This window comes from Lagenorhynchus albirostris, chromosome 20 (assembly GCF_949774975.1).
Source record: "Lagenorhynchus albirostris chromosome 20, mLagAlb1.1, whole genome shotgun sequence".
NCBI lineage: Eukaryota > Metazoa > Chordata > Mammalia > Artiodactyla > Delphinidae > Lagenorhynchus > Lagenorhynchus albirostris.
Genome location: NC_083114.1, coordinates 16,978,951 through 17,555,666, shown reverse-complemented (window position 1 = coordinate 17,555,666; position 576,716 = coordinate 16,978,951). Strand labels below are relative to the sequence as shown.

The 576,716-nt window shown below is 43.8% G+C and overlaps 5 protein-coding genes, 4 long non-coding RNA genes and 1 other non-coding gene across 15 annotated transcripts; 6 read left to right on the top strand and 4 right to left on the bottom strand.

Moving 5' to 3' along the window:
* Positions 1 to 103,944: 103,944 nt before the first annotated feature.
* On the bottom strand, positions 103,945 to 107,859 carry LOC132511959 (uncharacterized). Its single transcript, XR_009537787.1, has 3 exons — positions 106,119 to 107,859; positions 105,113 to 106,011; positions 103,945 to 104,252 (listed from the first exon to the last, which is right to left on the bottom strand). It is a non-coding gene; the product is annotated as an uncharacterized LOC132511959 (long non-coding RNA).
* A 2,766-nt stretch (positions 107,860 to 110,625) lies between these two features.
* LOC132511960 (uncharacterized) lies at positions 110,626 to 112,795 on the top strand. Its single transcript, XR_009537788.1, has 2 exons — positions 110,626 to 110,897; positions 111,159 to 112,795. It is a non-coding gene; the product is annotated as an uncharacterized LOC132511960 (long non-coding RNA).
* Positions 112,796 to 123,610: 10,815 nt separating this feature from the next.
* LOC132511961 (uncharacterized) lies at positions 123,611 to 127,870 on the top strand. Its single transcript, XR_009537789.1, has 3 exons — positions 123,611 to 123,969; positions 126,594 to 126,652; positions 127,252 to 127,870. It is a non-coding gene; the product is annotated as an uncharacterized LOC132511961 (long non-coding RNA).
* Positions 127,871 to 131,953: 4,083 nt separating this feature from the next.
* TRNAT-CGU (transfer RNA threonine (anticodon CGU)) lies at positions 131,954 to 132,025 on the bottom strand. The gene has a single exon. It is a non-coding gene; the product is annotated as a tRNA-Thr (tRNA).
* Positions 132,026 to 147,017: 14,992 nt separating this feature from the next.
* On the bottom strand, positions 147,018 to 260,812 carry RAB11FIP4 (RAB11 family interacting protein 4). 3 transcript variants are annotated; one of them, XM_060134455.1, is made up of 15 exons: positions 260,644 to 260,812; positions 227,380 to 227,467; positions 224,663 to 224,751; positions 159,834 to 160,063; positions 157,920 to 158,114; positions 157,263 to 157,397; positions 156,962 to 156,997; positions 155,718 to 155,817; positions 155,345 to 155,448; positions 154,119 to 154,259; positions 152,016 to 152,097; positions 151,080 to 151,217; positions 150,827 to 150,985; positions 149,568 to 149,711; positions 147,018 to 148,480 (listed from the first exon to the last, which is right to left on the bottom strand). In XM_060134455.1, the coding sequence occupies exons 1-15, from the start codon at positions 260,800 to 260,802 to the stop codon at positions 148,364 to 148,366; spliced, it is 1,917 nt and encodes a 638-aa protein (XP_059990438.1). In that variant the 5' UTR covers positions 260,803 to 260,812; the 3' UTR covers positions 147,018 to 148,363. The 3 variants fall into 3 exon arrangements, with proteins under 3 accessions (XP_059990438.1, XP_059990439.1, XP_059990440.1); XM_060134456.1 differs by lacking the exons at positions 224,663 to 224,751; positions 227,380 to 227,467; positions 260,644 to 260,812 and adding an exon at positions 185,226 to 185,364; XM_060134457.1 differs by lacking the exons at positions 224,663 to 224,751; positions 227,380 to 227,467; positions 260,644 to 260,812 and adding an exon at positions 185,226 to 185,340 and having other exon boundaries at positions 159,834 to 160,013.
* A 12,786-nt stretch (positions 260,813 to 273,598) lies between these two features.
* NF1 (neurofibromin 1) lies at positions 273,599 to 524,229 on the bottom strand. 3 transcript variants are annotated; one of them, XM_060134147.1, is made up of 59 exons: positions 524,093 to 524,229; positions 468,628 to 468,771; positions 466,796 to 466,879; positions 462,771 to 462,961; positions 457,982 to 458,088; positions 453,599 to 453,666; positions 453,279 to 453,354; positions 452,369 to 452,526; positions 439,443 to 439,616; positions 438,856 to 438,978; positions 438,526 to 438,600; positions 433,411 to 433,542; positions 425,714 to 425,848; positions 422,017 to 422,130; positions 411,553 to 411,632; positions 409,886 to 410,009; positions 408,086 to 408,247; positions 406,689 to 406,938; positions 406,064 to 406,137; positions 405,753 to 405,836; positions 399,250 to 399,690; positions 398,708 to 398,847; positions 398,342 to 398,464; positions 397,784 to 397,867; positions 396,923 to 397,039; positions 395,590 to 395,771; positions 395,259 to 395,470; positions 391,973 to 392,134; positions 391,727 to 391,830; positions 385,751 to 385,886; positions 381,802 to 381,864; positions 377,008 to 377,166; positions 375,860 to 375,957; positions 374,460 to 374,606; positions 371,963 to 372,109; positions 369,180 to 369,290; positions 321,535 to 321,967; positions 320,608 to 320,948; positions 317,931 to 318,133; positions 308,731 to 308,924; positions 307,203 to 307,343; positions 306,768 to 307,047; positions 306,072 to 306,286; positions 305,772 to 305,833; positions 305,514 to 305,628; positions 304,883 to 304,984; positions 303,492 to 303,632; positions 300,383 to 300,509; positions 298,485 to 298,616; positions 297,341 to 297,476; positions 296,022 to 296,179; positions 292,645 to 292,767; positions 292,105 to 292,235; positions 291,847 to 291,947; positions 290,424 to 290,566; positions 290,027 to 290,073; positions 288,580 to 288,796; positions 283,615 to 283,680; positions 273,599 to 277,290 (listed from the first exon to the last, which is right to left on the bottom strand). In XM_060134147.1, exons 1-59 carry the CDS (start codon positions 524,150 to 524,152, stop codon positions 277,148 to 277,150), a joined length of 8,592 nt encoding a protein of 2,863 aa, XP_059990130.1. In that variant the 5' UTR covers positions 524,153 to 524,229; the 3' UTR covers positions 273,599 to 277,147. The 3 variants fall into 3 exon arrangements, with proteins under 3 accessions (XP_059990130.1, XP_059990131.1, XP_059990132.1); XM_060134148.1 differs by lacking the exon at positions 283,615 to 283,680; XM_060134149.1 differs by lacking the exons at positions 283,615 to 283,680; positions 381,802 to 381,864.
* Positions 324,491 to 328,426, top strand: EVI2A (ecotropic viral integration site 2A). 2 transcript variants are annotated; one of them, XM_060134303.1, is made up of 3 exons: positions 324,491 to 324,614; positions 325,086 to 325,140; positions 327,104 to 328,426. In XM_060134303.1, exons 2-3 carry the CDS (start codon positions 325,138 to 325,140, stop codon positions 327,821 to 327,823), a joined length of 723 nt encoding a protein of 240 aa, XP_059990286.1. In that variant the 5' UTR covers positions 324,491 to 324,614; positions 325,086 to 325,137; the 3' UTR covers positions 327,824 to 328,426. The 2 variants fall into 2 exon arrangements, with proteins under 2 accessions (XP_059990286.1, XP_059990287.1); XM_060134304.1 differs by lacking the exon at positions 325,086 to 325,140 and having other exon boundaries at positions 324,497 to 324,614.
* Positions 331,038 to 339,523, top strand: EVI2B (ecotropic viral integration site 2B). The gene is made up of 2 exons (XM_060133656.1): positions 331,038 to 331,148; positions 337,914 to 339,523. The coding sequence occupies exon 2, from the start codon at positions 337,929 to 337,931 to the stop codon at positions 339,282 to 339,284; it is 1,356 nt and encodes a 451-aa protein (XP_059989639.1). The 5' UTR covers positions 331,038 to 331,148; positions 337,914 to 337,928; the 3' UTR covers positions 339,285 to 339,523.
* OMG (oligodendrocyte myelin glycoprotein) lies at positions 331,067 to 346,433 on the top strand. Its single transcript, XM_060133657.1, has 2 exons — positions 331,067 to 331,148; positions 344,823 to 346,433. Exon 2 carries the CDS (start codon positions 344,829 to 344,831, stop codon positions 346,152 to 346,154), a length of 1,326 nt encoding a protein of 441 aa, XP_059989640.1. The 5' UTR covers positions 331,067 to 331,148; positions 344,823 to 344,828; the 3' UTR covers positions 346,155 to 346,433.
* On the top strand, positions 361,971 to 363,351 carry LOC132511886 (uncharacterized). The gene is made up of 2 exons (XR_009537783.1): positions 361,971 to 362,044; positions 362,617 to 363,351. It is a non-coding gene; the product is annotated as an uncharacterized LOC132511886 (long non-coding RNA).
* Positions 524,230 to 576,716: the final 52,487 nt, after the last annotated feature.

The window sequence follows — 576,716 nt, the reverse complement described above, 5'->3', positions numbered from 1 at the left end:
GAGGTTCTAAGGCCCTGCTCCCTGGAGCCAACACACGTGAAGGAGAAGTGGGGCTGGGGCCTGGCCCCGGCACGGCCCTTTTGGTTATGACGCCCAGAGACACATTCCAATCCCTTCCTGTAGTGGAAAGACATTGTAGGATATACACGCAGGGGCCCACGAGCCCCCCCAGACATGCCTCGGGGAAAGGAGCGCTGCAGGGGTTTCCCAGCCAAGGCGCCTCTAGAGATTCAGCTCTAGGATTTCATGGGACTGACGCCACCCGCTACTCGCCAGGTGTCTGCTCCTCTCTATGCTGTCAGCTGGCCCCCTCGCCCTCTGCTCCGTTGGCTCTAAAAGTGTGGTCACTGTGTCACTTGCATCGTACTCCCCTGGTTTGCTGGTTTAAATCGGATTCCTGCCCACGCCTCTGAACCAGATTTTCTAAGGTTGTCTGCTGGTTAATTTTATGTGTCAACTTGGCTGGGCCATGGGGTGCCCAGATGTCTGGTTAAATTCTATTTCTGGGTGTGTCTGTGAGGGTGTTTCTGGACAAGATTCACATTTCTTTTAAACGTTTTAAGCATTTTAGTATTGATTGATTATTGATTGATTGATTTTATTTATTTTGGCTGAGCCGGGTCTTAGTTGCGGCGTGCGGACTTCTTAGTTGCGGCGTGCGGACTTCTTAGTTGCGGCGTGCGGACTTCTTAGTTGCGGCGTGTGGACTTCTTAGTTGCAGCATGCATGTGGGATCTAGTTCCCCGACCAGGGATGGAACCCGGGCCCCCTGCATTGGGAGTGCGGAGTCTTACCCACTGGGCCACCAGGGAAGTCCCAAGATTAGCATTTGAATTAGTGGATTGAGTAAAGCAAACAGCCCTCCCCAAGGTGGGTGAGAAGCTTCATCTTAGTCCTTCAGGAGATCTCAGTTCGTATTTTCAGAGAGGGAGCCTGATTTGTTCAGCTCATGTTTCTACCCCAGGCCCTGTTGCTGCTACTCTCTGGCTGCCCGGCTCTGAATCACGGGCTGGTCTCTTGACCATTAGCTGCAGGGTGGGGTCACATGGTGTAAAACTTGCTACCTGTTGGGTCAGGCACTGTGACTGACATCTGAATGTCAGCCTTTAGACTTTATAAGAAATGTAACTTTATTTTTCAGTTGTGTGGCTTAATGTATTTTGTCCATCCTCAAGCTGCTGGTATAGAGGGGGCTCCAGACACCAGAGCACATGCGCAAATATGGGCTGGAGAAGCTGAAGGGGGAGTCTGAGGGGGAAACCAGAGGCCTGGCGGTCCTGGGGGCTCTGGGTGCGGGTCAGCTTGGCCACACCTCCCTTAGTCCAGCCCTGCCTCACCCCCCCAGCTGGTTCCACTTCCCTGAGTGGGTGGGTCTTAATCAGAACTTCTTGAGGGCTGTTTCAAGGCAGGTCAAATGGTGCTAAGTCACCTCGCCCCAGCATTTTCCTTGAATTCCTTTTCACCCTTGTACTTATGTCGCAGAGCTTTGCCTAAGGATCGGTGTGGGTGGGGGTGGCCCGGCCCGTCGTTGGCTGCCCTGGACCCCGCAGCCTACTCTGCTGGCAGGTGGCTCTTTGGCAGGTGCCTTGGAACCAGAGAAGTTCCAGAAAGTCCCCGAGAGTCCAGGCTGGGCTCGGCCCCACCAGCCGTCAGAGCCCCAGCTCTCACCGCTGGCTTTGCGGCCTGGCTGCCTGCGATCTGGCTCAATGGAAAAGCCAGAGGCAGCCTGGGAAAGTGAGAAGGACTCTGGTTTTGGCATTAGAAGGTACGGGTTTGAGCCTTGGGTCTGTTTACTCCTGGCTGTGTGGGGTCGTGGAAAGAGCAGGCTTTGGAGGGAGGTTTTGCGTGAGGCTTGGGTTTCACTCTACACCCTTTGCCCAGGTCGGGACACCCTTAACAAGCCCCAGGCCATCCCCAGAGTGCCTACACTGGGCCACCCTCCTGCCAGTCCAGCCCATCTGGTCAAGGCTCCTGTCCCTGTCCTGTTGCACGTCCAGGAGTCTGCTGGTGTCCCCGAAGGACAGCTGTGGCTGGCATGCCTCTTTGGCCCTTCAGAGCAGTGTGGGGACAATGCAGCTATCTTGTGACTGAGAGTAAAACTCCAACTCTAAGGATGGCAGGAACACAGACTGAGTCCAGGTCCTCGGTGACAACCTGGAACAGCACCGTTTATCTCTGGACATCTCATGTGGGAGAAATGACCCTGAATGTGCTGAAGCCCACGTCGGCTGAGGTTTTTGCTACTTGTAGCCAAGTGGGTGGAATCCTGACTGTTGGGGGAGGGCAGTGCCCCTCCCTGCCAGTAACGGGGTCGGGGGGCAGGTGGGGTCATCAGGACCCTTCTGATACAAAACCTCAGCCTCCACTGAGACCCAGGAACCTACACCACTTAGGGGTGGGGAAGCTTTTTTTTTTTTTTTTTTTTTTTTGCGGTACATGGGCCTCTCACTGTTGTGGCCTCTCCCGTTGCGGAGCACGGGCTCCGGACGCGCAGGCTCAGCGGCCGTGGCTCACGGGCACAGCCGCTCCGCGGCCTGTGGGATCTTCCCGGCCCGGGGCATGAACCCGTGTCCCCTGCATCGGCAGGCGGACTCTCAACCACTGCGCCACCAGGGAAGCTTTTTTTTTTTTAAACCTCTCACTGCCTTGGATCGCTGGTGGGAGGGAGCAGACCATGGCAGCCTGGGAAAGTAGGAAAGGGGCTGGTCTGCCGTCAAAAGGTCTGGGTTTGAAGCCAGGCTCTGTTAATTCCTGCCTCAGGTTGACATTGGCTCTGTGCTTGGGGCAGGGTAGACCCTGCAGGTTGGGTCGAGGGCCCCAGCTACGGGGCAGGGGAGGGCATGGAATGGTCACAGACCAATTAGGGCAGAAGTTCAGAGGAGTGAGATTGCAACCTTTGTATCAAAGAAGGCTTCCTGGAGGAGGGGCCCTTGAAGGATGTACCTGATTTGCTTGGGGAGGAGATCAGAGCAGCAGGGAGGATTATAAGCCTCTTGGGATGACATCTTCTCATTCTGACTTGTGCACATCTCTGCTGGACTGCCTTTGCCCACACCTGTCTCCTCTCCATTTGCCTGTTTCCCCACCAGCCAGCCAATGAGCTCTGGGAGGGGAGGAACCATGCCTTCATCTCAGTTGCCTGGCAAGAGGAATTTCTGGACTCCTGCTGGGGGAAAGGACTATAGGAAATATGAGACCCTAGGTGCAGGGTGGGTGTCTCCAGGCCAGGAGAAGGCAGCGAGCTGGTGGGTCTGGGGGTGCAGCCCATGCAGAGGGGTCCGGGAGGGCAGGTTGGAAAGAGAGGTCTTTAAACTGTGCTTCCTGGTGACATTCAGGCCAATTCCAGGACCCTTCCCTGAGAAGACTAGGGGTATTTTCTTTTCCTTTTGGCACTGGCATTGACAGGCGAGAGCACGCTTCCCACTGACCGCAGGCTCCCTACACTTGGCCTTGAGCTAGAGAACTTGGGAATGAATTAGCTGAGAGCATAATGTCTCCCATTTCCCAGGAGCTCATCTCATCTCCGGGGATCCCAGAGATGCATTAAGTTTGCTCCTTGATCTCTGCAACTCTGAGGGGCACATGTGCTGGAGTGCAGTGAGAAGTGACGTGAGTGCAGGAGGCTTGGGTTCCTGTCCTGGCTCCACCACTGACCAGCTAGGTGGCTTTGGGCTGGTCTCTGCCTTTCTTGGGGCCCACTTTTCCTCCTGGGTTTGGATGACCTGCCAGCTCGGGCATTCTAACTCTTGTACCCTTGTGGTTCCTAATCCTGGCCACCAGATTATGGGGCCCCGAGGCCGTGGAAGGAGGCTGCCATCTTACTTGGGAGCTCTTGACACTTCCATCTCCCAAGATGGTGAAGAGGATGGAAGTGTTAATAATAGCTGGCATGCATCGTCAAAAAATCTAGAAACAATAAATGGTGGAGAGGGTGTGGAGAAAACGGAACCCTCCTGCACTGTCGGTGGGAATGTAAATTGATACAGCCACTATGGAGGACAGTATGGAGGTTCCTTAAAAAAGTAAAAATAGGGCTTCCCTGGTGGCGCAGTGGTTGAGAGTCCGCCTGCCGATGCAGGGGACACGGGTTCGTGCCCCGGTCCGGGAGGATCTCACATGCCGCGGAGCAGCTGGGCCCATGAGCCATGGCCGCTGAGCCTGCGCGTCCGGAGCCTGTGCTCCGCAACGGGAGAGGCCACAACAGTGAGAGGCCCACATACAGCAAAAAAAAAAAAAAAAGTAAAAATAGAATTACCATATGATCCAGCAATCCCACTACTGGGCATATACTCTGAGAAAAACCATAATTCAAAAGGAGTCATGAACCACAGTGTTCATTGCAGCTCTATTTACAATAGCCAGGACATGGAAGCAACCCAAGTGTCCATCGACAGATGAATGGATAAAGAAGACGTGGCACATATATACAATGGAATATTACTCAGCCATAAAAGGAAATGAAATTGAGTTATTTGTAGTGAGGTGGATGGACCTAGAATCTGTCATACAGAGTGAAGTAAGTCAGAAAGAGAAAAACAAATATGGTATGCTAATGCATATATATGGAATCTAAAAAAAAAAAAGGTTCTGAAGAAACTAGGGGCAGGACAGGAATAAAGACGCAGATGTAGAGAATGGACTTGAGGACACGGGGAGGGGGAAGGGTAAGCTGGGATGAAGTGAGAGAGTGGCATGCACATATATACACTCCCAAATGTAAAATAGATAGCTAGTGGGAAGCAGCTGCATAGCACAGGGAGATCAGCTAAATGCTTTGTGACCACCTAGAGGGGTGGGATAGGGAGGGTGGGAGGGAGGCTCAAGAGGGAGGGGATATATGCATACATATAGCTGATTCACTTTGTTGTACAGCAGACACTGATACAACATTGTAGAGCAATTATCCTCCAATAAAGTTGTAAAAAATAAATAAATGAAGTGGAAAAAAAAGGAAAAAAGTAACTGGCATTTACTGAACACAGACATTGTGCAAACGGCCTTACATGCATCATCTCACTTAATTGCCACAAAAGCCCTGTGATTAATCAAGCTCCCACCGCCTGGACACATAAAGGAATGCGTTATTTATAGTATTATGAATTGGATATCCGCCTACGTTTTGCTAGGTGGGATGACTTTACAGAGATGGAGGAGTAAAGGTCTGGCTCCTTTAAGAAGCAAGGTGGTGGGAAGGAGGAGTTCAGATGGAGGGAGGGGCCTTGAGTGAGTGGGATGGGAACTGTGGGGTGGAGATAGGGTGGGGCTGGGGCTGGAGGGGGGGCCCTGAAATTGCTGTGTCCCTGGCGCCAGGGCATGGTACCCAGCTTCCTCCCACCATGGGCTCCCAGTGAGATGACCGAGGCCGAGAGCATCAGTTCAGGTTTGATTTGCCTCGGGCTCTGCTGGGGAAACCACTAGATTCTGACACCAGCCCTCAGGACTGATTTTGGGTCTAGCTTGTGGGTGAGCTGTAATTATGTCCATTATACCTGTCTTGAATGATTCACAGATGGCAGGGGCTTACGTAGAAGCAATGTTCCTCTTAATTTTTTTTTCTTTTAATTTATATTTTCCGGTGACTCACTGGAGTTGTGAGAGTACAGTCTCATTGACGGGAGAAGAAAAAGTGGGGAGAGAAAAAATGGAAAATGTCATCAGGTCCACTGGAGACAAATAAAATTGTCCAAACTATGTCCAGGTGATTCTGGGTTCATGTCCTATGGGTTCAAACCCACTGCCTGATCTCCGAGCCTCTTGACTCTCCCCCTTCCTGGAAATGGGAGACAGCACTGTAGCCCCAGGAGAGCAATCGAGGTACCACCCGATGCTGGAAAGTTTGTGCTTTGGACCAGAAGGATCTGGGTTTTACTCTCTGCTCTGATCCTAATGCTTGCTGTGTGACCCTGAGCCCTTTCGTTAACCTCTCTGAGCCTCCGTTTTTCTCACCTGCAAATTGGGAAAAAACAAAGCCAGCTTTGTAAATTTCTGGGAGGATGACATGAGGTTATATATATTAAGCGCCTGGCATATCATAGTGAGAATAACAGCAAATATTTATCAGCGATTATAATGCACCAGGCACTTTACGTGTGGTGTCTAAGTCCTTACAACAGTCCTCTGGGTGAGCACTATTCTTACCCTCAGTTTACAGGTGAGGAAACTGAGCTCAGAGAGGTTACACGATTTGCCAAGGTCACACAGCTAGTGAATGGCAGAGTTTGGGGGACTGGATCTCAGGCCTAGCTGACTTTAAAGCCACTGTAGGAAAGTAGACTTAACCCCCCAACCCCAGCTCTACCTATTCTCATAAGAAATGTCCTTGTCCTTCCTGTTCCTCAAAACAAACCTGCCTGAATTTGAGCCCCCCAATTTCTCTCTTCCTGGCCCCGCCAGCCTCTCAGACACCCTCATCGGAAGCTTGGGGTCATCTTTGGCCCCTCTGCTCCCCTGACCGTCGCCGCCATGTTGTACTTGGTGGTACCATCCAAGCGGTGGCCCAGACCCAGATCTATTCGTCTTCAGTGGAGGTCTGTACCTTCCTTATCCTCCCCCCGCACTGAGTTCTTGCCACATCTCCCCCCTCCCAGAGTAGCCAATTTCCACCATCCCCTTGTTGCTGTCTTCCCTGCCTGCTTCAGGCATGTCACTCCCTCCCTGAAATCTTCACTGGCTCCCCAGTGCCCACTATACTTAGTACCAGGCTAAGGAGCTGCTGCTGACTGTGTCACGTTCGACCAGTCCTTCCCACTCTCTGGTCCCAGTTTCCCCAGCTGTGGAATGAGACCCTACCAGGGTAGCCTTCCCTTCATACTCATAAAGAGACCAGATCAAAGCTAAGTCCCCACAAGGGAGGAAGGGCCCAGGTCTTGGCTGTTCTGCCCCCCTTTCCTGTGTCCTGGGGCTCCTTGGGGCACGGTGAAGACCACTGGGCTGGTGGTGAAGACCTTGGTGGTCTTTTGGGGGCCATGTGCTTGTATCCTGAGGCCTTCCCAGGGGGTCCTGAGACTAGAGTGTGTGCTGGGTCTCTGGCCCCTGCTGGCTGGGGTGCCTGAGGGGCTGGGGGCTCAGGACCTCCCTCCTACGCCTTACCCACTTTGGGGCAGTGTCGGGAGGAAGACCTGGGGAAGCTCTCCGTGTCAGTTGGTCAGCCAACAGCCCGTCCAGCCCCAGACTCTTAGTTGCCGAGGCCAGGGCTGTCCGCTCGGCTCACAGGGACTGCCACCTACTTCTTCCACCTCCTGCCAAACAGACACGCTGGGGCTTGTCTACACTGCAGGAGGGGATCTCATCCAGGGCCTCTTGGCCACTTCCTGTTGACCTCCAGCTGGTGGGCCATGAGGGGGTTTCCCTCCCTCCGCTTTCCCAGAAGAAATCTGGAATATCTGCTCCACAAGGCAGGCCAGGCTCTGTGGGCCCTTGACCTCACACCAGAAGAAGAGAGAGGGCCGAGCCCGCTCCAGGACAGGCCACTTCCAAAAAGCGAGTTTTGCTCTGAGGCCCACAGCACGGGCCCTGGGATGGGGGAGGACCCTGAGTGGTTGGTGCCTCGTGTGAGATGGGGCTGCTTCTGGTTCTGAGGGGTTGGCTTGTCCAACAGACAGGAGATGCCTCGCGAGGAGCCCTGGGCATTGGGTTCCTCCAACAAGTATTACTGGGCCCGAGACCACTGCAGGTGCTGGGGACAAAGTGGGGGACATGTCTTCCCCTCTCAAGGAGTTTACAATCCTATTGTGGAAACAGAAGCCATCATCCTGCGATTCATGGTTTATTGGGGAATGTCAATTCACGGGAGTCTAAACAGGAAACGTTTTTATTTTTCCACAGTGCTTTCCATTATGCTAGGTTTAACCCCCCTTTCCTGTCCCTTGACATATTTTGGGTGCATTCCATAGCCTCCTGATCCCTTTAGGGGCTGGTAGTTTCCGGTGGCTGGGCAGGCGCTGCCTCCTCTCCCGGGTGTGGACATACCAGATTCTTAGCTCCTTTTTGTCTCAGTTTGGGACCTCAGCTCAGTTCTGGGACAGTTAAATCCTTCCCATGACCAGTGATAGGATGAAGTGCAGGGACCGGTGGGAGCAAGGAGTAGGGCACCCAGCCTGGCCTCGAGGGATCAGGAAAGGCTTCTGGGCAACCTCTCCCCACCATGGGCCGGAGTCAGATTCCCTCAGGGGACAGGGCTTCACTTCCCTGATGCTGTTCTCCCCTTCTACAAGTTTCCTAAGATCTCTGAGTCATTGTGAACTTGAGGGCAGGGGCCGCCTGTGTCCCCAGTGCCCATCAGGCATGTCAACCGTAGGCGAATGAATGAGCTGATTCCGCTGAAGAATTTTGTTCTCCCGTGCTTTGGTGGATGGGGTCTCTTGGGACCCTAGAAGAGTTTGAACTCTTTGGAAGAACTTCTAGAAGGTGAGATGGCTCAGTCTGATCCAGGGACTGGCAGGCCATGAGCTGGGCTCTGCTCAGCCATGCGGGAGGCTTGTTTCTGGCTAGTCCCCTGCATCGTCTTCCTCCTGCTTGGCTGGAACCCCCTTCCCAAGCGTCCGCTTCCTCTTCCACGACAGCCCATCAGAGGCCTCCCTCTGCGCTCCTCTCAGAACCCGGCTGTCAGTTCACGTAGCGCCTTCCACTCCCTCCAAGGTTATGCCTATGGGACTGTGTCCTTTCCGATGACATTCTGGTCGCTGGTCTATTTATAACAGTGACTCACCCACCACCTCAACTTTTGCAGGAAGAGTTTGGCTTGGGAGCCAACTCCCCTGGAATGTAAAACAATCTGTGCTTGTAAATGATCACCTTTTCATTTCCCTGAGGCTGTGCACCCTTGGCCTCCTCTTGACCCTGTGGCCAGAGCTCTTAGTGATACCCCTGCCCCCCACCCTGCCCCGGTGCCACCGTCCCCTTTTGTTTATCAAAATTCCTGCCGACCTCACGACCTGCACAGCCGGGCAAGTTCCTCTTCACCATTAACCTTGAGACTGAGACTTCCTTGCTCTGCAGATGGGAAGGGCCCTGCTGGATGATTTCCCTTTGTTTTCCTAGTGTTTGCTTGTGAATGAGCTCCTGTTGGGATGGGGGCAGGGAGTGGACGAATCTGGGAGAGAGCCATGGGCTCCCACCCCTTGACCTGAGCCCGCCTTCTCTCCTGGGACCCCAGCCTCCACCGGGCACCCACAGGTGCCCCTTGTACCCTGCTGCTCATGGCCTGTGCTGACTGTAAAGTGACTCCTGGCAGGAGAGGCGGTCATCGGTCAAAGCAGGTTCTACCTCTTCTCCAGCACCAGTCCAGGGCAGCCTCTCACCATCCCCTCCAGCAGGTATCTGCTGCCTCCTATGGTGGTTGAACTTGAAGGACACTTGCATGCACAGGCATTTGCAGTCAGGCTGGGGAGATGAGATGGCCCCTCCCTCCAGTCTGTCAGGAGTCACCCTTGTTGCCTCCGTCATAAAGAAAACATGGTAGAGGCCCTCCATGGGGTCCCTCGGTTTCCTGTCCATGTCCCTACCCATAAGCATCGCGCATCCCCAGCCCTCCCAGCCTGCAGCCATTTCTTCTTGGTGCTAGACAGGTCACTCTATCCCATGGCCCTCACCCTGGACTCCTCCTGTCACCCCATCATGGGTCGTTGATGATTGTCACTCAGTCCAGAGTTCTAGCTCTGTTCAACAATGAACAGTGAACATCTGTGTACTCATCACCCAATTTAGGAAAAAGACCATAACCATCACTTTTTTTTTTTTTTTTTTTTTTGCGGTACGCGGGCCTCTCACTGTTGTGGCCTCTCCCGTTGCGGAGCACAGGCTCCGGACGCGCAGGCTCAGCGGCCATGGCTCACGGGACCAGCCGCTCCGCAGCATGTAGGATCCTCCTGGACCAGGGCATGAACCCGTGTCCCCTGCATCAGCAGGTGGACTCTCAACCACTGTGCCACCAGGAAAGCCCTATAACCGTCACTTTTTTTTTTTTTTTTTAACCGTCACTTTTAAAGTCCCTATGAGGCCCTCCTCATCCCATCCCCTTAGCTCCCTTCTCAGACGTAACCATTATCCTGAATTGTGTGTATGATTTTCTGGCTTTTCTTTATACTTATACCAAATATACTTGCTTCTCTAAACAATAGGTGGTTTAGTCTTGCTGGGTTTTTTTTAAACTTTAAGTAAATGGAAACATAGTTTATGTTCTTCTGTGACCTGCTTTTTGTTGTTGCTGTTTAACATTTTATTCTGACATTATGTGTACCCTGGAATTCATTTATTTTCACTAATGATTTTTATTCCGTTATGTGGATTTACCGTTATTTTGTCTATTCTGCTGCTGGTAGATGTAGTAGACATTTACTTATCCTTTCCCCTTCCTCACTCGTCTGACTTCTTCTCCTTTTCTTTTTTCCCCCGTTACAAGCAATGCTCTGGTGAGGATCCCTGCCGGCCACACAGGCGAGACGCAGATGCCCTTCAGCTGAAGACCGCCGGGGGCACACCTGGCATGGAAATGCTGGGCCATAAGGTATGAGCATCTTCCCTGTTCCTAGATATCACTAATCTGCATTCCCATGCTCAGGGTATCCAAATTCCAGTTGTTCTGTGGTCTCACCAGCGCTCAGTATTCCCAGACTTCAAAATCTTTGTGCATCCAAAGGGTATGAAGTGCTGTCTTGTTTTCCTGACTGCTGGTGAGGTTGAGCGTACTTTCAGTTGTTTTCTCTTCTATGAATTGCTGGTTCCTGTCTTTCGCCTATTCTATTTGCTGATTTTATTGATCTGTGGCGGTTCTTTATAGATTTTGAACATGAATCTCTTGGCAGGCAACGATCTTCTCCCAGGCTGTAGTTTGTCTTTTTTTGTTGGGGGGAGGGGGCGAGGCATGGGAGGTTTTTAAAAAAATACAGCGAAATACACAAATCTTAATTGCTGCAGTTTGATGGATTTTGACAAATGCGTATAGCCGTGTAACGCACTCCTCTATCATGTCGTAGAAGATTTCCATCACCCCAGTAGGGTCTTTTGTGCTCCCTCCTGGGCAACCACTGCTTTGACTTCCTTTACCATATTGTATTAATTTTGTCTGATTTAGAACTTCATATAAATTAAATCATATAGTGTGTCTGGCTTCTTGCTCAGCATAATTTTTTTAAGATTCATCCATGTTGTTGTATAGATTTCTTTTTTATTGCTGAGAAGATTCCTATTGTATAAATATACTGCAATATGTTTATCCTTTCTCCTGTTGATGGACAGTATGGTTGTTTCAGTTTTTGGCTACCGTGAATAAAATGGCTATAAACATTCTTGTACCTGTCTTTTTGTGGACATATGTTTTCATTTCTCTGGGGTAAATACCTCAGAGGAGAATTGCTGGGGCATAGGGAAGGTGTATGTTTAACTTTATGAGAAGCGCTGTGTTTCATCTTTTAACTCTGTTAAGGGCATTGTCTGTCATCAGATTGAACAATCTTTTCCTTTATGGTTTATGCTTCCTTTAGAACTTTTTTTGAGGTCATAAAGGTTTTCTGCTATATTTTCTTTGGCAGGTTTTAAACTTTGCATTTGACATTTGGGTCTTGAATTCACCTGAAATTGATTTTTGTCTACCATGTGAGTTAAGAATCTCTTTTTTCCCCATTCCCCATTTCGGTAAGCAATATTTCCAACACTATTATTGACTAGAGAATCGCCCCCGATTGTAGCCCCAGTTGTAGGGCTCTGTCGTATATGAGATTTCCACATGGCTTTAGACTTGTATCTGAGCTCCATTCTGTGTCATTGGTTTATTTTTCTGTCCCTATGCCAATACCACACTGTGCTAATTACTGTAATTCATAAAATGTCCGGCTATCTGGTAGGGTAAGTCAGCCTACTTTGTTCTAGAAAATCAGCTTGTACTTAGGGTCTTTGCTCTACCCTTTAAACTTTCGGATCGACTTGTTAGATTGGAGGCATGTGTGTATCTGTGCACGCACACACACGCGCCGAGTTGAAATTTTGTTTGCATTTGCATTGTATTTATTGATGATTTGGAGAAAGGACTGCCATCTCTATGACGCTGAGTCTTCCTATTCATGAACAGTTTGTCTCTATTTTTTGCTTTCTTAAGGTCTTTTAATAAAGGTACATACTTTTCTCTGTAAAGCTCTTTGCATATTTTTTGTTGTATTAATTTTTGGTATCTTACAGTTTTTTGTTATTGTAAATGGAATTTTAAAAAAATTACATTTTAAATCATTTGTTGCTGATTGTAGGAACCCTGCTCATTTTTGCACACTGATGGTTTAGCAAGCATTTTTCTGAAGCCTTTTATTTGTTCCTATGGTTTGGCAGTAGCTCTTTGTTGCATTTTCCATATGGGCAATCCTATAATCTGTAGAGAATACGTTTCATTTCTTCCTCTCATATCTTTACAGCTGTAATTTTCTTTCTTGACTCTGTGCACTGGCTAGGACCTCTAGAATAATGGTGAATAGAAGAGGAGATAATGGGCAGACTTGTCCTGATCCTGCCTTTAAAGGGATACTTTTAATATCTGCCCATGAAGTCTGATGTTCATTCCAAAGTGTTTGTAGATACACTTTAAGTTATAAAGTCCCCTTCAAATCTCAGTTTGCTAAGACTTTAAAAACTTATATCATAAATGGGTGTTAAATATTTTTCAAAGAATTTTTCTATGTATATTGAATAGTCATATAATTTCCCTCTTTGATCTGTGAATTATATAAACAGATTTTCTCATATTAAATCATCCTTTTATTCCTAGAGTAAACCTAGTTGGTTTAAGTTGGTGGTGGTGATTATTGTACATAATACTGTATTGAACGGCAAACATTTTAGGATTTTTGCACTTATGTTGAAAAGTGAGATTGTGCTGTAGTTTTCCTTTCTTATATTTTCCTTGTTTTTTGTTTTTTTGTTTTTTTGTTTTTTCAGTAATAAGGTTATACTTACCTCATAAAATAGTTGGGGGAAGTTTCTTTTCCTAGTCTTTGGAATAGTTTACGTGAGGTTGAATTGCCTGTTCCTCAGATATTTGATAGAACTAACTGGTACAATCATCTGAGCCAAGTTTTGGGTGTTTGCGTATATGTGTAGATATTTAAAACATAGATTCAGTTTATTTAATGATTATTTGTGTGTTCAGATTTTCTATTTCTCATTCAATAGTTTTGATAAATTATTTTTTTTTCTGGGGAAATTTCCATTTTATCTAACTTTTTCAATTTACTGGCATAATCTCATTCATGGTATTTTCTTATTGTTTTAAAATTCTCTACTGTATCTATAGTTATGTCCCTCTTTCATTCCTAATGTTATTTATTTGTGCCTTCTCATATTTTGATTCATCAGTTCAGATGTTTGTCTATTTTATTGGTATTCTCAAAGAACCAAACTTGATTACCTCTTCTATTGTTTCTTTGTTTTGCATTTTGTTAATACCTCATCCTTTCTGATTTCTTTCTATTTTCTTTGGATTTACTTTGTTGCACTTTATATAACATCTTGAATTTTGTGCTTAATCCATAAATTTTCCTTCTAACGTGTTTTTATGGCCATGACCTCTAAGTGCTGCTTGTAGCTACATCCCAAACTTTGATATGTAGAATTTTATTATCATTCAGCTCTAAATATTTTCTTTTTTAATTTTAATTTCTTCTTTGATCCATTTGTTGTTCAGAAGTGTGTTTTTTACATTTCCCTAACATTAGTTAAGTTGTTGTGGTTTATTTAGATTCATCTGTAACTTTACCAATTCATTTGCTTACCATTGTTTTTTGCTTCTCATTCCTTTTTGCTTCTCATTCCTTTTCTGTATTTAATTTTCGTCTTCTTGAAGTACATCCTTTAGTTCTTCCTTCAGCATGGGTATGTAATGGGAAACTCTCTTAGTTTAGTTTGAGCAAACATGTTTTTATCCCTGTAACATCTAGCTGGGTGTAGAATTCTATGAACTTTATTTTCTCTGAGTAATTTGAAGATATTTTTCCATTGTCTCCTGGTGTCTGTTGAGAAGTCTATTGCCATTCTACTTGTGTTTCCTTTTTAAGCAATCTATACTTTCTCTGTGGTTGCAGTTTCACCAGGATATGTTCTTGTTTGCCCTGGGCAGTCGTTGTTTATACCTGTTACCCTTGCATAACTGTTAATAGCACCTCTTTCATTCTCAAAAATGTCCTGTGTAGAATGATAAATTATGTAGTCACCTTAACTATAATGTATATAAGCATAGTTTCATTTATCCTTACCCTCTAAGGACTCATTGTGCTTCCTGTATCTAAAAATCCATCAATTCTGGTGAGTTGCTTAACCCTTTTCTGTTTTTAAAAGACCTACATTAAAAACCTTTCATTTAAAATTGTATCTTAAGAAAAAAAAGTAATACATATATCATCAACTTAATATGTCCTTTTCTCCTCCGATTGTCTGATCTGCCTGTACCCCTTAAAGCCACCATAGCTATTATAATGTTCTAGATATTGTTACTGAGTCCAACTCTTACTACTTGCCACATGACAGGCCAATAAATTGAGAGACAAGTTGTTGGGGCCAGGAATAGTGACTTTATTTGGAAAGCCACCAGACCGAGAAGATGGTGGACACCGTCTTCTTTGAGTTAGATAGAATTCAGGCTTCTTTTATACTAAAAGGGAAGGAGGTGTGGTTGGTTGCTGCCAACTTCTTGGTGCCGGAATCCTTTGTTCTTGCAGCTGTCCATGTAGGTCCCTTCACAATGTTCCTATAAGCCTCCAACAAGACAAATGCTATTCTCTGTTCTGCGACTTTTTATCTCTATATGAATGGAAAAGTGTTATACCTTTAAAGGTCAGCCTTGAGAATGGGCTATCCTGTATATTTCAGGTTATAGGCAACATTCTTGTAGCAAAAGCAATACAATGCAAAGGTTAAAGTAAAAGAAACAGATCCAGTAGGGAGTCAGATTTGTTCTTCGCTATTACAATATTGCATATAATGGACCATTTTTGTGGCCTCAGTTCTGTGACGCTTCAGCCATTTGTGTGTTTGCTTTTATTGTGTATCATACATAAAAGTGTATGTAAACCATACACCAAAGAATGATGTACCCAGCGTACAGGTTGACAATTAGAACATTACCTAATACCTTATACGCTTCTTTTGTGCCTCTGTCAGGGGCATCCTGCCCCGCTTCCCACATAACCACTATTCTGACTTTTATGTTGATGATTCCTTTGCTTTTCTGTAGCTTTTACCACACATATATGTATTTTAAATAACTTTTTAGTTTTGCCTGCCTTTAAAGTTTATACAAGCGGGATCATACTGTACATATTCTTCTGTGACTTGTTTTTACCCCTTCAAATTTACGTTTTTGAAGTTAATTTGTGTTGATGAGTAGCTGTGTCGTTAATCCATTTCACTGCAGTGGAGTCTAACGATGGACTCATTGTTTGAATGTATCACAATATATAAATCTAACCTCATTATGGACACCTGTGATATTACCAATTTTTGGTGATTATGCACCTCTTTATATTCCTACTTTCTTTTTTTTTAACATCTTTATTGGAGTATAATTGCTTTACAATGGTGTGTTAGTTTCTGCTTTATAACAAAGTGAATCAGTTATACATATACATATGTTCCCATATCTCTTCCCTCTTGCATCTCCCTCCCTCCCACCCTCCCTATCCCACCCCTCTAGGTGGTCACAAAGCACCGAGCTGATCTCCCTGTGCTATGCGGCTGCTTCCCACTAGCTATCTATTTTACGTTTGGTAGTGTATATATGTCCATGCCACTCTCTCACTTTGTCCCAGCTTACCCTTCCCCCTCCCCATATCCTCAAGTCCATGCTCTAGTAGGTCTGTGTCTTTATTCCCGTCTTACCCCTAGGTTCTTCAGAACCATTTTTTTTTTTTAGATTCCATATATATGTGTTAGCATACAGTATTCGTTTTTCTCTTTCTGACTTACTTCACTCTGTATTCCTACTTTCAATATGTTTCTTGTCCTTCACATACTCACTAACCCTTGGTATTGTCAGTACTTTAATTTTTGCCAAATTGGTGTAAGTGTGGAATGGTATGGCAGTGTGTGTGTGTGTGTGTGTGTGTTTAAACTTTTAATTTAGGCATTGTGATTTTAACCTGCACTTCCTTTATTCTCAATTATGTTGACCATGTTCTCATGTTTATCAGACATTTGTCTTTCTCTTCAGTGGAATTCCTGTTTTTGCCTTTCATCTGTTTTCTTTGGGGTTATTTTCCTTATTCTTATCGATTTATAAGCATTCTTTTTTTTTTTTTTTTTTTTTGCAGTACGCGGGCCTCTCCCATCGCGGAGCACAGGCTCCGGACGCGCAGGCTCAGTGGCCATGGCTCACGGCCCAGCCGCTCCGCGGCATGTGGGATCTTCCTGGACCGGGGCTCGAACCCGTGTCCCCTGCATCGGCAGGCAGACTCTCAACCACTGCGCCACCAGGGAAGCCCCTATAAGCATTCTTTACATGTTCTGGAAATTAATCCTTTGTCATATGTGTTGCAATTTTCACCTCCAAGTTGGTGGCTTGTTTTTTCTCATTCTTTCTAAAGTCCTCTGAAAAACCAGAAGTTCTTAATGTATCTATTTTGTTGTTTTTTTTTTAAAAGATGAGTGTATACAAATATACCTTATTTAAGAACTTCTTCTCTACCCTGAGGACCAAAAATTCTTTTATATTGTGTCCTAATTTTTGTTATAGTTTTGTCATTCATATTTGTGTTTAATCTACCCTGAATTGATTTTTATGCAGGACATGAAGAAGGAATTAATTTTTTCTGTATGGATAACCAATTGTGTCAGTATCATTTGTTATGGTCCATCCTTTTCCTTGTAAATCTATAAATCTGCTATAAATCCAGTTTCCATATATGCCTGTGTGTTCCTGGGCTCTCTCTTCTGTTTCATCGGACTGTTTGTCTACTCCCGTACCAATACCACACTGTTTTGATTAGCTTTCTCTTGATATCTGGTAGGACAAATCCTTTCCTCTTTTTCTTATGCAAGAATGACTTAGGTTTTCATGGTCCTGTAGTCGTCCATACAGATTTTGGAATTAGCTTTTTAGTTTCCGTGAAACTCTCTACGATGGACTTGGTTCAGTGTCATCAGTGCTCCATCAGATGGCTTGGCCGGTCCCTGTGGAAAGCTGTATTCAGGGCTCAGTGTTTGTCTTTTGGTCAGCGGGCTGGACTCTCAACACGGGCTGTAGCCACATCAGCCATGGTGAGTGGGGGTCTCTATTGCTGAGCTCACGTATCACCTGAATTGCTTCCACCATGGCCATTTTGTCCATGAGCACCTTGACCAAGGGAAGAAGTGCTGGGGGGGGTGGGGAAGGCTGACTGATGTCCATAGAATGGGTTTTCTTCTCCGCTGATGCTGGAGCCCTCTTCTGCTGAGCAACCCCCACATAAATACGCTCATTTGAAGAGATCTATCCACTCACACCCCTTATATCTTTGTCACCAACTTTCCCATCTTATTATTTCAAAGTCCCTGTCCATCCAGCCAAACTATTAGCCTCTGTCTGTGAATCAACATGATATCTGTACTCTGGCCTGGTGTGGGAAAGGGAGGTAGGGTAGACTGGGAGAAGCCACTGATAGTCGGACAGTCTGAGAAACCACCACGTCTTGCCACTATGACTGTGAAGTAAGAGTTTGTGGAAAGGCCGTGAACTGCTACTTTTGCACAACTTCAGAGTGGTAGCTCGTAGAGAAATTTTGAAGCTGTGTCTGACCACCACAAACTTTTGAAAAAATGCTAATATTTCAGTTATTTCACCTTGCAACTCTTCTACTTTCCAATCTTGTTCAGGTTTCTCTTATTGGCAAACTCTGACCTGGAGCCATACTGGGAAGTGATTTTCTGACTTAAAAGAAGTGATGATGGTGGTTGCAAGCTGACAACAGACCATCCATCCCAGTGGTATATATTTATGTGGTTTGCAGTCATTTCCATGTATAGGTAAGGGATCACTAGCCATCCTGGCTTGGGAATGGCTTCCAGGGATAATAAATACTACTGCCCACTGTGTCAGTTCACCTGGGATTGTGGCGTAAGGTACAGGGGCCAGATGTTGTAGTATAACAGGTCTTATGATGTTCAGGATTGGAAGTATATGAACACTGAAGGAGAAATAAGGTTTGAAATGCACGATGCCAGAAGCTAATCTGTTCAAAAGTATGATAGAGACGTTTGCCAGTTAATGTTAAAAAGCTCATCACATCTACGTTTAAACCAGTTTCTCTTTGTTTATCCTTTAAATGATTAGCCTCAAAGTGACATTGCAACTTATAACAATATAATACTGTTGAAAAATATTCTGTTGCATAAGAAGCAATAAGGTAAATTATTAACAGAGGTACCTTCCAGTGTAGCAATCATCTCTTCAGCTGGATTTAACTTGCTGTTTAACTCATCCATTGGGGTTTTTAAAAATAAATTTATCTATCTATCTATTTATTTATTTTTGGCTGCGTTGGGTCTTCATTGCTGCACGCGGGCTTTCTCTAGTTGCGGAGAGCGGGGGCTACTCTTCGTTGCGGTGTATGGGCTTCTCACCAGGGTGGCTTCTCTTGTTGCAGAGCACAGGCTCTAGGCACACTGGCTCAGTAGTTGTGGCACACGGGCTCAGTAGCTGTGGCTCACTGACTGTAGAGCACAGGCTCAGTAGTTGTGGCACACGGGCTTATTTGCTCCGCGGCATGTGGGACCTTCCCGGACCAGGGCTCGAACCCGTGTCCCCTGCATTGGCAGGCGGATTCTCAACCACTGCGCCACCAGGGAAGTCCCCATTGGGTTTTTAATTTGAGGGACTTTCTGTATTTCTCTAATAGTTCAAGTTGGATATTTTCCAAAATTTGCTTGTTTTTTTAAAGATATCGTTCTCTTTCCTTTTTAAAATTCCTTCATGTTGTTAATTATTTAAGATTTACTTATTTTGTATTCTGTATGTTGTTTGTTCTGATGGTTAAAGTCTTTGTGGTGGCCGTGGGGGGGGATCAAATCCTGTTGCTTATTTTGTCTCATTCTTGCTCACTCATCTTGTAATTTGGATTACGAGCTCATCTACAGCAGCACTCTATCTGTGGGAATCATGTGCAGCCTTGGTTGACAGTGTGATTTCCCAAGCAGTTTCATGTTTGTTACTGTCAGGAATCCTAGGGGTATCACTGTCCTGAGACTAATGTTACCATGTTACTTTACCAGTCTGGGAGTTTCTGGACTGCAGGGGTAGGGTTCTTCCCACACAGCTACAGCGTTAACTCAAAACCTTATTCCTTTGATATTTAGTTGCTTCTCAATTTCTTGATGATTCCTTGATGATTTCCTTTCTTACTGGAGAACTTAGCTCTGCTTTTCAAAGGATGTCTGTTATACTTTATCCACAGTATGTAAGTGTTTATTAGTGGAAGGGTTTACAGTTTATCTAGCAAATTACATTTCTAACATTGTAAGCCTTACTATTTGTTTTTGTTAATTGTTGTGTCCCTTTTGCCTATCATAATGCCTGGAAAAAAAGATATTGACTAAACATTCTTTTCTTTTCTTCTTTGTGTCTCCTGGTAACTGAGATCCTTAAGCCTTTACTCTTCCCTTAGTGCTCAGCACAGAGCCTGGCACACAGCAGACACTCAAGAAATGTTTGTAGAATGAATTGGGGAGGATAAATTTTACAGATGAGGACCCTGAGACCAGAGACATGAAGTAACCTAAGTCTCTGGCAGTTCAATGCTGGTCAAGGTGATTTCTAGGTGGTATCATTCATTCACATATTTGTGTTTTCTATAAATTATCCATTCCTGGAGTTATAAGAAGGCAGAAGAAGAAGTCCTCTGGTCCTGCCCTATGGATCTTATTTTATTGGGGAGTATGATCCTCCCACTCCCTTCTCCAGGGTTCAGGACATCAATATCTCAGCCTAAGAGCTGCAAGTCTGATGATTCTGGAGGGCTTCTTGGTGGTGGTAGCTTGAGACTGTGGGAAAGGAAGCGGGGAAGCTGGAGAGGGTGGCCAGCAAGGAAAATGGAAATGCTCTGTGTGCTTCTGTGGCCCATGTGCCATTGTTGATTTCCATTCTCTCCTTTCTTTGGTTTTTTTTGGTTGTTAAATTTGAACTCTTGGTAAGAGGCCAGTTGCCTTAGCTAAAAATGACTAGCTTGATTTATTCTTCTTAGTGTCAAGGAATAACAAACCTTGCCCTAACGCGAGCCCTCCCTGGCTGTCCCCTGGGCAGCATGGGGGTGGCTGTGGAGAGACCTCCAAGCTGGGAGTCCAGAGCCCTCGGTTCCTGGCCCAGCATCACCACTGTGTGACCTGGGGCAACTCACTTGCTCTCTCTGAACTCAGTTTTGTGATCTGAAACTTGAGAGGATGATCTTTAAGGGCCTCTCCAGCTGTGACATCATGAGGTTACAAAATCAAGCAAGGTACTGATAAGGGCTTAGGTGCTAGATTACTGGTCTGTGTGTTAGCGATAACCTCTGCTCAGGCCTGATAACATCAAGTTGGTTGATCAGGCAAACATCGGGGGAGGGGGCTTGACATTAGTGCCAGGAGTTTAGAGTCAAGGGCCCTATCTCCTAGGATGTAGGTGACATCTTGTGGAGACCTCAAACAAAACTGAGCTTCTGTAGTTAGGAAGAACTGGAGACAGAGATTCGTAGCACTGTCCCAAATGAGGGAAATAGTGAAGTAGGTCTGTCCATGTCAACAGACTATGCTGTGACCATTATGAATGACATTTTCAAAGACTTTCTAATAATACAGCCAAGTGCTTATGCTATAATGGTGAGTGAAAACGCAGGTCACAAATTTACAGATCTAGAATAAACAAAGCCAGATACAAATGCAGAAAAGAGGCTGGAGGTGGAATAACAGGTGATTTCTCTCTCTCTGGGGAGGCAGTTTTGCTCTACTTATGGCATTTTTAATATTTCCTACAGTGAGACTGTATCACTCTTATAATGGTAAACAAACTGTATTAAAATAATATTTTAAAGAGTGTTCCATTTTGTGCTGTAGGGAGATGGGAGACCTGGTTGACCCCATGTTCACATCTGGACCCACCAGGGACATTGGCGCTGGAGGGTGTCCAGGGAAGGGTGTTGGTGACGATGGGGGAATTGCACAGCTGCCTGCAGGGAGCAGCTGTCAAACAGAGGCTGTGTTGCCTAGAAAAATTAGAAAAATAAGGATGGGGTCATGGTCATGCCTGAGACAGTCCCAGGGAAAATGAATTAGACACTGTCAGAGGGGATGCAGAGGTCAGAAGCAGCACGACTGCAGGAAACCCCAAGCTTGCCAGGACCCAGCTTTGGGCTTAATAGAAGTAAGAATAGCTGGCTTGGGAACTGTCCAAGCTTAGCGCCAACAGCCTTGGGAGGTGGTGAGGGCTTCCTCATGGGGAGGGTTGAAGAGGCTGCAGCCCATGGTCAGTGACACTGCGGTGAGCTTTCCTGCAGTGCTGGGAGACTGGAGAAGAGGAGCTCAAAGTCCTCTTCCATCTGTTAAGGGAGAAGGAGAAAGTTGGAAGGAGAGAAATAATTACCATCATGGTCAGGAGAGGGGACCTCCCAAGTGGGTTCAAGTCCTGGATCTACTAATTATCTGTGTGATCTTGGGTTAAGTTACTGAACCTCTTTTGTATCTCAGTTTTCTCACCTGCAAAATGGACATAAAGTCAGGGTAGCTGTGATAAATGAATGAGAGAGTGTATAGAGGGCTTGGTGCAGGGCCTTGTATACAGTAAGAACTCAGTAAATGAGACGGATGGCAGTGGGTTATTTTTCGGGCCTCCTGCAACTTGCTCAGCGCCCAAGTCACTCACTTTCTCACGTGTCAGGCGTATCATGTTTGGAATCAGCCTCTGTGGGTCAAAAGCCATATTCTGTATTTGGCTGAACTAATTTTATCCCAGATTATTTCTGACAAGAGTCAACATTCTTCCCTCTCCCGCCTCCGAATCCCCTCAAAGGTACACATTCTCCAGGCAGGCTGCTCTCTGAGCTTGGTTTCCTTGGCCTCCCTCCCCGCATCGGTACCCAGAACGTAATAACGAACCCCACCTCCCAGCCGGGAGCTGGGTGCCCAGGAATTCCGACCCCACTCGGCCAGGTCTGTTTGCCAGCGCATCTGTTTCTAATCAGCGCGGTGAGACGCATTCTTTCTGCCGGGCGTGCAGGCCTGGAGCCTGGGGACTGCGCTAATTGATTGCTAAACGGATCCTGTCATTTCCAAAAGGGGCCTCCAGACTTGCCCTTTACTCTGCCCCTGCTCCCCACGGGCTGAAGAGCTTAGGAATTAACTCGTCCGCTGCTTTTGGAAGAGAGGCAATGACGATCTTGAAGCTCAATCGTAGGACTTCAGCAGAAGCCTTAGAAAAGCCCCTGCTCTCTGTTAAGAGATTTTCGGCTTAAAAAGCACTTCCATGAACACGATCCCATTTCATTCTCCCAGCAGCTCGGTGGAGTCAGCCCAACTGCTTTGGACAGATGAGGAAATCAAGGTTCAGGGTGTGAGTGGAGTGGCCCCAGGTGACACATACTTCGTGGCAGGGACGAGAGTGTCTTGAACCTGACTCATCCTGGGTCCGGGTTCTTCCCCAAAGCTTGGCCCATCAGTGGCATGTGGCCAGGGCTCGCCATTGAGTTTGCTAGGGAGAAAAGGGACAGCACAGGGTCTACTGACTGGGCTGCCTGGGGCGTCAGGATGCCCAGAAGTGCTGTGGGGTGTGCCTGGCTGTCCTGTCATAGGAGAGCACCAGGATGGGGAAGAGGCCACTCATGTTCAGAGGTGAAGGGCAGCTACCCCAGCCCCTCTCCCAGCTACTAGTAGCCACCTCTTATCGCAGCGCCCATGCCTCAAGGGCCCTGGGCTTCCCCGGCACTTGCAAGAGAATAAGTCACCGTTCGTGTCCTTGTCTGTCTCCCCAGCTTGGAGGCAGGGATCGTTGTCCTTCTGTCTCTAAATCTCCTGGAACAGTATGCTCGTAGTAGGTGGTCAATATATGAACGTAGAACGAATGACTCATCCTGGACTTTTCCCTCTGATCTCATTCTCCTTGGGCTCTTGGCAGAGTTGATCAGTGAGGGTGAGATTAAAACCTGCTCTCAGCAGAGCGGTTGAGCAGTCTGGTGCCTTGGTGCCTGACAGAATCCCCAAGCTTCAGTTTCCGTATCTACCAAGTGGCGGTGATTCCATGTGTGTCCACCCGGCGCTGGTTGGAAGACCAGTTGAGATACTGCAAGTTTGAATGCTACCCTCATGTAAATGGTGTGTGTGTGTGTGTGTTGTTTTAATCGTTAATGGATTCTGGGCTGCACTCTCCTCCAGAAGCTTCTTTACTGGCCTGCACTGCCAAAAGAGCTTATTGTAGAATCGGGGTGCAGAGAAGTTCCATCAGTCTGTAAAAACTATGTTTGAGCCCTTAAAGTCAGTCTTGGTTCAGACTAAGTGCCTCATATAGGCAGAAACGAGAAACGGATGTCCTCAGTCCCGTGGCCTGGATCCCGGGTCCCCACCGCCTCTGCGTCCTCTCCTATATCCTCATGCTCTCCCCATACATCGCTTAAGACTCTGGTTACAAGATCAAAGAGAACTACGCTCAGCTCCTGGATCTCCATCTTCCTTGCTGTGTGACTTTGGGGAAACAATTTAACCTCTCTGATCTTACCATGTGTAAGATGGGGACAATAGCACATCTTACAGGATTGTTGAAAAGAATGACTGAAACAATGAACAAAAATAAGCTTAACAGTGGGTGGCATGTGTTAACTGTCCCATGAATGTGAGCTGTTTCTGTCATGCTGGACCGAGCTCTCCGTTCCCTGTCTCTTCTCCCTCAGGCATGCAGACCTCTGCCATCTGATTCCCCGAGGACACGGCTCTTGCCATGGCCTCTTGTGCTTCCCGATTGCAAAATCCAAAGGCCTCTTCATTCCAACCCTCTGGGGGGCCTCTCTGCAGCATTTGGCACCATGGCCTACTCCTCCCTGAAAAACTCTCCTGCTTAATTTCTGGCTACAATACCCGCTTGGTTCTCCTCGTCCTTCGCCGGTCATTTCTGCCCTGTCTTTTCCACGCGGTCTTCTTTCTCGGCCACAGTCCTAAAGCCTGCTCTTCCCTGCAGTCCTGTGTGTGTTTTTCTCAGTCCTCAGTCACCAGAGTTTATAGGTAGAGAAAACACAGTCCCTTCCCACAAGAGCTCAGAGTCTGACAGTAGCCTGCTAACTGCCATTGAGGACCAGCAGGGGTGAAGTTCTGTGCTTAGCGCTTCTGCTATTATCCCCATTGACACCTGCAGAGTTAGATGGATGGGGGGCTGGAACCGCAGCCCCACCTCGTCAGACGCTGGGGTGGCAGCAGCAGATACTCTCTGGTTCCTCTCACCAGTGGGGAAGGAGCTGGTAAGCAGGTCTAGGCTGGGCTCTCCATGCCAGGGCCTGGGGATGGTGTGGGGTGAGCCTGCCCATGGGGCTGCAGAGCCCCAAGCTCCAGGCCAGGCACAGAGAGAAAAGGCTGGGGATTCAGAGTTGCAAAACTAGCATCTGATCTGCTTTGCCATTTTCTTGCTGTGTGACCCTGGGAAAATCGCTTTACCTCTCTGAACCTCAGAGGTATCAGTGAGGTCCAGTACATAAAAGCGTGTATTAGTAAACAATACGATGCTTGGCAAATTACTGTCATTCTTAAAGCACTTTAAGGCACATTATCCAATTGGATCCTGACAGAGAAGTGACTTGCCTGAGGGTCCAGCTGAGCTGGAAACCCATCGGATCTTCTGATTTCAGTGGGGACACCATTTGCTCAGTTCCTCAAGGTGGGAGGTGTACCTGCTCGTACCAAGCTCTTCACGTTTGCTATTGAATTTGCTTTTGGCAGAAATCCTGGCAACAGTACGATCATGTCCGTTTTATAAAAGAGAAAAAACGAGGCCCCGAGAGGTTAAATGACGTGCCAGGGTCCACACAAGCAGCGGTGGGAACCAGGTGCTGCCCCAGAGCTGTGCTCCTTCCACCCGGGACCCTGCAGCTCCATCCGCCCATTCAACAGCCTCCAACCCACCCGAGGTCTGGTTTCCCGAATGCACCTGCTTCCCGGAACGCGGCTTAACCGGCCGGGTCCAGGTATTCATCTGCCCATCACCCACAATCAGTAGCTGTAAACAAATTAACGTTTTGTGGCACCCTGTTTCCCAGAACTTGCTCACCCCTGGGGGAACTGGGCCTGTAGAATCATGTCAGGTGCGATTTATTGAGCACATCGTCCGCTGTGCTAAGCGAATTGACGTGGATTGTCTCACTTAATGCTGACCTCCGGTGGTAGATGCTATTTTTACCCCACAGTTACAGATAAAGAAACTGAGGCCAGAGGGGACACGGCTAGTAAGTGGTGGAGCCAGGATTTGAACCCAGGCAGTCGGGTTCCACAGCCTGAGCTCGTAAGCCAACATCACAGGGGGGAGGATCAGAGGGGCTCTGGGGCACCTCCCAACTCTGTGATTGGCTGGGTCTTCTCCCCCTTCCCCACCCCCACCTCTCCAGCTGGCCTCTTTCCCTAGTTCTGGAACCGTCTTTCCCTCTCCACTTGGTGACGCTGCAGGAGATGCTGGCAGAGCCCAGGTGGCCACATCTGTGCCTGGTCTGTGCCCGTGCCCCAGGCTCCTCCTCAGTCTAAGGTAGAGTTGGCTAGGAATTTATGTTAACACGTCAAAGATTTATTCTGCTCTCTGCAACTTCTCTTCCTTTGCCTTGCACTGTTTATTGAAATTGTTCATAGGATACTGTTAAAGATGAAAACAAAAGTCAATAGAAAAATATTTATGGGCCCCGGTGGGACCGCTGCCACGTAATGATGTTTGAAGATGGTTCTCTGGGGTTCACGGTGTGCTCCAGGATGCTGAGGACGGGGGAGCAGGGATCCACTTCCTGGCCGAGTCCTGCAGTTTTACACCCTGCTTCCCAAGGATTCAATCTGACGATTCTTCCCCCTTGTGGAGAGCTGTGCTCAGGGGCCGGTTCCAAAAGTCCTTCCCTAATTTATTCCTTCCTACATGCTCTGTATTTAGCATAAAGTCTTCATCATTTCTGGCGCGTGGATGACGCTTCCCAGCTTCCAATGTAGATGCAAGGTTTTCCTCTACTAGATATTTCTGTCATAAACTGTGAAAGGAATTAAAAGTATGTCTCAAACAGCTATCTTCCCCGAACTTTAAACTGCAGGCTTCTCAAAGGAACTGTGTTGATTATTGTTTTTTCCTCCAACATGTGTCCCAAAGTGGTCCAAGGGGACCCAGAGGACCTGCGCAAGGTTCAGAGCACAGAGTAGTAGCCCAGGACCGGAGCTCAGAGGTGCCAGGAGGGTGAGGGCGGAGGCTCAGCACCTGGCCTGAGCAGGTAGAGGAGGGGGAAGGGAGGGCTGCCGAGGTGGAATCACGGGCCTGCAGGTGGTGTCATGAGGTTCAGACAGGTGAGCTGGTGGGGGTGTGAGGTGAGTCAATCCAGGCAGGACGGTGAGGCCTGTGCCGGGCTTCAGAGGCCTCCTTACTGGTGGGCGCAGAGGCCCCGCCAGGGCTGGTGACTGCTGCCAGGGACCAGGCCAAGCACCTGAGTTCGTCGACCAGAAACCCTGGTGGAATGAAGTGTGTGATACAGAGGCAAAAACAAGCCAGCGCAGTCTTGGGGATGCAGAAGCTTCCAGGGCGAGGAAAGGGAGAGAAGAGCTCTACCCTGATCTGTTACAAGGTTGCATTCAGTCCTGAACAGCACACTTTTAATATTAAACGAAACATTAATTTTAGGAATAAGAATTACATTCACAAGGTTCAAATATAAAAATAAAACACACAAATAGGTAAACAGTGAAAAGTCTCCCACTTCCCCTCTCCACCCTCAGTCCCCTCTGTAGCTATTGTCATTAGCTTCTTCAATAGTCTCTGGATTTATTTAAAGCTTATATAAGAGACTATAAATATATATTTCTTGTATAAATGTCTCCCCTTTATATACTAAAGTTGGAATAGTGTACATGTTGTCCTGCACTTCCTTCTTTATCCTTTTTACAACTGGGCGGCGTATATTAACATCATCACCCACACCGTCAGCTAACATTTTGCATCTGTGACCAGAACTGTGATAAGCTGTTTCTTTGCAGGGTCTGAATCCCCGCTGAATCCTCACAGCAATCTTATTTGGTAGGTACTTTTTTTATCCCTATAGTGTAGCTGAGGAAACTAAAGAGAGGAGAAGTTGAAGGCTTTGACTCACATTTCCCAGCACTTGAGCGGCAGAACCAGAATTTGAACCTGGGAAATTGGATTCCAAAGCCCTTGCTTCCCATCACTACCTTGAAGTTCTGACAGGCGCATGGCTGGCCCTCTCCTGGGTGGCAGGTCGGTCCCTAACATTGGTGGAGCCCAGAGCAAAAGTGGTAGTCGATGTTCATGTGCCGTGCATCAAAATGGTTAAAAGTTATAAATCAATAATCAAAATAATCAGAAGTTGTAAATCAAAACTACTTATATATAATATGAAGAGCTAACTTAACGATAACTAAATAGTCATATAAGATACCCATCATTCAAATACATCTTCATAACAGTAAGTTCAGAATATAATTGACACAATTAAAAATCAATAGAAAAAATCAATAGCAGATTATTTTTGATGACTAAATATAATGACTCTGTGGATGGGCCAGTAATATTTGGATGAATAATAAAATAAAAACATGCATAATTTGCTGATTACATATCGATTTTCATACCATTAATTTTCTTGCCTTTCTTTTTAGCAAAATTTAGCTGATAATATTTTCACATAATTTGTGTTCTATTGATAGTAGTAATCTACTCCAAAAAGTAAAGTGTAGTTGTATTCCAAATGTATGACATTTAAATATATTTTCATCAAATTATGTAAATTAAGGTAAATGTAAAAAATGAAAACCAATTTATTTTATTTTATTTATTTTTTTGCGGTACGCGGGCCTCTCACTGTTGTGGCCTCTCCCATTGTGGAGCACAGGCTCCAGACGCGCAGGCTCAGCGGCCATGGCTTACAACCACTGCGCCACCAGGGAAACCCAAAACCAATTTATTTTGTTTTCAAAATCTTTTTATCTTCTAAATCAGAGGTCAACAAACTGAGGCCCATGGGCTGGATGCCTGTATTCATAAATAAAGTTTTATTGAAACACTAATTTACATTTTGTCCAATAGCTGCCTTTTTTCCTCCCCCCTATAACACCATAGTTGAGTAGTTTATAACAGGGACCAAATGGCCTGCAAAGCCAAAAACTTTTACTCTCTGACCCTTTGAAAAAACGTTTGCTGACCAGTGTCTAAATCATTTAAAATTATCTATTAAAAAAAAAAAGGGCTTCCCTGGTGGCGCAGTGGTTGAGAGTCCGCCTGCCGATGCAGGGGACGCGGGTTCGTGCCCCGGTCTGGGAAGATCCCACATGCCGCGGAGCGGCTGGGCCTGTGAGCCATGGCCGCCGAGCCTGCGCGTCCGGAGCCTCTGCTCCGCAACGGGAGAGGCCACAACAGTGAGAGTGCCGCATACCGCCAAAAACAAACAAACAAACAAACAAACGAAAAGGGACATAGGGGGACTTCCCTGGTGGCGCAGTGTTTGCGAGTCTGCCTGCCAATGCAGGGGACATGGGTTTGATCCCTGCTCCAGGAAGATGCCACATGCCGCGGAGCAACTAAGCCCATGTGCCATAAGTACTGAGCCTGTGCTCTAGAGCCCGTGAGCCACAACTACTGAGCCTGTGTGCCAAAACTACTGAAGCCCATGCGCCTAGAGCCCGTGCTCTGCAACTGGAGAAGCCACCGCAGTGAGAAACCCGTGCACTGCAAAGAAGAGTAGCCCCCGCTCGCTGCAACTAGAGAAAGCCCGCGCGCAGTGCTGAAGACCCAACGCAGCCTAAAATAAATAAATTTATTTTAAAAAATAAAAATAAAGGGACATAGGGACTTCCCTGGCGGTCCAGTTGTTGAGACTTCACTTTCCAATGCAGGGGATGCAGGTTTGATCCCTGGTTGAGGAGCTATGATCCCACATGCCTGGGGGCCAAAAAGAATCAAAACATAGAACAGAGGCAGTGTTGTAACAAATTCAAGAAAGACTTTAAAAATGGTCCACATCAAAAAAATCTTTAAAAAAAGAAATAAAATAAAGGGACAACCACCATATTACAATATATAAGTGTATCAAAGTAGCATGATTATACCTTAAACTTACACAATGTTCTCCAATTAAAAAAAATAAAGGTAAAATGAAAATTTTAATATCAAAATATTAAATACAATTATTTAAATAAAGCTGAAACTATATTTTTGGCGAATTGCATTAAATCTTAATATTTGTATTAAAAACCTTTTGCAGTTCTGAAGTTCAATGTCTGTCCAATTGACAAAGTAAAGAATTGGCATTGATCTTCATGCATAGTATGTCTAGACCTAGATATATTCAAATTTAAGATTAATATGAATTGTTTAATGTTGCAAAGTGTTTCTTAGCCATTCTTGTGCAACTCTTGGGAATTCCATAGTAATTCACGAATAGTTCTACCACCACTACTTGAGAACACAAACAGAAGCAAGAAAACTACTCAACACTCTTGGAAAATGATACATTGAATGCAAGGACGCATTTCTGCCATCTGAGAGGAAAGATTCCATAAGTTATTTAATTTGTCTTTTCCCTGACCCAAGTATTTCTGTTCCTTGTATCCTCTGCACAGTGTCCAACCTTGGCAGTGGTAAAACCCACAGACCTTCATGGTATGCAAGGGTAAAACAGGACAAGAGCAGTGTGGAAGCATTTCCTAGGGCTTGGAGGGCGTCAGGCGTGTAGGGCTGGAGCTGTGCTGTGCCAGGGCTGAGGGCCAGATCCCGAGTGACACAGGCGCTCAAGTGTTTGTTAGTAAGCATCTTTATTCCGGGTGCATTTGTCATAGGCAAGCCCAAGTCAGGGGCCCTTCTTGCCCGTGTAGGGTTGATTCTGGTAGCAGGAGCAGCCTTCGGGTAATGGTGGGCAGGACTGCAGGACTGGGGATGTTTAGCCTGGGGAAGAAAATATCCCTTTTTTCTCTGCCTTGTCTTTACCCCTTTATCTCTCCTTTCCCCTCTTCTTTGTTCTTCTTTTTCCCCCCCTTATGTCCCTGAAGGGGTGTCATGGAGACACTCATCCCATGCTGTTGTAGAAAGTTGGAACTGGACCAGGGAGTGGGCATTACATGGAGGGGACTTCTGACTCAATGCGAGTAAGGGGGCTCTAACAGTGAGGCTTGCCTGACACTAGATTGGGCAGCTGGCAGAGGAGGTGAGCTCCCTGCCCCCGCAGGTGCCTGGTCATGGGTTCACGGTACAAAAGGATTTCTGCATTGGGTAGGGAGTCGGGCTAGAGAAAGAGTCTTCGATTCTGATCCTCCTAGGGAGCCCCCGTTCCAGTCTCTGGAATATCATCTCTTCCAGTCTTAATCTGGTTGCTAAATGATGGGTAGGAGTGAGGATGGTGGTCACAGGGAGATCAAGACTCGCAGGTTAGCCAGCTGCAGATGAAAATAGCCAACTGCATCCTTGGTGTGACCAGACTCTGGAGGACTGAGGTTCCTAGCAATGTCCTGGATAGAATTTGTCCCAGCCTCCCATCTCTGCCCCATATCCTGAGAAGCCATTTGCTTTCGCAATCAGATCTGCTCCCAGTATTAAAGATCTGAAGCTCCTTGATAGGAGGCAGCCTGAGGCTATGGGGAGAGAACCTGCCTCAGAGTCAAAGGGATGGATGCAAATCCCAGTTCTGCCACTTACTAGCTCTGTGAACCTGGGCAAGGAGATTGTATTCTTTGAGATTCAGTTTCCTCTTCTGCCAATGGAAATAGTAACAGCCCTATCTACCATACAGGGTTGTTGGCAGGGGCAAAGGGGAGAATGGATCTGAACATGGTCTGTCGGTCAAAGGATATCTTTCCACTCCCCCACGGGCTAACCAACATAAGAGCCTGTGCCTGTCCTATTTTAGAGGGCTCTCAGAATAGGTGGGAAGCAGGCCCCCTCTCACTAAGAGAAACAAAAGTGGAAGATGCTCTTCTCCTCCACTCCCTGGCTCATAGGGAGTGCCAATGACCTGGACTCAACTCTGTGCTCTTGCCTGGGTTCTGGAATTCTGAAGGAGTGACACAAAGACCCCTTGTCCTACCAGGGAGAGATAGAGGTTTCTTATGTAGTGGTGGTAATAGAGGGGTCTGGAGTCCAGTGTTGGTGACATCTGGAATGGCAGCTATGAATGTCTAACCACAGCAGCACCAATGATGTGTACAGTACATGGTCAGGTGCCTTCACAGTATTCATTTCTTCCTTCCTCCTTCTTAAAAGAACCACGATTTTATTCAGGTATCATTCCTACACCAGGTGGTTCATGCGCCTTGAAGAAAGCTGATCCCAACCCAGCTTTAGGGATGGATCTGACTGGTCTAAACTTAAGAAATCTCATCTCTCTTAACGGGAGGTAATTTCAGAACTCCAGAATAAGCCAATCAATTCCTCTAACCATGGTTATTAGTCAGGGCTAGGCACATGAGTTAGGTTGGACCAATCAGACTAAACGGAAGGACTTCAATTCCAAGACTAGGGAAGAGGCTCATTGGACTTGAACACCTAGAACACTGCCAGCCAAAAGAAGCCCCCTGTGTGTGCCTTTGCCATTACCAACCCGCTCCCTCCTCCCAGAAATAACTACCATTGTGACTTCTCTGACTTTTATTTGATTTTAACACCATGTATTCATCCCTAAACGGTTTCAATATATTTTGCATATTTTTGACATATATAAATTTTTAAAGAAATTGAATTACACTAAATGTAAGTTTCATGTTGTTAAATATAGCTGTAGTTTTTTCATTTTCATTTCTGTATAGTACTCTATTTATGAATAGTTTATAATTCATTGATAGGGAGGTTTAACGTATCTGATTAACAAGAACCCTGCTGTGGACTTTCATTGTTCATGAAAGTTCTCTTGGTACAGATATGCAAGAGTTTCTCTGGGTATGCCTGTATTCAGCCTTACCAGAAAATGCCAAATTGTTCACCCACGTGGTTGCACCAACTTATATATCTTGTAAGAGAGTTCCTGTAGCTCTACATCCTCCCTAAACGCTTGGTAGTGTCAGAACTTGATTGGCAGTGTGGTATATATGTAGTAATATCTCTGTGTGGTTTCAATTTGCATTTTCCTGATTCTTAATGAGATTGAGCACTTTTCACGTGTTTATGAGCCATTTGTATTTCCTCTTTTATGAAATGCCTAGAAAAAATTTTGCCGATTTTCTATTGGGTTGTCTGTTATATACACAGTTTTTTGTTATGGTCATTAATCTTTCCTTTTTATTGTGTTAAAATACCCATAACACAAAACTTACCATCTTAACCATTTTTAAGTGTGCGGTTCAGTGGTATTAAATACATTCACATTGCTGTGCAGCCGTCACCATCGTGCACACCCGTAACTCTTTCATCTTATAAATCTGAGACTCTTACCTGGTAAGCAATAACTCCCCATTCTTTGCTCCCTCCCAGTCCCTGGTAACCACTGTTATTTATATAGTTTTGATATTACTTTTTTGGATCAGTTCTACGAGTTGCAAATATCTTCTTTCACTCTGTGAATTGTCTTTTTTGTTCTCTTAAGAACAGAAGTTCTTAATTTTAACATAATTGAGATTATTAATGTTTTGTTTTATGACCCGTGCTTTTTGTATGTTTAAGAATTTCTTTTCTACCCTGCCATCTTGAAGATATTATCCTGTAGCATCTTCTAAAATTGTTGTCTCTGACATTTAAAAATCAATTCCACCTAGAATTGTGTGTGGTGTGAGGTAGGGGTCCAATTTTCACCCCCTAATCCCCACTGAAGAATGCTCAGCTGTCCCAGCACCATTTATTGCAAAATCTGCTCTTTCTCTCATCCTCTGCAAGCCACCTCAAGTGTCCATGTAAGCACAAGCTTATTTCTGGGCTCTCTCTTCTGTTCCATTGGTCTATTGGTCTATCCCTGAGCGAACACCACCCTGTCTTAATTACTGCAGATGTACAATAATCTTTATATTTCATCAACCAAATTCTCCCACACTGTGGGAAAATTTTTAAGAATGTCTTGATTATTCTTAGTCCTTTGCATTTCCATATAAAGTTTAGAATTAGCTCATCAAATTCCACAAAAGGAAAAAAGCAGCTGGGGTTTTTAATGGGATTGCAATGAATCTATAAATCAAACTAGGGAGACTGTTGAGTTTGTCAGCCCACAAACATGATGCGTTTCTGCTTTTACTGAAGTCTTTTAAAATATAGCAATATTGAAGTGAGACTGACATACAATAAACTGCACATATTTTAAGTGTATGATGTGATATGTTTTGACATCTGTGTACACCCATGAAACCAACACTACAAGCAAGATAATGAACAAATCCCTCAGCCCCGAAGCTTTCTTCATTTCTATTGGTGATCCTTCCTCCCCACCCCTTCCCACCCTCCCCTCCACAATGTTGAGTTGCTTTTTATGTGCTTATTTTCCATCTGTATATCTTCTTCGGTGAAGTGTCTGTTCAAATCATTTGCTCATTTTAACTTACTGTTGAGTTTTGAGAATTATGTTTATTCTGGATACAACGTTTTTTTTTATCAGATATTTGCTTTGCAAATATTTTTTCCCCAGTCCGTTGTTTGTCATTTCATTTTCTTAACAGTATCTTTTGAAGAGCCAAGATTTTCATTTCAATGAAGTCCAGTTCATCAGTCTGCTCTTTTATGGATTGTGCTTTTGTTGTCACATCTAAGAACTCTTTGCCAGGCTTCCCTGGTGGAGCAGTGGTTGAGAATCCGCCTGCCATTGCAGGGGACACGGGTTCGAGCCCTGGTCCGGGAAGATCCCACATGCCACGGAGTAACTAAGCCTGTGCACCACAACTGCTGAGCCTGTGCTCTAGAGCCCGTGAGCCACAACTACTGAGCCCGGGTGCCTAGAGCCCGTGCTCCACAGTGAGAGAAGCCACCGCAATGAGAAGCCTGCGCACCGCAATGAAGAGCAACCCCAGCTCGCCGCAACTAGAGAAAGCCCGTGTGCCGCAACAGAGACCCAACACAGTCAAAAATAAATAAATAAATTTATTTAAAAAAAAAAGAAATCTTTGCCTAACCCTAGGTTGCAAAGGTTTTCTCGTGTGTTTTCTTTTTGTAGTTTTAGGATTTACATTTAGGTCTATGATTAATTTTGAGTTAACCTTCATATATGATCCAAGGTATGGATCAAACAAACATGGTATATTTTTCCTCTTATTGAAGCCTTTTTAAATATCTCAATACAGATTTATAATTATACCACAGAAAGACTGTGCAACTTTTGATGATTTTATTCTCCACAATTAATATTTCTTTGATGCTCTTGTAAATAGTATATTTTAAAAACATTTTTCTCTACTTTTGGTGGTTGGTGTACAAAAACATGAGTGACTTCACATATACTGATGTCGTATCTAGCAATATTGTCAAACTTATTAATTTTGGTTTTTGTTTTGTTTTGTTCTGTTTTGTTTTTGCGGTACGCGGGCCTCTCACTGTTGTGGCCTCTCCCATTGCAGAGCACAGGCTCCGGATGCGCAGGCTCAGCGGCCCAGCCGCTCCACGGCATGTGGGATCTTCCCGGACCGGGGCACGAACCCATGTCCCCTGCATTGGCAGGCGGATTCTCAACCACTGCGCCACCAGGGAAGCCCCAAACTTATTAATTTTAATAATTCATCTGTAGATCCCTTTAGACTTTCTATGTGCAAAATTTGTATTTGCAAATTATGACAGTTTTGTTTTTCCTTTCCAATTCTTTTATTTCTTTTTTGCATAAAATTTATATTTTCTAGGTGAATTGAGCTTTTTACTATTATGAAGCAACCCTCTTTAGATTTTGTAATGTCTTTAACTTAATGTCTATTTTGTCTGATAGTAATAAAATGACTATAATAATTTAGTATACCAAAACTTTCTTAGGGTAGTGTTTACGTGGTTTATCTTTTTCCATCCTTTTGCATTCACCTTTAATGTATACTTCTGTGTCTTTTGTAAATAGCACATAGTTGGATTTTCTCATTTATTTATTTATTGGCCGCACTGCATGGCATGTAGAACTTCCCCGACCAGGGATTGAACCCATGCCCCCTGCAGTGGAAGTGTGGAGTCTTAACCACTGGACCACCAGGGAAGTCCGGATTTTTCTTTTTAATGCATGTTGATAATCTTTATCTTTCTTTTTTTAAAAATTTATTTTTGGCTGCGTTGGGTCTTCCCTTCTTCCTTTGCTTGCTGCGCGTGGGCTTTCTCTAGCTGAGGCAAGCGGGGGCTACTCTTCGTTGCAGTGTGCAGGCTTCTCATTGCTGGGGCTTCTCTTGTTGTGGAGGTTAAGGCAAGGATGTAGACACCAGCTCTTTGTGTACTGGAATCAGGTGGGGGGGCGGGTCAAGGTGAGGCTGTGCGGGCTTCTGTAGTTGTGGCACGAGGGCTCAGTAGTTGTGGCTCGCGGGCTCTAGAGCACAGGCTCTGTAGTTATGGCGCACAGGCTTAGTTGCTCCACCGCATGTGGGATCTTCCCGGACCAGGGATTGAACCCGTGTCCCCTGCATTGGCAGGCGAATTCTTAACCACTGCGCCACCAGGGAAGTCCCCGATAATCTTTTTTTTTTTTTTTTATCTTCCCACCCAACTGTTTTATTTATTTATTATTTTTTTTTTTTTAGATGTTGGGGGTAGGAGTTTATTAATTAATTTATTTATTTTTGCTGTGTTGGGTCTTCGTTTCTGTGCGAGGGCTTTCTCTAGTTGTGGCAAGCGGGGGCCACTCTTCATTGCGGTGCGCGGGCCTCTCATTATCGCGGCCTCTTTTGCTGCGGAGCACAGCCTCCAGACGTGCAGGATCAGTAGTTGTGGCTCACGGGCCTAGTCGCTCCGTGGCATGTGGGATCCTCCCAGACCAGGGCTCGAACCCGTGTTCCCTGCATTAGCAGGCAGATTCTCAACCACTGCGCCACCAGGGAAGCCCCCCGATAATCTTTTAACTGGAGTAATTACATATTTAATATAATATATATCTTTTGGTTTAAATTTACCTCCTTTCTTTTGCTTTCTCTTTGTCCTGCCTGTTCCATGTTGTTTTTCTTTCCTTTCTGGCCTTCTTTTGGAATAATTATATCTATAAAAAACTTAATTCTACTTTTTAAAAACCTCTTTTTCCATTATTTTAATGATTACTCTGGAAGGTACAACATGTATTCTTAACATATAAAGGTCAAAAGTTAATCAAAATCTTTTCTTTCCTCCCAAACAATATAAGATCCTTATCAGTTAGACACCATTAACTCCCTTCCAGTATAGATCGTTGCCATGTACGTTTACTCTATACTGTTTGTGTGTGTTGTTCAACCTGAGGTAACCGTAGGAGCCTAGTCAATAAAACAGAAATTATGCTAGGTATGTCAAGTAGAAGATTTAATGGGGAAATTTGGTTATAAAATTGTTGGAAGGCCTGGAGGAGCAAAACTGGGGTAGAGTGGGGAGAGATAAGTTGGGAGACTGGGGTTAACATATACACACTACCACATATAAAGTAAGCAACAAGGACCTACTGTATAGCACAGGGAACTATATTCAGTAGCTTATAATAACCTGTAATGGAAAAGAATCCAAAAAAGAATAGATCTGTGTGTGTGTGTGTGTGTATATATATGTGTGTGTGTGTGTGTGTGTGTGTGTGTGTGTGTGTGTGTGTGTGAATCACTTTGCTGTACACCTGAAACTAACACCACTTTGTAAATCAACTATACTTCAATTTTAAAAACCCATAAAAACTTGGCCCTTCTGCCCCCCAACCATGAGAGAGGGGACAGTGGGCCCTGCTCTCCCATAGGAGTTGAAATCCAGGCCTCTGCTCCTTGCTTCCAGTCCAGCACTCGAGGACCTTGGAGTTACAGCCTCTGCCCAGTGTTCCCTGCCCACTGCCGTGTGCTTCCCCTCCTTAACTGGGTAAAGGCGTCCATGTGGTTGCCCCTTTCTCCTGAGCACGTCTGTCTCCTGCTGAGCTAGAGATGCGAGGCTGCAACATAGAAGAGCCACTTTTGCCCCCCACCTCCCATCTCTTCTCCCACGGCCTCCCTCCTTCATTCTGCTCCCGGAGTACAGTACTGATAGGCAGCGGCTCCGCGGGCTCCAGCAGAGAATGGACAAGCCACCCTCTGCTTCCCGACACAGGAATTCATAGCCTGAAGGAACTCAAAGCAGCTCAGTTGGCCCCCAGAGAAGCCACCGCCCCAGGCGTGGGCGAAGATGTAGACACCAGCTCTTTGTGTACTGGAATCAGGTGGGGGGGCGGGTGAAGGTGAGGCTGTTAGTTGAGAGGAACTTGCTCTCCGTTTATGCCCTCTGGTGGGACACGCTTGCTGCTGGACCAGTGAGCAGGCAAGTCCTCGGTGCTCGTTGGCTGCAGCCCAAGTACCCAGGACAGAGTGAAGCCGCCCCCTCCACATCCATCCTGAGACTTCTCCCCAAACCTCCATGGAAACTCAACCCCATCTCTCTTTTCCATCTCAGCCAGCTGGAGACCACACTTGCTTTCTTTTTTAAACATTTCTTTTATTAAAAGTTATTTGTTTTGGGCTTCCCTGGTGGCGCAGTGGTTGAGAGTCCGCCTGCCGATGCGGGGAACACGGGTTCGTGCCCCGGTCCGGGAAGATCCCACATGCTGTGGAGCGGCTGGGCCCGTGAGCCATGGCCGCTGAGCCTGCGCGTCCGGAGCCTGTGCTCCGCAGCGGGAGAGGCCACAACGGTGAGAGGCCCGCGTACCGCAAAAAAAAAAAAAAAAAAGTTGTTTGTTTTAATTACTTAATACACAAATACAAGTCCAAATAGTACAGATAAATTCCCCCTTGACCACCACTCCAATTTCACTTTCCTCTCCAGAGATAACAGAGATTCTATTATCAGTTTGGTGTTTATCTCCCCAAATCCTTTTTTATGACTTTATATACATGAATATGAATATATAATTGTTTTGTCTAATTTCAATATAAATGATATACTGTATGTATTGTTTTACAATCTGTTTTTTTAAAAATCAGTTTTAGAGATCACTCCCATCAGTGTTAATTATCTTCTATCCACATCCTTTTTTTTTAATATTTATTTATTTATTTATTTGGTTGTGCTAGGTCTTAGTTGTGGCACGCTGGGCTCCTTAATTGTGGCATGTGAACTCTTAGTTGTGGCATGCATGTGGGATCTAGTTCCCTGACCAGGGATCGAACCCTGGCCCCCTGCATTGGGAGCGTGGAGTCTTATCCACTGCGCCACCAGGGAGGTTCCTATCGGCATTCTTTTTAAAAAAAATTGTGGTGTAATTGACATACAACATTATATTAGTTTCAGGTGTACAACATAATAATTCAATATTTGTCTATATTGGGAAATGGTCACCACAATAAGTCTAGTTACCATCTGTCACCATACGTAGTTACCGTTTTTTTTCGTGGTAATGAGAGCTACTAAGATCTACTCTCAGCAACTTTCAATGTATAATACAGTATAATTATAGTCACCGTGCTGTACATTAGATCTCCATGACTTATTTGTTTTATAACTGGAAGTTTGTACCTTTTGACCCCCTTCAACCGCTTTGCTTACCCCCCATCCCCCCACTTCCGGCAACTACCGATCTGTTCTCTGTATCTATGAATTTAGTTTGTTTACTTTAGATTACACATGTAAATGAGATCATATAGTATTTGCCTTTCTCTGTTTGACTTATTTCACTTAGCATAATGCCCTCAAGGTCTATTCACCTTGTCACGAATGGCAAGATTTCCTTCTTTTCTGTGGCTGAATAATATTCCATTGTGTGTGTGTATGTATACATACATACATGCATATATATATATATATATATATATATATGTAAGCCACATTTTCTCTTCTTTTTTTTTTTTTTTTTTTTTTTGAGGTACGCGGGCCTCTCACTGTTGTGGCCTCTCCCGTTGCGGAGCACAGGCTCCGGACGCGCAGGCTCAGCAGCCATGGCTCACGGGCCCAGCCGCTCTGCGGCATGAGGAATCTTCCCGGACCGGGGCACGAACCCGTGTCCCCTGCAACGGCAGGCAGACTCTCAACCACCGCGCCACCAGGGAAGCCCAAGCCACATTCTCTTTATCCATTCATCCATTGATGGACTCTTAGGTTGTTTCCATATCTCGTAAATAATGCTGCAATGAACACAGGGGTACAATATCTTTGTGAGTTAGTGTCTCTGTTTTCTTTGGTTAAATAGCCAGGAGTAGAATTGCTGGATCATATCGTAGTTCTATTTTTAATTTTATGAGGAACATTTATACTGTCCTCATTTTTTTAATAGTTCAGAGAATTCTTTGGAAAGGGTGAGGCTGTTATAGTCCGTGTAATGTCTCCTTTATTGATGGGCAGGTGGGCAGTTCCCAGTGCTGCCTGGCCACCAGGAATGCTGCTGTGAGCACCCCTGGGTGTACTTCTCTGAGGTCGAGATTGCCTTCTACCCCCGCTTTGCCTCGTACCCTTGCCTTCCTCCCCTTCCTTCACCAGCTCTGAGGCTGGTCCAATTTGCAGCCACATCCAATGACAAAGGCTTTGGTGCTTCCTTCATAGAGCAAAGTCTTGGTCAATTGTGGGCTTCAAAATCTCCCACCTCACAAAAGTCAGTCAGCAAAGTTCTAGAGCCCTCTGTCAGGGGACAGTGTCCAGAGTCCTAGCCCCTGACCCCTTCTCTGGCTGGATTCCCAAGGATGCCAGGCCGTTTTTTCTGGGGGTCATGTGCAGTACTGCAATACCAGAGCCGGACTATGTGATTTAGGCCAGCACAGCCAGCCACATGACTGGGGACTTCTCCCTGACTGTAGTTTACATGCGTCGCTCTCCTATCAGAGTATATCTTTTGCTGCTCAAGTCTGATAAATTTCCATTACTCTCATAAAAGGAGGTTGGAGTTATCACTTCCATTTTTAGCAGCTGAGGGGAGTTGGCTCACAGTGTCTGGGGTGAAGGATGTGGGAGGGTAAGTCAGACACGAGAACCAGGACGTTATCTCTCAGCAGCTGAGCCAGGAATGAGAGGAAGGACCATATTCCTTAGAAAAGAATCTTCTACCAGTCAGGTAATTGGGACTGTTGGTCAGGAAGTTGCCCAAAGATGGGAGTACCTTCCAGCTGCTGTCCACTAGGGTGGGTTGCCCCCCTACATTCTCTGCAGGGGGACACTCCAGTCACATGACCGACGTCACAGGGTCTGCTTCAGTGGGGAGAACATTGAACCTTGAGTCTGGAGATGTGGGCCTGAATCCATGTGACCGTGAGTAGCTTCCTCAACCTCTCCAAGCCTCAGTTTCCACATCTGTAAAATGGGGAAAGTAACACCTACTCCCAAAAGGGTTGCTGGAACAGTCAAATGAGATCACTTAGGCAAAAAAAAAAAAAAAACCTAGCAGAGTGTCTGTGTGTCATGCAATGGAACTGGAACCTGATTCATCTGTAACACAGCCAATACGAGGTCACGCTGGAAGGATGGGTGTGCCGGGGGACTAGTGAGAAATACTGTCCAAGGGAGGGAAGGGCCCTGGGTCCAGAGCCCTGGGTTTGTCCTGCTTCCTTTGTTGTAGTTCAAGGCTCACCAGGCAGCCTCTGGTTGCTCATTTGCTTTCCTATTGACCTTGGTCTGGGCCTCAGGACAGGAGCCGCCTCCTGGGTATTAGGCAAGTTCACATTGGTTGTTTTTTGTTTTTCAAATTATTTATTTTCATTAGGTTCTTGTTGGTTATCTATTTTAAATATAGCAGTGTGTACATGTCAATCCCAGATTCCCAATCTATCCTCCCTTCCCCCCCGCCCATAACCATAAGTTCATTTTTATGGTTGTTGATTGCTCATCTTAACTCTGCAGTCTCATTAGCCTCTTTTCACTAGTGAGAAAACAGAAGCTCGGAGACGCTAGGGGGCTTGCTCAAGGGCACTCTGGGGGAAGCAGGGAATCCAGGATCTGTCTGACCCCAGCATCCCGTGTCCTCCATACCACACTTCGTCCCAGCACCACGGCTTTGACCCTGGAAAGGCGTGCCTCCACTGTAGGCTTCTGAATGTGCAGTGGAGACTTAACCCTGGGGTCTTTTTCCCCCACGCCCCTCCTTCTAGCCTGAACTCCACCTCCACCCCCTAGGGACTTGAGAAAAAGCAAGCTCCTGAATTTCCCAGACCTTGAGCCCGTGTGACTCAGCAGCCCCGAAGGAATGGGCCCCTGAGCTCCACCTGTCACCCACAGACATTGCTTCACACGGATAGTCTGTCTGTCTTTCTTTCTTTTTTTTTTAATTATTTTTGACTGCGTTGGGTCTTCCTTGCCGCGCTCGGGCTTTCTCTCTAGTTGTGGCAAGCGGAGGCTACTCTTCGTTGCGGTGCGCGGGCTTCTCATTGCGGTGGCTTCTCTTGTTGTGGAGCACGGACTCTAGGCGCACGGGCTTCAGTAGTTGTGGCACACAGGCTCAGTAGCTGTGGCTCACGGGTTCTAGAACGCAGGCTCAGTCATTGTGGCACACGGGCTTAGTTGCTCTATGGCATGTGGGATCTGCCCAGACCAGCGATCGAACCCGTGTCCCCTGCATTGGCAGGCGGATTCTTAACCGCTGCTCCACCAGGGAAGTCCCCAATAGTCTTTCTTAACAGATATGAACCCTGCCAGCTGACGGGGTTGGGAGCCTGCCAGCTCAGCCGCTGCTGGAGGGCGGATGGCAGCCAAGCCCACTGCTGGGGTCTGTGTAGCTGCTCTACAAGTAGGGTGACCAGCTTGTCCCCACTTTCCCAGGGAAGCTCTCAGTCCCAGGAAAATCCAAAGGGCTGGTCCCCTCCCTGCAAGTCCAAAGCACAGTCTGCATGGATAGAGATGGTGGACAGGCCAAGGGACCTGTCCCATTTTTGCCCTGTGGGTTCACCCTCTGACCTGGACGCTTGGCAGGAAAGGGCACCTCACCTCACTCCAGAGAGCCATTAGTGGACTCAGAACATGCAGCCCTCAGGGCTGCCAAGCTCAGCTCGCACCCGTGTGGCAGGGTCCACAGGGCCAAGGGAATAACTGTTTTAGGGAAAAGTCAGGCTGGATTTTTTTCAACTTTCTTTTCATTTTCACTGACTATCCACTCTGCCTCCTTGGCCAGTGTTCCACCCACTTCTGTCTGGCCCTCCTGCCTGTGTTCCCCTTTGGCACCAAGAGGTCACCTCTGGCCTGGCTCTTACAAGCGCTGCGTTTCCTGGCGAGCACGTGGTTGGGGCTTGCGGGGACAGCATGACCTTGGTCCTGCTCCTTCAGCCTCCAACGCTCAGAAGCTCCATACGTGGGACATTGAGGGTCACGCCAAGGGACGGCCAGCGGGAGAAGTCACTCTCACTGGCCACTGCTGGACTTCAAAGGGACAATGGAAGACGCTTTGTTCCCCGGAGATGACGAGCAGCCTAGGAGCTGCTGTCAGGGTCTGACTCAGGGTGGTTGTCGTAGGAAGCAGGATAACAGCCCCCAAAGATGTTCACCTCCTAATTCCCAGAACGGGGAATATGTTACCTTACATGGTAAAATGGACTTTGCAGGTGTGATAAAGCTAAGGATCTTGACATGGGCAGATTATCCTGGATTATCTGGGTGGGCTCAGTGTCATCACAGGGGTCCCTGTAAGGAGACAGGTCAGAGAGAGGAGGCAGTGACGTGACAACAGAGGCAAAGATCGGAGTAAGGGATTGCCAGCAGCCTCTAGACGTTGGAAGAGTCAAGGAACAGATTTCCCCTGGAGCCTCCGGAAGGAACCAGCTCTGCTAAATCCTTGATTAGAGCCCCCAAGACTCATTTCGCGCTTCTGGCCTCCAGAACTGAAAGATAGTTTGTGTTGTTTTAATCCACTAAGTCTGTGGCGATTTGTCACGGCAGCCGCGCACAGTATGGTTCAAGGGATGTACAGTCACTGCTGCTGAGGTTCCCAGAGCACAGGGGCCTCCGTTCGCTCAGTGAGGTGGGGTGCAGATCAGCTTAGCGCAGAGCCTGGAGCACACAACCGGTGCTCGGTGAAAGGACCCTCCTGGCCTCATTCCCATCCTGTTGGAGAGGAACAGGTTGGTGCCCTGAAAGGGAACAGGTCTGACTTCTGATCTAGGTCCTCGCTACTCAGAGTTGGTCCACAGACCAGCAGCGCCAGCACCACTTGGAAGGTCATTTCAACTTTAGAATCTCAGGCTCCAGTCCAGACACACTGAGTCAGAATCTACAGTTTTACAAGACCCCCAGATGGTTCTCACGCACAACAGTGCTTGAAAAGCGCTGACCCTAAGAGGTCCCTGAATCCTCAGATCATCAGTGAGGCAGGTACAGCTCTTACCACCATTAGGCAGAACAAACAGAGAGGCTGAGTGAATTGTTAAGGCACACACAGCTGGACTCAAACACTGGCACGTCTGACTCCGGCATTGGTATCCTTGCCAGTACCCAGCAAGTCGTGAGGTAGAAATGGTCCAGGAGCATCACCTCTGAGACCCTCCGCTTCCTGCCCCTTGCCCATCCCTGAGTCACGCCCATCTTCATCCTCCCACCTCTCTCTCTACTCACCTTTTTTCCTCCCTTCCTCCCCCCCTTCCTCTTCATTTCCTTCTTTCCTTCCTTCCTCACTCACCGAGCACTCCTCTGAGCCAAGCCCTGGTATATAGGAGAAGGTCCCCTTCTTTCAAGGGACACACCCCAGCGATTCCCATACCTGGTTTAACATGACAAGCACCTGGAGCTTCAACTTAAATTTCTGACGTCTGGCCCCACCCCAGAGTCCCTGAGTCAAACTCTCATGGGGTGGGGCCTGAGCTTGAATATTTTGAAATCACTCCTGCGGTGATTCAGATGCAGCAGATCCACAGATAAGGACCGAGAGGAAGTATTAGGTACATTGGTATACAAAGAAAAGGGGGCAGTCAACCCTGGTGAGTGGGGCAAGGAGTGTCCACTGATAGAATCAGGAGGACTTCACAGAGGAGATGACTGAAATGGGTTTTGAGGGATGCATAGGAGTTTCCCAGGAGGACAGGGTTTGGATTTTTTTTTTTTTTTTGTAAAGAAAACAGTTTTTGCAAAGGCATGGAGGCAGGAAATAGTGACATATTCAGGAAACTGTAAGTAATTTAGTGTGGCTGAAGGGTCAGGCAAAGGTAAGGCTGGAGAAAACCCAGAGCTGGGTCTTGAGGTCAAAAGGAGGGTCTGGATTTAACCTGCAGAGGTGAGGTGTCCAGAGAGATACTCTCTCCAGGGGGCACCTTCTCTGAGCCAGCGGATGTTACCTGCTCTAAGAATTCTGACATTTTCTCTTCCTATTATTATTATTATTCCTTTCCCTCGCACTCCCACCCTCTGTTGGCATCACTAGTTTCTCCACCTGGGTTAAACCCAAGCTGTTCATTCCTCTTATTTGCACAATGTCACAGGTGTGGTCAAGTGTGTCTTCATTTCCACTTTTTATTCTCACAATCACGGAACTGGTCTACTCCCTTAACCTGTGAGAAAACTGAGGCTCAGAAGGGGAAAGTGATGAAAAGGGTCCCTCAGAAAACCTGGGGTGAAGCCCAGACTGGAGCCAGGATGTCTACTGTTGGCTGATAACGACCTTGTGCACTTGCATTTTAAGGCCAGCCTTCTGTGTCTTTGCTAGAGGAATGAATCAGGAAGCAACCTCAGGCTTTGGAGAGGTGGGACAGGTGAGGGCTTTCACCTGCCCTGCGTCTCATAAACAATGTGACTTCTTGGCCTGTGGGCCAGTGGGTGGGGGGAACTGCTCCCAGCTAGGGCAACCTGGAGGGCTCAGCCCACCTCATTCGGGGTCACTCCACTCTGAGCGTGAAATAGTACTGTGTCAGGTGTGTGGGAGGCCTGGCGAGGCCAGCGAAGGCCTGTAAAGGGGCCTGTCACGGCCTCACGGGACCCTACGGAGCCCTACAGCCAACAGTGCCAACCTTTGCCGGTGAGCTTCGACCTCAGCCGTGGTGTCTCCATGCCTTCTCTCCTAGCAGCTCAGCGGCCCCATCTGTCTCTACCTTTCCCCAGATGACCCTTTTGGTCCCTTCATCATCATTTTTAGTTTCTCTGCACACTTTCCCCACATTTTTTCAATTGCCGCAATCCCAAAGGGACCTTGTACTCTGCCGACATCTAAGACCAGAGCAAGTGGAGCCAGGGAAGGTCATCCAATCCTGAGCCCGCGCGATAGCACGGCATTTCCCAAGGGGACTGGGCGCACTGATACCATGATGGGTAATACAGATGGTTCGAATCCCAGCCCTGCCTCTAAGCTGTGGAACCTGGAATGGGCTACTTTCATTTTCTTCTCTTTTTCAAATGGGGCCAATACCACCACCCACTCCCCTGGAGGAAGCTGGGCTCTCCCATGTTTATCCGCCCACCCCTGTCCAGTGCCTGGGATGTTCTAGGCATGAAAAAAATGTGGGCTCCTACCCTGCTCGCATTCTGAAGAACTGCGTTCACCCCCAGCCAGCTGCTTTCTGTGAAGCTTGCAGAACTTCTAATAATCTGCTTTTAGTGACATAATATCCAGCACTGGTACTTAGACAAAAACCGCGTGACTGTGATCAGCCCCCTTCCTCTCTGAGCCTCTGTTTGTTCATCTGTAAAATGGGGACTGAGTTTTTGGAAGACCTGGATACGACTGACTGACAGCTGTCATCCCTTATATGAATGACCCTGCTTCCAGGCCACAGTGACCCATCATGGCCAGTCGGAGTCCTTCCCTGGCAACTACTGAGCTGGGTCCAGCCAGCAGGAGACCTTTCTTCTGTGGGCAAAGTTGTAAGGGCAAGAGTCTGAAAAGGCTGCTTAGAGGCCATTTTCCTCCACTGCATGGGAAGCTGGGTCTGTGGTAGAGGATCAGCTCCACAAACTGAGGAGCAGTCTGAAAAGCAGAGAGAAATCCTGAAGGCATTTGCGTTCCTGGCTCCAGTCGGATGTGAGGCGGGCTCTACCCCTGCCTTCTTACACTTTGCCCTTGACGGTTATTTTCTGGAAACTTTCCAGAATCGCTTCACCTGTTTGCTTAATCTAGTTCAAATTGTGGCTTTGTCTCTTGTACCCAAAGGAAATGACTAATCAGGTTTGTGACGTCAACCCCATTTTCAGGTGACGAAACTGAGGTTCAGGGAAACTCCGAAGCTGAGGCTTGCCTGGAGTCACTCGGGAAGTAGAAGCAGAACTGGGATTTGGACTTGGGACCACCGGAGCCCAAAGCCAGGCCCTTCCATCTGGTCCACACTGTCTCCTGTGAGCCACATCAGGCTCCCGGGAGAAGCACCTCTGTTTCTGTATCAGCAGGAGTCTGTCAGGAAGACAGAAATCATGCCAGGATTTCAACAGGGGAAATTTAATACAAGGATTTGGTTACATAGAGCCGAAAAAGAAATGAGGGAAACCCAGAGAAAAGAACTATAGAAAGCAGCTCTCACCTTCGGCCGGTGTGGGGAGGGACAAAAGGGAAGAGGCTGGCGTACCAGAATCTGGGAGCTTGGAGGGGCCCCTGGAGCTGGAGCTCAAATACTGAGGAGGGGGTGCACCCAGCTCTGCGGGTGCTGCTGAGCTGGTGCAGCAGGGCTGGTTCTGAGGTGCTGGGCCCAGAGTCTGGGCTTTGGGCTCCTTCTCTGTACGTTGTATGAACGAGGGAACAGGCTTCCTACGGTCTACGAGGCCAGCTCTAGGGTGCTGGAGGAATACCCGTGCCCTGCCCCAGCTCCCCGCCATGCTTTGTCCAGGTCTTCTGCAGAGGCTCGGTGAGCCTGGGCAGCTGACAAGGTGGCATCCACGGAGAGTTAGCCACTCCCTGGCCAGGGGGCAGGGGCAGGATTCACTGTGGCCACAGGCACCTCCCTATCCCCTCTGGAGGATACCTTTTCACAGGTGCATCTGCTCAGACACAGGGACTGACAAACCCCCTCCTTGGGGCCCCATCCCTGGCCTGGCACATCGGGCCCCGTCATTCGCTGGGCTAGACTCCGAGGCCTGGGAATCCTCTGGGTTCAGCAGCTGTTGGGCCCCTGAGGCTGCTTGAAGCCGTCACACTCTGTTCCCTGTCTAGCTTTCTCCTCCTGCCCACTCACTTTTCTTGTCTGATGTAGAAGAAAGAGGATGGGATTTGGACATTAGTCATACTTTACTCCACCACTTCCTGACTGGCAAGCTACTTGTACTCTCATGAAATATAAAAACTTTGCAACTTTATGGGTCCGTTAACCATGACCCCACCCTAGTTGTCCTGTATATCACATCTACATACACTACAAACCCACAATTTATTGTTATATTGTTGCTTTAAACAGTCACATGCATTTTAAGAAAAGGGAAACAATGTTTTATATTTACCCATAATTTGGTTCTTTGTTCGCTCCTGATAAATCTGTTTCCATCTGCTATTGTTTCCCTTCCATCTGAAGAACTTCCTTTAGCATTTCCTTTTTTAAAATATTTATTTATTTATTTTTGGCTGCGTTGGGTCTTCATTGCTGCACACGAGCTTTCTCTAGTTGCGGCTAGCGGGGGTTACTCTTCGTTGTAGTGCACAGGCTTCTCATTGCGGTGGCTTCTCTTGTGGAGCATGGGCTCTAGGCACGTGGGTTTCAGTAGTTGTGGTGCGTGGGCTCAGTAGTTGTGGTTCATGGGCTCTGGAGCACAGGCTCAGTAGTTGTGGCTCATGGGCTTAGTTGCTCTGCAGCATGTGGGATCTTCCCGGACCAGGGCTCGAACCCGTGTCCCCTGAATTAGCAGGTGGATCCTTAACTGCTGTGGGCCATTCTTAATTCCCTGTGCCACCAGGGAAGTCTTGGCATTTCTTTTGAGTGAGTCTGCTGGTGAGGAATCCTCTTGTTTTTCATTTATCTCAAAATGTCTTTGTTTCACTTTCATTTTTGAAAGGTATTTTCGCTGGATATAAAATTCTGAGTTGACATGTTTTCTTCCCCAGTGCTTTAAAGATGTTGTTCCACTGGGTACCACTGCCTTCTGGCCTCCATTCTTTTTGATGAAAAGTCAGTGAAATTTTATATATATATATATATATATATATATATATACACACACATATATATATGTGTGAGTGTGTGTGTGTGTGTGTGTCATTGCTTCATTGCTTCTCTGTATGAAATATGTTGGTTTTTTTCTCTGGCTGTTTTCAAAATTTTCTCCTTGTGTTTTTTTCTTTCTTTCTTTTTTTGTAGCTTGATTATATGGCTAAAGGTTGTTTGGTAGTTTGATTATATGTCTATAGGTATGCATTTTGTATTTATTCTGCTGGGGAAGGGATACCGTTGTCAAGATAAGCAGATAGAGGGTGGAGAGGCAAGTAGGGGGAAGAGAAAGCACTGGTGGCAAAAGGAAAGAGAAAGTAGCTTGCCTTGCTGATTGGCCCGCTGAAAGAGGACTTGTGAAGCACCGTGAGTGAGAAGCAGAAAGACCTTGCTCTTTCCTAACTGGGAGACCTTGAATGAGGTAACAAGTCCTCTGACCTTCAATTTCCTCATCCGTAAAACTGGAATAATCTTGGCCTCAGGAGATAGACACCAGGTTTAAATCCTAGCTCTACCTCTTATGAACTGTGTGGGCAATTTCTCTCACCTCCCTGGGCCTAGTTTCCTCATCATGGTGATCATACTTGCAGTAGCCACCTCATACAGATGGTGGAGGGTAGGAAGAGTTAACATCTGTAAAGAACTCAGGTCAGTGTCTGAGACATAAGTGCTCTCTAAGTGTCTGTTACCTTAAAAGACTGTTGTGAGATTTTGAAAAGATGATGTACTTAGTAGAGGCTCAAAAGGAGTTTCCTTCTCTCCCTGAGCCAGACCTAGGCCGAGCGTTGCAACATCTATCTGAACCTCTTCCCTAAGGCTGAATCCAGGATAAAGTCCCCTGTGGTGTACCAGAATGAGCCAGAGATGCTGGACTGTGCCACTGGCCACAAGGATGCTCTTGGTCAAAGAAGGTGGCCTCTGGGCCTCCGTTTCCCTAACTGAACGGAAGAACTTCTTGCTGGGAGGACCACGTGAAAAGATGGTCATAAAAATGTTTTGGAGATAGTAAAACTCCTAGAGTTGGGATGTATTTCTAGCGTTTTTCCCCGGGGGCCTGTCGGCTTTCGTGCATACCTGAAGGGCCTCCAGTCTCTCCTCTCTCTTTCTGGGAGGCAGAAGAGAATCCTTCCAGGTGCTTCTCAACATCAGCATCAGACACTTGAGGCCTCCACGCCTGGAGTGGAGGGGCCTGGGACCCACTGCTGAGCCGCCTCCCAGGGCAGTAGCACGAGAAGCTCTAGGCAGAAGTGAGGAGAAGGCCTCATGCCATGGTCTGTGGAACACTTTGAGATACAGGTGTAAGTAGAGTAGCATTTGGCACCAATGTCGTTCAAAGGTTTTGGTGAAATAGCTCTTTCAGTCTTTATTTGCATCCTGTTCTCTGCCTGGGATTCATGAAGGACTCAGACTCCCCCCTCCCCTCTGACCTCTGATCCCTGTGTTTCCCTGAGCAGACTTGGGTGGGCCTGCCTCTTTTACCTGTATTGGATGCAGTCTCTCTTTGGGTAGAGTCCTGGACAGGCCTGTCCTATTGGTTTATCAGATATGACCAGGAGGGTCTACCCTGCAGCAGAAACATAGCCCAGGCTGAAGCTGGGCCCCTATTCTGCTAGAATGAAGAGGAGGGACACAGCCAATGATGAGCCTGACATAGTCATAGGCGGTTGGCGTATGAAACACACGAACGTAAAAAGAAGCCCTGAAAACCTGGAGATACAGGAAAACCATTCTAAAGAACACTGCCATGAATATCTTTGTGTTCATAAACTTCTCTGGATTTCATGTTTTCCTTAATTTAGATCCTGAAGCGTGGGATGACTGGGTCAAAAACTGAGCATTTTTAAGCTCTTGGTAGGTACACCATAATTGCTTTTCCCCCAATCCCGTGCAGTTTGCACTCCACCAGCAGTGTATGAGCGTGGCATCTTATCACCTCAGCACCGCTATTAAGCCTTATAACTTTTAAAATTTATTGTTACTTTCAGTAGATGAAAATGGTATCTCATTCTCATTTACACAGTCATTCTAGCAAATCTTCATTTTTCCCCTGATTGAATTGTACCCTCTTCACCCTTTTTACCATGTGACCATGAGTAGAAGTGACAGCCAGGAAGATGCTGCAGGGAAAGCCTGTGTCTTAGTAATACTTGTCCCCGGTGCCAAGGCAGGTTGGGGGTCTGCACGATTTCCACCTTGGCTTTCATGGTAGTGTTGAAGAGGATAAGTGGGCCATGGAAGAGAGAAAGGCCATTGAACAGCTCACATAATTTTATCTTTTATGTTTATTTTTCTCTTCTCTGGTTTCCAGCTTGATTTTTCTCTCTATATTATTAGCGTTAAGTCAGTAAAGAGAAGAGCTATTTAACTTAGTGAGGTTTAGGTTAAACCTTGGAAGGAACTTTCAGGTAATCTAGCTAAAGGTCCTTAAGTTTTTAAACGTGATACAGGAATACTCTTGATGAATAATTAGTTATTTAAGTGATTTTAAAGGGAAACAACTGTATCAAGCATTCAACTCAATCATGTTACCTGTTCATTTGGAATCGCATACATTGATATATACATACATTTTTCATTATTATAAACAGAGATCTCTGCATTGTAGTATTTTTTTTAACTTATTTTACCAAATAAACTCACAATGATAGCAATAATAGTGGAGCCTTTAGAACTCACACTCACATACAACATCTCAAGTCAACTCTGGGCAGGGGCTGGTTTGGACCTCATTACCCTGAATTTAAAGATGGGGAAACTGAGAACAGAGAGCTTTAGTGACTTCCCAGGGACCCCAGCGAGGAAGAGTTAGAGTTGGGACTTGGACCCTAGTTTTCTCATTCTGAGTTCAGTGGGTTTTGGGGAACCTACTCCATGGAGGTGCTTCACCTTGTCTATTTAGTCATTGATCTAACCATTTGTAAGAAGATGGATGGTGGAGGCACAGTCCCCTCTGGAGGCAGGGGAGCGACTGGGTGTCCTTTAAGAGATGATAACCGCGAAGAAGCCAAACTCAGTCCATGGAGGAATCTCCGAACCCTCAGGCCCGAGGATCTCTGTCCGTGGTTGGCTTACGTGGAGCAGGCAGAGGACTCGTCTTCCTCTCTCTGCTTCCCTCTGCTTCTGCCTAGTCCCTCTTCCTACAATATGATCTTCAGTATCACTACTTAGGTTCATTGTTCAATAAACAGTTGAGTGCTAAATGCCTCGCCTTCTTCAAGATACTGGGGATCTAAAAAAGAATAAGGCAGGAGCTTCGCCTGTAGATGCTCAGAGTGAAGGAGGCAAACTCAGTCAGTCAGGGCTCTTTGCGAATGACCAAAACCCCAGTTCACGCTGGACTGAAACAAAGGGGAATGTACAGGCGCGGGCAAGCTGCAGGTGCAGCTCAAGTTCTCTCCCCACCTCTTCTTTCACACTCTGTAGGGGATCCATTTTCATGCAGTAGGTGGAGGAAGGAGGGGAGAGCCTTCCAGACTGGAGAAGCTGTAAGGAAGCCAGTGTGGCTTGAATGCAGAGAACAGGATGGTGAGAGGCATGGGAGGTGCAGGTAGGCAGATGGATCCCATGGGGTTGTGCTCCCTGTGGTGGGAGAGTGACATGATCACATCTGCATGCTGAAAAGATCAATGGCTATAAAGGGTATAGAGGAATTCCAGAGCATGTGGGGACACCATCACAGAGCTCCAGGGAAGTGATGGCAGTGTCCTAACTACAGGGTAAAGCAGGAGACAGAGTGAGCAGCGCTTGAGAGATATTAAGGCAGTGAAAACAAGATGGGATGATGGATTGAATGTTGTGAATGAAGGGAAGGAGGTGACAACAATGACTTTAAGTTTTCTGGTTTGCTGAATTGGATGGGTGGTGGTGTCTTCATTGAGCTGGCGAGGGTGGGAAGAGAACCAGACTAGTGGGGGAAGAGTTTGATTCTTGAAATAACGGCTTTGGGGCACCTGTGAAACATCCAGTTGGAGATGTTGAGTTTTTCCCTTTTCTTTCCTTCTTTCTCTTTTCTTTCTTTCTTTCTCTCTCTCTCTCTCTCTCTCTGCTTTGCTCAAAAATGGACCAACATGGCACTCCAACCTTTTTTAGCTCAGGTACCCCACAGTGACTCTAAATTTAAATTTTTGAGAAAGACTGAATCTGATTGGTCATTGGCCAACCAATAGATTGGTTCCCCCTCGGTAAGGTGATTAGCTCTCCTCCAATCAGATATGGCTGGAAAGGAGTGGTGAGTCACTTGGTATAAACTTGGCCACTTAAGGCTGCCCTTTCAGCACAGGCTAAGGGAGAGGAAGGACATTTCCTAGAGCAGCACTGCAGACAGGCACTCCCAAATACAATGACCACAGCTTTAAAATGAGTCAACTAGGTAGTCTGTTAAGGGTCCTTTAGCTCTCAACGTTTTGTGGGCCTACTGCCATCTGTGGACAAAAAGGACTGATGATCAGACAGCTGCCCACTGTGTGGGGCTCCATCTGGGCTCCAGACACTGAGAAATGCATCCCTCTCCCTTCTCCCCATGAGCTTGGCACGGCACAGGTTTTCTGGCCTTTGCAGGTGGAAATCCCAGTTCTCAGCTCTTACTGGAATTCACTGGCTTCTACCCTTGGGAGGACAACAGAGGGAAAGCCGATTCCTGGGCAGGTGAGCTAACTTGTGGCTTTCCCCAGTGACTGAGCCAATGGGTGACATCATCCCAGGTCTGTGCTCAGCACACCTGGGCTTTATCATTTCTGGGTTCTCACCCCACCCGTTGCTCCTGTTTCCCAGAGACTTGGAGTCATGGGCTGCCTGACTCCTCAGTACTTCCCACCTTCAGTCTTAGCCCAGTCAGAGAGATTTAGAGGGTCCATCGCTATGGTTCAGGAATCTCAGCACCTGTTTAGCGTGGCTGCCAGGCCCTAGTGTCACAGCATCTGCCTTCTTCCTGGGACTGAGCCGCCTGGGACCCTAGTTCCCAAGCCCGGATTGCTGTCCTCTTTCCATTGTTGCCCTGCCCCTGCCCCTCCAAAATAAGACCTGCTGTCTCCTTTACTGACCTCCGAGTAAAGATGGCAGCCCAGCCTCATGTGCTAACATTTGCTGCGTTTCCCTTCTACGATATTCTGATTTATAGTAAGAAATATCTATTTGGTCTTCCTTTTTTTCTGGCACAGAGCTTCTAGAACACTTGGAATTTCCTAAACGCTAAGAGTGACAAAGTGTCTTATTATGTTAATGAGATGATTTCTGGCTGCACCTAAGGATGGGGGTTTGTTGCCAGCATCCCTATCCCTTGGGTTAGAAATGCACATTCTCAGCCCCACCTGAGTCAGAAACTCTGGGTGGGACCTGGCAATCAGTCTTTTAACCAGCCTTCCAGGTAATTCTGATGTGTGCGCTTGAGCCTAAGAAGCACTGTGCTAAACTGCACTGGGACGTGAGCTGTGAATGGAGTCTGGTCAGCAGGCGATGGCCTCCTCCCTCCCGGAAAAATCAGGTCCTGTTTCCCTTTGACTGGATATGTTGCTTTCCCAGTTTCATCACACCGGAGGTCTCTTGAACACTTATTTATTCCTTCTCAGTTTCCAAAAGACCGTAGGTCGCCTTTGTCCCCCTTAGTGGCTCAGATTCCAGCAGGTTGATTAGGGCAACACAGTTTGGATCATTGGTTTCCAGAGCCAGGTGAGGCCTCCAGGATGCACTAACTTGTCCCGAGCAAAGCTTCTCAGTGGAAGATAATGCCACCTTAGAAAAAATTCTTGTCGCCTCTCCAGTTTACAGAAATTGGATCACAGAACCTATAGTGTTTTGCCCAGAGTCACACAGCAGAGTGCAAAGCTGGCCCCAGGACCAGGTCTGCTGGCTTCCGGGCCAGCATTCTTTCTACTATACCAGGGTTTCTAGGATTTTAATGTGCACATAAATCCCTGGGGAGCTTGCTAAAATGCAGATTCTGATTCAGTGGGTCTGAGGTGGGGCCCAAGACTCTGCATTCTAACATGTGCCCAGGGGATGCAGGCCTGCTGGTCCAGGACCATGCCTTGAGTACCAAGGTTCTACACCACACCGTTCATCACTCATCCCTCCTCCCAGATTGGTTTTTGAGAAACTTCCAGCCTAGAAGAGCCAACTCTTGCAGAAGAGAAATGATCCCTTACTTGTGGTCGTGAAAAGAAAGCAGTAGAATTGGTGGGGTTTGAGGAGCTGGAAAATCCCTTTGTGTCTCCCTAAGTTCTACTTTCAGCCAACACTGCTAGAAGATCTGTTGATTCTGGGCCTCTTCCCAAGTTGGAATCCACTGACATGCCTCTCTACCCACTGTTCTGAACAGCCTCCACCCGCAAGATGCCGCAGTCCCTGTAGCAGGTCTCCCAGGCCCAGCACCACAGGAAGCGCTCACCATGGCAACAGACAGTCCCAGCGCCAAGTGCATTCATTAGAAGAACTGGAAAGAAAACAGCCCAGCTCTTCCTGACCCGACTTTTCCAGGGGGTGGGGGGCGACTCTCAGGACTGGGAAAGAGTCTCCCCAACCCAAACCCTAAATAAAGAGCCCAGGGCCACTGCTAGAATCTGAGTAAGAGGAAGAATTTTAAGGCTTAACCTGAGCTTATCATTTTCCAGATGATGCCGGGGAGGGCATGACTCACCCAAAGCCACACTGCCAGCTAAGAGCAGGCTGGGGTGAGAACCTGGTCTCTGGGCTCCCAGCACAGCCTCTGTCCCCCTGAAGGAAACTCCCTGAAGGTCAGTGCCATGGACTAAATTGTATCCCCCTTCATATGTTGAAGCCCTAACCACCCCCGACCCGGCCAATATGACTATATCTAGAGACAGGGTCTTTAGGAGGTAATTAAGGTTAAATAAGGTCAAAAGGGTGGGACCCTAATACGATAGGACTGTGGCCTTACAAGAAGAAGAAGAGAGAGACATTTCTGTCTCTACCTCCCTCTACCATGTGAGGATACAGTGAGAAGGCAGCCGTCTGCAAACCAGGAAGAGAGCCCTCAGTAGAACCCGACCACACGGGAACCTTGATCTTGGGCTCCCAGCCTCCAGAACAGTGAGAAAATAAATTTCTATTGTTTGAGCCACTCCAGCTGACTAAGACAGCCTTTGAGTCGCTCACATTCTCATTTAGCCTCCCCGGAGGAACCTGGCTCTGATGTCCTTCAGGGTGCCTCTAAAACTTGTTATAACAAACCCCTCTTCTCCCTTGCCTGCTGGCAAGTGAACTGGCTTTCTCCACCCTCAGCAGTGAATCTGTTTGGCTTCAATGTGTGTGTTAGGTTGGCCCAGGCAGGTGAAAGCAGGTTGCACTGGTGTAGATGACAGCGTGGGTCAAGGGGTCTGAAGGCGTAACAGGGAGGGGATGAGAGCCTTGGTTTGACATTTTCTCCAGCATCTGCACTCGGCTCTCCACACGGTCCCACTTTAACCTTCACCTTCCCCAGACCCCAAGCTCCAGCCTCGCCCAGTGTCTCGTGATGTCCCGAATGTCCAGCTCTTCTTGCCTCCATGCCTTCACTGCCTAGAATGCTCCTTCCTTCTTGTTCCCCTGGCAAACCCTCAGCCACCCTCAGACTTAACCCAGGGATCTTCTCCTCCATGAAGCCTCTTTCACCAACACTCCTTGACCCCCATTGCCTTGTAAACAAGCAAACACACACACAACAAAGAAATACATACATTCATGTGTGTGCCTGTGTGTGCGCACACACACAGACCTTGGTTGTGAACAATGGAAACCAACTCTCACTAATTGAAACAGAAAAGGGCTTTATTAAAAGAATATTGGATCAGGGCTTCCCTGGTGGCACAGTGGTTGGGAGTCCGCCTGCCGATGCAGGGGACGTGGGTTCGTGGCCCGGTCCGGGAAGATCCCACATGCCGCGGAGCGGCTGGGCCCCTGAGCCATGGCCGCTGAGCCTGCGCATCCGGAGCCTGTGCTCCGCAACGGGAGAGGCCACAACAGTGAGAGGCCCGCGTACCACACACACAAAAAAAGAATATTGGATCATCTCCAGAATGACCAGAGAATTGGGAACCCAGGCTCCAGGCTGGGGCACCTCGGAACCAGGCGTCGGACACCGTGGGCACTGCAGCTTATACTGTCAACCCTGCTAACGGTGCCCCTGGCACTGCTGCCACCATCTCCACGACCAGAGCCCTGATTCAGACTCTGGGCCAGTGGATTGGCAGCGCCTGGGTCACATGCCTGCATCCTGGTCTAGAGGGAGGTGGGCTCCATGCGTCACCAAGACCTGTGGGGGGCAGGAGGTGGAATTCCCCAAATTATAGAAGAAGCGTTAGTTGCTGGGTGCCCCAAAATCATAACAAATGTTTCCTAGATGTAGAATATTCATATATATATATATATATATATATATATATATATATATATATAAAGTTTATCATTCATGGTGGTTATGCTCCGTAAGTTGCTATGAACTGAATTAACAAATGCTAGGGACTTCCCTGGCAGTCCAGTGGTTAGGACTCTGTGCTTCCACTGCAAGGGGCATGGGTTCAATCCTTGGTTGTGGAACTAAGATCCCACAGGCCACGTGGAGTGGCCAAAATTATATATATATATATATATATATATATATATATACACACACACACACATTATATTTATTTAGTATATATTTGTTATATATATATTTATATATATACTAAATATATACTATATTTATATATATATATAAATATAAACAAATGCTGAACCATTGCTCCAGGGGGAAGTACAGGCTTCGGTGCCTGTACACCTCTGGTGACATTTTTGCTAACTGATTAATACATAATCTTATCCTATGCATGTTTCTGTTTAAAGACACCTTATTTAATATATACTGTTGATTCACTCACATTGAACTCACGGACCACAGCTCTATAACTGATGCCTGAGAGAAGCTGATCTAACACATATTTTCTCCGTAAGGCCCAGCACAGCCTTCTTGCTCTTAGAATCACTACAAGCACTTCAACACTATGCTTGGGGGCCAGTTTCACAGTTTAAACTGTGAAATCACCCAAAAAAAGCACAAAAATGCAGAAAGCGTGTCACTAAATAGACCGTGAAAAGGACACATGCTCATAGCATGAGACTTGAAACAAGAAGACGGAGCGTCACCTCGTTCACCCTCACTCGGGGCACGTTGGGGAGCTTGAATGTGTTGCCTCTTCACCTTTCCACAAATGAGTGACGGCACCACCGATTTGACAAATTTTAGTTATTTGAAAGTTATTGACAAATTTTAGCAAGTGGGCAAATTTGAAAATACAGAACCTGTGAATAATGAGGACTGACTATAGAATTATAGTTTGATTATATCTCTATGTTTTATTTTATTTATTTTTTTAACATCTTTATTGGAGTATAACTTCTTTACGATGGTGTATTAGTTTCTGCTGTATAACAAAGTGAATCAGCTATATACATACATATATTCCCATATCCCCTCCCTCTTGCATCTCCCTCCCACCCTCCCTATCCCACCCCTCTAGGTGGACACAAAGCACCGAGCTGATCTCCCTGTGCTATGCAGCTGCTTCCCACTAGCTATCTATTTTACATTTGGTAGTGTATATATGTCCATGCCACTCTCTCACTTCATCCCAGCTTACTCTTCCCCCTCCCTGTGTCCTCAAGTCCATTCTCTATGTCTGTGTCTTTATTCCTGTCCTCCTAGGTTCTTCAGAACCTTTTTTTTTTTTTTTAGATTCCATTTATATGTGTTAGCATACGGTATTTGTTTTTGTCTTTCTGACTTACTTCACTCTGTATGACAGACTCTAGGTCCATCCACCTCACTACAAATAACTCAATTTCGTTTCTTTTTATGCCTGAGTAATATTCCATTGTATATATGTGCCACATCTTCTTATATCTATATATTTTATACTTATAAATACAATTATATATAATTTTCCACATGTATTTCCACATCTATAAATCTTTTCTAAAAATTTTTATTGAAATAGTATAAATATTATATTATTATAATTTTAAATATTATATTGAAATTAATATTAATTTGAATATTATATTGAAATATAAATTGTAAAATATACTTTTATAATTTTTATTGAAATATTGTTGAATATAGTTGTGTTAGTTTCAGATGTACAGCAAAGTGCTTCAGTTTATACATATATATATATAAATATATACTTTTTTTACATTCTCTTCTATTATAGGTTATTACAAGATATTGAGTATAGTCCTCTGTGCTATACAGTAGATCCTTGTTGGTTATCTATTTTACATATAGTAGTGTGTATATTTTAATCCCAAACTCCTAATTTATCCCTCCCCCCTTCCCCTTTGGTAACCATAAATTTGTTTTCTATGTCTGTGGGTCCATTTCTCTCTTGTAAACAAGTTCATTTGTATCATTTTTTAAGATTCCACATATAAGCGATATCATATGGTATTTGTCTTTGTCTTACTCAGTGTGATAACCTCTAGGTCCATCCATGTTGCTGCAAATGGCATTATTCCATTCTTTTTTATGGCTGAGTAATATTCCATAGTATATATATATCACATCTTCTTTATCCATTCAGCTGTCAATGGATATTTAGGTTACTTCCATATCTTGACTATTGTAAATAAGTGCTGCTATGAACATAGGCGTGCATGTATCTTTTCAAATTATAATTTTGGGGCTTCCCTGGTGGCGCAGTGGTTGAGAGTCTGCCTGCTGGTGCGGGGATACAGGTTCGTGCCCTGGTCCGGGAAGATCCCACATGCCGCGGAGCGGCTGGGCCCGTGAGCCATGGCCGCGGAGCCTGCGCGTCCGGAGCCTGTGCTCCGCAGTGGGAGAGGCCACAGCGGTGAGAGGCCTGCGTATCACAAAAAAAAAAGGTCAATATAAATTATAATTTTATCTAGATATATACCCAGGAGTGGGATTGCAGGATCATATGGTAGCTCTATTTTTAGTTATTTAAGAAACCTCCATACTGTTCTCCATACCGGCTGCACCAGTTTACATTCCCACCAACATTGTAGGAGGGCTCCTTTTTCTCCAAACCCACTCCAGCATTTATCATTTGTAGACTTTTTGATGTTGGCCATTCTGACCGGTGTGAGGTTCACACCTACACATCTTGTTGCAGTGAGGTTTCTTACCCATTGAGGATTTCTGGTTTCTTTTCAGGGGACGGTGGCTATCTACCAGGACAGCAGTCACTATGGAACATTGTCCAGTTAGATTTGTACTTGAACCTATAGCAAGGCAATAAGCTTGAAAGCCAGGCACTGTGGAGAGCAGTAGTTTTTTTCCATTCCTCTGGCCCATGAAGCATCTAGCATGGAGGACCCCATCATCACTTTCTCTTTGGGCAGGTGGACTCCAGGGTCACTGCTCTGGGGCAGAGAAAATAACAAGCCTTGGTAGAACCTCTTCCAGTCCCAAGGGGTTTTGTTAAGAATGAAGGGTCCCCTGTTTGGAATAAGAAACGTGCAAATAGGTATGGGGACCCTAAGAACATCAAGCAAATGGCCATTTATCCAGCGTTTAAATCTGTAGGATGGAATCTCTTTCATTGCTATGTTTGAGCTGGCCTGGCTCCCTAGGAGGCTCACAAGAAAGGCACATCAGTTACAGAGAAAGAAGTGATGTTTTCTTCATAAATCTGAGTATAGCATGAGTATATGTTCAGTCTTGCTACACATTAACCCAACAAACATTTGGATGTTTGAGTACCTACTTAGTGCCAAGCACTGTGCTAGCTGCTGGAGATGTATCGGTAAGCGGAGTAAATGGTAAAGGTGAGATTTGCATCTTCTTCTTAAAGGAACCTTCTGCCCTGGCATAGCTGGAAGGTGGAGGTCAAGTCAAGCTGAAGGGAGATCAAACCTGGCTCGTTTGGGCATTCGCTCTGGGGACAGCTCTGCACTGGCATCATGGGGCCACGAAAGGGAGCAGAGCTATCGCTGCCCTGTAGGTGCTCGTGGTTATAAGAGGATGGCGTGGATGAGAAAAGGGTCCTGATACACGTATGAAGGTGTAGAAAGGACGCAGACAGCACAGCAAGGTATCATGGGGTTTCAAGGGACAGCGTGCTCACTTGTGACTAAGGATGGGGTGGGATGCAGGCCAGACAGACTTCCTGGAGGAAGAGTCCTCGGGATGGCCTTCGAGGTTCAGGGTCTTGGGGAGTATGAGCTGTAAGGAAGCACAATAAGAAAGCTTCAACATCAGCTAAAGCTTTCCTGCTTTGGGCTGCAGCCTATCTTTAAAAAAAGAGGGAGGCTCAGACATCTCTGGTTTTAAATCCTGTCTGCCAGGAGCGGCCTTTATTTGGGAGAGCACCCAGCCACAGCTTCTGGGCAAGAAGGGGCTCAGAGACTGGCAGGCTCGAGGGTGTAGGACCATGGGGTGTAAGACAACTGGGCCACCAGTTCACTGAGGCTATTCTATGTTTTCCCAGGTGTGTTGCGCAACTAGCTGAAAGATTTGTCCCTCATAAGTGAATTGAAAAAAATCCTCTTTCCTGGTTACAGCGGTATGGACTGTCCCTTACCAATGACATTTGCTCCTATTAGCCCTGTGGTCTCCAGCCAGGGGCCTGCACTGTGGACCAAAGCAATCTGTTTGCACAGGACTCTGCCTGCCTGCAACCTTTGCTGGGCACGGGGAGGGGAAGGTGGGGGAAGATGAAGGGTCCAAGACAGAGTCTTGCTGTGCCAAGGGATCTTGTATCCTTAGGAACAGAAAACACACCAAAAAAGGGAGAAAAATGCCAAAGATAACAAAGTAAAAGAAAAAAAATTTTTTTTGTAGGGCTAAGAAAAAAAGCCTCTTGTTGGAGGAAATCAGATTGTTGAATAAATGTGTGATTCCAAAGCCCTTGAGTCCCTGGAAGCCAGCGAGCTGTGTCCACAGAGGCACCCACTAGGAATGGATTGGAAGGCATTGCTCACCCCTTGGACCATCATGTTAGAGTTCTAGGCCAGACGGGTGGGGTGCAGATAGAGGGGAGGTTGCACTGGCTTGGGATAGTTTGCATAACTATTTCCAGCTATTAGCTCATTTAATTGTCACCACAGCCCCTGGGAGGTAGGACGGTCAGCAACAGTTACTCTGTTTATTTGATAATTAAGCAGATGTTCAAAGAGGTGAAATGACCCATCCGAATGCAGGCTAGCAAATTCCAAAGCCAGGACTTGCTGTCAGGTTATCTGATGCCCCAGCTGGGTGGGGACGTGAACTGAGTTGCAGCATCCCCGGTTCTTCAGATACACTCTGTGATTTCAGTGTGAGTGCCATGATTCCTATTTACAGATGACAAATAAGGCTCAGAGGGGTGAGCTGTCGTGCCCCTGGGGCCTCTGCTAGCGCATTCCCAGAAGCTGGCCTGCCCATAAGGGGGCCGAGGGCCACGGGGTATGTGACCGTTGGCACTCTGGGCAGAGCCGAGGAGCCTGGAGCACATGGGCTGGGCCGCAGGGAAGGGCAGGCTATTTGGGGTGGAGTCAGGCCAGTTTGACTGCAAGTGTCATGTCACTCTGCCCTGAAAGCTTGGCAATGTCACTCCGCATTCCGGCACCCCATTCCTGACACCTCGCCCCGCTGCAGGCCTCCGTCAGCCAAGTCCCGCTGAGCTGAGCTCTGGGACTTAAAAGGTGGTGGGAGTCTGTTCCCCCCAGGCTTCTGCTCTGCCCAGCCTGTCTTCTCATCCTCACCCTGGCGGCAGCCTGGGCAAGGACCGTGGGCACCGGGCCGCACGTCTATCCTAATCACATCGCTGCCCCAGTGGTGACTTTTTTTTTTTTTTTTAATTAAAACCAAAAGTCCACGGAAGGAGCAAAGTCAAATCGAGCCCCTGCTGGGCACCTGGGTTTGGTGACACAGTGACATGGTCCTTGCCTTCAAGGAGTTTAGAGTCTCCCACCTGAAGTACTGGCTTAGAGAACACTTAGAAATGCCTGGGGGCATCTGGGTTGTCCCAGTGACTGGGGGCACAGAGGGAGCCGGGGTGTTAAATATCCTATAGCACACAGGATAGTCCTTCACGACGAGGACACCTCCCGCCCTCAGCCCCAGCAGCACCCTTGATCATCCAGAGAAAGACCGGCAGGAGATCGATTGAAAGTTTGACATTTCCCCCCATTTTGCAGATGTGAACCCTGAAGCTTAGGAAGGTTAAGGCACTAGAACTGAATCCGCTTACACCAGACTCCGCCTCTCTTATGCTGCTGGGTAAAATGGGGCGATGATTGTACCAACCTCTTCAGGAGATCACCAGGCTCTTGGGCAAACACAGCCTCAGAGCACCAATCCCCAAGCAAACGGGAGGAATTATCAGTGGCCTCGGAAAACTTGGGAAGACTCTAGGATGACTGTCTGGGAGGCACAGGGCAGGCTGGGTGTAGCTTTGGGGGAGGGAGGAAAGGAGGGAAGTGGGTCTCTGGACATTTTCTGTGTTTCTTAAAGCAGCAGCTCCCAGAATCCTGCTGGAGGCTCACTGGGGCAGAGGAAAGTCCCAGTGGTCCACCCACCCCAGGATTAGCCCACCTCCAAAAGAACAATAGGAAAAGTCAGAATTCCTTCCTAGCTGACCCCGCCCAACAGTGGGCCTTGGAGAATCACAGCCTGCTATTCCCGCAGTCCAGGATTTCAGGTGATCAAGGGCAGGTGCGAGGAAGAAGGGGAGTGAGGGGGAAGGAGGGAGGACCCGCTCCCGTTCCTAAGCCTCTGCTCCACTGCGCTGCCCTGTCCCGGGAGGATGCTCTTTGGTACCCTTCAGACACCAGCTCCTTCCTGGGCATCTGGCCACCCCAGGAGCCTAAGTAGGAACAGTCTATAGAAGTTCTTAGGTTCAAGACGTTGAACCTGATCAAACTCCTGGACGGTGCACCCAGTCAAACCGGGTGTCCTGGGTGGAGCTGCTTCCTGGCGGGGCTGATTGAACTGCACAGTGGGGTGGACTCAACCCTGGGCTGGCAGCGAGGCCGTGGGAATCTGCCGCTACATGCTGTGTGACCTTGGGCAGAGCACTTAACCTCCCTGGAACCAAGGGAGGATAGACTGTCATTCATTCATCCTCCCTGCCTTCCCTCCTTATAGTATTTTTTTATGAGGTATTTTTAGCATCAGAATAACAAACACCCCATGCCCACTTCCCAGTTCTGCAAATTTTTTACATTTTACCATATTTGCTTCAGACTTTAAAAAAAGAATAACCTCACAGATACACTTAAAGATCCTCGAGACCCCTCCCTGATGTCACTTCCCTCCCTACCACCCTTCTGCCCGCTCCAGAGGAGACCACTATCCTGAATTTGTTGTTTATCTTTCTACACCTGTTTGGTACCTTAAACATATGTGTGCCTCCATCCACCCCCATGACTAATAGGGATGCCTGCCTCACTCTGCCCCACCTAAGGACTTTAGGATCAAATTGTTCAGGGGGTGGGGCAGAGAAGGAAAAGGAGAAGAGGAAGAGAAAGGCTTTCTTATTGATTTTAAAAGCTATATATTAAAGGCATGGACCCTTTGTGAATCACATATATTGTATTTATTTTTCCTAGTTTGATATTTGCCTTTTCATTTTAATTTGTTAATTTTTAGGCAAAATAACTTCTTCTTCATTTCAATTTGTACATGTTTATTATAGAAGAATGAGAAAATACAGAGAAGCAATAAAAACCACAGTCAACCACATTTAAATCATCCAGAGACAAGACCATCTTAGTGTTATCTTCCCAGACACTTTTCTGTAATTCCTTTTCATTTTTGCATTGTTCGTATTTTCCTTAGGGTTAAAAATATGTATTAAGTATTTACAATATGCAGGTTGAGAGTGAAGGGTATAGATATATAGCCTTTGTCCTTGCTTTCCAGGAATATATCCTCTAGTATAGGAAACATCATTTAAGACAATTATAATAAAATGCAAAATAGCAATAATTATGAAAAATAGAATTTGAAGAGATTTCTGGATTATTGGGCAAGACCTCTGTACTGTCTCATGAACTCCCAAGGGCAAAATTAATGATAATCAATATGGTACTAAAATGATTGTCTTACCAGTTGTTCTACTGAGAGGTTACCCTTCGGGAAGTAGTCGTAGGGTTTTTCTATCCCTTTGTAAACAAACATTGGATTAACATTTTAGAAATGGTTATTTTCACTTGACGATATATCACACAGATCTGTTCATCATGACCGTCTATGTTGATTTACATCACCATTTGAAATGGCTGGAGATGTTCCATTGTATGGATATATACCAATTTCTTTTATTTTATTGATTTCCTATTGTTAGATACTTTTTGTTGTTTTTGTTTTATGATTGTGTCTCAGCAGTCTTATACTTTTATGTAGAGGAGCCTATCACTATATTCTTTTGTTTTTTTTTTCTTTGATATCAAGCTTAGAAAGGCTTTCCCTAGCCTGGGATGCATTAATTTAACACATATTTATAAAGTCCCAACCAGGCACCAGGTTTGGTTCTAGGTACTTTGGCTCTATCAATGAACAAGACAGGTGAAATTCCCAGTTCTCCTGGAGCTGACAGTTTGTGTGGGGAGGGTGTGTGTGTAGGGAAGTGGGCGGCGGGTAATATACAATAAACCTAATAAATAAGTAAATTGTGTATTAGAAAGTGATGAATGATATTGGGAAAAAAATGTGGAGCAGGGTTAAGTGTATAAGTGGTGCTGGGGAGGGGAAAAAAGGGGGGACTAGCCAGATATAGGGCAGTCATGTCTTTCAGGCTTTGTAACCAGGGTGTACGCTGAAAGCCACACACAGAAGGAGCCCCTGCTGCTGCCGGCCACTTTATCTCTTATTCAGTACAACAAAGTCAGTCTTTCTTCCGTTACGGGGATGGATCACGGTTTCTTTCGTTGCGCTCTGGAGAAAGGTGTTGGCTTACACCAAGGCCACACTGTGAGAATACATGTGCCTTTACATTTTGGAATCACACTCGGCTCAACAAGATGCTAGCTCTATACTTGTCACTCAGGGTCTGAGAGCAGCTGAGGGGGGGCAGACAGCTGTCCCTGGCTCCCCCCCACCCCATCACACGATCCCAGTGGTTTACCAAGTGGAAGAGAAATCAAAGTGCCCTGTGCTACTTAAAATTGTTTCTCTGCCCATATCTGTACCTGCATCTTCTACATCTTCCTTCACATTTTACATATAACTCAATCTATTAGGAATTCATTTTAGAAGGTGATACTATGGTACGGTCCTAACTTAACTTTTTTTCCCAGAGTGTTAACAACGTTGAGTAATTCTTCCTTTCCCTGTTGATCTAAAGTATCACTTTATTGTGTTCTGACTTGAATACTTAAGGGCACACCACTGAACACCTGCTTCAAAAGGTGACACTAATTCCTGAATCACTGAAAGGTGAAACAGTCGTTTCTGCAGATGTCCAGCCTCCCTTGACTTTGCATGATTGTACTATTAATCAGGCTCACATTTTTCCATTTGCCAACGAAGTTACCTTGAGTGACTTGCAGATTCTTTGCTGAAAGTCAGATGTAGCAGTATAATAATAAAAAAAGTTTCATATTTATTGGATGCTTTCTCCAGACCAGGCTCTTTTTCTAAGTCCTTTATATTTAACTTAATTTAAATCTCAACACAAGTCTCTGAAGCATTATTTTACAGTTGGGGAAATTGAGGCTAGAAAGGTCATATAGCTAACTTGAGGTCCCACAGTGTCACCCTGAATATGCATTTGAACCCCAACAGTCCGTGCTGTTAATCACAGTGTGTGGCCTCACTGTAGGAGCAGAGGTTTGGGGGAGCAGGGACAAAGTGGTCATATGGGGAAAATGCTCATATTCATATATTCATCATACTTGGTAAGTGCTTCCTACATCCAGGCTCTGTGTTAGACCCAGATTACAAAAAAGCCAGGTTTGTGGGGCTCTGGGTAAGCAGAGTGCACACCTGGGGTGAACGTGCTCACACTCATTTACACACAGAGTGTCATCAGTAACTCTGGGGGAAATGCCAGGTACAATGTTGGCTGTGAACACATTTCATTGACCACAGACCTTGATACCATCTACTTCTCTGGGTACTTACTAATCCTTCACCCTTCTAACTTCTGAACCAGCACTCACCCTGAAGAGTCCCTGTCCACAGCACAGCCACAAATACCACCAAGAGCTCCTTCTCTGAAGAGGATTCCTTCACCACCTTACAACTCTGCTTTTTATGTCTTCCTGCCCAATCAGTAGACCTTTTATTTCCTTTTCTTGTCTTATTGCATTAGCTAGGACTTCCAGTACAATGTTAAAAAGAAATGGCAAGAGGGGACATCCTTGCCTTGTACCTGATTTTAGTGGGAAAGCTTCAAGTTTCTCACCATTAAGTATGATGTTAGCTGTAGGTTTTTTGTAGATGTTCTTTATCAGGTTGAGGAAGTTCTCTATTCCTAGTTTACTCACAGATTTTATCATGCATGAATGTTGGATGTTGTCACAACTTGCTTTTCAAAGATGATATCTCATGATATATTTTGTTGTCAATAAATGCATGTTTATATCATCTTAAATAGGTGTAATATTCCATTTATATGGCTATACTGGCAAATATTTAAACACCCCTCTACTGTTGAATTTTTAGGTTGTTTCTGCTGATGTTGTTTTTGAGGTATACAGGCTGATAAAGGCAATACTAAGTAAGGACTGGTATACATCATTTCAGAGCCTTCCATTCAAGAGGGCTGGGGGAAAGAGAACCAGCAGTGAAGAGAAGCAGAGGCCTGAGGCAAGAAAAGACAGGTGTGGAGGATGGGTGGAACCAGGAAATACTGCCCTCATCTAGCATTTGCTTCCCTCTTTCTTTATACCCAGCCATGGGCTAGTCTGGTCCATGCCTCCAACTTGCTCCTACTCCTGGGACCCTGATCAGGAGGGAAGGGAAACCCATATGCTGTCAGGTGCCAAAGTGCAGGATCCCTGCCCAGCTGCTAGTGTGTCTTCTTGTCCAAAGCCTGCTTGGGTCAGCTTACATTGCCATACGAGAAGGCTGAAGGCTGTCTGTGGAGGTCAGGAGTGCTAGTGACCGGGTATTCCTGGCTCTTCATCTTCCCAACACGTGGTAGCATTTGCTTCCCCACTGCCTTCAAAGTTAAGCTTGGCCATGAGACTTGCACTGTCGGTCCAGGATGACAGCTTTCAGAGCCAATACATGGCTTAACATGTTCTCTTTCCTCCTGTCACAGCAACCAGCGATGCTCCAAAGCGGGCTGCTCCCTCAGCCTGGGTCCCAGAATGTCCTCCAAGCAGGGTAGAGTTTCCACCTGACATGCCACGACTCACAGCCCGAGTGAGAAATGAGCCTTGTTGCTGAAGTGGCTGACTTGGAGTCCTATTGTTATTCAGCATGACCTGTCCTCTCCTCACTGATACTGTGTCTTCCCAGTCAAACCTTAGGCCCCCCAATTAGGGTAACTTCCCATTTACAATAAACTCCTCATTCTTCTAGAAAATTCTGAACCATATCAAATTTATAAAAATCTCAACATGCACCCTACATGAACTATGTCTAAAGTGTCCAATCTGATCCGTTCTAAATTTATGAAATGAAACCATTTGGTGAGACTTGTTCTCGCTGATTCACTGGAGACTCCAAGTGTTCATGACATGGAAATATCCACAATTTGTTTCTTTCTTTGGATCTTGGACAGGGACATACATTGACTGGACCCTCCCTTTATGAAATGATGATTATATGTCCTTGTCTTTTTTTTTTTAACATCTTTATTGGAGTAAAATTGCTTTACGATGGTGTGTTAGTTTCTGCTTTATAACAAAGTGAATCAGCTATACGTATACATATATCCCCATATCTCTTCCCTCTTGCGTCTCCCTCCCACCCCAATCCCACCCCTCTAGGTGGTCACAAAGCACCTAGCTGATCTCCCTGTGCTATGTGGGTACTTCCCACTAGCTATCTATTTTACATTTGGTAGTGTGTATAAGTCCATGCCGCTCTCTCACTTCGTCCCAGCTTACCCTTCCCGCTCCCCGTGTCCTCAAGTCCATTCTCTACGTCTGCATCTTTATTACTGTCCTGCCCCTAGGTTCTTCATAACCTTTTTTTTTTTAAGATTCCTTATATGTGTGTTAGCATAAGGTATTTGTTTTTCTCTTTCTTACTTACTTCACTCTGTATTATGTCCTTGTCTTCTGTCCTCTGGCTCCTCTCTCCAGTCCTCTGATTTCTCACAAACTGTGTTGACTCGTCTGCAATCACAACTGCAAGTTTTCACAGTTTCTTCATTTCATCTTGGGCTTTAATTCCCCATCTTTGTGATGTCTGTCCTGTCTTTTCCAGTTTGAAGATTATTCTCCTGGATGAAGACAGAAGCAAGTTAAAAGCTGAGTCGTTCTGCTTTCTCTCCATCATCTGTTTATATTACATCAAAATCCCCAAGTCCTGGCCTAGCCTTGACTTTTTTTTTTCCCCTTTCTCTGAACAGACCTTAAAAAAATCTTTGTGTTTTCTTTAACACATTTCACAGGCTTCAGCTCATTCTGGATTGATTTCTCTTTCCTAACACTGTTTGCTCCTGAATATTCTTTAGAAGTTACTTTATTAAACTTAAATAAAATTGTTGCTAAAATAACAACAAATATCCAAGATAAAATTGCTCATAATTATGTAACCTAATCAAACCAATGATTTTTTTTCCATACTTTAATACTTATCTTTCTGCATATTTTATTTTTAAATATTGGTGGCAATATCTGTAACAAACATTTAAAAAATTTGAAATATAACATAATACATAAAGTGAAAAAAAAATCTGTATCTCAGTGGATTATTTTAACACCAGTTTAACCACACCCCTCCCCCAGGTCAAGAAATAGATCACTTCTAGCATCGCAGAAGCTTCCGTCATACGTCCTCCCAATCACTACCTCTCCCTCTCCATGTAATTAACCACAATCTTGATATTAATCTCTTCCTTGCTTTTCTTCATGGGGTTAACTCACTAAGTGTGTGCTCCTAAATTCTAGTTTAGTTTTGCCTGTTTTTTGAACCTTATATAATTATAAGTATGTGTTCCTTTGTGATAGCTTATTTTGTTCAATATTACATTTGTGAGATTCATCCATGTTGCTGCATGTGACCCTTTTGTTCATATGTTGTCCAGACATACCAAACTGTATCTATCCATTCCATTTTTGATGGTCATTTGGATTGTTTTTAATTTGGGGCTTATGTGAATGATGCTGCTATGAACATTCTAACATGCATCCCTTGGTGAACACATGCACACATTTCTATTGAGTAAATAACTAGGAAAGAACTCGGGTTGGAGGCTGTGTGGATGCTCTGTTTTAGTGGCTAATGCCAGTTTTCCAAAGTGGTAATATCAACTTGTATTCCAGTCAGTAGCGTATGAGAGTGACCATTGCCCTCTATCTTTTTCAACACTTGTTATTGTTGCTGTTTAATGTTAGCCATTCTGGCAAGTGTGTATGGTATTACAGTATGCTTTATTTTGCATTTCTTTGATTAATAATAAAGTTGAGCATCTTTTCATTTGTTTAGTAACCATTTGGATATATCTTTTGTAAAGTGCTTTTTCAAATTCCTTGCCTAATTTCTTTTTGGTTGTTTACATTTTTCTTATTGATTTGAAAGAATTTTTGAAATAAATATTATCTATGTGAGCCCTTTGTGGTTATATGTGCTGCAAATATCTTCTCTCACTTGTGGCTTGTCCTTTTATTCTCTTAATGTCTTTTGATGATCAGAAGTTCTTAATTTTAATGTAGGCAAATTTAGCTGTTGTTTCCTTTATGACTGGTACTTCCTTTGACCTATTTTTAACAGTTTTTCTCTCCATGAGGTCTTGAAGAACTTTACCTCTATTATCTAGAAGGATCCTGTCCTTCCTTGTTTTGTTTTGTTTCCTTCCCTCCCTTCCCCCCCTTTCCTCCCTTCCTCCCTTCCTTCCTTCTTTTCCTTCCACATTTATCTCATGTTTTTCGTTTCACATAAATAGAATTATACAGTATGTATTCTTGCTTTGAAAGAATATATAGTGTTGTCCAACACTATTTATTGAAAAGACTGCCATTTCCCTGCTGATCTGCAGCGCTACCTTCATCAAACATCTCACGGATATATATACACACATATATATACCCCTGCGTTTGTTTCTGAGCTTCTTACTCTATTACATGTATTAATTTGTCCTTACACCACACTGTCTTAAATGCTGTATTTTAATTTATTTTTTAAAAATTTATTTTATTGATTTTATTTTTGGCTGCATTGGGTCTTTGTTGCCACGTGCAGTCTTTTCTCTAGTTGCGGCGAGCAGGGACTGCTCTTTGTTGCGGTGCGTGGACTTCTCATTGCGGTGGCTTCTCTTGTTGCGGAGCACAGGCTCTAGGCTCACAGGCTTCAGTTGTTGTGGCTCCCGGGCTCTAGAGCGCAGCCTCAGTAGTTGTGGCGCACGGGCTTAGTTGCTCCGCGGCATGTGGGATCTTCCCAGACCAGGGCTCGAACCCATGTCCTCTGTATTGGCAGGCGGATTCTTAACCACTGCGCCACCAGAGAAGCCCAAATGCTGTATTTTTATAATAATTTTTGATGTTAGATAGAAAAGGTCATCCCATCTTGCTCTTCTCACTCAGGAATGGCATGATCCATTGTATTTTCAGATACTTTATTTATTTATTTATTTATTTATTTATTTATTTATTTATTTATTTATATTTATTTTTGCGGTACGCGGGCCTCTCACTGCTGTGGCCTCTCCCATTGCGGAGCACAGGCTCCGGACGTGCAGGCTCAGCGGCCATGGCTCACAGGCCCAGCCGCTCCGCAGCATGTGGGATCTTCCCGGACCGGGGCACGAACCCGTGTCCCCTGCATCGTCAGGCGGACTCTCAACCACTGTGCCACCAGGGAAGCCCCTCATGTACGTTTTTTTAAATGTCACACTCCACAAAAATGTTGGGATTATAATTGAGATTGCATTGAATCTATAGAATAATTTGGGTACAGTAGACATCTTTACAACATTGTCTTCCGGTTGGTGGACATGGTATGCTCCTTCATTTATTTTGATCCTCTTTGCCATTTTTCTTATTGTTTGAAGGTTCACTTTGCAACATATTAGATTTATTCTTAGGTATTTTATGGTTTTATGCTATTGGAAATGGTATATTTTTATTACATTTTACTTTTTTTCTGATATATAGAAATGCAAATAATTCTTGTATATAGACCTTGTTTCTAGTGCCTTACTAAGCTAATTAATTCTCAAAATTTATCTGTGACTCTTGGATTTTCTATACATCATGTATCATGTTACAATGCAAATGACAATTTTATTTCTTCCTGTTCAACCCTTTAATGTCTAACTGCACTAGATTAATACAATGTTGAATAAAATTGGTGATAGCAAACAACCTTATTTTGTTACTGATCTCAAAGGAAAATCTTTCAACATTTCACCATTATATATCAAGATTACTATCAGTTTTTTAGAGATGGTCTTCTCAAGTGAAGAAAGTTCCCTTCCATTTCTAGTTTGCTGAGAATCATGAATGGGGTTTAAATTTATCAAAATATTTTCCTGTATCTACTGAGATAATAATATGGTTTTCATCCTTTATTCTGTCAATAGGATAAAATGCATTGATTGATTTTTCTAATATTAATTCAATTTTGCATTCCTAGAATAAACCCAACTTGGTCATTTACAAATAGGCTTGGAAATATTTTGTTTACAATTTTTTATCTGGTTCACAAATGAGATTGACCTATAATCTTCCTTTTTCCAAATGTTCCAGCTAGAATTTGTTGTCAATGTCATGCTGGCTTCACAAAATAAGTGGGGGAATAGTATCTCTTATTCTCTAGAAGAGTTTGCAAGATTCGAATGATTTCTTCCTTAGGTGTTTTACAGAATTTGTCAGTAAAGCTATCTGCAGTTTTCTTCGTTGGGAAATTTCAAATGATGGATTGAATGTGTCTTACATGAGTATTCAGGTTTTCTGTTTCTTCTTGTGTTGCTTTTTGTAAGCCATATTTTACAAGGCATTTGTTCATCTCATCTAATTTTTCAAATTTATTGGCATAAAGTTGTTTACAGTATTTTCTTCTTGTCTTTTCAATAACTGTGAAATCTATGGTGAGATTCCCATTTTCACTGCTGACATTCACTATTTATGCCTTTTCTATCTTTTTCTCTATTATCAGTCTTTTTTTGTGTGTGTGTGGTACGCGGGCCTGTCACTGTTGTGGCCTCTCGAGGCTCCGCGGCATGTGGGATCTTCCCGGACCGGGGCACGAACCCGCGTCCCCTGCATCGGCAGGCGGACTCTCAACCACTGTGCCACCAGGGAAGCCCCTCTATTATCAGTCTTGCTTGGGGTTTATCAGTTGCATTTATTCTTTCAGACACAACTCTTCACTTTTTTGATACTCTTTAGTACTTGTTTGTTTTCTAAATTTCATTTAATTTTTGCCCTTTATTATATTGTTCCTTCTATTTTCTTTGAGTTTAATTTGCTGTTCTTTTGTTAGCATCTTGAGATGAAAGCTTAATATTGTTTTTTTCAGTCTCTTCTAATATATGCATTTAATTTAAAGTTCTCAATTTCCCTCTAAACATGTCTTTAGGTGTATCCCACAACTTTTGATATGTAGTATTTTTGTATTATTTAATTCAAAATATTTAAAAGTTTCCAGTATGATTTCTTTTTTTAATTCATGTGTTAGTTATGAGTGTATTTCTTAATTTCCAAACATATTAGGATTTTCTATTTATCTTTTTTTTTTTTTAATATATATATATTTTTTTATTTTTTTTGAGGTACGCGGGCCTCTCTCTGTGTGGCCTCTCCCGTTGCGGAGCACAGGTTCCGGACGCGCAGGCTCAGCAGCCATGGCTCACGGGCCCAGCCGCTCCGCGGCATGTGGGATCTTCCCAGACTGGGGCACGAACCCGTGTCCCCTGCATCGGCAGGCGGACTCTCAACCACTGCGCCACCAGGGAAGCCCTCTATTTATCTTTTTTATATTGATTTCAGTTTAATTGCATTATGATCATAGAACAAATATTCTCTGGACAACTTCAGCTTTTTCAAAGTTCTTAAGATTTGCTTTATGGCCAGCATATGGATAATTTTGTAAATGTTTGGCATATGCTTTAAAAGATTATATTGACTGTAATTATTAGGTACAGTGTTTTATTCAATATATATTTCCATTAAGTCAATTTTACTGATCATATTATTCAAATCTTTGTCTGGATTTTTTAAACATTAACCAGGAGTTGTGTTTTAAAAATTTCCACTCTGTGGAATTTTCTATTTCTCCTTATATCTTTAATTTTTGCTTCCATATACTTAAGGCAGTAGTGTTAGGTGAATAGAAATTTTGAATTTTTATATCTTTTTGGTGAATTGAACCTTTTATAGTTATGAAATATTCCCATTTACCTCTAGTAATTCTTTTGGCCTTAAAGTCTTTTGAAAGATACTAATATAGCAACACCAGCTTCCTTTTGTTCAGTGTTTCATAATAGAACTTTTCCCATATTTTTACTTTCAACCTTTCTGTGTCTTTGTGTATTGGATATGCTTCTGGTAAACAATAGACAATTGTTTATTTTTTTATCTAATCTGACAATAATTGAAGCATTTACTTTATATTTTTTGCAATTAGTGATATATTTGGTTTTAAGCTACCATCTAACTTAGTGTTTTCTATATGTTTCTCCTGTTACATGTTTTTTTTTAAACCTGTCCTTCATTAACCCCTTTCAGGTTGATTGAGAATTTTATTATCCATCCCCCTCTTAGCTCAGAAGTTATAAACTCTTTTTTTTATTACTTTAAAGGTTATGCTAAAGATAAACAATATGCACCCTTATCAAAAATCAAATGTTAATTGGCACTTGTCCTTGCTTCCTGGACAATGCAAAGACGTTAGAACACTTTTGCTGTTATTTATCCTGCTCTGTTTTATATGCTAATTGTTGTCATATATTTTAATTTTCTCCCTATATTTATATCCCAGCCCATATAACTAATGTTAATGATATGCTGTGGATCCATCTGTATCTTTCTCCATGCTTATAGTAACACAAACATGTACATACAGCGATTCTATCTTTGGTTTTTATAAAACTGAGGTTATGTTAGATACATTTTTGCTGAAACTTGTTTTACTCACATAAATACCATCACTGATTTTTAAGGTCAATAGGTGCATATTTAATTTAGCTCCTTTTTTATTGAAGTATAGTTGATGTTGTATTAATTACTGCTCTACAGCAAAGTGATTCAGTTATACATATATGTACATTCTTTTTTAAATTTTCTTTTCCATTATGGTTTATCATAGGATATTGAATAAGTCCCCTGTGCTACACAGTTGGACCTTGTTGTTTATCCATCCTATATATAAAAGCTTACATCTGCTAACCCCAACCTCCTACTCCATCCTTCTCCCAACCCCCTCCCCCTTGGCAATCACCGGTCTGTTCTCTATGTCCATGATTCTGTTTCTGTTTCACAGATAGGTTCATTTGCATCATATTTTAGATTCCACATATAAGTGATAACATATGGTATTTGTCTTTCTCTTTCTGACTTCACTTAGTAGGATAATCTCTAGTTGCATCCATGTTGCTGCAAATGGCATTATTTCATTCTTTTTTATGGCTGAGTAGTAGTCCATTGTATATATGTACAACAACATCTTTATCCATTCATCTGTTGATGGACATTTAGGTTGCTCCTATGTCTTGGCCATTGTGAACAGTGCTGCTATGAACATAGGGGTGCATGTATCTTTTTGTAATTCAGCTTTTATATAACTAAAGATTATTTCATACTGTAGACCTACCATAATTTATCCAGTCACTCCACTCTTATAGAAATAAAGTTATATTTAGCCTTTATCACTACAAGCATTGCTATAGCAAATAGCTTTGTACACATGAGTTGAGATATTGGTGCTTTTATTTCTATAGGATAGATACCTAGATATGAGATTGCTGGGTCATAGGTTAAGTGTATATCTTTTCTTTTTCCTAAAAAAAAAAAATTATATCAAAAGAAAAGGCTTCTTTTAAAATAGCAACAAAATTAAATGCCTGAGATTAAGCTTGACCTAAATGAGGAAAATTTTTTAAACTTTAAAACACTATTGATGGACAATAGCAATTGTAATGACATATTCTTATGTCTTATGAGAAGACTCATATCTTTAAGATGACAATCCTCCTAAAATTAGTTGTATATAATTATATTTCCATATATAATATTGTACAATTATATAAAGTTTATAAATTCAATGCATATGAAAGAAAAATACTGACAAGATTTTTTTAACCAGACAAGCCGATTCTGAAAGCTCATATGAAAAAATAGACAAGCAAGAAGAGCCAGGAAAACTATGAAAAAGGAGAACAGTGAGTAGGAATACCCAGTATTCCTACTGGATATTTTAATATAATTCAAAGGCTTAATTATAAAAACAGTATGGCACTAGCTTGTGAACAGACAGACATACCTAGAGAACAAAACAGGAGGTCCAAAGGAAAAACCTAATTCATATGAGAATTTAGTATAAAATAAAGGAGGCATTGCAAATGAGTGGGGGAAAGATGACTTTGCAATAAATGGTATTGGGAGCAACAAATAACCACCTGGAAAAAAAATTAGGTTGGATATATACCTCATACTTTATGTTAGGCTAAAGTTTAAATAAACTAAAGTTGGGATCTTACAAATAAATTTTTAATCCATAAAAGAAATAGAAGAAAACATGGGCAAACTCCTTTGTTACCTTGAAACAGGGAAGGCCTTTCTAATTATAACTCAATTTCCAGAAGCCATAGAAGAAAATATTTTATGAAAGTCATTAAACAAACAGCAACAAGAACAAACTCTGGGGAACCTTGAAAACAGCAAAAGAGAAATGACTTATTACATACAAGGAAGCTTCATTAAGACTGATAATTGATTTCTCATCCAAAACAGTTGAAACCAGAAGGAGTGGAATGACATAGTCAAAGTACTGGAATAAAAAGCCAGTCAATTGGGAATTCTATATCCAGCAAAACTAACCTGTAAAAGAGAAATAAAGACATTCCCAGATAAACAGCAACTAAGAATTCATCACTAGTAGACCCACCCTTACAAGAAATACTAAAAGGAGTCCTTCAGGCTGAAATGACAGGAGGGTGTACAGTAACTCAGATACACATGAAGAAACAAAGAATACTTGTATAAGTAACTACACAGATAAATATAAAAGGCAGTATCAATATATTTTTGTTTGTAACTTTCCCCTCCCATTTCATTTAAAAGACAGCATGGAACAATAATTATAAATCTGTGGTGATAGGCATACAACGTATAAAGATGTCATTCGTATGACAATAACAGCACAAAAGTGGGTGAGGGAATGGATCTATATAGGAGCAAAGTTTTTATATACTATGAAAGTCAAGTTGGTATTAATTTAAACTAGATTGTTATAAATTAAAATATTAATTATAATCCCCACAGTAAACAACTTTGAGAAAATAACTCAAAAAATATAGTAAAAGAAGTGACAAGGGAATTAAATGGTAGAAAATATATATTTAACAAAAAAGCAGTAACAGAAGAATAGATTAATAAAAAAACATAAGGTACATAAAAAAACAAATAGCAAAATGGTAGTTATAAACCTTACCCTATCAATAATTAAATTAAATATCAACACATCAAACACTCTAGTCAAAAGGCAGAGGTAGTAGAACGGATAAAAAACCATTATCCAGCTATATGCTGTCTATAAGAAGCACATTTTTATTCAAAGACACAAAAAGGTTGCAAGAAAAAGGATGAAAAAAGTAATAGAATGGAAAACAGTAACAAAAAAGAAATGGAATGGCTGTACTAATATCAGAAAAAAAGACTTTAAGACAAAAATTGTTACTAGATACAAATAAATGTATTTTACAATAATAGAAGGGCCAATCTATCAAGAAACATAACAATATGTGCATAAACATATGTGCACCTAACAGTAGAGCTCCAAAATACACGAAGCAAAAATCTGGCAGAATTGAAAAATTCAAAATTCAACACTATTTGGAGACTTCATTTCCAACTTTCAATAATGGATAGAACAACTAGATAGCACATCAACAAGGAAACAGAAGACTTGAACAACACTATAAAACAAGTAGATCTAACAGATATCTATAGAACAATCCACCCAACAACAGCTGAATACACATTCTTCTCAAGTGCACGTGAAATATTCTCCAGGATAGATCATATGTTAGGCCATAAAAGAAGTTTCAATAAATTTAGGTCTTGAAGTCATACAAAGTATGCTCTCCAACCACAAGGGAATGAAATTAGAAATTAGTAATAGAAGAAAAATTGGGAACTTCACAAATATGTGGAAATGAACACAGTCCTAAATAACCAATGAGTCAAAGAAGAAATCTCAAGAGAAATTAGAAAATACTTTGAGATGACTGAAAATGAAAACACAGCATGCCAAAATTTATAGAATTCAGTGAAAGCAGTTCTTAGAGGGAAACTTATAGCTGTAAACACCTATATTAAAAAAAGAAGAAAGCTCTTCAATCAAAATATTACAAAAGAAGATTTTATTTGTCAACTAAAAAGTATATATTAACATCAAGTTCAAAATGTACACAAGGTTATCATGATATAAAAATTGCCCACCCATCCCTGTTTTCCAAAACACGTTTTCCTTCCCCTTAGATGACTGACCACTGTTGCCAGTGTCTCACATATTTTTTCAGAGAGCGCATATGTAAAAACATGGTATGTGGAGTGTGTGTGTTTTAATTTTACTAGATCACCTTCCAAAAAGGCTCTAGCAATTGACATTCCTACCAGCAGATATATAAAGTTCTCCTCATCCTTACCAAGACTGAACATTATCATCTGGGGCTTTGTTTTGCCAATCTGATAGTATCTCTCTCTGTTGTTTTCATTTCCATTTTCTTGGCTTCTGGAGAACATGAATATCATTTTTAAAATATATTTATTAGCCATTTGAGCTCCTCTTCTAGGAATTGCCTATTTACATCCATCTATTTCTATCAGAGTATTTTTCTTTTCTTAATCAATTTTTGGAGCTCTTGAGATGTTATGGATTTAACCCTTTATGTGTCATATGTATTGAAAATAGTTTCCATAGAGTGTTATCATTGACTTTGTTTATGATTTTTTTAAACACGTACAAAATTTAATTTTGCATTGTCAAATATAATATACCCTTTTCTTTACAACATTCAGATTTCCTATCTTGTTAGAATTATACAGTGTTTAAATTTTCTAATTTAAAAATTATATTTTCAATTAAAACTTTAATACAACTTGGAATTTAATTTTTCTTAATATAGTGAGAAGGAGTTCTTTTTTGATTTCTTCCAGATGGGTAGCCAGTTGTCCCAGCACCATTTATTAAATAAACCATCCTTTCCCCACCAAATTGAAACACCAGCTTTGACATACATTAAGTTCCCATATATTTGGTTTTGTTACTAGACTCTATTCTCTTCCACTGACCTATTGGTCTAGCCCTAGGCTGTACTGTTTTGATTACAGTACTTTTGAATATATGGTAAGGCAAGTCTCCCCTCACTACTCTTCATCTTCATTATTTGGTTGGCACTATTCTGAAACATTTATTCTTTATATTTACTTTAAAATCACTTTCTCCTTCCCTCTTCAAAAACTGTTGGAGGTATCTTTGGAATTGCAGTAAATTTATAAATTATTATTTTTCTTTTTGGCTGCATTGGGTCTTAGTTGCGGCACGTGGGATAATTCGTTGCAGCGCGGAGGCTTCTCTCTAGTTGTGGTGTGTGGGTTTTCTCTTTCTAGTTGTGGTGCAAGGGCTTAGTTGCCCTGCGGCATGTGGGATCTTAGTTCCCCGACCAGTGATGGAACCTGCGTCCCCTGCATTGGAGGGCGGATTCTTTACCACTGGGCCACCAGGGAAGTCCCATTGACTTGTCAAATTCTTAAAGGGTTATTAAAAAATCTTCAACCATATGTAAATTTTTATCAAATTTTCTCAGTGTTTTAGAAATTTTTGCCTTATATATTTACCTATTTTGTTTAGTACATAAATGTTTATGTTTACTCTGTAAATAATATTTTTCTTATCATTACTTAATGTTCCTATTTGACCAATTTGTTTGTTTTTTTAATTAATTAATTAATTTTTGTCTGCATTGGTTCTTCATTGCTGTGCGGGCTTTCTCTAGTTGTTGCAAGTGGAGGCTACTCTTCATTGCGGTGCGCAGGCTTCTCATCGCAGTGGCTTCTCGTTGTGGAGCACGGGCTCTAGGCGCGCAGGCTTCAGTAGTTGTGGCATGCAGGCTTCAGTAATTGTGGCTTGCAGGCTCTAGAGCACAGGCTCAGTAGTAATGGCACACGGGCTCAGCTGCTCCGCGGCATGTGGGATCTTCCCAGACCAGGGCTTGAACCCGTGTCCCCTGCATTGACAGGTGGATTCTTAACCACAGCGCCACCAGGGAAGTCCCCCAATTTAATGTTTTTGATCTTAAATTCCACTTTAACTCATATTAACATTGCCACTTCTACTTTATTTTTCTCTCATCCGTTTATTTTCTACCCCCTTTTACCGTTTTACTTTAAGTGTACTCATGTATATTTTATTTTATAAATTTACTTTGGCTGTCTTTTATTCCTACCAATTTTATTTTATGCCTGCTCTTCATTTCACTTTTTGCTATTTATTTTCTCTTCTTTTTCTTTTTTCTCATTTTAATCAAATTAGCAGCTTGGAAGATCAATGAGTAGAAACAGCTCACACAACAGGAGAAAAATAGACCCAGAATCTCTACAATTCTTTCCTGCATATCAGTTGGGAGTATGCCTGTCCTCCCAACTTTTGTGTGTATCCTTAAAATATCTGAGTTCATTGAAAGTTTCCCAAGATGGCCATACTGGATGCTTTAAATGACTCTCTTTTCCTTGCCCCTGGGAATATCCCTGCTTGTATGTAGAAGTTGTTTCACACATTCCTCCACATGTTTTGTCATCCTTCCTAAAGTTAGGGCAGGGTTGTACTTCCTACTCTCTTCTGTAATCATAAATTTTGACACTTTGGACCCCAAAAGTGGGGAAGAAGAGGAGAGAGATAGGATAAGAAGCCAAGTTATAACTGCTCCCCCAAGAAGAGTGCAGGAAAGGGGTCATGGACACAGGCACCTGGAGTGTGAGCCTGACTTTGCCAAGCACTGCTTCTTTGGGGGCTATTATAAGTTCCCAAATGACATGTTCCTTTTGAGAGACAGTAAAGTAGAAAGGAAGAGCATTAGAGCTGGAATCAGCTCCATCTGGGTTCTAGCTCCGCCTCCTTCTGGCCTGTACAGCCTCAGGTGAGCCACATTACTTCTCCAGGTCTTGGTTTTTTCATCTGTTAAGGTGGATTTTTATTATTTCCAAATACCCCCTGCCCCTCTCTCAGAGGACTATACATCTCCAGCCCACTGCCATCAGATCTGGCTATGTGACTTGCTTTGGTCAATGATGTGTGAGCTGAATTGACGTGTATTAGTTCTAGGCAGAAGCTTTGAGAGCCAGTGTACTTCACAATGACCAGCTTATTTTCCTGTGGCCAGAATGGTGTTCCACAGTCGTCTGGGGCCCTGCAGAGCTACTTTAAAGCTGCTGTTGAGGTGGAGGGTTATGTGTGAAGACATGGATTAGGATTAGATTAAACTGTTTATTTTTTTAAATCACAAAGTAACAATGGCTTAAATAAGACAGTTTATTCTTTCACATTTTTACTTTTTTTTTTTTTTTTTGCAGTACATGGGCCTCTCACTCTTGCGGCCTCTCCCGTTGCGGAGCACAGGCTCCAGACGTGCAGGCTCAGCGGCCATGGCTCACAGGCCTAGCCGCTCCGCGGCATGTGGGATCCTCCCAGACCGGGGCACGAACCCGTGTCCCCTGCGTCGGCAGGTGGACTCTTAACCACTGTGCCACCAGGGAAGCCCCACATTTTTACTTCTTTTACAAAATTCAGAAGTAGCTAGCCTAGAGCTGGTATGGTGATATCACAGGTTATCAGGGATGTAGTTTCCCTCCAGTTCTCTGCTCTGACATTACTAGGATGTGGTCCTTGTATTCATAACTCAAAATGGCTGCTAGAGCTCCAGCCATTGCATCTGTGTTTCGAGTAGTGGAATGCAGGTAGGGGACGGGGGAGGAAATTCCCCTTTCATTTTAATAAGACTAGAGGTCATGTACAACATATCCATTTATTGCTGACTGGCCAGGATGTAGTCACATGACTGTACATAGCTGAAAAGGGGAATTTGAAAAGAGTCTTTTTTTTTTTTCCAGGCAGCAGTATGCCCAGCTAAAAATAAGATTTCTATTAACAAAGGAGGAAGAGGGGAAAGGATGATGATGTGGACAATTGGTAGGTTCTGCTGCAGAGGGAGCTGAGACCTTAGAGTTCTGAATTCTTTCCATTTTAACCAGAGCTTGCTTCTATCTGCTTAAAAAGTTGGTGTCACTGTAAGATTTAAACATAAGAACTCTGTATTTTAAAGATGAAGCATCAAAACCACAGTGCCCAAGCAGGTGTCCCTAGCTTATAGAACAAGTGAACAGAAAAAATATAGAGCCACCAATATACCTCCACCTCCTTTGTGGGCCTGGGACTGGAGCCAAGGAGGCAGGGTCCAGACTCACGGTTTCCATCTCCTGGAGAACATATTGTGAGAGCAGGACTTGTCCTCTGTGAGGTGAATCCAAACCTCTCAAGCCAGGAAGGAAAGGCTAAGCCAAGGCCTAGAAGATAAATGGTGGGATTGTGTATTAGTTAGGGTGGGCTAAGCTGCAGAACAAAGATGCCAAACATTCAGTCACTTAACCAAGAAAAGGCTTCTGCCCTTCACATAAAAGTCTGAAGTAAGGCCTTAGGTCAGTTGTGGCTCTTTGCCATGCTGTGGGGTCCATTGGTTAGTGTGAGGTCAAAGGAAAAAGCATTTTAAAAATATATATTGTACTATGGAAGATTTCAAACATCTACAAAAGAGGGAATGGTATCATGAAGCACTCTCAGAGAAATCTAGACTCTCTTTCCCCTTCCATCTCTCTTTCCCCTTCCACCTCTCTTAAAAGGTAACCATTCAAAAAAATTTTTGGTTATCATCCCAATTAAAAATACTCTCTGGGCTTCCCTGGTGGCGCAGTGGTTAAGAATCCGCCTGGCAATGCAGGAGACACGGGTTCGAGCCCTGGTCCGGGAAGATCCCACATGCCGCGGAGCAACTAAGCCCGTGAGCCACAACTACTGAACCCGTGTGCCACAACAACTGAAGCCCGCGTGCCTAGAGCCCGTGCTCCACAACTAGAGAAGCCACTGCAATGAGAAGCCCATGCACCGCAATGAAGAGTAGCTCCCGCTCGCCACAACTAGAGAAAGCCCTCATGCAGCAACAAAGATCCAACACAGCCAAAAATAAATTTAAAAAAACATACTGTTTGTTTGCACTTGTATGCATGCTCTCTCCCTCCTTTCTTGAATAAATGGCTATATACTAAACATACTTTTCTTCACCTTTCCTTTATTTTTGAGAGAGAGAGGAAGGGAAGCCTTTGTTCCAAATAGCTTGTCTGTTAGTAGTTGTCAGGAGTATCCCATGTGAAACAGGCAAAAGTACTGAACGTTCCTGACTCCTGTATTCAAATCACACTTTACATACCATTAACTCATTCTGTTTGTGTGTGTTTCCAATTTAGAATCCCCCCTGCTTTTTTTTTACTTTTTAACATTTTTTTTATTGAAGCAAAGTTGGTTTACGATGTTGTGTTAGTTTCAGGTATACAAAGTGATTCAGTTTTATATATGCACACACACACACATAAATATATAATTTTTCAGATTCTTTTCCGTTATAGGTTATTATAAGATATTGAATATAGTTCCCTGGGCTATACAGTAGGTCCTTGTTGTTTATTTTATATATAGTAGTATGTATCTGTCAATCCCAAACTAATTTATCCCTCCCTCCACACACCCCTTTCCCCTTTGGTAACCATATGTTTGTTTTCTGTCTGTGAGTCTATTTCTGTTTTGTAAATAAGTTCATTTGTATCACTCTTCTAGATCCCACATATTAGTGATATCATAAGATATCTGTCTTTCTCTGTCTGACTTACTTCACTTAATATGATAACCTCTAGATCCATCCATGTTGCTGCAAATGGCATTATTTCATTCTTTTTATGGCTGAGTAATATTCCATTGTATATATATATATGCCACACCTTCTTTATCCATTCGTCTGTCAATGGACATTTAGGTTGCTTCCATGTCTTGGCTATTGTAAATAGTGCTTCTGTGAACATTGGGGTGCATGTATCTTTTCAAATTAGAATTTTCATCTTTTCTGGGTATATGTCCAGGAGTAGGATTGCTGGGTCATGTGGCAACTCTATGTTTAGTTTCTTAAGGAACCTCCATACTGTTCTCTGTAGTGGCTGTATCAATTTACACTCGCACCAACAGTGTAGAAGCTTTCCTTTTTCTCCACGCCCTCTCCAGCATTTGTTATTTGTAGACTTTCTGATGATGGCCCTTCTGATCAGTGTGAGGTGATACCTCATTGTAGTTTTGACTTGCATTTCTCTAATAATTAATGATGTTGTGCATCTTTTCATGTGTTCTCCACCTTTCTTCACTTAACCTTTTATCTGGGAGATCGCCCCAAAGCAGTATTAGCGAAATAGTCCTCACCATCTTAGCAGCTGCTTGGAACTCCATTGCACGGATGGACCACAGTTTATTCAACCAGTCCCCAACTGATGGGCATTTGGGTTGTTTCCAGCGTTTTACTACCACAAGTCATGCTGCAACGAATAGCTTTGTGCATGTATCTTTTGTATTTTGCCATTGTGGTTTTGGGACAGATTCCTAGAAGTGGGATTGCTAGGTCAAAGGTAAATGCGTATGTAATTTTACTAGATACTGCCCAATTCCCTCCTATAGTAGGTATACCATTTTGCATTCCTGCCAGCAATATATGAACACACCCAGAACAAACATTACTCTCCCAATGTTATGTTTTATAGATGAAAGAACAGAGATACAGGGGCATTAAATAACGTGTGCAGGTCATTGGACCCAGCCAAGAAGTGTTTCCCCAGTGGATAAGATGTATAGCATTAGCCTGGGAAGACCTCACTCTCTACCCTTTGGGTAGAGGGCTTAGAGAGGTTAACCCCTCCATAACGAGCATCCTGGCCTCTGGTGACTGTCACAGTCTCCAGTAGTTACATTCCAGTTCCGGAAAAGCTCTGTGTGTTTCCCACCTTTGGGGCTGTACCTCAGGGACCTCTCAGGATGGGGTGTCATCCTACCAGGGTGACCCCTGTTAGAAGCAGCTTTTCCTTCCTGTCCCATGTGAGTCATCACTGAGCCACCACCAGACTGGAGCTCATGCTTCTTTCTCTCCTAATTAGAGCATCTATTTTCATGCTCAAATGCGATAGATGCATGAAAAGGAGGAACAAATGTGCCTGGAGATCAACAGCTTCTCTGGAGAGAGTCATTTAAGAGAGCACTTAAAATTTTTAATTTTTTTAATAAAATGACTCAGCATCCCTCCGAATGCACTGAGAGAGAGCAGCTTATGCCACCAAGGAGAAGGCAAAAGGGAGGCACAGGAAGCTTCACACGCAGAACCCAGCACATCCTTCACACCAGTAACCTTCACACAACCCTTTTCTTTTCCTCAATATGATTTTTCTTATTGGAGTACAGTTGATCTACAATGTTGTGTTAGTTTCAGGTGTACAACGAAGTGAATCAATTATACATATACATATATTCATTCTTTTTCAGATTCTTTTCTCATATAGGTTATCACAGAATACTGAGTAGAGTTCCCTGCGCTATACAGTAGGTCCTTGTTGGTTATCTGTCTTAGATATAGTAGTGTGTGTGTTTAAACATGATTTTCATAGCCAGCATGTAAGTTTGTGAAGCCTGCTCATTCAAGTCTGTGTCACCAGTTCCTAGTCACACAACCCTTTTTAAAAATATATATTTATTTATTTATTTTGGGCTGCGTTGGGTTTCTGTTGCTGTGCACGGGCTTTCTCTAGTTGCGGCGAGCGGGGGCTGCTGTTCGTTGCGGTGCGCGGACTTCTCATTATGGTGGCTTCTGTTGTCGTGGAGCACGGGCTCTAGGAGCGTGGGCTTCAGTAGTTGTGGCATGTGGGCTCAGTAGTTGTGGCTCGTGGGCTCTAGAGCGCAGGCTCTGTAGTTGTGGTGCACGGGCTTAGCTGCTCTGCGGCATGTGGGATCCTCCTGGACCAGGGATTGAAGCCATGTCCCCTGCATTGGCAGGTGGATTCTTAACCACTGTGCTACCGGGGAAGCCCTCACACAAGCCTTTGATGTGGGTATTATTACCTCTTTTTCACGGGGAATGCAACTGAGGCTCAGAGAGGCTAAATGAGTTCCCAGAACTCACACAGCTGGTAAATGGCAGAGGTTGCTCAGATCTAGCCGCTCTGGCACTATGTCTTTTCCAGTGCATTCACTTCCTCTCCAGTAGAAGATCCAGACTGTACACAGGAAAAGTTGCAGAACTGCTTCTTTCAGGGGTAAGAGCCCCCTCTCTTTGGAAAACTTTCGCTAGCCTTCCTCTGGGTCCACCCACCTCCTGGTTCATCCACACTCTCTTCCAAGGAGATGGCATCTAGTGCCATGGCTGTTATCCATCGGGTTGTGTTCAGCTGCAAGTAACAGAGATCTCAGCCAAATCTGGTTTAGATCGTTGAGTAGAGTTCTTGTCCCACAAAACTGTGAGGCAGGTAGGCTTCAGAGACTAAATGTCAGAACTTGGACCTTTTTCCCCCCTCATGTCCTCTCTTCTACCTTCCATTGTGTCAATCTTACCATCATCCTGGCCCTCCCATCCCCTTACTCCTGTCCCTTGGTTGCAAAATGGCTGCAAAAACCTCCAGATTCTTCATGTTCAGGGAGAGAAAGGAGGTTTCTTCCAGAGTACTCTTGAAAGGACCAGAAAGCCTTAACACGTCTTTAGTTTCATTGCCTCAGATAGGGTCCAGTGGCCATTCCAGACTGGTTGCATGGCCAGGGGATGGGATGCATTGCTGCTTAGACTTGAGCTTCATGTCCCACTCCTAGTGCAGGGATGGAGTTATTCCCCCAGGCACATGGCAGACGTGGACACCAGAGCATAAATTAGGGTAGTTATCATGAAAAAGCATATGGATATTGGACAAGCAATCCTGATGTCTACCACAACTCCCAAATCCATACCTCTACCCTGACCTCTGAGTTCCAAACTACTAAATCTGGTTGCCTATGTAATATCTCCACTTGAATGTCTAATATGCACCTCAAGGGTAACATGGCCAAAATGGATGTCCTCATTCACCTCCTGCCATCTATTTCTCCCTCAGTCTTCTCTATCTCAGTAAATGCGTAAACTATTCACCTGGCTGTTTAAGCCCAAAATGCATTAATCTCTTACCACTCTCCCTTTCATGCAGCAAGCTCTAGCCACACTGGCATTCTTTTTGTTCCTAGAATTGTTCCCACCTCAGGACCTTTGCACATGCTCTGCCTGATATGCTCTCAACTTAGAACTTTACATGGCAAGCTGTTTCTTGTCATTCAGGCCTTTATTCAGTATCACCTTTCCTGGCTACCCCATCCAAATTAGGCACCCACCCTCTCTTCCCCCGGCCCCCATCACTGTCTATCACGTCACCCTGTTTTAGCTTCTTCTTAGAACTTATCACTATGTGAAATAATCTTGTTCATTCATTTTGTTTGCTTGTTTATTGTCTGTCCCTCCTCTAGAATGAAAGATCCATGCCAGCAAAGACCTTGCCTGTCTTGTTCACCTCTGTGTCCAGTGGATCTATGCAAATATCTATCCTATGTGATACCTATGTGAATATCCACATGCACACTGCTCCCTGGGGTTGTACAACATAGCAGCCCCAACTGTATCCTAGAACCTAGAATATGCCAGTACATGGTAAATGCTTGATAAGCGTAAATATATAATTGGATAGATGAAAAGGTGGATGAGTGGAGAGATGGGTGGAGAGATGGGTGGATGGGTGGATAGGTGGATGGGTATCCTTAATTATAATCCTGCATGAGAGTAGGAAGACTATGTGTCCAATAGGTTCTTGTTGGGCCAGAGGTGTTCTCAGAACACCATTTATTGCCTTCCCTCTACCATTTCATTCTTCTAGCTTTGAAACCCCTAACGATTTCAGTTATCCATTTCTACAATCCCTTGTGATTCCCAATCCAATAGTGCATTTTGACCCAGACACCTCACCCCACCCAGGCAGGCCACTTGCTGCTCATGCCTCTGCCTTAAAAAGTGTCAAAGAAATAGCACCCTAGAACTAAAATAATAACTATTATTATAATAACTAACATCTGTATAGCACTTTACAGGTTGCAAATATTATTTGCATAGATTATCTCAATTATTCATCACAATAAACCTGGTTCCATTATCATTATTATTATGTCACTGAGGTTCAGAGGAAACCTTAAAGATAATCTAGTCCAGAGATAGCAAACCCTTGACACACAAGCCAACACCCTCTCACCTGCACCCATGGCAGACATCACTAATCTATTAAGGTACTCCTTCCTATTTAGCCCGATCTCAACCCTGGAATCCTTCTCAATATTGCAACCCACGCAGCCACCTCCAGTCAATCAGACTGACACACATGACAGAGAGAGTTTTCCCAGTGGGCTGGTCCATGTCCCTCATTTTGCATGTGCGGAAACGGGACTAGAGATGCTACTCAGTGAGTTAGTGGCAAAGCCAGCTCTAGAACCCTGGACTCTTGGCCTATATGTAGTCGGAGGTCTTCCCAATGGCCCCTGCACGTGGTTCAAAGTGATCAAGATTCTGATTTAACTGAGCATTGGGCTTTTAAAAGCCCAATTACAGGAGACTGTAATTTGCAGCCAGGGTTAAAAATTACTCAAATGTTCTCCATCTATAACAGTGCTGGTCATATTTTCCTGATGTTAAAAATTACCTGCAGCCACTTGTTAAATGTCTAATGAGCATTTGTAAATGTACAGGTCTCTCTCTGGGAGACTCTGACTCAGGTCTGGCCTGGGGCCTAGGTCTGGCCTAGGAATCTGCATTTTATAAGCATCCTGGGTGACTCTGATCATCTGGGAAGTTGGGCCATGCAGCTCTGAACAGGCTTAGTTGGGACTCTTTTTGGTAAACCCAAGAATGAGGCCAGTCAGCTCCTGAGTGTCAGGAGGCAAGGAGTGACCTGGGCTTTGGCTCTCTAAACAGTTGCAAAGACTTCTGTCCATTTACCAAGCGGTTGCCTATCTTTTTAAGTCTCCAGTCTAGATTATTATGTAATCCATCTCAAGAATTTGTAAGAATAATATTGCCCTCATGCCTGACTTATGTAGAAAAAGGGACAGCAAGGAGAAAGACAAAGTAGAACACGGAAGTAAGAATGAAATGAAAATTATTTATCCATTTTAGACAAGCAATTTTCTCTAATGTTCTGTTCTCTTGTTTGGTTGTCCTTCTGAGAGCTCAAGGCCCTTTTAAGGCACATCCGGGGGTGGTTCTTGAGGCAGACGATTAGCCTTGGATGGCTGGGAAGGTGGGGTAGGCTTCACCGGGATCGGGGCCCTGGAGGAACCAAGTGTTCAGTGACAACATGTGGGCCAGGAGACCCCATTGCACACCACCTGGCCCTGAGGGGTGGGACAGCACACAAGTGCTGAGATTTCCCCAAATGTCAGACACTGAGCTGGGTTCCTTTCACCCACAGGAAAATCCTGCAAAGTACTGTTAATATCTCCATTTTACAGATGAGTAAACTGAGGTTCAGGGAGATGGCAGTGTTTTGGGCTTCACCTGGGAACTTCTCACTCTAGAAGGGAAAAAAACAGCATTTAACCCAATTCCCAGTACTACCAGGAAGAGTCAGGCACACTGGAATATCAGGGTGAGAATATGCTTGGGACTTTAAAAATGGAAACTAGAGTCTTTTTTTTTTTCAACCATACATATTAATGGAAAGACGTAGCCTGGAGGATTACAAATAGCAGAATCTCTACCTAAATTTATTTGTCCTTGAGCTAATGCTAAAGTGGGTGACAAATCCAGAGCATGAAAGAAATGGGTCTGGAATTAAGAACAAGGTACAAAAATGCACCAAAAGCCTTGAATATGTGCACACCTCTGACCCAGCAATTTCACCTCTAGGAACTTATCCTCCCAAAATAGCCGAGTAAGTGGGCCAAGAAGTATTTATAAGGCAACGTTGTTTACATTTTTGACAAACTAGAAACAACGTTAATTGTCAGACACTAGACTTAATAACAATATAGCACATTCGCAGAGGCAAATACCATATAACCATGAAAAATAGTGATGCAGATGTAGATCTGTTAAGACAGAAAGTGGTTCATCACACATTTGCTGCGGGAGAAAAAAGCCTTTGTTGCAATAGTATGTATGATTGTGGTGTTAAAATAAAGAAATAATATTCCAGTGATGATAAGTGATCTGATATCTATATCAGATATAAACCAAAACTTCAGCAGTGGATGATTGGATTATTATGTCTATATAATGGGATTAGCGATCGTTTTTTAAATATAAATTTATTTATTTTTGGCTGCCTTGGGGCTTCGCTGCTGCGCGTGGGCTTTCTCTAGTTGTGGCGAGCGGGGGCTACTCTTCGTTGCGGTGCACGGGCTTCACATTGCGGTGGCTTCTCTTGTTGCAGAGCTCTAGGTGCACAGCCTTCAGTAGTTGTGGCACGCGGGCTCAGTAGTTGTGGCGCACGGGCTTAGTTGCTCCGCGGCATGTCAGATCCTCCCGGACCAGGGCTTGAACCCATGTCCCCTGCATTGACAGGTGAATTCTTAACCACTGCGCCACCAGTCAAGTCCCTAGCAATCATTTTTACTTGCTTCTTTTTTTTCCCATTTATCCAAACAGGCTGAATATTTATACCTTGCTCTATTTGTTTCCAGTTTTATTGAGATATAATTGACATACTGCACCATATAAGCTTAAGGGGTACAACATAATGACTGGACTTGCATATATTGTGAAATGATTACCACAATAATCATTACCACAATAATCACTATACATTTGGTTAATATTCATCATCTCATATAGATTTTTTTAAAAGAAAAAGAAAAAAATGGTTTTTTTTCCCTTGTGATGAGAACTCTTAGGATTTACTTCCTTAACTTTCAAACATACCATATAGCAGTGTTAACTGTAGTCATCATGCTATACATTACCTCCCCAGTACTTATCCTATAACTGGAAGTTTGTACCTTTTGACTACCTTTATCCAATCCCCCCATCCCTCACCTCTGGTAACCACAAATCTGATCTCTTTTCCCATGAGTTTGGGTTTTTGTTTGTTTGTTTTTTTAGATTCCAAATATGAATGAGATCATAGCGTATTTGTCTTTCTTTGTCTGACATTTCATTTAGGATAATGCCCTCAAAGTCCATCCATGTTGTCACAGATGGCAGGATTTCCTTCTTCTTTATGACTGAATAATATTCCATTGTGTATATACACACAACTTCTTTATCCATTTGTCCATCAGTGGACACTTAGGTTGTTTCCTGCCTCCTTCTTCCCTTCCTCCCTCCCTTCCTTCCTTCCCTTCTTTTCCTTCCTTCCCTTCTTTCTTTCTTACTATTTTTTTCCTAATTTTTTCTCTTCAGAGAACATGTGTCAATTGCATACTTAAGTGGAAGTTAAGTCCACTTTCAAAGGAGGATACACCCAAGTTCCTGCATAACTGACCCCTGTCCGTGGTTTCTCCAGAAACTTCAGAACTGAGCCACGTGGAGGGGGCTTATTAATGCCACCAGTGAGGGGGGAAGTAGGAGACAGACCTGGGGGTGGGCAGGGGGTGGGGGACATCAGTATCAGGGGACCTGGCCAGATCATGAGCTCATAAACAGCCATGAACCCACCTCACAGATACACCCAGCTTACAAGCCACACGGGCAGGTTACATCATGCCCTTCAAGCTGGTCCCTGGCTGGTTTGTGGCATGTGGAGCTGGGCACTTGCCACACCCTCTGTCCCCCACCACATATCTATGTGGGTCAGCTGAGCTTTGTGGAAGCTGAGAAGCCTCCTGGGAAGAAACACGTGAACCTTGAACCACATACACAGCTTGAGTCATTCATACTGAGAATGACTGGCCACCCTGGAGATGACGAGCTGAGTGGAATGTGCGGGTCCCTGAAAAGAATTCGTGAAGAGGGGAGGGGCCTCCCACGGAGGAAGCCCCACTTAGAAACGGGCCTCAGATGCTCCTGTGGATGAACTGGCAGCTGCTCCAGGCTGAGGCGGGTCTGTGCTCAGGGCAGAAAGCACGTGCGCATGTGTGACCTCGGGACCCAGGAGCAGAGCAAACTACTGCTGTTCCTTGGAGGTTGCCAACGTTTCCTGCTGAACCAGCAGAGACCTCCAGACCTTGGGGCCTCTCGGGGAAGCGCACGTGCAGACTGTGCCCAGCAGAGGTGGCTGTCTCAGAGTCATCAAGGAAGCAGCGGTGGCCCAGCGGAAGGGGCAGAGGACAGGCATGGTGGCCTGGGATGAACGTGAGTGGCCATCTGTCTGTGGTAGTTGGTTGCAGTATTCATTTCCTATTGCTACTGTGGCAAACTACCACAAACTTGGTAGCTTAAAACAGATTTATTCTCTTAGAATTCTGGAGACCAGAAGTCCTAAAGCCAAGGTGCTGGCAGGACTGCATTCCTTCTGGAGGCTCTGGGGGAGAATCCATTTACTTGCCTTTTCCGACGTCTAGAGGTTGCCCGCATGCCTTGGGTCACGGCCTCTTCCTCAAATCACTTCGACCTCTGCCTTCTATCCTCTGCTTCTGTCACTGCCTCATCTTCTGGGACTCTGACCCTTCTGCTTCCCTCTTACAAGGACCCCTGTGATTGCATTGGGCTCACCCAGATGATCCCAGATAACCTCCTCATTTTAGGATCCTTAATTTAATCACATCTGCACATCCTCTTTTGCCACGAAAAGTAACGTATTCCCAGGTTCTTGAGATTAGGATGTGGACATCTTTCGGGGGCCACTATTAAACCTAGCACATAACCCAAGAGGGCAGGCCGGACGTCTTCTTGGGGGCTCTCGAAAAGCTGTGAGGGCTTAGCACTGCTGGGAGTAGAGTTTAGGGCTTGGAGTTAGCAGGCTTTGGGCATTCACACGAAGTGGCTGTTCAGCCTCACAGGGTAGTGAAGCTCGGGGACACTTATGGGTCAATACAAATGGGGAAACTTAGGCCCAAGGGGAGCTAAGGATCTGTCAAAAGTTGCTGGGCTAGTTCTCCAGCTTCCCTCCATGCTGTCTGTTTCACTCAACTGACATTAGAGAAAGGGGTGCTGTCGTCTGTGGTTGCTCTTGTTTAAAGCAGAGAACAAAGTCTACCAGGTTCGGTGGGGGTGAGAGTGCTTTGCCAGGGCCTGGAGCCCTCGAGCGTGAGCAACTCGCAGAGACTTGCTGGCCTCTGTGCTCTTTGAACGGCCGTCCCCTCACTGGGGCTTTCCATCCGGGGAGGGTAGAGAGGGGCCAGTGCCGCCTCAGGGAGTGATGGCAAAGGGCTGCTTCCCCTGAGGCTGCCTGGCCCCTGTGGTTACCTCTGGCTCTTTCCACAAGGAGGAAGCTCTCCTCCGGCCCCAGATTTAGAACGTGGGGTGGGTTCTGGGGACGAAGGGAAAGCATTCGGAACCCAGCCAGCAAGATGGCATTTCTCTCTCTGTCTCTGACCCTCTGGAGAACCCACAGGTACGTGTGCCTTGGTGGTGAGGGGAAGGGGGAAACGAGGCTATGTGCTTTAATTTTTTTTTCTTTCTTTCTATTTTATTTTATTTTATTTTTAGGCTGCGCGAGGTCTTAGTTGTAGCATGCGGGATCTAGTTCCCTGCGTGGAGTCTTAACCACTGGACCACCAGGGAAGTCCCTTTCTTTCTATTATTGAGTCGGCCAGCTCTCAGTGAATTTGTTAGAAAGAACCACTGATAACAGAACATTGGGGTTTTAGTCCCGCCCCTGCTTCTCTCCCAGCATATGACTCTAGATATGTCATGCGACTTCTCTAGGCCTCGGTTTACCCATCTGTAGCATCAAGGGTCAAACGGGATGATCTCCAAGGTGCCTTCAGATTCATCCAGCTTATGCTCGAATGCTTGTGACAGCTCCCATCCCCGCCAGTCACCCCACTTCTTCCTTGTACTCCTGGGCTCTCAAGCCCAGCTGGTCGCTAGAACCAAATCCCTACCACCACCGTCACACTCTTTTGGCTCTCCACTGTGCCCAAGCAGCTGGCCTGGGGCCCGGCCCCCAGCAAACCAGGCTCCCTGAACAAGTAGGGAATGAATCAAAGGAAGAGGCCCCAGGCAAAGGGGCCTGCGTCACACTCCCTGCGCCCAGGGATGGGCAGGCCCTGGTTCTTGCTGTCTTCTGCAGAGAACTGCAGAATCCCAGGAAACCAGTTGTTAAGGAGCCAGTGGCCGGCTACCAAGTTAGACAATGAGCGCTTGGGTTTTTCTACCACTGTTTACCTTGTGTTAAGTACATGAAAGTGATGTCATTTCTGCACCCATCCAGCTGGCGCAGCCGACGGGGGCTCATCAGAGGCTCCTCCCCTCCCTATTCTGGCCACCCCAACCCTCATCATTAGGGGGTGGGCCGGGGGGGTGGGCATCGGGGCCAGTCAACTGCCCCATGTCATCGCTCTCTCCCAGCCCCGCATCTCTCTCCCTCCCCCTCCCAAGTTCATCCACTCTCATCTCTCACCAGGAAGGCTGTGCTGGTGTCTCACTGGTCCACCTGCTACCAGCCTGTCTCATCCAACCTCTTCAACCCCCAAGGCCAGAGGGAGCTTACTAAACAGCAACCTGCCTGGAACCCCTGGCTGCCTTCAGTTTTGCGTTCAGAGGAACGTTTAGCCTCACCCCCAGCCCTAGAGAGCTGCCCACCCATCCAGCCTCCCGCTACTTCCCCACCACACCCCGGGCTCCAGCCTCAGACCTTCAACCAGCCAGAGGTTCTTCCACATTCTGGAAGGTGTACCTCCTTTTCTTCCCCAAGGGCTTCACCCCTGGGGACCCCTCTTCCCTTCACCCTCGTTCCTCCTCAGGCTCAGAGTACATCTCCGAACCGACCCTCTCCCCTCCACCCCCAGCCCTCTTCCCTCCTATGCGTCCTCGCTGCATCCTGCTTGGAAGAAAAAAGTCAGCGACATTCAGAGACTGTCAGAGGCTGCAAAGTTTGCAAGACACAGAAAAGGCCCTGAGGTTTGCTGATCACCTTAGGAGATGTGTGTGGGGTGAAAGGAAGGGTGAGAACTTTGGCTGGGGAGGTAGATGAGGCATTCGGGGCCAGGATGGGCCCTTCTTGCCTCTGGCGTCAAGGCAGTGAGAATCCACCTCTTGTTGACCCTGATCCCCTCTACCTGGCCCCTCCCTCCATCCCGGCCTGGCTTTGGGACAAGGGCCTGAGCCCTTCAACGAAGCCCTCACAGCTGCTTCAAGCATCCTCGGGGTGCAGTGCGCATTGGGCTGGTGAGGATGGCCGGCAGGCGGTCACGGCAGCCCCAGAGAGTGGCCAGATCTGGGCCTCGGGAAGGAACCAAGGATGGGGGAGGCCCCGTGGGATACCAAGGAAGGCATGACGGCTCCTCGCTCGTTCTCTGAGGGTGAGAGCAGATTTGCTGTAGCCACTGCGGCCCTTGGCTGGTTTCCTCTGAAGCAGCCCCAGTAGGCTCAGTTGGAAGGGTCTCCTGTTCCGGAAATTGGTTCCCACCAGAGGACGTGATCAGAGATGCAAGCTCAGCGGAGGACAAAGTAAATAAACCCCGTAGATGGTGCTCCACAAAGAGATGGCGAGGGCTTCCCTGGTGGCGCTGGCAGTGCAGGGGACACAGGTTTGATCCCTGCTCCGGGAAGATCCCACATGCCGCGGAGCACCTAAGCCTATGGGCCACAACTACTGAGTCTGCGCCCTAGAGCCCAAGAGCCACAACTACTGAGCTCGTGTGCCATAACTACTGAAGCCTAGAGTCCGTGCTCCGTAACAAGAGAAGCCACAGCAATGAGAAGTCTGCGCACCCCAACCAAGAGTAGCCCCCGCTCGCCGCAACTAGAGAAAGCCCGCGCACAGCAACAAAGACCCAATGCAGCCAAAAAATTAATTAATTAAAAAATAATAAAATAAAGAGATGGTGACAAATAACAGCCAATGTGAGCTCGTCCACTCCTCACAGCACCCTCTGACAGGGCACTGTAGCTTCCCTTTTGCACATTTTGTACACTTAGTACACATTTGTGCACACGCTTAAAGCCAGGCAAGTACCCTAACTACCCTGAACCTCAGTTTTGACTTCTGTTAAATGGGCTTATGAATACCTATGTTACAAGGCTTTGTGAGACTGAACGAGGGAATATAGGCGACAGGGCTCAGCTCGTAGTAGGGGATCAAATCTTAGCTTCCTAGGAATAAGGAGCCATCCTGGCCACGGGGCAAGATGGTAGCTAAGGGCGGGCAGGGGTCTTTGACCGATGAAGCAAGTTGGGACTCCAATATGGGAAGATTAGGATGAGTTCTCTGAGGCCAAACTTCAGGATGCCTGGCCTCTGGGTACTCCCTTCCCCTGGCCTCTTCCCACCCTGCCCACCCTTCCAGGCCCAGCCACCCCGTGTCCACCGCCTCCTGTCACTTGGCTTGTGGGACATGCGGACCCTTGGGCTCATGTCCTGGCCCATCCCAGCCTGGACCATTCTGGAGTGGAAGAGCTAGTCCAGTTGACTCCTCGTCTGGAAACCCCCGAGGCAGGGGGCGGGGGTGGTGAGGCCTGGTTTCATCCTGGTTCTAGAATCACTGTTCCCATTCCCCTGACTTGCCAGCCATGGCCACTTCCTCCCCCCAGGCTAGGCCAGCAGTTGCGCTGCCTATAAATAGAAGAGTGAGATTCCTCATGGCCCAGTGAATGGGCCGACATCCTGCCTCTGCCTGACTGAGCCCTGAGTCACAGGCCCCCACTGGAGGCCCGCCCCAGGCGGACCAGGCTCGCACCGGGCTGACACGGCCCCAGAGGAAGCACTGGGCAGCGGAGGGTCCCTGGGGAGGCTGAGAGAGGCTTAGAGAATCGCGGCTGGCATTTCCTCCCGGTGAGGCCGCCCGGGGCTCGGCACACTGGCTGGCTCACCGGGGAGCGTGTGCACGGCGTGTGCCAGGGAGGGGGGTACCGGCTTTGGGAAGCCCAGCAGCCTCTGCATCCTCGTCCGCGAGGGTCACGGGCCGGGGGATTCCCTGAGAGCCTCGTCTGTGCTCACAGCACTCTTGCTCTGGCTTTGCTCGTTTCAAAGCCAGAATGAAACCCACACAGAGACAGGCACATCCAAAAATCGATGGGAAGGCTGGCAAACAGGCCTGGGCAGGGGTAAGAACCAAGAGAGCTCCGGACGGCCAAGTGGCCAGAAGGGCAGGCGCGGACTGGGGTCAGGGATGTGGGGCCGGAGGCGGCGGGGGGGGGGGGGCTCCCGCCCTCTTTGTCACTCTGCCCAAGAGTCAGAGGGGAGGAGGCTCTGACCAGCTGCCCTGGGGTCCTGCGTCCACCCTGTGGGTAGGGCAGGATGGAGGGCCCCGGGTCACAATCTGATTTCTGGAATGTGGTTTTGCTTTCTTGTCTATTTCTCTCTCCTCCCCTAGATCCACTAGGTTACACGCTGCGTGAGGACAAGGCAGGGCAGTGTTCGCTCACCACTCTGCACCCGCCACACACTTGTCACATGAACGCTTGTCTACCCACTCACACTCATACACATACTGTCCTCCACAGACTCACTTGCACGTGCATTCACACACACACACACACACACACACACACACTTGCTCCCCTCCACGGGCCTCTTCAATAACTAGGGAAGCTTGAGCAGCCCCTCATCCACTGTCACTTCCACATCTCTCTTTCGGGACTTCCCTGGTGGTCCAGTGGTTAGGACTCCGCGCTCCCAGTGCAGGGGGCATGGGTTCGATCCCTGGTCGGGGAACTAAGATCTCACATGCCACGCAGCGCGGCCAAAAAAAAACAAGAAAAAAACAAAAAAAACCACCCACAAGTCTCTCTTTCACCCGGCTGACCCCCGGGGAAAAAATCCCAGCTGGGGAATTGCAACCTCTGCAGTTTGGACCCATGAGTTCTTCCTAGGAAGAGTGAGACATTCTTCTGATTCATACACAGGCATCCAGTGATTTCTTCTTGCAGAGGAGCCGGGGGGAAAAATGTCCTTCTGCCCCCATTTGAAAATCCTTGCTGGTTCCCTGTTGTCCACACGTTGATGTGCTATCTCCATTGCATGGTTTTCCAGGGGCCACAGGCAACTCCTGCCCTTCGCCAAACACTCCATGCTCCTTCATCCCTCTGTGCCGTGCACGGGCTGACCCTGCCACCTAGAATGTTCTCGGCTCCCCCCCTTCCCAGCCCCCCGTCACTTGCTCAATTTGCAAACTCCTAGTTGTATTTCAAGACCCAAATATCATCTCTCTGTAAGACTACAAATCACATTAAGTCTCTGCCCCTCCCTTCCTCAGTTTGTCCTGAATTCTCCAGAAACACAGAACTATGGGCTTGGCGAGGTCCTTAGAGACCCACAGTAGTTTGCAACCCAGGAATGGTTGGAAATGTGCGGGGCGTTTTCTGGTTGCCACAGCAACAGGGACTGCTGTGGGCATTTAATGGCCGGGGCCGGGAATGCAAACTAGGAAGAATTGTCCATCCCAAAGGTCGATAGCAGCCCACTGAGAAACACGGAGCAGCCTCTTTTTTGATGGGGAACCCAAGGCCAAGAGAGGGAAAGCGTCTTGTCGAGGTCATGCAGTACATTGGGCACTAAGATGGTCAGCACCAAATTCCTTGGGGGACCACTCCCGGGTGGTGGGCCTGAGAGTGGCCCTCTAACCCTCCAGGTCCTCAGGTCCTGGCCCGGCCACACTCCTGGCACCAGGGATGTCATAGGATGTACGTCGGGGAATGACCCCCACCTCCCACCAGCTGCTGCACCTTCTGCCTGTGCCGGTGGACGGATGGCCCGATATGCCTGAGGATGTGCCTGGAATATGAAACTAGTATCCCCCGGGGAGGACAGAGCTGGGCTTGCGGGCTGGGGCCAGGGTTCTACAAGTAGAGTGTCTGACTCCGTGAGCTTATCTAAACACCAAGAAACCTACCCTTTAGGTCTGAGCCTGGGCACAAGTGACTGCAACATTCCAGGGTTCAGCCTGGCCATGGGAGGCAGGCAGGGAGAGGCAGGACCTGGTGTCCCCTTCGTTAGCCCCCAGCCCTGCTCCGAGAAGGCATGGCCATCCTTCCCCGCTCCCCCACCCTCAGCCCAGCCACCCCTGACCCTTCCCATAGGCTGGAGGGACTTTTTAAAAACTGAAAAGTATACACAAAACCAGAGACAATAAATCACTCAGCTGTGACAGTCATCAACCCATGGCCCATCTTACCTCATCCAGACCCGCCTCCCCCATCCACATCCCTCTTCCTGCATCACTTCGAAACAGATCCCAGGCATGACATCAACTCATCCATAAACACATCAGTGTGTATATCTAAAATGACCCTTCCTTACAAATAAACTAAACCATTATCATAACACCATGATCACACCCCCAAAATTAATAATAATTCCTAATATTATCAGTGTTCACATTTTCAGTTTTGACATAATTATCTTTTTACAGATTGCTTAAATTTTGATCCAAATAAAGTTTCTACATTACAATTGGTCAGTATGTCTTTTGAGTCTCTTTGGGCCTAATGTTTTGTTGTATTGATTGGAAGAAACTAGTTGTCTATCTTGTTGCATTTCACTCCATCTGGACATTGCTGACTGCTGCTCTTCGGTGCAGTCGGAAGTGTTCCTCTATCCTTTGTCCTGTAAATTGTTAGAAGCAGAGGTTTGATCAGATTCAAGCTTGGTTTCCTTTTTTTGTGTTTAATTTATTTATTTAACTTATTTATTTTTGGCTGTGTTGGGTCTTCGTTGCTGCGTCTGGGCTTTCTCTAGTTGTGGCGAGCCGGGGCTACTCTTCGTTGTGGTGCGCGGGCTTCTCATTGCAGTGGCTTCTCTTGTTGCGGAGCACGGGCTCTAGGCGCACGGGCTTCAGTAGTTGTGGCACGTGGGCTCAGTAGTTGTGGCTCGCGGGCTCTAGCGCGCAGGCTCAGTAGTTGTGGCGCACAGGTTTAGTTGCCAAGTTTGGTTTCTTTATTCTTTTTCTGCCAAGAATACCTCATTAGGTGGTGTTGAGATCTTCTGTCAGGAGGTCCATGGTGTCAGATTCTCTTTTGTGATGTTAGCTGCCATTCAAACAATTAATTTGTTAGGGACTGCAAAATGATATTATATTTTATTCCTTCTGCTTTTATTAGCTGTAATCTGTCTATGGAAGAAACTCTTTTCTATTAATTAGTTACATAGTGATTCTGTTTGAAAGGGACTTCTAAAGTTTATCCACTCCCTCAGACTCTGGGGTAAGTGGTTCAGAGAGGGCAAATCCCTCCTGAAAGGACACACAGCAAATTGGTAGCAGGACTAGAATTCAAACCCAGGTCTGCTGCATCATGTGTGGCACTGGTCTGGAGGCAGGGTGGTGGAGCAGAGAAGGTTTGGGTCTGGGAATCAGTGACCTGGACTTGAATCCAGGACCTGCCATTTATAAGCAGTGGGACCTTGGGCAGATCATTCAGCCCTGATGCTCTCATCAGGATAATCCCTCCTCCCTCATGCAGCCCGAGGCTCACCAACTTTTCAGCCCCTGTGTAAGAAGCAGCAGGCCAGCCCGACATCCCCACTTGGGCACATTCACAACCCATCACTCAGGTCCATGGCCTATCGCTTTAATTTTTTGTGGCTACTTCAAGACCTGCCTAAGTACCCCGCCTTTCCTCCCAAGGGAAGGTGCCCAACGAGAGTGTTTCTCAGATCGCTCAGGCCTCTAGCAGCAAAGCCGTGAGCTCAGGACTAACCACATAATTGTGGGACCTTTTGTTCAAAAATTATTTAGAATTTCAAAACAACAACAGGAAAGCATCAAACCAAGCACAGGGCCCTTCTGAACACAGGCCCTGAAACTGGCAGAGAGGAAGCTTTGTCCCAGCGGCCGGAAGGTACATCTCATCCAATTCAATAAAATGTGACCAAACCCAAACCCCAATGCAACTAGCTGCAGTTAAAAGGAGGTGTTTACAGTAAATGGATATTTAACAATTACAGTCCTGTAAATGCTATTCCAAGGCTTTTAATCTTTTGAGTCAACCTGTGGACAAAGCAGTAAAGGCTTGATTGTGGAGCAGAAGAGGATGTGAATGTGAATAACAGGAACAATGTAAAAAACTTAAAGAGTTTACCGAGGTGGGGTGTGAACTGGCAGAGGAGAGGGTAGGGAAGTTGTCGACTTTTCTTTGAAGATAGCTAATCGGGTTAGTTCCAACTTAGCTTAAAACCAAAATCCACTCTTTAGCGTGGTTTTATTATCTGGTCTGCAGAAGAATACCAGAAGATTATCCAAATGCCTAAAATAACTTAAATGTACCAAATTGTCAACATACAACCCCAGTAGAAGCTCCCCGAAGGCCGGCAAAGCATTGTTCATTTTGCATCTTTCCCTGGTTCCCTCGACATGCGAGACCTTAGTTCCCTGACCAGGGATCGAACCCGTGCCCCCTGCAGTGGAAACACAGAGTCCTAACAATCGGACCACCAGGGAAGTCCCTCTGTCATCTTACATAGGTACAATAAAAAGAAAAAAATAACAATGTTTTTCTTCCTTGTGACTCTTAGGATCTAATCTTTTATTATTATTATTTTTAAAGTTGAAGTACAGTTGATTTACAATATTGTGTTAAGGATCTGCTCTCTTAACAACTTTCAAATATACCATACAGCAGTGTTAGCTATAGCCATCATGTTGTATATTACATCCCTAGTTCTTATTTGTCTTATAATTGGAAGTTTGTACTTTGGACTGGCTTCATCCAATTCCTCCTCCCCTCAGCTCCCACCCACCCCCTACCCCCACCTCTGGTAACAAATCTCATCTTTTTTTTCTCTGAGTTTGGCTTTTTGTTTATTTTTATTTTGTTTTAGATTGCACATATAAGTGGTATCATAGAGTATTTGTCTTTCTGCCTGACCTATTTCACCTAGCATATTGCCCTCAAGGTCTACTCATGTTGTCAAAATGGCAGGATTTCCCTCTTTATGGCTGAATACTATTTCATTGCATGCATGTACGTTTGTGTGTGTGTGTGTGTGTGTGTGTGTGTGTATACCACAACATCTTTATTCATTCGTCTGTCAATGGACGCTTAGGTTGTTTGCATGTCTTGGCTGTTGTAAATAATGCTGCTCTGAACATGGGTATAAAGGTTTCTCTTTGACATAGTGTTTTCATTTCCTTCAGATATATTCCCAGAAGTGGAATTGCTGGATCATACGGTAGTTCTGTCTTTAATTTTCTTGAGGAATCTCCAGTTTTCCATAATAGCTGCACCAATTTACATTCTCACCAACAGTGCACAAGGGTTCCCTTTCTCCACATCCTTGCCAGCATTTGTTCTCTCTTGTCTTTGGATGATAGTCATTCTAACAGGTGTGAGGTGACATTGTGGTTTTGATTTTCATTTCCCTAATGATTAGTGATTTTGAACATCGTTTCATGTACCTGTTGGCCACTCATCTATCTTCTTTGAAAAATGTTTATTCAGGTCCTTTGCCTGTTTTTGAATTGTATTATCATCATCACCATCATCATTATTACTATTTTGCCATTGAGTTGTAGGAGCTCTTTATATATTTTGGATATTAAACCCTTATCAGATATATGGTTTGCAAATATTTTTTCCCATTTCATAGGTTTCACTTTATTGATCTTTTGCCGTGAGAAGCTTTTTAGTTAGATGTCGTCCCAGCTGTTTATTTTTTATTTTGTTGCTTGTGCTTTAGGTGTCATATCCAAAAACATAACTGCCGAGACCCACGTCAAGGAGCTTTTTTCCTATGTTTTCTTCTAAGAGTTTTATGGTTTCCAGTCTTACATTTAAGTGTTCAATTCACTTTGAGTTAATTTTTGTGACTGGTTTAAGACAGTGGGCCCATAATGTACACTTCGAATTAAGATATTTTAAACTGTATATATGAATGAAGAAAGGGATGAATGAGGCCCTAGAAAGGACACTGTGAAAACAAGAGATTAGTTTGTAAGACAGACTCCTGGCAGACACCCCAGTGGGTTCAGATGTCAGCCAAGGACAAGCAGAGAGGGCAAAACGTAAACCTGGGCCGGGGAGCCAGGTGGCAATGGACCAACTTCATTTTTTCACTTAGTGGATGTCTATTAATCACCTACCCTGTGCAGACACCAGGCACCTGGGGTACATCAGCAGCGAACATGAATCCCCCGCCCTGGGGAGCTGATATCTAGGGTAGTATAACGTATGGAGAGCAGCAGTGGCCCCTGGGGGAACGTGGCCTACGCATCCCCAAGACTGCATCCTCCTGGGAGTGTGTTTGTAATAATATTAGTTGCAATAACAGCAGCGATCGTTTATAAAGAACCTATGGTTATCAGTCAAGACCATTTCAGTTTTAAGTAACAGAAACACAACTTGAACTGGCTTAAGCAACCAAACTTTTTGTGCATGTATTAATTTCTAAAAATACCAGGGGTTACCTAGCTGCTGGCATGGTGGATCCCAGAACTCCAAGGGCGACACCAGGTGTCTGTGTCCTGCTCCACCTCTCGGCTTTGCTTTCTTCCGCCGTCACTGCACTAACCTCCTTCTCAAATGTCCAAACAGTAAAAATAGCCTCAATTGTAAAAATAGCTCCAGGCTAAGGATCTCAGCAAACAGCAAGCATCTCTTTCCTTATTCCAGACATTTCAGGGCACTGTTGCAGGGACCGGTTTGACTTAGGTGTTATGCCCAGGCCTGAGCCAATATTTGTGGTCAATACTGAGATGTGCTGGTTGGCCTGGGTCTGGTGGCAGGTGTGGGAATGGGGTGGGATGGGGGACAGCCTCAATTTGCCCCGTAGGGACAGGTTACCGGGGGAGGCCACAGCCTCTGACATAACAGCATGGAGTCAGAGACGATCTGGCTGATTACACCTAGTGAATGGAAGGGGAGAGAGAAAGGAGAATAATCTGTGATGAGTCTGGCACCATGCTTGCCCCCCATCCAGTCCCCAACCCCATGGCCGTGACATGTCGTGCATCTGTTCTCTTGTTCAACATTCACTGAGGCCGTGTAGTGCAGTCCCAGGAGCCAGGCTACAGAGTTCCCTAGAAAGCGCGGCCCTTGCCGAGGGATTAAGTGCTGATACTTGAACTCGGAAGTGGAGTTCCAGTGGCAAAAGTGAGGGAAAAGAGAAAAGGAGGTCGGGAAGAATGGGAAGCAATGCAAGGGGATGTATAACCACACTGCTGTACAACAAACCACAGGTGGGAAATGTGCCTCAAGTGGTCCAAGGGACAGAGGATGAAGGAATTTATCCTCATCTCACCTCCTACTGTTACCGAACTCAGGTCTGGCTGCTCGCTGCTGAGAAATCAACACCCGAGAAGCAGTTGTTGGTAGAAAGGAAAGTTGCTTTTAATCAGAATGCCGGCAATCTGGGGAGACGGGGGACCAGTGTCCCCCCAAAGAAAGACTCTGCTCGGCCATAGAAGTTTTTAAGGGGAAAGAGGGAAGTAATCTCAGTTCATCATTGAGATGGGGGTCAGAGTCGTCACCATCCCGCACGGTGTGCAGGCTTGTCGACCTCTCGTGATTTTTCTTTAGACGCTATCTTGTTCACACAGTTTGCTCGTGGGATTACTGCAGGGGAAGCTGGGAAAGAGATCTGGTCATCTATTAATTACTTATCCTTCATTTCTACTTCTTTGATCTACAGAAAGAACCAGAAAGTTAGGCAAGGTTTTGTGTGATCAAAGCCTAGAGTCTGTCATACAGAGTGAAGTAAGTCAGAAAGAGAAAAACAAGTATCGTATGCTAACACATATATATGGAAGCTAAGAAAAAAACAGTCATGAAGAACCTAGGGGTAAGACGGGAATAAAGACACAGACCTACTAGAGCATGGACTTGAGGATACGGGGAGGGGGAAGGGTAAGCTGGGCCAAAGTGAGAGAGTGGCATGGACATATATACACTACCAAATGTAAAATAGATAGCTAGTGGGAAGCAGCCGCATAGCACAGGGAGATCAGCTCGGTGCTTTGTGACCACCTAGAGGGGTGGGTGGGATAGGGAGGGTTGGAGACACAAGAGGGAAGAGATATGGGAACATATGTATATATGTATAACTGATTCACTTTGTTATAAAGCAGAAACTAACACACCATTATAAAGCAATTATACTCCAATAAAGATGTTAAAAAAAAAAAGATCTGAAAGGTGTGTTGTTAGGTTACTGGCAAGACAAAAGGGCCTCCTGCAGAGAGCTCTTTCCCGCCCAAAACTGCTTACACTACCGCTCCAAGTTCATCCCTCCCTCCCAGTGTAAGGCTCGCATCCTCCAGCCCCTCTGGCAGCCACTGGGGAGCCAGCCCCCTTACCCTGGGATGTGGTCTGGGAGCGGTCAGTTTCACTTGTGAGACAGCCATAGCTGAGGCAGAGCAAGCAGCCAGGAGTCTGGTGGACAGAGGAGCTGTAGAGGCACACGAGACCCACATCCCAGTAAGGGGATAACAGTACCTCCCCTAGGGTTGCTGAGAGGACTTGAGATAATGCATGTAAAGCACTTACTAGTGTCTGGCCAGCAGGAGGTGAGCTGGACCGATGGTTGAATTTGCCTGCGGGGCGGGGGGGGGGGGTGGTCCTTGAGGGGAGCTTCACCGAAGGGTGCGGTCCTGGCTGAGCTGTATTAGCCAGGACTCCTTCTGTGGCAAGCTGGCTCAAATGAAGCAAAGGATGTACTGGACCACAGAACTGTGGGACCCAGAGGTGCCTCTGGCTTCAGCGCATTTGGACCCAGGGGTGACTCTGAGTCCCAAGGGAAATGACCCACATTGACCCACAACATGAGCATCTGACCTCCAGGGACCTGACCAGAGAGGAGACTGAACGAAGCTCTAGGACAAAGGCAGGTCAGTGGTTGCCTGGGGTCAGGAGAACTGACCATAAGGGGGAATGAGGGAACTTGAAATGTTCCACAGCTCGACTGTGGTGGTAGTTACAAGGCTGTACACGTTTGAAAAAACTTATGAATTAGACACTTAAAGTGGGTGGATACCTCAAAGTTGATTTCTTCAGTGAGACCAAAGAAAAACATAGCTTTATTAGGACCCTTTCTATGACGGAAATCCAACTCAGGATAGTTTTAGAAAAAAAGAAATGCATTCGTTGGCTCATATAATCAGGTTAGTCCAGAGGTGTGTTAGCTTCAGGCATGGCTGGATCCAGGGGCTTACTGAGGTCTGGGGACAGCATACTTTCTCTACCACTTGGCTCCGTCCTCAAGTGGAGAGCAGGAGTTCCATCAACGTGGCAACTCCCATGAAAAGTGAATGCCTCTTTTCCCATAGTTGCTGCAAACGTCCCAAGACGGAGTCTCAGTGTCCAGCTTGGGACACACGCCTGCCTCTAAAGCCAGTGGATGGGGAGTGGCCCCATGTGAATCCCAGGAGGTGGGGAGAAGTCATCCCCTGAAGGAAACAAAGAAGAAAGGGCTGTGGACCTTGGGTCGGGAAAGCGGACAGGTGGTTATCACATCTCTCCGTACCCAGGGGGCGGTGTTATCACCCATTCCTACCTCCAGACATCTCTGCAGGGGCCAGGCCATCAGGGACAGGCCCCAAACTCATTCAAGACCCAAGGCTGCTTTTCCGCGATGTCACAGGCTCTGTGTTGGTTAGATACAACAGTCAAAACAGAAAGCGAGCAGCTAATCTCTTCCCCACCAGCCAAGGCAAACAGAAAGCCCTTCCGGCCTGTGCTGGGCTGTCTGTCTGCACCCCAAGGAGGCTGGCGGAGGAGGGAGGAGCTCTGGCCCAGAGGGAACTCCTTGGAGCTGATGGCATCCGGACTTGTAAGATGAACCCCAAGGAGGGGAAGGATGGCTCCCTGGGCCTCGGCGGGGCCAGACCAGAGAGGCACACAGGGCAAAGGGGCAAGGAGGACAGCTTCTCAGTCCAGAACCACCATCCTAACAGGGCAGGAGGGCCAGAGAGAGGACTGAAGAAAAGGTCATCTTTGTAGAGATCACGGACAGAAGACACTGTCCAACGCCTGGAGACCTACACTCACTTCCTGAGCACTGCAATGCACTGCAACCAGCATGGAATGAGCATGTTCTCCACGTCAGACACCTCCCCGGCTTCCCTGATGAAGTGGCCTCCTGGAAGGGGAGGGACAGGGAGCCACAACATCCTACCTGTTCAGAATATGCCTAGAAAGTGGACATACGCCTACAGGGCACTATTATGTCCATTAAACAAACAAGGCAACAGGCTTGGAGGGGAGGGGGCTTTACCCAAGACCCCGGCTAAGTGGCTGCCCCTGACCTGGCTCCTGGGCAAACGCCCACCAACTCCAGGAACTCAAAGCTCTGCCCTCATCCTGACTGAAAGCTCTAGGCTTTCAGTTGAGCTGAGGTTATTTCTGACCCAGGTAAGCAAGGTAGCTTAGGGCCAGCTCCCCAAAGAATATGGGCAGAGAAGCCCGAGCCTAGGGCCCTCACCCCATCTCCCACCGAGCTGCTGGCCGAGTCTGCCTGCCCAACCGTCCTGTCTTCTGCAGAGCAGGTTAAATGGACGTCATTGCCAAGAGCGTGTACTCGGCCGCAAAGAGCTGGTGGGGAGCAAGGTGAGAGCTCAGGCCCAGCAAGGGAAGGTGGTGTGGACAGAGCTCAGGCCCTCCCTGCCAAAGGAAGCCCGTGGGCCAGGCCCAGAGCTGCTGGGCCCTGGGAGAGGGGCATTCTCAGCTCCCAGCTCCTGTCTCTGCTGTCATGTCCAGGCCCTCCAGCCCTGCGGACCGGCCCAGGAACAGTGACACTTTCTAGAGCCAACAGTGTGCCTGCCTGCTAGTTCCCTGCACTGGCAGCCTGCCCAGGCCCTGGGAGTCCAGCTCTGCAGGAATGAGGGAGGCACCCCCAGCAGGGGACCTGACCCTGAGGGCCGCCAGCTCAGAGCAGGGCCCCGACGAGCAAAGCCCCATGCGGGCTGTGCTGCTTCCTGGATGCCTCTGTCCACGTAAGGAGCAGGGACCGCTAGGCCTGTGCCACCCACCAGCTGTGTGACCTGAGCCACACCTCTTGCGTGTTCTGCAAAAGGGGCTAAACCCTGCCCTGCCCAGAGCTGGGATTGGCATGGCAGGCTGATGGGGGCGGGCCGTGGGTCCAGGCTGGCCATGTACATACTCAGCATCAGGGAGACGAAGGGACGACCACCCAGCCTCCCAGTGGGACAGGGGCACCCACCCAGTTCAGGACACTGTGATGACCGTATCTTGTTATAACTAAATATGCTAATTATAAATGGCAACTTTAGAAAGAGCACTAGCCTTGGGAGTCAGAAGCTGCAGACCTACACCCCAGCTCTGCTGCATCCTAGACGTGTGTCCTTCAGGAAGTCTCCTGATCTCCTTAGCCTCGGTCCTCCATCTGTAAAATGAGGATCAAAAGGTGACTGAGCAGCAGAGAACGTAATGGAAGTGAAAGCCTGCCAGCTGCAGATGGTCCCATCTCCTCCAACAGGCTCTGAAGGCAGAGCTGGAGGAAATCTCTTCCGTCACTAACTGGTGGGTATGGACCTGGACAGTTCTCTGGCCGCTTAACAGAATAACCCGAGGAACAGAAGAAAAACAAAAGGTACCGAGGCCTGGGTCCCTCCCCACACCCAGCAATTCAGATCCAATTGCTCCTGGGGGAGCGGGGGGGCACTGAATTTTTTTTTTATAAGTTCATTTATATATTTATCTTGGGCTGTGTTGGGTCTTCGTTGCCGCACGTGGACTTTTAGTGGCGGCGACCGGGGGCTACTGCGTTGTGGTGCTCGGGCTTCTCACCGCGGTGGCTTCTCTTGTTGTGGAGCACGGGCTCTAGGCGCGTGGGCTTAGCTGCTCCACGGCATGTGGGATTTTCCCAGACCAGGGCTCGAACCCGTGTCCCCTGCATGGGCAGGCGGATTTTTAACCACTGCGCCACCAGGGAAGTCCTGAATTTTTTTTTAACGTTAAGTGATTCTTCCGTGTGCCGGGAGTCAGGAAGCAAAGAGCAGCCCACTTAGAACGCAATCAGGGCACAGCCCACGTTTCTGTGTTGCTGCTGTCTGGCCGAGCAGCTTGTGGGATCTTATTTCCCTGACCAGGGACTGAACCCGTGCCCCCACCGCAGAGGAAGCATGGAGTCCTAACCACTGCACCGGCCAGGCAAGTCCCAGAGCCCACAGTTCTAGCATCCTCCCCAGCAACTTCACCAGTCTCGGTTTAGAGACCGAGTGCGGCCCCAATACCTCCCAACGAGCTTGCTAGCTGGAGGTAAGTTTTGGCGCACCCTGGCCCACTTGGCAAAAAGAAAATCAGAGACTTTCTGCCTCCCAAGGGCCCAGGGCCATCGCTCAGATGGGTTACGAGCTTCACCACTTTTGGAAGCCCCAAATCCTGCTAAGTGGGTGAGGGTATACATGCAAAGAGAAAAAAAAATGCTGGAAGGATCTATTTCATTAGCAGACATGATCTCTAGGTATGGGTATCTATAAACCTTCTTCATCCTTCTGGGTTTTTGAAATGCTCTCCAGTAATCAGTTTTATTTCTTATGCACTATCTTTTTTTTTTTTTTTTGCAGATGTTTTGGGGTAAAGAATGAGGAACACGCTCAGGAACAAGGAGGTTTGCGGGGATAGAAGAGCTGGGCAGACGGGCCTCAGGGAGGGACAACTGATTTCAGGTTAGCAAATGCTTAGCTGTGAGAGAGGATGGGATATGTTCTATCGCCCGGGTGTCCACTGTGGGATGTGAGCAGCTCATTTCACGAGAGCCCCGCCCATGTTTTACCAAGAAGGAATAAACATCACTCCCCCTGCCCTCATCCCCCCTATCCCGTACTGACCTTTACCTTGGAGCCGTCCCTTCCCCTGGGCAGAAGAATGCTGAGCAAACTCGGCCCCTTAAACACTGTCTCTGGGAGCTGGGATGGCGGCACAGTGGGGACCGCAGGAGCCCAAGGAGCAGGGGGCTCGGCTGGCCAAGGAGGGAGGATCGTGGCCGTCAGGGTCCCACCAACGGCCATCTTCTCGCGTGACAAGAGCTTTTGCGTTGGCACCTGGGGGGAAACCTTAGAAATACCTCGAGGATGACCTTCCTCTGCTGACTGGGAGGCTGACAGGACCCAGGGTGGACCACGGGAGCAGGTACCGTCCTTACTGCCTGTCCACCTCCCCGTCCGCCCATCCACAGGCTGGCCACCTGTCCAGCCTCTGCCAGAGAGGACGATGTTGTGGGATCTGGTGACATGCGGGATGGTGTTAAGGGGGGGCGTGTCACCAATTGGTATTTCGGCTTGACAGTCCCATGGGACCCCCACACCTCCACCCATAAAAGCCTTGTCTCAGCAGGAGTATCTGTGGGTGGGGCACCTGCTGAGCATGGTGGAAACCCAGGAGGTGAGAGAGGAGTAGAGACCACCTGGGCGAGAGAAAGCAGCCTCTAGGGTCACAGCTGGGGGGGAAGACCTCGATCCCCTGCAGGCGGCTCTGCAGAACGGCCAGCTCACTGGGTCTCAGCGCGTGGACCGAGGCTCCTTCCGTTTTAAAACCCAGTGTTGCCCTGGACACAGCTGACCCCGAAGCTACCCTTCCTTGGGCTGGACACGTGCAGCTGGGCTCTACGGAACCCTCCCCGCACACAAACCGGGGAGACCCTGCATTCTCCTGGGCTCCGATCGGCACAGGAATGTCTCGAGGCCCGGGCCTCCCCAAAGAAGAAATTATAAGAGTACATGCAAATCGATGCACCGACCAACAAAATGTTTTAATAATCAGTAAGTTCCCCTTCACTCTCATTTCAGGACGATGGGGGAGGACACGCCAGTCGAACCCCAGGAGCAGCCGGGTGGGCTGGGGCCACTGCCTGATGCACACTGCAAGAACAATAAGGATTTTTAGGGGCATTATGACTGAGTCAGAAAACACAGCTGCCCCTGAAAGTCCCTCATTTTTCTTGCTGTCCTTGAGCACTCTCCAGGTGAGTAAGGAGTCGACTGGCTGGCCCAGGTGAGCCAAGGAGGAGATGGTAGCCCACGGGAAGCTCTGTGGCAGGTCTCCACGGTGGCGTGATTCTCTCCAATGCTCCGCCTGGAATGTGGCCGGATTCACTGCCCCCCACCCCGCCCCGTACCCCGAGGCATGCCCAGGAGTGACCAGCCTCTGTTCCAACTCAGAACCCCGTGCCTTCTGCCCGCAGGGAGCCTGGGGCTAGAATCCTGGTGGAATCCCAAGTGGCGAGGGGCCCCAAGAACTAGGCAAAGCAGGAAGACCCGGAGGAAGGGCCATCTGGCCCTCGTCTTCACGTGCAGGGCGTGGACCCGTCTTGCAGGTACTGAGCTCGAGAGGCTGAGTGACGGTCACAGGCTGTCGTGACACAGGAATAGTAGAGACTCCCCACCCCCTGCCCGCAAACAGCCTGTCATGGGCAAAGGGCAGTGCGGGCTTCTGGTTTGTCCCGATGGCGTTCAGGTTCAAATCAGCGAGCTGCCCGCTCTGCTGGAAGAGACTGGGGGTAGGGTGAGGGGATGGCCAGAAAGCGGCCAGCGAGAAAAAACAGGAGGGGCCGGTGGCTGATTTTTTTTTCTTACAGGAGGAAGAAAGGGGCTCTGGAATCAGAGCTTGGTTTAAGGTCCTCCTTTATGAGGGATCCCTCGTGCCCCCAGACTCAGGTGAGCCTCCAGGGCGGCAGAGGCTCAGCTCCGAGCATCAGGGCGCCCCGACCAGGAAGGCCCCAGCAGGCCACTCCCACAAGACCCTGGGCCTTTGACTCCTCAGAATGCCACCCATCAGCCGGTAACCGTCCCCTGAAGCGAGGCCATCCCACCCAGGGCCCCAGCTCAGCTGGAATCTACCCAGCTGGCTGCTGGGAGCCTGCCCCACCCAGCCTGCCACTGCACCCACTCCTCAGGGAGGGGCCTGGTCACCAGTCCTGCCGTGTGTGCAGGACATGTGGCCTCTCAGAAGAAGGGGGACCCGCTGCAGTGAAAAGCGCATCCCACAGGAGACACACCTGGTGCCGCTACCTGCCTACTTTGCTTCTCTGTGCCTCCACTTGCACATCAGTAAATAGGAAGCAGCAGCCCCTTTGCAGGGCGACGTGAGGACTGAAGAAGCATACAGAGCGGTTGGTCGGCTCCCAACAAAAATGTCCTCCCCTCTCCAAGCAGTTTCCCCCTTGCCCTCAGAGCCCAAGAGCTGGGCCAGGCTCCCTGGGAGACTCCAAGGACTCAGACCATGGAGAATTCTTCCTTCTCAGACGGCAACTGGGACCAGTGTGAGGGCACAGGCCTTGCTGCTCCCTGGGCACTAACGCTGCACCCTCTCCCCACACCCCGGGGTCCTGCCTTGTTCAGACAAAGAGCACGTGTGCCCAGAACCCCGGCTGCCCGACTACAGCCTCAGCCCCCTCAAAGCTATGTTCCAGCAGCTGTCACCGTGCTGCAACCTTCTGCCCTAACCAAGACCATGGCCGTATACTCCACCAGCAAAACCCAAACTCTCCCCACACACTGCGAGCGGAGCCGTCTGAACCATTCAGCAACATGACCGCCTCCTAAGAAGCCCCAGCCCTGGTCCGCACAGCCTCTGCATGAGCGGGTCTCGCTGCCTGGGGTGCCCCAGCCCCAATGCAGTGGAACAGGAGGAAGGTGAGACCCAGTTCACCACCGACTAGCCAAGAACCTTGGACAAGCTCCTTAACCCCTCTGTGCTCCAAGATCATGGTAACTACCTATTTCATGGGGTTGCTGGGAGGAGTAGATGAGTCCATTCCTGGATAAAGAAGATGTGGCACATAGATACAATGGAATATTACTCAGCCAGAAAAAGGAACGAAACTGGGTCATTTGTAGAGACGTGGATGGACCCAGAGTCTGTCATACAGAGTGGAGTAAGTCAGAAACAGAAAAACAAATATCGTATAATAACGCATATATGTGGGCTCTAGAAAAATGGTACAGATGACTTATTTGCAAAGCAGAAATAGAGACACAGATGTAGAGAACAAATGTATGGATACCCAGGCGGTGGTGTGAATTGGGATTGACATACATACCCTACTACGTATAAAATAGATAACTAATGAGAACCTACTGTATAGCACAGGGAACTCTACTCAATGCTCTGTGGTGACCTAAATGGGAAGGAAATCCAAAAAAGGGGACATATGGAAAAATAAATGAGTCCATTCCCATAAAGGCTTAGAGCTGTGCCTGGCACCAAGCATTCCGTCAGAGTTAGCGATCATTACTTTGCCCTGCTTTGTGTTTCAAGACTCAGCTCACCTTTTCTGGGTGACCGCAGCCCCTCCATGGGCTAGAGCCCCTTCTTTCTCCCTGCTCCCCCTGACTCCACACTCATCACGCTGCTTTACCTATTGGCCACCGGCAGCACGGCCCTGGAACCACCAACATCACATGCACTTATTAACAACGCTGACCCCAGGACCCCTAGGTCAACCGAGGGGCCCTGGAGTCTGCGCTGCTAACAGGCTCCCTGGGTGGTTCACAAGGACACCCAAGTATGAGAAGCAGTGCCTGGCCCCAGAGCTCAATAACAAGATGATTGGCCCCGGGCGGCGGCCAGAGGATCCCCCAGGCCGTGCCAGGTGTGCGATGGGGACCCACCCGAGCCTGGCTCTGACAGCAGAGCTAACCAACACCAAACACACCAGTCCCTAGAGCCATTCCTCGGGGCCCCCCTAAGCCCTCGCCCTGTGCTGAACACACCCTGATGACGTTGGGGCTGCCCCCTTCTGCTGGGGGCTGAGAAGCCATCGAGTCTTCCAAGGGAGCTGCAGAGCAAGGAGGCTGCACTCTAAACTCAGAGTCCCTAAGATAGCCAGCAGCCCACAAAACCATGAGGGAAGGAAAAGAAAGGCCAACGACCAGAGACATCAGCCTTGTTCGGAGTCTGCTTACGAAAGAAAACCATACAGCGGTTCCACCCGGACTAGGGAAGGAGGTGGCTGAGCAGAGAGCAGCAGTCCCAGAATGTCCTGGGGGCGCCCCTGCTACAGAGAAGCAGCTGGACACAGCCAGGGCCTGCAGCAGCGGCTGGCGGGGGGGGGGGGGGGGGGGGGGCCTGCAGAAGCCGGGCTTAGGGACGCTGCTGCTCCCGGCGCTCAGCTTAGGGGGCGCTCAGCTTAGGGGCGTGAGCTCGGCAAGGTGCTGCCCTCTGTCCAGCCACCCCACCCCGGGCCAGCCCACCGTGGGGTGGAGCCACAGGGCTCGGCTGGATTTGCGCCTCCACCGCAGTGGAAAGCCTTCTTGGACTCGCTGGCCTCATCCACCCTTGCTGGCCGCTCCAGGGCTGGGATGAACACAGCCAGGAGACCTGAAACTCAGCCATCAGAGCCCCTGGGTTTACGTTCACCCATGTCCCTCTGCCAGAAATCCTTTGGCCGAGAACACCTCCTAAACGCTCACGCTCACCCCCCCTCAGCTCCCGCCACGCCCCACAAACTCCAGCCCTGCCTGGCCTGCCGCTGACAGCCAGCCTGCCCCGAGGTTGGCTCAGCCCCCAAAAAACTCATCAGTGGGTGAAGGCCCGAGCGATGTGCCTTCGGCAAGGCTAGACCGCAGCCCAAACGCGTTCGTCCACACAAACAACCCACTCCCACGAACCAGGCCGGTCCAGGGAGGGCAGCGCCTCCCTCTTGGCCATGTGTCCAGAACATGGGAGGAGCCGATGCCAGGGGTGGGCACTGCCTTTATCTCTTTAGTAAAGAGACTCCACTGGGGCAGGGAAACAAGCAGACCAGGCCTGCAGACAGCAGGGCTAACAGAATGGGGAAGGGTCTACGTTTAGGATGCGTTCATCTTCCTCATAGGAGTCAGCCGACTGTGGGCCCACAGGCCAGACCCACCCACCCACCATCCTTACAGTTTTATCAGAACACAGGCACTCACCCATTTATGTATTATCTATGGCCGCTTTCACACTCCAACAGCAGAGCAGAAGAGTTGCAACATAGGCCCCACGGCCCTCAAAGGCTAAAATATTTACTCTTTGGCCTTCACGGACAAAGCTGGCTGCCCCTTGCTTCTGATCAGTATTCGCTCAGCACCTAGGAGGCACCAGGCACCCGGCTGGGTACAGAGGATACCACGGTGAGCCCCCTTATACCCCAAACCTTCAGCCCCTACACGGCTCAGAATTTTTCAGGTAACGTGGCGCACAGGCCACATACTATGCCACAGGGCGTCCCCCGGAATTACGCACAGTAATGTCTCTGCCGTGAAAGCCATGAAGAGTCACTCTCCCCAAGAGAAACACAGACTCTAATAGTCTCATTTCGGGTCAGGATTCCCCAGGAAATTCACTATCAACGCAGCTTTTGGTTTTCAGAGTTTTCTGGAGTTCAGAATTTTGAATAAAGGACTGCGGGGCTTGGGACTTCCCTGGTGGTCCAGTGGGTAAGACTGCACGCTCCCAACGCAGGGGGCTCGGGTTCGATCCCTGGTCAGGGAACTAGATCCCGCGTGCCTGCCGCAACTGAGACCCAGAGCAGTGATCAATCAATCAGTCAATCAATGATCACGGGCTTGCACCGGCAACTGTCACAAAGTGCAAACGCTGGGTCCAGACTTCACTTCTTGGTCTTGGTTGGAGGTCCCAACTCCTGCAGGCTACCGACCCCCAGGCCACCAGGCACAGAAACCACGCACAAAGCACACAGAAAATACGAACTGAATGAACTCAGATCACCAGAACTTTTTCTCCAAAGAACAGCTACTAACATAACTGCTGAAGAATGTAGGGGGGAAAAAAAATAGTATTTAAGCCCAAACTTCATCTGCCTGCTCCACTGGCAGGAGCAGAGAGAGGCTGACATAAATGAGTAACTTTTCCAACTCCATCAACTTGGGACAAGGAAAATAAAACTGTTTTCTTGTCACTGTTGCTGTCTGATGGGCAGGCACATTAGGTGTTTCGGGGGGGAGCAGGTGAGTGAGGGGTAGCCAAAACTGAAAACCAGTGATTTTTTCCCCCTGGTGTACCTCCCCGTGGCCAAAGTTTCACTGGAAATCTAAAATAACTGATCCCATCACAAATTCCTAACAGCTAAGTAGAAAAATGTACTAATTAGAGAAGCCGGTTTCAGGTGTTCTATATATATTCCTTTTGGGGGTGCGGGGGAACCGAAAAACAATTTTATGTGTTATAAATATATAACAATAGCACTTTTTCCAAAAAGTCTGAAGTATAAGATTGAAAAAAAACTAGACCTCACATCTTGATAGTAGTGACACTGAAAGAATATTTTAATATGCAATATCTATAAATAGACGAACCAGTTCTTCTGCATTAAAGGATGATATCTGAAAAGATACTTATTTCAGCAATAACTGTCATCAGATGTCCTGGAGTTACATGGATTTTCCCCCTTTTTCATGCAACACAGTTTTAATGAAAGGTCCTACCCTATTTCTTAATAGAGCACACCTACGAATGGACTCTCAGAAATTTCCTCATCGCCTGAGATTTCTAAACCTCTAATTGGGAAAGAAGTTCTGGACACCACTGGTGATCTCTACCGACACCCCAGCCCTGGGCAGATTTCTAGGTGGGATTTTTACTCCGTGAGTGACTGGGAGACGTTCTCAGTCATTGCCTGACACAAGGTCTGGGGTTAGAAGGTAAGAGGGGATGGTTGCATGGAGAGGGGGCCTGCAGGTGAGAGCGCCATCCATATGCAAATGCATGGAAGATGGTGCCTCCGGGGGGGAGGGCCGTGGGCGGGGCCAAGCAAAGCCTTCCAACAAACCGAAAGCCGCCGGGACCTCCAGGACTATATTTAGTCAGGGCTGACTGCCCCAACAGGGGGGGCTTGGGCGAGGCAGACGACACCTGCACACACCAGCGCCTGCAGCCCTGCCATCGAGGTGGAGACGTGCTGGGACACCACGACTCCCGGTGCAGAGGCCACAGGCATCCTCTCTGGCATTTCCCTCAGCCCTCCGCCGGGCACGTGCCACCCATCTGACTGCCAGATACGGTCAGCGACAAGGGAGGGACCATGCTGGGCACGCTGGGCTGCGGCCACACTGGCCAGGCGAGTTAGTTTCACTTTCTGTTTTTGTTTTTGTTTTTTTTCACTGGGTCGCTTCTCACCCTGATGGGAGAAAATGTCCTTGAAATGCCAAGCGAGAAAAATCCTCAAAAATGTTCCTTGTTGTCTTTTTTTTTTGTTTTTTCCCCTCTCTGAGGACACTGTTTCCCTCTGAAGCCTGGGTAACAGCCTTTGGTGAAAACCCCAACTATGTAACTTCAGTCCCCGGGGCTGCTGAGCCCTAATATGATTACACATCTAAATGCAATAAATGGGGCAAAGTGGTATTATTTTTCTGGGAAAAACCAACATCATAAAAGGGTCTTTATTGAATCAAGGGCCCGTGAACTGTTCTCTTGCCTAATTATGGCTCCCAAGTGAACTGGGCTGGGCTTCCAGGGAGGACTCCTCATAGCTCCCCAGCCCAAAGGGCAATGGGATATTTGTCACGACTTGTCTCATTACAACAAAATTCACCGAAAGGACAAAAGGGAGGATGCCAGGGTAGGCTGGCCGCAGCCCCCTCCCTCCCCACCTCGGGCTCTGGAAACAGGGGGAGCTGGTTCTCGGGGCCCTACTTCTATTTTAAGGAGTGCCCCTCGCTGCTCCACCTTCACCCCTTGTGTTCGAAGTCAGGATCCTGGACCCTGCCCATTTCCACTGTCAAAGCTTAAGTGGTTTTCCAGCATCTCAACACTGCCCCCTCTATCCCCAGCTCTACAAAAAAGGCCCATTGTCGAAATGTGATATTTTAACATTCAGCGATTTGGCCAAGGTTCGCATGCACCCAGACCTGGGCGACAATGAACGCCTGCTATTGCCAGACATGGGAGGAGAGGCAGGGCAGGGGGAGAGGGAGAGAGACGCAGCCCAGGGCGGCGGGAGAACCCTCCACACTCACCAGCTGGGAGCAAGTGGTCTGGTTGACTTTTCCCAGATATACAGTGGTCTGGCCAGGCAAGCTGGAGACCAACATTTGCTTATATGCAAGTCCTGGTTCCAAGTATCTGTTTAATCGCCCTCTTGGTTCCAAGAGCAAAGACACATTTTTTTTTTTAACTTTTTTTCCCCCATGTTGTTAAGCTCACCGCAGCAGGCTCCAGAGGAAAGGATTCAAGAGGACGTTATCCCGACTCTCCCACTAGTAAGGGATGAAATCCACCCACTCCTGGAAGAGTCGGTGACTTTGCCCCACAGCCACCCCTCTTAGGTTGTACCGGGCATACCTCCCCGTAGAAACAGGAAACGCCCCCCTCTAGCCCCATCCATACTGCTTTTCTTCCAGTGTTTTCTCCCCAGATGTTAAGGCAGCAATCAGGCTCACCAGGCTCAGGGTGTGCACTTCCTTGACCTCACTGGGCTTTCTTCGCTGGCCCCAAAGGCCCTGGGGTGAGCTACGGTGTCGCTTAACAACAGGTACCATGTACTCCCCCGCCGTCCCCCCAAACCACCCGGCATTTCACACTGGCCTTTTCATGTGACCCCTGTATCACACTACACAGTGGGCATGTATCATCACAGATGGGGAAACAGTCTCAAGAAGGCATGTCACGGGTCCAAGGTCACCCAGCTAGTCCACCCACGGGGGAGCCTGCAAAGCCGACGCCCTTTCCCCAACGCCAGCCTTCGGCCTCCTGGAAAGCCAGGAGCCAGCAGCATATAAATAGCAACGCAAGTGACTTGTTTTCAAAAGGGTGCGGGAGGAGGTCTACCTTACAGTGGACGAGGAGACAGAGAATGGAAAAACCCGAATTTAAGCCTCAGTCACCAAGAAGCAGCCAGCGTTCTGCCTTGAACCCCACACACCCCAGGGCAGAAATCCAGTGAGAGGAAGCGCGTTTCATGAGAATGAACCACCAAGTCCTCACAGACTCATCCAACTTTCCCAGCTGCACATCTCCGAGTCCTTCCCCCACCCCTCCTGCCCCTCCCAACCCCAGGCCTGGGTCCCAGCCCGGTGCCCCCCTCTGCGCCTCGGGGCTCCGAAACTTAGAAGGATGTTAAGCCCACAAGGGGTGTGCACGCTATTTGGGCCAGCCGCCCACCTGACAGGGAAGGGGTCTCTCAGGCCCAGAGTGGCAGAGCTGAGATTAAAATCAGGCAATGGTTGGTCTACACAGCACCTCCTTCCCCAGTCCTCCTGGGCAGCAAACACACCGGGTCTGGCCACAGGGCAATTTCAAAATTCCCCAGAGCGCGCCAGAGGGAGGAGGGAGGGGGGAGGGAGCTGCACAGTGGGTGAGAGGTCACCTGCTGCTCCGTCCCAGGAAACCCTGCCCACTGCCCCGGGCTCTAAAGCACTGAAGAGATTATGGTCCATCTCAACCTCCAGTTCGAAATGCAAAATAAAAACATCACTAAGCCATACAAAAGGATAAGGAAGTCCAACGAAATCCTGATTTTTCTTTCCCATGGTGACTACTCTGCAGATATTACTTTTTGTAATATCCAAGTATTTCCTTTCCCTCCCCCAGCCCTTCGATTCCGTACCCTGCTTGACTGGTCCCACTAGAGTGCATTTGTCTTGCCAGCTGGGTCAACGAGTGAGCGGGCCAAGAGCAGCTGTGGCAATTCGCCTTTCATGGGGACCTTCCATGAAACGTGGAGTCTTGGGACCTTTCAGGCTGGACGCATGGCAGAGCAGATGTGCGAGGTAGCCACTTCTGCGCACCCAGGGTTCCTTGAAGCAACGGGGCTAATCCAGACCCGCCCACCTCCTGTTCCACAGCTCGCTGGCTCCTACCCTACCCGGGAGGCCCTACTGCACCCAGAAGGCCAGGCTTCCTGCTCCTTCGGCTCCAGAGGCAGCTGTGCGATCCTGGGGGAGCCTTTCCCCTCAGAGTCGCAGCCTCAGCTATAACAAGAGGACTCACAATACCCTTCATCTGCGCTCAGAGCTGGGGTACAAATCGGAGTGGGCAGCAACGGGCCATGCCCATCTTACCCACAGTTGTAACCCCAGCCTGGCACGGTCCCTGCCACATGGATGGTGGACAATAGACTCGGACAGGGGAAGGGGTTCCCAGGCATCATCCCGCTTTAGGATTACAAAGCTTCTGTTCCCAGTGGGTTAAATAACTTGCCCAAGGCCCACCCGTGCTTATTGAAAATAAGAGGGCGGAGGAGATGAGGACAGCCAGTCGAAGGTCTACTGGTGTGTTCCAGGCACGGTGCCTGCAGTTTTCATTTAAGCCTCACCAAAGCGTTACAAGGGGTCTCAGACCCCTTGTCCACAAGAGAAGAAGCGGGCACAGAGAAGTTACCTGTCAAAGGCCACCCAGCCGGCAAGTGGCAGCTAGGACTCCAACTTGAACACATCTGGACCCCAAATCCGCCTTCATGGCGCTCACACTGGGCTACTTCGAGAAAAACCCTTCATGGACCCCAGATGGACCCCCTGTTTCTGAGACAACTCTTCCTCGGACTTGTCCCAGGTTAGGAGCGCTGTTCTTTTGTGTAAAAGAACTGAGACAGGCCAAATATTTACCATCCCGCGCAGAGCCCGAAACTGGCCTGACAGCAGAATCAACTCCATGCAGGAGTGAAGGCCAAGCTGTCGCTACAGAAAGTAAGGGACAGAATCCTGACCGTTGCTGAGGGTTCAGACAGCTTGGCTTTGGGCAGAGGAACCTAGGGAGGCAGCTCAGAAGCCGTTCCTCCCAACTGCCACCAGAGAAACCCTGGAGGGATTTCTAAGTAGCAGAATTTCCTGAGTTGCTAGGACTCGGGGGTGGAGGGGAAAGGGTCGGCTTTTCCCGGTACTCCTTTGTCAATGCAATCGTGCTGAACAAAAATTGATCTCTAATCTTTCACAGATTGGGATATTATTTTTCTAAAAAAAAAAAGAAAAGAAAAAAAGCGAAATGGGCAAGGTTAATTATTCACCAGGTTGCAATTTACTTAAGAGTTAAGGGAATGCACGTTTCCTCCCAGTAGGTAGGACCATGAGTCCAGCTGGATTTCACGAGTCTTCCGGGCGTCTCCCCGGGGGTCTGGCTAAAATCCTACGCTCCCACCAGCTTCCCACCTTGCATATAGCTGCTTTCTGAAGATGGCTCCAGGGCAAACAAGTCTGCCGTTCAAGCCACTCCCCCCCCCCCCCCCGCGAAGCTTCTAGGTACCCAGCTTAGAGGGATGGATTGGGGTTGGGGTGGGTGGGGGGCGGGAGGAGGCATCTGCTTCAGGAATTATGAGGATTCAAAAGGGGCGGCGAAATCAAAAAGCTCGCAGCTAAAACACAATTCCTAAATACCACAGCCTAAATCACAGCACAAATCAGCTGCTGGAGGCCAGGCCAGCCCACGGCATAGCCGACTCCATTACATCCTGCAAAGGAAAAGCCTAACCATTCACTCCCACCCCCACCCAAAGAAATGAAGCCCCGAGGCATTTCCTAAAAATCCCTAAAACTCTGGGCAGCCCCTGAGAACCGGGCACAGCCTGAGGGAAAACTGCCGCTACCTGGGCCAGGCCAGGGGAGGCCTGGGGCGCTGCCCGGCTCCTTTTCCCTTATTCCCAGTGATTTCTGCCCCTCGTCCCCTCCAGGGTGGTTGCAAAGCTTTTCTGCACCTCACTGCTCCAGACCAGTCCTGCCGATGTTTTATGACCACGCAATATTCTGGAGATTTCCACTTCATTTAATTTAAGGTACTGATCCCCAAGGCCGGGAGAGGCATGGGTTCAAAGGGAGAACTCAGTACTCTGACTCAGTACTCTGAACAGAGCGTTTTCCTTAATTAGGGCAAAGCCTCCAGCTGAAACTCCCACCAGTCCACTCCGAGACGATTATGCCTCAGAACTGATCAAGATGCCTGTACATTTAGATACTTGGCCAAATAAACTCTTCTCTCCCACAGTTCTGACGTCTGCACAGTCCACTGGTTAGAGCCAGCAGGACAAAGCTCACACGGAAAAAATGCCGGCCAACTGCAGTTTGGGGCTATGCCCACTCCTGGGCTCACGGGCCCAACCCTGCCTCGGTGATCCCACAGCCCATGGGGCTCCCCTCCATTCACGCCCCCTCACGGCCACCAAAACAGGGACACAGATGTGGTAGGTACCCTGTGAGGTCTCCTCTACACGGACCCGCAGAAGTTGGAGAAGCCTCTAGAAGAAGCTTCCACAACTTCGAGAGAGGTGGGCCAACCTGGCTGGGCTGGTTTCTCCCTCTCCCTCCTCCCTGCTTCTAGAAACCTCTCCTGTTTTCCAAAGCCAGGAAGAAGGGGACCCAAAGTGCCCTATTTTGTCGACTGGTCCTTCGCACAGCTCAGGTCACCTCACTGCCAAGACAGCCAAAACACAACACAAACAAACAAAAGTAAAAAGTTCCAACGCCAGGCAGACCAGAGGTTTCAGGGGTTAGTGTGGGTTTTTTCTTTTGCAGGAGGAAGGTAGAAGCAAAGTTACTGAATAAATGGTTTAAGAAGGGAATCTCAGCATAAAACATTCAGGAGACTCAGGGTGGGTCAGCATTATGCCGCAAATGTCAGGGAACAAAAGGCTAGCCATTAGGAACACACCCACAAAGATGCATCTTTAAAGAAATGGTGGTGGGGCGCAGGGAGAGGGGCAAAACCTCCACATCCCGGCCCATATTCCCAGGGACAACTCTAGACCTCGGGCGGTCCTCACCACTCCCAAGCTCATGGCTGCGGCTCTGGAACGCGCAGCAGGGCAGGGCCTGGTAGACGAATAGGGTCCACCGGTTAGGAAGAGGGGCTCCGTCTCTCCCTTTCCTCCAGGTCGGCCCCGGCGGGGATCCGGCTCCACCCGGAGAACAAGAACCGCAAGCGGTGACCAACTCGAATTTCCGAGTGCGTTCCCATTGCTCCTGCCAAGCCCAGGGATCCCTCGAACCTCCGCACAGAGTCCGCGGCGAGCGTGCCTTGCCACCCCATCTCCAGTGTGGACCCCGAGAGGTGCGGCCCGGCCGGGGTCCCTGCCCCGCCTGGGCGCCTACCTCTCGCCCGCCCGGGAGAAAACGGTGAGGGGCGAGGAGGAGCCGTCGGTCCCGGGGGCCGAGAACTGGGACTTTGTAGGCCAGTTGAACCGACACCCTCATCTCGCCCGCAAAGACCCAGCTCTCAGCTCCCGCGCATCTCGGATTCGGGCTGCGGCCCCGACGGGCTTCCTGGGACTGGATCCGGCTGCCCGCTTTCCAGGCACTCTGCTCATCCGAGATTCTGGGTTTTCCCCAAGCGGCGTCCCCCAAAGGCGGCATCCTGCTCGCCCGACCTCGACCCGAGGGCTCCGAGACCAGCCCCCGAAGGGTTACACGACACCTAGCGCGCGGCGGCGTCCGGGCCGCCGGGGTGCAGGCCGAGACACTGAGCTGGGGTGGGGGAGGCACGGGAACCTAGCCTTCCCCCATCCTCCAACCCCCCCGGTCGAGCGCAAGAGTTACACGCCGAGAAACTTCGCCGCGATCCCACGCCGCGCTCGCGAGGCCCAGCTCCGCGCCGCCTGGGTTACCTGCGCTCAGATCCGCCGGGCGCAGGGCCGGCCGGGCCGCTCGCACCGCAGGCCTCGCCCTCCCGCGCCGCCGAGCCCGCGCCCCAGCCGGGGGTCGTGGGGAGCAGCCGCCAGCCGGACCCGGCGCCCCGACGTCCCGGGCGCCCCGCGTGCGCCGGGCCGGGGGCCGGGGCCTCGCTCAACCCGTCCTGGACCTGGGGGCAGCTGCCGCCACCTCCCCGAGGAGCACGGGCCGGGCACAGCGGGGAAAGGAGTGGGGCGGCGAGACCCCTCGAAAGTTAGGGGAGTTCCTCCCGCTCGCAGCGCAGCCCGAGCTGGCTCCACGTGCTGGTGACACATCAGGAAGGCTGCGCGCCCCACGGCTCCCGGCGGGCGGACACGGCCAGCGCCCGCCCGCACCGCCTCCCGGAGCCGGGCGGACGCGCCCCGCCCCGGCCCGCCCTCCGCCCGCCCCTCGGCGCCCCCGCCCCCGCCCCGGGCCGCGGAGCCCTCTCCAGCCTGCGGCACCCGCGGGAGGACACCCGGGCGGGGTGGGGGCCGCACCGGCGCCCCTTTCCCTGGTCGTCCGAGCTGCCCCGGGGATCGAATCCGGCCGCGGGCTGCCAGACTCGACAGTCTCAAGTACCTTCCTCCCAGTCACGCAGCCCTTCCCGCCCCCGAGCTCCAGTAATTTTCCCTTTTCCTCCTCTGACCGGTCGGAGCCGCAGCCAGCGCTTCCTCCCGCGAAGGCCGGCGCCGAGAGCCCCCTGCCGGCCGCTCTGCTCCGAGGCCGCGTCGCCGGCCCGGCGAAGCGCTCCTGCGGCCGGCCTCAACCTCCCCACCTGGAACCTGGGGCCGGCCAGGCCCGTCTCGTTGGCAAACCAACGAGAAAATAAATGTAAGGCGCCAGGCGGAGGGCCGTGCAGCACAATTTTTGAAATGTTAATTTTGTGTTTTCCTCTCCCCCTTCCAGTTGTCTGTTTACCCACTTCTGTCTTCCTGGTTGTGCTTTCTGAAAACCCGAGTTCCTTTAGGGGGACTGTAGGGAGGAAGGATGGTACAGAAAAGCTTCGAGGCCGAGGGAGAGCTTTCGCAAGGTTGGAGAGGGATCCGAGTTCGGTGGAATCCCTTCTGGTGGGGACCTAGTGCCTCACTCTCTCTCTCTTTCTCTGGAGACGCCGGGACGGGGGGAGTAACCACATGCCTCATCTTGAGACCAGTCTGGAGCGTCCATAAGCCAAGATCCCCATCCTCAAGATGGCCAGGACTCCAGGGACCATGGCAGAGGGAGGGATGGGTAAACGCAAATAATGACTGAGATGGAGTTGCCCTGCCTCTCTTCGGATGGAGCCTTGGAGTCAGGTTTAATTTAAATAATGAGACATACCTGCTTGTGGCCACACATAGATATTGGCTATGTTCCTCTCTTCTGTTTCCTGGCCTCACCGATCCAAATCGTGCCTTAAGACTTCACTGTGGTGAGGCCTGAGTGGTTTATCTGTTCAGTTTGCCAGCTGGCCCCACACCCCACATGACGACGGCAGGGCAGACAGATGTGCAGGACCAGGTGCTCCCAGGAGAGCAGCTCTGGGAGGGATGGAGGGCAGATGGCAGCCAGGCACTGCAGTGGTGCCCAGTGCCGGGGGCAGGGCGGGGCTCTGGCCCCAAGCCTCTGTAATCCCCATTTTGTGGGAGCCCAGGATTAGAAGGGAAGAAAGAGGAAGATGCCCTGACATTGCTGGTGATGCTGCCGGTGCTGGCAGGGGTCTGGGGTTCATGCTCTGCTTTCTCTTCCCCTTTTATTACTGTCTCTAAATCTGACAAACCCTTTGGATCTCTGAGACTTGAGGAGCCTGGAGGAGCCGGTGTCCTGGGGGGATGAAAGTGCAGGGATGTAATGGGTTTACCCCAGCGCTGATCCCAGAGAAGCCCGCAGAAGATTAAGATTTGCTCCCTGAGCTTGAAATCTCCCTGCTATCCCCTGACCACATCAAAGGACATGGCCGTAGGGGGCACCTAATCCCATCAATGGAATCAAAGCTGGACAAGAAAGGAAATCTGCAAACTTGGTGCAGCGTCAGGACACAGCTCACAAGAGAAAAGATAGATACACCAGGGCTCTGGCCTCCTCCACCGGGGTTACATCCCAGGAAAGGTCCCGAGCCAGTCCGCAAGCAGACAGGGCCTGTTCTTTGCTTCTTGAGGTGGCCACTGTGGGAAGGTCAACCACAAGAATTCAGAAAACTGGGCAGTGGGGCTGGGCCTGCCCCCGGGGCAGAACGGGACCCTGAAAGGGTTGGGACTCCTCTGTGTCTCTCAGTTCTGTTAGCTCCCAGCTTTCAGAGAATGCTTTCACAAAGACGCTCCTTACCACTCGTGTTCCCAAAGCGTGGTGCGCATGTGTGAGATGGTTTTAGGCTAAAAATATGTCATATATATTTTCAAAAATAAATTTCAAGAATATTGTGGTTACGATGAGGTTAAAATGAGCTAACTCAAAGACCAGTATTTAGTAAATCATAGCACAAGTGGTATTCTGCTATGGCAAAAGTGAGGGCAGTGGCCTGCAAATTACTAATTAGAAAAACACTCTTTAGAATCATCTTTAGAGAAACACTGCCTTAGAACGGTGGTTTTCAAACATTCAGTCATGCCCCATGGTAGGAAATTTATCTATATATGTATATAAAATGTTTTATGAAACAATTCTTATACACGCAAATATATTTGATGCAATCCTATTCTGTTCCATGAAAAAAAAAATGCTGCTTGCAAGCTATTAAATTTATTTCATGATCCACTCATGGGTTACCTCCTGCAGTTTGAAAAACCCTGCCTTAGAGAATATTAACATGTGATGATGATGGTAGCTCTCAGTCAGTGAGAAATTTTTCAGTGCCAAGACCCTGTGCGAAGAGCTTCTCCTTACACTCTCACAATGACCCTAGGTCAGAGGTATTATTATTGCCTACATTCTACATGTGAAATTACTTGCCAGGGTCACTCGGCCAGTAAGTGCAGGCCGAGAGCAGCCCCTCTCCACTCTGGTCTAGTGCACTTCCCACCCGCTCACTCCGAGTAATTCACACCACGTTTGCCCTTCCCACAATGTATCCATCCCTCCAAGTCTGCCCTGTGGCTCCTGCCCTGTTTCCCCCCATCCACAAATGGCCTACAGGAGGCAGGCTCCTTAACAAGCTGACCTCAGAGCCCCTGAGATGGGGGTGGGGTGTGTGGTGTGACAAGGACAATCTAAATGTCTCAGCCTCCCTGCTGCATACATCCATCTCTGTGGCTGGGAGGGATCCACCTGCCCTGGGGACAAAATCCCATAGATCGGGAGACACTGACCTTTCTCTCTGGCTCCCCTCACTCTAGATTCTTCCCTAGGCCTTCCCTGGCTACTCTATTTGAAACTGCAGGCTCTTTTTCCATCACTTCGTACCCCCAACCCAGCATTTTTCTCCTTCCATAGCCCTCATCCCCTCTAATGTGCCACATCTTTTACTCATTTGCATATAGGGCCTGTCTCCCTGCTGCTGATCCTTGCCTCTGACTCCCAGGATGTAAGCTCCACAGGGGTAGGACTTTTTGTTTCATTTGTACACTACTGTATCCCTGTACACATAATGCAGTCTCAGCCAGTACGTGCTGAATGCCTTTCAGTCCTGCATACACTGCCCTGAGAGCTCAGTTTTTGCCATTACTGGATGGGCTTGGCTGCCCCCAACCCTCCCCCCTCCAGGGCCCCACCCACCCAGGGCTGAGACACACACACAGAGGCACAGACACACTCTAACACCTGTTGATTTCACCCTTTTCCTCTCAGAGGATGACCACGTTCCCCCCCAAGGCGGGAGGGCCACATTCACCGCGGCCTCCAATGCGCAAACCGTGCAAGGTACTTAATATCAACCCCATGTTACAGTCCTGATTCTCTGCTAATAACGAACACGTGCCATCTCTCTAGCAAGCCATCAAGTGGTGTGACATGGCAGGGCAGGAATGAGAACCCCGATTTTACTGATACGGAAACGGGGCTTGGGGAGATGAAATGATTTACCCAAGGTCACTCTGTACCGAGCTCTTTGCCCTCAACGGCCTCCTCCGGACCCTCCAGACTATCAGATGCCACGATTGTGCACCTTCTACAGTCACGGTTGTGCTGGGTTCTTTACAGCTTCCTGCCATCAGTCAGAAAGAGCTCGGACAGAAGACACGGGGATCCTGGTGACCAGAGGGAGAGAAGGACTGCAAATAAAATATTTTGTGTGTGAATATGGAATTCATGGGGCTGATCTTCTCAGCAGATTTTGCTCAGGTGGCAATGTACATGGCTTTTGTTTCTCTCGGCCCAGATGGCTTGGACAGAAGGAGAGCCCCAGAGCTCAGGGGGAAGACAGGTTTTGGCATGAAATCTTTACAGCAAAAAAGCCACTACTGGGATCACAGATTCTGTCAACATCTGAGCCCATTTCACCTCCTCACTCTTGTGCAAACTCTGCTAAGTTCTCTGCCTGGGGCCTCCGTTTGTCATTGGCAAAACTGGGATGGGATTTTCTCTGTGATTTCTCCCAGCTTCTCCTCTCTTGAGAAGACAGGACACAACCTTTGCCTGCAAGAAGCAGCAGGGGGGTAAAGTCCCCAGAAAGGAGTCGATTCTTTCCAGGTGTAATGATATTTCCGCAAGGCCAAGGCAGCGCTTCGAGCTGGATGCAGTTTTCCTGCCTGATGGGGGGTGGGGAGGAGGCAGGTGGTCACTCTGAACGTGACCCAGGGAGTGAGGCTGAGAAGGTGGTGGGAAAATCCTGGAAAGTAAGGACACAAAGTAAGGACACAGCAGGGACACTCCAGTCTCCCTGCTGGCTCAGAGTGCCAGCCCTCTCACCCGGGGTTCTCAGAAAGGCTTTCTCTGGGCAGGGTAAGTGCCTGGAAGATGGGAAAGCCCTTGGTTCAGAAGATCGAGGAGTCTGTCTCCTGGGGATTCCAACTGGTGATAGGGAGTTTCTGTGTCCCTCCCTTGTCTCCACAGCCTGAGTACTGGGGTCAAGCCTAGTGATTTTGTTCACTATGTGCTTTTTCTGTTGATCAGGGGTGAATATTAGACAAGAGAAGTACCTGCTTGCCCCATGGGTTGGCAAAGAGATGGGCCATCTCCTGGGTACATGTCAGGTTATAATCAAAGATGACTTTCCCAAGCAGATTTGTGCTCATCCTGCGGAGGAGCTTAACTATGTCATAAAGGTACTGCTTCCTGGATGATCTTGAACAAATCACTTCCCTTCTCTTTGCCTGTCTCTGTGGCTGTACAATGAGAGGGTTGGGTGGTTGCTTTCATTCCTATCAGACCATGATTCCAAACTGGCAACTTTTGTCGCAAAGTATAGGGTTGGACCTTTAGTGTTTGCTTATAAAAGCATGGACAGACAGCATTTGTTTCTTAATTTGAAATTTCATTTTATGTGCAAGGTCAGAGGGGTTGGCCGCTGGGGGTGGGGGTGGGGGTGGGGGTGGGGCTTCGGGAGGAGAAAAGCACCCCTGCCCGCTTAGTTGCAACCTAGATCATGATATTTGAGTGTCAACGGTGATTGAATGAGGGCAGAAGTAGCCAAGATTGTTTGTGGTGCTCTGGTAAATTCCTGTTCATCCTCCAGAGCCCAGGTATGACATCACCTCCTCTGGGAAGACCTCCGCAACCCTTTAAGCAGGGTCCTGTCTTGTAAGAGGGCTCTGTCTCTGTACCAGATGCTGGAAACACAGACACAAGCAAGACACTGTCCCTGTCCTGAGGGGCCTCCCAGCTATGGTGTGAAACACACAGAGGGGTCCCAGACAATAAGCTGTGACTCATTACCTGGGGGAATCAGAGGTTTCTCAGAGAAGGTGATACGTGAGTCTCACCAAAGGGATGGAATCTGACTCTGATCCAGCGTCTGGATCTAGCTGCTAATTTGCAGGGAATACCGAGGACAGAAGAAATGGAACTGCACTAAGAGTCTGCAGCCAGCAAAGTCTAGACTATGGGAAACTCTCCAGGTCAAATGGGCCAGGTTCCTCAACAGACAGACACACTGCAAGAAAATAAAAGGGAAGGAAGAGAATCCTAGTGATTGGAAAAAAAAAAAAAAAGCTTAAAAGACATATCAGTTTTTAAAATGGGCAAAGTTAAACTGTAGGGTATAAAGATGTACAACAAGATGATAAATTAAAATGCAAAGGGCTTCCCTGGTGGCGCAGTGGTTGAGAGTCCGCCTGCCGATGCAGGGGACATGGGTTCATGACCCGGTCCGGGAAGATCCCACATGCCGCAGAGCGGCTGGGCCCGTGAGCCATGGCCGCTGAGCCTGCGCATCTGGAGCCTGTGCTCCGCAACGGGAGAGGCCACAACAGTGAGTGGCCCACGTACCACAAAAAAAAAAAAAAAAAAAATGCAAGGAAGTGATTGATTACTATAAAAGTAAGGGGTATGGTTGCCTCTGGCTGTAGGGGGTTGTGATTGCAAGGGGGGGCACATGAAAGAGGTTTCTGGGTGTCTGGCAAAGTTCTCTGACCTGGGTGGTGTTCTACTTATAACTCATTAAGACATTCACTTGATTTGCGTGGTTTCTGAAATTGTGTTTTATTGTACAATAAAAGATTTAAAAATAGACATCTCCAGGCTGGAATATTGGACTAAAACTGACGGCACAAGGCAAAATATATACGCTTGCCAAATTCTGCTTTTAAGTCAAATAATATTTGCTCGCAGGAAAGAAGCGGCCTGACCTAAAGTAGTTTGTATTTTTAAAAATATCCTGGAGGTTTTTAGCTGCCCACAAATGACTGCCTGCATACGTGGCTCTCCAACTGCAGTCCCAGAGGCCCTGTGTTTGTCCTAGACTCTGGGGGGAGCCACTGTGGGGAGGTCCGAGCAAGGGGAAACTGACAGGGGGAGGGGCTTCGTAGCTCTGGTCCTGCCCATCAGGGAGGACGGGCTGTAACTCTGGATTGGGGAGCCAGGGCCATATAGTCTCACCGTGAGGGCACCACGACCAAGCCCCACTGTGAAAGGGGATGCTATGATTCACTACTTTGGCAGCCCCAAGAGAGACTGGGCGTGGCGCTAGCTAGAGGCAGCCCCACACACACACCGCTTCTCCAAGGGCCAAGCTCTGAGGTAGAAGGTTTGAATTTCAAGCCACAGGCATTTAGGAAACATCTCTTTCAACTCTCTAATTTTGCAACTAAGGAAGTTGAAATCCGGGGTATGTGATTTAACAAGGGTCATGCAATAAATTCAACACAGGTGTCTCCTTCTGCTTCTGTCCTCCCCCTTCAAGCCAATGACCTACCTCCAGTCTCACAGAGGTGAGTATAGATACCTGTGGGCCTACAATGTAACTACAAGGTAACTACAAGTTACCTACAAGGTAACTTGCTAGGCCTCTCGGCTCCTACGCTCACCCTGGTGCTTGTATCTGACACACCTGCACTTCCATCTCCTCTCACCAACCTTGACTTGGGATTCATACTTGACTCCTGCCTCTGGGGGCCCATGTTTCCCCCAACATCTGTATGTTGAGCTCTTCTGTACCTTGACCCTCTTTTATTGACTTTGGCTTGGCTCATCCACCCCCCTCTGTTGGGGTGGAATTCTCTGCTCCAGCAACTGCAGGACACCCAGTGTCCAGCCTCCGAGTTCCTTCTCATCAGAAATCCAAACTAAGGGACAGGATTCAAGGCCATACCCACTAGTTCAGGACCTTTCCCCTTCCTATCCCTGAATGTCTGGAATCTGAATGTCTGGGAAATCGATTTGCATTTAGGAACAATTCCACGATGACGCTGGTACCCTAGCTCAGCATTCCCTTCAAAAGCTAAGTGTATCTCTTCCATTTATTGGAATCTTAGGGAAAAAGATCAATATATTTCCCTGCTTCCTGAGCCCCATATCCTGTCTTCTATGATCCTGCCCCAAAGAGACTCTGCTGACATTCAATCCACCTGAAGCTCCATGTGGTCAACTGTGCAGCGGGACCTGCAGAAAGGTGTGTTTTTGGGTCACGTTAACAGAAGTATGAGATACAGAATGAGGGAGGTGAAGTAACATTAATGAGACTACACCTGGAGTAGTACGTGTCACTTCAGTCCTGAGTGTCACAATTGAAGAAGGGGACAGATAGACCAGAGCATATCAGGAATGAGAGGCACTAAACATCATGTCATATTAATTAAATTGGTCTATTTATCCTAGAAATGACTTGGGGAGTGTCATAACTGGCTAGGGGCCAGATTCAAAGGATCACACAGGCAGGTGCCAGACTTAAAGTGTCAGTTCACAAGGGCTGGGAAAGGAAAAGGCACCCGTCAGCTGAACGATGTGGTTGGCTTCCTAGACAAGAAGGCAGACAGCGAGCACCACGAGGAGAACTCACCTTTCAGGCAAAAACCAGAAAACACTGCTCCAGAAACTCAAACGCCCCTTCTGGAAATTTCCCCCACCCTCGAGACACGCAAAACCAGTGAGACTGGACCTCTACCTCCACCTTATCCGCCGCTGGCGACACCAATGCCTAGCGCGGGCCTTAGTGTCCCCACAGGTAACACAAGGATCCCAGGCCAGCCCCGCCCTGCCCAGTGCGGCTGGGTGAGTGGAGGTTCGGGGAGATGAGACGCAGGGCGGCCAGCGAAACGCGACACAGCTGGTGCCCGCGAGCCGTGGTGCGCTGGCTCGGCCTGCGTTGGTGACCGCGGCGCCGAGGAATGCGGGTGGACGGGGAAGGGTGGGACTGGAGGACGCCTGAACACAATGTGAAAAGTAAAAAAACATCACGTCGCAGAGGAAAGAGGCGATACACATGGGAACACCGAAGCCCCCACTATCGACCCCAATTTCGAGAACCAGGCACGGACGGGGTTCGAACCCGCGATCTTCGGTTTACGAGACCGACGCCTTACCACTTGGCCACCGCGCCTGACAGCCGAGGGAGCGGTGGAAGCTCTCAGTGGAGGGGAGGCGGCGCAGGCGCGGGAGGGGCGGTGCCTCGCCTCCGGCCCCGCCCCCGGCCCCGCCGCCCTGCCCTCCACACCCGCCGTCCGGGACCTAGCTCTCGGAGCTGCTGCGGCCCTCTCAGCGTCAAGGCCAGGCGCCCGCGTCCTGCCGGCGGCGGGATCCGAACTCGCGGCACCCGCCGGCCCGGCCCGGGCCCGCCCCACCTCTAGCGCCCCCAGGGGCACGGCGGCTGCGGAGAGGCCCGAGGGGCATTCGAAAGGAGCGGCGGCGGGGAGAAACCACGACCGACGCCTGTGACGGAGCCGAAGCGGAGACGGCGGCGGCGAGCGAGCCAGGGCACAGCGTCCGCGCTGGCGTCTCCGCCGGCTCGGGGCGCCGCCGTGTGACCTTGGCCGGGTCATTTCCATCCGGTCGGCAGGATACTGGGGCAGCGTGCTGGAGCTCGGGCCGAGTCCACGGGGAACCGAGGGGGCAAGAAGGGCGGTGCAGGCAGGAACGGGACTGGCCCTCGGAGAAAGATGTAGGGAGCCGGGAGAGATGGGCGCCACGCTGCAGGGGCGAAGGGAAGTGAGCGCGCCTGGCTGATCCCTCAGGGGCGGCCGTCTGTGTAAGCAAAACCTTCCTCGGTTGCTCTCGCTACCCTCTTGCCCTTCGGCCTCTGGCACGGCCCTCGGGCCTGGAGACTCCGAGTAAACATGTTTGTGGCCTTGCCCAGGAGGGTCAGGTGTGGGCGCACAAGAGATGCCCCCAGGGATGTTCTGGGGACAGTGCTAGAGTGACCAGCTGGGGGTGACCTGAATGGAGGAGTCTGTTAGTCTGGCCATACCACGGAACAGTAGGACACTCTTAGAAGGAATGATCTAGATTCAAAGGAATGATTATCAGCATAGAAGGAGCACGAAAGCACATGTGATTTTAAGATGTAGAACAATACGTGCCATTTACTAAAGCAAAGGGAAAGACACACAAAGTAGATAAAAGTAAAAACATTAGAAAAATAGAGAGGGGGAGACTGGAGATAGGGACCAAAGGGGAGTTTACTGGTAATGTTTTGTTTCTATTCTGTGAAAGAGGCAAAAAGCTGAGAAGTTGGGGATACGAGTGTTTATTACGATACTGTAGGTTTTTTTTTTTTTTTTTTTTTGCGGTACGCGGGCCTCTCACTGCTGTGGCCTCTCCCATTGCGGAGCACAAGCTCCGGACGCGCAGGCTCAGCGGCCATGGCTCACGGGCCCAGCCGCTCCGTGGCATGTGTGATCTTCCCAGACCGGGGCACGAACCCGTGTCCCCTGCACTGGCAGCGGGACTCAACCACTGCGCCACCAGGGAAGCCCCATACTGTAGGTTTTGTATTTTCTTTAAATTAAAAAGAAAGGAAGGGAATTCCCTGGCCGTCCAGAGGTTAGGACTCCACACTTCCACTGCAGTTAGGCACGGGTTCGATCCCTGGTCGGGGACATAAGATCCCGCATGGCCGCGAGAGGGGGCCAAAATAAATTTTAAAAAAAATTTTGTTTTACAACGGAAACGAAACTAGGTCCCTCTGTCCTTGTTTGGCCTGTGGCCATAGCGTCTGTTCCAGGAGAGGTGAGTGGGGATGGGTGGGGAAGGGGAGTCCCAGTCCCAGGGCAGGGGGTGGCCAACTGCCAGCCTCCCTCAGGCCCCAGGCCTCGTGTGCACAGGCGTCAAGGGTGGGGACACAAACCAGACCAATCCCTCCATTGCCGACCCTGCCACCTCCACTGCCCAAGTCATCCTTGCTTATTTGTAGAAATTTTTTAAAAGTATAGTTGGTGGAGATTTGGGGAAAGTCAGGAAAGCTATAAAAATCACTGTCAACCATTTTGAAATGTACAATAGTGTTAATTACAGGCCCACGGCTGTGTAACAATCTCTGCAACTTTTTCCTCTTGCAAAAGGGAAACTCTGTACTCACTGAGCAGCAACTCCCCTTTCCCTCCTCCCCCAGCCCCTGGCTACCACCGTTCTGCTGTTTGTAAGAATTTGACTACTCAGGGTACCTCATATAAGTGTCTTTCTTTTTGTGACTGCCTTATTTCAGTGAGCGTAAGGTCAAGGTTCATCCGTGTTCATCGACATATGACATGATTTCCTTTCTTAAGGCTCCGTATTCCATTGTATGTTTCTTTATCCATTCATCTGTCATTGGACATTGAGTTTACTTCCACCTCTTGGCTATTGTGAATCATGTTGCAATGAACATGGGGGCGCAAATATCTCATGATCCTGTATTCAGTTCTTTTGGATATATACACAGAAGCGGGAATACTGCATCCCATGGTAATTCCATTTTTAATTTTTTGAGGTACCTCCCAACTGTTTTCCATAGTGGCTACACCATTTTACAATCCCACAGTCTGTGCACAAGGGTTCAGATTTCTCCACATCAGTGCCAATACTTGTTTTGTTTTTATAGTGGCCATCCTAATAGGCGTGAGGTTGTGTCATTTCATTGTGCTTGGTTTGTATTTCCCTGATCAGTGATGTTGAGCATATTTTCATATGCTTGTTGGCCATTTGTTTTTCTTTGAAGAAATGTCTATTTAAGTTCTTTGCTAATTTTTAAATCAGGTTATCGGGCTTTTGTTTGTTTGGGTTTTAGTTTTAGGAGTTCTCTATGTATCCTGGATGTTAACCTCTTATCGCATATATGGTTTGCAAATATTTTCTCCCATTCCTTAGTTGGATTTTTCACTCTGTTGTGTCCTTTACTGTGCAGAAGTTTTCCGTTTCATGTAGTTCCATTTGTCTATTTTTGCCTTCATTGCTTTTTTTTGGTGTCCTCTTCAAGCAATCAATCATTGCCAAATCGAATGTCCTGAAGCCTTCCCCCTCTTTTTTCTTCTAAGAGTTATATCAACCCAGGTCTTACGTTTAGGTCTTTAGTCCATTTTGACTTGATTTTTGTATGTGGTGTAAAGTAAGCATCCAACTTCATTATTTTGCACGTGGATATGCAGTTTTCCCAGCACTATTTGTTGGAAACAGGAAAGTTTTTTAAAGCATAAAAAGGAGAATTCAAAGGACCCCGTAGTCTTACCACCATAGAGAAGCACATTGCCTGCATTCTTGTATGTATAAAACACACTCATTTTTTCCGAGATACATGGGTTGGTTTTTTTTCACATTTTAACAATTAGAAATCAATATGACAACTGGTTATAGTTGGAGTTTTACAATTGGCAGATTTTTTTAGTGGCACGTAAATTTTTTAAATCGATGCATTTGATGAAATGGAGTATATATATAATACAGTTAGGAGAGTCAGACTCATATTTTCACGTTCGTATATTTCATGGTGTCCTCATTTTTCTCACCATTGTAAGATGAGCACGTCCCACGTCTTTAAAAGTGGATCATTTCATGGACTGTAACAGGCGTACAACTCTGGTACAGGATGTTGATAGCAGGAGAAGCTGTGCGTCGGGGGTGGGAGGGGTAACATGGTAACCGTGCTTTCCACTCAGTTTTGCTATGGACCTAAAACTGCTCTCAAAAATAAAGTTTAGGGCTTCCCTCGTGGCGCAGTGGTTGGGAGTCTGCCTGCCGATGCGGGGGACGTGGGTTCGTGCCCCGGTCCGGGAGGATCCCACATGCCGCGGAGCGGCTGGGCCCGTGGGCCGTGGCCACTGGGCCTGTGCATCCGGGGCCTGTGCATCCGGAGCCTGTGCTCCACGAAAAAACTAAAGTTTATTTTTTTAATACCTTTAAAAAACACACACACACACACACAAAAAGAGGTAATTCTTGAATCCTCTGCTCTGACTCCCGTGCTGTGAGTCACAGCCAACCCTGGGCTGCGCTGGGGCTGCTCCTTGGTGGGGGTCCCTGTGGGCCTGGCCCAGGAGCCTGATTTTGTCCTTCTTCCAGCAGTGAGCAGCCGTAAGAGCATGGTCTAACTTCCGTTTCCTAAACTCACATGTACCATTATTAATATAGACCTTTTGCCTTGGGAAAGATGCTTTGAAACTTGACCAAAAGGTGAGAGCTGGTTCCAGCTCCTAGCTGACAATCAGGCCATACCTACTTCCATGTAGTGCAGTGGTAAGATCATCCAGTCATTCAACAAATCCTCAGTGAGCACCTACTAGGTGCTAGAATCTTTCCTCAGTGCTGGGGCTATAGCAGTAAACTAAGCGTCACATATCCCTGCCCTCATGAAGCTTCTATTCTTAAATAAGCAAAACGTATAGTATATCAAATGGTGATAAGTACTAGGGAGAGAAATAAAGCAGAGAAGGATGGGAAGTTCTGCAGGTAGGATGGAGGGTGGTAACTTTAAACAGAGAGATATAGTAGATTAAAAGCAGTCACAAATTCTTTGCTGCTTTTCCCACCCAAAGGTAGAGTCTATTCCCCATCTTTGGGTATGGGCTGCCTGTCTGGCTTGCCTTGACCAATAGAATGTGGGCCAAGTGATGGTGTATAAGTTCTAAAGCTTAGGTCTCAAGAGACCTTGTAGCTTCTGCCTTTGCTATCTCAGAAGCCTGTCCTGAGACCGCTGTGTAAGAAAGGCAGTCCCGCTATTGGAGGATGAGAGGTCGTGAGGCATCTCGCAGCCAAAAGCCAGCACCACCTACCAGACACGTCAGCTTGGCCACCTCAGGCCTCCCAGCCCCGCTGACCCCTCAGCTGGGGGCAGCTAGATGAGCAAACCCAGGCACACCCTGCAGAGGAGCTGCCAGCCTACCCACAAAATGGGGAAATTAATAAATTGTTCTCATGGTAGGGTTGTGAGGGTAGTTTGTTACTTAGCAGTAACAGTTGCTAGATATAGGAGGTTACATACAATGAACACACTTTTTGGTTCGAGGTTTGTGGGCTGGGGGTTATTTGCATGGAGTAATCGAAACTTTTGTGATGCTGGACGAATGAGGCAGGGGCCGTGCCCAGTGGCCCCTCACAGGTTATTTAATCTCAATTTCCTCATCCACAAAATGGGAGAGTTTGTTCGCTATTAGCCACAGCCCTGCATTAATTAAAAATTGAACCACCTTCTTCATTCTTCACTGCTGAAGTGAGCAGGGGTGTGAAATGCCGCTTGACCCTTTTTCCGTAGGTGCGTGCGGTAGCAACCTGACACTTTCCCTTTCCTCAAGTTTCACAGTCCCTTTGCCAGCACAAAGCCTCTAAATTAAGGCTGCTGCTAGTAGGAGAAAAAAGTCAACACAGGTTGAAACCTTTTTGGAGAGTGTATGGCCACATGTGTAGACATTTAAATTAAGGCTGCTTTTCATACTTGGGGTTAACACGGTTCTTTCTTCCCCTTCTCAGTGTTTAGTCGTTTACCTTTTCCCAACTCCTCCATCTGTTGGTAGAGCCTTCCCTGGTAACAAAATATGTACAGGTGGCTGTAATTTAAAGGGTCGGGGAGGGCTCACAGGTGGATCACAGGCTAAATAAGTGGGGGAGGGATAAATTGGACAACTGGGATTGACACATACATACCCCTATATATAAAATATCTATAGATAACTAGTAAGGACCTACTGTATAGCACAGGGAACTCTACTCTATACTCTGTAATGGCCTATATGGGAAAAGAAGCTAAAAAAAGAGTAGATATAGGTATAACAGATTCACTTCGCTGTACACCTGAAACGTACACAACATTGTAAATCTTTTTTTTTTTTTTTAATTTTTATTGGGGTATAATTCAGGCCTCCTCAGAAGGCCCCAAACAAGGCAGGAGCCTTATTGAGCACCAGTGCTAAGCAGCTACAGCCCTTGGGACCATTCCTTTCCCTGAACACGATCCTGCCGTGATGGACAGTCAGGAGTCTCCAGGGGGCTCCCGGACAGTAAGAGATCTACTTGGCTGAGATGAGAGCACTGATGGACCAAGTCATTCCCCAAGATGGGTCCTGTCTGGGTGGACTTCTTTGGGGAAAGATGGATCTCCTGAAAAGAAGCCTGGTAGGGCGGAAACCGCTGAAGACTTGCTATCTCATGCACCTATTGCTGTGTGGCCAGCTAACTCAAAACGTAGAGGTATGCAGAGGGATGTGAGGTGGGGCTCCTTTGTGCCCACCTTCACCTCAGAAAATGGAAACATCTGAGGGCTCTCTAGTGGGACAGGTTGGACTAGACCCTCTCCTAGTCTCCTTCCTACCTTGACAGCCTCCGGAGTTGACGTTTACAGCATCCCCTCCCCCACCCCCCAGCACCACCACGATTGCAGGCCGAAGCACTGAGGGTCTGGCCTGATGCTGCCGGAGACCCGAAGAGTCCAGCTTTTGGTCTGGGGTCGCCTGCTGGACTGGATAACTGAGAAGGCCACGTGGAGACAGAGGGGGCCAGTTGGGCTAGAACGCAGGGGATGAGGGTCTCACAGGCTCCCCTGGGCTTAGTGACACCAAACGGAATCTGGAAAGTGGGCCCAAACTTCAGCGCCTTTGCCCTCTGGGTTTGGGCCTTTCAGGAGCTCCAGCAATTTTGTTGTTGTTGTTGTTAAACCCAGAGGCCACATCAGTGTCACAGAGCCCAAATCAGAACCCAGTAGCAAAGTCAGAGCTTGGAGAGAAAGTCAGGGCCAAACCAGGAATGGCAGGAGAATGAGGGGAACTTCCTGCAGCCCCAACTCAGCCACCTGGTGAGTTCTAGAAGGACTGGCTGGAAGCTGGCTCTGGGCTTCCTGGGCCCTAGAGCCCACAACCTTGCCCCAGCGGGCTTGGAGCACCACTGACCCCTCAGCCCACATTAAGGTGTAGCCTGGCCAACCAGGCTGACCCATGGTGGAACCACCATCCTTCCTGGGCCTCTGCTCCTGCCCCCCCAGCAGTGCAAACAGGCCGCACAAGTCCCACCTATGGGCTCTCGCTCCTAAAGAGCCCACGGCCCCACGCCAAGCACTCAGAACACTGCAGGGCGCACGCACGGTGAGCCCTAAAGACACGCCAGCGACACGAACCACCTAGTTGTTGCATCTTGGGGGCCAAACACCACATTAGGCACAGGGATTAGGGAGGGGAGAGGGGCTGTAGGGGGAGGAGTATTGCCAAATCCCACTTCTCTGCGGCTCAAAGGTCAGATAGCAGCCAGATGGACTGACCGAACCCGATTCACCCCTCACCAAGGGCCCCCTGCTGACCACGGATCTCTGGACGCCACAGTTAGCAGGGCTGCACCTCCTCCCCCTGAGGATCCTGGGCCTGCAAGTGAGATGCCACGGGAATAGCTTTCTCCACCTCTGGGCGTAGGTTAGTCATTTTCCAGAGATGGGTTGGCTGGGTGGACCTGCCCAGCAAGGCCATGAGAAGCCTGGCTCCCTTGCCCAAGTGATCACCCAAAGCTGGTGATTCCAACTCTCCGCCTCACGCAGCAAAAAACAAAACCGACCAGGTCTTACCTGAGTCCACGCTGCCTTCGTCTTGGTTCCTCTCTCTCGGCAACCTACCCGGTCCTGCTGCCGCTCTCTGAAACTCAGCTCGGAGCAGGCCGACGCTGGCTTAAGATCCTTCAGTGGTTGCCACAGCCCTGCCCCCTGACCCCTGCCCTCTGCCCTCTGCCCTGCCAGTTCTCCTAAGGCCTTTGCACCTGTTGTTCTTTCTCTGTGTTTTCCCCAACCTCTCTCACCTGGCCATCTCCAGCTCCTCCTTCAGGCCTAGTTGAAATCTCCCGACTCCTAAAACAATTTCAGCAGTGATTATGCACCCATGACTCTCAGCTCTGGCCACACACTGGCATCATTGGGGGGGCGGGGACGGGGGGTTGGAAAAAACCCTAGCGTCTAGCCCCACCTGAATCCAAATCACTGGGCTGGGGCCCTATATCCACGTGGTTTAAAATTCCTCCAGGTGATTCAAATATGCAGCCAAGTTTGAGAACCTCCCTTTCTAGAAGCTGCTGTGCCCTGAGGTTGGGGAGCGGCTTTGTTTTGCTGTCATAAACCCAGCGCCTCACCCTACACTGAGCGTCTATCAGGTGCTGATGAAACGTTTGCTTAATGATGAGATCCACCCTTGGCCCAGCAGCTCTGCAGGGCCTCAGCTGTCCTCTCTCCAGCCCCACCTCTCCACTCACCTCCCGGACACCGTACCCTGAAACGGCCGTGCTCGCTACAGGCCTCCCCCACGTGTGATTCCCAGATCCTACAATTCTTCAGGGCTCTGCTGAAACAGCCCTTCCTCAGGGAGGCTGTCCCTGCTGCCCACTGGCCTCAGTCCCCTTGCCCCCAGCTCCCATCCCCCCCTGGTGCCCGGTAGATTAAGTCTGTTGGTTGAGTGATTTTGTATCCAGGTATTTTTGACCCTTCAGGAGACTTTGTCTTGGGCCCGGATGACTCTAAAAGGGCCTAAATTTGAGGGCATGGTGAGCTGGTGGGATCCGACAATGGAATACTTTTGCAGGAACCGTGACCTCTAAGCGGCGTAGGGACAACGTCATCAGTAATAAAGAGGGTGAGAAAACGGTCTCCAAGACTGTGCAGGGGTCCCAGCCTGCACACACTGCAGGGCTTGCTCTCATCTCTCTCCAGAAGAGTAAACTCAGTTGAATCGTGTCCCCTCCAAACGGTATGTTAAAGCCCTAAGCCCTGTACTTGTGAACGTAGCCTTATTTGGGAATAGGGTGATGGCGGTTGTGATCACGTTGAGGTCATACTAAAGTAGGGTGGCTCTAATCCAACGTCTGGTGTCCTTATAAGAAGAGCAAATTTTGGTCACAGAGATACCCAGACGGAAGATGGCCATGCGACAACCAAGGCAGAGGCTGGAGCGATGCAGCCACAAGCCAGGAGCACCAAGGATTGCTGGCAACCGTCAGCCAGGAGAGGCGCGGCGCAGATCCTCCCTCAGAGACTGCGGAAGGCACTGACCTTGCTGACACTTTGATCTCAGACTTGTGGCCTCCAGAACTGTGAATCAATTTCTGTTGTTTCAAGCACCATCCCACCCCCTCCCCCAATTTGTGGCACCTTTTTTTTTTTTTTTTGGCCATGCCATGCAGCATGTGGGAATTTTCCCTGACCAGGGATTGAACCCGTGCCCCTGCCTTGGGAGCTCGTTGTCTTAACCACTGGACTGCCAGGGAAGTCCCCTGTGGTACATTTTTATAGCTGCCCTAGAAAACTAATTTAATAGAGGAGACGTTTCGATAAGGAGCCTTTGGGGGAAGGTGAGTTTTGCCTCCCCAAATCCAGATTCTGATTCTGCAAGCACTTACTGGATCCCCATCTGGTGGCTTGACTCCATGGGTAGGAACGGTTACTTCCCTCGCTTTACGGACGAGGCAACCGAAACTCAGAAAACTTGCTCAGTCACACAGAAGGAAGTCATAGAATGGGGGTCTGATTTCAAGTGCAGGACTTTTTCCATGAACGCAGAGTTGGTGCTCAGAAATGGCCTAATTATTGTGAAACATCAGCAGGTTGGAAGTTTAATACTGGGGTTTTATCAGTGACACCCTGTCCCCACCTTGGTTCCCGAGACCCCATTGCACTCTCCTCTGCTTCCTTAACAACGAGTTCACCTTTTCAGGACTTCAGATCTCAACACACAGACCCCAAGGCAGGGTGCAAGGGGGCTACAGCTTCTGGAAAGGCCAGCAGTTGCTTCCGGATGGCTGGGGTAGGGGAGGCAGGACCAGTCTCAAAAAAAAGTAGTGGCAAACTAAGAAGGAAGCCGTTTTTGAAACTGGGGTGCAGGGCCAGGGCTCAGGAATTGGAGACACCTGGCTGGCAGCAAAGGGGTCCTAGAAGGAGTGCGGAATGGGGTTGTCAGATAAAATACAGGACGCCCAGTTAAATCTGAATTTCAGCTATACAATGAATAACTTTAGTACTGCTTGGGACATACTTACACTGAAAAATTATTTATCTGAAATTCGAATTTAACTGGGTATCCTGTATCTTGACTTGCAGAATCTGGCAACCCTTGTTGGGAAGGGAAAGGCGCGTTAGGAGGATGGAGAGAGTAAAGGTCCAGGTCACAGAACGCCCAGTGTTGGAAGAGGACTTTGCTGTGAGCCCAGGAGGCCGTGTGACTCCGATGAATGGGGCACCGTCTGCCCACTTGGGCAGACCTATAGCACCTGGGCCTGTGTGGGGAGCTAAGAGGGCCTGGGCTAACAGGAAGGCAGACTCACCTCCAGAGAGGCTGGGCCTGTGAACCCTGTTGACACCTGGAATTCCATAGCCACCACCAGGGGCAGACAGGAGAGAGCAGGACCCTGGGGGTCCGGGCCACCAACCTGGAGCACCTCCAGTGCTTGGCGGGACCCACGCTCAAGTGGAGGACCTGGGCCTGTGACCCAGGGGAGCCATGGGCGCGGACACGGCAGAAGACGACATGGGGACCCCGTTAGTGAGCAGAACAAGTTGAGAGCCCTGGGAGGCCCCTGCTGGGAAAGGGAACGTGGCTGCAGTGAGGACACGGTTTTCAAACGTCACAGCCCCGAGGGCTGGATGGTGCCGTTATCAGGGCTTCTGGGATGCCCATCTCCTCTCCTAGGTGCTGTCCCGAGGACAGGCTCAAAAGAGGGTCTGCAGGGTGAGCCCCTGCCCCCGGAGGGGCACCAGCCACCCTGGTACACTGGATGAGGCCCGCTCTTCCTATGGGAGACTGACCCCAGGAGTTCTGGGACCAGGCCTCACCTCTTCCACCCTCCCTCCCCTACCACAGAAACACCGTCAAGTCAGGCAAGAAGAGCAAAGGGTTTATTTACACCTGGGTCTGTACGTGAGCGTTCCCGAGGGAGCCTGCCTCTGAGAGCCTGCTCCTTCTTGGCAGACAGCTCGGGACCCCAGGACGCAGCCTTGGAGCCTCCCCACCCTCTCCCCACCCTGGGGCCTGGAGGTGGAGGTCTCCCTCCAGCCCCAAAGCTAAACCTGCTTCCAGACGGAGGCTCCTGGGGCAAAAGACTCAGGTGAAAACCACGATGCATCAGAGCCACCTGACAAACCCTCGATGAGCCTCACATGCAGCTCAGCCCACCCGGGCCCCGGAGACCCCAGCCAAGAAAGCGGGAAGAGCCGGGGACGAGGGAGCCAGCGGGCTGCGAGCCAGTCCTCAGCGACGCCTGGTCCGACGGCGGTCCTGACCTCACCGGGGATTGAATGGCACCCGGGTCTGAGCACCTTGGGCAGATGAGGAAGAGCTGGGCAGCTGTCAGTGGCAGGCAGGGGATGCAGCCAGAAGCCCCTTCCTTCTGCCTGTTTGGGGTCCGCAGCTGTTTAGACACCAGATGGCGATGGCCCTGAACCCAGGCCCAGTGCCAAGCACTGGAAGCGGCGCGGCTGGAGCTTCTCCCGTGGGCCGGGGTGCCTCCTCCGAGGGGCCCACAGAGCGGCCGCAGACCCACGACATCGCGGCCGGGCCGACGCCCAGCTTAAGAAGGTGCGCTCTGCCGGCTACAGGTACTGACACTGACTCAGGGAGGGGGCTGTGGGAGAAGCTGCTTTGCACAGAGTGAGCCTTTTCTAGTGTGCAAGGCGCCTAAACAGCGGCAGGCTGGACGACGGGCTGAGTGAGACCACAATGAAACACCTGTCCCAGGTCAGCAAGTCTGCACGGCTGAGCGAGCGGAGGAAGTGGAGCTGGGGCCTGTGGACGGGCGTTCGGGGGGCGGGCGCCGCGGGGCGGAGGCACGTGGACGCGAAGGGGGACGCTATGTACACTTCACAGGGCTCGGGTAAACAGAGGACGTAGAAAAGGGGGCAGTGGAAACTCCTGTACAGTGGTGACAGGGGAGAGAAGGCACAAGGACAATGACCCCAAACCATGCAGACAAAACACAGCCTGTGCAGCACAGCAAAGCAGAGGGGCCCGGAGAAGGCACGTCTCCCCAGACGACAGCACCGAGATCCTGCAGGGCCGGCGCCAGGGTGCCTCTCCCAGCCACCCCCCTGCTGCTGGCTCCGGGCAGACACCCCTCCCCCTCCGTTACAATCACAGCGGAAAGAGGAGCCTACGAGGTCGGAGCACCAACGTCATGTGGCATCAGGCTTCGCAGGGGCTACACTTCTAGAAACACACCTTTCTAGAAGGCAGCCTATTTCCCAGGTAGGTGGGGCGTGGCAGGAGGGCAGGGAAACAGGCCCATGGCTCCGGCCTCTCCTGCTCCCGTTCATGGGCGCACTCAGAACAGGGTGGCAGGGCCTGGAGGTCCCTAAGGTCAGCGGAGGGAACGGACTTGCGCAAAGTCACCCAGGAGGGCATGGCCCCTCTAGCCTGAGGCCTCTGGCCAGCCTGAAGCATAGCATTAGAGGAGCTGGCCTAGTCCCAGAGGAGGAAAGGCCGGGGCGGGTGCCAGGGCTGCAGTGCCGAATGGCCCCTCTCCTTAATCTAAAACCCACCTCAGCCCTGAAAGAGTCGCTGTAGATCTGCCGGGCGAACAGCCGTTTCCTTGGCACTATAGCCATCCCGACGCTTCCCCTGTTCCCATCCCATCGCATCTAAAGTTCGCTTTTAGGTTTAAATGCATTAAACACACATACCCAGCAGCACAAAAAGAGGGCTTAATTTCTTCAAGGTCCCACAGGCCCCACCGGCCCCTGAAGGCCTTTGCCCGTTATAAGTCCCTCACTGGAACAAAAGAGCCGTCCTGACCCTCAGGACCTGGCTCGGCCAGGAATCCAGCAGATTAGCGCCTGGAGCCTCCAGGGCTGGGCGGGGATGCTGGTATGGCTACTAACAGGGGAGGTGCTGGGGTGACCTTTAACCCCCAGCCTGAAAACAGATCAGAGGCAAAACCCCCAAAGCGGGAATCCCCGCGGGCTCAGCTGTGCAGGTGGGTGGCTGCTGTTTCGGAGGCTGCTTTCGGCACCCACCCGCCCCTTCCCGCCCCCACTCCGTTCTGCTCCCACTCCGGACTGTGTCTGATACATCCCAACACGTGCCACCCACCAGCTCCACGAGCAACAGGCAGAGACCGGCCCACTAGGGTTCGCTAACCCCTAGGCTAGTGAGAACAGCTGGATCCACCCACTCCTGAAGGCGTCTGGCCTCCCATCCTGGGGGGCGAGGGGTCAGCTAACGTCTCACCATCCGACGTCACCATCACAGGAAAAGCCACCAACATCCCAGCAGGTGAACCCGCTGTTATCCAGCACCTGGGTTAACAAGCCCAACAGAGGTTTTCTCTGCCTCTGGCCAGCAACCCCCGTGGCTGCACTCATCACCTGGGGAGCTCTTTAAACAGCTGGGCGCCTGGGCCACACCCACACCAATTAAATCCAAATCTCTGGGGGCTCCGGCAGCAGCATTTAAAAAAATCTCCCCAGGTGATTCCAATGCACGGCCCAAGTTGAGAAGCCCCGTTTCAGGCCCAGGAACTTTGCGAGGTTGTCCAGTTTTGTGTTTTTAATAGGTGAGAAATAAAGTGTATTAGGCGTTTATAGATAAAGGATAATTTCCCTCTGACAATTCTTGAAGAATCTACGCATTTAAGATAACTTGCCTAACTCTGGCAATTCAAAGTTAATTTTTTTTTTTTTAAACACTTGCTGGTTCAACGAATTTTGCTGGGGCTCTGATTGAAGGCAAGGATAGCCCAGAGTCATGTAAAATGTGAATCTGCTGCAGAAGCTGCTCCCCACACCCCCAAACACCTCTAAACTTCACACAAGTTACTGTAATCCCTACTTGGTACAGTCGCCAGGCTTGGCAAAACCAAAACCCTCATGGGGCACCCAGTTAAATTATAATCACCTGGGGAATTCTTTAAAAAACAACAACACTGATGCCTGGGCCACGCCCCACACCTACGGAATCAGAACCTCTGGGGACTGGGCCCAGTTATCAGAATTTTAAAAGCTTCTCCATTTAATAAAATGTGTCCCAAGTACTGCAGGGAACACCTACTGAGTCATTTGCTTACCTGAAATTCAGATTTCACTGGGCATCCTGTATACTATCTAGCAGCCCCGCCGCTGAGAGACAGAAGCAGAACCCTCCACCGAAAAACAAAGGAAGGAGAAAACACAGGAAGAGAGCACGTTCTGCCCCACCTGGACCAGTCGGTCCAGCTCTGGAACCTGCCCAGAGGCTGTGGGGCTGGGACCCCTCCGGCAGCTGCCCCCCTCAGGCTAAAAAGCTACAGGCTCTTAAAAAGCCAATCTGATACATTCTGGCTGAAGTGAGAAGGTTAGATTTAACATGGGGCGTGTGTTAAGTGGAACTCAGTCTCATTTTACAGTCAGCCCGTTCCAGAGACCAGGTCCCGAGGGGCCTTCCCGACTAGCAATTCCCGCGGGAGTCCGCTCCCGTGGCGCCCCCTGCAGGCCGACAGCTTTTTCCGCCGCTTTCCCCTTGGCCGAGATTCCTTCCCACCTTGTGACTTTATTAACTCAGGCCTCTGCGGCCTCCCCTGGAATTCCACGTCAGGGCGGGTAACACATCAACATGCTCATCCCTGGGCGAGTCCCCCACAGACCGGGGTCCGGATCCGGCTGGCCTCTCCGCAGGATGCCTCCCTGTAAAAGCCAGACCAAAGCCACCTCGGGATTCATCGTCTTTCCTGTCCTTTAACTCATGCCATTCCTCCCTCCTAGCAAATTCTCAAGAGACCCACTCCTCGTGCCTTCTTTCCACCGCTGCTTCCGCCCAGACCCCTGGGGGGCCCAAGGAGACCAGTGTCCTTAGGGGGTTGAGAGACTCCCAGGAGACTGACCCCTGCCCTCATCCTCCTGGTGTGCGCGGCCCCGAAGTCCTGGATCAGACCAATGCAGCCCCACGATTTGCTGCAGGAAACAGATGCCATGCATACGCTTAGAAAGAAATCACGAACTCCAACAAAAGCAAACGTTGGCTGGAATGGGACGAACATCAGTCCTGGCCACAGCCCTGCTCTGTGAGCAGGAACACACTCGAGGCCCTAGGTCCCCTCTTCACCCTCTCCTGCCCTCTCTCCTTTGAATACACCCCTCCCCAAGATGCCCAAGCTTTCCTGTTCACACTAGAAGTGCTGAAGGAAACAAGAAACTGCAGGGGGGAAAATAAGACCATACATTGTTTATATGTATTTGGATTAAGGAAACAATTCACAAGCCATACAAAACTGAGACACACTGGAAAACTCAAAGGGAAGTACCGTATCTACTCCCAGCCACCTAGAACCAAACATCACATGAAAGATCCAGAGGGTGAATTTCCACCACGTGTCACCAGGATGGAAGACTAAGGTTTCCCTGCAACTTCCCCAACCGTCTCTCCCACCAGCACGGCGTTTGTTCCCCTGGCTGAGACCCGAGTACAGGTGTGTTTCTAAAGGCTGGAACACGGGGCCCTCACCACCCAACTGAGCCAAGCCCAGAGCTTGGATTCTGAAAATCCAAACCCAAGGCCATTCCCAGGGACAGGTAAGCAAGGCCCACTTCTAGCCCGAGGGAGCTGTCGAGAGGGTCCATCCATGCCCTCTCTTAAAAGGCATCCACAGGAAAGGATGCTGACAGGGACCTGAGCGTGCTCCCGCCTGAAAATCGTGTCTTTGGTTGCCCAACGCCAACGCGTGCCTTAGACTGTCCCCAGCCTCCTTCCCCCTTTCTTTTAACCCTTCATGTACACCCAGGTGAACGCTGCTCATTTTTCAGTGTCTTAAAAAACAAAAAAGACAGAGAAGGAGAGGTAGGTGAGCAGGGATGGAGAAGTTTGCGGGGAACTCTCAGAACGCCAAGAATTCTCAGGATGAAGGTCGCCCCCTCCAGCTCCTCCACAAACCTGAGTCCTTGGGACACACTGTGCACAGCCTCACACGGGCTGCCGGCTGGGGGTGGGGGGCTCGTGAGGGGCCCCTACGCGTTCCCCCCATACGCTCCTTCTTCCTCTCCGAGCTCAAGCACCTGGGCCTGAAAGGTGGCCGAAGAGGTTGGTGAGGCATTTGAACTCCTGGAAAAGATGGTAATTTTGCTCCCACTCCCAGGGGGAAACAGGGATGTGGTGGAAGAGCCTGTCTCACTAGAGTACTTTTTAATCCTGGTCCCCAGAGGTAGAATCATTTTATCCAGTATCTGAAACACAAACTTCTAGCTCTCATCGTTACAGTAACTCCTGACTGCCGACCTCGCCGCCGCCCACCTCGGGGACCCTCTGCCCCACGCAAAGGGACCACAAAGTGCAAGGACGGCTAACAGCACAGATGGCGCCCGCGGCCACGGCCCACGCTCACCCCTTGCTGTGCGCATGGCCTCCCCACATACACACCAGTACACGTTACACCACCGTGGCCAGAGACACATTTACAGTGTGCGTGGGAGCCCGGCCTGGGCCGCATCCTCAGGCAGGATCTGGCCCTTAATCCCGGGGTCCAGGGGTCCCGAGGCCGCTCTGCAGCCAGGCCCCTCGTCTCAGTGCTTGATCTCGAGGATGGAGGGATTGTGGTCCAGGATGGCAAGGATAATCTTGTCCATGTACTGCCTCAGCCGGAAGTTGATCTCCTCCTGCTCTTTTAGGGCTTCCATGAGCTGAAGGGAACGAGAAAGAGAGGTCAGAGGCCGGGCCGGGGCTGGGGTGTGGGCAGAGCCAGTGCCCCAAGACCAGCCTCAGCGCTCGGGGCCAGGCCATGAGTCTAGGGCATCACACCCAGGGAGGCTTAAATACGAAGAGGCCCAGGCCACACCCCCAGAGAGGCTCATATCACCGGCCCACGGAAGAGTCCAGGTATGGGTGATTTTCTGATAAAGGGAGAGAACACTGGCCAGAGGCATTTATAGTCAGGAGTGACATCCAAAGTCCTTAAGACTGCCAGCTGTTTCCTCTGCCTGGAACGTCCCTCTCACCACCCTCCGGCCCTGCCGTTGTCCTTCTCCAGGTCAACTCCTGCCGTGTCCTTTAGGCTGTAACTGAAATGCTGCCTCTGCCCGCAGGCTGGAGGCTGGTGCCCGGCTCACATGGGAGCTCCTTGAGGCCCAGGGGCCAGCTCTTAGCTGTGTGTCCCAAGCACAGGGTAAGAGTTCAGTGACTCATGATTCGTGTTGAAATCTAATCTGGGTATTTCGGAGGCCTGATCTTTCATAAGCACACCCCAGTGGGGCAGAAAGAGTGGGCTTTGCAGCTAGAGACCTGGGTCCCTCTCCCTCTGTAAGTTGGGTGATCTTGTGTCCTGATCTCCCGATCTGTGACAGGTAAGTGTTCAGAAAGCCTTTGAGTTCTCAGAAGATTAAGTGAAGACATACCGCAAGCAGGTGGCCAAGAAATGCTAGCGTCCTTCCCCTCTTGACTTGGGGGAGGGGTCGTCCAGCCTCCCCTGGATTATAAGTTGATGAAATCAACTGGCCATTTCGGCATGTTCCTGACAGAGTGAAGACTCAAAACTCCGTTCTGCTCCCAAACCCATATGCTCCTCCCACCACGTACAGGAAATCGGAGCGGATTTAACTCCACCTGCAGCCTCCTTGCCTCACCGCTCTCCCCTGTCACTCGGGGTCACTGCAGATGGAGACTTCGAGGGGCCAGGCCCTGGGCAGCCTGAGGCTTGTCGTCGAGACAGGTGAGATGGGGCAGGACACATGAGCAGCCAGGCTCCACGGCGAGAGCTGCTGGGCACCTTACCTCATCACGAGAGGCCGTGTCTATTTCCGCAGCCAGCGACTGGGCTTTGGTCTGGGTGGCAAAGAGGTTCTTCGCTTCGTAGAGGCTGAGGCTCAAGATCTGCCCATTCAAGTCGTCGTTCTGGTCCCGCAGCTTATGATTCTCCTGGGGAGGGGGACAAAGGCGACACCAGCTCCCACCGGAACCCACTTCTCCGCAGCCACTGCTCCCTGACTGCCACCAGCACCCTCTCCACCCCTTGGGCGTGTGTCATGGCCCGTCCAGGACACCCACAGATGATGGGGCATCTGCCACGCTTGAGGGGGAGGAGAGCTGGGTCCTGGGAGGTCCTGGGGTTCTGAGGAGGAGTTAACAGCCCTGCTCAGGGAGCCAAGTTTCCAGACAGGGGCATGGCTCCAGGCCACCCCTTCCCCCCTGGCAGCCAGAAAAGGGGCCCCGCCCACCCAGTGGCTCCTTCTCCAACACTGGCCCTTGGTGAGGAGAAGTGATGCTCTAGATCTCTGGGCTGACAGGTCAGCTCATCTCCGTGGCCCCTCCTGCAGCTGGGCTCAGGAATCCCGCTCTTGGGAGTGCTTTCCAGGGGCACCCTCGCTCCTGAGTACAGCAGGCCCAGTACTGTCCTGCCCAGACCCTGGTGACCAGCCCTGCACTCCAGCTTTTGCCTCAAGGCTCCTAACTGCTCACACTTGGGGCCTAGGGCGCCCCCTCGTGGCTGAGAAGGGCTGGGGTTTAGGATTGCTGTGGGAGCAGAACCTCCAGCACCTCTGCTTCCGGGGGTCGGTTGGGGGGTGGTCAACTCAGAGTCTCTGGGTGCGGGCTTCCCGCACCATCACGCCCTCGCTGGGTCACTGCCCCACCCTGATCCCGCTTCCCCCACCCCCAACTGGTCTCCAATCATGGGAGTGCTTGCGGAAACCATCTGAAACGGAATCCTGGGCGCGGGGTCTGCTCCTGGGAGAACGCAATGCAGCGAGGCACTATTGGGTGGCTGGGTAGAGCCTCCTCCCACACCCCTCGCGCCCAGGACAGAAGACTGGTGTCTGCTTCTTTTCACGGATGCTGAGCAGAGCCCCTGGGATTTCCATCTGCCTCGGCTGAGCCGTGAGACGGGGACCAGTAGCCCTGACAACGAGGGTGTTGGGAGGAGCAGGCAGTTTCGTCGGGGAAGGGGGCGCTACGGCTCTCGGCCCCTCACAGGACACCCACCCGGAGGGGACCTGTACACCTTATCCCGTGGGTCAGAGGCTCCCAGGGCCCACCTGCTTGAGCCGCTTGACCTCATGCTCCAGCTCCACCTCTCGGGCCCTGGCATTGAACTCGCCCAGGCCGGAGGACGAGCCGCGGCCCCTGCCCGGCCGCTCGCAGTCCAGCTTGTACATCTGCAGGTGCTCCAGCTCCTTGCGCAAGTCCTCGATGAGCTGCGGGGGCAAGAGGCTGGTTGGCGGGAGCAGGGGGCGGGGCATGCGGGGGGGGCGGGGCGGGAGCCCTGGCACCTGCCGGCCCGGGACCCACCTCCTGCGTCGCCTCCCGCTCCTTCTGGAACTCAAGGCGGTTCTGCCGCAGCTTGTCCATCATGCGCTTGTACAGGTCCATCTCATCCTTGAGCCGCAGGCTGGTGTCCTCCAGCCGGTCGGACATGCGCTGCCGCTCCTGGAGCCGGGGAGACCGGGGCAGGGGGAGAGTTCCCAGGGGGCCCGCTGTGCTCCAGGGGCTTTGCTGGGGGCCGGGGCAGCCACCTCGACAAATGGGCCATCAGATCAGCCCCTTGAACAGAGCCCTCCGAGGCACGGATTAAAGAAATGGCCCGATCCCCTAGGAGTCTAGAGACACAGCTAGAAAAATCTCCGGTCTCTGAAGCCTTTCAATGATGCCAGATGGACCCGAATAAGGTAAGATGCCCTGGACTTCCCTGGTGGTGCAGTGGTTAAGAATCAGCCTGCCAATGCAGGGGACACGGGTTCGAGCCCTGGTCTGGGAAGATCCCACATGACGCGGAGCAACTAAGCCTGTGAGCCACAACTACTGAAGTCTGTGCACCTAGAGCCCGTGCTGCGCAACAAGAGAAGCCACCTGCTTGCTGCAACTACAGAAAGCCCGTGCACGGCAACAAAGACCCAATGTGGCCAAAAATAAATAAATAAATAAATAAATAAAATAAATTTTTTAAAAAAGGTAAGACCCCAAACAGAAGCTAACCTCTTTCTTTTTTTTTTTTTTATTATTTTCTCCTGTAATACAAGGAAATAGATATTCACTATAGAAAACTTGGAAAATAAGAAATATGGAAAAATGAATTATTCATGTTTGATGCCTTTTTTTTTTTTTGGCTACAGCAATTTTATTAGAATTTCAGAAACTAGAAACTAAAGGCCTCCGATGGCCCACGCAGCCTCTCTGTGGATTTGGCTCAAGATCCAAGTCTGAGCGACGCCGGGACCTGCTGCTTACCTCATCCAGCTTCTCTGTTTGCGACTTCAGCCGAGTCACTGTCGTCCTAAGCTCCGTATTTTCTTCCTCTAATTGCTGCACCCTGGGGAAAGGAGGAGGACAAGAATGTCAAAAATGGAGATTCCCTTACAATTTGACAGTCTGCAGCAATTCTCCGCTCCCTGGAGGGTACATACCAGAAATAAGAGAGAGAGAGAGAGAGAGAGAGAGAGAGAGAGAGAGAGAGAGAGAGAGAGAGAGAGAGAATATGAATAATTGTTCCAAATGGTAATATGGCTTTGAGCTTCCTGTCATCCAAGGCAAAATGGTAAAGACCCTGAGTTGTTATTATTTTTGGATAAAAGGAAACACTTGTTTGTGAATGAATAGGAACATAAGGTTCTTTCTGCATACTGCTTAGGGCCTGAAACACCCCCGGGGTTGGGGAGGGGGTAGGCAGTGGTATTCTTCTGCTAATGCAGAGAGTCCTCCTGTGGCATCTGGGGCAGGGCCCTCCTGTTAGGATTCACCATTGGAAGGCAACCTTCTCCCCCGCATCTCCCCCAGGGCTCTGCCCTCCAAGCGATCGCTGCAGCTGCCTCTGACGCCCACGGGCAGTGGTTCCTCTGTGTTAATGTTCACCAGGACTGTCCAGGTCAGTTTTCAGTGACCTGAGAAGAGGGGTAGGTGAGTTGGGCCGTTGGCCAGTGGCACCAGGACAGTGCAGGGCCATTTCTGGTAGGGCATTCCCTCTCCTTCCCACTGTCATGTCCTCCTTGGTGGAGAGAGGGCTTCCTGGCCCCCGCTGCCCTCTGGGCTCCCCAGGAGACGCCCCGGGCCAGGGCCTAAGGGGGATTCAGACCACCCCCCCACCCCCCGACGAGGCCACCTCTCTTGAGGCACAAAGCACACTGCAGACTCTGGGAGCGCTGCCTGCAGCGTCTGTGGGAACAGCGCCCCCTGGAGTTGGACAGGGGCACGGGTTAGGGGACAGTGCTCGGCCTCGGCCCTGGTCCGCACCCCCACGGTCTTCTTCCACCACCTGCGTCCCAGCCACCTCTCCCAGGCCAGCCGACCGGCCGGCTGTCAGAAGCAGGCAGAGAACGTGATGCTTAGTGAGGTACCTGCCTCATTAAGGAACAGATGCAAAACAGCAGCTTCTAGAACACCCGTGGGAACTTAAGATGAAGCCCCGGTCGATAAAGGGGACAAAGCGCGTCTCAGGCACCGGGGAGCTGGGAGGCCTCACCCAGCTGCACAGGGGTCCCGCCCACCAAGCTCCTTTGGGCCTGCTTGACCTCAGCAGGCAGGGGACCACCTGCCTGCCAGCTGTGAGGTACAAGGAGGGAGCCCACCTCCCAACCCACCCTCCACCCCGGCTGGACCTGTCAGACTCCAGAGGCTCAGCTCAGAGACCGGGGCCACAGGGGGCCTGAGAAGAGCAGGCTAGCCATCCTCTCTGCCAGGGGCCCAGGTGGCCTCCCTGGCCTGGGTCGGGGGAGGGCCTTGGCATCGTCAGAGCCCTCACCTGTGTGCGGTGTTCTGACGTGCATCAGCCGACCTGCCTTCCTGGTCACTCTCCAGGGAGGGCTGACAGATGGATACCGAGGCCCAGAGAGTGACCGAGTATGTCCAACATCATGGAGCTAACGCGTGACCAAGCCAGACTCCCAGGCCCGTCCTCTCCCTGCCTGCCGCAGGTTCCAACAGCCATGCTCCAGGCCCAGAAGCAGCCCTGCTTATCCTTGGTCCCTGGGGCCTGGGGTCAGTGCGCCCCAGTGTTCAGGGTCGGGAAGAATCTGACAGCAGGGGGCGCTCCAAGCCTGGACATCAGACCCAGTACAGGACTCAGGGCAAGACCACTGTGTGTGTGTTTTTTTTAACCTATTCTCCTCTTGACAGACAAGCGTCGTTTCCAGTTGTACCTACTATGAACATTCTTTTACTTGCTTCCTAAAGAACACATCCAAGTGTTCAAGTATCAAAAGTAGATTTCCAGGAGGCGTCCCCTTGGGGCTCAGTTTTCCCATCCATACAATGGGAACGGCACCCGCCCACAGGGCAAGAGCTGGGCGTGAGGGCGCATCAGAGGGCAGAGGGCACTGGGCCATCCCGCGGGCCCACCTGGTATTCAGCAGCTCGATCTCCGTGCTGCGCTCCCGTTCCAGCTTGCTGTAGGCCTCACGGTGGCGCCGAACCTCCTCCTCCAGGGCCTGCTCGGCCGTGGTCTCCTGATCCTTCACCATCTCCTCCAGTTCGTGCACCCTGAGGAGAGGGGCAAGGACTCCAGTGCAGGGCAAGCTCTTGTGGCCTGACTCTCCTCCCCGCAACCCAGGCTGCGACCACTGGGAGCCCCGGACCCCAAGACCCTGACACCCCGACTGTGGGCCGGCAGCTTTGCTGACAGACGAATGAGGGACCCCACAGCAACGAAGGCGAGGCGTGCCAGCCACACCCGCCACCGGAGCTGGGAGCGGGCGGCCCTGGCAGTTGAAGGGGTTCTCCCAGGGCGGGCACAGAGAGGGCGGCCTCGCCACAGTGGATCAAACAGCCCTCAGGCCTCACCTACTCCTTCTGCCCCCTTCCTTCCCGGCTGGTCCCCCTCTGATCAACAGCTCAGCTCGCTGGGCACCCTGACCGCAAAGACAGGCACATCCTGGCTGGTGGTGAGCCTGCCAGAGCTGGGTAAGGCCAGGCCCCACTGTGGACATCGTAACCCACTACTGGTGTATCAGTGTGGGGCACCTTTCACTGGCAACAGCCCCTCCATGGAGCTGAACTTCTGGGCTGTACAAGAGGACTCATCTTTGGGCCCTACGAGGTTGAGGACCAGACCCTGGACGGAGATCAGTTTACCAAGTTTATGCCATCCTGTGAGGACTACACCATACATGCACCACCGCACTGAGTCACGTTCAGTGGGCCTCTGTTGGGCGGAGAGCGCAGCAATGCCTGGACCCTTTCCCCACCGGTGGCAGGTGTGAACCCCCAACTTGCACCAGCCTCTCCCTCTGCAGAGCTTGTCCCTCAGAAGGGAGGTCAGGCTCTCATCGTTGTGGGACAGAGAGAGACAGGAAATGGATCCCAATTCTTCCCTTTCACCCGAGCTGGGGCTGCAGACCTGGGGGGCCGAGGTCAAGCTCTGCCTGTCTCCCTGTCCCCAAAGACCTGTCCTCCTGGGCACCCAGTGTGGGCAGGGCCCACAGCCAGGGGCTGACGTATCACAGACCCTCAGAGCTAGAGGGACCTGCAGGTTGCCGCCCCCCCACCTCACTCCGCCCAGCTTCTCCCGGGGGCTCAGCACACGGCCCACCCTCTGCGCCCACGTCCCAGCCAAGGCCAGGCCTCACCTGTGCACCAGCTGTGTGTTCTCCTGCTTCAGCTTGCTCTTCAGGTCCCCGTTGCTCAGGCTGTCATTCTCCAGCTCTGTCACCTTCTTTTCCAGAAAACTCACCTACCGTAGCAGGGCAGGGGTGGGGTGGAGGAAACCTCTAAGTCCACAGGACTGAGAACTTAGTGGGACTGACGGCTAGGAGTCCCGCATGACTGTGAGTGAAGAGTCGTGCTGGGTGGGGCCGGGCATGGATGTGCCCATGTGATCGGGGCCACCTATCCCCGACTCCTGGGCAGGGACAGGGTCTCCCAAGTCCCCAGGCGGCCGCCAGGAGCCCCTCCCCCCACCCCCGGGGGCCCACGTCACGTCCCCCGCCCGCCCAGGCCCACCTTCTCAGTGATGTCGTTATCACAGGAGTCGATGCTGTCCCGGAACAGGTCCTCGGTGCTGCCATTGCTGCTGCTGAAGTTGCTGCTGTGCATGAGCTGCCTGCACACGGGCGGGGGAGGCACGTCTGGCTGCAGACTCAGGCTATGGGCTGGGGGAGCACCCGGGACCCCAGGGAGGGTGCCCTCACCCAGTCAGGGGAGCAGAGCGGCCTGACCTCTGAACTCAAGAGATCATTGTGCTCTGAGGACGGCAGACGGGGCTCCTGAGCCCCAGCAGACACGGCCGGTCCATCAGAGCCCTTTCGTGCTGCATCAGTACGCTGTGCACACCAGTGTTCCAGCCAGCAGCTGCCGCAGACCAGAGCTGGTGCAGGAGCCCCCCACCCCGGCCCCTTCCACCTGGAAAACCGCCCCGTGCAGGCAGCCTGGTACCACAGCCCCGGCAGAGGGCCTGGGCCGCCTGAGACCATCCAGCCAGCTCCCGCTACATCTCTGGGGACCCAGGTGGTGGGCAGGGGGAGGGAGACCCACCCAGGCTTTGCAGGACGGTGGGACGGTGGGTCGGTCGGTGGCTGGGACTGGAAACGAGCAGTGCTGTCCAGGTAACTCTTGCCCGAGGCAGAACCCAGCCGCTTCCCCTCCCAGCCAGCAGCCAGGGTCTCAGCCCAGAGACTGTCCCACCCCAGCTCCTGGACACTTGCTGGCAGCTCCCAGAGCCCCGGGTGCGGAACTGGGGTGAGTCTGCAGGAGAGCGGGCGCAGGACCCTGGCAGGCCCAAGAGGTCAGCTGTGCAGGATTTAACCTGGGGCAGAGGGACCAGCTCCAGTGGGGACACTCACGCCCCATCCCTGCCAGCGGGAAGCCCAGGGCCTCTGCTGGTAGAGCTGCCTGCTCCGGAGCCCAGGGAAAGGCACCGGCAGCCGTGAGGGCAGCTGTGTCTCTCAGGGCACCCCCGGTGTGCCTGCCTGAGGCGGGGGCAATGGAGGGCTTGGAGAGGCCGCCCGCTGCCAGAAGGGGCAGAAGGGACGAGGGACGGGGTAGGCAAGGAGGCCGGGCCCGCTTTCTCGCAAGTGGAGCTTCCTCTGCCTGCACCGCCTGGGACGCCTCATCCCCCTCTGCACGTGCAGACGCATGCAGGGCACTGGCTGGGTCTGGGCCGTTGGCACGGAGTCGGCCACCCTGTCAGCAGGAGTACAGCGAAAGGGGCCAGCGTTCAACCCGCACTACCCTGAGGGAGGCCTTACCGTCCAAAGGCTGTGCTAGAGATCTTCCGGTTGGGGCTAGAGACAGAGAGTGGGGTGGGGGGAGAGAGGGGGAGAGAGAGGAAAGGATGGTTGAACAGAGAGACCTTTAGCCCACTCCTTCCTCTGCCCCGGCTGCAAGAGATCAAAGTGTGGGCGAGGCTTCTTCCTGCCCTCACTAATCAGCTTGGCCCTGAGAAGCAGCCCCCGATCACCTGTCAGGACAGAGCGGGGCCACCTTCCCCACTGCTTCTCCCTCTGGTCCCCACCCTACCCGCCCCTATGCTGGGCCCCGGGGCCTCACCTGTTGGCCTTCAGGTTTTTCAGTCGGGCTTCCAAATCATTTAGCAGGTTGATTTTCTTGCAGCACTGAGAGCAGTAAACATCCAGCAATTCGCTGTTGTACGCGTGCCGCATCTTCCTAGGCGTCTGCCCCGCGCTGGGTCATGAGAGGGAAAGAAATCACCTTCTGAACTGCTGTCCAGGCTGGTGCCCTGCCCTGTCCTGCTGAGCTTATTACTAGATTCTCCAAGACCTGTGAGCCTTGTGTGTGTGTGTTTGGGGGTCGGGGGGTGGGGAGTGAAGTACAGCAATAGATCTCCCTCCTCCAGCGCTCTCAGAGAGGAAGCCAATGACTTATACCCATTTCACAGAGAAGGCAACTGAGAGCTAAGGTCAGAGTAATGACTCAGCTGCGTGGAAAGGTATCAATATGCCACTTGGAGGCTTCGGCCTTCCAGGTTTGGCTGTGTTTCTTCCCCAAGACAGAAGGAAGGAGGAATTCCAGATCCCCAATCAGCGTGCAAAGGCAGAACCCCCCACGCCTCCCCCCCCCACCCCGGTACAGGAGCAGAGCCCAGTTAGCTCAGGACTCCGCCAGCTGAACCCCCGCTAGGATGAGGCTGGACTGGTTCTGCCACTTTTCCTGGACCCCGAATGCCACTCCAGACCAAGGCGCCACCTGGAGGACACCGACGAGCCCAGGTCCGAGTAGACGTTGGTCCTGGTCTCGTCGTCAGGGCAGGGGCTGCTGGGGGCACAGTCCACGTCATCCGCCTCCCCGTAATCTTCGAACTGCTCCTCGTTGCTGATGAGTGAGGTGGTGGAGTGTGTGGAGAGGTCCGACGTGGTCACGGACGGAGTGTGGCCCAGGGACCTGAGTGTAAGACAAGGGTCGGCTGTGAACGAGGCGCCACCAGAGCCTGCGGGGCCCAAACTGGCCACACCTTCCAGGAGGTCCATGGGCGCCCAGATACCAGGAGCCTGATGAAGCCTGTACTTCTTGGCCTGGTAAGCACACTCCAGGGACCTTATCCTAAGGGAAACACCTCACCACAGAAAAGGTTTCTGCACGAGAGATGTTCAAACCGACGCTGCCCTAGAGCAGCCAAACATTGCTTACAACTTAATGGTGTATGGACAGCTACACTGAACTAGCTGTTAAATTATACTATATGTCAGTAAATGAAATGGTCACATAAATTATGGACTCTCAAATCGCTGTGGATAGGTTTGTAAAAAATACTGGCAGTAATGTGGAAAAATTAAAAGCGAAAGTTTTTTTGATTGAAAAACGTTCTAAAAATTAAAACTAAACTTAAAAAAATTATTTTGAAGTTTTAAAAATTAAACTAGAAGTTAGATATAAAATTTTAGACATAACAAGTCTAAGCATGTAAAGGGTCTACACAGAAGAAGGTAAAGCAGGAAATAAAAATATTTAAATGCTTCCCTGGTGGCGCAGTGGTTGAGAGTCCGCCTGCCGATGCAGGGGACGCGGGTTCGTGCCCCGGTCCGGGAAGATCCCACATGCCGCGGAGCGGCTGGGCCTGTGAGCCATGGCCGCTGAGCCTGCGCGTCTGGAGCCTGTGCTCCGCAACGGGAGAGGCCGCAGCGGTGAGAGGCCCGCGTACCGCAAAAAAAAAAAAAAAAACAAAACGATAATGAAAACAAAAAACAACAATGAGCCAGTAGGCAGGATGCTTCTCCTACTCCACAGAGCGGATTTCTAGTCCAAAGAAGCCTAAGGCCACAGAACACAGGTCAGAGACCCCAGGCCTCTCACGGGTGACCCAGTGTGGCCTGGGACAGAGTCAGTGGCTGGCTGAACCCTGTCTAAAACCTAAGAACAAAGAAGTACAACTAACTCATCACCTGCCAAAACATATCCTCCCTCGAGTCGCTGTGCAGCAGCTTCTGTGTATCCTTACTCGTAAACTGGGAGCTCTCCAACCTGCTGATAAGCCTGTGCACTCAAAGAATGGGAAACAGTGATTTTCAAACTGTGCCCCTGAGGAACCCTGGTTTCCATCTAAGAATCACAGCCTTAACGACAGGGGCTGAAGATCAAGGCTCTGGGCATCTCCACCTTATTTTATTTATTCACTTATTTATCTGTCCTTGGGCTCCTGAGCAACTCGGGTTGAATTAGTCACATTCCTCGCTGCTTTCTCCTGTAAATTTCACTAAACCTCTCGGCACCGCCGCTGGCGGCCTCCTGGTGACTGGCCCCGGACAACAACGGCAACCATCAGGTGGCAGGTGATCAGCCCTATGACCAGCTGTCCTTGCCTGGCTGGCCGCCAGTGCAGCGGAGGGACCGCCCCCGGGAAGCAACACGGATGAACAGCTCCAAAGGGCCCCTCCTCGACAGTGGGATTCCCAGAGACCCTTGGGTTTGCGAACCCCTGCACTGAGGAAATGTACTAGGCTGAAACATATGAACTTGCCTTTTTCTTGAAGGTCGAACATGATTAAAAATCGACAATTTCGTATGGTAAGATTGACACCGGAAGCCCTCTCCTCCCTCTCCAAATCTCCGGCCGTGACCATCACCTTCTCCCGACAAGTGGAGCTCCAGGCAGTTTTAACTCACTTGTCCTCTGGAAGGAACAGGCCCCCGAGCCCTGCCTCCTTCTCCTCGGCAGGAATCCCGACCGGCCCCTCCAGGCTCCGGCTGCCCTCCGCGGGGCCGTCCATGTCCGACTCCTGGGGGCCCTCGGGCGGGGCCAGCGTCATGGCCTCGTCCTCATCCACAGGAAAGAAGCCGGACTCCCTGGGGAGGAGCTCGCCATCAGCAAAGGTGGGGTCTGGCACCTCGCTGCCCTGGGGAAGACAGAGGGGGGCAGCGCGAGTGAGCCTGGCTCCCCGAGGCGCAGGCCGCAAGGACGCCAGCAGGGCCGGGGACGGCGGGGACGGCGGGGACGGCGGGGACTGCGGTGCCGGGAAGCCCAGACACTGAAACCTCGGGTGTGAGACCCTGGCAGATGATTAACCTCGGGGACCCCTCGTGCAAGGCCAGTGAGGGGTGGGAAGCTCCGGGACAGCCTTCCATGGAGAAGGGCCACAGCCAGGCCAGCTGGGCTGCTTGGCAGGGTCCCCAACACAAAGTCTGCACAAGAAGCCAAGTGACCCCGAGAAAGCTTCTTGGTGATTAGAAAGGCACAGCCCCAAAGACAATGACTCTGGCCTAGCAGAGCTTGATGCGGCATGATAGGGGACTGCCCAGCATGGGGTCTGCCCCCCACGGTTCTGGGCATGTCAAATAGCATCTCTGAACCTCAGTTCTGGCCTCTGTAAGTTGAGAATGGCGATGGAATCTTACAGAGGGATCGCTGTGTCACAGCAGGACCTCAGTGGATAAGTCTAGGCCACAGATCTGCCCCGGCCCTGTCACAGCCAAGCTGGGGAGCAAGAATTCTAGGTCTTTCAAGTCTGAGCTTTGGACTGGTCCTCGGTGCCCAGCACCCTGCCCGGCAATGTCAGCGCACCATAAAGATTTGCCCAAACCTTTTGCTAAAACCATCTTACAGGAGAAGAGCTCTGGCTTTATTCAGTTTACCTAGTCCGAGAGAGGCATATCTCTACACACCATTTCTCGGGGCTGCTTTGCCCCTGAGGAGCTGGGAACCTTGGAGGTGACAGCCTCCACCTGCTCCCACCGGAGATGTCAACTCTTCCCCAGGTTCTTCAGCGTGCTCCTTAGCTAGGGCTGGCAGGGTCCCCATTAAAGGTGCGTCCTCCAGCCCCGGGACCACAAGAAGAGTGACAGTAAGAAGGGCTGTGAAAAGCCTCGGGGCATCTCAGACAAGAACAGGATCAGGGACATCCAAGGAAGGTGGTCAGCGAACGGCTTGGCTGTGTCCGCCCAGACGTGTGCAGCTGTCCAGGGGGTCTGTCCCCACCAAGACACACGCCGGCGCTAAGAACAGACGGCGATTAATGAGCTTGGCTCCTGCCTGTGCCACGACTCGGGCTGAGCACCAGATGGACCAATAAAGCCAGCAGCAGGCAGCCAGGAGCCTCTGACTGTGGAGGCCGAGGGGCTGTGTAATTAAACTCCCCCCTAGTGTTCACGCGGCCCTCTGCACCTACATGGCACTAATCAATCCCGCACAGCCCCCAACCTTATCAAATCTTGTGTCCTAAGCGAGCTCTTGTCTGCAAGCCCGGAGCTGTCCCAGTAGAAAAGAAAGGGAAACCAACATTTACAGAACCACCGCCGAGTTCTGGAGACCGAGCTAAGAGTTAATATATTACCCCATTTGGGCTTCATGACCCTTCAGGACAGGGATTCCCATCCCTATTTTACTAATGAGGAAGTCAAGGCGCAGAGAGTTACCTGCCAGAAGTCCACTGGCCGGTAGGCAGAGGGTCCCACCTGCCTCTGGCCACCGCTGGCTTGGTTCCATTTATCACTGACGCAACCCACGCTTCACGGATTTTCAAACCCCATGGTGACCATGAGGAGAGACACATCACAGGAACACAATACTAATTATGAAGCCCAGGCACTCCGCCTAATGCTGCGACTTCCACATGCCGCCCCCTTCCTGCCCCCAGCAGGGAATGTCCGGGCTCGTGGGTGGTCTCCACGGAGAGCTGGGGCTCGTGGAGAAGCAAGGTGCGTGTTCTGTTCCTCCACCTGCAGCTTTTCCCCCTCCCAGACACACGGCAGGGCAAAGGCAGCACTGGCTGGGAGTCCCTGCTCTGTGGCTCACAAGAGGGCTTGGTCACTTTGCAAGTGGGTGTTTCTTCTCCTCTTCACAGCCCTGAGAGGTGGGTCTCCTTCCCCCTCTGTGTAGGGAGGTGAAGTGACTTGCTTGGGGCCACGTGGGAGTCAGTGGCAGGGCTGGGACTGGCCTGTGAGTCACCAACGCCCATGCTTTCCCCCTGGAACCGCGTCAGCAGGGGTCCGCAAGAGGCTGCCGCCCACCCTGCCCCCAGAAGGCAGGCAGGGGGCCAAGTGGAGCCCAGCACCTGTGATTAGGCATCTGGCTTGGCTTCTGGCCAACTCACATCTGCCTCACTGGACACTGAGATACAGAGGCCACGTTTCTGCCAGGCACTCCGTCCCAACACCCAACCCATGGTACACAGGTGGGGACCAACCCCCTCACCTGAGGTCCCACAGCGACATACCCATAACTCCTGACACCTGGCCCAAGGCCCTGCCCCGGGTGGAAAGAGTGGTCTCGAGTGGCCTGTCTCAGCCACAGCAGGGGCAGCAGGAGGGGTCAGACACCCCACAGAGGTCCCTCCCTCCCAACTAGACCAACACCTCCTGGGCATATTTTTACCCTCTGACTAAGCAGAGTCCACACCTGCCCGGCCCTTCACACTTGACAAAGCATCCTGTCTGTCTCCCACACACACCGTTCAGCTCTCAAAGCAGCCCTGGGAGAGCTCCGGGGAGTGTACAGGGCAGGATGAAGGATTCATCTTCTCCATCTGACACTCAGGGAAGATAAGACTCAGAGAGGGAGGGGACTGCCTGGAACTTCCCGGCTACAGAGGGACCTGAGACCTGGAGCCAGGCTCCTGACGCGCCAAGTCCCAGCCCCTCACCCACCCCGACACCCCCCCTCTGCTACACACGTATGCACACACGCTCTCGACACGCCAGCCTTTTCTCTTAAAAAACGTCTGCTCTGCCTACGTCCTCATCTCTTCATTCGAGCCACAACTGGTTGCCCAAGGCAAGTGGAAATTTTAACTACAACTTCAAAACCATTTCTAGTGCAGACGGTCCTCCAACTTACAATGGCTCGACCTACGATTTTTTATTTTTATTTTTTTGCAGTACGCGGGCCTCTCACTGCTGTGGCCTCTCCCGCCGCAGAGCACAGGCTCCGGACGCGCAGGCTCAGCGGCCATGGCTCACGGGCCCAGCCGCTCCGTGGCATGTGGGATCCTCCCGGTCCGGGGCACGAACCCGCGTCCCCTGCATCGGCAGGCAAACTCTCAGCCACTGCGCCACCACGGAAGCCCTCAACCTACGATTTTTTGACTTTACAATGGCGTGAAAGTGATAGGCATTCAGTAGAAACTGTACTTCAAAGTTGGAATTTTGCTCTTTTCCCGGGCTAGCGATGTGTGGTCTGACGCTCTCCTGATGCTGGGCGGCCGCAGCTCCCCGTCGTCACCCGATCACGAGGGTGAACCACTGATGTGCTTACAACCATTGTTTTTCACTTTTGGTGCAGCGTTCAATCAATTACGTGAGCTGTTCAACACTTAATTTAAAAATAGGCTTTGTGCTGGGTAATTCTGTTTAAGGTATTCTAGGCGAAGTTATGAGGTTTGGTAGGTTAGGTGTATTAAATGCATTTTCCACTTATCGATACAACGGGGTTACATCCCACTAAGATCTGTAGTTCCCCCCCACCCCAGTTTAAATAATATAAAGACAGCTATAAGAAAAGTAACTAACCGTACACCTTGGTTAGTCTGGGATGGTACCCGTTTGGCTTTTCTCCTGGACAAAAGTGGCCCTGTCACCCGTGCTCCTTCCTGGGGGCCTGGGGCCCAGCCCAGCTTCCACTCTCCCTGGCCCGCCAGGGAAGGGCTGAGTGTAGCACGGGGTCGGGTGGGGAGGCAGCGCTGCTGAGGTTGGGGGACAGCCCGCGCTGATCCCAGACAGCTCAGGAAGGGAGGCAAGCAGGGATGGCTGCTGGAAGGTGCTGGAAGGCAACCTCTCACCCCACCTGGAGCCATCAATCCCTGGCTGGGAGAACCGAAGTCACAACAGAAACCCTTCTGAGCCAGTTTCTTTTATATTTTTTAGATGAAGTTACAGAGGAAGAGGAAGAACTCATCCATAATAAAAGTACCGTCCTCACGGGGTTTCCAGAAGGCCTGGGAAGATGCTGCACCTGACAGCAGGGGCTTCCTGAGGCCCAGTTACCCTCCAGTCAGGGCCCTGGGCTAGTCGGGGCCCCCAGGGAGCCCCCGTGTCACATGTGCTGCTGTAGAGAGGAAGAACTCTGGGGAATGTGCAAGAGCTAAAGAGTAATCTGCCTCGCCTGGGCGTGGTGAGGCAGATTCTCCTGTTGCTCCAGGATTCCAGAGTTCGCAGACAAACCCCAGGCCGATTCCCCCCCCCCCCATCCCGACAGCAGGAAACGGCTGTGGCAGCCCGGGATGGAGCTGGGGGAAGGTGGGGGGAGAAGGAGGACATGGCTCCACGGGGCACCTCCTGCTCGTGGGCACTTCTAGGCCGAGAACCCCGAGAGCTGCCAGCCCGCCCCAGGCCACCTGGTCCACATCCAGACCTCCCTCCGCAGCAGCGAGCTCCTCGGGCGTCAGGACGCCTCGGACCACCAGGACGCCTGGTGGTCCCGGATCCTAGGCCTGCTCCGGAGGGGTGGCAGGATCAGGGGAGTGGGTAATGGGATTTCACAGAAAAGGGGGTGCCTGGTTTTTTGGGGGGCCTTTAGGGAAGGGACAGTGTCCTCAGCAGGTAGCTCCAGGCAACATCTGTGGGTGACCCATGTCCCCAGGGCTCTGTTCCTCAGGACCCAGAGCCAGTCCTGCACATGGAGCTCCCTGTGCCGCCAGGGCCACGTGGGCGTGGCTGGCATACGTCCAGCGCACTCCAGGTCACCTGGAGGGGCCCCAGGACACCCCTGTGAGTGGGGCTGGGTGGCGGTGCTGCTCTGCGGCCTGGCAGACTGGCCCGGCCACTCACAAGCAGCGTGACCTTGGGCACGTGACCTCTGAGCTCCTGACTCCTTACCTACAGAATGGGGACAGTCACCCCTACCTCAGAGGCTACTCTAAGGACCACACGTGACAATTTGCACAGGCACCAAAGAGCTGGCAGCTGTGGAAGCATTAAATCCTGATCCGGCCTCCTTAGGGGCTGCGTGTTGCAGAAGCTGAGCTGCCCCTGCAGCCCATGGGTCCCTGGCTAGTCAACCGGTGAGATCCTGGACAGACAGGAGGCCAGGAGGCAGGTCATCCTCAAGAGGGTTTCTGGAGAGTTCTGAGGCCCAAGGCTGGGCAAACATGCCCTAGCCAGCCGCTCCGGCAGGGCAGGTTCTCCAGCCCCCCACCCCCGTCTCTGGCTGGGGCTGGATGCCGCCGGCCGGGGCTGGAAGTGGGAGCCTGGAGGCACAAGCCTGCCCGTGGGGCCTCCTTCTCCTGTCTCAGGAGCAGCCCTCACCCGCCAGCAGGCCCCAAAGTCACATCTTCCTCTGTAGCAAGTCGGCACGAGCTGAATTCAATGGCTGGTGTGAAGGCCAAGCATCAGTACCCCTGGGGCCCTTCCAGGCCTCGGAGGGGCCAACAACGCCCCACTGGCCACACCCTCCGAGGGGGTGCGGCACGGCCCAGACTCGACCGCCTCCTTTGGTCCTCCCCCTACCCCACCTGGCCCATTTTCCTGGCAGCTGACTCCAGGTGACCCCATTTCCACATTCCCGGGGAGAGGGAAGCCCCTAAAGGGGTAAACATGAGGACGTCCACATCTGAACCCCACGGTCAGCATCACAGGGAGCACAGGGCCGGTGATCAGCAACGGGGCCCGAACTGCACCGCTGATGGTTAGCTGGCGAGAGCCCAGCGCGGGAAGCCTGAGGCCTGGGCGCGGGTCCCCGCTTGGTCGCTGGCTGGCTGTGCCCCAGCTGTTGGATTTGAGCCTCATCTAAAAACAGGGATGGCGATACCTACCTGGCAAGACTGCCCTGGAGAATAATAATGCCTCACACCTCACGGATGCCTGGAAACACGGCAAATGGCGGGGGCGGGGGGGGGGGGCGTTAGAAGCAAAGGCTCTGCAGGCGGACTGACCGGCTCAAATCCTGGTCAGTCCACCTGCGCTGCGCTACCAGCTCTGCGCGCTTAGGTTTACCGAACTTCAGTGCCTCAGTTTCCCCATCTAGGGAATGGGGTTAACTATTAGCATTAAACGAGTTGGTACGTATTCTAAGCAGAAAGTGCTCAAACCTGAGCTATTATTATCTTCGTTGTATTGAGAAAAGACAGCCAGGGGTGCATGCTGGCCTCGTGGTCCCTCTCCAGCCCCCGGGATCCTATCCCTCCGACCCCGGTGGCACACGGTGTGAAGGTAGGCTGGGTACAGCTTCTGGAAGCCAGACGCCCCATGGTGCAAAGCCGGCCCTCCAAACAGGCCAGGTGCCTCTTTTCTCCCCACCAGGGCTGTCTTCTGCCCACTGTCTTGGAAGGTCTCTCTGAGCATTAATTATAGCCTTTATTAAGTGTTAGGATGAGATGCTGCCTGGGCGAGGGAGTCTGCGAGGCTCCCAGGCTCTGGCTATCTACCCCCAGCCCTGGCAATGGCTCTGCTCCCCAGGCAGTAATGTGGAGCCAAAGAACAGCTCCATGGGGACAGGGCTGGGTAAAAATAGCTCGGGCGGGCACATCCCAGCTTCCCGTGCTGCCAGGCACCAGTGGGCACACGTGGAACCCCCTGCAGGGAAGGTATGGGGGGAGGGATGGACACAAACTAAGCCCAGGGCCGGGGAGAGGCCAGCCTGCCACCTGGCGAGGCTGAGCAGGCTTGAGGGCCCTGGGGGTGTGGGGAGTCAAAGCCCTCATCCACCCTCCCAGCCAGCCAACAGCCCAGGAACAGTGACAGGCCCGGTCAGGGTCTCGCTGCGTCCTTCCCCAGGTAGCAGACGATTCAAGTGAAGGAGCTAACTTGTTGGTGCCAACGCCCCAGGTGCGCAGGGAGGGGATGGGGTTACCTGGGCCAGGATGCACTACACACCACTGTGGCTCAGCAGCTCCCATCAAGCAAAGACGGTGGCAGTAGAGATTAGTAGCCATGCAGGCTGTCCCCAACGCCCGTCCTGAAGCCAGGCCTCGCTCTGCAGGCGGCTGGCGCTCATCAATGGCTCATAGGAGACTTTTCAGCAGAGGGTCGCCCGGGTGCCAGTCAAGGGGTGAGGGTGGGAATAAGAGGGATTTCGGGGTCCACACAGAGGGGCTGGTGCCTCAGACTTGCCTTCGGAACAAAAGCAACCTTGACTCAGATACGAGGCCTCAGCTTGCCCACCACAGGGCCAAGGGCAAACCTGGGGGCACCAGGTCCCCAAACTATTAGAGGTTATCACCCGTCTCAGCCAGCCCTGGGGACTGACCTCACACTGTGAGGTCAAAGCTCTGTAGCCCAAGCTGCCCACTCTGATGGGGAGGCCAAGGTCAGGCAAACAGACAGACTGCCACCCCCTAGGCTAGAGCAGAATCCCCTCTAGTGAAGCTCCCTCCCAGGGGTGGGGCGCCCAGAGCAGCTTTCAGGCTGTCTCCTCCCGGCCAGGGGCTCCAGGATCCACCTCCCGAACCCTCACTTCAGGGAGGGCACCACTGGCAGCTGAAGACCACCCTTGACCGGGTTCCCACCCGGGAGTGGATCTCAGTGTAGACGCCCTAGCGGCTACACTACTTTCATCATAAAGCAGACCCGCAGGCCCCGGGCGGGGGACGATGGTGACAACAGGAGCTCCTCAGGAGCTCACTATTAGCCTCAAGTGGGCAATACCAAGAGGGTCTGATTCTCCCATCACCCCCTGGAGGGAGGCACTAAACCAGCCTGTTTTGCAGATGGGGGGACTGAGGCTCTTGGGCAGACTTGGTTCAGTCCAGGATCTGGCCTCCACCAGCTGTGGCGCCTCAAGCTGGTAATGAACAGAAGAGAAAGTCACGCTCGTGTTTCTCAAGAACCCCATTTACATACAGCCAAGGTGGTCAGTGAGTCAGTCTGCTGTTGCACCACCACCACCACCACCACCACCACCACCACCACCACCACCACCACCACCACCACCGCGGAAGGGGTGTGGAAGCCTGCACTGCCTTTCTTCAGTGTTTTAACTGCAACTCCTCAACTGTCTCTCTGCCTGATCTCCACACCCTCCCCGCAGCACACACGCTGCTGCTAAGGTAGTGCCCCAGGAGTGCAAGGGAAAGGAGGGCATGACGTAGCTCCCAGAAAAACTGTAGAAATGAGGGATGCTGGATTGGCCTCCTGGCAGCCAAACTAAGGCCAGAGGTGGGCGAATCCCCTGCGGGGCAGCAGAACAGAGGGGCTGGAAGTCTTAAGGGTTGGGGCGAGATTCTGAGGCAGATCCTGGCAGCAACCACCCAGGCACTGGCCAGGGGTCTTTTGTCCGGCTGACCTGAATGTCCAGTCTGCCCTAAAGGCTGTGGGGTCTCGCTGAACTGGCACCAGAGCTGGAGACCACTCCATGCCCATTCAGACCTTCTAACCAGCTCCCCGGGGTCCAAGTTCACCCACCACCCTTCGGATCAGGACGAGCTTCCGATGAGCCTGGTGACAATGAGAGGAGGGCTGCCCGAGCTTGCTGCCGGAGTGCAATGTTCACTGATTCATCAGCTGGAGTTTTGGCTCTGTGAGTTCAAGGAGGGACAATCTGCGGGCATAAGTGGCACTCGAGTCCCAGGGGTGTAGGAAGGGCCAACAAGATCTGCTTTCCAAGCCCATTAGGCAACGGGTCAGACCCTGGACCCCACTGGCAATGCCGCTCACACCAGGGCCATAGCCCCACCCAGGAGACACTCTGAGCCCTCTGTCCCCACTTCTGTTCCAACAACACATTTGAGCACGTCAAAAGGTATCAGTTAAAAAATAAAAATGTGTTGCTAAAAATCTAATGGAGAAGAAAATGGAAGAGGAGAATACTTAAGTCATCCAAAAGGATTCAGGAAAAGGGAGGAAAAGAGAATCAAAGATCAGAGTGGAACAAACAAAAAGACACATAATAAAGAGCTCAACCATATCAGTAATTCATTAAATGAAAATGAATAAACCATCCTATTAAAAGAGAAATATTGTCAGACTAGATTAAAAAAAAACACGCCGGGCTTCCCTGGTGGCGCAGTGGTTGAGAGTCCGCCTGCCGATGCAGGGGACACGGGTTCGTGCCCCGGTCCGGGAAGATCCCACATGCCGCGGAGCGGCTGGGCCCGTGAGCCATGGCCGCTGAGCCTGCGCGTCTGGAGCCTGTGCTCCGCAACGGGAGAGGCCACGACAGTGAGAGGCCCGCATACCGCAAAAACCCAAAAACTACATGCCATTTACAAGAGACACAATTTAAGCATAAGGACACATGTAGGTGGGAAATAAAAAAAGATACACCACGCAAACACCAACTAAAGGTTGGAGGGGCTATATTAATATCAGACAAGAGATAGAGAGACATTAAAAAAACGATAAAAATCAATTTAACAAGATGTAACACTCCTAAGCATTTATGCATCTAATAACGTGGTTTCAAAATATACAGAGCAAAACTTAACTCATCTCTCTCAGTAAATGATAAAGCACACAAACAAGATAATGAGAAGGGAGACAGAAGATGTGAACACAAGCTTGACAGGACACAAATATAACATTACACCCAACAGCTGTAGAATAAAACCATCAGATCAAAGGTTGATGAGCATTTGGATACTTGCACAATACCAAAGAATCACCCTACAGATTACTGCAACCCCCTGACCCCACCCCCAGTACCACTCCCATGGAATAAACAGGCTACTGTCATTTTAGTGCAGTGATCAAACCTGGCACCGCTAATTAGGATCAATCACACACTGGTCTCCTGATGTGTTCCATTATGAAGGACACAGCATCACCTATCATATAGTCTTTACAAAACATTTAATTCTAATCAAGCCTTAAAACCTAACCTCTACTAAATGGGAAAGCAGGGGACAGAGGAACAAGTTACACATCACCACGGGGAAACAATCGGACAGAAAGAAGGTAGCACCTTCTAAGACAACCGGCCCGGTCTTTTCCAGAAGAGAAAGTCATAAAGAAGAGGGAGGGTCCCTGACTTCAGACTATACTACAAAGCTACAGTAATCAAGACAGTATGGTGCTGGCACAAAAACAGAAATATAGATCAATGAAACAGGATAGAAAGCCCAGAGATAAACCCACACACATATGGTCACCTTATCTTTGATAAAGGAGGCAAGAATATACAGTGGAGAAAAGACAGCCTCTTCAATAAGTGGTGCTGGGAAAACTGGACAGCTATATGAAAAGAATGAAATTAGAACACTCCCTAACACCATACACAAAAATAAACTCAAAATGGATTAAAGACCTAAATGTAAGGCCAGGCACTATCAACCTCTTAGAGAAAAACATGGGCAGAACACTCCATGACATAAATCACAGCAAGATCCTTTTTGACCCAGCTCCTAGAGAAATGGAAATAAAAACAAGAATAAACAAATGGGACCTAATGAAACTTAAAAGCTTTTGCACAGCAAAGGAAACCACAAACAAGATGAAAAGACAACCCTCAGAATGGGAGAAAATATTTGCAAATGAAGCAACTAACAAAGGATTAATCTCCAAAATTTACAAGCAGCTCATGCAGCTCAATATGAAAAAAACAAACAACCCAATCCAAAAATGGGCAGAAGACCTAAACAGACATCTCTCCAAAGAAGATACACAGATTGCCAACAAACACATGGAAGAATGTTCAACATCATTAACTATTAGAGAAATGCAAATCAAAACTACAATGAGATATCATCTCACACCGGTCAGAATGGCCATCATCAAAAAATCTAGAAACAATAAATGCTGGAGAAAAGGGAACCCTCTTGCACTGTTGGTGGGAATGTAAATTGATACAGCCACTATGGAGAACAGTATGGAGGTTCCTTAAAAAACTCAAAATAGAACTACCATACGACCCAGCAATCCCACTACTGGGCATATACCCTGAGAAAACCATAATTCAAAAGGAGTCATGTACCACAATGTTCACTGCAGCTCTATTTACAATAGCCAGGACATGGAAGCAACCTAAGTGTCCATCAACAGATGAATGGATAAAGATGTGGCACATATATACAATGGAATATTACTCAGCCATAAAAAGAAACGAAATTGAGTTAGTTGTAGTGAGGTGGATGGACCTAGAGTTTGTTGTACAGAGTGAAGTCAGAAAGAGAAAAACAAATACTGTATGCTAACACATGTATATGGAATCCAAAAAAAAAAACGTCATGAAGAACCTAGGGGCAGGACAGGAATAAAGACACAGATGTAGAGAATGGCCTTGAGGACATGGGGAGGGGAAGGGTAAGCTGGGACGAAGTGAGAGAGTGGCATGGACATATATACACTACCAAATGTAAAATAGATGCTAGTGGGAAGCAGCCGCATAGCACAGGGAGATCAGCTCAGGGCTTTGTGACCACCTAGAGGGGTGGGATAGGGAGGGTGGGAGACGCAAGAGATATGGGGACATATGTATATGTATAACTGATTCACTTTGTTATAAAGCAGAAACTAACACACCATTGTAAAGCAATTATACTCCAATAAAGATGTTAAAAAAAAAAGAAAGAAAAGGGAGGGGGATTCTTCTAGACGAGTGGTTGGTTCTCAAACTTCAGAGTCATTTGGAGAGTGCGGTGGATTGTTAAAACTCAGACTGAATCAGTTTCTGATTTAGTAGGTTTGGGGTGATGTCTGAAAATGTGCATTTCAATAGGTTGAAATAGGTTTGTTTTTTTTTTTAAGTGCATTTCTAACAAGTTGTCAGGTTATGCTGATGCTACTGGTCCCAGGGCCACACTGGGAGAACTGCTGTTTTCAATTACCCAAGAGATATAAAAACCGAACGTTATCTTTGATTAGATCCTGGTTCAAGCAAGCAAGCGAGCGAGCAAACCACCACCCAGCTGTGAAAGATCTTCTGGGGACAAGCAGGGAAGCTGGAATATGCAGTAGATACTGGGTGATATCAGGGAAGGATGCTCGAGTTTGCTAGGTGTGTTAACCCTATCTAGTTATGAAGGAGAAATGCCCTTAGTTTTGATAACATCTTGCCGAATTTTATTTCAAACGGCTCAGAAAACAATCTCCCACACAGACATAAAGCAAATATGGCAGCAGCACCGGGGAGCACCCGGGCATGAGAATCCTTAGCGGTGCAGTCTTCCTCCACGACCAGCTCCCTGATGGTCTGTCCTGGTTGCAGGGGCTGATCTGGGCTCCCCGTGAAACACTGTGGGGCTCCCTTGTGTGGTGATGGAGGCACGGCTATTGCAGGGGCTGCACGGTGGGCTCTGGAGCCACGAGGGCTGGGGAGCAGGTGCTGTGAGCCACGGCAGGGCACTGCTTACGGCAAAACCTACGGGAGTCATGCAGGTTGGTGGCCGAGAATGGCGGCCAATCCCACCCGCAGTGGCCTCCCATAATCAGTTCTTACAGGTCTCATTGTTTCCAGCACGTCAGAAGTAAACCTTACATACGTAGAGCGCGAAAGACAGTTGCCCCAAACTTGCTGAACTGGTTAAGGAAAAGTGTAAAATCTCTCATAAACTTAGCTCCATTTAAAAGGAATATGGGGGGACATCCCTGGTGGTCCAGCGGTTAAGACTCCGCGCTTCCACTGGCGGGGGTGGGGTGGGGAGGGCGGTGCGGGTTCGATCCCTAGTCAGGGAACTAGGATCCTGCATGCTGTGTGGCGCAGCCAAATTAATTAATCAATTAATAAAATAAAATAAATAAAATGCATGAAGGATCTGAATAGACTTTTAAAAAGTTTTTAAAAATAAAAGAACTATGAAAAGGGGCAGCCACCCTTTAAAAATGCTATCCTAGGGCTTCCCTGGTGGCGCAGTGGCTGAGAGTCCGCCTGCCGATGCAGGGGACACGGGTTCGTGCCCCGGTCCGGGAGGATCCCACGTGCCGCGGAGCGGCTGGGCCCGTGAGCCATGGCCGCTGAGCCTGCGCGTCCGGAGCCTGTGCTCCGCAACGGGAGAGGCCACAACAGTGAGAGGCCCGCGTACCGCAAAAAAAATAAAATAAAATAAAAAATGCTATCCTAAAGGTAGAGTCAGCGGAAAGAGGGAGCTCAGAGGACCAGCACAACATCCTTGGGTAAAACCAGCGCTTGAGGATAAGAGCTGAAGGGTGAGCAGTCTAGGTTACAAAGGACTAGATCAAGAGGCAGGGGCGGTCAAGCTGTAAGAATGTGAAGGGCCCCTCATCAGTGGCGGGCCTTTGCCTGAAGGCAGAGCTACCTCCCCTCTTGGGCTCTCCCTGGGTGCCAGGCTCCGCTCCCCCTCCCCCTCCCCCCTCAGAGGATGATTCCAGAGAACCTTTCTGTTATGGGCAGAATTGTGTCCCCCTCGCCCCCCAACCAGCAGTCTCTTAGAATGTAACTGTGTTTGGAGACAGGGTCTTCAAAGAGGTAATTAAATTAAAATGAGGTTATAAGGGTGGCCCTAATCCAGTGTGACCAGCGTCCTTATTGGGAAATTAGGACGTGGACAGACACAGGCACGCACACACAGACACACAGACACACACAGACACACACAGACACACACAGACACACACAGACACACACACACGACCAGGGAGTACTGTTAGGGTAGCCCTAGCAAACTAATACTCTTTCCTCCTTCTCTAGGAAGGCTGTGTGGAGACCCCTCAGCTAGGTCTGTGTTTTCCACCCACCTTCCCACCCGGATAATAAGAGCAAATTCCTTCAAGGTCAATTCAATTCAACCTCCATAGAGAACTAACTATTGAATCTCCAGAACCTTGTCAAGAAACTTGGGATTTTTTTTTTTTTTTGGTCAAAGGAATTGTTGGCTTCCCTTCCATGATCATTTTGAGATACCGCTGCTTCTAGAGAGACTGTATCTGCTGACACTGAAGCCTGGTGGATCTACGATTTTCAGGACAATGTTTCATAAGCACTTTATACACGGATCTAAGTAAATTATTTCCACTTCTTGTGTTCTCTCAATAGCATAGGTATTATAGCTTCGTTGTAGAGATGCGTGTGTGCAGTTCAATCACGGGCACTTAAAACTGCAAAGCCAATTTTTGTTTGCCCAGAGCTGTACACAGTGTAGTCATAGTACAAATATAAAAGTTATTTTGCCTAAATAGTGGCTGGTTGACAAGAGATCAGCAGTTAGCCCCGGAACCACAGAGCCTCTAACCCTGGGCCAGGCCACCTCTGTGGCCAGCAGTGCCTAGTAATTTGGCAAGATAGTACCAGTTTCTCCATGCCAGGCAGTATTTCTGGCTACTTGAAATCTAGGGCAGACTTCTTCCCTCTGTTGTGGTCAGTTTAGGAAGGAGGGCGATCTACCACTCCTGGGACACGTGGGCACCCTCCTCGGCTGTGATGCCAGCCAGAACCAGAGTCCCCTCCCCCGCCCCAAGGCTGGCTGTCTAGGGTCAGTGATGGTGACCAAGAGGCCAGGCACATACTGCAGCTGAATTTGGCTAAGTGACCCACCTCCAAGGAAAAGCCACGGGGGAGGTGGTCCCAGGGTCCACTTTTGCTCCCACGGGCATCAAGCCCTTGATGGGGTCTAACCGTCCCCACAAAGCCCAGGGCCCCAGATCTGAGTGCCCTGGTGAAGCTACCCCCGAACACGAAGGATTCCAACAGGCCAGCTAGTCTCCCCCACTGCCCCTGAAGTAGAGCCAAAGGTCTTGATTTTCAAAAGAGAACATGGAGGCAAACTGTTGGGGATTATGAAAACAGAACTTCAACTGCTTCCACATCTGGAAACCAAACCCAGCGGCCAGCCCCGGGAATTCCAGGCACGTCAGCCCAGAGAGGCTGCAGGTCAGGGGAGGTGTTTCCTGTTGGCCGAGTACCCCCGGCCACCTCCCCGAATCCACACGCAAGATCTGTCTGCAAGAGGCCAGGTGGAGCCGCACCTGAGAGGAAGCCAGGAAAGGAAGGCAACACACGGGAGCGCTGACCACGCGGCCAGCGTCTGCTCCGTGCTTCACTGGGGAGGGTCTCGTTTTCCTCCCCCCAAAATCCTGCAAGTAAATACTGTCTCCTCCCTACAGATGAGGACCCTGTGTCCAGAGAATTTAATCCACTCTGCCCTGAAGTGATGCTGTCTGTGATTTAACTTCCATTGCCGCCTCTAAATTCTCAAAAAGGATTCCCCGAGTACCCTCCGGGAAGCCCCAGTTCCCACCAGCCATCATATCTACGGCTCTTCCTGAGGAAACCACGGGCCAGGTGGAGAGCAACTCAAACGTCAAAAGCGAATCCACAGGCCGCACATTGAAAGGGGGCCCCATCAAGGGCTCTCCTGGCTCTCTGAACAGGCAACTATTTTGGGCTACAAATTATAGCTTTGAAAGATGTGGCCGTCTGAAGTGAGGGCTTGATTACTCACACAGCCAAGAGTCTGTGGGGCTTGTCTTGGGGGCTCCCTGTGTTACCATCCTGATAAGAGGAGTTTAAAGTGAAGGCTGGGGAAGGGATATCAGGGGCCAGTCCTCTGCCCCCGAGAGCCCAACAGGTGGGCCCAGCCGCACTCCTTCAGCAGGGCACCCTCAAACGATGTGATATAACCTTCCAGGGGGCACACCTGGGCCGAGCTGACAGTCCAGAGCTAGGCTGGGTGCCCAGCCCAGCCCCCCTCTGCCACAGGAAGCCTCGGGCCTTGAAAGGCCAAGCAGGTGCCAGGGTTTACCCAGAGCTGACGGCCAAGGCTCCTTCTGACCCGTCCTCCTGGAGTGGACAGGGCGGGATCAGGCAGGCCAATGACACGGTGGCGACTCTCCTCCTCCACGCCCCACAGAGCCCCCCTGCCAGGCTCTCTGCTTTTATAACCTTCCGGCACCTTCCATCAGCCCAGAGTCCCCGGCAATGCTCCCGGCAGGCTCAGTCCAGGTGTCCCTTTTTGTCCTGCAGCCTTTGCCAGGTCCAGCTATCCAAGCTGCCGGTTCCAGGGGTGCAGCCCTGCACTGGGGCCACCAGCGCACAGCTGGCCAGGGCTCAGGTCCCTTCCCAGGCGCCCCCCGCAGTGGGGACGGGGAGAGCACTAGGTCCCACCAGCAGCCATAGCTTGGGGCTCAGAGGCGGGAGGCCCCCAGGGAGTCCTAGAGTACTGAAGTCCCTCAAGACCCCCTCAAAGAGCCTGTGGGCTCCCTACTGGCCACGGAAGCAGGTCCTGACTCCGCAGGCAGCACACACAGGCCCCGCGGTAGTCTTGGCCTCAGGACACGACCCCAAGCTCCTGTCCGGCTTCACCCCCCAGCCCCCAAGCCCTGGCACGTGATATCCCTTATGCGCGAAACACAATTCCACCCTGAGTCACACATGCCTGTCCCTAAACAAGCCCCAGTTAGAAAGTCACTGTATCTGGGAGGCCGACGCCCTCCACCCACCCTCCACCTATGCCCCTCACCCCCAGGCCCAGAACTGAGCTTCTAGAGCCCTCCAGCCATCTCTGGGCCCCCTCCCTCCGGTGAGCCCTGTCTCTGCCCGTGACTTTCCCTGGGGCGCCGGGTAAGGAGGCACACGCCAGGCTGGGTCCTCATCCTCACCTCCCCCGCCCCTCATGTACCATTTTAAGGAGAGAAGGGGGAAGCTTTTCCATCCCAGCCTTGGCACAGCTAACCCACTGGCTCCCCCTGTCCCCAGCCAGGAGCTGTGTGGTAGCCTTGCCTCCTGGGGGTCCCACAGGGGCCACTGCACCAGGTATTATAGGCTCTTTGAAAGCAAAGTTCTGCCCCACCTGCAGCTCTGTTTCTCTTAGGGCTGGTTTAATTCATTATACCCCTTGGTACACCCAAAGGACAGAGGTCCACCTTTATGCCAGAGACCCAACACCACCTCATCAAAGGGGGGCTGCGAGGGCTTCCCTGGTGGCTCAGTGGTTAAGAATCCACCTGCCAATGCAGGGGACACGGGTTCGAGCCCTGATCCAGAAGATCCCACATGCCGCCGAGCAACTAAGCCCGTGCGCCACAACTACTGAGCCTGTGCTCTAGAGCCCACGCGCCACAACTACTGAGCCCGCGTACCGCAACTACTGAAGCCTGCGCGCCTAGAGCCCGTGCTCCGCAACAAGAGAAGCCACCGCAATGAGAAGCCCACGCACCAGAACAAAGAGCAACCCCCGCTCAACACAACTAGAGAAAGCCCACGCGCAGCAACGAAGCCCCAACGGAGCCATAAATAAATAAATAAATAAAATAAATTTATTAAAAAAAAAAAATTGGGCTGCCAACCCCTGACACTATACACAAAACTAAGGAAGTAGGGCTACTGGCTTTCATCAGCATCTTCAGAGGCAGAGAGGAGACCTCTGACAAAAATAAGCTTTAAGACCACTGCGCACTCTGAAGGGTCTCCCTCCAGCCACCATCTCTCACTGAGCCCTCAGCCTGCGGCTCCCCCAGCCCTGCTCCTCCCTTAGGGTGCAGCCCCCCTTGTGAATCTCACCCCCCACAGGTGCCAAGGCACTGACTGCTCACCCCATTCCCTCCCCCTGCAGCCCAGCCAGGCCACCCACCACATCCCGCTTACACAGGCAGGTCCCCATGCCTTCACCCGCGCTATTCCCTGCCCTGAACTCCTCCATCTGTCTCAGGGCATTTGCTTGGAGCGACACTGTCCGCCGGCACTCCCTGAGCCCTCGGCACCCAGCTAAAGAAACACAGGGTGGTCTTAAACATGTGAGGAAGACCAGGAGAGAATGCATCTATTAGGCACCTAGCACGTGCTGGGTGTTCCTGTGCGTCAGCCGTCGTTCAGATGCGAAAACTGGGGCTCAGAGAGGTTAACCAATTGGAAAAGGTCACAGAGCTAGCTGGACTAGGGTTTGAACAAGGTCTGATTTCAGTACAGCAGGGAAGGTGCAGGGATGCTAAACACACTGGGAGATGGCAGGGTCCAACACTCAGCACTGGAGCAGCCTCTCAGGCTGAGCCCTGCAGGCCATGGGCACAGGAATTAGCTGGGCTGGTGGCACCAGAACTTGGACTTGAGCTGAAGGTTGCAGGGACCACAGCCCACTAGACCACTGACTACTGTCAGCTGAGGCTCCTGCGGCTTGTGCCGCCCTGGCCACAGGGCATAGCCCCCTCCCCTTTCCCACCACAGGGAGCTTCAAAGAGGCTACATGTGGGAAGACTTTACAGAAAGGGAGAGGAGAGAGATTTGAAAGAAAATTGCTAAAGGGAAACATGTGAAAATGAAAACTCAGACAAAGTGGGAGGAGGAGGGAAGGAAGGAAAAGATGATGTTTAAGGATTGTCAACTGAGTCAGGAAGCCAAGACATGAAGGCCAGTTTCCCTCTGCTACCTTGGGGAGGCCAAGGACCCACTCTCTGCCTTCATTTTCCCTTTCAACCCAGGTGGAAGGGAGCAGTATGACCTCAGACAGTACCCAGCAAGAGAGAAACAGGGAAAGGTGCCTCGCACACAATCCTGATGACTGTGGAGCCATGACCCGCATCTGGTAGGGGAACAACCCAAGGCTCAGAGAGGTTGCTCTACTTTCCCAAGGTGACACAGCTTCTGAGCTGTAAAGCTGGAAACTGAGCCCAGGTCTGCCCAGTATCCAAGCTCATTCCCTTGAACCACATCAGAGTGTTGCTTTATGAATCCTCCCACCACTACAAGGTGGCTCTACTTCCTTCCTCAAAGAAACTGGGCAAATTATGCAAATTATCTAGTGGTTACCTAGTTTCTGTGTTTCATCAAATCCAAGATGTCTTTGATTTTAAGATGCACTGTTATCTCGAGTGTACCAAGAAATGGCACTGTCAATTAAAGTATAACATACCAGCAAATGTATGACACATAGCAACTTGAGATGTTAAAATGTGAGGAAAAAGTTATGTCTTAGAATCTATAAAATACAGTGTGACTATTGGTGGGGAACGGGGATTCAGCCAGTTCCTTTGTGTGTGTGCGCGTGCGTACGCCGAAGGGTAATGACAACTCCGTGCATGCACGTCCGCGCACGCGCGCGCACACGCACACACCTGCTGCTGTGGGCTCCTTCTTTGCTAATAACTCTTGCAGATAATCACACAACAGTGTGCTGGCCAGACCTGCCTTGTCAACAGGAACGCTCATTTCGCCAGGAGGCCATCCATTCAAGGTTACTCAACACTGTCAGCCAGAGGCTGTCCTCACCACCACCCACCTGACCAGTCAGCCCGGCCAGCCTCGCCTCAGTGGAGCTGCAGACCTCTGAGCAGCCAAGCAAGACAGACAGGCAGGTCTGCTCCTTGGAAAACTACCAAGGGCAGCCACTCGACGTGGCCGGGTGGCTGCAGAGCCCACACCTTCCTACCTGGCCCCTCTCCAGATCTCCTGGGGCCTGCAGCCAGCCAGACCCACAGTGCTTCAATAAGGCAGGGACTGTGCTGGCAGCCCTGCTCCAAGCTGGCTTTTCCAGCTGAGCACAGGTGGACAGAGAGGCAGGTCCCGGCTGGAGGCGAAGGGCAGTGCGCAGAGGTGCGGACCCACTCTCCTGGGTAGAGGGGCCACGGCCGGCAGAGCAGGCGGCCTCTGGGAGGAAGGAACCGGCACAGTTCCCCACCAAGCCCCGGGGAGACGGCCGTCACCTGGGAACGTGCTTTGCATCTCATTCACAGACTGCCTCTCGGGCAGGCGCCAGTCACTTCACCCAGCCCCCGAGTCTGCATCTGCAAAGGCCAAGTTGGTTTCTTTAAAAGCACAGAAGCTGAGGAAGTGGAATCTTGCTCCTCCTGTCCTCGGGTAGCCGAGTTTTTCCCCTGCCACCTTCCTGTTTTGGGGCTGACATCTTCCCTGCAAGAACTTCTGTTAGGAGCTAAGGTTATCAGTCACAAGAATCAAACCAGCAGAAGCCTGAAGGAACTAAAAATAACAGCTCGCTTGTAAGCCAAGCATTCTTAAGTGCTTTTCATACCTTTACATATTTGATCCACGTAACAACCTTATGAGAGAGGTGATAGCATCATTCTCTTTTCACAGACAAGGAAACGGAGGCAGAGAGAGGTTAAATGATTTGCCTAAGATTCCGCACACACAGCACTGGCAGAACCAGGACCTGAACCCAGACAGCCCAACTCCGGAGCCCAGGCTCTCAGGGACCACACTATCCTGCTTCTAGCTGCCTAACCGTCCACCAGGCCCCAGCCAAGCGTGTGTCAGAACCCGCTCCGGGTATTCTAGGTCACAGCAGCTCATTATACCGGCATCATCACCCTGTGAGGTGGATACTATTATCACTCTCATTCTGGGAGTGGGGAAACTGAGGCTCAGCAAGGCGAGGTAGCTTGCCCAAAGTCCCATAGCTAGCAAGCGGCAGGGCCAGGACCTAGACCCAGGTGCTTCCTGGCTCTGACACTTTTTTTCTATTTTAAGAAAACAGGCATTGGGTTACGGAGCATGAGATGAAGGCACCTGTGCTTTTTTTTTTTTTTTTCTTTTAGCCGTACGCGGGCCCCTCACTGTTGTGGCCTCTCCCGTTGCGGAGCACAAGCCCCGGACGCGCAGGCTCAGCGGCCATGGCTCACGGGCCCAGCCGCTCCGCGGCATGTGGGATCTTCCCGGTCCGGGGCATGAACCGGTGTCCCCTGCATTGGCAGGCGGACTCTCAACCACTGCGTCACGAGGGAAGCCCAGCACCTGTGTTTTGAGGCAGGTGTTTCTCCCAGGAAAACCGGTGTGCAGGAAGGAGAAACTTGCTCCTGTGTCTCTCCTATCCTAAGAGGGAGACTGCAGTCTGGTGCTGAGAGCAGAGCCCTCTCAGCTCTCTTATCCCGGGTCCACTGCAGACAGCACTGGCCACGTGACACACGTGAGACCCCTTTTTATGGTAATTAGGCCTGCAGAGCGCAGGAGGGTCGGGGTGACAAAAGATGACTCAAGAGCGAGAGGGTTCCCACCCGCTCTCCCACTCCAGCTCCGCTCAGGCCTTCCTCTTCTGGATCCCTTACAAGAGAAAAGCGCCCACGAGCAGAGCCTCAGATATTAAGAATAACTGCTACGGAGCTTTGCTTTCGTTTGAGTCGTGTTTACATTGCTGGGAAAGAACCCACTTGCCTGGGAAGATGAAGCAAGTTGAATCAATGAAAACAATGCCCAAGAGTCGGGCAACTTCCCCTTTCCTGAAGGAAGTCAAGAAGGGGGGGTAGAAAAGTCGGTATTACTCGCACCGCCTGCCAGACGAAGCTGGGCTGAGGTCACCCGGAGCCCCCGGCTCTGGACCACCGAGCTACCTCCTCAGACCTCCACGCGCCCCTCAGAGGATGCACTGATTTCTGGATGCCTATTCTCTCCTTCCACTACACACACACACACACACACACACGCGCGCGCGCGCGCGCGCGCGCGCGCGCGCGCTTGGGGCCCCCAGCTATACAGAGATCAGGTGCGTGAGCACCTCGGCTGGGCCCCTAAGGAGACTGGGGCACAGAATTGAGCTGCCACCTGGCCATGAGCAGCGGGAGTGAAGAGGGCGCCCAAGGAGGAGACGAGGAAGCAGAGCCCGGGAGCGGCTGGCCAGAGCGCGGACCAGGGGCGGCTGCCCGCTACCTCGTGAGTCTTGAGCGCTGCACCTGCTGCACCCGCAGCGCTGGCCCGTGGGGACGGGGACAGCCCCGACCGTGATCCGCCTGCTTAGACAGCTGTACGGACAGCACCCCGGTGGTTTTGGCTCGTATCAACAGTCTGGCAAGGACGGTTTCCATATCCACTCAGACAGGCTCATCTGACCCGACCCGCGCTAAGGGCAGGAAGTCCATGCAGCGATGGCTGCACGCAGGCACCTCTCCCCAAGGAACACCTTCAGGCCCAAACCCCTCAACAGCAAGGGTCTAAAGAGGACAGAGCACTGAAATGCATTCTGTGCCCGGGAGTTTCTAACCTCAGCTGTGCTACCTTCTCCTCCTGGGATTCCGGCTGTTGCCTGGCAGCGTCAGGCACCCCTGGCCTCTCTGTCCCGTCCCCTGGCTCACTCTCCAGTCACAGCGGCCTCCCTGCAGGTCCGCGGATGCACCTCGCCGGCCGCGGCCCCACCTCAGGGCCTTTGCGGTTGCTGCTTCCCCTGCCTGGGCCTCTTTGGTCAGAGGCCACCGTCTCAGCGAGGACTGCCCTGCCAACTCCGTTTAAAAGCACAGCTCCTTGCCCAGCACTCCCCAGGACCCCGCGTTCGCTCCTGCCGCCTCGCACGCTGCAGGTTTTACCTGCTTGCCTGCCCTGTGCTGCCATGTGAGCTCCGTGAAGGCAGGGACTGCTGCCGGTTGGGTTCACTGCTGTGTCTCCAGTGCCCAGCACAGAATCCAACACGAATTAGACGCTCAAATATTGCTGAATGAATGAATTGCCTGTAGTGGGCAATGTGCCTGGTGGGGGCTGGGTGAACAGACATGGGGAAGGATCTGTGCCCTGGAAGCCACCTGATGGAGGGGACTGTGCACCACAGCCAGGAGACACGTTCACACAACGTCCAGAAGGATGCCAGGTGGATGTGCCCAGTCCACACGCCTGTCCCATGCCCGGCTGGCCGTGGGCACGTTATCCAGCTGCAGGACTGGGCAGTAGGAAGACCTGAGCAGTCCTCCTCATTCGAGGGGCCGATGACTTGATGCCGTCAACGCTCAGGTGCTGAGTCAAGACACAGAGGACCCCAGCCCAACCCCAGGAATCCTGTACGCCCAGCAAGACCAGGGCACTGTGCCCACTGCCAACACCGGACAGCAGGCAGATCAGACAGATGCTTCCTCTTCCAAAGGCAATAAGCCTTGCGCCGGGGGGCAGGGCCAGGGCACAGGGCCAGGGCACAGGGCCAGACGGTGGGCTCCATCTGCCCAGGCTGTCCCTCCCCCGCCTAAGGTCCTGAGTCCCTGAGGTGCCTACTTCCAGGACTTGCTCACCTGCTATTAGGAGCCTCCCCCCTGCTCCCCTGCGCCTCCTCCCTATCCACACCCAAAGTATAAGAAGTGAAGTGAAACTGTGAAGCCCCCTTAGAGCAGAATCAGCTGTGAAAACATCCCTTGGCGTAACAGGCCACCTCAGAGGAGAGAACGCAGCCCTAGGAAAGGAAGTTTCCAGTCACTCTGATGTGGGGTGGGGAGGGTGCTGGAAGGTGAGAGCCGTGAAGGCCCCCGTAAGCAGCTGAAGAGACAGCCCTGGATGTGAGGGTAGCCGGACCCACCAGGAGGGGAGGAGGCTAGGAGAGGCCATGAAGGGGCCAGTGTGCTTTGGGAAGGGTCCAAACGCTCTGAAGAGAGGCCAGCAGGGAAGGAGAGTGGGGGCCAGGAGAACACCCACCAGCAAGCTCTCAAGCTGCAGCCCAGTGCCTCCCCAGTGCAGGCTGCTCCAGGCACCCTAATTTCTCCTCCTTCCTGCCCTTGCTAGACTGAAAGTCCTTTCTATGCACAGGCTCCGGATAGTCTCTCTTACTGGTCTTGCTTGGGGCAAAGGTCTCGCCTCCTGCCTGCTCACCTGGCCTGCTTAGTCCGGCCCCTCCCCTGAGCACTGTCTTATCTCCCGCCCGCCTTAGTCATCCACCCCACCCCTCCAGCAAAGCCGGAGTCACCAAATTACAAAGCTGTTCCCCAGCAAGCATGTGCCCAAGCAACGGCCTGCTACCCAAGAATCCCACAGGGGACGCACACGCCTAGTCATGGGGGCCTCAGAGACAACCCAGATCAACTCTGCCTGAGGGCTGGGGACACAGTGTTGGGCAGGGAGCGATCAGACCCAGTTTATCAGTCTCCCACCAGCCTTCAAACACCTTGAGGGGAGGGAAGTATCTGCATGTCGTAGCCCTTGGGCACGTAATCGGCATTTCACGAATGCCAGGCAAGCAGGGTAAGGCTTGGGCCAGTCTATCTGAGTAAGCTGGTGCCAGGTGGGTGGCAAGACCCCAGTCAATGGCAGTGACTCAAGGACTCCACAAAGGCTGGGTTACACGGTTACAGGGAGGGAAGGGAGGGAGGGAGAGAAAGAGAGAGAGACAGAGAACTCTACTGCAGAGGTCTGAGACACACACAGCTGGTACCCTTCCCCCCCCCGCCCCCTGGCAATCACTGTAACCACACTGCACCAGGGAAAGGACCTGGGGGTGCCCCCTCCCAGGAGACCCTGCGATTAGCACCCGCCTCCAGGCAGGGAAGCCAGAGGTTTGGTGGATCCGCAGAAACCAGACCAGAGAGCTCCCACCCAAGTCCTATAGGCTGAGTGCAGGAACTCGGCCCCCTCACACTCTTCTGAGGAGGCGGCCTATCCATCAGTCAAGGGATACTGGCATGTCCCTCGGGGCTGAAAGATGTGTCACCTCCAGCCATCTGTGGGAGAGCAAGGCTAGCAAGAAGGGGAAATGTGGAAAGACGAACACTGGAGCGTGCACGGCTGAGAAGAAATCAAGTCTGGGGCTGGGGAGGGTTCCTGCAGCACACACACTGTTCTCCAGAGGCTGCTCCCCCAAGACCTCAGAGACGCTTGTCGCCCGCAGAGAAGCGGCTGTGACAACAGCAACTACTACCGGGGCGGACTTGCCGGCTCTTGCGGCCCAGAGAGCTACGAGCTGGGAGCCCGCGCGCACCTCCGGCCTCCGCAGCCTCTCGGCTGGGAAGGAGCAGGGCCCGTCCCCAAACCCCGAACTAGGCTGGTCCTCCCTCTTGCCTGGCAGGGACCCTCGGAAACGAGGGAAGCCCGGGAACGGTGTTGCCTCCAAAAGCTACGGGAAATCTTCGGCCGTGCAGAGCCCGCTTCGGGACTCGGCGGGACCAAGGGAAGGGAGCTGGGGCAACAATGGTCCCGGAGGGGCAGGCACGCTGGGAGCCGAGGTGGGACACGAGGACGCGGGATGTCCCAAGGGAAGCGTCCGGGCAAACGAGCCTCTTTCCCGGCCAACTGGGTCCCCCTAAAAACACTTTCTGAAACGGCGCCGAGGAGAGAATTGGCCTCGTCTCCCCGCGCCCCAGGGCTAGTGCTGCCCAACCTCGCACCTGGGCGCCGGCAGAGGGTCGGAGGGGGAGGCGGGGGGGCGACTTCCCCGCTCTGGCCCAGCAAGCCGGGGGCAGGTAACCCGACCTCCCCGGCAAGGGCCGACAGGGCGGGCCCTGCTGGGGCGGGCGAAGTTCCGCGCTCCGGCAACTTCCCCGGTGGCGGGGCCGCGGGCCGGGCCAGGTGCGTGTCGCCGGAGCCCCGCGACCCCGAGCCTCCCGGCCGCCGCTTACCTGGCCCCCGGGGACCGGCGGGGTGCGCATCCCCAGTCCGGCCGCGGGTCGGTGTGCTGCCGAAGGGCGAGAAGTGGGCGGGCGCGGGTCGGCGGGGCCGACGGGGATGCGGCCGGCCGAGCGGAGGGCGCAGAAACAGTCCGGTCCGAGCCGCGGCTGCTTGCCGGGTTCGGCACCAGTTGAAGGCGCCGGCCCCGCCCCCACCCGCGCTCGTTGCCGGGAGACCCGCGTGGGCCGAAGGGCTCTTTGTATCAAAGCTGCCGTGACATCACAAGGCGCCCGGGCTCAGGGTTCGAAGGGGCGGGGCCTCGCGCTGGGGGCGGGGCTAGAGGAGGAGGAAATGCGGCCAGGGAATCCGAGCCGCGGGGGGCGGGGCCCAGGTAACCCCGCCCCCTAAGGTAGGGGCAGGTGGCTGGGGCGGCGCCGACCATTGGCCGCGTGGCCGCGGGGCGGGCCCAGGCCACTGCACCCCCTCACCGGGCCCCAGGGGACGCTCCGGAGGTGGAGCTCGCGAGGGTCCCTGTCGAGCCCGCGCAGCAAGGTTACTGCTGCAGGGATTTGGGCGGCCGGGACCTTGGGATTACGGGAGACGAAGTTTGTAAATTCAAGCGCCTCTCGGGCGGGCGCTGTGGCCGCCGCTGCCTGTTCCAGGCTACTCTCAGTTTGCTGTCCGCGCTTCCTGGTTCACATCTGCGGACGCGAACGAAGACCTGCCAACAGCCCGCCACCACCAGCAGCCTGAGTCTGGTGACTCCTAAATTGATTCTCATCCTGAATCCCACCTACAACTTTCCCAATCTTTTCGTGTAAAGTCAAAACTGTCTTTATAACCAGTACGGGAATACAAAGAACCAAGCGGCAACAGGAACTAAAAAACAAACGAAGGAACGGACTCCTTCTGTTGGATCCTAGTACATATAATTTAAGTCCAAAATGTGCCCCCTCATAACTCTTCATTATGCTCCGGATTAAAAGAAGGAAAACTGTAAACCGGCAAATTTTGCAAGTGTGGTTTCCCTTTGACTTGACGTTGTATTGTGTAACTGGGGGAGGGTGGGGAGCGGATTTATCTTCCTAATTGTCTGGTTCAGGCCCGTATGAAGCCACCTTTGCTGTCCTTGAGTCCTCACTGACCAACAAGGTGGCATTTTGGTATGGGCAGGACCCTTTCGTACAACACCAATTCTCTCTCTCTCTCTCTCTCTCTCTCTCTCACACACACACACACACACACACACACACACACACACACACACACACACAGAGCTTTTCAGCCCCCTTGTCTCTGGCTCTCTGCTCTCAACTTCCTTCTCCCCAGTATCTCCCTTGCAAATAAATTCCCAGCTACCTTTCTGTTTACCAGGGCCTGTCTCTGAGGCAAAGCATCCCACTGGGGTTCCCAGACCTGCTGGGGACTCTCCAAAAAGGACAGTATTAGTCAGAGGGGGGCCTCCTGGCAAGGGCTACATGTGGGGGCGAGGCTGGGGTAGTGTGGGTGAGGTGGAAACTCCATCACAGCTGGCCCTCTCCTCCCTGCTTATGCCCTGCAGTTCAGAGATCTATGTGCGGAGGCCACAGGCTGTTTCTCACCCTAGTTTGTGTCCACCCCCACAGTCCCTAAACACGCAGGAGCGCTGTGGTGTACCAGAAAGAGCACTGGCTTTGGAATCGGACAGACCTGGGTTTGAATCCTATTTGCCAGCTGTCAGTCTTAGGACAAGTCATATAACATCTCAGACTCAGTGTCTTCATCTGTAAAATGGGAATGGCACAGTCCACCTCATGGGTTGTTTTGCACCCTGGCCCGGTGGGTACACTTGATCTTAGGCATTCATCAAAGGTGTGGTGTGTGAATGAGCCCATGCACCCTGGGCCTGCTCTTTCTGCCTTCCCAGCTCCAACCTGAGGCCTTAGCTCAGCTGCCTTAGGTGAGGTTTTAGGGTGGGGCTGAATTCAGGGTTTCTATCTCGGCTTCCCCTTTACCCTTCCGCGTCTCATGTTGCCCCTAAGCAGTGTGGGGCTCCAGAAAGCAGGTCACTTGACAGGGTCACGCAGAACTGGGGAAGAGAAGCAGAAACCTAAGGTGATCATTGGCTTTCTCCCAGAGAAGGTCAGTGGAGAGTCAGACCTGGCTTCCCTACCCCCACCAGGGGGGAGCGTGATGGACACGGTCCAGAGCTCCATGGAGGGGGCTGCTAGTGGTCCCTCTTTATTTTTCCCCAAACTGGTGGGGTGGGGAGCATCTCCAGGTATTTGTCCTGAAAAGTAGCATGACAGAGAGGAGTGTCACAAGACATTAGCATCGGACACACTGAGTTGAAGCCTGCCAGTTCTACAGTTTGCCGTGGGGAAGTCATGTAATGTTTCAGAGCCTCAGTTTTCCAACTTTATAAAAGGGAAACAAGACCTTTCCTCTTCCAGTTGTGAGGTGTAAATGGAATGATAAAAGAAGTGCCTAGGGGACTTCCCTGGCGGTCCAGTGGTTAAGACTCTGTGCTGCCAGTGTAGCAGGTGTGGGTTCGATCCCTGGTCAGGAAACTAAGATCCACATACCGCGCAGCCAAAAACAAAACAAAAAACAAAACAAAAACAAAAGTAGCTATTATAGTGCCTCCTGAGCTGCAAGCACTCAATAAATACCAGCTGCTAGTTACTCCCAGTGGCATGAATGAGCCCCAGTCTGACCCAGTGATTAGGTGCAAGAGCTCTGGAGCCAGAACTGAGGGTCATTTCTTGGCTTTACCACGTTGTAGCTGGATGACTCCAGACAGGTTTAATTCCCAGTGTCTCAGTTTCCTCATCTGTAAGTGGGAGATAATAGTGGTACATATTTTAGGATTGGTGTGAAGATGAAGATAATAGGGACCCATAAAATACTTAGAACAGGGCCTGGCTCATAGCAGGTGCTCAATAAACAGTAGCCATTATCAATTACCATATGGCAAGAAGCTGGCGAGGAACTAGGGGGAGGATTAGAACCTCAGGAGGATTAGAATTCTCAGGAGAACTGAGGCCACTGACTTTCTGGAGAGGCCCTGTCATCTTCCATAGTGTTCAGGGAAGCAGTGATAGTTTTGGGGCAGGTGGGAGGGGGTGTGGGGAACTACTGTTTCTGAAATGGAATGTGGGAACTAAGGACTCCAGCCCAGACTAGGGCACATGGAGGACTCAGTGTCATCTGATCAAGAGGGGCCTGAGACACAGTTATTAAGCAATATAGTTCTGTCTCTGAGACAGCCCCACCTACGAGGCTGGGACAAGGAGGGTCTTGAGCTAGCTACTCTGGTCCCTTAGCATAGCTGTGTTTTAGATGTCATAGACTCTAACCATGTTAAGCTAGGAAGACTCTCTGGGTAAGTATCAAAAGTACTTGTCCCCCATTCTATGAATGGTAAGACAGTGGCTCGGAGAAGGCTGGGAATTTGTCCAATGCCACACAGTGAGATACCAGATAAGCAAGGACTGAAACTCAGGCTCCTGACTGCCAGTGCCGGACCCTCTCCTTCCTACTGATGGGGTCAGACAGGCTGGGGGTGGGGAGTGGCAGGGAGGTTACTCCCTCACAGTGCTTGCCCGGTGCTGTGAGTCTCCTAAGGGGTCTGACTTGTCTTATCAAGAGAAAGAACAATCTCATTAAAATCAGAAACCCAGGACTTCCCTGGTGGTCCAGTGGGTAGGACTGCGCTCTCCCAATGCAGGGGGCCTGGGTTCGAGCCCTGGTCGGGGAACTAGATCCCGCATGCCGCAACTAAGACCTGGCACAGCCAAAATAAAGGAATATTTTAAAAATAAATAAAGGCTTTAAAAAAAAAATCAGAAACCCTCTCCCAGGGAATGTATCCAAGAGTAATTTTTAGACTGCAAGTCCCTCTGATTAATTCTTTTTATGTCAGGAAACTGATTCTGCCATTGTTGATACCAGAATACTCCCATGACGCTGAATGCCAAAGCCAGAGAAAAGCCAACAGAACACTGACAAGCAGGCGTTAACGATCCTCCAGAAACTTACGGGGGCGGAAAACACATGGTCATCTGGGTGATCCAGGTGAGGGAAGAGATCAGTAAATTCTCTCTGTACCCCGGCTATCTACCTATGTCTACTTTCCTTCTGCTGTCACCACGCAGGAGTTAGCTCAACAACAGAGGGTGTAAAGAGGCAACGTTTTGCACATGTTTGGGGCCATATGGAAGGCCAGGCTAAGCATAAAGGGCATCACTGTAACAGGAAAGAGCTCTCTGAGCTTTACCCAGTGTTGACATTAGCCAAACAACGACTCCCAGTCGTTCCCAATCTGCCGCTTGCAACAAACAGAGCCCTTCCACTCCAGCAGGGGCCTGTCCAGGGGGTCTGCACTGTGTAGGGAAGAGGAGGCATCTGGGACCATTCCTTCCTCTGGAAAGCTGCGGTTTGGACAGCACATTACTTCCCATCCTACAGCACACGCTCTCCCAGGAGCAGATATTGGACCAGGTGTGAGCCCCAGAAACATGAGCCCCCTTCCACTGGCAAACACCTCGGGGCTGGTGGCTGTCCTTCGGCCAGGATGCCTTCAGCAGTCTGCCCTGGGGACTGGGGTCCTGCGTGATGTCTGGCTGGACATGGAGCAGACGGGGCAGGACCAGGTCTTACTGACTCTAGAACTGGGCTGAGTGTTCAGAAAGGCTGAGCTCTATTTTTGTCAACCTGTGCAGACGTAAACAATGGGTTTTCTTACTCACACAAACCCAATAAGAGGGGAAAATGGTGAGAGAACCTCGTTTCCTCTGACTCATCCAATCATCTAAGAGGAGATGGTGGCAGGTGAGGAGGAAATGGAACAAGGTCTTCTTTGACTTGCATCAGGAGAGGACAAGGAGGGAAAACTTCCCTTTCCTGTACTCTCGGTAACATCAGGTGACTGCAGACCCTTGAGAGCATAAACAAGTCTCCTCTGTTTCAAATGCCTCCCCCCACCCTCCCTACCACCTCCCAGACCTGGCAGCCCACATCGCTGATTTTAGGAGTGAACAGTGAAGCCACAGTTCCAAAACTGCACTGCACACTAGCCTCACTTGGGGAGCGTAAAAAAGTCAATGCCCAGGTCACACCAAGAGCAAATGAATCCAAGTGGCTGGGGTGGAAGCCAGGCGTTAGCCGTTTTTGGTTTTTGTTGTTGTTTTTTTGGCCGTGCCACGTGGCATGTGGGATCTTGGTTCCCCGACCAGGGATCGAACGTGCACCCCCTGCAGTGGAAGCGTGGAGTCTTAACCACTGGACTGCCAGGGAAGTTCCCCCCCACCCCACCCCCCCCAGCCCCCCACCCACCACCAGCCGTTTTTAAAGATTCCCAGGTGACTGCAATGCCACAAAGTTTGGGAACAACTGAATACTTTGCCAAAGGCTTGCTGACTACATCAGGAGTTGGAGCGATCGCAGGGCAAGGCATCGCTCATTAATTCATTCATTCCGTCATTCATTCACACATATTTAATCACGATCTTCTATGGGTCAGACCCAGCTGGAGATATAGCTGTAATCAATAGTCAGTTCTTGTGGCCCTTGCTTTCTAGTGGGGGAAGTCAGACAATGAACAAATAAATGAATGGATGATGTCCATGACACGTGCTACGAAGGAAACCGAAGCAGGACAGAAAGACTTTGGGGGCAGGGGATTATTTTCACCCTGGATTTAGGCACCAATTTTTGCTTTGGAAAGAGCAGCTGAGCCCTTGCCTGCTGTCCTGGACTTTACCCTGCTGTCTGGCTAAAACAGCTTTCCCTTGACAATCAGTCCTCAAGGTCCTGCCTTCCACCCCTCACAGGGCACCCTGCTTACCTCTTTCCCTTAAGCTATTTCTTTAGGTGGAGCCTGGCATCCTCGGCGCACAATGGTCTCCACTCCTTCTCCCCCTTTGTCAGCAGTAATATCAGACACAGGGCCTGTGCGAGGGCAGTGATCCACTAAGGATCATTTATGTGCAACCCACAGATGGATTTTAGGCTTATGAGTTGAGTTAGAGGTCGTGTGGAACCCCAAACTCAGAGTCCGAGGCCCTGGATCTGAGGCTTGGCTCTGCCACTTATAGGCAAAGGGCAAGTCACTTTAGCTCACCAAGCCTCGCTTTCCTCTTCAGTCAAATGGAGAGAGTACAACTTTGTAAGGCTGGGCTGTGCATTAAAAGAAGGTCAAAAACTTTTGGAAAGTATTTTGCAAATAAGGGAACTCTTTAGAAATTAATATCATCTAGGCCGATATAGACATGAAATCATAGCACATTAAAGCTGGAAGGGATCCCATTTTACAAATGGAAAACTGACGCCTGGAGAGAAGAAATGACTTACAGTCACAAAGCTTACTAATGGCAGAAGGGTCCACACTGACTCCAGAAAGGGGTGGTGGTTGAGAGTAGACTGGGGATGCTGTTTGAGTATCAAACATTTTGCCTCCTCTGTCCATTAGGCAAACTCCTATTCATCCTTCAAAACCCCACTCAGGTGTGAACTGCCATGTGAAGTCTTCCCCTCTCCTTCATTGAGAGTAAATGACTCCTTGGCTTCATGATTTCCATGCCTCAAACATAAATTATGCTGCTGTGAGGAACACAATGTATGTCGGGATTGGCCTCCTGTCAGGCTCCCTACTGTACTGTATGCAATTCCATGTATACAATGGAATATTACTCAGCCATAAAAAGGAACAAAATTGGGTCACTTGTAGAGACGTGGTTGGACCTAGAGACTGTCTCATACAGAGTGAAGTAAGTCAGAAAGAGAAAAACAAATATTGTATATTAACTCATATATGTGGAATCTAGAAAAATGGTACAGATGAACCGGTTTGCAAGGCAGAAATAGAGACACAGATGTAGAGGACAAACGTATGGACACCAAGGGGGGAAAGCGGGGCGGGGGTGGTGGTGGTAGTGGGATGAATTGGGAGAGTGGGATTGACATGTATACACTAATATGTACAAAATGGATAACTAATAAGAATCTGCTGTATAAAAAATATAATAAAAGAAAATTTAAAAGAAAAGAAATATTGGGCTTCCCTGGTGGCGCAGTGGTTGAGAGTCCGCCTGCCGATGCAGGGGACATGGGTTCGTGCCCCGGTCTGGGAAGATCCCACGTGCCGCGGAGCGGCTGGACCCGTGAGCCATGGCCGCTGAGCCTGCGCGTCCGGAGCCTGTGCTCCGCAACGGGAGAGGCCACAGCAGTGAGAGGCCCGCGTACCACACACACACACACACACAAAGAAATATTTATTGCTTCCAAAAATGTATTTTGTGGAGCCCCCATCCTACTGTGAAAGCAAAAATGGGCTCTGTGGTCGAATCCGCAGGCGGAACTCTTGGTTCCCCCTTGGAGACGTCACAGAGCACTTGAGCAGGAGAGAGAGACCTTCCTCGCTTTGTTTGAACCTGGGCTTTTCTCAAGGCTGTCCAGCTTTGGACAGGATCTCTTCTTCTCATTTAACTTCTAACAACAAGAGGACTCGGTGTTGTAAGGAACACACTTGGGAAAACAATGCACCAGGCTCCCAACATACACTCACACTCACACACACACAACAACAACATGATGTTATTATCTTCATTTTAAAGATATGAATAGCAAACACCTACAGGACACTTACTGTGCATGAGGTTCTGTTCTAAGTGCTTCACATGACATTAACTCATTTAACTTTCACAACAAGCCTATGAGGCAGGTATTATCCCCATTTTACAGATGGGGAAACTAAGGCTCAAAGCGGTTACTCAAAGACATAAAGCCAGTAAGTGGAGAGCCAGCCTTCAGACCCAGGGAGCTGATCCCAGAGACTGATGCAGCAAAGAAAGGGCGGCTCAGATTTGTAAAATAACTTCCCCAAAGCAACCACAGTGGAACCAAGGCCATGCACTCATGCATTCACTCGTTTATTCATTTATTCAAACAACGTTCACTGAGCAGAAACCACAGGCCAGCCACCTGGAAATATAAGAAGGGGATGCAGAGCGCCGCCCTCCCCCCTCCCCCCAGCACCACTGGACACCCAGGGCTGTGCGCTAAGAGGGGTGAGGGTGCCCTGCCAGGCACCGGCACATGTGCACACGTGTGTGCTGGGTGTGTGAGTCATCAGAGAGGCCCCGCTCTCTTGAGATGCTGGGGTCTAAACGCTGCCTCGGCTGCTATGACAGCTGTGTCCCTGGGCGGCAGTTTCTGTATACAGAGGCTCAGGGAGGGTTGTGGCACTCTGTACCAGCTCTTTCCACTCCCCACAGGAGTGCGGAGGCTGTTTCAAATGAGCCCCGAACACAAGCCCAGGCTCCTTTCTCGGTTTTACAGCTTGGCAGCCAGGCTGCACTCTCTGTTGGGTCACTGCGACCCTGCCCAGAGCCGATCTGGGCCGTAGCCTGCCCACCGCCTGCCCTCATCTGTTCTCTGGCAGGGTGGGGCCCCGAGGCCCTCTGAGCCCCCTCTCCGTGGTCACGGCCCCTCTTCACAGTCCTGTGAGCTCTCCCTGCATCTCTGTTCTCAGCCGGCACTTAGGACCTGCACCAGGGACGCTCCAGGGTGGAGGTCATTAATCTCGGGAATTTAGCCGGCTCCTGAGAGGAGACAAACTCAGAAAAGGCTGGGAGTGGATGCACACAACCTTACATCTTTTTTAAGGTCGGAAGGACATATCCTGAAGGGCCTGTAATTCTACTTGGAAATCACAGTCCCCCACAATTTTCTCCTACGTTATCTGGAGATTAAAAAAACACCCCAAACCCACAACAAACAAGCCACCCCATAAATGAGAAAAGTAGGGCTGTGGGCTCTTCACGATGACAGCCCATGAGTGAAGGGGGCTGGGCAAGGCCAGGCTGCCCCTGAATAAACTGGCGGGTTGGGCTCATCTGGAGGCTGGAGCTGGCCTCCCTCTCAGGCACACACACCTCGTTTGTGCCTTCCCTCCCGGGGCTGGGCTCAGCAACGGGAAACCAAAGGCCCTGGCCCCAGGACACTGAGTCAGTGTTTCTCCCACTTAGGGGAAAACCGCAACCTGGCAGGGCTCAGTGGCTGCAGCCAGATGGATTGAAGGAGCCGCTGTGTTCAGGTACAGACACTGGTGAGGCCGAGCCCAGAGGAGGCCAGCGCAGGGGAGGGAGGGGCTGCCCTGAGAAAGAAACCTTTCTTCCAGGCCGGGCCCCCTGCTGTCTCACTGGACCACAAGGCCACATTCATGGCCGGGAAGTGCTCGAGCGCCCGGCCAGCCAGGCTCAAGCTTCAGCTCTGCTTCCCATAGCTGGCGTTCAAGTCAATTCCTGCCAGCCTCTGATCACAACGTTTTCGTCAACCAATCAATACATAACTTTGTTTTATGCGTGTTTGTTTAAAGACACACGTTATTAGATGTTGTTGATTCATTACCGTTGAACTCACAACCGAAAGCATTATAATTCATGCTTAAACAAAGCTTCCCTAACACGTATTTTCTCCATAAGGTACATCATAGCCTCCCTGCGCTTGGGAACACTAGACGGTCCTTCAGTACTACATCTGGGAGTCATTTTAAACAGCGAAACCCACCCCCCAAAAAACACCCACAAAAATGCAAAAACATGGCACTAAAAAGACTGTTAAAGGGACACTTGTTTACAGGATGAGCTAAAAAGTAGAGTCACATCTTGTTCGACCTCAGTTGGGCGACTCAAACTTTCATCTCTGAGCATGTCTGCAAATGAGCACGAAAACACTGTGAGTATTAATTTGGGGGTTACAAATACATTTTAGCAAGTAAGCAAATTTGCAAATATGGAATCTGCAAAAAATGAGGATCAACTGTATCTGTGTTACAGGGTGACTGAGGGACAGGGTGGGAGCTGAGTGTTAAATGAAATAACTCGTGAAGAACACTTACAGATGTAGGCCAGTGGCACAGCAGACCATGCATCTGACGGCGATTCACAAAAATACTTAGCACCGGGATAGCTCCATACCCATCTGTATTGCTGCTACCTCTATTACCTGCTGACCGGGTAACTGACACCTTTGCTGTTCCTTGCGCTTTCTCCAGCTAGGGAAGCCCAGAGCCCAGGCTTTTTAAGTTAGTTTCCGGCTGGGTTTGAATCACACCTTTGCCGTTTGCTAGTTGGGAGCCGTCAGGCTAAGTCGGTTCTCCTTCTTTCCATCCAGCACTGCCTCCCCACTGCTCACACGCAACTGACACTGTGCTTCATAGAAGCGACCGGAAGAGACCCGCCTCCTGTCCCCTCCACAGGTCTGCACACCCACCTATGCAGGTGCCTTAACTGCCTTCTGACCGCTGCAGTACGTGGTTCCCAGATGGACCCCGTTCCTCAGATCCTGGGCGCCGCCCCCTTGAAGGTCCTCTGTCCCTGCGGCCACCTCACGCCCAGCCGCTCTGCATCACCAATGTCCCTTTCTCCACTAGTTCATCTCCATACCAGATTATGCCCTGGCTTTGAAAATCCCTCCCTAAACCCCACAGGGTGTAAATAAATAAACCAGGGCCACGTGGGTCCTCACCTCACTGCAGCACTTGACCCAGTGGACCTGGCCCCTTCACTTTTCCAGCCTGGCTTCTAGGATGCCGGCCCTCCTGGTCTCTTCCCCAAGGAGTGATTTCTCTTTTTCCTAGGGCTCCCAAAGGTTTATGTCCAGCCTGGACCTCTCCTCCGAGGTCCCAACTATTGTATCCAATCGTCCGTGGAGGAAGTTTACCGAGGAGGGAGTTAGGGATCAACGCAGCAAGGGAAGCAGGACGGGGCAGAGGGAGAGGCGGACAGCAATGCGGTTGTTAATGAGGTCTCAGACGACCCCACAGCTGCTCTGGTGCTGGGATGGCCCTTCAGAGCTGTCCCTCCAAAAAGGCAAGGGGACGAAACCCTTGCATCCCCACATGGACCAGTCATGGGATGCAGGATGCCCCCAGGAAGGGTCTGTAATCTTGGGCCTTGGCCGCAGCCTGGGGAGGGCCTGCTGCAGCCGGGCGCTCCCGGTAGATGGGAGAAGGAGGGAGGGGCTCTGACCTAAAGGGGATCTGGACGCACATCACTGCATGTGAACGTCTTCAACTCACCCTCCAGTGGGCATCTCGAGTCACATGTCCACAACCAACTGCTGAATTTCCCTCCGAACCCGCTGCCTCCCTCAATCCCCCTCCCCACCCTGCAGCCCAGCTCAGCACAGGGCACCAGCATCCACCCAGGAGCCCAGGTGAGAACCGCAGCTGGTCCTTCAAGACTCCTTCCTCCCCCCAACATCAGCCAAGCTCACTTCTTCTCACCACCCAACCCACCTGCCTGTCAGCGTCCTTGGCCAAGCTGCCATCACCTCTTCCCTGGACGAACGCACAGCCACCTTACTGGCCACCTTGATGCCAGCACGGTCTTGACACCCGCCCCCCTCCGCCCACCCCGGGGATCTCTTTAAAACACCAAGTAGGTCTTGTCACTTCCCAAGGGAAAACCTTCACCTGGCCTCCACGACACCCAGGATAAACCCTATACACCCCCACCCCGTCCCGCCCGGCCCCTTCCTCTCAGGCGCCTCTGCCCCACCTTCCAGTCCCCCCGTCTCCATCGCCTGCCACGGCGGCCTTCTTGCCGGCTCTCAAATCAACCAAGCTCTTTCCTGCCTCAGGACCTTTACACTTCCCTGCTTTTGGTCCCACCCCCAGCTTCACCCGCCTCCATCCCTTATGTCTCTAGTCCCCTCTAGAGATGACCACCCCCCTCCATCACTCCCTCCCCTTCACTCTCTGTAATTTCTCTCTTTTTTAAAAAATATGTATTTATTTAGGCTGTGCCAGGTCCTAGCCGCGGCACGCAGGCTTCCCAGCTGCGGCATGCGAACTCCGTTGCAGCATGCATGTGGGGTCTAGTTCCCCGACCAGGGATCGAACCCGGGCCCCCTGCATTGGGAGCGCGAAGTCCTACCCACTGGACCGCCAGGGAAGTCCCACCCACTGGACCGCCAGGGAAGTCCCCTCAAGGCACTTCTCTTTGTCTGCATTTACATTACTGACAATTTTCCTGGGTATGGCCTTGCCTTCTCCCCTTAGAATAAAGCTCTTGGAGGCAGGGACCAGTTGGATCTCCAGTGCCCCCCACACGCAGCTTGGAATGAGTGCCTGGCTGAGCCGTGTCAGGAAACAGGACCCATCCGGGGTGGGTGGGAGGCCTGGAGGTGGAGACGGTGGGGTGCACACAGTGGAGGTGTCAGGGAAGCTCTTGGGACGATTAGCAGGACTCGGCCTTCAAAGCCCAGCCTGGTGCAGCCAGTCCCCTGTGCTTGCCCTCCGCCCCCCCGGGCGGAATCCGCTGCCCCTCCTGGGGTACAGCTGGAGCACGCATCGCTGTGGGTCTCTACATCCTCGTAGGCTGAGCTCCTCCAGGATGGACGGGGTTGTCTCTCCACCGGCCCGCCCCAGGGCAGCTCCCAGCCAAGGTCCGGGGACTCGAGCTCCGGTGAGTGGACTTCTTCCTGCTTGTGACTCAGCGTGTGAGGGCTTAAGCCAAGGAGCCCCACCACCTGGCACGGCCAACTGCTTTCGGACACAAGTCTGGACCCAGCCAGCAGGGCGCACTGCCTGCCGTCTCAGGTGCCAGGCGAGGGGCCGGCCAGCTGGACGGTAACCGGGTGGCAACTCTCATCTTCACACCTGGCACTGAGAGCTCGGTCGCTGCTTCTGTCGCCCAGACCTCAGCTCGGTCCGTCAGCTCCCCGGCTCCTGTCAGAGCCCGCTCAGGGCAGGACTAGGACACGGCTGCCTCTCTCCTCTCCAACAGACCTGACTGTGGGTCCCAAATCCACCACTTTCCAGCTGGGCGACCTCAGGCAACCTGTTTAACAGCGGAGCCTCAGTCCCATTAGCTGTAAAATGGGAATAAAATTGTATCTGTCTCGTGCGGTAAGGTCTCTAAGGCGCTTGCTTCCCACGACCTCAATATGAGTGTGCTTGTCATTACTACCCTGGCATTGAGTTTCGTGCACAAATACTACAACCCTGGACACTTTTTAAAAAGTCTCGTCTCCCACAGACATACTTTGGTCACACATAATTTTAACACATTTGCTTCAGCTTTTAACGCGGGCTAATAGAAATATGACACGTTTCTGTATTTAAAAACAATAATGTTGGTTACAAAAATAATATTTCCAGACTTCCCTGGTGGCGCAGCGGTTAAGAATCCGCCTGCCAATGCAGGGGACATGGGTTCGAGCCCTGGTCTGGGAAGATCCCACATGCCGCAGAGCAACTAAGCCAGTGCATCACAACTACTGAGCCTGCGCTCTAGAGCCCGCGAGCCACAACTACTGAGCCCGTGTGCCGCAACTACTGAAGCCTTTGAGCCTAGAGCCCGTGCTCCGCAACAAGAGAAGCCACTGCAGTGAGAAGTCCACGCGCTGCAAAGAAGAGTAGCCCCTGCTCGCCGCAACTAGAGAAAGCCCGTGAGAAGCAATGAAGACCCAACACAGCCAAAAATGAATAAATAAATTTATAAAAAAATAAAATAAAATAATATTTCCATAGAAACTCCATCTACTGTGTGGCCCATTGTCTCCTCAGTCATGACCCTCTCCATAAACTCCTGTCAGGTTCAGGGATGAGTCTTCACAAGCTCATCTGACACTCTAAGCCTTAGTGTTCACATCTGAGAAATGGAGATAAAAGCACCTACCCCAAGATTGCTAAGAGGATCTCTCAATGACAGGTTTCTAGCACCTAGCAGAGTGGGTGGCACACTGTAGGTGCTTCAGGAATGTTGGCCCCATCCTGCCCCGCGCCTGCCTACCTGCTTCCCTCCATTGGATCATGGGCGCTATGTTTCCTATCCCCCCTTCTGCCACGCCTGTCAAACCCAGGAAGAAGCTTATTCCCCTGCTGTGGTTTTCTGGGCCCAATACTTGGGCTCCTCCTGCTTCCCTACTTGTCTTTTGAACTCTGATCTCTGTCTTATGGTTTGAGTGCATCTTGTACCTCACGCTGTGAGCCCCTCCAGGCCTCCAAGGTAACAAGTGAAAGAGCATCAACGGCCCCTGCAGGAATAAGTGCACCAAGTGGGTAGACCAGAAAGCCAGGACAGGGCTGGCGTCTATGGCCATGGGAGCTGGGCCTGCGGAGCTACACTCACGATGCAGGTGCCCGAGGACACCAGGAGCGCTTTCCAAGTCTGGGAGACTGACTGCTCTTGGAGTCTGATACCCCAGGGAGGTCACAGCCACTTTGGAAGTAGTGGCAGTGTGACCTCTGAGAACGTCTTGAGGTCACATGAGCCTACAAGGGCATCTGTGCGTTTGTGTCAGCCATGTGGTGTAGCTGAGAGAGCAGGAAGGCAGTTGGGTGGAGGTTCGAATCCCAGCTCTACCACTGAGTACATACATCAGCTCAGGTAAGACCACCTCTCCCACCTGGTCTCCATTCTCTCATCTCAGAGTTGTCTAGGGGATCAAACAAGATAGCATTTGTTTAGCTTCTAGCTGGACCTGGTCACCATGCCAGACTGCCTTCATGATGGACATGCTGAAATTAAAGTAATAAGAATCCGTTCCTTCGTTTAATGTATCAAGAAAGGCCTTTCCTTATATCCCAAGTCAAATGATTTCATTTTTCTCTCCCCTAGAGATCACCTAGCACATCTTCACCTTCTCACACCATCACCATTCCATTTGGAATTGCGTATTTGTGTAATTAACTGATGGCCTGATTACCCCTCCCAGACTGAAAGCGCCAGGAGGGACCATTTGACCCCAGACCTCAACACGGACCCGGCCCATCGTGTGCACTATTAGGTGAGCTAGCGAATGAACACATCTGCCAGTACCGAGCATGGTGCCGCAAGCATAACACCGTACACACCTAAAGTTCACGACAACCCTGAGAGGTAATAAGACTAAAAGTTAACACTTATGAGGGGGCCTTCCCTGGTGGTCCCGTGGTAAAGAATCCACCTTCCAGGGCAGGGAATGTGGGTTTGATCCCTGGCTGGGGAACGAAGATCCCACATGCCATGGGGCAACTAAGCCTGTGTGCCACAACTACTGAGCTCGTGCACCTCAACGAGAGAGCCTGTGTGCCGCAAACTACAGAGCCCACGCGCCCTGGAGCCCGTGCGCCACAACTAGAGAGAGAAAACCCGCACGCCACAACTAGAGAGAAGCCTGCTTGCTGCAACAAGGAGCCCGCATGCCGCAATGAAAGAGCCCGCATGCCGCAACTACGACCCGATGCAGATCAAAATAAATAAATTAATTAAAGAAAAAAACACTTACGAGGGCCTTACTCTGGGCCGGGCACTGTTCTAGGAGTTCCACACATATTAGCTCATTTGATCCTTCATAGTCCTACCAGGTAGATGTGTACACGTGAAGCCAATGAAACAAACGTCTAGGACACTTACGTGCTCCGGAGGGGCCCTGCCAGTGTGTTCAGATGGTCATGTGCTTTGTAAAGTGTGCAAAAGGACGCTACAACAAGATCCTTCACCTTAAGGATGACTCCACACATTGTAAGAGCTTCAGGCCCCACAAAATCTGGATGCTCCAGAGCAGAGGCACTACTCTTCCCATTTCACAGATGAGAAAACTGAGGTTCAAAACAATTAAGTGACCTGCCCAAGGACATTCAGAGCCAGGATTTGGACGCAGGCCTGCCTGCCTGCCTCTCAAGCCCTTCCACTCTGCTGCAGGCCTCTCGAGTCTAGGAAACGGAGCCCTGGACCGTGGTGACGTGTGTCTGCCCAAGGGCAGCTTCGCAGCTGTGGGTTCTGAGCGGAGGGAGGAAGGGACGGAAGGAAGGAGGGAAACAGAAGCTCTGATCAGAAGGGTCCCAAGTCCAGAGCCCAGAGCCCTGAGCCCCAGCACTTGGCGGCAGAATCCTTGTTAATCCTACCATCTCCTTCTCTACCCACCCCCTTGTGACCCAAATCTACTGTTTGCTTTTGCAACTCCTGAAAGCACTGAGAGCAAACTGCAATGAGCCAGCCCAGCTCACCCCAAATAAACCTGCTCTCTGTCCCCTTCCCCTTCCTGGGCCCCTCCATCCACACGGCAGGGCCCAGCCCGTCTCTAAGGCCAGGCTGAGGCAAACAAGAGCTGGCTCATCCTGCCCTCGAGGGCAGGCCTCCCCTGGCTGTTTTGCAAAGGGCCGGTTTCAGCTGCCCGGGCATTCAGTTACCTTCATTAGAATGGGCCCCGAGAGCTGGCCGGGCACTGACCGCTCGGGCAGATTCTATCACAGCAGGGGTGAAAGAAGAGAAAAAGAGCGGTAACGGAGCTGCCTCTCCCCTGGCCACTGAGAGGGAGAGGGGTGGGTGGTGGAAAGAGGGGGGCCCAGTGCCTGCCAGGCCCGAGGCCAGGCCCTCCAAAGGCTTGAATGGCCTTGCTCAGTTCCTGAGTCCTCAGGGCAACCAGAGAGGTACTGCAGGGCCATTTCTGAAGGTGGGCACCAGCCGGATGCTGGGCCAAACTTCCCAATTCCAGCAGAAACACTCAGACGAGAACCGTCAGAGAAAGACTGAGGGTGGCAGTGGGGAAGGGGAACGCTGGTAAGAAACCACTTTCCAAACACCAGAAAGCTCGAGGAAGAGGCTCTTTTAAGGACACCTGGACTTTACTTTCTTTCCCAGACAAGGAAGTGGCACAAGGACCAGGAAAACATTCTCTTAGACCAAAATGCAGAGGTTTTCAGTGCAATTTCTTCCACCAGAAGTGGAAAGTAAGCTCTGAGTACAGATGGGCATTGCCGTAACCAGAACGGAGCTTTCGAGACTGAGGGTGGTCGTGTCCTCAGAAGCCTCTGTCCCCGTGAGGGACTTCTGGGACAGAAGTGGCTCTGTACGGCCACTTGGTTTCCAGAGACTCTGCGTTCCTGGCTAAAGGAATTGATAATCTATCCTAACCCAGAGTGTGTGAGTGAGCAGTTGGAAGCATGGGGAGCGGTCCTTCCTGGTCAATCCGTAATCCACCAGCAGAGCTGCAGCTAGCAGGCAGGGCTGGGAAGGCTGTAGGCTCCCAGGCAGGGACTATGTGGGACAAGGGTTGAAGCCCAACCGGTCTTGCTGCTTGGTGGCTGTGCGACCTTAGGACAGTCTCTTAACCTCTCGGCATAATTTTCTCAGCCTGTAAACTGTGCATGATCATAGTGGACATGTCTGTAGACCTTACTATGTGCCAGATACTAATGAAGCACTTCATCTGTATTAACGCATCGAACGCTCACAACACCTCAGGAAGGAAGCCTGGCTTCCTCAACCTACAGGTGAGGAAACAAAGGCACCAGCTGGTGAAGAAACAGGTCGAGGACCCAAAACTTGCAGACGCGGGATTCGATCCCAGGCTGCCTGGGTCCAGGGTGCATGTGCTTATCCATGACAGGATCCTGCCTATGTCCCCTTCACCTGGGACCTACTGGTGTCAGGTGTGCCTCATAAGTGACGCTTTCAGTGAAAGCAGATGAGTCAGGGGCTGGGATTTTTAAATTTTTCTTTTCTTTTTTTATTTTTTTGCGGTACGCGGGCCTCTCACTGTTGTGGCCTCTCCCGTTGCGGAGCACAGGCTCCGGACGCGCAGGCCCAGCGGCCATGGCTCACGGGCCCAGCCGCTCCACGGCACGTGGGATCTTCCCGGACCAGGGGACGAACCCGTGTCCCCTGCATCGGCAGGCGGACTCTCAACCACTGCGCCACCAGGGAAGCCCCAGGGGCTGGGATTTTGATGCAGGACAGGCGCAGAGCACAGGGCTGGGGCTTTCGGCCCAATGGGGAGAGTCCACAGCAATGTTTCCAAACTTTGGTCAGATGACCTCGCTGAGGGTGCAGATCCCCGGGTCCACCCCAGCTCCTGAGTCAGGCACCAGGGCCCAGGGATCTGCATTTCACGTGGAAACACTGGCTGAGGGGTGAGGTCTCTGGAGAACTACCCTTAATTCCTCCCTGGCTGCAGCGGTCATAGGTGGCAGGGGAAAGACCTCAGACCCCAGAGTCAGGAGAACCATGTTCCAGCCTGGCCCCAACTCACCACTGGGGAAGTCCAGGACCCTGTGTGGTCTGTTTCCCCATCTGCTGTGAGATGAAATGCTGTGAGATGAAAGCATCGCACCAGACGGTCTCCATGGGCTCTGCCCTCTGAAATGCTGCAGTTCTGAGCCTACGGGGCCCTGGCTGAGAAGATCCAAACTCGCCCACCCCACCCCGTTTCTCTACTCTCCGTAATGAGGCTGCAGCGCTAACGTTTCCTTTCGATTCTGGGCTCCCAGAGGGAGGAATAAAAATAAAATAACCATGACAGTGACAGCTGCTCTGTCCCGAGTGGGCCCACACGGGGGGAAGAGCGCCACCAACCGTGGCCAACTTCTGCTGCCTGATGAGGCCAGGAAGGCTAGGGAGTCCCCACGCTGGCAGCACAGGTCTCCCCAAAGCCCCCAAACACACACATGGGACGGCCATTGAGCCCGTGTGTCTGGGAGAGGAGGAGAGAGGTACGTGTCAGCAGCCCCCGGCCCTGGAGGTTCAGGATGTGCCTGCTCGGGACCCAGGCTGGTGTTCCGGAGACTCCTGAGGCCATGCCACGTGACGCTGAGCCCTCAGTGACCCCGGCTCGCTCTGATCCGGTACCCACACCTGCCAGGCCCAGCCTGCGGCTCTGTCCCCTCCATCCCACTCAACCTGAACACTCCCTGAAGCCGGGGAGTACCACTGTGCCCACTTTACAGATAAGGGAACTGAGGCCGGAGAGGCTGCAGGGTCAGTGTGAGGCAGCACAGCTGACACGTGGCAGGGCTGGGGCTCAGACCCCGCCCACCTGGAGTCCCTCGCTCTCCACGAAGCTGAGCTGCTTCTCAGTGGGTGCTCATCACACAAGGGCACGAGGCCCCGATGCGCTTACGCCTCCAGCTTTGGTGGGTTTAGCTTTCTCGGCTTCAAGGACGGTTTGCTGGAATCCGGAGCTAGCACCCGGCCAAGTAAGAGCAGAGCAGAGGCAGGCTTACTGATCAAAGCCCAGCTGAGGTTTTGGTTCAAGGACCAAGGTGTGGAGGCAGCACCTCCAAATGCCCAGGCATCAACTGGGAGCTGGCGTCAGGGAACGAAGTGTTGGGTCAGGCCTTGCAACCAGCCAGCTCTGGGACCTCGGGACAGTGCCTTTCTCCCCTGTGCCTCACTGGGGCGGTCCCAAGGCCTTAAATGCTTCCCTGCACACTTCCAAGCCAGTAACCCTAGACCCTCTCTAACGTACACCCATCCACACACCGGCCAGGGCCACCTGAACCTTACGCCCTTCCTCTCACCAAGTCTTACTTACAAACACAAGCAATAAAACAGCTTATGGGTCCAGCGATAAGACTGAGAAGGGTGATTCCCAGACTTCTCTGCACATTAAAATCACCTGAGGAGCATTTAAAACTCTCCACGTCCAGGCCACACTTAGGCCAGTGGAATCTGGATCTGGGCATGGGACCCAGGCACCAGCACATTTTAAAGTCCCCAGGTGATTCTCGCTCGCAGCCGAGCTCGAGCCCCAGTGACCGGCAGGCGCGCATCTCAGACTTCAAAAGAGCATGTGAACGGGCCACTGCTGTCTTGTTAAAAATGCAGATTCTGACGCAGCTGGTCTGGGTTCAGCCTCAGAGCCTGCAGTTCTTACAGGCTCCCAGGTACCATCCCCGGACCACACTACCAACAGAAAGGACCTGGCGTGTTGGTGACACAGTTTGCTCCTGAGGGGAAGACAGGGTTCCCTGGCCAAGTCACATCACCCTCTTTGACAGTCCCGAGGGACATCAGTGTATCAAACTGAGGCATCTTACACCCATTTATATCTGATTGGTTGGGTGGCTCACGGCAGTGCCGGGCACCCTGGTGGCGGTTCTTATCAGCGGGTGTTATCAGTGCATCTTAGGGACCGGCTGAGGGCTCTGTGGAGAGGATGGAGGTGCAGACAGGGATCTGAGTCAAAGGCCAGGCCTAGGCTTGTGTGTGTGGAGCGGTCCTTCTGCCTCACTTGCACACCTGCTCCTCTGTGGCAAATGGCCTTAGGGTACTGCTCAGACAGGTGGGGCTGGGGAGCTGGGGATGGTGGGGTGCATGAGGTGGGTGAGGGAGCTGCCGGGGGTTGCCCTGGCTACAGTGGATGGGGGTGCGTGGGTAGGGACCACGAGTGTGTGGGGTCTTGGGTGGGGAGCCGTGGGCAGTGAGGGCTCAGCACTGGGTTTACAGCAGAGCTGTTCTTCACGAGTCGTGTGTGCTCCCTCCTGTGAAGTGATAAAAAAAAACATACGCGATTTTGCTTCCGTGAAAAAACAGTCCCGGAGAGAAAGCCACCTGCTACTGCCAGTCATGGAAAGTGAAAAAAAATGAAGAGGTCCAAGAAATTCATGGTTCTTTGCCAGAAAAGAGAAGTGAAGTAGTAATATTTATAGCCACCAATGTTTCTAGCGCTCTGCTTTCTGTCAGGCTCCACCACATCCTAACTAATGCCACGGGCTTCGACTTGGTCTCCCCGAATCCTCACACCGAGCCTGAAGAAGAGAGCACCAGGCTCGTGCCCATTTCACAGACAAGGGAACTGAGGTCCAGAGACGTGACAGGACATGCCCAAAGTCTCACTAGGAAGGGGTTGAGCCGGGATTCAGACCCAGGTCTTTCTGACCCCAACGTCCATGCTCTCAACGTGATGCTCCACGCTCCTCCCACGGACAGCAGACACTGACCACCTACCACAGGCCGGGTCCTAAATTAAGCATTTTAAATTTTTTTTTTTTTTTTAAACAACAGAGAGCCCAGTAAGCCAAGACACCGAACATGAGTCTCCAATGCGCTTACTCTCCCACCAGACCCAAAGACTATTTTTTCTTTTTTTTTTTTTTCGGCCGTGCCACATGTTTTGCAGGATCTTAGTTCCCCCACCAGGCATCGAACCCGGGTCCCCGGCACTAGAAGCATGGAGTCCTAACCACCAGACCGCCAGGGAAGCCCCAAGACTGCTTTGGACCCCAAAGCCGACCTTGAAGTGTTCCACCCCATGCCCCGAGCCGGCATTAGCACGCCAGTCTGCCCCAGCCCAGCCTGGGCCTGTTCTGGGAAGGCGGCTGGCAACCATCCTGCCCAGGATTTCCTCCCTCCTGGGGGAGGAGGCTGCTACCACGTTCCAGTCCACTCTGGGCCCTTCCATCCGGAGCCCTGCTCTGTACCTGGCACCATGCAGGCTCTGGGCACCCCAGGCGGGTGCAGAGAAATGCCAACCCCTCCTCTGCCTAGAACAGAGGAGCCTGGCTGGGACAGGAGGAACCTTCCCTGCCGTGGGGGCGGGGTTGGTGTGGAAGGGGGAGGCTGTTTCCAGTGGGGTTCGGGGGAGAGGGCTGGGAAAGGGTTCAGGCGTGGCAACTGAGCTCTCCCCAAAATGGTTAGTGCTGCAGATAGAGCAGAAGGCAATCCTAGGGGAAAGAACGGCATGGGCAAAGCCTAGGAGTCAGGAGGGCAGGCAGTGTTCCAGAAATACTGGGCAGATCAATCAAGCATGAGAGGGGGAAGGGCAGAAAGGTTTTGGTCAAAGTGACCAGACATTCACCAGGACCTAGGACGTGCCAGACACCAGGGGACAGGGATGAATGACAGACAGCCTTGGCCTCCTGAAGCTCAGAATCTAATGATAAAACTATAAGCCAAGCATTTTATCCTCATTTTACAAATGGAGACACTGGCCCCAAAGAGGTTAAGCCCAAGACGATAGAGCCCATCCATCTCAGAGGCAGGACTCCTCCCCCAGGGTCCTGCACAGCCGGAGGGTGCTTGTAGACCTCTGGCAGCTGGCTCTGGGGAGAAGGGACTTGGAGGAGGGTAGGACTGGAGAGGTGACACAGAGGAGGGGGGCAGGAGACACCAGAGGTGGTAGATTGGAGACAGGAAGTCAACAGAGAGGCTACTGCAACAGTCAGACGACCAGGATGAGGGCCAGGACCAGGACTGTCATGTTTAGCTGCCCAGGTTGTGCACTGCACAACTCCCAGAGGTGCCGTTCCCACGGACTACAGAGAGATTAGTCCTCCCTGAAGTTGTGTAGCACAGGGACCCTCCTAGTAGATAGAGGGACCAGACTCACACACGATGGTGTATGTTGCCACGAGCCTTTTGGTCCCTGCGTAACAGTTGCTGACCAAACCCACACTGTTATCACAGGCCACGTTCTGCTTCCTCTGGGGAAGCAGTGGCAGTTATGCCCCAAACACATTTCAAACACATTTCGCACCACACTCTGGGCTACCCACAGGGCCCATCAGTTCCGCATTTCTGTAACAAAGATGCTGGTGCACGAAGGGTTCCCAGAGCAAAGAAGGCTGGCAACTGCCTTCACCTCCTGCTGGGGTCCCAGAGGTACACGTGAGCATTCTGAAGGCTCTCAGAAGTCCTGCAGCCAAGAAGCTGCTCATCTTTCCTTGATGAGTTTCTCAGACTCCCTCTCAGAGGAGCCCCCTTTCTTTCTTTCTTCTTTTTTTAAATTAATTTTTATTGGAGTATGGTTGCTTTACAATGTTGTGTTAGTTTCTGCTATACAGCAAAGTGAATCAGCCGTAGGTATACATATATCCCCTCTTTTTTGGACTTCCTTCCCATTTAGGTCACCACAGAGCACTGAGTAGAGCCCCCTGGGCTATACAGTAGCTTCTCACTGGCTATCTATTTTATACATAGCAGGGTATATATGTCAATCCCAATCTCCCAGTTCGTCCCACCACCCCTCCTTCCCTCCTTGGTAACCATAAGTTTGTTCTCTACATCTGTGACTCTATTTCTGCTTTGCAAACAAGTTCATCTGTGCCATTTTTCTAGATTCCACATATAAGCGATATTATACGGTACTTGTCTATCTCTGGGGCACCTTTTAGCAATCCTGGCACAGCCCTGCACAGGCAGGCTGGGTGTGGCCAGCCTCCTTCACCAAGCAAAAGGCTTTAGGACCCTCTTTGTGCAGGTCAGGGGCCACGTTCAGGCTCCAAAAGTAGTAGGAATGGGCTGGGGGAATTCTTCTGCCTTCTCTCCCCAGCCCAGGCCTCACCTCAGCTCCTGGAATACTTAGTTTCCTTCCTTTCTGTGAAAGATTGTCCTCCAGCAATGCAGATCCTCCAGATGAGTTGCCTTTGATTCTAGGCAAACCCCTCAGGGCAGATGAGTCCCTCTGGTCCTTCCTCCCAGGTTGGGGGGGGGGGGCGCGGGGGAGAGAAGTGAAGAGAGGCCCGGGAAACTCGAGAAGCCTCAGGAAAAGTGGATGCAGAGCTGCTCTCTGTGGCATCTGGGGTCAGACAGGTGCAGATTAAAGTCCTGGCTCTGCACACTGCAGTTCTGAGACCTTGGGCAAGCGACTTAATTGCTGTGTGAGCCTCAGCTTCCTTACCAGTAAAATGGGTCTAATGGTACCTACTTGGCAGGGTTGGTCTGAGTAAACAGGACAGGGGTGTGGTGGTGATAGAGATTAGATACGTAAACTGCCTGAGTAGGGCTGACATTCCATCTGTCCATCCCCAGCCCTGTCTTGTGTCTGATTCATGCTGAGACCTGAGGCCAACTGGAAGGGCCTGCTGGTGCTGGGACTGGAGATATCAGAGGGCCAGAGAGAGATGGGCTGGAGAGAGAAAGATTGGATAGACAGGGACAGAGAAAGAGAGAGCGCACAGGTAGAGAGACAGAAAAACAAGTTAAGAGAGAAGGGGTCCTGGTGGGGGGCGGGGTGGTGGTGTGTGTGTTGGGGGCACCGTGCTGCTCCCTCTGGGTCTGACTCCCTCCTCCGCCTTCCCACCCTCTCCTCCAACCTGCCACCCAGAAAGTGGGGTGCGGGAACTGGCAGTGCCGCCCGGAATTGGGCACCCTCTAGAGGAGGGGAAGCAGAGGGGAGGGGCTAGGTATGCCTCAGGGAGGGGGCAGGGGTCATGGCCCAGAGCTGGGGTCCCTCAGGGAGGGGCGGGGGTGTGGCCTGCTTGTTCCTATACCTCCCAGAGAGGCGAGTTCCTGACTCCAGGAAGGCCCTCATTCAGCCAGTCAGCGAACACTGACCAAGTAACTCACTCAGGCCCAGGACTGGGCTGGGCAGAGCGAGCAGTGAGGCTGGTCCCTGCCCCTGGGAGAGAACAGTCTAGACAGAGGGAAACGTGGAAGCCACTGGGGCCCACCCTCCAAATTCCCATTCTTGAACTGCTGGTCCTAGTGACCAACCAGAACAAAATGCTTGCTATCCAAATTTTGATGAAGCTTCCCTTCTTCCCCCAGTTCTGTGAATCGTGCCCACCCCTGCTGAGTCAGCACACAGCCCCTTCCCAGCAGCCCTCCAAACACAGGCTGGCCTCAGGGTAAACATTCCCTGATCCACTCCCAATGGCCAAGCCACCCTGTGCCCCCCTCCCCGAAACCCCCTCTTGCCTCACCCTTGAGATGCTTGGAGATCTTACGGTGAGAGCTTCCTCCCTGTTGCCATGGGCCCCTCCTCCTATTTCAAGAGTTTCTCCCCTCACCGGCCAGCTTGGAATAATCCTTTCAATTAGTCTCTCCTTATTAAATCCGAACTCCCCCCACGCCCCCCACCCCCGCCACCGAACTCATTTTTTGTTGTTGTTGACATCTGTGAAATTATTTACAATAAGAGACATTCATAGCTGGACTAATAAAATAAAAAATAAGCCCGACAGAAAAAGCAGGTAAATGAGTAAATTGTAAGTTGACTCACCATTAGCTCTAAGTTTTCTAACTACCAAGACAAACACGGGAAAGCAAGGTTAGTTACAACGCAATTCTTATTATCCGATGAGAGAAGGAAATCATTTCATCAGGAAAGACTTTTTTTTCTGGTGCAAAATCCTAAAAAGAATGTATTAGATCAAAGCGTGCAAAATGGCAAATTGGATAAGGTTTCCAGCAGCAATTTTAAGGAGGCTGAGGAAATATTGTTTGGCCTTACGCTGAGCCAAGGGAATAAAAACAAAATGTACATCCGTGAAGAGGTTTTTGCAATAAGGTAAGATGAAACAGTGCTTTCTGACATGGAACTGGATACCAGGAACGGAAAATCTAAAGGAATGGGGGTTAGTGTGTCCTCAGGAATACTTTCTCGCGTATCACTCTTCCAAGCTGAGTTTCTGCCTGTAAATTCAGGTGCAGCCCCTTTCCAGGACTCAGCTGATGTTTACTGCAGCAGATAAAGGTCCTGACGAGCCTCTGCCTGGGTGCCCGACCCCTCACCCAGCTCAGGGGTCCTTTCAGCCTGGATTAAAAATTCCCTTGAGGAAAGCAAGAATATTCCAAGTCACAGCACAGGAAGAAGCCCAGGCAGGGTGTGGTAAAGGCAGCTGTTCTGAAACGGGTTCTGGATGTAAAGTCTTGGCATCGGTGTTGAGAAGGTGCTCAGCTTCCCAGCCCCCAGGGTCAAAGGAGCCCTCTCTTTCCATCTAGGTACAGCGAGTGTGTACAAAGCAGGGGCTGGGCCAGGCTCTGAGGCTGGGACTTGTTCAGTGTCCCTCCTGCCCATCCGCCCTGTGCTGATAATCAAAGAGGCTTGGGGAGGGTCATAAACCTGGGACACGCACAGAGCCCACAGAAAGTTCCCCTCAAGAATCAGACTTCTTGCCGTGTCTCACGTTATTTCCAGTCATTTTTACTGCCCTGGTCAGGAAGGGAACGCGGCAATGACCAGGATGGGAACAGCTGTTTATCCCTCTTATAAAATGTTTGGGCATTTTCCCTCAGGCTCAGTGGGTGTGGTTTTCATGCCCTCAGGCCCTGCCGACCCTGGGAGATGGGTCTGACACAGGAGTGGGCCCAATTCTGGGGAATGCCCCAGGGGGTGAACCTCCTAGCTGTGCAGGACCAGCCAGCAGGCGGTGGGGCTGTGGGATGCAGGTGTAGAAGGAAGCCTGGGACATAGGCATTGCCTGTCAGTCCCTTGTCAGCAGCCCTGGGGCAAAAAGTATTCAAGTCTCACAATCTGTGCCTTGTGGGCTGAGAGATTCCAGCATTTTCTAGGCATTGTACTGAGTGCTTTGCTTGTACTCTCATTTCTCATTTTTTATAATAACCCTATGCAGAAGACACCAATTACAACCTCGTTTAGCAAGGGAAGAAAGTGAGGCTCAGAGAGGTTAAGTAACTTGCTCAGGATGGTCCACTAGTAAGCGACACGGTCAGGAGTCAAATCCAGGACCCTCAGACCCCAAAGCCAACGCTCTGCCCAAGTTTTTTTTTTTTTTTTTTTTTTTTTTTGCGGTACCCGGGCCTCTCGCTGTTGTGGCCTCTCCCGTTGCGGAGCACAGGCTCAGGCTCAGCGGCCACGGCTCACGGGCCCAGCCGCTCCGCGGCATGTGGGATCTTCCCGGACCGGGGCACGAACCTGTGTGCCCTGCATCGGCAGGCGGACTCTCAACCACTGTGCCACCGGGGAAGCCCTCTGCCCAAGTTTAAATCAGCCCTTTGCCTCTGGGGCTGGCTCTGCCCGTAAGTGCCTACACTCTGAACAAAGCCTGTGGGAGCCCCTCAGCTTCCCAGTTCCCAGCCTGGTCAGCTGTCCTGTCCTGCACCGGGGCAGTGAGCCCGGCCTGACTTCCCCCAGACAGCACGCCCCCGACGAATCTGCTTAAGGAAAGGAGCGCGGAGGAGAGAAAACAGAGCAGTGACAGAGCAGGCGGCGGAGCACGATTCCTGGGAGGGAATATCTTGTCTGTCACGGTAGCAGACATGTGGAGACGGAAAACCACGAGGGGCTCACCACATGCGGAGGTGACAGCGACTGCTAGAAACAACACTTCCTGGCAGAGGGTGGGAGGGGCAGAAGCAACGGGAGCACCCCCAGGCTCTTTCCACATCTTCCCACGGCACTGAAGGCGCTTGTAGGAGGTGCAGTCGGGCGACCCCAGACCTACTGGATCAGAGCCTGCCTTGTGTTAAGCCCCCGAGTGAGTCGTACACACGTTAAGGTTTCAGAGCCCAGGTGCAGAGTCAGAGCAGAGTCATCCCCCTTTCAGCTCCTTCCTATGCCCTCCCCCCTCCTCCCCACCCAGCACTGAGTGTGGTTTTACAGCCTTTGACCTGAAGGGGGCACCCCTCAACTGCTCCCAGGCGGGAGGAAACCTAGCCTTCTCCTCCCCGGCAGAGCTGACCTTGCACAGCAGAGATGCATCCCTCCAACATGTACCGCCAGCTGCTCCGTGCCGGCACTGTGCTCGGCGTGGAGAGCACAGCAGTGAGAGAGGCAGGCACAGCCCTCCACCCACGTGGAGGAGACAGGCAGGACACACGTAGACAGTTAAGAGTGTGGCACACAGTGGCGCAGGCTCTAACGGAAATGAGCAGGGTGTTATGACTGTGACAGGGGACTGCTGTAGAGGGGTTCCTTGAGATGAGTGGGAAGGGAAGGCTTCTCTGAGGAGGTGACGCTTGTGCTGAAACTTGAATGATGCAAGGGCAGCCGTTCAAAGACTTGAGGACGAGGGTTCTAGGTAGAAGGAACAGCCAGGCAAAGATAAGAAACTAGCTTCGGGGGTTTGAGGAACAGAAAACAGGCCAGTGTGGCTGGAACAGCGAGGATTATGGGGAAGATGGGATGGGACCAGGTCAAAGGTTCAGGCAAAAGTGAAAGCTGGTAGGTCACAGTGAGAAGTTGGGGTTTAGGATTTTACCCTAAGAGGACAAGCGATTAGAACATCTTAAGTGGGGGAGTTCTAGGACCTGGTTTAAGAGTTTGAAAGGACACGCTGGCTCTTGTAAGGAGGAAGGGAAGAGAGAGCGCGGGTGACCAGGTAGGGGGATGGTGTGAAGCTCTGACGGGGTGTAACGTGGAGGTGGGTAAAGGGGACACCTCGGGACGGATCCTGCAGATAAAACCAACAGGCCTTGCGGACGGGTTGGCTATGGGAGGAAGGAGAGACATTAAGCACAACTCAGTCCTTGGTCCGAGCGGACAGGTGGGTGGCGGTCCCAGCTCCTGAGATGGAGGAGGATGGGGCAGCATCAAAGCGCTTTGGGCCAGACAGGTGTGAACCGGCCGCTAGGCGTTAGTGCCGTTCGTGCAGAGGGCGCTGTGGCTCCACACGAGAGTCCGAAGCCGAAGGCAAAACCAGTGGGGCGGCAACCTCTTGGGGCTCTCAGGTGATGGTGCACATACAGCGAAAGGTGGATGAACTATTCCGGATTAACGGAGACTAAAGAGACGTGACAACTAAATGTAATGTGTCGTCCTGGATTGGATCCGAGATCAGACAGAAAAGCTATAAAAATATTGGGAAACCCTGAATATGGAGCTTATATCAGATAATACATTGCTATATCAGCCACAGGTGATGAGCGTGTTGCGGTTATCGAGGAGGATATCCTTGCTCCTAGGAAGGGTCAAGTATCTAAGGAGGAAGTGTCATAATGTCTGTAACTAACTTTCAAATGGTCCAGCCCCCATCACCCCAAAGAAGTGTGTATACAGGGACGCACACAAACGCAGGGAACGCAAACTGCCAACATGTTAACAACCGGGGAACCTAGGGGGGCAGATCTATGGGCACTCGTTGCACTGCTCTCACAACTTTCCTGCAAGTTGGAGGAAAAGTACATCTGGTGGGCCTTTGTGAAGTCAGTGTGATCTACCCTCCGTTCTCTGCAGGGCGGCCTGAGCTCTCAGAAGTTTGCAGAACTGGGTGGCAGACGAGGAACTCTCTCAATGAGATTCCTGTCTGGGCTCTGACACATGGAGCCCCCGCCCTGCTGACCCAGAGTCCCCGTGGGCCCTTGCAGGCCTCGCTCTGGGAAAGCAGTCATGGCTCACTGGCCACCAAGAATGCTCCCTGCCCGGGCCTGAGAACCCAGGCGGCCCAGTTCTACGGGGGACGGACACCTCCAGCCAGGGCCCCGTAGTCCCGAGCCACTCTCCCCAGAGGATACTTCCAGGGCCATGTGCCAAGGGCAGCCGACATTTGAACACACACGCTGTGCCAGCCATTGGCCATTTTCAAGGTATAAGACTCTTCTCCCCACCCCCAGCCTCTGCGTTCCATCCTCAGGGAAAAGAAGTGTTGATGTAAACTGACCAGAATCCAGGACGTTGTACGAGTCATGGCTTCGTGGAATCCCGTGAGGAGCTTTAAAAAGCGCTGATGCCTGGGTCCCACCCCTAGAGGTGCCGGGTTCATTGGTCTGAGGGGCAGCTGGGCACCCAGAATCTTCAAAGCTCCCAGAGAATTCTAATATGCCGCAAAGCCTGAGCATCCCTAGCTTAGATCCTTGGCTTGCAACGTTGGGTGTACATTCAAGTTACTTGGGGAGCTTTTAAAAATAGATGAATGGGGCTTCCCTGGTGGCACAGTGGTTGAGAGTCCGCCTGCCGATGCAGGAGACGCGGGTTCGTGCCCCGGTCCGGGAGGATCCCACATGCCGCGGAGCGGCTGGGCCCGTGAGCCATGGCCGCTGAGCCTGCGCGTCCGGAGCCTGTGCTCTGCAACGGGAGAGGCCACAACAGTGAGAGGCCCGCGTACCGCAAAAAAAAAAAAAAAAAAAAAAAAAAGAGTGTCCTGGAAGTTGGTCTCAGTGGGCCAGCTGAACCCAGCCTTCCTAGGGTCGGGATGGTCAGGGGCAGAAGATGGGGGACAGATGGTCCAGGACAGACCAAGGCAACCATCAACATTGGCTCTGCTTCTGTCCCAGCCACCTTTGCTTTAATCAGAATTTAATTACTTCTCAAAGATATGACTTAAGGATCTTTTTATTCTTACAGAAATTCTCGGGCTTCGGATAAGTAAATTATTCTTTCCTTTGGAAGGAGGAAGGTGTTGGAACAGAAAAAAAAAAAAAACCCAAAAAACTGGGGCCATATATGAGAGGAAAGGATCAAGTAAGGCCCCTCCCTGAGCTAGGAAACACCCTCCCCCCTCCCCTTACCAGCATAAGCATGGTACCGCCAACCTACACCTTCACCAGCACAGCTGAATCAGAGGCTGTCAAGAAAAGTATTTTTAGAATTCAAAAGTATCATTGTTGCAAAAGTGGTTTTCGAAATGCTTGCTTCAAAATGGATGAAATTAAGCAATGGTGGACTTGGACCATCATGCCCTACATACCCCCAGGCCAGCTCTGGAGAGAAGCTCAGAGCAGATTTTTAAAAACTGTTCTGGCAAGACTGGAGGTTGACCAAGCTCCTTCTGATTATGAGCAGAAGAGCCAGGTTGGGCTCAGGCTGACGCCCTCATTCCCAGCAAACCCCGGTTTGTTTTGGCCTCCGGGGACCCCTTAAGCATAACCTTGTCAAGAGCTTCTGGTTCCCGCGAGGTGAGTTGGGCAGGAGGGAGGGTAAGAGGGGCTGAGGGGAAAAAGGAAAACTGGATCCTTATCTCACCACAGACATCAAAATTCACTCTGTGGATCAAAGCTTTAAACATGAAAACCAAATACATAAAATAAAAATAAAACAATATAGTGTCACAGCCTTGGGTAGGAAAGTTTTCTAAGCAGTACACCAAAGGCAGAAGCCGCAACGGAAAAGATTGAGTTGGCTATAAAAACCTTTTAGATTTGCTGTCATAAACAAAGTTAAAAAGAAATGACAAGCTGAAAAAATATTTGTGAGGTATGTCCAAAAGTTAATATTTCTACTTCTTTTACATCAATGGGAATGAATACATCTATGGAAATGAGGGTGAAGGATGTGGGCGGGCAACTAATGAAGAAAGAACTCCTGGTGACCAATAAAGGCAATTTAAGAAGTTCAACCATATTATAATTCAAAAGAGCAATCCTAATTTTAGTCTCTCAATGAGAAAGATTTGAGAAAGCAGAACAGCCAGTAAACAAAGGGTAGGAGGAATCTGACACGATCCTGATGAAAGATTAATTGAGACAACTTTTCTGGAAAGGAATTTGACAGATGTATTAGAAATTTTAAGATTTGTATCCTTTTGATAAAACGGTTTTTAGCTTAAAGGTTGGCAAACCTTTTCCGTAAAGGGCAGATAGTAAACAGTTTAGGCTCTGTGGCAGCCACTCAACTCTGCCATTGTGATGGGAAAGCAGACACACAAGGGTGAGCAGATGGGCGTGGCCATGTTCCAATAAAACTTTATTTACAAAAACAAGCTGCTAGATTTGGCCCATGGGAACTGTCGTTTGCCAACCTCTGGCTTGCTCTAAAACAATGAGTGCTTCTGTGGGGAACAATTTAGCTACAAGAGTGTTTAAAACACTGCTTTTGTTAATCCCCCGAAGTAGGTTAAGAAAAAAAAAAAAATTATATATGTATATGACCATATATAAGGAACCGGTAAATAAATGTGGTTGTCTTCTTGCAATGAATATCATGTAGCTATTTAAATTTATGCAGAAAAAAAGAATATGGCTGCATTGTTATATAGATTAAGCAGGCTAGAAAATAGTTTGTAAATGAACTATTAGAACTAATAAGGGAGTTTAGTAAGGTCGTCATGACAAGATCAACACCAAAAATCAAAACGTCTCCTAGACACTTAGCCATAACCAATTAGAAAATATCATGGCAAAAAGATCCTACATGTAACAGTGACAGAAATTCTAAAATAGAGTCACCCTATGAAGAAATGTGCAAAACCAATTTGAGAAAATCATAACACTTTCCTGAAGGGCATAAAAGAAGGCCAGAAAAGATGAAGAGATTTACTATGTTCTCGGATGAGAGAATTCAATACTTTAAAAAGCCAGTTCCCTTCCACTGATGTACAAATCTCAAACAAAATCTCTAGCAGGATTTTAAATGAATTTCGACAAAAAAGAGTATTCTGGAAGAGAAAATATGTAAGGATAACAAAAAAATTTTAAAAAATAAAGAATGATGAGGGAGGCTTTTTCTATCAGATATCACACTGTAAAGCAAGGGTAACTGAAACTGGCTTAGAAACAGGTAGACAAATAGATCAATACAACAGACCAGAGTCCAGAAAGAGACCCACGTTACATGGCAATTTAGCTCCCGATAAAGGGGTGAGATTTCAAATAAGTGGAGAAAGAGGGACTATTCCACAGCAGGAATGTGAACAGCTGGCAACATGTGGAACATAAAAATGCCAGATATTATCCTCACCAAAACCAAAAATAAGCTTCTGGTGGGTCAAAGAGCTAAACATAAACACTTTTTGTCTAGAAGTATTTGAAAAACATATACAGGAGAATAGCATGTTTATAACCTTGAGATAAAGAAGGCATCACATAATACACAAAACGTAAATGGCATAAAAGGACTGATAATGACGACATCCGAACTTTAAAATTCTATGCAATAAAAGACACCAAAACCAAATTAAAATATAAGCAAAATGCATAGACTGACAGAATATATAGAGATTTTGTCTATATAGATTTCATATAAATCAATAAGGAAAAGACAACCCAGGGACTTCCCTGGCGGTCCAGTGGTTAGGGCTCTGCGCTTCCACTGCAGGGGGCACAGGTTCGATCCCTGGTCGGGGAACTAAGATCCCACATGCTGTGAGGCAAGGCCCCCCCAAAAAAGAAAAGGCAAAAAAAAAAAAAAAAGGAAAAGACAACCCAACAGAAAATGAGCAAAGACTATAAAGAGGCAATTAACAAAAGAAGAAATCCACAGGCCCAGTGAACAGAAGGAACGATGGTCTCCTTCACCAAAAACGGCAACACAGATGAAAGTGAGAGTGAGTTTTCCTCCATCAGATTGGTAAGCGGGAGAAGGGAGGGGAGAGGAGTAGAAGGGGGGCCTGTAGGTAGATGGAGGACTTCCAGAACTGGCAAAGGGCTGAGAATCCAGGCACTCTCTCATCTACTGTTGGATGATACAATTAGTACCGTCTTTTTGGAAGAAAAATTTGGCCCCATCGATTAAAAAATAAAATCTGCATACCCTTCGATAGAGCAATTCCATTTCTAGATTTCAAATCCTAGAAATACTCAGAGAAACGATCTATGGCGCGTGGATAAGGGTGTTCACTATGGGCACTGTGCTGGGTGCGAAGGAGATGAACTCAGCTCGAGCTCTGCCACCACCAGGTGAAAATGGTGTCGCCGTGTGGGGAACATGGAGCTGTCCTGGAGGGTGAGGTTAAGGCAGGGATGACAGAGGGCACAGGGCCCCAGGGAAGCTCGGCACAGGTTTCACTCCAGGCTGGGGGCAGAGGGAACTAGAGAAGTCTTCCTGGAGGAGGAGGTACCTACTTAAGTCTTAAACGATGAGCAGAAGTTATCCCAGGGACAGTGGGTGGGAGCCCATCCCAGGAGAAAGAAGAACTTGTGCAAAGTCTGGGAGGCAAAAGAGAACAGGGTCTTTTCAGTAAATAAGGAGCAACTGGGTGTCACCAATTTCGGGGTGTGAGAAGTGCGTCAGTGAGAGGTGAGGCTGGAGAAGTGGTGGATTTTATCCCGCTGGTGATGAGGGGGCCCCCGAAGTGGGGGTGATGACAGCTCCTTAGGAAGATCCTGAGGCGACTGTGGGATGTGGGTCTGGAGAGAGAAAGGCCGGGGACGATGAGGGGCCAGGAGGCAGCAGAGGGAGAGGGACGAGGGGTGAGTGGGGACCAGAGGACTCAGGCTGGCTGGATGTGGGGCGTCAAGGATGACTTTCTGGCTTAGGGGCTGGATGGTGGTGACACTATTCGCTGGGATGGTGGTTACACAGGAGGAGCACCAGGTGGCCTGATACCCTATTCATTTTATGGGGTTCCCTATTAACCAGCCCACGTGGCAGGACGAACCAGGATCTCACATGAGGGCTTATGAGTCAGATTTCATCCCACTGCCCCCTTGCCTTTAAGGCCCGAGGGTGGGGCTCTCTGTGACTGCCCATGTCCCCACCCTACAGAGACCCCTACACCATAAGGTCTGGGAGCTGCACAAAGGGAGCGCAGTAGCAGCCCGCTAAGCGGGCCAGCCTCACGACGGACTCCCAGGGCGTTTCCTGAGACCTCAGCCTCGGGATGCCAACCCACGGACCCCTGCGACACCCAGCACCCCCTCTGACCAAACTCAAATCCACATGCATCAGAAAACTTGCCAACAGTTGGGTTTACCAAGCCCTTTTCGCGCCAGGGCGCAGCAGGCTCTAAGGACACAGGCAGGGTGACATCCAGTGAGTTCAAGAGCTGGTGGGACAGATGGCCAATAGGCACGAAAAGAGGCTCATCATTGCTAAGTATTCGAGAAATGCAAATCAAAAGTACAGTGAGGGCCTTCCTGGTGGTGCAGTGGTTGAGAGTCTGCCTGCCTATGCAGGGGACACAGGTTCGAGCCCTGGTCTGGGAGGATCCCACATGCCGTGGAGCAACTGGGCCCATGAGCCACAACTACTGAGCCTGCGCATCTGGAGCCTGTGCTCTGCAACGAGAGGCCGCGATAGTGAGAAGCCCGCGCACTGCGATGAAGAGTGGCCCCTGCTCGCTGCAACTAAAGAAAGCCCTCGCACGGAAACGAAGACCCAACACAGCCAAAAATAAATAAACAAATAAATAAATAAAACTACAGTGAGGTACCACCTCACACTGGTCAGAATGGCCATCATTAAAAAGTCTACAAATGATAAATGCTGGAGAGGGTGTGGAGAAAAGGGAACCCTCCTGCACTGTTGGTGGGAATGTAAATCAGTACAGCTACTATGGAGAACAGTATGGAGGTTCCTCAAAAAACTAAACATAGAGTTGCCCTATGATCCAGCAATCCCACTCCTGGGCATATACCCTGAGAAAACTCTAATTCGAAAAGATACATGCAGCCCTATGTTCACAGCAGCACTCTTTACAATAGCCAAGACATGGAAACAACCTAAATGCCCATCAACAGATAAGTGGATAAAGTAGATGTGGTATATATCAACGATGGAATACTACTTAGCCAGAAAAAGAATAAAGTAATGCCATTTGCAGCAACACACATGGACCTAGAGGTTATCATACTACGTGAAGGAAGTCAGAAAGAGAGAGACAAGTACCATATGATATCACTTATATGTGGAATCTAAAATATGACACAAATGAACCTAGCTATGAAACAGAAACAAACTCACAGACATAGAGAACAGAGTTGCGGTTGCCAAGGGGGAGGTGAGGCGGGGGAGGGATGGATTGGGAGTTTGGGATTAGCAGACGCAAACTATTACATATAGGATGGATAAACAGCAAGGTCCTACTGTAGAGCACAGGGAACTATATTCAATATCCTGTGATAAACCATGATGGAAAAGAATATGAAAAAGAAGTATATATATATATGTATATGTATAACTGAATCACTTTGCTGTACAGCAGGGAACACAACATTGTAAATCAACTATACTTTAATTTTAAAAAAAAAGAGCTGGTGGGATGCAGGTGCACCTACCCAGACAGACTTGCACTGCCTGGAGAGCAGGCCCAGAGCGCCTGTGGTGATAGCTGGTGTGTGGGGGTTGGGTTCCAGGGGGCCTGGAGGAGGGGTGAATGGGGTGGGTGCCCTCAGGCTGCCAGGTTTGCATCTGTTTACCAACCAGCACCACAGAGTGTTTCACTACTTCACTACTTTAACTATGACCCTCTCGTCAAGTGTTGACGTCAGAGGTCCCTGCCCCACCCTGGGGGTGGGGGGAGGCATGCTCCTGTGGTCCCATCCTACGTCATCCTCGCTTGGTCCCAAACCACTCCTCCCCTAGCAGCACCTGGGAAGCCCAAGTAATGATCCAGGCTCCCTCTGGTTGGCTGGTCTCAAGCTGACCCCTAGGGGACAGCTGGGACACAGCAGGACCCTGAGGGCTGAGCCTGCAGGATGAGGACGTGCCCCAGGCCGGCCCCCTCAGCTCCCCCCAGCCTGAGGAGCTATGGCCTCGCCCCTCGTGGCCTTTAGCCAAATGGAGCTGCCCAGACGGTGCAGGAGCCTGAGCAGGGAGGGATTCATTCACACCATGGGGCCTCCAGGCCTTTTCAGCCCCTCACTGTGGGAGCCCACTGGTCTGGCAGGCTGGCTTTGCGCTCTGCCCCCTCAGCCCTCCCAGCACCGAGGAGCCTGTCGTGAGGAACAGAGCCCCAGCCCCCCACGCTGCCCACCGGGCGCTCACGGACAAGGCTGCCCAGCGTGCCCAGGGATCAACAGCCACCTCGCTGGGCTCTGACCACCCGAGCCACCTGTCAGGGCCAGACAGGTCGGGGGCAGAAAAGAGTTCACAAGGAGGGGCTTACACCTAAAGTCCCGAGAAAGGAGATGAGGGGGGCACTGGGGTTGCTGGGATTCGACCGACCTGATCTTTCTGCTTTTCTGTAACCTCCACATGTTGCATTGTGGAGAAAACAATATTGCTTTAAAAAGAAGAGCACTCTTGGGACTTCCCTGGTGGCACAGTGGTTAAGAATCCGCCTGCCAATGCAGGGGACACGGGTTCGAGCCCTGGTCCGGGAAGATCCCACATGCCGCGGAGCAACTAAGCCCGTGCGTCACAGCTACTGAGCCTGCGCTCTAGAGCCCGCGAGCCACAACTACTGAGCCCGTGTGCCACAACTACTGAGTCTGTGTGCCTAGAGCCTGTGCTCCGCAACAAGAGAAGCCACTGCAATGAGAAGCCCGCGCACCGCAATGAAGAGTAGCCCCCACTCGCCTCAACTAGAGAAAGTCCGTGCGCAGCAACGAAGACCCAACACAGCCAAAAATAATAAATAAATAAACAAAAAGAAGAGCACTCTCTCAGAGGCCAACTCCTCCACGCCTATCTCTCCCCTTTTCTCCACCTGCCAGTGTGGCCGGCCTAGTGCGGAGGCCACGAAAGCAGCCCACAGCTGCAGGAACGGGACCCGGCCCTGGTACCGCTGGCTGGTGCGGAAGCCCGGCTAGGGCTCCACTCTGACCTCCAGCTCCTCACATGCAGGCCTTTATTTTGACGTGATTTTGAAACACCGGTAGCCAAGGGTGTTGGCTTCAGCACCATTTCTCAGCACCATTTCTCACTTCAGCACCACTTCTCACATGAATCCCTAAGACACGGCACTGGGAGGAAGGGGATTCTCACATATTAGCAGCCTGTTTTCTCACTGAATTTTCACAAGACGGGTATGGCGAGCCCTGTTTTACAGGCTCTGAGGAGTTGAGAGTAACGTGCCCGGGTTTGCAGGGCTCATCAGTGGCCAAAGCGGGGTATGGACCCAGTTCTGACTGGTCCCACAGCCCACCTCGTTACCCCATTTCCTGTTCAGTCCACGAGGGCCCCGCTCCAAGACTCCCAGGACACTCTCAGGGTTCGTCCTGCATTGGGGTCCTCTGCTCTGGTCCTGGTCCCATCAGTCAGGCCCAAATGCATCTTCACCCCACATCTGCTGCCCCTTGAGGCAGGCCTGGAGCCCTCACTGCTGGCCTCTGCACGTCTTGGAGTCCAGCTCTCTTCACTCATCCCTGAGGGCACGGCACCCTGGGGTCCAACCACCTGAGACCTATCTTGGAGGCCCTGGTACCCGGCTTGGGTCTCTGCCACCATTGAGCCTTGGCCTTCTGTAACACCATTTTGCTGGGCAGCTCTGGGCATTAGGGCCCTGTCAAGTGGGGAAAAAAAAAAAAAAGCACAACTTAAAAGTCAAGAATTATGTTTTTTTTTGGCTGCGCAATGGCGTGGCATGTGGGATCTTAGTTCCAAGACCAGGGATCAAACCTGCGCTCCCTGCAGTGGAAGCATGGAGTCTTAACCACTGGACCTCCAGGGAAGTCCCAAGAATTATGTTTTATTTGGCAGACTTACTGAAGACTTACGCCCAGGCAGATAGCTCTGAGAGACTGTTCCTAAGACGTAAGGAAGGAGCCAGGACATACAGGAGTTTTGCAAAAAAAAACCAGGTAGTCAAAACATCAAAAGATTACTATTAATTTAAGAAAAACAGACATCTCAAATTAATGAATTTAGCACTTTTCTCTGTAGGGGAAGATGCAAGAGTCTGGGCTCATTGAAATCATTCCTTTATGCACCTTAGCTCTCTAGGGCCAGTACCCTGTTTTCTCCATCCTGAATCCCCTCAGGGGGCACCGTTTGAGGGCGGGGGGCAGCAGCTGCAGTGGCTGATGGCTTCATGGCCACAACATCCTTTGTTACTGATGTGGCAACCTACATTCTTTGTCCACAGCCCCCTGTAGGGACCCCCTCCTCCAGTCCCAGCCCTGAGCCCACCACCCAGCTGGATCCCAAGAAGTATGCCATTGGCCAGAGTGACCTCTGGGGTCCTGGGCCTCCTTCAGCTATAGAAAAGACTCATGTTTGGGGTCAGATGAGGCACCAACCAGAGGGTGGAGAAGAGGTTTTGGAGCTAAGCCTGGATGACAAACCAAGACGATCCTCTTCCAGCCCTTCTGGCGGGCTGTCTCTGCCAGAAGGGACCCTAGAGACTGTCAGTACAGGCATCGTGAACTGTATTCTCTGTAAGATGACTCTGCAAGTGTTTGGGAAAACGATGAAAGTTTCATAATAAACAAACCATTAGGTGATGATGACAGTAAGACAGAGCCATGGGGACTGCGGTCCTTGTCCCACTTCCTGGAACAGAGCTCCTAAAACCTTGGAACTTCCTGAGCGATAGGAGTGAATTTTATTATTCATAAGGAGTCCCTTTCAACCCCACCTGAGTTCATGCTAATGAGGTGACTCAGGTGGGATCCCCAGAGAGCCACAGGATGGGGCTGGTCACACCACAAAGACCAAACTTTGGTCTTTGATTTGGTCTTTGATTTGATTTCAAGTGGGGAACTTTAAGCCCCACCCACGCCCACCTGCAGGAGGTGAGAGGGCTGCAGATGGGGTCATACAAACTCTAGAGCAGTGAGACCCGGAGCTTCCGGGTTGGTGACGCACTGCCGTGCAGGGACGTGGTGCCCCTGGAGAGGGCCCCCGCCTCCCGGCCACATACCTTGCCCCGTGCGTCTTTCCTGAATTGTATCCCTTATAGTAAAGCAATAATCATAAACAGAGTGTCTTCCTGAGCTCTGTGAGTTGTTCTAGTGAACTACGGAACGTGAGGGGGGTTGCGAGAACCCTGCATTCGTAGCTGGCCCCAGCAGAAGGCAGGTAGCCTGGGTGCCCCGTCTGTGGCAGCTCCCAAGCGGGGCTGAGGCTCTGGCCCTGGGGCCTGCACCACCTCTGGGCAGTCAGTGTCGGGAGTGGACTGGATTGCTGGACATCCAGCTGGTGTTGGAGAAAAGAGAAAGATTGTCTCCCTGCCTGCTGTTGACCTCGAGCCTGCCACTTTCCCTCTGGAGCTCAGCTTCTCCTCAGGACCTCAGAGCGGGGGAAGGTGCCCTGTGAGGACTCCCAGCCCCTACACCCTCTGCTGTGGCTTCCCAAGGGTCTGCACTGCTCCGGTTCCAAAATCTCTTTCTTGACTTTGAAGGCAAAGGGCCCTCAGCGGGGGCTCTGGGGTCTCCCTGACACCAAAAAGGTGAAGCAAAGGCAAGAAGACAGAAGACCAAGCAGGTAAGGCGGGCGGCTGGAGGCTCCCCATCCCTTCCACGGTGGCCGCCCCTCTCACCTGCACCACGCAGTCTGGGATCTCCAGCGCGCAGGGCAGTGTCCCAGCGCTCTCCACGGCCAGCACATCCTTCAGCAGCTCCTCACAGCCTGTGGATGGACAGACAGGCAGTGGAGGGTCAGAGCCTCAGCCCAGCCCGGCAGCTTTGCTTCTTTTTTTTTTTTTTTTTTTGCAGGATCTTAGTTCCCTGACCAGGGATCGAACTTGGGCCCTTGGCAGTGAACGCACAGAGTCTTAACCACTGGACTGCCAGGGAATTCCCTGGGCAGCTTTGCTTCTGATGAGTAAGCCTTGGGTGGGTAGGGCTGCAGGGAGGCAGAGGCCCCAAGTCTCCAAGAGACCAGCTGATAATTCAGAGGCAGAGATGGGGCACCCAGTCTGCAGAGAAGCCAGTCCAAGGCCAGGCAGAGGGAGCCGAGACAGGTCCTTGCCCTCCAGACGTTCCTCCACTGGGACTAACAGCATCAGGGAACACACAGAAGACAGACTCCCAGTTGCGGAGGGGAGGCTGGGGCAAAGAGAATCCAGGAGGCCTTCCTGGAGGAGGGGATATAAGAACATGCTCCCTGCCTGGCTCACAGGGACTCCAAACACACACAGTCCAGGGCTGCGAGGCTGAGGCCCTCTGCAACCCTGCAAACTCCAGAACATGGAAGGCCACCTTCAGGGTGGCGCTACTTGCTGACTCATTACACAGCTGGCCTCCCTCCCCTGAACAAATGCCCCCAAATCGTAACGGACAAAGGTGTGATATTGTGATTTATAAGAAAATACGTATTTGGCCTTCATTCACAGTTTGTAACTCACAGCTCCCAAAACCCTCAGAATTTCCTAAGTGTTGAGAGTGACAAAGGTATCTTTTTATGTTAATGAGGTGACTTGTGGACCCACCTAAGGATGGGGGCTGGTTGCCAAGAGAACCAACCAGGTGATTAGAGGGCTGGACCTTTCAGTCCCAACCTCTGACCTCTGACCTCCAGGGAGCGGTGAGGGCCTGGAGGTTGGATCAATCGCCAATGTCCAGTGATTTCATTGATCACGGCTATGATGAAGGTGCCACAGAAACCCAAAAGGACCAGGTTCGGAGAGCTTCCGGGTTGGTGAACACATGGAGATTTGGGGAGAGTCGTGCCCTCCGAGAGAGCATGGCTGACCTGCACCTTTCCCCACACCTTGCCCCACGCGCTGCTTCTACCTGCCTGTTCCTGAGTTGTATCCTTTTGCAATAAGCCGCTAATCTAGTGAGTAAAATGTTTCTGAGTTCCATGAGCCGCTCCAGCAAATTAACCCAACCCAAGGAGGGGGTCGTGGGAACCTCTGACTTACAGCCGGTTGGTCAGAAGCATAGGTAACAGCCTGGGCTTGTGACGGGCGTCTGAAATGGGGGTGGGGAGACAGTCTTACAGGACTGAGCCCTTAACCTGTGGAATCTGACGCTACCTCCAGGTAGACGGTGTCAGAATTGAGCTGAATTCTCCTCGGACACCCTGCTGGTGTGAGAAAATTGTTTGTTGGCATGGGAGGAACCCCTCACCTCCACACATTGGAACTGGTCTCAGAACAGCAAACAGGAGGTCAGACCTGCAAAGCACCAGCACGGGGACATGCCGGGCACAGTTAGTGGCGGCCCTACTGAGTCAAGCAACGCCATTCAGAAACCTTTCCTGGGGCTGCCGTGCACAGTCCCCCCAACCTCTCTGCTCACTTCCTTTCGCCCCTCACTTCTACGCAAGGAATTCCTGCTTCCTTCCTACCCTCCCAGACTCTGAGGGACCCCACAGGGAAGGCTTCGTGCTGCTCTGAGCCACACAGACAGGGAAACATGGCATCCTCCACAGATAACAGCAAGGCCCGGGGACTTGCAGACGTAAACTGTGTTCTCCTCACGGGCTGGTGAGCTGGACCACGCTCTCCAGATGAACACTTCAGTAGCGAGTGGCCACACTCTGATTCCTGCAGGCGTCTCATAACTGCCTTTGAGTGGGGGGAAAACGAGAGGGATTTTTATGTTCCCCCCTAAAGGGAAGACAGGAAGGAATTCGGAGGAGTTAGGAGGAGGGAGTGGGGAGGAAACAAATGAAGGAAATTCAGAACAGAGACAGGGAGGTGAGGGGACCAGCTCTGAACTGTCCTCGTTCAAAACTGAAGCCTGTGTTTTGGGAAACTCCTCAGGAGTCTGATCAGCCTTGAGGGAGATGAGTTCCCTCAGGAGATGGAGGGGGAAGGGGAGGGGAGGGGAGGGGAGGGGAGGGGAGAGGAGAGGAGGGGAGGGGAGGGGGGAGAGGAGAGGAGGGGAGGGGAGGGGGGAGAGGAGAGGAGAGGAGAGGAGGGGAGGGGAGGGGGGAGAGGAGAGGAGAGGAGAGGAGGGGAGGGGAGGGGAGAGGAGGGGATGGAAGGGAAGGGAAGGGGGCCATTCTAGGGATGGGGACAGACAACAGGAAGGGTAGAAATGCCTGGCTGCATGCGTGGGACCACATGACAGAGGTTCAGTGACACCCACAGCCCCTCTCCAGCGGGCACAGCTGTGGGAGCCCAAGTCCCTTCCCCTTGGCCCCCCCCCGGGGGAGTCAAAGGCAGAGCCTACTTCTGGAACACATCCTGGGCTCCTGGGACCCCCGTAGGGGGGAATCTGAGCTGAAACCCAAGCCATGCCAGCCTCCCCAGCCAGACAGGATCCTGGGAGCCCCTAGGACCCCCCTCCCCCCAGAAGACCTCACCTTTCATGGCGAACACCCCTCGGCAAAAGTCTTTGAAGTTGATTCTCCCCAGGTCGTTGGGATCCAAATACTTCACCAGTTTTTCCACCTGTGGAAAGGAAGGAGGGACAGGTGTGAGGCTCCCAGAAATGCCCCCAGAGAGTTCACAGAGCTGGCCTGAGGCTGGCCAGGGAGGCCGGGAGGGAGGGAGGGTTTGTCACTTGAACCAAGGGGACGCCAGCAGTCCCCTTCCTAGCCCTGTCCCCCTCGGCGGGGTCAGCGCCAGCCCCAGACAGCGGTGGGGCCACTTTATTCTGAGGTCGACAGACACGAGTGAGGAAAATCAAACCTATCACCACAGTGCTCAGAACCCGGGTTTGTCTGGCCTGAGCTTCCGTCTCCGAGTTATTTCTCTAAGACTGGCATGTGGAAAACAAACACTGATTTTTTTTAACTTAGCAGTTTCTTTCATACAAAAATAATACAAATTCACTGCAGAAACTCTAGAAAAGACAATGTATCAAAACCCTCCCCTTGGGCTTCCCTGGTGGCGCAGTGGTTAAGAATCGGCCTGCCAGTGCAGGGGACACGGGTTGGAGGCCTGGTCCGGGAAGATCCCACATGCCGCGGAGCAACTAAGCCCGTGCACCACAGCTACTGAGCCTGTGCTCTACAGCCCGTGAGCTGCAACTACTGAAGCCACAACTACTGAAGCGCACGCACCTAGAGCCCGTGCTGTGCAGCAAGAGAAGCCACGACCACGAGAAGCCCGCGCACCACAAAGAAGAGTAGCCCCCGCTCACAGCAACTAGAGAAAGCCCGCGCACAGGAATGAAGACCCAATGCAGCCAAAAATAAAAACAAATTAATGAATTGAAAACAAAAACGAAAACCCTCCCCTTTCCCACTTTTCTTTAAAACACATAGTTCTAACCACTTTTTTTTTTTTCTAGTTCTGAGACACCCTTGATCTACAGGGAGGAAATAATTATGTGACATACGTATCCATTATTTAAGAATTACAAATTACACATCAAGATTTAAGGCAAAGCCAATTATGGTCAAGATAGCAGCTACATCTGCAGAACTGTGCAGGAGGAAGACACCAGGGTCATCTCTCTGTCTTGATCTAGGGTCTGGTTACACAGTGAAAACTCACTGAGCTGTCCGCTTGTGGCCAGTGCACTTTTCTGTCCTCTTTGTACCTTATAGTTCAATAAAAAGTGTTAAAAAAATAAATTTGTAAATAGGTGTAGCCCAAAGGAATCTGCCGTTCCTGATGTTGGGAAGTTTCTCCCCTACTTAACAGTATATCAGAAACACCTCCCCTCCTTGCCCAGTAGGTACCACTCACATTTTTAGTGGTTATAAATATTCTGCCCAGTAGCTATACCATAATTTACTTATTAACCACCCATAATAGCTGGGCATTGTGGTCATTCCCAACTTTTTGCTGTTACAACTCATCTTTGGGGGGTTCTACAGCTGTGCGAATGACCAATGGACTGCCTGGCCTTTGAGAACCTTGACTTCCTGTTGTCCCATATTCCACCTCAGCCACCCAGGCCCCTTGGCCACAGTGAGGACCCAGGCATCACCGTTGCTTGTCCCTCCTCCAACATCACTCACTCAAATGTCCTACTCCCTGACTGCGTACTTCCTCCCTTCCCACCGAACTCCTCAACATGGCCTCCAACACCCTATATTTTGTGGCCCCTCCAGCCACATCTCCTCCCACTGTTTCTGTCACTCACTGCATTCTAGCCACATCGGCCTTCAGTCAGCTCCTCAAGCAAGCCAAGCTCTTTTCTGCCTCAGGGCCTTTGCACATACTGTTGTCTGTATCTCAAATGCTTGTCCTCCCCACTCATCATCTGGCAATGTCTGTTTATCCCACAGGTCTCCATTTATACCTCTATGAAATGTTTCTCCCGGACAAGCCTGTCCCGCCCATCTAATTAGGGCCTACCCCACTGTTACCCTGCCTTGTAGCACCCTATACTTTTCTTTCAGAACCATTTGTTGCAATACGTAATTATATGTTTATGTGATAATTTTATTAATTTGTAGCTTCCCCCCACCCCTCTAGAAAGTAAGCTCCTTCAGATCAAGGATCATGTTTATTTTGATCACCACTGCATACCTTGTAGCTCCCACCATTACTGGCATGTCATAGAAGCTTCATAAATATTTGTTGAATAAATGAAAATAAATGGTTCTACAAAACATCTAAGTTTTTAAGCCTTTTGATAACAGTTGCCAAATTGTTCTCTGTAAGGATGTCTCAATTTAGTCTTTGATCAGAGCATCTGACTTCAAACTTGTGAGCTCTGGGTATTTTTTCCTAGTTTTTGTCAATGGCCGATTTTGTCAGAACCCGTTTTTTCCCCCTGAGAGTTCCAATACCTGAAATGCAGCCTCTTGATATTTCTTCCAGAAGCCCACTTCTAAATCAACCTGTAATTTAGTGGCAGCCCCTCTACAGCACACCTGCAAGCATTCGTTTACTTATTTATTCAATAAGGACGACTGGGTACCGCCTGTAAGCCGGGCACTCTGCTGGGGGGCGATGGTAGCTGCTGGCCCCTCTGGCTAATCACACACGGTCACGTGGACACACACGTGCACGCACTCTCACATGCTGGTGGCCAGGCACCTTTCCCCTCCCCCCCGTAATCACCATCAGTATCTAAAGCACAGTCGGGCAAGGATGAGCTCTTTCCCAGACTCCTTTGGGGCTGGGTTGCAGGTGGAGGGTATGAAAGCACTTTGGAAACTGTACACATAGCATGTAGGGAAAGGATTACCGTCACTGTTGTTATTGTTAATACTGTCACGGCAGACACCCTCCAGCCCACCATACCGCCCACCACATTCTCCGAAGCCCAAGCCATCCTGGGGGATTCACCTATCCACAGGACCACGTTTCTTGCACGCCCACAGTACACTTTTCTAGTGCGGCAGTTGCAGGGGTCTGAAGCCCGCTCCAATTATGGGGACACACCCAGTGGGGTTTGGAAGATGAGTGAGCAAGGGAAGACCCCATACAAGCAGCCTTCCTCCCTCCCTGACCTTGGTGGCCCTGAGCTTGTACCTCTGTCCCAGCTGACCCTGCTTTTCCACTCGGCTGTGACTCTGGGGGTGAGGGGTGGGCAGAGGCTGTGCATCGTCTCTCTGTGACCCCCCCTGAACCTGGCACCTAGCAGGCCCTTGGGAAAGGCTGGAAGAATTCCAGAGAAGGAGGAAGGTGGCTTTCTGCCAGCTCCCGCCCTGGCCGGCGCCTCCTCAGCTTTGCAGCTGTCCCCACACTGCCAGCCAGGCAGGCTCTGACACTGCCAGGCAATGATGTGGCTTCTGAGAATAGAAATGCCCAGGTGCCACCTTCAGGGCCGAGGGGAACCCACCCACCCTCCCAGCTGGTGCCCCGCCTCCTCTCCTCCTGCCCTCTCATCAGCGGCATTCTAGGGGGTCTATGAATGCAGGGATGGGCTGGGGCTCCCGGTGCGCACCCCTACAGTCCTCTCCAAGGTTGGGGTTATGCTTTAATTATCTCTGATGGGAAGCCAAAGGGCAGAGTCGTCACCGAGTGTTGAATGGCTGATGTGGAGGCCCAACCTCAGATCCACGAAAGGGGCAGCAGGCTGTGGATTCAGATTCAGATTCTGTAATCCATGGAGTCTGTAGCTCCCCAGGGCTGGGAGACACTGGTGGGGCCAGGCTATCTGTCCCCCTGCCTCCAGGGAAAGCCAGCCTGGAGCAGAGGTGCCAGGGTGCTCGATGACAGGCAGATAGATGGGGTCCTGGGGACCACTGCAAAGTCCCTGGAACACCGCTGAGCGGTGGGTCCAGGGCTCCCACAGCGCTCTTCAAAGAGTGAAGGTCCAAGAAAGCAGTGGGTATGAAGGTGCCACACCAACCATTATACAGCCCTGTAGGAAACAGGCAGGGCTCACCGAGGGCTCGCCATGAACCCTGGCTGGACTAGCCTCATTTTTTTCTTTTTTTGGTCCGCGCCGGGCAGCTTGCAGGATCTCAGCTCCCCAACCAGGGACTGAACCTGGGCCCTCGGCAATGAAAGTGCGGAGTCCTAACACTGGACCGCCAGGCAAGTCCCTGGACTCATCTCCTCTGATCCTCACACCAGCCTTAATAGCAGCTACTTCACAGTTGAGGAAACTGAGGCTCAGACATTTAGAGAGGTTACGACACTTAGAGCAGCGGTCCCCAGCCTTTTTGGCACCAGGGACCGGTTTCGTGGAAGACAATTTTCCCCACGGACGGGGCTGGGGGATGGGTATACAGGCAGTAATGTGACCAATGGGGAGCAACGGGGAGCGGCAGATGAAGCTTCGCTCGCTGGCCTCCTGCTGCGCGGTCTGGTGCTGGTCCGCGGACCGGGGGTTGGGGACCCCAGACTCAGAGAATCCCTGTAGTGGTAACTCTTCCATGACCCCCAAGCCCTGCTGACCCGAGTTATCAGCCTCTGCACCCTACTGCCTTCCACAGAGGCAGGCTCTTGCCAGGTTGCACCAAAGTATGTTTCAATCCCCGCCCCGCTCCGTCCTCTTGTACATGGAGTAGCATTACCCGCTAGGGCTGGGACCCCTCACCTTGATCACCAAGAGCGTCAACCTTCCTGGACACTGGATAAACTTCTGCTGGTACCCCCGAGGGCACGGGTGCGCTCAGCTGACGCAGCCCTCGATTCGGCAGACGGGGAAGCCAAGTCGACGGGAGGCGGAGGGCTTGCTCAAGGTCACACGGTGAGAACAGCAAATAACCACCCACAGGTGGTCTTCGTGGTGAACCGGAGCTCCAGATGCTGGGGGCCTGCCCGCGGGCTGGGGGAGCGGGGCGCACACACCACGCAGGGCTGGGCTGCGCTGGGGGCGCGCCGGGCTCCCAGGCGGGAGGGCTGGGCGCACTGGGCCTGCCAGGGGCGGCGAAGCAGCTGTTGTTGCTGGAGCTCACACAGCTGGGCCGCTGACCTGGTTGCCAGGGAAACTGGTTGTTTCCCTGGCAGTAAAATATTGATCCTCCTTTTTCAGGCCACACAATTAGCAGGCTTCCCCTTCTATTTCGGTTGCCTTTCTCTTCAGGCTGATTCTTTTCCCCACTCATTCCCCCGAGGTCACACCTCTTCTAGCTCAGACCAGACGATGTTCAGAGCTTCACGGCCACTGAACTCTGACTGATCACCAGCCAGATCCTCCCTGAGTGTGGGCCCGGCCACCCACGTCTCTCCAATTTCTTTTTTTTTTTTTTTCTAATTTTTATTTATTTATTTTTGGCTGCGTTGGGTCTTCGTTCCGGCACGTGGGCTTTCTCTAGTTTCGGTGAGCGGGGGCTACTCTTCGTTGCAATGCGCGGGCTTCTCATTGCGGTGGCTTCTCTTGTTACGGGCTCTAGGCACGCGGGCTTCAGTAGTTGTGGCTCGCGGGCTCTAGAGCACAGGCTCAGCAGTAGTGGCACACTGGCTTAGCTGCTCTGTGGCATGTGGCATCTTCCCGGCCCAGGGCTCGAACCCGTATCCCCTGCACTGGCAGGTGGATTTTTAACCACTGCGCCACCAGGGAAGTCCCCGCCTCCCCAATTTTGACACGTGCAAGCCAGACGGACTCAAGTGAGCTATTATCTGAACAAGGGAGATAAGCTGGCTCAGTCTGCAGGTCTAATAAAGGTTAGCCATTAAATTATTAACCAAACAAATGCTTAGTAACTCCTCTTTGATGCCAGGCCTGCGCTAAGCACTGTATACATACAAACTCAACGAAGCCTCACAACCACCTCAGAAGAAGATACCATTATTATGCCCATTGTACAGGTGAGGGCGCTGATGCTCAGGAAGGCCAAGTCATTCAGGGTCAAGGTCACACAGCTAGTAAGTGGCAGAGCTGGGACTTGAACACAGGCTGCCTGGCTCCAGACTTTGTGCTCTTAACCAATAATTACTATTATTTCTACTAATATAATGATAATCACTATTATTATCACAAGTTTGGGGCTTGCTCTCACCAGAGAAAGGATAAACTTGTATTCTGCTCTATCTCTGTCTTTCTGCCTGCGCCACCTGGCGTATGGGATCTTAGTTCCCCAACCAGGGCTCGAACCCAGGCCCACAGTAGTGAAAGTGCAGAGCCTTAACCAGGGAATTCCCAATTCTGCTGTCTTTTCACCTAGAAAAACTGAGTCCAAAGAGCCTTTGTTTCAGAATTTGAATATTTAAGGAATTCCCTGGCAATCCAGGGGTTAGGACTCCACGCTTTCACTGCCGTGGGCCCGGGTTCAATCCTTGGTTCGGGAACTAAGAACGCAGAAGCCACGCAGCGCAGCCAACAAAAAAAAAAAGAAAGGTTTTTTAGCGCAGTGGCAAAAAAATGTGAATGTTTAAAGGAAAAAGTGTAATTTCAAATGCTGTATTGCTAAAGCTCAAGTCTCCAACTAGCATCCCAAATGAGGCCTGTAGACAGACTTAAATATCTAAAATGAACTGCCAAGATCCAAGAAGCTTCCGGTGCAGGTTAAGATGGAGTCAGTCACACTACACTCTGTCTCTTTCACTGATTATAGCTAAAAACTCTGGACAGGATACATAAAGCAACTATACAAGGACTCTGCAAAGTAAATCATAGCAGGCAAACTGGGAGAAAAGTTAAAACTTGAAGTAAACAACAACAACAAAACCCAAAAACAAACCAAAAACCTTGAAGTAAGATGAATACGGTGGTAAGTCCCCTGATTTATTTTGTCTCACATATTTTCCAGCCTAGACTCAGGTAGCTCAAACCGCAGAACTGCGCAGCAGATACGAACAGAAAAAGCTCCAAAAGAAACCCTCTCTTTTAGGTTTTTTTTTTTTTTTTTTTTTGGCCTCACTGCGCAACATGCAGGATCTTAGTTTCCTGACTAGGGATCGAACCCGTGCCCCCTGCAGTGGAAATGTGGAGTCCTAACCACTGGACCACTAGGGAATTCCCCGAAACTCTCTCTTTTTGATGAGAGGTCAGAGAAGGGGGCCCTTCTGGGACAGAGAGAGTGGGAGAAATGCCGTTTTTGTTTCTGTTTTTGTTTTTAATTCCCTTTTCCAGCCCTACCCCAAGCTGCAGTCTCAGAGGCGGGTGGTAGCAGCCAGAGCAGCCAGGAAGGCACCTAAAACTTGGAGAGGAGGACAATCTTTCTCTGTGGAATGATACACTTGGAAAAACGGTCCCTGTGGTCAAAATGGGGAGGGGGAATTCCTGTTACACGTTTCTCTCTTTTTCCTCTCACCAAGGCATCCTGCAGGTAGACCAGTCATGGAAGGTGTGAAACAGCACAGGGTGGCCAAGACCTCAGATTTCTAACCAAAGGACCAGGAAGAGGGGCTCCTGGGAGCTTGTGGGGGGCAAGGATCACAGAGAAGAGAGAGTTTGAGATTAGGATCCGATAAGTTGTACTTGAAGTCCTGGGCCCCCTCCTGAGCTGCATATACATGGAAGTAACCCAAAATAGTATGCCAAAGGCTTTGAGAACTGAACTACAGAGTAGAGAGTGAACAGACCGGCCCCAGGAGAATGTACACTTGAGGTGGACCCAAATGGCACTTCAAAGGCTTTGAGAACTAAACTGACTGAGCAGCTCAGAGGGCAGGTTGGGATCTGAGGTTTCAACCTAACTGGGTTGATTTCCTGATTAAAAACAAACAAACAAAAATTAATATTCTTCAGAGTATTTTTAACAGGACCCAGAGTCTCATAATATAATATTCAGAATGTCCAGGACACAATCCAAAATTACTCGACATGCAAAGAGACAGGAAAACCTCAGCAATGCACAAGAGAAAAGATAATAAATACCAACCCCAAGACGACCCAGATGTTACCATTAGTAGATGGAGACTTTAAAGCAATTATAACCATATTCCATGAAGGAAGGGTGAACACTCTTAAAACAAATGGAAATATAGAAATTCTCAGCAGAAAAATAGAAGCTATGGAAAAGAACTGAATGGAAATTTTGGAATGCAAAAATACAATAACTGAAATATTTAAAATTCACTAGATGGAATCAGTAGCAGAATGGAGATGACAGAAAAAACAGTTGGTGAACTTGAAAACAGTGCAGTAGAAATGATCTAATCTGAGCAAGGAAAATTACCAAAGATTAAGAGGAACATTATATAAGAGGGTCAACTCACTAAGAAGATATAACAATCCTAAATGTGCACGTACCTAACAACAGAGCTTCAAAACGCATGAAGCAACAACTAACAGAACTGAAAAGAGAAACAGACAAATTGACAATTATCATTGGAGACTTTAGCACTTCTCTTCAGTCATCAATAAAACTAGTTAGATTGAAAATCAACAAGGATATAAAAGAACTGAACAACACCATTAACCAGTTTAACCTAATTGACATTTATAGAACTCTCAGTTAATAACAGTAGAAGACATATTATTTTCATGGGCGCATGGAACATTCACCAAGATAGATCATATCCTGGGGCCATTAAACAAAACTTAACAAATTTAAAAGAACTGAAATCATCTAAAGTGTGTGCTCTGACCATACTGAGCACATACTCAACATGTACATCGAGCATCTTTATGCCTATCACCTTGAACTCTTTATCAGGTAGACTGCTTATCTCCACTTCACTTGGTTCTTCTTCTGGGGTTTTATCTTGTTCCTTCATTTGGAATATATTCCTCAGTTGCCTTATTTTGCCTAATTCTCTTTTTATTTCTATGTACTAGGTAGGTCAGTTACATTTCCTGACCTTGGAGAACTAGCCTTATGTAGGAGATGTCTTATGGGGCCCAGCAGTGCACTCCCCTCTGGTCACCACAGCTGTATACTCTAGGGGTGCCCCCTGTGTGGGCTGCACAGTCCCTTCTATTGTGGTGGGCTGACTACTGTGTACACACTGGGAGGTATGGCTGGCTTCCACCCCAATTGGTTGCCAGGCCCTACCTAGTGTGGAGGCTGCTGGCCACTGGTGGGCATGGCTGGATACAGAGCACAGGGTTATGGGCTAGTACCAGCCCACTGGTTGGTGGAGCCAGGTCCTGGGGTCATTGGTGGGGGGCCAGGAGTCCTGGAGCTGGTATCAGTCTGCTGGTGGGCAGGGCTGGGTCCCTACAACTAGCTTTGGGGTCCTGGAGGTCCTAGGGCTACTGCTAGCCTACTGGTGGGGAGGGCCAGGTCCCAGGGTGCCTGGGAGGCTCAGGGTGCCTACAGCAGCTAGCCTGCTGGGGGGTAGGGCTGTGTCCCCCGCTCAGCTACCTGCTTAGCCTAGGGTGGTCCCAGGACTGGTGCTGACCAGCTGGTGGGCGTGGCCGGCTCTCAGGGCTAGCAAGCAGGAGGGAGGACTCCAGCATGGCACCTGTCAGCACCAGTGCCCACATGGTAGAATGAGCTCCCAAAGATGGCTGCTGCCAGTGTCTGTGTCCCCAGGGTGAGTCCCAGTTGCCTCCTGCCTCTCTGGGAGGCTCCCCAAGATCAGCAAGTGGGTCTGACCCAGTCTCCTTTCAAATGACCGCTTCCGTCTGGGGTCTTGGAGTGTGAGATTTTGTGTGCGCCCTTAAGGGCGGAGTCTCTACTTCCTACAGCCGTCTGGCTCTCCTATAAGCAAGCCCTGCTACCCTTCAAAGCCAAACATTCTGGGGGCTCATCTTTCAGATGCGGGACCCACAGGCTGGGGAGCCCAACGTGGGCTCAGACCCCTCGATCCTTGGGCAGAACCTCTGCAATTATGATTATCCTCCTGTTCGTGGGCCACCTACACGGGAGTGTGGGTGTTGACTCTACTGCGTCTCCACCCCTCCTGTCCGTCTTGCTGTGGTTCCTTCTTTACATCTTCAGTAGTAGATCTTTTCTGCTAGTTTTCAGGTCATTCTTATTGATAGTTGTGCTGTAAGTAGTTGTGATTTTGGTGTGCCCATGGGAGGAGGTAAGCTCAGGGTCTTCCTACTCTGCCACCTTGGCCCAAACCTCTCCGTCTTACAGATTTTAAAATTAATAGGTTAATAAGTACAGAGGATTTTTAGGGGAGTGAAAATACTCTGTATGATATTACAGTTGACCCTTGAACAACACGGGTTTGAACAGCATCCACTTATATGTGGATTTTTTTCCCAATAAATTACATACAGTACTGTATGATCTGTGGTTAGTTGAATCTGTGGATGCAGAACCACAAATACAGAGGGAACACGGATACAGAGGGCCAACTGTGGGACTTGAACATCTGAGGATTTTGGTATCCACGCGGGTCCTAGAACCAATCCCCCAGGGATACTGAGGGACCACTGTTTAATGATGGGCATATGTCATTACACGTTTGTGCAAACCCGCAGAATATACATTTGTATATTATTTATATATATAAGTAAATTTATTTATATATGAATGATACAACACAGCCAAAACCAAGTGGGGTTTATCCCCCAAGGCTGGTTCAACATTGCAACGTCAACCGATGGAATCGAAAGATGACTAAAGAAAAAAAACATACAATCATTTCAATCGATGCAGACGAAGCAACTGACAAATCTGACATCCATTCATGATAAAAACTCTCAGCCAACTCAGAATAGAAGGGACCTTCCTTAGTCCAGAGGAAGGAGAACTGATGTTCACACACGAAAAACTATACGCGAATGTCTATAACAGCATTATACACAATCGCCAAAACCTGGAAATATCTCAAATGTCCTCCGACAGGGAACGGATAAGCAAACTGTTCTGTAATAAAAAGGAACAACTGATAACAGATGGATGAATCTCAAACGCATTATGCTGGGCCAAAGACGCCAGTCTCAAAAGGTTACATATGACGATTCCACTGACGCAGAAAGGCAACACTATAAAGACTGAGAACAGGTCAGCGGCTGTCAAGGGCAAGAAGGAGGGGAGAGTTTGAATACAAAGGGGCAGCACCAGGGAATCTGGGGGGTGAACTGTCCTGTACCCTGATTGTGGTGGTGGTTACAGGAATCTATGCAAATATTAAAACTCATGGAATCATATGTCCCCTCCCCCAACAAAAAGTGAAATTTACTATTTGTAAAGCTAAAATTTTTTAAATTTCCTTTATTTATTTTTTATTTTTTGGCTGCACCGCACGGCATGTGGGATCTTAGTTCCCCGACCAGGGATCGAAACTGCACCCCTTCACTGGAAGGCAAAGTCTTAACCACTGGACCGCCAGGGATGTCCTAAAAAATATATATTTTTTAAAATAAATTTATTTATTTTTGGCTGCATTGGGTCTTCATTGCTGCGTGCGGGCTTTCTCTAGTTGCAGAGAGTGGGGGCTACTCTTCGTTGCGGTGCGCAGGCTTCTCATTGCAGTGGCTTCTCTTGTTGCAGAGCAAGGGGTCTAGGGGCGTGGGCTTCAGTAGCTGTGGCTCGCGGGCTCAGCAGTTGTGGCGCACGAGCTCTAGAGCACAGGCTCAGTAGCTGTGGTACACAGGCATAGTTGCTCTGCGGCATGTGGGATCTTCCCGGACCAGGGCTCGAACCCGTGTCCCCTGAATTGGCAGGCGGATTCTTAACCACTGCACCACCAGGGAAGTCCTAAAATATATATATATATTTTTTTAATCAAGGAAACTGCACACACAGAGTGGGGTATCTGACTTTTCTTGAAGATTTGGAAACACTTCCCCACAGCAACAACGGGTCACATTTGTGTTAGAGCATGCTCTTTAGACAGGCCTCTGCTCTGCTCCCCAGTATGCCACAGTAACCCCCAAACCCCAAGTTCCCACCCCTAGTCCCCCCCACCCCCCAGGCTGCTTCCCTTCCTGGGCCCGTGGGCATCCTGGGAAGTCCTGCTGCCCTAGGGGGACCCCCAGCTGGGCTGAGCCCCTGAAGTTTTCTGCACCAGCAAAAGGAGTTCCAGGGATGGGCTTGGGGGAGGGCAGAGTTGATACTCCCCAGCATAAAAAAGCAGCCGCAAAGGAAGGCAGGCAGGTAAAGAGGGGAGGCGCAGGCCCCTGGAGGGTCAGGGTTCCTTGGGCCAGGCCAGGAAGTGCTTTCAGTTCTGGCAGGAACCCTGCGACCACCACTGGGAATCCTGTGTCCCACACAGAGCTTAGACTACCTTCAAAGTGCTTCTGGGGAGGAGGCCCCCTGGAGGGGCTGAGGCAGCTGGTGGAGCTGAGACCCACTGGGGTAAGGAACATGGACGGGGGCATCCTGAATCCCAGGATTAGCTGGACAGTATTCCACTGGGAGGGGGCTGGTGGGGAAGGACGTGGCCGGCTGCAAAGGGAGCAGAGTGGAGAGAGGGGTTCCAGTCAAGGCGAGTTCTGGCGTGTGGGAGGCAAGGTGGGGTGAGCATATGGGAAGCGGGGTGACATCAAGAATGAGGCCAGGGAGAGAGGGAACAGGGTCTGAAGGAGAAGGGCTTGGAAGCCACGCCCAGGAGGCTGCACTTTATGCCCGAGGTCTGGGGGCACAGACACAGCAGTGACAGTCACAAGCACGCAGCTCCCAGCTGAGGGGCGCTTCCTAGGTGTCAGGCGTCCGGATAGAAAGAGCTGGGTCACTTCCAGCTCCTTCCCACCGCCCCAGGGGTTCCCGTCCTCCCCTCCTGGCCTCAGGGCCACGCGCTCAGGGCTGCTTGTTTATCCACTTTCCCAGGCGGCCCAGCTGCCTGACACTCAGGGCACACAATGGGGCCCTGTGTTCTGGGGCCCCTACCCCCATCCCCAAGGGACAAAGGGCACACAGGGAGGGGAGGCAGCCAGCCGCCCTCTCCATTAACTCTCAGGAGCGGGGGAGGGAGGGGAGGGAAGTCAGGCCAGAGTTTCAGCAAAACCAGCTGGAGACAAGGACAGGGGGGGCTTCCCAAGTGGTCCTGCCAGGCCCTGCTTCTCTGGACCCAGCTGCAGACCACCCCCAGCCTCCAGAAGCCCACTCTCCCCCCGGGAAGGGCTGTCCCACGCAACCCGCCAGACTTGCCCTGACTGGGCCACAGGTGGGTGGGGAAAAGTGCCTTGTACGAAGCATCCTGAGGAGTCAGGAGCTGGGGGCTTAGGGTCAGCTCTGTAGTTCGTGGGGTCAGTGCAAATGGAGACACCAGGCCCCTCGTTCAAAATTCATTTGCAATTTCAAGATGGTGACCGCAGGGCATTAAACCCCGAGTGACTGCACAGCTTACTCGCCAGTAAAGCCGGCTCCGCGGGGGCTTCAGTACGTCCCCATGGTGTGACCTTGAGGCCTCAGCCTGCACGTCTACAGCGCACTCCTGACCAGCCCACAGGACTACTGTGAGGCTCGAGTGAGACTGTGGCTCAGAAAAGGACCCAATAGAGTGTAGAGCGCCATGGAAGTGTCCCGTGCAGAGGGGCCTAAAGAGGGGCGTGGCGGTGAGCCTCCACCCTGGCAGCGGCAGGGAGAGGCCAGCCAGCCAGCAGGGAGGCTGAGCGGTGGCCTGCAGTGAGGGTGAAGGTGGTAAAGTAGGGCGGCTCCAAGCCCCTTTGCGAGTCTCAGGGATGCTGTGCTTCCCTGGCCCTCAGTCCCGTACTAGCTCTGCCATCAATGACCTCACAGAGTGGTCTTGGAGAGACCCCTCCCTCTCTGGGCCTCAGTTTCCCCATTTGGAAAATGAGGGCATTGGAGCCATTAATATTGAAGGTCTCTTCCGCTCTGAAGTCTGTAGGATTGTAATGTTTTCCCAGGGAAGTCTGGGGGTGGGCAAGGGGTTAGGCGGATAAAGAGAAGAAAATCGGAGAACTAGATGAAGTAAAGGGCTGGGAGCAAATGTCTCCATCCAAGGCAGCTTCGCGAGGGACCCAGTAAATAAATGGCGTGGGAACCCTGGAGTGTGCCCCTGGGGGATTACTCAACTGCTCTGACCCTTTTACTTCCCCTCTTCTATAAAGTCAAGAAATTATGACAAGGGGCTTCCCTGGAGGCACAGTGGTTAAGAATCCGCCTGCCAGTGCAGGGGACAAGGGTTCGAGCCCTGGTCTGGGAAGATCCCACATGCCGCGGAGCAACTAAGCCCGTGCACCACAACTACTGAGCCTGTGCTCTAGAGCCTGCGAGCCACAGCTACTGAAGCCTGCGCGCCTAGAACCCGAGCTCCGCAACAAAAGCCACCGCAACGAGAAGCCTGCGCACCGCAATGAAGAGTGGTCCCCGCTCGCCACAACTGGAGAAAGTCCACACGCAGCAACAAAGACAAGACACAGCCAAAAATAAAATAAAATAATTAAAAAAAAGAAAAAAGAAATTATGACAAGGACTGAAGCAGATCTTGTTGGTCACCTCTATGCTGCCCCTCCTCTTCTCCCTCCCCTTTGGGCAGCCCTGATGTGGCTGAGATGAACAGTTGCCTTGGGGCACCTCAACCCCAGGGCACAAGTCCTTATTGGACCAAGCCAGTCAGGTGGGCTCAGCCCCCTTGCCAGTGATTGGTTTAGGCAAAAGCATGTTGTACATTTCTGGCCAATGAGACATGAGGAAACATCTGCAGGAGGCTTCTGAGAGAGGTTTTCTTTGATGATGGGAAAAAGAAAAGACAACTCCCAGGAAGGGCTCCCCGCCCTTGACCTCTTGGAGAGGAGACGCCACCCTGGGCCTCCCTGCGGGAGCTGATGGAATGGGGCTGGGTCCTGGATGGTGCCTCTGAGGCTCTGAAGGAACTAGCCCTGGAGCTGCCCTAACACTGGACCCAAGTGTTTGGACAAAGAATACATTTCCTCAGCATATAAGCCATTTTGCATTGGTTCCTGGTTCTTAAAGCGGTGGGCTCGTTGGGGGGGGCGGGGTGCTGACAGATGAAGGACCCCTCGTTTAGGAGCAGCAGGGGTTAAAGGCGGTGGTGGGAGGGTGGCTGCGTGAGCGAAGCGCTCAGCGCACAACCGAGAGGGGCCCTGGGGTTGGGGTGCCTCTGGCCAGGTGGCCAGGAGGGCCAGTCACATGGTACCCAGGCCACCACCTCCAGGGCTGAAAATGCCCTCCTTTATGAGACCCCCAGTGTGTCCCACTGTCACCAGGCGGCCCCTCATCCACAGCCTGGCTTCTGCTGACCAGAGACCCTTAGGCCACCCAAGAGGGCTTTGTTTGGTGTCTGCATAGGAATGAAAGGGTTAGAAGCCCAGGTGGTCTCTGAGGTAAACTGGCCTGTGCATCCCTCTGTCCCTCTGTCCATGCCTTCAGCAAATGTCTCCGCGGCTCCCCAACCCGACTGTCCTGTGGGGAGACAGACCAGCTCCCAGGAGGCTCCCAGGAAAGGGACAGCTGTCCTGATATATTTTTGAGTGAAATAAAAATAGCCTAGGGAACAGCACAAAAGTGTGTAGATGACTGTTAACACTGCCACAAGCCCAGGGGCAGTCTAATGACACCTCCTCCATTTACCAGCTGTGTGACCAAGGGTGACTGACTCAGCCTCTCTGAGCAATAGCATCTGCCTCGCGGGATGTTAGGATTTAAAGGGAAAAACAGCGAGACTTAGCCTGGAACCTGGCACAGGGCAAACTCTAGATAAATGGGTGTGTTCCAGGCACACTGCGCCCGGAGGCTGGTCACGAAGCTGTAAACACAGGTTACCTCCTTCCGCTGGGATGGTAGTCCTTTCACCTCTTCTTTCCACATTCTTTAATTGGTTGAATTTTTTAAATGAATTGGGGACTTCCCTGGCGGTGCAGTGGTTAAACCCAGTGCCGTGCTTCCTCTTCTAAATGTCCCTAAAGCTGCAGAGGGTCCGTAAAAATAACCTCCCTGTATAAAGGGCTTAGGATGCAGCAGGTACTCGGAGCTCTGCCTCATTCTTTCATTCCCTGCTCACAATACCCCTATGAGGACAGCATCACTGCACCCCCATTTCCCAGATGAGGCTAAAAAGCTCAGAGACCTACCCCAGGTCATAGAGCCAGCAAGTCGGAAAGCTGGGAGCTGACCTCTGGCCTATGCAGCCCAGAACCTGAGTCCTTGACCACAAAATCCTCCTGCCCCGCAAACCCTCATCAGGCAGCCTTGCTTCCAAGTCACACGTTCAGGGAGGAGCTCAGGAGGAGCCGGAGCTCCTGGGCACTGGGCAGGCCCCCTCCCCTTGCACTTCCTTTATTCACTCCCTCAGTCGTTCAGGTAACACTCACTGTGCCCTTGTTACGGGCCACATGCTGGGCTGGGTGCTGGGGACAGAGCAGTGCACGAACCCAGCTCTGGTCCTCGCATTCTGTCTCCCAAGAGAACCACAGAAACAAACGCTCCTCAAGCGTGGTCCCACTGCCTGCTGTTTCTCTCTGCCCAACGTCGCGTTGCCAGGTGCACCCTGGTTTCCTTTGGGGAACTACCCCTCCCCATTCCAGGGAGTTTGGGTGGCCCGCCTCTGGGGATGGGCACCTGACCAGGCCTGGCCTGTCAGCGATTCCCCGCTTCCAAGCATAATTCTTTGCCTCAACTGGGAAAAGAGCAAACATCATTAAAACATTTAATAGATGTTGGGAAGACATGTGGTACAATGTACCATCTGGTCTTGGATAACATTCTAACAAAAGGAGAATGGGGCAAGGAGGGTGTGGTCTTTATTAACGCGCTGAAGATGATACACCTAAACCCAGGTACCAACATTACACTCAATGGTAGTAAGCAACGGTCACTCCATTTAAAAACCTAATAAGAAAGGGATGATGGGGGTCTGCTTCTGCCACCAACCCTTATACCTACTGGCTCCACCAACTAGTCCAGGACCAGAGCAGAGGGCAGGGAACAACCTCAGCCCTCCGGCCACTTCTGGCTGCCCGACACCAGCTCTGCAGTCATCTGTGCCCGGCAAGTTTCAGTCTGTCCATCCCCGTGCTGTGCTGCTGCTGTCTTGTCTCCCTGCCTTTGGAGGCTGGCGTCCTCCCCTGACCCCCAGTCAAGACGCACGACTACCTCTTGCCAGCCTCTTGCCTCTGCATTAGACCCCCTCCCGCAGCAACACCGGCCTCGGCAGCACTGCCTTTGGGACACTGTCTGTGAGAGCACCCAGGGCAGCTGCAGCTCAGGCACTTACCCTGGCCTGTTTTCCTTAACTTGCAACTTAGCCATCTGGCCAGCGTCCCAGCATGCCTCACTCCCGAGCCCTCCTAAGTCAGAGTCATGTCTCCAGTACCCACCCAGGTTCCAACTAGTTTTATTTAAAAAATTCTGTTTCATATTATACAATTTCCTTTTTAAAAATTTTTATTGAAATATGGTTGATTTACAACCAACTAGTTTTAGGTACTTCCCTGGTGGTCTAGTGGTTAAGACTCTGAGCTTCCACTGCAGGGGACGTGGGTTTGATCCCTGGTCAGGAAACTGAGATGCCACATGCCGCGTGGTGAGGCAAAAATAAATAAATAAAATAAATTTAAAAATAAAATAATAAAACAACCAACTAGTTTTAGAAATGCGTGTGAGTCCCATCTCAGAAGGAAAAGTTGGGACTTCCCTGGTGGCGCAGTGGTTAAGAATCTGCCTGCCAATGCAGGGGACATGGGTTCGAGCCCTGGTCCGAGAATATCCTCCATGCCGCAGAGCAGCTAAGCCCATGCACCACAACTACTGAGCCTGCGCTCTAGAGCCCGTGCACCCAACTACTGAGCCTACGCACTGCAACTACTGAAGCCCATGCGCCTAGAGCCCGTGCTCCGCAACAGGAGAAGCCACCGCAATGAGAAGCCCGCGCACCACAATGAAGAGTAGCCCCTGCTCGCCACAACTAGAGAAAGCCCCCGTGCAGCAACGAAGACCCAACTCAGCCAAAAATAAATAAATTAATTAATTAATAAAAAAGGAAAAGTCATTAGACTCATAAATATAAGAAAAGAAGACATAATGAAATTATTACTTTTTGAAGAGGACATGATTGCTTACCTAGAAAATCTCAAGAAATCAACCAGAAAAATGACAAGTAATAAGTGAGTTCATACCAGTGGGGAGATACGTGATAAATTTACAAAAATCAATTGCATTCCTATATGCTAGTGACATGCAGCTAGAAAAAAAAAATCAGTGGGAAAAAAGTTTCATTCTCAGTAGTAACCAAACACATTAAATACTAAACACTAGTTTAGCCTAATTGTAAGACATTTATTTTTAATGTTAATATTTTGTTCCTACTGGGAGAACTAAATATATAATAAAGATGGTAATACTCTCTAATTTAATAAGTTTAATGCAATACCAATTAAAGAACTTGAAAATGTGTTTACATACTTAAAAATCCATAAACGGTGAAGAATCAGAGAGAGCTTTTTTTTTTTAAAGGTAATGATGGCTGACTTTTATCAATTTTAAAATATACCAAGTAATAATGATCAAAATTTATAACGTTGCATTAAAAACAAGACCAAAAAAATCTTAGAGCGTCAAAAAGGAATAACGATGGTAATGCTAACACATGGGAAAGAAAAGAATCCACAAGTCCATAGCGACACTCAGGAAAGGTGGTGAAGGAAAGATCTTCTACACAGAACAACCTCTATCTCTAGAAGGAATGAAGGAAAAATCACCATTTTGCAACCACCAGTGTAATTTACGCGGGCAAGGAGCATCAAGGGATGCTAAAACCATTGTGTGAGAAGCTATTTGAGAACCAGATATTTACACTGTCTAAGGTACCATCCCGCAGACTACTTATTAACTATAAAGGGGAAAAAGTACCATTATACTGACGAGATCAAGCAGACGTGGGTTTAACCAACTGATCAAACTCAGCATCACCGATAATGGGACACACCGATATCATGTGACTCCTTATGTGATGCTCTGAGGAGTACATGCCATCACCTCTCCTTGCCAAAAGTGGGAGGAAACAATCAGACATAGCCAGGCGATGGGACAGCCTATAGGACAACCGGCCCAGGCTTGGCAGAAAATGTCAGTGTTGGTTTACAGAAGCAAAGAAAATCAGAGATGGTTCTAACTTCGAGGAGATGAAACAGGAAAATGGCAAACTAGATGCCATATGTGATCCTCGACTCGATCCTAGATCAAAACAAAAAGAAGCTAGGAAGGACATTTTGAGGACAACTGGGGGAATTTGAACATGGACTGAATGTTACATGACTGTCGAGTTAGCATTCAGTCTTAGGTGTGATGGTGACGCTTGTTCAGACAGGAGACTCTCCTCGTCCCTACACTCTGAAGTGCTCGTGGGGAAAATGTCAAGACGTCTTCATTTACTTAAAATGCTTCTGCAAAGCAACATTAAAGGAGACAGATGATAGATTATCAGTGGCAAAATGAAAGAGAGAAAAAGCAATTGTGACAAAGTGTTAACAGTGAATCTAGGTGAAGAGTATCTGGGTATTCATCACATCCTTCTTTCAACTTTTCTGTTCGAACATTTTCAAAATAAAGCATGAGAAAAAAATAGAAAGAAAGAATCAGCGTAATTCAGTTCTAGTTTAGAAATAAATTCAAACTATGAATAGAACCAAATGTTGGATGAACCTCATAATAAATTCCAAATGGGTAAAAGTCGAATATTTTTACAAATTGGGGGTTTTAACAAAATAGCTTATTTATTCTTGCTAGAGATGGGAAATAAGTTCCTAACTACTAAAAAGTGATCAATATAATTAGAAATAATGCAGATATGATATAACTGGAAAAAGAAATATTCAAATGTAGAACTTTTGAGTAATAAAATGTAATCCAGGACTTCTCTGGTGGCGCAGTGGTTAAGAATCCGCCTGCCAATGCAGGGGACACAGGTTTGAGCCCTGGTCCGGGAAGATCCCACATGCCGCGGAGCAACGAGGCCCGTGTGCCACAGCTACTGAGCCTGCGCTCTAGAGCCCGCGAGCCACAACTACTGAAGCCCACGCGCTAGAGCCCGAGCTCCGCAACGGGAGAGGCGACTGCAATGAGAAGCCCGTGCACCGCAACAAAGAGCAGCCCCCGCTCACCGCAACTGGAGAAAGGCCACGCGCAGCAACGAAGACCCAAAGCTGACGAAAATAAATAAATAAATTTATAAATAAATTTATAAAAAAATAAAATTATAAAGATCAAAATAAAAATTCCCCTTGATAAGCGCTCAACAGAGGTGGACATAACAGTTTATGCAGAAGGAAATACCAAGAATAAACAGCAACATGGAAAAAATGTGGTCTCGTTAGCAATTAAAAATGAAAATTTAAACAAGTTTGAAATACTATTATACACTCATTAAACTGGAGAAACAAGTCTGAAATAATACTCAGCGTAGATGGGAGAAGCGGGCATCCTCATGCTTCGGACAAGGTCAGATATCCGGCCAAACAGGAGGCAGGAGGGAGAAAGGGGAGGAGACTGAAGGAGAAACAAAGACCATCCGCGGCCCCAGAAGGCGCGGCCAGAAGCCCAAAATGGCTGTGTCCACACGAGCGGGCAAACAGGCTCTCGATTCCACCCACTCAGTGTCTAGAACACGGGAGCAGGTGCCCCCTAGCAGTGCCCACTTGGGGTCAGGGGTTTTGAGAAACCCACACCAGAAGCCAGTCCTCTGGCTGGCAGCCAAGCACTGGGCCGGGAAGAGGCCAAGCGGGCTGGGACCCAGGGGATGGTCGGTGGTACTGAGGGAGGTCCAGCCCAGCGTGCAGTGCAGGCTTGGGGGTGCCCAGGATCCTTCCCTCCTCACCCGCCACGTCCACTCTTTGGAAGCACTGCTGTCTTTGGGCTCCACCCCGCCCGTACCAGCTCAGGGGCTGGGCCCCGCAGAGGCTGCTGGCGAGCCAGGGGTTGACGGGCCCGCCCAGGTTCCCCTCCAGGTGTACCCGGCAGAATGGAACGCAGTGGAGACATTAGTAGTGACGGATGGGATGGTCAATCTTGGACCAGGTTTAAGCAGAGAGGTGACATGGCTCTGTCTGGGACTCAGACACAGGAAATATCATTAGACGGAAAGAGCCAAAAGAGCTCATATACACTGGTCACGACCGCATGTGGGTGACCGCTAAGGACAGGACATAGATTTTGAGGTCTAAAAATACAGCTTAACGCTAGTTCGCTTTCCTGTCCTCTAGAGTTGTTTATAAAATGACAACAATATTTGGAACTTTTTTGTTTTAAAAATAAAGAGCAGCTGCTCTCGGGAGGACTCCTGAGAGGGAGGGCAGGCCGGGGAGCCCCAGGGGCTGCCCAGGTGTGTGAGCGCCCTGGAGATGGCACGTACCCGCACCTGGGCTCGGGCCCCATCACCCAGTGACCTAGGTGGGGTCACAAAGGACTCATGAAAGGACGCTCTGTCCTGTTTGTCCCAGCTCCGTGCTGTGAGGTCCTGCAGACGGCCCGGCAGCCGCCCTCTGACCCTCCCCTTCCCTCCAGCAGCTCAAACGCCCCTCTCCTTGTCCCTGGACCGGAGCAGAGGCCTCCCAGCTCGGCCTGCTTTCCCCCGCCCCACATGATTCCAGATGGGTTTGTCTAACACACAACAGAGACATGTCACCCTCAGCTTCAACCTTCGGGATGAAATCCACCCTGTCCTCTCCACTGTGCCTCCACCTGCCTGGTCAGCCCCTCCCCTCTCTCACCTGTCCGCCTCCTGCCAGGTATGCTTCTCCCCTGGCACAGCCATCCTTCCCTTCTGCCCTGGTGGACCCTGGTGTTCAAGACTCAGGCCTGGCATCACCTCTGGGAAGGCTTTTCCATCTCCGGGCAGAGCGAATCTGCTGTCTTCACACCCCACTACACCTAAACGGGCCTCCAGCCCTGCCCTTCTCACAGGTGGACCAAGGTTTCTATCTTAGGGGCCCCTCCCACGCAGAAGCGAGCTCCCTCAGGGGAGGAGTCCTAACCTCTCCCTCTGCGTATCCTCTCACACTGTCACTGAGGAGGACCCTATGGGGCCTTCCCAGGACAGACCACCCCCATGTCCTCACCTGCTTCTTACTTGTAGAAAAACTTGAGCCTCCGAGGCTTTCCCCGGGTTTCAAAGAGCACACTTAGCAGAGAAGTGGGAGAAGGCAGAAACAAAGGAAAACAGTCAAGCCAGACAAAATAACAATAATTTAGCCACTAAACACAGTCAAGGGCCTTTAGTTCCTCCTCAAGGGCTAGAGAGAATATTCTGAGCCATGGCCTTGGGCTATTATGCAGATACCGAAACCCCACCAAGAGGAAGAAGTTAAGCGCATGCTGACCACGAGCATGTAGACCCCAGACCAGCTGGACCCAGAAGGCTGATGACGTTGACTCCTGATGACCTCACCACCAACCAATCAGAAGAATGTCCACGAGCTGATCTTGTCCCCTGCCACTCCCTCCCTCACTCTGTCTTTAAAAACCTTTCCCTGAAAACCACTGGGGAGTTCAGGCCTTCTGAGCGTTAGCTGCCCGGACTCCAGCCTTGGTGCCTGCAGTAAATGCCGCACTTTCCTTCACCACAACCCGGTGTCAGTAGATTGGCTTTACGGAGATCGGGCGAGTGGACCCAAGTTTGGTTTGACAGCACCAGACTTGACACAGAGCAGGTGCTCAAAGAGATCTGTAAAAGAATGGAAATGGAGAGCCCACCCAGAAAACCTAGAGTCAGTGGCGGTTAACAGTCACATTAGCAAACACATGTGGCTAACATTATCCCCACTTTATAGATGAGGAGACTGAGGCACAGAGAGGTTAAGTAACTTCTCAGGGTCACGCAGCTAGAAAGTGGCAGAGCCGGGTCTCAAACCAGGTGAGCCTGATGCCAGGGCCCCGGCTCCCAAGCTCTTCTCTGTAGCACAGAGAGAAAGTTAAAGCTGACCTGGCCTGAACAGAGACACTGGAGGGAGGTGGAGGAGATGGGGAGCACGAGGGGTCAAGGCCAGCTGGGGCCACAGGGCCTCTGTGGCTGGGAGGAGACAGCAGCACCAGCCTAGAAGATGGAGGAGCCCTGAGAACGTGGACTGGGTGCTGGCGGGGTGTCCGGATTGAGAGTCCGGGCCCTGCCCCTGCTACAAACCCATCTGGGACTGCAGAGGATTGCGGAAGGGCGCCAGGCAGGAAACCGGAGCAGCCAGAGAAATGCTGGCCTCCTGGGGCTCTTAATCACCATTTGCACAGGAAGTGGTGGCGATGCATAATTCAGGGCGTGGTTGCAGGCAGCCTCCCTCTGCTCTGAAAAGTCAGCTCCTGCTGCCCCCTGCCACCTTCCACAGCATCTTCTGGGTGGCACACTGCCCGCAGCCCCACCTACAGGCAGTGCCTGCCCACCCTGCAGATTCCAAATCTACTTCTACTTACAGCCCCTGTCTGGCGCTGCTCCACCCCTGGAAGCCAGACCACCCCAGATTTAGAAAACTAGAGGAAGCCTCGGATTGGAAGTTTCTATGTCAAATTTCTGAAACTCAGATCTGATCATTTTCCCCCCTCCCCTGACACTGGAACCTGGAACCCTCCAACGGCAGGCAGCTAAGGAGGCAGCTTTAGAATCGGACAGACCTGGGTTCACATCCCAGCTCCTCCAGTTACTGTGGGACCCTGGACAACTCCCATCACCTCTCAGATTCTCAGGGCTACTGCGAGGATGAAGGGAATAAGAAACACGAAGGCAGTCTACACCAATCCTTCCCTCACCTCCGCTGTCCACAGAGCCACCAGTGGCCACAGGAGAAATTCTGGCCCTTGAACAGGGAGGTCAGGCCTGGAAAAGTACCAGGTGGAGGAAAGGGGCCAGAGGTGCACTCCTGGGGCTGAGAGCAGCAGGGGGTGGCAACAGGGGTCATGGAGTAGGTGGGCTGCAGAGACCATGCCAACAGGCGTCATGGCCGGCCTTAATGTATTATCTCCTTTCCTCAAAACAGTCCCACAAATAGGGGTTCTGACCACCATTTTACAGAGAAGGAAACTGACGTCCATCCATCATAAGCACCTTTTAAATAACCTGGGCTTTCTCTTTTTTCAGAAAGGCTTCAGCCCTTGCCAGACCCAATGGCCTGTGTGGGAAGTGAGAAATCATAAAAACAGCTAACTCCAGTGAGGGTAGGCAGGTGCTGGTGTATTGCTGCCTGTCCAGAACTCATCTGAGCCAGTCTCACAGCCCCAGCCCCTGAGCCCTCCCTAAGGTCCCTGAGGTCACCAGCTGACCCCTTGCTCCAGCCTGAGCTCTCACCCTCCTGCCCTTCCTGTGCCTTCACCATGTGGAGCCACTTGTCACTCCCTGAAAATGCCAGTCCCCATCCCTGGATCTGGGCTTAGGCTTTGCACATGTAGATATTCAATAAATGCTGGGTGGTGGATGGACAGATGGGGAGCCTGGGGATGCTGGTGGAAGGGTGCGTGAACAGATGGATGGACCAACGGATGGATGGGTAATGAATGGATAAGTAGATGGGTTGATGGCTGGGTGGATGGATGGATGGATGGATGGATGGGCAGGTAGATAGATGGCTGGGTTGATGGCTGGGTGGATGGATGGATGGATGGATGGATGGATGGATGGGTGGATGGGCAGGTAGATGGTTGGATGGAGGGGATGATGAATGTGTAGACAGATGGATAAGTGAATGTATAAATGGATGCATTATTGAATGGGCAGGTAGGTAGTTGCATGGATGGGTAGAGGGAATGAAGAGCAGCAGTTCTAGGAGAGAGACCTTAGTTCACTGTATGAAAGAGGACTCACCAGAGCCTTGTCAAGATGGAACGGCCTTGCCTCGGCAGGCAGTGAGTCCCCATCTCTTGGCAGGGCTGTTCTGGAGCAACACGAGCACTGAATGGACCTCTACTCCCCTTTCGGTTCTTGTTTTCGTGTAAATCAACCCTTTGACTACCCTGTCCAGGCACTAGCCTCAGACTTGGGATCTCTCCTGGGGACAGTGCCCACTAGAGCCTATGTGCAATGAACAAACGCTTCTGGAGGAAGCTGGCGATCTTCTCTGAGTTCTGTGCCACAGCAAGCGAGGTGTGGGTCAGACTCAAGGTCTCAGGTCTAGAGGGAACTTAGAGGTCCTTACAGCTACAGTTTGGGCTGTGGCGACCAGGAGGCCCACTCTCCTCTTGATCACAGTGGTGTACACACTTCTGGATTCTGAGCTGCTTTGCTCTCCCTGTCCCCAAGAGCGTGCAACTATGGACCCCAAGAGTGGTGGTCTGCAAAGAACTGGTGGCCCTAAGCTATGGCTCCTGGGGGGCCTCCAAGAATCAGAAGATGCTGGAAATGCAGGAGACAGGGAGGGGCAGAAGGGTGCAAAGAGTCCAAGTCTAGTTGGGGGGGTGGCTCCAACCTATCCACTGGAGAGGGCCAGTGGTCATACCAGCAGCACATTCAGGCAGTGAATTACGGCTCTAGCCAGTTCTTACTCTGTGAGAGGAGGAGGCAAGGGCAGCTCTCAGACTGAGAGGCTGGGCAGACGGGCAGTCAGCATCCCAAGACGGGTAGCATCTTGCCTAGAAGATGCCTCTGGTCTGGAAGATGAGATGCCCCAAGCCAGTCCAGCTGAGTCCTTGGACCCCCAAACTCAAGCCTGGCTTTTAAAGGGGGCTGAATCCCACCGTATCAGGTTCTGTGTTCTTCCCTCATTTCTCTGTCATGGGCAGGGAGACCTAAGGGCCAGGGTAGAAGGAGGCAAGGGTCTGCCCGGAGGAGCAGGGCTGAGGCGCGTTCCTGGGATCTGTCCACTGCCGGCTCCACAGCCCCACTGGGACGCCAGGTGCATCTCAGGTTTCACAGGCCACCGTGGAACTCCTTGACTCCTTGCCCAACCTGCCTCCTGCCTCAGTCTTCCCCATCCAGCAAATGGCAGCCTCTGAGTTCTCCAAATTCTCTCCTTTCACACCCACTTCCAATGGGCTCTAGTTATCCAAAGCCAGCCGCGTCTCCGCAGCTGCACCCCTGCTCTGCCTCCAGCAAGTCTCACCTGCATGGAGTGACAGCCTCCCCACTGGTCTTCCTGCCCAGCCCCTGCCCTCTCCCTTAAGTCCTCTTGCCATACCTCTAACCCCCAGGCCCCCTCCTGCCTCTGCCCGGATCAGTTGCCCCCAGATCTCTGCAAGGCACAGCCCCCCACTTCATTCCAGGCCCTACTTCAATGTTCATCTATGACAGAGAGGCCATCCGTGGTCATTCTAAGGGCAAAAATCTTTTTGTCTCAGTATTTTCTGTTTCTTCCTAGTCCTGTACCTTCCTCCACCCAACAGTAATTGTCGTTCCTTTTGTCAGTTTCTTTTCCAGCCCCTCCCCCATGGAAGCTCCGGGCCACTCCTGATTCCCAGAGCCTGGAAGAGTTTTGGCATAGAGTAGGTATGCAAGATATTAATCGAAAAAAAACCTTTTTAAATCCTGGAAACAGGGCTTCCCTGGTGGGGCAGTGGTTGAGAGTCCGCCTGCCGATGCAGGGGACGCAGGTTCGTGCCCCGGTACGGGAAGATCCCACATCCCACATGCCGCGGAGCGGCTGGGCCCGTGAGCCATGGCCGCTGAGCCTGCGCGTCCGGAGCCTGTGCTCCGCAACGGGAGAGGCCACAACAGTGAGAGGCCTGCGTACCAACAACAACAACAACAAAAATCCTGGAAACATGTATTAAGACAACCACCAACCACCAAGGCAAAAGGTATTTCCATTAAGGCTGCTCTAAAAATTTCAGGGCATTCACCCAATCGTGTGAGGTCGGGGGAGGACAGCAGTTCACCCAGGCATGACATTCACTGTTTCCAGGCCAGAGGGCATTTCCCCTCCATCCCACCCCAGATCTGGTTCACCCAGCTCTAACTGTCCACCGCAGCCAGCTGTCAGCCTCCCCTTCTGTGCTCCACCTCGGGGGACTGCTCTAGGCCCCGGTGTGGGGACGGCCGTGGGGTGGGCCAAAGGGATCGCTGCAGCACAAGGCAAAGGAGCAGCCCCTCTCCACCCTACGAGCCCCGACTCACCCACACATAGTCCAGGGCTGGGGCAGAGCCCCCCTCCCAAACCCCTACAAATGGACCCGTGGACACGGGTGCTCGGGGTGGGGCACCTGGGTGGGACCCGCCAGGCACTTGGTGGCTGCGTCAGCCCCCAATCCGCACTGCCCCCTCAGGCTGTGGCAGTGGAGCCCTGGCCCACGGAAGGAGGAGCGGGTCCTCAGCCACCCATGCACCACCCAGCAGGGTCCTGGGTTCCCCGTGCGTGGGAATCCGGAGGTGCAGCCTCCCTCCTGGCTCTGCCTCCTCAGCCGCCAGCCACAGGGAAGGCACTCCTCCCTCTGCCCCGCTCCCACACCTCCCCATCTCCCTTCTCCTTCTTCGCTCCTCTGCTTCTCTTCCAGGTGCAGGGGAAAGCTCCCGGGCCTCAGAGTCAAGGCTGGATCCGACAGCCGCTCCGCCTGCCCAGCCTGGTGACCCTTCACCATCCCCCTGGGAAGAGGGGTAAGTTCTTCTTCACAGGGGGAATGGCCGATACCCATGCTGGGGCTTGTCTAGGCTTTGAGAGTCTCCACCCACCGCAACAGGGCCGAGGGCGTGTCCTGCTGTTTGGAAGGCCTGATTCTACCCCACTTCTCCATTCAGATCTCAACAAGGGAGGCACGGGCCGCACCGCCCTCCACCAAGCCCTCCACGACCTGGAGCTTCTTCCTGCTCTACATCCCGGTATCTTGGGAGTGAAGCTATAGCCCAGAGAGGTTTTGCCACATGGATTCAGGCTGTGTCAAGACTGCCTGACAAGATGGACCAGTCCCCCTGGACGCTCTTCTCACGCCCCTCCTCCCAGCACAGCCAAAGTGCGCTAAGAGCACTGGGCATCCTACCTGGGGCTTGGCCCCTCCCAGCCCGCCCCCGGAGCCTGGTGCCTCGCGAGGGACCGCAGCCTCAACCTGGCTTCCACAGTGACCTCCAAGCTCAGGGGCACCGGCTGCACCCGGGTGAGGCACAAACACAGGAAAGAGAAGGTCTTTCTGGGCCCCACTCCTGTCCTGCTCCCCACTCATGGGTCACAGGCACCCCGACCTTTCCTTCGAGGCTCGGAGAACCTGGGCCTTCCTTCTGTTTCGCCAGCTCTGTCATCCCCACCATGTCCCCATTAGGGTGGGGCACTTAGAGGGGGCCTGTTCTCCAAAAGAGCCTTAGATTCTTCCCTCCAGGAGTGGCGTGTTGGGCTCTGCAGGCCTTTTGGACCCCTGTCGGTCCTGCACCCGCTGCCACTGCCCAGGTCAGGACCCTCTTCCTCTCAGGCCAACTGTCACATTCCCCTCCTGGATCCAGCCCCTGTTCTCAAGCACACCTCTGACCCTGCTGCCTGGACCTTCCCACCAGCCACAGGGAACGGCTGAGGCTTTCCTGATCTGGCCCCGCCCTCCCCTCAAGTCCCTCCTCCTATCACCTCCCACCTCCAGCCACAGATGTAGGGATACAACTGCTTCTTCCCCAGCATCCTGTCCCCTCCTCTCCTGAGCAGACCCAGCTTTACTTCAGGGCTCTCCCTCCCCTGGCAGCCCCAGGACTGTCTCCTGATAAGTCTCGGCCCACCTAGAACCCCAACCCCTTTGCCGGTTCAGACACTCAGGCTGAAGCCAGCCAGCACCAGCATCTCCCTTGCGGCAGTCCTTCGTCCAGAGGGGACTTGGGGACTAAGGGAGCCCAGTCTGACCCCTTATTTCATCTCCTGCTCAATATGAACAAGGAGGCACGATGCCCCAGTTGCTTCCGGCACCTGCAAAGAAGCGGGGAAGTTATAGACTAGTCCCAGGTGGGCTAAAGCTGCGTCACTGCCCCCAAATAATTACCACCACGCTTCCCAGCAGGAAGGACTGGCCACTGCTCAGAGGAGAGGGTACTGGTTAACAAATGGCAGAGACACCACTCAACTACTTTTGAGTCCATTCTTCTAGCAAGAAGGATGGTTTTCAAACTGGAAAAGGGAGAAGAATATATTTACCAGGGATGTGGCCCAAGGTATCTCTGGCGCTCCCAATGCCTTCCACTCACAGATGCGGGAGGGCTGGAAGCTCAGAGCTGACAAGGAGGGTGGGCCGAGAACACCAGGGACTGTTCGCAGATCTGGACCTCAACCCCCAAGAACGCCCCAGCCTAGAACAGCCTCTCAAAGATGCTCACAAATGTTTACCAAAAACACCAATAGTAAGAGCAGCAGCAATTCTGATAGCGGGCCTACCCCGTCCCGATACTGAACACTTTACGTGTATTAACGTGTTCAAGCCCCACAATAACGCTATGGAATGAGAACTGTTATCACCCCCATTCTATGGATGAGTAAACAAAGCCCTAGAGAGGTTAGACACGAAAGCAAGCTATCAGAGGTCAACACGGGTTCAGGGCCCTGGGCCATCATTTCTCGTCCTCGTCACAGTGGTCTTGCTCCTACTTATTACAGACTTTCAGGGCTGGGACAGCGCCCTCACGTTCTTTGAAACGTCAACCTGTGTTCTCACACACGACTCATGTTTTCATCGAATTTCCTTGTCTTCTCTTTTCTACTATGATTCCCAAGTCAATAAATTAGGGGAATATCGGAGGCCAACCTGATACATACATAACATTATTATTTTTTTTTTTGTGGTACGCGGGCCTCTCACTGTGTGGCCTCTCCCGTTGCGGAGCACAGGCTCAGCGGCCATGGCTCACGGGCCCAGCCGCTCCGCGGTATGTGGGATCTTCCCGGACCGGTGCACGAACCCGTGTCCCCTGCATCGGCAGGCGGACTCTCAACCACTGCGCCACCAGGGAAGCCCCATAACATTATTATTAACTGGAGTCTGTACTTTATTCAGACTTCCTTAGTCTTTGCCTGATGTCCTCTTCTTGTTCCAGGACCCCACCCAGGACACCACATTACATTTAGTTGTCACGTCTCCTTAGGCGTCACTTGGCCAGGACAGTTTCTCAGACTTCCCTTGGTTTTGATGACCTGGACAAAGGTGAGGAGCACTAAGCAGGTGTTTTGTAGAATAATGTCCCTCTGCTGAGATTTTTGTGATGTTTTCTCATGACTGGACGGGGGTGATGGGTCTGGGTGGGGGATCACAGTGGTAAGGTGCCTCTCCCATCACATCGTATGAAGGGTACATACTACCTACCTGACTTATCACTGCTGTTGTTGATCCTGGTGACCCGGCTGAGGCAGTGCGTGTCAGGCTTCTCCACCGTAAAGCTGCCCTTCCCCCCTTTCCACAGTGTCCTCTTTAGAAGGTAGTCATATGCATACGTGACGCTTACAGGGTGGGGGGTTATGCTGCACCTCCTTGGTAGGGAATTATCTACATAAATTAATTTGTTCTGTATGGGAGACTCTCCTAGTATTTATTTATTAATATTAAATCATTTATTGATATTAGTGTGGCCTCATGGATATTTGTTTTACACTTTGCAACCTAGTATATTTTGATTTTTGCAAAGCATTTGATTCTGGTGTCCCTGGCATTCTGGGTGTAGTTGATAAAATATGGATAATCAGCTCTGATAAATTCACTGAATTCCGTATCTAATGAATGAGAGTTCTCCACCCTAGAGCACTGGCAGCGGGTACGGGGTGGGAAATCAAGGTCTCTATGTGATTTTTAAACAAATGAGATAGAAACTGCCAGAAAACGTAGCATTTTGAAGGGGAAATGACATCCCTGTTCTGCAGTGCATGTGTGAATTTGGTGTGCAGCGAGCAGGGCTGAAAAATGTATTTCCGTGGGTCTCGGTCAGTAACACAGTGTGAACAGAACCACCCCTACGAGGCTCTGTCCGTGGTCCTGCCCTGGGTTTACACCAGCCTGGCAGATTGAGACATAAAGCACCCACTTCTCCAGCCTGAAGGCAGCACAGCATCAGAGTGACAAAGGTAGGATTGTAAATTCTCTCTATTGTCTGTTACAATGGGAGGAAATGAACAAGATGAAATTTAACAGGGATAAGGTCCAAGTTACAGGTTTAGATTTAAGAAAGTACTGACAGACAACAGGCCTGATCTCTTCAACAAGTCAGGGTTATTCAAATTAAAAAAAAAAAAAAAAAGCATTGCATTAAAGTAAGAGATCAGAATAACCGGATGCATTGCACAGTTCTGGCGAGGAAACTGGTTTGAACAAAACAGCAAAGATTGATGTTTTGGGGCCAAATAGAGAAATCTGGATAAGGTGTACATGTTAAATGAGATGAGAATTTATTGAAGCAGGAAAGTGCTGATCATTTACTGGAAAAAAATCAGGTTACAAGACAGTATGCACAGCATGACCTCATTTTATGGAGAAAATCTACATACAAGCATAGAAACAGCTCTGGAAGGATGTGCCCAAGGTGTCACAGGTAGGCTCCCTGGGAGATGGGAACATATTTTATTTTTGCTTGTCCATATTTCTAACTTCTCGCAGAGCATATAAACTGATTCTGTAATGATATAAGATTATGCTTTAAAAAGAAAACTCACTGACCCTCCTCCAGGATGGAGGGGAATCTTGGCAGAGGCTGCTAAGAAAGATCCCTGGGGGTTTCAGTGGCCAGAAACTTAACAAGAGTGCACCGCTCCAAAGGCACCTCGCCCTGAGCCACCTGTGTGCGTGAGACGTGTTGGGGCCGGAACAGTCCTGGAGTCTCCTGGTCCAGCCCCTCCATGTCATTACTAGGAGAACTCCGTCACACAATTAGTCGATGGTGGCTTCAGGGCTGGAAGCCAGAGGTTTGGTCCCTGCCAGATTGTATGGAAATGGTCTGGGGCTTCAAGAACAGGGGCTATTTGGCCTGGAGAAGGGAGGATGGTAGGAAGTGAGTGGGAAGGGGACAGGAGCGCTGTTTTCAAATATTTAAAGGCTGCCACGTAGAAGAGAGACCCACGTGGGTCCCCGTCCAGAACCACGATGACTAAGTGACAAGCAGGTTTGGCTCCAGTGTGTATGAGGAAGAAGCTCTAAGAAGAGGAGCTGTCCAGATCAGGGATAAGGCTGGGGCTTGTTAGGGGCTCACCACTGAGCCCACGTGGCCTCCTGCCAGAGCCTGCTGGGAAGCTCTTCCCACCAGTGAGACTGCGGTTCTGGAACTCCAGTTCCAGCCAGAGCCAGATTTCTCCCCTGCAGCCTGTGTCCTGAGAGGAAAGACTGGGGCTCTCCCCAGGCTTGGGCTCTGCTCAGCCTGCCTCGATGAGGGGAGGGGCTTGACCAGCCTTTGGGAAGAAGGACCGGCCGGCTGCAGGAAACGGTCCTGAACCAATCCCAGCAGAGGGAGAGGGTGGGCTCCAAAGGGGCTGTAGCAGTGAGCCTCCTGGGATGGGGTACCTGAGTTCTCGAACTTGACACTTGCCTCACCCTCCTTCACTTACTGGTCTCAGGGACTCCCAGGTCCCAGCCATGCCCAACGGCCATGCAGAGATGATTACCTATCATCTCCCCCTTGCCAGGTGACAGGGAAGCATGGATCCAACCCAGGCATGCCTTGGCTTCTCTTATGTTCTGAAATGCTAGGCCCCAGCTGTCCCCAGAACAGAATGCCAGCCAGTGTCCATGCAGAGCCTGAGGCCTCAGGTGGCCTTGGAAACTCACTACTCAGGGCTTCGTCTCCTGACGATTTCAGAATGGGCAGTAGCAGAAGGGTGGGGATGCTCTCCCGCCAGGTGGGTGCCTTGCCGTACCCCCTCCCCCAGACATAGCCACCTGTCCCTGTGCCCATGGCATGAGAGTACACCTGTCTCTGCCCACCCCACTGGCAGCACCCACCCTCCGATCCCAGCTCTGCTAACAACCAACACCGTTCCTACTTTCCCTAAATCGACGCGGCCCGCCCTCCCCCCCCCACCCCTTGCTGCAAATACTGCTCAGCTGCCGCTCCCCAGCTTGGCTCTGGGAGGCCTGCCGCAGCCGACACAGCCAGCTGCCAGCCAGGCCTGCCCATGGGAGCCCGCATGGGGGGTCATCGGGCGCTGGGCCGAGAATCCAGGAAGGTCGCAAGCAGACACCTTCCGCTGTGTTCTAGGTCGGCTGGGTGCAGTCAAGGAGCCGAGACAGCAGAGCGCCCCTAGTTGTCCTCTCGCTCCCTCGGCCAGGCCCAGTGGGGCGCGTGCCTCCCTCCCCCACCCCACCCCGCACGGCGTCCTGGCATTCCCGCACACAGACCTCTGCGTCTCGGTCTCCGCAGGGTAGGAAGGGACGGGGGTCCCGGGACCAGGATCTGACGGCTCCTTCCCCCCACCCCCCAAACCCCGAGTGGGCTGCAGAGCGGTCAGAAGGGCCCGCAAGGGCCCGGGGTAGGGAAGATAGGCAGAGAAGTCCCCACCCCGGGCGTGATGCGTGACTCTCGCAGCGCCGGCGCTAATGGTGGAAAGCGAGGGTCCGACAGGGCGGGGATGCCCGGGGGCTCGGCCGAGAGCGGGCCGGTGAAACGGCGGGAAAGCCGGGGTGGGGGATTGGAGCGCGGACGCCCTCGCCGCGGGCCCTTACCTCCTCGCCTTGGCCGAAGCGCAGTCCGAGCGCCGCGACGCGCTCCACGCGCAGGAAGCCGTCGGGGTCGCGGCCGCACACCTCGAACACCTCGCGCAGGCGGCGCACCGAGCGCAGCAGAGCCGCGGGGGCGCCTGCCCAGCCCGCGCCGCCCGCCATCCGGCCCGGCCCCGCGGCTAGCCCGAGCCCCGCGCCCGCCGCGCCCGCCCGCCCCGCGCCGCCGCCGCCGCCGCCGCCGCCGCCATCGCCGCGCGCCCTCCGCCCGGCGCTGCGACGCGCAGCCTCCGCCCGGTGGCGGCGGCGGCCGAGCCGTGTCAGCAGCGGCGCCGCAGCCCCGCGGCTCGGGGCGGGCGGGGGAGGGGGAGGCTGCAGACAAAAGAGGCCGCGCGCCCCCGAGGGCGGCCGCCCTCGTGGCCCCGCCGCCTCCCCCAGACTCGGTGTCCCTCGGCGGCTCCGAGCTCGTCCCGTCCCCTGGGAAACCGGGAGGGTGGGTGTGCGACAGGCGCCCGGAAACCCAGGGCTGCCCGAAGGCCCCGCCCCTGCTTGGAGGAGTCAGAGAGGAGGCCCGAGTCCCCGGACCAGCCGCGCCGGGGTCCAACAGCCTCGCTTCCAACCTCAGACCCCCAACCCCAAGGCCAGGCCCTCTTCGTTCACCGCGTCCTGTGTGCGTACCCAGCAGTGTCGAGAGCTCAGTATGTCCTAGGGGTTTCCTACATTAGCGCGTTGGATTGTTACACTCATCTCCGAGGAAGCTGAGGCTCAGAGAGGTTGAACTACTTACCCTAGGTCACACAGCCTCTGGGAGCCCGAGTCAGGATTCCTAGCCAGTCTGGAGCTGGATGGAGCTAGACTCCCTATTCTTACCCTTCTCTGTGCTGCCTTTTAAAGAACAGTTTCCAGGCTTAGGTCCACACAGGCCTCCCCAACAGAACTCTGGGCCAGCTCTGGGCTGGGAAAGGGTGCAGAGAGGGGGGGCAGAGACCCTGGGACAGGAGAGCGAAAGAGGAGACAAGAACAGGCAAGAGGAAGGAAAAGCAAGGGCCACCCATCAGGCCTGCCTGTTGCAGGGCCGGGGCACCCAGCGCCTTGGGGAGGTTCCTTCCCTTCCCCTGGGTTCCCGCTCTCAGCCCTTGCAGCCCTGGACTTCAAGCTGAGAGCCCAGGACAAGAGTCTTGGCCCTGGGAGCTGGTGGCAGCCTCCAGGCCTGGACCTTAGCCTCCTCCCAGTCGTGCTCAGCTGAGCCTCCACCCCAGCTCCTGTGACTCCCAGCCTCGCCTGGGGCTCTGCAGAACCTGGCCTGGCTCTGCTCTCCTCCTTCCTTGTTGCTCAGCATGCCAGGCCCTTGTGGTACCAGTTGCACCCAACCCAAATACAGGTCTTGGCTGAGCCCACCCCCACTAATGCTCCCCAGCTCAGTTCAGAGGTTTCCTCCTCCAGGAAGCCTTCCCTGATGGCACTCCATCGTGCCTGTTAGTCTGATTTCTGGTCCCTTCCTCCAGATACCTACTTAGTTCTACAGTTCTCTGGTGGGCTGCCCATCTCCCCCAGCATGGTGGGAAACCCTCCGGGGCAGGATGTATCTTAGTCACTTCTTGTCCCTGACCTCCATTCAAGGGTGGGTCCAGAGGAAGCCCCTGCCTAGAGGAGATGCGGTCCTGCCCCATCGTCTGCGGGAGCCAAGAGCAGTGTAGGGACCCAGACAGAGAGGCTGGGGTGGGGCCCAGTTCTGCACATGAGCTGTGTGGCTTCTCTTCCCTGGACCTCAGTTTCCCCCTCTGTGGTCTTCCTGCTCAACTGTGAATATATCCTGCTCAGGGGCTGCCATGTGCCTTCTCTGATTCTCCCACCCAAGAGGCTCAGGACAGAAGGGAGATGGGCAGGGCTGAGTTATCCCCTTTGGGGAGCTGTAGAAATGGCTCTCAGAGCTCTCCCTGCATCAAATCCCCCAAAAGAAGAAAGCAGGGAAGCTGAAAGACCTCAGCTGGCAGAGGTGGGGGCCTCAGACCTGAGCATGAACAAATCAGGTGAACCAAGCTCGAAGCCCACACCAGATCAGTGGTTCTCCCAAAAGACAGGAGCCCTCCCTGACCCCCGTCTCTGCTCACCCATATCTAGGAGCATCTCAGCTCCCTCCTGCCTCCCTCTTCCTGGGGCACCTCCTCACTCCTACCCTCTCCCCATCCCACTTTCTCTGGCCAACTCCCATCCTTCCAGATTCCATGGGAGTGGTACCTCCTGCAGGAAGCCTTCCCTGACCACACCCTCGCTCACCTTGACTGCCTCTCCCCTGTGCTCGTGTAGCATTCTGTGCGGGGAGGTGACAAGTATACACTGTGGAACCACCCTACAGCTGGGGATAAGGCCATGAGGGTCAAGTGATTTAATATGTGTAAATGTCAGAAGAGTGTTCCAGGTAGTAAGTGCCAACTATTGTGTCCTGATGTCTCTCACTCCTGTTACCACAAGAACATCTGGGAAGCAGGTTTGAAAGTTCACACAGTGACCATGAGGTCCGTGAGGGCAGGGACTGTGTCATTTCTCTTTTGATTTTCTAGCTCCAGGCTCTTAGCACAATGACCAATACACACAATTAAGGTCTATGAAGGAATAAATTAGGGAAGGAACGGGCACACATATGGTGTGGTAAACAGAAACATGGCCTCTCAAAAGATACCCACAGGCTGATCCCTGGGAGCTGGAAAATTACCTTATTGGAAAAAGATTCTTTGCAGGTGTGATGAAGTTAAGGCTCTGGAGATGGGGAGAGTCTCCTGGGGTAGCCAGATGGGTTCTAAGTGCAATCACAGTATCCTCATAAGAGGCAGGCAGAGGCCGATTTAACACAAACAGAAGAGAAGGCGATGTGGCCACAGGGGGCAGAGAGCGGAGGGATTTAGCCATAAGCCAAGAATGCCAGCAGCCACCCGAAGCTGGAAGAGGGGAGCGTGTGAATCATTCCTAGAGCCTCTGGAGGGAGCATGGCCCTGCCCACACCTTGATCTTGGGCTTCTGGCCTCCAGAACTGTGACACAATGAATTTCTTGTTGTTTTAAGCCTCCAAGTTGGTGGTACTTTGTTATAGCAGCCACAGGAAACCAATATGTATGGTATAAATATCATGGGGAAGTTATTACAGATTAAGAGCCAGGCTTTGGAATCTAAAACAGCTGAGCCAGGCACCAAGGGCTGCTACTCATTTAGCCCTTTGACTCTGGACGAGTTAACTTCTCTGAACCTCAGTGTCCCTGTCTGTAAAGCGAGGATAGTTCCTACCTACAGAAGTCCTGCAGGTTTCACATGAGAAAATGAATGTAACGTGGCTGGCACAGTGCCTGGCACGTACCTGGCCCGTGGTGATTATGATACGTGTTGGCATGGAGAGGTTGAGAGCCAGTCTGAACAGGGGGAAGCATTTCTGATTTTCACCTCCAGGCCTTGAATTCAGCGTCCATGTTGTGTGGAAATGGGACAGGATTCAGTTTCTTGCTGCTCACAACCTGCTGGGTTTTTCTTTTAACCATGAATAAATATCGCTCTGGCGGAGAGGAAGGGTGTGGGAACGCCTGGGCCTTTTTCACCTGTCCTCCAGCATGCGGGGTCTGAGGCAGAAGCAGCAGCACTGCCTGGGGGGCCGAGGACCCTGGTCAGACTGGGGTGAGTCTGGGGTGAGCAGGGCGTCTCAAGACCCTGTCCTTCCTTGTCGGGAGGGGTGCCCGGGCTGGGGTTTCACTCACCCTGGGTGCCCACCCACAAGTTTCTCTGACCCTCAGAAGGGAGTAGGTCCATCTGATTGCTAGCGTTCCTTCCAGGATTCTAAGAAGAATGACAAAACCATACTTATTCTACCCAACTAGGCTCCACATCCTTTCAACAGCCTCAGAAATGGCTCCTAGAAGTGACTTGTGGCTGGGGCGGCTCGCGGTTTAGGTAGCGGCCTCCTGCCCGCGTCTCACCTACTGGAAGTCCTCTCGGATCAGCACGTTCCCTGCTCCCGGCCTTCTCTGCTGCCCCTTCTGCCGGAAAGAAACGCGGGAGTCCTCAGTTACAGACTGCATGGAATAAAGGGGAGAGTGGGAAGATTGGGGTGGGGTAGGGGCCATTTTTTACTGAAAGGTAACCGGCCTCACCCTGACTGATACAGGAGGAGGGATCCTGGTTTCCACGGAAGGCCTGACATTCAGAGAGCCAAAGACTGTCAGGATGGGAGACAGCTTCCTCCCAACCCCCACTCCTCCAAGATCACAAAGCTTTTTGGTGGCAGAATTAGGACCACGGCCTAAGTGGCCTCCTGACCCCCATCAATGCTCCTTTCTGCACAGAAGCTTTGGAGCAGAAGGTCCTGGAGTAGAATTGCTGGACTAAAGCCCCAGCTACCTATTCTGCCATCCCCACCTGAAAAGCTTAAAAACGAAAGAAAACAGAAAGCCGGGGCGTCCAGTCCAGCTGAATACACATCTGGGAGGGAACAGGGGCTGGGGGCTGCGGTGCCGGCTGGGCCGAACAGGCCAGGATCACTGAGATTTAGCAGTGCAGAGGCCAAGGTCTTCCTCCTGGAAACCTCTCCAACAAGGACAACGCACGGGTGCACGGCTTGGTGACCTTGGGGTGAAGCCCTCCACAGAATTCTCAGAAACAAACTGAGGTGCAGTGTTTAGAGTGGTCTCCAGCAGGGCGCCAGCCCGAGGAAGCAAAGCAGCAGAGAGGGAGGGCTCCGCGACTCCGTCGATCCTCCTCCCCCGGAACAGGCCCGATTCTCCAGCGCCCCCTGCTGTTCAAGGGAGGTTTTAAAATTTAAGATCACTCCTTAGAAGCAGCGTTTCTTTCCTAGACTCATTCTCTTGACAAACAGGTATTGAGCGTCTACTACGTGCCAAGCCCTGTTCTAGGCTCTGGGGATACATCAGTGAACAAGATGGAAAACTTCTCTCCCTTCACCGAGCTCATTTTCTTGTGGGTTCTGGGGAATTCCCAAGGAAATTCTAGGCCTCTTCCGAGCGCCATCCTGGATGTAAATGGTAGAGATTTTTTTTTCTGGCACGTGTTTCGACAGGACTTATTAACTAATGCCACCCGGATTTGAAGACTCCATAAGAGCCAGGCCCACGGCAAGGCACCAGGGACATAAGTTGTCACACAGACTCCCCCAGGAGTCTAGGGACCTGGCGTGAGATTAATAAGGAGCCAGCCAACAACCCACAATGCTCAACCCCCCAGGACAGATGTAAGCTGCCGAGGGAGCAGGGAGAATGGCCCAACAAGAAAGTCTTGCTGGAGATGGTCTTTCGGGGCGGGGGAAGGGGGGTGTCTCTTGGAAGACAAGGTAGGCTCCCCCGGGAGGAAATGATGTCTGCATAGGCCCCCCACACAAGAGCATCGCGAGATCCTAGGAAGCAAAACATCCCATTCTCAGGACTCATGTTGAGGGGAGAAGCTGGAACAAATCTGAATCACCATGAGAAAAGCCACCGCGCATGCGCAGAGTCCAATAAAGAAGAAATCCCTCCCACCAGGCAGTGATGGGCCCTGAAGGTGCCATGTCTCTAGGAGGATCTGTAAGGTGCCGACTGTGGGCTGAAAACCCCCTCTGTACCTCCCTGTAAAGCCTTCAGTAAAGTTTTGTGCAAGTGGATTCTTCAGTGGGTAGGAGATGCCAGGCCATGTTTCAGGGTGAGTTTGGGTTGAAAACAAGAGCAGAGGAAGGAGGGGACCGGTGATATTTAGGTTACATGTGTAACGGTCCGTCATCTCAGTGCTTGCTCTCCCAGCTGAGGAGCTTAGAATGGCTGGAGCTAGAGTGGGTTGGAGCAGGAGATGGGCTTGAAAAGACAGGTAGGGGTCAAATGATGGCCTTGCATATCCTGGTGAGGGCTTTGGACTTTGTGTGTTGGTGGTGAGAAGGAAGCCTTTGAAGTATGTCCAGGCTGCACCTATGATGGGTTAGAATGTGGTACACCGGGGACAGTGGGTCATGCTAGAGACCCTTGTAAACAGGCCAACGAGCTGGGCCCCTGAATGGGCAGGGAGGTAATGGGGATGGTGAAGGAATTTCAGAAGGCACAATCAGTATAATTTGGTGACCATCCAGTGTGGTGGTGGGGATGCGTGGTGAGTGGGGAGGAATTAAGGATAATTCCCAGTGTTCAAGCTCAGGTGCATTGTTGGCGATGGTGGTGCCGTTGGCCAAGGCAGGGGCCCAGGAGGAAGTGCATTGGAAATCCTGTGCAGAGGTGAAGAGCTGCCGTTAGGTAGTGGCTATCCAGATCTGGAGGGGAGGAAGGAGGTGAAGTGGTGATGATGAATTAGAATCGCTTCACATAGTGTTAACAGATGAGAAGGTTCAGGAAAACACTTGCAGGGTAGAGAGCTGAGGGTGAGGAGGCAGGTGGGGGAAGTGCTATCAGAGCAGTGGGAGGAGAATGGGGACAGGGAGCCAGTGCCTGGAAGCCCTAAGAGCTGAGGAAAATGGCTGGACTGTAGTCCACGTGCACAACCTTCACGATGCAGTGCACACAACTACGCAAATTTCTAGGCCCCTTAATAGCCCGAGAGCTTCGTGAGCTCCAGGACCATTTCCAATCAGCCTGGTTAACTGTGAAAGATTGTAAGCTGTGAGCAGAAGTAATAAAGTCATAGGGAAGGGCTGGTGGTGGCCAGTGTGCTCTCTTGGGGTCCACGGAGTCAGCAGGTGTGTCCCCAGAACTGCTCTAAACCAGGTACAAAAATATGCCCCTGTAAAAAGAAAACAAACCCAGCTCCCTGGAATCTGAATTAGTTAAAAGCTACCTTTTGATAAAAGGAAAAAGACTAAGGTAAAAAGCATCGAAGGGATGGTAGTTGTTAATTTAATGCCTGAATAAGTTCCATTATTACCAATACCTTTTTAGTAGAACTGAAAGTCAGCATCATCTTCACCTCTTAAAAACAACTTTTGTTTTTAAATAATGCTAAATGTAAAAAGGTAATAAAATATAGACAAATAAACAAAAATTAACCATACATAGTTATTCATCTTTTTCCTATGTATAACTATAGTTTCTTATGTGTAAAATACATAGATATTTTACATGATTGGGGATCTACCCTCAGATACAGTTCTTAATCCCTTGATTCTATTGGCAGTTTCCTCCCAAATTTAAGTATTATTCTTTAAACCCATTTTTAAAGGGTGCATAAGGAAGCCCTGTTAGCTTCCAGAAAGTGCTGGATGAATATAGATGATTTAGCCAAAAAATCATCCAGGTGTTGTCTCCAGATGTTTTGGTTGTCTCCAGGTGTTTTGATATTATAAGTAATGCTTTGATGAAAGTCTTAGCTTTCTGATCACTTATTTCTCTAGACTAGATCCCTGCACATAATATTATTGGGGCAAATGGTGTGGACATGTTTAAGGCTAATGATACAGAAGGATGAGGTCAAGTGCAGGAGCAAGTCCATCACACCACACTCTGGACCAGCACCGAGTACTAAATACATCTTTGCTAATTTTACAGATGAGGATGGTATTTCACTGTTTCAAGTTTGCATTTTTGTTGCTGTTGTTGTTTACTATTGAGCGTGATGACCTTTTGTATCATATAGTAATTAGCAAGTGGTACAGTATTTCATTTCTGTGGATTAGCCGTTCATGTCCTTTGCCCATTTTTCTTTTCTACTTGGGTCTTTTCTTAAAATCGATTCTTATGAACCCTATAATTAGAACAATCTCTCTGTTATTTGGCCTTTAAATTTGGGTGTGCTTTTTTTTTTTTTTGGATATGGGGATATTTTATGGATTAGGTAGTCAAGCGTAATCTTTAGGATTTCTTCCACTGCTTTTAGGCGTACAAAGTCCTTCCCTGTTGTGGGAGTAAATGTTCTTGGCCAACATTTCCAGCTCTCCTCCTTTTGGAAGAGGATAGCTCTTTCTGACCCTTGTGATTCTGTGGAGCTGTGTGACAAGTTCTGGCCGTGACTGTGAGAAGTGGCTGCACATCTGCTCTCCAGCCTTTAACTGCTAATCTGAGACCCTCCAGATTCTGGGCTGCTCAATCTCGTAGCCACTAGCCGCCTGTAACTATTTACCTCTAATTTAAAATTTAGAAGTCAGCTCCTCAGTCTCAGTACCCACATTTCAAGGGTCTGCCAGCCCCGTGTGGCTGTGGCCGTGTATGGGACCGTTCAGCTATGGAACGTCTCCATCACTCCAGCGGCAACTGGATGGCGCTGTCTCAGCTCTCCTTCCCTCTGTCACTTGCTACGGTGGCTGACCAGTCTCTGGGGCCCGAGAAACTGCGGTGAGCAGAGTCCCCCTGCCGACCAGTGATGGACATGTAGCGGGGTGAGAAACTTTTGTGGCTTTTAAGCCAATGAAATTTGGGGGCTACTGGTGCTATTTTTTTTTTTTTGACACCATAACATAATCCGGAACTTTTTGTCTTTTCCATTCTATTTACCTAGTCTAATTACCATCATCACAGTTTTAAATATTTAAAAATGTCTCTGTTTTATTATCTAGTAAGGAAAGTTCCTATGTATGCTCTTTTTTTTTTTCTTAGCCATGCTCTCTTGTCTATTTTGTAAGGTGAACCCTAGGATCATTTTCTTTGGATACACACTCTCTTCTTATAGCGGCCTTGATTGGAATTGTGTGGACTCAGTGATTAGTTTGGGAGCAACTGGCACTCTGCTTCTTCCCATCCAGCTCTGTGGGCTGTCTCTCCATTTACTCCTCTCCTTACAGCCCCCGGCCCTCACATGCCTGTTTGCTGAGTGACGCTGTGCAGACTGAATCAGCAGCAACAGGAAGAAAGTAGGGACAACACGGTGACCTTCCATAAAGCAAAACTAAGTCCTCTTCAAGAACTATTTCTCCTCCAGTGAGCCCCTCTTGCCCTACTCTTTTTGGGGTTGAGATGCCCTATTATAAAAAGACTGTTCCTGGAATTTTTTTGTTTTCTATATGCATAAACTGACAAAATACATTTTCGAAACTTTCCTGATGTGTGAAATCTCAAAGTCTGGATTCGTTTTCAACAGGCCTTTATTACACAGGCCATCTCCATTTTGGTAGGGATTTTTGATGTTGTGAACGGGGTCTTTTTTTTCTATTCTATTTGTATAGTTTCCTGATAGCATAGAGCCTTAGGTGTTATTCAACAACCATCTATCCAGCTCCTTGAACAAGGCATAGTCCCTGTATTTGGAGGCCCAGAGTCTAACCAGGGAGACAGGAACAGTTGATGATCACAACCTTGTAACGAGCTGTTACAGGACCAAGAGAAAGGCTCTCAGTGCAGCCCACGGGAGAACAGAGAGCATTTCCAAGAGGTGCTGAAGCTGGAGTTCACTGAAAACAAGGGGCCCAATAAATGTCTGATGGATGAATGACTGCTGTAAGCTTAAAAAGACTTTTTTTTTTTTTTTTTTTTTTGCGGTACGCGGGCCTCTCACTGCCGTGGCCTCTCCTGTTGCGGAGCACAGGCTCCGGACACGCCGGCTCAGCAGCCATGGCTCATGGGCCCAGCCGCTCCGCGGCATGTGGGATCTTCCCGGACCGGGGCACGAACCCGTGTCCCCTGCATTGGCAGGCGGACTCTCAACCACTGCACCACCACAGAAGCCCAAGACTCAGTATTTTAATGAAAAAAAAATTTTTTTTGGCCTCCTGTAGAATCCTAGACATGAGTATATGGTGAGTGGTGGTACTGTTTTTGCTTAAGGCATACACGACCTAATTCCTTTCTGCCTTCCATCCGCAAATTATCAAGTTGGTGAGGGAGCATCCCTCGCCATCTATTTCTCATCCTCTTTTGCCTTTGGGCCAGACTCAAAGAGAGTACCCTTATTTTTGCTCTCTGGGGCTAAGGCATGCCTTCATGGAGTTTTTTTTTTTTTTTTTTTCTTCATGGAGTTTTTAAATGTACAAAATCAGGGCGCATTTCCCAAAGTGGGACGAAAGGAGGAAAATAAGAACAGAACGAGCCAGTCTCCTCTCTGGTGCACTGCTTTCTGCCCGGATGCATTTCTGCCTGGATGCTACATGTGCTCTCTGGGCCAGGTCACCCCCAGCCTCAGGTACCCCCTATACATTCAAGACTCCATAACCCTATTTTAAACTGCTCAGTGGACATATCCATCTGGACACACTTCTTGGTCATTTTTCAGGACCCAACTCCTCAGTCATCGAAGCTGCCAGTCACTGGTCCACACCTTGGACACTGTGCTCACTGGTTACGTGGCTGTTTCCCCCACTAAATTGTGATCTCGCATAGGGCAGAGACCAAGCTTTCTTCTTTTTTGGCATCTGCAATGCCTGGCAAAGGGCTTGGCACAATTACAGTAACTGAAAACATTTCTTTGAACAAATGAATCAGATGAGGTTACCTCTGTTGACATTTTCTTTGTGTAAACATATTTAAGTTGGGGAATGCTCTCTGAACCTCTGATCAGGAAGGGGCCCTATTAAGATTCCGATGTGAATTTCCTATTTTATATGGAGGAAGTGGCCCCCATGGGGGATGTTCTGAACTCTGTAACCCCACAGGATCCTCTTTATCGTGACTAGCTTGACTCACAGCATAAACACATGGTAAAGGACCTAGAAAAATTTGGCCCAATTTAAATATATGATGCGTCTTTGGAAATTTTAAATATGCATATATACATATATATGGTGTATGTACATATGTACATATTACAAGATATAAATGCATTTTTAGAAGGTACTTTAAAAAAAGCCAAATCTACTAAAATTACAATTCCACATTAACATTATGAAATATCCACTTACCATCAGCGAGTACTTTTAAAAGAACAAAGTGTGAGAGATTCAAACAAACGGGGACTACGTTGCTATAGTGTGGCCTAATATTTACAGAAACATAATCAACATTGTGAAACGGCTTCTTTTCAATTGGCAGCTAAAAGAGTCTTAAGTGGAACTTACTTCAGTAAGAAGATTGACTCTCTAATGAAGACAGGCCTGGCATGTTACTCGGGGCAACTGCCCTCGAGGGAGTTTAGATGCCACCGTGCGTTCTGGCGTGCAGCGTGCAGGCTAAGTTTCACGGATAGAAATCAAGGGAGAACGAGGGGTGAGGGCAAGTGTTACAGATGCTGGCCACCACTTGGGGCATGGGGGTGAGGGATGGGCTGCTTTTTTCTGGAAAAAGGAACACTGCGATGCTACCTTTGTTGTAGGTTAAGTTTTTACTATTCTTCCAGCATGTTTCCGCCCTACCCAAACCCCCTTGGGGATAAACTTTTCTGGCCAGACAGTTCAAAATTGCCAGACTAGCCTGGATTGTCCCAGAAAGCAAAACTGTGCAGGCAAAAATGGGCACAGGGGCCTGTAAACGGTGGATGATATTGTCAATGTTCTCAAGGAGCTCACTGTCCGGAGAGGGAGAGGTGATCACCCAAAGGCACCCCTACTTTATGATACTTTAGCCTGGAGGGAAAAGATAGCTATTTGCAGTATAGGTGACCCTTGAACAAGGTGGTGTATAATTTATAGTCGGTCCCCTCTGCATCCCTGAATTCAACCAACCACGGACCATGAAGCACTGTAGTATTTACTACTGAAAAACATCTGTGTGTAAGTGGACCCTTGCAGTTCAAACTGCACTGTTCAAGGGTCAACTGTACTTGAATTTTCAGTGGTCTTTAAGCCTGGTGCCCAGAGAACTCACCTGAAGCTTTACAGCCACACCAACACCCCCCCACAGGCTCTTTCTTTCCCTCCCTCCCAGGACCCCACCCCTGGAGAGTATGCACACTCTGCCTCGGAGGTCTGGCCCAGAGCCCAGAGTGCTGCCAAGCTCTCCAGGTGAGTTTCCTCTACTTTCTCAGTCTTTCTGTAAACAGACCAGCACTTGCCTCAGCCCTGCAGGTGTCTGCTTCTTTTAGCCCTTTGTCTAACATACCAGACGCTGTTGCCCTCGTAGGCATCAGCTCTGTCCTGCCCACAGGGTCTAGGCTGCATTCTTTCTCCATCTGGGAGCTGCCCACATAATGGGGTAAAGAAAATGGTAAAACTCCCAGCAGTGGAGCCATGGAAAGCGTCTGACAGTGTTTACACATGCCACGCCCGGGAAGGTTCTGCTGGGGAGAGCTGAGAGCTGGAGAGAATTGTGGGCTCCTAATATATGCCCTTTGGTTGATCTCGGGGTGTCCTGGCATTTCTGACTGCTCATTTTAAAAGAACCAAAGTCACCTTAACCCAGAGAACAGAGTCACCCCTCAGTCTGGCAGGCCCTAAAGAAGTATTTGATGGGGTTCAGGACATGTGACCTCAAAGTATGGCACCTTGAAGGAGCTTGAGGAAATGGCAGAAGCAGGAAGGTTTCTCTGACCTTTCCCCTGCCATCGTCTCCTGAAACAGGTCATAAAACCTTCACTTGAGAGGTGCCCTCCCTAACCCCGGAGGAAAGGAGCATCCTTATCTCTGAAGACAAGACACAGGGACTTCGAAAATTGCAACAGGTCTTGCTAGGTTTCCCCCACTTCACCGCACTTACCTCATAGTCTTTGACCTATCAAATTTTTACACAAATGCTCACTCTTCATCAAACCTAGGATAGAAATACTCAGGCTTAACTGATTTTTCGGGTCTTCTCATCTCTTTTTGAAGGCTCCTGTGTCATGTAAAATTTATATTAAATAAATGTGTGTGCTTTTCTCCTATTAATTTATCAGTTTAATTTTCAGACTCAGCCAGAGACCCTAGGAGGCTCAAGGGAAACTTTTTTCTCCCCTACACATTTCACCAAAATTATTTTACCTTTCGTTTAGAGAGGTTCTGGAAATAGAACGGTCCTTCCCATGGAGCAGGGGTGGTGATGGTGGTTTGAGGAGAACCTAAGACATCCTTAAAAGAAAGGAAATGGCCTTAATGTTTCAAAAGATCAGGGAGGAGTGCGGGGAAGTGAGAAAACAGAGCTGATGCATGTGAAGAAATTAAATAACTCCCCACATCTTAGAGCAGATTGAATTTGCATTTTACTTAAAAAAAAAGGGGAGGAGTACATACACAGGGAGGAAAATGGGACGGGAACAACAATGATCTGAAATGGATTTCTACAGTTTTCCCCTACAATGGTAGATTTTGTCTGTTGGGCAGTATTTCTCCTGCTGGCGTACAACTGCTTACAATTAACGAGGTTGTAGACAAGGGAACTGCCAAAGTTTGGGCCTGAATGGAAAAGAGAGGAAGTTATCATATACAATGTAAGTTTACAATACACAGCATTTTCTTTAAATGATGTAACGCAGTCGCAGGAAGAAGTTAACAGTACTAACACGAGAATAATCAAATTTTTGTTTGTTATCCATGTACAGCAACTAACTGCTTTACAAAAAAGCAAAATAATACAATATATCATCACAGGTATTTACAGTGTAGTAAATATACTTTTCTGTCAAATTTTACACAAACTATTTACAGGTGAATATACTGCATTAAAAAAAACTGTGTGGCTGACACTAAGAGTGAATTTTTGTATTAAGTCCATTGCATAACATTGAATAAGACATGCCTCATTATGCCTGGGTTGGGGGTGGGATGTAAAAACAAAACCAAAAAAACCAGAAAAGCCAAAACAAAACTGAAAACCCCTAAAACCCACTGAGCAGGGAGGGTTGCCGGCTTACAGTCTGTCTCCCCCAGGACATCCGTTCATGGGGGTGGCAGCTGGCTGTTCTCTGTGGTGTCCTCAGCCCTGGCCCAGGACCTGCGCAGAGCCGGCACCCAGTAACGGACAGGTGCTGAGTGGATGCAGGACAGAGCACTTGCCACTTCCCCCAAAGCTAGTGAACTGGGTCTCGGTGCTGGCAAACAAGGGCACACCCCTGGGACAGGGCAGTGATAAAACAGGGAGATCATGCATGCCAGAAAACATGGTGAGTTAATGTTTTCCTTTTTAAAAAGTCAGGGGAAACACCCACAAACCCCAAACAAATTACTTTATAGAACTTACATCCAATTATGCAAAATAGGCAACCTACTATGAACTTCAGAATTTCTTGTGCAGGTTATAAGTATGAGGCCTAAAAAACAGTTTCATTTCTCAGAGGAAGCATACTGCTGAGAGATTTATCTCATGTGCATTTCAGTTTCTTGGAAAGCTGGATTTTCCTCAAAAGGCAGAAGTTCTTCAAACAAGGTAAATCTTAAACCTTAATAAGTTTTCAAATTCCCAGGATATACTGGTAAAAAGTATTTTTGCAATTCAAAGAAGGCTCAATTTTGATTTGTGCAATGCAGATCATTAATTTCATGAGGTACTTCAAGTGAATTCATCCATTCATTACACTAGAGGGAAATAACGAATAAATTTAAGACATAGCATACCTTGGAAAACTTGTTTATGGACAGATCAATATTTTTAACGGTAAACCTTTGGAAGTTCCTCTATTTTGATAGGAGAAGGAAAATAGCATAACACTACCCACTGTCATTGCACCAAACCAACAACAAAGAGGGAAAAACATGGAACCAAAATGATTAAAGGCTCACATCTGCCTTTTATTCCAGGAGCCAGGAAGTTGTGATGCCCATCCCAGAAGCTCTGGGGTGTGGGGGAACGTGGACCTTACCAGCAGCTTGGCATCCTTGGCACCGGGCTGTTAATGATCTGTTTCTAAACTCAGCTCTAGTCTTAATTCCTTATCGTCTCAGTTGCTCTGTTATTATAAACATTCTATTCTAATGAAGCGTCTACAATAGTTAAAAACAAAAGTTTAGTTAATTGCACCTGTCTTCAATATTTTCCAACAATTCAGTGTCAAAATAACTATGAACACTAAAGTTTTTTTCATTTTGGCTAACGGTTCTTACTTTTCCCAGGACTGTAAACAAATTAAAAAAATTAAATTCTTGTTATTTCTGAATATCAAAAGCAATTTTATTTACATTAACATATTACATTGTTACTGTGTGGATAAATGTGAAATGTGTTATATTATTAAAATCAGAACATTTAAATGTACCATTGATTTAGCTGTGGAATTTAATTTACTGAAATCCACTCATGAAATAGCACTTCAGGAAACTCCCCCTCCCCTAGGTTTCTTCTTCTCTCCCAAAGCCATTACACCTTAACATATAAAGGGAACCCAGGAATAGGGGGATAATATCTTCTTGTAATAAATATGGTTTAGTCCTAAATTGGAACATCCAGATACTAATATATTCACTGAAGTCAAATTATTTTGCACACTGCAGGTACCACAAAGAAATTGGATCTGCATTACTATAGAAATTCCAATGCCATGATAATCCATACCATTCAGTATAGCAGCAACTCTTAAGGTCCCCTATCGTCATAATAATGCAGGTTGACCAGTCTTTTCACAGTGATTAAATGCAATTCTATCATATAGAACCCAAATGTTTTTGCTAGAGATTCCTGACTTTTTTGGAGGGGAGAGGAAAGATTACAAGACATTTAAAATACATCTCATCAAAAAATTTTTGATAATATACACCACACTCTATGTTTCTGGGAAAATTATTAAACAAGATAAAAGCATCGTCTACTCTAATAGTCACGTACCATTCCATTTTGTTTGGAGCTAATGCAACCATCTACGGAAATTACCTCCTAGGAACAATTTGCAACACTCTGTTCACTGATTACCCTGCTCGGAATTATTTAGGAAAGAAGAAGAGGAGGGGAAAAATGTATAATTACTATACTTAGTATAGTTTTGGCTTACAAAAACAAAAAACGACTTTTAGCATATTTAAAGATTAAAAGATAATCAACTGGAAAAAAATATAAACTAGTTTGGATGACTGAGTTTGGATAAGGCCTCAGAACTCATCTCTTTAATTCGGTAATGTTAAGATACATGTGGTTACGCTTATTTTCCTGTAATTATTGCTAATACTCAAGTGTTAGTATTTCTTAAGAACCCACTACAAAATACTAAATCCCTCCTCCCCCACCCCCCAAAGTACCTCGCCTGTGGCTTTATGGTATGAAGTCACTGAGGCTTGACCTCTATGGTTCTTCAGTTTTGTAAGGTAAAAAAAAGTCCACAGCTAAAAGTCAGATTAAACATACTGGGGTTATATTATTATTTCTCCCATTAACTTCTATCTTGAAAAGTGTGTAAATAAGACTAACACTTTACTTTGTATGTTGAAGAAGGGGAAAACATAGAAGGCAGAGCTCTGTGCAAATGGCTTTCATAGCTGGCCAGTAGTAGCAGTATTCAAGAAATCATCCTCTCTCACAATTGGGATGTTCTCAGTTCAAGTGTCCTGACCTCCCACTTTCTTTGCAGTTGTTCTGAACACTTGCTTAAACCAGACAAACCAAAAGTAGAAGAAAAAAAAGTTAAAGAAAAAAGCAGCATTAAATTTAGGCAACGCTTCCAAGAGTTGATCATCTGGCAACATGGCAGACTGGATGGGCTCATTATAAAACATGAAGTGCAGCATCACAGCACGGTGGTGAGGGGTCACTAGTGAAGAGCCCGTATAAGTTAAGTCTGTTTGAAAACGGAAAGAAAGAAAGCTTCACACGATCTTCTTAATGCTATTACGTTTGAAACTGCCAGCGCTTCTTTGCTTCTGCACCTGGCTTGCGGATCCATGACGAGTTCGCCCACTGTTACAGTGCCCAGTGGTAGGGGAGAGTTCAACATTCTCCTTGTCGATTCCTGGAGAGAAACAGAGCAGCCAGTTACCCCCTCTCCTGTGGTGTTGAGCTCCAGGACTGAATCTCACGATTTGTATACGAGATACAAGCTGGTGTATTGTTTTTGCATTCATTTTAATAGTCAGTTGCTAGAGTGTTTACAAAGATCTTGTCACACAGAAAACCTCACACTTTGTTAAGCAAAATTTGCTATCATGGCAGAAAAATAGCATAAGGAAAAAAAAAACAAAACAGAGAAGTTGCAAGGAAAAGCTAGAGGCAGGCAGGATTGAGCTGAATGAAAGGCTAGCAGCCACCAAAGACTAGAACGCCTTCCTCCAAATCAAAACAGAAGCTTCCAGCCGAGGTCAGCTTCTAGCCACGTAGCCTTACTGGTGTTCTATACACAGAATATATTCTGTAGTTGCAGAAGGTACAGAAATTCATCATTTCAAAGAAAGGCAGATGCTTTTTATTTTTTAAATCACAGTGCCTACCCCAAAGGAACTCAAATATTTACTGAGAAAATAATATATCAAAAAGGTCATACTGTAGAATTTTTGCTTTGATCTTCTTTTCAACTCTGGCAAGTCATTTTTTGTTCTGTACCGTAAACAGATGCCATTTATTTCTCTCATGGAGGAGATTAAACCTCCCCAAACTGGGCCCTACAACGTATTTTTATAAATCATCTAATTAGTAACTTCATAAAAGTAACTAGAAGCAAAAACAAGGTATTTTTTACTCATCAGATTAATAAAGATTACAAATTCGACAGGTAACAGAATAGTGGTTACCTCTGGGGAAGAAGTGACTGGAAAGGGGCATGAGGATGGTTTCTTGGGGTGCTGGCAATGTTGTTTCTTGATCTGGATTTTTAAGTATGTTTACTTCTTAAAAGTTCATTAGGTTGTAAGTTTATAATCTGTGTGCTTTTCTGCCATACTTGAATAAAATTTACTAAAATAATTAGACCGATTATACCCACCTTTGACATAACTACTGGTAGGAAAGCAAAAAGTATTTCAGCAATTTGTATCAAAATGTAAAGTACTGATTGATATTTACTGATACAGAAAAATGACCATAATTTTGGATTAGGGGGAAAAAATCCACATACGGGGAAAATAAACAAACAAACAAAAAGGCTGGGGAAACATTTGCCACAAAATGTTATCTCTGGATGGTGTGATTTCAGGTAATTTTTACTTTATTCTTTTTTTTTCTGGCTGAGCCACACGGCTTGCAGAACCTTAGTTCCTTGAACCCATGCCCCTTGCAACGGAAGCGTGGAGTCCTAACCACTGGACCACCAGGGAATTCCCTGCTTTATTCTTATCTGTACCATCTGAATTTTAAAATAAATAGTAAATTTGACAATGGAAAAACTTCTATTTTTGGACAAAAAATAGTACGTCAAGTCAAAAAGTATTTACGTTACTGAACATGTACATAGACCCACACATCTATTTGTTTGTTGGTTCTTGAACAGGAAATGGATCTGTGATGACCTCCTTCTAGGAGCCACACATCTTTGTTTGGATTCAGCCTTGAATTCAACTCAGAGTATGAGGCATCTACAGGCACATGGTCTGATTTACACAGGCTCCACAGAGGTTTGCTGTCTTGAGCTTATCAAAGGAACACTGGCATATGACAAAGTGCACTGGGCTGGGAGTGTGAGTGCATCATTAAAAATGTCAGCAACACCTCTCCAGGAGGCAAGCATAGTGAACCCACTCTTGAATCTGTTCCAATCTAATCCTACGGGTAGAAAGATAAACGGAAGAAAGTACACTGTGATGTTCAAAGAACTTTTCTCTGGGTAGCAGAATTCTGGATCTCTTCTGCATATTTATTTGCATCTTCTCCAGAGCTATTTAGAAAAGAAATAACAAAATTGAAAGGAGACTGCTCATCATCCCTTGAATGCGCCTTGAACTCTAATGTGTATTTGTGTAGCTCTTTCAATTGCTTTACCAATCTCTACAAGATAAAATGCAACCCGTATTTTTTCTCTTTTTTTTTTTTTTTTTTTTTTTTGCGGTACGCGGGCCTCTCACTGCTGTGGCCTCTCCTGTTGCGGAGCACAGGCTCCGGACGCGCAGGCCCAGCGGCCATGGCTCACGGGCCCAGCCGCTCCGCGGCATGTGGGATCTTCCCGGACCGGGGCACGAACCCGTGTCCCCTGCATCGGCAGGTGGACTCTCAACCAGTGTGCCACCAGGGAAGCCCCTTCTGCCTGTTTTTATATGGCATTTATATTTTGCCTATATTATCACAACTTGTGTATATGTCATATTTTCTCTACTAGAATAAAAGCAACTAGAAGGGCAAAGATCGTTTATCATGCATTTTTATCTTCCTATAAGATCTAGTTGACGTCGTTTTCAACAAACATTGGTTGAACCGATGTTTCCATTTTTAAATGTGATGGCTGCAATTCAGAGCCAAAAAGCATGCAACCCCTGATCTCCAGTGGGCTGGCGCCATATTTTTATTGGAAAAGACAGTTTTTTCCAGCTTCTTCCATCTGAAGTGATCATGAACTTGTCTGAGTATTTGACTTTCCATTTCCTCAAATTTGCATGTGGTCTAAAAGTTCAAGTCCAATAGTTCCTTATCTAAGTTTATTTCCTTAATAGGAAATAAGATTCGGGCAAAACTAGAACTTTAAAGATAAGGGTTTGAAACAACCAGGGGACGGTCATCAGGAGGGACACAGTGCTGATGACCACTGGAGGGCCAGTAGCCCTCTGCCAGCAATCTGCCACTCCGGGGCTCTTTCTCGTGTGACCACCTTTGGTGCAGCCTTGCCACTGCTGGACTACGGCTCATTCTGGGGGTGGGGGGGGCAGAGCAGTCATCACACTGCAAGGTGGCAAAGCTACTATTTGAGGACAAGGGCCTGTTCAGTTTAATTCTTAAGAATTAAAATTATATAAATTATAATCAGAGTAAGTCACTAGGGTGAAGGTTTTTCTTCAAAGACATACTAAGAATATTCCATTTCCTGTTTTGTTAAGCAAGTAACCGGGACTGTCACTGATAACCCAAAGCTTCAATGCTATGTGAGAGGCTGATGTCCCACTTTTACTCAATTTTCATCTCAATTCATTACCTGTTTTTGTGTATATGTTTTCTTCCTACTTAGTGACCCAACCCTACAAGTCACACACAGGTAAATGTGGCATGATGGTGATTCCTAAGTTCAACTTCACAGCAAAGGTGTTTTATTTAAGGATTTAAGGAGAAGCTGACATAAAAATCTTGGAGGTTTTTTAAAAAAAGCATTATATTTATACCAAGAGATAGCACCTTGAAAAAAACCAGGTTAGTATGAAACAGAATGATACCCGTATCCTGGATTCTAAGCATAATTCTCACTTTTGAGAATGTTGGCAGCATTCTTCTTTTTAACCCTCTGAAAATAAATCTAGAAACCTTTCTAGAATGTAGTGAAGGGTTTGGTCTCAACATTCTATAGGAAAAACTCTCAGATTATCAGCCTGACTGCCCAATTGGAGACAGCTCCATCTTGCTTTGGTGCATATACTGTATTTTAAATTGGTGAGCAGACCTTGGTGCTGCACTCTGCTCATCAAGGCCGCTTGAAGGCTTTGCATCCTGGTCTCTCTTATGCCCCTAAGCACTGGCTTTCCCTTCTGACTCTCAGTGGGCACAAAAGCAGAAATCCATGAGGTGACAGAAATCCAAAGGCCACCACCCAAGTGAAATAAAGGTAAAAACCTCTGTGGTCCTGACTTGCTAGTTTAAATTCCTTTAGATATGCTGTGGTTAAGCATGCAGCCAGTTACAAACAACATGCAGGGCAGAAGAAGCTGAAGATTCTCTACAGCAGTGTATGAATAAGCACTGTGCTTCAGTGAACTGTGGTAGTTCCAGATAAAGATAAAATCCTAAATAAAAGGTGTTATTGGCCAAAATTCAGTGAATTAAGAGGGAAAAAATTATTAGATTACACTATAGTTAAATAACATATATAAATAACTTACATATCTATTATATGTCTATCTCCTCTGCTCAAACATGAGTTCCTTGAAGGCAGGTATCAGGGTTTATTTTGACAACTAGGGATATAGTTCCAGGCTGACAAATAATTTTTAAAAAGTCACCTATTTTTTTAAACACCAAAATGATTTCTCAAACTAGAACCTAATATTTTCATGAAATAATAAAAGGATCGAATCCCTTTTAGCTCTTGAGAAGCTGAGGAAAAATGGGTTAGGTGATTTGTGAGAAGTTATTCAACAAAAATGAAAGACATAATAATCCAAACCTCCCACCACCTGCACAAGGCGACAGTAAGTTCCCTGAATCTGCATTGCTTAGTTTATCACATATATCACATGGCAAACCTGTCAGAAAACTCTTATTGCATCTATGAGAAGGCAAAGCTGTCAGAAGGCTCATTTGTTACACATACAGTGAGGCACAACAGAAGACCCAGGTTCCAGTCTGTTTGGATCAGAACTCTTATTTGGTTTCAGTTCTTAATCTGGCAATTAAAAATAACAGTAGACGTGCCTATTTCAAAGGATTGTTAGAAGAATCAGATAGGCTAGGTGAAGACTTTTTGCACACAGATAATTACAGCATAAATTAAGATGTTCCTAATACCTGAAAAAAAAAAAGACCAAGTGAAGTACTGAAAGGAATTGTAGAACAAACGCAAAGGACTCGAATTTTATACTAGAAATTGTAAAATTACTGACGCTAATGTAAATAAGCAAGAAATATGTCTTCTTAGAAGAAAAGATAACTATAGCTTGTTCTTATGCTATAGTAATACACTGATGGGAATGTGTTAAACATATATTTAGAAAATTCATATTTTGAGCTAGATATACAAAAGAGTAACTATAAGAATTTTAAAAATATTTGTAATGGTCTTTCATCAATTGCTAACACCTCTTTTTCTATACAGGTCTAATCTTTCTGTATACTAATCACTGAAAAGTAAAGAAAGAAAAGGCATCTTTTATAAATTAGACATAAGGGTATCACATTTTTTTCTTCTTAGTCCTTTGAGCTAACCTTAAGGACCACATTCCTTTCTTTTTTTTTTTTTTTGCGGTACGCGGGCCTCTCACTGCTGTGGCCTCTCCCGTTGCGGAGCACAGGCTCCGGATGCGCAGGCTCAGCGGCCATGGCTCATGGGCCCAGCCGCTCTGTGGCATGTGGGATCTTCCCGGACTGGGGCACGAACCCGTGTCCCCGGCATCGGCAGGCAGACTCTCAACCACTGCACCACCAGGGAAGCCCCATATTCCTTTCTTTTTAACACGGGTGACAGAGTGGACAGCCAGCTTTAATTTCTACGGAAATGCTGGGGTTGGCTTTGTATCTATATTGGGGAAAATAACTACTTCCTAAGCTAAAAACTCTTCCCCAAACCACATACCCTCCTTTCTCTATTAACTCTCCCTGGAGTTTCTTGTTAACCTGCCTGTGTTAGTCCAGGGCTGCGACTGCATCTTCAGTGTTCAGGGGGAGCATGAACAGCTCTTTCATCAAGACAAGTCTCAGCCCTGTGGCACCGTAAGCATCCAGACCTTACAGTAATGGCCTTACAGATTCTTTAGGTGCCTGAACCAGACTCTGCTTACAGGGATTGGTGAATGAAGCCTCATGCCATGTGCCCAGGATGAGCGCAGGGTAAGCAGTATTTCGTGCAAAGATGACAAAAGTAAAGAGTACCTTGATGAGGCAACAGCTGCATGAAAACTGCTGATTTAGAGCAAGGCAGAGAAGCTTCACAGACACAGAATGGAAGAAAAAACAAAAGTGAGTGATATCTGTAAGATTTTTAAAGGGTGAAATATGATTAGATACTGGATAATTATTATCTTCCTTGGTTTTCAGGAGGATTCTTGTTTTAATTACTGAACTCTGACCATTAACTTCCCAAACGTTACAATCTCTAAATAAATGGCCAAACTTACAATTTTACAGATAGATGTGTTTTTACCACCTTTATTAGAAGTAAGAATTTTAGTGTAAATCAAGAATTACAATAAAAAATGAAATGGAAAATTAGCAGAAATTACACCAAGCAATTGCTCAGTTTAAAATTATTTTTTTCCCTTAAATATGGGGTAATAACAAAGAAAAAAGAAGAAAAACTAAATCAAGAATATACCAAATAAAGGTCTGGGATACGGTAAGCAGTTCCCTAAAACATTAAAATTGTTTTGGAGATTTTATGTAGTCTCAAAATAGAGGCCTCTAAGTTTCTTCTAAGAGGGAGACATTTTAAACCTGGTAAACACAGCAGAAGTGTGACTAAGTCTACCCTTTGGAGAAATGGTTTTGATAAACTAACCTTTTCTGCACACAGCTGTCAGCACTACTGGGCTAGCTGACCCACCCGGCTTCCTGGGAGGGAGGTCTGCATTACAGAAGCAAAGTGACTGAATAACTGACAGGCCTGGACATAGCCCCAAAATAAAGTGAAAGAAGTGAATTTAAAATAAAGTTCAACTAAATAGGTCTTTGCTCCATACTCTAATACTCTAATTCATACTCTAATACTAACAGTAAAATAACGTGATCAAAGAAAAAAAATTAAAGTTTTTTTTTCCAAGTGAAAAAACATTTAAAATAGATCACAGGCTTATTTTTGTTAAAAAATTATAAAATATGTGACCTCACATATTTTTGAGGTCAAAGATATATTATAAAACTTTTGCCATAATTATTACCTGATTTTTCCGAACAGATGTCCCTTTGAATGATCAGAATAGTTTACAGTATAAGGTACAACATAAGTACAAAAGAGATCACGAAAGAGGGCAAAATAGTTATTTGTGTATACTTTGCCACTCTTACTGTTCTGAAATCTATTTGAGGGCAGGTCTCATGTCCTAGTAGCCCCCACCACTCCCTTGGGTCTAACAGAGTCCCTTGCATGTAGTAAACAATGAATATCTGGGATAATTCAAGATAAAATCTGGATTTCGGGTTATTTTCTTCAGAGCATTGTAGTATTAATCTCGTACTTAAAAATCAAAGAACTTGTGTACACAAAGAATTTGTTAAACAACATGACTCAGAAGGAAATAACAACTTTAGCTGAAACCGAATACTGAGATCCACAGGCAAAAACTGTCAAGTCTCTGGGGACCAGGGTCTCTCTCATCTTTAAATGTTCCAGAGTACCTAGTGTATACCTACAAAATAGGTGTCCGAATGTTTACTGAATTAAATTACAGTGTGAAAAATATTAGGAGGTCTCGGTAGAGTATAAATTAAATTTTAATACATTGGAAATGAACCTATTTAATTTCTTTCTAATCAGTACTAAAATCCATATAATTCCATCTGGATTTTTATTTCTAGTATACTTGCTCCTTAATATCTAAAGAGGATACAGGAAGACTATTTGGAATGCATTCTTGAAATGGTTATAAAGCACTCACAATATGGCTTTTAAAAAGGCTTCTTTGCTCATCCTGTAAGAGAGCCATTTATGGCTTAGCCTTAAGCACGAGAAAGTCCCATATATAACATTTTTAGTGGATAGGTTTTATTTTCTAGTTCTAATCCTGGTTCTTCAGTTCATGTCCAGCTCAGCTACACTGGACCTAAGAATGGATCGTAATATCAAATTTGAAATATTCTTATCAGAGAGTAAATATTATGGATTCTCTTCAAGATTCTCATAGTGGCATGTGGGAAAATCTGAAGAGACAAAGTTTTATGTCCATTTGGCTTAAAGGACCACAGTTAACACAATTTCATATGCACTGAACTCTGAGTACAGTCCATTGGCTCCACTGATACCAAGTCAATTTCTACTAGGAGTGGGGTCAGAAGACAGTCATTTATGTAATTTTATATACAGAGTTATAAAACAATCCTTCTTGTGCTAAGGGGACAGACAAGTGGGCTATGATCATCTGTCAAGAATGGATTTTCAGAGACAACTGCTTTATGTAAATGACCGCTACTTCCTCAAAAGCTGGTGACTGATGAATTATCACCAAAATTTTTACCTAAGTAAGGTTTAGTGTTTCATGGGGGAGGGCGAGGGGGTTCATGAATTTCTTGTCTAGCTAATTTGACAGTAGAGAATATTGGAGACCAAAAGAAGATACAGCTTAGTGGCAGATCCTGCTAAGTACCAAAGATCTAGAAAGCAAAGTCTTGCACTGACAGAGAAAGTTTGAAGCAAAGGCTTGAGCTGTGTGCAGATCAGCAACTTTTGCTTTTTGACATAAAGAAACAGAGCTTTCACCTGTTTAAAATTCAGTAGACTAGCGCAGGCTGATGTTGGGTAATTTGATGGCAAGCCACACTTATGCTCCATTTCAGGGAGTGACACAGGGCTTCTTTAAATACTTCTGCTTAAGACTTGGCTGACGGAAGTGGAGACAGAGAAATATTCTGGTTTCTATACAACCAAATAGCGAAGCCGAAATGCTGGAGTGAGTTATGAATCTGGATTAGATTCATCACTTCTTTTAGCCCTTTGATATCAGCAAACTCAGATCCACAAAGAATTGAGGAGATAGGGATGTAAGATTACAAGGAGCTAAAGATATAAAACAGCATACCTAGTTACAAAGTATTAACTCTTGTAAGAGGTATTCCCTAAGAGCAAATGACAAAAACACAATAATTAGGTAAATAAATAAATCGGGATCCTTTCATGGAGATGAGCCCACAGTTTAGAGATACAAATGGGTTTCACCGAAGAGTAAAGTTACTAATGAAAAGATAAACTCTTTCTCTAGTAACATGTAGTAAAATAATCTGGTGAACCAAAGGACATACAATTTAGAGACAGAAAAACACCGTTATTCTACTTAATTAATTGTATTCTTTTAAAGCTTCAGTTTCTTTTGAGAATAGTCAGAGGTTTCCAGGGTGTTATAATCTATTCAAGCAGCCATCTTTGGAGAACTACTGGAGGTGACACAGTAGGTTTAAAACTGTAACCAAAACCACATATGCTATTCTTTGATTTCTCTAAACGATTCTAAATAAGAGGTTACAGAGTAGGACTACTTTTCTAAGCAAATGATATGGCTAATGTCCAATCAACACAGGACATGAACAGTTAATCAACTAGCAGAAGAACTTGTACTAGTACCTTTATTCTTAATCTGATTATTTTATTGTCTCCATCAGTGGGCAAAGATGGGCAGAAATACCCCTGACAATTAGTTTGGGTTAAAAAAAAAAGTCAATGTAAAAACAACTAAACATTTTGATAGCTTTAACATCACTTTAGTAGCCCAAGAGGCAAAAGACTGGTCAAAATGAACCAAACTTTAAAAACAAGAGGATCAATATAGACAGTCTACGAATTTTCTAATTGTGATTAACTTCAGTGGTTGACTAACCCAGACGATAGAGAGCTCTACAGAAGAAAAGGAGCAGTGGACTTAAGGTAAGGCAGATGGAAGTAATGAGACAGAAATAAATAAATGAAACAAAAAGGGGAAGGGAAGGAAGAAAGATGACAGATACGGAAGGCAATGAATGTGGTAGAAAGAGCACTGGCCTTGGTTCTGGGTAAGAACTGTGTGATAAAGCAATTCACTTAGCTCTTCTAAACTCAGTCTCCCCTTCACACACAACATTGTGAGCCTAGAAGTAAATTACCTCTATAGTACCCCCTAGCTCCAAAATGCTAAGATTTTATGGCGGGAGGCAGGGGGTAGTGGTGATGAGGGAAAGAATTCAGTGGCTGCAGTATCTAGAAGAAAGTAAACTTAAAGGCTTGTCCTGGCTTTAACAGTTGAAATGCTGATAATGGGGCAAGATCATAGGCACACTCTAGTGCATAAGAATCACCTGGGTGTTTATTAAACACAGATTGCCGGCTGGGCCCCACTCTTGGAGTCTCTTGTGCAGGAGGTCTGGGGTGGGATTCTAGCGTTTGCATTTCTAATAAGCTCCTAAATGATGCTGAGGCTGCTGGTCTGGGACCACACTTGGAGAAACACTGTTCTAGGGAACAGGTGACAGAGGCCAAATAAACACAGTTATATGGGGAAAAAAAGTTGGCCAGATTTCTCTTATTTCTTGGGAGGGGAGAAAACCTGACTAGGTGCAGTAAGGTGATTGATAAGTAAATGCTGGATCAAACAATTTGTTTCCTCTGCTGACGAAGGCTTTGTTGTTGACCAAAGCTTAATAGATGAATATAGTTATTTAATACAATGGTTTATAATATGAATTGGGTATTAGATTTGCCAAGTTCTTCAGAACCTTCAAACCTATATATGTTTAAACATTCATGCAAAACTGAGATTATAAACTGGGAATTCTACTTATGGATCTTAAACGTCACAAAATAGTTATAATACATCATTTGGCTTTTTAAAAGAAAATCCATGCTAACACTTAACTACATCTAATATTGATAACTTTTCCTTATAGCATGAGGTGTTTCATAAGTAAACTTTTCAGATAATAAAACTTTAAACACAAAACCTTTTTACTTTTAACCACTTTAGAAAGATATCTTTCTGAAAAGAATACATGACCACAACGGAAGCTTCCTTCATTACCCACTGCCATCATAAATACACAATGGCGTCAGTTCTGTAATGAATTGAATACACCTCCAGGGTTTGACCAGACTCATAAGAAATCATCCGCTTTGTCACTGAATAAGCCCAGAGTTCTGTACGTTTGCCATTTCTGCCATCTTGTTTATCTCAGCCCCACCCGAGCTATTAGCGGTTATTTCTCAGTTTATCTGCCTCTTAGTTGCATGTTGAATGGGCATACTTTCCCCACTTGGACCTTAAGAGCGACTCCAGAGTCAGGAATATGCTTATGGGCTTTAAGATGTTATTGTTTTGAGCTGGCATTTTTGTCTGGTTGTTTATTTACTCCTAGATTTTCAGGTTGTTGCTGGCAGCAGGGAAAAGGGGCACTACTATATTTTGTATATTTTTGGGATCCAGTATGCTGTATCAGAGACACAGAAACACTAGGGCATGGTTAGTATATCTAGTAAGGGAATTATAATTCTGTTCACTTACAGGGTTATATACCTTAGGTTACTCTTCCTGCCTAAACTCTAAAAACTTATCAACCTTGGAACACTATGTGAACACTCTAAACACTTCACTATCTTTGTATAACTGTTTGAAAGTAGACAGCTTTACAGAAACCAAAATTCAAATCAGCTACAAGGTAAAGAAGAAATGTAAGATGAATTTCATGATAAAAAGGAGCAAAATCTGCTATAAACTGATAACAAGGGAATTCCTAATGTTGGTATAGTAATATTATTGCTCAAATTTATATAAAGATTGCATTTACTGACCTGGGGAATGCTGGGAAGTTGCAAGTGAGGTCATGGAATTAGAAAGGTTAAGGTTAGCAGTAATACTAAGCTGGCTCTGCACTGCAGGAGGATAAGGAGATGTGGGTGTCAGGAGGGACTCCTCACTGGTTTCTTCATCAATTCCAGGCAAATACGTGTCAATCAAGGCATCAAGAAACTTAACAATAAGCTCAGCATAGTCTGGGATTTGTGTTTGCTGTAATGGAAAATAGGACATTATTTTAGCTCTGTTCTTTTTTCTTGTAAATCCCCCTTGAAGCCAAAAGATAAATTCAAATTTTGTTTTGGGCTTAATTTACTATTTTTCTTCCTTTGTACTACAGGTCATTAAAAAAAGGGGGTGGAATAATATGTAGACTACCATGGGACTTACACCTGGGAATTTCATTCAGCTAACACAGCTTCCAGATGAACCTGTGATTACCGAAGGCCACGCACAAAGACTGAATTAATTCTGAGAGAATCCAATCATCAGGAATGATGTCTAGTCTATTTTCCAAAACTGAGAAAATGAGCGGAGCATCATTCCAGCTGCCATTTAGAGATTCAACTAACTAAATACTGTGAAGGGCTTGGAGGGTCACTGGCAATCAAACTACAAAAGTTCCCGCATTAAACTTATTTCTGTGACTTCAGGCCCATGTTTTAAATGACAGCCTTTGCATATCAAGAGATATGCAGTAATAACTAAACGAAACAAAACTAAGTACTCAATCGTTAAAATTAGAACAAGGTTTATGCAATTCGTATTGATTTAGCACCCCTATCTCTAGAACACTGCACTAGGGGAAGAAAAAGAAGTCCTGCCTTCAAGGAACCTCAATCAATTTGGAGAGAGACCATATACAGAGAGAATAATTAAATACACATTTATGTAGCATTATATCAACTAACGCCAATCAAAGAACAAACTGAATGGAGCAAATGAGGATACATTCAGGGATATATTCAGGGAAGAGTGAATCTAATGCAGCAGGTTGGAAGGAAAAATGTTTTCTTGAGGTAAATTTCTTTTTCATTATGTAATTTTTAAAATTGAGGTTTAATTGACATAAGTTCAGGTCATGAGGTAGATTTTAAACATACGTAATGCTCCTTCCTAATCACAAGATACCTAAATGTGTGCACTAAGATCATCAACTACATGAGGGACCGAGGGCAGAAAGTTTACAGAGGTTTATCATACGTTTCTGAAAAGTCAAGCATAAATTTAGTTGAATTTTTTTTTTTTTTTGGTAAAAGCTAGTATATAAACATATTAAAGGTGCTGCCTCTTGGAAAGAATCTTGTGGTAGAAAACTTTTAATAAAAATAACATATGTGTTTTTTGTGAATCATTCTGGTTTTCAACATATTGTCTTAAAGCAGGCACAGTAATATAAATAAAACTTTCATTTTGTCAATAGAGAAAAAGATATTTTCTTACCTTTGAAAAGGGTCCTGCAAACCGCCATAGGCCATTAAAACCAAAACCTGCAACAAATCAAATGTTACTTATAGCAAGCATGACACTCTTTCAGTCTTAACAGAAATTATATCGTTGATGATATATAAAACCCACACACACAGTGAAAACATTTTTTTTTTTAGAATGAGTGTCAGACTAACACTCACTGAAAATATACCCAGTATAAAACCATATTTTAGTTAAAAAGTTGTCAACCACTTATTGTACTGAACACATAATTAAAAGTCAGAAAATGGCATATTAGAGAGGTGTGAACAAGCCTATTCCTCATAAGGAATTCTTCAGCCAGTGCATCCTTTAATAGCACACATGTTTGAAGTTCATCAACCATCCTCCTCCCGATACGTTTATTTACTTTGCAGGTAAGATGTTTGGTACTGTGGTGGGGATTCTTCATGGTACACCACACTTTGCACAATCCCATGGATTGGATTTAACAAATTTGGATCTTGGCACAATGACAACAGGGTGTTGATCTTAGAGTCCAACAAATTGTGCCTAAAAAAATAAAAGTCAACAGAGGAACATTTTAAAGGAAAATTAAGTGAAAATATATACTGGAAAATATTTTTCCCTAGAACAGTATGATAAAAATGAAGGGTGATGAGTGCTTTTCCAATTTTTCTCTAATGAACGTGTGTATCTGCTTTTTTGTTTTGTCTTTTGTGTTTAAGTCATTAGGAAAATATGGTAAAAGCACCTCACTAGCACTGTCATATAACCGTGCGTAACTATATACGGTGACTATTTGCTCAAGACAAGGCTGGCTTCTGTCTGCCACTCAGCATGCTTTAGGACCATCTCTTTCTGCTGATTATTGATATGTACCCAGGAGTTAAAACTAAATTTAATATTAATCAGTGTTTAGTAAATGCTGAATCAGATCGAATGAGGAAAGCAAAATTAGCTTGGAGGGGGTGGAATATATGATCCAATTCAAACTTCTGAGGAAATTAACTATTTCTAACCCAGCTATACCCCATTAATAAAAATAACCAAGAGCCAAGTATATAAAATTCTGAAATTTATAAATAAGATTAAACAAAAACAAAGAAATAATGATACTACCTAGAAGGCCTAGATTAGGAATAGAGTTTCCCAAGTTTCTTTGGGTTATCTAGATTTGAACACTTTGAGGCTAATATGATTTTAGCCCTTAAGAGAGAATAAAATTCATCTCCCAAATAAGAAGTCAATTTTGTTTTCACTCAGCTGTGGGTTAAAAACAAAAGCCTTACTGAAAAATGAAACAGAACAGGTATGCTGATTTAAATATAGCAATCTAACAGCTTTCTCCTAAGTGAGGAAATAAACAATGCTCATCACAATGAACAATGTAAGAAAATCACAAGATAAAAAAATGCTTTTCCCACTCTGACAAGTACAGGTTTCTGGTAACTGACTATACTGCTGAACTGAATGAATAAGCATTTTCAGAACTCCAATGGCAAACTGATGAATTCATAAAACTGCTAACAAAAGATCAAGATGAAAAAAAAATTAATTACATGGGACTGAGTGAACTGATGAGGATGATTATACTTTTTGTGACTTTCTGTTTGAATTAAAAAAAAAAAATGTTTTTCCCGATCGACAGGCCAAAACTAGTCCTAGGTCCCATTAAACCCACTGTCTCTAAGCTAAAAATCACTATCACACTACTTCACGTTCCCCTCTCCACAACCAGTGAACACTACTGGGTGATACTTTTCCTAAGCTTTTATAAACATTTGACTTCAAGACAGATACAAAAGTTAAACACAAGTGGAGATACTTACACAACAGGAAAAACTTTGGGGAAAACAACACTAGCTTCTGCTAAGTATTCATAAAGAATTCGTTGATCAAACTCATCTGTGGTGTATTTCACCAGCGTAGCCTACAAAAAAGTAAACAAAAAACATTTTATTTTGTGGCTGAATTGTTACCTGTTTTGGTGAGAAGCAGAATATGGCCTTCCTTTCATGTTTTTAACATTTAAGGGCCTTCTAAGAGTAGACTGGAAAAAAAACCCCACAAAAAGCAAAAAATATTACCAGAACAGTAAGAAGAAGTGCTTGGATCTTCGGATCAGTAAGTACTTCCTCATCTAAGAGAACATTTGATTCAGACACTGAAACTTTACGTAAATGTGGGTGCTGTTGTGATGAGGAAATCCTTTGAGTTTCTGTGGTAAGATATGGATTAACACAATCAGCTATATTAATCAAATATAACACACTAGATACTATTTCACCTAACAGATTTTAATGTCACTTCTAAAATTCGATAGCTTTTTAATAGACACTTAAAAAATCAACATAAATATCATACAGAATTACTATTCACCTATACAGAAGTTCTGGCTAGCTGTATACAATGTTGTATATCATATGTATGATTACTTTCTACACATGTTTCAGGATATCTGTCATTTTAAGGACTGTATAGCTTGTCTTTGTCTTTTGAAAAAGAGCAAATGTTTCTATATTTTATCCTAATGATACTAAGAAATGTCTGGAAAGCAAATATGGCTTTAATGTACTCTCCCTCCTTACTTTCAATGATCTAGATTAATTATTAACTTTGTTTCTCACCCATTTCATAATCAGTTTCTGCTACTCTCCTCATTTTGGGGGGTGTTGTGATCCCTGATTCCATTTCTTGCCTTTTAGGAGCCTTTGTGTCTGATATCAAGTGATCAAAACTTTTCCTTGTTCCTATAAACAAAAGTTACAGAATATGGAAGTTCATTAACCACAGTGTCTGTGAATAGGAATATACTAAAAAGAAAATGTTTGGGCATAAAGTGTTTAAGTTTTCACTTATGGACCCAAAGAAAGCTCAAACATATCCCTGGGGCAGAGTTCCTCTCCTTTCCTGTTTTTTTCCATCTTCTCAAGGAATTTTGGCCACACAGCTGTTCTGTTTCAGGACAGGATGTGCCTTATTGGTCCAAATTAAATTGAGATTACACGCACTACACTGGAGGTAAACCAAACTCCACCAACAAGTACAATATTTGATAATAAATACAGAGATATGTGCTGTTTAGTAGCAAAGATCAACTATGTCTGAACAGCCTTTTTTCAATTTAAGGCATTCTGCTGGTGCCAAGAATGAGTCATTAACCTATGAAGAATTTCTAAAAGTAGACAAAATCAAAGTTTGATTTTACTTCTTCAGGCTTTGAAAAAAGGATGTGCATGCCTCAAAGTACTAAATAATAGATACACTGGGAGATGCTTCAAAAATAGCAAGCAGTAACCGTTTCCCACTTGGCTTTGAGTTTCTCTAATCATGTATTATATCGATGTTAAATACCTTTCTCTTAAAGTAAAAGTATTGAAACTGGATTATTTGGAATTTATATATTTCTGTTCTTTATATTCCAAGAACTTCTCTTATTCTTCCTGTTACAGCTCTAAGAGCAAATCTGGAATACTTTTGACCGTATTATTTTTTAAAAGCCAGAACTGAAGCCACTATAATTATATATGACAATTGAACACTTGAGAAATTTAATGTTCTATTAACCTCAAGTTTTAATACTAATAATTATTCACAATAGTCATAAAAATCAAGGTCAAATAATTTAACAGCCCAAAAGAATCTAGTCCAACCTTTTCATTTCCTGTCCCTGTAAACTGAGGAAGCCATGAGCAGTTACGAGATTAGCCAGAAGTCGCAAGGCTAGGCATCCAGTTAGTGACCAGACGTAAAATATCCAATTTCCTAAAAACCAATTCGTGCTTTCATACTGCATGAGATCAGGACACCACTCCCTACATTTAGTTTTCTCACTTTTCTCATTCTTCCTTTTTTACTTTACACTCTGCATTCTTCCTGGGAAATCTCCTTCCACTACCATAGCTTCAGTGGTATAATGAACTAATCCATTCTAAATGTGCCACTTGTCCGCTTCTCTCTTCCTGAACTCCAGATGTATATTTTCATTTATCTCTTACATATACACGCCAAGAATCCTGAAGGGATCTCAAATATAACATCAACCAACCTAAATTTATCTTATACTATAAATATATTAGTCGATCTCTGTGAATGGAATCACTATCCAGCCAGTTTTTGAAGCCAGAAATTTCTGACATCCTTCACTGCCTTCTCCCTCCCCACCTGGCCCAAACAGCCAGGCACTAAGTCTCACACCTGACTCCTTTTCTCCACTGTCCCACTGCTCCTGCCTTAGTGCAGGCCTACACCATTTTTTGCTTGGACTGCTGTAACGATCTCTTAAATGATTCCTTTGTGAAAAAACTCTTCCTATTTCTCCATACTGTAGCCAAAAACCTTTCCTAAGAATAAAATTTTGTAACATCTCTCCCCTACTTAAAGATCCCTGCTGGATACATGATAAGGCTAAATCTCTTAACATGGCACAAAGTCTCCCACAAACTAGTTGCAATTCTTCTCTAGCCTCATTTCGTACCCAAGTGCTTTTCCTGACTTTGCTTTATTCATGCTATTTCCCCCCCTCTCTTGAATACATGCCTTCCTTATCCTGTGCCTACCGGGCAAGCATGTATTAAATTTTCAAGATCTGGTTCAAATGTTACCTCCTCTCTGTAGCTTTTCCTAATTTCCTTACTTTAATGGCACCTGGGGATGCTGTTGCAATCATCTGATTTTAAGTCTTAGCCACCAAACTATGAGCTCCTCCAGGGCAAAGACTATAACTTTTTCGTCTATCACATGGGTTGAATGAATTCAATATTGCATTTTCTCTGAAGTTAGTTTTTCAGTTACAATTTCCTTGGCATGAAAACTCAAAATCACAAAGCACAAAGTAACCAGGAAACTCCTAGAACATTATTTATGGAAAAGTATAAAGAGAAAGGAACTCAAACAAAAGATAACAGTCCTTGGGACTTCCCTAGTGGTGCAGTGGTTAAGAATCCGCCTGCCAATGCAGGGGACACGGGTTCGAGCCCTGGTCCGGGAAGATCCCACATGCTGCAGAGCAACTAAGCCCGTGTGCCACAACTACTGAGCCCATGTGCTGCAACTACTGAAGCCCGTGCACCTAGAGCCCGTGCTCCGCAACAAGAGAAGCCACCGCAATGAGAAGCCTGTGCACAGCAACGAAGAGTAGCCCCCGCTCACCACAACTAGAGAAAGCCTGTGCACAGCAACAAAGACCCAATGCAGCCAAAAATAAATAAATAAAATAAATAAACAAAAGATAACAGTCCTATGTGACTAGTAATAGTGATTAACATTCATGGTTTCAACTTCTCTCATGGTTTATTGGCAGGTTATTTATTTTATATTTCTTTAGCCAAAGTTGTGTAAGAGCACCTTTGCATTCAATCTGTTGTGAGGTGGGATCAGTGGGCTCTCTCATTATTTACTTCAGTTTTTGAAAAGGGAAAAAGTGTCTCACAGCATTTCAGATATATTTCTCATGGTCAAATGTTGATATAACTGAGCAATTTTAACTTCCAAGAACCCTATCTTCTCACAGTAATTAAAAAAATACAGTAATCAAAAACTCTTACCTTTTTGTCTTTTTAAAGAAAAGATGGCAAATAGTATTATTATAGCTTCATAGCCTATTGATGTATTCTGTCCTCAGAGGGTAATTTTGGGAAATATATTGTTAAAGGCCCTGCATCTGAATGCTGCAAGACTCTTCCTTTTCTGTGAGTATCTAATGTCTCTCTTACTCCCATTTCCCTTCTGCCTGGCCAAGGCAGAATAAAACAAGTAGAGCCACAATATTTAGTCTAAGAATCCCCCCAAAACTGTTTCAAGATCTCATTCTCATTCCTCTATCTTAACTGATATGGCTTAACTGATCTATCAAACTCTCTCATAATTGGCATCAAAAACTTTGCTACATCAAAAACAGATTTTGATAATCTTGAACAGCTTCAAATAATTTTCCAGGAGTGAAAGTATCTGACCATTTTTGAAAAGAATTCTAAAACTTTCTACATAATTTAGATAAACTAACCAAGCAACTTCTTCGTGTTGGCCTGAGAAGGCTGCCCCATGTCCAAACTCATGGATTTCCTGGCTCGGGGACTGGTCTGGCCCGCAGGTGGATAGCTGGCTGCGAGGTACCCTTCAGAACCTTTGGGAGAGGACCATGGCTGATTCTCCTTTAGTGTCCTAAGAGATTAAAACAATTGAGAAGAATCAATAAACATGATGACAAATACAACCACTGCTGGCCCTTCTAATTGGCTACTATATTTCCCAATGGCAGTGGTCAAGTAATTTTAAAACTGTACTTTAAAGCTCGCTCTTTAGGGTACAAACTCTTAATCTATCCCCAGGAAGTATCCACTTTCTTGCCATGACATCTTATACACAGTAGGTACTCAACAAATGCTCAACTGAACTGTACTGCATTGATTTTTTAATCAGGGAGAATCAAGTCTAAATAAGCAATTGTATCCCTGGTTTAAAAACCAAGGGGGAACACAGTCAAACTCCCTTTCTCCTTTTCATAACAAAAAAGGGCATATCTCAAAGAAATATAATCATAGGAATGACTGAAGAGTAAGACTACTGAAAGCCAAGTATGCCTGGAAAGCTTTTGCATACATTGTTAACATCTCAGCTGGAAATTGCTGAGGGCTTTTTATCAAAAAGTGGGATATTGATAAATTTAATGATATAAGCACTACAAATACAAGATTATTTTCCCATGTTCAACACTGTACCTAAAACTTAAAGGTATCTTTGTTTAACAGAAAATATAAAAAAACTCCAAATGATGCTATTTTCATGTAATTTCTCTATGTTTTAGTGAAAAATATACCACTCAAAGCAACATACAACAGGATATAATTTGATTATCTTAACATCTAAATCTTTACTATAGAAAACTTTTTAGTAACTTTAGTGTGATATGAGTAAATACAATAAATGTGTTGGCATGTGTATATTTTTACAAATCTGTATAGCTTAGTTTTCTATCATTAAGCATGTAATGTTGCTTATATTTCACATTAGGTTTTCCCAGGCCTTTTCCTAGGAACCTGATACTTTCAAGATCATCTCTTTTCATTATTCAATTGATTTGTGCTTAAAAAGAGGCAAACCAATGTTAACTAATTAGCACAATTAGAAGAACTTTCCTTCAACTAACACACATAAAATAGTGTACATTTATAAAATGCGTTCTGATTTACACACTCTTCCTAGGTTATCTTTAGAGTCCCTCCTATACTACCTTCTGGATTACTCTGCCCGCTTGCCTCCATTGGCATGGAATACTGAAACCTGATTGTAATTATGTAATTGTGGGAGAAGAAGTCCATTTACCTATAGCTAGGGTCACCGTGATGAATGGGATATGTATCCATAGGAATATTTTCCATTGAAATATCAGTAAGAAGAAGAGACTTTCTATGTTTTAGGCTACAGCGACTTCGAACCTCCTCAGACACTGTAAGTAAAGCTAAAAGGAAAAAGAAGGAAGATTTTAAAATTTAATAAATCACAAGTGTGACTTACATTAGGTTATACTTCTTGCAACCTCCTGAAGAGAATAATAGCTATTAAACATGAGAGTATGAAGTTTAAGGATATAAAACACTTAGGACAGACTTGTTTATGTTAAAGCGTTTACAGTCTGTTTTGGAAGACTGCATGTAAACATGAAACTTACAAAGAGAGTCAAATAGCACCTTATATTAGTCAAGTGCTTTAATAAACACTGGACCTCAACAAACACAAAATGTAGGCAGGGCAGGACTATAAGGTCCATTTCTTAGATAAAGAAAAATACTCTGAAATGTTAACTGATTTGCCCAAGGTCAAATAATTCAAACAAAAAAGTTGCCACACACTGAAGTCTGCTAAACTGGGAATCAGCACTTTCCAACAAACAACGATGTTCAAGAACTGTGTTATACATAAGTGCTAAGTGTTGTTGAGAGGAGAATCACAAATCAGGTAAGAGCAGATAGGGATGGTATAATGGAATGGTGGGGATGGGCAGACAGTCTAGGTAAAACAAAGGGCATCAGAAATGAATATTAAAGAAGCATAAAGTCACTTCGAGGAGATGGCAAGTAGATTAGCTTAAAATAGCCCATCCATTTGGAGAGGTAATAAAAAATGAGGCCTATGAAATTGGAGAAAGAGGACAGAATCAGGAGGGCTGCTTAAGGGCCCAGGATGCTAGGCTGAGGCTTTTAGATTTTATGACAGACAACAGGGAGCCACGTGGTGTCTTGAACCAAAGATGACTAAGGGAACACATTTCACATATTAATGCAAATTCTTTTATAAGGAAAAATGTTTTGGCAAAACTTTCCAAATTTTGACCAACACCACAGGACTGAACTGTGAGCTCTTTACCCTGCCAAGCAACCAGCGGAAGGACCCAGAGGTGTCTGTACCTTTTTCATGGTCCTTAGATATAACTGTGGTAAGATTAATTTTGTCTACTTTGTGTTTTTACCTGCCAAGTAAGCCACGCTCTGTGTATTCACCTCAAATTTGTCACAATTTCTATGTTTATTAACCAGAGTTAGTAGTGTATGCAAAATTCTGACTGTTCTTGCAACAATGGCAGGTGAAGGATGCCTGTATCCTACAAAAAAAACAAACAAACAAGAAGTTAATTCATTCTTTCAACAAGTATCTGTTGAATTCTTATTCTGTGACTAGCAACTTTGCAAGGAAAGGAAGTATGTAAGGGGAATAGCCATTTGGGAAGGTAAAATATATACATATGTTAATAGTTAATTAATTACATATAGGATTAAGCACCAAAAATGTATAGAATAGAATAATGTTCCCTGGAACTCAAAGGTACCTCAGGGAGAGGAAAATTAGAAGATGATGGTGTTTTCAGATCTTCTATTCCCTAAAGCAGCACAAGGAATTTTTAAAAACCTATTTAGTATAGTTTGCCTTAAGATATGCTTTGAAAATAGGGTTCTATCACTTAAATTTTTTTTTTTTTTTTTTTTTTCCGTACGCGGGCCTCTCACTGTTGTGGCCTCTCCCGTTGCGGAGCACAGGCTCCGGACGCGCAGGCTCAGCGGGCATGGCTCAAGGCCCAGCCGCTCCGCGGCATGTGGGATCCTCCCAGACCGGGACACGAACCCGTGTCCCCTGCATCGGCAGGCGGACTCTCAACCACTGCGCCACCAGGGAAGCCCTTAAATTTTTTTTTTAATTAAGGAAAAAAGCCTTATGATATAGGGAGTATAAGCTCTCAGAGCCCAAAGAATCCGGTTGATTAGAGGGTAAGCTTGATCTCTGGACAACTTTTAATCACTAATGCTACTCCATTTAAAATAGGGGATTTGTACATTGAAATTATTTGGTATTCTTTTAGAAATACAGAATAAACAAGCATTTTATCAGCCTAGTTGCAATCCATCTTCTTGGTATCCTGTAGTAAATGTAATATCTTTTGAGCAATGCCTATTCACTTTAGAGATTAAAACTGTCAATATTTTTTGCAGAAATTTCATAAGGTGGTGAAATCAAATGTACACATTCACAATGGTAGGTGTATATATATATATTTGCTTAAAAACTGGAGGAACCTCTATGATCCCTCAAGCTTAACAATCATTTAAATTGATACAAAACTGCAGATTCAAGCTCTAGTTTGAGTCTCTAATTTTGGCCAAATCTAAAGCCAGCAACTCATGCCGGCTCCTTATCCCAGGCCATACTTTACACTGTTTTTGCTTCTGACTCACCCCATTTGCTGTTCCTGTTAACTGCAGTCTTGGGTCATGACTGCCCCACATTGATAAACCAAAACTAACACTCAGCGAAGTCACCAGTAGGGAGTAAAGTCAGGTGAGGGAGTGAACAAGCTGGCTCTGAGGAGGAGCTGGAGGTCGCTGCTGTAAGCAGTACAGAAATGCGGAGGTGGGAGGATGGGGCACCAGAAGGGTGAGGGTCTATGGTATGTGATAATCGGACTGATCAACAGTAAATTAGTAACAAGTTAAGAAAATCTGTGGTCAAATCTCTAACATAACATTTTCTAACATGAGTTACTCAAATAACATTTATTGATTTGCAGTCTATCTTATTTTGATAATCAAAAAGATACTTATCAATAAGTAGCATTAATTGATAAAACGGCTATTAGAAAGTACTTAGAAATTTTATAAGAATCAACTCCTTTGCTTTTTAAAGGAAATTTGATATGTGATGTGGAAATTAGGCTCTATTGAAATATATACTGAACAAAACATAACTCAGTAAGACATACACTTGCATTTCAAGTGAGACACATGGGCCAAATTATTTCAAGCACTCAATCATTTCAGTTACTTCTGGCTTCTCAACACCATTTCATAAAAATATTCTGACATAAGGCCTCTCTACCTTTTAAGAGGTGTCCAACCAGTGCGAAGTTAAAGTTAGAGTTGAAATTGAGTCCAACAAAATGATCCATTTGTTTGCAGTGCCATTCCAGAGGATTCCGGATCGCCATGAATACTTCCTCTGGACTCTATTAAAAAATAATCATGAGATGGTTGACGGGGTCCACACAGGAAGGATCACTTATTGGTTTTTGTTTGTGTTCAACAGCTGTGACAAGGTAAATACTCCTTTCAGGTTGAGAGAAATTATTTTCAGGTGACTACAGAAAACCACAGAACATTTAAGGTACTGCAAATAAATTCGTGCAAGATAGTTAAGCATACAAATAATAAGGTGATGGAAGATAAAACAGCTTTGATTTACAATGCAAAGTCAGTGACTGTCAGTTCATATCCTGGTGACTTTTTAAAAACTAAAATTATTGTTATTTTCAATAAGACGATGCACTGAACTGTAGCTGGCACTTCGTGTACTATGATGACTGGAAGTTCAACAGAATGAAGAGAGTTCATATTTACTGAGCACCTGCTGTATAAAGTGTTAGATACATTATTGTATTGAAACCTTAAAGCAATTCTATGTAATAGGTATTAGCTCTACTTTACAGATTGACAGATTCATTCATTCATTCTTTTACTTATCAAATACTCATTATATGTTTTGATGTGCCAGGCATGGTTCCAGGCTCTGCAAGTAAGTCAGTGAACTAAACAGACAAAAACTACTCGCCCTCGTGGATGTGACATTCTAGTGTGGGAAAACAAGGAAGTTGAAACTCAAAAATACTGTGTAACTTGACCTCTAAATTAAGATTTTTTTAAAACTGGGGTATTGTTGCTTTACAGTGTTTTAGTTTCTGCTGTACAAGGAAGTGAATCAGCTATATGTATACATATATCCCCTCCCTCTTGGACCTCTCCACCCCCACCCCCACCCCACCCATCTATGTTGAAACAGAGCATGGAGCTGAGGTCCCTGCACTATACAGCAGGTTCCCACCAGCTATCGGTTTTACATATGGCAGTGCACATACGTCAATGTTTCCTAAAGTGTGGTACCAGGAATACCTGCTTTAAAGTCACTGATGATGCTTGTTTAAAGGTGGAAAGTACTGGGTTCCATCTCAGAATCATGAGAGGTGATAAGGACCGGGAATTTGCATTTTTAAAAAAAGAAGCCCTGTGATTTCCTTATGCACAGAGATTTTTTTAAAGCAAAAACTGAAGGTATTTAGGGTCATGTTCAGGTCTGTCTAGATTTCTATCTCAAAGAAAGAAAAGCATGAGTCTATAAAATAAGTGTAGAGAGATGTTTCGAGCATTTTTTATAATAGAAAAGATGACAAACAAATCAAATGTTCATTAATGGGCAAATGGTTGAATAAACTGTGCTTCATGCATACTGTAAAATACTCTGCAGCCATGAGAAAGAATTATACACACACATACAAATGTATATATACACACACATTTATGTGTGTGTGCATATATACATGCTTAGAAAGATGTTCACTTTATGTTGTTAAATAAAAAAGCAAATTGCAGAATATCATAAATATTACATAAAGTATTAACCTACTATATGTTCAATTTATATATATATTTTCAGCTTTATTGAGGTATAACTGACAAATAAAATTGTAAGATATTTAAAGTGTGCAATGTGATGATTTGAACGATGAATATATACCCTTTCACATACATGTTGTGAAAGGATTCCCCGCATTAAGTTAATAAACACATCCATCACCTCACATATTCATATCCCATCCCCCTTTTTGGTGAGAACATTTAAGTTCTATTCTCTTAGCAAATTTCAATTATACACTACAGTGTTATCAACTACAGTCACCAGGTTATACAACAGATTCTCAGACCTTATTCATCGTTCATTCTGGTGACTTTTAACAGGCTTTATTATCTCTGATTCCTAGTATCCTGGGGCACTGGAGGCAATATTAGCTTCTGCTAATGGGCTATTCTGGCAATGAAAATGCCAAGGCAGATATTCCTAGACAAACACTTCACTTACGACTATTCTTATATTCACAGAAATGGCCAATAGCTAGCTATCTCTCTGACCACCACTGTCCCAAGACCACCCCAGAAAACGGCAATGGGGATTAGGAAAGAGAGGTTCTAGTCCCACATCAGATGTACAAACACGAACAAGTTACTTGACTTCTTTGTTCTTTTCTATCTTGTAAAATGGAGGTCTGACTGATAAACTTCAAGGTAGCTTCTACCTCTATAATTTTGTTTCCATACTTCCCAGAGCCCCAGCTGTTCTGGGTCTACATAAGACTGAACAAATAATTTTTAGATGAGGTACCTTCACACTTAAAACCATGCTCTGGTTCTGTTTCTTTCTACCCACAAGCTCTGTTAATTTAACTTCAAGCAAATCTCTTGTTATACACACACATCTATCTTAAAATTCCTCTCTTTTCTCCTAGACTCATCCCATTTTTTTTCTCCAAAGACAAAAGGAATACAATTTCTTACTGTTATATTCCTTCCACTATCCTCTGTGAACCAAAATCCAACCTCAATCAAGGCTGATAAATGTTAAGAGGGGTGGTGATGGTATGTTTTAAAGTGGGATTAAGCAAACAAAAAACTAGTACAATTAAGTATCCAAAAGCTTCCTTTAGACTCTCCAAATTCCTTATCTGCTTCTAATTATACCTATTTTCCATTAAGTACCATAATTCAATAAAAGTAAGCTAATTTTCAGATTATTTCTTTGTGAAGTGAAATGGGGGTGGGGAAGGCTAACCTTTACCTTTGGGTTATGAAATTACAACTGAGTGTACAGTGCATTGGACAGCATAGGGCCTAGCATGGTAGCTATTATTATTACTATTTTTATACCTATTCTGTTTACTAATATTGAGCAAATACTGTTTTCTGCTATTTTTATATTAAAAACATGCAAAGTTTAAGCAGTTTTTATGAGCTGGTAAGGAACTATACTCATAATAAGTTTCATTACAGAAATTCATATTTAAGTTATGGACCTCTTCTGATTTTAAAAGATAACAAGAAGAAAAGAGGGAGGAGCTCTAATGTGCTTGGCATTTAGGAATACCAAGTGGAAGCTTATTCACCTTGTCATTGAATATCCGGAGACTGTCTAAGGTGTGCAGGTTTTGTTCCAGAAGTGCGGTGCCTGCTGAATACAAGTTGACTTCATCGAGCTGCAGCACGGCCACAGCTACCCAAAAGAGGGCTTTATGCAGAGGGGAGTCCTGGCAAGGGAGACGCACTACAGGTTAGCAAGATGAACCACAAGCAGCCTCATCAAAACACACTGCAGTACAAAACAGATCATGTTATCCCACAAATTATGCATGTTTTCTCTTCTGGATAAGGTAAATATATCAGTAAGTTCTTCCTCTATTCCATGTGTGTAACTAAAGACACTGTTACCAGGCTGAGAACCTTGGCATCTCCTTTGATTGCTCCGTATTCTTGGAGTCTAAAACCTGGTCACCAAGTTTTGTTGATGCTTCCAAAGTAGTCCCTTTTGTGCCTGTTTATTGCTAATAACACTGTGCCATGCCAACCTTCTTTATTCTAAATGCAGATTCTTTCTGCCTCCAGTTTCTCCCTGCTCCAATCCACTGTGCACACAACCGCCAGAATGACCTTCACCCTCACAGTGAAGACGAGAGAACCATTTTGTATACGTTAGGATTAGAATGTTTGTAGAACATATAACTCAATACCAGGAATATACAAGTATTTATTTCTCAGTAATCTCTCTGAAATCTGGCATATCTTTGTACTCAATTCACAGAATACAACTTCAGAGTTGGAAGATAATACTACGCCATCATCTAGTCCATTTTACTCATTTTATCAATGTGGAAACATGATGTCCAGATGTTAAATGATCTGCTTGAGGTCACAAAGCTGAGATGATCTCAGACCACCCTAAAACAGTGGCTAGTATCATCTTACTCCTTTTAAACATTACCTTCATTTAGCACCCAAACTTTTGATTATCAGGTATACTTTACCCAGCTTTACATTTCTTCACGATAATGGTCACCAATTAATATATCATGCATTTTAATTACTTTGTTTATTATCTAGCCACTCCTCAACTTCCACATTCACCCTAGAATGAAAGTTCCACGAAGGCGGATCATTTTATTGGCTTTGTTCAGTTGTATATCTCTAGTACCTAAAACAGTACTTGGCACATAGCAGATGCCCAATTATTACTTACTGGATAAAAGAATTAAGAATATATACCCATCTGTCCTTTAGCACTGATGAGACAACACACAGGCATTTGAGAACGTACTGCCCATACTTATTCTTCCTCTAACGTAAATACTTCAAACAACTAAATCTTAAGGCAGGAAGTTCTACTTTAACTATATCTTTCTTTGTAACTTCTCAATCCATCTTATTTTCTGAATTCTGAAAGAAAATAACATTTAGCACTGATACCCAAAATGAATGCACTCATTTTCTACACAGTAATTACCTTATTAAGAAGTGGTTGTAACTTGGTTAGTGCTATTACTGTAGCTTCTATCAGAACTTGACTGTTGTAAGTATCAGGTCCTTTTAAGCAACTCTCAAGCGCCTTTTAGGGAAACACAATTCTTTATTTTACTTTCATTGAAATAAAACATTAACTCCTAAACTGAATCTCAGAATTATTTCAGGAACAATTCCTTATTTAATAAGTGTGAGAATTATTTCCAGTGCTATGGTGGTTTTGGTAGCTAGCTCAAAGCACATTTGGGTTATTTTAAAATATTTCTATATTATATTCTAATATAAGAAATCAGGCATTATTATAGGTAATTACAAATTATACAATTTTATATAAGGCTAGTCTTACCATCTAGTTAAATGCTTATAATAAAATATTAAGAGTATCTTCTACCAAAAGAAATACTTAATTTTCTTTTTAAGATATGTTCTCTAGAGAGAGGTTTCTTCACTTCAAAGAATTACAATAAAAAAAAATCAAAACCCATTTTTTAAAGTTTCAATAAGCAACATACAAGATATTTTATGAAATTCAAATTTAAATGTCCCTTAGAAAAATTCAAGATATACTTTACAACCTGGGAGCAACCAACAGCTGGGAGGAGAGGGGGAGGTACCTTGCTGAGGATGCGGATAATCTGCTTTATCTGTCCATGAGACACCCGTTTGCTGATACAGCCGAAGACAACAAGGGCTCTTGGTTGCAGGGATGGATTATACTGGAACGCAAATCTGCAAGTTAAAGATCCGAAGAGCTTATGAAAACCTCTGTGTTTATATATATTAAATAATTAATTAAAATATTGATTATGCAATAGTATCTATCGTTTCAACAGTACACGTACTTTTGCAACTTAAATTTATTTGGGACATACCTTTGAGCTAGTTCTGTCCACTGGTCCAGCCACTTGCATGTTGGAATATCTCTCATACATGCCTAAAAAAAAGATACTCCGAATATATTTATGTATATAAATGTTTATAGAAACATTAAAAAATGTTTATTATAATGGCACTAAACAAGTGACATATATATTACCAATAAACACATTCCATGGGAGTGTTTTTATTTAAGCATTAAGTGCAAAACAGCAGAATAAACCAGTATTTCTTCTATACAGTACCACTGGATTTTTAAAAATGAGCTTAGTTTCTTATCATTTTGCCTTCTATACCTCCATGATCTCCAACAAAGCTTCTGTGACTGTTTCCAAGGATGTCAAAGCAAAAGTCTCCCTCTCATAGGAGCCAGGAGAGAATGACCTGTCCCGGTAGCTGGAGCGGAAGGCAATGACAGCAGCTGACTTGACTTTGCTAATGCCAAACAGCAGGTAAAATTTGGGTAATGAGAACTCTGTCAAACTGAGTCTCAAAACTTGCTTGGTCTCTTCTGTAAAAGAAAAAAGGAACAAGTAAAGACTTTAAAGATACTATTTTTCTAATTCTAAAGTACCATGTTTCATTTTGAATTTAGATAATTTGAATATCATATCAAAATTACATAACAATGCGCCCTAAACCAACCCTCTGGATGCGTGAGCTTAATGCTCATTACTTAACTCCCTTTATGTACAAATTTGTGCTAGTAAAGCAACACTGTCAATCAGTGCTGAGCCTTTAGCTTATGTGATAACTACTAGAGTCTACATGACAAACGTGCACAGAATATCTTCGCCATGGCTTGAGATGGAATGCAAGTAATTCATTCTTTTTCTTTTTGATTTGATTATATTTCATATCATTAACATAGGCTTGATTAAGCAGCTTGGTATTAAGGTACCGTAATAAATAATAAGGTAATCTATGCCAGTCAAGTGGTGTAAAATGGAGAAAGGAACTGGTGAAACACAAATGGCTTTCCTGGAACTTACCACTAAAATGAAGCTGAGAACAAGTACACAGAGAGTGAATGATATTAATGACCAATCCATGTGTGGAAGCTCTAAGGGAGAGTGGCCCTGTGGCTACTAAGAAAGTAACGACGTGGAAGAGGTAGGGGAGATGAGCTGCCACATCCAGGGAATTGTTGAAGGACAGCATCAGCATGTAGCGGGCTAGAATAGCAATATCGTCCCACATAAGATGTTGCTCTAAAGTAGGAGTTGGAGATAAGCATGTCTTATCAATTATTTTGCACATCCTTCCAATAACCTATAAAGAAGCAGAATTTTAAAAAACATGGGAGTTAAAAAGTTTTATTACAAAAAATTTCAGTTTAAAATGACTCGTTATAAAACAAAAGATCTCCTGATAATAAAAATAGACACATCAAGCCATAGCCCAGAAGGCAAAGGAAAAGGGATTACCTTGCTTGAAACCAATTTCACATTTCCAGAAGCCAAAGCTACAGCAGTATCTGCCATCACCTCAGCTTTTATTGATCCCAAGCCACCCGTTGCACTGGTTTTGATGAAACTGTCTAGGACAACATCAAGGAGGTCTGTAATCTAGTGGAAGAGGGAAAGATAACTTATGTTTTAGCCATTCTGCCAACTTAATTTTTAACTTAAAAATAGTTCAAGGAGTAGCCCAATCAACATGAAAATTCTATGTTACCTGAGGCCTCCAAAATACTAGACTTTATTTAGAGACCTGTCAATAAATATAATTTATCATAAAATATCCAGGAAAGGATGAGAATATTCCCTCAATTCCTTCAGAGACTGGCATTCAAAAATTTAAAATCTCTACATATATTATTTTCACTCTTTTTTTTTTTTACTATTTTATTTAATTAATTAATTTATTTGGCTGTGTTGGGTCTTCGCTGCTGCGCACGGGCAGGCTTTCTCTAGTTGCGGTGAGCGGGGTCCACTCTTCGTTGCAGTGTGCGGGCTTCTCATTGCGGTGGCTTCTCTTGTTGTGGAGCACAGCATCTAGGTGCGCAGGCTCAGTAGTTGTGGTGCACAGGCTTAGCTGCTCCACGGCATGTGGGATCTTCCCAGACCAGGGATCGAACCCGTGTCCCCTGCATTGGCAGGCGGATTCTTAACCACTGCGCCACCAGGGAAGTCCTATTTTCACTCACTCTTAAAGCACCTCTGTTCTCTTCTAAGACAGTATGTACGAGCAGCATAAAGTACAATTATTTTAAAATACAGGAATGACATCAAGTACTGAGATGTTTTGTAGAGCTACAAAAATGGCTCCAAGGTCATTTAAAATTATTTGGAGGATTCACAGCATTGAGTAAGGGTATCGCCTCCTTCAATGATTATCTTGAAGAAATGGTAGCATAAATCTTGTCAGATAAAAAATAGTTACATTATACTATTTTAATATTGGCATTCTTATGCTGGTACTATAAGTGAGAGCAGGTGGCCCAAATAACATCATTAGCAAACATTTACTGAGACCTATGGTATACAGGGTACTAGAATCCACTCTAATGCACTATTTATTAAAAACAACATCAGATTTTTACAGTTAAATTCTACATGCGGCCATCCCTTGGTATCCTTGGAGACTAGTTCCAGGACTCCCTGCAGATACCAAATTCCCGGGATGCTCGAGTCCCTTACATAAAAAATGGCATAGTACAGTTGGCCCTCAGCACCTGTGGGTTCTACACACTGAGAATTCTGTGGGATGACTGTAATTATGCCATGGAGGAGAGTGCTAAAATAATTAGTGCTTCTCTGGCTCTGAGACATGCATTAGACTTGAACAATTCTGAAGCAGATCAAGAATTAGGTGGGTGTCTGCATGCTTTTTGAAAGAGGGGACTGTCTTTTATACAGCTATATCCCTAGCTTAGTGCTTTGTACAACGTGGGTATCAGATAAATATCTCCACCAAGGAGGTACTAGATAAATATTTGAGCAAACTCAATACCTGCCCAAGGCTCCCCCATATTTTTGCTTGAATAGATGGATACATCTGTTTCTCGTTTATAGTCATTGTTATCAGCTTATCAAGAATCGCAGTAACTCTTTGTCTTTTGGCATCATCATTGTGCTTACAAAAACGTACTAGATTTGACAGCCACGGAGTCATGTATTCCAAACAAAGGTGTTTCAATTCAATACCTGGGGGAAAAAATACACTATTAGCACAGATGGTCCATGAAAATTACATCAACAATTATTTTAAAATAAAAGATTGGGGGAAAAACGGTAAAAGATAAAGACCATTACCTAGAATCAGACCTGGAGAAAAGAGACTTGGCAAATATATGACTGAAGATAGAGATGAAGAAAGAGAGCAACCCTTAAAGAAAGTAATCTTCAAAGTCATTAAGCCAATCTTTGAAAAGTTTTATTTTTCTTCCATTTAAAAAAAAATAAATTTATTTTATTTTTTTGGGCTGTGTTGGGTCTTCGTTGCTGTGCGCGGGCTTTTCTCTGGTTGTGGCGAGCAGGGGCTACTCTTGGTTGCGGTGTGTGGGCTTCTCATTGCGGTGGCTTCTCTTGTTGTGGAGCACGGGCTCTAGGCGCACGGGCCTCAGTAGTTGTGGCACGTGGGCTCAGTAGTTGTGGCGCACAGGCTTAGCTGCTCCGCAGCATTTGGGATCTTCCCAGATCAGGGCTCGAACCAGTGTCCCATGCATTGGTAGGTGGATTCTTAACCACTGCACCACCAGGAAAGTCCTTATTTTTCTCCCTTTCAATAACTTCTAGTTAAAATTTTTCTTGCTTTATTCTAATTGTAAAAGGAATATGTGGGTAATCACAGGAAGTTTGGTAAAAGGAAAGTATCACCACAATAATGAAACTGATATCAATATATTGGTGTATCACTTGATCTCTCCATAGGCTTTCAAATCTATGCAAAGATAATGTATATTCACGTGTGTGTATACACACACATAACCCATCCCAACTCCTCCACAAAAATTTAGGGTTATGCTATATATGTAGTATGATCTGAATATTTTTTTCACTATGTATTATACTGAGATTTACTCAACATTAAAAATTCTCCAAAGACATTTTATAACTTTTTATTTTGAAATAACTTCAGACTTACAAAAAGATACAAAAATAATGCAAAAATTCCTCTATATAACTTCACCTAGAGCACCCAAAACATTTTTTAATTATGTTAAAATATACATAACATAAAATCTGCCATTTTAAGGTTTACAGTTCAGTGGCATTAAGTACATTCACAGTGTTGTGCAACCATCGCCACCATCCATCTCCAGAAGTTTTTCATCTTCCCAAACTGAAATTCCACACCAAAAACGTTTTTAATGACTTCATATTATTTCATCATATGGAGATCCAACAAAGTAGTCAGTTCTTCATTATCTACTTTTAGACTGTTTCAATTTTTTGCTATTATAAATAATGTTATGTGAAGTTCAAAATAAATCTATGGCAACAGAGGTCATAATACTGGTTACTCTTGGTGAGGACAGGTACTGACTGAGAGGAGCCTTCCGGATGCTGGAAATGTCCTGTATCTTGACCTGGGAGACGGTTTTGTGGTGTATGCACATGTAAAACTTAATCAAGCTGTTCCTTTAAAATTTGGGCACTTTATTGATAAGATATACCTGAATTAAAAAAACCTAAATAAAAAATAATGCTATGATAAACATATGAATATTAATTCCTTAGGATAAATTCTAAAAAGTGGAATTATGATTCCAAAAGCTATAAACATCCATAAGGTTATTGATATCCATGTCAAAACTGCTTTCTAGAAAAGCTGCCCTGTTCACAATTCCAAAGACATCGACACTGAATTTTTAAAAAAATATCTTTGCCAATTTGATAGTTGAATATATTATCTTACTATTCTTTCAGTTTGAACTTCTTTGAATTTATTAGTGAACTCTTAAAAACATATTCTTTCTTAGTATGACCAGCATGTTACTGTTGATCCATTTTTCTTATTAATCTGTAAGAATTTTTCATGATAAAGATATTATGCTTTTCTCATATCTGTTGCAAGCATACTTAAGTTTTTTTTTTAATCTACCTTTTACTTTTTTTTTTTAATTAGAGATTTTGAAGTTTTACATGGTAAAAACTGTTCACCATTTCCTTTGTTTCCATCTGTAGTTTTTTGCTTCGTAAGTCCTTACTCACAAAGCAACTAGATATTATTCTTCCTTTTCTTTTTTAAATGGTCCCAGTTTTTATATTCTTTTTTTTGAATTTTATTTTTTTATACAGCAGGTTCTTATTAGTTATCCATTTTATACATATTAGTGTACATATATCAATCCCAATCTCCCAATTCATCACACCACCACCCACCCTCCCCCCACCGCTTTCCCCCCTTGGTGTCCATACGTTTGTTCTCTACATCTGTGTCTCAATTTCTGCCCTGCAAACCAGTTCATCTGTACCATTTTTCTAGGTTCCACATATATGCATTAATATACAATATTTGTTTTTCTCTTTCTGACTTACTTCACTCTGTATAACAGTCTCTAGGTCCAACCACGTCTCTAAAAACGACCCAATTTTGTTCCTTTTTATGGCCGAGTAATATTCCATTGTATATATGTACCACATCTTCTTTATCCATTCATCTGTCGATGGGCATTTAGGTTGCTTCCATGACCTGGCTATTGTAAATGTGGCTGCAATGAACACTGGGGTGCATGTGTCTTTTTGAATTATGCTTTTCTCTGGGTATATGTCCAGTAGTGGGATTGCTGGGTCATATAGTAATTATATTTTTACTTTTTTAAGGAACCTCCATACTGTTCTCCATAGTGGCTGTATCAATTTACATTCCCACCAACAGTGCAAGAGGGTTTCCTTTTCTCCACACCCTCTCCAGCATTTGTTGTTTGTAGATTTTCTGATGATGCCCATTCTAACCGGTGTGAGGTGATACTTCACTGTAGTTTTGATGTGCATTTCTCTAATAATTAGTGATGTTGAGCAGCTTTTCATGTGCTTCTTGGCCATCTGTATGTCTTCTTTGGAGAAATGTCTGTTTAGGTCTTCTGCCCATTTTTGGATTGGGTTGGTTGTTTTTTTAATACTGAGCTGCATGAGCTGTTTATATATTTTGGAGATTAATCCTTTGTCCGTTGATTTGTTTGCAAATATTTTCTCCCGTTCTGTGGGTTGTCATTTCATCTTGTTTGTAGTTTCCTTTGTTTTGTAAAAGGTTTTAAGTTTCATTAGGTCTCATTTGTTTATTTTTGTTTTTATTTCCATTATTCTAGGAGGTGGATCAAAAAAGATCTTGCTGTGATTTAGGTCAACGAGTGCTCTTCCTAAGTGTTCCTCTAAGAGTTTTATAGTGTCTGGTCTTAACATTTAAGTCTCTAATCCATTTTGAGTTTTTGTGTATCGTGTTAGGGAGTGTTCTAATTTCATTCTTTTACATGTAGCTGTCCAGTTTTCCCAGCACCACTTACTGAAGAGACTGTCTTTTCTCCATTGTATATCCTTACCTCCTTTGTCATAGATTAGTTGACCATAGGTGCGTGGGTTTATCTCTGGGCTTTCTATCCTGTTCCATTGATCTATATTTCTGTCTTTGTGCCAGTACCATATTGTCTTGATTACTGTAGCTTTGTAGTATAGTCTGAAGTCAGGGAGTCTGATTGCTCCAGCTCCATTTTTTTCCCTCAAGACTGCTTTGGCTATTCGGGGTCTTTTGTGTCTCCATACAAATTTTAAGATTTTTTGTTCTAGTTCTGTAAAAGATATCACTGGTAATTTGATAGGGATTGAATCTGTAGATTGCTTTGTGTAGTATAGTCATGTTCACAATGTTGATTCTTCCAATCCAAGAACATGGTATATCTCTCCATATGTTTGTATCATCTTTAATTTCTTTCATCAGTATCTTATAGTTTTCTGCATACAGGTCTTTTGTCTCCCTAGGAAGGTTTATTCCTAGGTATTTTATTCTTTTTGTTGCAGTGGTAAATGGGAGTGTTTCCTTAATTTCTCTTTCAGATTTTTCATCATTAGTGTATAGGAATGCAAGAGATTTCTGTGCATTAATTTTGCATCCTCCAACTTTACCAAATTCATTGATTAGCTCTAGTAGTTTTCTGGTGGCATCTTTAGGATTCTCTATGTATAGTATCATGCCGTCCACAGTGACAGTTTTACTTCTTCTTTTCCAATCTGTATTCCTTTTATTTCTTCTTCTTCTCTGATTGCCATGGCTAGGACTTCCAAAATTATGCTGAATAATAGTGGTGAGAGTGGTCAACATTGTCTTGTTCCCAAGCTTAGAAGAAATGTTTTCAGTTTTTCACCACTGAGAATGATGTTTGCTGTGGGTTTGTCGTATATGGCCTTTATTATGTTGAGGTGGGTTCCCTCTATGCCCACATTCTGGAGAGTTTTTATCATAAATGGGCGTTGAATTTTGTTGAAAGCTTTTTCTGCATCTATTGAGATGATCACATAGTTTTTATTCTTCAATTTGTTAATATGGTGTATCACATTGATTGATTTGCGTATACTGAAGAATCCTTGCACCCCTGGGATAAATCCCACTTGATCATGGTGTATGATCCTTTTAATGTGTTGTTGGATTCTGTTTGCTACTATTTTGCTGAGGATTTTTGCATCTATATTCATCAGTGATACTGGTCTGTAATTTTCTTTTTTTGTGGTATCTTTTTCTGGTTTTGGTATCACAGTGATGAGGGCCTCATAGAATGAATTTGAGAGTGTTCCTTCCTCTGCAATTTTTTGTAAGAGTCTGAGAAGGAAGAGTGTTAGCTCTCTCTAAATGTTTGATAGAATTCACCTGTGAAGCCATCTGGTCCTGGACTTTTGTTTGTTGGAAGATTTTTAATCACAGTTTCAATTTCATTATTTGTGACTGACCTGTTCATTATTTCTTCCTGGTTCCGTCTTGGAAGGTTATACCTTTCTAAGAATTTGTCCATTTCTTCCAGGTTGTCCACTTTATTGGCATAGAGTTGCTTGTAGTAGTCTCTTAGGATGCTTTGTATTTCTGGAGTGTCTGTTGTAACTTCTCCTTTATTTCTAATTTTATTGATTTGAGTCCTCTCCCTCCTTTTCTTGATGAGTCTGGATAATGGTTTATCAATTTTGTTTATCTTCTCAAAGAACCAGCTTTTAGTTTTATTGATATTTGCTATTGTTTTCTTTGTTTCTATTACACTTATTTCTGCTCTGATCTTTATGATTTCTTTCCTTCTGCTAACTTTGGGTTTTGTTTGTTCTTCTTTCTCTAGTTCCTTTAGGTGTAGGGTTAGATTGTTTATTTGAGATTTTTCTTGTTTCTTGAGGTAGGCTTGTATTGCTATAAACTTCCCTCTTAGAACTGCTTTTGCTGCATCCCATAGGTTTTGGATTGTCATGTTTTCATTGTCATTTGTCCCTAAGTATCTTTTGATTTCCTCTTTGATTTCTTCAGTGATCTCTACATTATGTAGTAACATATTGTTTAGCCTCCATATGTTTGTGTTTACGTTCTTTTCCCTGTAACTGATTTCTAATCTCATGTCATTGTGGTCAGAAAAGATGCTTGATATGATTTCAGTTTTCTTAAATTTACTGAGGCTTGATTTGTGACCCAAGATGTGATCTATCCTGGAGAATGTTCCATGCGCACTTGAGAAGAAAGTGTAATCTGCTGTTTTTGGATGGAATGTTCTATAAATATCAATGAAATCTATCTGGTCTATTGTGTCATTTAAAGCTTCTGTTTCCTTATTTATTTTCATTTTGGACGATCTGTCGATTGGTGTAAGTGAGGTGTTAAAGTCCCCCACTATTACTGTATTACTGTCGATTTCCTCTTTTATAAAAGCTGTTAGCAGTTGCCTTATGTATTGAGGTGCTCCTATGTTGGGTGCATATATATTTATAATTGCCATATCTTCTTCCTGGATTGATCCCTTGATCATTATGTAGTGTCCTTCCTTGTCTCTTGTAACATTCTTCATTTTAAAGTCTATTTTGTCTGATATGAGTATTGCTACTCCAGCTTTCTTTTGATTTCCATTTGCATGGAATATCTTTTTCCATCCCCTCACTTTCAGTCTGTATGTGTCCCTAGGTCTGAAGTGGGTCTCTTGTAGACAGCATATATATGGGTCTTGTTTTTGTATCCATTCAGCAAGCCTGTCTTTTGGTTGGAGCATTTAATTCATTCACGTTTAAGGTAATTATCGACACGTATGTTCCTATGACCATTTTCTTAATTGTTTTGGGTTTGTTTTTGTAGGTTCATTTCTTCTCATGTTTCCCACTTAGAGAAGTTCCTTTAGCATTTGTTGTTTGGTGGTGCTGGTTTGGTGGTGCTGAATTCTCTTAGCTTTTGCTTGTCTGTAAAGCTTTTGATTTCTCCATTGAAGCTGAATGAGATCCTTGCCATGTAGAGTAATCTTGGTTATAGATTCTTCCCTTTCACCACTTTAAATATGTCATGCCACTCCCTGTGGCTTGTAGACTTTCTGCTGAGAAATCAGCTGTTAACCTTATGGGAGTTCCCTTGTATGTTATTTGTCATTTTTCCCTTGCTGCTTTCAATAATTTTTGTTTTTAATTTTTGCCAATTTGATTACTATGTGTCTCGGCGTGTTTCTCCTTGGGTTTATCCTGTATGGGGCTCTCTGCGCTTCCTGAACCTGGGTGGCTATTTCCTTTCCCATGCTAGGGAAGTTTTCGACCATAATCTCTTCAAATATTTTCTCTTGTCCTTTCTCTCTCTCTTCTCTTTCTGGGACCCCTATAACGTGAATGTTGTTGTGTTTAATGTTGTCCCAGAGGTCTCTTAGACTATCTTCATTTCTTTTTTCTTTATTCTGTTCCACAGCAGTGAATTCCACCATTCTGTCTTCCAGGTCACTTATCCGTTCTTCTGCCTCAGTTATTCTGCTATTGATTCCTTCTAGTGTATTTTTTATTTCAGTTATTGTATTGTTCATTTCTGTTTATTTGTTCTTTAATTCTTCTAGGTCTTTGTTAAACATTTCTTGCATCTGCTCGATCTTTGCCTCCATTCTTTTTCCGAGGTCCTGGATCATCTTCACTATCATTATTCTGAATTCTTTTTCTGGAAGGTTGCCTATCTCCACTTCATTTAGTTGTTTCTCTGGGGTTTTATTTTGTTCCTTCATCTGGTACATAGCCCTCTGCCTTTTCATCTTGTCTATCTTTCTGTGAATGTGGTTTTTGTTCTACAGGCTGCAGGACTGTAGTTCTTCTTGCTTCTGCTGTCTGCTCTCTGGTGGATGAGGCTATCTAAGAGGCTTGTGCAAGTTTCCTCTCAACTCTTAAATATGTTGATAGTTAGAACTTATTTTGGCATCTTGTGGTTTGGCATTAAGATGAAGACCCAACTTAATTCATTTCCCAGCCTCATTTCTTAAATGAGTTACTCTTTCTTCTATTAGTTTGTGATACTTCTTTATCAATCTGTTTCTCTTAAAGTGATGTGACTGCTGATTTTTGAACACCCGTTTAAATTATTGCACTGTTGTTATGTGTGAACATATTTGTTAATTCAAGCCCCTCTCAGTTTTCTTTCCTTTCAATATTTTCTTAGCTATTGTACTTTCTAGTGAAATGTACAATCATTTAAAGTTCTACCTCATTCTTTTTTTTTTTTTGCGGTATGCAGGCCTCTCAGTGTTGTGGCCTCTCCCATTGCGGAGCACAGGCTCCGGATGCGCAGCCTCAGTGGCCATGGCTCACAGGCCCAGCCGCTCCACGGCATGTGGGATCTTCCCAGACCGGGGCACGAACCTGTGTCCCCTGCATTGGCAGGCGGACTCTCAACCACTGCGCCACCAAGGAAGCCCTCTACCTCATTCTTAATCCTCAAATCTCATAGATATTTTAAAGGAATTACATTGATATTGTAATAATCTGGGAAGAACTGTTCATCCAGGAACACAATACCTGTGTCCATTCACTCAAATCTTTTTTTTCATATTAATATGTTTCAATAAGGCTTTATACTTTTCTTGTTTTGTCAGTCTTACAGATTTTCTTTTTAGGGTTATATTCTTACATCTCTTAACTGTAAAAATATATAGTGATCTGGTCTCACGGAATTTTCAAAGCTTTCAATTACTTAATACAGAAAAATCAAGAAATGTGTTTGAATGCATAAAAAAAAGTTTTATGTATTATGGAGAGAAAAGGGAAGGGAAGAAAACGTCAGGAGGGACTTCCCTGGTAGCGCAGTGGTTAAGAATCCGCCTGAATGCAGGAGACACGTGTTCGAGCCCTGGTCCGGGAAGATCCCACATGCCGCGGAGCAACTAAGCCCTTGTGCCACAACTACTGAGCCTGCACTCTAGAGCCTGTGGGCCATGACTACCTAGCTCGCGTGCCACAACTACTGAAGCCCACGTGTCTAGAGCCTGTGCTCTGTAACAAGACAAGCCACCACAGCGAGAAGCCCATGGACTGCAACGAAGAGTAGTCCCTGCTCGCTGCAACTAGAGAAAGCCTGCATGCAGCAACAAAGACCCAACGTAGCCAAAAATAAATAAATAAATAATTTTAAAAAAACTATAAAATATTATTCATGACATTGATAAATTAAAAAAAAGAAAATGTCAGGAAATAAGCTGGGAGAAGAATAACATTTATACTACTATAGGATCTGAAGACAGACAGACATAAAGAGTAGATGTTAAATTTATGACACTTATCAAAGCCAAGTCAGGAGTTGACTCTGGACTCTGTATTTTGTGCCACTGCATTCTCCATGAAGTGTACATGAACAATAAAATCACAGTTCAAAGTCAACCTGAAGAAAAGAGGAAATGGCTACTTCCCTAAAATCAAGGAAGTGGATACTTTACTCATTGGGAATAACCTGCTAAGAAGAGAAATACTAAAGCTAATTAAACTGAAATAGTACGAAAAATGCTTTGTAAGTTGCCCAGAGACATAGATGGTATCAAAATCTTGCCACCTTGCTTGTATTGCCAGAATTTTGGTGGATTTCTCAATGTGGTCTACCATGAAGTTTCTTCAGTCAGACGAAAAAACAGAAGTAAAGAAGTGGAACTATACTAAAGATTTCACTGGCAAATTCTGAAATGAAACGGTTGTCTCTGAATCTTCTTAGAATCATTGTTAGTATCAAAGAAAATTATCATTACTTACTAGATTTGCTAAATCCAGAAATACACTCTTCCAAAAATTCTAAGGTGAGGTGTGGCTCATTGGCTGCCAGTGTCTTGCTAATAGAGACAATAAATAGGGTGTTGTTGGCTGGGATACATAAACCTGATGTCTCTAGTAACTGGCCCTCGATTTTTAAATTAAAGGTACAAGTTAAGGCACACAGAAGATTATAGGCAGCTGACCTAGGAGAAAACACAAATTAAGTTGTTTTAAAACTTCTTATAATTCCAAAATTTTTTCATAACGTACAACTTACGATTCTATTACCAAGCATAGATCAACTATTTTTAAATTTTATGATCAATTAGAGATAAGATTTTGTGATTCTATGGTAAACCCAAAATACCCCTTTATCATTTAGGGATTTTTTTAAAAGGGAAATCTTCACATAACCAGAAGAGAACTGTGAGGCTCCCGAGGCAGCGAATATAAGGCCTTTCTAAAAGACATTTCATTGGGATATAAGATATGAGAATTTTATGGTCTTAAGGTGGATCAATATAAAGAAAGTCAGAATAAGGCATATCGTATTTTCAGTGAGGCCAAAACTCAAATTGTGGCTCCCGCTCCCACTAGATCCAGTTAAAACTGGGATAATGAGAAATAAGATGGCCCTCATCAAATTAGATTGTTAAAATCTTTCATCAGCATCTACTGAATTTCTTTCTAGGCGTCCTACAAGTTATAATACAAACTAGAGGTCAAACATTTTTTAAATATAATTAAGTCCCCCCTGCCATTTTTTTCTTTTATGAATTCCTACTATTATACATAAGCACTAAATTAAAAAAAAACAAACAAAACCCAAACCATAATATATATCCAGGTTCCATGAGAACTAAAAGCTCCCTTATAAATGTCTAAATATACACTTAAACAACTTAGGAAACAGCTCAAAAAACTCAATTTTTAGATTGATTTTTCTCCCCTATCCACAAAAGAAATGGTTTGCTCAGTAAATTTCAGGTTTTCCTTACCTCTGAACTTTCATCATGCTAATATATTTATGCAACAACCATATGGGGGGAAAAAGCCACTGAAATTATAAGTTTGCCTCAAGGCTTTTTCTCTGCGACAACATGCTTCAGCAAAAAGCAGAAGCTGTCAGCTCGCTTTATTTCACAAGAGAATAGAGGTTCATTCAAGCTAATAATTTTTGGAAGTTTGCTAGCATTCTTCTATAAGGAATTTTGAATTAGAAATTCAAGACAGACTTATAGTTCCATTTTCCTAAAATGGAAATATTAATATTATTGTTTCTAAGTTTATCTTTTGCAAACTCCTAGGAATTCTGAGTGATACTATTTTGACAGTGACCTTCACTCTGTATATTTCAACAGCTACAAAGAACTGGGATTCCTCAAACTGGGAGTAGGTGTCACAGACTCCTCTGAGATAATGAAAGCTAAGCATACATGAAGTTTTGTGTATATTTTGTGGGAGTTCATGAACCCCATGAGGCCCATCCAGGTAAAGAAATCTTGCTGATTTTTTTTTTTTCCTCTCAAATAAGGGAGAATTTGGAATTCTAAAAAGCCCATTAATAAACCTGGGTTATATTATACCCAAGGGAAGATTTTCTGAAGCTAAGAATTTATATCTGTAAAAACTTGACAGTCCCAAGGTACCTGGAACAAAAAATTATCTTAACATGAAAAAGAGAGGGGCAGAAGAGGGAAGTGGTGCAAAGAGACAATGGCAGAGAGAGGAAAGGGTGGGTGCAAGTTGGGAGGAAATAATATTTGCTAAGCACGAACTATCTGCTAGATGCTATACTATACTACCACACATTTATTAAACTTTTGTAGGTTTATGAGGAAGGCAACGTTACCTTTATTTTAAAAATGAGGCAACTAGAGCTCAGAGAACTTCAGTACCTTGCCCAAAGTCATACAGAGAAGCAGATCTAGATTTAAACCTAATCTACTGACTCCACAGGCCCTGCCCTTTCCTCATTCATGTTTTGATTACTAAGCCTAACCAGAACCAATTATACTCTGCTCATCTGACATCTGTATTTGTCTTAAGCTTTCTTTCAAGAATTTTGTTAAAGTTACACAGGTGGAAACTATGCTACGTTACTGAGTTACTGAACATTAAGCCCTCCTTTTCTTTTCTTTTTTTTTTTTCTTTCAGTTAAAATGCTAAAGTTTCAAACAATGATAATGTTTTTCAACAATGATTTCAAACAATGATAATCTAATTTTTTTCAAACAATGATAATCTAATTTGACTGCGAGGAAACTTAATAGTGATGTACTTTTTTTTTTTTTTTTTAAAGTGATGTACTTTTGAACATGGGAAAAATTTAGAGAACTCAGAAAAGGAGAAACTTAATTTAGAAATAGACTTTTAGGGAAAAAAAAAATACTTTTTTTTAAAAAAAAACCAAACGAACAGAAAACCCCCCACCAAAACTGCTATGCTGTATGTTTCAGCTGCAAGTTGAAAGAACATACATTGGTTTAGTGTGAATCACCCTATTCACAATTCCACAGTTCATGCGAACTGGATGAGGTCATACTGGTTAACCAATATAGAATACTTGCCAATTTACAGTATTAAGGTAGAAGCTGCTTTAAAAGTTTATTAATTGGTCTCATTTTAAAACCAACAAACCTTGAATCAGATTGAAATGAGTTTTTTATAAACCTACCGTAAACTAGGGTCTGAACTGCCTAAATTAAGTAACGCGATATTGAGCAGTGTCCCAGGGACATCTTTTGGGCGAATCTTGGTGTGCTGGGGGATGGAGTCGGGCTGCGACAGCTCCCAACGTGTCCGGATGTGAATGATAGACTGAACAATGGCTTCACACTCTTGGTGCATGAAGGTCAGTGGTGTGCCCTGGTTTGCAATAGTTAAGGTGAACTGGTTCTCATCCACTAGGCAGATCTCTTCAATTTCCGAAGCATAATAGATATCATTTAGAAAGACTGACTGCCCCAGGACTTTTGTTCGCTCTGCTGAGGTTACTTGAACAGCAGTAGAACCAACCTGAAAAATGGTAGCAAGAGGGTAGAGCGGAAAAGAATTAAATTTCATTACGTAGAATTCTGAGAGGTTTCGAAAACCAACCAAACAAAATACCATGTTAACCATTTAAAGAAGAGTTACCACCATTATGTATTCAAATAGGTTCAATAATTATTGTCATAAATGCTGTCAAAAGTGACTGAAAACAGCAGAAAAAAGTTATTTTTTAAAAGGTCAAGAATCCTATGGATAATTACAGGTTTTATCTTGAAGGTTCACCTTCCTTACTCGGCAAAAAGCATGTAATAATCAGAAGAACTCTCAATAGGTAATTTTCCACTGTTCACATATTCCTACTGTAAGACGCATACACAGCAAACTGCCCATTCTACAACACCCTCCTGCCTCCAGTCCAACCTGGAATATTATTAAGGGTACACCTCTCCAGTTTTCTGCAGGACCTCCATGAAGATACAGAAAGCTTGGTTTTCCTCCATCTGGACTTTACGTTTGATACATTACTACCGGGACCCTGGGGAGTCCAGTATATAGTCAGGTTAGTCAAGAAAGGCAATGAATCACTTACCTAACAGGGAGTGAAACTTACTTTAATAGAAACCTTGGTGTCTTTGTGAGCTAGCTTGAGAGCATTGTGGAATACCTTCAGGTCCTCTTCTAAAGCCAAGGTGGCAGCAGGTAGTTTCTGTTGTTCATGCTCAATGTGCTCGGCCAGTTTCCCAGGACAGTCTATGAAAATGAGTCTTTTGCTGCCTTTGAGGCCAGTCAGCAGCCGCTCGTGATACTTGGTGTATTCCCTGACCCAGGAGTTACAGTTATAGATATAGACTGCAGAGACATTATCATAAGCAAAGCCAGGAAAAACAACAAACCACTTGGAGAGAAAGTCTGTTTTAAAGCGATTGCTAGGCCCAGTATGGGTAAGGTCCACTACAATTTCATATGGCTTTGCATAATATGGCTTTAAAGTAAGTAAGACGTGGTATATCAGCAAATCGCCATTGATTTGACCAGTTTTGAACCTAAGGAAGATGAAAAAAAGTACACAGATCATTAACAAAGTTCTGAATGGATATACAGATGCTACTAATCTACTTTATTCCCTTATATTCTGACTAGTTTTCTAGAGAAAACTAACTATAATATTAAACAATTACACAAAGTCTGAATCCATTTTTTAAATCACTTGTTCTTAAGACACTGAGAAGTAAGGCTGAAGTAAAATGGAAGAGACAAATCCCCAGATCAGTAACTTTGAGCAACAATAACAACAAACCTGCCCACCATAGTCAAGCAAGGAGGAAGTCAATGGACTTTGGCTGGTTGCTTCTAGGCCCATCCAAGTTCCCAGGTGAACAGTCTGGGTGGGAATGACCTACTTGGAGTCCTGGAGTAACCTGAATGACTTATAGTCAATTCCTTTATCCCACCGTGACCAGAGAGAATGGTTCAACAATGATCACATGACTCAAAGCAGAACAACCAGGGCCAAAGAGGCCCAATTCAAAGACTTCAGCTTAAACCGTTGGGAATCGAGACCTTTTTCTTTCCTGATGTTTATAAATGCCATATAGCTCTGGCAGCTGTTAGCTCATATCTTGAGATATGAAGGAAGAGCCTGTCTAAAAACTGAAGAAATGGAGCAGAGAAATGAAGAGCGAAACTGGGGCCCTGGCCATTTCATCTGAGTCCTAGATAAAGCCCCTCTCCTGGGATCACATTTATCCCTGTACTACTCAGTTGTGTGAGCCAATAAATTCCACTTTTTGATTAAGCTGTATTAGGTCATATGTTGCTTACACTCAAAAGAATGCTAATCAACGTGAGGAGTCAAAATAAGGACCATCAGAAAGCCCACAAATTACAGTACGGGAATTTCAAATCAAAACCACCAGTGTTCTATACTTGATGACTCAGGTGGTACTACGAAGTAGGCTAAGATAAACATCCTTTCCTAAGAGTTTTAAGTCTTACTGGGAGAAAATAAGACAAAACTATGACAAGTCAAATGATTTTAAAATAAAAGAAAAATATTTCAAGAACAAAGAAAAGATATGAGGTAGTATGTAATCACTTGTCAAAGAAATTGCAGAGAAAAATACTTTTGTTAAGTTCAAAGGAGTGGAGAAATCAACACAAACTGGGTAACCAGTGAAAACTACATAAAAGATGCTGAAGCGGGCAGGAGGAATTTCAAACTCAACAGGAAGAGGGATGGGCAGGCCTCATGGAGAGAGGGAAAGGAGAAAAATAGGTGACCAGATGTGTTGAGGTAAGAATCAGCTAGTTTAGCTAGAATGGAAGATTCACGTAGAGAAGTTTTAAGAGATAAAGATGGAAAAATACAGAATAGCTAAATTGTGAATGGACCAGAACTGTTCAACTAAGGGGCTCAGGTTTTCTCCTAGGAGCCTGGCATTTCTCAGAGGATGTTCTGTGAAGCACCAGCATCAGAATCAACTGTGGTGCTTGATAAAAATGCAGTTTCCTGTCCCAGCCCAGACCTACTATATACGAATTTATGCAGTGAAGCCTGGGAATTTTCATTGTTTTGAAACAACCTTCTCATCTGATATTTATGTGCACAAACATTTCTGAATTGCTGCTGTAGGTGTTAGGGAGTTATTCAACCACATTTTTTAAAAGAAAGGGGTGTTATGATCACAGAAAGTGATATATACAACATATATGAAGGAGTCGGGGCTAGTAAAAAAAGATGTTGTAGTAGTCTAGGTATGGTTTAATAAGCATCTAAAATACTAGGGTTACGGTGAAAATAAGTGACAATGAAAGAAGAAACTGACTCAGAAATATGAAGAAAGGACCGACATGATCCAAGGTCTGATCAGCGCTGAAAGAAAGGACTTGAATTAAAAGGACTTGCTGTATACCAAGGCTCTGTCATTACAAAGACTGTTGCTACCATGAACAAAAACAGAGATCATGAGGGGCAGCCACTTAGGGGGAAAAATGAAGTCCATTTTAGACTGAATATGAAGTGATGAAGGACATTCTAGGGGTGTGTGTGTGTGTATATATACACTAAACCACACAAAAGCATCTTCTGTCCCTTATAATCTAAGTGTATCAGATATTCTCTCTAAACTATTGTTGCAGTTCCACACTTTGAGATGTTGGTTATATACATTACTGTTTCTATTATCTGACCAATACCCCGGGTCTCCAAACTCAGGTTATCAAATCAGTCTGTGGTATACAAATACAATTTTTAGAGATGATTTTAATGCTCAATCTCAGGGAAAATGCTATTCTCTCTTCATTTTAATGATACTAACGTATCATTCAAGAGCATACAGCAGGCATACATAATAAATGTAAGGTCAAAAGGCATTAAGCAGAAAACCCTCCCTGCCCTGGAGGCGGGGACTTGTTCTACAAAGCCTCCTGTTATGCCAGTGGCCAACTAGACAAGTTGGAGTTTTTTTCCCCTGTGACATGTGCTTTAGTTGCAGTGGAAAGGAAATGTGTCATCTGTGGTTAGTGGAAAGCTAGCTGTACATATCCTTTTTTACTGCAGATTTACTTTTAGGCTCAGATTCTTCAAGTCTATTCTGCCTTAAATTACTTGGAAGCTGTGCTTCAAGACAAGAAAAGAAGTGGCTTATTAAAATCAGGTTATAATAAGATTTTGACCAAGCATTTTGTAAGGTAGGTCATATATATGGCTTTTCTTATGCCTTTTCACTTATAACTTCATACAGATTAGTGTTTGAGGAAGTGCTTTCAAGCAGTACTTAAGTATCTTACTAACAAAGTACATTTAGTAATGGAAAACGTATGCTCTTTTTTTCTCTCCTATTAAGTAAAATTTAAGTAAGAAATGGAAAGATTTACCATCAACATAGAGCTTTAAATTAGGATTAAGAAGGATCTGAGCTTAGACTCCAGAGTGAATTGCACAGTTTTATTTGTTATTAAAATAAGTTTAAAAAATAAATTTCTCATTACTAATGCTTAGGCATTATAAATTTTATTGAAAATGACCAGAGATAAAGAAAACTTTTGATAACAACCTGGCCTCCACTGCATAAATCTGGGATGTAGAGACAGCTCTCTATTCTTAGGCATTTGTAAGGGTAAGAGAAAGTCTCATTTTGTTAACAGTTTGTTTATTTGGAGATGACAGTACATCTGGCTGAAGACAATCAACAGCGGGCCTATTATCTATCCCATGGTGAGCACTGTTAAAATGTGTACGAAAACTATGATGCATATTACGTTGTTAATGAACTAATGTGACAAGAATAATAACCCGCTTTAAATCATTTTAGCATCTAATGCAGAAGTCCAGTCTAGTTTAAAAGGATGGAAATTACTTGCGAACCCAATTTAAAGTATTTCTCTTTGTGGAAGAATCATAAAGTAGCCAAAGATTTATGTCATTCAACTTAAAAACTGAAGCTGGACACTACTAGATAGAAGTCAGTGCACAATATCTTTAACTGTCTATTAAAGATCATAATCCAAAAAGTAATCTTACTTCTAGAACACATAAGAAAGGTTTCTTTCCCTCCCTATTATCAACAGAAAATATTACTTCAGAAGTTAGTTTCCAGTTAGCATTGTTTACTATATGCTAATTTTGTTTGTATAACAATATTTCACATTTGTTATTCTTAAGTCAACTATACTTTAATAAAAAAAACATGTACATGTACATTTTTTGAGAAGAAGAAGAAGAAGAAGAAGCATGAGTAGCAGCAGTATCTGTGTCACCTGAGTGTGGGTTAGAAATCTTAGGTCCCTCTTAGACCTATGGAATAAATCTGCATTAAAAAAACCAACAACAACAAACTCCCATGTACATTTTTTGAGAAGAACTTATATAAAATAAAGTTCTTAGGCAATTTTATTTAGTACATCTCAGGAGAATAATCTAGTTTTTGCTTCTACTTCCCTATTCATATAAATGCTAACAATAAAAATACTCTTACAAAAGTGGCTCAGACTGGAATACTGTTTTGAGAGAGAGCTCAATAATGGTAATAAATCTTTCCTGCTTGTTTACCAGTACCTGGAACAGATATGCTAGTTGTATTTAAATCTTCAGTCTTACAGTGAATAATGAAAATCAGGATCAGACTTTGTCCCCTTTGTGGACTGGCTTCCAGAGAGCTCAGAGCCAAAACTGAAATTCCACTTTTTCCTTTATAGGTTGAGACTCATGATCTGCCTTGACTTCCCAATTGAGTTAAAATCCCCTTGATCTTGATGTTGTATTTATTTCTATTAAATATTTTATTGTATAATTTATTTTTAAAAATTATGTCAAAATATTCACAGAAAAATTCTAAGCATAAATAATAATGAAAAAAGTCAATAATTTTTGTTGAACTTTTGAGATTATTCAAAAGAAACTTGCCTCTTTTTCTCTGTTAATGCCAAATGTTTAGGATGAGAAAAGTCGCATGCCTTTGCTTTCAGAAAGCCACAATAAGTCGGGGGATATAGAGGTGAAGGGAGACCCACCACCATAAAACTGCTTTCACAACTACTAGGAATATATTTCTAAGTACCAGCTTTATCCTAAGCTTCAAGATAAACACCCAAGAAGAAAAAACAACATCTTGAATTCCTACTTGAAGTCCGTTTTCTTTTGGTTGCTACCACACTTCCCCGTTCCTGAACTGCCCCCCCTCCCATCACCACAAAGCCATTTGCATTTTCTTTTCATACATGAAGCAAAATGTCCCATTTCTCCTTTACTATAAAGACTGGTGACTCATTTGTTGGAGGATGGGGAGTTTCTACAAGGAGTTTCCTTAAATGGTCAGGAAAAAAAAAAGGAGGAATCAAAAAAGTAAAAGCCGAAGTATCTGACTCAAAGCTGAAGTCTAGCATGCTTAAGAGGGAGAAAACTATAAAACCACGGTATTCAGTTTACAATGATTAGTAGATATCTGTAATGCTACCTTTTAGCATTTAAACAATTAATAGAAATTAAATTGTTTCTTTATATGTAGCCTAACAGAAAAAAAAAATCAGTTCAGAAGGAATTCAAACAGGATAGCAAATGTTAGGCATGAGCTTGCAGCTAATTTATAACATTATCAGCTGTCTATCTTTTAACTACAATTACCAAAACGAGGAACCGTTATTCTTTCACAAGTTAACAAATTTTCTTGCTATCCCAACAGATTACCAGTATACTCACGGACATGGAACACACAGGACATTACCTGCATCTTGCCTTTCTGATGACAACAGTTTTTTCTTTGTCTCCTGGAACAAAAGCAAACTATACCCATCTGTGGGCTAATAATACTACTGTCTTGGATCCAGATATTCAAAATAAGATGGGCAGAAGCCAAAATGAAAACATTAACACAAACCCTACAACTCCTGAAGTAGATAAAAAAGTTATTTCTACAAAAATGCCTGAAATAGCAACATCATCTCACATGGCATCTTTAACTCCTAAATCTGAACTGGAGCTTTATATATCTTCCGTTGTCAGGAACAGTTCTCCAGCAGTACATAGCGTTGAAAACACAAGCAAAAGTCACAGCGAAATTTTCAAAAAAGGTGTCTGCGAGGAAACCAACAACAAAATGGCTATGCTAGTTTGCTTAATTATAATTGTGGTGCTTTTTCTTATCTGTACAATTTTATTTCTATCAACTGTGGTTCTGGCAAACAAAGTCTCATCTCTCAGACGATCAAAACAAGTAGGCAAGCGTCAGCCTAGAAGCAATGGCGATTTTCTGGCAAGCAGTGGTCTATGGCCTGCTGAATCAGACACTTGGAAAAGAGCAAAACAGCTCACAGGGCCTAACCTAATGATGCAATCTACTGGAGTGCTCACAGCTACAAGGGAAAGAAAAGATGAAGAAGGAACTGAAAAACTCACCAACTAACATATGCTTTAGTGAAGAAAAATGCAAAGTAGCAATGAGAAAGTTTCTGGAGTAAAAATGAAGTCAGTTTGATATTTAATGCCAAGGTGTTGTTCTGATGGTCTAAAATTTAACATGGCAGGCTGTGCAATTTAGAATCAAGCAGGTGAGAAGGGGAGAAGTATGCCTGCTTACTTAATTACTTAAACCGTGTCTGACACTATTTTAAAAAGCAAAAATAAAACCACCAAGCATCTGAGGAAGGTTTTAAAGACAAGCTGAAGGAACTGACTAATACAGGTAGAAAGGGACAATTAAATATTTCCTGTTCAGCAAGAGTAGTTAAATGATCTTTGTCCGAATGTTATTAAATTTGAAGAGTTTTAGTGTGTCGTTAGAGGCAAGTATATGCTTTAACATCTAACAGAAGTCACATTCTTAATGCATAGAGTTGAACTGCAGTTACGTGGTACTTTCTTTGCTGAATGTGACAGAATCCATACCAGCTCATCTATCAACACAGCTAATGTTATGCTAGATGTTTTCATCTTTATATACGGCACACATAAGAAAGTGGTTTTCTACTCTAAATATTTAATTAAAACTTTAAATTTTGTATAATAAATTAAGACTTGTTAGAATAAAAGTGACTACATACATTTTCATTCACTTTATTATTTTAGAGAATACACTGTCAAGATCAATAAGAAATAGATCAACTGAAACAGATGAGATTTATAGCCACAACAGAAGGCTGAGTGTAAATGTAAAGTGTATCTTACTGTTTAAGTGTAACATAACTCTACTCCATAAATATTGCTTATTGGATTATTTATAGCAAATATCCAAAGGCTGATTATTTTTTGGACTTTGAGAATGCCAAGTGGACTAATAAATGACCAATTTTATTTATTATCCAATATGACATAAGCAAAGGAAAGACGTGTGTGTGTGTGTGTGTGTGTGTGTGTGTGTGTGTGTTTATTCTAATTTGGAAAACAGGATACTTCAGGTAATTCTTTAACCTTTAAAGAAACTGGGTTCAAGTAAAATAATGACTTACATTTAGGTCAAGACTTCCGTCATCAATTCAATATATTACAAAAATTGTTTTGAGAGACTTTCCAAATGTCCATTGAAACTGACACAGGGCATACTTAATTAAAGATCAGACCACATTTAAAAAATCTCATCCCTTACTGAGCATTTATTTTGGGCAATATGCTAGACATTTAAGAAAAGATTTTATATATTTTTTCCAAGTATTACCACCATCTTACCCTCCCTTCTAGGTTAGTGATTCTCATCCCGACTGCAAATCAGAATCACCTGAAGAATTTAACTCACCAGTGCCTAAGTCACACCCCTTCCTTCTGATTTAATTAGAATGGGGTGAGCTCGAGCTCCAGGCATTGATAATTTTTGCATAATTCCCTAGGTCACTGCTCTTGGTCATCAAATTCAATTCTTAAAATTTCCACAGCTCCAAAGATCTAGGTTACATTTTTTTTAAGGTTACCTCTTAAAATGAGAGGGGGGAAAAAGCATCAATTTTATTATCAATTTATTACCAATTTATAAAAAATCCATTTCCTAAATAACAAATCATAACCACATTATTTCAGAAAAAGGTAAACATCAACAAAGGAAAAAGGAAAGCAAGAGAATACTCATGCCGATTGTGGTACATCAGGTTATCTTTTGAGGGGTAAAAAGGATCAGACTTGAAAGGACACTGGTTGGGCAGAGCTCCCATTCTGTGCAAATAAAAAATCTGAGATTGTGTACTAGAACAAACAGTGACAACACAAAGCAGTCCTTGAATCAAGTGTCATATATAAATACTTGTCAGTAAACTGAAACAAATTAGTGCCTTTTTAAAAAGAAGAAATTAACTAGACAACTACTTTCCTATTCAACATACATTTTCTCACAAAACAGAAAGCTATTGCAGGAATATTTAAAATTCATCACTCACTATCTTGGCTATTAAACACAGATACTCAGATTGACAGTATCCAATGGTAGCTCATGAAAAGTGGCTCCTTTCCCAACTTGACCAGTGTTTAAAGATGATAGGTTAAGATATGTTTTGAATTCAAAATTTAAAAGTTATCTTTGAACTAAGACACTTTTGTTTTCTACCCTTGGAGTGCTATGGTCCACATGCTTATTAATCCAGGGATTTAAAAATAGTGAAACAAAAGTTTATACCATATTTAAAAAGTTTATAGCATATTGTATACTATATATATAGCAAATTATATTACATAAAATAAGTTTATAGCATATTTAAAAAAAATTATTCTTTTTGTACCAAGTTTTAAGTGCCTTGAAGTTAAGAACGAGGTCTTAACAATCTGTGTTCCTCTGCAGTGACCAGGGGAAAGCGGGGCATGGTTTAATGCTTACTGTATCTACTATAATAGGTGCTATGCTAGGCACTTTACACTTATCTAATTCCATAATACATTTATAAATTAAGAATTATGATCTCCATTTTTCAGATGAGGAAAGAGGCTAGAAGGTGACATGCCCAAAGAAATCTGTATTCAGACTGACTCATACTCTTCTCAACATACTTTGCTTATTAGTTAACTTATTTAAAAAATGATTCCCAATTTATTTTACTTTGCACCGACACTTACTTTGTCGGTAACCAAAGAGCTGTGGACTTGAACTCAAAAATCATTTAGGAAAGTATTTGGTCAAAAATTAATCACACTTTTACCTGGGCTTAGCCTAAATTATGTATGAGGAAATAACATTAACATTTACTGGGTATCTACTGTGTGTAAGGCATTTACACATGTTACGTTATCTTACTTAATCCTCACAAAACTCAATAATAGAAATACTCCTCCGGAGGAGGAAATGGTGACTCAGAAGTGCAGCGACTTGCCTAAGGTCATACAAGAAAACAGGATACATCATTCACTTGTTATGAAAAGAAATCTCACTATGGGTAATAACCTGACTGGCAGTTTTTCCTTACAACATATAATTTTCTCTCCAAGGTTCTATTTTAAATTATATAATCACATTACTAGAGAGTCTCAAATGTTTACCTCTAAATGTTAATTAAAAGCACTCAAATCATGTAGCTCCAAATTGTTTCAAAATAAATTCTGTTAAAGTAGTACATTTCTTAGTCATTTTGTGGCTTACTGCACTTCCGGAACCAACTATTGATAAACTTCCTCTTTTTCTACAGAAACCATTTCAGTTTGCTAAAGGACCATTTTTAATCTGAACTGAACCACCCCTTTTGCTTTCTTAGCCAAATGACCAAAATGTCCAGTTAGAACAAGAATTCAGCATTCTGCAAAACAAGTTAACAGCTGAGGTAAGACAATTTTCACACTGGTAATCTGGTTTGATCTTTGCTTTATACAGAATTTATTTTTAAAACTAAAATTTCATTATTATTTTAAACTTAAAGTCTGAGAGTCTAAAGATGTCTATAACAGGTATTGTGGTTTTGTTGCATGGAATTTTAAAAATTCAGTGTTGAAAAAAAAATTTTCACCTAGGTTTCTATAATGTTAACCCTTTAAAGTTTATTGATTCACTATGTTTGTTGACCTTAGCTCTGTAATTAAAAGAAATAAATCTATAGCCACGACAGAAAACGCTAAGGGTTGGAAATATAACTAGAATTCATGGGGATATGACTGAATTTACAACCCCAAAATACCAATTGCTAAAAGTTCTGATTTGCTGTCTATAAAATTCTCCTGTATATAAGCATAATCCACAGACCTAAATTAGTTTTACTTTTTAAACCCCTTTAGTTTCCATGGTAAGAATGGTCACCTTCGCCTAATTAAAAAAAAAAAACCCAAAGGTGATTAGATGAGATATTCAATTATCATCATATATGCTTTATTTTTCACACAAATAGAATTTTAAATTTAAGTAATAATGATGACATGAAAATATTATCCTTCATTTTTACAACTAAGAGAAAACTGCTATGATAAAATGTGTATATATATACTCATATTATCTACATATTTATGTCATGTATTATAATCTGAGTCTTTGGTAAACAGTGTAAAATAGATATAGAAAAAAATACCCACAGAATAGAAAGTTGTTAATATGGAGAAAAGATGCTTATTCTGTAAGTAAGCTGGACAATTACAAAGTGAATATTCTCCAAAATAAAAACTGCAAAGAGTTTACATAGACTTGTAATATAACAGTTATAAAGTGGGTGGTGATATCCTATTTCAACATTTCATTAAATACTTACGACTTTCCCTCATATAAGTCCACTTTGGATTTCTTCTAAGTAACTACTACAGAAGTTAAAAAAATAAAGATTTGTATCTCTTTTTTTTGGCAAGACTTGTCTATATATATACATATATTTTAAAATTAATTAATTAATTAATTTTTGGCTGCACTGGGTCTTTGTTGCTGCGTGCAGGCTTTCTCTAGTTGTGGCGAGCAGGGGCTACTCTTCGTTGCAGTGCTCGGACTTCTCATTGCGGTGGCTTCTCTTGTTGCGGAGCACAGGCTCTAGGCATGTGGGCTTCAGTAGTTGTGACACGCAGGCTCAGTATTTGTGGCATGTGGGCTCAGTATTTGTGGCTCACAGGCTCTAGAGTGCAGGCTCAGTAGTTGCGGCGCACGGGCTAGCTGCTCCGCAGCATGTGGCATCTTCCCGGACCAGGGCTCAAACCCGTGTCCCCTGCACTGGCAGGCGGATTCTTAACCACTGCACCAGGGACGTCCTGTCTATATATTTTTAAAGGGTCAGTCTCAAATGTAGAGTTTAATAGTGCTTGTGTTTTTCAACTAATGCCTATATAATTCTACTCAGAAGGAAATTATGAATTCTGAATAAGTCTGAAATTGTTAAATATAAATCTGATGCCTATCAATGTCCAATCTTTAAAAATCACCTCAAATATGACAGCTTATAGGCTAACCATTCAAAACTCCCCGAGCTGTTTTCATAGTCACAGGACTAAAATGGTTTCCTGGTAGTTCTTGTCCAACCTTTTATACAAGACTAACTCCAAAAGTTACTAACATATCTGTTCCCAGAGAGCTCACATCTCCTCCCCTCATAAAGCATTCCTATTTCATAATTTTACTACGAATGTAACAGAAGGAAAGAGCTCTAGTACAGGACTGACTGGTTTCTGTATCAGTGCCACTGTTTAGAGCTGTGACACTTCGGCAAGTTACCCAACTTCTCTGTGCCTCAGCTTTATCTGTAAGATGATGATAACATCACCTTGCTCATTAAAATAGGATGGTGCTGAACATTTGGCATGTACTCAGTAAATGGTAGCTATTACTATTGATAAAAAATAATCATCAAATAATTCCTATCATAGTTCAAAGTTAATTTCCCTTTCTGCCTTTCCTCAAGATATGGAACTGCTGTGTTCTTCCTTTTCTGGTTTTATAACATTACTAGTTGGAGATACAATAAAATTTAGGTACACTATATTTTAATCTATTATATTATAACATTATATCAAAGTAACCGAAATTCAAATGATATTTTTGATACTGCTACCTACACTTGCCTTGTCTAGGATATGCTATCCAAATCTCCTTGATTCCCCTTAAAAGACAACGACATCTCTCTTATCATATCCAACTTAGCATCAATTTTAAATGCTAAATCCTTTATGTACTTATGCATTATATCTATGAGAACATGTCTAATATATGGGGACTCCTACTTCACTATAACTGCCTTTAAAATGCTTAGTTAAAACAGCTGATTTTTTTCTTTTTAAAAAATGTTCTAGACCAAAATCACAGACTTAAACCTCAAAGTCCAAAACTAAAATAATGAGCAAAATACTGCCGTGTAAAAGTAGACAAATTCAGGGTTTCCCTGAGCAGCAGACTAAGGGATTTCTAGAAAAATGCTATATAGATTGTGCATAGGTTATTTAGAGTAATTAACAAGTATGCTTCTGGGTAGTGCCAGGAAAAAAAGGGAGGTGGGGAATCTTAAGGATACTTAGAACAGATAGGAGAGCCTGAAATGAAAGGTAAGTGAGTTTGAGAAGGTGGGTGATTTAAGTCCTATCCTCCATTTTGGGAAGATCATTCCTCTTTGCTGGTTCCCTGTATCCGCAAAGACGGAGAGCAGCATTTTGTGGTTCCTTCTTTCTTCTACTTCAATCTTCTCCCCCAACGTCTAATTTTGTTCACTTTAACCTTCTACCCTAACTTCTTGCTAAATGCATAATCACTATTTATTCTTCAGCTTTTTTATTAACTTTTCTTCAATACCTTCTCTAATCCATTTACCTTCCCCTTTTCCATGTATTTGCTGCTTACTCTAAGTTTTGCTTTATTTTTCTCCTTTGTGTTATTTTGTATTTCTTTGTATTCCTTTTTCATTTCATTTAATCCAATATTTTCTCCTCCTTTTTACTCCCTTGCCCCATATGGTTCTTTCTTTCTACCCTCTTTCCCTGCAGAAGCAATGTTGGTATTTCAGGTATACATGGCTTATATATATATTTAAAATACATATGTTAAATAACTTTCTGCATTGGTAATAACACTGGCCTCACTGTCTCTGAACTAGAAAAAAAAAGCCAGTTTCTTCACTATTATACCCCCTATTTATTCTTTTTTAAAATCCTGTTCCTTTTTTCTGGACTATTCTGAATTGCTGTAGTAGAATTCTAAGACATTCTAGTATTCTGACGTAGCAGACCCTAGGAGGTTAGATAGCTAACTGAGGGGTTGGAGAAAGGAGTAGGATAGGTAAAAAATAGAATTTGGTTTTAATATTGCTGTAACCCTTAAATGACAAGTGGCAAATCTCATACACTGAAGGTCTACGACGTTCCTATTGACAAAAGAGGCTATGAACCTATCAAAATTGATCTTACAGACTAAACTGGTCTGATAATTATATTCCTATTTGGGTTCTTTCCTTCTTTAATGCCTTTTTCAGCTAACTGAAAAAAGGAACTGTGTGGGTTTTAAAAAAAATTTAAGAAAAGTCACAAAAGAAGAAACACTTTTTTGGCGAAGACCATTCATGGCCTATGTTTTCTGTTGCTTTGGATGGCATTTTTTGAAAACTAAAGTGAAACTCTAAAGAATAACACTTTCCAATGAGGCCTTTTTTGGGGGAAGGGGTAATCTGTAAGAATAGGAGGTAGGAACTGCATGGATGATAACCAACTAGAGATGATTTAAATTCCCATATTTATGCCGAAAGTTTCAATTTTTTTCCTTATTAAACCTTTTGCAAAGTTGATATAAAGCATAATTTAATAACTCAGATTTTACCTTCTCTGCTTACATTCTGGTAGAAGTATTAATAAACTGAAAAACTGACATGGAAAAGAACCAAGAAGCCCAATATAGGTTAAGCGTTTACTGAGCTGCTGACACATACAGCAGCACTCTGCTGTAAAGGAATCAAAATATAAAGACATGAGGCAGCTTGGGGGTGGCAGAATAGAGCATATGCTTTGGAATCAGATGGTCCTGGGTATAAATTCCCAGTCTGCCACTAATAATGACATAACATTCGGCAAATTGCTTAAAGCATTTGAATTTCTCTCTTTATCTATAAATCAAGGATTACTCCATCTTTCTCAGAGTTATTTAAAGGTTAAATGAAATGAAGTATGGAAAACACCTGAGACGGTGCAACACATAGGATGTTCTAGATAAGGAATTTTCTTTGTTTCTTTCTGCCTTCTTCAAGGTTCTTTAAAATCTTGTTTGAGGGGGTGGGGATAATAAAAAGAAAATGTGAAAAGTAATTTAAAAAACACAATTATTTAAGAGAAAAGAAGTGTGAGTGAGGTACATACATGAAGAATTATCTAAGGAACTATAAAGATAACAAGAACTTCGGGGATTCAGGGAATGGCTGAGCTCTTTGGGCTGTGGTCAGTCACAGAGAATTTGGTCTAAGAAGGGAATTTAAGCTGAGGTCTGACAGACGAGGACAGGTTCAGTTAGGCAGCCAGAGGGGGAAGAAGAGGCTGGGTTTGGAAGAAAGAACACACTCTCAGAGGGTGAAAAATAGCATAATGAAAAGTGTCTGGTAAAAAAAAAAAAAAAAGTGTGTGTTTAGGAAGTATGTAAGATAAGGAATGAGAAGTTTCAGTCATGAGATATGAATCTGGACTGGTAATCTTGAGCCAGGTGGAAGAAAATTCAGTTTAGAATTTTTATCTTGACAGCAATGGGGAACTGTCAAGCAAGGGAACAGTGACCTGATCGTACACGCTTGTAAGAAGACTAATCCATCAGCAGTGTGCAGGGGGCTTAAAGGAGAAATACTTTAAAATTTAGGCTTTAAGTATTACAGAGAAAATAAAGAAAAAAATTACGTCTTTTTTTCTACTGTGTACCGAGTGGCAGAGGAGTAAGCAATGAAAACTACTCAAATATACTGAAAAATCTATTTGCAAAACTTGAGGGAGTTCTTCTTCTATTACTGTATCTTGCACAGACCATCAAATCTCTCTCAGATTGCCTAAAAATCAGAGAAAAACTATAGTTTCAAATCATACAGACCAGGATCTAAAACCCTGAGATTTTCCTTTCCCTAATGTTAAGAAATAACCAAATAGTTACCATTGTGTTTAATGATGTGCAAAACAAGTATATTACACACGGAGCTGAAAAGCATCCTCACTTGACAGATAAGGCATTTGAGAACAGGAGAGATTAAGTGACTAGTTCTCATGGTTAGATAGGTAGTTAGGTGGTAGAAGTAGAACTGGAACTTAAAACTCTTCAAGTTTTAGCATCTGCCACATCCCACAAACTTATAGACGTGCCTTCTTTTCTTAGGTCCTTTATGTTGTTCCCCTGGCTGGAATATTTTATTTGCTTAATTAATTCTTACAGACCTTTCAAGATTCAGTTCAAGTTTTACTTCTCTGAGAAACCTTCCCTGAAGCCCTCCCAGGCTAGCTTAGTTCCTCTGTGCATCTTCTGCAAACCTTTGTGAGAAAACTTATCAAATTATATTTATTTATTTATTGTTTCTACCAATAGAAACTTAAAAAAAAATTTCGGGGGTATCTCCTAAACCAGAACAGGGCCTGACACAATGGTGGTGTTCATCAATTAATAAGTGAAGGCAGCAGCAAGACTGCTTACTCAGCCAGATTCAAAGAGCACTTGAGGATTCTGAGCCTAGGACGATGGGTTGAATCGAATCCTTTAAAAATATGAGGTCCTAATATAAAGACACTGTGCTGGACACTGATGCTGCTGCAAAGATTATTTAATACAATAGATTCTGTGCGTGAGAAACTCACAAAGGTAGTACCATTAACAAAAATAGAGAATTTAGGACGGGAGTCACTATCGAGATGAAGATGAATTCTGCTTTTAATATGTTCAATTTGCTGATAGTGATATATATAATGGAAATGTCCACCAAGAAGTCACACAGATGGAACAAGAATTAAGGAAATTTAGGCTGGATATACAGGTTTGGGAGTTAGAGCATAAAGGTAAGAGCTGAAACCTTACAGATTCAGGATTAAGAAAAGTAGTTAAGAGTGAGGACAGAGTACATATCAAGTTATCAAGTACCATATTTAGGACGCAAGAGAAAGACAGGAGCTAGTGAGATGAGCATGAAAGAAAGATGACTACGAAGAGCTACTCGAATAGCAGTGAAGGAGTAATCAACAGTGTCAAATGTCATCAAGAGAGGAGAAAAAGAGAAAGAAAAGACCACTGGATTAGGTAATAGACGGTTACTGGTGTCCTTCGAGGCAGCAGGATCAAAGCATTTCTAGCAGTAAACAGAGGAAAAAGTAGCATGCACATGGTACCAGCATATAGAGCCTATGCATTTGAGACGTATGACTGTGAAATGAAGGACTGTAATGTAGTAAACCTACAGGGGCAGCAGGGCCAAGTACAGATCTTATGAAAGAAGAGAGATCACTGCCTATGAATTCCAAATGTTATATGATAAATTAGAGTATATTTAAGAGTTGGTCACATTAGCCCATAGTGTATCAAGTCTAAATTAGGAAAGATAAGTACTTATCAAATACCTACCTACTTTATGCCAGATAGTAAATGATACCTAATTGTCCTTCTTTCTTTTATTATAAAACTACTGGTAAAGAGGAAACATTCTGAAATGGATCCCAAATATTTCACCATAATTTTGTTTTGTGGACATCTGAACGATACTTGTTTCTCAGAGACAGAAGCAGCTACAACAGAGAAGCAACCACAGTCTCCTATATTTAGAACATCAAGGTCAAACGTCTCAGCTAATTCTCAAAGCACAACAGAGAATCCTTTGGGTCAACCAACACAATTCAACAACCTTTCTTCTGGACAACCAATAACAACTGCCGAAGTTGCTGCTGGACAACCAACACCAGCTGTCAATGTGTCCTCTGGGAAACCAGCAGCACATACTTCTGCTGGACAACCACTTGCCTATAATGTCACCAGACAACCAATACCAATGGCCAACACCTCCTCCCAAGGGACAGCACTACCTGTGTTCACCTCTGCCAGACAACGATCAACACCTGCCCATTCTTCTACCAGACAACCACCAGCATCTGTCTGTACTCCCACTCAACAACCATCATCTATCCACACCTCCTCTAGAAAATCAATACCACCAACTGCTCATAATCTATCCATACAACCAACACCAACTGTCAGAAGTTCACCTAGGAGTACACCAGGATTCAACCTAGAAACTACCACTAGAAACAAGAGCCCACAGAAAACCAATTCTAATTCAACAGTGGCCATATTAATTGGTTTAGTTCTGACTGCTATGGTGGTAGCTATAATCATGATTGTATTGCGGAAATGCTTGCGAAAACCAGTGTTACATGATCAAAATTGGGCAGGTAGGTCTCCATTTGCTGATGGTGAAACCCCTGACGTATGTCTGGATAACATTAGAGAAAATGAAGTGTTTCCAAAACGTACATCAATTGTTTCACTTAGGGCCTGGAAACCAAGCAAAAGCACACTTTTAGCAGATGACTTAGAAATTAAGTTGTTTGAATCAAACGAAAACATTGAAGATTCTAACACTCCCAAAACAGAGAAAATAAAAGATCAAGCAAATGGCACATCAGAAGACAGTGCTGACGGATCAACAATTGGCACTGCTGTTTCCTCTTCAGATGATGCAGATCCGCCTCCACCGCCTCCTCCCCCTCTTGATTTGGAAGGACAGGCGAGTAACCAATCTGACAGACCCACAGTGACAACTGTATCTCCTCTTCCAAATGATTCCACCAATCTCCCACCACCTCTGGACTGCCCCAATCACGTCTGTGAAGATCATGATTCTGAGTTCAAACAGTCATTTCCACCTCCCCCTGACTCAGTTAACTTGACCCTGCCTCCAGGAGATTTTATGAAAAACCAGGAGATCCAGTGTCAGCAGTTCCCTAGTCCTCCTGACTTTGATCAAAATCTCAATGAATCCCTGCCACCCCCACCTGCAGAACTGTTATAACTACTACTCGCTTTTTAGCTGATTTTCTACTCTTCTCAAAGGACTCCAATCTTTTGTTTTTCTTCATGTGATGAAATACATTAAATGGCAATTGGTAGCCACTTTTGATGTTTATTCAGGAACTACCTGAAATCTGCTCAAAGTCTATGTGCATAGGTGGAACTTTAAAAAAAAAATTATATAACAGTGGTCTATTTACTGGCTATAGGCCCTAACTTTAATGTACGGTACATTTTACATATGTGGATGGTATGTGTATCAATAACTTAGCCATTTTGGAAACAAGCAATCTACATATGCTTATTATTACCCAATAGATATTTTTTTTCCTGAAAAGCTGTGTATAAAGTTACCTTGAATAAATAAAATTTTATTTTTCCATTTCAAAGTTTGAGGGAGTGTGTGTGTGAGAGAATTTAAATATATACTCCAAGTTTTAAACAAAACTGTAAGTTTTAAATTAATACCTCGGGTATTAAATAAATATTCCAAGTGTGTAGGGATGAGAGATTAAAATGCATGTCTATTTGAGAATCAATTTCCTTTTAGCTCTCATTGGAAACTGTCAGACAAACATTAAAGCATCAAATTGAGGGGCTGAGTTGGGGACATTTACTCTGAAAAAAATACGAGCACACACCATAAAACGTAGACATTTTTCTTATCTTGTTGGGGGAACACAAGTTTTAGAACTAACCACTTTAAAAAGTTTCTTCTTCTTTTTTTTTGGCTGTGCTGCACAGCTTGCGGAATCTTAGTTCCATGACCAGGGATTGAACCCGGGCCCTCAGCAGTGAAAGTGTGGAGTCCTAACCATTGGACTGCCAGGGAATTCCCAAAGTTTCTTTATATGCCTCAAGCACCCCCAAAAATGAAATCTTATAAAAGAAAAACAAAACAAAAAAACCCCCAAAACACACCAAACCTCTATGGCTTCATTCCAAATTCGGATGACTTTTTTCAGAAAAAAAGGATTGTATCAAAATACAGATGGTTCTCAACTTTAAAAAACTCTTAACTACCTTTCTTACACAGAATTTCATCTTTTATTCATTACCTGACAAGTGATAAATCTGAGTTATCAGAGTAGGGGCGGGCCCAATCTTTGTCAAAGTTAAGACGGAGAGAGTCCACTGGCTGATCCTTGTGGAGATGCCAGCCCATGCCTGCAGAAGTGCTCCTCTGCCCAAAAGCGCACATTCTCCCACCTTACCCCACCCGAACTCGGGGGACAGTCACTTAGAATGAAAGACGGAGGCCATAGTGGTAACCTACCCTTGGAGAACCTCTCATAGCTCTGGGATTTTTCAGAATAAAATATAGTATTTACTGGCAGCACTGGTGTTCAAGAAACCAATAAAGCTCCACCTTAATAAAAACTAGCAGGCTTTTGGACACCGAAATTTTATATACAATGTTTCTCTTTAAATCCTTTAAAGAGTACCTTACTGACTCTTAAACAACTTTTTATCTGCAGACACACTTCCTTTGCACTTCTTATTTTTCTTGAATAAGCATGATGTTTATTGTCATATTACATTGGTTTTCCTCTGTCTTCCACATTAAAAAGTTCTTTCATGTATTTTTCAAACTTACCATTTTTGAGGTTAATTTATTTAGCAGCAATTAGGAGGTTAAGAATTTCTGCTTATTCGTTTGAATTTTAAGTATTCTAGTTAGGGTAAATAAAGTATAAAGTTTTTATATTTGGTCAAGACTTTGACATGCCTTAAATCACCATAACCTTTCTTGCTTTACATATAGGATTGTTACCTAACGGGCTCTTTCCATACTTTTGCTCTTCTTTTTCATCACTTTCTTTTCCTGACCTCTTGAAGGAGCAGTATTGGGAAATACCAACCCTCATAGACAAATCAAAGAGCTGATGACCTGGTCATAGTCGTGTCTGATTTCTTCAAACACTACAGAGGCAGCTTTTCTCCTTCTGTTCTTTGTACAACGGAAGAACAGACTCCTGTCAGCAGCTGCTTTTTGTTTTTTAAGAAATTCTCTGCCGGGGGAAAGTAATTCCTATTTACTGAATGCAATTTTCCCCACTGAGGTCAGTGGAAGCTGAGCAGCCAAACAGCGGCAATCCTTTGCCTAATCAGCAGAAAGAAACGCAAGCTAAAGAAACACAGGAGAAAAGAAAACGCTGGAACAAAGAAAAACCTACAGAAAAGACTAAAGAAGCAGGATTCAGAAGAGAAAGTTTATTTCATGACTACGGCAAAAGGACAAGGCACAGGGGAATAAAAGGTAGACTGAACTACATACTACACAGCAGTGGTGCTCTTACCAGATCCCATTAACCAGATTCAGAACAACCCTCAAGACCATCTAGTTCAGCTCCTTTTATTTGTTAAATGCTGAGAAAACAGGCCCAGAGAGAGTAAGTGACTTGCTTAGAAGTGGTAGTGAAAGCTGAGTTTGTTACCCGACTCCTGGTTCAGCATTCTTTTCACTAACATAGGACCAAAGAGCACCTACCTCACACATTGCAACACACATTTATCACACATGTATTCCATTTGGTGTTGGTGGTGGGCAACACAATGAATTAGATGAGAGTGACTCTAATTGTTGTTATTACCTAGTTCTGAACAAAAAGTGAAGTAGCAAAATATATGGGCACCTATAAGTAAAACACTGCGATATTAGTACATGATTAGACAGATCAATGGTACAGAATGGAAAGTCCAGAAACAGACTCAAATCTCAAATCAGTATGGGGACAACTGGATAGGTACTTGAAAAAGATGAAACTGGATTCATACTACATTAGAATAAACACCAAATAAATCAGAGATATAAATATAAAACATGAAATTATATAAAAAATAGAAGAAATATGAGTGAATTCCTTTATAATCTGAAAGTGGGATAAACCTTCCTAGTTGAGACTCAAAATCCAGAAGCATTAATTAAAAAAAAAAGGAAGTCCAATTACATAAAACTTTTAAATGTAAAACAAACACTATTAAAAAAGAAAAAAACATACCTTTGTCAAAAGACAAAGGACAAACTGGGGGGAAAATGTGCAACTTAAGACAAAGGGCTAATATCCCTAAAGTTTAAAAAACTTAAATACAGACTGTGGCGGGGGAGATACCCACAACACACTAGAAAAAAACATGCAAAACATATAAAAGATAGTCACAGAAGAAAAATTTAAATGATCCTTAAAAACATATATAAAGCATACAACTTTTCTTATAATAAGCAAGATGTATTTAAAATTGAACTGAGATACTATTACCCATCAGATGGAAATAAATCCAAAAGGGAGAGGCCATGACAGTGAGAAGGCTGCGTACCTCAAAAAAAAAAAAAAGAGTGGAGCAGAAGTTGTCATAAATCTGGTCTTATTTTATAAAGCCCCTAATGAAAGTTTTCCCTTTTACATTATTTCATGTAATTTAAAAACAATGTAAATTGTTTTCTCAGTAAGATAAAATGTGAAACGTTCTGAAGAAATCAACTGAAATTTATGCTATTATTATTATTTTTTTTTTTTTTGCGGTACGCGGGCCTCTCACTATTGCGGCCTCTCCCGTTGCGGAGCACAGGCTTCCAACGCGCAGGCTCAGCGGCCATGGCTCACGGGCCCAGCCGCTCCGCGGCATGTGGGATCTTCCCGGACCGGGTCACAAACCCGTGTACCCTGCATTGGCAGGCAGACTCTCAACCACTGCGCCACCAGGGAAGCTGCTATGCTATTATTTTTAAAACATAAAATCAAATAAATGGTCATTCATATAGTACCAAAGATGTCTCTGGAGACAACAATATTCATATCCACTGACCAAAGTAATTTCATGAAGAAAAAAATCCTTAACCCAAAAGACATCAAATAAAATACATTTACTTTACTACATGAACTGATAATTAAAAGAATTAGATGCTCATTAAAAAATGCAGCCTCGTTTGTGCATAGCCTGGGTCAAACAATCCTTTGTATCAGAAAGATAAAAACAAAATAATCATATTTAAGTACTTATGTACTTCTCCAAAAGATGAACAGTTAGGTGGTTGATAAATGTGAAAACCTGATTGTATATAATAATCACCATATTTGGTGGGGGGGGGCGGTACATAAAAAAACCAAACAGATTGTCATATGTTATTTTAAAAAGTGATAAAGACAATTGTACCATTTTAGAAAAAATAAAAAGGCAGAGTTAAAAAATAGTTAAACTAATATCTTAGAAAACCATCCACAAGGAAGGTCAAATTCATTTTCAACATTTTTCAATGTATAAAATGAATGAACAGTAGGCGCAATAAAAAGAACCACAGATTCTTCACGAGGTGAATGTTAAAATGTGGAGCCTAAGCTCAAATACACAGAAATGGGTAAAGGCCAGGTCTAATGTGCACGAGGTTTTCCATCCTACAGCAAATCTGAGATATATGGGTACACTCAACACTAAATTAAAAAAAAATTTCTTTTGGTCCATTCTGTTGCGTGTGCACCTCTTGCAATAAATTTGAGTCAGCACCAATGACAGCTCTGCAGTCCTCCTATGTGGTACTGATCAGGTGGTTGCAGAGCTTCAGCTCACAGCAACACAATGCAGCTGAGCAGGCAAGCACAGCCCACAGCCAGAAGCGGTTCCTACTTTCCAGAACAAGGCGACCTTTAAGCTTAAGTTTCCCGGAGAAAATGAGATGCTGATGTAGAAGACAACACTATGGTAAGCTGTTATTTAAATCAGTAAAAAATCGACTTCGGAATTTTTTTCTTTTTCCTTTTCTTAAGAGAAACTCAACGTTAGGATTGAATATATATTCAATAGCAAGTGCATGCACCAGAAATTTGCTGCAGTGTCAGTTGAGGGATTTCTTTCTAATATTCATTCACTTTGTAAATATACACATTGTTTTCCTTTAGAATCGGCACTGAAAAGAAATCACTTTATAAAATGTGAGATTTAAAGGTATGGTGTTGGTCAGATTTTTCAAGTGCCTTAAAATGTTTTGCAAGGATATATTTATCCTGAAAAGACAAAGATGCATTTCAAAGTATTGTCTTAATATCTAAATAAAATCTCATCCTACATACACATTGACTATTTTATTACTGCAGAGATCTGAAAAAAACCAAAAACCAAAAATAAAAATAAACAACCAAAACAGACACGACAGCCATTTTTTTCCCATCTGAGTAAGGAAGAATATTATCAGAAATAGTAATAGCTTAAGATTCCGACTCTTTATTTGCCGAGAATGCCATTTTATAATATCAACATTCTGGGAAGATAAATAAGAAAGACTATGGTAAAAGAAGGGAGAAAATAAATGAGAAAATGCAGAAGACAGTAGGGGGAAAGAGTCTCTATCACATAGCCCCAATTGAAGGATTAAGCATTTGGACTATAAATGAAGGGGAGCTTTGTTAGTTTAATCACTGGAACAATTATAAAAGAGCTCAACAACAACGAGGTTTATTGAAAATTTTGCCTAATGCTAACTGACCCATGCAGATGCCTAATTGTATTTGCATATTAAAAGAAGGGTGTATCTGTTTGTTTCCAGGCTTTGATGGAATATCAGATATTGAAAATGTCTCCCAGCCTGTTCATCCTTCTGTTTCTCACACCTGGTATTTTATGCATTTGCCCTCTCCAATGTATATGCACCGAGAGGCACAGGCATGTGGACTGTTCAGGCAGAAACTTGACTACATTACCATCTGGACTGCAAGAGAATATTATCCATTTAAATCTGTCTTATAACCACTTTACTGATCTGCATAACCAGTTAACCCAGTACACCAATCTGAGGACCCTGGACATTTCAAACAACAGGCTTGAAAGCTTGCCTGCTCAGTTACCTCGGTCCCTCTGGAACATGTCTGCTGCTAACAACAACATTAAACTGCTTGAAAAATCTGATACTGCTTATCAATGGAACCTTAAATATCTGGATGTTTCTAAGAATATGCTGGAAAAGGTTGTCCTCATTAAAAATACACTGAGAAGTCTTGAGGTTCTCAACCTCAGTAGTAACAAACTCTGGACAGTTCCAACCAACATGCCCTCCAAACTGCATACTGTGGACCTGTCTAACAATTCCTTGACACAAATCCTTCCAGGAACATTAATAAACCTGACAAATCTCACACATCTTTACCTGCACAACAATAAGTTCACATTCATTCCAGATCAAGCTTTTGACCAGCTCTTTCAGTTGCAAGAGATAACCCTTTACAATAACAGGTGGTCATGTGACCATAAACAAAACATTACTTACTTACTTAAGTGGATGATGGAAACAAAAGCCCATGTAATAGGGACTCCCTGTTCTAGCCAGATATCACTTTTGAAGGAACATAACACATATCCCACACCTTCTGGATTTACCTCAAGCTTGTTCACTGTAAGTGGGATGCAGACAGTGGACACCATTAACTCTCTGAGTATGGTAACTCAATCCAAAGTGACCAAAATACCCAAACAATATCGAACAAAGGAAACAACGTTTGGTGCCACTCTAAGCAAAGACACCACCTTTACTAGCACTGACAAGGCTTTTGTGCCCTATCCAGAAGATACATCTACAGAAACGATCAATTCACATGAAGCAGCAGCTGCAACTCTAACTATTCACCTCCAAGATGGAATGGTTACAAACACAAGCCTCACTAGCTCAACAAAACCATCCCCAACACCCATGACCCTAAGTATCACTAGTGGCATGCCAAATAATTTCTCTGAAATGCCTCAACAAAGCACAACCCTTAACTTACGGAGGGAAGAGACAACCACAAATGTAAAGACTCGCTTACCTTCTTCTGTGGCAAGTGCTTGGAAAGTAAATGCTTCGTTTCTCTTAATGCTCAATGCTGTGGTCATGCTGGCTGGCTAAGGGTCTGCATTTTCTGAAATTAATGAAAGAACTCCTCCCTGATGTATAGTTGGGAAGATATGCCCCTATCTAACCAGTGACTCAAGCTATATTATGTATTCAAGAAAGCCAGTCTCACATTTCCGACTCTGATGTGAATGAAGCAACTCGTCTTAATGAAGAAGTGCACAATGTCTCGGTACTTGCTGCTACTTTACTGTCTTAATGAAGTAAAACTAATGAGTTTCTTTTTTTTAAATGAAATGTTTTCTTTTTAAGGCTTCAATTTACTGCACAAAATATAAAGCATCTCAACTTTAATATGTATTTTATGTATGTTTACACTGTCAAACATCTGGGAAAAAATAAAAGGTCTATGCTCATAACTGTGTCACTGGCTTTCTAGTCATACCAACTTAATCTACTTGGTAGAATCAAAATGACTTAACCTTTTTTTGTTCTAGGGTACCTTGGTAAAGTCTTTATGGCAAATGTAATATTGGAGGTATCCAACAGTTCTGTCACCACATAAAGTAAAACTGTGGTTGCCTCCCTATGAATGGTTATGTCACATCATTATTTTGCACACAAGCCATGATTGTTTTAAATCTAAATGATGTCCTGCTTCTGAGGAACTCTTGGCTACTTTACAGATTATATAATGGACAAAGGCTCTTCAAAAAGCTAGAAGACACTAGGCTTTGCATTTTAATAAGTAAAGTTTAATGGCGTTGTTTTTTGTATTTAAGGGAAGTATTAAAAATGTAATAAAACTTTCAAGCTTAAAGACATGTTAAAATATTTAAAAAATTAAAAGCCTCCTATGTGCAGGAGAGGGAAATTTATCTTTTGCACATTGGAAGTTAGAATCTGACTTACCTAAGTTAAAAATAAGATTAGTTCCAGGATAAAATCATGGGGGTCTAACAAACATGGGCAGTACTAAGGAAGGGAAGGAAAAGGAAAGGAGAAAGGGAAAGAAGGCTGGGATTCATCTGGTGCTACGACCAGGTGATGAACCCAATAAAAGAGACAATAGGAATACAGCTGGGCATGGGACAGATCTTGACACTCCAAACTGCACTGGGACTTCAACTAGAAGAAAACAGAATTTTCTACAAATATATAAGTAAGCCATCTTTTGAATCAGAGAAACACATAAGTAATAGCCAAGAGTCAGAAAAAGAGGCCCAGCAACACAGCTAGATTAAAATGCAAGACAGCATAACTGAAATGGGTGAGCCGCAAATGAGGAATTTAATTTGTGAGACATAAGGAAGAATCTATTTCAAGCATTCTTAGAGTTGGTAAAAGACTACAGATAGAAATTTTTGGGCTCCTTCCTAAGGAATTTTAAAACTAAGATTTCTTTCCACATTTGGAAGCATTTCTATTCAGAGACAGAGAAAAGTAACAACCTTCTAATATGCTCTTTCTTTTTTCTTTCTTTAAGGGGCAGGCTTATGGAAAAATTACTTTTAAGCTTCAATGAAGCAGTTCCTCTCCTATACTGACTTAGTACAGTGACTCCTGAACATTTTTCTGCCCTGGCAAACCTAACTGGCTCACTATTGTCAGGAGGGAATCTCACCATGAAGAAAAGAAATTATATGAAATAGTCCCTAAATGATTTGAAAATGGGCAAGCCGTTTCTCCTCCCTCCCAATCAACAATCTAGTATCTTTACCATCAATGGTAGAGGCTAATTGCTTAGATATTTCCTAATCTACCACATACTTGCATCTTGTTTTAAAAATCCACACACAGAATTGCACAGAAAGTAGGTTTCTTAAAAGTAACTGTCTTTCACTCTGAGGGTGCCAAAAATTCAATGCTGTCTTAGAAATCCTATGAGGAAAAGTGACCAAAAAGTGAAATTTTGTATTATAGCATTAGCAGCACCTACACATTATGCCAATCTTACTGATGTGTCTGCAAAATGCAGAGAAAAAAATCAGTAAATTTACAAGTACAACATATGTCAACCACACAGACTCTTAAGTCCTCAGAAAGAAGTATTATCTAGCCTTATAGTAATTACATACTTCCTTCTAAGGAAATTGTGTTCTTATCATTACTGATGGTGGAGGGAACAGTATAGTATTTGCCACTCAAACAAGAACTACCATATTATTGGGCTCCATAAACATTTCAGAATGTATTATCCTCAGTGTCTATCTCTCAAGCTCGTAAGTTATATATCCATCCATCCATACCTAAGGTTTGATTTCATTTTACAAGTAACTTTTGTTTCTCTCCAGTCAAGAGAATTCAAATAAGAGCACAAATACAAAAGCAAATGCAATAAGGGATAAAATAGCGTTGAAGGGTATTGTGCTCTGGTGTCAAATGTTCTAGGCCTAAATCCTGTCTCTGCTGCTTCTCAACTGTACAACCCTGGGCAAGTTACCAATGCCCTAAGTCATATGGGCTGGCAGAACTTATTCATAGTGGGTATTTTTTCCTGAGGAATAAATGGCATAATTCATATACAGTCTTATCACAGTGTCTTGGCTCCCCACATTCTACACGCAGTAATTTTGCTGTTAGTATTATTATATGTGTGTGTCCAAACCCATGCTTTGAGAAATTCCCACATATGTAAACACCCAAGCGCCACACTCTAAGAGCAAGAAAATGAAATCGTATATTTTTTGCTTCAGTCCCTGATCCTTCACCCTCCAGGATTCAGGTTCAGATGTTAGTGAGACGGAGACCCAGAAGAAAGTCAGAGAAACATTCTCTTATCACAGCAGAATGAGAAAATGTCTTCTATGCCTAACTTAAAAGAGGACAAATATGTGCTATTCAATGATCTTCCATAACAACGTTCTGAAGCAACAGCAAATTCCTTTACACCAAAAATGTCACACAAAAGTCAGTTTAAAACCTTTATAAGATTATTCCTTATGAAATACATTGTAAGAACTAGATAAGGAATGATACCATGTACTGTAAATGTAATGCTTAAAAGTGAAAAATTATATTTCTATTAAAATCAGAATCAAAACAACAATGCCCATTACCATCAACCTTTTAAACATTATTCCAGAATAAAAAACAACAGACATAGGGCTTCCCTCGTGGCGCAGTGGTTGAGAGTCCACCTGCCGATACAGGGGACACGGGTTTGTGCCCCGGTCCGGGAAGATCCCACATGCCACGGAGCGGCTAGGCCCGTGAGCCATGGCCGCTGAGCCTGCACGTCCGGAGCCTGTGCTCCGCAACGGGAGAGGCCACAGCAGTGAGAGGCCCGCGTACCACACATACACACAAACAAATACTCAAAGAGAAAAACGTAAAGGAGATTGTTAATCAAATGCTCATAAAATTGATAAGAAAAATACTTAGATTTCCCAATGGATAAGTGGGTAAAGGACACAAACAGAATGTTTAAAAGATAGGAAGCATGGGGATTGATAAGTATATGGGAATATGGCAAACCACATAATAACTGAGAAATAAAAATAAAATGTGATACCACGCTTATTACTGAAACAGCAAGCAATTTTTTAAAAAGTAAAAAAAAAAAATCAATGCTGGGGAAGACGTTAGGAAATAGTCACATTCACATACTGGTACAATTCTTTGGGACAGCAATTGGCAATTGCGATGAGAAAATAGCTATTCTGAGTTGCTGCCTAAGCATTTTACAGAATGACAACCCTACACAGACCCAGAGTCTGGACATTTAGATAAGGACTCAAATTAGGATTACCACCAGAAGTTCCCACTTTGCTTTTCCTGGGGCACCTTTTAAAATAAGCACTTAGAGTCGAGCCTGTAAAAATTTAAGTGACTGTCATCCCAACCACCTTGCAAGAGGTGCTTCCTACCCTGTACTGTATCTCTTAAACTGGGGAAGAGGACTGCTCTTCCCCCAGCTCACTGTGCACCCCCCCAGCCCCCGGCGACGTTTCTGGGATCTCTAAATAATAAATCTTGTGACTTTACTTCTTTTTTCTGAGTGTATTGAAACTGAGCCTTCAATCAAAATGACCCCAGGGGTTTTCACTTCTCCTGAAAATTGAGGGAGCTACTTGCCAACCCCGAGTGGGTGGCTTGTGCCTCCTCATTCAACAAGTCATAATCTGCATATCTTTAAATTAATATACCAATTAACGCAGGAGGGCAACACAGCAATGATCAAAAACCTAAAATATTTTAACCTTTAACCTAGTAAATTCTAGGTAAATACCAGAAAAACAGAATGCTAAATATCTACCATTAGGAAACTGGTCAAGTACGTGATGACCCATGGGCCAGAATATTACATGTCCAATACGAATATTTATGTAGAGGCTTTTTTTAAGTTTGAAAAGTGGAAAATGCATATACTAGAAAGATAAGCAAAAACTATAGGATATATAAACATGCATGTTATAGAACTATGTATAAAAACAACAAAAAAGATAAATATACCAAAATGCTAATATGTATACCAAGTGTGTTTTATCACCTGCTTTGTCTTTGAAAAATGCAAGAGATCTTAGAAAAGAACTATTGAAACAGCTGTCCAAGGGCTCTAGGCTGAGTAAGAAAATGAGATGATGCAAAATGAACTGTGAATAGGGAGGGGTGGTTAAGAAACTAGAGGGTATCATGGAATAAAGATCAGAGACAGAGATGCACGATCAGATTTCTTGGAAGCACATACTTATCATATTAGCTTACGTTAGCTCTACATGGTTAACTGCTGTCAGGATTGTTCTCCAACAAATCTAACCAGACAAGCTCTTTTCTCTCCTAATAACAAAGCAAATGAACAACAACAACAAAAACCCCTCCAAAAAACTTTCAATAATTTCCCATGTCTCAGAATAAAATCTAAATTCTCAATATGGCTTACTATATGATCGGGCCCTTGCCACCCTTTACAGTATCATCGTAAGATTTTCCAGCTCCCTCACACTGTATAGTTCAAACAAAACATCTTTCTGTCCCTGTAATTCACCATGCTCCCTCCTGCCATCAGGCTCTCAGAGATTCTTCACGTCCTCACCACTACACTCCTTTCCCTCTTCTTCCCCCGGCAAACCTTTATTCATCCTTTTTATCTCTGTGTAGATTATCACCTCCTGCTAGGAGGTCTTTTTTCAGGGCGGGGTGGGGAGAGGGGCCAGCTTGATCTGAATTTATTAAATAAAAGGATGAATTAATACAGATCAAAGATATGACTGGTGCGCTAACAATAACCTACTTAAGACAGACCAAGTCAAACCTCAAGTCTTTCTTATTCTAGAGCTTAAGTTTCTTCCAATAGGTCAAAGTCTTAGCTTCATAGTCCAGGGAAAAGAGATGAAAGAAAAGTTATGAATGAAGGGGATTTGGCTAGGCTGCTACTTGTCATATAAGAAGTTAGTTCTGGGCAGTGGGGAGTTACCTTTGGAACAATTTCAGAGAACAGTTAATTCTGATACCTGTGAACAATTTAGTACACGTAGATTGCTCAAGGGAAATCAAGGAAACAAAAAAAAAAGCCACCTCAATGTGTTAATAATGTGTTAAGCAGATTAGTCTGCTCCACACTTTAAAAACTGTGATACATTGGGGCTTCCCCGGTGGCGCAGTGGTTGAGAGTCCGCCTGCCGATGCAGGGGACGCGGGTTCGTGCCCCGGTCCGGGAGGATCCCACATGCCACGGAGCGGCTGGGCCCGTGAGCCATGGCCGCTGAGCCTGCGCGTCCGGAGCCTGTGCTCCGCAACGGGAGAGGCCACAACAGTGAGAGGCCCGCGTACCGCAAAAAAACCAAACCAAAACAAAAAAACTGTGATACAAGTGAGGTTCTTAAGAAGCTCATGTTTTACGAAATGTCACTTTGGTTCAACGGCCCCAACTCTGTTAAACACGTTCAGGAACCAGTTGAGACATATGCCCAATACACCCATTTATCTTTTCAATAAAACATGGCCTGATATTCTGAATTTGTTGGAAGTTATTGATGAAATCTAAGTACAGAAATTAAACATACACACACAAACACACAATAAAAGCAGCAAAACTGTAGTTTTTTCTGATCAAAACAATTCGAAGAGTATTTAAAGTACACTGGGATTTAATAGAAAGAGCGTGAGATAAGACTGTCACCAAAAGCCTGTGTTGTTATCTTGGGTAAACGATTATATGTGTCCTCTGGTAAAAATCTTGTTAAGAACACGTGTTCCACATGGGTATTTTAAAGAATAGATAAAACATGTATATTAAAGCACTTTGTAGGTGCTACATAAATATTGTAAATATTACTCCTATGTCTTGTATAAGAGATTCTCGGTAATTAAAAAGATCAGAAATGGAGATAACTGAACCCATAGTGGTACATAATTCCCCATGTATCTGTCTTCTTTAGTTACACTTCAAATAACTAATTTACAAGGTTTGTTATTTATTTATTCCATGGAAAATATGATTTATCAGTAAAAAATTAGATATCTGAATATTTCAAATGGGTATCTCAAGGCCAAGTATCAAATAAATCTGATGAAATACTCAATACCAGGAAATGTAGTTCTTTACTTTGTGCTATTTTGTTGCCCATAGTCACAGCTCAAAAAAACAAAGTGAACACTTCTGGAAGGCTGAGGGAGTTCAAATGCCTGTCAAATGCTTGCCTCAACAGAAAATAAACTAAGATTTAATGGCTTTTCATCGAGAAAGAAAAGAACAAAACACCACTAAGGAAAAATAAAGATGCCATACACCACAAAAACCACTGGAAGGCCCTTCCTTGCCACCCAAAGCCTCAGTGACGACAACTGCACCTGAGACATTGTATAGTGTAAGAGTAACTGGTACACAGCCACACCCATTTACCAGTTCTATTACTTAGCATCAGATACTCAGCTGCATTTCCTCATACCAATGACAAATAAAGAAAGCCAATAAATGTTTAAAAATAATTTCATCTATCTACAGGCTCTAGTATTTCCTCATGGTATGGCTTTTCTACAATGAGTAAATGAAATCTTTCTTGCTTAACAAAGTATACTTTGATGAAGTGTTATGAGTCTCTTGCCCTGACACTAAATCATAAAAAAAAAAGCTGCAGGACATTAAATATAAACTTAGAAACACACTGTAAAGGCTAGTCTCTTTAAAACATAGTAAAAGTAATCAAAGGATGAAGGAGTCACCTGAAACTAGTAAAATATCTTCATATATTAACAATGAGTTGACTATAAACTGATTTAAATTTTAAACATAAATGTCACATATCTAAATTTCTTTACATTTTTCTTCAAAGCAGTTATGTTTGAGTCTTTAAACTCTTATTCCAATGAGGCTGTCATTAGTGAAAACACGTTTGGGGCCCCTCCTTTCAAATATTACTAAGAGCCAGTTTATATGTCACACAAGAAAAAACTCATCTTAAACAAATATATTACTAAATGACATTTTGCCTCATTAAAAATTTCAAATATGAAGATTTTCCCACCACATTTAAAAAGAACATGTTTTAGACTTTGACAACACGTCCAAAAATGTATTTCCCTAAAAATGTGTACTCAAAGGCATCAGGGTTTGAAGTAAGTACATCACCTCCAACAGCGGCTCTTCTGAAGGGAGCAATATTCACTTGGATGTATTTACCCTTAGATGCTTGTTTTAGAATTTTTCCCTACTGTTTCATAAAATCAAACCTCATAAATACATCTCAGGATTATTTCCTTTCAAGGATTATATATTTACACTAAAAGAGGTGAACCACAGTTGATTCAAAAAAAACACAACTGTGTTTTCATAAAAATAGATGGATTGCAGCCACTGTTTCTTTTTAGGTACTGTCTAGTCATAAATCACTAAATCATCCTTGATGAGTAAACCAAAGCCTTGTTTCACTAACAGCCAAGGCCACTATACTTCTATAAACCAAGAATCACAGAAAACAAAACCACTCGAGTAATCTTTTGGTTTAAATCAGGACCCCAACTCTAATCACTGTTACTAAAACAAGTCTTCTTCCTTTAAACTAGAGTCATGTGTGTCCATAATTAAAACTGGCGATTAGTCTTAACACTAGCACTGAATGATTACATACATATAATAATTAAAAGCTAAGTTCATTTATTAAGTGTTCTATGAAATGCCACATGCTCTGCTAGATTCTCTGTGTATCCAGATAAAGACATCTAAGATCTAGGAGCTAAAAGTCCAATAGATGAACAGGAAAATAATATCCTATGTACCCACATGTTTATTGCAACATTATTAAAAATAGCCAAGATGTGGAAACAACCTAAGTATCCATCAATGGGCAAATGGATAAAGAAAATGTGGTGTAAAAAGACCCCGAAGAGCCAAAGCAATCTTGAGAAACAAAAACGGAGCTGGAGGAATCAGGCTCCCGGACTTCAGACTATACTACAAAGCTACAGTAATCAAGACACTATGGTACTGGCAAAAAAAAAAAAAAAACCAGAAATATAGATCAATGGAACAGGATAGAAACCCCAGAGATAAACCCATGCACATATGGTCACCTTATCTTTGATAAAGGAGGCAAGAATATACAGTGGAGAAAAGACAGCCTCTTCAATAAGTGGTGCTGGGAAAACTGGACAGCTATATGTAAAAGAATGAAATTAGAACACTCCCTAACACCATACACAAAAATAAACTCAAAATGGATCAAAGACCTAAATGTAAGGCCAGACACTATCAAACTCTGAGAGGAAAACATAGGCAGAACACTCTATGACATAAATCACAGCAAGATCCTTTTTGACCCAGCTCCTAAAGAAATGGAAATAAAAACAAAAAATAAACAAATGGGACCTAATGAAACTTAAAAGCTTTTGCACAGCAAAGGAAACCATAAACAAGACAAAAAGACAATCCTCAGAATGGGAGAAAATATTTGCAAATGAAGCAACTAACAAAGGATTAATCTCCAAAATTTACAAGCAGCTTATGCAGCTCAATATTAAAGAAACGAACAACCCAATCCAAAAATGGGCAGAAGACCTAAATAGACATTTCTCCAAAGAAGATATACAGACTGCCAACAAACACATGAAAGAATGCTCAACATCACTAATCATTAAAGAAATGTAAATCAAAACTACAATGAGATATCATCTCACACCGGTCGGAAGGCCATCATCAAAAAACCTACAAAGAATAAATGCTGGAGAGGGTATGGAGAAAAGGGAACCCTCATACACTGTTGGTGGGAATGTAAATTGATACAGCCACTATGGAGAACAGTATGGAGGTTCTGTAAAAAACTAAAAATAGAAATACCATATGACCCAGCAATACCACTACTGGGCATATAACCTGAGAAAACCATAATTCAAAAAGAGTCATGTACCACAATGTTCACTGCAGCTCTATTTACAATAGCCAGGACACGGAAGCAAACTAAGTGTCCATCGACAGATGAATGGATAAAGAAGATGTGGCACATATATACAATGGAATATTATTCAGCCATAAAAAGAAATGAAATTGAGCTATTTGTAGTGAGGTGGATGGGCCTAGAGTCTGCCATACAGAGTGAACTAAGTCAGAAGGAGAAAAACAAATACCAGATGCTAACACATATATATGGAATCTAAAAAGAAATGGTCATGAAGAACCTAGGGGCAAGATGGGAATAAAGACGCAGACCTACTAGAGAATGGACTTGAGGACACGGGGAGGGGGAAGGGTAAGCTGGGACAAAGTGAGAGAGTGGTAGTGTATATATGGCCATATATACACTACCAAATGTAAAACAGATAGCTAGTGGGAAGCAGTCGCACAGCACAGGGAGATCAGCTCGGTGCTTTGTGATCACCTAGAGGGGTGGGATAGGGAGGGTGGGAGGAAGGGAGATGCAAGAGGGCAGAGATATGGGGATATATGTATATGTATAACTGATTCACTTTGTTATAAAGCAGAAACTAACACACCATTGTAAAGCAATTATACTCCAATAAAAATGTTAAGACAAATAAATAAATAAAAATAAAAGTGATGCATTCTGAACAGCCTAACACTTGTATGAGGCTCTGCTTCAGCAAATCACAATGCCACAGTCATTTCTCCTTAATGACTGAAAGTGATTCAAGAGATGGGTTATCCACCAGAGAAGGCTCTTCATGCTGAAAAATCTGTGCATATAAAAATATATTTAAGACCACAAGTATGAAAATTATCAAGTAGCGAAAGATATGGAAAGACTCAGGAACTGTCACAGCTTGGAGAAGACGAAGGACACAGCAACTATATGTAATGTGGGATCCTAACTGGATTGTGGAACTGAAACGGGATATAAGGGGGAAACTAGAATTTGAAGAAGTCTTTAGTTCGGCTGACAGGAGTATACTAATATTAATTTCCTGGTTTGATCATTGTACTGTGGTTTTGAAAATTATAAACATTATGGGAATCTGAGTGAAGGGTATGTGTGAACTCTCCGTACTATATATTTGAAACTTTTCTGTAAGTTTGAAGTTATTAAAAAAAAAAAGGCTTTATTATAGAAGAAAAAATATATATATTTAATAGCAAAAAAAGAAAATGTGGTGTATATATGTATGTACACACACACACACACACACACACACACACACACACACACACACTATGGTTGCCAGGGACTAAGGGTTGAGGGGAGGGGGAATGGGGAGTGACTGCTGATGAGTACGGGGTTTCTTTTTGCGGTGACGAAATGTTTAAAATTACGTAGTGGTGATGATTGCCCAACTGTGTAAATATACTAAAAACCACTAAACTGTACACTTTTAAAAGGGTAAACTTCATGTGAATTATATCTCAGTAAAGCTGTTTTTTTTTCTTAACTTGCCTAGAGGAATGAGAGTCAGGTTACTGAGATGGGTCTTGAATCAAAAGTAGGAGTTTACCCTCTATTAACGGCACCCAAAGCCAATGGTAAGCCTATGCAAAATCACAGAGGCATGCCAGAGTAGGAAAATGGTGAGATGGTCAGTGTTGCCGAAGCAAAGGCGAGACATCTTTCTACAGCTGTTACTACACACTGTGATGACTAGTCTTCTATTATTAAACTTAAATGACCAATTGAGAAAGTTATTTTAAGACTTTATTAACCAATATAGGAGGTGATGTGCAGAATGCTCATTTGGCATTCTGAGCTCTCTGGGCAGACTTCGTGGCTTTGCCAGCTCCTAGAGTCTTCTTCACAACTGCCCTTAAAGATACCCTCAGCAATGTGTCATGAGCACACTTCCCTGAGAACAGCTCAGGAAGCACACAAGGCTTACTTGGAACCACATCAATGACGACAGCATCATGAGATTTCCAGAATAAGGCCAGCATCTCTAGCCTCTTACCAAAATGACCTTCAATCTCCTGCTTTAGTTCAGCAATCTTGCAACTACTGTGAACAGTGTAAAAGATTATGAAGAGACTTGTATGACGCTAAGGAAAAAAGGTTTATCTTATAAGTCAGTGGTTTTTTGAAGTGTGGTACCTATATGATGGGGTGGTATATGAAACAGTCATTTAATAATTCCGTATTTCTTTTTTACTGTTATCTTTTGTTTGCTGGTTTTCTAGTTATGGCAGTCAATACTGATTTTCTGTTTATGGTATAATACAAAATTTCCCTTAAGAAAAAAGTCAATAAAAAATATTGAGTAACTAATAGGATAGATCTTACGAAGAAACGCAAAAACCCCAGAGGTGGTATATGAATGCCTTAAGTATAAAAACTTAGTTAATAGAGCACATAAAAGGTTTTATCTAAAAGTTACACAGTCATATTTTAGAGAGATCATTCTGGCAGTAATGTGGAAGAAGGAGGGGATGGGGTAACATACCGGTGACAAAGAATCCAAATAGGAAGTTATTTCAACAGCCTAGAACAGAGTGCAGCAAACTATGGTCCACTGGCGATATCCTGCCCACATGCTACTTGTGGCCTGTTTTTGTATGACCTGCAAGCTAAAAATGGCTCTTATATTTTTAAAGAGCAGATGAAAACCAAAAGCCAAACAAAACAAGAAAAAAAGAAAAACTTTATGTGGTTTATAAAGCCTAAAATATTTACTACTGCTCCTTTGAAAAACAAGTTTGCTAACCCCAGCTTAGACAACTGATAACGCTACAAATTGAGTCTGTAATGTAAGGATAAAGTACAAAAAATTTTTTGAGGCAGAATCAACAGGACTTAGTGATTAATCAGATGTATGTGGTTAAGAGAAATGAAGATTGATCTTTAGCCTTCCATTTAAAACTCAAGGTGGATGAAGATACCATTATCCAAGAGAAGGAAACAGAAAAGCCTCTTTTTAAAATGAAATCACTTTTCTTCATTTATAATGAAAAACAAGAATAAATAACAAGCCAAGATTAGATAACAGGCTTACGGTATTATACTGTAATAATACTGGAAGACAAACTTGTTCAAAGACAGACATTTCCCCTCAGAACGTGTATTTTGCCACTAAGGAGAAATGTGTTCTTTTTCCTGTATTAGATTCCTACAATGAAGAGGCTGAAATTTTACTGTAAAACTGCTTATGTACAATTCTAAAAGGTACTCACATTTAAGTCTAACATAACAATAGCCTGTTTTTGTACATCTCCATATCCACTTTCTCAGGAAGTTTCCAAAAAGATTTTTGAAACCGAACTGTCCACACTGAAAAGCCACTTGCTACTACATACTATTGGAAAAAAAAAAGAAAGAAACAACAAGCACCAAATGGAGTCACTTGTGCTAAAACGGAGACTTAACACCTAAACTAACTGCAGTTACAGCCTTCTCCAGGAACGTAATCCTAACCAGTCAGAGTGAATTTTCTGGTCAGCACCAAAAGGAAGACGAGATAATCTGCCACATAGACAGACCCTGTCCATCCCCCATGGCAGGTTACTTAAGCCTGAAATAACTTCTGTTTATGACTTCCTTGTCTTGCCTTTAAAAACTTTCCATAAATCTAAAAAAAAACGGTACTGATGAACCTAGTGGCAGGGCAGGAGTAAAGACACAGACAGACACAGCGGGGGAAGGGGAAGCTGGGACGAAGTGAGAGAGTAGCATTGACATATATACACTACCAAATGTAAAATGGATGGCTAGAGGGAAGCTGCTGAATAGCACAGGGAGATCAGCTCGATGCTTTGTGACAACCTAGAGGGGTGGGACAGGGAGGGTGGGAGGGAGACGCAAGAGGGAAGAGATATGGGGATATATGTATACATATTGTAAGGCCAACTGGCCCGAGGCAGGGGAACACAATCAGATTCACAGTTTGCATCAGACCGAAATTCTCCGGACCACCCAGTTCCAGAAACTGACCTGGGGACTTTGAACCCAGCCCAGCCTTCCCGCCTTTCGAGGGGCGGGACTAACGGTCCCCCAGGATACCCGAAAAGACCACCAAATAAGGAATACCCTGCGCCCTCCCAGATTCACCACAGCCCTTTCCCTTCTTCCCCTATAAAATCTTGCCCAACCCTCGCCCGGGTGCGACTTCTCTGGTCCCCTTTCTCTCGGACCAGTGAACCTCGCCTGGGAGCGCTCCCTAATAAAGCTCACTTGAAGCTTTCCTGTTTCGTGGTGCCGTTTGTTAAGATCCGATCTTACACATATAGCTGATTCACTTTGCTGTACAGCAGAAACTAACACAACATTGTAAAGCAATTATACTCCAATAAAGATGTGGAAAACAAAAACAAAAACTTTCCCTTTCCATAATCCTTTGGAGCTCCTCTCTACTTGTTAGATGGGATGCTGTCCGATTCATGAATTGTTCAAATAAAGCCAATTAGATCTTTACAATTTACTCGGTTGAATTTTTGTTATATAACACAGGTAAAGGATATGAATGTACATTATGATCCACATCATACAAATAAAGAAATCCTCTCAAAACAGCTGCCAGAAAGTAGAAATAGGACTTTATAATGCAGGGAAAACTGCAAATGACCAAATGTCTATTATTTTAGACATCACTAATGATATCAGCCCTCAGACGTGAAGAAACGAAGAGGTGTTTCAGCAAATTCCAGTGTTTGTTGTACCCTATTATGTACAAGTACTCACTGTGCTAGCAGGTACAAAGAATAAGAAGTAGTACCTGACCACCTAGAGGGGTGGGATAGGGAGGGTAGGAGGGAGGGAGACACAAGAGGGAAGAGATATGGGAACATATGTATATGTATACCTGATTCACTCTGTTATAAAGCAGAAACTAACACACCATTGTAAAGCAATTATACCCCAATAAAGATGTTAAAAAAAAAAAAAAGTAGTAGTACCTGATCACAAGGAAGCCAGAATTTGGTTGAAGAAAGACTGAGGATACATCTATAGTAAAAAAACAGACTCTGATAAGTGCTCTAGAAGTACGAAGTCCTAAAATGTCTGATTCTGAAGTATAGAACTAAGGAAGGCTCTCATAAAAGGTGCTGCCATCAGAGTTAGACCTTGAAGGAAGAATGCAATGTTGAATGAGGAAGAAATACTTTGGGCAGATGGGGAAAGCTGCACAAAGATAAAGAAGTGGGAGGTATTTAAAGACCTAAATAATTGAAAATGATTTTTTGGGGGGTGGGGGAACATTTAAGTGGGGAGTGTTCAGAATTTTTAATTTTACTTAATTATCACCGAAAGGCGTGGGCAGCTTAAGATCAATAAGAAGACAATAAGAAATTCAAGGTTGGAGAGCCATTTGGCTGGGTAATGACGCAGTTAACCGAGAAAGAGATTATGAGAAAAATATGTATTGGCCAAAAAGCTCTTTCGACTTTTTCCATAAAATCTTACCAAAAAACCCAAACGAACATTTTAGCCAACCCAACATAGGAAGGGGAAAATGTTGAATTTAAAATTTTAAATAAGTTGAGATTGAGGTGTTTGAAGCATCAATAAAAAGTTATCTGTGCATTATCTTAGTACTCTGACTTATAATATCTACTCTGAGGCTTTTTATATTTACTTCTTAGGTCTGATCACACAAATCTCCAGTTAAGTTAGGTTCTATACAATATGTACCTAATATAAATAAGATTTAGCAAGCACTGGTTCTCTTCACTCAGGAGGAAAAAGAAACCTACATAGCAAAGTAAAACAAGTCAGGAACATGTACTGACTTGTGCTTCTGCCACTTAGGTAGCCATTTCCTTGTATGTCAACACCATTGTTCACAGCCCTGCAATTTCTTAAAAGAGCCGGCTAATGTGATGAAAACATTAGCACAATGCAACCCAACTTCCCTGTATACCACTTATCAAAGAAAAGGAGTGACCGAAAGATGAAACTCCTTTAAAGAATTCACTTAATGTGCTTCAATGTGGGTGATTTCATGTACTAAAAAAAACTTTGCAAACTCAATGTGAAAAGTATCACTTTCATATGCAATTCTTTTCTTATTTAGCTTTATGTTAATAAAGTTTAACTTCTTTTCTAATAGAATAATTATTTACTAGAAATTAAACTCCTAGAATGCTATATTCTTGAATTATTTTTAAAACTTCAAAATAATCCTAGCCAAAAACTACCTACCCTCTAAACATATATACAAGATGCTTTAAGAAAAAAAAAATCTATCTCTAATATACTTACTTGATTTTAAGTCATGATAATCACAGCAGGCAAAGAGTATATTCCTCCAGTTAGTGCTAATCTAATGAAGACATTCACTAATATACACATGGATAAGAGGAATAACAAAGTGGTATTCACAGGGTTCTTTAAATAAGACACTAGATTTTAGAGGAACTTTATTTGAATTCCTTGATTTCTGCCACAGTCCATCTGTTTGCACCAGTTTGGAAAGCACTCAATAGGTTATTTCCAAAGAGCAAATAGCAGGTCAAGTTTATAACATGTGACTTACTAATTTTATTTAAACAGCACACAGTGAGTGAGAAATTAGATCCCCCACGGGACACTGGAGAAAGCCTGAAGTTTTCATCTTCAAAGAAAAAACATCAAAAGGTAATATTAATTTGAAATTTTCTCAATTATACATTAGAACCAAAAGTAAATTTTAGCATATATTAGATTTCTAAAATTAAAGTTTGAGATTTAAGTTAAAAAAAAGAATAGTTATCCGTGTTCAACATGGGCTAGCTGCTTTATCTCAAATGTGGCAAACCACTAGATTTGAATATATGATTAAAAAAAAATTAGCCTTACTTTAAAAATGGTTTACTAGTAAACATTTGGGATATGTCTATACTATGCCTATGTCATAGTCCCCATCTACTAAAGAACACTAGACTAAGGCTCAGATTCAAGTTCTAGTTCTGGTCATTTTTAGATATGCATCCTTTTGCCTTTGTCTGAGGCCATCTGTAAAATGGAGGAGTTGATATCGATCTCTTCTGAATTTCCTTTTATCTTAAAAACTATGAAATTTGTTAAACCAAGGTTGGCATTTCCTCAGTGCTGAGATAAGGTTTCCTTCATTCCTCCTGCCCCCTCACCACCACTTTTAAAAAAGCAAGTTCTTAGATTTGCTTGTGATCCTAGTGTTATATTAATTTTCCATAATTATTTTGAAACAGGAAAATGATGTTCAAGCTATTACTCAGTCTGCTCCTCCTGTTGGTTGGTGACACTTTGCAGTCAACTCCAACACTGACGACCTCAAATTCTATGGCAGCTTCTAAGCAGATCAGCACAAATTCTGAGACAACCCCAAATTCCAAGACAACTCCAGAGCTCCAAACATCTCTGGATCCCAAGACAACTTCAAATCCCAGGACAACTCCAGAGCTCCAAACATCTCTGGATCCCAAGACAACTTCAAATCCCAAGACAACTCCAGAGCTCCAAACATCTCTGGATCCCAAGACAACTTCAAATCTCAAGACAATTAATTGTACAGAAGTGGCCCCAAAGACAGCCACAACCACGAACACGGAAAGCGGCGGCACCACAATGAATGCAGTGGACAGCACTCACTTTCTTTTCTATGTAATATTTTTGATGTTTTGTGTACACTCAGGCTGAAGTGGACTTGGACTGTTTGCATTGCTATCTCAGTTCACTATATCTGCTGAATGACAAGCACACTAGGAAAATTAAATTTATTTCAACTTACTTCTGAGTTAATTATCATATCCTAGTTCAATCTGGTTGTTTGCAAATTTTAATTGTGTAAGCTTAATTATTACCTTAATATGACGGTTTCCTTCCTTATAAATGCTAAAAAAGGCAAAATACCACGTTTGCCTTTTAAATGTTTGCAAAACTGAGTTGAAACTCAGGTTTTTACATTAAAGGTGTAACAGAAGAAATTATATTGGCAACGTTTAACTAAAGTATGCTTCTGTGTGTGTGTGTGTGTGTGTGTGTGTGTGTGTGTGTGTGTGTGTGTGTAACGGATAGGGGGTTGGGGATGGGGACTGAGGAGTGGCGTGTGTTGTTTTTGTATTTATTTTATTTTTTATTAAATAGACAAAAGGATAAACTACAGTGCTCTACAACAGGGGTCCCCAACCCCTAGGCCTGTTAGGAACCGGGCCGCACAGCAGGAGGTGAGTGGTAGGCAAGCGAGGGAAGCTTCATCTGCCGCTCCCCATCACCCGCATTACTGCCTGAACCATCACTCACATTACCACCTGAACCATTCCTCCTCCCCACCCCCGCTGGGTCTGTGGAAAAATTGTTCTTCCACAAAACTGGTCCCTGGTGCCCGCTGCTGTACAAAACAATACATCTATCTGTGTCACCATATTCCATGAATGTGTGATAGTAATACGTTGTTACAGTAAAAAAGGTTCCAATTCGGCTAACCTTTGGAATGCAGACTACAGCTGCTCCAATGACAAAATTATTTTAGAGTAAACTTTTGTCCTTTATTGCAAAAGGTCATTTGTAAATCTGATGCCTAGAATTCAGAATTCTTCCCTACAGAAATATGTCCCATAACTACTGGTAAGATTTTCATGCTGGTCTACAAAGACTGATTTAACCTAAAAACCTAGTGTGTAATTTTAACAGTGATAATAAACATGTTATCTTTTTAATAATCATGTTATTAATAGTGCAGTTGTTAAGGTTTGAAACCCAACTCTGATTCTTACTAGTTGTACCACCATGAATTAAATACCTGACCAGTGAGACTCCCAAACAAACCAGTAATAAACTGACTATGAATGAATCACTTGGGGTGTCTGTTAGATATACAGATTAGGCTCTACCCTGAAATTTTGATTTGGCAGCCCAGGTAGGGCCTTGGGATATATACATTTGCTTGCTTTAATTTCCCAGGTCATTCTGATTGATACCTACATTTGTGAATGACTAACAATTTCTCTAAATTTCAGTTTACACACAAGTCAATCACTGGTAATAATAATAGCTCAGCAGGTTACTTTAAGGGTTAAATGAAAAAGTATATAATATGCACAGTTTGCCTGATGCAGAGAAAGCACTCAGTAAGTTTTAGCTACTACTGACACCCAAAAGGCAACTGCCAGGTATCACAATATTCCTAAGAGGAAGACTCTTCATTGTACTTTCAGGTTTTATATTTTTAATTACTCTGACAAAAACAATATGTGCCCCTGGCAACAAGTCAAACAACAGAGATATATAATAGAAATACTATAATTGATCCTCTACCTGCTCCAATCATACTCCCCTGAGATAAGCAATGTGAACAGTTTAATGTGTATACTTTCACACACTTCACAGTCTATACATATCATATGCCTGTGCACATACACACCCACATTCCTCTGCACCTTGCATGATAAATGTCAGAGCCAGCCTTCTGGATCTTTTTAAAGGTGCATTAGAGGACTTCTGTTACTTTCTCCTGCTCAGAATCCATTTTTCCTCATTCTGATATCGGCAGTCCAATTTCCCTTTGGGAAACCCTGCTCCCATCCCCCCACCCCTTTTAGTTCATGCAGTTCAAGCTGGCTTCACCACTGAGCTCCAGGGATGGGCACATAATTCGGGCACAGACAACCAAGAAATTCCATTCCCCTTGCCATAGCGAAGGCCTCAGAAATTGGCAGGTGACTCAGGCCAATGAGACCAGTACTTTTGCTGTTACTACTGGGAAAGAAGTGTTTTTCCACTGGGTTGTTAAGCTGGGAGAACACAAACCATCACTGGCTGTAGCTTAGGAAGAGCTGCCTGGGAATAAAATCAACACAAAGAAAGTAGAGTCAAGACACAGAGAAGACAGATGTTCTCCAGATGATACTGTTCAAAGCTCTGCACGTCGTCATGCAAGAAGCCAGTCCGTCTCTTGATCTTCTTGGGTACATGTGGCAATTGATATCTTTCCTGGTTCACACAAGTTTAAATTTCATTTCTATCACTTGTAACAAGCAAACTAGACTTAACACATTGCATATTATTCCATAATAGAGATGTATCATTATTTATTCAACAATTTCCTTTTGATACAGTTATATTATTTTCAGTTTTTTGCCACTATAAACAATGCTGCAACAACTGTCCTTATATTTATGGTACTTTAACTATTACAGGCTAGGAGCAAAAGTGTATAGGAGGCAATAGCAGGAAAAGATTAGAAACTAAATTAGGTCAAAATTATGGAACACCCAGCATGCCTGACTTTATATGAACCTGGACTTTATATGGGAACTCTATTTAACAAATGGAGAGAGACAAGATTAGATCTGAACTGGAAACTGCCTCCAGAAGCAACGTTCAGATGACCTGGAAGTAGCCTGTCAATGCAGGGGACACGGGTTCGAGCCCTGGCCCAGGAAGATCCCACATGCCACGGAGCAACTAAGCCCGTGTACCACAACTACTGAGCCTGGGCTCTAGAGCCCGCGAGCCACAACTACCGAAGCCCGCGTGCCACAACTACTGAAGCCTGTGCGCCTAGAGCCCGTGCTCTGCAACGAGAAGACACTGCAGTGAGAAGCCTGCGCACCGCAATGAAGAGTAGCCCCTGCTCGCTGCAACTAGAGAAAGCCTGTGTGCAGCAACAAAGACCCAATGCAACCATGAATGAATGAATGAATGAATAAATAAATAAATAAAAAGATGACCTGGAAGTAGTTATGTGGGGTTTAGGGACTAGGAGAATAATGCTGCATTAGTACAGGTTAAAGCTAATAAGAGAGTCTCACTAATGGCAGTGGGAGGGAAATGAATTCAAAAGACATTTCCAAAGTACCGAAAAGTGATATTAAACCATTAAGACTCAATTCAAAAAAATTAAAACACAGGACAGCCCCTGATAAAGGAATAGCACTAGGAGGTTATTCTGAATCACATGACTGCTAGGCTAGGAACAAGTACTTGACTTAGGGGCAGCCAGAAATCTACTGGCTGGCCAGCATATAGCATTAAGGGCTTTGCCAAACAGGTATTTTTAGCTGAACATTTTCTCCTTCTGGAATTTGAAGTGTGCAGTGTTGAGGTAATGAAGGACTGACTAGCTGGGGCTAAAACTGAAGAAATACAGAAAGAGAAAAATTATGAGGTAGACTTGAACGTGAAGCCAAGAGAGAATTAGCGCAAGCTGGTTCCAGGACTGACAGACATCTAAGTTCTGTCTACATCCGGGCAGGCCCTGCTCTAATTCATGTTTTTCCTGAGGCCTATCTTCTTGAGAAAGTAAGAATGCCTTCTTTGTAGTAACAGGGCCCTGACTAAAACAGCCTAACTGATGAGCCTAGATCACACAACTAAAATCAGACATGGTGATTGATAATGAGGAGGATAAAAGAAAGAGGGAAGAATTTTAAATGATTAGGGTTTCTAGAGTGAGAAGGGATGGTGATGCTACTGAGAAAGAGAATATGGCGTGAAGAAGAAGTTGATTTGAATATACACTGAATTAAATTTTGGACATTTCAAGTGCGAAATGTCTGTGGAGTATCTGTAAGGAGACTGGAATCCACAGCTCAAAAGACATAAACTAATACATGGTAGTCTAAGCCACAAAAACAAAGGAACATCAAAAAGTCAAACCTAAGTGTTCTCTGACAAAGTTGGCTGAGTTACTACCTTCCCCTGCTTTTGTATACAGTGGAGGAACTGGGCCTCTCTCTACTCTGAGCTATTACGTGCTCATCTGTCCTGGACTGGAAGCGTCACACCAGGTGACAATGAAGGCCAGGAGGCACTCTCGTAGGTCTAAGTAAGAAACTGAAACATCTGAAAGTCTGAAATTAGTAAAGTCATATCCCAAAACAAAAACAACCAAAAAAGAAAACCTCAAATATACTCTGTACAGAACTTTATAGGTCACAAAATACATTATGGGAGATGTAGGCAGGATAGTTTTTATAAACATCTCCCCCTCTTTAACCTATGAAGAAACAGATTCGTAAAAATTAACTTATCTAAGAAGCAGCAGAGCCGGGAATCCTTAGTACTCTCAAGTCACCATATTAAACACGTTTCTTGGAAATCCCACTGATTTAATACCACAGAGGGTGTCTGCATCAGGCCCATGCTACTTTCCTTTTGGCCTGTATAGTACAGACCACTGCAGAGAATGAACACAATCTTACACTCTGATCCTGAAGAAAAAACTCAGCTTTGAGGTTTTCCAGAAACCTTTCTGACTTGTAAACTAACAAGAATTTAAAGGGGCAGGGGAGAGACATATGTCTATCTACCTCTCTTACCAATGTCTCACTGTTAATTACTTCGACAAAATAGGGAAAATCAAAATACACTGGTGGGGCTTCCCTGGTGGCGCAGTGGTTTGAGAGTCCGCCTGCCGATGCAGGGGACACGGGTTCGTGCCCCGGTCCGGGAAGATCCCACATGCCCCGGAGTGGCTGGGCCCGTGAGCCATGGCTGCTGAGCCTGCGCGTCCGGAGCCTGTGCTCCGCAACGGGAGAGGCCGCAACAGTGAGAGGCCCGCGTACCGGAAAAAAAAAAAAAAAAAAAACAAAACACTGGTGGTGTTAAAGATTGGGGATGGAATACAAATAGGGTTCATCTCAAATGCAAAAGAAAATTAAAATCATCTTAGGCAATTTAGAAACAGCATCTGAGATAAAAGGTAGAAGACTTTCATGGGAAGGTGAAGAGATGTTACTCAGAGTTGTTAAAGAGAAGGGCTAAGGATAAATGCAAGTTTCTATGCCCTCTTGATTCCCTAACACCCCAGTTCTTATGACTTCTTGGTGTTAACGCTATCTGAATTATCCAATTAACTGAGTTTCCCACCTCCCACCTTCCTTTTTTCACTCCTCTGCCACTACTTCTCAACCTCCATTTATTTCCTATACACTGCCAATTTTTTGCCATTCATGACCATTAAGTCTACTGACATAATTCCTCAATTTATGTTAAATTGAGGTAATTCAGAAAGGTTAATTCCCAGAGCCTAGTGGAACAGCAGAACAAGAGTAAACATAGTCCTTGAGATTCCAAAGCCAGTGGTCTCTCTATTATATCACACTGTCCCTAAGGTTCAATTACCATGAGTTTATGTCACACTAAATGAGAAGAAGTAAAACTGACTAACGTCACAGACAAGTTCTCAAAAGGAAGGCAGAATGAGGCAAGAAAGAAAAGACAATGGCAGGGAAAGCAATGCAAGCATTATACCTATTGTGAAGGAGGAGCACTGCCAGAAAGGTTTTCTAGGAACTAGCCTGGACTGAAAGGCAGCATGAACAAATACAATCAATTTTTCAGGCTGTCACCTGTGCCATATCTTTAGAGAAATTTCCCATAGTGTCTCTGAATTGTTTGTTAAATCACCCTGATGTTGTCTTACACAGCATATTACTAAAAGTTCTCACTAAGACTCTTTCCGTTTAAAAAAAACTTTCTGAGTATCATGTGATGGATAGTATTTAATCAGAATACACCAGAAAATAAAAAGTTGTGATTTTTTTTACTCTTGGTAATTAATTCATTGTAACGTGGTATAAAAAAATTGATGTAACAAAGAGAAGCCAATACGAAACAGGTAGTCTGAAAAGCAATTTCTAATGTACTGAGCATCATTTAGGGACAAGATGGCTGTTTACCCAGCTACATTCTCCCAGAAAAACTTGTCTCCAATTCTAGTAAAATCAAATGGGAAAAACCAAACTTCCTGTCTCTCTACATCTGATATCATTTTAAAAGCTCTGGTAAGATAAAACATAGTGTTTCTTACCTCCGTGCAACATAATAAAATATAGGATTCCCAGCTTTGGAAGTCCCAGCTTGGTAGAAAATACTCAAAGTTTTCAAAGCTTTGAACTCTTCTTTTTCATGTACTTGATGCCTGAAAGAAAAAAAAGAATAGAGTAACTCATAGGCTTTACATTGTCCACTGAATATCTACAAAAATCCACAACTGCACCAATGATAAAATATACAAAATGACAAAATATTTTAAAAGCAACACGCTTTCTGAAGGGCAATGTGGTTAACATGTACCAAAAAATTCAAGGTGTTGTTCTTTGAACCACAAACAGTGGTTCTTAGGATAATGCTAAGAAAACTACTGGACAGGGATATTAACCATAGAATTGTTTTTAATCACTTTTCTTTCTAGACATAAATTTTTGAGTTTTTACTTACTTGTTTGTTTTTTAAGAGTTCAGTTTTTCAACCTTTTCTTTCCTGGCTTACTGATTCTGAATGAGTGAGAAAGGCCCACATGTTCTTCTTTACGGGAATTTATCCTCACAAATAGCGTTATCTTTTTCCAGATGGTTACTTACTGGTACAGTTGTACCAACACAATTTATTAAAAGTCCATTCTAATCTCCCTGATTCTGAATATCACTTTTATAATTATACTCTTATATATATTTAAATATACTTCCAAAAAAGGCATGGTTTAATTTTTATATATTCTGCTCAGTACTTAGTGTGTGTCTTTAACCTGAAGATTTTTGTCAGTCAACAACCCTGGAAAATTCTCATTTGTTGTCTTTCATATATTACCTCTTCACTATTCTCTTTAAGCTCTATTTATTAGATATGCTGGACCTTCTCATTCTCACTTGTATCTCTTAAACTCTTTCATATTTTCCATTTCTTTATCTCTCTGTACTGACTGTATACTAGGTAATTTGCTCCAAAATTCTCTTCCAGCTATGTATGCATTTATTATTTTTCAAAATATCTTTATTGGAGTATAATTGCTTTACAATGTTGTATTAGTTTCTCCTGTACAACAAAGTGAATCAGCTATATATATACATATATCCTCATATCCTCCTCCCTCTTGAGCCTCTCTCCCACCCCTCTAGGTTGTCACAAAGCAACGAGCTGATCTCCCTCTGCTACTTTATTATTAAAATACATTTTCTTTTACCTAGTTTTTCTATGTGTCTTGGGGGTGGGAGGAGAGGCTGCATTACCTCAGTTCATCATATTGCTTGTGCCAGGTCAGCATTTGTTTAATATTAATGGAAACAACATAGATATCACTTGATAAGGGAAATAGGTGCACATGTGTATAGGTAAATGACTGGGAGGCTATCTGCCAAATGTTAACTAAATTATCTCTAAGGGATGAAATAACTGAAAACGTTTTACTTTCTTTTTTAGATTTCTTTGTTTTGAATAATTTAACAATTTTTATTTTTATGGTTGACAACATTATAAAGCTATTTCCATTTTTTTAAAAGAAAAATGAGTCTCAGCATCAGTAGGAACTTAGAACAAAAATATCACCTAATATTTATTAAACACTTTATATATACACCAGACATTGTTCTAAGTACCTTACACATATTACATCATTTAGTGTTCAAAAAGACAGAAGGTTGCTTTGTAAGGAAGGTAGGGTCTTAGGTAAAAGGACTAATAAAGAGGTTTTCTCTGAAAGATGGAAAAATGGCAAGGACATCCTTAGTAATGTTGCATAAAAAATAGTTTTACATTTTTGGACTGCACAATTTTCAGCTAGGTAACATGAAAATTTTGTATGGAAAATATTCCTTTAATTACATAGGAATAAACATTTGTTACACAGAAAAACGTAACAGAGCTAAAAAGATAAAAATTAAGTAACAGAGCTAAAGATAAAAATTAAGTTTGAAAGGAGATTGTTATACATTCATACATTCTTTTAACAGTATCAAAATATGGGAGTCATGTGTACAAAACTATGGCCTGTATGTAATGTGATTAATACCAGGCACTTACAATGCCTGGGACATTATGTGCAAATCGTTAATGTGAATTAACTTCAGAATGTCATATTCTGCTTTTTTCTCTCTGCCTCTGGCACACACCATGAACAAAACACTTAACCCACACTCACTATGAAACACTAAGTGACTAAGTGTAAAGTAGTATGAAAGGTACTTTATAAAGACTAAAGAATTCAGCAAACTATCTTCACTGTAACATCATAGTGGTGAATGTCTAACAATGAGGATCCAAACTAAATCCATCTAAATGAGATTCAAAACAAATGTCTACAGAAATTTTATAGCAATATTGAAGTATACTATATTTTCTGAGCCTCAATCTAAAAGAAGCTAGTATCATTAATTTTCAGGAGGGTTCTAAAAAATGTTACAGTGTAGTAGAAAGAGTTCTGCACTTTGAACCAAAGGACCTATGAATCAGGTATGGAATCTTAGGCAAATTAATTATTCACTTTGAACTCTGTTTTCCCTAATTATAATATGAAAATGTTATCTACCCTCCCTTTTAACTATTAAATGCAAAAACACCTCAAAACAATATGACAAAGTACTATTCAATAAGATGCTATTATTTTTATAAGAAAATCAACTATGAAACAAAGCATATTTCAACAATATATAGGGTAAGAGAAAAGTGGGATTCCAAAACATGGCAATGTGGTCATTAAGTACATCCTTCCTAATAATTCTCTATCAAATATACAAGCATATCTAACAAGTGGCCTGGTGGTAAACCTTGCATCTCATCGCAAAAGAAAGCAATCATCATTTCAAGGTGATACTTTACCTAGTCATAAATTCCTCAAACTTTGAACTGGTAAGGTTAAGGCTGGACCAGTGTGTATCTGCCACAGGTTTGTGCTCTGGAGGACCCAGGTATGCAAGAAGTGTTGCCATCTTATCAAAAGGTCGTCTTCCAACAGCTTTGTGATCCCTAGATATAGCAAACTACTTAGGAAAAAGGTAGCAGTTCACATTTAGCAGAACACATTTCTTTAGATTGTCACTGGCTGCTTTTCTTTTTACTGTCAGCTGGTGGTTCCTGTTAATTTGTAAACAGAATCCAAAAGAGCTCAGGGGTTTTAAGTTTACACTGAGATGTCTTAGAAATATGACCACTCCCCAAACTACAAAATTCACATAAAAATTCATTTTGTTCTAGCATTAATCCATTACCATTAAATGGGCAATCAGCAAGTAAATATAACATTCTGATCCACTTTTTAGGAAGTGGGCATACTGTCCCTGATATCAGATTTCTGCTTAATCAGGGTAAATATGAATTTTCAACAACTATTAAACGTTTAAAACTAAAGATAACGACCTTACTTCACAAACATCAAACTGGCAAAAAAATTATGAAGTTTGCTAATGCCAATTTTGATGAGGATGTGTATAAAGCGGTACTCTCACACAGTGCTGTCAAAGTGTAAATAAGCATGTACACTGTGAAAAGTAATGTGGCAACATCTAGTAAAGTTGAGGCTGTGTATACCCCATAACTCAGCAATTACACATTTAGGTAATACACAAGGAGACAAACATGAAGAATATTTATTACATCACTATTTAAAATAATAAAAAACAGGAAACCCTAAATATCCATCATTTAGGAAGTGCAAAAATAAACTGTGATATAGTCATTCAATGAAATACTTAAATAAATGATAAATCTCAAATAGAATATTGTGTGAAGAGACTATACTCAGTGTATCACTGCTGTAAAATTTTAAACCACACAAAACTATATTATATGTACCTATGTTATACCTGTAATTTCCTTTTTCTTGTCAGTTACACAAGAGAGAAGTAATACCTTTTCTTCCCCAAGAAATAAAATGTTATAAAGATCTGAAGTAATTACAGAAAAATAAATAATGTTAAAGCTAGGTGGTAGACATGGGTCTCTGTTACATTATGGTCTATACTTCTTTTTATGTTTGGAATGTGTCTTTTTTTAAAAAACCAAATTGAAGAAAAACTCTCTAGTATTAAAGTACATGAATATGATTGTAAGTTATATAAGAGTTTGTGCTTAAAAAATGCATTTAAAAGAACGCTTGCATTTAAAAGTTCCACAGTTTAAGTGCCACACAGATACAGAAAGCATCTTCCTCTTTCTATCTTAGGCACATATTAGTCAAACCCATGTCTACTTCAAGCCATTAAGAACTCTTAAAGGATTAAAATGCTCTCTTTTTTAAACTCCCATTTCCTAATTGGTTGCTAGCCTTAGCTTTATGGTCTTCTATTTTTCCCATGAATGAGCAAACCATTTTTATTGCCATTTAAAAGTAATCTGGACTCATTTTACCTTTGTAAGAGAACTCATACGTAGGAATTTGGGCCCTTTATAAACATACATAACTAGAAAGGACAGCAAATGATTCAGGCTACAAGAGACTTTAACTAAAAACAGCAAATGAAACAACTCCCAAATTAATAATTTTCAATTATTAAGTATTGTCTATATAAAGCTATTTGCATACAGAGTATCACAAATGGGATTATTATAGGATTGCAATAGAATAGCAATGTTTTAATTATTAAATTCCTAAGAATTAAGCTGCTCTTCAGATTCAGATGCCAATACTCACTTGAACTTCTAGTATATTTAAATTTCTCTATGTCTTGTTGTACATTATGTTTGCAAACCAGAGAAAACCCAAAAGGCTAGTTTGTGAATTCTTAGCTTAATTTTTTTTTTTTTTTTTGGGGGCTGTGCCGTATGGCTTGTAGGATTCTTAGTTCCCCCACCAAGGATCAAACCCAGTGAAAGCGCCGAGTCCTAACCACTGGACCACCAGAGGATTAATTCCCTCTTAGCTTAATATTTTTTAAAAAGTCTGTAGCACTGATGTAGGTTGGTTGATCATTTAATATGACTTAACCTGTTGCCTATATACTTTTAAAAAGAGTCTACATTTCTCTTTCCAAATCGTAATTCTTATCTAAGAAGATGCAAAGTAAAAAGCATTCATGACCAATAATTTTATTGGTATGAATTTAAACTGGGCCTTCCCTGGTGGTCCAGTGGGTAAGACTCCACATGCCCAGTGCAGGGGGCCCAGATTCGATCCCTGGTCAGAGAACTAGATCCCACATGCATGCTGCAACTAAGAAGTCCGCATGTCACAAATAAAGATCCCACATGCCCCAACGAAGATCCCACATGCTGCAACTAAGACCCAGCACAGCCAAAAATTTATTACAAATAAATAAATACTAAAAAAAAAAAATTTAAGCTGAGACTTTTCAATATCCCCATGACAGGGCAATTTTACCTGTTGCTGGAAAGATACTGGCCAATTTTCTCTTGATTGTTCCAGAGTAGACGATGTAAAGCAAGCACATTGCCATCACTGATGAAGGAAAGACTGTGATTTACTGCATCACTTGTAGGACAATCGGATGCTATATCAAGGAAAAACCTTCAAAAATGCAAAGTTATTAGAATTTCAAAAACCAGATATACTCATATCTACGCTTGAATTAAATCTATGTGAAGTAACTTTGTGAAATTACTGCTATTACAAATATGGAGGTTTTATCATTAAACGAAACAAGAAGAGACAAGGAGAAAGTTGGTCTTCCATTTCTGATACCTGGCCACAGCTTCAGAGCAGGCTCTGAGGTCAGACAACGAAATTTAAACAGATGAGACTTCGTAGAGAAGCCAGTACTTTACAGATAAGGAAATGGAGGCCCAGACAAGACAAAAGACCTCCCCAAAGGTCTGTACAGGCTCTTAGGTCAAAGCCAGGATCAGAACCTTTGTTCTTTTAACTTTCTATGGGTAGTCAATCTGCCAGAATATAAATCCTATGCTGACATTCACTTTCTTTCCAATGTGATTTGCAGTCCAACAGTACACCTTTTAAACTCCAATTAGACAGAAGTTCGCAGGAACTATAATGAAAAATTGGAAGAGAGTGTTGTACAAGTATAGCTTAGACTGTGAGCCAAAACAATTAGATTCACACTGTATGAAAAGTAGAATTCTTGATGTCAACTTACATTTACAAAGCACTTTCTCATAAGTTATGTCATTTGCTTCTCTAAAATCAACTCACAGGCAAACATAGTGTTATACCTACTCTACAGATAAACCAGCAACTCAGAGAGAGAAAGAGAAGCAACTAGCTCGTTATGGGAACCTAGCAGAACTCAAGTTTTCTAAAATCATAGAACTTCAACAGTTATCCAGTTACTCATGAACAAAATCTTACGCATTTGCATCACGTGGTTTAAAGAGTAACTTTTTAGTTTACATACATATCCAAATTAAAGTATCAAAAATATTCTAACATCAAAAAAACCTGTGATTATACACTATAATGCATTATCTGTACCAGTCTGGTTTTAGTTTTTACTGAAAGAAATCTTTTTCCTTCTTCCTCTCCTCCATATTGTGTCAAACTCAAATCCTTTATTTTAGGAGATATGTCAAAAACCCCTTCTGGTTTTTAAATACGGAAATCACTACCAGATTATAAAGAATATCATTTTATTTCATTACTGTCTTTTATAGTGGAATAAAATAAGATTATGTTCTTGACCAAGAGAGAAAAAAGAAAACAACCTACACAGGAGCTTCATGTAGATCAAGTACATAGACTTGAGTGAAATTGAAAATATTTGATCCAAACAGAGCAACTGGCTAAGTATCAGGCTGGCTGCTCACCTTCGTGCTGCATCAAAGTTGCTTTTCACAAAATCATTAAAAGGCCGCATGTGCTCTTCTTTTGTGAAAAGGACATGATTGGCAATACTCTGAAGTACCTAAACAATAAAATAGGGTTATAAAGGATCTGATTATTTATTTATGAAAGCTACACATTCATACATTCTTTAAAAAATATTAATTTTCTCACTGATACAATTTCTACTGGTAGTTAAAAATCAATTATTGTAACGAAATTGAGCTATTTGTAATGAGGTGGATAGACCTAGAGTCTGTCATACAGAGTGAAGTAAGTCAGAAAGAGAGAGACAAATACCGTATGCTAACACATATATATGGAATTTAAGAAAAAAAAAATGTCATGAAAAACCTAGGGGTAAAGCAGGAATAAAGACGCAGACCTCTTAGAGAACGGACTTGAGGTTATGGGGAGGGGGAAGGGTGAGCTGTGACAGGGCGAGAGAGAGTCATGGGCATATACACACTAACAAACGCAGTAAGGTAGATAGCTAGTGGGAAGCAGCTGCATGGCACAGGGATATTGGCTCGGTGCTTTGTGACCGCCTGGAGGGGTGGGATGGGGAGGGTGGGAGGGAGGGAGACGCAACAGGGAAGACATATGGGAACATATGTTTATGTATGACTGATTCACTTTGTTATAAAGCAGAAACTAACACACCATTGTAAAGCAATTATACCCCAATAAAGATGTAAAAAAAAAAAAAAAAAAATCAATTATTGCTTATTCAATAAATACTTGGTTTTGTTTCTATGCTTTCCCAAATATGAATATAATTATATAAACACGTATATATTTACATATATAAAATACAAATTAAAATTTTAATGTATTTTTTAATTTAAAAATCATATAGTATACATTTTGGTTTCCATTTCAGAATTTCCATAATGATTACATAGAAAACCATCTTCAGAAGACATTTGCTAAAATATTTTCAAATGATAATAAGGTCCATCGGTATCAGTCTAATGAATTTCTTTGTAATATAAACAAAAATAAAACAAAAGCATATAAGTGAAAACCACAGGGCATTTCAAAAATTAAGAGAAAGTACAGTGAATACGAAAAACTGAAAATTTATGGAAGAGAAATTTTGAATAGCTATCTTATCAAAATGATTCTTCACCTTTGACATTAACTTCAAGCCTCTTTCGATTCTAGGTGGCGGCTTTTTATCTAGAATCCCTGCTTCATATGGTGAGACAATGGCAGGATTGATAAATCTGAGAAACATGGCACTTCCCACTGCACCGATGCTGTTCTGAGGGAAACGCTGGCTAACCACCTAAAAACAAGGAGTGGAGAATTCAGTATATGGTTTGAATTAAAACAAGGAAATGGGAAGAAAGGGCTTGAAAGTCAAACTTTGCACAAAAATGCTGAAAGACCAATCCTTGTGAACAACACATGTCTAATTTTTCCTACTCCCAAAACATCAGTAAACAAAAATTTATCCTCAATTCTTGCCCTCTATCATTTAAAAGCACAATCAAGGCATCTAAGAAAAAAAGAGAAGTCTCATAGATGAGTTGTGTAGAAGAGATCTGAAAAAAGATCTTAATTTTATCATCACTGTTTATACTGCAGATTTGATGAGCAACAAAAGCAGAACAAATTTTCACACAAGGATTATCATATTTTACTAAGATTACAAAACATGAGAGTGTGGTCAACTCTTGTAAGGCAAAGCTGAATAAGTTTTCAACAGCATATACCTGAAACATCCAATACCTAATGGTAAATACTTACATTTTGCTGTATACCAGGTACAATTAAATTTCTTGAGCAAAATGCTTGCCATATACAAAACAAAACTTAGTTTTCTTTGATTCCTATCGAGAGAAAAAACTTACTTACAAGTAACATTATTGCCAGTTCTTTTTCTTCATCAGAATGCTTTATAAGGGCCTACTTATTATTTAAACCATGGAGGAATGGGAATTCTTGGGGACCTAAAAGAAAACAGGATCCCACCAGCAAAAGAGAGAACCCCTATGTGTACCTCAATTTGTAATTCTGTCAAATAAAAAAAGTTAAAGATACAAGAAATCGTTGCCCACACTGAAAAACAATGTGAGCTCAACATTTTAAATGGATTTATTTTCTCTTTATAAAACATTCCACTTTGAAGGTAAATTAGACTGGGAAAGTGCTATGAAGCTGGCTCAGCTCCCATCTTTTCCTAGCATGTCCTGTTTTAAATTAACACACGAAAATTATAGTTTTCTGAAATTTACATTTGTTACAGATAACACACATATTTATTTTTAAAGAACACTCATATAACATTTAAATCTCTACAACTATTCATGCTTAGCGTGCCTAACTGCTGCTTAAAGCAGTGTTGACTAACGGCAAGGCCGCAGTACTCCACTCAATGTTCTGGGATTCCAAGGATAAACCTGCATTTCAAAGGCTACTGGGGGAAAATGAGAAAACAGGATTTATATGCAGAATCTCACACAGCTCTAGTTTTCTTCACAATGCCTCAAAAAAATAATACTTCTTGTCATGAATTCTCATGGCTGACTGACTCAAGATTAACTCTGGAAAGAATAAGAATCATTTCACTTCATTCTATTTCCTTCAGTGCTTCATGTGGTATACATTTTAAATGTGTTCTTATTCACTGCCTAAAATCTCAAAATAATTTTCAACTATATATGACAGGAAGTTAGTAAAAATAAGACTTTAGAGAATGACTTTTTAAAAGCTGAGAAAATCTTTCTGAGAGGTGATAACAAGGGTGAGTTATAACTAATATATTCTCACCTTCATGTATACTGCATAGCTCAGGAAGCTTTCTTGGTGTTATAGTACTTGGAGTGCTATTGCATGAAGGACAACCTTACACCTCAGTAAGAGGAAACTGGTGAAGGTGGCTAAACACAGCAGTCTTAGAAGAATGGCTTTAAAACCTAAATACTGTTTTAGTTATTTTTAGCTGAAATACAGTTTTGGAAACAGAATTAAGAAGAAAACACAAGTGCTTTTACTACTCTAGTACAGTGTTTAACCTTTCGGGGAGTAGGAACAGAAAAATGAACGTTTACTTTCGCACAGACAAAACTCTTCATAAATTTTAGAATGTTCACAGACCACCATTGCTACTGATTGTTTCTTTCAGAACTCACAAATTTTAATCTTAAAAGATAAGAAACACCTCAACAAACCTACAAATTTTTAAAGCCTTTAAGGAGTGAGTTAGCAAGAAGGAACAGGATTAAAAACTGCTTTATATTTATAATTGCAAATAGGTTGTTTTAAAAGAATCGCATATATTCAGTTTAATCCATTAAAATCCTGAAATGGTTTTTAAAGAAGTAAAAGTTAAGAATTTGGTTTCCAAAGAACTGGTTAATTGTAAAATACTAACCTGCTGGGAAAGTGTCTCAAAAAAATCAATTACTTATATGCACACAGAGAACTCTTTTAAAATGCACTTTTAGAGTAGCTATTTCCTGGTTTTCTCTAGGACAGAAAAGCTTTTAAAGTGTGATGCACATTTATACCGGATTTAAACTCAATATTACTCAATCTCAGAATTTAATGAATATCTGAGTGAATTATTTCCCTAACGGAATATTGTAAAAATTATGAAAGGTACTACACCTTCACTAACTTCCACATCTTCAAAAATAATTCATGTCAAAACTCAAAAGTATCCACACTACAAGAACACATATTATTTCATGTATCATATAATTATGTAGTTCACCAATAACAGTATATTTTTGGAACTAAAACCTGATAAAACAATCAATATCCATAAAAATGCTCAACAACAAATTTTATGGTTAATTTATTAAAATACTTCTTTTCCTTTCACCACAAATTAACATCAGTGTAATTTTACCTCATAATATACACATACTCAAGTTGTTTCTATTTTTAATCTGCAAAAATCTAATTTGTATCCAAAAGACATTCTGCATAAAAGGTCAAAGTAGGGCCAGTCTGAATGCTGAAACCAATTATCAGTCAAATGTCCCCTTTACTTACCTCCCCGCCCACCCCCCCATAAAAGCTGAACTACAGGTTACAAATAAAGGCAGTCATACACTGTACATCATCAAGAGAATCACAACCCATCTATCCTTAATTACCTGAGTTAGGTTGACAACTTCTCAAAGGAAATCTAATTTACAGTATATGTTTGAGTATGATAAAGAGAATTATCTATAATATGATTACACAGCTACAAACCAGAAGCCAGAACCTTCTCTCCATATTTTACATATTACAATCCATGGTACATACACCCCAAAAGAAAGTTAACTTGCTTTTTAGATCAGTAGATTCTGTTAAGCCAACAACTCCATAAACCAACATTTTAAATTTATAATAACTATACTGTCTTCATACTTTGCAATGTGTTCTAAAATATCTTAAATTGCCAATTAGATTTCCTTTGTTTCCACAAGGACCTCATATCACTTGTGCTGAGAAATACATTCCAAAACTTAGTGTTACCCAGAAACATTTTTTTTTTTAAATCTGAAAATAACACTAGTAGAAAAAAACATTTCAAGGAACAATTTTAGACAAAATCTTAATAAATAAAGCAATGTTAGGAAGGCTAAAAAACATGCTCTAGAGAAAAAGAGAAAGCCTGAATTTTAATTTATGTGATATACTACACAATGGTATTAGTAAAACACCAAACAAGAGTGTTAGAAATAGTAAATTAATTTCAACAGTGATGGTGTATATTATGTTAAATCCACATATGCTGAGAATTAGAAGGCTGAAGCATTAGAAAGAAATGTTTTTATTAAGTAAGATGGCCATCCAATCCAATTCATTTGCTCACAGCTGACCAAATTTACTTAACCTATCCAAAAAAGAATCTCTTGAATGGACATAAAAGCATGTCTCTAAATTTTAATTTAGTTCTGAATTTAAAATAGAAATTTATTATATGTAAAGCTCAGACGAGAAATGAAAGATGAAACCAGATGAATACTCTACACTAAATTTTACCTTTTAAAGTAAACTACCTACGTGACTCCTGAAGCTTTTCTTTACATCTTTCTCTAGATTTATTTGGATTGTACGAACAAAGGTAGTACTGAGCCTGATAAAGATCGGTCACACTGACAGATAATGGCAAATTTAAAATGAATGCACGTTAATATTTTGGACAAATGTCACTCACAGGAAGAAAATAATTATGACTACCATAATTTTCTTCCTTTTAAATTAGGGCAAGTTCGTAGAAGCAGGTAAGTATATGCATATCATTTTTGCAAATAAGGTGTTTCTCTATAAATATGGGCTCACTTTTCCTTTATTTCAGAAGTACTATAATTCTCAGTCCCAATAGTTTAATAATGATTTTCTCTAAGGTAAAAGTGGTTTTGTTTTACCATTAGAATTTTTATAATCTAAGCACAATTATCTAAATCCTGGCTGAGACTGTCTAGATAAAAATATAAGAAGTAAAAAATAAACTTTAGCTACTTTTAGGTAAGGTTTATTAGAAAGTGACACTTTCCTTCCATGTACTTCTAACAATTAAGAAAAACTTTCATCTCTAGGAAAAGAAATCACTCACATTACCTGCAAACAAGAAGCAAGAATGAAGAGAGTCAGCATTTCCTAAGGCCTTGAAATTAAGTTTCTTTGGCATTCATTTATAATTTAAAGAATAAATAATAAAATTAGACCAGGGATATCCAATGCAACAAATGCCCCCAAAACACCTTTGGGATAAATCAAACCAAAGGAACACAGAGAATGTTTCAATGTAACTTAATTCCAGGGTTAATTGAAATGAAAGCTACTTTGTGCCAGAATTAGTAGAATGATTTTACAGTGAAGGTCAAATAGGCTGAAGTGAAGATGTTCTTAACAAACAGCAAAAGATTTTTGTTTTGCTTTGAAAGAAACAGCTAAAAAAAAAGTTCTCCAAACTTACTGATTTTTTGTTTTCCTTTTTTTCTTTTACTGTAGCTTTATTCAGTAGGGAGTGGCAAGTTGCCTACAGAACAGAGATGAGCACAAACAAGTCACAGCACCAACTACATACAGCAACAAAAACAATGTTGGCTTGTACATAAAATTACATGATCAAAATGTAACACAAATGGAATCAACAAAAAATTAGGAATCAACTTAATTTCGAGGGATGAATTTTATCTCTGGATTTTAATTTTTATTACATTTTTAAGCCAAAGCATAAATAGCAAGAAATGTTGAGACAATCATATCTACTATTTCTGGCTATAAATCGCAGAAAAGCTCTCCTCAAGTGAATGTGAGGATATTTAATATTTACATTTCAGTTAAATCCTAGCTTTTGATAAATTTTATATAAGATGTTCATTACAAATAGATCATACTCTAAAAACACTTCTATGCGTCTACATAATTTTTTCTTGATACATATATTTATATATACTTCTCTGTGTATCCTTCAATTGACTTAAAAAGTTCTTTTTCCAATAGCTGGCATTGAATTCCTATCCTACTGATTAAAAAAATAAACATTAAATGGCTAAATATAATAGAAAAATACACTTTAGAGATTCTGAGCTAGTCTCTCTTTAAGAAAGATTACTCTTACAATTTCACTTATTTTTGTTTGCAGGCTACTTCCTGAAAAAGTTCTAATCAGAGGAGGTTAAAAGCTCTGCAACGTTTGGGAAAAGAATGTTATCAGCTCAACTAGAAATAAGCATTAATATTAAAGTGAAGAAACTGCAGAGAAAATTACAGAATAAAACTGTAAGCCTGCTTAAAATTTTTCACAGATTTGACCATTTATCAGAATGTCTCCAAAACACACACACACACACACACACACACACACAAACCCCAAAACCCACAGAGACATATTGGTTTCATCTCTCCGAGCTCCTTCTAGGCCAAAGAGCTCTGTTAAAATTAAAAGACTCCTGATTGGACTAGACTAGGCATAATAATTATTTTTAAAATATCTTGAAAACAAATTAGAATTCTTTAATCCACCATACATGGCATTTTATTCTAAAAATTCTGTGCATTCAACACCATAACCCATAATAACTTGGCATTAGTTTGATATTTGTTCATCCATCCATCCATCCATCCATCCAAGTAGTTACTGTGCACCTACTTGCTAGATACCATTCTAAGCACTGGAAGAAAGCAATAAAATAAGAAGACATGGTCCTTTCCTCAAGGAGCTTTGATTCAAACTTTAGACTATATACAAAAGCACTAGTAACCCAATTTATCCCCAAAATGCAGTTTTATACACTTTTTATTTTCAATTACAGTATATAACCATCAATTATAGCCTTAAAATTTTTGTGTAAACGACTTCTGTTTGGAGAAGCACATTTGCTAGGAAAAGACGACATTTATTTAGAATCATATTTAGCTCTTTCTCAGAATTCTCTCACCACAACTTAGGAGAATATACAATCTGGGAATTATTTTCTCATTATTCCAAAACTATCAGGAGGAAAAGTGGAAATAAATACATGAGAAAATGTCTCAGTTATAAATCTAACACATGTTCACAGTTGGCTATTCCTATATAATCTTAACCCAGTCCACTAAGTAAGGAGGCATATAAAATGAAAGACATGGTTAAACCATGATTTTAAAAAGGCTTAACAGTCAAAAGTACTAACTCAAGACCTAAAGCTCAGAGAAATTTATTAGCTAGCAATATACTCAGCTTTCAAATCTTCCCCAGTAGGTTCCAAAGCAGGAGACATATTTACTAGAGGGAAAAAAACAATCGACTACTATCCCTCCCAGCACAACATAAAAGTACAAATGGACCATTATGTTATTTCTAAAGTCAAAAGGGCAAGGAAAAGCCAGAAGAGGGAAGATGAATAAAAATAAAAGAGCAAACTAAGGGAAAAACTACATTTGGAAGGAGACTCAATGAAAGAATATCTTGAGATCAAAGTTTATTTGTTTTTCATTTTTAATTAGTAAATGTAAAATTTCCTGTAATCAGTCACTTATTAAAAAACTTTTATTTATAAATAACATAGCATATATTTCCTCTATAGTATTGTACATTCCAACAATAAGTTTATCCAATACGTCCCCAAAATGCACTAACATTTAAATAATATTATTAAAGGGAATAATTGTATGTGAAATTTTAATACAATAATTCAGGTCTGTTGTAATATGGGATATTGTATTATGGAATGTTTTAAAAAGCACAACACATAGTGGTTAATAAGCCACCAATTATCAACTAGCATTATTTTCTGCATTATTTTCACTTCCCTCCTTTCCTAACTATGAAAGCTGACAAGAATCTTGTTTACTTGGGTGGGAGAAATGGGGTTATTTATTCCTTCATTAAATATTTTCTAAGTACTTACTAAGTGCCAAGCACTTAGTTCCTTTTTCCTTATCAAATGGGACTCCAAGTTTGCTGATGATACAAAAATTGTTTTCTTTTAGGGAGACAACCACATGAAGAATTTCTACTAAAATCTACTAGAGACCATATATGTAACCAGGTGGTTAGGACCCGTTCACTTCTAACCAGCTAAAGTCAAAGCCACTGCCACTTGAGAAATTCATTTGCTCTCTGAAAACAGTTACTATTAGGCCAACCAAGAAGTTGGTCCAGACTATTTTTAATAGGTGCTCACCATTTCTTATCTGCCGAGTTTTATAAACAGAAAGGACTGAATTGGATTTAAAGAGAAACCTGAATAATGCCCAGACTTAAGCTATTACTTACTGTATTAGATTTCATATTATAACTAAACCACCCTCTGGTCTCAGATTTAACTAGCTGAAAAAATTATGTGGGGCTCTCCTAAGCTTCCTTGAGCTATTTTGAAAAGGCAGGAAAAGTCATGATAAATTAAATTAAGAGAGTTTTAATGCTAAGTATGCTTCATCATCTACAAACATGATGAAACATTTTTTTATAGATACAGCAGATACATCTTTATAAATAGCAACGGGGGGAAAAATTCACAAAGAGCAGCCTGAAACAGCTTTTTTAAATGACAATTTCACTGATCTTGCTAATGTCTCTAAGCAACCAAAGCCCTGTGCTAAAAAACAAATGGCTGGGGATAACTCTGCAAAGAAAAAGACACAAAAGGCATGGGTTTTGATAAAAACATAAATTTTTTCCCCTATACCTGCCCCTGTCCCAAACTCCAGACCCACTAATGTTTCTTCCAGAATCACAGTTTTAACAGGCTAACGTGGATTTGTACTAATCTCCCTTGGAGTGATTAAATCATTTCTGAAACTGCATATGCCGATCAAAAACACAGTGGAAGCCATAAAAGAACACAGATGCAATTTCCTTAGCAAGTAGGGGGTGACTGTGGACATCTGAACTCAGAAGCATTGCTTGCAGTTCTAGTGTTGGAAAGTCTAATAATTTGACATGAATGATGATGCAATATATTTTATAAGTAGCATTCTACATAAAATAAAACATCAGCCTGTCCTGGGAAAACCTGACACAAACACAATAGAGCTTAATAAAAAATCAAAATTATGGATCAAGCATTTCACAACACAAAAAACAAGGAGTAGACCAGCCTCATATGTGAAAGACCCTATGAGTAATTTAGGTACAAGATAAAAACAACAACAAAAATTCCATAATATATCTCATTTCAATCACATCTATTATACCCAGTAGATTTGGTGCATTTTAAGCTTGTTCTCAACGCAAGGAAAATTTATTATTTTTAAAGTACCCCCTTAAACTACTTTATATTTTTAAAGCCAATTTAAACAATTCTTAACGTATTATTCATCCAAATTGATTCAGTATTATCAACCACACACTATTAGCAGCTAAATCCCTCTTTGGTAAAGCATTTTTTAAAATTTAGCTGTGGATTAATAATGGTAATCTCTAACCTTAAGCATACCTGGTACAAACAGTGGCACACACTTCGTAGCTGAGGGGGAAATTCGGAGGAGGAACTGATGATGGCATGGAAGAACTTTTCGGTCATCTGAAGGAGGTTTCGCTGGTTTTCCTCAAGGCTCTCTGACTGTTCTAACCTACCGAGAGGAAAAAGAAAAAAAGCAAAACCAATTAAAAACAAACAAACAGACAGACATACTCCTTAAAAGAGACTCCTTAAGAGACATTCAGCCAAATGCAACATTTGGACTTTGTTGGGAACCTGATTTAAACAAACCAACTATAAAAAAGGCAATTTTGAGAACTGTGTATAAAAATTCTTCTCCCTCTATATTTTCACAAATTTAGTATATGATTTTATTTTTTGTCCATCTAGTAGGTAGGAGAGTGCATCTCACATTTTTAACTTTTATTTCCATGACTTCAGTAAAGTTAGACATGCTTTCAATATTTTGTGGCCATTCAGGCCCTATTTTCAACTGCCCTTCATATCCAGTTTAATATCTCTAACTGCTAGGTGTCCCTCTTGCCAGTACCTAAAACTCAGTTTGTTCAAAATCAGCTGATTTTTTTCCTCCTACTTGTATGTCTCATCCTGTGTTCCCCATGTTGTCAACGGCACCATCACTGTTTCAATCACGTCATTCAGGTGACCTCTGATGTCGTCTTTGCCTGCAGTACTCCATTATTCCCCACATTCAATTATTGTTGCTAATTCTTCTGTATGATTCTTTTTGTTTTAAGGTATTTATTTATTCATTTGGCCGTGCTGCACAGCATGCAGGATCTTAGTTCCCTGACCAGGGATTGAACCCGTGCCCCCTGCAGTAGAAGCACGGAGTCTTAACCACTGGACCGCCAGGGAAGCCCCTCTTCTGTATGATTCTAAAGTCTTGGTGCTGTGATTAAAAGCAGATATTCAGAAGGCAGACTCACTAGGTTTAAATTTCAGCTTTACCACTTATTGACCATTATGACCTTGGTCAAGATACTTAACTTCTCTGAGCCTCATTTTTTCCATCAATAAGACAGGAATAATTACAATGCCTACTTTATGGGGTTTAAATTTTACCCAGTGGCTCTCAAATCCACAAACCTTTACTTGAGCTGCCCAACCGAACTCTCAAAACACATTCCCTATGAAAGTCACTACTTAACTACTTGTTATATGTCTTATCTCCCCTACTGAACTGTAAGATCCTTGAAGGATGTATTCATCTTTGACCCCTTAAAAACTAGCATAGTACCTTACCAAAACAATTATTGAATAAATACTTGTTTTCAACCTCTTAACTAGTAATTTTCTTTCTATCCTAATTTACATATTACATAAAAGTTTGGGACACTCCAGATTCCTTCCGCTCACCATGTGGTGCAGCATATGGATACAGTAAGAGTTTGGAAATTAATGTAGATGACAGGCAGGAAAGATTTCATGGACTAGATGAGTTCTAAAGGAGGGAAAGAATCTGCACAGGCAAAAAGAAGTAAGGGCATTTCAGAAAGAAGAAGGCAGGACAAGCACACAGTTCAATCTGATAAACATTTGTCATGCATCTACTATTTGCCATCTTAATGCCAGGTGCTGAGGATTCAACAATAATTGGCCTCTGAACCTCTCAAAGAGCGGAGAGAAGTACACACTAAGTAATGAGGACAATTATTCAAGGATATAAAAGACAAAATAGCAAACCAGAGACAGACACGATTAATTCACATGGCAACTGGTTGCCGGGAAGTCAGAGGCAGAAAATGAACTTGGGATATATGGGGAACTAAAAAGAGACTGGTCTAAATATGGGGGCTTTATGAAGGGAGATCACTTAAGAAGCTACAATAGTAACTCAAATCTGAGATATGGAGGGCACAGAAGCTTTGCGTATGAAAGAAAATATTAACAATATATTTAACAGGGCTAGAAGAGATTCCTAGAAACCTTGACAGTTCTTGTCTACTTTGTGGGAACTTTTTCTTAATGAGTCAACACAGCAGCAGGTGTGCTGCTGGTCTGTTTCAGATGTCCCTCTAATACATCTATCCCTCATGCCTCCCACATGCCAATGATAACTTATTGGCTATTCCATTAATTCTGATCTATAATGAAGCTTTGTGTTCAATTATTTAAGTGTTTGTGTGTATAAAAATTTTTCCCTCTGATTTTCAATCAGCTTTTGTTTTTGTCTCCTATTGTTTTCTTGTTTTTAATTTCATTGATTTCTAATTTTTATCTCTTTCCTTCTGCTTGCTTTAGGTTTATACTGAACTTTCTCTAATTTTCTAAGGTGAAAGTTTAGGCCATTCATTTTAGATCTTTCTTCTTTTCTAATATATGCATTTAATGCTGTAAATACTACATTTCACTACATCCCACACATTCTGAGAATATGCACTTTTTCATTTAGTTTTTCTTTTTCTTTGCATTTCAGTTTTGGAAATGTCTATTGACATATCTTCAAGTTCACTAATTCTTTTCTCATTTGTGTCCAGTCTACTGATAAGCCCATCCAAAGGCATTTTTCCTTTCTGTTACAATGTTTTTGATTTCTAGCATTTCCTTTTGATTCTTTCTTAGAGTTTCCATCTCTGTTTAAATCACCCACCGGTTGTTGCATGTTGTCCACTTTTTTCCATAGAGCCCTTAACATATTAATAGTAGTTATTTTAATCCTTGTCTGATAATTCCAAAATCTGTCACACCTGAGTCTAGTTCTGATGCTTGCTTTGTCTCTTGAGACTGTAATTTTTATTGCTTTTTAGCATGCTTTGTAATTTTTTTGTTGAAAGACCCAAGACATAATGGGTAGCAGGAACAGAAACAAAGAGGTCTTTAGTGTAAGGTTTTATGTTAATCTGGCTAGGACTTAGGTTGTGCTTAATGTTTGCTGTAGCTATAGGTGTCAATTTCTTCCGGTGTCCTTGTTTTTGTCTACCTAGTTGTCTGGGATTCCCTAGTTTTCCCTAGGAATTCCTTCTTAGAGTCTCTGTGTTGAAGCTCTCTGCTGTAACCCACTTTTAATACACTGGAGTCCTGTTGATGTAGTAGTGAGGTACTGGGGAGGGGAAGCAATCTATAATCTTATGCTTATATCTCCACCGTTTTACTGGGCCAGAGTGGCTGGGTTGTGACCTTCAGAAGAATTTCTTAGCCTTTTTTCTCCCCTTATGTGAGTCAGGAAGGCTAGAGGAGGCTGAAGTTGGGTAACTGCCCATCCTCCAGGTCAGATAAGGCTCTGGTAGCAATCCTTAAAGGCAGGCCTTTGTAAGGGAGAACAGAACACTATGGGCATATTACAAAATGGTTACTTTTCCCCTTCCCCTGCCCAGAGCACAAGGGGACTTTTCTTCCACCTTCACCATGAGAACCTGGTAGGGTTTCTAGAGGTCAAACTCACAGAAGTGTGGGGGTCCCCCTGACACAGGGCCCCCAGGAGCTTTCATTCTCAAGCTAATCCACACTCAACCTCCAGCAAGTTGTCAATTACAGCCTAAGTGTTCCTAACAGTTACTGACTCCAGCAGCTGTTTCTCCCTGTAAGCTGGGATTCTCTGAATTTGGCTGTCACGCCAGTTTTTTCCCTTGTTTTTGGGGGGGGGTGCCCTTCAATTCTCTGATGAATTTAAGAAGAGTTGCCGATTTTCTGTTTTCAGCTTTTTCTTGTTATGAACATAGCAGTGTCAACTTCCAAGCCCTCTCTACATGTCAGAAAAGATGTCAACTTGATTTTAAGTAACCTGAATATAGGTAGCTTGTCATCTAGTTCCCTTCCCTGTGCCAAAGTACTTTAGTACAGTAGATTTCTTTCAGGCAGTAGTTCACTCTCTAAGTAATTTTTACCCTTTAGAAAGTGAAATTGCTAAATGGTAACAAAATACAAGATGACATTAAAAGAATGTCACTTTTAAGTTTAAACTACAACTTTTTAACCATTTTAACAATAACTGGTTAATTTAGGTGCCAGAGTTCTGATTAGATATTACCGTTGATACTTCAGCAAAGGCAGAGCCAAAAATATCAACTGATATGAAGTTGCCAAATAAAATTTTTAGGAAGAGAAACCATCAAGCAGCTCTGAACTTGAAAATAAAAAATAAAATAATGTTAAGGTCCTAACTGAAAGACAAGAGATGTGGCTTAGCAAAAGCAAGCATAAGTGTTAAAAATTTCATTCAACAAATATTTATGAAATGCCAACTATAAGCCAGATACCATGGGGACAGGTAGTAAGCTTCATGGAGATGGAGCTTTACATTACCTTACATTACCTTACATTACCTTACATTTACATTACCTTACATTACCTTACATTACCCCTTGGCCTCTTTCCCTTCTCCTAAGTCAATCCACATTATAGGAGGAAGAGTGAGATAGATTAAAAAAAAAACAAAGTCAAGCATGCTCAGTTCAGTGCCATCCTCTCCATTCTAGATATGTCTGCCTGCAGAAAAGATATAATCTGGTCTTCTCTCCACTTGTGATAAAAAGCTGGCCAGCCCCTGTGATGGAAGCCTGTAGTTTACCCAGCGGTGCAAGGGATGGGGAAGATGATTCTAATTCAAAGTGATGTATTAGCAAGCCTATGCTACATGCCCACAGGATCTAAAGCCCCACTCTTTAATCATTTTTATCAGAAATAAAGGAGATAGCTGATTCCTGGGTGCTTCACTCCCATCCCTCCCCTCCCTCTGCCCTTTTGGTTTTGAACTTGGTGGGGGGAAAATGGGTATTACTTATTAGGCAACTCTAATCCCAATGAACCCCATGTTGTCAAGCCACTTTAAAAATGTACAACATGCGCATATTTCACTGGAGTTAAAGTACAGAGAACGCATGAAAGAATGACAAGTAGTGATGTGGATTATAGTCAGATGAGTTTTTTTCTTGCAGTCAATGGGGAACAACTGATGGTTTCCAAGAAAAAAGTGACAAAAAATTTTAGGTTTCAGAATAATTCCTGCAGTAAATGATCTGCAAATAAAAAGATAATGCTAGGACAATAATTAGAAAGTTACTACAAAAGTCAATGGGATTGGAATTTCCCAGGTAGCACGGTGATTAAGAATCTGCCTGCCAATGCAGGGAACACGGGTTCATGCCCTGGTCCGGGAAGATCCCGCATGCCGTGGAGCAACTAAGCCCACGTGCCACAACCACTGAAGCTTGCACGCCTAGAGCCCGTGCGCCGCAACAAAGAGTAGCCCCTGCTCGCCACAGCCAGAGAAAGCCCGCATGGAGCAACAAAGACCCAATGCAGCCAAATATTAATTAATTATTTTAAAAGTCAATGGGATCGATATGGCGTTGGCTAAATAAATTATGATATTGCCAAATCACAAAATATTATGCAGCAGTTAAAAAGAATCCGATTCATTATCTTTCTATACTGACAAAGAATGATCTAAGACACAGGGTTATGTTAAAAAAAAAAAAGTTGCAAAACCATGTATATATTGATAATATCTTACCATTTATATTAAGTGCTCATATTATAATATAGTTTCTACCACTAGAAATATGTATACGCAAATGAATTGAAAAAAGGACAGAAGAACGGCCTAACTAGTAACAGTACTATGCCTCTAGAGGTGACAGTCAAAGACACCTTTAATGTTATTTGTAACTTTCTTTAAGAAAAATGTATCTGAGGGACTTCCCTGGTTGTGCAGTGGTGGTTGGGACTCTGTGCTCCCAGTGTCGGGGCCTGGGTTTGATCCCTGGTCATGGAACTAGATCCCACATGCATGCCACAACTAAGGAGCCTGCGAGCTGCAACTAGGGAGCCTGCCTGCTGCAACTAAGACCCAGCGCAACCAAATAAATAAATATTTTTAAAAAAAAAAAGAAAAGAAAAATGTATTTGTGTGTAACTTTTATAATTAAAGATTAATCTTAAGAATCAAGGGGAGAAATTATGAGGGCCTTGCCTCATGTAGTGGAAATGAAAAAATGGAGAGCTGTTGCAGATGAGAGGATGACACACCTGGTAGGATCTACTTCAAAGCTAACATGCTGCCAATCAGAGGATGTGATCACAATCCGTAATAAAGGATCCAGGAGTTTCTGTAGGTAGGTAGCACCATATACCTAAAGAAATACACAAGTAGGAATTTATTATGCCTGCTCCAAATATCTTGCATTAAAGAAGACATTCTGCTCTGTACATAATCACTGTTTGGCATATCTCCACACCAAAAAAAAAAAAAAAAAAAGATAAATGGATACAAACCTTGAAACAGAAGGTCATTATTTTACTGGCCAAGCTATTGCCTCGGAAAAGAGTCTGCATGGAGTCTGCCAATTCTACTTCCTTAGAAAACATGTTCCAGAGCAGTTGGTAGAGTAAATGCCGAGAGTCAAATAGAGTCACTAGAACTCGAGCTAGTTCATCCTGAGAACAAAATAAAATTGTGTCAGTGTCAACAGTTCCATTTTTCCTTAAGCAGGAAACTGAAAGGCAAATTCAAAGCTGACAACCACCTGCTGAACTGAGGTATATGGTGACTGATTCAGTTTTCCCCTGGGATTTATCTGTGTATATCTGTCTATGACAGATGACTATTTCTATACACCTACAGTAGCTGCTAACTCTAAGGATTAAATGATAAAAGGTAAGAGAGGTCAAGGCTTTACCAGAAGACAAAAAAAATCCAGGATTCAGTTCAAATTCTATGACAAAATGAAAGAAAACAGAAATAGAAGATGATGGCAAAGAATTTGATATGCACAGATCATTTTCTTAGAAAATCAATGAGGGCAAATAAGACTTCGGTGACCACAGAGCTCTACTCTCTTCTCATATGGTCAGGGAAACTCAGTGAACGCTGAACACGGCTAGGCAAGAAACAACAAAAATGGAAAAACTACAGGATTTGCAGCAAGTCAGGAAAAAGACCTAGGCTGTGCATTCAGAACCCAAAGATTAGCCAGATTTACATACAAAGTGGGGATGAGTGGCTAATTCCCATCTAGGTCCTAAACGGTAAGCCTCATAATTCCCCACAGTAAAGTATCTTGTGGTACACTCAAGAAAAATGAACGTGATAGTAAATCACTGTTTAACCATACATCTTGGGAAGAGATTTAGAGAGAACAGGGGTAGCCATAATAAGATGGCCCAAACTTCAACCAGTGTCAACAAAGGCAGGATCATGGCCTGTAGCTCCTCTAATTCTTGTCTGGTCCCAGGATTATTATAATCTGTTATTCGAATAAAGGAAAAAATTTAACAATCCTAACCACAGATAACTGAAGCCAAATACGACCCAATACGCTGCTATACTTCCTACAGTTACATAATACATAATTGACTAGATATAAAAATTCTATCCTCCATTTTAAAGCCAAGTGTAATTACGAGAGATAATTCAGTTACAAAATAAAACTATTTTTAGACTGTTGTGCTAGTTTTTTCCACTCTAATCCCTCCCCTGCAAAATTCTGAAAACTTTAAGCACCAGAATTTATTTATTTATTTATAGTATTTTAATTTATTTAAGAATAACATAATAAAAATAACATCATAAATCCATAACATGTTAGCATAAACAATAGTTTTTGTAAAAATAATTATGTTTTCCAAAACAACAACAACAAAAATCTGTGAAGAGTAGTGTTGTTTTGTATTTTTGCATTTTTTAAAAGTGTCTGGCTTTATAAATGGTAGTTGAATTTTTATATAAGCACCAGAATTTAAATTTACAAAACAGAACTAAAATTTTTAAAGTTATCTTGTATTTTGTTTAGATACAGTTCGAATAGATCTGGCCTAATATAAAAGTCCTTCCGTAAAAAAAAGTCATTTAGTATAAAACACGTAAGAAATGATTTACTGAAAGAAAACAAAATGATTAAAGCCTCTTGGACTTAACTAATTCTATTTTATTGAAAAAATTACTGATAATTTTTAGCGCTAATTATAGGTAGGTGCTAAAAGGTAATTCAGAATTCCATTTTCAAAATATATGAAGATCTGTGAACTAATGTTAGGCTTCAAGAGGATTTCAACAATTTCCTTTTTCTAACTCACTAGCTACAAGCAGGATTCCATCTTCATTCATTAAACAATTACTTACTGAGTCATTGTTATATGCCAGGTTGTACTTTAAGACCTGGAACTACAGCAGTAAACAACATAGACCATAGTCTGCTCTCATGTAGCTCACATTGTGGTGGAAGGAGACCAAGCAATCAAATAAACAAGATAATTTCACACAGTAAATAACTGCTGCAAAGAAAATATAACAAGGAATGGAATAAAATGACTGTGAGTGTGGTTTTGATTGGATGGCCAGAAAAGACCTCACTAGGAAAGTGATATCTGACTTGAAACTTGAATAACAAGAGACCAGGGAATAAGTATTCTAGGCAGCAGCAGCAGCAAGGGTGCTCAAGGGTAGAAATAAGCCTAACATGTTTGATGGCCACTGTGGTTTCAGTCTGGTAAACAAGAAGGAAAATGGCATAAGATGATGTCAGAGATGAGGCAGGACCCAGGCTGGGTAGAGCCTTGTAGACCAGGGTAAAGAGTTTGAGTTTCACTGTAAGTATGAAGAATAAGATCCTACAGCTTTTAAGCAGAAACACATCTACAGGCAACAACAGATTAGATATAATTAGATACAATTATAGATATAATTATAAATTAGATATAATTTACTAAAATGAAATGAAATCATTTTCAGTACAGTATAAACTAAACAGCTTTTTAACATGGAAAGGGACAAGCTTTCTCAAATGTTTAGCATGTTACCCAAAATGACATGGTTCTAGGAAATTTTTTATTAACAGACGCCAAATAGCCATATTATGTCTTCTGTATTTAAAACAAGCAATGCCACAATTTCAAATGCAAATAAGAGTGGTTAAATTTTTAAAAAATTGTATAACGTATTACAGAAAAAAAGAGTTGTGAACTAGAGGTATATCAATAGTAAACAGGCATAAGCCTTGAATTCTAGTTCTAGCATTACTGACAACTAAATATGAGATTTAACCCTAATTATCTCATTTAATATATGAAGACACCAGACCACATCAGGGGTTTTAATTTTCTTTTGATGAGTGCTCAAATGGAATTTTTCAGTGGGTCAGGTAAGGAGTTTGAGTTTTACTTTAAATATGTGAAATAAGATCCTCATATTTAAGAAATCTAGTGAGGGCTCGAAGAGCCAACCACTTTCCACAGCTGAAAATCACTCAAATAATATCTGAAGTTTCTTCCAGCTCTAAAAGTTTTAGAAATTAATTCAATTCACTGATACACACTACTATATAGAAAATAAACAAGGACCTACTGTATAGCACAGGGAACTATATCCAGTATCTTGTAATAACCTATAATGGAAAAGAATCTGAAAAAGAATATATATATATGACTCAATCACTTTGCTGTACACCTGAAACACTGTAAATCAACTATACTTCAATTAAAAAAAAATTCATTGAATGAATGAATTTTGAAGCATCTGCTATGTGCCAGGCACTGTTCTTCTGCTCTTACTCAATGAACTTACCCACTGAGAACAAGGGACCACATTGGCCAGAGCCATAGCTATTGGGAGCTCTCCTTGATCACCCATCATTGTGACCAACTCTACCAGTCTCTCAAAACGATCTGCCAACACGGTTTCTGCAAGTGTGTCAAATTCTGTGCCTTGTTGAAGGATTTTTGTCAGAACTTCCATAAATGTAGCTCTTGTCTGAAGATCTTTGTGATAACCTAAACCTGATATGGACAGACAGATGCAAATTTACTAACATGGTCTTTCTGAAGTAATTCCACTTGTCTTACATGCCAGTTCTCTAGGTTTTAAATTTCTAAATGAAGCTTTCATTTTATCTCACCTATGGAGTGCATGAGGCCACTGTCCACGTTAGCATTGAGTAAGTTTGACATTGCCAGGACTGTACAGTGCCTCAGTGATGCCAGCCTCCGAGACATGCCACGTTTCCTGCCACCTGTTTGTGCATTTTCATCTTCAACTTCACTACAGTCGTTCAAAAGGTTCATAAACAATGTGAAATACCTGCGAAATAAAAAGACTGACCCTTACCCAGTGAAGGCCACATCAACCAGACAGCGAATCAGACATTCTGAAACCATCACATGTGCATCACATGAGTGGCTCTGGGTATCTGCTTCTCTCCAATCTTGGGGTAATCAGCCAGCATGGCTCATTATGAAGTGTTTTGTGTTGAATATGATTTTATCCTGACAAAGCTCAGTACATATTTCGTAATACAAACACCAAATACATGCAGTGTTTCCTGGCAAATGCATCACTTTTAATGTTTAGAATATAAAAATTATTGGTCCAAACAGTTTAGACAATGACATTTTAAATGACTTAAGGAGGTGATCTGGGTTTTACTACCAATAAAAATTCACCAATCGGACTTCCCTGGTGGCGCTGTGGTTAAGAATCCACCTGCCAATGCAGGGGACACAGGTTCGAGCCCTGGTCCGGGAAGATCCCATATACCGCAGAGCCTGCACTCTAGAGCCTGCGAGCCACAACTACTGAGCCCGCGTGCCACAACTACTGAAGCCCGCACTCCCAGAGCCCGTGCTCCGCAACAAGAGAAGCCCCCGCCTGCTGCAACGAGAAAAAGCCCACGCCTAGCAACGAAGACCCAATGCAGCCAAAAATAAATAAATAAATAAAATTTTTACAATTCACCAATCAAATTATTTTCTTTAAAAACCACAAAACACTGGATTACTGGACTGAATGTCAATATTATGACATAGTATGAGTGTGTTTCATGTTTGGTAATTGCAATCATTGTTGCTTTTGTTGTGGTCATCCATTTACAATGCTTGGTGTCAGTTTATTTATCTCTTGTAAAAATAAAATACAGTGTGTGTGTGTGTGTGTGTGTGTGTGTGTGTGAAAAAAAATACAGAGTGTTCAGTAGAAAGAAAAGAAAATTAAACCACAAAACACATGTGCATCACATGAGTGGCTCTGGTATAGGGCTTCCTATACAAGCCGTATCATGGATAATATTGCTTCAAACACATGTTATATTTTGTGAGACAGCGGCTGATGGCCATAATAACAAAGCAACTGAGGTCCATTTTCTAAATACAATCATTTGCTACTTTGGTTACACTTTGTTTTGTTGTGTGTGGGGCTTTGTTTTTTGCTTTGTATTTTTGGTGACTGAAATTTACTTAAGAAATAACTGTGATTTGGCTTCCATCAATTCCACACCATCTCCTTCCTCAGGCTGCAGCGGAAGACCAGCCAGGAGTGAAACTACTGCTTCCATGCTTGCCTGGTCCAAATCTCTGAAGAAAAAAAAAGTTTAAAGACCACAAATCTTTCAGGTTCTTCCACTCCACCTTCCCCTCAAATAAACTTCTTCCTAACAGATACAAACTTTAATAACTACCTATTTCATTAAACAAATTACTATGAAAACCTAAATAATTTGAGTTAATATGCAGAGCCCAGAATGCCAAGACATTTCAAGTTGGGGAGAGGGTGATATAACTTTCTACAAAGTAATCTTGGCAAAATGACTACCTTAAATTAAAAGCACAAACTACGGAACCAAGGCTGGCCAAAGAAATATACGTGAATGGTTTTTGTGTAATACATAATGTTTAAATATTTCTGATACATTGCAGTAAGTGTTTATCATTAGAGCAAACTTAAGCAATTACATTTTAGAAAGACTCAAAACAACTAAGTTCCTCAAATAATATCTTTATCCAATCAAAAATTAAAAACAATCTAAGGCTTTATATACCTTATTTTCCAACTGTAGACTATCCTCCCTAAACAGACAACCCAAGCTTTCCAAACATAACACTCTCTCACATTTGTTTTTACTGAAAGTCTTTTAGTTAAAAAGAAAAAGAAATAATAAAGATTAGTATCTTTATATAATTCAAATGCAAAAGCTTGATATCCCAAAAAACAATTTCAATACACATAAAATATATGTATACAAACTATAATGAAGTAGTAGTAACACCTAGAGTAAACCTGCTGATACTTAGTTAAAGGTCTTTTTTTTTTTTTTTTACCTTGTAAGACATTTGACATCATCATCTGCTGCTTGGTTTGATGTTCCCATAACCCAATCTGTCAGGTATTCTACCATCTTATTCCTATAGAATGGCAGAGAAAAAGAAAAGAGGACACAGCTTTTTTAAAGCCACACATACACTTTTAGTCATATAAGAATTTTTAATAGTTCAAGTAATTTTCCAAATCACCCAAGCAACATGACAATTTCATAAAAGAGATACTGCTATTACAAATCTAACAGTGAGAAGGGCGCAAACATGAGCAACCTGGGTACCGATCCACCACATCAGCCCTTAGCTATGGTATCCATTTGGATACAGAATCCAATTCTTGGCTCAAGTGTAGTGTAATTTTAGAAAAAGGGAGCACTGTCATGGGCACAAAGGTTTGGGAAATTTGAAAAGATGTGAAGAGAAAAAAAAACCACACACACATAAAATGCTCCTTTTTCACCTTCCCCACTTCCCATGATAACCAGGTGCACACTACTTTTCTGTACTTCACTTAACATAATAAGATTTACAAGACTTAACTTTGCTCTTTTGAGAACTCACCTAAATTTCATCTCTTGACAAAATGAGAGGTCGTCTCTCCTTGCCATCATTACCTCCACTAACTGACACAGTTTCGTTTTTATTTGAATTGCATGGACCATATTCCCAAGCACACGAACATATCTAGACACAGAAGCATTAAAAAAAAAAGATCCGATATAAACAAAAGAGAAGATTTTCTAAATGCTTTCAAATGTAACCATAAGAACTATAAGATTTTCATTTTGTTTATATGAGAACATATATAACTTCTAATTACCTTATTATTACACCCTAATTTGGGTGCAACAGAGAAAAGGATAGCAAATTATTTCACTACTAACTACCGACACCAATGCATCTGCTACACTTCAGTAGAATGCTTACCTGACCAGATTTAACATCATTGTTTCAATGCTAGCTTGCCCCAGATGTTCAGAGCTGCCTTCAGTATGATTATCTAGTAAGTTCTTCATTATAGCTATGGTTTGCTCCACGAACTGAGTATTGGTGTCACTCAATAAAACCTATACGAAGAACAAAACATTGGGAATTGATTTGGGAATCAATGCACAGCAGACAGACCACAGAGAGATGAAGCTGCCTGATCTAAATGTCATACACATGCAGAAATTCAACCATGGGCACATATCCAAATGTGCACACAGATACACACAGACACTCATATCCACACCCAAGACATTGTTAACCCCAGGCACGCCCATGCACTAGAGTCCCTAAAAAGCAAATTGACTCCTACATTAGACGATTCTTCTTTTTGCAACGTTTTCACCTATTTTTTTAAAATTATAAGTGAAAGTTCACGCCAGTATCGAAATTAAATAATCTAAAAGGAAAAGGCTTCATTATTTCAAATGAGTCACTCTATTCACAGGGAAGGGTGAAAAATAAAACAGAGAACACTTTACCTGCCCTTGGGAGTCAAAAAACTTGCTGATGGTATTCTTCAGTTTGTTAAACAGCATTGGATAAAGAGCAGGACTCAATTCTAGACCCACCAGATCCTTAACATTGGTCCGTATCTGAAGTCCCACTTTCTCATGGTTACAGACCATTAAGGATAGCAATCGATCCATAAATTTGCTGACAGGTGTATCTGCGTTTCCCTCTGAGGACATCACTGAAATCATGGAACCCTTGCGTTCACTGACTGGGCCCATGGGTGGGCTATAGGTTGCCAGGCCAGAATTGCTTCTCTGCTGCAGGCATACTCCCCCAAGGGCACAAAGGAAGCCAGTCATGTTGATCCATTCTTGTAGGGAGTCTGTGTCAGACAAATCTATGGATCCTCCTCCACTCACATGAGACATTCGCCTCTTAACGATGGTCTTGTGAAGGCTTTCAGCAGCCTAAACACAAAATTTTTATGGAAAGCATGAATTCAACCTCAATTGGTTGAGAGATTTGACAAATTACTTTTTATCCAACATTTCTTCCATGACAAAAGAACATTTTTTACGTTTAAAAAATTCAGGTCTTCACTCTGTAATTTCTAGTCACATCAAGGTACCTTACTGCTTGAGGATGGATGAGTCTTAAGTTACAGAATTGAAGGTAGTGATACACGTATATCCAGTATCAGATACAGAAGGTGGTGATGGAATGCAGTTCAGGAAGGAACATACTTTCAAAACATTTGCTTATATCAATTCCTGGACACAGAGGCCACATCTGTGCTGCTTCAAGGAATATAAGCATTTGGAGATTTTTAACCAAGTAGTGTGTGCACTTAATAACTTAGTGATTGCTGAAGTTGAAGTGCTCTGGGATCAGCTTTGTAAACATTGTACTACTATTAACATATTGGGTTAGCCAAAAAGTTCATTCGGATTTTTCCATAAGCTCTTACAGAAGATCTTATAGATTCCCACATGGCAAGATGAGAGTAACCAAGTGGAAGAACCACTGAACATAGAAAAGAGTGTAATGAAGGAGTACAGAAAAATTTAAAAATCAATAGAAAAAAATAATACTCTACAAGAATTTGTAACCTGACAGAGGAGGAATCTTCCAGGAGTTCTGGTCCTTTCAGTTTATGGAATAGAGATGAGAAAGAAAAACTTACTATGTGTAGCAAAAATTTTTCAGATTCAATTTCCCAACTGCTTGCAAGCATAATACTCACCTTACTATAGAGGATATATCAACCTAAGAAAGCAACATATTAGGGACAATGGATGATGTGGAAGTGCCACTGCATTTGTTTCATTAGGTACGTCTGTTTTATGGGGAAAATGACCTCTCATGAATGACTGCTTTGAATATGGAACTCTTAAAACTTTGCCATTTCTTACAGCACATGGATTTACTACAGTTGTATCTAGTATTAGAATATGGCTACATATCTCTGCTGTCATGTAGCACATTATCTCTTTTAGGACCTACATTATCAGGTATTTATGCAAGTTCCCTGATCAGGAGTTAAGACCGAGCGGGGCTCACAATACGGATGACTTCAAGTGTACCACAGGGAAAGAACCATTGAATACAATGCTATGCTTTGTTTCTTTTGCGGTATGCGGGACTCTCACTGTTGTGGCCTCTCCCGTTGCGGAGCACAGGCTCCGGACGCGCAGGCTCAGCGGCCATGGCTCACGGGCCCAGCCGCTCCGCGGCATGTGGGATCTTCCCGGACCAGGGCACGAACCCGTGTCCCCTGCATCGGCAGGCGGACTCTCAACCACTGCGCCACCAGGGAAGCCCTTTACGTGATCTATTTTGACTAAGAGGTTGACTGGGCTCAGTCAAATAATGAATCAACTTCACACCTTCAACGATATATGTAATAATGAGTCACTAGCATCAGACATAGAAAGTCCATCGCAAAAGAACTTGCAGACTGGCTTATAAGCAACAATGTGGTAGAGCAAATATATGGACTGAATTTCATACTGAGATTATCAAACACTGTCAAGTGACTGAATTTTTTTTAGCAGCAGCAGGATGACTGAGTACTTAGCATATTGACTACATTTGGGCTGCAGCACAGCTGAAAACACTGTAGTTGGTATATGCATGATTTATTTCCTTTATTCATCAAGAATTTGGATCCAGTACCACTTAGACATCTTCTTAATCTGGTTTCAGCTCTTCAGCCAAGTGTTCGTACTGAACAGACATTATACTTGGCATTGATGTTAATTAACGCATTATGGAATAATGTATTAGCAGCTAAGGCTCAGCTACCTAAACAGTTATTTGGCATCTTTATTAATCTTCCCATTGAAAATAAGAAAGAGGAAGAAGAGCTCAGAAGACCAGCTCCATCACCTTGGTCACCTGCAGTTAGTCCTCAAAGCAGCAGTAACAGTGAAACTCATCAGAATGGAGGCAGTGATATTGAAATGGATGAGCAACTTACACATAGAACGAAACAGATGCAGTAGCAACTTTCAGACACAAAGAAATCCAAGCAATGAAGTTCTGACAAAACTGCCAACAGTGGTGAAGATGGAAGCAGTGGTCCTGGAAGCAATAGTAATGGATCTAGCAATGAGGTGAATTCTACTAATGCAAGCCAGTCAGCTGAGTGCTCTGGTAATGAGGGACAGTCAGAAGACACTGCAGATTTGAAGCCCTTCAAGAAGATGCAGATCATGGTCATAATCCTCTTAAAAGCAGTTGTGGTACGGATCTTTGGAACAGAAAGTTAGAAAGTCAAGCAGGCATTTGCTTAGAGGATTCCCAAGGCCCATCAGCAAGCAATGGAACAGGAAAGGACCTGTTTTCTAACCCTGAGCCGATGCCATCAGTAGATAATCAAATACAAATGCTGGATGCCTGTTCACACGCTGAAGACCCAGAACATATTTCAGAGGAAATGAATGCTGCTCATATAGCAGAAGCATCTCAGGAATCTTGCAGTATTACACGCACTGGGGACTTCCTTGGGAGACGATTGGAAATGAATTATTTGCTTGTTGGCAATTTAGCATCACTAAATTCAGCATCACTACCACCACCACCACATCATCATCACTACCATGATGGGCATATGGCTGATGATAAGCTAAGTACAGATGATGTCAGTTGCCGTAGCTCCCAGGTCAGTGCAAAATCAGAGAAAAATATGGCTGATTTTGATAGTGAAGAATCTGGGTGTGAAGAGGAGCTAGTTCAGATTCATTTCACAGGCAGAGCTACCATCTCATCTCTAACAACATCTTGCCAATGTAGCATCTATTTACCATGAATATCTTAATCAAGAACCTATAATTCATAAACATCAATTCAACAGTAATTCTGTGAAAGACATTAACTTGGATATTGTTTGCAAGAAAGGAAACACCTTGTTGTGGGATACAGTCCAAGATGATGATACAGTTAATCTTTCTGAAGGATTAATAAATGAAGCAGAGAAACTTCTCCGTTCCTTAGTATGTTGGTTTACAGATAGATTTGAATGAGATTTATTGAAGGTTGCCTCGAAAATAGGAAACAACAGGCAAATAGGAATTAAAAATTTTTTTATGCAGTAGTCAAAGTTCATTTTGCGTATTCTTATCAACTAGGTGTGGTGAATTCATAGCATTTAACGTACCATTATCAACCTATTTTTTAGTAATTGTGGTTTTCATATTAGGTTTAAAGACTTCCCTTACAGAGTTCATATTGGGTTGGTCAAAAAGTTCGTTCGGTTAATGAATATGTTGTTCAATAAAGTTCTTGGTGAAAATGAAAAATGTCCTTAAAACCCAACGAACTTTTTGGCCAACCCAATATTTTATCATTGTCTTGCTTTTATCAGTACTTTTCGGCACTTTTCTTGATTAGATCATCTCCAACAGAAACAAAGGAGTAATAGTAATACTTATTCTCTTCTTGACTCTGGGAACATAGTGGTGATTACTCTGGTTTCAAATTACAGTTAAATGTTCTTAAACTGTGTCACAGTAAATATAAAAGAAGCTAAATAAGTGACGCGACGTTAAACTGAAGCTGAAATATAAACATTTTGATTATGACACTGTCCTTTCATCTGGGGAATCTTTTGTGTCTTGACTTTTATAGTGCAGAAAGAATTAGATTGGTGTTTCTTGTCTAGTTTGAATTCTGCTATATATTTATATACTTCTTATCGGGGCTCAAATGATTACCACAAGTTTCTTGATTTTCAGTTCTGTTCCACTGGTACAATTTCAGGTTTCCCTTGTCTTATACTGTTTTGATAATGTTGTCCCATTCTCTGACATAACTGAATATATTATATTATATCATATCATATCATATATTTTCAGAGTAGCTCTGCCCAGGCCTGATATAAATGTCTAATTTTATTGAATATTTAAGTGCTTCAAAATATTTATCTAGTTGAATTAGAAAAAGTATGTACAATATTTTATTTCCTACTTTTGGTCTTTAAAGGGTTATAATTTGAACAATCCCAAAAGAAAAATTGCTTGTTCGTGCAGGTATAAGAAAGCACTAATAGACCCCTGTTAGTGGATCAGTTGTCTCATTTTGTATATACTCTTTAAAAGGAATGCTTTCCATGGCTGGATGATATGTGATCATTTCCACAGATATTATGCCTGTTCACTTTAAAATGTTAGTTATCTTTTACAAGTTTTTGTGAAACTGTCAAACAGTTTTTCAACGTGATTATATCCATTTATATTCCCCATATGCGCATCTGCATACCCTGTGACCCAGCAATTCCACTGTTAAGTGTGGGCCTTACAGAAATACATCTATAAGGTCAGCAAAAGACACGTTCAAGAATGTTCAGAGCAGCACTATTCAAAGTAATTAGTCGGTGTATAACTATCCAATGCCAAATAAGAATAGAAAAGAAAAATTGAGGACTGTTAAACAAAATAATATATTGCAATAATAATAAATGAACTACAACTGCACGAAGTAGTGTGGCTGAATCTCACAAACATTATGTTAAGTGAAAGAAGCCAGATACTAAAGTATACTTCTATTGCTCTGTTTATATAAGTTTAACAACAAGAAAATGATTGCATTCAATCAGGACAATGGTTACTCTTGGTCATTAGTGACCGGAAGGGGCACAATGAAAGCTTCTGGGATGCTGGTAATGATTTCTTTCTTGATGTGGGTGCTGGTTGCACAGGTATGTTCACCTCCTAATATTTTGCACTGTCACTTTGATTGACACATATTTTTGAATGTATACTTCTATTTAAAAAAACTATGCAAAGATGCAAAAAAAATTTTTTTAAGTAAAAAAACCCAAACTTAAGATTATCATATACATTTTTAAAGAGCCACTAAAATATTTTTATCATAGACTAATATAATCAACACAGGATATCAAATTTCTTTTAAAAAGCTTTGATTTACATGAATGAACCTTGCAAACATTATGCCAAGTGAAAGAAACCAGTCACTAAAGACCACACGTTGCATGATTCCATTTATATGAAATGTCCAGAATTGGCAAGTCTACTCACACAGAAAGTAGCTTAGTGGTTGCCTAGGGCTGAGGGCTGACGGCAGAGGTGCGGGGGAAGGTTAGGGAATGACAGCTAATGGGTGTGGGTTTTTATTAAATTGTGGTGGTGACTACACAACTCTGCATATACTAAAAACCACTGAATCACACATTTTAAACAGGTGAATTTTATGGTATGTGAATTGTATCTCAACAAAACAGCTACCAAAGAAACAAAAAGCTTTCATTTTAAAGCCACGTGTCCCTCTCCCAATAATGATATTAGGTACAGATTTTTGCTTCACAAAAACATAACTTTTTTTCTTGTTCTAAAAAGCATGACAAGAAAAAAACAATGGGAGACTAATGAGTTTTTCTAAAACACCTAATAATGAGAACAATATGGCCATTACAAATCAAACATACAGAAATATCAATTGTAAATGTCCAGGGTAACAGATGATAACAGTTGATGAATGAAATGCCCAAATTTTAAAACTTCATTTAACCTATGGTTCAGTCTTCTGGCCACCAGATCCCTTAATTAGAATACCTAATAAGATAGTAAAATGTATTGTTTCAATTTTAATTTATTTTTCTCTACCTTTGTTGCTCCTTTCCTGAAAATTCTGTGAAATACTCTGACGGAGAAAGAGAAAGAAAAGAGGGGAAAGAAATGGTCCTACCATAAATCATCTCTAGCTCAGAGCTGTCCAATATTTCTGCAATGATGGAAACATTTAATATCTATGCTGTCCAACAGAGTAGTCAACTTCCACATGTGGCTATTGTATGACAGAGAAACTGAATTTTAATTGTTTTTAGTTTTAAATCAAACTTTAATTTGACTAGTGGCTACCATATTAGTGCAGGTTTAGATGAACCACAACTAAATATCAGTCTGAAGACATCTACATACTTATTATACTAAGAGGTCACTCACAAAAGATGAAGTAAAGTACATATGTTTAGGAGATCAATCAATAGACAAAATCAACTTCACAAACTCACCTGGCCATCTTCCATTTTGGCTTTTGGGTAGTTGAGGATTAGTTTTGTAGCTTGTTCCCACTTTGCATGTGTATCTTCCCAAGCCTGAAATGAAGGCAATTACCGCTTGAAAGCAACTTTAAACCTAGAGCTAAAAATCAATCAGTAATAGGCAGGTCTCAAACCTGGTGCATATTATAATATCCTACTTATAATATGCACATATTTTAGACTTGCTTCAAAAGCTATTCCTGGTCACATATGCATAACACCAGGCTTCTAAAATTGAGGGTGGGGGCCTGAGAGGGATATTTCTGTCGCCAAGGGCATACCTCAGTGTTTCCTGCGGTGGGATGCTCAATTCGCCGTAGTAATGCCATCACTCTTTTCTGAAGTGCTGCTCTTCCTAAGCAAAGACAACAACAAATCAACCTACTGCACTTAGAGCCCTGCTTGCCAACGGAGAACCTGGCAAGCCCAACCCAAAAGGCAGAATAGGAGGAGTGGAATGAATACTTCAAATGATAAAGCTGAACACTTCCTTTTACCAGCCTCACAGGAAAGGGGCACTTAACTGGGACTCCACAATGTCCACAGCCTAAAATTGCTACTCCCACCTAAACTTACTCATAACATGTGCCAATGTTTTTAAAACTTCACTACATACAGTTCAGGCAGAGTAAATTATATAATCTATAACTGAAAGCAATTTATACTGCCAGTTTTTAAACAAATGTATATGGCATTTTAAAAACTCAGTGAGAAATTAACAGCTTATTTCAAATACTATTTACTTTCACCTTACCTTGTGCAGAAAAGGATTTCAGGTAAGCTATCTGAATTAGCCCTGTAAACTTACAAAGTAGTAATCTTAGATACATTCTTATTTTCCTAGAGCAACCAGATGTCACGTGATTCAAGGCAGACTGAGTGAAAAAAACATTACCCATGATTTACCTGTTGACATCATATTGCTGACAGAGGCAAACTCCATGAATGTGTTATAGTTGGGCAAGAAGTTGTGCACTGACACTTCATCCACCCCACACCGGATATCCGCTTCCTCACAGAGGTGACGAAAACAGGACATGGCAACCAGAACAGCTTCAGTGTCAGGGCTCCACAGAAACATGTACAGGGCCACTTCTAGTTTGGTCTGGGCTTGTCGGCATATTGGCGGGGTTCCGCTGTACCCTGCTGCACTATCCTGGGAGTCAGGAGTGGGAGGCAAGTATTTGCAACTTATGTAATTTTACTTACAAAACCCAATAATACAACAAGCTGTGTATCAGATATGTCTGCATACGCTAACCCACAAGAACTTTTCCCCTTTAACCATGATAGGATTTTCAAACCTCAAAATATCTCACCTGAATGAGAACTCAGATTATTTGTACCAACATAATACTACTATCTGTTCAATTTCAACTAGAATAGGTATCCTTTCCAGATCCCAGAAATGTAGATTAAGTCTAATATGAACACAAATAAAACATGCACAACACAAATCTACTCAATGAAAAATATAATACACTTCTCAGTCAATCATAAACAACAAAGGAAGAGGAAGTAACATGAAATTCTATCCACCCTGAGGGAAGAAATAAAATAATCATGCTGCAAAACTGACTTAACTAAGGACATGAATAAAAACTAAACATTACTGTAGAAGATACACTGGGCTCTGGATAACATATTCCCAAAACACGAAATAGAGAAATCCTCATTTACAAAATGAATGCAAATTCTGCAGGTAAGACAAGAGTAAATACCACACTGCTTAGTAGTTGGTTTTTTTTCCTTCAACTGAAGATTATATTGTAAATTATGGATTAAAAAAAAGCTTTGGTCTGAAAAAGAAACTCTAATAATTTGATATTTTCACTGGTATTATGATTTATTTTTAAAGGGAATTATGGACACAGAAGTCATGAGAACACTTATGCATAACATCAAGCAACATGCTTTTGTTCCCAGTAAATCTGTACTCTTTTTAGTTGACAGAACTTTTAAACTTCTGGTCTTTCTTATGGGATAGAGAGTTATAATAATTATAGTTAACAGTTAAAGCTTATAAGTGTCAAAAAATCAAGTGCTGTTTACACATAATCTCATTTAATCCTCACAACAATTCTGGGGCAGAAATTATTATTATCCCCATTTTAAAGTCAAGGAACTGAATCACAGAGATGTTAGGAACTTGCCTGAGGGTCCACAAAGAGCAGTAATAGAACTACAAGCTAAGCAGTTCTTCACTATGCTATATTACCTAGTTGAAATTTACCCAAGTTCATTCAGAAAAAAATACAGAGCATAGATGATGATACAAGAAAACTACAAAAGAAACTCCTTACCATGGATGAATTTCCTTTTCCCTTTCGGAGAGAGGTTCCAGGAGTACAAGTACGTAGTAATTCTTCATGATCTATGGACACCTGACTGGTATTTCCACTTGAAGGAACATCACATCCTACTCCATAAAGGAAGAGAAAGTGACAGGAACTTCTATCTGCCTGCTAGAAAGAAAAAATAAGCCTTTTCAAAGTACTGATAACCAAGAGAAATAAATATTTAATATAAGTTGTCTTTCTGTTTGAGACTATCCTGGAAAACCTCTCCTTCCATCTCCTGTTCCCCTCACACTGAAAAACATTCACTAGAAACCCAATAGTACAAATAATGTTTCCTCAATATCTCTGAAACTCCTCTCAGTTTTCCACTCTTCAAATCATGAGAATCAACAGATTCTAGAAATGTAAATTAACGTTTCTAGGTTTAACAGAGACACAAGTAAAACATCAACAACATAAAGCTACCACATGAAAGATACAATGTACTTCTCGGTCAATTAAAAACGACTAAGATTGCCTCCCATAAGACTTATATCCTGTGCTATGGTCAGGATAACTGGAAGTTGACTCTTTTGAGATTAAGTTCCTCTGGACCAGAATTAACACTGGTATATAAGCCATATATAAGAGTGACTTCACTGACCAGAAGACTACAGATTCATTACTGGATTACCAATGCTTGTACTCTGGAGAATTATACCATAGGCAAGGGCATGAAACATGAAACATCTTGTTCCTTATCTTTGGAATAATGCCAAATTCCACTATATTAACACACTAAGATAAGCCAGATATAAATAAATCCAACTTACCATTAGCCCATTTCTAAACAAAGAAAATTTAACAAGCTGCATGGTACACTGAAAAGCATACGCGTTTGATACATTTAAGATTTCTCGGGCTTCCCTGGTGGCGCAGTGGTTGAGAGTCCGCCTGCCGATGCAGGGGACACGGGTTCGTGCCCCGGTCCGGGAGGATCCCACATGCCGCGGAGCGGCTGGGCCAGTGAGCCATGGCCGCTGAGCCTGGGCGTCCGGAGCCTGTGCTCCGCAACGGGAGAGGCCACAACAGTGAGAGGCCCGCGTACCGCAAAAAAAAAAAAAAAAAAAAAAAAAGATTTCTCATAGATTTTATCCATTCTAGAAATGGATAAAAATTCACTGAATCAAGTACTCCTAAAACTATGCTGTAATAGAAGAACTTTTTAATTGACTAATTACAGAAACTTTATGTTAAAAAAAAATTAAGGCTCTTCTCTAGCCCCCCAAACCTTCTCACCATACTCCAACAGTTCAGGATCAAAACTTTTCACTCAACCCCAAGGAAGAAGACTCCTGGTATTTTCAAGAGGTAAAAGCTTTCTCGCAGAAATATAAATAAACCTAGACTGAGGGCCCTCAATCTCTTCCCTTCAGCTTCTTTACATATACAGATAGATAACATTCTCTGGGCTAGCCTAGCCATAGGATTCAAGTCTTACGTATGAACTGGAGAGGACAGATAGACTATGTTGTTACTCAATCTTCTTTGGTTATAGCAGCCCCCACTCCTCCTAGGACTGCCCCACAGAGTCCAGATTAACTCAGCTAGACTTTATCAGGATTGTGGCTTTAAGGCTAAAGGCTCAGAATAATTTTTAAAGAGTTGATTTGTCAGCCATTGTCTTCTGCACAAAATTTCCCTTGAAGACTGTAGGAGAGAGGAGCTGAATTAGGACTTAATTTGGCTAATAAACACTTCCTTAATGTCTTCTCATTACCATTCCAAATATTCTTCCATTTTGAAAGATGTCACTATGCTTACCTTATTTTTAAGAAGAAATTTATTCCTGCAGATCAAAATTTCCCGCAACCATTTGAGAATTTCTGTGCTACTAAGCATTTGATGGCTAGTTAATTTCTTGCAGATGTAAAAAAGCATTTGTGAGCTGCAGAAACAAAGTTCACTGTTACCAGCATTGTCAACAAACAACATAATGCAGATAAAATCAGTCCATAAGAATGGCATTCTCTAATAATGGACAAAGTCTAGAGAAGCTTATTTTCCTTTCCAGGATTTGTTTTAGAGAAATGATTATCAAAATGTTAACAGCATGATCATCAAATGATGTAAGTATACGGACTACGTTAAAAAAAAAAAAAAAAAGCAAGTACTTCTAAGCCCCCTACTCTCCCAACTTCCAGCTGTTTTATCCATGCATCTCATCCGTGCAGAGGACTCAAGAAAAAATTATAGACCAGGTGCACAGCACAGACTGTATGTGAACCTAATGCTCTAGAGCAGGGGTCTGCAAACGACTGCCTGCAGGCCAAATCCAGTCCATCATTTGCCTTCCTAAATAAAGTTTTAGTGGAACACGGTCACACCCCACTCATTCATTTACATATTGCCTATGGCTGCTTTCATGTCCCAACAGCCGAACTGAATAGTTATAAAAGACACTACCTGGCCCACAAAGCCTAAAATATTGACTACCTGGCCCTTTAGAGAAAAAGCTTCCTTATTCCTACTCTAGAGCTGCACTGTCCAACACAAGAGCCACTAGCCAGCCACATGCGGCTGCTGAGCACTTGAAATACGGCTTGTCTAATCTAAGATGTCCTGTAAATATGAAACATATCAAATTCTGAAGACTTTATTAAAAAAAGAATGTAAAATATCTTATTAATAACTTTTATATTAATTACATGTTGAAAACTATTATATATATACTGGGTTAAAAAATATACTATTAAAATTAATTTTACCTGTTTCTTTTTACTTCTGAACGTGGCAACTAGAAAATTTTAAATTACATATGTGGTTCACATTACATTACTATCAAAAAGCATTGCTTCAGAGTCTAGGATTTAACTCAGCTGCCAAGCGACTTGGTGTACCCACTTCTATAAGAAAATGACGAAACTTGAGGCTAACACACTTACGTTTTCCTCAATGTGTTACCTCTGTGCTCACTGAAAGGTAATAATTTATATAACCAAGGAAATAAATTATAAAATTTATATATATTTTGCCTTCTAAGCAGATATTCTGTATTAATTCATCCACCAAAAACACTGGTATTATCGAAAATGTATGAAAGATCATAGTTTAGAAAACTGAAATAAACTATTAACATTACAAAATTTTAATACTCTAAGCTTATAACTGTAAAAATCAATTTAAAACACAGTTGTAACCACATAAAATTCCGAAATAGAAGAGAACATACCAAATAACAGTACTGATGTTTGGATAATGAAATTTAGCACAATTCCTAAAAATTTATTTTCTAAACTGCTGTGACAATGTTCTTACAGTTAAAACAAGAAATAATCTAATAATTTCAAGTCAAATAAAATACAAACTCATAAAACCTCTGGAGGTATAAATGAATAAAGTTTTATAATAAACTAAGTACTACAGAGTTAATATTCAAAGACAAAAAATACAAAATAAAATTTTAAATTGAAAAATAACAGTGCATATACCTGATTTCCCAAAATGTTTCTACAGGAGCATCAGGATTCCACAAATCAATGCTATCTAACTGATGAAGAACCAACAGAGCCTGAATTTTTAAAAAAGAGAAAGAGAAGACTTATTCAAAAGAGTTTTGGTAAATATAACACTGGAGTATTTATTTTACAAATGCTAACTAATTGAGCTACTTAATTGTAGCCTCAACACACAGTATAGGGCACAACAGAAAAACTCTGAAGAACCAAAACCTCTAGCGGATTATATGTATTATATATATATAAAAAATCAAGTTACTTTATTCCTATCAGTCTTACTTTAAATGGCATATACACATAAGTTATATACTGATGAATTCAGAATAGCAATATACATGTGTAAAAAGTGCTTTAAGACACAAACAAAATAATTTCAATAAGTATCAAAGAACTCTATAGAAAATAAAAATAATCCCCAAGTAAGGAGATCTCTCCAAAACTAATACACACAAAAATATTTTACCTCAAGACAATATGGTACTGGCACAAAGACAGAAATATAGCTCAATGGGACAGGACAGAAAGCCCAGAGAGAAACCCACGCACCTATGGTCAACTAACCTATGACAAAGGAGGCGAGGATATACAACGGAGAAAAGACAGTCTCTTCAATAAGTGGTGCTGGGAAAACTGGACAGCTACATGTAAAAGAATGAAATTAGAACACTCCCCAACACCATACACAAAACTAAACTCAAAATGGATTCGAGACCTAAATGTAAGACCGGACATTATAAAACTCTTAGAGGAAAACATAGGAAGAACACTCTTTGACATAAATCACAGCAAGATCTTTTTTGATCCACCTCCTAGAGTAATGGACATAAGAACAAAAACAAACAAATGGGACCTAATGAAACTTAAAAGCTTTTGCACAGCAAAGGAAACCACAAACAAGACAAAAAGACAACCCTCAGAATGGGAGAAAATATTTGCAAACAAATCAATGGACAAAGGATTAATCTCTAAAATATATAAACAGCTATGTAGCTCAATATTAAAAAAATCAACCAACCCAATCCAAAAATGGGCAGAAGACCTAAATAGACATTTCTCCAAAGAAGACATACAGATGGCCAAGAGGCACGTGAAAAGCTGCTCAACATCACTAATTATTAGAGAAATGCAAATCAAAACTACAATGAAGCACCACCTCACACCAGTTAGAATGGGCATCATCAGAAAACCTACAAACAAATGCTGGAGAGGGTGTGGAGAAAAGGAAACCCTCTTGCACTGCTGGTGGGAATGTAAATTGATACAGCCACTATGGAGAACAGTATGGAGGTTCCTTAAAAAACTAAAAATAGAACTACCATATGACCCAGCAATCCCACTACTGGGCATATACCCAGAGAAAACCATAATTCAAAAAGACACATGCACCCCAGTGTTCATTGCAGCACTATTTACAATAGCCAGGTCACGGAAGCAACCTAAATGCCCATCGACAAACGAATGGATAAAGAAGATGTGGTACATATATATATACAATGGAATATCACTCAGCCATTAGAAGGAATGAAATTGGGTCATTTGTAGAGACGTGGATGCATCTAGAGACTGTCATACAGAGTGAAGTAAGTCAGAAAGAGAAAAACAAATATCGTATTAACGCATATATGTGAAACCTAGAAAATGGTACAGATGAACCGGTTTGCAGAAAAGAAATTGAGACATGGAAGTAGAGAACAAACGTATGGACACCAAGTGGGGAAAGCGGAGTGGGGTGCGGGTTGTGGTGTGATGAACTGGCAGACTGGGATTGACATGTATACACTGATGTGTGTAAAGTGGTTGACTAATAAGAAAAAAAATAATTAAAAAAAATAAAAATAAAAAATAAAGTCAGTCCATAAAGTCTGAAAAAAAAAATTTTACTTCTAGGCCATAAGATAAAGTAGGAGTTATCTTATTTGCCACACATTCTTTTGGAACAGACAGGACAAATTATTTTTCAAAAAGGAGAGAGGGGGAGGAAAATAGATTTTGTATTTCATAGCAGATTATTCATCCTAAAATACCTCAATTGACCACAGAATTGAAATTGGATTTGGCTCACAGAACATTAACAGGAATATACAACTAATATAAAAAAACACTACTATTAAATAAATTAATGCCATCAAGGGTAAAGAGTAAAACTAGACTCTTCCTTCAAACCAGCCTTATCCTAACTCCAGCTCCACAACGTTTCCCCCAGACGCACACTGTTGAGCTCTGCACATTCTCCTCAGTCTTTGGTCAGCACATTTGGAGATTCTTTACTCCTCTTTAAAACCTTTTATTAAAATTCCAATGAAACACTGTTTGGAACACATAATGAGATCTGATTTCTTCTCTTAAAACCAAATTAAATGCATAAACTGCAAATACAGCTGCAATGATAACCTGCCTCACATTAGGAAAAATAAGTAAATTTCTAACCTTGTTCAACTTTGTAACTCCGAAAGTTATAAATTATATAAACACCAGACCTATATTTTCTTATTTCAAATACTTTCACTGTAATTATTTTGAGATGTTTAGTGAAAACTGCAATTCGCTGTGAGAATCTTCAAAAATTATATAGGTTATACCTCTCATATCAAGGAAAAATAGCACAAATTAACATTCAATTTTGTTACTATTGTGCAAAAATTTAGTTACTGACACTTTAAAGTGGCAAATTCTGTAACATTTTTGTTTGACAAACCATTTTTTTGAAATATTCAAAGAAAATGTGTTAGCCTTTCCTCTGCCTTAATATGAATGTTTTCCTTTTCATGTTCCTTTCCATTTTTAAGTTTTCCACATACATTTTAACAAAACTGTAAACACAGTATACTCCTTTGACATTTCATAAATATTTTTCCATATTGCTTTGTGATCTGCATGGTTTAATGGATTTTTTTTGAATTTTATTTTATTTTTTTATACAGCAGGTTCTTATTAGTTATCCATTTTATACATACTAGTGTATATATGTCAATCAGTTCACCAAATTGAAATATCGTTCTCTTGTTATTGAATATTAACACATTCTCTTACTAGTGAATATTTAAAATTCTCCTAATGTTCTATTACAAATAAGAGCAGTAAGCATATATATGTGTAACTTTTTCCTTTCAACTTATATTCACAGGATTAAAAAATTACAGGAATGTAATTATTTGACAGAAAAATGGACATCTGTATAGCTCCTGCTAAATACTGTCAAATAGCCTTCCAAAAAGAATGCAAAGTATATACTGTTTTATAGAACCAACAGCAATGTACACAAATACAAGCAATGAGTGTAACAATGAGGCTGAAACACTTTTGGTAAAATAAAGCATGATAAATAATGAAGTAGCAAATCTTAAATATATAGTTCAATGAATTTTCACAAATGAATATACCTCATATAACCATTACCCAGATCAACATTATTAACACCCAGAAGCCTTTTTCACATTCCCTTCCGGTCATCAGCTCTTGACAAAGGTAGCCACTGTTCTGACTTCTATCACCATAGGTATTTTTGCCTGTTTCTGAACTTTGTATAAATAAAGGGAATCATACAGCATGTTCTCTTTTGTGTTTGGCTGTTTTCACTCAATATTATGTATGTGAGATTCAACCATGCTTTGTACTTAGTGGTAGCTTGTTCTTTTTGCATTGCTTTAATAAGTGGAATGATAATGTTGATATATTTGAGTTGTTTCCAGCGTTTTTGCCTACTACAAATTATGCTGCTATTAATATTTTTGTATGTGTCTTCTGGTAAACATACATATACATTTCTGTTGGATACATACCTAGGAGGAGAATTGCTAAGTCATATGTTTAGCTTTTATAGATATATTGCAAAACAATTTTTAATGATGGTTGTACTAATTTACTTTCTTACGAGCAGGATATATGAGTAAAAACAAAGCACAGTTTGATCCTTGAACAATGAGGTTAGGGGTGTTGACCCCCCATGCAGTAAAAAATGCACATATAACTTCTGACTCTCTAAAAACTTAACTACTAATAGCCTACTGTTGACTGGAAGCCTTACCAATACCATAGTCAATCAACACAAATTTTGGATGTCATATATATTATATACTATATTCTTACAATAAAGCTAGTAAAAAGAAAATGTTTTTAAAAAATCAAAAAGAAAAAAGATCGATAGTACTGTACTGTATTTATCAATACTGTAAGTTTACATCATGTTTACAAGATGAATCAGCTTTTTCTATAACAATGATGGCATCTTCGATAGTGTAATCCTTCCAGACTTTCATAATGTTCTCTGTATTTGGGTTCTCTTCCATAGCGTTGACAATCCTTTTCACAGCGTACCGAGTGTAATGAGCCTTAAAGGTCCTTATGAACCCCTGATCTAGAGGCTGAATTAGAGACATATTTGGGGCAATCAGGCCACTTTGACACCTTCAGTGTTAAACTCATGGAGTTCCGGGTGGCCAGGGGCATAGTCCAGTATCAAAAGAACTTTAAAAGGTAGCCCCTTACTGGCAAGGTACTTCCTCATTTCAGTGACAAAGCATTGATGCAACTAATCCAGAAAAAGGGTTCTCACTGTGCAGGCTTTCTAGATGTACAACCAAAAGACTAGCAACTGGTATCTATCTTTTCCTTTCAAGGCTTGGAAGTTAGAAGCTTTATAAATAAGGGCAGTTCTGATCATAAACCTAACTGCATTTGCACAAATCCTGGTGCTTGCTTCTCTTCCTTACTAATAAATGTCCTTTGTGGCATTTTTTTCTAGAGTAGCACACTTTCATCTGCATTATAAACCTGTTCAGGCTTACATCCCTTCCCCTCAATGATTTCTTAATGGCGTCTGGGAACTCATCTGCTGCCTCTTGGTCAGCAGAAGCTGCTTCTCCTTTACCTTGACATTTTTAAAGCCAAAGCTCTTTCTAAAAGTATCAAATCATCCTTTGCTGGCATTAAATTCTCCAGCTTTTAGATCCTTCACTTTCCTTTTGCTTCAAATTGTCAGATAAAGACTTCACTTTTTCTCGAAGTCAATAGGTATACCTTTCTTATAGCAATCCTGCACCCACATAAAATACAAGATAAATACAATACAAGATACAATACAAGATAAAAAGATATTTCACAAAAAGTGCAAGGTTTCATGCCACCTGGAGTATCTGCAGCAACAGCCTCATGAATTTCCATTCTCCCCCCAACCAACAGTCCTTATGTTGGATTCATTTATCTTGAAATGGCAGACAACCACAGCTGTCTACAATCTATAGCACATATCAAACAATTCAACTTCTTGTAATGTCATGACTTCTTTCTGCGTTCATCACTAGTGGCACTTCATATGGGTTACATGGTGTTATTCAAGGTATGTTACTGCACTAAAAATGATGAAAAATACATGAGAACCACAAGAGATCGCTTTTTATTGATACACAATTTACTGATGAGATTAACTGCTCATGCAGAGACTATGAGCCTCACATAGCATTTTAAATGGATACTCATGACACTTGAGCTCACCAAAATAGTAACAAAATGCAGTTATGAAATCATTACAGTAGTACAGTATGTACTACAGTTGATTTTATGCAGTTATGATTTAATACTGCATCTGTACATTTTTTTATATTTATTTTGACTGTGAAAGATGCCATGTACAGTCTGTAAGTGTGTGTGTAAGTTTTGATAAATTTTAACTTTTTATAATAGATTTATAAATGATAATATATGGATAAACAAGGTCTTACTGTATAGCACAGGGAGCTACATTCAATATTGTGATTAAAACATAACAGAAAAGAATATTAAAAAAAAGAACGTATGTATAACTGAATTACCTTGCTGTACAGTAGAAATTAACACAACATTGTAAATCAACTATATTTCAATTAAAAAAAGTAAAAAAGTGTAATAAAATAAATGACCCAAAAAATGATAATATAGACTGGTATCCATATATATTTTATGTCATGACATACCTTTTTCTTATTTTTTTTGGTATTTCTAGGTTAGCAATTCATTGGCAAGTTTTTTCAAATTGTCGTAAATATTCAGAAAGTTTTCCAACATATTTTTTGAAAAAATCTGCATACAACTGGACCTGCACAGTTCAAACCCATGTTGTTCAAGCATCAACTGTATAGTCATTTGATCTTTCATAAACCTTTTTGTTATCTGCTATCTAGCTTAATTTCAATGTAGTCATAAAAATTTTTTTGGATAATTTCAATCCTTCAGAATTCGTTGAGACTTGCATTATGCTCAAGATATACTAAATGTTCCACATGTACTTGAAAAGGAAATGCATTTATTGAACGCAGTGCTCTGTAAGTGTCAAACAGGTCAAATCTGATAACCATGTTGTTCAGATCTTCTACCCTTACTATTCGTTTGCTTGCTTATTCTACCAGACACTGAGAAAGGTATGCTCAAGTATCCCACTATAACTGTATTTGTCTATCTCTCCTTTTACTTTACATGTTTTTATATATTTAGAAATTTTATGTTTTTGCTTTATATATTTTAAATCTTTGTTATTAGACTCATATAAAGTTTTATTTTCTGGATGGATTGAACCCTTTGCAATAATGAGATGTCTCTTTTTATCATCCAACATAGGACCACCTAAATACATAAAGCAAATATTAGCAGACATAAAGGGAGAAACTGACAGTAACATAATAATAGTAGGTGATTTTAACACACCATTTACATCAACAGACAGATCATCCAGACGGAAAACCAATAACGAAACACTGGCCTTAAACAACACGTTAGTCTATATCAACTAACAGATACGTAGAAAACATTCCATCCAAAAGCGGCAGAATACACTCTTTTCCAAGTGTACATGGAACATTCTCCAGGATAGATCACATGTTAGGCCACAAAACAAGTCTCAGTAAATTTAGGAAAACTGAAATCATATTAAGCATCTTTTCCAACCACAACACTATGAGACTAGACACCAACTACAAGAAACAAACTACAAAAAACACAAACATATGGAGGCTAAACAATATGCTACTAAACAACCAATGGGCTACTGAAGAAATCAAAGAGGAAATAAAGATACCTGCAGACAAATGAAAATGAAAACACAACGATCCACAAAAATCTATGAGATGCAGCAAAAGCAGTTCTAAGAGAGAAGATTACCTCAGTTCTAAGAGGAAGCCTAGCTCAGGAAACAAGAAAAATCTGAAATAAACAAGTTAAACTTACACCTAAAGGGACGAGAAAAAGAAGAACAAACAAAACCCAAAGTTAGTAGAAGAAAAATCATAAAGATCAGAGCAGAAATAAGAGAAACAGAGACTAAAAAAGCAATAAAAAAGATTAATGAAGCTAACAGCAGTTCTTTGAAAAGATAAACAAAATTGATAAACCTTTAGCCAGCCTCATCAAGAAAAAAAGGGAGAGGGCCTAAAAGAATAAAATCAGAAATGAAAAAGGAAAAGTTACAACTGATACCACAGAAATACAAATGATCATAAGAGATTACTATGAACAATTATATGCCAATAAAATGGACACCTGAGAAAAAAACAAATTCCTAGATATGTACAGTCTCCAAGACTAAATCAAGAAGATATAGAAAATATGAACAGACCAATTACCAGTAATGAAACTGAATCAATAATAAAAAAAATTCTCAACAAACAAAAGTTCAGGACCAGATGGCTTCACAGGTGAATTTTACCATTTAGTGAAGAGTTAACACCTATCCTTCTCAAACTATTGTAAAACATTGCACAGGAAGGAATGCTTCCTCACTCATTCCACGAGGTCACCATCACCCTGATACCAAAATGAGACAAAGCTATGGCAAAAAAGAAAATTACAGGCCAATATCATTGATGAACACAGATGTAAAAATTCTCGACCAAATATTAGCAAAATGAATTCAGCAATACATTAAAAGATCACACACCATGATCAAGTGGTATTTATCCCAAGGACGCAAGGATTTTTTTTATATCCACAAATCAATCAATGTAATACACCACATTATCAAACTGAAGAATAAAAATCATATGATCATCTTAATAGATGCAGAAAAGGCTTTTGATAAAATTCAACATCCATTTATGATAATAACTCTCCAGAAAGTGGGCACAGAAGGAACATACCTCAACATAATAAAGGCCATATGCGACAAACCCACAGCTAACATCATACTCAATGGTGAAAAGCTGAAAGCATTTCCTTCTAAGATCAGGAACAAGACAAGGATGTCCACTCTTGCCACTTTTATTTGACATAGTTTTGGAAATCCTAGCCACAGCAATCAGAGAAGAAAAAGAACTAAAAGAAATACAAATTGGAAAGGAAGAAGTAAAACTGTCACTGTTTGCAGATGACATGACGCTATACATAGAAAATCCTAAAGACACTACCAAGAATCTATTAGAGCTCATCAATGAATTCAGTAAAGTTGCAGGATGCAAAATTAATACACAGAAATCTGTTGCATGTCTATATACACTAACTACAAACTATCAGAATGAGAAATTAAGGAAACAATTCCCATTTACCATCGCATCAAAAAAATAAAATAAAATACCCTGGAATAAACCTACTTAAGGAGGCAAAAGACCTATACTCCGAAAACTATAAGACACTGATCAAAGAAACTGAAGACAACACACAGATGGAAAGATACACCATGTTCTTGGATTGGAAGAATCAATACTGTTAAAATGACCATACTGGCCTTCCCTGGTGGCACAGTGGCTAAGAATCCGTCTGCCAATGCAGGGGGCATGGGTTTGAGCCCTGGTCCAGGAAGACCCCACATGCTGGGGAGCAACTAAGCCCGTGAGCCACAACTACTGAGCCTGCACTCTAGAGCCTGTGAGCCACAACTACTGAGCCCATGTGCCACAACTACCGAAGCCCATGTGCCTAGAGCCCATGCTCAGCAACAAGACAAGCCACCACAATGAGAAGTCCACGCACCGCAATGAAGAGAAGCCCCAGCTCACTGCAACTAGAGAAAAGCTCACGCGCAGCAACGAAGACCCGATGCAGCCAAAAATAAGTTAATTAATTAATTTAAAAAAAAAACAATGGAAGAAAATAAGTGGTGCTGGGGAAACTGGACAGCTACATGTCAAAGAATGAAATTAGAACATTCTCTAACACCATACACAAAAATAAACTCAAAATGGATTAAAGACCTAAATATAAGGCCAGAAACCATAAATCTTCTAGAGGAAAACAAGCAGAACACTCTTTGATATAAATGGTAGCAGTATTTTTTTAGATCTGTCTCCTGAAGCAAAGGAAATAAAAGCAAAAATAAACAAATGGGACCTAATTAAACTTAAAAGCTTTTGCACAACAAAGGAAACCATTGACAAAATGCAAAAACAGCCTACTGAATGGGAGAAAATATTTGCAAACTATATGACTGATAAGAGATTAATATTCAACATATATAAACAGCTCATACAACTCAACATCAAAAAAACAAACAACCCGATTTTAAAAATGGGCAAAAGAACTGAATACACATTTTTCCAAAGAAACATATAGATGGCCAACAGGCATATGAAAAGATACTCAATATCAGTAATCATCAGGGAAATGCAAATCAAAACCACAATGAGATATCACCTCACATCTGTCAGAATAAACCAAAAGAACACAAATAACAAATGTTGATGAGGATATGGAGAAAAGGGATCCCTTGTACATTGTTGGCAGGGATGTAAACTGGTGCAGCCACTGTGGAAAACAGTTTTTTTCTCAAAAAACTAAAAACAGAACTACCATATGACCAGTAATTCCACTCCTGGGTACATACTGGAAAAAACAAAAATACTAATTAGAAAAGATACATACACCCCAATGTTTATAGTAGCATTATTTACAACTGCCAAGATATGGAAACAACCTAAGTGTCCATTCATCCAACAGATGAATGGATAAAGAAGATGTGGTAATGAATACATATATATACAACAGAATACTACTCAGCCATAAAAAAGAAAGAAATTTTGCCATTTGCAGCAACATGGATGGACTTCGGCAGGCATTATGCTAAGTGAAATAAGTCAGACAGAGAAAGACAAATACTATATGATATCACTTATATGTGGAATCTAAAAAATCTAACGAACTAGTCAATATAACAAAAAAGAAGCAAACTCACAGATACAGAGCCCAAACTAGTGGTTACCAGTGGGAGGGAGTTTGGGGGGCAGGCAATACAGGGGCTGGGGAGTGGAAGGTACAAACTATTGGGTGTAAGATGGGCTCAAGAATATATTGCATAACATGGGGAATATAGGTAATATTTTGTAGTAACTGTAAATGGAAAGTAACCTTTAAAAATTGGATAAAAAAAATTTTTTAATAAAATAAAAATTAAAGAAAAAATTTAAAAGGAATAGATTAAAAAAAGGAATGTACGTAGTTACAACTTTACCTTCAAGAGCCTAGAATTCATTTTCCCCTTACCTCCATTGCTTCCTGAGCAATCTCTGGCATGTGTGACTGAGGTACCAGTTGGACGAGCCCTGTAATTAATTCTGCGGTACTGCCTTGAGTTTCAGGCCCCTGTTTTCTCGGATTCTGCAAACAAAAAAGCAAATTTCAATTAAAAAAAAAAATCGATGGACAAAGGCTGAAGGGTGGAGGGAATGGAGACTGACTGCTAATGGGTTCTAGGTTTATTTTTGAGGTGATGAAAGTGTTCTAGATGTTCTAGACCTAGATAGTGGTGATGGCTACACAACCTTGTAAATATACCAAAACCAGTGAACTGTACACTTTAAACAGGTAAAAACTTCATGGTACATGAATTTTACCTCAAAAATAATAATAATTGTGGGGTTTTTTTTAAAAAAATCAAAACTGCTTTTGTTAAGAATTCTCAATCTACATCTATACTTGTTCATTAACGTGAATAATATCCAGAGAAAATCCTAATTAAAATAAAACAAAAACTAGGTATTAGCTTTTCAGTTAAGAAATTACATCAATAATGGAAGTAAATAATTTTTTTTCAGCAACACTACATTGGCTAAATAATATACCTCTGATTTGGAACTTCTGGTTTGGGATCTTAAACTTGTGATGAAAGGCAAAGAATGTGCATGCTTGATGAGGACTGCACGATTATCCTGTGTAGCCCTCTTGTCCAGTATAAGGACCTACCCAAATCCACACAGGGCTAGAATCCACACCTCCCGATACCCATACTTCAGACTTTTTCATTGTGGAAAGACATTGTATACAAAACAAAGCAGTATATAAATGTGAATGTCTACCTACTTAAAGAGACTAAAATGCTTCCTGTAACTTGGAAGAATCTATTTACACTTCAAGCATATATGGTTCATTTAAGTGAGGCCAATTCAATTAGTGCCCATATTTTATTTTGTTAACTACACACTCTTTCCCATTACAACAATTAAGGTAAGCCCTCACCCCAGTGTATCTATAATTCAAAAACTGCCTATTTTTCTGACATTTGTATTAATTCATTAATAACCCAATAACATTTACTGAACACCAAAGACACAACAAGTAAAAAAGACATGTTTCCTACCCTCTTGGAGCATGTAGTCTGGTGGGAAAGACAAACATCAATAAAATAATTAGATCAACAAGTTTAAATTGCAAATGAGAAAGAATTATGAAGTTACATGCTGCTATGAGCACTTGTAACAGGGAAATGTGGTATAGGCAGGGATGCTTCCTTAGGGCAGTGATAACAGCTCAGAATTAGGAATTACTATGTGAAGAGGACAGAGGATAGGGAAGCATACTGTAGGCAGAGGAACTGCAAGTGCATGGATAGGCATGAAGGAATGTAGTAAGAGGGAGTGAAAGGCCATCATGACTAGAGTAAAGACGACAAATATAATGCTAGATGTTGCAGAGGTGGTAGGTGGGAGACGAACGCTGCAAAACCATGTAGGTCTATTTGGAGTTTGCTTTATTCCCAAAGCAACCTCAACTAAAAGGTTTTAAGCTGGGCAGGAAGCATAAGATTTGCTTTTTGAAGATATCACTGTAACTTTAGTGCAGAGAAATGATTAAAAGGAAGCAAGAGATGATGCAAGCTGAGCAATTAGGAGGCTTGAAAAATTGAGAGTAGTATGAATTAGGATAGAGAGGTAGAGACAAGACAATAAAATCACATTACTTTAAAAAACCATGACTGAAATCACTTAATAGTTATTCCTATATTAATCCTATTTACTAAGATTTAGATTTTTCTAGGTAAAATATAAAATAATCAAATATTTACAATGAATCTTTCACTATTTTAGCTTACCTTTGATTACTCTGAGAAAAGTTATTTAACCACTAGATGGCAGCAAAGAAAATAACTTCTATTTTAAATGATCCTTTTCTGCTTGCTAAATTTTAAATGTGGAAAACAGCACTTTTTGCTTAAATTCTTGTTCCTTGACAATAAAATATTTAACACAGAAGGCACTGGTGACTTTGATGTATTCTCTGATTCCGAATTATAGCTATGCAAACAGAGTGGTGCTAATATATGACATGCATGATGAAACAACACCACAAGTAACCTGGGCTACATAACAAAGAAATGAGGGGAAAACGTTATTTCATTCCTTTTATAAAGTCTTAATGATACATTTTAGGACTTTTTCCACACCAAAGTTTTAACAATTTATTCTATTAGACTCCCAAATTTGGATGGGCTTCTCAAAGAGTTCAAAACAACACAGGCCTTTTTTTGCGGGGGGGTGGGGGGGGTGGGTCACTAACCCTTTTGGGAATTCTGTCTCTCATCTCTTTTCTCTCCAGAAAAAATATTTACATAAATATTTTTTTAAATTCAGAGGATTCAAAGAACTCTTGAAAATATGGACATCAAGTTATGAACTCCTATAGTATAGTAATTTGAAAAATATACCATCAAAATTAAAAGTACCCTTAGCACTTAAAAAGCCTGCTGCTGAACAAAGCAATAGGAAATCGTTCTGTATACTGCTCTCCAAGGACTGAAGAAATTCCACAGGGGTTAAATATGCTATCCTATGAGCTTCACAATATATTTCTGTTATGTTTGGGGCATTAATAATATTAGTGTTAATGTTAACTGTATTTTATTAATAGTAATAATACATAACATTTATTTAGTGCTCATTATGCATTTATTTTGCATTGTTCCTAAAAGCATGACATGTACTATCTCAGTCTGCTTAACAAGCTAAGGTAGGAACTATTATTATCATCACAATATTTCAGATAAGAAAACTAAACACAGAGAGGTTAAGTCACCCAAATCACATAGCTAATATGTCTCCAGAACCCATGTTTTTCATCCTTTCATATAAATGTCACTCATTTTCACTTGTTAGTTCCTAATTATCTTGTGTACTACAGTGATGCTTTCAGGAATCTAATACCATCTGAGGCTGTTAAGAGCAGAGCTGCCACAATAATTGAGCGCTAACCATACCCATTTTTTTTTCTTTCTTTTTTTTTTTGCGGTACGCGGGCCTCTCGCTGTTGTGGCCTCTCCTGTTGCGGAGCACAGGCTCCGGACGTGCAGGCTCAGCGGCCATAGCTCACGGGCCTAGCCACTCCGTGGCATGTGGGATCTTCCCGGACCGGGGCACGAACCCGTGTCCCCTGCATCGGCAGGCAGACTCTCAACCACTGTGCCACCAGGGAAGCCCTAACCATACCCATTTTTAACTCCTTTTTCTCCCAATACAGTATACATAGGCAAAGCCAGTGACATTAAAAGGCTGATGACAGGAAGAAAGGGGGATGGAAAAACTCAATTTTTTGGCAATAGCAATTGGAGACTTAAAAAACCAACTGTGTAGATATAGGAAGCACTCAATTTATGGTTGCTTCATTACATCTAAACCCCATCCCAGGATTATGCCTGAATAATATATAATCTGGTAGCCGGGTATGGACAGAAGATCTTACCAAAGTATGTTAGTTTAATGATAAGAAAAATTAAGACAAAAGGTTAAGAAATCTGATCTAATTATATTAGTATTCTCTGTAAGTTCATTTTCTTAGGGATCTCTTAGGTTTCATGTATGATCAGGAAGGTCAGTAAGTGTTCTTGAGCTAACAATCACCTTCAAGGTTTTGGCTTTCCAGCTAAACCAAACTAAGTATAATTTCAAGGCATTTTATAAAAAATACTTACACAAAGCAAGAGCTTTGGATCTGCATGAATTAGTTTCACCATGGACAAGAGAAGATACTTATAGCTTCTTGTCTCCAGGTCTGTAGGTTTTTCTTTAAATTTAAGGCTTGTTACTTTTTCTTTAAATGTAAGACTCTAAAAACAAAAACATGACATTCACCTTGTAAGAATCAGACATCAGAATCAGGATAATAGCTATTCAACTTTTTCAAGTAAATCTATTTTTAAAAAGCTTTGAAAAATAAAGGACATATTTTACACCACCAAATGTGTAGTCTTAGTAGAAACGTTCAATAGGAAGTACAAGATTAATATAATTAAGCTTGAAAAGCAAACAAAAATTATTTTTGCAACATTATTATATAATCTAATAAAGTTTAAGTGAAAATCTGCTAAGATACTAAAAGCTTTAATATAAGGTTGACTCCTATGTTAAAAACAATTTTTCAAATGTGAAAATATTAGAGATAAAATATTTATTCTATAGATCTCACAGATACATACAGTAAGCAACTCATTTAACAAAACATCTCATACAGGTATACACAAATATTTCATAGAATCAATGATGTTATCAACTGTAAGATGCATCATCATTTTATGTACCACAAGGAATGAAAACTCACTGTCAACTGTAAGACATCATACAAATAAGATGAACCCCAATTTCAGAAATGTTAAATAGGTACTTCTTAGAATTGATGAAATATGCTATACAGGCAATCTCTGTATTTAACAGTTTAACTTTAAGATTTTCTTTTTCCTTTAATGGTATTCCATCTCTCTCAAGTTACAGAATGCATGTATTTTGCCTGAAGAACATTGATAAAACAGAGAAAGAATTCTTTGAGAAAAATTAAATCATGGAAAATGTGTTTCAATTACAGAGATACTATGGCAGATGCTGTGTTAATATTATAATTATGGATGTTATTCAACTGGAAATCCAACAATTATATTCTGGATCCAATACCACCTTTCTATCTGTTCTTACAAAACATTTCCCCTTTTCCTTTAAAAGGAAACAAAAATGTATGCTTTTGACATGTATGTTTTTATATGCAAATACACAGGAGAATATCCAGCATCTATGGACTCATAATAAAAATGTCCTTGTAAAAGGCTGACCTTCAAAGGTAAAAAGTAGAGATGCATATCTATAACATACAGCAATTATTGTCAATGTTTACATGTGAGAAATGCATTTGTTATTATGCCCAAGAACACTGAAGGTTTTTGTCCTCAGTGTGGAAGAAAAACTATCTAATATACTACAGGAATGTCACTACAGAAAATAAATAGCAAAACTTACAAATAACAAGTTGCTTTTATATTTATAATCCCACAACAAACGTCCTACCAAATATATTTAATAAATGCTGTTTTTACTGTTTGCTCCCATTAAACTTCTTTTCATTCTAAGTCGAAGTAACACTGTAGATCAAGGTAAAACTTTCATTAAACAAATTTATTTATTAAAATGTCACTAAGTGTAACTGTTCTTCCATGATGCAGCCATTGCACAGGAAAACGGAGCAGAGAACAATTAGCAGATATAAAAATTATCCACTTATTAACCATTTCCAGAAAGTAAATAGTAGTTTGATAATATCATATCAATCTCAGATAGCAGCATACAAATTTTGTTCCAGCATGGCTGCCTAATACAAAATGTAAAACTTGAAAAATTCTACACCACTCACAATTATTAACTTGAAATAGACTAAAGACTTAAATGTAAGATTGGAAACCATAAAACTTCCAGAAGAAAACAGAAAAAAAAACCTCCTTGACATGAGTCTTGGCAATGATTTTTTTTGTATATGACACCTAAAGCACAAACAACAAAATAACAAGTGGGGTGTTGTTTTTCAAACTAAAAAGCTTCTGCACAGGAAAAGAAATGATTAACAAAATGAAAAGACAACCTAGGGAATGGAAAAAAATGTGCAAATCATAAATTGATAAGTGGTTAATATCCAAGATAAGTAAAGAATTCACGTATCTCAACAGCAAAATCCAAATAATCCAATTTTAAAAGGGGTAAAGGACACGAATAAACATTTTTCCAAAGAAGACATACAGACACATGAAAAGGTACTCAAATCACTAACCATCAGGGAAAATGAAGTCACAATGAGCTATCACCTCACACCTGTGAGACAATGACTATCATCAAAAAGACAAAAGATAACAAATGCTGGTGAAGATGTGGAGAAAAGGGAACCCTTGTGCACTACTGGTGAGATTTAACTGGTACAGCCACTAGGGAAAACAGTATGGTGGTTCCTCAAAAAATTAACAATAGAATTACCATAAGATCCAGCAATTCTACTTTTGGGTATTTGTCCAAAGAAAATGAAAACACTATGTCAAAGATATATCTGCATCCCTATGTTCACTGCAGCATTACTTACAATAGCCAAGACATGGAAACAAGTGTCATGAAACTGTGGTACATACACACACACACACACACACACACACACACACACACATAATGGATTATTATTCAACCATAAAAAAGAAGGAAATCCTGCCATTTGGACAACATGAGTGGACCTGGAGGGCATTATGCTAAGTGAAATGAGTCAGACAGACAAAGACAAATACTGTATGATCTCACTTATATGTGGTACCTTAAAAACAAAACAAAACAAAAAACAAACTCATAGAAAAAGAGCTCAGATTTCTGGTTACCAGACACAGGGAGTAGAGGTTGGGAGAATTGGATGAAATGGTCAAAATATACAAACTTTCAGTTATAAGGTAAATAAGGTAAATAAGTACTGGGTAAATAAGTACATAAGTACAACATGATGACTATAGTTAACACTGCTGTATGGAAACTTGTTAAGAAAGTAGATCCTGAGTTCCCATCACAAGGAAAAAACCTTTTTTTCTTTTTTTTTTGTATGTATATGAAATGATAGATGTTAACCTAACATATTGTGGTAATCATTTCACACTATATGAAACTTAAGTTATTATGCAGTACATCTTAAACTCATATAGTGCTGTGGGTCAATTATATCTCAATAAAACTGAGGGAAAAGACTTGAAAAATTTAAATAAATTTTTCAATTCAAACACCTTTTAATTAGTGACCATTAGTGGGTTACCTAAAGTCAAAAATAACATGCTAAAGAAGAAAGATATTTCTTGGCTAGAAATGTAAGAAAAATAAACCATCCATTAGTTTATTAATTAATCTTCCACATTGCAAACAATAGTAGGAATCCAACCTGGTATATGCACATTGGCCAAAGAGGAGAGGCAGTCGTGCCCAGGAAAAAATTCATGAATCAGAGCACTCAGGTGTTTATGAAGGGCCAAAACCATCTGTTAAGTTAATTAAGGCCATGACTGAATTATAGGCATGTAGGAAGCATGTGCTGAGCCAGGATCCCCTTTAAGAAGGAAAATTTTCGTGCAGAATCTACACATATTATTAACAGGCTATCTTATTTTTAAAACATAAATGATTAGTGCTGAGATAAATATCTCATATTTTTAAAAATACTACAAAAGTACAAAATGGAGAAGCTATGGCTCAGTGTTCATATGGAAAAGGCTAAAGAGTTTAAATGATTAAAAGCTTAATCTAAAATAATGCAATCCTTGACTGTATTAGTAGAAACATCATATGCAGACACAGCAGGTTAACAGTTTTCATCAATTATTATACCACATCTAGAACACTAAACTCAGACCTTAATATGTCATTTTCATTGAAAAAAAGCAACGAAGATTCTTTCCAGAAGAGAAGCATACCAGATGGAGGAGGGTTTTGAAAGCAGGTCAGGTAAGAAATTCAACAAATATGTACTAGATGCCTACGACATGCCAGATACTGTTCTAGGGACCAGGAACTGGGTGCTGGACAAGCCAGACAAGGCTCCTCCTTTCATCAAGCTAAAACAAGGGTAGGGGAAGACAGCTGAAGAACTGGAAAGACACTGGACTGAATGTTGACTATTTACTAACCATGTGATGATATGTCTTTCATTTAACAGTACTTGTGCCTCAGTTTCCTTAGCTGTAAAAACAGAGGAAACAAAGTGCATACCTACACACACTTTTGAAGAACCCTTAGCAGTACAGTATAACTTTATTCAAATATCTGCAGTGCTGTCTTTGTGTGTGCGTGTGTGTGTGTGTATGGAGCTTGTTTTCTTTATTTGATCTCCTGTGCCGCTTCTTTTTTTTTTTTTGATTGGAGTATAGTTGCTTTACAATACTGTGTTAGTTTATACTGTACAGCAAAGTGAATCAGCTATACATATACATATATCCCCTTTTTTTTGGAGTTCCTTCTCATTTAGGTGACCACAGAGCACTGAGTAGAGTTCCCTGTGCTATACGGTAGGTTCTCATTAGTTACCTATTTTATACACAGTATCGATAGTGTATATATGTCAATCCCAACCTCCCAATTAATCCCACCCCCCCTGCAGTGCTGTCTTATGGAAGAATCAGAAGGGTTCTCTAGAGCTCCAAAAAAAGAGAGAGGATTATGATAGGTGGGAGTGATAGGGACATGAGTTGATCTTGGTTGGAGAAAAATTTTTAAATACTTGGCTCTTTACAGAAAGAAATTTATCCAAATCCAAAATACAAAGTAGTTGTAAAGCCTAGAAACACATATTATTTTAACTTGACACAATGAAATCTTTGATTAATTCTGCAGCACACTGAAAGCTAAGGTTTATCAGAGCCACAAATTATCTGAGGCAATGCAAATAAGAACAACCCACTGAACATATCCTATCATACAGTGGCTCTCAACTGGGGGCAATTTTGTTCCCCAGGGAATATCTGAAAAATGTCTGTAGACATTTTTGTTTTTCATGACTGGCTGGGGGGCAAGAGATGCTGCTGGTGTCTAGTCGGTAGACGCTAAGGATGCTGTTAAACATCCCACAATGCACAGGACAGTCCCCTACAACAAAGAATTAACCATGCCAAAATGTCAGTAGTGCCAAAGTTGGAAAACCCTGATGTGAAGTATCTCTAAACCATTCATTATGTATATTTGACTGTTTCCAGACTTTATGGGCACTGTACTTGGCTCTTCATTAGAAGTTTTCAAGCAAAACCTACAAGACTGGCATCTCTGTGACTGTTCAGCTCATCATGCTTCCCCGGCATTAACAATGTGCTTGGCAGCTAGCGGAAATTTGATACTTCCTATATGTGTTGTCAGACTGTTCACTCACCAGGCTTAAGAGAGATAAGATTCACCTTAAGGATCATCCAAATTGAAGCATTTTCTTATCCTAAAAAATTATTTCATAGTAGATTTGATGATTATTTTCCCTGATAAGAGTATCAGCCAGAGCTTGGATGGGAGGGGAGTTTGGGGGAGAATGGATACATGTATATGTATGGCTGAGTTGTTTTGTTGTACACCTGAAACTATCACAACATTGTCAATCAGCTATACTCCCATATAAAATAAAAAGTAAAAAAAAAAAAGAGTATCAGCCAGGAAGCTGTCCCTTGGCCATTATGTACAAATACATATACATATAAAATTTCACGGACTTCCCTGGTGGCACAGTAGTTAAGAATCCACCTGCTGGGCTTCCTGGTGGCACAGTGGTTAAGAATCTGTCTGCCAATGCAGGGGACATAGGTTCAAGCCCTGGCCCGGGAAGATCCCACATGCTGTGGAGCAACTAAGCCCATGTGCCACAACTACTAAGCCTGAATTCTAGAGCCCGCAAGCCACAACTACTGAGCCCACGTGCCATAACTACTGAAGCCTGCGCACCTAGAGCCCATGCTCTGCAACGAGAAGCCACTGCAATGAGAAGCACGCCCACTGCAACGAAGAGTAGCCCCCACTCACCACAACTAGAGAAAGCCCGCACACAGCAACGAAGACCCAACACAGCCAAAAATTAATTAATTAATTAATTTAAAAAAAAGAATCCGCCTGCCAATGCAGGGGACACGTGTTCAGTCCCTGGTCCAGGAAGATCCCACATGCCGCGGAGCAACTAAGCCCGCGAGCCACAACTACTGAGCCCACGCGCCTAGAGCCCGTGCTCCACAACAGGAGAAGCCACCGCAAAGAGAAGCCCGCACACCAAAACAAAGAGTAGCCCCCACACCACAATGAAGGGTAGCCCCCACTCTCCACAACTAGAGAAAGCCCGTGCACAGCAACGAAGACCTAACACAACCAATAAATAAATTAATTGATTAAATTAAATTAAATTAAAAAGTCAAAATTCTAACTTCCCAGAGGATATTTGGAATGAATAAATAGGTCAGTAAATAATTTTTAAAGTTTATTTTAAGTCATTTTCTAAAACTTTTCAAAAATGAATGTCAAGTTAATAACATTTAAGTAGCTATTATTTATGTTTATCTCCAATTGATTTATACTTGGATTGAAATTTTCATTTTTTTAAAAAATTAAGTACTTGGCATTACAAAAACTAAAGATAACTTTGCATTTTATTTAATAAAACATGACTGCCATGCTCTTTTGGCTATAATTTTTTGGGCTAAATAATCCCAAAATATATGGTGTAGCAAACTTCTCTATTTGAACATCTAAGATAAACAATCCTCAGAAACAATGGCTGACAACTGGATCAGAGTGAACTAGAACTGTATAAAACCAAAATATTTTACTGACTGAGGGAACTTGGAAAAAGAGATGTATGCCAGGAAGAAAGCTGTTTAAATTATCTTTTAAGTGTGAAGTGGCTAATTTACTATTAAAACCAATAGGTGAAAACATGCCACATGCCACATTTTCATGTGAAATGACATGATGTGACTATAATGGTAACTATACACAGAAAAGTCAAAGAAACCAAGGACTTTTCTGAGGTAGTTACAATGGTCATACATACAGCCACTGCCCACTGCCATGCAAAACAGTGACTGGTTGGCATCTGACCATGTGAGCGACAGTAGCCAAAAAGAATAGAAAATAAGAAGCAGGAGACAAAGCACTACCAATCGATGTCAAGAGTTGCCATGTATAATACTCCGGCTATACATGAATACCAAGAAATGACTTCTACCATCTTCTAATTGTCTTTTTAAATTGGTTCTATTTGAGTTTCCAAATTAAGAGTATTAATCTGTGAGAATGCTTATTTGAAAATATCTACTTTTATTAAGTTTAAACAGAGTCAAACTTTAATATCAAAGTGCCTATCATTTTTAATGTTCAAAGCATGTTTAATGAAATATGAAATATTTTTATTTTAAATATAAACTTTAAATTTTATTTGTAATTTCCTGTGTGCAATATTCAGCATCCAATGGGCAAAACTGTGCATTAGTAGGAACATTCACTCTAACCCAGGAGTCAGCTTCCCTTACTCACCCCCAAAAGATGAGGAGCTAATCAAAATATTTTGATTCATAAGGAAAGATTAAAGGAAAGAGAAACTAAAAAAAGAAAGAAAAAGTGACATTCATTAAGATTTTAACAGCATTTTGTTAGAAAATATCTCTAAGAAAAGTAAGTTAAACTCACTGAAATAGTGGAAAACATACATCATTAACTAGTATTGCAACAATATTGCAGTATTCAACATACCACAATACTTACTGAAAAGAAAGGTCTCATTTGATTTTCTAAAAAAATCAAAACAGCAAGAATGGGATAAAGGCACTGAAAACGCAACTGCAAGAAGGTGGAATTCAAAATTCACGATTAATCTTACCGGTGCCATTCGTATCGCTGGGTGCGCTCCACAACCCTGGACTGCTTTATGAAGTGTTTCACCAAACATATTTCGAAGTTCAACTGAGTGACAATATACGGCATCAATCTTAGGCCACCAATCCAATGCAGACTGGAGAAAAACAGAGACCATAAGAAAGGAAAAGTCCAAATTTGCATGAGTTATATGCTCTGGTAATCACTGTAGTTTTATGGTTTATCACTTTGTGAGAAATTTCCTAAGACCGTGCAAACACACACTATGATTTCCAAAGTCTTCAAGTAATGTCTTTAATTCAAACACCAAACCATACATCTATTTTAAAATATCATAATGAACATGAAACAAATCACTCACTACGTAAGCGTGAGCATTTGAGACTGTCTTTTCTCACTGATAATTTAGTGAATCTGAAAAACAAAGTTTTTAGAGGGCTAATTCTGTAGGCAATCTTTTTCTTTTTTATAAGTTTAATGTTTTACACATTTCAGAAACATATGCATATATAGTATATATTTCCCAAGGCAAGAATTCTATTATCAGTTTTAAAAGAGATTAGTGGTTCAACACAGTGTTGAAGGAATATGTGATAAACCATTACTTATATGCCTACAGACAAACAATAATTACAACATGAAATTAGTAAATGAGATAAAGCTATTAGTAAACCTATAATCTTAAATTGATATGCAATGATGGCACAATACATGAGAAGACTAACGATCACCACAAAGACAAAATGATCATAGCTAAATATTTTTTTAAGTAATTATTTTATGTAAATATTTTTCTACAGTTTAACCTGTTTATTTAGCTTTGATTCTAGTTTTTAATGCCTATTTTATTTGAAAGTGTATCTTTTACTTTTAAATGAATTAATTACTATATTATGGAAAATGACAATTATGAAAATCACTAAAACTATTAAGTTTGTCTATCAGTGAATACAAAAATGACTGGATGAATTTTCACTATATAGAGAGAGTATGCAAGGAATAGGATGACTTAAAATACAGGCTTCCAATTTATAAAACTCCTGCTATAAGAAATACCTGAAAGAACAATTTGAAACACTAGATAAGGGGATGTGATAGCTTCACATCCTATGCCCAAGTTCCTTCTACTTTGAAACTAAGCTAATTAAATTCTCAACATTTAATTTTTTTAGCCATAACTCTCAGAATATTTACAGTAGCATCAGGTTATATTACCTAAACCCCAAATTTTGGATTACAAACTCTATTTACTGTATAGTATACTATAAAACCAATTTATAAAATACAAGCAATACTGAACTCCATTTATGAAAAAACTCCTAAGTTATGAGGGAAGAAATACTTTTATTTGGATAGTATGATTGTTTCTATTTTTCTCTCAAACTCTTAATTTACTTCCTAACAAATGATCAAGTTTTATTAGTTTCGTTATATAATGAATTCTTTAAATGTTAGTCAATCTGGTCACCTGACTTGCACAGAGCAATCAATACACCTTGATTTCCATATATCTACTAATTTATACAGCTTGTGTTAATCAGCTTAAAGTAACAAAGACTGAATAATCACAAAATGCTTTGAGGTAAGAGTCCTCACTCTACTGACCCTATAATATCTTGTCAGAAACTGCTGAACTAAAGACATATGCATCCCATGTAACATCCTATCCAAACTACTATGTCATTTTGACAGCTGCTGAAATTGTATCATGGTACCAGGTATACCCTATTAAATAACTTGATTTTAACTTAAGATTTAGTCATTTTCAAAATTTCTATTTTTCATAATATATAAAATCATTCATTTTAAAGTAAAATTTAAAGATACACTTTCAAATAAAATAGGCACTAAAACCTAGACATTATGTAGTTGGTAAAAATTTTAGTTTTCCAAGCAGTTATTAAATGTGTCCTTTCTGAAACCAGTCAACTAAGGTAGACTTATTCTTTTTTGTCCTTGAAAATTCTAAGTTCATTGCCAAACAAATGGCAATACTTTCATAATATAAGCAAACCATGTGGCAATTCTTCAAGATTATTTCAATAAATTTCACATGCCTTGGAAATAATTTCTTCAACCAAACCCACTCAATAGAATGAGATCATCTCATTCTCAATATGTGAACTATCCATAAGTAAACTACACTCAACTGCCATAAGGAAAAAACAATACTAAGTACTATACCAGCTATAGCATGTTCCACTGATGGGAGAGATATTTGGTTCATATATGTATATATTATTTCTTTAACTGCCCAATTATAACAACATATCTAATCTAACCTAAAGGAAGTGTATAAAGATTAAGCACATAACACAGATCTTTTAACTACAATTCATATCTTATGGCATTCCGTAATAAAAAAGGTGATGGTACTAAACGTACCATTTTAGAAACTGATAAAAGCTTAAATTATAATCAAATTCAAATAGTGACTGGATTTTCAGATTTCTTAAGAAGAAACAGTGGACTCTTTTAGACCTAAACACAATACTTATGAACTGAACATGACTATGTTTCACGAAAGCAAAACAAAACTGCAAACATCATTACTACTTCTATATACACCCTCAAAACCACATCATTTATCTAATTTGAGAATGTGGTAATTTTAAAAAATCTGTGAGCTGGCTGAAAAAGCAAGAAAGAAGAAAACTTATGAGGTGTATTGAACCAAGAATCATTTAAAAGGAAATCTCTTTTTTTTTTTTTTTTTTTTGGGCGGTACGTGGGCCTCTCACCGCTGTGGCCTCTCCCATCGTGGAGCACAGGCTCCGGACGCGCAGGCTCAGCAGCCATGGCCCACGGGCCCAGCTGCTCCGCGGCATGTGGGATCCTCCCGGACCGGGGCATGAACCTGCCTCCCCTGCATCAGCAGGCAGACTCTCAACCACTGCGCCACCAGGGAAGCCCAAAAGGAAATCTTATACTACAAATAAATTTAAGATTAGGAGTCCAAATATCTAAGAAAAATTTTATGTGATTTCAAGACAGAATATTTCCATAATATCTACATTAAGTGAGATTCTATAACAGTCAATTCCATAAATTAGCATATTTACTTTATACACAGTCCTTTTCAATCAGAAATTACTTCAGATTCAATATCTCTTAGCCTCAAACCAAAGGAAAGAAAAACCCTAACAAGAAACAATTTATCAAACAATCTATTGTAATAAAGTATCATTATCTAAGGTCCAACTATAAAAGATATTTTATAGACTCAAATTTATGTTCCTTTTCAAGCTAATCATTAAAAGGTTACTAACACTTAATATTTTAAAAGTTAGTCAATATAGGTTTTTCTTTATAAAAATAGATTTCGTATTTATGTGGCCTCTGATACAGACACACTCCACCTTCACACATGCAGTACTCATTAGAGTACAGAAGGATGCACAACCACTTCACCATATACATTGAGGCATGCATGAAGTACCACTCCAGGCATGCTTTAAACCCACAAAGGAGCAGCTCAGCCACTTACAGCAGTGCCAAGTCCATGCTTGAAAGTGCTCTATATATTCAATTGTAGACAAAAATATTTCACAATTAAAGTAACTAGCCACAGAGTATCAAAAAAGTATACACTTGGGTTTATTAAATACAAGCTTTAAGCATTTATGTAAACCATCCACTCTAATAAACAGAATGTTTTTAGTATTATAAACCAAAGGAGAAAAAAGTAATAGTATTTTATTTCTGAATTACACATAAACATGAAGGGTAAAAGTCATTGTTTTTAAATTAATGGCCTTGAAAGTAAACAAGGGTACAATGTCTTAGCTCATTACACTGGCAAAAGCAAAATAAAAATTTTTCTAAGTTTTTAATACAAACATACCTTATCTGCAATATCAGATTCATTAAAATTTCCCTTTCGCAAAAAACTGTAGTTAATATTACTTCTACCTACAACTGATCCTCAACTGAGAGAGGAATCATTCCCTTAGGCATTTTTAGTTATTCATAGTGTCTGGGGGCAGAGATGGGAGAGGAGGGAAGTGGCAAAAAAGGTATTTAATGAAATGAGGACCAGGGATGCTCAATGTCCTACAATGCACAAGGCAGTCCTGCATTGTAAAGACTGTCCTGACCAAAAATGCTACTTGCACCCCACTGAGAAAAACCAAATGTGTCACTACATAGTTTTATTAATAGTTATTATTCCTCTGCAGGAATGGATAAAAGAAAATGTGGAAGAATTTGATATAGTTCAATACATCCAAGGTAAATGAAGGTGAGAAGGATATTTTTAACTCACTAGAGACACTCTTTTAAAATGAAATTTGATTATAAAGAGGACAAATATACCCAAGTTATCAATGATTAAAGTCCTTTTTAAGGGAGGAAAACAGGAAAAAGTTGAACAATTTACACTTACGTGTGAATATCTAAAAATGGATAAAAGTGGAGCTATGGTAAATAACACTTGAAAACCTTCAAAATATGATCAGAAGAACAGAATTTTTTAAATCCATGGTCCAAATCTAATACGGTTACTATCTTTCTACTTGATGTACTCACATCAGAGTCGAAGGTTTCACAAGTACCTTTTAATAAGTTTGCTTATTTTGTCTGATATGCTTTTATATCATGTAAACACCTCTAAGTGTTAATGTTTCACTTGTTTAAGGAAGACTAAAAAGTGCAATCAAATATGGTCTCACCATTTTTTTAATATACATAATGCGCTACAACATAAATACTACTACTTTTAACTTAAACAGTAAGGTGACAAGTAAGAACGTATCAAATGCTGGGAAAGGGCTAAGAGTATTAAAATAATATGTGAAGAGCTTTGGGATGAAAATGTTAAATTATATTTTCAGTGGCATTGTTCTCAAGGGCTTCTGATCCAAATATCTTTTAAGTTTAATCTTTCCAAAGGATCCCACTAACTCCGTCTTCCTCAATAAGGGCCCTGAGGTCAAGATTAAATATGAAAAATACAATTGTATATCAGTTATTAGATAGAATCATGTGTGAGAAATCTTCCTATATCATACATCTAAATTCAAAATCTTTTGTAAACCAAAAACGTCTTTCTTAAAAAGAAATAAAAAAGGAGTAAAGAAAAAAAAATTTTAAGTAATTTAGCAATACCTTTTGGACTTACATTGGTGATGATTCGATGGAGTGAATTTACCAGCACATAGTGAAATGTAGAAGGGGAATTCTGAGCCAGACAGATCTACAGAGGAAAGAAAAAAAATGATTATTACTTTTATGAGAAAAATATATAGTAATATATATGAGGACAAAAGGAACAACAAAAAGAAAGTTTTTTTTAAAATAGAATAAATTTTTAAGGTCTTTAAATTAACTTTAACATATAATAATGAGCAATACTGATAAAGGTGTAATCTATTCATTTTTCTACTCTTTTCACATTTAAAAGGATCAACAGCATCAGTAAACACAATTGGATCAAAACCAATGCTCTCACCTTAAAGTGTTGGTTGTTGTGAGGGCTTATACGAAAGCAAGAAACAAGGCAGTCAATCATTAGATCCACATCTGCAGGCTGACTGCCTCTTGAGAATGGTTTACTTGGATTAAAAAGCAGGTTCTATGAAAATCCCAATAGAAAACAAAAGCCTTTAAACAGTCATGCAGTATTTTTTCTACTAGTATTTAATAATAACACATCATCCACACAGATGGCAGTAACATTTAGTTCCCAGACAAAGCACTAATAGTGTGGTTCATCAGTCTGACAAAATTCAAAATTCTTACTATACCATATATGGTTCCTTTCAGGCCCAAATTTCTACATTATTTTAAACACAAGTCTGAATATTTATGCTAATTTAAGAAAACGGGTTCATTCTGTGTTTTCTTCATATTCTAAGCCACCTTATGTAGCCAGAGGAACAGTAACAAAAGCAGGTCCTAAGAACTTAATAAAAGAAGACTCAGAACTTCTGTGTTGCAATGATCTTTGACAGTGATCTAGTATACTATTTATACTACAAGTTTATTCTTCATTTAACGTTTTTTAAGTTTGTATAAGAGAAACAATACGCATGTTACCTTAAGATCAACCACCATGGACTGAACTAGTAAGAAGATGACAGAGTTATCTTCCCAATTGATGTAAGTACTTGCTTTACACAGTTTAACACAGGCAATTGCAGCGCTTTCAGTCAGCTGCCTGCTTCCTCCGTGGCCGGCAAGTGCTTTTCGTAGACTGTCCAGAAACAACTTCTACAAAATTCAAATACAGCAATTAGATAATATGTGCAGTTTCTTAGATTTCAGACTTACTTAATAAAGTAGGAAATTAGCCTCTAAAAATTATACTCTAGAAACATATAATTGATATTTGTGGTTTTAAATTTCATAATTTAAGTAGCTGTCATTTAAATGTTTCTTGAATACAAAAAAAGGAACCTGTTCTTCCCTTTCTTTGTTGAATTATTAAAGGAACATGAGAAAACATCCTTCCCAAACAATGCAGTTGACTTCCCAACCCTGAATTTAGCTGATCAAATTCTTTTTTTTCTCTCTTTTTTATATTATCTTTCATTTCTAAATATTATAGTTTCTTGGTTAATGTCTATCTCAAATTGTTCCATCTTTATCTAAAACTCCAGGCTATATTCAAGCTTCAGCCTTCTAACTAAGGATATATCTAAGGCTGTTCTAGTGCTCTAAATTCCATTCCTCATAGAAAGTTATGCATTCTTGTGATCTCAAGCCCTCTCTACAGCTCATTAACAAATTTCTCCCTTTGGCCTTACTCCTAACTGAAAATAATACATCTATACTTACACACCTTCTCAAATATAACCTGCCAAAAGCTAAACTCACGCAACAACAGCAGAATATACATTCTTCTCAAACACACAAGCAACAATTTCCAGGATGGACCATATGTTAGGCCACAAGTCTTAATAAATTTAAAGAGATTAAAATAATATATATAATCTTTCTGATCACAATGAAATGAAACTAGAAATCAACAGCAGAAGGAAAACTGGAAAATTCACAAATGTGTAAAAATTAAACAACAACCTTGGTCAAAGAAAAAAACCACAAGGAAAATTAGAAAATATCTTGAGACAAATCAAAGTAAAAATACAACACACCAAAAATTAAAGAAAACAGTGCTAAGTGGAAATTTTATAGCTGGAAACTCTTACATTAAAAAAGAAGAAAGTTCTCAAATCAATATGAAATAGAGAATAGAAAAACAGGGGAAAAAATCAACAAAATCAAAAGTTGGCTCTTTGCAAAGGTCAAGAAATTTACAAACCTTTAGCTAAATTAAGAAAAAAAGAAGACTCAAATTACTAAAGATCAGAATTGAAAATGAGGACATTACTGTTTTTACAGAAATAAAGATTATTACACTATGAAAAATTATACACCAACAAACAGGATAATCCAAATGGGCAAATTCCTAGAAACACACAATCTACCAAAACTGGCTCATTAAGAAACAGAAAATCTAAATAGAACTATAACTAGCAAGGAGATGAAATCAGTAATAAAAAACCTCCCTACAAAGAAAAAGCCCAGGATCAGACGGCTTCACTGGTGAATACTCTATCAAGTATTTAAAGAAGAATTAACACCAGTCCTTCTCAAACACTTCCGGAAAATTAAAGGAGAAGGAACACTTCCTAACTCATCCCATGAGGCTAGCAATACTCTAATATGAAGGCCAGACAAAAACACTGCAAGAAAACTATGGACAAATCTCCCTTAAGAATATCTATGAAAGAATCCTCAACATGAATTAGCAAACCAAATCCAGCAGTATAGTAAAAGGATTATATACTATGACCAAGTGGGATTTATTCCTAGAGGACATGAATGGTTCAACAACAAAATCAATCAACGTAATACATCACATAAATAAAATGACGGGAAAAAAATCATCACCATTGATGCAGAAAAAGCATTTGGCAAAATTCAACACCCTCCAACGACAGAAACACTGAATAAGCTTCCTCAACATGATAAAAGCTATATATGAACAACCCATAGCGAACATCATACTTAATGGTGAACAACTGAAAGCTATTGGTCTAATATTAGGAACAAGATATGGACGCCTGCTTTTGCCACTTCTATTAAACATACTAGTGGAAGTTCTACGCAGAGCAATTAGAAAAAGAAAAGGAAATGAGAAAAGAAAAAGAAATAAAAGTCATCCAAACTGGAAAGGAAGAAGTTATCTCTGTTCTCAGATGACATGATCTATATGTAGAAAACCTTGAAGATAACACACAAACACACAAAAAGCCTGTTAGAGCTAATAAACAAATTCAGCAAAGTTGTAGGATACAAAATCAACACACAAAAGTCAACTGCATTTCTATACACCAGCAATGAACAATTTAAAAAGGAAATTAAGAAAACAATTCCACTTATGAAAGCATCAAAAAGAATAAAATACTTAGGAATTAACCAAAGAGATGAAAGACTTGCACAATGAAAGCTATAAAACAGTGCTGAAAGAAATCAAAGAAGATATAAATGGAAGCACATCCCCTGTTCAAGGATGGGAAACTTAACACTGTTAAGATGGCAATACTATCCAAAGCACTCTACAGATTCAATGTAGTCCTTATCAAAACCCCAATAGTGTTTTTTGCAGAAACAGAAAAACCCATCCAAAAATTCATATGGTATTTCAAAGGAAGCCAAAAAGCCAAAACAATCTTGAAAAAGAAGAACAAAGTTGGAAGACTCAAACTTCCTGATTTCAAAACTTACTACAAAGCTACAGTAATCAAAACTCTGTGATACTGGTATAAAGACAGACATATAGACCACTGGAATAGAAGAGAAAGTGCAGAAAGATATCCTCAAATATATGATCAAATTCAGTGGAGAAAGTACAGTTTTTTTCAACAAAGAGAGCTGGAAAAACTGGATGTCCACAGGCAAAAGAATGAAGTCAGAACCTTCCCTTACTCTATATACAAAAATGAACTCAAAATGGATCAAAGATCTAAACAACTAAAGCTATAAAATCCTGTAAGAGAATATACAAGATAATCTTTACAACACCGAATTTGGCAATGATTTCTTGATATGATACCAGAAAAAGCACAAGCAACAAAAAATAAACTGGACTTCATCAAAATTAAAAAGCTTTTGTGTATCAAAGGACATTATTGAGGTGAAATGACAATCCACAGAATGAAAGAAAATATTTGCAAATCATATATCTGAAAAGGGATTAATATCCGCAATATTTAAAGAACTCCTACAACTCAACAACACAAAACACTGTGAGTGTACTCAACACCACTGAACTGTACACTTAAAAAGTGTTAAAAGGGTAAATTTTTTGCTACTTCACCACAACATAAATAAGTAAATAAAAATTTAAAATTAGCTAAACTCATATTTCCTCTGAACCAACTCCCACTTTGGACTTCCTTTTGATCAGTCTCAAACACTATTCTGCATATCTCACCTCTAACCCTAATCTTTAGACTTCTCCTAATTGTCTAAAGAATAAAGTTTAAATCCAAACTGGCTCACAATGTCTTCCAGATTACTCACATCTGCTCTTCATCTTCACTTCTTGTAACTGCCTGTGTGAACCTTTCACTCTCTAGCTAACTTTTCTGAACATACCTTCAACATTTTTATATCCATTTTCTTGATTACCCTGGCTTGAACAACACTCACTTTCTTTCTCTAATCTAAATTCCTTTCTTGTTTCAGGTTCAACTAAGGTTCCATACCTCTTCCATAAAACCTTCCTAACTATCCTAGCTTCATCTGAATCCTTACAGCACATATAGCCTGTATTATTATCCTAGTAAACAGGTACTCTTGATAAATAACTTTTTATCCATAAAGGAATAACGGGGACTTCCCTGGTGGCGCAGTGGTTAAGAATCCGCCTGCCAATGCAGGGAACATGGGTTCGATCCCTGGTCTGGGAAGATCTCACATGCCGCGGAGCAACTAAACCTGTGAGCCACAACTACTGAGCCCACGTGCGCCTAGAGCCAGTGCTCCGCAACAAGAGAAGCCACCGCAATGAGAACCCCACGCGCCACGATGAAGAGCAGCCCCGACTCGCTGCAACTAGAGAAAGCCCGCACGCAGCAACAAAGACCCAACACAGCCAAATATATATTTTATTTATTTATTTATTTTGAAAAGAAATAACTGGGAATTCTAGGGAGACAGCAGTCTTAAGCCATCCTTGACTGCTGATCTCTCCTCTAGCTCCTTTATTCCTTGGTTCCCATGTTCACCTCTTGTTCCTGGAGATATAGCCATATTTCTCAGCCTCTCTTGCAGTTAAATGTGGCTATATGACTGAGTGCAACTAATGAAATGTGAATGAAAGAGATGCATGCTATTTAAATGTGAATGAAAGAGATGCATGCATTTAAAGAGATGCATGCTGACCCACAAAAATCCTCAGCATGCTTTTTTTCTATGTTATATTTTTCCCTCTGGCTCGCTGAATGGAAACAACTCCCACAGAAGCCATGTATGGAAAATGGCAGTCGTTGCTGGCCAAGGTCCTAAGAAACCACAAAGAGGAGGACTGTCCTGCAGAGCTACTCAGTTCGGCTGCTCAATACTATTTCATTAAGTATAATAAAGTTCTATTTGGTTGAGCCGTTATACTACCTACCCTAATACAGTAAGATAGTAATACAACTAAAAATAATAATAAAATTTAGAAACTGAAAAATACAACTGCTTTCCATACACAGTCTGCAGTCTAGGATTGGTGTAAATGAAAGCCTGATCCGATCTGTTTAGGGTTCTATTTGTTTGTTGTTTGTTGCCTTGCTTGCTTTATAATAAAGCACTATGCATGATTACCAAAGCCTGGAAGGAGTTCTGCCACACTGCCAAAGTCAATTGGCTACCTGTGGGAGCCCAGCCAGCTAAACCAAGCATTTCTCACAGCATACTATCTCAAGCCACCTACAGGGTAGTTCTAAGAGTAGTATTAAAGATTTGCATTAAATTCTGTGTCCTACTAAAATTATACACATTCTACTCTGATGACCATGAAACACCTTTTTAAACAAATATGTACCACAATTAATTTTTTTAATCACGAAAAACTAACAATTTAGAAACTATAAAACATTCCTCTAAGTCAAATATGGCATCATTAAGTAACAGAAATTAGAAATTGATAATTACTAAAATTGAGGAAACTTCATCTGAAAACCAAGACTGCTGCTAAAAAGTAAAATCCAAAGCCTTCCAGATACTTCTACAGTTTTTTAAAAAATTGCAAATAGATGAACTAAACCATTACCTCAGAAAATAAATGTTAGAAAATATAAAGTCAAAATGCCAGGTTTTGGGCTTCCCTGGTGGCGCAGTGGTTAAGAATCCGCCTGCCAATGCAGGGGACATGGATTTGAGCCCTGGTCCAGGAAGATCCCACATGCCACGGAACAACTAAGCCCACGTGCCACAACTACTGAAGCCCGCACACCTAGAGCCCATGCTTCGCAACAAGAGAAGCCACTGCAATGAGAAGCTTGCACATCACAACGAAGAGTAGCCCCCGCTCACCGCAACTAGAGAAGGCCCACGCACGGCAACAACGACCCGATGCAGCCAAAAAAAAAAAAAGCCAGGTTTTAAAGACCAATAGAATAGACAAACCCTAGTAAACATGAATAAGGAAACATGAGACATATTAGAAATGAGGAAAGAGTTATAAACATGGATATTGAGGAAAATAATTAGAAGAGAATATATAAATATTATAAATAAACATTGTGTCTATATATTTCTATATTATAAATAAAATATGTAGATATAGATATACATAACTCCTTGCTGATAAAATTGAAAAATATATTTCCTAGCAAAGAATAAACTGTCAAAAGTAATCTTAAAGGAGACAAAACTTCCTCAAAAAATTAAAAATAGAATTTACATACAATCCAACCATAGCACTTCTGTGTATATATACAAAAGAATTGAAAGCAGAGTCTCAAAGAGATATCTGTATACCCATGTTCACAGCAGTATTATTTGTAATAGCTAAAAGGTGGAAGCAACCCAAAAGTCCAGGGACAAATGAAATTGGATAGACAAAATATAGTATATACATTCAATGGAATATCACTCAGCCTTAAAGAAAGGAAATTCTGACACATGTTACAAGGTGGATGAACCTTGAGGACATTATGCTAAGTGAAATAAGACAGCCACAAAAAGACAAACACTCTATATTTCCACTTATATGAGGTATCTAAAGTAGTCAAATTCATTGAGACAGAAAGTAGAATGGTGGCTGTTAGGGGCTAGCAGGAGGGGAATATGGGGAGTTATTGTTTCATAACAAAATGAACAATGGTTATTAAACTTTAGTGTGCACAACAATCGCTTAGAGGGTTTGCTGAAAACAGGTTGCTAGCTGTACCCCACCCCTAGAGCTTCTGTTTCAGCAGACCTAGAGTGGGGATCTAACAATTTGCATTTCTAACAAGTTTCCAGGTGATGCTGACACTGCTGCTCTTAAGACCACACTCTGAGAAGCACTGAACTAGATCTTGATCCCAATCTCTCTGTCTCATAAAAATTTTAAAAAGTAGACTAGAAGGATATATACCAACCCTTGACAGTGGCTGTTCCCAGGGAAAAAGGAAAGAAAATGGAATTAGTGGAATCAAAGGGGACTTGAGCTTTATCTGGAATTAAAAGAGAATTTATGCAACTGTTATTTGTTCAATTTTTAAAATCATATGTAAATAGAAAAAAGATAAGCAATATATCATAATGTTAATATGAGTACGGGTCATTGTTATATTCGTTGTACACTTCAATTATTTCTGCCAAAAAAGATAATACAGTCAAAAGAAATGATGGTCTGGAAAAAATATTTACAACCAACTGAAAATAATGGATTACTGCTCCTAATAAACAAAAAGTCCCATTAAGCTCTACCCACCACCAGTCCCTCCCATCAGGAAACTTACACAAGCCTCTGAGAAAGCCTCATCCACCAGAGGGCAGACAGCAAAAGGAAGAAGAACTACAGTCTGACAGCCTGTGGAACAAAAACCACATTCACAGAAGGACAAGATGAAAAGGCAGAGGGCTAGGTACCAGATGAAGGAACAAGATAAAACCACAGAAAAACAGCTAAATGAAGTCGAGATAGGCAACCTTCCAGAAAAAGAATTCAGAATAATGATAGTGAAGATGATCCAGGACCTCGGAAAAACAATGGAGGCAAAGATCGAAAAGATGCAAGAAATGTTTAACAAAGACCTAGAAGAATTAAAGAACAAACAAACAGAGATGAACAATACAATAACTGAAATAAAAAATATACTACAAGTAATCAATAGCAGAATAACTGTGGCAGAAGAACGGATAAGTGACCTGGAAGACAGAATGGTGGAATTCACTGCTGTGGAACAGGATACAGAAAAAAGAATGAAAAGAAATGAAGACAGCCTAAGAGACCTCTGGGACAACATTAAACACAACAACATTCGCATTATAGGGGTCCCAGAAGGAGAAGAGAGACAGAAAGGACAAGAGAAAATATTTGACGAGATTATAGTTGAAAACTTCCCTAACATGGGAAAGGAAATAGCCACCCAAGTCCAGGAAGCACAATGAGTCCCATACAGGATAAACCCAAGTAGAAACACACCAAGACACATAGTAATCAAATTGGCAAAAATTAAAGACAAAGAAAAATTACTGAAAGCAGCAAGGGAAAAACAACAAATAACATACAAGGGAACTCCCATAAAGTTAACAGCTGATTTCTCAGCAGAAACTCTACAAGCCAGAAGGGAGTGGCATGATATACTTAAAGTGATGAAAGGGAAGAACCTACAACCAAGACTACCCAGCAAGGATCTCATTCAGGTTTGATGGAGAAATCAAAAGCTTTATAGACAAGCAAAAGCTAAGAGAATTCAGCACCACCAAACCAGCTGTACAACAAATGCTAAAGGAACTTCTCTAAGTGGGAAACAGAAGAAAAGGACCTACAAAAACAAACCCAAAACAATTAAGAAAATGGTCATAGGAACATACATATCAATAATTACCTTACACATGAATGGATTAAATGCTCCAACCAAAAGACACAGGAAGGCTCAATGGATACAAAAACAAGACCCATATATATGCTGTCTACAAGAGACCCACTTCAGACCTAGGGACACATACACACTGAAAGTGAGGGGATGGAAAAAGATATTCCATGCAAATGGAAATCAAAAGAAAGCTGGAGTAGCAATACTCATATCAGATAAACTAGACTTTAAAATAAAGAATGTTAAAAGAGACAAGGAAGGACACTCCATAATGATCAAGGAATCAATCCAAGAAGAAGATATAACAATTATAAATATATATGCCCCCAACATCGGAGCACCTCAATACATAAGGCAACTGCTAACAGCTATAAAAGAGGAAATCGACACTAACACAGTAATAGTGAGGGACTTTAACACCTCACTTACACCAGTGGACAGATCATCCAAAATGAAAATAAATAAGGAAAACAGAAGCTTTAAATGACACAATAGACCAGATAGATTTAATTGATATTTATAGGACATTCCATCCAAAAACAGCAGATTACACTTTCTTCTCAAGTGCGCATGGAACATTCTCCAGGATAGATCACATCTTGAGTCACAAATCAAGCCTCAGTAAAATTTAACAAAATTGAAATCATATCAAGCATCTTTTCTGACCACAACGCTAGGAGATTAGAAATGAATTACAGGGAGAAAAACGTAAAGAACACAAACACATGGAGGCTAAACAATACGTTAGTAAATAACAAAGGGATTACTGAAGAAATCAAAGAGGAAATCAAAAAATACCTAGAGAAAAATGACAATGAATACACGACGATCCAAAACCTATGAGATGCAGCAAAAGCAGTTCTAAGAGGGAAGTTTATAGCTATACAAGCCTACCTCAAGAAACAAGAAAAATCTCAAATAAACAATCTAACCTTACACCTAAAGGAACTAGAGAAAGAAGAACAAACAAAACCCAAAGTTAGCAGAAGGAAAGAAATCATAAAGATCAGAGCAGAAATAAATGAAATAGAAACAAAGAAAACAAATGCAAAGATCAATAAAACTAAAAGCTGGTTCTTTGAGCAGATTAACAAAATTGATAAATCATTGGTCAGACTCATCGAGAAAAAGAGGGAGAGGTCTCAAATCAATGAAATTAGAAATGAAAAAGGAGAAGTTACAACAGACACCACAGAAATACAAAGCATCCTAAGAGACTACTACAAGCAACTCTATGCCAATAAAGTGGACAACCTGGAAGAAATGGACAAATTCTTAGAAAGGTATAACCTTCCAAGACTGAACCAGGAAGAAACAGAAAATATGAACACACCAGTCACAAGTAATGATATTGAAACTGTGATTAAAAATCTTCCAACAAACAAAAGTCCAGGACCAGATGGCTTCACAGGTGAATTCTATCAAATATTTAGAGAAGAGCTAACACCCATCCTTCTCAAACTCTTCCCAAAAATTGCAGTGGAAGGAACACTCCCAAACTCATTCTATGAGCCCACCATCACGCTGATACCAAAACCAGACAAAGATACCACAAAAAAAGAAAATTACAGACCAATATCACTGATGAATATAGATGCAAAACTCTGCAACAAAATACTAGCAAACAGAATCCAACAACACATTAAAAGGATCATACACCATGATCAAGTGGGATTTATCCCAGGGATGCAAAGATTCTTCAATACACACAAGGAGAAAAAGGAGAAGAACCATATAATCATCTCAACAGATGCAGAGAAAGCTTTCGACAAAATTCAACACCATTTATGATAAAAACCCTCAAGAAAGTAGGAATATAGGGAACTTACCTCAACATAATAAAGGCCATATAGGACAAACCCACAGTCAACATCGTCCTCAATGGTGAAAAACTGAAACCTTTCCCCTAAGATCAGGAACAAGACAAGGTTGCCCACTCTCACCACTATTATTCAACATAGTTTTGGAAGTTTTAACCACAGCAGTCAGAGAAGAAAAAGAAATAAAAGGAATCCAAATCGGAAAAGAAGTAAAGCTGTCACTGTTTGCAGATGACATACTATACATAGAGAATCCTAAAGATGCTAACAGAAAACTACTAGAGCTAATCAATGAATATGGTAAAGTTGCAGGATACAAAATTAATGCACAGAAATCTCTGGCATTCCTATACACTAAGGATGAAAAATCTGAAAGAGAAATTAAGGAAACACTCCCATTTACCACTGCAACAAAAAGAATAAAATATCTAGGAATAAACCTACCTAATGAACAAAAGATCTGTATGCAGAAAATTATAAGACACTGATGAAAGAAATTAAAGATGATACAAACAGATGGAGAGATATACCATGTTCTTGGATTGGAAGAATCAACACTGTGAAAATGACTATACTACCCAAAGCAATCTACAGATTCACTGCAATCCCTATCAAACTACCACTGGCATTTTTCACAGAACTAGACCAAAAATTTCACAATTTGTACGGAAAAACAAAAGACCCCAAATAGCCAAAGCAATCTTGAGAAAAAAAATGGACCTGGAGGAATCAGGCTCCCTGACTTCAGACTGTACTACAAAGCTACAGTAATCAAGACACTATGGTACTGGCACAAAAACAGAAATATAGATCAATGGAACAGGATAGAAAGCCCAGAGATAAACCCACACACATATGGTCACCCTATCTTTGATAAAGGAGGCAAGAATATACAGTGGAGAAAAGACAGCCTCTTCAATAAGTGGTGCTGGGAAAACTGGACAGCTACTTGTAAAAGAATAAAATTAGAACACTCCCTAACACCATAAACGAAAATAAACTCAAAATGGATCAAAGACCTAAATGTAAGGCCAGACACTATCAAACTCTTAGAGGAAAACATAGGCAGAACACTCTGACATAAATCACAGCAAGATCCCTTTTGACCCACCTCTCAGAGAAATGGAAATAAAAATAAAGAAATGGGACCTAATGAAACTTAAAAGCTTTTGCACAGCAAAGGAAACCATAAACAAGACAAAAAGACAACCCACAGAATGGGAGAAAATATTTGCAAATGAAGCAACTGACAAAGGATTAATCGCCAAAATTTACAAGCAGCTCATGCAGCTCAATATTAAAGAAACGAACAACCCAATCCAAAAATGGGCAGAAGACCTAAATAGACATTTCTCCAGAGAACATATACAGATTGCCAACAAACACATGAAAGAATGCTCAACATCATTAATCATTAGAGAAATGCAAGTCAAAACTACAATGAGGTATCACCTCACACCGGTCAGAATGGCCATCATCAAAAAATCTACAAACAGTAAATGCTGGAGAGGGTATGGAGAAAAGGGAACCCTCATACACTGTTGGTGGGAATGTAAATTGATACTGCCACTATGGAGAACAGTATGGAGGTTCCTTCAAGAACTAAAAATAGAACTACCATACGACCCAGCAATCCCACTACTGGGCATATACCCTGAGAAAACCATAACTCAAAAAGAGTCATGTACCACAATGTTCACTGCAGCTCTATTTACAATAGCCAGGACATGGAAGCAACTGAAGTGTCCATCAACAGATGAATGGATAAAGAAGATGTGGCACATATATACAATGGAATATTACTCAGCCATAAAAAGAAACGAAACTGAGTTATCTGTAGTGAGGTGGCTGGACCTAGAGTCTGTCATACAGAGTGAAGTAAGTCAGAAAGAGAAAAACAAATACCGTATGCTAACACATATATATTGAATCTATGAAAAAAATATTGGTTATGAAGAACCTACGGGCAGGACAGGAATAAAGATGCAGACCTACTAGAGAATGGACTTGAGGACATGGGGAGGGGGAAGGGTAAGCTGGGACGAAGTGAGAGAGTGGCATGGACATATATACACTACCAAATGTAAAATAGATAGCTAGTGGGAAGCAGCCACATAGCACAGGGAAATCAGCTCGGTGCTTTGTGACCGCCTAGAGGGGTGGGATAGGGAGGGTGGGAGGGAGGGAGACGCAAGAGGGAAGAGATATGGGAACATATGTATAACTGATACACTTTGTTATAAAGCAGAAACTAACACACCATTATAAAGCAATTATACTCCAATAAAGATGTTACAAAACAAACAAACAAACAAAAAACTACGCTTAGGGACTTCCCTGGTGGCGCAGTGGCTAAGAATCCACCTGACAATGCAGGGGACACAGGTCGAGCCCTGGTCCGGGAAGATCCCACATGCCACGGAGCAACTAAGCCCATGCACCGCAACTATTGAGCCTGTGCTCTAGAGCCCACGAGCCACAACTACTGAGGCTGCGTGCCGCAACTACTGAAGCCCGTGCACCTAGAGCCCATGTTCCGCAACAAATGAAGCCATCGCAATGAGAAGCCCACACACCGTAACGAAGAGTAGCCCCTGCTCACCGCAACTAGAGAAAGCCCGCGTGCAGGAACGAAGACCCAACGCAGCCAAATAAATAAATTAAATAAATAAATAAATTTATAAAAAACTATGTTTAATACTGTCCTTTCTGGTAAAAGAATGCAACTACAGGATTATTTTAAGTCTTTAATCAATGACTGTTATCACTGATATCATATTTTTCCTCCAACTAAATCTACGTCCAAGTATGTCTCTGCTAAGGACAGGAAACAAAAAAACCTACAATGATGCAACTAGAAATGGTCACATGAAATATCATGCTTACAGAATGCTAAGCTTAAAGTAATATACACCTTGAGTAAAATAAATTGCTTCATGGGAATTCCCTGGCGGTCCAGTGGTTAGGACTCGGTGCTTTCACTGCCGGGCCTGGATTCGACCCCGGTTGGGGAACTAAGATCCTGCAGGCCGCACAGTGTGGCCAAATTTTAAAAAAAACAAAAAAACAAAAACTGCTTCACATCTGGACATGATGGAAACAACTTTGCCCTCCTCACCTTATTCATGTTGTTTTCATCAACCACATCCTTGGATATATCCTGGATTATTTCAGGACACAAGATAAGGAGAATGATTTGTAGTGGCCAAACTGCTGCTTTACGTTTGGTGCTTTCAGCAAAACCATCCACTAGGTCAAAGAGTTTTTCTGCACACTCTACGTGAAAAATATAAATATTAAATGATATAATTAGATGAGAAGAAAATCTCTGGCATTAAATTAAAAGCTGGTGCTATCCAAAAACCCAAAGGCCACATTTTCAAAAGATAAACTTGGAAGTTCACTTAACTCAGCAAATTCATTCAATTCAAGCAATGTTATATGGTCTATGTATTAGAAGAGGTTATATTGTCTATGTATTAGAACAGCTATCTTGATCCATCCTAGCAAAGTCCAAATTTTAGAATAGCCAGACTTGTATTTAGTCTCAATGTGCAGGGCCTTATGCAAAGTGTGATGTATCCAAGAAACGAAGACTGAATAGCTTCTCAAAGGGAATTACCAAAGCTCTCCAGGAGTCTATTCTCCTTCTTGCAGTTGTGTCTTGAGAATTCCAAGTGGGGATATTCCTACTTTACACACATCTCTCTAAATACAAACTAAAGCCTCAGAGCACACACAGAAAAAAGGTGCTTCTCTACACCAAAGAGCCATCAGTATCCAATCTACAACTCTAATTAAAGATCAAAGCTTCATTTCAAACTTCCTTATCCATTTGCTCAAAGGAAAAAGGTTGAGGCTAATTTAGAAATATAAGAAAAAAATAATATTTCCTATTTGACACAAGTTGAAAAGATTAAAAGCACCATAATCACAAAAATAACTTGGAAAATGACAGGTTTTTACCTCATAAGTAAGAGTTTAAAAGACAAAAACAAACAAACAAAAAAAACCAATCTTATCCTTACCAGCCATATCAGTCTGTGGAATCTGGTATAACTTTGTAAATTCATCTGGATAATTTTCTACCCAGTTCCAAAATGCCTACAAATAACAAAACATATGTTTTTATGTCATATTTTCTTAATATAGTAAATAAAATAACATATGTCTCCAACTATATCACAAAATTCTAATTTCCTTCGGAAGAATATTGCAATGCAGTCTTCCTAAAAATTAATGTGAAATTATCACTCAAGTCACAACTCCTTGATTCAAAATACTGAAGACAGCAACACTTATAACCAAAAATTAACAAAACTTTAATATCAAAGAGGTTATTACTTACCTTTTCCAGGCTATTTATAACTGCTAATTGTGCAACTTTCTTTAGGGCTTTAAATTTAAATGCTGTTTCTGGAGAAAAAAAAAAAAAAGTTTTACAATTAACTCTAGTTTAATTAGTTAACACAAATACAACTAAGAGCTACTGGTAAAAATAACTTTCCTTTTATATACAAACTGTTGTTCCAGTATTATTTATAAGCAATGTAAAGGTAAAGATAATTAGTATAAGCCAAAACCTCACTGGTTATGTCCACTAAAGACCAAACTGAACCTTGAACTTCAAAGGTTGTTGTGAATTTTTCCCTTTGTTTTGTTTCTAATAATAACTACATTTTTAAAAACTGGATAAAATACACGGTCATTGTAGAAAATTCAAAAAATACACAGCAATCTAGGGAAATTTAAAACATTATCTATGATTCTACCATTCAGAGACAATCACAGTTAACAGTTCGGTGAATTTTCTCCCTTCCCTTTTCCTATGCATGTATAAGACAAATACATTTACCATAACTGAACAAAACCTGTTCATATCAAACCTGTTCTTTACATTTCACATCATATCCCCAACTTTTTCCATATCATTAAAAATTCCTCATACATATATTTGATGGCTCTATATACAATAATAACTATTACTTGAACAATTACAACATGCCAGGTATTTTCAATCTAATATATTTAATTCTTTCAAAATCTTAATGCTTTCAGGTATTACAGATGAGCCAACTGTGTTTCTGAGGTTACAGATCTAATAAATGATTGAATTGGGCTTCAAAGCCATAGTCTTTTCAGTAATACGCTTTGATGTCTTTCAGAATATTTAAGTCACTGTATTAAGTCACTGGTTATTTAAATATTTTCCAATTGTTGCATATTATTTCCAATACTGCACTATTATAAGTAACATTAATACTTTTATATCCAAGTCTTTTCCACATTCCGATTATTTCTTTAAGGCACATAAATACCTAGAAAAAGAGCTGTCCAAAGAGATGAATATTTTTAAGGCTCTTGATAAATATTGCCAACCTGATTTTCGGAAGGGTTGGGCCAAAGGCCACTCCCACCAAGCAGCATATGAAAGTGCCCTTATCACATCCTTGCCATCATTAAATGTGTTCATTTCTTTTATTCTGCTAATTTGATTGTTCAAAGCAGTAGAATGCATTTTTAAAATAAGACTAAACATTTCTCCATATAAATATATTAGATATTTTAATTTCCTTTTCTGTAAATGTATTGTCCACATTTATAAAAAGATTTATATCTGGAAAAGATGACCCTTCTATAAACTATATTACTGGTAACAGTCTCTTGGCAGAGAACTCCCCATATGGACTTTTAATGAAGGGATGCAGGTACTTAATACAATTACATAAATATCTTTATAAGATAGAGATGAGTCTACAAGTTATAAAATTGTCTAAATAATCCTTTAAAAGTCACTTTTTTTCCTGGACTTGGAAATGAGCAGCTTGCTCTCCAAGTCAGTTTTAAAACATACCCTTCCAACCTTCTTTGCTCTTGCTCTCCTCTGACTTCCAAACAAAAGCATTACACTTTACAGTGCTCTTGAGTCTTTTTGCCTTCCTATGTTCATCAACTTTACCTTTATGACACTTTAAATGTGTTATACACAGTAGTCTATTCTCAATTCCAATGTATAAATATTTTATTACTCCAGCTCTACAAGTTTCTGACTGGATACCCTACCAATACCTCAAACTCAATAGACCTAAAACTGAATTTATCATTTTCCTGGCCACCTTCTTCTCTGCTTTAACCAGCTTGCTCTGTAACACTTGGTGATACTTCCCTTTAACATCACATACCTAAATTAATCATCAAAAGCTATGCAATGTATTCTACTTCCTAAATACCATATCTAATTGGTCCCCACCCTACCCCATTCCATCCAGACCTCCACTATCATTTCTACCTCACGTTACTATACAACCAAGTCCCAGAAGTTCATTTAACTTTCTATCAAATCATCCTGCAAATTTCAAGCAAAGTGGCATATCTAAAATAAAATACTGATCAAGGTAATTTCCACCCAAAAGCCTCTGCATCACTTCCCATGGCCACTAAAATAAAGCCTAATAACCTAATAACAGTTAGGTACTTCGGTTCTAGAGACACACAGATGTGACCCTGCCACTCAATAGCTGTATGACCTTGTAAGTGTTACTTAAGCCTCAGTTTCCTCATCAATATAGGGGATGATAATAATAATATCTGTTTCACAGGGTTACTGTGAGTATTGATGAGAAAAAGCACGTGAAGAGCACAGCGTGACATCTGGCATATACTGAAAATGCAACAAATGTTACTATGTTTTTATTAATATGATCTGACCTACTCTTGTACCTCTCTATATCTTGCTCTTTTCCTCTTAACATCTCCCACCCCCAAACCCATAGATACTTAATCTCTCACTTTATGCTCACTCTATTTAGCTTTGCCACACTGCTTTGCAAATAATCTGATAATATATTTGTCTCATAAACCAGGCCATGAGCTCCAAAGGGAGAGATTCAATACTTTATTAATCTTTGTAAGCCCGGCACTTAGCATGGTTCCTTACATACAGTTTCCCAACAAAAGCTGCTGAATCGAATTTAAAACACATCACTACTTTTACTATTCCATATTACAGGAAGTTTCCATTCCTTTCACCATTATTATTATCATGTAGAACCATCTTTTGCTGGTCTATCTAATATTAGCTTTATATTTCACATTTATCAGTATAAACTCTAAATTTATGATCATAAGGAAGCTGCATTCAATGGGGATAACTTACCACAATAAAAAGAAAGTAATTTATCCACACACTTAGTTTCTCTCATTTGTGCATGGAGAACCATCTCAATTAATTATTATGGATTAAACATTTCTAAGAAAACTGATCTTTTAAACAAACAAACAAAATCCACAGGTACCCTGGACTAGATTTCCCAAATGTCACTGAACAGTTATGAAAAAAAAAAATCACAAAACCCCACTTACATTTCTTAAATATTATACAAAGATTAAATCTCTAAATATTACCATTCACTTCCTTAACTTTTCAATGTTTAATGATAAATATTAAAATCTTGAAATTTCAACTGACTTGAGTGGTAGTTTATTATAATCTAAAATAATTGCTGCCCACTTGTCCGTATCTTGACATAATAGCTAAAATGATCCATTTTTCCTTTATTAAAGTGACTAAAAAGTGATTTAACTGTTGCTTGGTTTTATAATGGTAATGATCTAAAATCACAAATTCTGAACAAGGTAATATAGCTGGAACACAGCCTTATAGTATTCATCTATATAGGTACAGCCTTTTTACATCTCTGGTGAATAGTTGTTGAGTTTAAAGCAAATGTTAAGAAAACTAAACATGGTATTTTGAAAACTACACACTGTAGAACTGTTGAGGGTTTCAAAGTTAGTATAACTAAATTTCCTTTTAGGTCAGACATTAAAAAACATTATTGACAATTCCTATATCAATATACAAAGTAAAATAAAAATGAGTGTGAATCATGTACTATAAGGTTCCACATTTAAATTAGCCAGGATCCAATATTACATAAAATTAAAATACAATTTTTGTGAAATGAATTTAGGTATTTATACTCAGTTTATTAATAATACTCAACGATATTTGATTTATATTAACACATTCCTGCTTACCACAAAAATTCTCTCAATTCCTTCTGATAGTTTATTTCAATCAACATAATCATAGAAAGCACTTTCCAAAGCTTTACAAACACACATTTTATGCATTATAACATTCCCATGTGTGACTACTACTGACATGTTCTACAAGGAAGCAAAACTAAGCACTGAAAGAGTGAAAGACTTTGTAATGCTATAAAGTCAGTCAGTAAGTCCATAACAGAATTGAAAACAGAATGTCAGAAATGAGATTCCCGACTCAATTCCTCCTCTCATCGTAAGACCACAATCTTCTGGTTCCATCTGCAATGAAACTTTTATATCCTGCTAAGCTATCTGCTTTTAGCACTACCAATAGCTAAACAAATAACTTCTATAACCTACTCGCTACCCTCAAGAGGTGAAATTCTAGAAAAATTAAATAATAGCATCCTCACATTCTCTTTATTAAAAGCAAAAATTGTAGTTGAACAAAACTTTCCATTGCCAAGACTTAAGATACTAATTTTTGCTAATGTATTGTTTTCAAAGGTTCAAAAATTACTGAACCATAAAGTATTACTGTCCATTTCTCAAGGACATTTGCACTATAAAATCCACTTTGATGTTCTAGCTCAACACAATTAGTATAATTAGTACATTCAACATACTGGTTTTTCACCCACAGTGATTAATTTCAGATATATCATACATTTAAACTTACCCTTCAGGAGTCGTTTTAATTTTGCACAATCCACATTGATATACTGTAACAATTCTATATCATGAACATCAACATTGTCTTCTGAACAAACAGTCAATTCCTGTAACCTGAAAAGTAAAAACCAAAAATAATTTATCAACTGAAGTCTTAGGATAGTCTGAAATTCTGAATTCAACAGACTCTTCTCACCCTAATGATGAGTTTATAAGAGAAAATACACATATAAAAATAAGAGAATAAATTTTTTATGAAAATCTAAAGGAACATAACTAATTCAGGGGCTGTGACAAAAGAAACCGTGATAATCCAGTAAACTTCACAATGTACATCAAATCACCATGTTGTAAAATATACAGAATTTAATATACAGAATTTTTATTAAAAAAAATCACAGCATGCTGATAACTGTTGAAGCACAGTAAGAGATGGTATTTGAAATACTTTCTCTCTGCTATGTGTATTTTAAATTTTTTTCTATAATATAAAATTCAAATTTCAAATTATAAGTTAAAAAAAGATAAATTTTATTAACCTCTATTCACATCAACTAGACTTCAGAAACATGAATGACATTTTATCTACATTCACAGGATACATTTACTTTGTATTAAAAAAAATGAGTAAGCCTTTATTCACTGCGCTTTTCAGTCTGTACGTGTGCTTACGTGATTATTTAATTAGTGTCCCTCTCTCACAGAACTTAAGCTTGTAATGACGAAAATCTTTCTAAACTCCAAATTTCCCTCTTATTAAATATGAAGTTACCAAAAATGTAGAACAATTTAGCACTTAACAAAAATATAGATGTTTAAACTGCTAAGAAATTCACTTAAGCTTAATAAATAAAAGAGGTTAAAGTTTTCTTCTTTTTTTTTCACTAACAACCACAGAGGTCAGCTTTTCAAAGTTGGTACTGCTAATCTATTGTGTGTGCTTCCTAATGAAGCTTGCTTATTTCAATTAATAGATATCAAAAATGTAAGCAATAGAATGAAATTACTAATTTTCATAAATGCAGAGAGATGTGTGAAAAAGCACAAATAGTACATGACCTTATTCAAAATATTAGCTCAAAGTATAACCATTTCAGTATAATTTAAAATTGACATTAATCATCACACTAAACCTTCAGCTGCTAAAAATGAAATCAATGCTATTTCTTCCTTCTCAAATTCCTCTTTCACTCACTTTAGCCCATAGATGTATAGCTAACATTAAAATTATTCTAAGCACTTACACTAATGTTCTTCTTATCATCAGGGTGAGAAAAGCTTAGCAGTTCACACTGGGAATGAGAAGGTCCTCAAAACTGATTTACATGCTACAAATTCCACAGCTGCTGCAAAGAGCCTAAAAATATGGAATATGACTCCTTAAGAAACACAACTTAATAAATCAGCAACACCAACTTTTGAAAAGCTAACTCTTGTGGTTGTTTGTGAGTGGCTGTGGTTGTTTTATAGTCCAGTTTTTACCACAAGGAAGGAACATTCTGTGAATTTATAAGGCAGAGAAATCAAATAAAGGGTATTCTTGGCAAAAGAAATGAAGTGGAAAACCTATCACTAAAACATCTAGAAAAACTAGGTAAACTGAACAACAACAAAAAGATATTTTAAATGTATAGAAATAAAGCAAAACAAACACTAAGTACCCACCCAAGTCCAGAAATGGAAAGGAAACTGAAAACCAGAGATGGTTTTGAAGGCATGATCTAGCCCACAAAAGAAGGGTGAGAGTCAGAGTTTTTGTCTCTCCTTAACCTAGGGGTCTGGGGCTAAAACATCCACACAGGACTGGATACGAAGTCCTGTACCCTCATAATGCAGAGAGTAGAACCAGGGGCCTGCATAAAACATGGCTAGAAAGAGCTACGCACTTCCTTAAAAGAAGAAGGAGACACTGAAAGAGAGACAGAGACATAGAGAAAAGAGAGGGAGGGGGGAAAATCTACCAGCACAAGAAGTCTGTCTGCTCTGCCTAAGCTTTGGGTAGGGGAAAAAATCACCCAGGGCTGTCACCTTACAAGGGTTTGAGGCCCACATCTGTACTACCCATACAATCTGGGGCTGAGAAATTAACAAAAATATAGGTCCAGAACTGGGCACTTGGCAAAAGCAAATGCAAAACCATCACTAGGATACTCCCACAGTCCCAGGCTACAAGAGATTCCTAAAGAAAATACAGACTGCACTAAAGATAAATTTGCAATCAAAGGTTTACAAAACAGAGAGAAAAAATTCACTGTGAATGACAGTTGGCACACACAAACAAATGAGATTATTTAACAATCTTAAAGAGAATATATAATAAGTATGTTTTAAATAACTAGACATATAAGAAGAAATTTTAAACTATTAAAAACAATAAGAAACCATTTTAAAAAAACAGCAGATTTGTAAAAGAATCAAACAGAACTTTCAAAGTCATTGAGTCTTCTGCTTCTGGTATATGTCAAATTAGGTATTTTTCAGGACCCTCCAACTACAAAACAATTAGATCCAGTGCACTGTATAATAACTCTGTGGAGAAAGCAGCTAATGCTCTACATAAAAGAGTACTATGAGCCACAGAACATGGTATACTTCAGCAGAATAAAAAAGCTATCTTATGATCTATAACTCATATTATTCCCTTAAAGAAAAGCAAAGGACAGAAATATCAAAAGCTAATGTTAATCCTAAAAGAGAAACATCCACAGACAGGTAGAATGGTCAAGCACAACAAATTTTCATGATACTGATTCATCTAGTACATACGAAGTATAAAATCAATCTTCAGAAAGAACTGCCATTCCAGTTCCTTGCATATTTTGTCACCTAATGCTACGACAGCAGTGTCACAGGATAACCCCATCTCAATTAAACCATCATAATGGTTTTTTAGGTAAGTGACCCTCTGATAAGATCAGCTCCTATTTCTGGCACCAACTAAATGAAACAGCAAGTGTAGTTGTCTGAAACATGAATTTCATAGATCCCATTTCTGAGCAGTCTGTCCCCTGAAAGCTAAAGAAACTGGCTTATTCTGGAGACATTTAACTTCTACTCTGCAAACAGTGAACTAGATTCAGGAAATACCCAAAAGTTGTCTAGTTTTACACGTGCCAATGCTGCAAAATAAAACCTTTGGTGACCAGAAGATTTTTAGAGTTTTCAGAGGTGGCACATTTGCTGTGTTTTATTAAAGCAATTCATGTTTGGATAGACTAAAAAACATTTTACCCTTTTGATCATTTTCTACCTTCAATGTAAGATTATTTCAAACAGTAAGACTGGTCTAGTAGTCACCTAAACAAAGAAAGGGTTTGGTTTGGTTTTTTATCACTTTAATGCATCCTATTACCTAGGTGTTTGCTACCTTGCTGCTTCAACCAGTGTACTATTTATTCAGAATATGAGATGTTAACACTCAAGAGATTTCATGAAGACATTGTTCTATTGTATAACCATTACCCTACATTAGCAGTCATATTATAACATTAGATAAAATTTTAATTTTCTTTGCACCACAGTTCTGATGAGAGGTTGGAAGAATACTGTTGCCCAGCATCACCATCAAAGAAATGCCATTTTTTATTAAAAAGACTGCAGGATTTTGAAGTTAGCCAATTCCGCCTAAAAACCACAGCACAAATTCTCAAACTATGATGTATGTTCTCATTCACATCTGTTGGAAAACAACATAAGAATGAACTAAGCTAATGGACGTCCACTCCTCACACAACACAGACAAACCAAAGATGCAGGTGCCATTAAGCATTCTGCGTTAGTCTTTGATCCACCGAATCACTAGGTGATTTACGTTATACTTCCTACTTGGTCTTAATTAGGGACCCATTTGACTCTACTTGCATGAGAAAGGCAAATCGTCTGCATGAAATTAAGATCCAGAGTTACCTGCTACCATCAGCTACAGTTCTATATCCATTTCTCCATCTCTAGCATTATCACAATGAATGATCACATGATGATTTCTAAGCATCAATAAAAGCTTAAATTATACTTATCATGCAATTTTAAAGCACAGCAGTGGATATTATAAAAAGGATTTCATCAAAATGCAGCTAACACAGCAGTACCAGGAAGCAGCCAGGCACAATAAAACAGACAGACTCTGAAGCCAGCCCGACTTCGAAGTTTGGGGTCCTCTGGTACTTGGCACAGCACCTTGATAACTTCTTTCGTATTAGTTTGCTTACCTATAAAATGGGGTGTCACCTACATTTCAGGGATACTGTGAAGATCAAACAGCATAGCACATGCTGTAAATGCTCAACAAATGGGAGATTTCACAGTTCATACACTTAAAATACAGTTCACTTTCTAGAATTACTCATTTCCTTGTGCTTCCACATTGCTGGTTTGGTTTTTTTGTTTTGCTTTGTTTTTTGATAACTTAGGAGCTTGTGATAAGGATCAGAGCGTTAAGATCATTAGAATTCTGACTACTCACCAATTATTCTGATTGACTAATTTCATTACAAGGAATAATACGTTAAAAAGCCAAACCCAAAATTTATATCTATCAATAGTATTAAAAAAAAAAAAAAAAAGCCTGGTCATGGGTGACATTTTTTTCCTAAAATTTAGACTTTCAAGTTTATCATAGTACTCACATTTAAGTGTACCCACCAATAACACAACATTACAAAATAAAAATTTCAAAGAAATCAATGTAAAAAATTTCAACAGAAGCCCAGGTTAAACTCATTTCTGTCAACTTTTTACTTTTACGTAGACGAATTTTATATTACTTACAACATTCCTATGTAAATTTACACACTAACCTGGTAGAAATTCGACTAAAGACTGCATTGAAGTTGTTACAGCTGAGAGAAAATAAAACCCCAGAGGCAGAATTCCGAAGTTCAGCTGCATGTTGGTTTCCCTCACGACAAGTGTGAAGAAAATGGCAGATTTCTGGCAGCAACTGTTTGACCAGCATCGTTTCATCTAACCTCATCGTGTCCTTTGGTTGCTAAAATAGAAATAATCACATAATTCTAAAACTTTCTTAAACTTACGTGTAAATATTTTCTATTATGGAAAATTTCAAACATACATAAGCGATGAAACAGAATAACGAACACCCATATACTCATCACCTAGATTCCACAATTGTTAATATTTCATCATGTTTGCTTTATCTATCTACAATTAGTTTAATAAAGAGGGTGGTTCCATCTTTCACTTCTTAATCACAAGAAAAGTCCAGGTACCCCCATCCATCCTCCTCAGCACCCCAATTTCTGCTTGTTCCCCTGTTCATCAAATCCCTACATAAGCCCTTCCCTTCCTGGGAATCCCTAGCTTATTGTGAGTCCTAAATAAACTTTACGCATATTCACTGGTGAGTGCACTGTGTCATCTGTCTCAACATCCAAATTAATTCCTGGGTGAGCAATCACATCTACCTTTGGGCAGACTGACCAAAACAGATATTACTTATTACAAATAATTTTGTTTTGGTTTAACCATTTCACAGTAAATTACAAACATCATTACTTCACTACTAACTTACTTCGGCATCTCTAACATATAAGAAAATTCTCCAATATAACTTCAATGCAATCATCACACCAAGGAGAAAAAAAAAATTCCCTTAGATCAGCTAATACCCAAACCATATCCAAATTTCCCCAATTGCCCCGTAAATGTCTTTCGTAGCTGTTCTTGTTTTATTCAACCAGGATCCAAAAAAGGTTCACAGATTGCAGCATGATTGTAACATTCCTTTAGTCTCTTTATCCTAAAACTATTTTCCCCTCACACACCATATAGATCATTTTTATTTTCCATAACACTGACTTTTTTTAAGAAAATAGACCAGTTGCCTTACAAAATGTTGTATATTATTGATCTGATTATGTCTTAGTGGTGAAACTTGTTCTTCTAGTTGTTATATTTTCTGTTAAGCTGGAATCTAAATATAACAGTCTGATTAGATTTAAGTTAAACACTAGGTAGAATTCACTACAGTTTGTATTACATCACATCAGAAGTACATAATGCCAGGTGGTCTCTCTGTTAATGACACCAAGTTTGATAACTTTGGTGTTAACACTGAGGTTTCTACTTTGTAAAATAAATCTCTACAATTAACAAAACAGCCAATGGATAAGCTACCCTTAGGTGAAAATAGACTGTTCCACATCAGTATTTTGCCTAATGGCTTTAGTATCCTTATATGAAGGACAATTTTGATAATATCAAGCATAATGACAAAGAACAAATTTTTGTAAGTGTGCTATGATCAAATCTGTAATTGCATTCCAAAAGCTTTCAGATGCAAATACACTGAAATATTTGGACAGTAAATAAACAGATATCACAAAAACCTGCAAAATTTGAGTTACAATGCTCTTTGTTATTTATAGGCTAACCAGACAATACAGGTGTTGAAACCAACTCCAATTAATATACAAATAAAAATTATAGAAGTGTTCAATCTTTTGAATAATGGTCATATATACAGGATCAAAAATACTTAAGATTCCTCAAATTCTACAAAATTTTATTCATAAAATTTTGGTTTTAATCATGATATTGATAAGTATTTGTTCACTTTCATTTAGCTAGTTCAACTACTAATATGATAAATATGTACTATAGGGCTCAGTTCTTAAACTGTCTCAACTTACTTTGATCTAAAAAGGAAAACCAATAACCAACAAGGACCTACTGTAAAAAAAAAATTTTTTAATAAAAAATAAAATAAATAAATAAGTAAAAAGGAAAATCAGGACACAACCATAAAGTCATTGAAGGCAATCCAGAAAAACACAGCTGTTAAATAATATGAATAGTATTATTTTTAATTATAAATTTAATTTAAAAATTTATACATTTTCAATAGAGCAGAGCAAGCTAATATATATTTTATGTATTATAAAAGCTGTACCATGCCCACTTAGTAGGGATTCAATTAAGCTATCTCCAAAGAGTATCAAATTAAACAGGGGTCAATGATATCAGTGATCATTATCCAAAATACCTTTACCACTACCTCTCAATTATAAATGTTAATGGAGAAAAGATGTAGAACTGAAGAGGCAATAAACCAGCCTACCCCCATTCAAACATGGGTGTCACTGATATACTGGCATCTACAATCAAAGTAATAAGACCACTACAAAGAATTGATTCAAGAGAAGTTGAAGAATTGTCCACCTTCAAAATTCCATCATCCTATTTAACAGCTTTTTTGCTCTTTCACTCTATTTTACAAATGAACAGCCCATCACAAATTAATACATAGCACAAAGCTAAAACAGAACTAGCTTGTCCTCAATTTAAGAAGAAAACTTATAAGCACTGTCGCACAATTTTGGAATGTGGACGAGGGTCAATAAAAGAATTTAAAATATTATGCTTAGGTTTTGTGGCCTATAGTCTTAAATATTATACTTCTCTTCCCTAAGGATACATCATTGTGTGAATGTAATTATTTTTTCCAATTCCCTACCCTACCCCTTTTCCAACTCCCTACGCTACTCCTTCTTTAAACACTTTGTTCTCTCTGTTCTCAATTGATCAGTCCTCATATGTCAAAGTCCCTTCCCATCTAGTTTTACTATAAAGAACAATTATAACATATGTGGAAAAGAGAAGCAATTCTGAATAAAAGCAAAAGATGGGTCAAAGGAAGAGAGATTATAATCTCAGAAGAAATAAGTTAACCCCAATACATATTGAATAGACAGATCTTTAAAATGGAGGTATTAAATTTATATATTTATGTAAACTCCTACCATTTTCCAGGAAGAATTAAAGCTACTGAAGTATAGAAGCACTATGCTTTATACAACAGAAACATTCTTGGGGACTTCCCTGGTGGTCCAGTGGTTAAGAATCCACCTTCCAAGGCAGGAGACACAGGTTCAATCCCTGGTCAGGGAACTAAGATCCCACATGCTGAGGGGCAACTAAGCCCGTGCACCACAAATACTGAGCCTGCACGCCGCAACTACTGAGACCGCGCATACTGGAGCCCACGCACCACAACTAGAGAGAAGCCTGTGTGCAACAACTAGAGAGAAACCCGCCTGCAACAACTAGAGAAGGCCGCACGCCGCAATGAAGAGCCCGCGCACCGCAACGAAAGATCCTGCATACCGCAACGAAGATTCCGCATGCTGCAACTAAGACCCGACACAGCCAAATAAATAAATAACCAGAAATATTCTTGAAAAATTTCTAAGTAAGTCATGGTTGAAAACTCTGAGATAACTATTTAGAGGAAACATGAAAAACAACTGTTTTGTACTCAACTACTCCTCCACATATCTATTTTATATGTTCATATTTACGTAACAAGTGTTCTTAAGGTAGAATCTATCACAGTAATAGTAATAGTTTTAATTTTTTAAGTTCTCTTTTACATAGATTTGAAAAGTAAAATATAAAATCAGATTCACACAGGGGGAAACAAGATTCTCTTGGTCTTTAACATCACATTCTTTGACAGCTAAGCAATGCCACAGGCCTAACCAACTGGAGAAATCAGTTAAATGAAATAGTGACTTTTCCACAACATTTTTTCTAGAAAACCTGAGAGAGAGAGAGATGTGACTCAAGCTTAACACTTTATAAGTAATCTTAATATCTATTTAATTTACAAAAGATGAGAATATAATTTTTTCTTGAAAACTTCTCTATGTTACCCAGTCAGCTCTGTTAACAAAATTCATTTTCATGTCTTAGACAAGAAGTCCATGACTCTTCTCCTTGTCCACACCTATGCTTCAGGACATCAGATCATTCTCAAAACTGAATGCACAAAACCTGCCTATTCAAGAATAGATTTACTCACCCCAGCAAGACATTTTTCCAGTGTATCCAATATAATCAACTGAGAGAGATATAAATTTTTTTCAGCAGCTTCTCCAAATATTCTCTAAAAGAAAAGACATTCAGAACACTAAAAGTTGGTTATTACTCTCCACTACAAATCAGCACACATCTGAAAAGTGAGGGGCTAAGGATCAAGAAAATCAATAATCATTGTATCTCCCAGATTATACTATATTTAAATCTATTATTTCTGATTTTATCCTAATGCTCACACAAAATAAATTCTCAGGCAAACAATCTGTCATCAGCCTGCCACAGTAAAAGATACTCTGGGTTATACTTTAAAAAATATGTAGTAAATGCACTTTGAAACAAACAGCAGTAAAGAGATGGTAACATTAGGAAAATCCCATGTTCTGTTATTTTTTAAGTAAAATTTAGATTTGAACAATATAGAAAAAAATATGTAGGATTTAGGTACACATATAGATCTTTACCAGAATCTTGAACTGAACATTTAACCACACTTTGATGCCACAAAATAATCAAAGCCTAACTCTTACAGCAACAAAATGCTGTAACACCAATTAAAGCGAGTTTTAAGCATTCACTATCTTTAAATCAAATACTACACTATTAACAGCAGACTATGGTTCCCACAATTCAGTTTACTCAATAAGCACTAAATGAATGCCAATATCTCAATACTGTTTTTGTTTTTAAAAGAAGGGTCCAAATACTAAAACATTTTCAATATGAGAACATGGCCACTTATCTATAAAAGCAAAGTCCTATCTGTATGACCCACACACTATGCAACAGAAGCGTTCCATAAAATCTTAAATGTATTTCTGTAAGTCACTTTACATATTTATAAAAGGTCCTTTTTTCAGAAAATCTTAATTTTTTTCCATAAAGAGAAAATATGATTGCCCAGTCCTCCAGTTTACCAATTTTGTAAGCCTGGGGTATCTTCCAATCAACTTTTTCAAAAGAAAACACACCAAAGATGATGTGACTATGAAAATGGTACTGATTTTCACAATCTACAACCAGAAATCAGTTTCACTGCTCAGTGCACACAGTATAAATTGTGGTTATAAGTGCTCAAAACAAGCAGAGCAGTTTGGAGTTAATCAAGAAATATCCAGATCGGTTGTTCTGGACTGAGTATGAAGGAGATTTTAGATAGAAACTGACACAGAGGAAAGAATCACCAGACAGCAAGAGGAGAAATAATATGTTCAAAGGTACAGAGAGAAAATAGTTGGAGTACCTTGAAGTCTAGGGAATGTAAACAGATTTTATGAAACAGGAAAATAAGAAGCAATTATGAGCTTTTGACAGTGGAAATATTTGATGAAGTATTTGAGGAAAACTTCCAACACAGGTTCTCTACCATGGAATCTTTCACAGGTTACAGGACGAAGGAAATAAAACAGCATCTTCACAAAAGCAATCTCACATTTTAGGACTACAAAGTCATATTTTATTTAGCATCTACTTAAGACTGGGACAATCTGATATGTAAATATTCAAATGAGAAGCTAAGGAAAAGATTTTAATAGATTACTATGGTCAATTTAAATATGACAAAATCTGTATGAAATCCTAATTCCAGAAAAATGGATCAGTAGATATAGGGTCACAAATAAGCCAAGTATCTAAGAAAAAGAATTAAAATCTAAAAAGAAAGTTAAAAGGTTACCTGTGCTCATCCATAAATTAAGATGAATGTTTATATCCAGGGTCCACAGAAAATGACTTTACATATTTCAAAATATGCTGTTCCAAAGTTTAAAATCAAAAACAAACCGAATTCTCCCGTAAAACAGTAATGCAAACACTCACCATATTGTTAACATTCTTTAAGATAGTGGTGAGGCCGCTTATAACCAAAGAAAACTTGTATTTGGAAATATTGATAAGACATTCCTTGTTGTGTTCGGTACTGACTTTGGTATGTGTGTTCTGCTGTCCTGTTTTTATTGGAAGCTGAGGAAAAAAAAAAAAAAAATGTTAGCTTACATTTTAAAATGACTACCGAGAACTCTATTTCTCATTGAAAATCATGAGATATTAGGAAAATTTTATCAACCACAATTACCTATATTTGTATCTCAAGCTCCAATTTTCAATATATAAAGGAATTTATAGCAAATCTAAAATTCTTTAGAAATTTCAATTTTTGCAGCTTTCTTTCTAGAAGTCATAAATCTCTATCTACCAAATTAAATCTTTACCCAGCACTATGTAAGACAGAATGATGACTCAGAAATAGAGCTACTTCCTTGTAGCTAAAAATTATTTCAGAGAAATATGTCTGCAATAAAATGCAATCTTTTCTTTTATATATTGAACTCAAGCATTAAAAGAACAACAGATCAAGAAAATCTATGCCTTAGACCTCTAGTCAATAATGGCAAATAACAGCAGATTGTGCAGAAAAGAAAACAAACTGTATAGCCTGGAATATACATAGTAAGACTGATTCAGGTAAGATAATCACCGTCAGGTACACAGCTGAGGGAGTAACAGAACAACAAAGAGATAAATCTCATGGAAAAAAATATCTTTTAAGGGAGATATTATATTTATATTTACCTATATTTATCTGAGAATGAACTAAGTGGCACTACCAGGAAGTTCATCTCTACCCTGTTTAAGAGCAGCATTCTGTATTGAAAGCATCACGAATATCTTTACTGTTTAAATATTAGATCCTGCTAACACTAATACAGAACACTGACGAGGTTCCTCCGTGAAGAAACAAACCTGTGTCCAGCTTCCTCATTTTTAAAATGGTGCAACAAAAGGTGGAAAGAGACCAAGCAGCATGCCCAAGTTTGCTTAGTCAGTTAATAATGTGACTAATTTGATGGTAAAGAAATACTAAATAAAAGAGGGGAAGCATGTTTAGGGTTTAGAAGATAGGGCAGAACAGAAGCTACAGAATTACATAATGTTACAACATTATGGAGAGAAAAAATTCTGAAAGACCGAAAAAAGAGGACTGTAGAAGATGGCAGTGGCTGCACCAAGAGGAAACTGTAATGTAAACTGTGGACTTTGGGTGATTATGACATGTCAATGTGGGTTCATCAACTGTAACCGAAGTACCACTCTAGTGGGAGATGCTGATAATAAAGAAGTCTGTGCATGTGTGGAGGCACAGGGCATATGGGAAAACTCTTTACCTTCCACTCAATTTTTCTGTGACCCTAAAACTGCTCTAAAAAATAAACTGTTAAAAAATGCAAAAAAAAAAATGCAAATAAATACACATAAGATCTTTTACATTTGATATTAAGAAAATTAAGAATTGTTAATATCCTTAAAAAGAGAGACAGAGAGAAAAGATGGCAGTGGCTGCAATGTAGCTTGTGAACCTCCCCAAACCCCTCTGTGAGGGTTCATTTTACATGGCAACTTGACTGGATCATAGAGCACACAGATATTTGGCTGAACACTATTTCTGGGTGTGTCTCTGAGGGTGTTTCCAGATGAAATTAGCATTTGAATAGGTGGACTCTGTAAAGCAGTTTGCACCCCGTCCAATGTGGGTGGGCATCAGCCAATCCACTGAGGGCCTGAATAGAATAAAAAAGGCAGAAGGAGGAAGAATTGGTCCCTTTTGCTTAACTACTTAAGCTGAGACATTGATCTCCTGCCCTTAGTGCTCCTGGTTCTCAGGCTCTCAGACCCTTCTATCTCCCCTGTATTGGTTCTGTTTCTTTAGAGAACCCTGACTAATACACCCCCTCATAAAATAGCAAAGAAGCTAGAATCGCAAAACCCATGGACCATATATCTACATCAAAACTAGGGGACAAGGCACCCCACAATAACCAAAATACAAGCAGCAAATACGAACAAACCACTTACAGCTACAAAACTGGTGTGGTATAAGCATCTGTGCAAGAGACAGCAGAGGGAAGCAGAATGTTTGATGGGTCTGACAAGGAAAATCCCCAAACTGCATTAGATCCTCAGTGAAATGTACAGCAGGACAAGTTTAGAAGCTTAGCTAAAATACAGGGGTTTTTGTACACGTGGCAATTGGCACATGTGTGCAAAAGGTCTATAATAAAGTCTGAAAAGAAGATAGCACACTTTAAACCATCACTGTCTAATAGAACTTTCTGTGGTTAGGATATTATACTATATCAACAATGCTCATTACAGTAGCCACTAGCCATATATGGCTATTAAGCACTTGTTATGTGGCTAATGCAAATGATGAATCAAATGCTTAATTTTATTTTAATTTATTTTACTTAAATTTAAGTAGCCATTGTACCCACTGGACAGCACAGTTCTAAACTAACCAGCTAAAGAAACACTTCCTTCAAGGATGAAGCCCATGCTGAGAAGAAATTGCTGAGATTCACTCCAGACTGAAACAAGAACAACAGGGCAAAAGAAAAAGATCCAGATAAAGGTGGAAGAGAGGAAGGAAGCCAAGAGAGCTCACAAAGAATGCGATGACGTATTCGTTTAATTTCATGAAAGCAATAGAAGAGCTCCAGAGCCATGAAGATAGAAATTATCCTGGCCCACATTTCTCTCCTACCAATTCAGGAAAACTAATTTCACATAAAAATGAGCAACAGAAAACACTGTAGTCAAATCATATGTGAAGTTATTTTGAGAAAAAAGAATAAGAGACAGAATAACATTGCAACAGAAAATGAAAACACACCAAAAAGATATGATCACCAACAGATGAAACTGTAAATTATTAATTCAAAATGAGCCAAGAGAAATTTTTTTGAATGATTAAAGATATGAAATAACAAATTAGAATTACAAATAGAAATAAGTTGACAAAACTCAGGAAAGAATTAGAAAAAAACAGAAAAATCATTTCAGAAGTGAAGACTAACCAGAAGATATTAAAGAGTGAATAAAACAAAATATAGGGCTTCCCTGGTGGCACAGTGGTTAAGAATGCGCCTGCCAATGCAGGGGACATGGGTTCAAGCCCTGGTCCGGGAAGATCCCTCAAGCCGCGGAGCAACTAAGCCCGTGCACCACAACTACTGAGCCTGTGCTCTAGAGCCCGCGAGCCACAACTACTGAGCCCACGTGCCAAAACTACTGAAGCCTGCACGCCTAGAACCCATGCTCCACAACAAGAGAAGCCACCACAATGAGAAGCCCGTGCACCGCAGTGAAGAATAGCCCCCGCCTGCCTGCAACTAGAGAAAGCCCGCACACAGAAATGAAGACCCAATGCAGCCAGAAATACATAATTAAAATTTATTAAAATATATATATATCTAATGCTTTAAGAGAAAAAGAAGGTAAATAGGAGGAAAATTCTAATATCAAAAAAAAAGAAAGAAAAGAAAAATGAGATGGGATTTGCAATAAAGTGACAGAGAAGACAGGCAAACAAGATCCAACATATGTATAACAGGAGTCCTCAAAGAAGGAAATCAAATCAATGGAGTAGAATGAATATTAGAAACTAGACTTCAAGAAAACATTGCTGAAATTTTTCAAAAACACTTGAAACTATATATTTAAAGGGCATACCACATACCTGGAAAAACTGACCCAGAATGACCAATACCAGGGCATATTTTAGTACAACTACTGACCTTCTGTGAACAAGAAAGAAAAAAAATCCTTTGAACATTCAGGCAGAAAGAGAAAGCCACTTACACAAAGAACAAAAATTAGACTGTCATCAAACTTTGACAATACTATATGCTAACAGAAAATGAAATAATATTTTAATATTCTCAAGAGAAGATAAAGTAAACCAAGGATTTTATATGCAGGCAAACTGACTCCCAAGTACAATGGTGACAATCAAACTGTTCTGAACTGTAAGAACCCAGGAAATATTGTTCCCTTAAGCCTTTCCTGAGGAATCTACTAGAGAATATACTTCAGTCAACCAAAATAACAGGAGACACATCCACATTAAGAAGGACCATTAAATACACATTTATTAAAAGAACTGAGAATAAATGACGAGAGTAAGAGAAAAAACATACTATATAATTGCTATGTATAATGACAGTATAGATACAGTACAATTATCAAAAATGGGGAGAGGGTAGTGAGAGTATACAAAAAGTAGGATGTTTCCTGATTACCTTATGGTACTAAGAGTAAAAGGGTATTATTTTAAACCAAATGCTAGCTGACGAGATGAGAATAATTTACTAGCTGTTTCAATATTGCTTACAGAAGAAAACCACTATATAACAACTTGCCCTCCCAAGAAAGGGAGGAAATTGGAGTACTATACAAAGACATCAATATAAAAGTAACCAACAGAACAAAAATACAAACTGCTGGTTTGTGCTGGGTGAGCAGTGGCACAAGCCCATCACCAGATGCTTAGGTGAAAACCTACAGAGGGGGTAACTAAACACAGCAAGGGTTTCCCATGTGGCTCTCTTCAAGCTTCTCCTTCACAGTCGCACTTTAGTGGCTGGACATAGTTGGCTTCTCAGATTTCCCTAAAAGCTCCAACTTGTCTACCCATTGTCACTAATTTAGAGGATCTGACTAGTGACTCCTTCTCTGATCCTCCAATTCCCCCTTCTAGATCTTCACCCCACGAGTCCTCTCAAAATTGTATATGGTCTGATTTCCATAATAAGTCCCTTCCCACATCACCCAATCAGCTTCCCTGACTGAACCCTAATACACAAACCTTCTGAAATACCAAAAAATATGCTGGGAGAGCAAATAACATAGACCACACAATTAAAAATGACTTAAAATAAAAGACTTGTATAAATATAACATAAAAAATATGACAGAAATGAGTCCAAATTCATCAAACTATGGAACAGTCTCCAGGATATATCTTTAAGTTAAAAAAACAGGGTGAAGAAAAGAGTATACAGTATGCTACCATGCATCTAAGAAGTAGGAGGAGAAATAAATACACACACACACACCTCTTCACACATACAAAAGCAGAAGGATGAAACTTAAAAACTTTTAAGTGGTTACCTTTAGGAAGTGAAAGAAAATAAAGGAGAGGTGTTGAGGATAGAATCTATATTCCCTGGTTTTTGTAGATTTTATTTTGAAATTATGTAATTTATGTAAATATAAAATTAAATTAAAATTCTAAAAAATAAAATAGAAATCAAAAATAAACAAATGAACTGAAATTTGTATCCAAATTTTTAATGGCATAGTCATAAAGAGAAGAACTATTCTAAGTTATTTTAAATCATATTAGGTTGACTTCCTAATGGAATATACTCTAGGGACAAAAAAATGAAGATAAATCTTGATCCTGTATGTATTGTGGGATCATGGAAATGAGTGATTTGGTGATATTTTAATTCTGTCACTACTGGTGTCATTAAAAACTGCGACTCTCAGAACAGGAGAGGAACAGCAAAGTAAAAACCCTGTAGTCTTGAATTGGAACTGGAAGTATCTATATCAATTCTTAATGTAGTTTTATCTTGTATGAAGAAAATAAAATATATTTTTCTCCCTTTGTTTGCTGAAAATGCCTAAAACAACGACCAACCCTGCAGTAATGATCTTGAGATTCCATTTCCTGGTAAAAGGAATTGGGACTCCTTCAGAAAATGGCTGATTCCACATCTGAGGCAAAAAGGTACATGATGAACCTGGAACACTTTGTCATACCAGATAGCAAGAAAGCTGCCAAAGAAAGCTATCAAAGGGTCGAGTCAAAAAGACTCAGGAATAAATTTTGAGGAGGTTCCCACTGACCAAAAATGGAATAATTTGAACATTGTTAAGGACAACAATTTTAATTTATTGAAACATCAAATATGTTTTTTTTTCAAATATGTTTTAATCCATACTTCTGCTTCCAAGGTAGAGTAATTCACAGCAAAACAACACCTCCCTCCCCCAAACTCACACACACACACAAAAAAGAAAAAATCAACTGTTTAAAGATTTTAGAGAGCTACTAAAGGAATGAGGACTAGAGAGGCTAAGTTTCAGAAAAAGGTTGAACTATGGAGAAGCAAGGTGATCTTCTGCAGCTGTTTCCTCCCGCCCCGGGGCATTTGCAGAATCTGCTCCTCCCTCAAAAAAAAAGCCTCAGAAATATGCCTTTCCCAAGCAAAGTACCTCTGCTGAGGGAAAGACGAACCATCAGAGATTCTGGTTGTCACTGAGAGCTGGAGTGACACAAATGAAGACATGAGGGAGTCTCAAATGCATAATTGGGTGGAAAATGGTAAAAAAGCTAAGCCAAAAACTTCTGAAAAGCAGAACACAATTTCAAAATCTCACAGCCTCAGAAAACAAAGATTAGAATACAGAACCTGCTAAAGAGAGAGGGACCCTAGTAAATGCACCCAGTTCTTAATTGTACAGCCTGGAGAGTAACATCCTAAATAAACAGGGGCAAATCACAGCAAATGGAACTTTTGTACATTACAAGTAGGAGTGTAAATCAGTAATTACTTTGGAAGACTGACATTATCTGCTAAAATGGAACATGTACATACCGTCATCCCTCCAAGTCTGCAGGACATTGGTTCCAGGAGCCCAGAGGATACCAAAATTTGTGATACGCAAGTCCCTTATATAAAATGGCATAATATTTGCACATAACCTACGCATATGCTTACATGTACTTTAAATCATCTCTAGATTACTTACAATACCTAATAGGATATAAATGCCATGAATAGTTTTAAATACAATGCAAATGCTACTTAAATAGTTGCCAGTTGCTTGGCAAATTCAAATTTTGCTTTTTGGACCTTTCTGGAATTTTTTTTCTCCGACTATTTTTTATATGCATTGGTTGAATCCACAGGTGTGGAACCCATGGATACAGAGGGCCAACTGTACTTAGCAACTTCACTAGGTATATACCCAAGAGAAATGTGTACATATGTTCACCAAAAGATATGTTCAGCTATGTTTATAGCAGTGCTTTCATAATTTCCAAAAACTGGAAACACTCCAAATGTCTATCAACAGCAGAAATGGTTTTTAAAAATGGTATATTCAAACAAAGAAAAACTCTACAGCAATGGGAATAAATGACTTACAGCTATAAACTTTATTTCATAAATATAATACTGAGTGAAAGAAGTCAGAACAAAAGATCCCTTACTGTATGATTGTTACACAAATTTCAAAAACATGTTAAATTCAAGTCAGGATAGCAGAGACCCTTGGAAAAAGAGCAAGTAATGACCAGAAGGAAAAGGAAGGGGAAAGAGGAACTCCTGGATTGCTAGCATTATTTTATTTCCTGATCTCTGTACTGGTTACACTGCTGTGTTTACTTGGCAAACATTCATTGAGCTGTATATTTACATATATTTGTGCATCTTTCCATACTTATAAGTCAATGGCAAGTTTTCTAAATAATACATATTTAAATCCATGAGTTAATGATACTAAAAAAACAAACTGGTCACTCCTAGTGGATACAGGGGAATTTTGGTAGGCACTGCTGAGGCACTGCTCAGCTCCACATTCAGGGAAGAACTTAACTGCTGGAGTGCTGTCAGTCAGCCCCTCAGGGATCGCCTCACCTGAAGAGAATGATCCTGCCCAGGTGAAAGCCTTCCTGGGCAGCCCACATCCAATGACCAACTGATAATGGCAATATAAAGGCCGGAACACCTCAGCCCAATTCTGGGAAACTCAAAAGGGCCATTCTAGCTCCAGAGCTCCCCAAAGGGGTTGGCCAAACCTGATTCTGGGCCTGTTCTGTACCATGAATTCTGCATCTGCAATCCTCCCTTCTCTCAGGTGTGCATCCCAAGGGAACACCTTAATGAACATCCTGCACTAGGCTCTCAGGGCAGATGGAGCAGGTGCTAAGATGTGAATTTAAAGCTGGCAATGAAGGAGAAACAGTAACCTCAAAAACAACTGAATTTGAAGAATATTACTAAACTATTTGAGCTCTGCGAAAAAAGAGAACAAAAAGCTGACTGCCGATTAGAAGCTAAGTATGAAAGCCAGAAGGCCTCTCTGGAAGCACACAAAGATGCTCTCCTCTCCTCCAGCAGGAAGGCAAAGAAACCTAAGGACAAGAACCAGAATTATCAGAGTTTCTAGGTTCCAAAAGTTAAACTCCCAAACAAGGCAGGTCTGCTACGCCAAGATCAGAGAGCTGTGGTTGGCAAAGAATAATAAGACTCTGACACATGTAAAGGAAACATCTGGGTTGGTGCTCCCCAAAATCTTTTATCTCCAAACTGCCCTGAACCCTCAAAGTCTACAGAAGTGGCCCATTACTGTTACTAAGAGCAAGCATTCCCCACGCCTGTCTGAAGACAATTCAGAGGCCTCTCCCCTGCAAGACAACAGATGTCCCCTCAGGATTTGCCACCACCTCCCCTCCTGGCCAAAGAGGTACAAGGGAATTTGGGGGGTAATGAAACTTCCTATATCATGATCATGGTGAGGATTACATGAATGTGTGTATTTGTCAAAACTCAGAATTAAGCAGTATAAATTCAAGTGAGAGTGTTATAACATTAGGGCATTCAATGTAATCCCTCTGGTAACCACAAAGAAAATAGCTGTAGAATATACAAAAAGGAAATGAGAAAGGAATTTAAACATTCCACTACAAAAAGTAAACACAAAAGAAGACAGTAATGTAGAAAATGAGGGACCAAAAAAAGCTATAGGGCATATAGAAAACAAATAGCATGATGACAGCAGTAAGTCCCCTCTTATCAGTAATTACTTAAAATATAATTAGATTAAACCCGCCAATCAACAGACAGATTTGGCAGAATGACCCAACTATAAGTTGCCTACAGGAGACTCACTCGACATCCAAAGACACAAGCAGGTTAAAGAAGAAGGAATGGAAAAAATTATTCCATGCAAACAGTAATCAAAAGAGAGTAGGCTATACTAATATAAGACAAAATAGACTTTAAATCAAAAAGTTATGAGACAAAGGAGGACATCATAAATTAATACAAGGTTCAATACAGCAAGAAGATAGATTATAAACATTTACACAGCTAATTACAGACCATCAAAATACATGAAGCAGGGACTTCCTTGGTGGCACAGTGGTTAAGAATCTGCTTGCTAATGCAGGGGGACACAGGTTTGAGCCCTGGTCTAGGAAGATCCCACATGCCACGGAGCAAATCAGCCCGTGCGCCACAACAACTACTGAGATTGCACTCTAGCGCCTGCGAGCCACTACTACTGAAGCCCACATGCCACAACTACTGAAGCCTGTGTGCGTAGAGCCCGTGCTCCGCAACAAGAGAAGCCACCGCAATGAGAAGCCCACACACCACAACGAAGAGTAGCCCCTACTCACCACAACTAGAAAAAGCCTGTGTGCAGCAACAAAGACCCAACACAGCCAAAAATTAATTAATTATTTTTTTAAAAAAACTTCCTATGTGACATGGTCACAATTAAAAAAAAAAACACGTGAAGCAAAAACTGACAGAATTGAAGGGAGAAACAGAGAGTTCTACAATAATAGTTGGAGACTTCAACATTCCACTCACAATAACAGAGAAAACAACCAGACAGAAGATAAGTCAGGAAATAGAGGACTCAACACAATAAAACAATTAGACCTAATATACATGTACAAAACACTCTACCCAACAACAGAATATACAATCTTAAGTGTACATGGGACATTTTACAGGTTAAACCATAGGTAAGGACACAAATAACATCTCAATAGATTTTAAAGGATAGATATGCAAAGTATCTTCTCTGACCACAATGGAATGAAGTTGGAAATCAGTAACAAAAGTAAAACTGGAAAATTCACAAAACTGTGGAAATTAAACATTATACTTTTAAACAACCAATGCTTCAAAGAAGAACTCACAAGGGACATTAGAAAATACTTAGAGATGAATGAAAATGAAAACACAACAAACCAAAGCTTACGGGATGCAGTGAAAGCAGTACTAAGGGGGAAATTTATAGCTATAAATGCTTACATTAAAAACAAGGAAACTAAAAAAAACAAAAAACAAGGAAACTTTCAACTCAACAACCTAACTTTACAACTTAAGGAACTACAAAAAGAAGAACAAAGGAAACCCAAATCTAGGAGAAGGAAAGAAATAAAGATGAGAGCAGAGGTAAGCAAAATAGTAAAACAAAAGAGGAAAATCAATGAAATCAAGAGTTGGTTCCTCAAAAAGATCAACAAAATTGACAAACCTTTAGCTCAATGGACCAAGAAAAAAGAGAAAACACTCAAAGCACTAAAATCAGAAATGGAAGTGGGGATATTACTATCAATTCTACAGAACTAAAAAGGATTTAAAGAAAGTACTATTAACAACTGTATGCCAAAAAGACTGGAAAACCTAGATAAAATGGGAAAATTCCTAGAAACACAAAACTTACCAAGACTAAATCACAAAAAAACAGAAAACCTGAATAGACCTATAACTACTAAGGAGACTGAATCAGTAATCAAAAAATCTCCCAAAAAAGAAATATCCTGTACTTGATCACTTCACTAGTGAATTCAACCAAACATTTAAAGAAAAACTAATACCAACCCTTCTAAAGCTTTCCCCCAAAATTAAAAGAACACTTCTAACTCACTCTATAAGGCCAGCATAACCTGGATACCAAAGCCAAAGACACTACAAGAAAATTATAGACCAATATCCCTAATAAACATTGATGCAAAAATTCTCAACAAAATACTAACAGAATTCTGCATCACATTAAAAGGATTGATTGTGCTTCCCTGGTGGCGCAGTGGTTGGGAGTCCGCCTGCCGATGCAGGGGACACGGGTTCGTGCCCCCGGTCCAGGAGGATCCCACATGGCACGGAGCAGCTGGGACTGTGGGGCATGGCCGCTGAGCCTGCACATCCAGAGCCTGTGCTCCGCAGCAGGAAAGGCCACAGCGGTGAGAGGCCCACGTACCGCAAAAAAAAAAAAAAGGATTATTTATACACCATGACCAAGTGGGATTTGTTCCTGGAATGCAAGAATGGTTCAATATATGAAAACTGATCAATGTGACACACCACATCAACAAAATCAAGGGAAAAAAACCCCACATGATTATCTCAGTTGTCAATACTACACAAAATGATCTACAGAGTCAATGCACTCTCTACCAAAAATCCTAAAGACATATTTGCAAAAATAGAAAAACCCATTCTAAAATTCATATGTATCTCAAGGGACCCTGAATAGCCAAGACAATCTTGAAAAAGATGAACAACCTTGGAAGATTCATACTTCTTGATTTCAAAACTTATTAGAAAGTTACAGTCATCAAAACAGCATGGTATTGGCATGAAGACAGACATGTAGACCAATGGAACAGAACAGACAGCCCAGAAATAAACCCTCTTGTATATCGTCAAATGATTTTTGACAAGGGTGCCAAGACCAGTTAAAGGAGAAAGGATAGTCTTTTCAACAAATGGTACTGGGAAAACTGGGTATCCACATGCTAAGGAATGAAGTTAGACCCTTACCTAACACCATATACAAAAAGTAACTCAAAGTGGATCAAGGACCTAAATGTTAGACCTAAAACAATTAAACTCTTAAAAGAAAACACAGGACACTTCATGACACTGAATTTCTTAATGATATCTTGGATATGACAACAAAGGTACAGGTTACAAAGGAAAAAATAAACAAACTGGACTTCAGGAAAACTTTAAAATTTTGTGCATCAAAAGACACTATCCAGGGACTTCCCTGGCAGTCCAGTGGTTAAGACTCCATGCTTCCACTGCAGGGAGCATGGGGTTCGATACCTGGTTGGGGAACTAAAGATCTCGCATGCCACACGGTGAGGCCGAAAAAAAAAGAAAAAGAAAAAAAAAGACACTATCCACAGAACAAAAAGGTAAACCACAGAATGGGAGAAAATATTTGCAAATCATGTATTTGGTAAGAGATTAATACCCAGACTATATAGAGAGCTCCTAAAACTCAACAATAACAAAAACAACCTGATTCATAAATGGACAAAGGACTTGAATAGTTATTTCTCCAGAGAAGATAAACAAATGGCCAATAAGCACATGAAAAGATGCTCAACATCATTAATCATTAGGGAAATGCAAATCAAAACCCATTAGGACAGCTAATATCAAAACACACACACACACACACACACACAGAAAACCAACAAGTGTTGGTGAGGATGTGGAGAAACTGGAATCTTTGTGCACTGCTGATGGGAATATAAAATGGTATAGCCACTGTGGAAAACAGTATGAAATTTTCTCTAAAAAATTAAAAATAGAATTACCATATGATCCAGCAATTCCACTTCTGGGTATATACTCAAAAGGAGTGAAAGTAGGATTCAAAGAGATATGTGTATACCCACGTTCACAGCAGTATTATTCATAACAGCTAAAACATGGAAGGAACCCAAGTGTCCACTGACAGATGAAAGGATAAGCAAAATGTGGTATATACATACAACGGAATATCATTCAGCCTTAAAAAGGAAAGGAAGGGCTTCCCTGGTGGCACAGTGGTTGAGAGTCCGCCTGCCGATGCAGGGGACGTGGGTTCGTGCCCCGGTCCGGGAAGATCCCACATGCCGCGGAGCAGCTGGGCCCTGAGCCATGGCCGCTGAGCCTGCGCGTCCGGAGCCTGTGCTCCGCAACAGGAGAGGCCACAATAGTAAGAGGCCCACATACCGCAAAAAAAAAAAAAAAAAAAAGATTAAGATGGTAAATTTTATGTGTATTTTACCACACACAGAAAAAGAAAAAAAGACTATATACATAAAAGGGAAGGACACATAATATAAATTTATACATTAATTTTTCAAAATCTGAGATCAAGGAAGAATTCTAACAAACATTTATTGAATATCCGCTATGTACCAGATAGCAATGTAGGTACTATAAACACAAAGATGAATAAATGTACCCTCAAGGTACCAATAATTCTGAAATTATCCCCTAATCTCTCTTCTGTTCACCCTTTCTCTTGGGCAATCTTGTGTATTCACTGACTATCCTACTGATTACTACTATGATGACTGCTAATGACTAAGCCCCAAGAGTCTCATTCCTTGGTGGACACACCCTGTATAATTCTCTTCCTTAAAAGTGAGAAGGACTTGCATGAAGGGATATCCCTTTCATGACTGTTACATTACACGGCAAAAGGGACTCTGAGGATGCAATTAAGGTCCCTAATCAGTTGACTTAAGTGGGAGATTATCTCAGATGAGTCTGTCCTAACCAGGGAAGCCAAAAAAGAGATATGAAGCACCAAAAATACTTTGTTGGCCTTGAAGAAGCAATCTACCATGCTGTGGGGAAGGCCACATGACAGGGAACAGCAAGAGGCCTCTTGGAGCTGAAGGCCTCAGTCCTACAACTGTAAGGACCTAAATTCTATCAACAACCAGTGAGCTTGGAAGAGGACCCCAAGCCTCAGGTGAGATCATAGCCCTGACCAATACCTTGATTTCATCCTGGTGAGGACCTGAGCAGAGAACCCAGCTAACCAGTGCCCAGATTCCTGACCCACAGAAACTGTGAGATAATAATTTTGTATTGTTTTAAGCCACTGTGTTTCTGGTAGTTTGTTACATAGCAATAGAAAACTAATACAACTACCAAATCTGTATGTTCAAATGTGTCATCCAAATGCCTATTTGGTATCTGCACATGGGTATATTAAGACACTTCAAAGTCAGTGTTTCTAAAATTTAATTTATAATCTTCCTACCATACTTCCTATCTTAGTAAATAGTACCACAATCCACCAAGTTTCTCAGATCTGAGAGTCATCTCTGACACTTCCTTTATTCCCCTCCTTTCATCCTCCTTTAGTCAGTCAGATTGATAAAAATGAGAATAATAAATAGGTACACACAACTCAGCTCTACCCTTCTTTACTTGGGAACAGGCTTGTTACAGAGTACAAGAATTTTCCTCTATATCAACATTCCAAGAGTTGATCAGGGGACTCACCCTGCAGAAGGGAGTAACCAACACTGCCTGAGACTAGGTGGGTAAGTCTGCCTAATTCTGAGGTTTAGATAGCAGGCCCACTGGGTCTCCAACTTCACAACTTCACACTGAACACACACATACATATACACACAAATATTTATATATTTCATATATATTTTGGTCTTTACCTTTGGTCTTCTATTTCTGAACTTGTTCAGAAAACAAAGAGGGAAGAAAAGTATATGCAGGCCCCCCAGGCTCTCATACCAGCCCTAAAATCTATGTAGAAGAAAAAGCAAGATTAGGGGTACTAAGCAACCAAGATTCTATCAGATAAGGTGGTCAGGAAGATCTGACATTTGAGGAGAGACCTAAATGAAGAGAATGGGAAGACCTATGCAAAGGTCTAAAGAAGAACATTCAAGGCAGCAGAGGCAGGTAAAATACATCTGACGCTGGAACAAGTGTGGCACATTCAAAGCCTAGCAAAGAGGCCATTGTGGCTAAACTAAAGGGAACAAAAGAAGAAAATACAGGGGATGAGGTCAGAGAGAGAAGCAGGGATGGGTCAGATCATGAAAAGCCTTGTGGGTCATTTTAAAAGCTTTGAATTTATTTTGAGTTTGATGGTGTGGCAGATTATATTTTTCAAATACAGTCATGGTATCTCTCAACCCACATGCTCTCCTGTAATAAGATCTTGCCATTCCCACATCAAAAAGTGGAGTCTATTTTTCCATCTTCTTGCCACTAGGCAGGTTCTGTGACTGTTCTGACCAATAAAATATGGTAGAAGGGACACTGTGCCAGTTCTAGGCACAGCCCTTAATTGGTCTGACAGTTTTTCTTTCCCTCCTCCTTGGAAGACAGCTGCATGTAGAAAGTGTGATTATTCTGAGACCACCATACTGTGAAAACTCCACGCCACGTGGAGAGATCATGAAGAATGAGATGCCATGTGGAGACAGAGGCCAAGAAGCACTGAGGTGCCAGACATGTGACTGAAGAAGTTGTACTGGGAGGGATTCTCCAGCCCCAGCCACCCCAGCCAACACCTTGTGGAACATTGTTGAACCCGTCATGAAGTCCTGACTCCCAAAATTGTGAGCAAAATAAACAGGTCATTTTAAGTTATAAAGCTTTGTAGTACTTTGTTATGCAGCGATAGGTAACGAAAAAGAGAGGGAAAGAAGATATTGAAGGGATGTAAACAAGGGAGCAACATGATCAGATTTACGTCTTTTAAGAGTCTTCTTGGGACTTCCCTGGCAGTCCAGTGGTTAAGACTTCGCCTTCCAATGCGTGGGGTGCGGGTTCAACCCCTAGTTGGGGAGCTAAGATCCCACATGCCTCGCGGCCAAAAACCCAAATCATAAAACAGAAGCAATATTGTAACAGAATTCAATAAAGGCTTTAAAAATGGTCCATATCAAAAAAAAAATCTTAAAAAAAATTGTTAAAAGAGTCTTCTTGCTGCTGTATGTTAGAAGATAGTCTAGGCAAGAGAAAAATGGTAGCTTAAATTACACTAATAAAAGTAGAGGAGGGACTTCCCTGCTGTCGCAGTGGTTAAGAATCCGCCTGCCAATGCAGGGGACACGGGTTTGAGCCCTGGTTCGGGAAGATACCACATGCCGCAGAGCAACTAAGCCCGTGCGCCACAACTACTGAGCCTGCGCTCTAGAGCCCACGAGCCACAACTACTGAGCCTATGTGCCACAACTACTGAAGTCCATGCGCCTAGAGCCCATGCTCTGCAACGAGAAGCCACTGCCATGAGAAGCCTGTACACCGCAACGAAGAGCAGCCTGCTTGCTGCAACTAGAGAAAGCCCACACGCAGCAACGAAGACCCAACGCAGCCAAACACAAATTAATTTTTTTTAAAAAAGTATGTCCTTAAAAAAAAAAAAGTAGAGGAGAAGCAGTGAGAAGATATTATAATGGATTTGGAAGATGTGGGGCTTATTTAAAATGGCAAATTGATTCTGAAGTTCACTTGAAAGGACAAATTTGTGAGAATACCAAATAACTTTCTAAAAAACAAGAACCAGAGGAGACTTGCATTATCAGGTACTTAAAACATTCTATTCAATATTAAGCTGTCATAACAAAACCAATATATTATAAGGATAAACTAATTATAGTCATAGAGCAGATATTAGTATGTACATAGAAAGTTAACATGATAAAGTTAATATTTCAAATCAGAGGTAAAAGAATGATTTGTCAACAGAACATTTTAAAATACATGCGTGTGTGTGTGTGTGTGTGTGTGTGTGTGTGAGAGAGAGAGAGAGAGAGAGAGAGAGAGAGAGAGAGAGATTAAGAACCTAACGTAAAAAAAGAAAAACAGTCATAAAATTACTAGGAAAAATACTGAAGAATAATCTCATAATATTTGGGTAGGACAGATTTTCCTAAACAAGACAAAATCCAGAAGCCATTAACAAAAAAACACCAATATATTTACCTACATAAAAACGTTTTAATCCTGCTTTAAAAAAACAAGACACTACTTACAAAGAAAAAGACAAGCAACAGGAAGTAAAAGAATGTGCAACAACTAGCGGCCAAAAGGTTTACATACTAATATAGTATAAGGTTATACTATATTTATCTGTTTATTTGTTTATTTATTTATGGCTGTGTTGGGTCTTTGTTACTACATGCGGGCTCCCTCTAGTTGCAGTGAGCGGGGGCCACTCTTCGCTGCGATGCATGGGCTTCTCATTTTGGTGGCTTCTGTTGAGAAGCATGGGCTCTAGTCACACGAGCTTCAGTAGTTGTGGCACATGGGCTCCGTAGTTGTGGCTCACAGGCTCTAGAGCACAGGCTCAGTAGTTGTGGCGCACAGGCTTAGTTGATCCGCAGCACGTGAGATCCTCCAGGACCAGGGCTCAAACCCGTGTCCTGTGCATTGGCAGGGAGATTCTCAATCACTGTGCCACCAGGGAAGTCCCAGGTTATATTATATATTAATAAGACTATTTAATGCAAAAACTGAAGAAATACGAAGCAATTCACAGAAGATGAGTAGTCAATAAATATATGAAAATGTGCTCATTTCACTAATAATTTTAAAAGTGAAAAATAAAATGAAACCATTTTTGTGACTCTACAGTTTTCCAAAATAAAGTTAAATCCTATTGGAACTCATAATAAAGAAATGACTATGCCTGGAGTGGGTATATTTTTTTTAATTATTTTTTAAGATAAATTGTATCTGAGAGGTAAAAATGAGTTGATTTTTTCCCTCTCTTTTACTCTTATGAGTTTCTCTTACTGTCAATTGGCATGTATTACTTTCCCAATTGGGAAAAAAACTTTTTGAACACTTCATGCTACCTTATATAAAACTTTGGGTATTATTGCAGAAATGTAAAGGGCCTAAACTACAGGAAGAAAAATAACCTTTTAACATGATCTGTATTAAGCTGTTAGCTACTTAAGATAGAAGATTTCAACAAGTAAGAGGATTTAGCAAGAGAAGGCATAACACTGAGCAAAGCACTGTGAACAATGGATAATTTGTTCCTAGTTGCACTCAGAAAATTCTTGAAAAGGTCATAGGCTAAAATCTTTGCCTCTGTGTACATTTTAACCAATTTCTAAAAGGCCCTCTGACCATGATGGGGTTGGGAATGACATTAAAATTCACTTAATATAAGTCTTCATCTAAATGAGAAAAAAAGCAAAGAAAAAAATCATACTGGGGGAAAAGACACCTAGAAAAAAATCATGCTACCAAAAAAAAAAAAAAAGACAAATAGGCTCTAGATACCAAGTAACAAACACAAATCAGTAAAATATATCGAATATTTATACTGGTTATATTAACACACTTCCCAAAGTGGACTCTGCACCAGTGGGTTGTAATATGACTTTATATGGCACCTAATGAACTTTAAAAATTCTAAGTTTTACATTCATTTTAACAAGTGATACAAAAAAAATATAATTAGCACTATGATTACAAAGATACTATTCCTTTGACAAGGCTAAGTGAAAAAGGTAAGCCAACTTCAAGTTAAGCTAAGTAAAGGACACAGGATATGGCTAAACTAATAGTACATAAATGATTAAAGGTAAGAAAATACTGCAATAACATTCTGAAATTTAATACTGAGCTCATAAAACAGGTTATTAAATAATTAACTTGTTTTTTTTAATGGACACTGTAAGACTATATGGACACTTGTAGGCAAGGATATTAACATAGAGCCAAACCAATTTTATCAAGAAGTGAATTCAAACATCATCCTTCCCTAAACACTTCTTGCTTTTAGTTTATTCCCTTCCTACTATTCTGAGCTTACCAACTACCCAAGTTTTTCCATACATAGAAGTCTCTGATTCACAAATAAAGAACCTATTTATACCAGTAGTCCCAAATACTAATGAAGTTCCAAAAGCAGTTTCCCAAATGCCCTTTCCATTGTCTCCAGATATCTACCACGGCAGGGGAAGATTTGTTTCTGTCAAACATAAACTTGGATCACATTGTTCCCATAAAATATGCTGGCTCTTCCTTTCCCTTCCTCTCCCTTCCCTTCAGTAAATAATTCAATACAAAAGCCATTAAGAGGGGTAGAGCAAGGTAGGCATCTGTGTGTGCTTCGGGGAGGAGATGCAGGAGTCGGAGCAGGATGAGTAAGGCATTTGTGTAGAAGAAATGGAGCATGAACAGGGCGAAGAGGGTGTCCACATGTGGAAGGCAGCCCAGCAAAGGGTGTCAGAGCATGAATGGAGTAAGGAAAGACTCCCATTGAGAGGGCAGCCAGGCATGGGGTATTAGAATCTAAGCAGGGTGAGAAGGGTATCTACAGGGAGAGCAGGCCACATAGGGTGTCAGAGCTGAAATGGGATAAGGAGGGTGTCCATAAGGAGGATAGCCCAAAGCTGGGTTTCAAAGCCTGAGTGAGACTAAGAGACAAGAGAGTGGGGCGCAGCCAGGGCAGATGGACTGTGTTGGGCATTTGCATGACGAGGGAGAGGGTGTTCTGGCACAGAACAGCGTGAGAGGGATGTCCACACAGGGAAGCAGCACAGGGTAAGGAATACGAGCTTGAGCAAGGCAAGGAGGGCACCCACAGAAGGTGGGGGTGGCGGTTCAAAAATCAGGGGCGTTGGAGCCCAAGCAGAGTGAGGAGGGCATCTGCACTTGGGAGCAAGTGGTGACAGGGAATGACAGTGATGGGAGACTGGTTACATGAAGGGAGAATAATCGAAGAAGTAATATGTTAAGAATAATGACAGCCAGGTTTCTTACTGTCAGAGAAAGAAGTTACAAATAAAGAAAGGGAGAAAACTACAAAGGACCCTCGTGTTGAAATAAAATTAGAGGCAGTGTAAACACAGAGCTTTCAATATATAGATATGGAAATTAATATTGATATAAATATGTATACACACACATACCTGGAATGTGTGGATAGGACTACGTCTATTCCCTAACTCTGTTCACTAAGAAGACTTAGAAACAGGGACAACTCAGTAGTAATGAGTCTGCCTAGCCCCTATATCTTGGTTTTTAAAAACCATTCTCCTCTAAAAGGAACCAGGGCTCCTTAGAGAAACAGCTGATGATTTCCAGCTCTGAAACACAAGGAAGATCCAGAGAAGTCTGGAACATTTTGTCACGTCAGAAAAAAAGGAAATGCTCAAAGAATGATGGAGACATGTCAAAAGGACACAGAAGCCAGACTAAGGGGGCTCTCACTGGTCATATCTGGAATAATTTGAGCATAAAAATAAATAATGATAAAACATATCATCCATTGAATAACAGAAACAATTAGTCTGTACTCTTAGGAATCCCTGAATAAACTAAAAGCTTCATGAAAACTGAGATATTGAGATTCCCTGGTGGCGCAGTGGTTGAGAATCCGCCTGCCAATGCAGGCGACACAGGTTCAAGCCCTGGTCTGGGAAGATTCCACATACCACGGAGCAACTAAGCCCGTGTGCCACAACTACTGAACCTGTGCTCTAGAGACCACAAGCCACAACTACTGAGCCCGCATGCCGCAACTACTGAAGCCCGTGCGCCTAGAGCCCGTGCTCTGCAACGAGAAGCCACCAAAATGAGAAGCCCACGCACCGCAACAAAGAGTAGCCCCCGCTCGCCTCAACTAGAGGAAGCCCACGCGCAGCAATGAAGACCCAACACAGCCAAAAATAAATAAATAAAATAAATAAATTTTTTAAAAAAAAGAATCCATTTAAAAAAGAAAAAAGACTGAGATATTTACACAGCTTCTAAGCATGCCCATACAATGTAAAGAGTAATTCTATAATGAAGAAGTTTGGCTCATCATCTTAATCAAGTTATCAAAGTTAGCATCATCAACAGCTGGACAGTCTGAATTGTGTCACCTGATAGGATATAAGGACACAGCATTGCATCTGAGATATTCCTATCAAATATGTATAACATAAACCTAACCATGAGGAAATGTTAACAAATCCAAACTGAGGAACAGTCTACAAAATAACCAGATGATACATTTCATTCCAGAATGAAAGAGACAAAAAAGACGTAAGAACTAAATATAACATGATTCTGGACTTCATCCTTCTGATATAAAGGACATTATTGGACAAATATAAAACCTGAATGGGGCCTGAGAATTAGGTGGTAGTGATAAGGCATCAATGTTAACTTCCTGACTTTAATAGGTGTGTTATGGGTAACACAGTAACATTTTAATTTGTAGAAAAGGCAGTGAAGTATTCAGGGGTGATAGGGCATCATATCATCAACTTACGCCTAAAATGGTTTGGGATTAAAATTCTTTGTGCTTTACTCGTAGCTTTTCTGTAAGTTTATGATTGCTTTAAGATTTTTAAAAAAGATTTAAAAATTCTGATTGAGCTCTGATTCAATACAGGCTAATCTTCAGGTTTTAGAGGGGGAGGAGTTTAGAGGGTAGGAAGAGAACCTAATACTATTTAAAACAGCATTTCCATAGGGATCAAGTATCTGAATTCCACACAGATTTAACAAGTGAAGTGTCAGCATAAAACCTATTCACAGGCTGAGGGCTGTAGTGCCCTCAGTAATAATTCAGCTTTCCGAAATCTGATGCTCAACCTCACGATTTAGGAAGAAAAGTACCTCTGAAAGCTACAAAATAATTTTGTTCCTAAACTCAAACAAAAATCTCCTGGCTCTTAATTTATAGAGAAGGCCCATGTTCTCTATCCATAAGTGCTAAAGCCCAGTAATCATTTATTTTTTAATAAAACATATAATAACCACATACAAGTAAAATCAAATATACCTACAAATAATACCTTTTATTTACTTTATTCACTTTTCCTTGAAGACTTAAAACCACAAAATTAGTATTATTATTATACACATAAGGAAAATCATAAATTTCTCTACAGCAGGACAACCAAACTAAGTCAGAACTGAATCACACACAAACATGCCCCAACCCGCCCCCATCTGTGATGGGCCTTTCCCAATGTGCAATGTGTATCTGCATTACACATTAACCAGACCTCCTCTAGACAGGAGGATATAATCAACCTTTGAGAAAAATGGTCCCTTTCTTCTGATACCAACATTGTAATTTTAAGATTAATATTTCTTTCTCATCCTATATAGGGGGTCACACTGACCTAAAGGCTCGCTCTGAACATACATACCTGACCAAAACATCTCTGATGAACTTTATGTATAATACGATCCATAATTGTCTCGAAAATGCATAACACTGCATCTCTAGCTCCTAACTGGTAGAACCTTAGAAAGCTTGAGAGTTTGTCTCCTGGGTTATAATCCTCAGTTTGGCTTGAACAAAATTCTCTTTTTTTTTTTCTTCTTAGCTTGACTGTTAATTGAATTTTTATCTACATGCATTATTGTAAGAGACTGAAATTTATAATCTAACAGGATCTACAAGCTATAAGCATCTAACCCAATTTTCCCTAGTACCCCCCAACATTAAGTTGAAAGTAGAAAACAATGAACAATTTTCTGAATAAATCTGAGAAATATAAAAAGGACAAGGAAGGGAAAGTGGGAAAAGAGAAGAAAAGAGAGAGTAGCAAAAATGCCAAACCAACAAGCTCAGAAATGTGCGAACTCTCAATTTACAACAGAAACCATGTACAAATATTAATCAAGCTCTAGTTTAATTAACCTATACTTCTAAATATATTTGATACACTGGGCTGGAAGAAGTTGATCCCACTGACTGAGTGTGGGGCAGGCAGTCTCTGAGATGGCTCCCAATGAGCACACCTCCTGATATTCACACCTCCCACACTGTACCAGGGTTGGTCATTCTAATCGCTAGACTACAGACGTGATGATGTCTGTCTTCCGATATTAGGTTATCAAAGACGGAGGATTTCATCTCCAACTGGCTTGTTTTCTCCGCTCCTCCACCCCCCAATCCCTGCCTCTTCCTCATCACTTGCTCTAGAGAAAGCCAAGAGCCATGTCATGAGGACACTCAGGCAGCCTATGGAGAGGTCCACATGGCAAAGAACTAAGGCTTCCTGCCAACGATAAGAGAAGTGAACTTAGAAGCACATCCTCCCACGAATCTTTCAGATACCTTCAACCCCAGCCAACAGCTTGACTGCAACTTCAAGTGAGACACTGAACCAGAGGCACCCAGCTAAGCCACTCTCATATTCCTGACCCACAGAAACTGTGAGATAATAAATGTCTGTTGTTTTTTGAGGTAATTTGTTTTGCAGCAATAGATAATTAATACATCATAGGTCTGAGCGCTGGAGGGCTAAAGAGCAACAATTATACTCCCCCAAGAGAAGAAAAGTACTTTGTCCTAACAGATCCTTGCTGGCTACAGAAAAGGTATTGAATATATATGAAAAGGATAATATTTAAATTCTAATCAAAAGGCCACTTGCAATTCCCTTGAAGGAACACGACCAAACAAATGCCTTAGTAAGGAAAAAAGTAAAGTATTTCTTGTATCTGAAATCACATATCCTTCCCAGCTTCTAGGTTACCCGGAATTTCTAGTACTCATTTTGGATTCTTTTTCTTTTATAAATTTATTTATTTACTTATATTTAACTGCATTGGTTCTTCATTGCTGCGCGCGGGCTTTCTCTAGTTGCGGCGAGCAGGGGTTCCTCTTCATTGCGGTGCCCAGGCTTCTCATTGCGGTGGCTTCTCTTGTTGCAAGGCACAGGCTCTAGAGCGCAGGCTCAGTAGTTGTGGCGCACGGGCTTAGTTGCTCCACGGCATGTGGGATCTTCCTGAACCAGGGCTCGAACCCGTGTCCCGTGCATTGGCAGGCAGATTCTTAACCACTGTGCCACCAGGGAAGTCCCCCAAAGTGCTTAGTCTTAAAAAAAAGAATCTGAGGGACTTCCCTGGTGGCGCAGTCATTAAGAATCCGCCTGCCGGGCTTCCCTGGTGGAGCAGTGGTTGAGAATCTACCTGCTAATGCAGGGGACACAGGTTCGAGCCCTGGTCTGGGAGGATCCCACATGCCGTGGAGCAACTAGGCCCGTGAGCCACAACTACTGAGCCTGCACGTCTGGAGCCTGTGCTCCGCACAAGAGAGGCCACGATAGTGAGAGGTCCGCGCACCGCGATGAAGAGTGGCCCCCGCTTGCCACAACTACAGAAAGCCCTCGCACAGAAATGAAGACCCAACACAGCAAAAATTAATTAATTAATTAATAAACTCCTACCCCTAACATCTTCTTTAAAAAAAAAAAAGAATCCGCCTGCCAATGCACGGGACACGGGTTCAAGCCCTGGTTCGGGAAGATCCCACATGCCGTGGAGCAACTAAGCCCGTGCGCCACAACTACTGAGCCTGCGCTCTAGAGCCCACGAGCCACAACTACTGAACCCCGCACACATAGAGCCCATGCTCTGCGACAGCAATGAGAAGCCCATGCATTGCAACGAAGAGTAGCCCCCACTTGCCCACATGCAGCAATGAAGACACAATGCAGCCAAAAATAAATTAAAAAAAAAAAAAAGACTAAGCACTTTGTATGTGTCAGACACTATGCTGGGTGCTGGAGATATAACTGTTAAGAAGTTAAGCACAATCTCTGCTCTAGCAATACTCTGAAATACCAAAATTTCTATACAACAAAGGATTTTTTTTTAGTAATAAATGATTCTATGAATATATTGTTCTATTGTACTGTTAACACAAAACTTTTATTTTTATAAATTAAATACTAAAAATCAAATGTCTTCTATTTGATCATCCAATATAATAATATTCCTACAAATAATATAATTACTAGTTAACACCTATTGAGCACAAGTACCAGGCACTAAACACATTCTATACCTCATTTAATCTCACAATTATTATTATCCTGAATAAGATCTTTAGTCTCATTCTTTGCCACTCTCGTCTCATTTTCCCACCACTTTCCTGATTCATACTTTCAGAGATGCCATCCCTGAACCCCAGAGCAGGTCTCCTATATATGAATGCTCTGTGAGCCTCCAACAACTGTAATTAAATAACCAGATGATAAATTGTTTAATGTCCATCCTTATGCAAAAATGCAAGTCCCAAGGGAGCAGGGAAGTATCTTTCTTGTAACCTACTTTATTCCCTGAGGTCAGGGGTTTTAAGAGGTAATTAATAAATGCTTGCTGAATAAAAGAATGAGCTAGTGTGTCACACCGACTCTTATTTCCCTTAACAACAGCCTCTTTATTACCTAATGCAGTGTTCTTCAGACTACATCCAGGAACAACAGATGGTCCCTACTAGTCTATCACCCAGTCTACAGAGAGTTAGGGGACTTCAGAGGAAGAAACCCAATTAACCATTTCCTTCATCTATATTTTACAAATGTGAACCATAAAATAATATTTCCACAATAATCCTATTACTTCCTAGTTGAATGAAAACCTCCACACCATAAACCACCAGCCCCCGTTCATGTGGCTCTCAGAATCCTGGAACTAGACATATATGGGACTAGACATATATCTTCCCAGGTAAGCAACTGGGTAGTACTTTCCTGGAGAAACTGAATGTCCAAAGAAAATATCTGCATTTGGAGGGCTTCCAACAGTGAAGCTAGCTCACCACCAACTCACCCCATAGTCAAGCCGATGTGCATAAGCTTCCAATTGTCTCACATTTAAGAATAAATATTTAAAGTGAGAACAGACAGCCTAGAATCACCAGGCACAAAGAAGGCTTGTTAGCATGAAAGAAAGGGAACCAAGTAAACACACACAAATTAAGTTTTAGAAAAAAAAAAAAAATTCGGGAATGAGAAGAAAATTTCACACATAAAAAAAGTTAATTACTAACATCCTAAAAGACATTAGGAAAGATTTTAAAGGATGCTATTTTTAAAAGAGAGAGCAAGTGAGAATAAAAATTAAAGAACATTGGGAAAGTTAAATATGACAGTGTGTCATAAGCCCCCAAGACCACCCCAGGTTCGGTAGTATGCTAGAAGGACTCACAGGACTTGACACACAGTCACATTCACAGCTATGATTTATTAGAGCAAAAGGATACAAAGCAAAATCAGCAAAAGGAAAACGTACAAAGTCCAGAGGAAACTAGACACAAGCTTCCAAGGGTCTTCTGCTTCCAAGGGAGTCAGACGGGGGATGCTAAATTCCTCCAGCAATGGGTTGTGACAACATATGTGAAATATTGTCTACCAGGTAAGTTCATTAGAGACCCAGTGCTCAGGTGGTTTTTTTTTTTTAAGATTTATTTATTTATTTATTTAATTTATTCTTGGCTGCGTCGGGTCTTAGTTGCGGCACACAGGATCTTACATTGGGGCTCTTCGTTGTGGTGCACGGACTTCTCTCTAGTTGTGGCGTGCAGGTTTTCTCTTCTCCTTTAGTTGTGGCGCGCAGGCTCCAGGGCGCGTGGGCTCTGTAGTTGTGGCACGTGGGCTCTAGAACATGTGGGCTCTGTAGTCTGCAGCACTCAAGCTCTCTAGTTGAGGCACAAGAGCTCAGTAGTTGTGGCACACGAGCTTAGCTGCCCTGCGGCTTGTGGGATCTTAGTTCCCTGACCAGGGATCCCCTGCACAGTAAGGTGGATTCTTCACCACTGGACCACCAGGGAAGTCCCTGCTCAGGGTTTTTATTGGAGGTACCTTCTGCCTAGCCATACCAAAGTTACAGACACCCAGATGGAAAGCAGGTGTTCAGCATAAATCATGTTTGAACAGTTTAAGCACACTGAACCACTCTTATTGAGGAATGGTGGGAACCCTTCCAAAATCCAAGGTCCCAGACACCAGCCAAGGGACAACCTTGCAAGCAGACCTTTCTAAGGGTAACCGTCTCAGGCCTGCTATGTTAACTCTGCACAAATGGATAAAATAAAAAATTAAAGAGTTGGAAGATAAAGTCAAGACCCTCTCCCGGAAAAAGAACAAAAGAAAACACTATGAGAGGAAAACGGTTTTAAAACTCACATGATGAATCAATTCCAAAATGTGAAGAAAAAAAAAAAAAAAGGCAGAGAAAAAAAGAACATGGAAGGAAGAAATTACCAAAGAAATAATACAAGAAATATCTCAGATCTGAAGAATATGAGTCTCCAAACTGAAAAAGACCCATTAAGTACCCAAGTATGTTATTACTCAGGGGTCCCCAACCCCCAAGACGCAGACTGGTACCGGTCCGAAGCCGGTTAGGAACCGGGCCGTACAGCAGGAGGTGAGCAGCGGGCAACTGAGCAAAGCTTCATCTGCTGCTCCCCATAGCTCGCATTACCGCCTGAACCATCCCCCCACCACCGTCCGAGGAAAAACTGTCATCCACGAAACTGGTCCCTGGTCCCAAAAAGGCTGGGGACCACTGTTATTACTGAACTGCACAATAGCAAGGACAAAGGAAAAAGTCCCAAGGGCTTCTACAAAAGAAAAAATTTAAAAAGAAGCTAGCTGCTCACAACATTATAGGAACCAGAATGTCATTAGATTTAGCAATAATTTCAGTGATAAACTAGAAGACAATGAAGAAATGCTTTCAAAATTCTAAGAAAAATTTTCTTTCTAGAGCTTAATATCCAGACAAATTATCAAATAACAGAAAGGTAGAATAAAAATATTCTCAAACATTCAGGGTCTCAAAATTTATCTCTTCTCCACCTTTTTGTTCAGCAAGCTGTGGAGGATGTGCTACAAACTAATGGGATCTAAAAAACAGGGAAATCAACACAGGACACAAGCAATGGGAATTTCCAAAATGACAATGAAGGGAGAACCTCAGGCTGATAGCTACACACCTGGCCTAACAAGGAGCCATCTTTAAACAGGAGAAGGGATAGAAGTCCTCTGGGAAAACAACTTCAATGGATAGATTAATAGGCTTGACCCTGTGTGAAAAACAGTACTGAAAGCATGTTAATAATATGAACAATTAACTGGTAAACCGAAAACAAAGCAAATGGAAAAAAAAATGAGGCAGTTACCAACTTGAAGAGGCACAAAACATTGTACAAGAAATTAAACTTAATCACACTAGCTGGCTCACTAGCTGGCTCAGCCTCAAACAACATTATAAACATCTAATGGTGGTCCCAGAAGGAGATTAATAGAGATAATAGGCAAGAGACAATATTTGAAAAGGTAATGACTTTCCATATGATCCAGCAATCATGCTCCTTGGTATTTACCCAAAGGAGTTGAAAACATATGTCCACACAAAAATCTGCCATGGAGGTTCACAGCAGCTATGTTCATAACTGCTAAACTTGGAAGCAAATAATATGTCCTTCAGTAGGTGAATGGATTAATAAACTATTGTTACCTCAAGACCATGGAATGTTAATCAGCACTAAGAAGAAATAAACTATCAAGCCATGAAAAGACAAGGAAACTTAAAAGTATGATGTTAAGTGAAAGAAGCATATATGAAAAGGCTACATACTGTATGAGTCCAACTTGAGGACATTCTGAAAAAAGCAAAAAAGCAAAAAAAGACAATAAAAAGATCAGCGGCTGCCAGGGTGGAGTTGGGGAGATGAACAGGCAGAGCAGAAGATTTCTGGGACAGGGAAAATACTCTGTGTGATATTATAATAATGGAGATGTCATTATAGATTTGTCTAAACCCACAGAACATACAAAACCAAGAGCAAACCCTAAGGTAAAGTTTGGACTTTAGGTGATTATGATGTATTGACGCAGGTTCATCATTGGTAAAAAAATGTACCATCCTGGGACTTCCCTGGTGATGAAGTGGTTAAGAATCCACCTGCCGATGCAGGGGACACAGGTTCGAGCCCTAGTCCAGGAAGATCTCACATGCCACAGAGCAACTAAGCCCATGCACCGCAACTACTGAGCCCGCATGCCACAACTATTGAAGCCAGCATGCCTAGAGCCCGTGCTCCGCAACGAGAAGCCACCGCAACAAGAAGCCCACGCGCCACAACTAGAGAAAGCCCACACGCAGCAACGAAGACCCAACACAGCCAAAAATCAACTAATTAATTAATTAAGTTAAAAAGATGTGCCATTCTAGTGAGTGATGTTGATAATGGGGGAGACTGTGCGTGTATGGGGAAAGGAGGTATACGGGAAATCTCTGTATCTTTCTCTCAACTTTGCAGTAAACCTAACACTGCTCTAAAAAAATAAAGAAGGCCAAGGTCAACTGCGGGAGGGGGGGAAAAGGTAATGGCTTAAATTTTTTAGAACTTTATACAATGACAATCCTCAGCTCCAGGAAGTCCAAAAATCCAAACCATAATAAATAAGAAATCCAAACATCTACAAACATTTCAGTGAAACTGCAGAGCAACAAAGAACAAAGCTAAAAAACAGCCAGAGAGAAAATATCACCCATAAGGTAATGACAATTATGGCTAAATTCTCACCAGCAATGGTAGAGCTCAAAAAGATACTTAAATGGTATCTTTAACATACTGAGAGAAAAACAAATCCCTAGAATTCTATCTTCCCAGTAAAACTACCATTCATGAATAAGGAGGAATAAAGACACTGACACTGAAAGACATTGAATGAGAGGAAAACAGCAATTACCACAACAGATTCCCATCAAAGGAAATTCTAAAAAATATGCTTCAAGCAGAAGAGAAATGAGCCCAGAAAGAAAGTCTGAGATTCAGGAAAAAAAAAAAAAAAAGAAAACGTTGGACAAATAAAAGGCATATAATAAAATGTCAGAAGTGAATCCAAATATATAAGTAACCACAATGAATATCAACGGGCCAAACTCTCCACTTACAAGGAAAAAAATTCAGACTGGTTACGTACGTGCTGTTTATAAGAGATGGACTAACATAAGGGCACAGAAAGATTGCTGGTCAAAGAATGGAAAAAGACTACCAACCAAATATAAAACAAAAGAAAACTAGAGCAAATGAGAGCAAAAAGCACTGGAAATAAAGAGAATCACTACATAATGACACAAGATTCAAACCATCTGGAAGATACCATTTTAAAATCTCTACTTTAAAATAATAATTCACACACACACACACACACACACACACCTCTGACACATCTACAAGTAAGTTACAAAGAGACCCTCTGCAAAAGAATCACCTAGCAGAGAAGAAAGAAGAACTACAAACCTGCAGCCTGTGGAACAAAAACCACATTCACAGAAAGACAGACAAGATGAAAAGGCAGAGGGCTATGTACCAGATGAAGGAACAAGACAAAACACCAGAAAAACAACTAAATGAAGTGGAGATAGGCAACCTTCCAGAAAAAGAATTCAGAATGATAGTGAAGATGATCCAGGACCTCGGAAAAAGAATGGAGGCAAAGATCGAGAAGATGCAAGAAATGTTTAACAAACACCTAGAAGAATTAAAGAACAAACAAACAGAGATGAACAATACAATAACTGAAATAAAAAATACACTAGAAGGAACCAACAGCAGAATAACTGAGGCAGAAGAACGGATAAGTGACCTGGAAGACAGAATGGTGGAATTCACTACTGCAGAACAGAATAAAGAAAAAAAGACAGCCTAAGAGACCTCTGGGACAACATTAAACACAACAACATTCACATTATAGGGGTCCCAGAAGGAGATGAGAGACAGAAAGGACAAGAGAAAATATTTGAAGAGATTATAGTCAAAAACTTTCCTAACATGGGAAAGGAAATAGCCACCGAGTCCAGGAATCGCAGAGAACCCCATACAGGATAAACCCAAGGAGAAACACGCCGAGACACATAGTAATCAAAATGGCAAAAATTAAAGACAAAGAAAAATTATTGAAAGCAGCAAGGGAAAAAGGACAATTAACATACAAGGGAACTCCCATAAGGTTAACAGCTGATTTCTCAGCAGAAACTCTACAAACCAGAAGGAAGTGGCATGATATACTTAAAGTGATGAAAGGGAAGAACCTACAACCAAGATTACTCTAGCCGGCAAGGATCTCATTCAGATTCGATGGAGAAATCAAAAGCTTTACAGACAAGCAAAAGCTAAGAGAATTCAGCACCACCAAACCAGCAACACCAAACAACAAATGCTAAAGGAACTTCTCTAAGTGGGAAACATGAGAAGAAAAGGACCTACGAAAACAAACCCAAAACAATTAAGAAAATGGTCATAGGAACATACATATCAATAATTACCTTACACATGAATGGATTAAATGCTCCAACCAAAAGATACAGGCTCGCTGAATGGATACAAAAACAAGACCCATATATATGCTGCCTACAAGAGACCCACTTCAGACCTAGGGACACATACAGACTGAAAGTGAGGGGATGGAAAAAGATATTCCATGCAAATGGAAATCAAAAGAAAGCTGGAGTAGCAATACTTATATCAGATAAAATAGACTTTAAAATAAAGAATGTTACACAGACAAGGACACTACATAATGATCAAGGGATCAATCCAGGAAGAAGACATGACAATTATATACGCACCCAACATAGGAGCACCTCGATACATAAGGCAACTGCTAACAGCTATAAAAGAGGAAATGGACAGTAACACAATAACAGTGGGGGACGTTAACACCTCACTTATACCAATGGACAGATCAACCAAAATGAAAATAAATAAGGAAACGGAAGCTTTAAATGACACAATAGACCAGATACATTTAATTGATACTTACAGGACATTCCATCCAAAAACAGATTACACTTTCTTCTCAAGTGTGCATGGAACATTCTCCAGGATAGATCACATCTTGAGTCACAAATCAAGCCTCAGTAAATTTAACAAAATTGAAATCATATCAAGCATCTTTTCTGACCACAACGCTAGGAGATTAGAAATGAATTACAGGGAGAAAAACGTAAAAAACACAAACACATGGAGGCTAAACAATACATCAGTAAATAACCAAGGGATCACTGAAGAAATCAAAGAGGAAATCAAAAAATACCTAGAGAAAAATGACAATGAATACACGACGATCCAAAACCTATGGGATGCAGCAAAAGCAGTTCTAAGAGGGAAGTTTATAGCTATACAAGCCTACCTCAAGAAACAAGAAAAATCTCAAATAAACAATCTAACCTTACACCTAAAGGAACTAGAGAAAGAAGAACAAACAAAACCCAAAGTTAGCAGAAGGAAAGAAATCATAAAGAGCAGAAATAAATGAAATAGAAACAAAGAAAACAATTGCAAAGATCAATAAACCTAAAGCTGGTTCTTTGAGAAGACAAAGAAAATGGATAAATCATTGGTCAGACTCATCGAGAAAAAGAGGGAGAGGTCTCAAATCAATGAAATTAGAAATGAAAAAGGAGAAGTTACAACAGACACCACAGAAATACAAAGCATCCTAAGAGACTACTACAAGCAACTCTATGCCAATAAAGTGGACAACCTGGAAGAAATGGACAAATTCTTAGAAAGGTATAACCTTCCAAGACTGAACCAGGAAGAAATAGAAAATATGAACAGACCAATCACAAGTAATGAAATTGAAACTGTGATTAAAAATCTTCCAACAAACAAAAGTCCAGGACCTGATGGCTTCACAGGTGAATTCTACCAAACATTTAGAGAAGCGCTAACACCCATCCTCCTCAAACTCTCACAAAAAATTGCAGAGGAAGAAACACTCCCAAACTCATTCTATGAGGCCACCATCACCCTGATACCAAAACCAGACAAAGATACCACAAAAAAAGAAAATTACAGACCAATATCACTGATGAATATAGATGCAAAACTCTGCGACAAAATACTAGCAAACAGAATCCAACAACACATTAAAAGGATCATACATCATGATCAAGTGGGATTTATCCCAGGGATGCAAGGATTCTTCACGATACGCAAATCAATCAATGTGATACACCATATTAACAAACTGAAGAATAAAAACCATATGATCATCTCAATAGATGCAGAGAAAGCTTTTGACAAAAGTCAACACCCATTTATGATAAAAACTCTCCAGAAAGTGGGCATAGAGGGAACCCACCTCAACATAATAAAGGCCATATATGACAAACTCAGAGCAAACATCATTCTCAGTGGTGAAAAACTAAAAGCATTTCCTCTAAGATCAGGAACAATACAAGGATGTCCACCCTCACCACTATTATTCTATATAGTTTTGGAAGTCCTGGCCACAGCAATCAGAGAAGATAAAGAAATAAAAGAATACAAATTGGAAAAGAAAAAGTAAAACTGTCACTGTTTGCAGATGACATGACACTATACATAGAGAATCCTAAAAATGCCACCAGAAAACTACTAGAGCTAATCAACGAATTTGGTAAAGTTGCAGGATACAAAATTAATGCACAGAAATCTCTTGCATTCCTATACACTAATGATGAAAAATCTGAGAGAAACACTCCCATTTACCACTGCAACAAAAAGAATAAAATACCTAGGAATAAACCTACCTAGGGAGACAAAAGACCTGTATGCAGAAAACTATAAGAAACTGTTGAAAGAAATTAAAGATGATACCAACAGAGGGAGAGATATACCATGTTCTTGGATTGGAAGAATCAATATTGTGAAAATGATTATACTACCCAAAGCAATCTACAGATTCAATGCAATACCTATCAAATTACCAATGTCATTTTTTACAGAACTAGAACAAAAATCTTAAAATTTGTATGGAGACACAAAAGACCCCGAATAGCCAAAGCAGTCTTGAGGGAAAAAAATGGAGCTGGAGCAATCAGACTCCCTGACTTCAGACTATACTACAAAACTACAGTAATCAAGACAATATGGTACTGGCACAAAACAGAAACATAGATCAACGGAACAAGATAGAAAGCCCAGAGATAAACCCAGGCACCTATGGTCAACTAATCTATGACAAAGGAGGCAAGGATATACAATGGAGAAAAGACAGTCTCTTCAATAAGTGGTGCTGGGAAAACTGGACAGCTACATGTAAAAGAATGAAATTAGAACACTCCCTAACACCATACACAAAACTAAACTCAAAATGGATTCGAGACCTAAATGTAAGACCGGACACTCTAAAACTCTTAGAGGAAAACATAGGAAGAACACTCTTTGACATAAATCACAGCAAGATCTTTTTTGATCCACCTCCTAGAGTAATGGACATAAGAACAAAAATAAACAAATGGGACCTAATGAAACTTAAAAGCTTTTGCACAGCAAAGGAAACCATAAACAAGACGCAAAGAGAACCCTCAGAATGGGAGAAAATATTTGCAAACGAATCAACGGACAAACGATTAATCTCCAAAATATATAAACAGCTCAGCAGCTCAATATTAAAGAAACAAACAATCCAATCCAAAAATGGGCAGAAGACCTAAACAGACATTTTTCCAAAGAAGACATACAGATGGCCAAGAAGCACATGAAAAGTTGCTCAACATCACTAATTATTAGAGAAATGCAAATCAAAACTACAATGAGGTATCACCTCACACCAGTTAGAATGGGCATCATCAGAAAATCTACAAACAACAAATGATGGAGAGGGTGTGGAGAAAAGGGAACCCTCTTGCACTGTTGGTGGGAATGTAAATTGATACGGCCACTATGGAGAACAGTATGGAGGTTCCTTAAAAAAGTAAAAATAGAATTACCATATGATCCAGCAATCCCACTACTGGGCATATACCCAGAGAAAACCATAATTCAAAAAGACACATGCACCCCAATGTTCACTGCAGCACTATTTACAATAGCCAGCTCATGGAAGCAACCTAAATGCCCATCGACAGACGAATGGATAAAGAAGTTGTGATACATATATACAATGGAATATTACTCAGCCATAAAAAGGAACGTAATTGGGTCATTTGTTGAGACGTGGATGGATCTAGAGACTGTCATACAGAGTGAAGTCAAATCAGAAAGAGAAAAACAAATATCGTATATTAACGCATGTATGTGGAACCTAGAAAAATGGTACAAGTGAACCGGTTTGCAGGGCAGAAGTTGAGACAGAGATGTAGAGAACAAACGTATGGACACCAAGGGGGGAAAGCCACAGGAGGGTGGGGATGGTGGTGTGCTGAATTGGGCGATTGGGACTGACATGTATACACTGATGTATATACAACTGATGACTAACAAGAACCTGCTGTATAAAAAAATAAAATTCAAAAAAAACCTAATACTAAACTTTCTTTGGGTTATTTGTATGGAAATATATTAATATAAATGTTTCAGACATTACATGAAATTCCTAAAAACCTTATATGTTCTTGTATAATAAGTCATAATTCTAGTTATTGCTTTAAAATGTATATCTAAGAAATAACTAAATTTCCTTGTCAACTGCATTATTATGAACTTTCATCAAATCTTTAACCGTGCTCATTTTTAAGTCTTTTGTCATTTACAGACAGTTCTGGGTGTACTCTGATGCTTTTGCAAAAATGTTCCTATAAAAGGGTTTCATCTTCAAGGAATTCATGGAAAAGACTCTGACAAGTACAGGTTTCTGGTAACTGACTATACTGCTGAACTGAATGAATAAGCATTTTCAGAACTAATGGAAAACTGATGAATTCATAAAAGTGCTAACAAAAGATCAAGATAAAAAAAATTAATTACATGGGACTGAGTGAACTGATGAGGATGATTATAATTTTTGTGACTTTCTGTTTGAATTAAAAAAAAAATGTCAAAAAAGAACCAGCTAGCAAAAAACAGGCCTCCAGCCAACAGCTGTGTAAATGATCAGGTTGGAATTAAATCTTCCAGGCCCAGTCAAGCCTTCAGATGACTGCAGTCCAGCCAAGAGCTTGACTGGAACCTCATGAAAGACTGTGAGCCAGAAACACCTAGCTAAGCTGCTACTGGATTTCTAACACACAGAAATGTTATGAGATAATAAATGTTTCTGGTCCAATATTGCTACATTTGGGGGAATTTGTTACATAACAATAAATAACTAATACAATGCTCAAGCTCATAAAGCTAACTTCAAATTTGAAAGTACTGGTATCATACAAACCATATTCACTGGCCACAGGACACTTAAGATAGGAATTACCAACCAGAAGAAAACCAGGAAAATGTCTGAAAATCAAGAAACACTCTGGGTGAGTGAGCTATAACTAAAACAGCATTTAATAAATCATTACTATTCTTTATTTTTAAATTGTGGTTTTCTTCCTCAAATTATTGCTCAAGGAACTTCAAACATTAATTTTTTTGCTTTAAATAGTCAAGTGCCTAGGCTTCAGTAGCCTTATCTTAATGGGAGATACTTCCTCTACCTCAAGCAAATTTGATTCTTATTCTCAATTATTGGGAGGTAAATTACTTCTTTGATGTCTCATGCTTTATCTTAAAAAGAGATGCAAATTCTGCATTCTATTCCATAATAGCCATATTAGTTTAAATTTTCAAATTTTTTCAAAAAAATTTAAATAAAATCATCTTCCAAAAAGACTATCCAAAATATGCTTAAGAGTTGGAGCCTAGCATACCTACTTGGACTTACGTTACATATGCCTAAGAATGAAAAACACAGTATGCAGTTTCTGTAGAGTCTACAGTACTGAATATTGATTAATCTCACATCTGAAACCCAAAGGTGAAAGAAGAAAAAAAAAATACCACTTCAAAAATCAGGAAACACAGGAAACTGGTAAAAACAAAATAGATTTTTAAAGTATGTGAATTATTTGGGAATTTGTTACTGACAAACTTTGAGTATGGACCGTGTATTAAAGAGAACAGTATAGTTATCAAAGTTAAATTTCCTGACTTCAGTAACTGTACTGTAGTTAAGTAAGAGAAGTCCTTACTTATTAAGACATACTGAAGTATTTAGGAATAAAGGAACATGATGCCTACAACTTACTGTCAAATGCCTCCTCCACATGCAACAAATGAATATTATGTGTGTGTGTGTTTATATTATATACACACCCATGCACAGACACATGGACAGAGAGAAAGAGAGAATAAATAATAAAACGTAAAACAAAGAGCAAAATATAAACAGCTAGTAAATCTGGGTAAAGAATATATGGGACGTTTTATACTACTGTTGCAACTTTTCTATAAGTTTTAAATTATTCAAAATTCTAAAAGTACACAGGTAGCGTTGGCAGCCCCAGAATTCCAATGTAGTGTTTACCTACCAAAACAATCTGCCTCCAGGTCATCATTTTATCTAGTATTTAAATTATGTTCAATTGTGAAAATTATTTTTCTAATACAGTTTTTTTAAAGCCAGCAACCGAACTTTCAAATCATCCTGTTTTTCTAGTTATGTAAAGAAATAATGCAGCTGATGTTAAAAATGAAAACGGACATCCAAATAGTAGAGTCCAAATATGCACACTAAATGTTTATGGTGTTTACCTCTGGCATTCAAATTTTTAAGAACATATTAACAAAATATTCTCATACAGTTCACAAATTGCAAATTTTAATAAATTTAAAATTTCAGAAGAAAAGTCAGAACAGTCAGTGAAGAGTCCAAACCAGGCTTCACCTCTTTCCTGAGGCTGAGAAAAGATTTTTTGAATGGCAAAAATTCTGTTTGCTGGTTGTAACATGACATGTAAAACGATCCTAAGGATTTCCCTGGTGGCGCAGTGGTTAAGAATCCACCTGCCAATGCAGGGGACAAGGGTTCAAGCCCTGGTCCAGGAAGATCCCACATGCCGCAGAGCAACTAAGCCCATGCACCACAGTTACTGAGCCTACGCTCTAGAGCCGGCGAGCCACAACTACTGAGCCTGCGTGCCACAATTACTGAAGCCCACGTGCCTAGAGCCCATGTTCCACAGCAAGAAAAGCCACTGCAATGAGAAGCCCGTGCACCGCCACGAAGAGTGGCCCCCACTCGCTGCAACTAGAGAAAGCCCACGCAGCAATGAAGACCCAACACAGCTATAAATGAATGAATGAATAAATAAATAAATAAGATCCTAAACTCATTCCAGGAAAGGAGAGGTTTTTCAAATAACAGAGCTCAAGAACCTGCCACTGTGCTTAGCTTACTACTTAGCTCACACCAGAAGCCCAAGCTTCTGTACTAATGGCCATTTGTTACTATCAGGCTGAATGGAAGAGAATTTCATTCATAAAAAAAGAAAGCTAACGATCAAAATAAACTTGGAATCATCATGAAGAGGCAAAGCAGAGGGTCATTCTACTCGCTGTTGTAATTTATCTGGGTTACCTAGGAGATAAAGGACTACTGCTACATAAAGACAGGGAAGGACTCTGCGTGGAACCCTAAGGAGTCTCTGAAATCTCTCTTATACGTGTGTAATAGTAAAAGTTAATGGAAAATACACACACACAAAGCAATGTGTGAAGAATATATGAGGATGTTGTGAAGAATATGTGAGGACACATATTCTTCACTAATGAAGGTTTGGGTTACCCCACCAGCTGAGGCCCTGAATGAGGGCAAAGGAAACATGGAATGAGCAGTAGAAGAGAGTAGTTAACAAAAGCAAAGACTACAGCAGTTACACATATATTCTTCTTTGCTTACTACAGAAGATTTTGCGTGAACGTATAAACCAATTTCTTCTCTCTTTTCCTTCTCAATATGTTATACAAATTTTATTAGTAAAGGTTAACTTTACAACTTAGTCTTTAGGTAGCATGATATTCAGATGGGACTACGAATTTGAGACATAATTAACATAGCCTAAAAATGGATAGTGTGAAAGTCACCCAAATATGGATACAATGAGTATTGGGACTTGCTTCCCATTTTGGGAAGAAGGTAAGGATATCTTCAATTTTTTTTAAATTAATTTAATTTTATTTATTTTGGCTGCTTAGGGTCTTCGTTGCTGCGCACGGGCTTTCTCTCGTTGCAGCGAGTGGGGGCCACTCTTCACTGTGGTGCACAGGCCTCTCATTGCGGTGGCTTCTCTTATTGCTGAGCATGGGCTCTAGACGTGTGGGCTTCAGTAGTTGTGGCTCATGGGCTCAAGAGCACAGGCTCAGTAGTTGTGGCGCACGGGCTTAGTTGCTCCGCAGCATGTGGGATCTTCCCAGACCAGGGATCAAACCTGTGTTCCCTGAATTGGCAGGCAGACTCTTAACCACTGCGCCACCAGGGAAGTCCCAGGACATCTTCATTTTTATAAAGAAGACTTCCATCTTCTTAGGCAAAAGCATAGTGTTTGTCTTCTGTATACAAGATCAAATATCTGTATAAAGGCACGGATGGCTGCTGAGTAGCCAAAGGAGTGCACTGTGCCAACTGCTAAGTTGCTGCCTCTCATCTTCACACCTATCCTTCTCTACCTTGTTTTCTGATGGCTGGGCTACTGCGCAAACTACATTTCCCTTCGCTAGCTGGCTCCTTGTTAAGCCTCTGCCAAGGGGACACTAAAGAAATCCTGTCAAGACTGGAGGAGGTGGGACTTCCCTTGTGGTCCAGGGGTTAAGACTCCAAGCTCCCAAGGCAGAGGGCCCGGATTCGATCCCTGGTCAGGGAACTAGATCCCGCATGCCACAACTAAGAGCCCACATGCCGCAACTAAAAGATCCTGCATGCCGCAACTAAGACCCGGCGCTGCCAAATAAGTAAATAAATACTTTTTTTAAGAAAAAAAAGACTGTCGGAAGGACAAAGGACTTGATTCTTCCTCTTTGCAAAATATCTACACTAACTTAATCTTGAGAAAGAACAACAAACTTGAAGTATTTACAATACCTGATTTCAATGACTATAAAGCTACAATAATCAAGACTGTCGACTGGCAAGACAAAATAGGCATATAGAAGCACACTAAGTACAAAAATTAACTAAAAATGAGTCATAGACCTAAGTGTAAAATCTAAAACAAGATTTCTAGAAGAAAACATAGGAGAAAAATCTTTGTGACCTTGCATTAGGCAAAGGTTTCTTAGATATACCATCAATAACATGATCCTCTTTTTTTTTAAGAAAAACTGATAATTTGGACTTCAGCAAAATTAAGAACATCTGCTTTCAAGACTTTGAGAAGAAAACAAAAGCAAAAAAACAAAACAAAAACAAACAAACAAAACAAGCCAGAAACTGGGAGAAACTATTTGCAAATCACATATCTCGTAAAAGACTTGTATTCAGCATATATTACAAGCTCTCAAAAATTCAATAATAAAAAATCCCAATTTTTAAAAAATGGGCAAAAGATTCATATATACACTTCATCAAAGAAAATATTCAGGTGGTAAATTAAGTACATGAAAAGATGCTCATTGGTCATTAGGGAAATTCAAATCAAAACCAGAATGATATACCATTTCCCACCCACTGGATGGCTATAATTTAAAAAATTTTTAGTAAAGAAAATTTTTTTTAAGCAAATAAATGTTGGCAAGGATGTGGAACAACTGGAATCCTCATATACTCCTGTAAAATGACATAATCACTTTGGAAAACAAGATTGGCAGCTTCTTAAAAAGTTAAATATACACCCACCATATGACCCAGCCATTCTACTCCTTTGTATTTACTCAAGAGAAATGAATGTATACATCCACACAAAGTCATATACATGAATCTTCAGGACAACTTCATTTGCAGTAGCTAAAAACTGGAGCAACCCAAGTGTCTACCAACAGGTGAATGAATAAATATTGAGAAAAACAGCTCAGCAGGTGCCCAGAAACGGGATGGAGGTACAGAATGGATTATGGGGGCTGGAGGAAACTTTTGCAGGTGATATATATATTCATTATCTTGATTGTGGTGTTAACACAGGCTTAAAAATATAGGAAAAGTCATCAAATTGTACATTTTAAATATATGCAGTTTATTTATTTATTGTATGGCAAGTTTGCCTTAATAAAACTGTAGAATTTCTATCATTCTAGAAACTGTAGAAATCCTATTCTAGAATTTCTATAATAATAAAAAACGGAACTTCCTAAAATAAAGTTCCTAAAAAGTTCCTAAGAACATGGGGGGGAATAAAAGGCACTGTTTTGTATATTTATTCATATTGGGTGTGTATTTACTAATTTTACACCCAATTGGGTGCTCTTCATTATTTTCTATAGTTTTATCCTTCCACTTGACATGTTTCCCCTCTGCCTAAAGAACTTCCTTTAGTAAGTCTTACAGAGCAGGTCTGCTGGCAATTAATTCTCTCAGCTTTTGTTTGTCTAAAAATGTCTTTATTTTACCCTTATTTCTGAAGGATACTTCTGCTGGGAACAGAATTCTAACCTGACAGGCTTTTTTTGTTCAACACTTAAAAAATGTCATTCCATTATTTCCCAGTTTCCACCGTTGCGTTCAAAATTCAGCCATCAGTTATATTAGTTTCTTTGAAAGTAACATCTTATTTTTTTTCCATCTGGTTGCTTTTAAGAGTTTGTCTCTAGTTTTCAACAGATCAATTAAGGTATGTCTGAGTATATTTAGAAAGTGTATTTTTCTCTGTATTTATCTTGCTTGGGGTTTGCTAAACTACTTGAACCTATGGGTTGATATCCTTCATCAGTTTTGGAAAATGTCTTACCATTATCTCTTCAAATATTTGCTCCCACACTAAGTTCCCTTCTCTACTTCTGGGTTTCCAATTACGCATTACTCAACTTTTTTTTTCTTTTTTGGGGGGGCCACGCTGGCATGTGGGATCTTAGTTCCCCAACCAGGGATCCAACCCCGCACCCCCTGCATTGGGAGCATGGTGTCTTAACCACTGGACCGCCAGGGAAGTCCCACACATTATTCAACTTTTTACTAGAGTTACACATATCTCTTTTGTCCTGTCCTACTTTTTCCATTGTTTTTTCCTTCCTGTGCTTCAAACTGGATCATCTTCCATTGACTTGTCTACAAGTTCTGTACTCTTGTCTTTTATTGGTATAGTCTATTAAATCCACCCAACAAATAATTAATTTCAGATACTGTGGGCTTCTTGTTGTTGCATGTTTTTTGTTTTATTTTTAATGTGTCAGGCACTAAGCCCTGGGACCACAGCAGTGAAAAGACAGACACAGTCCCTGCTCTCATAGAACTTAAATGGTATATATTCGATTGACCTGTTTTCCCATTTTTTTAGATAAATGAAGAGTAAGGCAAAGGGTGGAGTGAGATACTAGAGTCCTGCACCAAAGTTTTCTCAGTAACATATAAATGACAGACCTTAAGCTACTGACGTGTTTTTGATTCTTAGAATATCCATTTAATTCCTTTTCATGAATTCCAATTCTCCATAGAAATTCTCCACCTTTCCATTTTGTCCACGTTTTCCTATATTTTCTTTATCATATCATAGTTATTTTAAAGTCCCTGTCTGATCATTTCAATTACCTGTAGGTCTACTTCTACCGTTTATTTTTCTTCTTGATTAAGGATCACAGTTTTCCACCTTTTCAAATTTTTAGAAATTGTTCATTGTACGCTGGATACTGGAAATGAAAGAGCATCAGAGACCCCAGAATATATCTTCCCAGTGAGCACTCTCTATCTACTCTATTAGGCAAAAGGGATGAGAGAGGCTCATCATTTCAATCCATTCACGAATTGAAATGTGTCAGTGCTACGCTGCAGTTTTAGTAAGACTCAGTTCAGCTCTGGTTCATTCTTTTTCTTCAGTCTGTGTCCAGAATCAGCAAATGTCAGCAATCCTCTTCTCACCTACAGAGGGCTCTTCTGTAACTGGAATTTTAATTAATCTAGTCGTGATTACTTCTACAGGCCTCCAATATTTTTTAAAATATGATTTTAAAAGTTCATTCAGTTTCTTACTACTCACTGCAGTGATATAGATGACTGTACTATGTACTATATAGATGACTATACTACTCAGAAGCTTAAGTCTCCCTGCATATCATACAGTGATTCCCAAACCCAGCTTTACATCAAAGTGACCTGGGGAGAGTTTTTAAACTACAACTCATTGTCCATACCTCTAGAACTCATAGATGTTCAGTGGGGCCAGGAAATCTGTACTTTTAACAAGAGTCTTAAGTGATCTGGTAAAGCTGACATTTCTAAAGAAACTAATGTGGGAGTTCCCTGGTGGCCTAGTGGTTAGGATTCCGGGCTTTCACTGCCGTGGCCTAGGTTCAATCCCTGGTCCGGTAACTGAGATCCTGCAAGCTGCCCGGTGCGGCCAAAAACAAAAGAAAGAAAGAAACTAACGTGCCTGTTCCTCCTGTCCCCCATCCCCAGCTCGGTATTGATAAGGCCATTAGAGAAAGAACACACACTACCTACAACAGATAAACTGATACATGAATATAAAAAGTTAAAAGTTCAGAATCACTAAAGACTTTAACGATAAGATGTTAAAATAAGTATGTAAAGCCTTCAAAAAATATATTACGATCAAGAAGAGGAGGAAGGAAAGGCAAGAATCATTAGTTAGAGTACATGGTATAATACCTATAGGAGACTGAAAGCAGAACTATTCAATTTTATTTCTAACTGTTTTAGCAGAAAACAAAATTATCTTCAAATGTGAGAAAGAGCATTGTTGACAGCCATCAGAACACTTAGATAATGCATAAAGACCCCAACTACCTGTTTATCTGAATTCAAGTCTATATGAATTAATCCAAGGGGACACATGAAAATTTTGAAATGTGACAAGGGGAATGCTGTCTGTGAACTCTGAGAACTCACAAAAAACAGAAAGGCGCCAGACTGGGAATGAGAAAACAACGGTGCCTCAAAACGCAGGTGCGGCTAAAGGTGAAAAGGTCATTTTAGGACTATGGACTTAATTTAATGTCAACACCCAAATAATTCTAGGACTGATTATTATGCACATGACTTTTAAGCACTTACAGAAGGAAGCATTATTTACTAACAATAATGAAATCTTACCTGTGTAAAGCAAGTTTACAAACTACCTTCACATACATTCCCTCGTATCTTTGATTTGTGAAAAAGAGCAGGTAGCATATGTCTCCTCCCCAACCCTCATACACACTCTTCAAAATACTCAGATAGCTTGACTTGACCAGGTTAACTCATTCCTCAGTAGACAATTATGACTCAAACTCAAGCCTTCCCCACTGAGTACTGTATTTATATCGCACAGCTCTTAAGGTCAGCATGAGTTAAGAATAAGTCACACGGAAATGATAACTGGGATTGCTTCAAAATAATGAAAACGCCCAGAGCAGGAAAGGGGTAGGACTATGGATGAAATAAAACTAAGTAGAAGCTGGGTAATGGGTACATGGGGGTTCACTTATAATCATCTCTCTATTTTTGTATATGTTAAAATTTTTCATAATAAAACTTAAAAAAAAATACACATGCACACACATGTTCTTTGATAGGTTAACTGTACCAGTAATCAGATGAATACCCAAAATACAGAGTACCTGAAGTTCAGCATTTTGTAAGCCTTTTTTTAAAGTCTCACATAACACCCTCATACACAAAAATACTTAGAAAAGGGATGACAAATGATATGCCTGAATACTGACCACCACTGCACCAAGAGAAAAAACAACCATGATAGTGAAATATCTTAACAATTTATACTATAAATAATTGAATGAATAATATATTTCGGGGTCGGGGAGACAACCCTGAAGAATACTTAGGATCTGTCTTCCAACATTTTTTATGTAAAAAGACAAACATTCTGAAGAGTTATAGAGAATAGAATTAGGAACAATGAATAGAAGACTCCAGGAGGCCAAATTCCAAACTTTTCTACTCTTCCCACTCTTCCTTGAGGCTCATGAATCATGTGCTACTCACTAACAAACCTTGTCACAGTCACCTACAAATTTTCTAGGTATTTTCCTCATCATCAAAACGATTTGACTCCTGGCTCAGTTTTTCCTCTACCTCACATCCATTACCATCTAGGTGAGTGTTGCCTGATAAAGTACAGGACTCCCAATTAAATTTGAATTTCAAATAAACATAAGTAATATTTTTAGTGTAACTATATCCCATGCAATAATTGGGAAATACTTATACTAAACATTTACTGTTTATCTGAAATTCACATTTAACTGGGCATCCTATATTTCCATTTGCTAAATCTGGGAACCCTAATCTAGGTGACTTCAATGTCAAGGTGGACCACCTATCCAACAACTGGTCCTCAACACTCCTTGATCCCTTCAAGTCTAGTGACTATTACCATAACAAAGACATTGTCTCCAAACTCAGCTGAGTCCTTAATACTGCCCAATATTGCTAAGTGCCCTTAAACTGCACTTTCTCTCTCATTTACCCCAACAGTTATTATAGACCAAACCCATTCTTTCCTTCTCTACCATCTCAGTCTCTAAATCCACCACCTGAATTTAGATCCCTATCTTCTTCTACCTCCTATGGTACTTCATTCCACATTTCCCTTTATTATATTTTTCAACCTCTCCCACCAAAGCATAAGCCATTAGATGAAATTACATTCACCCAAAATCTTCAAATGAGAGCTTAAACATTTTAGTATGGCATATAAGAACCTACAAGATTCACAACTTAGTTCAGGCTTCACTTTCTGTCAAGCTCTCCCTGGCTGCCCAGTCTAAATTAAGTGCTCCTCTCACACACTCCCATTGTATCCTATGCATCCATCATAACATTCACCATAATTTTTTTCATCCTTCTCTCTTACTAGACTTTAGGTTCCTTGAGACCAAGAGCATGTCTTGTTTTTATTTCCGCAGCATTTACCACAGTGCTCAGCATCTACCACAAATAACAGGAACTTGAATGTTTAGTGATCAAATAAGACAGAGGAGGCTCAATTTAAGGGACAGTTTCTAACAATTACAATTCTACTAATGGAATGTGTTACCTTGAGATGTAGTACCCCTGGCTGCCCAAAGGGTAAAATAAGATTGCATAGCATAGTACTATTTATAACAGACAGGAAAAAAAGGATTTATCCCATTGTCTGTAGAGGAACTGGTCAAATTTTGTGAGGTACAACCATACAACCATCCTTGAAAACTCTGAAATCAATAGACCTGTCAAGAAGGCTTCTCTTGTGGGCAGGTCATGATCCCCTCTCACCTGGACAGCTGAAGGCACTGTAACAAGTTCTTGTACTTTAATAATTTTATTATAGTCACCTCATTCTGATCCTACTCTTGTGTTAACCTTACGCTGCTAAAAACTGAGATTTTTTTTTTTACATTAATACATTCCAGTTACATTTTATAAAGTAACATTTATTTGCTTTGTTACCGATTGTTTTTCTGATTATAAAAATACATATTCAGTGTAGAAAATTCAAAATTTATTTTTAAAATATTAAGAAAAAATAACAATTACATATAATACCTTAAATTTTTAAATAATGTAAAAGAAAGTATAATCATCTGGGCAAATGCTCACGTTATATTATGTTAAAAGAGCAGATTATAAGACAGTGTATCTCATTCAATCCCAACAACCTAATAAAAGCAATAGTATCTAACATTTACTGCCAGAAACTATGCCACGTGCTCTACATGTATTTCCTAATATAAATCTCACATCAGTCTCTGTGAAGTAAGTACTATTATTGACCCCTTTTTACAAGTGAAGAAACTGAAGCCTGAAGCTAAATAACCTGGCCAAGGACTAGTAAGCAATGGCAGAGCCCAAGCTCAAGAACTCAAACCCAAGGGGTCTAATTTCAGAATTTTAACTGTGGTTCTCCTCTGAGTTGTGCTATTATAAATGACTTTTATTCATTTATTGTGATTTTGTTACATTTCACATTCCTACAATGAATACGAATTACCACTCTATTTTTTTTTTTTTTTTAATAAATGTCCAAGTACAGGTTGAACAATTTTCTGTCAGGGCTATTGCAGAAGTGGATTTAAGTAAGCTCAGATTCCTTCTAACTAAGGATCTGTCACTAATCAATTAGTGACTGCAATTATTTTCTTAGTCAAAACAACTGGCTCTAAAAAAATGAAACAAACATCTACCCATTTTAAGAATTATAAAAGCTTTGGACTGTCAGATTGTATTTTTCCTGTTTAACATTCAGTAAATGAAATAGCTCAGAATTGAAGAGATTTACATAATATAGCAAAGGTAGTTCGTGTTAGGGCAGAAACCAGAGCACAGGTCTTTACTGATCTTTGTTACCAACATTTAACCAAAACAATGCTTTCTATCTCTCCCATTCCCTACTGTAAATTCAGTTATCAGAGACCAAAACCTGAAACATAACAGGAAATACAAATGCTTCTTTTCTTTCCCCCTTAGGCCATTACCCAAAAGGAAGAAGACCTGCCTGGAGCATAAAGTTAAAACATCTTCCCAGCCCTGAGCTGGGACAGAAGTGAAAGGCACTGATAAAGACAGGAGATTTGGAAAGATACTCTAAAAGACAAGATGAATGATTTGAAAGTTGTTATTGGGGATGGGAGCGGGAAGGAGCTGAAAAAGTAGACAAAGGAAGGAAACAAGGAAGGAAAGCAGACGGGCACAGACAAAAAGAAAGACCCAGAAATCCAACAGAACAAGGCATTCAAACACTACCAAAGTTTAAAAGGTTGTCTCAAATTTAATCAAATCCTAAATGGAATGTTCTTAGAGTATGAAAAGCAACTTTATAAAACTTGACTGTAAAATGCCAGATAAGAGAATGAAATAAAAACATAATCTCATATTTATAATTATACATTCCTGTTGGTACGCTCACAAATTCTACTCTCTCACCTTCAGAATTCAACTCTCCTCACCTAAAAATCTGCAGTGAGTTATAAAATGTTATAAAGCTAAATAAAAGGGAACAATGTTACAACTTCTAACAGCCAAGAGAAGCTTTGATAAGGTGAAAAGAAGAATGATAAACAATGAAATCAGTATATAATGCTTAAAACATGTCTATATATACCGAACATAAAATAGATAGGTAGTGGGAAGCAGCCGCATAGCTCGGGGAGATCTGCTCGGTGCTTTGTGACCACCTAGAGGGGTGGGATAGGGAAGGTGGGAGGGAGGAAGACGAGAGGGGGAAGGGATATGGGAACATATGTGTGTGTGTGACTGATTCACTTTGTTATGAAGCAGAAACTAGCACACCATGTAAAGCAATTATACTCCAATAAAGATGTAAAAAAAAAAACTTATGTCTAACCCATAACCAATCGAAAAAGATTTCCAGACACTCTCTTATGAACATAAAAGGTAAAACGTACCATGTCATTTCTGAGTGAAGAAGCAATAATACTTTCCTCACTCTACATATTTGTGCTATCTGTTCACAAAATTTAGGCCTTTTTATAAAGCTCTATTTACTGAAAGTTACTGCTCTAAGGATTAAGACACCCACACTCTAGTTTAAACTCAATTAATTACATGTCATATGATTGTGAACAAGTTGCTTTGCCTCTCTAGTTTTTTTTCATGCATTATAGAAATAATAATAATCACCAAACTATTGATATAAAGAAAAGATAGAAAAAATACTGCACAGGATAATAATCATGGCAATACACTTTTATGATTATTTACAGCTTCCTTTCACATAAAAGAGTCACACCTAAGACACTAAACAAGCCCATGACGTAAGTAAGGCAGATATTATCCCCATTTTACAGATGAAAACAGAAAACTGAAGTTCAGAGAGGCTGACTTACCCAAGGTCACTCTGAAAACTGCACAGTCAAAAGCTCTTTCTCTTACTACATAGTATACTATGTGCCATCACAAATTTGAGGCAGTAAGAGTCATGCCCAAATGGGCATAGTCATGCCCAAATGACTATGAGGACTATCCAAGGAAAGCTGCCAATAATTAAACAGAAAAGGGTCGCTTGAGATTCTTATAGCCATAATTATCCACAAGGCCATTATCTGGATATAAAACTATGATTTAAAATAAGTTAAATAAAAGTCCTTTAAAGTAAATTTCTAAAAGTCCTGCTATTTACTAACTTAACTTCATGCCTCTTGCACTAGACACAACACCCTGCTTTGGGGGATGTGAAACGGAGGGGGTGAGGATTTCACCAGAAAAAGTTAAGTAAGTTCTCTGAAATCCAACAGGATAAGACACTCCAAACTATAAAATATGAATAGGGGCAGGCAACAGCTTGTAGACCGTAGTGGCAACCCTAAGTGGTTTAAAGAAAACATGCAATCTGTAAGTCTGCACCTCAAGTTACTGCTACAGCAAAGTGATTAGTACCATTTATAGCAAAAATACGTAAAGTTTAGAGGATAATTCCAATTTTTCATCATAACAGGATGGGATTCCATATGAGCTTGGGGCTTTCTTGTCTTAACAGTAGCCCTTCTGATGACATAATCAATGGCTCCAAAGCCACTCAGAGAACCAAAGAAGGTAACTACACATCTCAGGCATATAACATTTGAAGTGGTCAAATATGCCATCGACAGCAGGCACCTGGAGAGAGTTTATTGGAGGCACTATCAATTCCAGTTATTTATATTCTACAACATTAAAATTTTCTTCAGCACAACCTTTGAGTGTGCTCTGTTTTCCTGAAGGCGCTACCACACAGTATGAAACAGAAATTTACAAATTGCTGAAACCTTGAACTTAATTCACAGTCACCACAATGTAAAAACACCTTAACTTTTCTATTCTTCAAGGTCAAAACAGACTTTGTCTCATCCTTCCCTCTCCACACCCAAGAAAATGGGGTATTCTAAAAGATGTCAGACGGAATAAGCCAATGCTTTTCATAAATCCAAGTCAATCCTCAGCAAAGGGCTTAAGATGCCCATATTCTACTTCAGTATTGATTCTAAGCCTTTTAACAGTTTAAGCTGACCACAAATCTCCCCTTCTACTTCTTCTATAGAACATTCTCCTTAAACTTCCTTTAAAAAATGAGCCTTCCTATAACTCCCATCCCTTGTCTTATATACATACAGACACACACAAAACCCCCAATGAAGAGTAGACTGAGGCCTAGTGAACACATGTGCAAAACACATTTTTAATACACTGCTCACCCTGAAAAGTATGTTGTTATAATGCAACAACAGAGAGTCTATATGGAACACCATAACAACAAATATGAAAATAAAACAAAAATACCCCACAGCAGTCTGAGTAATTTAGAGAACAAAGATGCAAAACTAAGGCATGCTTACTATTATAGTATATCTCTAACTTTTTCTTTAAGGACAAAATTCTCCATGCTAATTACATCCAAAAAAAAAAAAAAGGGGGGGCTTCCCTGGTGGCGCGGTGGTTGAGAGTCCGCCTGCCAATGCAGGGGACACGGGTTCGTGCCCCGGTCCGGGAAGATCCCACATGCCGCGGAGCGGCTAGGCCCGTGAGCCATGGCCGCTGAGCCTGCGCATCTGGAGCCTGTGCTCCGCAACAGGAGAGGCCACAACAGTGAGAGGCCCGCGTACCACAAAAAAAAAAAAAAAAAATTTAAGATTCTAATTTCCTATTGGTCAAAAATGTCAAAAACTGTAGAAATATTTAAAATCTAATATAACAATATTGCTGGCCCAAGTCACACACACCTTATGACATTTTTCTATTACACTTCCCAAACTTGAAGAGCTGTATATTATGTATGCCACAAATTAGATGATAAACAAGAAAACAGATCGATTATAGTCATCCTAAGGACCCTCTCAGTACCCTAAGTATTCGTCAGTGAATGCTAAAGTAAGGTATATATTGGCCAAGGTACATACAGGGGCATATCCAGAGACTAGTCAATCTCCTTTATTTAGTGAAAACATAATAAGCAGTCAGCAGTGAAGAAAATGTATCAGTTTTACATCTGAATAATTTTAGTCTTTTCAAAGTGTTTCACATTCATTATCCTATCAGACCACTGCAAAAAATTTCCTTATGTAGAGACTTGCCACTAAAAGTAAATGATAAATTCAAGATCACAAAGGTAGTTAATTGGATCTGAAACTTGATTTAAAAATGTTAGCTCTATTGGAGGAAATATAAATATATACAAGTTCCTCCTTAAAGCTCTCTTTTCTTAAAAACCTATTCCTACTTAAAATATCACTTAACTTAATAAGACCGAGGCTACCATAAACACTAAATTAAAATTCAGTTATTTACATTTAAAACAAAGCCAAAATTACCACTCTTTTTAGCCAGTCTACCTTTGAACCAGGAATCATATGAAAAACATTCCATCAATGATTCACTGTGTGCTTCTAACTGTGCTGGGCCCTGGGGTGACTATTAGGGGAATTCTAACCATGGCTTCTTGCTTTTAAGAAAGTTTATACTCTATCTGATAAAAAGAAAACAATGCTAAACTATGTTCAACCTACCCTCCCAAAGGGAGACATGTTAAAGGGGGGTTCTGTAGAACCCCAGGTGACAAGCACACCAAGAAGTGAGGCTGCAGTGAGTTTAGTCTAAAAAGACTTCGTGGGAAAAATGAAGCTTGAGCTGCCCATTTAAGTGTGGACAGGAATTAAAAAAAAGATAAAGGCGGAATTAAAGCATTTAGGCAGGGGCTGGTGTAAACAAAGGCTGAGAAGCAGGAATAAGCTTGACATACACAGAAGAGACTAAGCCAGCTTGCCTGGAACACAGGTGCACACTGAGGCATAATGAGAAAACGTTAGGTAAATTAAGTGGGGTCAGCTCCCGATAGACTGTTGTGGCATAGGTAGATGCTGTTAAAGTATTAAAATCATCGAATATTTAAACTGGAAAGAAATCGTACAGATTTTCTAGTCAATTCCAACAGATGAGGAAATCTAGGATCCACAGAGATCTAATGGCTAGCATAAAGACTGAGGCTGTAAATAGCAGAACAAAACTCAGACCCTCATTTAGGAACCACAGTTCAACAATGGGCAGCATGGTATGATAGAGAAAGCACAAGGATTGATGAGAACATCAACATATAAGGATCTGCAAGCGTACATACAAGACAGTATTGTGTCTTGGGAATTCGAGGAGACTGATTTCCAGGGGTAACGGACCACCACAGAGGCATTACAGTTGATCAGAAAACCACTGTTTTGCCAGAAGAAATCACTTTCTGGAAAGAAGCAATCCAGAAGGAAAGAAGAGGCAAAAGCTAGTTTTCAGCGAGTTCTGAAGGATATAGGTGGATAAACAGTAGAGGCAGCAGGTATCTGGCAACAAAGGAAGAAGACGACTGATCTGTACACAGAAAGCTACAGGACCAAGTAAATGTTTAAAAGAAAAAAAATCTAAGTTTGAAGGTGAAAAGGAAGGCGCTCACATAAAGAAAGACTGAATTAGATGCTAGATAAGGTGGGGGGAGTGAGGGAACACAGAGAACTAATTGAGGACCAGTTGGAAATTGTTTTTAAAAGATGAGTTCCAGAATAAAGAATAAGCAATTTTTCTCACTCACCATAACACAGCCCTTGTCAAAAGAATATTCATTTTCAACTACTTATAAGGCCTTACAAACGCAGAACAAGCTTTAAGAACAAAGCTAAGGAGATTTTTTTTAAATCCAAAATGACTTCAAAGTTTTACAAATGTATCTGGCCAACTAACATGTAGCTTGTAACTTCAAAGACACTTGCCAATCATTTTATAACGTGAATTTTCTACCACATATTCGAAGGACATTCCGATTAGCGTTCAATTTACAACAACAAATATGCTACTATTAAAAATAAAAAATCAGGGTTTACTCTCTAATATGTTCTTTAAAATGTTATTTTTTGGCTTTTTATATACCATTTTTACTTGACCAGATATGGAAAATGTAAGTGCTTAAGTGAACTTAAGCAAATCATTTGGTGATATCTTCTCTCAATTTCTTAAAACAAAAACCTTCATATGACCAGTTTTCCTATACTCCTTTCCAGGAACAAAGTCCTACAGAGGCTGGTGGGGCATATGGAGCTAGGTGAGGCATGTAAGAAGGTTCTCCCTCTCATTGTAAGCAACCTGGATAATGAGCCACTAATTAAAGCTGCACACCTAAAATTTGCCAATTTCAATTTAGAAACTTACCACTCAGCACCATAAAGGCAGGTTAAGAAGAAGCAGAAGATATAACTTATCCATTCAGCTTTCTAGCTGCCCACCTTCACAACTCCCATCCCTAATCAAGAAAGTACTTACTTTTTGTTTGTTTGTTTGTGCATGCGGGATCTTCCCTGACCAGGGATCAAACCCGCATGACCTGCAGTGGAAGTACGGGTGTCTTAACCACTGGACTGCCATGGAAGTCCAGTACTTACTTTTCAAATTGTTAAGAATTGTTCAACTTAGGCCATAAATATTAGGTTTAGTTGCAATACCAGCAGGTTACAGGAATTTTATTTTACCCACTTGGAAACAAGGACTTGAGCTCAAAATGTCAAGATGGAACACTACCACTTGCTTAAACTGGGTCTACTGCACCAAGCTGCTGAGCAATACCCATCAGAGTACAACACATAATCAACAGTGGCTAGTAATGCATTTCTACTTTAATCACCACAAATATTAGAAGTCCAACCAAAACATCAATTCAATCATAAATAGAGCTGCCATCTTTAGACCTGCACATGATCTCTGCCCCAACACATGCCTTAGCTATAATAAAAGGATGCAGCCCACCTACCCCTGGACCGAGTGAAACAAACTACAGTCAATATATCCAAAATTTAAAACTTTTAGACATAGTTGAAATGCTTAAGACTCTCATACAAATATCTCTCACTACATGCAGGTTGTTTTCCCCCCTAAATAAAAAGATAAATTCTTCTCTCCTAACTATACTTTTGGATTATTAAAACAAATCCTATGGGATACTTATCAGAAAAAATATTCCTGATTGTCCAGCATTCAATGCTTTTCATACTGAGGCTCTTATTATTAGGTCTGCTATGTGACCTTGGAAAGTCATTTAACCACTCTGAGCCTTAGTTTTCTTGCTTTCCAATCTCAAGGTAAACTCTAATTTGAATTAAACGTTTATTACTTCTATAATAAGTTAATGTATATAAATGCCTTATGTTAAACACCGAAACTCTTATACTTTTACATCTCCAAGTCAGTGGGCTTTAACCTTGTAAGAGAAAAATGTGAGGAATAATTTGTCCTATGGATCTTTCTCTTAATTACAACCTAAGGAATATATTTTTTTAATGCTTCTGTTTAAAATTCTTACATCCTTACTTTTTAACAGATGGTGGTGAGTTTGATTCCACAATATTCATAACAAAGCAAACAACAAAGCCTAAGGTCTTTTAACTCCGGGGACAAAAAGAAGGAAAAATTTACTTGCATTACTGGGCATATAATCAAAATCATTCCTCTTGTAAAATATAGAAAACTATGTTTGTCATATGTGGCAGATAAGCCTAAAGATCAACAGGTAAGAAGTGAAGAAATAAAGTTTAAAAACTGGAAAATATTTTTAACTAAAAAAAACTGGAAACTACAGTCGTGGTGTGAATCTATCAAATTCCCGCACCCAGATTAAACTGTCCACACAGATCAGCTCTGGGGTCCTGTGGGTCTTTTAAATCCTTTTTTTAAATTACACAGAGAAAGTCTTTTCTTTCAAGTTTTAAATCTAAGGCTCTATCAATAATACAATCCAATATATGCAGTAACATTTCACTTCCTCAAACAGATTAGTAGCACAGTCGTTTACATACTTTTTGGTCTGGAAGCATAAGGATGTGTGAAAGAACTTGAAGTCTCTGACAGCTTAATAATTCTATTTTATCTAAGTAGTTTCTTCTCAAATTTCTTCTCAATTCCTCTGCCTATTCCCAAATATCTTTCAGATAGGTCAGAAACACTATGAGTCCCATAAGAAAATGTTTATGGATCAAATAAAAGTGGAGCCCTCCCCCCATTCAGCTCCCATAATCAGTTTTATGATTATATCCAGTAAACAAAATAGATTGACTCAATCTCAAACAGTTCCCGCATCACAGGAAGCCCATGGTAGAACTGCAGCTGCAAAAAGCATCCCTTTAAACGATCCCCAACTACCTAAGCAACACAAAGTTAAACTAAATCCTACTGACAAAAGGCTCCGGGTGCATTCATTCAGATCAGCCCCAGGATTTAGAGTTGAAGCTCAGGGAATAAAAAGGTACCTCTCCAAGCTATGAAACTTTTTTTTTCCATCTCAAATATTCTCAATGAAAGTTCTCTTGTCAGCTAAGAGGTGAGAGTTTAAAAAAACAACAAAACACTAGCAGAATTAACGGCTTCAGGACCACTTCCCAGCTGTCTTTGCTCTCTGTTGTCAGTGGCTCAGATGCAGTTTCCCACTTTCCTTTCACTCTTCTCCCCTTAATCCCCAAGATTCCCACTATAGAAAGCAACATTCACATTCTCAGATCTCTGGCAGAAAATAAAGGGGGAAACTGCTACTACCAAGGAAGGGGAAAAAAAGAAAAAGAAAAATATTTCAGAAGCAGGAGGGAACCAGAACCATGGTTTCCACTGCAAACGGCAATGTAAAAGCCAGTCTTGTCTTATCAGGGTATGGGGGGACGCCCGTGTGGGGCATCAAAAAGACGTGCAGAGTGTGTGCACTCGGAGCTCTCGGGGCGGGCTGAGACGACGGAGCAGAAAGTAACAAAACCTGTGCTTTCCCTGCTTTCTTCCACTCTTCCCCCTCCAAGAGAGGAAGCTGAAGAAACTGGGGGAGGGGCGGGATGTTATCGTTCTCCCATTGGGGGTACAGAAGACGGGCCTTGGGGGTTCCTTCAGTTACTCACCCCCAGTTAGGAAATCCACTGAGGGAAGAGGAAACCCCTAAATGTTACCCACCTCCGTTCACAAAAAAATAGTAAGGGGGGGATGATTAAATCCACATGGAGAGCCCCTGGAAGCGTCCCCAGGTCACTCATCCCTATTAGCAAGCGGAAGGGCTAGGATAAAGGGGATGGAGGGTCGGAGGGGTGGTCAGGGAAAAGGCCCCACCCCCGACTTAGGAGGTAAGGGGAGCTCGAGCCACCAGCTGTCCCTTCCTTGCCGCACCTCCCCCCTAGGCCACCCCCAATTATCCCCCCAGTCTTTCCTCTAGAGCCCGAGGCGGCCGCGGCGGAGGCGGCCGCGGGGGAGGCGGCCGCTCCTTCCTCCCCTCACCCACTCCGTCCCCACCCCCGCTCCGTCCCCACCTCCCGCCGGCCAAGGGCCCGTTACCTGCTCGTCGAAGCGGCTGACCACGGCCTGGACCCATTCCACCGGCCTGTGCGCGGCCATGTCCTCCCCGCGGCCGGGGGGCGGCGGAGGGACCGGGCGGCCGGCGCCCAGGGCCGGGAAGAGGGCGGGGAGCGGGGGCTGAGGTGAGGGGAGAGGCGAAGAGAGGGTCTGAGGAGTGCAGGCGCCGAACGTTCCCACGGGGGTGGGGATGGGTGGCCGGCGCCCGGCCGGGAGGGGGAGAGGGGAAGGGGGCGTTGGCGAGGAGGCTGGGGGGAGGGGGACGGGGGAGGGGGACTCGGGGAGGGGAGGGGGCCTCTTGGTCGCTCTCCCCACTAGCGCCGTCTCCCCACAGCCATCACAGTCCGAGACGCCGCCATGACACCCCACCGGAAGTGGGATCCTTTCCACGGCCCGGGGAGAGGGAGAGCGAGCGAGCTCGAGATTGAGAGCGCGGCTGGGAAAGGGGAGGGGGAAGCGAGAGGAAAGGGGGCCTGCAGCGCATGCGCCCGCTCCGGCCGGTTTCATTAATGAAAAAGCGAGTCCTCCTGGAGGTGACGTCACCTAACTCCTCCGGGCCCCGAGGCGCGCGTCCCTCTACGCCGCCGGGCTCACCTCGACTCGGACTCTGGTGGTAGCCGGAGAGAGTCTGAGCTGACCCGGGAGCATCCGCTCCCATCCCACCAACACCTCAGACTCCCCGTCCCCCGCCAGCCTCCGAGTTTGGATTGCTCCCCGGGTTGGAAGTTAGGGCGCCCTGAGGCTAGCATTTCTCCCTGCACACAGATCTCTGCCGCTGATTTCTGGGGAGCTATGCTCTGCCTTAAGCTCTCTCAAAAAATAAAGCACACAACCTCAGGTTTCCAGGTTCTTCGTAGCTACTATAGCCTGCTGAGTAACAGGAAAAAGTAAGGCCAAGGGAGATTCGGTGATTTTTTTCTTTTTAAACGTTCTCTTAAATCCCAATGCTAGACCCAATGGCAAAGTACTCAGACTCCGGAATCCCAGTCGACTTCCTCTGCTGAACTGATAGGCACCCGAGTTAATAAAACTTTTGCTTAGTTGAAAATAGAAAGATTCAAGTTTCACTATCCTCAAAAAGCCTTTAAGGGCTTGGCATACATTATTAATTCAACACATTCATCCTCTCATTTAACTCTTTCAACGAGGCTTTCCAATAGGCATCATTACCCTCATGTAATGAGGCTGGGTCACAAGAGGTTCTGTGACTTGGCTGAAGTCATAGAGTTGGTTGGTAGGTGTCAGAGTCAGGATGCAAACCCAGGTGGTTTGACCCCAAAGACAATAGAGACAGATTATGGCTCTTCTGAAACAAAGGCGTTCCCTGTGCCCCCAATACCAGAGTTGAAATGATTTCGTGTGGAATTGGGTCATGATGGTTTTCCAGGTTTACATCCAAAACAATGGATGATCTATCTATATCTAACGTGAACTTTGGAATGTGTTCCTTTTAATTTCATCTTCCTCAATACACTTTACTTAGGCTAATGTTAAAGTGAGTTTACACATTCTGAGCACATACTAATTAAGAGCCAGTGAGGCCACACAGCAGGTTACTAACTGGGTGACAAGGTAGAGCAAAACCAGAATTTTCATTTTACCACAGAAAACCCACAAAGCCAATAGCACTTATACAGAGAGATATATCTGTGAGAGAAGTTTCCAGTCTCTGCTGGCTGGTGATTGTCCAAAATACATATTAAGTTAATTAATATTTCATTCCAATAGAACAAGAGGACAGAGTCTGGATGGTTCTTTTGTCCATTCTTTAAGGATGCAACATGAATACTGACTAATTTCTTTTAGATGATGTCAGAAATGATGCTGACAGTATTGAAGAAAAGGATGAATATTAAACCAATGTCCATCTATGCCTTCCCCAATTAGGACCCCCCAAAAGGCTCTCATTCATATGCCCACGAAGGATCCCAGGGCCTCTACTTCGGGGCCGAACTTCCAGACCCACAATCTATCTTTCCTTTTCTCATACTTCCTCTGAAAGTCCCTAATTACTTCCCTGTTGGCATGCCTTTTTCCCTGTCCATTCCTCTCATTTTTGCTAGACTGGATGTAACTGCCCAAACTCTTGGCTCCCTTGCCTCCAGTGACATTTCATTGCCAAGGTCCCTCTGTGCTTCCCTTTCCTCTCCTTCTCTGGTTCCCCTAATTCCCCATTCCTCTCTAACTCTATGGTAAGACACCCAAACTTCAGGCCTTTGCCCTCTGCTCATCTTGCTTTACGCAGGCTCCAGCCAGCATGTCATTAATCTATCCTAATCAGCACTTGTTGTCCCGGGGCCTCCCCTGAGTGCCAAGCCACTCATTACAATTGGAGGTCTAGACGTCACTCCAAACCTCCTCTCCAATCAAATTCATTCAATTCCACTAAACCAATATTAAGTGCCCAAACACCTATTATATATATCATGCACAGTATAGCAGGAATTCTAAACAAAAATGCCAAAGAAGTTCAGAAATTCACCCATAGAGACGGGTGAACTATGGAGCACATCCCCTCACGTAAAGGAGCAGCTGTCACTCAACTCCAGTCAATTCCTGCCCTGCAGGAATGTTGACACAGTGTTGCTAGATCTTCCATCACTCAAGACAAGCAGGAGCTCTGAACTTACATACAAAACTCTTCCAATTTTTACACAGTGGCAGCCAATTCACAGTTTTTTATACACTGTGCAGCCAAACAAAATACGTCTGCTATCTGAACTTAGCCCATGGAGCACCAGTTTGACTAGCTCTGGTCTAGTAGGAAGACATGGCCTTCAGAGTAAAACAGAATTTTGTGTCCTAACATCCCCCATTCTGCACCGTCCCGCACAAGAGGGTTTAGGGGAACTACTAGTGTTTGATATAGTTTGAAATGCATCTCTTTCCTTCATCTTCTGTTTCTTGGTCAGGCAACAATCTGCCAATCTTTTTCTTCAAGCTCTTCAAGAGGAGCATCCCCTCTATTCTCTTCTCTCTCCCACCTCCAGCATGCCAAGGAGCAGGCAACTTCTTAGGACCGAGGCGCCCATTTCCCCAGCCCTGGAAGTGTTGGTGGCCAACAGCGCTCAACAGAATCCCTTTCCGGGAATTGCCCTCATTCAAACAACTACCTGGATCAGGTCACACCGTTGCCCAGGGGAGCCCGCACAAATGACCAGGAGATGCAGCCTCAGGGTGAGACCACCCTGGAGGGCCCTTCCCACTCCAGAGTCCCCTTAAGGGATCAGCTCCCAAGGGGTCAGCTGAGGCCTCAGCTGTGACTGCATTTAGTCCAGCTTCTCTTTCTACTGAATCCTACCCCTATATGGGGGAAATAGCAATTTAAGAACTACGGGATTGGATAGCTATCGATGGAGTAAATCTAAGCTTCAGGAAAAGACAATGCAAAGTTGAGGGTGATTAATCACCAACTAAAGGCTTAGGATGAAAGCTAGAGTGCCTCCTTAGCAGCATATAAATGAGGTGGGGGAGGGGGAGGAGGCAGAAAAAGCGGGGGATCAGGCCCAGGACTGAATTAGCAGCTTAGGAGAACTCCCAAAAGGTTGACTTCTCAGCTCTGGGAAGTGTGCAATGCCAAGATCAGGGCTGTAGCCAGGAAGCAGAGGGGTCCTGACACTTCGGATGGAGTATCTGGGTAAAGGCACTGAGACACCTTAAAATCCCACATCACCCTGAGCGCTGGGTTTGTAGAAGTGCCCTGCCCCCTGCTTGAAAATGAAGTCTCTACCCTGCAAGGCTCTCAGGATCTACCTGTACATTTCCTACCAGACCAATAACTAAAGCCAAGTCACAAAATAACCCCACTGAGGAATTGCTGGACCTGCCAAAGGAGGAGAGGTACTATGCAACCGGAAAGAGCTAAAGGACCTAGCTAACGTATATACACTTGCAGAAGCTGGGAGTATATGTGTGGGATCAAGTCCCCAGGGTGCTGAATTGGGGAGGAAAGAGGACAGCATAACACCAGACAAAGCAGAATTTACTGACATGAGCATATTCCCGTTCTACAGTATTTACATCCTGGCAAGGAATCCAGGAGATAGTGCTAACAGGTTGCTGGGATGGTTCTAGGAAGCTTGGAGAAAGCAGTGGTCCACCTTAGGTGAAACAGAAAGGCTGGAGCTGTCATGGAAGACGACAGAAGAAGGGAGCAAAAGACGCAGGGAAGTGGGCAGGCTAGAGGGATATACCGCGTACATCCCACCAACTGACTACGTTCTGCCACTTAGCACAAGCCAACAAGGAATGCACTAGGGGAAGGGACATCAGCCTCACTACTGCACTCCTCTCTGCAGGCCTGGGCTGATGACGGAAGATACTGTTACCGAGCTAGGCTTCCTGATAACAACAGGCCTGACAGGATCCCGAAGAAATGGAGACCAAGTGGCAGCGCTTAACCAACAGAATTAAGTGGCATTGTTAAGAGTGGCAACCAAGGGGACATGACCCACAGAGAGCTATGGAGATAGTTAATAGAACACTGTGTACCTAAAGGAAACTGAGATGCGCAGCCAACCAGGTTTCATCGTGTACACTTTTTTTTTTGAAGTATAGTTGATTTACAATATTGTGTTAGTTTCAGGTATACAGCAAAGGTGATACAGTTACATATTTTTTTTTCAAATTACTTTCCGTTATAGGTTATTACAAGATATTGAATATTGTTCCCTGTGTTATTCAGTAATGCCTGTTGTTTATTTTATACATAGTGGTGTGTATCTGTTAATCCCATACTCCTAATTTATCCTTCTCCCAGCCCTTTCCCCTTTGGTAACCATAAGTTTGTTTTCTTTTTTCTTTTGTGTGTGTGTGGTTGCATTGGGTCTTCATTGCTGTGCGTGGGCTTTCTCTAGTTGAGGCGAGCGGGGGCTACTGTTCGTTGCAGTGCGCGGGCTTCTCACTGCGGTGGCTTCTCTTGTTGCAGAGCACAGGCTCTACGTGTGCAGCCTTAGTAGTTGTGGCACGCAGGCTTAGTTGCTCCACGGCATGTGGGATCTTCCCGGACCAGGGATCGAACCCGTGTCCCCTGCATTGGCAGGCAGATTCTTAACCACTGCGCCACCAGGGAAGTCCCTAAATTTGTTTTCTATGTCTGTGAGTCTGTTTCTGTTTTGTAAATAGATTCATTTGTATTATTTTTTAGATTCCACGTATAAGTGGTTATAATATTTGTCTTTGTCTGACTTACTTCACTTAGTATGATATTCTCTAGGTCCATCCATGTTGCTGCAAATGGCAATATCTCATTCTTTTTTATGGCTTAGTAGTATTCCATGTGTGTGTGTGTGTGTGTGTGTGTGTGTGTGTGTGTGTGTGTGTGTGTTTATTTATATATACCACATCTTCTTTATCCATTCATCTGTCAATGGACATTTAGGTTGCTTCCATATCTTGGCTATTGTAAATAATGCTGCTATGAACACTCAAATTAGAGTTTTCAACTTTTCCAGGTATATGCCCAGGAGTGGGATTGCTGGATCACATGGTAGCTCTATTTTTAGCTTTTTAAGGCACCTACATACTGTTTTGCATAGTGGCTGCCCCAATTTTGTGTACACCTTTTAAAACTCAAGGATGAATGAGGAGGAGGCTGAGGAAAGCTGCTGCAATAAAAAGTCACAATCCTCTGCCTGGTTTCTGGACCTCAGCCAATGTGCAGACCCAGAACCTAATGACTAAAGAAGACTGGATTTCCAGTAAGTGCATATGGTAATGAGTCCTCTGGTCCTCCCTGAATGTATAATTAGAATAGACATACTTGGTAGTTAGCAGAAGCCCCACATTAGTTCCTTGGCCTGTGGGATGAGTAGTTATAGTGGGGAAAGCCAAGTGGAAGCTTCTGAAACTGCCCCGCACCAATCTATCCAAGATTCTCAATTAAAAAAAAAAAAAAACAACCAAACCCTGCATCCCCTGGGGGAATGCAGAGATTAGAGTGCACTTAGAGAGTAGCCACAATGGTAGAGATGGAGACTACGCATGGGTCCGACAGCACGGGCTCTTGCTCACCAAGGCTGATTGCGCTACTGTTGCCTCCAAGTGCCCAAGCTGCCAGCAACAGAGAGCAAAACTGAGTCCCCACTACGACACCATCCCTCAAAGGAACCAACCAGCCAGTTGATGGCAAATTGACTTCCTGCATCCTAGAAGGAACTGTAATTTATCTTGACTAGAATAGATACACATTCTGGGTATGGGTTTGCTTTTCCTGCCCTCAGGTTGGTTGGTTGGTTTCTTTGTTTTTAGCCAGCACCACCGTCTAAGGGTCTACAGAATAGTTGATCCACTTACACAGGATCCTACATAACATAGCAGTGGACCAAAGAAACCTTGCTACAATAAAAGAGGTGTGTAAAGCGGTGGATACATGACCATATATCTATCGGTCCTATAACATACCCCACTGGCCAGAAACTGCCAGTCCAACAGAGTAATGGAATGGCCATTTGAAGGCACAACTGAGGTCCAGATTAGAGACGATACACTGAGAGGATGGGGCACCATCCTCCAGGACAAATAATGCACCCTAATCAAAGACCATTATGTACTGCTATGTCCCCAATAGGTAGGATTCGTGGATCTGAGAGCTGAGGGGTAGAAGGAATGGTCCTGCTTCACATCAACCCTAGTGATCCATTTGGGGAGTTTGTGTTTCCCATCCCCACAACTCTGGGCTCTGTAGGACTAGAGATCCTTGTTCCCAAAGGGAGAACACTTCCACCAGGGGACCCAGCAATAGTCCCATTTAACTTCAAGCTATGCCTGCCTCCCAGTCACTTTGGGCTGTTTGTACTAAGACACTAGCAGGCAAGGAAAGAAGTCACATCTTCAGGGATAATTGACCCCGATCATGAGGAAGAGGTAGAGCTGCTATTACACAACAGGGGGCAGAGTAGAATATGTCTGGCAATCTACAGGGACGTCTCTTGGTATTCCCTTGTTCAGTTATGATGGTAAATAGACAACTACGGCAGCCACATCTGAAAAGGATGTGGTGACTAGGGGCTCAGACCCTCTCAGGGATGTGTGTTTCAGTCATCCTACCATGAAAGCCACTGAGAGTAGCATAGATGCTACCTTAGGGCCAGGGGACTCCAGAAAGGCAAGGGAAGGGAGATGATCAGTGTGGTCTTAAGACCAGTGACAGCAGTGAGGGCTATAATTCATCCTACTAACTATACTCTTGTAAATTTCCCCCAGAAAAGAGACCAACCAGAATCTGTAGGAACTATTCCCAGAACTTATATGAAGAAAGTGGATTTGAATAGTGCAAGGGTTTGACAATAGTGGACGCCATGGTATCCGCTTCAGGACTGAAGCCCTCGTTCCCTACCCCTACCCCTGCTGCTGGGAGGGTTAGTAGCTGATGGCTGTCTGAGGCCCTATAGAGAAATTACCATCAGTTGAAGAGAACTACCTTGCCCAAGGTCAAACCCCCTCCCTATGAGAACCCACTTCCAGTTTAGGGGACCCCCACTTCTAAAGGCCTGGCCCTTGAGATCTTTGCCTCCAGGTGGGATTACACTGATGGACCTTCTCAACTCCAAAGCTCCTCATGGGATTGGCCAAACCCTTTGTTGCAACTATGTCTTAGCTTCACTTCTTCTGGCCAATCCTGCTTTCTTGCTCCCCGACAGGTATTAATCCTGAAGGCACTTCACAGTGAACTTCCTGTCTACAAATGTCCATCTCAAAGTCAGTTTCTACCTGAGACATCAGAGTTCAAATGACAGCACTACCTCTTACTCTCTTACTAACTACGTGACCTTGGCAAGTTAATTCATCACTCTAAGCGTCACTTTCCACATCTATACATGGGATGATAATAAAAGTACCTGCTTTGTAGGCTGTAATGAGAGTTAAATAATACTTATAAAGGGCTTGGCACAGTGCCTGTCATCCAGTAGGTATTTCCCAGTTGAGGAGAGGAGCCCCCAAAAAGCTGGAATAAAAAAGATCCAGTTTGACTCCTGAAAGAAAGAAGAGAATAGTAGTGGAAAGAGAGGGGGAGATGAGAGGGGAGTTTATATGTGTACCTGTGTGTTAGCAGAGGTTCAGGGAGCATTTCGGTGGAGAGAAATACAGCACACACCGCCAGCTGCCTAACCATCATTCTTTCCTTTCTCCCCCATTTTTGTTCTTAGGGGACAATGTGCCCACTTTAAAAAAACAAACAAAAATCCTTACCTTTCCAGACTCTCTTTCTGCTATGGATAGCCAATTGACCCAATACTCCCAATGAGATATAAGCAGAACTCCAAGGGGTGGAGTTTCTAAAAAACTATTATTTTCCTGAATTTAAAGAAAAAAGAAAAATAAGAAGACAGACTCAGCTGGCATGCATGAAGCTTTTGTCATTTGCTTTTCATTCCTCTCCTTCTTCCTGCTAAGAACACAGATTCAAAGCCTTGAGGTGAAGCAACCATTTTGCAAAAGATGAAAACTAAAGGGAGCTGTGGTCCCGGACACTTCCTCAAGCAGTGATACCAGCCCTGAACTGCCTACCCCTGGAATTCTGGTTACACACGGAAAATAAAACCTCCATTTAGTTACACAGGTGCCTACAGGTGTCATTACATGCAGCTGAATGCAACCCCAACTGACACCAGTGGGTATTAAGAAATGGAAAGAGGGGCTTCCCTGGTGGTGCAGTGGTTAACAAGCCACCTGCCAATGCAGGGGACACGGGTTCGAGCCCTGGTCCGGGAAGATCCCACATGCTGCGGAGCAACTAAGTCCGTGCGCCACGACTACTGAGCCCCCGCACCTAGGGCCCATGCTCCACAACAAGAGAAGCCACCGCAATGAGAAGCCCGCGCGCTGCAACGAAGAGCAGCCCCGGCTCGCAGCAACTAGAGAAAGCCCATGTGCAGCGACAAAGACCCAACGCAGCCAAATATAAATTAATTAATTAATTTACAAAAAAAAAAAGAAAGAAATGGAAAGAGAGAGGGCTTAGCAGCTGCTGATTGGAGACCAGGGGACTTGACCGAGAGTGACTTTCTCAAGTGTTACTTTGAGTTGTAAATTGAAGAAAGTACATAGGAATTACCTTTCACTTTTGGTTTCTGGATTCTTTTTCTGAATACAATACCACTCCAAAACTGGGCCATGTGAAGCCTAGGACTTTTTTGAGTTATTTATTGATCAATAAATATGACATCAGGAGTAGCAGTTGTATCATTAGAACTATTTAAACACTGTAATAGGAACAGCAGGGGCTGGGGAAGAGCCCACAAAGGGAAATGAGAGATAGAAATTGACTCTATTATGCCTTCACTCATTTTATCTGGGCCTGAAATAATTTTTCTTCTGTTTACCCTTTCAAACCCACCTGAGCCAGACAGAGAAAGACAAATACTGTATGGTATCACTTACATGTGGAATCTAAAAGAAAACGTCAAACTCATAGAAACAGAGAGTAAACTGATGGTTGCCAGGGGCTGGGGAGTGGGGGGAGAGGGGAGATGGTGGTCAAAGGGCACAAACTTTCAGTTATAAGATGAATATGTTCTGAGGATCTAATGTACAGCATGGTGACTGTCATTAATAATACTGTATTGTGTATTTGAAATTACTAAGAGAGTAGATCTTAAGCATTCTCACCAAAAACAAAAAAGACAAAAAACGGTGAGTTGATGGATGAGTTAATTAACTTGATTGTGGTAATCATTTCACAATGTATAAGTATTGCAAATTATCACATTATATACTTTAAATATATTGCAATTTTATTCATCAATTATACCTCAATAAAGTTGGAGGGGGAGGGGGAAGCCTATCTTATGCCCCCATGGCTGAACGTTCCCTGGCCACCCCAGTCCTTACTCCCTTGACCTTTAAAGCACTTGTAGTCATCTTGTCTTCATCTCAGGTTGTACTAGACTTCTAGCTCCTAGCAATACCAAACCACAGGAGAACCATAATAAATTTGTTTTGAATGATGAATCAAAGGGGAGCAGATGGAAACAATTAATTACTGGCTAATTGTTATCAACTGTCTAGGTAACAAAAGCTACTACGAATACTCATCCTATATGAGTGTTCTGGTCTAGTCATTAAAAGGTGAGTTATAGACAACCAAGAAAGAAATGTTTTTCCTTCAGTCTTTGGTGCTATACTTAGTCTCCCAAACTTTCATTTCAGAGAATTCTGCTTCTATCATTCATTTCTTCATTCATTCATGAATGTCTATGGCAGCTAAGTGTTAATAGGACTTGTAATAGATGACTCAACCCTTGCCCTGAGGAAGTGTAGTTGTGAAAGATGACAGCTCTCTAAACAATTATCCTAACTTTCTAGTATCATGTAATAATAGAAGCTTCCTTTCAAGAAGTGATTACAAGATGTCAGGTACTATGCACTTATATATAATACTAGGCACTTATATACAATACTAGGCACTTATATACAGTATCATTTTAAAAGTTTATACAAGCATATGAGGTGCTATTCCTAGCCCCATCTTACAGGTAAGAAACAGAAGGTCAAAAAGATTTAGTAACATGTTCAGGGCACCCAGCTAGTGTGTGATGAGGCTGGTAGTTAAATCCAGCTCTGACTGCCATGCAGGGCCACTCTCTTAACCATCATACAGCATTGTCCACAGAAGGCTTCTTGGAATCCTCATCTCTTCATACGTTCCATGACTAGAGGAGTTTGAGAAACGCTATGCACTATGGCCCCTTAAGGTCAATTCACAGGGTTATTTTGCTTTATAATGTAATAGTTTAGGCCCATGGTACTCAAACTTTTTTGAAGGCGTATTTCTATCACTAAAAAAAATTTAAGCAGTCATGCCCAGTAGAGGTTTATTTATTTACTTAAACATTCTACACATATTCTAAACTATTCTGTTTTATTTAATAATATATTACTTTTTGTTCTCACTCAAATGTCTAATAGTAGCAATATTATTAATGATATTTAATATACTGTTATAATATATTATAAATCATAAAATATTATGAATGTTGTTTATCATAATATTTTTACCAAGAGCATTGTGATGGGACTTTTTTCATCATCTTGATTTATTGATCTTTTCAAAGTTCTGGCTCTAAAGGTCAGTTTATTTTGTTACTTCTTTAATGGCTACCCTCACTTACAAGTTTCCTCTAATGATATTAGTTTTTCAGCCCTAGTCACTAACTCTGCAAGGGTGCTGCTACTCTTGTAATGCAGTTAGTGTATTTCCATTTTCCCTGAGGTCAGTCAGTTGTTTTTCTAAACTAACAAATGGATTCAAAATCCCCTGAAACATGCACTTCTTACTTTAAATTAGAAATTTTGACTTCCAAATTTAAAAGTGTGCAGCTATGAGCACTTTTGTGAGTGCACACTGATGTTTTTTAGGAACAAACCACATAACTACAAAATATTTAAAGATCTGTTTTCCAAATGCCCTCTCCATAGCATGTTTCTTTAGGAAAGGAGTTAGTCTCTCTTGCCATCATTGTCAGATAACACCTTTATCTTGTGTGAGTGCATGTGTGTGTTGGTGTGTGTGTGTGTGTGTGTGTCTGTTTTTTAATACTTAGAGTGCTACTGACAGCCTCTGGCCTTCACAGGAAAGCTCCTTATAGTCCCAATGTACAAAAGATTGTTGTTACCCAAGTACAAAGACGTACTTATGTCCCTAGCCTTGGATCTCAGAAAAGAGTACATTCTTTATCATCTGTGGAAGTCTAAGATAAGGGTTTATCTTCGCCTCTACCTATGTAATTCCAAATGCAGGAATAATTTCGTACTCGTCAGGTTCTCGGTTGCACACATCAGAAGCAACCTGCAGTTTACCTGAACAGAAAGAGAAAGTACTGGAAAGATATTGGTGGGTCATAGAATGGGTGCGGAGGCTGAGTGACAGGCCCCAGGAAACAGGCAGGAACCAATGGAAGTGAGTCAGCAGGAAACCCAGCCAAAGACGTGACACAGAAATATTACTCACGGCCACAGGCACTGCTGTGAGTGCTCTCTAAGGGCTCCTGTGTCTTTGCATCACCATCCCTCCATAGCCATCTTTCCCTGCTGGAGCATCCTGTTGGCTGAGCCAGGAAGCAGGACAGGGACTATCTGACCTCTCTGAGCTTCCGCTGCAGGCAGGGACCCCCCCTTCAAGACCTTCCAAAAATGGAATTCCAACTAAAAGGGAATGAGATTTAGGTGCTGCATAGGCCAAAAAAAAAAAAAAAAATCACAATTTGGAAATATCTGAAAAAAGGACTAATTTTTATCTTTTTCCAGTTTTAATTGAGAGACCTGGTAGGGTTTTAAGGACGTATTTGAGACCCAGACTATTCAATTTGTCTTATGCTTAGTACTTTGGAGGGCAGTATAGGAGAGGGGGTTAAGTATGTGGCTTGAACTCAGACCAGATCTGGGTTTGAAGGCCAGGTCTGCTGTTTCTGAGCTGTGTGGCCATGGGCAAGGAAATCAGCCTCTCTGAGCCTATGTTCATCTGTAAAACAAGGTCACTATACTACCTGCCTCACAGCTTTGGACTTTGAGGTTTAAGTGAGATAATGCTTGTGAAGATCTTACCAGTGCTTGGCACCTGGGAAACACTCGTAAGTATCAGCTACGATCATTGAGTGACCTGTCCTAAGGTATAAGAAATTCCCATGGTCCCTTTGGGCCACATACCTTGGAGGCTCTGGCCTGACTTTAAGTCTAGGCAGGCAGAGCCACACAAGGGTAGAGGGGTATCCAGGTGTTCACTTACATATACTAGTATTTCCCCCTCATTCCTTTTATTGTTTAAGGCCACGGGCTTTGGCGCTAGAGATTTTGATTTGAATCCAGACCTGTCAGATAATTGCTGGTCGCCTCACGTAACCCTCCGTTTTTTCACTGAATAATGCTACTCTCACATAGCAGCGCTGTGAGAAGTAATTGAGATAACTCACATAGGGTGCTTAGCACCGTACCTCATCGATGAGGAGTCCTCATTGTTGGTTCTTATGGGCTAGGAGAGAAGCAACACCTCCCAAGAGGATTCAGTTCCTCCTGTAACACTCCTCACATGTAAATTCCCCTCTTTGATGTGAAAGTCACCTGGCAGGGATTCTTTTAGATTCTACAGAAAATATTTTTTAATAGTCCTTCCCCCCAACCCCCAGTTTTATTGAGATAACAATCGACATACACACAACATAGTAATAAATACAGCTCTGTTCAGAATCTACTGTATTATAAACTTGACCTAACAGTAATATGTAAGCTGTAGTAAACACTCAATTAAAGGTAATTTTGTATGCCCCCTTAGACTTTAAAAAAACTTTTAGGATGATTGAACAGGCCAGCTGTGTTTTAAAAGCTGCCCAAAGAAATTTTATAATTTGCCTTCTTTTTTTCCTCAGTGCCTTCTATTTTTCTCATTACATTTAAAATTATATCATTTGGTTCAGAGCCACATATGACACTCTGTTGACAGCCATCAGGGTCCTTCATACTCCTCTGGGAAGCTATACAAGTAAAAAGAAGCATCAGGAGTTTCCTCAGAGAACTGCTTAGGCAGAGAGACGGGCAGAAATCTGTATCCTAACTGTGGCACATATATGTGTATGCATGCATGCATGTGTGTGCATGGTTTGTGTGTGCATATATATGAGTATTGTGTGCACGCATGTGTATTTGTATGTGCATTACAGGTGCATGCATGTAAGCACATGATTTGTGCACATATATGTGAGTATATCTGCATGTATGTGTGTGTGCGTGCTTGTTCACGTGTGCATGTCCTGGGGGACAAAGAATGACTTGAGATACTGCTTCCTGAAAGGTGGTAGGGGTTTGGGGTAACACAAATTTTTAACCCCTGTTTAAGTCAATCCTTTCCAGTGAGTCCCTAGAGAGAGGAAGAATTGCAGAAACCTTTCAAAGAAATAAAAGAGCAACGTAAAGACTGGGCACTATTAACTCTTACAAAGATGAGTGAAAATGTAAATAAAATGCTCAATTGAGCATTAAATCCATCAGGATGCTAAGAAGGAACAGGCCTGGCTCTATTAAATTATCCTGAAATCAGGGAGCACTATTTCTTTTAACATTTAAGGTGTTTTTCTTTTTTTTAAGTTTTTTCTAGGTTGGGTTTCCCAGAACAAAAGCTTGAGGCGAGGAACTGTGGGCACATGATTTATTAAGGAAGGGCTCCCAGGAGAAATCAGTAAAGGAGTGGACAAAGGGGAAAGGGAAGAAACCAGCAAGGCTGCCATTGGGCCTGATGCTGCAGGGGACTCTGGAATGCAAGTCACACCTGTGTCTCTTCCAAACGAAGGCAAGGCATTCCCACTCCCCACCGGTGGCCACCTGTTAAGGACTACTCCAGGAGGATGAAAACTTCTCAGCACTTCCAAAACCATGTCCTTGAGGGAACAGGGGCTCCCGAAGAGTCACAGGTTAGGCTGTTGTAAACAAAAGCACACTTGACGCTGGGGAGAAATGACCTAAATGATAAAAAGATCTGGGAGGATTTCAGCAGAGACCCAGTATCCTGCCCTCTCTAATGGTCGTTTACTGAGACCCGGGCCCGGCACTACGATGAAAAGGGAATCAACAGCCCAGCAGCACAAGCCATGAAGGAATGTTGTAAGAGGCATTTGAAAGTCTTGGAGGACCATAAAGCATTAAGATGTATCTGCTAACTGCAAACTGCAAACTGTAATACTATATATAAAACAGATAAACAAGGCCCTACTGCATAGCACAGGGAACTATATTCAATATCTTGTAATAAACTATAATGGAAAAGAATCTGAAAAGGAATATATATGTAAAACTGAACCACTTTGCTGTATACCAGACACTAACACAAGATTGTAAATCAACTATATTTCAATTTAAAAAAAAAAGAATTCAGATGACTTCCAACTTCCGACCTTCTCTTGTTACTTTTTGTTAATGTTTTTCTTTTGGGAAGCATCAGCACGAGGTGGCTAACAGGTGCCTACCAACTGGAGCTACACAATCTTGGTTTTGAATATAAAATCTGTCATTTATTTGTTAAGAGACCCTTGGCAAGTTTCCTAATCTCTCCGTGCCTCAGTTTCCTCATCTACAAAACAAGGATAATGATAGTACCTACCTCATAGGGTCATTATAAGGAATCAACGAGTTACTCATTGTAAAGCACTTAGAGTGGTGTTTGGTAATAAGGTAAGCACTCTATTAGTGATTGTTAAATAAAAATGATTATCATGTCCCCTCCATTGTTACTAGAAAAAAAAAAAAAAAACTTTTGGAAATCTCAAAGGGGTTCTCTGCTTTTTCCCCAGGAGCAGCAGAATGGGGGTTGGGTGGAGAGAGAGGAAAAAATTGTGTTGAAGTCAGTCATGGGTCTGGGAAAAGGGAAACTAGGTGAGGGCAGGAGCAGGAATGTAATTGTGGATCAGACAGTAGGTAGGCCCAGCACTGGGGTACAGAATGAAAATGAATATGAACAAGGGACCTAGCCTGAGAACCCAGAGTGCTTTCAGAACATGAGGAACTCTACTGCAAGTGGCTGGTGAGCCCACACACAGGTGAACCCTCACACCAAAGACTGTACAGTGACCTAGAAATCACCCATGATTTAGCCAAAAGCAGCATGCTTGGACCACAGCTGCCAAACAACTGGATGAATGGGTAGAGTCTTTGAAAATTGGCTCATGGATGCTGGGTAACTGGAAATGTGCAGGGCAGCTGTATGTGAAGTTGAGATAAGTGGGATTACCTGGATGGTTATATTGCTGGAGATCTCCAACCCCCAGGATACTGGCCTTCAGACTAGGGCACCTCACTCTCTCATCCCAGGGGCAAAAACAGCAATACAGGCGAAGGGTTTGGATTCACACTGCCTGGGTTATATCCTGACCAGAAACAAACTGGGTGACCTAAGCCAAGTGCATAACCTCTCTGAGCCTCAGTGTTCTCATCTATAAAATGGAGTTAATTACCTCATGGTGGTGGTTTGTTTTCAATTTTGTTTTGTCAAAACAAAACAAAATCTATAGCACAGTGCCTGGTATATACTATGAGGTCTATAGCATAGTGCCTGGTAAATACTATGTGATCAAAACATGTTATCTGTTATTATTTGGCTAAAATTCCTGAAACAAGCCTCACTCTTGTTGAGCTTATTTAAATACCATTAGCTTTTTGGTTCGTTATGGTTTATAAAAGCAAAATATAAAAATATTATATTTTCAGGCTGAGAAGAACATTTTCAGACTTTTTAAAAGTCAGTGAAACCCTGTTTTCAAACCAATTTCTATTAGAAGCCTGATATGTAAAACCAATGAAAGCTGCTCTGGGGGCTGGAGCCTAGACAGCTGGCCTCATCCTTCTTCCTCAGCCAGCCCCTCAGATACCCTGGGGAGCCCTGGGCTCCTGGAACAAGAACAGCCCCACTTTCCAACATTTCCCCTAATACCCCTCTTATTTTACAATCTGAAGTTTACCGGAGGAAGTGACTTGTTCACGATCTCCCCGGCTGGGTGGGGGAGTGGGAGGTACAAACTACAGGATGTAAGATAGGCTACGAGGATGTGTTGTACAACAAGGCGAATATACCCAATATCTTGTAATAACTGTAAATGGAGTATATATATATTTTTTTAAATTAAAAAAATTAAATTAAAAATTAAATTAAATTAAATTAAATTAAATTAAATTAAAAATTAAATTAAAAATTTTTTTTGCGGTACTAGGGCCTCTCACTGTTGTGGCCTCTCCCGTTACGGAGCACAGGCTCCGGACGCGCAGGCTCAGTGGCCATGGCTCACGGGCCCAGCCGCTCCGCGGCATGTGGGATCCTCCCGGACCGGGGCACGAACCCGTGTCCCCTGCATCGGCAGGCGGACTCTCAACCACTGCGCCACCAGGGAAGCCCAATGGGGTATATTTTAAAATTCTGTTAAAAAATAAAAATTAAAACAAGATCTCCCCAGCTGGGCATAACAGAGTAGGTGCCAGAATCCGGTCACCCTCCCCTTTGACAGTTTCCCACACTTCTGTCACCTGAGCAATTTGCAGTTTTGCTGACTAAAGTAGCATTTGATTGGTTTATTTAACAACTACTTGGTTAATATATGTACTTCTTGCAGTGATTCCTCCTTTTTAAATTAATTATTTATTTATTTGCTTATTTATTTTTGGCTGTGTTGGGTCTTCGTTGCTGCGAGCGGGGGCTGCTTTGTTGCAGTTCGCAGGCTTGTCATTGTGGTGGCTTCTCTTGTTGTGGAGCACGGGCTCTAGGCGTGCAGGCTCAGTAGTTGTGGCTCGCGGGCTCTACAGCGCAGGCTCAGTAGTCATGGTGCAAGGGCTTAGTTGCTTCGCGGCATGTGGGATCTTCCTGGACCAGGGCTCGAACCCGTGCCCCCTGCATTGGCAGGCGGATTCTTAACCACTGCACCACCAGGGAAGTCCCTCCCTTTTTAAAACTCTTAGCCGTGTTATAAGGAATCATATCCATGAATCTCATATTTGATGTTATATATTTTTCTCAATATACATTTAAACTAAAAAATGTGAAAATTAAAAAATACTTGTTCATAAACCACTTAAAGTTCATGTATGTACACACCCCCTGACCCCTTCAGTGATTTCCACAGTACATTTTGGAAAATACTGCTCTGTGTGCAAAAGAGAAAATACCTTAGCTTTAAGGAAGCCAGTTCAGGGGAGGAACCGTGTCTTTACCAGAGACCAGGAGGTCCAGGGATTTGCTAGGCCCTGTTCCCTGTGGGCCTCTATTCAACAGGATGACACAAGTTTAGAATGAGATTAAAGGATGATTCCAGTGGAGTTGGTTTGAGTCTTAGTTTTTTGTTTTGTTTTGTTTTAACTTAGAAAGAGGAGGTGGGAAGGCACTGAACTGCAAGCTCTTTAGAAACTGTCTCCTGTTCTGTGATTAAATGAGTTCTAAGCACTATGCAATGTTTGGGTTTATAACTTTTAAGAGCTTTTCTGTATATCTTTACTGTGTACACTTTACATTAAGAAAGTTGTGGTTAGTCCAGCCTTTGTAATCACAATAAGATGCTTCAGGGCTTCATATGGTGAGGAAATAATTCACACCTTGGAATGTTAATTGCATTTGCTCCTCAGCCTGGAGGCTCAAAATACAGCAGGATTTTGTGCAACAGTATACGCCCTGTCTTGTCTGGCTGGCTCTGGCTTTCAAAATGAAGAAAGAGAAGAAAATCATTTAAGTTTTGCCTAGAGTTAAGGTTAGTCTTTTTAAGGGTTCCCCCCACTTTAAATAAAGCAACCTATATAGGTTGTACAGGATATAGAATTGTCATGCTTTTTCCATCCTCTTCAAAGGTCAATTTGTTTAGCTGACTTTTTCCATTTAGCGCATCTCTTATCATTGGCTGGTCACCTTAGATCTGACACAAAGGTGATATAATCCAGGACTGGTCAGATGTACCCCTTCTTTGGATTTCACATTCAGAAGATCTAATATTTTTTTCCAGTTACACAAGTATCAGAGTCCCAGCGTTTGCAAAAGTCTTCTAGAAACTTGGGAAACACAGATTAGCTAGTCAAGCTGGCCCTCACGGATGGACTAAAAAAAATGGTAAAAAATAAAGCATCATCACTACACTAGCTGAAAGCACAGACTTTCGTTTTAGACAGACCTGAGTTTGAATCTTTTTTTTTTTTTTTTTTTTTGCGGTACGCGGGCCTCTCACTGTTGTGGCCTCTCCCGTTGCGGAGCACAGGCTCCAGACGCGCAGGCTCAGGGGCCATGGCTCACGGCATGTGGGATCTTCCCGGACCGGGGCACGAACCCATGTCCCCTGCATCGGCAGGCAGACTCTCAACCACTGTGCCACCAGGGAAGCCCCTGAGTTTGAATCTTGACTCTACTGACTGCGAGACTTGGGGCAAGTTCATTAACTCTGTGTGCTTCAATGTCTTCGCTTCTAATGTGAGGGTACACATAGTACCAACCTCGTAGCTTTTCTTTGAGGATTAAATGAGATAATGTACATAAAATATTTAGCACAGTGCTGGACACACAGAAAGCACTCCAAAAAATGCTAGCTATTATTTTTATTGTGACCCTCATGATTACCACCATTCTGTCACACAAGTTACCTGAAGTAGATATGGTCATTGTGACAGATTCCATAGATTGGCTTCTACAACATCCACTCTGACCCTTTCTAAAACTCCCAGCACCTGAACTCTTTCGTAACTAGGGTCCTGCATATGACCCAGGTTCTGCTAAGCAGATGCACGTGTGACCCCGGAAGGTGAATGTGATTCAAACGGAGTGGCAGTTGCACATGGGTGGATCCATCTTTTTGCAAGCACAATGGTGGAGAAGCTTTGGTGAAAGTTCCAGTGTCCAGGACTTCCCTGGCGGTCCAGTGGTTAAGATTCCACGCTTCCACTGCAGGGGCTTGGGCTGGATCCCTGGTTCAGGGAACTAAGATACTGCATGCTGCGTGGCCCAAAAAAAAAAAAAAAAAAGACTGTTCCAGTGTCCAGCCCCTAGTATCATAGGTATTGTGTGGTGAGTAGCCACAATGGGGTTTCCATGAGAACAGTCCTGTTTATGGTTGGGCATTTCTCCTGGGACTGTTCTGGCTGTGTGGTATCCTAGCCTGTTTCCGTGGCACTGCTGGAAATCCTCTAATCTACCTAGTACTCTGCTCCAATCCTGTTCTGTTAAAACAAGCTGGAGTGGATTCTGTTGCCTGCAACTAAGGACACAGTAGTTATCAAACAGTAGTTATCAGTACAGTAATTATCAGAATAATCCTAATTACCACTGTCAAAAAGTTTTCTTTATTAAGTATATTGTCTCCTAAAGAGATCAAGAACAGCATGTATAAAAAACCTTGTCCTTGCCTTCAAAATGCATTCATCCTAAAAGATATCACATGTATAGAAACTTGTTTTGTTGTTGGTTTTTTTTAGGCTTAATTTTCTTCAGCAGCAGAAAGCCTTTTGTGAACAACTAGCAGAAGGAACTGATTAAACTTGAAGCTTTCCAGAAGAGAATTCTCATTTGGGTCTTTATGGAGGATGACAGGTGAACCTAACGGGCTGAGTGTTCTCTTATAAATTATAATGGGAGAGCAGAAAGGAGTCCTGGAAAGCTAGTTAATGTGTATTCGTACTTGGCTCAGTGTGTTGTATAGGGTCATTAACGTCCTCCCCTCTAGGAGGGCACCCAAATACAATGATGAGAATGCCTTGAAAGACATTAACAAGGGCACTGAGATCTATCTCCAGACAGATTCTGAATTAATGAAAAATGACAGTGTGATGGGTATAGTCCTGGGTGAAGTGTGGTTTCGGTTTTACTGGGCTTCTCATCTGTTTTTGATCTTGTTGTCTTAAAAGCATAAGGTAAAATTCTTTCCCCCTACAAATACTGCTCTTAAGGACATCTTCTCTGAGTGACTGTGGCCACGCTGACAATTCTCTTGTCATTTAATACCTAATTTCCCATTTTTTCCCTTTATATCCTCCTGGCAAAATGAAATGACCTCTTCAGAGCAGATCAGGGAACGTCCCACAATACTGAACTAATAGGCAGAACTGTCAAGTGCTTAAGTTACTTGTTTTATGTTTTTCTCAACAAAAGCACAAAAATGCTGGATCCCTGGCTTAGTCAGTCAGGTGGTGTATTTGTTTCCTATTGCTGCTGTAATAAATTGTCACAAACCTGGTGACTTAAAACAACACAGGTTTATTGATATTATCTTATAGCTCTGGACATCAGAAGTCTGAAGTCAGTTTCACTGAGATTTAGCCAAATGTCCTGAGGACTGGTTCCTTCTGGAAGTTTCAGGAGAGAATATGTTTCCTTGCTTTTTTCAGCTTTTCCAGGCTGCCTGCATTCTTTGCCTCCTGGCCCCTTCCTCACATCACTTCAACTTCTTGTTTCCATGGTCACAACCCCTACTACTGACTCTGACCCTCCTGCTTCCTTCTTATATGGACACTTGGGATTACATTGAGCCCAACCGGAAAATCCAGGACAGTTTGTCCATCTCAAAATCTTTCATCACATCTTCAAAGTCCCTTTTACCCTATAAAGTAACATTCACAGGTTCTGGGGGTTAGGATATGGACATATGGGATGGGGGCCAGAAACAGAGTTCTAATCATGTTTCCTCAGTCTGGGGGCTTACTATAAAGTTACATGGAGAAGTGAGAGAATAGGAGATAAGAAAACCAACTGGCATTTGGGATACAACACAGATACCTGGTTATCGTGCTGGCCTCTCAACAACAGGTGTCTTTTGCTTGCGACTCTAGACTTACACCGATATCATGACTGTCTCTCCTTCCTCTTTTTTCTTACTAATTACCTCAGCATCTCTCACAGTCCAAGTCACCCAGACACCATCCTGCAGAAGGTCCTCCTTTTCTGCCAAGCTCTTTTATCAGGACATCTCATTGGCTGCTGTCTAGCCTATAAAGGACAACTTTTGAATCACGTGCCAATCCTTGGTCCAGTCAGCTCTGGCCAAGGAAGCGTGGCCACAGGACCCAAAACATAGCCCCCAGTGCATAGGAACCACAAACATTTTTCTCTGAAAAGGGCTGAGAGGTGGCAGGCTTTCGGAGATTGTCACAGACTTCTCACCAAAAACAATCAATGACCTCAGAGCTTGGGCAATAATTTTTTACCTCCTGATTTTAAAAGCCGATACGTTTATAGGTGCTTGTTACAAATGGGTTTTGGTTACTATTTACAAAGCCTTAAGAGAAAAAAAATTATAAAATGTCCAAAAATAAATAAAGAAGGAGTTCTCCAGGAAGTTACAGGCTTGTCCTGATGGCCTGTAGTCTAATCATTGGCAAGGATATGCAAATCATTAAAAGGAAGTCTTCAAGGCCAAAGGCATTTATGATACTTCAAATTATATAAATCAACATACTGGAGTTCCCAGACCTTGAGCCATCCAAGAAAAATAGCCCTTATAGCTTCCAGGACACTGAGTTTAATTCAGAAACCATTTGATAAACATTTACTCTTTCATAGAGAGAAGAGATCTAAGAAAGGAGAGAAGTCATCTGGAACGTAGCACTGACTTCTCTTTAATGGGAGGAAAAGAGTGTGTTACACTTATATTCTTGGATTATGTCTGATAATCATAGGTTCAGCCACTGGATTAGTCATATCATGAATTTCATAATCACTGTGTAATTGACACAGACCTTTAAACAGTCCTTTCTCCCTGGAGCCAGTTTATTGCCGGAATTAAACGAACTGTTACTCTCTGGGGAAAATGGAACCAACTTTTCACTTGGCTCTTCTTGGCTGTGAGAACGAGCTTTCCGGGAGTTCGTTCTCTTCCTAATCAAGCTGTCCAAGTGGAAACAAGTAGATTGTCCTTAAGGATGCAAAGATTCTCTAAGTGGGAGCCTGGAGGAAAGGTAAAGGAGAAAGTATTTAATGCCCAGACTGTTAGAAGTAATTAACTGACTGTGCTGTGTGTGTTTCCACTGTATAAACACCAGCATTTAATTAAGCCTCCATGCAACCCAGGCACATCCACTCTAGCCTGGACTCTGGAGCCAGAAGGACAGTTCCAATCCCAGCTTGGCCACTTGCCAGCCATGTGACCTTTGGCAGATGGGACCAACGGGGGTGCATGTTCCATAGGACTCTTGTGATGATTAAAAGCAGGTAAAATAAAATACAAGTAAAGTAAAATAAAATAGTAAAGTAAAAGCAGGTAAACTGCATGTCACAGTCTGTGTGAGTAGCAGCCCTCAATGTACCTTATTTACCTTTGTTATCCATCAATCACTCTCACCACCTCAGATCTTGAAGTCCTGTCTAGAGTAATGTCACACTCTTCAAATCACCAAACTATTTCTCCCTTCTTTGATACTCAGTCCTTTAGGCTCTCCAACCACCCAGGAACACTTTCTAACACCTAAACGTAGTCTGGGTACCGTTTTTAAGTACTCCATTTGGCTTTTGATGGCTTCTTCCCCTTCCCTATGTTCTTAAGCAACTTTGTTATGTGAGAGTCTCCTCTCTTTCTTTCCCTCCAATTCTTCATTCCTGGTCTTCTCTTTCCCTAATCTGGTCCCTCCAGAGGCCAAAGTCTAGACTGGATAGGAAATTTGCATCAGTTTAGAACATGTAAAATGTGGTCAGCTTGGGAGAAGAAGGAAGGGAAGGAATCGTGCCTGTTCCTTTATTTCTTTCCCACATAAATTCAGCCCCTTGTAAATTACTCCTATCCTTAGGCAGCTTCTCAACCTTCTTTTAATCCCCTTAGAACAATATAAATATCTCTTTTCACACCCCACCCCAACTGTATTCAAAATTTCAAAATAAATGGATCATAACTAAAACACATTAAAACAACGGTCATCTTAGAATATTCTTATTCAAAGTACACAAGCACCCACAGAGATTTGAAATCTCTTCCCTGCTCCCATCTCCCTTCCCCGGCAATTGACAATCTCTGCCTGGGTTTAACAGTTTTCTTCAATAGAATGTACCATACTTGTGAGTTTCCGGGCCAGAGCTGGCTTTTTGAGTGTAAACTCCCAAATCTGGTAACCATCTCTATCTAATTCTGTTAGTGCTTCATCCAGAATAGTACAGTGTACAAACAAGCACTTCAGTCTGCCTCTTGATAAAGATTTATCAGCAAATATTATGTATGGTCAAGAGAGCAGGTTTTGCAGTCACACTGCACACAGGCAACTGCATTTCCTGGCCTCCATGACAGTCAGATTAGGGCCATATGACAGGGTTCTAGCCAGCTGAATGAGGGCAGATGGGATGTATGCCACTTACAAACCTGGCCCCAAAACACCTCACACAATCTTCCATACTCTCTCTCTTCACTAGTTGGGTGGTTGTAATAGAAAAGATCTAAGGAAGAATTTTAAGGATGCCCTGGGGGGTTATAGAGCTATAAGGTGGAAGAGGCCTGGATCCCTGAGTCACCACTTGGAGGAGATTGCCCAGGAGAGCTGCCCAACCCACTGTGAGCTGAGGAAGAAATGAATCTTTGTTGTGCTAAACCACAGAGATTTGGGACTTCTGTGCTATAGCAGCTAGTGTTAATTAACCTTATTAATACACTTTAAAAGTTCCTACAACATAATAAGGGCTTAATAATTGTTAGTTTTTATTAACATTATTATTTTATTCAATCAACTCATATTTATTGAAGACTACAGGTATTTTCTCATGTTTCCCCAACCACTCAGGAGGTAGATACCTAGGCCTTGCTCCCTCCCACTGCAGCACCTTCATCTGTGTTCTTTCTGCCTAACCTGCTCCTTCCTTCCTTCCTCACTTTGACCACTACACATCCTTAAGATCATAGCTCAAATGGGATCTTACCCATGAATACCTTCCCCAACATCTAGGCTTGGTCAGTGCCCCCTACCACATGACCTCATAGGTCCCTACATTTTTCCTACAGAGAACTTATCACAATTTGCCATGGCATGACTGTTTATGTAATTCTTTGGTAAATAGCTCCCTTCCCCACCACAGAGTAAGCACCAAGAGAACAGGGGCCATCCTCTTTGATTTGCTGTTGCATTTCCTGTGTGCCTCACCCAGTGGCTGGCATACAGGACATGCTCAAAAAATATTTGGGTTGGGGCTTCCCTGGTGGCGCAGTGGTTGAGAGTCCGCCTGCAAATGCAGGGGACATGGGTTCGTGCCCCGGTCCGGGAAGATCCCACATGCCGCGGAGCGGCTGGGCCCGTGAGCCATGGCCACTGAGCCTGTGCGTTTGGAGCCCGCAACGGGAGAGGCCACAGCAGTGAGAGGCCCGAGTACCGCAAAAAAAAAAAAAAAAAAAAATTTGGGTTGTGCATGTCTCTGCACAGAGTAGGTCTCACAGGCTGTCTGCTTCTTAGTGGGGTCAAATGTCAGTGGTGGATCGGGGCTTCATCTTTGCAAGTTTAGAAACTTAATTTTTCATGGAAGCCCAGAATCTGGGAAATGATTCACAATAACCAGACTTACAGGATATCTACTTCCTGGCCTTAAAGTCCCTGGAAAAGTAAACTAGTTAATATTCAGAAGTGCATTTGAAAGAGGATGGCTTTGAGAGGAATTTACTTCTTCTAGGCTGGAGAATTAACCTGGCTCTCTTAAAGAGTGTGTGTTTTTTCCAAATATAGCTTTATTCCTCCATTGAAGTCATGCTTAGTGAAGGCCATGGCACATAATAGGAGCTCAATAAAGACCCGAATAACCCTCTCTCAATCTTATTGGTTAAATGACTGACTAATGTACTTATGCCTCTCTGTTTTCTAGACCCCATGCAGATAATTACGTTTTGTCGTGATAGTATCTGTCCCTGTATCTCTACCATGGAAGTTTGGGAGGAACTAGTGACTATGAGCCAGACTCAAGACTACAAATTCCTTGAAGTTAAGAATCATCCCCACCCCCACCCCATGCCAAAAAAAAAAAAAAGATCCGGCTTCCCTGGTGGCGCGGTGGCTGAGAGTCCGCCTGCCAATGCAGGGGACACGGCTTCGTGCCCTGGTCCGGGAAGACCCCACATGCCGTGGAGCGGCTGGGCCCGTGAGCCATGGCCGCTAAGCCTGCGCGTCCGGAGCCTGTGCTCCGCAACGGGAGAGGCCACAACAGTGAGAGGTCCGTGTACAGCAAAAAAAAAAAAAAAGATCATCATCAGAGCCAACATTTATCACGTACTTTTCCATACCAGGCACTATGCTGAGCCCTTTACCACTCTTATTTTATTTAACCCTCATAACAACCTTGTGAGCAGCAGCCCCATTTTATAGATGAAGAAATGATGCCAGGAGAAGATAAGGAATATGTGGAAGATGACCCAACTAGTAAGGAACAGAGCCAAGATTGGAACTCAAGCCTGTGTCACTGCAGAGCCTGTGTTCTCATCCACCGCTTGCAGCACGTTCCAGCCTGTAGTCATCTCGGTGTCCCTACAACACCTGGAAATGGACTTGGGACTGTGCATTCAAAACATGTGTGTATAGTCAATTCTTGGTTGTGAGCAGCGGAAAACAACTCTGGTTTATTGTAAACAGAAAAGAGATTGTAGGGCTACAAAGAACTTACAAGAAGCTGGAGACTAGGCAAAAACTGAGGTAGGGCCAGGGCCTAAGGAGCAGAATACAGGATACTCATCTTTTAGCAGGAACAATCCAACCAGAATACCTCAGACCAGTCCTTCCAGCTCACACGTATCCTAACTTTCCATTCATCTTTGCTTCGTTTATTCACAATTTAAAGTTTAGGGTGAGAGCGTCTGATTGGCTATCCTAGGTCATTTGCCCTTATTCGAAGAGCACGTGGGGGAAGAGATTAGTCCCTAGACCTTTCTGCTTCCCTGTGGGACAAGAGGCTTACTTTGACTCACGCAGTGGGAAGTTCCCCCAAACAGAGGGAGGGCTTGCATGATAGATAGACACAAACATTGGCAAATGCCCTCCACACCATGGGTGAATTAACTCAGACCCATTGCAATGATTGAATCACAATTTACGTTATACTTTAGTCCCCTTGCTGATACTATTTTTTTTCCTTTTCCTTGGCCACGCTGTGCAGCATGCGGGATCTCAGTACCCCAACCAGGGATTGAACCCGAGCCCCCTGCAGTGGAAGCATGGAACCTTAACCACTGGACCGCCAGGGAAGTCCCCCCATTGCTGATATTAGAGAAATGTCAGAAACACATTTACATGTCACCATTAGCATACTTTATACACATGATTCAAAATTCACTTTGGTTTTAGAAGGTGATATTCTCTGACTGACATGGGGACGCTGCCTAATCAGGAGCCTGCAGCCTCTTGCACCTGATTAAAGGAGCCCATTCATGAGGCTGCCCAGGCTTTAAGTGGAAGAGGACCATTCCCACCTGGGTGGGGCTTCGGGGTGGGGTGTCCAGAGCCAGGGGTAAGAATTGCCTTTTGATTGTTGTTAGGTAAACTAGCATCATAATATCGCACAACATGGACACTTCCTGCCTCTATGAAATCTCAGTGCACCTGGCCTTCCTGCTGCTCACCTGCCACATCTGTGTTTACTTTATGCCTAAATCATGGGAAGGCCCAAAGGGGTGATGTCAGTGCAGCTGGGCCAGCTGTGTCTGGGAACAGTGGTAGCTCCATGTTTTGAGGCCAAATGGAGGCTGTAGAGGTCTGGGGGTCGGGGAGGAAGAGAGGACCCTGGCTGTCATAGGCTCCCCGGCATGGATCTGGATGTAGAAGTAGGGGCCGACTAGCAGCCCTACGTGATGAAAAAGTACATCACCCCCTCCCCAGAGCCTGCTCCCAACATCCTCATCGGACTGACTGTTTCTTTTTTTAATAAAATCGTTTGAGGCCTCAGAAAAACTTGAAAATGGCTGTAATAAGACACCTACATTATAGCTGTCCCGACTCTCTGAAATATACGACCAAGCTTAAAAAGACACTCAAGGTCCAAAGACACCACAGACTTGGCAACACTGTCTTGGGTTCACATGCCCTGAGACCGACTCCTGAAAGTGACACGGGCAGTTTTCTAAAACGCTTGCTACGGCTTCCCTGGTGGCGCAGTGGTTGAGAGTCCGCCTGCCGAGGCAGGGGACGCGGGTTCGTGCCCCAGTCCGGGAAGATCCCACATGCTGCAGAGCGGCTGGGCCCGTGAGCCATGGCCGCTGAGCCTGCACGTCCGGAGCCTGTGCTCCGCAACGGGAGAGGCCACAACAGTGAGAGGCCCGCGTACCGCAAAAGAAACAAAAAAATAAAGCACTTGCTACAGGTTCTGAGCACACTGTAACGGAACCTCCTCATCAAAATTATACACAGGTGAATGTCACTCTAGACCTGTTTATAATGGATATCCATCACCGTGGAATAGAACGGAGTATATATGGGGAATTCCCTGGCGGTCCCGTGGTTGGGACTCCATGTTTTTACTGCCGAGGGTGCGGGTTCAGTCCCTGGTCAGGGAACTGGGATCCCGCAGGCCACATGGCGTGGCCAAGACCAAAACGAAACAAAACACCAAAAATCAAAAACCAGCCAAACAAAAAATCTATTAAGTCTACTGAGAACCAAATTTAAGAAGTCTATTTATAAGTATTGTTGCATGTCTTTGTATTAGTAGTTTTCAAACTTGAGAATGTATCAGAATTACCTGGAGGACTTCTTAAAACAGATTGCCAGGCTGCAGCGCAGTTTCAGCTTTGGCAGGTCTGAGGTAGGCAGCCAGGAGTTGTGACAAGGTCCCAGCTGACGCTACTGCTGCTGGTCAGAGGCCCACCTGTGACAACCTCTGCCTTACGTAATAAAAACGGATCCTGTTTTCCTTTCTTTCCTGGGTCTGATGTGGGGCCCGCCTGTTTCACACTGCACACTCCTGGGAAATACCACGAGAAAGGAGACAACACAGAAGTGGGCGAAATGATATTTATTAATTAGAAACTTCTTCATTTGCAATTCTGTATTTCAGCCTAAGTTGAAAATTTATTGTACCATTACCCCCATTCCTCATGGGTCTGGAGCAAGGACAGGCAGCAGGTAAGGTGGGTGGGGAGGCGCTGAAAGGAGTAGGGTTGGGTTAGTTTCAGAGCAAGTGAGGTGACTCTGTCCCCCTCCCCAGCGTGGGGCAATCATCCTCCTCCAGGCAGTCTTCAGTCTATTATATTATTGTAAAAGTTTGGCTTATATAAGATTTTGTAAAAGCCACTTATCATGAAAGGTGTCAAACATATTGAAAAATTGGAAGAAGAGTACGATTAACATCCATATACCTACCACCAAAATCCAATTGTTATTCTATTTTTATATATATACATATGTATATATATATGTGTATGTGTGTATATATATAGTGTACTTTTTGCCAAAGCCATCTCCAAAATATAAGGACATCTTCTACATAACTATAAAACCGTTATCACCTAAAGAGTAACAATATTCCCCAATATCATCTTATGCATTTTTTTTTTTGGTTTGTTCCCCAAAAGTTTTATAGATGCTGGTTTTTCTGAACTAGGATCCAGTCAAGGGACACATGCACTCTTAAGCAGGGCAGGGGCTGGGATGAGGTGAGTGAAAGGGATGCTGGAAAACTCAATACTCAAGGCAAGTGATATTTCAATGCAATATTTTAAAAAATCAAATTGGTGAATTACAGACCGCAGGCCAGCTGCCTGTTTTTGTAAATAAATTTTTTGTCGTTGTTGTCATTACGGTTGTCCAAGGTTTATTGAAAATATTACAGCACAGCAGAAAGATTCAAACGCCTCCATCTGGTGTTTTGAAATTCATGAACCTGGGACCACATGCAGCCTATGAACTGGAAAGTGTGTGTGACCAACAGCTCAGAAGGGAGCTAGGCGCATCATGTCACCTCTGGCAGAGAGTTCCACTGCTCTGTGAGAAGGAAGAAGTGGGTCCCTCACCATATACAAGGCTCCAGGAGCTCTCCCAAGATGCTAATAGCTAGTTCCAATAGCAATCACAGGAGGTGCAAAAGGAGCTGCCCATCTTCAAGCAGTTCCTTAGCCCCTGACACGGCTACATTGCAGAGCCAGTTTCCCAAATCTAGGTTGCTTTCTCGTATTTCTGTAAAGGAAGATTCTTCTGCCTGGATATCCTTCCCATGCATAATGCATCATTAAGAGCAGGGCCGTGCCTGGAGTTGTGCAGTGTACAACATGCACAGCTATACACAGCAGCCCTGGGTTAAAGAATGAGCTCCAGAGTCAGAAAAATCTGGGTCTAAATCTCACTTCTGCTATTTATTCTTTGTAAAACCGTGAGCAAATTGACCTTTCTAAACCTCACTTTCCTCATTCATAAAGCTGGAATAATTACAGTAGCAACCTCTTAGTGGTGTTGCAAGGATTAACATAAAATAATATATAGGTAAATATTTTAACACAGTGCCTGGCACAGTGAAGATGTTTAACAAAAGCTATGATAATAATGATTATTCTCCATGACTAACTTTAACTCTACCTTTAAGATCAGCCTATGTCAGCCTGGATGGGAGGGAAGTTTGGGGGAGAATGGATACATGTATATGTATGGCTGAGTCCCTCGGCTGTGTACCTGAAACTATCACAACATTGTTAATTGGCTATACTCCAATATAAAATAAAAAGTTAAAAAAAAAAAAGATCAGCTTATGTGTCTCCTCTCCTGGAAGACTTTTCTAATTCCTCCCAAGCTGGGTCAAATGCTTCTACCATGTGCTCTCACCTCCTCTGGTTTGCCTCTAACACTACTGAGATTCCTCCCAGAACTGTGACCTTTTGATGCCAGGGGCTGTGTCTTTCACGTTAGGACTGCCAGCACCCAGAACAATGCCTGGCACATAGTAGGTACTCAATAAACACTAGTTGAATGAATGAATGATTAATGTTGCCTTGATGGGACAAAAGGGGAAGCTTGCTCTTCTTATTTTCTCTTAGAAACCGGTGATAGAGGAAAGAGGCAGAGAAATGGAGAAGGAGAACATGGATTGGACACTTGCCAAAGGCAGGTCAGCCCCTTCCTGTGGTTGTTTTTTGGGTAGAAGAAAAACTGAGTGAAAACCTCGTACCAAACTGGGCCTAAGAAGATAAACAAGCCAAGCGTTCCACCTAGACAATGGCCCGATTCTCCCTGACTGGGGAAGGTGGGAACCGTGGGGAACCAGACAAACATCCCCTTCCAATTCCCTTCCATCTGTAAAGCATCACAGCCCATACCCCACCCCACCATGGCCTTTCCCTCATCGAAGGCATCTCCAAATCCAAGACAGCCTCTTATCCGGTGAGATCTTTGAAGCTGGTTGGAGTTGCAGTCAGTCTGAATCACCCCTAACCACAATGGCCTTAGAATGACAGAAGGCTTCTGTTTCCAGGGCGTGTTCTAAAGTGAGTTTTTGTGGTCCAGTTTGCTTCTGTGTGGCCCCTGCCAACCAGGAGCTGAGATTAGCAGTTTGCATAGATCAAATTATCAAACTTCAAAATACCCAGGAAAAATTGTAAAAACAAAACGACAGCAGAAGTACAAAGCTGAGTGAGATGTGGTTTAACAGGCGCACGTGTGAAAAGGGACTTAGCAGTCCAGACGCCTGTAGGCCCATCATGAGTCAGCAGGAGGATGTGGGTGCCAGGAAAACCTCAGGCAGCTCTGGACCCAGTGGAACTTCCAGAAAAAGAAAGGGAATGGCTGAATTTACCCCACACTGGTCAGACCACCCTGGAGGAGGCTTGGCTCTGTCTGGATGCCCCGTCATGTGAGAGGAAAGGGTGTGTCCTGAGTGGAATTACTCAGATTGGGGGTGGGGATGGGGCAGTGGAGGGACTCAAAACTGTGCCAAAAGTTGGACAAGAGGAGGAGATGAGTGCCCTGGAGGAGAAAGGGCTTAGGTGGAGGGGTGAAGGTGTGGGGTCTGCTGCCTGTAACTTCTGCTTGGAAAGCCTTCGCCTTCATCTGCCTGGAGAACTCCTATTCATCCCTTAGACCTCAGCTCCTGCCACTTCTTCTGAGAAGCCTTCCCTCACTTCTCTAAGTAGAACCAGCCATGCCTCCATCGGGACTTCCTCTTCCTGCACCTGGGAGCCAAGTCCCTTCATTCACAAGGAGGGATGTTGGCTGAGCACTGTCCCTGTCCTACTCTTCTTTGCAACCCTAGTACCTGGCACAATGACTGTTCTTCAGCTAAGGTCTGATTAATTAAACTGTGGGCATGAAGATAGTCACTGAACATTTTGACCATGAGGAAGAAAGATGATATTCTTTCTATGTGGCTTGAAAAAAAAAAAAACGGAACTGGAAGAGAGGGTGGAGATTATGAGAAGATGGATTTCAGCTCAAAATTAGGAAGTGCTTTATAATAATAATGACGATAGATTTGTTGGGTGTTTTGCTCATCTATTGCTGCATAACAAGTTACTCCAAAACACAGCGGCCTAAAAGGATAAACATTTGTTAATTCATGCATGTTATGTGAGTCAGGAATTTAAGAGTGGCTTAGAGGAGTGGTTCTGGCGTGGGATCTCTCCCGAGGTTGCAAAGATCCCAGCGGGGGCTGCAGTCATCTGAAGGCTTAATTGGGGCTGGCGGATGTGCTTCGAGATGGTTCCCTGACCTGGCTGCTGGCAGGAGGCCTCAGTTCCCCCACTGAGGGCCTCTCCATGTAGTACCTGAGTTTCAACCTCATAATATAGTAACTGGCTTCCACCACAGCAAGTGATTTGAGAAAGAGAGCAAGGAGGAAGGGGCAATGTCTTTTCCAACCTAGCCTCAGACATCCCTCTCTGTTATTTCTGTAATTGTCACGTGGGAAGAGACTACACATAGGGATGAATACTACGTGGCGAGAATCTTTGGGATCGTCTTGAAGGTTGGCTACCACTAGCAATGTACTAGCATTATGCTAAGTGTTTTATACTGCTTCTCTCCTGTAACCCTCACAACCACCTTAAGAGGATGGCGTGTTTTATTATCTCCATTTTATTTTATTTATTTAAAGAATTTTGGCTTTCAAATTACTTTAATCTTTTTTTTCAAGAATACATTTTATTTATTTATTTATTTATTATCATTATTATTTTTTTGGTTGCATTGTGTCTTTGTTGCGGCACGCGGGATCTTTCATTGCAGGGTGTGGGCTTTTCGTTGTGGCATGGGCTTCTCTTTAGTTGTGGAGTACGGGTTTTCTCTCTTTGTGGCCCGCAGGCTCAAGAGCGCCTGGGCTCTGTAGTTTGCGGCACGTGGGCTCTCTCATTGAGGCATGCGAGCTCAGTAGTTGTGGCACGCACGCTTAGCTGCCCCGCAGCATGTGAGATCTTAGTTCCCCCACCAGGGATAGAACCCTGCATCCCCTGCATTGTAAGGTGGATTCTTTACCACTGGACCACCAGGGAAGTCCTGCAAATTACTTTAATCTTGATCACAGAAAGAATATATGTACAGATTGTAAAGATGATAGATAGATAGATAGGTGGATAGATAGATAGATAAGAAATTGTATAAGCAATTTCCTATGTATTTTCAAATTTACTTAATGGAAGTGTGGATGTCCACGTATATTCTGCAGTTAGATCTGATGGTGTATTTTCAAATTCCCGCTTTATAGATATGGAAACTGAAGCACAGAAATATTAATTTGTCCATGATCATATACCTAGAAAATCTCTGAACTTTGGTTTGAAACTAAAAACCCGAAGTCCTTATATTTTGTGCTGTATTCCAGTGCACGATGGTGCCTCTGGGATATCCACTAGTCAGGATGCTGGAGCAGTGATGCTCAATCCTGGCTGCACATACACTCAGCTGGGAAGCGTTTACAAATTCCTGATGCCTGAGCCCAACCTGCAGGTATCTGATCTCATTGGTCTAGGGTTTGAATCTACTATGCAGGGCTGAGAAACCACCAGCATTGGCTGGGGGTCAGATCATACCTTCCCTGAAGTCCCTTCCAAACACTACATGTTATCACCTGGGTGAAATGAAACATATTTTTATTACCAAGCAGTAGGGACTCAAATATAATGTGTAGATGAGTACCTAATTGTTATCTCAGGCCCCATGGAGGTAACATCTGAGCTGTAGGCAAGTAGATGTTGAATAGACTGAGAGGGAAGTGTTCCAGCTAGAAGGAAATACTCAGCAGACACCTAATGCCAGGGTAGAGTTTCAGGAATATAAATTGTGAACAAGAGGGTTTTTACAGAAGGCCTCCCTCCGATTCTCTAGCTGCCAGACTAACTTCCTGCCTCCTTTGTCCATGTCCCCAGCTTCTACTCACTGTACACTTTGGTCAGAGACAACTTTCTTGAAGCAGATACGGAGAATAAACAGAAAAAGGACATAGGGGAAGGAGTTGCTGGAATAATAAATCCCTGTGGAGGAGGGAGAGAGGGGGAGAAAATTTCTTTTAAATTAATTCTTGTCCTCTGCTTCTTGAATGTGACATTGACTTTGAACCAGGGGGCCATAATTTCAACTGGTCATTATAAACATTGGAAGAAGAGTTGAGGCTTCTATGTGGCTTTCTTGTCACATCACACCACACCTGCCTACCGTGCTCACCAGTGTAAGCACACAACTGCCAATAACACTAATCCTGGAGGCAGAATGGTGTAACATTCACTCATCCAGCAAATGCTGACTGAAGGACTGGGCTGGGGACTGATCTGGGCATTAAACATGAAGCCGTGAGTAAAGCAGAGGTCTCGTTTTCATGGAGCTATCCAGAGAGAAAAACAGATAATCTCTAATGGGACAAGAAGTAGGCTGACGTCAGAATCCTCAATAGGACGCAAGAGGACACTAGAGAGATGCTTCTGAAATGTTGAAAGAAAGGAATTTTGACCCTAGAATTTTATATCAAGCTAAGCTATCTTTTGAGTGAAGGAATGAATTGAAGGTAGTGTCAGGTGCTCTAGGAGACCCTCAGAAGATTTCTCACACAAAGACCTCATCTGAAGACATTGTTGGAGGGAGTTCTCCAGCAAGGAGAAAAATAAAGCCAGAGAATGTTTTGAAATATATAGCATGGAAATAAATTAGTCAAGTTCTTTGCTAGCTGAATAAATGATGACAAAAAAAAAGGGGGCTTCCCTCGTGGCGCAGTGGTTGACAATCTGCCTGCCAATGCAGGGGACACGGGTTTGAGCCCTGGTCTGGGAAGATCCCACATGCCGCGGAGCAACTGGGCCCGTGAGCCACAGCTACTGAGCCTGCATGTCTAGAGCCTGTGCTCCGCAACGAGAGGCCGCGACAGTGAGAGGCCCGCGCATCGCGATGAAGAGTGGCCCCCGCTTGCCGCAACTAGAGGAAGCCCTCGCACAGAAATGAAGACCCAACACAGCCAAAAATATATATATATAAATAAATTTAAAAAAAAAAGAAAAGAAAAAGAATATAATAAGCCATAACCCAATCTCCAGACAATACCAAGAGCAGAAATAAAAAAGACCAGAGCTAGTGAAAAGTACCTGGTCCGTGTCTCTTTGGGAGAAAACAAGTAGTTATTAATAAGATTAAGAAGTTAAATGGAGGTGAGTATACATATTAATGTGTGAGAAGTAAACCCCAGAAGAATAAAAATAGAATGTACAACTTTTTCACACAGAAGCTAGGAAATTTTTGCCTACTGCAAGATCACAAATCTTTTCTCCTATGGTTTCTTCTAGAAATGTTAGTGTTTTAGGTTTTACATTAGGTCTGTGATACGTTTGAGTTAATTTTTGTATATGTTGTGAGATAGGAATCAAAATTCTTTTTTTTGCATATGGATATTTAAATTGTCCTAGAACCATTTCTTGAAAAGACTATCTTTTTCCCACTGAGTTGTCTTTTCACTTTTATTAAAAATCAGTTGTTCATGTATGTGCAGTTCTGTTTCTGGACTCCATTCTATTCCATTGATCTATTGGTCTCATATCAATTTTCTTGGTTTCACATTAAGGGTATAGAAAAAGAAGAGCAAATTAAACCCAAAGTAATCAGAAAAAAAGGAAATAATAAAGACTAGAGTGAAAATCAGTAAACTAGAAAAAAGAAACACAATAGAAAAAAATCAATGAAACCAAAAGCTGGTTCTCTGAAAAGATCAATAAAATTGAAAAACCTTTAGCCACACTAATCAGCAAAAAAAGAGAAGACAGAAGTGAGAAAACAGGGATGAGAGAGCTGACATCCCTACATATTCTATAGATATTAAGGAGATAATAAGGTAATTCAACTTTATGCCAATGAATTTGACAACTTAGATGAAATGGACAAATTTCTTTTTCTTTTTTCTTTTTTGGCCACGCTGCACAGCTTCCAGGGATCTCAGTTCTCCTACCAGGGACTGAATCCAGGCCACGGCGGTGAAAACCAGGGATCCTAACAACTAGGCTACCAGGGAGCTCCCTGGACAAATTTCTTGAAAGACACAAACCACCAAAGCTCACTCAAGAAGAAATAGATAACCTGAATAGCCCTATATCTGTTAAAGAAATAGAATCTGAAGTTAAAAATCACCCCACAGAGAAAACTTCAGGCCCAGGTAGCTTCACTGGTGAATTCTCACATGTTTAAGGAAGATATAATACCAATTCTTGATAAACTCTTCCAGAAAAATGAAAAGGAGTGAACACTCCCCAACCCATTCCATGAGGCCAGCATTTTCCTCATGCTAAATTCAGACACTGCAAGAAAAACAGCAACAACAAAAACAAAAGAAACTACAGACTTTAATCCCTCATGACAAATACCCCTCTTAATAAAATTTTAGCAACATGGTCATGGATAAGATGACTTAGCAATTCTAAGTTGTCAGTTCTCTCCCAAATTAATAATCTGTACATTTATGTAATTCCATTAAAAATGCCAGCAGGATTTTTTAAAGTAAAATTTTATTGAACTGTAACATATATCTAGAACCCCCCACCAATCACAAGTATATAACACAATGAATTTTTGCAAAGTGAGTAACTCTATATAAACATGACACAGATAAAAAACTAAAGCATTACCACCACCTCAGGAACACCAGTGGTCCCCCCAACCCTGGTAACTAGAGAATAGCTTTGCCTGTTTTGAACTTTATATAAAAGGAGTGGGGATGGGGCATAAAAGGAAAACTATAATTGAACAAAATAAGAGCAATTCCTTGAAGAAGAAGATGATGGTGATGTGTCATGAATTAAGGGGTATGATTAACTCAACTCTCTCTACCTGAGGTCTCCAAAAGCCTACAAAACAAGCTTCCAGAAAACTAAGACTCTGGTGAGCCTAATTTACCAAGTCCAGACATGCGCGAATTCCAGCGGTAGACACAATTCAGGGTAAAACTGCTTCCAGCCCCACCAGCTCCAAACAGAACCAAGTCCCTGTTAGGACTAAAAATACCTTTGGCTAGGTGTTAGACTTCCAGGTCTTATAAGCTGGACTTTTCTCCTCACCTCTCAAGTTTCTTCATCTGCTAAATAGGTTTACTTGTCCCATCTAACTCACAAGGATGTGAAGAGGAAGCTCAAAATATGGTGAGATATATGAAAACAACTTGTAAAGTATTATTAAAATAAAAGCCATCATAATGATTATTTTATTTTTTTAAATTTATTTATTTTATTTTTGGCTGCGTTAGATCTTCATTGCTGCGTGCAGGCTTTCTCTAGTTGCGGTGAGAGGAGGCTTCTCTTTGTTGTGGTGCACAGGCTTCTCATTGCGGTGGTTTCTCTTGTTGTGGAGCACAGGCTGTAGGTGTGCGGGCTTCAGTAGTTGTGGCACGTGGGCTCAGCAGTTGTGGCTCGCGGGCTCTAGAGCTCAGGTTCAGTAGTTGAGGCACACGGGCTTAGTTGCTCTGCAGCATGTGGGATCTTCCCGGACCAGGGCTCGAACCCGTGTCCCCTGCATTGGCAGGTGGATTCTTAACCGCTGCGCCACCAGGGAAGCCCCATAATGATTATTTTAAAGGAAAAATTTTCCAAGTGATTCCAGCCTAGCTTTTTAAAAAAATCTTTATCATTTTTAACGTGAAATATTTAGTAAGATATAAGAAGTATTTTGATCTGTGGGAAAAAAAGGAGCCCCAAATTGTACTCTTTAAATGCCATGGTTTATGTATATTATTTATTTATGTGTTAAACTTGAGATTATGTGTAATAAACTATCTGTGGTGCGGAGCTATTGATTTTCCTGCATTAGCAGCTGAATTAAATGTGCATTATTCTGGGGTTGGTCACCATGGGGGAAGCTTAAAAAGTTTTGAGGGGGAGTAAGTGAAGCCCATTAAGGCTCTCGAGGCCCCATCTCCCGTTGATCCCTTTCACCCTAGGGAAGTTTTACTGCAATTTGGTCGCATGTACATCCTTGTCTTAATGCTTCCTCTAATGGTGCCTAATAGCAGCGTGGCTACATTGCTTGCTTTATAAAGAAACAGCTGCCCTCCCCAACCGTGTCTCAGATGTGTTCTAAAAAAGAGTGGTGTCTTTGAGCACCTCCCGTGTAAAATACAAAATTCCTTGGTGAGCTTTTTTTTATTTCATGTTTTTATTAGCTCATTCACTCATTTATTTAACCAACTAACATTTATTGAATAGTTACATGGTTCTGAACATTTAGCCAGTTGTAGACTTTATCCTCAAGTTTAATACTTATCTCTGTGATCAAGTGCCTGGAAATGAATTACTACCCCCTTGTTGTCCATGGAGAATATTAAGATATTAGAAGAAGTAAAGAGGTGGAGCTCTGGATTGAATACCCACCTCCATCACCTAACAGCTGGGCGACGTTGGTCAAGTTATTTTTCGGAAACAACTGAGCTTTTCCTTGTAGCCCAGTAGATGATCAATTTATATAAATGCAATATATGTGTTTGAAGCAAATGATATTTAGTGTGTATAGGGTAAAAAGTTTGGTATAGAGTCATTAAATCAATGCAATAAATTATTTATTAGAATTTTCTATATTCTTATAGATTTTTTCTTCATCTTTCAAATTAAAAACATGACCAGAGTGCATTTAGGTCTTGTTTAAATCCATTGTACCTCACACTCTTTGACCTTTTGAACTTCAGTGTCACTATTTTCAGCTCTTGAATGCTCCCCCCGCCCCTTGATTCTTTGAATGTTTCTTCTATTTTATCAGTTCTGTGCTCTTTTTTTGAGATTCCTATTACAGTTGCCTTTAGCCAGAATTCCAAAATCTTCAAATTCTCTGAAAACCAAAACTTTTCTCAGGAGGTGGCAACACTTATTTGGCAGTAAACCCTGACCAGGCGTGATATGAGACTATTTATTGTCTTTATTTATTTCCCTCAGTGTTTCACTGCAGAAATGTAATATTTGTGATTGCAGAGTGCTGACCCAGACCCCATGAGGGATGTATGTATTATCCGTGGATACACTACGTCACCTCTCTAAAAACCCCCAAATGCCGGCTCCAGAGCGCATCTGACTCCAGGGGTTTTGAATAAAGAACTGTTAGCCTGTATGTCTACCTTGGATCTCCTGAATAAGCCCTCCGCATCACTTTTGGTTTTGTAATTTTCATATGTATCCTGAGTTCTAGGTGAACTTAAGTTTCAGACTTTAATCTTAAGTTTATCTTCTTCACTAAAGTTTATCTTCTTCACTAAATTAATTTTTGGCAGCTCTGCCTCCAAGAAGTTTTTCATTTGGCATTTGTTGTTTCCTTCTCCGTGAAAATGTTTCCGGATCTCAGAGGGATTCCTCCTTACGACTTCTTGCTCTGTATTGGCCAATGTTCCCTTCAGTTTGGCTGGATAAGGACATGAAGCAGAAGCTCTGTGAGCCAGGGCCTTTTCACATTCAAGAAACAGAAACCCAGCTGGAAGTGGCTTGAGGGAAACGGGGACTTTATTGGAAAGACACTGGGGAAGCTGACAGAATGAAGGCAGAGTCTCAGAAACGAGGATGTCTCCAGGGACCTCAGAGAGGGATTGAAACCAGGGTCTTCACAGTGCCGGCTCTCTCTCTCTCTCTCTCTCTCTCTCTCTCTCTCTCTCTCCCCTTGCTTAGCCTTACTGGCTTCATTTTCTCCTACTGCAGTTGAATTTTTGCCCTCTGGTTAGAAACAAGCACATTAGTAACACCAAATTCATACCCTTTCAGCTCTGTAACCCAAGAAGCGATAGAATTCCTCTCTTCTGGCTTCACGAAATATTTCGGGGATAGGCTTATCGGTCTACCCTGGGTCTCATTCCCAGACCTGTGTCCATTGGATGAAGCCAATTGTCAAAAGAGGAGGGGGAGGGATGCTGAGCAGATTAAACAATAACATCCACTTCATACATTTTCTAAAATGTTGCGTAAACTTACTTCAAATTGGAGAATTCCTCCTTATTCTCCAGGGTGGTCCTCTTCTTTGGATTTGCAGCATCTTTTCATAGATACGGTGATGTCTCCCCGTTTGTTTGTTTTGGGGGAAAGCCCTACTGGATGCAGGTACTGCCTGGTGCAGCTGTCTGCTTGGAGAGAAAGCCCTGCTGTGCAGGCTTCCGTCCTGCTGTGTCTGCCTGTTCTCACCCTCCACTGTCAGAATTAGCCTAGCACCAAGTCCAGAAGCATTTCAATGGCATCCTTTATAGTGTTGTGTCTGTAAGGGTTCTGTTTGTTACAAGTAACCCAAACCCCACTCAAACTGGCTTAAAAAAAAAAAGAGGATTTATTGGGTCCCATAACTGGAAAAGTTCATCACTAGGGGTGGTTGGATATGATACAACCAGGGCTTTAGCTTTGGTTCTTGGGATTCTCCTGAGTTGGATTCGTCTTGCACTCGTAGCAGGATGGCTGCCACAATTCGGAGCCTCACCTGACCACATGCAGAGGAAGCCAAATGGCCTCTTCTGGTAGGTATCTCTCAAGCAGGAGGATGTAACTTTTTCAGAAGCTTACAGCAAACTTCTCTTTACACCTTATTGGCTGCATCTGGTTACCAACCCCTTTGTGAACTTGTTCCCATGTCCAGAGAATCGGTGTGTGTTAATTGACTGGGTTCTTGAACCAATAAATGGCAGGGGGATAAAAGTCCTCTCAGGGCAAGCAGGCCAACTCTTGGTGCTGGGCATGAGGTCAGTTCTTCTGGAAGCACACAGTTCTGTGAGGGAAGATGGGAACCTGAATAAAAGCTGGGGTGCTGCTAGGAAGGAGGGAATGGGGGCTGGGTAGGAAACCCATAAATAGGACTCTACCTGGTTTCCATGTCTGAAGCAAGTTCTCACCATTTAAAACTCTGTTGGAAATTCCCCATGAGAATCTGGGAGGGGATAAATTCAGTGTTTATACTCACCTTCCTATTTTACCCCCAAGCCGTTAGAGACCACCCAACTCAAGCCCCTCACCTTACAAATAAGGACACTGAAACCCAAAGAGAAAAGTGGCTACCCAAGGTCAACTGTGGCTACAGCTGGCTGTAAAGTCCTTTAAACCTTCCCAGCTGTTTCTCTGAGACGTGTGATGGTCAATTTCATGTGTCAACTTGGTTAGGTCATGGTACCCAGATATTGGTCAAACATTCTAGATGTTTCTGTGAAGGTATTTTTAGGAAGAGATTAACATTTAAAGTAGTAGACTTTGAATAAAGCAGATGACCATGATGTGGGTGGGCCTCATCCAACCAGTTGAAGCCCTTGATAGAAAAAAGACGAACTCGGGCTTCCCTCCTGGCACACTGGTTAAGAATCCGCCTGCCAATGCAGGGGACACAGGTTCCAGCCCTGGTACGGGAAGATCCCACGTGCCGCAGAGCAACAAAGCCTGTGCGCCACAACTACTGAGCCTGCGCTCCAGAGCCCACGAGCCACAACTACCGAGCCCATGTGCCACAACTACTGAAGCCCACGCGCCTAGAGACTGTGCTCCGCCACAAGAGAAGCCACCACAATGAGAAGTCTGTGCTCCACAACGAAGAGTAGCCCCCGCTCGCCACTAGTAGAGAAAGCCCGCGTGCAGTAACGATGACCCAACACATCCAAAAATAAATAAAAATAAAATTAATTAATTAAAAAAAAAAAAAGAAAGAACAAAGACCAACTTCTCCAGAAGAAGAGGAAATTCTGCCAGCAGACCACACTGGGCTCAAGCTGCAATGCTTCCCTGGGTCTCCAGCCTCCCACCTACCCTGCAGATTTTGAACTCACCAGCCTCCACAATCAAGTGAGCCAATTCCTGAAAATACATCCCTCTCTCCATATACAGCATACCTTGTTTTATTGTACTGCACTTTATGGCGCCACGCAGATATTGCCACTTTTTACAAATCGAACGTTTGTAGCAACACATTCCACAAAGAAGAATGAGTATGCTGCTCTGCAGCTGAGTGTAAGGAAACTGATTTCCTGAGATGGAATCTACTCCTGGTGAAGATGCTGTGAAGATTGTTGAAATGACAACAAAGGATTTAGAATCCTACATAAAATTTGTAAGCAGCAGCAGGGTTTGAGAGGACTGACTCCAATTCTGAAAGAAGTTCTATGGTGGGTAAAATGCTATCAAATTGCATTTCATGTTACAGAGAAATCATTCACGAAAGGAAGTGTCAATCCATACAGCAAACTTCATTGTTGTCTTATTTTAAGAAATTACTACAGCCACCAATATCAAGGTAAGACCCTCCACCAGCAAAAAGATTACCATTCGCTGGAATATATACATATATACATGTACATATGTTTATGTATACATAAAAATGAATCACTTTGCTATACACTTGAAACATTGTAAATCAACAATACTTCAATAAAAAAGCAGAACAAAACAAACAAAGGACTACGACTTACTGAAGGCTCAGATGATGGTTCGCATGTTTTAGCAATAAAGTATTTTTATTTTTTTTTTAATATTTATTTGTTTATTTGGCTGTGCCAGGTCTTAGTTGTGGCACGTGGGATCTTTAGTTGCAGCATGCATGCGGGCTCTAGTTGCCTGACCAGGGATCGAATCAGGGTCCCCCACGCTGGGAGCATGGAGTCTTAACCACTGGGCCACCAGTGAAGTCCCAATAAAGTAGTTTTTTAATAATATTTTTAAAAATCAATTAATTAATTATTTAAAAAATTTTTTGGCTGCGTTGGGTCTTCGTTGCTGTGCGCGGGCTTTCTCTAGTTGCAGCACACGGCGGCTACTCTCCATGTGGTGCGCCGGCTTCTCATTGCGGTGGCTTCTCTTGTTGCAGAGCACGGGCTCTAGGTGCATGAGCTTCAGTAGTTGCAGTGCATGGGCTCAGTAGTTGTGGCACACAGGCTTAGTTGCTCTGCGGCATGTGGGATCTTCCCTGGCCAGGGCTTGAACCCGTGTCCCCTGCATCGGCAGGTGGATTCTTGACCACTGTGTCACCAGGGAAGCCCCTAATAAAGTATTTTTAAGTTAAGGTCTCTACATTGCTTTTTTTAAGACATAATGCTATAGCACACTTAATAGACTACAGTACAGTGTAAACATAACTTTTATATGCACTGGGAAACCAAAAAATTCATGTGACTCACTTTATTGCAATATTCGCTTTATTTTGGTGGTCTAGAACAGAACTCTCAATATCTCTGAGGTCTGCCTGTATATACACAACCTATTGGTTTTGTTTCTCTGGACTGATAGACCATCATTACTTCCCTAAAGACCCGACCAGCTCTTTATCCTAACCTTGGACGTAGACCTACATTTTAAGAAATAATTTTCGAAAAGAGCCATTGTTCAGCAATGGGTACAGGATTTTTAAATAACTAGTTTCATGTCGGTGATAATTTGGTGGAGTTTTCCCAACTGTACCAAGGATGTAACAGCAGGAAAGAGGCTCATCCTGGGAAAGGTCAGAGTCAGGTTAAACATCAACAAGGATCCTTTCCTCCCTGCTGTGTCACTTCCTGTTTGGCGCAATCTATCCATGTGGTCAGAATCCGCTGTATGCCACCAGGCTCCCTGTGGTTGCCCCATGGGCTGCCCACATCCATTCCCACTAAACCGTATCCAAAATTTCCTTCTGGGGCATTATCCCTCCCTGATTGCGCATGGGTCATTGCGGTGCTGCTCTCCTATGGGAACTCAAGGGGCCAGATCTGCCTCTCCTGGCTCAAGTTCAGCTGCAGCAAGAGTGCATGGCTTCAGCTCAGTCAACCAGGTACTTTCCCTGAGGACTTTGAATCTTGAGCAAATGACATGATACTGGGCTTCCCGGGTGGCGCAGTGGTTAAGAATCCGCCTGCCAATGCAGGAGACACGGGTTCGAGCCCTGGTCTGGGAAGATCCCACATGCCACGGAGCAACTAAGCCCGTGCGCCACAACTACAGAGCCTGTGCTCTAGAGCCCGTGAGCCACAGCTACTGAGCCCCCGAGCTGCAACTAATGAAGCCCACACGTCTAGAGCCTGTGCTCCTCAACAAGAGAAGCCACCACAATGAGAAGCCCGCTCACCTCAACGAAGAGTAGCCCCCGCACCGCAGGTAGAGAAAGCCCGCGTGGAGCAACAAAGACCCAACACAGCCAAAAAAATAAATAAATAAATAAAATAAAATAAGTTTTTTAAAAAAGACATGACACTAAGAAAGAAAGGTTGGCACCATCCATTGCAGTCGAGGCGGAAGAGGCATCAATATTTTGAACAGGCTCCTCTGGTTATGAAACAATTTCTGGACTTTCTGTGAACACTGCCCAGCTTCTTGGCCCTCCAGAGGGCTCTTAGTTGCTGATGTCTCCAGGTCTGACTCTCAGATTCCCATGAACTCTGACAGCCCCTGTGAGCCTTTGCTTGAGTTATCCAGAATTGGCTTCTATAATGGACAACCACGACCTCTGACCAATACACATCCTGGGCACTAGTTTTGGCTCTACTTCTAACATAGTGGTAAGTCATTTCACTTCCATGAGCCTCAGTTTCCTCATATGTAAAATGAGGAAATGGGACTTGATCTGTGTTCTATTGTTCAAATATTTTTCAGCCACAAAAAAAAAATTGTGCATAAACAAAATCTTCCTGAGGGGAGCAGATAAATCACAAAACTGATCAATGCAGCACTGCTCTGGCTAAAGAATTTCACACCTCCAGAATCCTGTCCCCTTAGCTCTTTCTCAGTAGCACCCCACTGTGACTTCTGCTCTAATATAATGGGAAAGGATTACACTTCCCCTCTCTCATTGCAGCAAAAGACAGGCTGGGTTGACTTCATTAACTCAGGGAGGCATCATGCCTTCAGTTTCTCATTGACAAAGATTTGTTTCCTCTTGAAGAAATGTGCTAAGCACACGCTTATGAAATGTTTAAACACACACGCACACGCACACACACATACGCAGTCAGTCAATTTAACTGCCAAGTTTTCGGAGCACTCTTTATTGTGGAGAAGACACAACAAAATCATAAAAAGCAAACAACAAAAAAGTATTGGAGTGGGGATGTCGTACTACTCTTTTGAAAGCCTCCGTGAACATACGTCTTGTCCATTTTAGATGATTTTATTAGGTCTTTGAGGGATAGAATTGAAACTGCCTTCATGATAAATACATAAATTAGTAATTTTGTGGATAAAACAAGTATAACTTTCACCACTAAGATCTTCTGTATTTACAATGGAAAAAAGACAGTCTCTTCAGCAAGTGGTGCTGGGAAAGCTGGACTGCCGTATGTAAATCAATGAAGTTAGAACACACCCTCACACCATACACAAAAATAAATGCAAAATGGCTTAAAGACTTAAAGACATGACACCATAAATCTCCTAGAAGAGAACATAGGCAAAACATTCTCTGACATAAATTGTACCAATATTTTCTTAGGTCAGTCTCCTAAGGCAATAGAAATAAAAGCAAAAATAAACAAACGAGACCTGATCAAATGTACAAGCATTTGTACAGCAAAGGAAATCATAAACAAAATGAAAAGACAACCTATGGACTGGGAGAAAAATATTTGCAAATGATGCGACTGACAAGGGCTTAATTTCCAAAATATACAAACAGCTCATACAACTCAACAACAAAAAAACAAACAATTCAATAAAAAAAAAATGGGCAGAATGGGTCTTCCCTGGTGGCGCAGTGGTGGAGAGTCCGCCTGCCGATGCAGGGGACACGGGTTCGTGCCCCGGTCCGGGAAGATCCCACATGCCACGGAGCGGCTGCGCCTGTGAGCCATGGCCGCTGAGCCTGCGCGTCCGGAGCCTGTGCTCCGCAACGGGAGAGGCCACAACAGTGAGAGGCCCGCGTACCGCAGAAAAAGAAAAAAAAAAAAAAAGGGGCAGAATGGGAATTCCCTGGCAGTCCAGCGGTTAGGACTGCACACTTTCACTGCAGAAGGTACAGGTTCAATCCCTGGTCAGGGAACTAAGATCCTGCATGCCACGTGGTGCTGGAAAAAAAAAAAAAAAGGAAAGAAAACTGGGCAGAACACCTAAACAGACATTTATCTAAAGAAAACATACAGATGGCCAACGGGCACATGAAAAAATGCTCAACATCACTAATTAATTATTAGAGAAATGCAAATCAAAACTGCAATGAGGTACCACCTCACACTAGTCAGAAGGGCCATCATTTTAAAAGTCTACAATACTGGAGAGGGTGTGGAGAAAAGGGAACCCTTCTACCCTGTTGGTGGGAATGTAAGTTGGTGCAGTCACTATGGAGAACAGTATGGAGGTTCCTCAAAAAGCTAAAAATAGAATGATCCAGCAGTCCCACTCCTGGGCATATATCCCAACAAAACTATAATTTGAAAGATACATGCACCCCAGTGTTCACAGCAGCACTATTTACAACAGCCAAGACATGGAAACAACCTAAATGCCTATTGACAGATGAATGGATAAAGAAGATGTGGTACAGGGACTTCCCTGGTGGTCCAGTGGGTAAGACTCTGAGCTCCCAATGCAGGGGGCCCGGGTTCGATCCCTGGTCGGGGAACTAGCGCCCCTAAGTTGCATGCCACAACTAAGAGTCCACATGCCGCAACTAAGAAGTCTGTGTGCCACAACTAAGAGTCTGCAACCTGCAGCTAAGACCCAGAGCAGCCTAACTAACTAACTAAATAAATACTTAAATAAAAAATGATGTGGTACATATATACAATGGAATACTACTCAGCCATAAAAAATAATGAAATAATGCCATTTACAGCAACATTGATGGACCTAGAGAATATCATACTAAATGAAGTCAGTCAGAAAAAGACAAATACCATATGAAATCACTTATATGTGGAACCTAAAATATGACACATAAGACTTCCTGGTGGTCCAGTGGGTAAGACTCTGCGCTCGCAATACAGGGGGCCCGGGTTCTATCCCTGGTCGGGGAACTAGATCCTGTATGCATGCCACAACTAAGAGTTCACATGCTGCAAATGAGACCTGGTGCAGCTAAAATAAATAAATAAATAAATATTTAAAATATGACACAAATGAACTTATCTACGAAACAGAGACAGACTTGCAGATATAGAGAACAGACTTGTGGTTGCCAAGGGTTGGGGAGGGAGAGACTGGGAGATTGGGATTAGCAGATGCAAACTATTACATATAGAATGGATAAACAATAAGCTCCTACTGTATAGCGCAGGGAACTATATTCAATATCCTGTGATAAACCATAATGGAAAAGCATATGAAAAAGAATGTATGTATATGTATAACTGATTCACTTTGCTGTACAGCAGAAATTAACACAACATTGTAAATCAACTATTCTTCAATAAAGTAAAATTTAAAAAGTATTTGGTGTATTTAGGATCATGTGAGAAACTCAACACTATCCCTCCCCTTGGCCTGTTGTACCAGGTTGTGTGCTAAGAATTTGCACACACAGTCTGGTTTACTCTCAAACAACTCTCTGGGGAGGTACCAGTTCTGAGTCTTATTTTATAGCTGAGGACACTGAGGCTCAGAGAGGTTAAGTAATCTACCTAAGCTCACACAGCTAGTAAGTAGCCACTAACTTCATGGCTCCAAAGCTTTTATGCTTTCAAATATGATATTCTACTCATCTAGATAATGCTATGCCTCTGGATCTTTCAAAATGTGGAATAAGTTGACTTTATATTTGTGGTCATTCAGCTTTCTAATCCAGATATGCCTCAAAGGCATGGAACTCATGGCCGAAGAAGCACCAGAAACCTCTGGACACCTCTTTTGGGTCCCAAATGCCTTTGCAGGGACACTAGCAGAGTCATTTCTTAAAAAGAGCAATCCTTTTAACCCTGGGCAATTTTCTTTCCCTATAGTCAGTTAAAATGTCCTCTGGGAAAGCAAACTAACTTTAATAAACCATAATTAAGAAGAGGAATTTGCAACTAAAAAGAGCTTTTTGTGAAAATGAATTCTCTGAATCTTTCTCTGTTACTCTACATATATCATCAAATAGTAACTGAAGATAATTGTGGGATTATAGGATATGGGACATGACCTTCCTCAAACAATTATGACCTTCCTCAAACAATCCTAATTAAAAAAAATATTTATTTATCTATTTATTATTTTGGCTGCACCGGGTCTTAGTTGCAGCATGCAGGATCTCTGCTGTGGCCTGCGGACTTCTTAGTTGTGCCATGCATGTGGGATCTACTTCCCCAACCAGGAATCAAACCCAGGCCCCTTGCACTGGGAGCACAGAGTCTTACCCACTGGTCCACCAGGGAAGTCCCAACAATCCTAATTTTTAATTCTTGGTTATCAACCACTTTGTCTATGCCAGTTGTTCCCATTTCTAATAATGATGGTTCTCTGTAGATAATCCAAAGAGTATTCATCCCAGTGGAGTTCACCACTATTTGCACATCGCTGTTTTATCATTAAATGAGATAATACATATCTAGGTACTGGTCCTGCATATGCCACCATGTAACTGAATGACCTTGGATAAGTCACATAAACTCATTGGGCCTTACCTTTTTTTTAAAATTAATTAATTAATTTATTTATTTATCTTGGCTGCGTTGGGCCTTCATTGTTGCACACAGGCTTTCTCTAGTTGTGGCGAGCGGGGGCTACTCTTCATTGTGGTGCGCGGGCTTCTCATTGCGGTGGCTTCACTTGTGGTGGAGCACGGGCTCTAGGTGCATGGGCTTCAGTAGTTGTGGTGCACGGGCTCAGTAGTTGCAGCTCGCGGGCTCTAGAGCACAGGCTCAGTAGTTGTAGCACACGGGCCTAGTTGTTCCATGGCATGTAGGACCTTCCCAGACCAGGGCTCAAACCCGTGTCACCTGCATTGGCAGGTGGATTCTTAACCACTGCGCCACCAGGGAAGCCCCTCCTTACTTTCTTTATCTCAAGAAATGAGGGATTTAGATGAAACACTTTATACTTCAACTCTTTAATTCTAATTTTGCTGGTTGCTTTAAAGGACCTGAGAGCCATGCAATCCCAAATGTGTCCAGGAGAGGTCAGAAGAAGTCACTAAAAGCTCTGAGGTCTACAGTAATCCCAGTTACCAGTGTAAATACAGTTTTACTGTAAATACAGTATTAACCAGTGTAAATACAGTTTTTCCCATTCTGCCCATTTTTTTAGGGACAGTTTTACGGAGTCCCTACTCTCTGTTATTTACCTGATTTTTAAGGTTGGGCCAGACATAAAGGCAGGTATTTTTCTTAAAGGATTAAAGCAGAGATGCATTGTCTGTTTTGGGCCTCTTTATCAAATGCAAAACCATTTCCCAAAGGGTGAGCAAAGGTAAATTGCCTGACAGAGGTGATACAAAGGTATACTTAGAGTTAATATAAACAGTAAGCTCGCTACAGAAAATTCCATTCATCAAAAACCTTTCTTTATAACAAAGGATTCCTAACCCTACTTAATGACCTATTTACTTTGAAAAATATTTACCTCAGCAAAACTCTTCCTTTTTTTTTTTTTTTTGTGTGTGTGTGTTTTTTTTGGCCACGCAGTCTGTGGGATATTAGTTCCCCCACCAGGGATCCAACCCACAACCTCAGCAGTGAAAGCGCTGCGTCCTAACTACTGGACGGCCAGGGAATTCCCCAAAATTCTTTCTTTTTTACCCCAGCTTTATTGAGATATAATTGACAGATAACATTGTGTAAGTTTAAGATGTACAACTTAATGAACTGATATATGTATATTGTGAGAAATGATTACCACAATAAGATTAGTTAATGCAACCATCACCTCTCATAGTTAAAATCTGAAAAATTCTCGCAGTGGGGTTGGACCCCATCAGAAAAATTATTCGGGAAGTACACCATTACAGAGATGGAGACTTCTAGTAAATATTTAAATATGATAAGCATTGCTTTTTTAGGCAGAAACTGGAGGACTGGTTTAAATGTGAATTGAGGTGAAGGAGTTGGGAATTAAAGAAAGCCCTGTGGCCAGGTCAAACCCATCCCAGCTGTTTAAAGAAAATGCCTATACTTAGGCAGAATTAGGTGGCTAAAGATTTGAGCTCTGGGTAAAACAGATCTACGTTTGAACCTTGTTAAAGTTACTTAACCTCCCTAGAGATAAACTCCTCAGTAGACTTATCTATAAAGTGAAGATAGTGATAAAGCCTCCTAAGATTGTTCCGAGGATTAAATGAGATAATACATGTTAAGAATTTAGCAAAGCATCTGCCACCTACCACGTGATCACTAGGAGAGAGCTATTGCCATCATGTTATTGGTGAGGAGTTACTGTTTTTAGTAAAAAACAAACAAGGAAGAAAATCACATGCCTTTTTCTTTTCTTGTTTTTTTTTTTTTTCTTTAATGTTTTTTCATTTTCTTTTTTTTAACCATGCCTTTTTCTAAACCTTTTATCTTGACTGTCCCAGACTAGGTTCAATGTCTGCTGTGTGATGCAGCCATCGCAGCTGACAGACCCTGACCTGGTCCCCTGGCCCGCCGACTGGCACCACCACCCCCGTCTTGGGCACCTCTGAAGTCCAGCAGAGGCAACTGGATGCCCGATGCCCATCACACTTCCTGCCAGCCCATCAGCAACAGTCGGAGACCTTCTCCCTACGGACAGGGACCTTCCCCCCTCCCAAGCCTCACCTGCAAGGGCGACGTTTGCCATGGGCCTCCAGCTCCCGGCTCAGCGGAAAGCTCTTCCTCCCGATTCTCCACCTTTGGCCTCGGGGCCTTTACTTTTTATCTAATGCAGCTCTTAGTTTTTCCTTAATGCAGCACTCAATTTGCTGATTGTCATTACTATGTTTCTCCTGCTATGCCAGGCTTTTCCAGGGTGAGGCCTGTGCCCGTCTCTCCCACCGTCATAGACCCGTGGGCCAGCCACGGAGGATGCACTGTGTTATGAGGACAGCCAAGAGCAGGGGGCCGAGAAGAGCAGGGAGCCGGGGGTATGTCCCGAGGAGAGAGAAGCTGTGTCGTGCCGTGCTTCTAGGATGAAGTGTACAAACAGTGCAGTGAGCGGGGCCAGGGCAGGGTGTGGGTTCCTAAGAAGTTCAGAGGGGGTGAGCAGGGGGCGTGATTACACGGAACCCTCCAGACCAGATATGGTGTGTAATGCCTGGCGGAGACAGGGGTCAAACAGGGATGGGCAGAGACAGGACCTGCTACCATCTGCCCACATTCCAGAGACCATTCCAAGGACCAGTAGCCAAGGGACCTCCCAATGACTCCGGTTCAAAACTGAAGATTAAAAGCAAGACAGTTGCTTCCTTACGCTGACCATAGCTCAGAGCTCCTTGGAAAGGGTTTTAAATCTTAGGGTTTCTGTTTGCTCAAAATGAAAAGAAAGTGGGAGGAAGTACTGATTCAAAGAGAAATGTTCTGCTTCCGTCTGAAGATAACTGAATCCTGACCCTGACCCTGGCAACTGTCTTGCTGAGACCCAGCCAAGCTCTGCACTCCTCTGGCCTTGCTTTTGGTGCCTGTACCAGAGCTCCAGGGTAACAATGGCAAGCCCCTGCCTTGAGGAATGGGGGAAGCAGTGAGAGTAATTTCTGATTGCTGGTATGTGATGCCCACGTACCTCAAACACAGCATGGGAGACACGCAGTTGTCATGTGATTTAAGATGTTTTTATAAAACTAAAAAAAGATACTGGGCTTCCCTGGTGGTGCAGTGGTTGAGAGTCCGCCTGCTGATGCAGGGGACGTGGGTTTGCGCCCCGGTCCGGGAAGATCCCACATGCCGCAGAGCGGCTGGGCCCGTGAGCCATGGTCGCTGAGCCTGTGCGTCCGGAGCCTATGCTCCGCAACGGGAGAGGCCACAACAGTGAGAGGCCCGCGTAACGGGAAAAAAAAAAAAAAAAAAGATACTTCACACCCAGTAGGATGTGAACTATCCCAAAAATCCCAGAAAATAACAAGTGTTGGTGAGGATGTGGAGAAATTGGAGACCTTGTGCACTTTTGGTGGGACTGTAAAAGGGTGCAGATGTTGCAGAAAACAGTAGGGAGGTTCCTCAAAAAATTAAAAATAGAACGACCACATGATGTGGCAATTCCTCTTGGGGGTATATACTTGAAAGAATTGAAAACAGGGTCTTGAAGAGATATTTGTACACCCACATTCACAGCAGCATGCTTCACAACAGCCAAAGTGTGTTCATCTACGGATGAATAGATAAACAAAATGTGGTACAGACATACAATGGAATATTATTCAGCCTTGAAAAGGAGGGAAATTCTGACACATGCTACAACGTGGATGAAATTGGAGGACATTATGCTAAGTGAAATAAGCCAGGGACTTCCTTGGTGGTCCGGTGGTTAAGACACTGCGCTTCCATTGCTGGGGGAAGCGGGTTCCATCCCTGGTTGGGGAACTAAGATCCCACATGCCTCGTGGCTTGGCCAAAAAAAAAAAAGTGTAATAAGCCAGTCATGAAAGGACAAATACCATATAATTCCATTTACATGAGATACTGAGGGTAGTTAAATTCATAGAGATCGAAAGTAGAATGGTAGCAGCCAGGGGCTGGGGGGAGGGGTGTATGTAGAGTTACAGTTTAATGGATGGAGAGTTTCCGTTTTACAAGATGATAGTAGCTGTGGGGGTGGATGGTGGTGATGGCTGCCCAACACGTGAATATACTCTTGAACTGCAAATTTAAAAGTGGTTAAGATGGTCAATTTTATGTTATGTATATTTTTCTGCAATAAAAAAAAATTGGGTAATAGATAACTAATAAGAACATACTGGGACTTCCCTGGTGGTGCAGTGGTTAAGAATCCACCTGCCAATGCAGGGGACACGGGATCGAGCCCTGGTCCGTGAC

Excerpts from the sequence above, each read along its gene's own strand:
- OMG (XM_060133657.1), top strand. The coding sequence starts at position 344,829 with ATGGAATATCAGATATTGAAAATGTCTCCCAGCCTGTTCATCCTTCTG.
- NF1 (XM_060134147.1), bottom strand. The coding sequence starts at position 524,152 with ATGGCCGCGCACAGGCCGGTGGAATGGGTCCAGGCCGTGGTCAGCCGC. Across the intron at positions 305,834-306,071 it reads CTTTGTTGGAGATCATGGAG|GCATGTATGAGAGATATTCC; the intron begins GTATAGAAGGCA and ends TCTTTTTTTTAG. Across the intron at positions 292,768-296,021 it reads CAACACGAAGAAGTTGCTTG|GAACAAGGAAAAGTTTTGAT; the intron begins GTTAGTTTATCT and ends TTTTGTTTATAG.
- RAB11FIP4 (XM_060134455.1), bottom strand. The coding sequence starts at position 260,802 with ATGGCGGGCGGCGCGGGCTGGGCAGGCGCCCCCGCGGCTCTGCTGCGC. Across the intron at positions 160,064-224,662 it reads TCCCAGACTGCGTGGTGCAG|GGCAGCGAGGTGCCAGACCC; the intron begins GTGAGAGGGGCG and ends TGTCTTCCCCAG. Across the intron at positions 157,398-157,919 it reads GGCTCGTCGGTGTCCTCCAG|CGCGGGGCAGACGCCTAGGA; the intron begins GTGGCGCCTTGG and ends CTCATGACCCAG.
- EVI2B (XM_060133656.1), top strand. The coding sequence starts at position 337,929 with ATGGATCCCAAATATTTCACCATAATTTTGTTTTGTGGACATCTGAAC.